General features: G+C 47.4%; 2 protein-coding genes and 1 long non-coding RNA gene across 4 annotated transcripts; 1 reads left to right on the top strand and 2 right to left on the bottom strand.

Annotated features, from left to right (window-relative positions):
* Nucleotides 1–80654: 80654 nt before the first annotated feature.
* LOC140385477 (uncharacterized) lies at nucleotides 80655–84523 on the bottom strand. The gene is made up of 2 exons (XR_011933387.1): nucleotides 84168–84523; nucleotides 80655–84045 (listed from the first exon to the last, which is right to left on the bottom strand). It is a non-coding gene; the product is annotated as an uncharacterized lncRNA (long non-coding RNA).
* Nucleotides 84524–85492: 969 nt separating this feature from the next.
* bhlhe22 (basic helix-loop-helix family, member e22) lies at nucleotides 85493–88261 on the top strand. The gene has a single exon (XM_072467670.1). The coding sequence runs from the start codon at nucleotides 86363–86365 to the stop codon at nucleotides 87197–87199; it is 837 nt and encodes a 278-aa protein (XP_072323771.1). The 5' UTR covers nucleotides 85493–86362; the 3' UTR covers nucleotides 87200–88261.
* Nucleotides 88262–153432: 65171 nt separating this feature from the next.
* Nucleotides 153433–482148, bottom strand: cyp7b1 (cytochrome P450, family 7, subfamily B, polypeptide 1). 2 transcript variants are annotated; one of them, XM_072467669.1, is made up of 7 exons: nucleotides 481974–482082; nucleotides 467616–467726; nucleotides 176366–176499; nucleotides 173419–174009; nucleotides 169703–169909; nucleotides 163988–164166; nucleotides 153433–156570 (listed from the first exon to the last, which is right to left on the bottom strand). In XM_072467669.1, the coding sequence occupies exons 2-7, from the start codon at nucleotides 467630–467632 to the stop codon at nucleotides 156280–156282; spliced, it is 1419 nt and encodes a 472-aa protein (XP_072323770.1). In that variant the 5' UTR covers nucleotides 467633–467726; nucleotides 481974–482082; the 3' UTR covers nucleotides 153433–156279. The 2 variants fall into 2 exon arrangements, with proteins under 2 accessions (XP_072323770.1, XP_072323769.1); XM_072467668.1 differs by lacking the exon at nucleotides 467616–467726 and having other exon boundaries at nucleotides 481974–482148.
* Nucleotides 482149–576716: the final 94568 nt, after the last annotated feature.

The raw sequence follows: 576716 nt of genomic DNA, 5'->3' as shown, positions 1-576716 counted from the left end.
AGTCAAGCACTTGCAGATGTTGAATAAATTGTAACATGCAAAAACATCAAATATATCGATGCATTTGCAGAAGAAATTATTCAAGTTTTGCATTGGCATTCTGAAAAAGTATTATATTAATCAATTTAATTGTAACTTTTATGTTAATTCTGTTGAGTATTTGTTAATGAGTTTTACATTGCATATCGGAAAAATATTAGACCACATATTGCTGCAATGGTGTTGTGACAACTGGCATTAATTGAATCTTTTACCTCACCATTCAGGTTGCTGGAATGTCAATCTGATAACTGTGTAAAAATGTCAACATTACATCTGGGACCTTGTGAACTATGTGCCAAATGCTTATCTCCTTATTCAATGAAACAAAGAGATGGAGGAAGAAAGAACAAAAGATGGAGAAGGAAATAGGGTGAATTAGAGTTTTAAAAATATACAGGAAGAGGGGCAAAGAAGGGGAGTGCTTTAAGAGAGGGAGAGAGAAAAAAGCGTCAGAATGAAAAGAAGTAAAAGAACAAGCAGGAAAACAGGCTCTGTACTCCAGTTGTGTTTGGAAATTGTATTGGTTTTTGAGAACTTAATGAGTGACTAGCAGGCTTGGTGTGAGTAATGTATAAATGTCCCCAACACATTAAGTAGCGAATAACTAGCTCCATCCAGCATAATCAGGAACAGTGGAACACCCAACAGGTACATCATTGCACTGTATTCATAGGAACATGGAAATTGCTAGACAAGTTCCTCTGGATCACCTTTTAGCATCCTAATAGCAGTATAATGCAATGGTAATGAAATTGTTGACTAATCATAGAAATCAATCTTTACATAGTCGACTATTGTTTGGGAAAGATGGGAAGGAAAGAAAGGAGATGGGTGGCTGTAGATTGATTAAGGAGAGTATTACAGTAACTACAGTGAGAGGATACCCTGGAGGGTACCTTGATTATGGTTGGACGCCTGATTCTCCTCCTGATCACGGTTCACGGGCTGGATTCTCCGCACCCAACGCCAAAATTGTAGCTGGCGCCACGGCGGAGAATCCATTTTGACGCAGAAATCTGGACTGCCGATGGTTCCCCGATTCTCCGGGCCCCGAAAAGCGGCGTACTCGGAGAGTATTGTCTACCTGCGGCCATTGCGGGAGGCCCGCCCCACCATTCTCCGCCCCTGACTGGCCGAAGTCCCAACGGAATGGAGCTAATGTGGTCCTGCCGGTTGGGATACTAGCGTGGCGGCTGCGGACTCAGTCCGCGGTCGCCATGGTCAGGGGCGGGCTGATCGGAGAGCAGAGAGGGCCATATACGGCACCGGACTAATTTTGGGCGGGCGGTCTGGGTTGGGCCCGCGGCCAATCGGTGGCTCTACTTGGAGGGTCAAGCTCCACAGTCTGAGTCCGCGGCCCGGCAGCTCCTCGGTGAAAAGCTCTGAGGAAAGCGCTGATCACACATTACATGCATCACCAGCACCTTCCACCAACACAGAGACACAATCTTGGTGAGAAAATTAGCAGACAGGCTCCTGTGTCACTATCTGGTAAGCACCACACAGTTGGCCCGCAGCCAGATGCTGAGCCTCTGGAAAAAGTTCTCCCTGAGCTGTTGGAGGTTCAAAGTCAGACCAGGAAATCCAGGAAGGGGTGTTAGTAACATTCCTGTAACTGCAAGGCCGAATAGCGGAGTCCCAAAACTGCAGTCGCAGGAGATGATGCCCGCATTGCATGACACCCAGGTCAAACCTGCAAGACTGCAGTGGAAAGCCTGGAGAAGACTTCCGAGCCGTGAGTGGCAGAGTCCAAGGCATGGCTCAGTCTCTTGAGTACCATGGCTGAGGGCTCCGAGAGCATTGTCCGTTCACAGAGAGCCATTACTGAGGGCTTCATGGTTCAGACAATCGTGGGGTTCCAGGACTGGCAGTGCCAGGTGACATAGAGACTTATGGAACTCACTCCAGCTGCCCCTCCATCCCATGGAGTAAACCAGGGGTCCACAAGCACCCCGAGGAAGGAGGAAGTGCTGAAACCCACGCTGGGGCTTCCACCAAGGAGACTCTGGCAGTCTCTCGCCTTTCTGAATCCCCTCCCTTCCTGGCACCGATACATCTCCGAGACAGCAGGCAGAACAGGGTGGCAAGGTATGACCAGTGACACTCAAAAGCCGGCCAGGTCCTTCCAGCTCCAGGCCCTCTAGAGGACACCTGCAAGGGCATTTCAGGCTACTGGGCGAGGAAGGCAGCAGGCTGTCTCCACTTCTGATGTGTACCCTGGGGAGACACATGGCGTAGATCTAGGCCACATGCGATTGAGAAATTTCAGGAGCTCAGAATGGGGTGGGTGATACCAGACACCATTGTTAGGGAGTGGATAAATATTCACCATTAAAGGAGATTTCACCTCAAAGCTCCAATGCCCCTGCCTTTGACTCCTTTCCCACAGGGTGGGTTTTTCTTCCTTTCTGAACTCAGATCCTCCCACAGGCTCTGTAAACAATCTCAACAGTAAGGGCCGCCCTCTCCCCCATCAGAGCACTGGACCAAAGGGATGTGCCCCCCAACCCTCACTCAGACATGAGCCTATCTGCAGTCAGCAGACAGACTTAAACAGAACTTCAGGAGCATCACAGCTTTCTTCACAGCAAGCCATCATCACCCTCCTGCCTTGACAAGTGACTCACTCACATTGCACGGGTCTTGGGAGCCTGGAAAAGGGTTCAGAAAGGTGGAAAAGGTTCTGGGGCATGGTTGAAGGCTTTGGGAGGGGGGCCAAATAATTTTGGGAGTGAGGAAAGGGTTCGGGGGGGGGGGGGGGGCGTTAAATGTTCTGTGAGGGGGGGAATGGGTTTTTGGGGAGATTGAAGCTTTTGGAGTTGTTTTTAGGTGCAGGACACCAAGCCCTAATCAGCGAATGTGAGGCCACTGCAGTGCCAGGTTATGAAGGGCGCAGTAGAATATAACAGGATTCCGCTTCTGTCTCATGCCTCCGCACCGGCATCATCGGACAGACCTCAGCGGGTATCTTTTGTGCCCCACAAGCCAACCTGTCAGCCTGGGGTGGTCCTTGAAGACACCGGGGATCTCCGGGTGCCTCAGGATTTAGCTACCATGCATGCATCCAGGATAGCGAGCACACACGTGCATGATCCTAAGGCTGTGGTCACACAAGATTTGGACGTTCAGGGAGTGAAACCCCTTTTCTTTGATGAACGGCACTCCCTGATGCTAAAGTGTTCATCAGACGACATACACGCCATCGATGGCCTCCGCGACCAGAGGCATCCTGGCGATGGCAGCGAATCCTGCAGCCCAGGCATCTTGGTGGGCCTGGTCCAGCTCGAAGTGGATGTAGTCGGATGCCTGTATATACAGAGCATGCGTCACCTCTCAGATACACTTGTCGGTTGAGAAATGACACACAAGTCCCTGGTGGAGCCTGGAATGACCCAGTGGCGAGAAGGTTCAGGGCAGTCATCACCTTCACAGCCATCAGGAGCAGGGGTCCTTCTCCTTCACATGGTGCCAGGTCCATGAGGACATGGCACAAGTGCCGCACTGTCTCCTTGGTCAGTTGGAGTCTTCGGCAACAGATGGCGTCCAACAGATAGTTGTAGGCAATGTGGTTTCTGTATGCCCGAGATCTCCTTTGGTGTTGTCCTCCGGCCTCCTCCTCAGCCTGATGGGATGTTGGGCCATGATCCTGACCAGCAGTTGGAGCCATAGATTTATAGAATCATACAGAAAAGGCCCTTCTGCCCATCACATCTACGCCAGTCCAAAGCACCAGCTAACCACTTTGATCCCATTTTCCAGCACTTGGCCCATAGCCTTGTATGCCCTGGGATCACAAGGGCACATTTAAATACTTCTTAAATGTTATGAGGGTCTCTAACGCCACCACCCTTTCACCCTTTGTTCCAAACTCCCACCACCCTCTGGGTAAAAATATTTTCCTTACATCCGCTCTAAACTTTCTGCCCTTACCTTAAATCTATGACCCCTGGTCATTGACCCCTCCACCAAGGGGAAAGGCTTCTTCCTGTCTACTCTATCTATGCCCCTCGTAATTTTCTACATCTCAATCATGTCCCCCCTCAGTCTCCTCTGTTCCAAGAAAAACAATCCAAGTCGATCCAATCTCTCTTCATAACTAACACTCTCCAGCCCAGGCAACATCCTGGTAAATCTCCTCTGCACCTTTTCCAGTGCTATCACGCCCCTCCTGTAACGTGGATTCCAGAACTGCACACAATAGTCTAGCTGTGGCCTAACCAACGTTTTATACAGTTCCAGCAGAGCCTCCCTATGCATCGGCTAATAAAGGCAAGTATTCCATATGCCTTCTTAACCATTGTGTCCACCTGCTCTGCTACTTTAAGGGACTGGTGTACAGGCACACCATGATCCCTCTGATCCTCAGTGCTTCCCAGGGTCCTACCGTTTATCATGTATTCCCTTGTCTTGTGTGTACTCCCCAAGTGCATCACCTCACACTTATCCAGCTTGAATTCTATTTACCACTGATCAGCCCATCTGACCAGCCCATTTATATCCTCCTGTAATCTAACCTCCTCACTATTTACCACCCCTCCAAATTTTGTATCATCTGCAAACTTACTGATCAACCATCCTACATTCATATCTAAATCATTTATATAAACCACACACAGCAAGGTCCCTGATCTCTGTGGGACCTTACTGGACACAAGCTTCCAACAGAAAAATGCCCCTCGACCATCAACCTCTGAATCCTGCCACTCAGCCAATTCTGGATCTAATTTGCCAAATTTCCTTGATTCCCATGGGCTCTTCCCTTCACTATCAGTCTCCCATGTGGGACCTTATCAAAAGCCTTGCTGCTGTCCAGGTAGACTACATCAAATGCACTACCCTCATCTACAGACCTAGTCACCTCTTCGAAAAACTCAATCCAGTTGGTCAGTTATGACCTCCCCTTAACAAAACCACGCTGACTGTTCTTGATTAATCCCTGCCTCTTCAAATGCAGATTAATTCTGACTCTCAGAATTTCTTCCAATAGTTCCCCCACCACTGAGGTGAGACTACTGGTCTGTAGTTTCATGGTTTATCCTGTCATGGGAATGTCACTTTAAGAAATGTTTGTATTCTCAAGTGGCTGCAGTGATGTCATTGTGTGGGTGGAGCTGGGCTCTGGCTCTGCTTTTTACTTTCGTTTTGAGCTGGGAGCTGTTTGTGACTCTGAGTTTTACTTTCGGTTTTCAGTTCGGGAGCTGCGTCCAAACCAAGAAGGTGTATTTTGGTCTCTCTCTCTCTGCATGCTAAAGAATGTCTCCAGATCACTTGATAATTTCAAAGTAATACCTGTTTCTGTAAGGAATGCAAACCTAGACTTCCGGGTGCGGCTATGCAGAGCTAGGTCGCATATTCGGTAGCTCCCGCTTCGAACGGACTTTTGGACTCTTTTACAGGGCCCCCACGGCATTTGTTTGACATTTCCCGGTGTGGGAAGAAGGCTGCAGCATTCCCCTGACAGTGTCCCCCAGGAGTGTTGTGTCTTTTGGCTACCAGACCCGGCAGGAACAGTGAAAGATTTGGCTTGAGCTGCAGCAGTAGACGAGGGCCTCTTCCAGCATGCAGGCGGGGGAAGAGCAAGCTTAAAGCTGCAATCTGGCTTGACTCTATCAAAGGTGAATTCTAGCAGCAGAGGGAACAACTGTGAAAAGATCTACCAAGGCCATTGAAGAAGCAGGGACGAGGCTTCTGGTGGCAGCCATGGAGGAGTAGGTCGCGCATTCGGCAGCTCCTGTCTGGAGCCGACTCTCAGACCTTTTTCAGGAGTTTCCATAGACATTTTGGGGCAGACTGGTGAAGCAAACACTGCCAACTTCTATGAAACGGACCAGAAGTGTAACGGCCAAAGGAGCGTCACTAGAGCAATGGGAGAAGCGAGGGAAAGAAAACAAAATGGCGGCGGCCAGGGACAAAGGGGAGCTGCAGGAGTTCATCAAGCGCTGCTTCTAGGAGCAGCGCGAGGAGGTGCGCAAAGAGATGTTGGTGCCTATGCTTTCGGCAATTGAAGGACTCGGGATCACGCAGAAGGACCACGAAGCTAAGGTCCAGGAGGTACAGAAAAGAGTCAGTCAGAACAAGGACGTGCTCGTGGGCCTGGCGGTGAGAGTGGAGCAGAACGAGGCGCTACACAAGAGGTGGGCGGGAAGACTCGAAGACCTGGAGAACAGGTCGAGGAGAAAGAATCTGCGAATCCTGGGTCTCCCTGAGGGAGTGGAGGGGGCTGATGCCGGGGCATACGCGAGCACAATGCTCGAGATGATGATGGGCACGAAGGCCCCTTCGAGGCCGCTGGAGTTGGACGGGGCACATCGGGTGCTGGCGAAGAGGCCCCAGGCAAATGAGCCGCCAAGGGCGATGGTGGTGAGGTTCCACCGGTTCACGGACAGAGAGTGGGTCCTGAGATGGGCCAAGAAGGAGCGGAATAGTAAGTGGGACAATGCAGAGATCCGAATATACCCGGACTGGAGGACGGAGGTTGCAAAGCGGAGAGCGGGTTTCAACCGGGCCAAAGCGGCGTTGTACCGGAAAGAAGTGAAATTCGGAATGCTGCAGCCAGCGCGACTGTGGGTCACATACAAGGGCCAACACTATTACTTCGAAACGCCTGAAGAGGCATGGACCTTTGTACAATCCGAAAAGTTGGACTCTAACTGAGGGTTTGTGAGGGTGGGGGGGATGTTTTGGGGTTTGATGTGTGATGGTTGTTGTATATAGGGGGTCAATCACGCGCAGGTAATGTTACATGGGCTGGGGGAGAGAGACAAGGCCGCGACAGGAGCTGCGCCAGTGGGGGCGGAGCGGGCTTTGGAAAGCGCGGGGTTTTTTCCCGCACGCGGGAAGAAAAGCGGGAAGGGGAACGAAGGAATGCATATGGATTGGGAGACTCCCACGCGGGGAGGTCAATGGGACGGCGGGGGAAGCCGGGATCAGCAGGCGTCAGTGACTTACGGGAGTGACATGAGGGGAGCAAAAAAGCTAGACAGGGGCCTAGCGGGGGAGAGGGGAGCGGGGGAAGGGGGGGGGAAAGGGTTGCTACTGCACTGGCCGAAAGGGAATGGGACACAGAAGAGGTGGTCGGGACGGGGGTCCCCCCTCTGGGGGACTGGAGGGTGAGGGAGGCGTGGACACGGGACTGGCCCAGAAAAGGAAATGGCTAGTCGGCGGGGCGTGGGGGGGGGGGGGTGAGAGCCCCTCCAATCCGGCTGATAATGTGGAATGTGAGGGGCCTGAATGGGCCGGTGAAGAGGGCTCGAGTGTTCGCGCACTTAAAGGGATTGAAGGAGGACGTGGCCATGCTCCAAGAGACACATCTGAAGGTGGCGGACCAGGTCAGGTTAAGAAAGGGATGGGTAGGACAGGTATTCCACTCGGGACTGGACGCAAAGAATAGAGGGGTGGCAATATTGGTGGGAAAGCGGGTGTCATTTGAGGCCAAGACTATTGTAGCGGACAATGGAGGGCGATATGTAATGGTGAGCGGTAGGCTGCAAGGGACGTGGGTGGTGTTGGTAAATGTATACGCCCCGAACTGGGATGATGCAGGGTTCATGAAGCGCATGTTGGGTCGCATTCCGGACCTGGAGATAGGAGGCCTGATAATGGGAGGGGAAAAAAAAGAGAGAAAAAAGGAGAAGAAAGAAGAAAAAAAAAGAAGAAAAAAAAAGAATGCAAACCTATTGTTTTTGTAGGAAAAAAGGGAGTTTGGCTTATGGATGTTGTTAGGAAGGTAACTAACGGTTACCTATAGAGTACTGTATCTTTGGGGGATATCAGTGTTGGTAGTTGATAAGATGTTTACTGTGTGTTTATAAAATGTTAACTGGATTCATAGAATAAATGTTGTTTTGTTTAAAAGTACTTAAGATCTCTGTTGCATCACACCTGTAAAGTGGGCCCTTATGCTCCTCATAACCAAAATCTATTAAACGTTGTATGTCAAGTGAACTCCATGATATACTTTGGTGTTCTCTGAACCCTGGCCATAACATCCCTTCCTCCCTTCTTGAATAATGGTACCACATTGGCTATTCTCCTGTCCTCCGACACCTCTCCTGTGGCCTGAGAGGAATTTAAAATTATTGCCAGCACCTCTGCTATTTCCTCCCTTGCCTCACTCTGCAGCCTGGGATACATTTCATTTGGTCCTGTAAATTTGTCTACGTTTAAGCCTGCCAGACCACTCAGAACCTGCTCTCTGTCTATATTAATCTCTTTAATTTTAACACAGTCCTTCTCCCTAATTTCTATACCCACATCATCCCTCACGAGTGACCACTGACACAAATTATTCATTTAGAACCCTACCTACATTCTCCAGTTCCACACACAAGTTACCATTGTGGTCCTTAATGGGCCCTACTCTTTCCCTTGTTATCCTTTTACCCTTAATGCTCTTGTAAAACAACTTAGGATTTTCCTTTATTTGACCTGCCAGTGTGCTTTCATGACTTCCTTTTGCTCTCCTAATTTCCTTTTTAAGTTCCTTCTTGCACATTCTATATGTCTGCTGTTTTGAGCCCTCAATATCTGCCATAAGCCTCCCTTTTTCTCTATCCAATGCTCTAGATCCTTTGACATTCAGGGTTCACTGGATTCGTTGGTCCCACCCTTTTTCTTGATTGGAACATGTTGGCCCTGCACTCTCCCTATTTCCTTCTTGAATGCGTCCCACTGTTTTGTCACACACAGGTTTACTTAAAGGTGTGTGCTCCCAGTCCACTCTGGCCAAATCACATCTGATCTTATTAAAATCGACCTTCCTCCAGTTTAGAACTTTGATCTCAGGCCCATCATTATCCTTTCCCATAACAATCTTGAATCTAACGGAGTTATGATCACTGTCTGCAAAATGTTCCCCCATTGATACCTCAGCCACCAGCCCAGCTTCGTTCCCGAAAATTATGCCCAGGACCGCCTGCTCTCTTGTAGGTCCTTCTACGTACTGGCGTAAAAGGTTCTCTTGGATGCATTTTATGAATTCCGCTCCCTCAAAACCTTTCACACTTTAGCTTCCCCAGTTAATAGTGGGGTTTTACACTTCTCTGAAATGTGCCTACATATCTGCTTTTCTATTTCTCTCGGACTATTTGGGGGCCTTAGAACACTCCCACCTATGTGATTGCTCCTTTTTGGTTTTTATGTTCTACTGATTTGTAAGTTGTTCTGGTGGAGGCTCCAGCCTGGGTTGCCCTGGCTCCGGTCGGCACCATCTGTCTACCTCCACTGCATTAATAAGAATAATTGCCAGCTTGACTAGCTCAATTCCAAAATTCATCTTTTATCTGGGAGCAATGGGAGGAGAGCGACAGACAGTCAATAAGGTTATCCATCCTGGGACCCTCAATCCCTCCCAAAACCCCTTGTTCTCCCTTGATCCTGGAGACTGATAACCCAACACCTTCTCCAGTGGCATGCGCCACCTCAAGTAGCTGCTAGCCAAAACACATCATCGCCTCAATGACCACAGGCACTGCCCATGTCTTTTCATAGTCGCCAATGGCCTCCCGCCTGATTGTTTCCTCTCTTCATATCAACGGCAGTGGGGTCCTTCATGTGCTATAGCACATGGATGCCCAAGTGAAGCATGATAGCTACTGGAACCCCCTGTGCAGTCGGGTGGTCGCTGCTGTGAGGCGTTATCATACCCCTCCCGATTTTCTCAGCTCTCTAGCACTCATGTAGAGGATAACAGTGGCTTAGAGAAGGTCCTCATTGAGGAATCCTTGCAGTATCTGAGTGGTGCCACCTGCTTGTATGGTGAACATGAGCGTCCAGGAAAAGCATGCAGTTCAGACACTCACGATAGAAAGAAACCCCATTTAAAATGAATAAGCTCAGACAGAACAGGTGTGCATTCTAGGAAGCACTTCAGAGTTAATGGAGCCTGAAGCGCCATATCTGAAAAGCTCCTTTGAATGAGGAAACAGCTGCCAGACTTGGAGCTTGTAAAGGTTAATGGGGCATGACATGGAATCTAAACAAGGAACCACAAAGTCTTTGAAGAAAGGAGAGAGCAGACTAGCCATTGCAACTTGACTGGGCTTTGAAATTTACCTCAAGTTCAAAGGTTCTTCAGCAAACAGAGAGCAGACTATCCACTCAACCCCTACCCCGGGAGAGGCCTCAGGCTGGATTCTCCGTTTCTGCTGCTAAGTGCCGATGCCGGCGTGGGAACCGTGGTGTTCCACGACTGGCAAATCGGCATGAACCCTTCACCGATTCCTGTACCGGTGAGGGGCTACCACGGCGACGAGTGAAACTCCCGCCTCCCATGCCGGAAACGGCCGGAGAATGGCCAGGTCCCAGGCTGCACATGCGCATGGCTGACAACCTGCAGCGGTTGTGCCATACAACATGGCGCCGGCCTTGCGCAGACCCAAGCCACCATCCGTGGCCCCACAGCCCATCTGCTGGCCACCACCTGACCACTGCCCAACTGTCACCTCAGCCCTCACAGAAGCCCCCCTGGCCAGCGGTACAGATCAAGGCCGAGTGTGTCAGCGCTGGACACAGTCCGCAGCCGCCATGCCAGGTTTACGATTTGTGCGCCCGATTGACCATGCGCCCGACCCTGACCACCCCCCCCCCAAAATTGACCAGCCACAAATAAGGCCTCCCCTGCCTTCCGATCGACCCATCCCCAACCAGAGCCTCCTTCCCATATTGGTCACTAATAGTTGGACGCTGAATAGAACTCTGGGCCATTTAAGTGATTTGAAAATGAAAATTGCAACACATGTACATTGCTAAAGGATTTGTGGAGTGCAAAAGTCATTGCAACATCACAGTTTTGACACAGGAATTAAAAACCCTACCCAATGAATAATATGGATCAGAAAAAGTGGGCGTGTGACTGAAATCAGGTTAATAAAACAAGTAAGAACCAAGCTGAGTACAGAAATTTCAACAGGAAAGTCAAAAAGGAAATCAAGGAGAATATGAGAAGGAACTAATCTAAAAGGGAATTCAAAAGTCTTCTGTATAAATAGTACAAGGCTATTAAGATGGGGGTCGGATCGATTAGGGACCAAAAAGAGGATTTACATGGAAACCAAGGGTTGAGGTACTAAATGAATGCTTTGCCTCTGTCTTTACCAAGAAATATGTTGTTTCCCAAATCATAGTGAAAGGAGGTAGTTGAGATACTGAATAGGCCATAATTTGATAAAGCGAAGGCGTTACAAAGGCTGCTCTACTTAAAGATGATAAGTCACCAGGAGAAGATGAGATGGGTCAGAGGATGCTGGGAGAAGAACGGGTGGGGAATTGTGGAGGTGCTGGTCATAAATGTCCTATCCTTCTTTGGAGACAGAGGTGGTATCAGAGGATGGAAGAATTACAAATGCATAAGCCGTTAGGCAAAATGAAAGAGTGTTAGGATTAAACCAGCAAATACAAGCTGGTCCATTTAACCTCACTGGTGGGGGAATGTTGAGAGAATATAACCCAACACAAAATTGAGTTACTTGGACAAGTGTGGATTAATCAAGGAAAGCCAGCATTGGTTTGTTAAATACAAATCAAACTTGATTGAGTGTTTTGATGAGGTATCAGAGAAGGTTGATCTCGGTAATGCAGTTGATGTGGTTGGTATATTTGGATTTCCAAAAGGCATTTGATCTGGTGCCACGTCAAAGACATGCCAGCAAATTTGCAGCCTGTAAAATAAAAGGTACAGGAGCAACATGGAAATGAAGTTGGCTGAGTAATAGGAAACTGAGTAGCGATGAAAGATGGTTTTCAGGCTAGAGGAAGGTACAGAGGGGTCACCAGGACTCCCAGGGGTCAGTTCCAGGATCACACCTTTTCTTGCTAGGTGTTAATGACCCCCGTGTACAGGGCACAATTTCAACCTTTGCAGATGACACAAAACTTGGGAGCATTGTGAACTGTGGTAGATTTTTTTAAATTTGATTTATTATTGTCACATGTATTAGTATACAGTGAAAAGTATTGTTTCTTGCATGCTGTACAAACAATGTATACCGTACATCGGGAAGGAAGGAGAGACTGCAGAATACAATGTTACAGTTATGGAGAGAGCTTAAAAGAGAATGAAGTTTTAGAAGCATAGAACAAGAGTAAAAGATAGAATTGGAGGGTATATTGGGCACAGCTTGCAAGAAGTCGCCTCGCTCCGGCGCCATCTTGGCTTCAAGTGCATCTGGACAGGCTTGTGGAATAGGCAGGCACACTGCAGATGAAATTCAATGCAGAGAAGTGTGTATTGGTGCATTTTGGTATGAAGAATGAGCAGAGGCAAAATAAAAAGCACATTTCCAAGAGGAACAGAGGGAGTTTGGGGCATATGTGCACAAATTGTTTAAGGTGACAGGACAGGTTGAGAAAGAAGTTGAAAAGGCAATAAGGTGCTTTGAGCTTTATAAACTGGGACATTGAGTATAAAAGCAAAAAGTTATGAAATTTTATAAAACTCTGGTTCAGCAGGAGGAATGTCTCCAATTCTTAGCATAACATTTCATAAAGGTTTTAGAGACAGTGTAGAAAAAGGTATCTAGAGATAAGGGAGTTCAGTTATATGAGTAGATTGGTGAAGCTGGGCTTGTTCTACAGAAAAAAAGAGTGAGATTGATTACATAGGATGTCCAATCTCTCATGAGGGATATAGGCTGGGTAATAGAGAGAAACTGTTCCCATTTGTTGTGTTTTGGAGGTGTGGTACTAGGGCATGGAGGTTTAAAACAATGGAGTTTTATTTACAGTGTTATCTCTTACATGGCTGTTCTTCTCTTACTGTTTCCCTCACCAGGGCTTGTGACATCACTTCCGGTAAATATATTAACATAATAGAGCTTCACTAGAGTTAATAAGAATTAATGCAAATACATGACATTTCCTCCCCCTTTAAACTGAATGTCCCGAACAAGTTCAACATGAACAACAGACAATAAGTCAGACGGTCTGGAGGTTGTTGCTCTCGGAATGGTTGACGGCGAACGTCTGGGTGTCTTCTTCTGCACACTGGTGGTAACCTGTGGCGTTTCTGTCTTTGCACGAATGTCATCGCTGTTTGGTTTAACCAGCATTGAAGTAGGAACTAGAGGTTGTCCCTGTGTCCAATCAGAAGGTGAGGTGTTGCTTTTCTTAACGGCGTCTGTTAGTGTCGGGGTTTTAGGAAAGATCAAGTCATGAGTTTGTAGGGTTTCAGGTTAGGTGCTGCTTCTGAAGACTTCCCTTGCAATACCATATCCATCACTTCTGATAGTTTTGGATCACTCAAAGTATGTATCCTCACTGACTGTTGTGTTGTCTACTCGTTTAAAGTAGAAGATATTCCCATTTGAGCAGTATGACAAACTATCGGTACAGTTGGTACTTAATGGTATAAGTAAGTGCTGACACGAGCAATGCTGTTCTTGCTTCTTATTTTTACTTAGAGCTTGCTTTTTCTTTCAGCGGGCACACTCTAATCATAATAATCGTTATTGTCACAAGTAGGCTTACATTAACACTGCAATGAACTTACTGTGAAAAGCCCCTCGTCGCCACACTCCGGCCGGCGCCTGTTTGGATACACAGATGTCAAATTGACCCAACAGCACGACTTTTGGGGCTTGTGGGAGAAAACCAGAGCACCCGGAGGAAACCCAAGCAGACACAGGGAGAATATGCAGACGTCGCACAGACAGTGACCCAAGCTGGGAATTGAACTTGGGACCCTGGCGCTGTGATGCAACAATGCTAATCACTGTGCGACTGTGCCGCCCACTGTTGTATCATTGCTCAAAGAATACTAAAGAAATAGATTGCTGATGCACCAGGGTTGAATGCAAGATCAAAAGAGGGGTTTTCGATAGTTCTTTACTGCACAAGGGTTACTAGACTAAGAGCAAAAGCCTGAGAAGTAGCCGTTGACGTCGCGTATGTTATGTGACTCCCCTCTTAAAGAGACATTGCACACAACTATAATAGCCCACATATATAACATTGTTATGGGCCAGGGTTTAGAGAACACCAAAGTATATCATGGAATTCACCTGATCTACAACTGTTTATAGATTTTTGTTATGAGGAGCACAAGGGCCCACTTTTCAGGTGTTATGCAACAGAGGCCTTATGCACTTTAAATGAAAAACAAAGTTTATTCTACAAATACAGTTAACATTTTATAAACACACGCAATAAGCATTTTTATCAACTACAAACATACATCCCCCCCCCCCCCCCCCCACAGCTACAGTATTATATATTTCACCCTTAATAACTTCCCTTTTACTGATTCATTCAAGTAACAACATCCAGAAATCAGACAATCCCTTTTTCACAAAACAGTAGGTTTGAAGTCTTTACAGAAAACAGGTATCACTTTTAAATTATCAAGTGATCTGGACACCTTTTAACATATAGACAGAGAGAGAGAGAAATCAAAATAAACCTTCTTTGTCTGAATGCAGCTCCCAACTGTCTAAACCAAAAGTAAAACACAGAGCCACAAACAGCACCCAGCACAAAACGAAAGTAAAAGCCAGAACATCCAGCTCCACCCACACAATGACATCATTGAAGCTATTTGATAAAACACACATTTCTTAAAGGGACATTCCCATGACAACATCCCTCGCCCTTTACTTCTAAGGTACAACACAACTAATAACTAGTATTTTAACATTATCTTTTACATATATACACACAAATGCAGGCATCAAATTATTACATTGTAATAACAGTCAATAAGATAGACGATCAGGTGGTGCCTGTTTCTCGCTGGTTGACCTGAGGTGTATTTTCAAGTTCTCCAGCAGATGTCTCTACACTGGAAGGCATTAAAGTCTCTTTTTTTGAGGGAAGATGAGAAGTAGCAGGTATTTCTGGTGCAATCTCTTCTGTAGATGAATTGTCAAATGGGACGGAGACCTTTACCTCTTGAGGTAGTTCTGGGAGTGGCACAATAACACGTGTTACCAATAATTGCTCCCTGTGGCATCACCACACCAGTTTGTCAGTCGTTTGGACCATGTAGGATACTGGACCAGTCTGAGCCAGTACTGTGGTGTAGATTCATGCTAACACTTGCACTGCTTGTTGAAATCAGCGTTTGTTTGAGTTACGTTTGTGCAACATCTGTAACTGTTGGTTTTTCTCCACTGTGTCAGATGTCTCCTCTCGGTAACAATGTACCACATGTAATCCACTATGGATCTGGTCCATTGAGTATTGAAATAAAACTGGTGCTGACGTTATTCCAAAAGGCAATCTCTTGTAGTGGAATGGGCCTTTGTAAGTGATGATGGTGAGCAGGTTTTGAGATTCAGCTGCCACATTCATTTGCAGGTAGGCCTGCGATGGGTCAATTTTGCTGAACATTTGTCTTCCTGCTCGGCCTGCAAACATATCTTCAATCAGTGGCAGCGAGTATCAATCAGCTCATTGAACCGAATGGATGGTCGTCTTAAAATCTCAGCAGACACGAATTATCATAAAATCCCTCAGTGCAGAAGGAGGCCTGTCGGCCCATCGAATCTCCACTGACCCTTCAAATGAGTACCCTCCCTAAGTCCAATCCCGCCCTATCCAGTAACCCCACCCAACCTTTGAACACTTAGAGGCAATTTAGTATGGCCAATCCACCTAATCTGCATATCTTTAGACTGTGGGAGGAAACCAGAACAACCAAAAGAAACCCAAGCAGACACGAGGAGAATGTGAAAACTCCACACAGTCACCCAAGGCCGGAATTGAACCCAGGTCCCTGGCGCTGCGAGGCAGCAGTGCTAACTATTGTGCCACCGTGCCTCTCATTCTGCTGCATGAATTGTACAACCTGCTTCATGACAGGTACAATCGGGTTGCACAGTCACTGGAGTGATGGTTCTAAGATTTCAGTTTCCACAAATCTCAGTGGCTCAGATTCTACTTTTGGACATTTAGCTTGGCTACTGCTCTAGCCTTCAGACATTTTTGCTGACTATTTTCCTCAGGAACACTTGTACTTCCTTCATGGACCCCATTTTGTCCTCAAAAACACTGCTGTATTTTTCCATTGTGGTCTGAGTCCAACTTTGAATCAACTAAGCTGTTTACAGCGCTCCAGTTCAGTTTAATCCTTTCCAGCAAAGAGCAGCCAAAGAGAGCTGAAAAACCTCCTCGGATCACATGGAATGGGAACTCTGCAGTTTGTTCACTTATTTCAATGTTGACTGTGCTGTAACCTCTCAGAGGCACTATTTTCTCAGTATAGATCCTCAAGATCATGGAATCATAGAATCCCTGCAGTGCACAAGGAGGCCATTCGGCCCATCGAGTCTGCACCGAATCTCCAAAAGAGCACTCCACCCAGGTCCATCCCCTCCATTCACCCGCCCTATCCCCGTAACCCACATATCCCTGCACATGGCCAGTCCACCTAACCTGCACACCTCTGGGCTATAGGAGGAAACTGGAGCACCTGGAGGAAACCCAGGCAGACACGGGGAGAACATGCAAAGTCCACACAGACATTGACCCAAGGCCGGAATTGAACCCAGATCCCTGGCACTGTGGGGTAGCAGTGCTAACCACTGTGCCGCTGAGCCGATCACATCTGCTTGTTTCAAATGCCTGTGGTTAAGTTTCCATTCATAGATGGTCTCAGGAATTGGGAAGAAGGCAGCCCCAAGATCGACCTCCATTTTGATAGGTTGTCCATTCAATTTTGGCACAACCCAAAAACGGTGTGAACCACCCTGGACTGAGAGTACATTCAGCTTCAATTCTACATCAGAATGAAGTGCTCTAGCTTCACTGTGGTTGTTGTACTTTACTTCCACATTGTGAATTTTCTTAGTTGAATTTGTTTTGTTTCTTCCTTTGAATGAGTTCTGTATGTTCCTTTCAGCGTCTGCAGAAGTTATTGTATTCCAGCAAGTTCTTGCTGTGTGGCCAGTTCTAATGCAATTTTTACGTTGGCTGTCCTTGCTCCAGCAATACGCCTGTGAATGGCATTTTTTGCATAGTGATGACACGTCTGTTATTGGGTAGACTTCTGGGTGGCAGCCAGTTTATGGATCCTGGTGCTTTGTCCGAGCTAAGAAGCCTCCACAGCCAGGGTTCCATTGAACAGTGATATCTAATGCAGCCTTCACACTGTTGAATTTGTTCCGTTAATAATCTTCTCTCAATGGTCTCATTTTTCAAACCACTCACCGAACAATCTCTAATTGTGTCGCCTAATGAGTCGCCAAATTCATAAAACTCTGCAAGTCACTTGAGGGTTGCGTTGATCTACGCAATATTTTCTCCTTTTAAGTGATTCCTTCAGTGAAATCAAAACCTCTCTGCAATAATTAACAGCTCTGGGGTGAAATCATCCACCTTGCGATACCACAAATGGGGCAACACGGTAGCACAGTGGGTAACACTGTTGCTTCACTGCTCCAGGGTCCCAGGTTCGATTCCAGGCTTGGCTCACTGTCTGTGCGGAGTCTGCACTTTCTCCCCATGTCTGTGTGGGTTTCCTCCGGGTGCTCCAGTTTCCTCCCTCAAGTCCCGAAAGACGTGCTGTTAGATGAATTGGACATTATGAATTCTCCCTCTGTGTACCCGAACAGGCACCGGAATGTGGCGACTAGGGGCTTTTCACAGTAACTTCATTGCAGTGTTAATGTAAGCCTACTTGTGACAATAAAGATTATAAAAATGTGAGCCACGCTTGGGCAGAGAATTGGGCGTCCAGCCAAAATCAAGGTCTGTGTGAGTGTTAATTCGGGCACCTTGCTCTGGACCCTCGCTGGTGGCAATAACGAGGTTTGCGCCCCGTGCTAGTGGCGGCATGCAAACTGGCATTTGCATACATTTAAATGTGATTAACGCATTCGACCCACTATGCTCCTGCCTCTCAGGCGGAAGTCAGGTCGGCGCGGTTAACTACGGGTATTTACAAACAGGGACTGAGTGCCATGGCTGCTGAGGGGGAGAGAGAAGGTAAGAAAAGTTTGAAAAAAGGTTTGAAATTGTAGTGCTTGTTGGAGGCTGGCTGTTAGGGTCGTGGGGAGTAGCAGGGAACGACTTGCTGACAGCTCCGTGGGTTCGGGGTGTCCCCCTCGGGATCGGGGTGGCCTGGCTCAGGCTGCCATTTGCCGCAGTATTTATTTTAAACTCACCCATTTAGTACAAGTTACAGGTCCCTGCCTGCTCACTCTGCTGACTGCTCACTGTGTCCTGTACATGTTCACAGAGCCTCTGGTCATTTTGGAGCCCACCCAGGCCTCCCCTCTGGAAACCCTCAGACTCCAGCTGACCCATCAGCGGGATGGGCGTGGCCAAGCTCAATCAGTGACACACCAGGTGCTGCCACTCCTCAGTGCCCTCATCAGAAGTGCTGTCCCATTACAGGGGAAGCAGGGGAATAACAGAGCTCTCCCCAAACCAAGGACACATGCACCGTGGCCTTTGACCCCCTCCTTGACCCACTGCCCCTCTCAGGGCAGAGGCCTCACCCATGACACTATCAACTCACCCACTCAGCAGGACCACCAATTGCCTCCAAACCATGTGATGGATAGCCTATGGGTCCGGGCAGTGGACTGTATGAACTTCAATCTGACCAAGCCCACCAGGATGCCTGGGCAACTGGATGTGCCATCATCGCTGGCATGCCCCAGGTCCAGGTGGTGTTCGATGGAACACATATGCCCCTACGAGCACCGGCTCATGAGGTGGTGCCTTTCACCAATAGGAAGGGCTTCCATTTCCTGGATGTTGATGTAAGACAACCAACTGCACATCGAGCATATCTGCGCCCCATGCCCATGCAGTGTGCACGACGCATACATCCTGGCGCACTCATTGGTTCCCAGCATCTTCAAGGTACTCCCCCGGGTGACGGATTGACTCTTGCGCGACAAGGGTTACCCGCTGAGGTCTTGGTTATGACACCGGTCCGGACGCCTCTGACCAACATGGAGAACCACTATAACCACACCCAAGCAGCATCCAGGAGCGCCATTGAGCGGTGCATTGCCATGCCCAAGATACACTTCCGATGCCAGGACCCCTCTGGTGGGGCGTTCCAACATAAGAAGGTTCCTAACATCATGATGGCCTGCTGTGTCCTGAACAACATCGTGCAGCAGAGGAGGGACATGCGAGAGGAGAAGGAAGAATGGCAGGCCTCAGCTGATGAAGAGGATGAGTAGGATGGCCAGGAAGAAATGGGCAGGCCACCCAATGTGTGCTGCACAACCACCACACACAGGACATCCTCGTCACCTCCAGATTTTTCTACCAGAAGGCCTGACCACCAGCAGCTCCTCCACCCTGTCCCACCCTCTCCATACTCTCCCCACACCTCCCTTTCCAAGTGGTACCCCCTTCCTCATAGCCACTCACATCCTCCCCTATTTCTTCTCTCATGCCAGAGGTGAGGTGAGATTGACTGCCCCTGACATCAAGGCAGCATTTGACTAAGTATGGCATCAATGAGCCAGAGTAAAACTGAAGTCAATGGGAATCAGGAGGAAAAGTCTCCACTGGTTGGAGTCATACCTGGCACAAAGGAAGATGCTTGTGGTGGTTGGAGGTCAATCATCTCAGCTCCAGGACATCACTGCAGGAGTTTCTCAGGGTAGTGTCCTAGACCCAACCATCTTCACCTGCTTCATCAATGACCTCCCTTCCATCATAAGGTGAGAAGTTTGCAGATGACTGCACAATGTTCAGCACCATTCAGATAATGAAGCAGTCCATGTCCAAATACAGCAAGGCCTGGACAATATCCACGCCCGGGCTGATAAGTGGCAAGTTGTATTCATGCCACACAAGTGCCAGGCAATGAACATCTCCGAGAAGAGAGGATCTAACCTCTGCCCCCTGACATTCAATGGCATTACCACAGCTGAATCCCCCACAATTGTCACCCTGGTGGTTACCATTGATCAGAAACTGAACTGGACTACCATATTAATACTGTGGCTACCAGGGCAGGGCAAAGGCTAGGAATCCTACAGCGAATGACTCACCTCCTGATCCCACAAAGCCTGTCCGCCATCTATAAGGCACAAGTCAGGAGTGTAATGGAATACTCTCCACTTGCCTGGATGAGTGCAGCTCCAACAATACCCAAGAAGTGGAGATGCCGGCGTTGGACTGGGGTTTACACAGTAAGAAGTCTTACAACACCAGGTTAAAGTCCAACAGGTTTGTTTCGAGTCACTAGCTATCAGAGCGCAGCTCCTTCCTCAGGTGAATGAAGAGGTGGGTTCCAGAAACACACATATAGGCAAAGTCAATGATGCAAGACGATATTTTGAATGCGAGTCTTTGCAGGTAATTAAGTCTTTACAGGTCCAGATGGAGAGACTTCCCCTGGCCAGGACTGACCGGCCCACTCCCACACCCAGCAGAAAGAGCACCGAGGCACGTTTCAACGGTGTTAACAGGTGTTTATTATGAACAAATATATACAGTCTGTGCCCTAACCCTAGCCCCTATAACAAAACTATGCCCTGCACCTGGTGTCTAGCTTTCTGGCCTTACGGGTCCTAAAACTACGCCGAGGTGGTTCCCAAGATGGTACAGCAGGAGTGGAGGTGGCCTGCTGTGACTCCTTTCCTGCGACAAGGGTCCCCATTGCTGCACGTCTCCTGGGGCAACCCAGCCTGGATGGGCCCAGCTGCTGTTCCGGCATCTTGGGTGGCATGGTGCCACCCTGTTCTGCCCACTGCCCACCTGATGCACCAGGGACAGGAGAGGGGGAGTCCGAGGTGCTGCGCTGTTCCGGCACCTCCCCTGCGGGGATCACCGGCACGGACCCCAGCATCTCCTTCTCCCTCGGGGTGTCCGATGGCCCCCGGGTCACTCCATTGGGTGGGGGTCCGAGCAGAGCCCCCCCCGCCAACTGGCACTGCCAGTCCTGGAGGCCCTCTCTGGTCTGGACCAGGGTCTTCATGTTTGCGGCCATGGAGCAGGGAGAGGGAGACCCCCAGTTTCTCGCTGAATATCTGTTCCGATGTTCCTTCCTTTACACTGGTCTGCTAGCATTGAGTCATAGGTATACACCCACAACTGGTCATTGTCCCATCCAGACCCTAACTCATTAATGGGAAAAACAGGATACTCTTCTTTATCCAGGGTGATTCAATCAAGACCCATTATCCTCTGAAATACCCTCATCTGACCAGCTAACAACCCATTATGGAGTCTGATGGCTTCTTTTGTCAGCCCTTTGTCCTGCTGCAAAGTTGATCATCGTGTCTGGAAATTCATTACATATACATAGCATGGTCTTGTTCTTTTGTGTACACGTAAGTGGGTAATCATAAAGCCCACAAAGCAATTATGAGTTTATATGTTCAGTTGAGTGGTCTTGCAAAAAGCTAGCATTGATTCAGCCAGGACCTCATGTGGAGGTTTCTGTTCCTGGCCTATGTGTATCCTCTCAGCCTGTTTTCAGTACCACATTCGGGGACTCGTGCCAAATTGGTGCATGGGCGCCATTGCTATTGAGGGGGCTGACAAGGTAAGTGAACTCTCAAAAAACTATCAAGATGTGGCAGCACTGTGGTGCAGTGGTTAGCACTGCTCTCTCAAGGGGGCGAGGTCCAAGGTTCGATCCCAGCTCTGGGTCACTGTCTGGGTGGAGTTTGCACATTCTCCCCGTGTTTGCATGGGTTCCGCCCCCACAACCCAAAGATGTGCAGGCTAGGTGGATTGGACACGCTAAATTATCCCTTAATTGGAAAAAAATTAATTGAGCACTCAAAATTAAAAACTGTCAAGGCTTATTGGGCTTGCTGGGGGGTGGCTTCCTGGGCCGGGGGAGTAGCGTGGAACAACTTTATTCCAAGTACGTGGACTCAGGATAGGGGTGGACTGGCTCAGATCACCATTGCTGCATTATGTGATTTAAATGCCCGCTTCTGGTGTTACTTACAGTCTCCAGGCTGTTCACACAGCTGACTGCTCACTGTGTACTTTAAATGGTCAGAGAGCCTCTGGTGATGTAGGAGCCCACCAAGGCTGCCCCTCTGGAAATCCTCATACAACAGCAGTATCATCTCAGAGATAGGCAAGGCCATGCTCAATCACTAGCCCACAAGGTGCTGCCACTCCTGAGTGCACTCCTCAGAAGATTTGCCCCACTGCAGAGGAGGCAGGGGTTTAGCAGAGCTGAACCCAATCAAGGGACACCTGCCAAGTGAACTTTGGAAGCCTCCCTGAGAAATTACCCCTCACAGGGCAGAGGCCACACCAGTGACAGCCATTCCTCAGGATCAGGAGCTGTCTTCTTCTGGTGAGGTTGGCACCTCTGACTGTCTCTGCCAGATCCTCCCAGGCACAGTCCCAAACGCAAAATCCAGCCCTTAAAATGGAAAGAGAGGTGGAGACGTTAAAGAGGAGATTTTGGGGCTTAGGGTCTCAGAAGCTGAAGAAGACATGATCACCGTGATGGAATAATTAAAATGGTTGTTGGAATAGAGGACAGAATTAAAGTGCAGATAAATTGCAGGGTTGTAGTGCTGGAGTTAGGGAGGAGTGAGACTATGCAGGGGATTTAAAAACCTGGATGAGAATTTCAAAATTGAGGCAAGACTCACCTGTGAGCCAATGTTGATCATCGAGCATGGCAGGTGATGGTGAACGGGACTTGATGTAACTTAGGGCAAAGACATGTGTCTCTGTAGGAAAACAGGACAAATCCAACCCAACCAATCACTGCTCTCAGTCTACTCTCTCATGAGCAAAGTCGCCATAATCCCAGATGACCATAGGCTGCTTTTCCCTTTGAGGGGGAAAGTTGACTGGTGGTGATTTAGCCTGAGGATCACCACACTTCAGGCAAGGGGCAAGGTTGAAAAGGCAGGGCCTTCATGAATAACCTCAGCCAGTCGAGGTTTTCGAGGCATACAAATTAGCTAGAAAAAGCAATAGAACCGAGGATTGGGAACAGTTTAAAATTCATAAAAGGCAGACCAAGGGATTGATTAAGAAGGGGAAAATACAATTTGAAAGTAAACCAGCAGGGAACATAAAAACTGACTGTAAAAGTTTCTATAGATATGTAAAGAGAAAAAGATTGATAAAAACTAATGTAGTTCCCTTACTGTCAGGAACGGGAGAATTCATAACAGGAACAAAAAAAATGGCTGAGGAACTAAATTCATACTTTGCTCCTGTTTTCACAAAGGAAGACATGAATAATGTACTGGAAGTTCTGACAAGTTTTAATGAGGAGCTGATGGGAGTGAAGGTGGACAAATCTCCAGGGCCTGACAATCTTCATCCCAGAGTACTTAAGAAATAGTAGATCCATTGGTGGTCATTTTCCAAAATTCTTTGAACTCTGGAATGGTACCCACCGATTGGAGGGTAGCGAATGTAACCCCGCTATTCAAAAAGGGGGGTAGAGAGAAACTAGGGAACAAACCAGTGAGCCTAACATTGGTCGTAGGAAAATTGCTGGAGTCCATTGTCAAGTAGTGGGCAGCACGGTACCACAGTGGTTAGCACTGTTGCTTCACAGCGCCAGGGACATGGTTCGATTCCCAGCTTGGGTCACTGTCCGTGTGGAGTCTGCACATTCTCCCCTTGTCTGCATGGGTTTCCTCCAGGTCCTCCGGTTTCCTCCCACAAGTCCCAAAAGACGTGCTTGTTAGGTGAATTGGACATTCTGAATTCTCCCTCAGTGTACCCGAATGTGGCAACCAGGAGATTTTCACAGTAACTTCATTGCAGTGTTAATGTAAGCTTACTTTGACACTAATAAAGATTATTATGATTAGTAGTTGAAGAGTTGACCAGGGAGAACCGGTGGATGTGATTTATTAAGACTTTCAGAAGGCTTTCGACAAAGTCAACAAAAGCAGATTAATATGTAAAGTTAAAGATCACGGGATTACAGATAGTGTCTTGAGATGGATAGAAAGCTGGTTAGCAGTAAGGAAGCAAAAAGTTGGAATAAATGGGTCTTTTTATGATTGGCAGGCAGTGACCAGTGGGGTACCACAGCTATATGTGCTAGGACCCGAACTGTTCACATTATATATTAATGGTTTGGACAAGGAAACTAAATGCATTATCTCTAAATTTGCAGATGATACAAAGTTGGGTGGGAGGGTGAGCAGTGAGGAGTATGCAGAGATGCTTCAGCAGGATTTGGATAGGCTGAGCGAGTGGGCACATGCATGACAGATGCAGGATAATGCAGCTAAATGTGAAGTTATCCGCTTCAGTAGCAAAAATAGGGAGAACGATTAATATTTGATTGGGTCTAAGTTGAGAGAGGTGGACACTCAGAGACCTTGGTGTCCACGTGTATCAGTCGCTGAATGTAAGCGCGCAGGAACAGCAGGATGTAAAGAAGGCAAATAATATGTTGGCCTTCATAGCGAGATGATTTGAGTATAGGAATAGAAATGGTTTACTGCAATTGTATAGGGCATTGGTGAGGCCACACCTGGAGGATTGTGTGCAGTTTTGGTGTCCTTATCTGAGGAAGAATTTACTTGCTATGGAGCGAGTGCAGCAAAGGTTTACCAGGCCGATTCCTGTGATGGCGGGACTGTCATATGAGGAGAGACTAAGTCGGTTAGGATTATATTCATTGGTGTTCAGAAGAGTGATACGGGATCTCATAGAAATTTACAAAATTCGAACAGGATTAGACAGGGTAGATTCAGAAAGAATGTCCCTGATAGTGGGAGAGTCTAGAACTAAGATTCATAGCTTGAGGATAAGGGATAAACCTTTTAGGATGGATGTGAGAAGAAATTTCTTCACCCAGAGAGTGGTGAATCTGTGAAATTCGCTAGCACAGAAAGTAGTTGAGGCCAAAACGTTGTGTAATTTCAAGAAGGAATTAGATATAGCTCTTGGGGCAAAAGGGATCAAGGTATCTGGGGGGAAGGTGGGATCAGGATATTGAACTTGATGATCAGCCATGATCATAATGAATGGCCGAGCAGGCTTGAAAGGTCGAATGGCCTCCTCCTGCTTCTATTTCCTATGTTTCTAAAACCCTCTGCTATCACCAAGGGTTTAGGCGAAAATGTGCTTGCAAAATATCTACAATCTGCTTGTATGTCTTAATGCCTGGCTTCTCAGGTTGCAATAAACTGCAGAGGAAATTAAATGATTTATCCCCCATCACCCTCAGGAAAGTGGACACCAGAATATCTTCAGCTCTTTTGTCTGCCTGCACAAAATAGTCAAAATGCTCAGTCTAGGAGCTCCATCGCTCCACATTTTCATCAAAGTGTCCCACAATGTTGACAACCATTTTTCTACTGATGGAGGTTTCCCGTATGCGCACTTCACAACCAAGTTTTCAGCAGTTACCTGGATTCCCTCTCACACAAGGCAACAACCCAAGCTTTAGCCTCTTATTTATCATAGACAGTGTATAATCTGTTCTGCGGGCAGATTGTCATTACTCATGTCCTCCTAGTCCGTTAGTTCTCCGTACCACATGTTGCGGCAGGTGAAAGGTTTTTGTTTCTAACTTTTCTTTCTTTCCAACATTTATTGGTGAATTTCTTCTTCCCGGATGGCTAGCCAGGGTTTGTTCGTAGTCCTCATCGCCAGTCTTTATGGTGTGTTTCGGAAGTGTGATACTTGGGAGCACAGAGGTCTAACACAACGGATTTTCATCTACTGTGTGTTATCTCTTACATGGTTGTTCTGCTCGCTCTGTTTCCCACGCTAGGACTTACGACATCATTTCCCATGAATACATTAATACAACGGAGCATCACTAGAGCTAATAAGAATTAATAAAAATGCATTACACCATTGGCAGAAGGGGTGAGAACCAGAGGACGCTGATTTAAAATGACTCGCTGTCATGCGAGAGTGCCTTTAAGAACTGGATGTTTAAGCAATGTACCGTTAAGAAAACAATGATGTCATAGAGTGGGTGGAGCTCAGCTCTGTTCAGCCATTTTGCAGCCTGTGTTTTGCAGGTTTTTAGTTTCAGTTTAAAAGCAGTGTCTGTGTGTTTCCAGAGAGCTGCAAGTTTTGCAGTTTGGTTTTGCTGAGAGCAGCTAAAAAGTGCCTGGCTGGTTTTGCTGAGAGCAATTTAAAAGTAGAAAGCCAGTTTGCGACAGTCTCTGCCATTCTACAGAAAATATATATATATCCTTTAACCTGATGTGATACTGTTTAAGGGTGTTAAGTCTCTTGGAAATTTGAAGGAACATTTTAAGGAATTATTTACTGTTGCAATATTTTCTCAGTTATCTTTGAAGGGGTGTTAAGAGATCCAGGGTGAAATTCTCCCCAAACGGCGCGATGTCCGCCGACTGGCGCCCAAAACGGCGCCAATCAGACGGGCATCGCGCCGCCCCAAAGGTGCGGAATGCTCCGCATCTTTGGGGGCTGAGCCCCAACATTGAGGGGCTAGGCTGACGCCGGAGGGATTTCCACCCTGCCAGCTGGCGGAAACGCCCTTTGTTGCCCCGCCAGCTGGCGCAGAAATGACATATCGGGGCGGTGCATGCGCGGGAGCGTCAGCGGCCGCTGACAGTTTCCCGCGCATGTGCAGTGGAGGGAATCTCTTCCGCCTCCGCCATGGTGGAGACCGTGGCGGAGGCGGAAGGGAAAGAGTGCCCCCACGGCACATGCCCGCCCGCGGATCGGTGGGCCCCGATCGCGGGCCAGGCCACCGTGGGGGCACTCCCCGGGGCCAGATCGCCCCGCGCCCCCACCAGGACCCCGGAGCCCGCCCAGGCCGCCTTGTCCCGCCCTTCAAAAGGTGGTTTAATCCACACCGGCGGGACAGGCAATTTACCGGCGGGACTTCGGCCCATCCAGGCCGGAGAATCCAGCAGGGGGGGGACCGCCAACGGGCGCGGCCCGATTCCCACCCCCGCCGAATATCCGGTACCGGAGACTTCGGCAACTGGCGGGGGCGGGATTCACGGCAGCCCCCGGTGATTCTCCAACCCGGCGGGGGGTCGGAGAATGACGCCCCCAATGTTTATTTAAGATGTTATGTTGAGTTCATGGAATAAACAGTGTTTTGTGTTTAAAAACCCACGTGTCCATAATTGTAATCCCACACCTAGGGAAAATCCGTGTGCTCGGAAAAGCAACAAAATTCATTAAAGGGAGAGGTTGGTTGAACTCCATGATACAATTTTGGGTTCTGAAAAGTCTCGCCATAACAATTGGGGAGCTCGAGGGGGTAAAAGTCTATCTATTGGATTGGCTTTTGTGAACTTAAAGACAGTGAAGGATTGTTGCTTTTCCGGTGTGGTATTTTAGTTTAAGTGGGGAGAGTGTTGTGAACAATGGCCCTTTCAGAGGCTCAGAAGTTTTTGGGGGTGGAGAATGTCACACGTAGTACTTTACGAGCAGAAACGAAACGCAGACTGTTAGATTTGGCAAAACATTGCAGTTAACTTTACCTGATTAAATGCGAAAAGGTGAGGTAATTATGGCAGTGGTTAAGCATTTAAAGTTGCCTGAGATAGAGTTTGACTCATTGGAAATGGCAAAAATTCAGTTGCAAATTAAACAAATGGAACATCAGAAAGAATTAAAGCGGCTGGAATACGAGAGTGAGAGAGAGAAAAAAGAAAGAGAAAGAGAGAGAGAGGAAAAAGAAAGAGAAAGAGAGAGAGAGGGGGAAAAAAGAGAAAGAGAGAGAGAGGAAAAAGAAAAGGAGAGAAAAGAAAGGAGAAAAGAAAGAATAGCCCTAGCAGAACAAAAAGATAAAGAGAGGGAGTTTGAACTTCAGAAAATGGCCATGAAATATGACAATCAGTTAAAATTGGCAGACGTAAAGGGAAACGTACAGTTGGATGATAGTGATGAGGATAGTGAGAAAGAGCGTCATCGTCGAAGGCTTGGTGGGAATCTATTTAAATATGCTCAAGCATTGCCAAGGTTTGACGAGAAGAAAGTGGATTCCTTTTTCATTTCATTTGCGAAGGTAGCTAAACAAATGAAATAGCCACAGGACATGTGGATGTTACTGATTCAAACAAAGCTGTAGGTAGAGCTAGTGAAGTATTTGCATCACTACCGGAGGAGGTATCTGGAACATATAAGGAGGTGAAGAAATCCATCTTAAGTGCATATGAGCTGGTGCCTGAAGCTTACAGGCAAAAGTTTAGAAATTTAAAGAAAGAATTTGGTCAAACATACCTGGGGCGTCATTCTCCGACCCCCCGCCGGGTCGGAGAATGGCCGTTGGCCGCCGTGAATCCCGCCCCCGCCCCCGCCGAAGTCTCCGAAGGGAGAAAAGTCAGCGGGGCGTTAATGGCGCCGCTGCCGCGGAGAATGTCACGGGTCTGCGCAAGGCAGCCAATTTTCGGCCTGCCGATATTCTCCCTTCCGGATGGGCCGAAGTCCCGTCGACGTGATGACCGTTCACGTCGACGTCAATCAAACCTCCTTTTCATCGGCGTGACCCGGTGCTCCAGGCTCACGCCGACCAGCGAGGAGGTGAGTGACGGCCTGGGGGGTTGGCTCTGGGCAGGAAATGGCGTGGCCGCAGACTGATTGCGTGAGGAGAGGTGTGTCTCGGCTTGTGTGTGTGTGCGGCGGGGGGGGGGGGGGGGTGGTGGTTAGAGTAAGCTGGGCTCCGGGGGAGTGCCGGGAGGGGGTCCGTGCCGGGGTGGAGGTTGGGGGTTGGGGGGGGGTCCGTGCCGGGGTGGAGGTTGGGGGGGGGGGTCGTTGCCGGGGTGGAGGTTGGGGGGGGGGTCCGTGCTGGGGTGGAGGTTGGGGGTTGGGGGGGTCCGTGCCGGGGTGGAGGTTGGGGGGGGTCCGTGCCGGGGTGGAGGTTGGGGGGGGGGTCCGTGCCGGGGTCGAGGTTGGGGGGGGGTCCGTGCTGGGGTGGAGGTTGGGGGTTGGGGGGGGGGTCCGTGCTGGGGTGGAGGTTGGGGGGGGGTCCGTGCCGGGGTGGAGGTTGGGAGGGGGGGTCCGTGCTGGGGTGGAGGTTGGGGGTTAGGGGGGGTCCGTGCTGGGGTGGAGGTTGGGGAGGGGGTCCGTGCCGGGGTGGAGGTTGGGGGTTGGGGGGGGGTCCGTGCTGGGGTGGAGGTTGGGGAGGGGGTCTGTGCTGGGGTGGAGGTTGGGGGGGGGTCCGTGCTGGGGTGGAGGTTGGGGGTTGGGGGGGGTCCGTGCTGGGGTGGAGGTTGGGGGGGGTCCGTGCCGGGGTGGAGGTTGGGAGGGGGGGTCCGTGCTGGGGTGGAGGTTGGGGGTTAGGGGGGGTCCGTGCTGGGGTGGAGGTTGGGGAGGGGGTCCGTGCCGGGGTGGAGGTTGGGGGTTGGGGGGGGGGGTCCGTGCTGGGGTGGAGGTTGGGGAGGGGGTCCGTGCCGGGGTGGAGGTTGGGGGGGGGTCCGTGCTGGGGTGGAGGTTGGGGGTTGGGGGGGGGGTCCGTGCTGGGGTGGAGGTTGGGGGGGGATCCGTGCCGGGGTGGAGGTTGGGAGGGGGGGTCCGTGCTGGGGTGGAGGTTGGGGAGGGGGTCTGTGCCGGGGTGGAGGTTGGGGGTTGGGGGGGGTCCGTGCCGGGGTGGAGGTTGGGGGTTGGGGAGGGGGTCCGTGCCGGGGTGGGTGATGGGAGGGCAAATGAGTTGTTCCACCTGGCCAGGTGCCAGCCTCCAACAGTTGGACCCATGCGGTCCATGCCACCTGGCAGTGGGGAGGAGGGGATATGGGCAATGATGACATGTCGTCGTTCCCCTCCCCCTCACCAGGCCGTCATGTTTTCAGACCATCCAGCGATGTTGGCCGCCGTGGTGGCAGCCGCTCATGTCTATGTTGCCCTGGATGAGGAGGAGGAGGAGGAGGAGGAGGAGCGTGCCAGAGAGGCGGCGCAGGCTGCCGCAGAGGGGCAGGCGGCAGCCGCCCAGGCTGGAGGGACACCTGACCGACAGGACGAGGAGGGGGAGGAGGACGTCGCGGCCCCACGGCAACGGAGGCACCCGAGGGTGCCCCGTGTGTACCGGCCCTGGCAGTCATACCAGGACCTCACGGACCGGGAATGCAGGAGGAGACTCCGGATGAGCCGGGAAACCGTGGCACACATCTGCCACCTGCTGGCACACCTGTCACCGCGTGGCACTGGCGGGGGACACCCTCTCCCCGTGTCCGTCAAGGTTACGGTGGCCCTGAACTTTTATGCAACGGGGTCATTCCAGGCACCGAGTGGGGACCTCTCCGGCATATCGCAGACATCGGTGCGTCGGTGCATCCGGGCAGTGACAGATGCCCTTTATGCTATGGCGCACCGCTACATCCGCTTCCCCGTGGACCGGGCCAGCCAAGATGCCCGGGCCGTGGGCTTCTCTGCCGTTGCCGGGTTCCCCATGGTCCAGGGCGCGATCGATGGGATGCACGTCGCCGTGCGGCCACCTGCAGAGAACAGGGCCGTGTTCACTAATAGGAAGGGGACCTATTCAATGAACGTACAGGTGGTCTGCGACCACCGCATGATGATCCTGCACGTCTGCGCCCGTCACCCAGGCAGTGTACACGACTCATTCGTGTTGTCGCGGTCATCCATCCCCGGCATGTACGAGGGACGCCATCCCCGGCTGAGGGGCTGGTTGCTGGGCGACAGGGGCTACCCATTGCGATCGTGGCTGATGACACCTATACGGAGGCCACGCAATGAGGCGGAGAACCGCTACAATGATGCCCATGTAGCGACAAGGGGAGTGATCGAGAGGTGCTTTGGCGTGCTGAAGATGCGTTTCAGGTGCCTGGACCTCTCTGGGGGCGCCCTCCAGTATCGGTCAGATAGGGTCGGCCGCATCATTGTGGTGTGCTGCGTCCTGCACAACATAGCCCAGCAGAGGGGCGATGTGCCGCAGGCAGAGGAGGGCGGAGTGGAGGAGCAGCAGGAAGAGGCCCAGTCCTCCCCAGATGGGGGCAATGGTCAGGGCAGACGGGGTAGACACAGGCGGGTGGCTGTCCACCGTTACCGGCTGGCCCAGCGGGCACGGGACAGACTGATAGACGCCCGCTTCACTGACTAGATGGGCGTGGGAATCGGGTAGTATGGCCACAGACCGCACACCATGACAACAGCCGACCACCCACACCCCCCACCCATCCACCCATCCAGCACCCTCACCCCCCTCCCCAACCCCACACACCCCACCCGCATGCACACCACCCCCCCACCCCCAATTGCCGATCCACCGGCGGCACAACGGGCCGGGCTCACCCAGTTGCGGGTGGACGCGTGTCTATCGCAGGCCATGGAGGATGATGACAACCCGCCTCCGATGAGCTCCTGGCTCTACATCGTTGGACTATGTCTGACCCATGGCCACAGTACCACCATCCACCCGGACCATCCCTGCATGCGGCTGTGACACTGCAGCGCACGGTCCCGTCCTCTGCCCGGGGGATGTTGATGGCGGCCCAGGGGGAAGGGGGCAGACTCACCTGGGGCTGAGGTAAGACCACCCGTCACACACACACTTGCGCTCAACGTACATGACACGTCCGCACACTTTGGACAGAGCACAAAGGCAGCTTCGGTAGGTGTAACATTGACTTTAATAACCAAAGGAGTTCATGCACGTGCCCTAGCCCCTAAAACTCATCTGTGCCCTGCACCCGTGCCAACTTACTCAGTGTCTAATTGTTTGGCCTTACGGGCCCTTTGACTACGTCTACGTGGTTCCCCAGACGGTACAGCAGAACTGGAGGTGGACTCCTGTGATTCCTGCCCTCTGACACTGGATCCCTTTGGCGGCCGTTTCCTGGGGCGTCCTGGCCTAGATGGGCCAGGCTGCGGCCCGAGCGACTGGGATGGCGAGCTGCCAGCCTGTCCTGCCCGTTGCCCACCCGATGCACCTGGGACGGAAGGGGGGGAGTCCAAGGTGTCGCGGTGTACCGGGACCTCCCCTACAGAGGGAGCCGGGACGGACCACACCACCTCCTCCTCCCTCGGGGTGCCCGATGGCCCCCAGGCCTCTACATGGGTGGGGGATGCGAACGGACTGGCCATCCGACGCGCCCCCGACATCTGGCGCTGCCAGTCCTGGAGGCCCGTGCTGGTATTGACAGGGGTCTGCAGGTTTGCAGCCATGGAGCCCAGGGGGTTGTCGAACCCTGTCTGCGACAGTGCGACGCCAGCTCGCACATGGCCACTGGCACCGATGCCCTCAGCGATGGCCTGCTGAGACTGGGCCATGGCCTGCAGAGACTGGGCCATGGCCTGCAGAGACTGGGCTATGGCCTGCTGAGACTGGGCCATGGCCTGCTGAGACTGGGCCATGGCCTGCTGAGACTGGGCTATGGCGTTGAGCGCCTCTGCCATCTGGCGCTGGCGCTGGCTCATGGCCTCCTGTGAGAGGGCAGCCATTTCCTGGGCCACAGACGCCGCCTGCACGGAAGGCCCCAGGCCTCGCAAACCGTTCCCCATGTCTGACACCGTCGCACCCATTGCCTCCACCGCGGACGCCACCCGTGCGGTGTCAGCCTGGGTGGCACGCATGACCGGGACCACTCCCAGCTCCTGGACGCGGGTGGATTCCTCCACCTGCGACCGCAGCCGCCGCAAGCCACCCGTCACCCTATTCGCTCGTCTCCGTGTCGGTGGTTGCATCGGATCTATGTGTGGGTGTGGTAACTCCAGGAACCCGGGATCCATCTGGGCGGCAGATGTTCGCTTGGCCTGGGCTGCCCTCCGACCGCCCGGTCCCTCTGCTGCTCCTACCTCCACCTGCTGTACCGGGACGGCTGTGTTGTGCGCACCAGTGAGTGTACCAGACGCCTCATCACTAAAGTGCCCAACCGTGGTGAGTGTTTCTGCGATGGTGGAGGGTGTTGGTGACAGCAGTGGCGTTGTGTCGTGCTCTTCGTCCCACTCTGACTCCATGGCACTTTGGGGTGGGGGTTCGTCTCCACCCATCCACTCTGAGTCACTGTCCGGTATTTCGTCTTCCCGGGTAGGGGTGTCCTGGGTAGTGCTGTCCCGGGTAGTGCTGTCCCGGGTAGTGCTGTCCCGGGTAGTGCTGTCCCGGGTAGTGCTGTCCCGGGTAGTGCTGTCCCGGGTAGGGGTGTCCTGGGTAATGGTGTCCAGGGTAGTGGTGTCCTGGGTAGTGGTGTCCTGGGTAGTGGTGTCCTGGGTAGTGGTGTCCTGGCTCGGATGTGACGGGGGCCTGTGGCTGCCCCCCTCATCGCTGGGTGGTCGCTCCCGCACGTGACGGGGGTGTCGTCTCCCTGTTGCTCCAGGTCTCTCCGTCTCCCGTGGTGTGCGAGGGGCATCCTGTGGGCGTCGCATGCTGGAGGGTCCGGGTCTCTCCGTCTCCCGTGGTGTGCGAGGGGCATCCTGCGGGCGTCGCATGCTGGAGGGTCCGGGTCTCTCCGTCTCCCGTGGTCTCCGAGGGGCATCCTGCGGGCGTCGCATGCTGGAGGGTGCGGGTCTCTCCGTCTCCTGTGGTCTCCGAGGGGCATCCTGCGGGCGGTGTGCATCTGCGGGGATGGGTGCCTGGACGTTTGGTCCTGCGATACACAATGAAGCATGCATGGTTAGACATCAGGCAGTGATCAGGTGATACGGGGGAGGGGGTTATAGAGGAGGGGCGATATGGGGACGGGCTGTTGGTGGCTCACTTGCTCGTGGGGCCCCGACCTCTGCATCAGCAATCTCCCGGTCCTCAGGTCCGCCAGCCAGTTCCAGGGCCCTTTCCTCGTGTACGGTCAGTGGCCTCTCATCAGCGGGGGATATGGGGGAGTGGGGGATATGGGGAGGGGGGATATGGGGGAGGGGGGATATGGGGGAGGGGGGATATGGGGGATATGGGGGGGGATATTGGGGAGGGGGGATATGGGGGAGGGGGTGATATGGGGAGGGGGGATATGGGGGATATGGGGGAGGGGGGGATATGGGGGAGGGGGGGATATGGGGGAGGGGGGATATGGGGGAGGGGGGATATGGGGGATATGGGGGATATGGGGGAGAGGGGATATGGGGGAGGGGGGATATGGGGGATATGGGGGAGGCTCACCCTGCCTGCTCTGACGAGGTCGTTCACCTTCTTGTGGCACTGGGTGCCTGTCCGTGGTGTTAGGGCCACAGCGGTGACGGCCTCTGCCACCTCCCTCCACAGACGCCGGCTGTGGCGTGGGGCAACTCTGCGGCCGTGCCCGGGATACAGGGCGTCCCTCCTCTGCTCCACCGCGTCCAGGAGCGCCTCCACATCGCGTGACTCGAACCTCGGGGCTGAGCGACGGCCAGCCATCAAGTCGGGTGTTGCGGTCGGCTGTTCCGGTCAGGTGGGGGGGAGCTGCGCGGCCTTATGAGCCGTCACGCCGTGCAGCGCGTATGACGCTGCACGGCGTGAACCACTGCGCAAGCGCGGATCCCGTTACGTCGCTGCTAGCCCATTTCGGGCCGCAGACTATCGGCCCATTTTTATGACGTGACGCAAGTGGGATTTGCGCCGTTTTTTGCGCCGATCGGCGGACTTTCCGCCGATAATGGAGAATTTCGCCCCTGGTGTTTGAAAGGCTCAAACAGAGTCATTTTGATAGGTGGATCAGGGCTTTGAAAATAGACAAAACGTATGAAGCTCTCAGAGAAATTGTACTTTTGGAGGAGTTTAAAAATTCAATTCCTGATGTAGTGAGAACTCTTTTGGAAGAACAGAGGGTTAAAACTGCGAGATTAGCAGCGGAAATGGCGGATGATTTTGAATTAGTTCATAAATCAAAGATTGGTTTCCGACATCAGTTTCAGCCGGTGAGGGATAGAAACTGGGGACATGAGAAATACTCAAGTGGTAAAAGTAAAGGTGATCTGACAGGAGACAATAAAGAGAGTGTACCTCAGATTAAAAAAGAAATCCAGGAGGGTGGAAAAGAAATGAAAAGTTTCAGGTGTTTTCACTGTAATAAACTAGGCCATGTAAAGTCACAGTGTTGGTGGTTGAAGAAAAGCACTGGGAAGGCTGATGTGGTAAAACAGGATAAGACGGTGGGGTTTGTTAGAGTGGTAAAGGAAAGCCCAAGGGAAGCGAAGGAGGTGCAGACAATTGTACAGCCTGTTCAAGAAGTAATTGTTAAGAAGGTGCCAGATGTCTTTAAAGAATTTACTTGTGTGGGTAAAGTTTACTCATGTTTATCAGGAGGAGCAGGTAAAGATGTCACAATTTTAAGAGATACAGGGACTAGTCAATCTTTAATGATAAGAGATGAGGAATTATGTAGTTTGGGAAGAATGTTGCCAGAAAAGGTGGTGATATGTGGAATTCAGGGTGAGAGGAGTAGCGTTCCATTATATTAGGTAATGTTGGAAAGTCCAGTGAAGAGTGGTGAAGTGGTAGTAGGAGTAATAGATAAACTATCTTGTCCAGGAATACAGTTTATCTTGGGTAATGATATAGCTACATCACAGGTGGGAGTGATGCCTGCTGTGGTTGATAAGCCAGTGGAAAATCAGACAACTGAAGTGTTGAAGGACGAATATCCTGGGATTTTTCTGGATTGTGTAGTAACAAGGTTGCAAAGTCATAGGTTAAGACAAGAGGAGAAATTAAAGAGTGAAGATGAAGTTGAAGTGCAATTATCAGAAACGATTTTTGATCAGGTGGTTGAAAAAGAACAAGAACAGATGGAGGATGAGGCGGATATTTTTAGTTCAGGAAAGTTTTGCGGAGTTAAAACAGAAAGATGTAGAAATAAAACGGATATATCAGAAAACATATACGGAGGAGGAATCTGAGAGTATACCAGAGTGTTATTATCATAAAAATGATGTCTTGATGAGAAAATGGAGACCTGTACATATGCAGGCAGATGAAAAGTGGGCAGAAGTTCATCAAGTAGTATTGCCGGTAGGGTATAGAAAGGAGGTGTTGCGAGTTGCACATGAGGTACCAGTGGGAGGTCATTTGGGAATAAGGAAAACTCAAGCTAAAATCCAGAAACATTTTTATTGGCCTGGACTACATAAAGATGTAGTTAAATTTTGTCAATCATATCACACATGTCAAGTGATAGGGAAACCTCAAGCAGTGATAAAACCAGTGCCCTTAATACCCATTCCAGCATTTGAGGAACCTTTTACAAGGGTCCTAATCGACTGTGTCGGACCTCTTCCTAAAACAAAAAGTGGGAATCAATATCTTTTGACTATAATGGATGTGTCCACTAGGTTTCCAGAGGCCATTCCAGTACGTAATATTACAGCTAAAAGGATTGTGGAGGAGTTACTTAAATTCTTTACTAGATATGGACGACTCACAGAAATTCAATTGGATCAAGGAACAAATTTTACTTCAAAGTTATTGAAAGAAGTTATGGATAGCTTAGGAATAAAACAATTTAAATCAACTGCGTACCATCCAGAATCGCAGGGAGCGTTGGAAAGGTGGCATCAGACATTAAAGACAATGTTGAGGGTGTATTGTCAAGGTTATCCAGAGGATTGGAATAAAGGAATTCCATTCGTATTGTTTGCAATTAGGGATGCACCTAATGAGTCTACCAAATTTAGTCCTTTTGAACTAATTTTTGGTCATGAGGTAAGAGGACCACTTAAATTGATTAAGGAGAAATTGGTGGGTGAGAAATCAGAAAGTACACTATTGGATTACGTGTCGAATTTTAGGAAACGATTAAATAGAGCAGGTGAATTGGCTAGACAACATTTGAAAGTTGCACAACATGTGATGAAATGGGTAGCGGACAAGAAATCCAAAGTTCGTAGTTTTGCCAGTGGGGACAAAGTTTTAGTGTTGTTACCAGTGGTAGAGGAGTCTTTAAAAGCTAGGTTTTGTGGACCGTATCAGATTGAAAGGAAATTAAGTGAGGTGAATTATGTGGTAAAAACACCAGATAGAAGGAAGACTCACCGAGTGTGTCATGTGAATATGCTTAAAAGGTACTTTGAAAGGGAAGGAGAGAAAAATGAGGTTTTAATGATTCTAACTCAAAGTAACGAAATATCTTTCCAGATGACTGTGAATTTGACATACCCCAAATTAAATTGGAAAATGAGTATGTTCTTAAAAATTGGGATGAATTGTTAAGTTACCTTCCAGAGGGAAAACAAACTGACCTGAAAGAGTTATTGATATCACATGGGCAAGTTTGTAGAGATAAATTGGGAAGTGGTAAAATGGCTATATCTGATGTAGATGTGGGAAATGCTGTTCCTATCAAACAACATCCATATAGACTTAATCCTTTAAAATTGGTACAGGTTAACAGAGAGATTGAGAGTATGCTGAAGAATGGCATAATTGAAGTGGGTTGCAGCCAATGGAGCTCACCCATAGTGATGGTACCTAAACCGGACGGTGCCCAATGGTTGTGTGTGGACTATAGAAAGGTAAATGCAGTTACAAGAACGGACTCTTATCCTATCCCACGTTTGAGGGATTACATGGAGAAAGTGGGACAGTCTGCTTTTATTTCTAACTTCCAGACACGGAAAGAACATTTAAAACATCGTATGGAGTTCTTCAATCGACATCAGGAGGCGGGTTTGGTGATAAAACTAGCCGAAAGTGAATTTGGAGAAGCCCAAATCACTTTCCTTGCGGAGTTTCCGTTATCCTCAAGACAAAGGGGAATAATGCAATCTCTTAGCATGAATGAATTTGATCGACCCTTTGTGCAAAGGTTTTGAGGCGTGATTACTCCATTGATGGAATTGCTGAAGAAACGTAACAAATTTCAATGGACAGCGGACTTTCAACAGGCATTTGACTGCCTGAAAGCTGTGATCACCAATGCACCTGTATAGGAGAATTGCAAAGGACTCTGTGGTCAGATTGAACTAAATTATCTGATTCTGAAGAGAAATGCCGGGGAGTAGAGGAATGGATGGATCGTGCAGAGACTTTGTTCAAAGAGACTGTCAATCGAGAAGGATTTCGGTTGGAGGAAGAAGAGCAAAGAAAAATGGACTATATTATTATACCTGTTTGCATGTGTTGTTTTCTTTCAATGAAAATGTATATTTACTGTGTGCATTTCTTAGTGGATGGTGCAAATGTGAAAAATGAAACCATCTTGAAGTTCATGGTTTTTTTTTTCTTGGGGGAAGGTGTCATGCGAGAGTGCCTTTAAGAACTGGATGTTTAAGCAATGTACCGTTAAGAAAACAATGATGTCATAGAGTGGGTGGCGCTCAGCTCAGTTCAGCCATTTTGCAATCTGTGTTTTGCAGGTTTTTAGTTTCAGTTTAAAAGCAGTGTCTGTGTGTTTCCAGAGAGCTGCAAGTTTTGCAATTTGGTTTTGCTGCGAGCAGCTAAAAAGTGCCTGGCTGGTTTTGCTGAGAGCAATTTAAAAGTAGAAAACCAGTTTGCGACAGTCTCTGCCATTCTACAGAAAATATATATATATCCTTTAACCTGATGTGATACTGTTTAAGGGTGTTAAGTCTCTTGGAAATTTGAAGGAACATTTTAAGGAATTATTTACTGTTGCAATATTTTCTGAGTTATCTTTGAAGTAAGCGGTGTTAAGAGATCCAATGTTTATTTCAGAAGTTAAGTTGAGTTCATGGAATAAACAGTGTTTTGTGTTTAAAAACCCACGTGTCCATAATTGTAATCCCACACCTAGGGAAAATCCGTGTGCTCGGAAAGCAACAAAATCCATTAAAGGGAGAGAGGTTGGCTGAACTCCATGATACAATTTGCGGTTCTGAAAAGCCTCACCCGTAACACTCGCAAAAGAATCAACGGTGACATGAGGAAAAGTGAGTGGTTAGGATCCAGAATGTATTGCTTGAGATTGTGGTGGAGGCAGATTCAGTTTGGGCTTTTGAAAGGAATAGGAACAGCTTCTTCCCCACAGTTACTAGACTCCTCAACGACTCTCCCTTGGACTGATCTGTTCCCTGTAAGAAAACTATTCACGATGCCCTATGCTGCTCTTGTTTGGCCTTGTTTTACACTGTAACCAATCACTATTTGTTGATGCAACTGTCAATGTACTCTGCGATTATTCTTTTGTCTACTATGTACGTACTGTGTACGTTTCCTTGGCCGCAGAAAAATACTTTTCACTGTACTTCGGTACATGTGACATTAAATATCAATCAATCAATCAATCGAATTCAACTAACACTTGGAGAGGAAACATCTGCAAGGCTTTAGGGAAAGGGAGGAGGTGTGGAAGTGGCTAAGTTGCTCTTGCAGAGAGTTCGCATGGACATGATGGGCCAAATGGTTGCCTGCTCTGTTGTAACCATTCCAGGATTCAAGGACAATAGTTCCAGGAAAACGCTAGTTATGGAGAGCTTTAGGGAATACTGGCCAAAATGTTATTTTTCCTCCCATGCTTGTTACACTTATCACATCATGTCATCAATTACTCATGTCCAGCATCCCAAAATGTCCTTTTCATAAATAAATCTACATAATCTGCATTTCATTGAGCGACCCTTTTCTGAGTGCATCCTAAAAATGAATGTCTTGTGACACTAACAGAAGGTCACACAAAATGACTCAGAAAACAGGTAAAAAAACATTTTAAAACTTCTAAATTCATAACCTGCCGCAGTGAGATTCCACAGCTTCAGTGGTTCCATTACAGGCCTCCAAGGTTGAGTGTCAAGGCAGCACCATAAATCACGTCAGTGCCAGGTCCTGTGTAACATGAATTATCAGCGCTAAGTGGCGGCTGCAAGAATAATTCATAATAATGTCTTAAATCCAGTAATTTCAAAATTACCTTTAAATTCAGTTGGGAGCTTCACAATGAGAACAAACTTTTATCTTTGGCGAGACTAACAGCGCAGTGGTACAAATCATCCAGCAATTTGCAAACTATCTCCTTCAGTCAGTAAATTACCGGACATTTCTTGAATTAATAATGGAATGAAATATTAATGTGTCGTTCTTTTTCGTGCCTTTAATTTCACCTATTTTCTATGTTAATTCACATGGATGAATTCTTCAAAATGATGCAATCAGTTCATACACCTAAAACAGGATTTATTGGGGGAGGTGCTGGTGGTGGTGGTGGCATACTTGTATTGTCACTGGACCAGTAATCCAGAGACCCAGTGTAATGTTCTGGGACCCAAGTTCAAATCCCATCATGGCAGATGGTGGAATTGGAATTCAATAAAAATCTGGAATTCATATTCTAATCTTGACCGTAAAACTATTGTTGGTTGATTGTCGTAAAAACACAACTGTCATTTAGAGAAGGAATTCTGCCATCCCTAACTTTCTGTGGCCTACATGGGAATCCAGACCCACAGCAATGTGAAATGGCCCAGCAAGCCACTCAGTTGTATCAAACTGCTGCAAAGTCAATAAAAAGGAATGAAACTGGATGGACCACCTGGAAATGACAACAGTAACGACAACGGAAAACCCAGCCCTGTTGATGCTGCAAAGACCTCCTTACTAACATCTGAGGGCTTGTGGCAAAAATGGGAGAGCTGTCCCCCAATCTAGTCAAGCAACGGCCTGATGTGACCAGACTCACGGAATCATGTTCCGGATGCCATCATCACCATCATTGGGCATTTTCTGTGCCACCAGCAGGACGGACACAGTGGAGATGGCGACAGTGGTTTACAGACAGAGGGAGTTGCCCTGGGAGTCCTCAACATCGACTCATTATGGCTGAAGATACAGGTCAAACAGTAATTTCAAAAGCAAAATAGTGCAGATTCTGGAATTCTGAAATTAAAAAAGAAAATGCTAGAAATACTCAACGGTTCTGACAAAAAGAGAGTTACTCTTTCAGGTCAGTGATCTTTTATCAATACTTTCAATTGACTGCTGGTCGCAGGACATACGCACCAAGGGCAGATCCATTAACTGGATTTGAACTAAGTTCAACTTTAACTATCTTTTAATTTATTCTTTCACAGAGTGTGGCATCACTGGCAAGGCCAGCATTTTTTTCCCATGTCTAATTGCCTTTGAAAAAATGGTGATGAGCTGCCTTCTTAAACCACTGCTATCCACATGGTGCAGGTACATCCATGGCGAGGATGTGACTGCCAAGATTTTGAGCCAGTGACAGTAAAGCAACTGTGATATATTTCCAGGCCAGGATGGTGAATGGCTTGGAGAGGAACTTCCAGGTGGTAGTGTTCCCATATGTTTGCTGCCTTTGTTCCTCTGAGTGGTGGAAGTCGCAGGTTTGGAAGGAGCTGGTGAAGGAGCCTTGGTGAGTTTCTGCAATGCATCTTCTAGATGGTACACATTGCTGCCAAAATGCATTGATGTGGAAGGAGTGAAAGTTTAAGGTGGTGGATGGAGATCCAATAATAAAGTGGGCTGTTTTAACCTGGTTGAGCTTCTCGAGTGTTGTTGGAGCTTCACTCATCCAGGAAAGTGGAGAGTTTTACTCGCACTCCTGAATTGAGAATTGTAGATGGTGGACAGACTTTGGGAGTCACGAGGTGAGTTACTCACTGCAGAGTTTCTCACCTCTGACCTGTTCTTGTAGCAGAATGTTGATTGTGGGGGATTCAGTGATCGCAATACCATTGAATGTCAAGGGGAGATGCCTAGATACTCTCTTGTTGGAGGTGATCATTGCCTGGCACTTGTGCGGCATAAATGTTATTTGCCACGTATCAACCTAAGATGAAGAATATTGACACAGTCTGATTCAGTAGCTGAGGAGTATCAAATTGTGCTGAACATTGTGTGATCATCAGCGAACATCCCTACTTCTGATCTTACCATGGAGGGAAGGTCAAGGATGAGCAGTTAAAGATGGTTGGGCCTAGGACACTAACCTTCCATTGACTCCACCTTTGTTAGGGCTGCTTAATCCACACTCAGTCAAATTTTGCCTTGATGTGAAGGGAGGTCACCTCCTCTCTAGGGGCAGCACGGTAGCATTGTGGATAGCACAATTGCTTCACAGCTCCAGGGTCCCAGGTTCGATTCCGGCTTGGGTCACTGTCTGTGCGGAGTCTGCACATCCTCCCGTGTGTGCGTGGGTTTCCTCCGGGTGCTCTGGTTTCCTCCCACAGTCCAAAGATGTGCAGGTTAGGTGGATTGGCCGTGATAAATTGCCCTTAGTGTCCAAAATTGCCCTTAGTATTGGGTGGGGTTACTGGGTTATGGGGATAGGGTGGAGGTGTTGACCTTGGGTAGGGTGCTCTTTCCAAGAGCCGGTGCAGACTTGATGGGCCGAATGGCCTCCTTCTGCACTGTAAATTCTATGATCTTTTGAGTTCAGTTCTTTTGTCCATGTTTGGACCAAGGCTGTTATAATGTCAGGACCTGAGTAACCCTGGCAAAATGCAAACTGTGTGTCAGTGAGCATATTATTGCTGAGTAAATGCCCCTTGAAAACACTGTCAAAGACACTTTGCTGATGATTGCGTGTAGACTGGTGGGGCGATAATTGGCCGGTTTGGAACTGTCCTGCCTTTTGTCGACAGGAAATACCTGGGCAATTTCCCAGATTGCCCGGTAGATGTCAGTGTTGCAGTTGTACTGGAACGGCTTGACTAGAGGCAAAGCTAGTTTTGAAGCACAAGTCTTCAGTACTATTGCTGGAATGTTGTCACAGCCCAGAGCCTTTGCACTATCCAGTGCCTTCACCATTTCTTGATATCACATAGAGCGAATCGAATTGGCTGAAGACTGGCATCTATGATGCCAAGGACCTCCAGAGGAAGCCTTGGGAGAAGGCGTCAGGAGAAAAAGAGTTAAGTGAGGCTTTGACTGCCGGGAACTGCAGCTGCAGTTCAATCACAATGATTTAATGGTGCCACAGATTAATGTGCGCCAATAATTCTTTGCATAATATGATGAACAGCCCCAGATGGGTATTGATGCCATGTCAGCCTGGGGGTTCTGCCAGTTTTGTGTGTGGGGATTACTTCAGATGAATTGCCTTTTGAATCAGCTTTGAAGATTGGGGAAATATTTGAATATGTGGTTATGGACATTAACTCATTTTAAGTTCAGCAATCGTCCGTGCTATTGCAGTTGATTCCACCCAGAGTGCACTGATATCTGGTGGGGGGGGTGCGGGAGCGGAGGGTGGACACAAGCAGAAACATTAGGTCTGATTATTTTCAAGAATGTATGTTTGAGATGGTGCTAGTTCTATTTTTCAATGTGTGAGGATTGAAATTCAACTGAGCTCTATTGAAAATAGTTGCTGAGTTGAATCTAAGGTGTGAAAGATCCTAACAAGATGTTTTCTGTAACTATAGCTTTATTTCCCATTGAGTAACTGGTACTGTCTTTCAGAAGTTAGGGCTTCAGGTCCCAAGCAATGTGTTAACTTTTACAGAGGATGGCTGAGACGGTCAGTATTTCCAAAGGGTACTCAAGGGTGGGTCAATATTTCCAGAGGGCCCCCATCTGAAAAGTTTAAAGAGCCAAAAGGGCAATCTACCTTCTTTCCCTTAGTTTGAATCTTCCCTCTATTACCAAGAGCTGAAGGTCATAAGAGCAACATTTCATTTTTATTCTTAATAGAAGTATACCCTAGGCAGTTCAGTCCATTGTGAATAAATTATATCTAAATGATTTAAATTCATTTTTGGGACTGGTCTTCATGCTTTAAGATAAAATCTTTGTTCTTTTAAAGCATTTTAAAATGGGCATAGTAAACTTGGATTTATTTAAATGTTAAGTTTGTATGTTTTATCACATTTTTATGATGCTATCATTATTATCTTATTTCTTGTACAAAAGTCAGATTTACAAATGACTAATTTTACAGAAATAGGCAACCAGAGGCATCATAGAAAAAATACATTTATTTTGATTTGATCAGTTTTCACCAAGTTAAGGTTGGGTTGCACTGGAGATTCCAGATCTATTGGATTACCAACTCATATTCCCTGGTGATGAAATGGTTTCAACACTTACATTTTTTGAGACTGTACCAGGCTGAAATAGGGTAGAGGTCCAGATTTCTGGGGAAGGGGTTTGTTAATTGGATTTTCCGGTTGTGATATCGGACTTCTTGGAAATGAACCTCCTGTAGGTTTCTAGGAAATGGAAGCTCATTGGGGGATTGGGGGCTGGATTCTCCGCAGCCCCGCGCCGAACTCGATTTTGGTGCGGGGGTAGAGAATCCAATTTCACGTCAAAATCCAGCCCTAGATTTCAGCCTGTGGTCTGAAAAAGTACAGGGGGCTGGATTCTCCCAAAATAGGACTATGTCCCCACTCCGGCGTAAAACCGCTGGCGTTTCACTCTGAAGATTCCTGTGCAAAAGTGGAGCCGATTCACTGACCTGCAGGGCGCTAACAGGGACCCAGAGTAGTTCACGCAGCTTTAGCTGTGGATACGGGCCCCCGCACGTCCGGTTTTGAGACTGCGCATGCGCACGGCGGCGGTCTCCAGCAGCCGCACCGAGCGCCATGGCGGGCTTGGATCGTGGAAGTAGATTAAAAATGTAGACCCCACCCGATCGGCCGCGCATGTGAAGATGCAACCACACTGATCTGACCCCCGGCCGCCTATAAAACCCCCCCAGGTGTCCGATGCCCCCCCCACCCCACCCCCCCCCACCCCCACCAGGGCGGCCGCGGACGCCACGCGAGCATCCCGACCAGCGATAGGTGATTAGAACCGTGCCGTCGGGAACTCGGCTGGTCGGGAGCGGAGGATCGCTGGTCTGGCCTCTGGCAATGGGCCCCCAGCTGCATGGAGTACTCCGCGAACACGCCGATTCTCGAGTCCCGGAGAATCACCGGACCAGCGCCGGGCCCAATTTCGGCGTGAAATTGGATTCTCCGCCCCCACGGCGAAGGCGATTTCGGCGGGGGGCTGCGGAGAATCCAGCTCAGGGTCTTTTAGTGACAAAGTGTGGGGGAACCAGCTTTAAAGATGAAACTGAAGAAGCTGTGTAAGTAGTCCAGGAACAGCTAGGTGGATTCTACTAGAGCCAACCAGACCGGGATGTTATTGAATTGTTGGATGGAGAGCACTCTGGAAAAGCTATGCCTTTCGGACTGTCATGGCCCAAGTGAAAGAGGTTCCACAGAATAATAATAATAATCTTTATTGTCACAAGTAGGCTTACATTAACACTGCAATGAAGTTACCGTGAAAAGCCCCTAGTCGCCACATTCTGGCGCCTGTTTGGGTACACAGAGGGAGAATTTAGAATATCCAATTCACCTAACCCTCACATCTTTGGATTATGGGAGGAAACCAGAGCACCCGGAGGAAACCCGTACAAACACGGGGCGAACGTGCAGACTCCGCACAGACAGTGACCCAAGCCAGGAATCTAACCTGGGACCCTGGAACTATGAAGCAACAGTGCTACTAACGTGCTACCGTGCTGCCCAGAAGTGTGCCTTGTTGGTGATACTTGTATCCATGGAACCTGGATGGAGTAATACAGTTGTCAGAGGCCACTTGACGATCTGGGGCGAGATTCTCCGACCCCCCCCCCCCGGGTCGGAGAATCGCCGGGGGCTGGCGTGAATCCCGCCCCCGCTGGTTGCCGAAGTCTCCGGCACCGGATATTCGGCGGGGGCGGGAATCGCGGAGCGCCGGTTGGTGGGCCCCCCCGCTCGATTCTCCGGCCCGGATGGGCCGAAGTCCCGTCGCTAAAATGCCTGTCCCGCCGGCGTAAATTAAACCACCTACCTTACCGGCGGGACAAGGCGGCGCAGGCGGGCTCCGCAGTCCTGGGGGGGGCGCGGGGCGATCTGGCCTCGGGGGGTGCCCCCACGGTGGCCTGGCCCGCGATCGGTGCCCACCGATCCGCGGGCGGGCCTGTGCCGTGGGGGCACTCTTTCCCTTCCGCCTCCGCCACGGTCTCCACCATGGCGGAGGCAGAGGAGACTCCCTCCAATGCACATGGGCGGGAATGCCGTCAGCGGCCGCTGACGCTCCCGCGCATGCGCCGCCCGGAGATGTCATTTCCGCGCCAGCTGGTGGGGCATCAAAGGCCTTTCCCGCCAGCTGGCGAGGCGGAAATTCGTCCGGCGCCGACCTAACCCCTCAAGGTTGGGGCTCGGCCCCCAAAGATGCGGAGGATTCCGCACCTTTGGGGCGGCGCGATGCCCGTCTGATTTGCGCCGTTTTGGGCGCCAGTCGGCGGACATCGCGCCGTTTCCGGAGAATTTCGCCCCAGATCATGTGTAATGCAGAGGGTCTGTACTCTACCAGAGCCACGTGATAGCGAGGCTAGGAATAGGGAGAGAGTGCAGTTGAACACGTGGCTGCAGGAATGGTGTAGGAGGGAGGGCTTCAGGTATTTGGATAATTGGAACGCATTCTGGGGAAGGTGGGACCTGTACAAGCAGGACGGGTTGCATCTGAACCAGAGGGGCACCAATATCCTGGGAGGGAGGTTTTCTAGTACTCTTCGGGAGGGTTTAAACTAATTTGGCAGGGGAATGGGAACCGGATTTGTAGTCCAGCAACTAAGGTAGCCGATATTCAGGACGCGAAAGCGTGTAATGAGGCAGTGGGGAAGGGAACACTGACAAAGGAGAGTACTTGCAGGCACGGAGAGGGGTTGAAGTGTGTATACTTCAACGCAAGAAGCATCAGGAATAAGGTGGGTGAACTTAAGGCATGGATCGGTACTTGGGACTACGATGTGGTGGCCATCACGGAAACTTGGATAGAAGAGGGGCAGAAATGGTTGTTGGAGGTCCCTGGTTATAGATGTTTCAATAAGATTAGGGAGGGTGGTAAAAGAGGTGGGGGGGTGGCATTATTAATTAGAGATAGTATAACAGCTGCAGAAAGGCAGTTCGAGGAGTATCAGCCTACTGAGGTAGTATGGGTTGAAGTCAGAAATAGGAAAGGAGCAGTCACCTTGTTAGGAGTTTTCTATAGGCCCCCCAATAGTAGCAGAGATGTGGAGGAACAGATTGGGAAACAGATTTTGGAAAGGTGCAGAAGTCATAGGGTAGTAGTCATGGGCGACTTTAACTTCCCAAATATTGAGTGGAAACTCTTTAGATCAAATAGTTTGGATGGGGTGGTGTTTGTGCAGTGTGTCCAGGAAGCTTTTCTAACGCAGTATGTAGATTGTCCGACCAGAGGAGGGGCAATATTGGATTTAGTACTGGGTAATGAGCCAGGGCAAGTGATAGATTTGTTAGTGGGGGAGCATTTTGGAGATAGTGACCACAATTCTGTGACTTTCACTTTAGTAATGGAGAGGGATAGGTACGTGCAACAGGGCAAGGTTTACAATTGGGGGAAGGGTAAATACGATGTTGTCAGACAAGAATTGAAGTGCATAAGTTGGGAACATAGGCTGGCAGGGAAGGACACAAGTGAAATGTGGAACTTGTTCAAGGAACAGGTGCTACGTGTCCTTGATATGTATGTCCCTGTCAGGCAGGGAAGAGATGGTCGAGTGAGGGAACCATGGTTGACAAGAGAGGTTGAATGTCTTGTTAAGAGGAAAAAGGTGACTTATGTAAGGCTGAGGAAACAAGGTTCAGACAGGGCATTGGAGGGATACAAGATAGCCAGGAGGGAACTGAAGAAAGGGATTAGGAGAGCTAAGAGAGGGCATGAACAATCTTTGGCGGGTAGGATCAAGGAAAACCCCAAGGCCTTTTACACATATGTGAGAAATATGAGAATGACTAGAGCGAGGGTAGGTCCGATCAAGGACAGTAGCGGGAGATTGTGTATTGAGTCTGAAGAGATAGGAGAGGTCTTGAACGAGTACTTTTCTTCTGTATTTACAAATGAGAGGGGCGATATTGTTGGAGAGGACAGTGTGAAACAGATTGGTAAGCTCGAGGAAATACTTGTTAGGAAGGAAGATGTGTTGGGCATTTTGAAAAACTTGAGGATAGACAAGTCCCCCGGGCCTGACGGGATATATCCAAGGATTCTATGGGAAGCAAGAGATGAAATTGCAGAGCCGTTGGCAATGATCTTTTCGTCCTCACTGTCAACAGGGGTGGTACCAGGGGATTGGAGAGTGGCGAATGTCGTGCCCCTGTTCAAAAAAGGGACTAGGGATAACCCTGGGAATTACAGGCCAGTTAGTCTTACTTCGGTGGTAGGCAAAGTAATGGAAAGGGTACTGAAGGATAGGATTTCTGAGCATCTGGAAAGACACTGCTTGATTAGGGATAGTCAGCACGGATTTGTGAGGGGTAGGTCTTGCCTTACAAATCTTATTGAATTCTTTGAGGAGGTGACCAAGCATGTGGATGAAGGTAAAGCAGTGGATGTAGTGTACATGGATTTTAGTAAGGCATTTGATAAAGTTCCCCATGGTAGGCTTATGCAGAAAGTAAGGAGGCATGGGATAGTGGGAAATTTGGCCAGTTGGATAACGAACTGGCTAACCGATAGAAGTCAGAGAGTGGTGGTGGATGGCAAATATTCAGCCTGGATCCCAGTTACCAGTGGCGTACCGCAGGGATCAGTTCTGGGTCCTCTGCTGTTTGTGATTTTCATTAATGACTTGGATGAGGGAGTTGAAGGGTGGGTCAGTAAATTTGCAGATGATACGAAGATTGGTGGAGTTGTGGATAGTAAGGAGGGCTGTTGTCGGCTGCAAAGAGACATAGATAGGATGCAGAGCTGGGCTGAGAAGTGGCAGATGGAGTTTAACCCTGAAAAGTGTGAGGTTGTCCATTTTGGAAGGACAAATATGAATGCGGAATACAGGGTTAACGGTAGAGTTCTTGGCAATGTGGAGGAGCAGAGAGATCTTGGGGTCTATGTTCATACATCTTTGAAAGTTGCCACTCAAGTGGATAGAGCTGTGAAGAAGGCCTATGGTGTGCTCGCGTTCATTAACAGAGGGATTGAAATTAAGAGCCGTGAGGTGATGATGCAGCTGTACAAAACTTTGGTAAGGCCACATTTGGAGTACTGTGTACAGTTCTGGTCACCTCATTTTAGGAAGGATGTGGAAGCTTTGGAAAAGGTGCAAAGAAGATTTACCAGGATGTTGCCTGGAATGGAGAGTAGGTCTTACGAGGAAAGGTTGAGGGTGCTAGGCCTTTTCTCATTAGAACGGAGAAGGATGAGGGGCGACTTGATAGAGGTTTATAAGATGATCAGGGGAATAGATAGAGTAGACAGTCAGAGACTTTTTCCCCGGGTGGAACAAACCATTACAAGGGGACATAAATTTAAGGTGAAAGGTGGAAGATATAGGAGGGATATCAGAGGTAGGTTCTTTACCCAGAGAGTAGTGGGGGCATGGAATGCACTGCCTGTGGAAGTAGTTGAGTCGGAAACATTAGGGACCTTCAAGCAGCTATTGGATAGGTACATGGATTACGGTTAAATGATATAGTGTAGATTTATTTGTTCTCAAGGGCAGCACGGTAGCATTGTGGATAGCACAATTGCTTCACAGCTCCAGGGTCCCAGGTTCGATTCCGGCTTGGGTCACTGACTGTGCGGAGTCTGCACGTCCTCCCCGTGTCTGCGTGGGTTTCCTCCGGGTGCTCCGGTTTCCTCCCACAATCCAAAGATGTGCAGGTTAGGTGAATTGGCCAATGATAAATTGCCCTTAATGTCCAAATTGCCCTTGGTGTTGGGTGAAGGTGTTGAGTTTGGGTAGGGTGCTCTTTCCAGGAGCCGGTGCAGACTCAAGGGGCCGAGTGGCCTCCTTCTGCACTGTAAATTCAATGATAATCTATGATTAATCTAGGACAAAGGTTCGGCACAACATCGTGGGCCGAAGGGCCTGTTCTGTGCTGTATTTTCTATACTATACAGGAAGGTAGCAGTGTGACTGACATTGGGACTGTGCGTGGTGCCACATATGTACTTTGCTGACACATTAAAATTGTCCTCTATCCTCTCTGTAATCCAATTTCTCCCTTTTATCAGCGGCTCCGCTCCAAAAGAGCAAGATTTGAAATCTGAAATTCACCTTTGCTGTATCGACTTTTGAAATGCAATTTCTGTTTTCTATTGAATACAAACTTTCTGCTGATTCATTTTACTTTATGTTGATTATGTTTCATTGTGACAGTAAAAGTTTTAAAACGCAGAAACTTATCCATCGGTTTCTTCTGTTGGGATTGTTGGGATGTTTGGTTCTTTCATGCTCTTGCTCTCTGTCAGGATTGTAACAAAATTTAAATGGAAAGAATATTTCTTATCCTTCAAGGTCTTATACCAGAACAAGTATGTGAACCTATCAAATCAGCAGTAATTTAATAATCTCTTTTCCTACAGCTCTAATTTCCAGAGGCCCCGAGTCAAACATAAGTTTAAATTTACATCATGCATGCCTTTAAAAAAAATGCCCAATGCAGGTTATTACCTGTAATACCTCATTAAATGCGTTCATATCTAATAATCCATGTCATTAGGAAAATTACAAATGGATGATGATGCTTTCTTACAGGGACGCGATTCACCAAAAAATGACTATTGGTGCGATTCACCCAAAAGGGTGCCATAGCGAGCACAGTTAGCTGCATGGTTCCCGGCGCTCGCAGTGCTGAGAAACACATGGCTATTCAATGCGACTCGTGTTGTATAAAGGGCCTGAACGGGAAACGTGCGTCCGAGGCCGCACATAGCCTCGTTTTGTGCAGTGGAGAGCTCTGCTCACCAAACTCCCTAGTGGAGCAAGAGATTGGCACACCATTTTTAAATGGCGTCCCAATCTCAAAGGCCCTCGAAGCAACCCCCAACCTCCGCCCAGCCTGAACAAACTATGGGAGGTCCCCACCCCACAACACCCACATCGGGCACCACCAGCCCAATCACACATGCATAAAATGTCAGCTGACAGTGTCACCTGGACAGTGCTAGTCTGGTATCCAGGTAGTACTACCAAGGTGCCAGGCTGGCACTGCCAGTGTGCCCAGGTGGCACCAGCAGTGCCAGGGCACCACCTTTCCCAAAGGGCATGTAACTGGGGGCCTTCAATCCCCTGGGAGACCCCTACAAGTACCAATTCCGTCTGGTCCCCATTTGTGGGGACCAGTTTTTTTTTCCAAAAAATATACTTCATTCATAAAATCTATCATAAACATTGCAGAACATTTTGAATTGTCTTGACTGTACATTTCCATCAGAGTTACACATCCCCTTGACTTTCTTCCATTCAATTTTGATAACATTACACACATATCGCTCTTTACGTTACAATTCCTTCTTAAACATTTACATTGTCATGTTTCTTTCGTACATTGGAGTGTTAATGACCCAGACCAAGGTGGGTTTACACTGTTACCCGCCCCTCGGTGCACATTTGTGGGGACCAGTGCTGAACAGAACTCGCCCGAGGTCGCTGAGGTGAAGGAGATGAATCCCTGAGCCTCAGGTACCTCGGGAATCTACACATTAGAGTGAGGCTAGCTGTCTTGCTCTGATACGCAGATTTGCCAAAAAGTGATCCTGCCCACAATGGCCGGGATTTACATCGCAACATCTCACGAGATCGCTTTTCCGGTGCAGCGTGGCCATTGGATTGTGCCCTAAGTGTCATTTTGGGCGGGTTTGGCGGGGTGTTTCCTGTCAGCTTTTTGGGTGAGATCCACAATAGTATTCACCCACACGTAGTCATTTTTTGGGCCTTGGGGAGTTTCTCCCCAGCCTAGCCCACACTTCGAAAAATTTTCAGCATGTGGAGAGCTGGACTTGCCGCCGAGACCAGCTACTCAGAGATCGGGGTGCCATTTCGAAAGGGTGCCCTGATCTTTAAGCGAGCTTGAGGGTCCCCCACACCCCTAACCCATGGGTAAAGCCACCCCTTCCTGCAGACATGGGCATTACCCCCACCCCCCAAGTAAAGACACCGCACTAAGAGGTCACTGACAGCCCCCCTTTCAGGCCCACCCACTCTTTCAGGACCCCCCTTCCCCCAATCTTTATGGAGCCCCTTCATGACATTCCTTTGCCCTTTGTATCCCCCTCACTACCCCCCCCCCCCCTTTCATGGGCATGGCTCCCCTCAGACCCAACCCTTGGCTCTACCAACCTGGTACCTGGGCACCCTGCTTCTGCCAGTCTGGCATTGTGCAGTGCCCTTGGCAGTGCCAACCTGGCACTTGGGCACTCTGCCACTGCCAGTCTGGCATCTAGGCAGTGACCCTGGCACCCTGGCAGTGGCCAATCAGATACACTGGCAGTGCAGAGTTTGGCACTGCCAGGGTGCCAGGGGAGTGTCAGGGTACTGTCCTATCTTGTTTTAGACCACCCGGGAGGCTCCCGCAGCCTCCAAGAACCCCGGAGTGGTCATCATGCCTGGTCTCCACTTTTGGAGACCTGTACTAATCAGCGCCGATTTGAGGCCTCGCCAGTGGGACCGGTTACTCCTGGGCACCTGGAGATTGCGACTTCAAATAGGCCAATGGCTTATTTAATAAAAGCAAATTACTGCGGATGCCGGAATCTGGAACCAAAAATAAAATGCATGCAAAATCTCAGCAGGTCTGGCAGAATCTGTAGGGAGAGAAAAGAGTTAACGTTTCGAGTCGAGATGATCCTTTGTCAAAGCTGTCAGTGGCTTATTTAGTTATGATTACCTGGATCACGCCCAGCTCCAGATCACGTCGGGTGCCTCGGGTCGGGTGACTCAAACGAGGTTTTGCAGCTGCCGCAAAGCCCGGTTTGGGCCTCCCCTGCGACATACCCGGTGCACTCAGATTGGCGCCAGGCACAACTCAATGGGAAAACCATGCCCCAGATTCAATGCAGTGACTTTAGCAAAACAATTAAAGTATAAAAAGCAGTTCACTTGAGATTACTTTCCATGGAGCAGAGTTTTAAAGAATTAAAGAAAAGAAAGACTTGTATTGATATGACGTCTCTGATGACCAATGGATGTCTCAAAGGGCGTTAAAAGTTATTTCTTTTGAAGTGTAGTCACCATTATAATAGAAACATAGAAAATAAGAGTAGGACAAGGCTATTCAACCCTTCAAGCCTGCTCCACTATTCAATATTACAATGGCTGATCCTCGAACCTAATGCCATACTCCCGCACTCTCCCCATACCCTTTGATGCTTTTAGAGTCTAGACATCTATCTATTTCTTGCTTAAATATATTCAGCCACTTGGCCCCCGCAAGCTTCTGTGGTAGAGAATTCCACAGGTTCTCCACCCAATGAATGAAGGAGTTTCTCCTCATCTCAGTCCTAAAGAATAATAATAATCTTTATTCTTGTCACAAGTAGGCTTACATTAACAATGTATTGATGACCTACCCTGCATTCTGAGACTGTGAGCCCTTGTTCTCGACGCCCCAGAAACAAGGGGTGGGATTCTCCGCTGGCTGGATTCTCCGTTTTGCCGGCGCCGGGGGGGGTTCCTGACGGCGTGGGGCTGCCCCACAACGGGAAACCCCATTGACTGGCCAGCAGGACGGAGAATCCCCCACGGCGGGTCAAGGCTGAAAAGTGGCACGGCGGGTGGGAATCCAGCCCAAGATCCCTGCAGCCAGTCTGTCCAACCCGGTCAGAATTTTTCACTTTTCAATGAGATCCCCTCTCATTCTTCTAAACTCCAGTGAATACAGGCCCAGTCGACCCCATCGCTCCTCATACGACAAACCTGCTATCCCAGGAATCAGGCTGATGAATCTTTGCTGCACACCCTCTGTGGTAGGTATGAGGAAACGCTACAGCCAATTTGCACACAGCAAACTCCCACAAACAACAATGTGATAGTGATGAGGGGCTGGTTTCTCCGCCCCGCCGCGCCACATTTCTGCCTCACCATGCCGGCAGGATGCTCCGTTATGCCGACCAGTCAATGGGGTTTCCCATTGTGGGGCAGCCCCACGCCGTTGGGAAACCCCCGGACGTCGGTAAAATGGAGCATCCTGCTGGTGGAGAATCCCGCCCCAGATATATGTATTCATGATGTAGATTCAGAAATCAATTGTTCTTCTACGTAGTGATATAGAATCATTTACATCCACTTGAGAGGCCAGACTGGACCTCAGTTTAAAATCTCATCCGCAAGGTCTTTCACAGTACAGCACAAGAACATCAACCTTGATTCACATTAGCATTTTCCTCCTTCCTGCCTCCCCTAAAAGATTTGTTTGAAATTATGAAGCATTTTGATAGCATGACTGTGAAGACTACACCTTGTTGGGGAGTTAGCAATGAGGGGGTCATCAATTTAAAATTATCACTCAGACTGAAGAGGGTTTATTGGAACTTGGATGTATTTGCCACAGGGAATGTTTGGGTCCGAGCCCGTTGCTTTTGAGGAAGGTTTGGATAGATATTTGGCATAAAGAAAGATGCAAAGCTATGGAAATAGGTTTGGGTTACTCTACCAAGAATTAACACAGCTACAATGGGCCAAATGGCCAATGCTGAAAAGTTCTGTTTCTGCTTTTTAAAAACTTTCTTCCGCAATCTCCAAGCCTACGTGACAGAAAATCTGAGTGGAGTGACATATAAATGTTTCTGGGTTGGTATTCAATGTTTCCTTGAATTTCTCTTTGCTATGTTCAGTCTGTTTGTTGCACTGCACAGTTCCTTTAAGGTCACTGTGTGGTCACCTTAAAGGGAACATTGGTTGTGTATGGCCTATTATTCCCTGCACAGTACTGGATTGATGGGCAGCTCCGCATTGCTAACAGTTTTAGAAATGAGGGCTGGAAACCTGTAGACATGAGTTTAAGGCCCACCTTGGCAGCTGGGGAACTTATATTAATCAAATAAATCTTGAACAAAAAACTAGTCTCAGTAATGATGGCCATGAAACTACCAAGTTGATGTGAAAATCAATCTGGTCCACTGATATCCTTTTGGGAATGAAATTTGCTGACCTTTCCTAGCCTGGCCGATATGTGATCCGAACCCACAGCCCTGTGTTTTCCATTTAGCAGTCCTCTGAAATGGCCGAGCAAGCACTCAATTGTGTCGAAACCATTGTCAAAAAACAATAATCCACATGAACTAAAGCAGTTCAAGAAGGCGGTTCACCCACCTTGTCAAGAACAATTTGAAATTGGCAACAAATGCTGCTCTTGCCAGCAACTCTGATATCCCATGAATGAATAAAAAAGAGCTTCGGTTCTTAAAGATTACCTTGCCTGCCTGTTCCAACTGTCCCTATCAGATGAAGCTGTCCCATGCAAGTGGAAAGTAGGAAATGTCACAGGAGCAAATTAATGCCATACTTTTTTAACAGCAAATTAGCATATACTCCAATTATTTTGAGGAACCACAGTGAATGAGAATCTAATGCAATGTTTTAACTGTCACATCTTGCAATAACATTTGTATATTAATAACAAAATATGTGCATTTTCTGTGACAAAATATTGCTAAAATTATTTAAATGTGACTTAAATTACTTGTTATTCTGCTTCTGCATGCATGCAGGGTTGGGTTTTTTTGCTTCCAAATGTGGATCGTACATCAGCTTTGTTCTAAAGATATGCTTTACCCTGCTTTTAATCATCAACAACTGCATTTAGTGACAAGTTCGGTGTGAGACGTGTAACTTCTCTTCATTTAAAGATAAACAGAAAGCAATAAAAACTATGTGCCGATAGATGGCGCTATGAGTCTGACAATGGTAAACAATCGACAAAAATCCATTGGATTTTGCTGCAGCAAGACATCTGTTAATTAGCTTTGCCCTTGCACATTTGGACTTTATATTTTTTGAGCAGCAAGTCGCTGACAGTATGAGATGGGGGAAATAGAGCAGTTGGCACTGTGTATCTCCCTAACCAATAGAATTGTGGAATTATTTAAGGACGGAGAGGGAAGTGTAAATTAGGCTAGACAAATTCAATGTGAAATGAGGAACAGGAAGAGAAATAAAGGGAGGCGATAAGATTGGAGGAAGGAAGAGTGAGAAAAGAAACAGAAAGGCAAAGTAAAATACAAGTTTTAATTTAAAATCAATTTGCACTGCCAGAAAGGTTGTTAAAAAGGGAACTGAGACTGCAATGGAAAAAATTTAATTTTTCTGCGGTGTGACGGCACAGTAGCACAGTGGTTAACACTGTTGCTTCACAGCCCCAGGTTCCCAGGTTCGATTCCCGGCTTGGGTCACTGTCTGTGTGGAGTCTGCATGTATCTGCGTGGGTTTCCTCCGGGTGGTCCGGCTTCCTCCCACAAATGTGCTGTTAGGTAATTTGGATATTCTGAATTCCTCCTCGGTGCCGGACTGTGGCGACTAGGGGCTTTTCACAGTAACTTCATTGCAGTGTTAATGTAAGCCGACTTGTGACAATAAAGATTTTTTTTTTAAAAATGGCATGAACCATGGAAGTACAACTTACTTCATTCAATGTATTTCAATGGTGAAGCAGACAGCAAGATGTGAAATGGTGAATGCAGATGGAGTTTAATTTGAGGAGGTGTGAGGTTATTCACTGGTAGAAAGAATAGGAAAGCAGATTTTTTTTAAAAAGACATAATACTTCTAAATGTTGATTTTCAGAGGGATTTTACAAAGAACACAGAAAGTTTATGTGTAGGTACAGCGGCCAACTAGGAAGGCAAGCAGCATGGCCATTATTACAAATGGATTGAAGCACAAGAATAAGGATGTCTTGTTAAAATTGTGCAGGGCTTTGGTGAGATCCCTGCTCTTTCCCCATAGTTAGCAGATTTTTTCCCTCCAAGTATTTATGCAATTATCTTTCCCGTGGTAGCATTGAGTCTTTCAGCACTCATCTGGCAGTGCATTCAAGACCACAATGACCCACTCTGTGAAAAAGTATTTCCTCATGCCACTTCTGGTTCTTTCACCAATCACTAAATCTGTGCCCTTTGATAACATAATTTTCCGCTCGTGGAAACCATTCCACTTTAATTACCTTACCAAAACCATTTTAACACCCCAAGCAAGCTGGCTCTTAACCTTCTGTGATCTAAGAAGAACAACCCCTGGTTCTCCAGTCTCTTCACATAAGTGGAATCCCTCAACCCTTGTACCATTCCTGTAAATCTATTCTATACCCTCTCCAAGGCTTTAACATTGTTTTAATATTCTAACCGAGGTCCAACTAATGTTATACAAAGGCTTAGCATAACGTCTGTGTTTTTATATTCCAATCTTCTTTAATGCAACCAAGGATCCCAAATGCTTTTTTAAGAGCTTTCTCAACTTGTCCCATCGCTGCACGTATATGGAAAGCCTAATCCGATGCAGATTGGCTAATGAGTTTATTGGAGCTAACCTCAGGAGAGGGTAGTACTAGGACCTGGCATAGAAAGGGTTAATGTGGAACTCGGTACAGCATTGTCCACATTGTGAATGTAAAGGAACACATGACCCAGGCCTAGGGCGCAGTCTTGTGCTGGACAGAGATGTGTGCTGAGGCAAGAATGGAGCCAGCTCCTAGCTTAGACCTTGTACTGTATATATGTATACAGTTACGAGTAGTTAATAAACATTTACTATAAATTAACCTATACAAGACTCAAAAGCTCTCATGAGACTTACCAAACTACACACAATGGGCGAAATTCTCCCGAAACGGCGCGATGTCCGCCGACTGGCGCCCAAAACGGCGCCAATCAGACGGGCATCGTGCCGCCCATCTTTGGGGGCCGAGCCCCAACATTGAGGGGCTAGGCCGACGCCGGAGGAATTTCCGCCCCTCTAGCTGGCGGAAACGGCCTTTGTTGCCCCGCCAGCTGGCGTGGAAATGACATGTCGGGGCGGCGCATGCGCGGGAGCGTCAGCGGCCGCTGAAAGTTTCCCGCGCATGCGCAGTGGAGGGAGTCTCTTCCGCCTCCGCCACGGTCTCCACCATGGCGGAGGCGGAAGAGACTCCCTCCACTGCGCATGCGCGGGAAACTTTCAGCGGCCGCTGACGCTCCCGCGCATGCGCCGCCCCGACATGAAAGAGTGCCCCCACGGCACATGCCCGCCCGCGGATCAGTGGGCCCCGATCGCAGGCTAGGCCACTGTGGGGGCACCCACCGGGGCCAGATCACCCCGCGCCCCCCACAGGACCCCGGAGCCCACCCACGGCGCCTTGTCCCGCCGTTCAAAAGGTGGTTTAATCCACGCCGGCGGGACAGGCAATTTATCGGCGGGACTTCGGCCCATCCGGGCCGGAGAATCCAGCGGGGGTGCCCACCAACTGGCGCGGCCCGATTCCCGCTCCCGCCGAATATCCGGTACCGGAGACTTCAGCAACCGGCGGGAGCGGGATTCACGGCAGCCCCCGGCGATTCTCCGACCCGGCGGGGGGTCGGAGAATGACGCCCAATGTCTTACAACATGGTGTCAGCCATTGGAACAATCCAGAACCTCACACCAGCTGGAGAAGAAATTAAAAACCTGAAAGATTAAAAGAGCAGTGTCCTGACCTAATGAAAAGCACCAGAAGTGAAGGTGCAGTAGGAGGTCACCAGAGAAAAGCTCCAAAGCAGGATTGGGAGCAGAAGACAGAAATAAACCTCGACACTGCATCAAAAGACTCCACTGAATCCCACGGAGGCCCAGTTTCAATACCCAGAGAATACAGAATGTCAGAAGACCGAGCAAGGCTGACTAAAAAACTATGTCCTTTGCCTAAATGAGATATGAAAAGGTTTTAAATCAGCTGCAGTAAGAATTGTTGTTTTAAAATGCACTGTGAGCAGCCCGAAAAAAAGGAAAAGCATGGTTTAAAGATCCACGAACCTTCAGATTTTCCACCAATATCCAGAACAGTTGCTCCAGGGAGTCACTGCTGATAATTTTTAAATAAAGAAATCACGACCGCCATTATTGCGGAAACCCACCAAATCCGACAAATGCAGGAAACCTTATTGAGAAGAAACGTACAGCAGCACCATCTTGGATTTCCGAACAGCTTTTAAAGCTATACACACTTTTAACTTTAAATGACCATGGATCAAAAATTCACCTTATCAGACCAATTTGGACTCATCCAAGGCCTAAACCAGTCACAAAATTGGAGACATTGGAGAAATAGATTCCTGAGATACGTGATTGCTTCAGGTCTGGACAAAAAGACAGAAGCTGAACAGGATAGCACACTGTTTTATTCAATAAGCCAAATAGCCGATGATATAATAACTAGACAAGGAATCAATGAACCCTCAGCAAAACTTGACCAAGTTTTAAGATCATTTGATGCATATTTAAATTTGTGCAGTAACAAGACCATTGAAAGAGGAACATTTATCAAATGTGTCCAACAGCCAGAAGAACCTATTGACTCCTTCACTAATGAGATGTACAGAATGGCTGAAGGCTGTGACTACAGTGAGCTGAAATCAGAGCTAAAGAGGGATTGTTGTTGGAGTGGCAGCTGGTGCACTCACAGACATGCTTCAAGCTAAGTAAGATCTGACCCTTGAAACGGCGATTTAGATTGTCAGGCAATCCAAAATCATTTACAGCACAGATCCATCTTAAGAGCAAAAACAAACTATGGGACAGAGCAACCCCCCTCTCCAGCTAGTAAAATAGTAGAGGAGCAGGGAAGCTCCAGTGGAACAGAAGCAATATCCTAACCGACCATTAGTGGGCGGACGACCATGTCAGTGCTGTGGAGCCAAACGACCCACAGGCATGATCCATGTTTGGCAGTCTCAAGCTTTGGAATTCAATCCCTTCAGGTTTTAATTATAGCCGCATAAGGCACTTCAGAAAGTTATGCAAAGCTAATAAAATGAGATGCACAGATGATTCCAAGATGATTCACAAGGTTGAGGTAGCAAACCAAGAGAAAATATAACCATGCATCTTAGGTTAGGCTAAAGGGATTTTCATTCTGGAAAGTGGACATCTTGGTTAATGGTCATCCCACAGACAAAATTGGAGATGGGAGCCAGTGTTTTCATCCTCGCGGACAAGGAACTATGCCTCAGAGACCTCTGGCTATGAACTACAGAACCGCATGAAACTTCAGAGAGTCGTGAACACCACCCAATCCATCACACGAACCTGCCTCCCATCCATTGATTCCATCTACACCGCCCGCTGCCTGGGGAAAGCGGGCAGCATAATCAAAGATCCCTCCCACCCGGCTCACTCACTCTTCCAACTTCTTCCATCGAGCAGGAGATACAGAAGTCTGAGAACACGCACGAACAGACTCAAAAACAGCTTCTTCCCCACTGTCACCAGACTCCTAAATGACCCTCTTATGGACTGACCTCATTAACACTACACCCTGTATGCTTCATCCGATGCCGGTGCTTATGTAGTTACATTGTATATGTTGTGTTGCCCTAATATGTATTTTCTTTTATTCACTTTTCTTCCCATGTATTTAATGATCTGGTGAGCTGCTCGCAGAAAAATACTTTTCACTGTACCTCGGTACACGTGACAATAAACAAATCCAATCCAATACAGCCACACCATTCTGTGAGCTCAGAGGAATCTGACTGTCGGATAGAGGCATGATTCTGGAACCATTAAGGTAAGGCGGCAAATGAATCTTTGAAGTCATTGGGATGTCATCCATAACCAGACTATTTCTCTTCTGAACGGAGATGCCGGTGTTTCCGTGAACCTTCTTAAAATCGCAGAAGATGTCAAAACAATACCTGTCATCAACTACACAGAACTGTAAGGTTTTTTTTTAATAATCTTTATCAGTGTCACAAGTAGGCTTACCTTAACACTGCAATGAAGTTACTGTGAAAATCCCCTTGTCGCCATACTCCGGCGCCTGATTGGAGAATTCAGAATGTCCAATTCATCATTAGCACGTCTTTCGGGAATTGTGGGAGGAAACCGGAGCACCCGGAGGAAACCCACGCAGACACGGGGAGAACTTACAGATTCGACACAGACAGCGACCCAAGCCGGGAATCAAACCAGGCCCTTGGCGCTGTAAAGCAACAGTGCTGAGGGAGCCCCAACAGAAAATAAACTCTCGACTGGGATTTCAGCTCTGAATTGTCTTCACCCAGCGGAGCTAATTTGTCCATTTTCTTTGAAGATGTCAGAAGATTCTCGTTGGTCAGAGCAGCCAATCACTCAGATGGTAGCACAACACCGTGAGTGAGAGATAGCCAAGGCCTGAACCAGCAGCAAGAAAAGCCTCAACCTTCAGCTCTGACATCTGTCGGTAAGATACCTCGAAACACCACAGCACAGGTGCTGCAATGTCTGACCAGTACAATCTGTAACCAGACAATGTTGGAACAGAGAGGTAACCATCATCCGACAACAACAAACCAAAATGAGGCAAGAAAACAAACCAATGAGAATGTCATTGCACAGAAAGCTAAACTGCAAGGTGAGCCTGTTGATAAGTCTTCCCACACAATACGAAGAGATATTTCCATCCCATCGTGTATCATGATGAATCGCATATAAGAAGAAAAAAGAATGAGCACTATGAATAAACTGCAAGTTCATTCTTCCTGAAAGTAACAGGATATACCAAAGGCCGTTGATAACACCAAAAGGGGAGTTGAGGAGAAAAGATTAACTCCAGGGAATTAAAAAAGAGAATTAAGATTAACCAACCAAATGAAAGAATGATCACATTCAACAAGGTTTGCCAAGCACAACAGAATCTCCCACTCCTCCAACTGTTGTAAAGACATCTGGAAGAAATACAAAGCCTCCAGACCACCTAAACCTGTAAACACAGAGATGTGAACAGGCGTGGAGGGCAGAAGGGGTAGTAGATGTAAATATGTTGATCAAACAGAAATGCATTGTAAATACATTGGCTAAAGACTTGGGGCCCAATCTTCCGGCCATGCTGCGCTCGAAAAGCAGCTCGCCGCGGCGCAACGTGGCTGGTGAAACCCAGGAGACCCTACTCCCTGGATCCACCCGGTTCGCAATGCCTCGCGAAATTCAACGCAAGGGGAATACTGCTCACAATGGGCGCGATCAGTTTTTGGCAAATTTGCATATTAGAGTGATGCAGTAAGTCTTACTCTAATGTGCAGATTCCCGAGGTACCTGAGGCTTTGGAATTCAATCCCTTCACCTTGGGGGCCTCAGGTGAGTGCTGTTTGGTACTGGTTCCCACAAACCTGGCAGGGGTGAAACCATGATCCAGAAGGTGTGATCAAGAAGGTGTTTTGCCCAGATCAAGTGTACTCTGTTGATCGTGGATTGGAGAGCACGGAGGGATTGAAGTCGTTGAAGAGGAAACGTTTAGAGCTCGGCTGCTATTGGTGGATCTACATGCTGGTCTAAGCCTCTGGTTTAGGCCTAACGCCGATACAGTTTAGACTCAACGTGTGAGCTATGGCTGCAGCTGCATCCCGACCATCAGGCTGGGGAGTGCGAAACACTGTCCGAGTCACAGCGAAGAAGTCGGAAGGGGAGTCACCTGTGGACCGCAATTTCTTTGTGAAGCGGGTGCTGCTCGAGTGCTGCGGGTTTCAAGCAACAGACATCTTCTGCTTGCAAGACTTCCCCAACAATGGATATTTTGACATTACCTTCAAGAGTGTCGCAGCTTGCATCAAATTCTTGAACGTGTTCAAGGAAAAAGGTAACCAGAGCCCCCTGTCTATCCTGACTGCGGAGCCTCTGTTTACACTACCATCGCAGCAAAACCGGGTTGTTACACTGCACACGTACAACCCTCATGTCCCTGTGTCTGATGTGCGCACGTTCCTCGCCAGGTACGTCGAGCTGAAAAGTAACAGCATGCAACTGAAGGACACCTTTGGCATCTGGACAAGTGAGCACCAGATCAAGGTGACTCTGAGAACAGACGGTGACGGAACCATCCTGCATCCCCCCTCCAGTTTCGCCATTGGAGGAAATCGTGGCTATCTCTACTACGTGGGACAGCCACGAGTATGCCGCACCTGTGGCAAAGCGGGGCATGTTGCCGCAAACTGCAATGTCACCTTCTGCAAAAACTGCAGGCAGGAGGGACACATGACAAAGGACTGCAAGGAAGACAAGTGCTGCAACCTCTGTGGGGAGGCCGGCCATCTTTACAGGGCCTGCCCAAAACGCGGGGAAACGTACACACAAATTATCAGAGGCGGAGTCAAAAAGACGACCACAGAGGAGGTCCATGCACCCTCCATCGACAAAGACACCACAGCACAGAATGCTGAAAATCAACAGAAGGGCCCTCAACAAAAAGTGGAGGCCCCCAGCTCAACCTGACAACTCAACCCCAACCTCATCTGACGAGGAAGACTCAATGGAAGAGGATGGAACTAAGAAACAAGAGCCCTGGGAAACGGTGAACAGGGACAAACGAAAGAGGAAACAAAAAAATGAACTGAAGAACCCCCCGATGGGGAAGGTCAAAAAACAGCACCTTTCAGCCAGCGGACTTAGCGCCGACACCTCCTCCGATGAGGGAAAACAAGACAAGAATCGGCCCCAAATAAAGAGGCGAATTACCAATGTAGAACGGGCTGCACAGGCCCCCCTAGACCACAGACAGGGAAGAAAATAAAGCACGCCGAGATCATCAACCTCTGGTGGATGGGAACAGCAATATGACCAACAGACACAAAACGCCGGACATTAAAAATAAAGTCACAGACCAACTCCAGAAATTAACAAGCAGCAACAACCCAGGCGAAGACCGGCCTGCAACCCCAACACCCACTGAATGCCACGACAGATGCCAGGGCTACACTACCCCCCCCCCCCCCCCCCCCCCCCCCCCTCAATGCATCCCCGTCGAGTTCACGGGCCCAGTGCGGACCAGGACAGCTTTCTCAGCCCTGCAACTGTGCAACAGTTTGCGAGCACCACCGGCATGCTGGGGAACATTCAACAGCTGGAACACCCAACTGCATAGACTCTGGACTCTGAGACTGGTAAATCTACCTTTTTAAAATGGGGTTTAAAATTGCATCTATTAATGTGCGAAGCATTAAAGATACTTCGCGGTGTGTAGCCACACTCGGCTACTTAGCAAACGTGAAAGCCGACCTACTGTTCCTGCAGGAGTGTGGAATTCCTCACCTCAGCAACTACAGGAACTGGTAGAGCTGGTGGTCCCACAGGCCATCCATCTGGTCAGGAGGAAACGACTGTCGTTCCTCTGGCCTGGGTATTCTGCTGCGGGGAGGCAACTTCACCATCTCCGACGTTAAGGAGGTAGTGGGTGGACGCCTCCTTGTAGTAGACGTTAAATTCCAAAACGTCCCTCTCAGACTCATTAACGTGTACGCCCCGGCCGTAAAGAGTGAACGGCTGCCAGTCCTTCAGCAACTCCCGCTGCTGTTGGCCACCTCCAAGCCTGTCATTCTGGGCGGTGACTTCAACTGCATCATCGATGCGGCTGGATGATCCAGCAGAGCCAATAGCAAATTAGGAGCTGCGCCCAGGCTCCTGATGGAAACGGCCAAGCTGCTCGACATCTTCAGCAACCCTGCAGATGGAGCGCAGCGTAGATACACATGGTCACGGCCAGACGGGTCCGTCCGCTCCAGGAGAAACTTCTTCTTTGTGTCCCGTGCTTTCACGGTCAGGTCCACTGTCGTTAAGCTGGTGTTCTTCTCTGACCACTGCCTCCTACTGGCCGACTGCCACCTGCAGGAAGACCAGGGGGTGGGCAGGGGGACATGGAAGCTGAATGCAAAACTGTTGACTCCAGAGAACCTCGAGGAACTGGTGGGAAGCAATCAAGGGGAACATCAAAAGGACAAACCGCAAACTCTGGAAGAGCTGACAAAGGCCGTCGGGTCCTTTGAGACGAGTAAAACTCCCGGAAGCGACGGCTTACCGGCTGAGTTGTATTCGGCTCGGTGGGACTGGATGGGCCCAGACCTGCTGGAAGTGTATGAGAGTATGCTTCTGGGTGGCAGCATGTCATAGTCCATGAGGAAAGGCAAAATCACCCTCATCTACAAGCAGAAGGGGGAAAGGGAAGAAATTCGAAATTGGCGACCCATTTCACTGTTGAACGTGGATTATAAAATTCTAGCCAAGGTCATCGCCAATCGGGTCAGGTCTGTTCTGGAGTCGGTGATCCTCATCCCCCTCACCCCCGTCCATGTGTGACATATCCATGTACCTGGTGTAAAATTGGACAGTTCCTATAGGTCCGTCCATCTACCTGCGGCACACTCCCAATGAACCCACTATGCTCTCACTTGCCTCTGCAATTGGAGTGGGCAGGTTCTGGGGTTGCTTGATCCCCCACCATTGTGAAAATACTGAGGGCAGAAATGGAGACAGGCATCTGGTCACCCATCTCAGCCTTTTTCTCCCAGTCCTGCCTCCATTAGATCAACAACAAAAGATGTATTCTATCATGCCAGAACTCCATGATATAGTGTGCAATCATGGGTTGAGAATGGAGGATCATGTGCACATCATGGCTCAGAGTTTTGAGAGAGTCCTTAAACTCATGGAGAATCGTATGTGGGTGGCACGTGAATTTTTTTTTTACTCAACCATGAGATGTGGGCATCACTGGCTAGGCCACAAATTATTGCCCATCACAGCCTCCACCGTGCTGGAGGTTTAATACCCAAAGACATGCCTTGAGTTCTTAGAAAGACCAAGGAACTAATCATCGGCTTCAGGAAACGTAGCACGACATCCCCCACCCCCACCCCCACCACCCCATCTACATCAATGGCTCCGAAGTGGAGATGGTCGATAGCTTTAAGTTCCTGGGGGTCACCATCACCAACAGTCTGTCCTGGTCCACTCAAGTTGATGCAACAGTCAAGAAAACCCAACAATGTCTCTACTTCCTACGGAAGCTAAAGAAATTCGGCATGTCTGCATCGACTCTCACAAACCTCTGGAGATGTGCCATAGAGAGCATCCTATCCAGCTGCATCACAGCCTGGTATGGCTGCTCGGCCCAAGATCACAAGAAACTGCAGAATGTGGTGAACTCAGCCCAATGCATCACACATACTTCCCATCCTCCCATTGATTCAGTATACACCTCCCGCTACCTCAGGAAGGCAGACAGCGTTATCAGTGACCCCTCCCACCAGACTTTGCCCTCTTCCAGACCCTTCCATCAGGCAGAAGATACAGAAGTCTGAAGACCCGCACATCCAGACATAGGAACAGTTTCTTCCCCACAGCTACAAGACTCCTTAACGACTCTCCCTCGGACTGATCTGTTCCCTGTAAGAACATTATTCACGATGCCCTATGCTGCTCTTGTTCATGTATTGCTTGTTTGGCCCCTTGTTCCGCACTGTAACCAATCACTGTTTGTTGATGTACCATTTGTCAATGTTCTCTGTCAATTATTCTTTTGTCTAATTTGTACGTTCCCTTGGCCGCAGAAAAATGCTTTTCACTGTACTTCGATCCATGTGACAATAAATATCAATCAATCCTGACCACAGCCCTGCCGCTGAATGCCACAACCGCCTTAATCCACACCTGCGTGGTTTGGAATGGTGACCTTCTCCTGCTACCCTCCAGGAAGAGGACTTCCCTCCTCTTCCTCACTACCTCAGGTTAGCACCAGCAAAATGAGGGATAACCATGTCCCGGATTCCACCCCTCTGCCTTTCCTGCTCCATCTGTAACAGAGAGGTTGATTCAGTGAAGCAGTAGCCACGTTGTATTGGTCTGTTTAAATCAGGCCCTCCCTCTCTCAGTCCTGCCTCCATTTCCAATCCCTACTGCTGCTAATTGGCCACACAACCCTCCAGCCGTTTTGCAGGTCCATACGCCTAAGATGTCTCCCCTCTCCAGGGATGGGATTGGGACTTAGAATTAATTTCCGACCCTGAAAGTGGAATCAAAGGTTTCTAGATTGTATTTTACCTGGGAGCAGAGCAAGGAAGCCACTGCAATTTTCCTGCCAGGCTAAAGCAACTGGTCATCCAAGAAAATCTTCCCCTTATAGCTCTGACAGGAGCAAGAGTATTCTCACAGGTCCCACAACAAAGGTTGTGACATTCTCTGCCGGGGACTCATCCCACCTTTCCTCACAATAATCCCGCCCTTTAATCTACTATTTTGCTGCCAAACGTTTGCTTAGGTCAGCTGCTGATCTCTGGGCACCTGAGCTTCCTCTCCTGCTCACCAGCCAGATGTTCCTTTCCACATCTTTCAGACGGATATGTTGGCAATGTAGATGAGCCCAATACCCAAAGGCTCAACATTTGACCCGCGAGTCTATTTTACATTCACCCCACACCTCCTACCCACCCAAACTTTGCTCAATGTTCAAATGGATCTGCAAACTGTCAACAAGCAATGATACTCTAAAACATCTGTTTCTTGTGTCACAAATGTAATAAGTTGCACCATGTTGTAGCGCAAGTTGGGCTTTTTGTTTTTTTGGAGATTCTAATTGTTGGGAAACGAATTGGGGCTTACAAGTCCAAGCTAGCTTAGATGTAGGAGTGTCATGCGAGAGTGCCTTTAAGAACTAGATGTTTAAGCAATGTACCTTTAAGAAAACAGTGATGTCATAAAGTGGGTGGAGCTCAGTTCAGGTCAGCCATTTTGCAGGTTTTTAGTTGCAGTTTAAAAAGCAGTATGTGTGTCTGTGTGTTTCCAGAGAGCTGCAAGCTTTGCAGTTTAGTTTTGCAGTTGGAGAAAGCAGGTTGTGTGTGTCTGTGTGTGGCCAGAGAGCTGCAGGAAAAAAACAAGGTGCTGGAGCTGAAATCAACCAAGCTAATATATCTCTGCCATTCTACAGAAACAATATATATCCTTTAACCTGATGTGATACTGTTTAAAGGTGTTAAGTCTCTTGGAAGTTTGAAGGAACATTTTAAGGAGTTATTTACTGTTGCAATATTTTCTGAGTGATCTTTGAAGTAAGGGGTGTTAAGAGATCCAATGTTTATTTAAGATGTTAAGTTGAGTTCATGGAATAAACACAGTTTTGCGTTTAAAAACCCATGTGTCCATAGTTGTATTCCCGCACCTAGGGAAAAAAGCCGTGTGCTAGGAGAAACAACAAATCCATAAAAGGGTGAGGTTGGTTGAACTCCATGTTACATTTTGGGGTTCTGAAAACGCCTCGCCCATAACAGGAGCCAAAGGTGAATAATTACTTCAGAATATTGAACAGCATATTTTCATGTGCCTAAAGTAAATTCTACCTACATTTATATAGTAATGGCATAAAACAGGAGACATGAGAGAAATTTCTGTACTCTGGTGCATGTCATGGTTGAAAATTAGTTCACGGGAACATATGTGGGACAGTAGGTTCGAGGCTGATTCACCTCTGTGACCTGGGTTCAAATCCATCATACTGATGGGGCTGAAGTCTTTTTTAATTGCAAGGGTCCTGTGTGAAGTAAGTTTAGGCAGTCTTAATCAAATTCATACTGGCCATGTATCTATTGCACTACCCTGGCCTGAATCCAATACTAACTGAGAATGCCCCACAGACACAGGTGGAAAGCTGCTGTGGGAATGAAAGGTCATTCTAATCAGCAGGAAGTGCACTTCTGAGTCATGTTTTTACGGCAGGGTTAAGGGGGATTTACTTTGGTAGTGCCTGGTGCTGATGCTGAAACTAGGTAGGGATTAATTCCTTAACAATACCTTTACATTTCATAGCATGAAAATCAACTGCTCCACAATGGTACAATAAAACTCACATTTTTGAAGTTCCATCAGTAGAGGATGACAGAATTATTCATACACCCGAGTGAAAATATTTTGAGGGCTACAGGAAGTACACATCAGCATGTTGGTAATCTAAGCTAAGGAAAATTTGGTAGGGTGTGTAAAAGGTGGCCAATCCAAAACCACAGCAACCAAAAGTGAAAGCTCTGCCTACTCCAATTACTCTGTTAAAGTATAGCAGAACTACGTGGAAATGTTATTATATCATTAACCATGAAATATGTGTTTGGCTCAGTTGGGATCATGGCTTCCCTTTGAGTTTAAAGATTGTTATTTCAAGCCATGTTACCGGATATGAGCAATGTATTCTATGCTAACTGATCAGTGAAAGTATGCAGAGTCTGAATTATCTGGGCACTGATATCTGAAGCTAATCATAATAATAATCTTTATTGTCACAAGTATGCTTACATTAACACTGCAATGAAGTTACTGTGAAAAGCGCTGGTTTGGGTACTTGGAGGGAGAATTCAGAATGTCCATATTACCTACCAGCAAGCCAGATTGAGAAAGCATGGCTTTTCATTGATGAAGTCAACTTTCCAGAATATGAGCGCACTAATCTTCCACTGCACTGGTAAGGAGTATTGGGATTGGTTGCCCTTTAGTTGAGATCATTCAGCTGAGAATTTATCTTCCTATCCAGCTGTAGGTTCAAGGTCCCATGGTTATATTTGAAAGAATCATGGGAATTCTCAAGATATACTCATTAGTATTTTCCCTTAACCACAACTACCACAACAGATTAGCTGGGAATTCCTCCCAATGTTTTTTGTGAAGTACATATTGACTACTGTTTTTCAACGCAATGGTTTTTCTACGAAACACTGTGTTATATTCCTTGCCTTGTTCTCCAAGATAGCCAGATATGTAATGTTGACAAAGAATATAAAACTAAGAAGTTTAAATCAAAACTAATTTATTTTACACCACTAAACTTGATTAGGATTGCACACTTTACTGAGTAACAGATAACAAAATAATAGTACTGAATCTGTGATACAGTAATTAATAATGTCTCTAATATACAAACTACACTCCAACTCAACCTCATACTATCCTTCGACAATGAAATCTCCATCAGCTTCTCCCAGCATGCCTAGAGACGCAGCCTTTTATATGATCAGTCAGTGATGCCATCTACTGCTGGTATACATGTATTCTCTCTTGTTAACCCTTTACTATACTTGTACTATACATATCATTACACACTGTAATAATTGTTTCACTGTTTTATTGCACCATGGTAAACACACTTTCATTTTTGGTGCCTGTGGTTTTGGATTGGCCATCTTTTATATCCCCCTACCAAATTTCCCTTTGCATTGATTATCAACCTGCAGACACGAACTCCCTATAATCCTCAAAATCTGCCTAGGACGTATGAACAATTCTGTTATCCTCTACTGATGAAACTTCAAAAACATGAGTCCTATTGTACTAGACTTTTAGCTACTCTCCAAATTTTCCCGTTGCACCCACGATGATGCCCACATCTGGCAGGACCGGAAAATCTCAACTGCAGTGCTTGGACATGTTCCTTTTGCCTGCTATGCTTCAAGGGAGCAAGAGTCAGAGAATTGGCACTACAGCATTTTACATTTATCTCCAAACCGCACACCCTTGGAAATGCTAAATCAATTAATTTTATCCGTTATTTCCACCTCCAGTCTATTTAGGGAAATTGGAGTTTTGCAAGTATGGGTTTATTTTGTTAAGTTAGAGCAGACCCAGCTATCCTGTCTTCTCTCCTTCAACATAAAAAACCGGAAGACACTCCAGAAGACTACCATAACAATTTGGTGTTCCATGAATTTCAGCTATACTGCTGCCCTGTTTACAACCAGAACAACTGTCTGACTTCAAGGTCTATCTCCTCAGGTTCATCCAACATCTGTAGTTAATCTCCAAACTCATGGCAATTTGGCTATAGTAACACTGCACAATTTTGCAAAGCTATAACTATTTTCAAGTGATATAAAAACATTCAATATAATTAGAACCTAGGGGGAATGAAAGCCTCAACAATACCGGAAAAGATGGAATGAGAAAACATTATTTTTTTCCCTCCATTCCAATAAACCACAAGTAATTCATGGTGTGTTGGACACCCTTTGAGCTTCCCCAACAAGTTGAAAACTAGTGAATGCCATGTTTTTGGTTTATGAGTGGCAATATATTTCTTAAACAGTTCACATTCACAACAATTAAGTATAAATTCATAATATATATTATCAGCTCGCTTTATGAAATTCAATGTATTCTGGCTTTTTATTCTCAGTCACGACTAAATCCACCATTTGTCAATATTTCAATATAATCCCAGATGCTGGGAAGACACCAGATGGCATCATTATTACAACTGTGCAGAGTCAATATGAGCTGTAACAAGTGAAATCACAATGTGGGTGTAGTGAACTGGTTAATAAAATGTGTTAAAACATTTTTCCAAGGCATGTCTGTCTGGTTCTTTAATTGAAAATATTTTCTACTAGCCAGTTGATTCCTTTCACCAAGCTTTCCTGTGAATCTGTTGTGAATACACGTTTGCAAGAAGAAGCAAGTTTGTTACAGAATCAATTTGGCGATGGAGCATCGATGCACAATGATAGAAACTGTTAGCTTCTTTCATTGAAGAATAACATTTCCAATTTGGTTAAGTATTAAACTTTCAGTTTTCCCTGTAGATATCAGAATGGTGCTTCAACCCACATCAAAGCAATTCGCTCTCTTGAACAGCTGAGTAAATATGCTCATGTAAAAGGAGTAAACAAAAGTCAGCGATGTAACTGGTTAAAAACATAACATACTGGAAATACTCAACAGGTTTGGCAACATCTGTGGAGGAAGAAACAGAATTAACATTTCAGAATGGTTCTCATTTTAAGACGACAGAATCTAATGAAGGTGGTCTTGCGGTGCAATGGGTGTCATCCCGACCTCTATTCCTGGCGTCCTGTCTTCAAGTCCGACCCCAGGACTTTATGGCCGTTGTTCGTAATGTGGCCATAACAATTAACTTGTCTACTTTGTACTTAAATCCTTTTGTTATAAAGGTTAACATACCATTAGCCTTCCTAATTGCTTGAATGAATTGAATGCTAGCCTTCAATGAAGTACTAACAAGGATATCCATATCTCTATGTACATCAAACATTCTAATCTCCTAACATTTAAGAAATACTCTGTGCATCTGTGCCTCCTACTGAAGTGGATGGCCTCACGCTTTTCCACATTATATTCCATCTGCCATGTTCTTGCCCACTCACTAAGTCAGTCCAAATCCTGTTGAAACTTCTTTGCATCTTCCTCCCACACACATTCCCACCTAGCTTTGTGTCATCTGCGAATTTGGGAATATAACATTTGGTTTCCACATCCAAACTATTGATTATATTTTGAGAACAGCTGAGGCCCAAGTACTGATCCTTATCGTATCCCACTAGTCACAGCCTGCCAATGTGAGAATGACCTGTTTATCCTACTCTTTTTTTTCTGCCGTTAGCCAATCCTTAATCTATGCCAGCATGTTACCTCCTGTCCCATGTGTTTTAATTTTACAAACCAACATCCTATGGGGTACTTTATCCAAAGCCTTCTGAAAATCCAAGTACACTTTGTCCATTGACTCTCCTTTATCAATTATGTCAGTAACATCCACAACAAACAAAAAGATTTGTCAAACCTGGGGTGAAATTCTCCGGTATCGGCGCGATGTCCGCCGACTGGCGCCCAAAATGGCGCAAATCAGTCGGGCATCGCGCCGCCCCAAAGGTGCGGAATACTCCGCATCTTTGGGGGCCGAGCCCCAACCTTGAGGGGCTAGGCCCGCGCCGGACGAATTTCCGCCCCGCCAGCTGGCGCGGAAATGACATCTCCGGGCGGTGCATGCACGGGAGCGTCAGCGGCCGCTGACGGCATTCCCGCGCATGCGCAGTGGAGGGAGTCTCTTCCGCCTCCGCCATGGTGGAGACCGTGGCGAAGGCCGAAGGGAAAGAGTGCCCCCACGGCACAGGCCCGCCCGCGGATCGGTGGGCCCCGATCGCTGGCCAGGCCACCGTGGGGGCACCCCCCGGGGCCAGATCGCCCCGCGCCCCCCCCAGGACCCCGGAGCCCGCCCGCACCGCCTTGTCCCGCCAGTAAGGTAGGTGGTTTAATTTACGCCGGCGCGACAGGCATTTTAGCGGCGGGACTTCGGCCCATCCGGGCCGGAAAAATCGTGGGGAAGGGCCCGCCAACCAGCGCGGCGCGATTCCCGCCCCCGGCGAATATCCGGTGTTGGAGAATTCGGCAACCGGCAGGGGCGGGATTCACGCCAGCCCCCAGCGATTCTCCGACCCGGCGGGGGGGTCGGAGAATCTCGCCCCATGGTTTCCCATTCATAAACCCATGTGGACGATGCCCAGCCAGATCATTATCATCCAAGTGCCCATTTGCCACATTGTTTATAATAGCTTCTGGCACTTTCCCTACTACTGATGTCAGGCTAAGAGACCTGTAGCTGCCCATGTTCTTTCTCCCGCCCTTCTTAATAGTGTGCCACAGGAACCTTTCCAGAATCTACAGGATTTTGGGAAGATGATCACTAATGCAACCACAAACTCCATAGCTACCTCTATCAACACTGGGATGTAGAATATTAGTTTCTGGGGACCATGATTGAATGGTGGAGTGGACTCGATGGGCCGAATGGCCTTACTTCCGCTCCTATGTCTTATGGTCTTATCAATTTCCAGTCGCAGTAATTTCTCCACTATAAACTTCTTACTAACGTGAATTTCCTTCAATTCCTCATTCTCCTTGGTCCCCTGGATCTCTCATTTTGGGATATTTCTTGTATCTCCCTCAGTGGAGACAGACACAAAGTAATAATTGTGCTTCTTTGCCATTTCTCTATTTCCCATTATAAATTATCCTCTCTCTGCCTGTAATAGACATAGAACATAGAACATACAGTGCAGAAGGAGGCCATTCGGCCTATCGAGTCTGCACCAACCCACTAAAGCCCTCACTTCCACCCTATCTCCGTAACCCCTCTTAACCTTTTTGGACACTAAGGGCAATTTAGCATGGCCAAGCTACCTAACTGGCATGTCTTTGGACTGTGGGAGGAAACCGGAGCAATCGGAGGAAACCCACGCAGACACGGGGAGAATGTGCAGACTCCGCACAGACAGTGACCCAGCGGGGAATCGAACCTGGGACCCTGGCGCTGTGAAGGCACAGTGCTAGCCACTGTTCTACCGTGCTGCCCAAAATATTTATGCTTTGAATCATAGAATCTACAGTGCAGAAGAAGGCCATTTGGCCCATCGAGTCGGCACTGGCCCTTGGAAAGAGCACCCTGCTTAAGCCTCCACCCTATCCCCGTAACCCCAGTAACCCCACCTAACCTTTTGGATACTAAGGGGGAATTTAGCATGGCCAATCCACCTAACCTGCACATCTTTTGGCTGTGGAGGAAACCGGAGCACCTGGAGGAAACTCACGCAGACACGGAGAGAACGTGCAAACTCCACACAGTCACCCGAGGCCGGAATTGAACCTGGGACCCTGAAGCTGTGAGGCAGCAGTGCTAACCACTGTGCCACCATGCCGCCCCATATGTTTTATGTTTTAGCAAAGTGTTTCCTTTTTACATGCCTACAGAAGCTTATTTGGAAATTCTTTACACATCTTTCTTTCCTTCTCTCCTCGTTGGAATATACACACTTTTACTGCAGAACATTCCCATTTGCGTCCAAGTGATCATTCTTCATGTTGGATACTAACTACTGAATGTCAGTAGGCTGTTTAAGACCATTTTGTATTTAAACAGAGCCCAATCGTATCTCCAATCACTAGGATCACTGGATATTGATCAAAGGGTTATCTTCCTCTCCTCATCTCCAACAACTTGCACCTTTATTCAGCACCTTTGGCAGAGTTAAGCATCCCAAGGCACTTCACAAGATTATAATCAAACAAAATTGGGCATAGAGTCATAGAGAGATATTTGGATTGCTGACCAAACATTCAATCAAAAAGGTAGGTTTTAATGAACATTTTAAAGGAGGAGAGGCAGAGAAGTGGACAGGTTTAGGGAGGGAATTCCAGAGCCAAGGGTGCAGGCAGCTGAAAACACAACCACCAAAGGCGAAGACATTAAAATTGGGGATGCGCAAGGGGCCATAAGCGGCGGAGCGCAAAGATCTCGGAAGCTTGTAAGGAAAAAGGAGCAAAATTCTCCTACCCGCCCCGCCACATTTCTGCCCCGACCGGCCGGCGGGAGTCTCCGTAACACCGGCCGGTCAATGGGGTTTCCCATTGTGGGGCAGCCCCACGCCGTCGGGAAACCCCCGGGCGCCGGCGAAACGGAGACTCCCGCCGGCGGAGAATGACGCCCCTGGTTTCAGAAACTAGGAGAGATGAGACCAGGGAGGGATTTCAAAACAAGGATCAGAATTTTTTTAAAGCAAATTACTGCAGATGCTGGAATCTGAAACGAAAGAGAAAATGCTGGAAAATCTCAGTAGGTCTGGCAGCATCTGTAGGGAGAGAAAAAAGCTTTGACAAAGAATCATCGGGTTCAGAATTTTTTTAAGTGGCATCGTCGAACCGGGAACTAATGCACATCAGCGAGCACAAGGCTGGGAAAATCAGGTACAGGACGCCAATCGCCATCTTAGAACAGACCAAAAACTTCCCTGATCTTTCAGTTTGAGCACTATATGAGCATTTACCTGTTGAGTGTTTGGACAAGTTGTATCAAATATTTAGTTACAGCTGCTACTGATCTACTTTCACTCAAGTGACAGCTCTTTCGTACCACTCGATAGTCCCATACATAGTGAAGAATAATTGTGCAATAGATTTAATTTCTAGCTGGTTGGGGGGAGGGGACAGCAGAGGGGCGATTTTATTCTCCTATGACAATAAATACCTTTGCGTTCCTAATTTACTACCCACATGATTATGTCCCCTTCACTCACTCACATTTTTTGCATCCAAAACTGTGGGCAGGCAGTTTACTCTCAGGTATTGTCAAAACTGCAGTTAGTTCAAAACTGGGAGACATGTGGAAGCTGTTTATTGGAGACACTCCACATCCAATTTTCCTTTTGTTCTTTAAGTGATGCATTTGGCCTCTGTTTAATGCTTCTCTGCAGCTGCTTTACTGAAATTAGGACAGCAGAGGAATGAAAGATTAAATTTCCATCTCACCAGTTCATACCGCTGTGCCTTCATGCTCCAACATGTTACAGTGTGCTTCCCTCCTTGCTGGTTTTTATCCAGCTTCAGATTTGATGGACATTGATTCTGATGTACAGTGTAAAGATATGGTGGCAGGCTGCATAAACACCATAGAATTAAAAAGAGAACAGAGTTTCATGCTCAATCCAGAAAGCTCTTCACTGATTTGTGTTTTAAATGAACAGTTTCATTCATGTTTATTTGTTGCGACTGTTGTAGAAACTATTCATTTGGGTGAGCAATTTTGTTTTAAATAACAAAAATTATGGGTTCAGCAGCTTTGCTATATAAACCAGAAAATACTGGAAATCCATAACATCTGTACCTTACAGACTTATCGATAGCAGCATTATTATGAATCAGGGACAATTGAACTATAAAAATAGAATGGACCAGAATTGACCAGAATACGGATGGCATTGTGGCACAGAGGTTAGCACTGCTTCCTCACAGCTCCAGGGTCCCGAGTTCAATTCCGGCCTCGGGTGACTGTCTGTGTGGAGTTTGCACTTTCTCCCCATGCCTGCGTGCGTTTCCTCCGGGTTCTCCGGTTTCTTCCCATAGTCGAAAGATGTTCAGGTTAGGTGGATTGGCCATGCTAAATTGCCCCTTAGTGTCCAAAAGGTTAGTTGGGATTACTGGTTTACGGAGATAGAGTAGAGGTGTAGGCTTAAATAGCATGCTCTTTCCAAGGTCCAGTGCAGATTCGATAGGCCGACCAGAAGACCATAAGACATAGGAGCTGAAGTAAGGCCATTCGGCCCATCGAGTCCACTCCACCATTCAATCATGGCTGATTTCAACTCCATTTACCCGCTCTCTCTATAGCCCTTAATTCCTCGAGAAATCAAGAATTTATCAACTTCTGTCTTAAAGTCACTCAACGCCCGGCCTCCACCGCCCTCTGTGGCAATGAATTCCACAGACCCACCACTCTCTGGCTGAAGAAATTTCTCCTCATCTCTGTTCTAAAGTGACTCCCTTTTATTCTAAGGCTGTGCCCCCGGGTCCTAGTCTCCCCTGCTAATGGAAACAACTTCCCTACGTCCACCCTATCTAAGCCATTCATTATCTTGTAAGTTTCTATTAGATCTCCCCTCAACCTCCTAAACTCCAATGAATATAATCCCAGGATCCTCAGACGTTCATCGTATGTTAGGCCTACCATTCCTGGGATCATCCGTGTGAATCTCCGCTGGACCCGCTCCAGTGCCAGTATGTCCTTCCTGAGGTGTGGGGCCCAAAATTGCTCACAGTATTCTAAATGGGGCCTAACTAGTGCTTTATAAAGCTTCAGAAGTACATCCCTGCTTTTATATTCCAAGCCTCTTGAGACAAATGACAACATTGCATTTGCTTTCTTGATTCCGGACACAACCTGCAAGTTTACCTTCAGAGAATCCTGGACTAGGACTCCCAAGTCCCTTTGCACTTCAGCATTATGAATTTTGTCACCATTTAGAAAATAGTCCATGCCTCTATTCTTTTTTCCAAAGTGCAAGACCTCGCACTTGCCCACGTTGAATTTCATCAGCCATTTCTTGGACCACTCTCCTAAACTGTCTAAATCTTTCTGCAGCCTCCCCACCTCCTCAATACTACCTGCCCCGCCACCTATCTTTGTATCATCGGCAAACATAGCCAGAATGCCCCCAGTCCCGTCATCTAGATCGTTAATATATAAAGAGAACAGTTGTGGCCCCAACTGGGACACCACTCGTCACCGGTTGCCATTCCGAAAAAGAACCTTTTATCCCAACTCTCTACCTTCTGCCTGACAGCCAATCGTCAATCCATGTTAGTACCTTGCCTCGAATACCATGGCCCTTATTTTACACAGCAGTCTCCCATGAGGCACCTTATCAAAGGCCTTTTGGAAGTCAAGATTGATAACATCCATTGGCTCTCCTTGGTCTAACCTATTTGTTATCTCTTCAAAGAACTCTAACAGGTTTGTCAGGCACAACCTCCCCTTACTAACTCCATGCTGACTTGTCCTAATCCGACCCTGCACTTCCAAGAATTTAGAAATCTCATCCTTAACAATGGATTCTAGAATCTTGCCAACAACCGAGGTTAGGCTAATTGGCCTATAATTTTCCATCTTTTTTCTTGTTCCCTTCTTGAACAAGGGAGTTACAACAGCGATTTTCCAATCCTCTGGGACTTTCCCTGACTCCAGTGACTTTTGAAAGATCATAACTCACGCCTCCACTATTTCTTCAGCTATCTCCTTCAGAACTCTAAGGTGTAGCCCATCTGGGCCCAGGGATTTATCAATTTTTAGACCTCTTAGTTTCTCTCGCACTTTCTCCTTTGTGATGGCTACCATATTCAACTCTGCCCCCTGACTCTCCTGAATTGTTAAGATATTACTCATGTCTTCTACTGTGAAGACTGTAATTCCTCAGCTATTTCCTTGCCTCCCATCACTAGATTACCAGCGTCATTTTGGAGCGGCCCAATGTCTACTTTTGCCTCCCGTTTGTTTTTAATGTATTTAAAGAAACTTTTACTATCATTCCTAATGTTACTGGCTAGCCTACCTTCATATTTGGTCCTCTCTTTCCTTATTTCTCTCTTTGTTATCCTCTGTTTGTTTTTGTAGCTTTCCCAATCTTCTGACTTCCCACTACTCTTTGCCACATTATAGGCTTTCTCTTTTGCTTTGATGCATTCCCTGAATTCCTTTGTCTAATCCCCCCTCTGATAACCTTTATTTTCTTTGGGATGAACCTCTGTACTGTGTCCTCAATTACTCCCAGAAACTCCTGCCATTGCTGTTCTGTCTTTCCCACTAGGCTCTGCTCCCAGTCGATTTTCGTCAGTTCCTCCCTCATACCCCTGTAGTTACCTTTATTTAACTGTAACACCTTTACATCTGATTCTACCTTCTTTCTTTCAAATTGCAGACTGAATTGTACCATATTATGATCACTGCCTCCTAAGTTTTCCCTTACTTTAAGATCTTTTATCAAGTCTGGCCCATTACATAACACTAAGTCCAGAATGGCCTGTTCCCTCGTGGGCTCCATCACAAGCTGTTCCAGAAAGCCCTCCTGTAAACATTCAATTAATTCCCTTTCTTTGGGTCCACTGGCAACATTATTTACCCAGTCCACCTGCATATTGAAGTCCCCCATGATCACTGTGACCTTGCCTTTCTGACATGCCCTTTCTATTTTGTGATGCATTTTGTGCCCCTGGTCCTGACCACTGTTAGGAGGCCTGTACATAACTCCCATTATGGTTTTTTTGCCTTTGTGGTTCCTCAACTCTACCCACACAGACTCCACATCATCTGACCCTATGTCGTTTAGTGCTATTGATTTAATTGCATTCCTAATTAACAAGGCAACCACGCCCCCTCTGCCCACCTCTCTGTCTTTTCGTTAGGTTGTGAATCCCTGGATGTTTCAATGCCAGTCCTGAACCCCCTGCAACCATGTCTCTGTGATGCCTACCACAGCATACCTGCCAGTCACAATCTGGGCCACAAGCTCATCTACCTTGTTCCGTACACTGCGAGCATTTAAATATAGCACCTTTAATTCTCTATTGACTGTCCCTTTTTGTTTTCTTAGTGTGGTGGACATTGGTTTACTGAGCCTTTCCAAACACTGTGTCATATTTTGTGAGATGGGGACTATCGTAACCTCTCCTGAGTTCTGTCTTTTCATGCTTTTTTGTACTCCTAAGCAGCTACGCTTCCCACTGATTTTTTCACCTCTTGGTTCCCTGACTTTCCCTTCCCTCCCAATCTCTAGTTTAAAGTCCTATTGACCACCCTATTTACTCTTTTCGCCAGAACACTGGTCCCAGCTTGGTTCAGGTGGAGACCATCCCAACGGTATAGGTCCCCCCTGTCCCAAAATTGATGCCAGTGTCCCATGAAAAGGAACCCCTCTTTCCCACACCACTCTTTCAGCCATGTGTTAACTTCCCTTATTCTTGCCTCCCTATGCCAATTTGCACGTGGCTTGGGCAGTAATCCGGAGATTATGACCCTTGAGGACCTGTTTTTTAATTTGAATCCTAGCTCTTTATAATCACTAAACAGGTCCTCTTTCCTCGACTTACCTATGTTGTTGGTACCGACATGGACCACAACAACTGGATCCTCCCCCTCCCTATCCAGTATCCTTTTAAGCCGGTCAGAGATGTCCCGCACCCTACCACTAGGCAGGCAACATACCATGCGGGACTCTTTATCCTGCTCACAAAGCATACTATCTATCCCCCTGATAATAAAATCCCCTACAACTACAACTTGCCTATTTACTCCCTCCCCTTGAATGGCCTGCTGAACCATGTTGCCTTGGTCAGCTGACTCATCCTTCCTGCAGCCCTGTTCGCCATCCACACAGGGAGCAAGTGCCTCGTACCTGTTGGACAGGGTCAAGGGCTGAGGCTCCTGAGTTCCTGACTGCTGGTTCCCTTTAGCTGCCTGACTTGCAGTCACACCCTTCTGTCCCTGGCCACTGGCAGGGTTTAAACTACTTACTCTGAAAGGTGTGACTGCCTCCTGAAACACAGTGTCCAGGTAAGTCTCCCCCTCCCGAATGTGCCTCAGTGTTTGAAGCTCAGACTCCAGCTCATCAACTCTGAGCCGGAGCTCTTCGAGCAGCCAACACTTACTGCAGATGTGGTCGCTGCAGCTCGCAATGGGATCTGCCAGCTCCCACATCAAGCAGCTTAAGCACATCACCTGACCAGCCATCTCTAATTAATTAATTAGTTTAATTTAAGTTTACGAGTGACCTCCTACTGCACTGTAGGGGTTTTATGATTCTATGACTGTAGCTGATGAATGAACATTGCCCACCATTCGTTAGACTTGTTCTTGCCCAATTAATTTCTCTAAACTTTGCCCTGGAAGTTGCAATAAGTTGGATATCTAAATGGCACGGTGACTCAGCAGGGCACCTGAGGTCTATGTGAACAGTGCAGACAGCTGTACATATTCTTTATCAATCAGATCGAAGAATTGTTAATAAACAGCTAAGTCTGAACCAGGAAGTGTAAGTTCGAATAATAAATTCAATATCAAATCTGCTGCAGAAAGTAAAATAAAGTGAGAGAAAGCAAGACTGGATTCAGGACATGAGAAAGAAGAGGCAGACAGGAAAATATCATTTACAAGTTTTATTTTAAATCTTCAACAACAATCAAAATCTCAGCAATGAGAACGCATACTTGTAAGAGTTAATTCTCGGGGTCAGTTGTCTGGCAGTAATTAAAGCTTATGATGAGGTTACTGAAATGGACACTACCTTTTGTGGCAAGTTCAGTTGATACCCATTACAGAAGTACATGATCTTCACACCATTCAATACATTGAAATGGGGAGTCAAACCGTGAGATGCTGTTTCCACAGTTCACAAAGGAGCTTTTCCGAATATTTTTTTTAACTACCTATCTGCATTGTTGAAAGCTGCTGTATCAAGTAATTGTAAATAACAATTAACATCATAAAATGTATTTTTATAATTTTATAATAAATTCTAGCCCATTATTTATTTTGAAATAATATTGCTGTGATTGTTATAAAAAATGATTGTGTATTGGCAATTCTACAGGTCCAGAGTGTTAAGTATATGTAATACCACTCATAAAATATTCAAATGCAACAGTTTGAACACTTTTCTTTAATTATTTTCCATTTACCTGGTGTATAGCACTTAAACACTGTGAAGGATCACATTGAAAGCAGAAATGAAAGTTGGCAGAAGACTTGGTGTGAATAAAGAGGGCAACAGAAAACAATAGAAGAAATTAGTTAAAATTATTACTGGAAGCTGAATACAGAGTACACATGAAAAGTAGTCCAAACTAATCAATAAGCAAAGGATGCTGAATGTTCCAAATACTTTAGCACATGAGTTAAGCCACTAATAAAGATTGTTAGCTGTTAATAAATTGCTTGTCTCTGGCTGTCAAAGATCTATGTTTATCTCCAAGAAAGTACCATTTAGCAGTATAAAAACTGCCTGCTCATTTTCTTTGCTCCTGGGTATGCTTTACCCTCATCCCAAATTGCCAGCTTCCTCTAATTTATTCTAGATTGATCTGGCTTGATCATGTCCTCAACCTTTGAGGATACCAATCCCTCAACAACAATTTAACCTACCGCCTTCATCCATTCATATAGATTTGAATCATAGGGAGTAAGGGCCTTTGACCTGTTGAGCCACAAAGATATGTAGAGAAGTGTTGAAAATGGAAGTAATTTTTTGGCTAATTTGGAGCTGTCAACACACTCCAGTTAACACTCATCAGATTAAACACATTTATTATCAACATTACACACATAGCCTTAGGTTGTCTTCATAAGCACATTGATTTCTATGGGACATCAGTCTGGCATTATAACATGTAACTATATCCACATATCTGTGTCCCAGCTCCTTGGAGCATATCTTCTTATGTGGAGCCAAATTAGTCTCATCTCTTTTCAGGTATTACATGTATGCTGAAAAAAGCGACATGCTGCCTAAGCTTTTCATCTTGCACTCATCAGGTGAGATCGCTACCACTTTGATACAGTTTTTCAGACTGGTTCACAAACACATTTAACATTAACAAAATTGAAAATGCTGCAAACACAAGTAGGTCCATTGACATCTGCAAAATGAAAAATAGATTCATGTACCTGGTGGAGACTTCAAAAATCTCTGAACTCCACCTGAAATTTTCATCTGTCTTTCCTCTTCTCAAAAGCTCACAGGCCTGTGTGGCATATCCAGCGTATTTTCTCTTTATTTCATACTTTCAGTATTCACAGTTCCTTCTTTTGTCACAATCATAACAGTCTTGTGACCAATCCCATACAAGCTAAATGAATCAACCAATAAAATGATCCCACCCCTCCAGCTTTTGCTCAGCCTCAAATATATGGACTTGAAGATGTAATAACAAAATATCAATTAAACAAGTTCCTCTTATGTGTGTATGGAATACCTACTTTGTTCTTACTCTTTAATACCAGCTGATCTAATCCAATAAGGGACTTTCCTCCGAGACAGTTAGTGATCCGATTAGTAGATCCCGGAGGATCATCTCAATATCTACTTTGATGGAAAATTTGATTTAGCTTCCCATCAGCAGTTCAAAATTCAGGCAAAGCACTCCTCTGGCCCAGCACACCCCAAAATTCTTAAGATCCTCTGACACTAAATTATTTATGACACTCCTTTGTTAACAGGGATTACAGCAGTTATAAAAAATGGAGTTGCAAGTCCATTGCTAATTTACTAGTGCTTTGCTAGAAATTGTGGTATTATTAGATGTCATTACGTGCTGAGTGTCCTCAGTTGTATGGAGATGAATATAGAGATGCAACAGAAATATAGAACCCCACTGAGGTGGCATTAGTGGCAGCTTCACTGTACCGCAGGGAGTCCATTGCTGAGGGGGATTGTTTTTTATTCAGTAGATTAGTATGATGGTGGCATGATTTTCTACAGACCTGGGTTAACGATCACAGCACACAGAGTAAAGCCAACCTGTTAATTTAGGGACACGAGCCCCCCTCATGAAAATAGAATCGGGCTAGTTAATGCACGGCCAGATTTGAGTTGATTACTGTTGTCTTCACAGCGGCATGTTTAAACCTGATCTTTTCCGCACTAAATGTTAGCAAATTCTTAATGCTAATGCTATCGTACAGACCTACCCCGCTTTGTGACAGGCTGAAGATTCCCATTCGATGTCTGTTCAGGCAACATGTATTCATATCAGCCGAATATTACCACAGGGCAGAGTAAGTAGTTTAGAAAGATATAGACATTCCCGATATTTACATCTAGTATTTTATGGTGGAATATCGTTTCGCCTTTTTCAATATTGTATATCTATGTGCATCAATGTAGAGAAAGTTCTCAGTATTTCAACAGACTGAAGTCACTTAGTCCTACTACAAGGTTTGTCAATTCATTTGCAATCGTCCCTGCTCGTGAAGAGATGAGGAAATGCACTTATTTCATAGAAGATCACTTCACTATCAGACACGGGTGATCAGTTGTCACGCCTTTCACTGGATCCAGCCTAGTTTCCATCTTCGGCTATTGTAATCCCAAAGGAGAAATGTCAAGTCACTTGACTTTCAATTACAGCAATTGATTATAATTTTAAAACGCTGTCACGTCACTTTGGAAGTATTTACTGGGCACAAGGAAATAAATATTAACAATTGCTTTTGCTTGTATATGCAAGGTGACAAGGAAAATGCGAAATACCTTTTAAAACACCGGGACCAGCGCAGAATACTGGCTATTATTACAGAATGTATTAGTATTCACAGCGAATTTTAATAACAGAGAAGTTTAAATTAACCATTAATAATTTGAATCCATGTCCATCAGTCTGTCTCTAAAAGGTGTAAACTCGATCCTAGCAACTAGTTAGTGTGAGTTAAAATCGAAGATTATGTGATAAGCAGCTGACAATTACGACGTCCTGAACAGAAAATGTTCTGTTGTAAATTACACTCTTCTCCACTGGGTCAGTTTCATGCGGTAACCTGAAAGGGAAACAGACATCAGGGTTGAAAAGTTAGTGCTGATGAGACCTGTTGTTCCGAATGTAAATTGCCACTGGGTCTGAAGCACAAGCCAAAGCTGCAATCTCAATTGTCGCACTCACATTAGATTGTGCCACGCTTTTCCAGATTTGTACAAGTCAATAGCGATGAACAAGCTCAGCAAACAAAAAAGGGGACGGGGGGAGGATTCTGAAGGCGGAAACCTGAAATAAAAATCAAAACACAGGTTCTGGAGAACAGATGTGGAGGAGCTATCAAACTGCACTTCCACGCTACCCACCTTGGACTGAGCTGACAAGATAAACAAACCTATTCCCATCAAGAAAGGAAATGAAAATGAGGCAGGATATCCTTGGAAATAATTGGGATTTGCTTCCTTATTAAATAAACCCGTCCAACTTCTGTAAAAGTTGCCGGAACAATCGCTCCAATCACTTCAAATCTTGTTTCATTGTTGCTTTTAATTCTTCTTTCTCTCGTTTAACTTTTTCTGGGGTTTTCTCTCTCTCCCTAACTCTTATTATGAGTCTTCTATTGGTCAGTTAGTCAATTCATATGGAGGAAGCGATAATATTAATACAAGGTTCTCGTTTGATTAATCCTGTACAATTTTAACTATTTTTTGCTTTGGAACTTTTGCTGATACTGTCCTGCACAAAGTATGGAACAACTTTTCTCCTTTACTTTTACTTATAACCAAAGGTTGTTAGATGTTGTCTCCAGATGCCCTTCCATTCAGTCGCATCAAGGCTCATGACGATTGTAGAGATTAAGCTGCCTGTCTCTCTACGGCAAGTACCACCGCGTTTAGGAGCCGGTCAGTGAAATCGAGAAACAAAATAAAAGATAAACCCATCCTTCAAACAGTCAAACAGAAATAGCACTAGACTCGGCTCTGTGTCTTATAAAGTGGGTATCAATAGTTATAAATAGTGAAATGATATGTTGGCATAAAATATACAGCCCATATAAATTAAGACAATTAATCTGAACTATTCTTGTCTAATATCCAAAACATGCAAACATTATATTTGTCTCTGTTTTGAACACATACATGTTATATTATTCATTTACAACTCCTGGTGAAACCCCTGCTATATTCCTGCTGGTGGACTGAGATCATGGTTACATCAAAAAGACTCAACTGTTACCGTATCTTCTAACAGCAGACACGAGCTCTGCGTTGTGGAATAGATTAGGAAGATTAATAAATTCTCTATCTTTTCCACCAATTCTCTGCGGAAAAATTTAACCATATGGAGGGCGCGAATTAGAATTTCATCACATTAGAGCAAAATGTAATGAAAAGAGTCGAACACCTGGGGCCAACTCTGAAAGACACAATTAAAAGGGTTTTAATGAAACCGAGGGAACAAATACATTGGTACCTCCAGTTATTCTGACACATAGATTGATTTGCTGGAGGTCCTGTGCAACAGTGCTCGAGACTGATGTCACAAGAATGAAGAGCTGCTACTAAACGTTCGGCGCCATCAAGGAAGATTAAAATCAAACAGAATAGTCAGAAATGAGTTTGTACTCTTTCTGTTCAGCTCGGGGGTGCATAAATACACCTCGGCAGTTTCCTGCTCCGGTTTTATATTGGCCAGCTCTGTGTGATCGGGTCTAAGAGATGGGGAGTCGACTTGTTGGACTGGAGCATTAAGTGTGCTCATTGATGGGTGAAAGTTGCCACACATGTCAGCGCGAGGCATTTGTTCGTTTTCTAACCGGACAAAAAAACCTTGAAAACATATGCGTTAAGTTGTGTATACAGATGGCTGGAGGGATAATGGACCGAGCGCCACCTCTGTAGGCTGTGGCTATGTGTTATATGTATAAAGTGCATGTGTACATCCTGTAACCGCGGGCTGGAGAGTTCCTCTCCATTCAAACAGTGCAGTTAGGCAGAGGGGGAGATCTCGCCTGCTCGATTGTTTGTTACCGTTTTAATCCTATTAATTAAAACGTTAACCTGATTGGTGGAAGCTCGGTCCCAACAGGCAACCCTTCATAATAACCTGCTCGGAGATAATGATGTAAAAGACTCCCGTCTGCTGATCGCCACGGAAATATCTTGAAGGTGAATCCAAGCAGATAAGCGTTACGAGGTGCTCATCATCATCACCATCATCACTAACAACAGCAGCAGCGGCACAGATCACAGGGTTAAAAAAAAAGTGCAGGCATCACCATCAAGTGGCGAAAAGATCAAAGCGAGGACAAGTTGAGATCTTAAAAGAGTAGTTTATGCAACAACAACTAATTCCCAGCCAACGGACTTGATCTGGCGAGAATGGAAAGAAGCCTCCACCTCAATGCATCGCATGAGGATCTTTTCCACCAAACTCTCAGCGCCTCGGCCAAAAGGCTGGAGAGCACTTTCCGCCCGGCCGCCGCTCTTGAGCTCTCGCTGGCCGAGCCCCAGTCCCCGATGGTGTGCTTCGAGCAAGCGGAGCCCGAGCCTGTGGCTCAGCAGCCGGGGGGGGAGGGGATCCGGGCTGGCAGCGGCAAGTACAGCGAGCAGCATGTCACCTCGTGCCGGGAGAGCAGCGGCGGCGACCAGAGTGTGGACGATGACAGCGACGAGCGCTGTGAGCTGCTGCTGCTCCGGCAGAGCGGCTCGGAGCGGCCCGGCTCGCTGGCCGCCGTGGCCAAAGTGGACGGGGGCACGGGCGGCAAGAAGAACAAGGAGCAGCGAGCCCTGCGGCTCAGCATCAACGCCCGGGAGAGGAGGCGGATGCACGACTTAAACGATGCGCTGGACGAGCTGAGGTCGGTCATCCCTTACGCGCACAGCCCGTCCGTCAGGAAGCTCTCCAAGATCGCCACTCTGCTGCTGGCCAAGAACTACATCCTGATGCAGGCTCAGGCGCTGGAGGAGATGAGGAGGCTGGTGGCGTACCTCAACCAGGGCCAGAGCTTGCCGGCAGCGCTGCCCTCCTCCGCCGCCACCCTCACCCCCAGCCTGGGAGCCTACGAGCAAGCGGCGGCCGTCGGCTACCCGTTCACAGCCAGCAGCCTGGCGGTGGCAGCAGCGGCGGCCACTTGCCCGGACAAGTGCGCCGCCACCACCACTCTTTACAACAATGTCACATCCAGTCTCTGTAAACAGTGCAGCGACAAGCCTTAAATAAATCCGTTTCTTTTTTTTTTATTTAGGAAAAAGGGACCATTTGCATCGCGAGGGGCAAAAAAAAACAAATGGAAATCAACAACAAGACCAGACAAAAGTCACCCGGGACGGACTTTGTTGTTGTTTGGAGGTTATGTCTAGAACTGACTATTTGTACATAAATATTGTTGGAAAAGTTTGGGCGAGGAACTGGGGAGAGAGAGGATCAACAAAAAAAAAAGTTTTTGTTTGGAACGGTGCATCTTTGGGTTTTGAAGGGTTGATTTGGACAATTCCACGCTTTTAAAACCGCCCCAGCCTCAGCAATATTTGTTGGTTCAAAGGTTCCACCAGTATTAGTGGCTACTATGGATTATTTGTATTAGCTTCATCCAATGCTATCTAAACAGAATCTGTCTGCTATGATTACAGCTGCAACACAGCTAAATTCCAGGCTGCACCCGTTCACTGTTCTTCAAACTGTCCTCCCAGTAGAACTCTATCTCCAAGCGGGCCATACGACCGTGTTCCCTTTTTTTGTGTGTGTGTGTTTTCTAGATATACACATCACCATTGGAAAGGTAATGGAAGGGGAGCTCCGAAATCAATTATTTATTGTGACAAAGGAATTAGATGTCAATTTATTTCTTAACTGTGAACGAGTCGGGTTTTATAGGAAAAGGGGGTTTATGATACTGTAACATTACACGGTTTTATTTGTGTTTCAGGTCTCTGTACAGATTGAGATGTGTTTAAAATATTTTTGTTACGTTTCTTATGACAAAAACGCTATTTACCCAAAGTGAGCTTTTTGTTTGCATGACGGCACAGTGCCTGTCCATCTGCAATATATAAATATATAAATATCATATAAAGTATGTATAAAACGGACTTGCGATGTTTTTACTGCTGTCGTGTGTTTGATTTGCAGTTTGTGCGAACTCTGGTTGACAGGTTGGTACCACTGCCTGCCTGAAAGGGTCTCTTGGCAGCTCATGATGTATGAGAGTGATGATGTACAAGTCTGGCGCTGATTATAATATATAACCATTTGTATGTGTTATCCGTGTTGGAAGACAAATTTATTAAACATATTTTGAACAAACGACATCTATCCAATTTCTACTTCATAAGCAATTTAAGAAGTAGCATGAATGGCCCAGGTTAGGTAATGCATCATATGAAGGCTCCGACGTGCGGTATTAAACCGTGGTAATGGCCTTTTAAGTGAAATAATCGTTTCACGAGGAAAGAAAATGATGGTCACTCGTACACAAAGCAAGGACTTGCGAGAAATTCTGACGGGCTGTTCGGCAGATAGGCTCTCCCTCCTTTCAAATCTATAATTTCGAAAAACAGGAACATCTTTACAGGGAAAAAAATGTTTGAAGGCGTGACTGAACAAAATCTTGAATAACGACATATGGCGTGGATCTGAGTTGTATTCTTCCACTTGATGGGACTTTGCATAATTCCCCCTTTCCCCCCAGTTATTTCTTGGGCCATTTGTGAATGCTTAGAACCACTTCCAGTGAGAAATGTTCTAACCTTTTTTAAAAAATAAAACAACTGCCCTACTCCGGTATACGAGCCACACAAAGAGTGGCAGGATCTGGAGTCGGGTTGACCGGGTTCAAAGGCAGAGGTGTCCATACTGTTTTAATATTCAACATAGCTGTTTGTGCTCAGTCCCCAACCATATGCCTGAGACGACGCTAAACGTGGTCGGACTGGAATGAATATTTTCTGCTCCACTTACTATCAAAAGATTAATCAGAACCTGTAACTTTTCAGGAAACATAACAGTGCCACAAAGCAATAGCACGGCAGCCGACACAGAAGGGTTCACTAGCCCGAGGCCAAATGAAATGTCTCTCAGCATTAGATTACAAAGCCTCGGTGCACCTAATTATGATTATTAAAACAATTTCCATGACGATGTCTAATATTATGTTAATTTGAAAACAACTGTGTATGAAAACTGTCGACTATAATACCTAAATTCATTTAATGAAACACATCGTTAAGGCAATTAAACCTCCTGGATGTGATTAAGGAACATAATTGCGACACTGTTCATTGCCATAATTGGGTGTCTTTAATCAAGGGGTATAGTGAGGAGCAACACTGCCATTACTTTGTATTGTCCTCACTCTGCTGTCCATCACTCTGGTTATGCATTTCTCCCAGCCACAGGACTTGTGCATAATAAAGTAATTGGATAATGTTGAAGCAAGATTCGCTGCCTAGCATTTTATTGCTGTACCCGTCCTGAATAATTGTCCTTTTATTAATGCCATCCTACCCAAGTAAAACTGGACAAATGCTCGAAAAGGGATTCAAGTTTAAATCCTTGCCAGTTCAGCTCCAGTGTTATAATAATTATCATCGTTATTCACAATGCGAGTGACAAGTCTTCAATACTTTTCAAATCAATACAGATTGTCTTAAGTTAAGTGTACATCGGTCGTGTATGTTACAGGTTTGAAGGCTGCTGATTGGACTGATAAAGCGCGAGTGATGCCAGGTCCTTGTGTTTGACCGCAGTCATTACATCTACATTCAGCGAATACCACAGGGAATTGCCACAACAAAGTAACACGGCGGGCGCGGGGGGCGGGGAGGGCAGAAATATACCAAACATTTTACTATCACGTGAAAACTGCAGCAACATTTACAAGTAAAACCATTATTTACCTCAAGTGTTAACATTACAATGTTTAAACTTTGAAACACCACACACTTTAAAACGTAGAATTCAAACTTGAATAGCTAAATGTTATATCACGTTGCCAAGGTCAATTTGTTTTCATTTGCGACTTTTTATAATCTTTAGCTGTTTATTTCCCTATATACTAGGATCACAAGTACTAGCTTCACCGCTTCAGCAAGGCATCAATACCACGTATAGTGTCCACATAATACTTTAGAGACGCAACTGGGTTATCGGATCATTACACCAGAGATGGCTGTATCTAAATGTGGCTTAGCCAATATTTATTTTTCTACTGTTGTGCTTTATTACTTTCACGTTGATTTTTTTGTTTAATTTAAATCACCAGAATATTTAAGCCTATTATTCCTTCGAGGATACAACAGAGTTCCTGGCCGAAGAGCGATTCTAATCCTATGGTTGTCCCAGCATGAGTGACATTGACTTTCATAATGTAATGACTTATGAAAGATATAATCATGTGTTAAATTGAATCCTCAGTTTAACTGTTAATGGTGTGCTCAGGGCACATTTACGTATTAGATGCTATGGTAACTAATTACAGCACCGCTGGAAAAAAAAGAGGCGGTAATGCACTTTCAGACTTTGAGAAATAATGACCAGAATTCACATTTTGACGAGCCACAGTTAGCATCACTAGCGTTAGAATTGCAATGTAGTATAGGATAATGGATGTCAACGTTACTCTGCCTCCTTGACAATATACTTTAGCGCTGTGACAATGAAGGAGCGATTGGCTTCCTGACCTCGAAACGCAGGCAAAGGCGTGGTTTAATACTCTTAATAAAGGTCTAAATAATATACAAGGCACTGTTTACTTCAACAGACTTACTTCTACAGTAGGAAATAACATACTTTCCGTCTGACTTGGATATACAACCGCATATGTGCAATTCTTTATGATAGAGCTAGTTCTAAATTATTGTTGCACTGCGTAGTTAAAGAACGAGCAGCTCTCAATACATTTTCAGACTTGTTCAAGGACCCATCTGCTTAAAACTTGATACAACATTTCATTATGCCAAGTGAATATCTTGCTGCCACCAAACTCTGTTCTTTGGCAAAGCGACATACCCTGAGTTTTTACAACTTTTTTTTTAACGTGGAGAGAAATTTACAGCGTTAATGGAGTTTTTTTTTCATAAGAAGACACCTTATGCACGAACTTGGAGAGTAACTAATTTGGCATTACAGATGTTACAGCTGAAAACGGAACAGAAATGTGAGCAACAAACACATTCTGTTGAGGTCCTGTCTTTTTGAGTGGGAGGCTAAGGAATATATGTTTAATGTTAGATGAGACGATGTTTTATCAAATTTATTTCACAATTGGTTATGTTTTCACAGTGAGTCACATACTATGAGAGGTACTGTATATAATTTTCTATCCAGTTCGTGTTTACAGATGGAATTGATTGAAAGATTATTGTTGTTGATATCATTGTGTATGCCTTGATACAATTTGTCTATTTCGCCCAGTTCCATTTCAATCTTACCCACTATCATTAACAGTTAGCCCGCTATAACACACTCAGATGCACCCATTCAGTCTAAAGTCTGTTAATTATTTTTTATTAATAGCCAATCAGAAAGGTTGACACGTTATGGGAAATAAGCTGAAGTTTATGATCTGTGGCAAACATTTTATTACGACATTTTGAAAATGACATTCTTGATAATCAAACACTGGGTCTGTGAAATACAAAATGTAGTACAAATGATGGAGGATATTTGGGTAATGTATTCAAAGCAACATCATGAGGATATTTTAATTCAGTTTATTAACAGAGGCAGCATTAACAAGTTATAAACTTCTGTACAAAATAACTGCCCCTCATCTCCAGGTTCCTGAGCTAGTCACCTAGATAATCAATTCCTGTAACAATTTCTAAAACTATTGGCACAGTGAAGCGTAAAATGAATCATTACAGCTATAGATCTCTGACCAATTATCAGGAACAGTTAAGTACTAGGCTCAAACTGGCTAAATTATCTTACAAGAGCAGGTTGTATTCTATTAGACAACCGTATATACTGACAAGTAATGGCTAGTAATCCTGTAACTATTTTTTTTAAAGGTGAATCATATAATTATTCAACAATTAAAGCATTGCAAACTAGTTCCAAGAAATATTTTCAATATTTCACATTTTTAACAAATAATTTTTGATCTATTCCAACTTATCAAATAATGTTACAATTTTAAACAATGGCTAACTTCCATTGTTATCTCCTTCAAAGACAACATAATTTTATCACATTGACACAATTAAAACATACTTATTGTACAATACAAATATTTAGAGATGTTACAACAGAGGAAGACTGGAGTAATCCATTCTAAAACCCTTTTGACTTTGTACAGAGTTTACCAGGTAAGGTTAGTTGATGCTATTCAAGGAAGGTTGCAGTGAAATGTTTAGTGATTCGTTCTAGCTTATTTGAATTGGTCCACAAGAATTCTCTTTCCTTTTAAATTTTAAAATACTCATTAGTTCCATTAGCCTTTCAATTGTTCACTCTGACCACAGTATTTAGCATATTATTACTGTCACTTAGGGAAGCTTTCATTTACCAGACAGGTACAAGTTCTGGAGTTGTGGCTTTGGTCCCTGGAATGCTTTGTAAACATGAGCTGAGCTATCTTCCAAATTAACCCTTCTCAAAAAATATTTTGATTCATTCAGTGGTATTCTGCAAATGTACTGCTAGAATATCAACATTAAGAAATCAAATTGTACACTCTTGAATCAAATTTGTTTTTTTTTAATAGTAATTATTCTTAAGTGAATTGTACAATATGATAAACTAATATAAATGTTATTTTAGAAAATAATGATTTATAATTATACATAACAATTCCAAATAGCCAAAGTATAGCAGTTGGATTGTCGTACAGTACAGGGGACTGCAATCGCCACTGCAAACATTAGAAGGAGGGAATTTTAAAAAGTGGAAACTGTGATGTATCTATGTAAATAGTTGAAGCCGATCTATGTGTAAATAGTTTTAGTTTTAGTTCTTATTTTCTCTTTTTTAACTCCCACCGTTTGTTCATATTTATATTTGTTTTGTGTATCAAAAACTCAATTAAAATCATTATTTAAAAATGGATTGTGATACAGACCTTGACAATATCCCGAGTAGAACTCATCTGTTTCAGAATTCATTTTGAAATCGACCTGATCACATGGAAGCTTTAGTCCATTTTTATGTCTATTTACATTAATTCACACAATTGAACATTCGGAACAATCTGAGTTAGCAACTATAGTGTAAACAAAGCTTAATCAAAAAGACGGACAGTTGCATGTAGAAAAGTGATGCTTTAATAGCTGGAATTATTTAAGTTTTAAGGAGATGAACTATGAGAAGAGGATATTGGAGCTTTAGTCTTTTTCATAACCTGATATATGGCACTTGCAGAAAGCCACTGCTCTACTTAAAATTTCAAACCTATGAAACCACATAAACAGTTTCTGTTTGCCTGCTACCCAGTGCTCAGGCTATTTCAGAAGGGAACTTAGGTGCAGGTTAGCAAGGATCAAGTGACTCCCAGTTATGTGTAATGGCGCCCTAATTCTTAACTGACAAAACTGCACATTTTATCAGGATGGTTAGATAGATAATTTCTGCTTGTCCAGCTACATTTAGTCACTTCACTTCATAAGTAATTAATTTTATAAAGCACTTTGATATGACAATCTATGAATGCAAATATTATTTAATTAGCACTACACTACCCATTAAAAACTGCCTTGCAGGACAATCTGAGGCCAAGTGACAAGGGCTCCTGCTCCAAGGACAGGGCCACCCCTTCAGTCAATGTGCAACATTAGCTGGTCAATCATCAACATTATCTAGAAATACTGAAGACCTACCTGTCTCAGATTTTGGACTGCTGAGTCTGTTACACAGGTTCAACTATTAACATAGACCATGAGACATGTCTTCTTGGTGCCCGCTCAACCCAAAGAATGCTGCCAACCATTCATTCAGGGAAGCAGTCTTTAGTTGGTTATTAAACAACTGACTGCCACAGGTTTGAGCCCATTAGGAGGATGTTGGGCAGCAGGAGCTGTTGATGAGTGGTATGGTGCAGAGTACAATTCATAAGCTGTGAGTGCATTGCAATTAGCCTTCATACTCCACAATGGACTCACTGAACAGTGTTACTATCAGTTGGAAACTTGCAGTTTCAATTATAATTGCTTACTTTTCTGCAACCCATAAAGCTAATTCTGATTACATGCTTCTACTGTATAGCGTAATACCAGCCTTTTACACACTATTTAATCAGGATTGAATTCACAGGAGTTATTTTAAAATTTGATATGGGTTTAGAATTTTCTCAGAGTTTCTCCCATTCCACTGCTGAAGGATAACAAATCCTTACTTCCATTCACAAATAGAGTTTCGGTCTTCCTTTCCGTGAGGTTAAGAGGGTGGAGTGGATACAATGCTGAAGAAATTTGATGAACTTTAAAAATAAAATTACTCCCTTATCTGTTTCATTATGTTCCATTAAAAAAAATCTTCATTCAAAATGGAATATAAGTGACTTTCAGGCCTTCACAGACATAACCCAGGTGTTCTGAGACACACAATGCCATCAAATAGTTCTCTCCCCCCAGCAATTTAATGACAAACTATTTGGGGAACTGTGATCACAAACACATGCCCTTGGTTTTTGTGGGTAGATGTATGCACATAAATGGCCTATGAAGGCTATAAGTTTGGAAATTCTTGTTTAAGTCTCTTTATCTTGCTCGGAATAGAGTCAATAATCTATACTCACAATATGTAAAGTTTATCGCCTATACATTGAGTCTTATTACTTAGATAAAAATAATGTCACATGATTATTCCTACATAGAAAATAAAGGTCTGCCATTTATGTTATGGCAGTTATGTCATTCTTCTGCTACTGATTCGAGGTAAAAGCAACACAGGTGGCCCAGATATGTGAATACAAAATATGTTGATCATTAATTAAACTGAGAAGAGTGAATAATCTAATTAAGTTAATTAATTTTCCATTAGCGTTAGTTAACTTCAAAATTGTCCTAAAATATCGCAATTTTGAAGATCTCATTGGGTTTACCTTACTGATAACTTTTTTGTAAACAGTTAGTTCAATTAGAATTTTAAAATAATACCTTTGCATAGGATTGTCAATTAGTACCATAGCCCAAAATCTCTTTGAATTTGTGTGAGGTGAGGGAGAGGACAAAATAAATGTCAGTGAGAAGCAAATGGGAGCAGTTGGTCTGATAAATGACACACTATCATTATTGAATCTTGGTGGACTAGAGCCACATCCGATCACTATTCCTTCTTGGTAGGTCCCAGGTCTCATATGAATGCTGAATTATGAATATAACCTACAAGTGGTGCAATGTTTTTGAAAAGTTTAGAACAATTAGAGTGTCAAAAGACATGAATAATCTTGGTTTGAGACCTATATAACTGAAGCTTCTTCATCAAAGATAGAAAGAAACTGATATGGTGATGGCGGGAGCAAGCAGTGGGGTGGGGGTTTGGAGCAGTGGTGGGCAGTGTCCCTACCAGGCTCTAAAATAAAATGAGTATGTCTGTTCAACTGAGCAGCATACTATATTTCTATTTCAACTTCTTGAGTTTGAACATAGCCCAGATCAATCTAATAGCGTCTTCCCATTTTGTGAGATACTCCTTCGCAGCCTCAACTCAGTGCCTAAAAAATGTAGTTTCTCATCATTGGGAGATAGAATAGGAAGGATATATTTTCCCTAGCAGAGAGGTCAATAACCAGAGCAGAGCTTTGAAGTAATCGGGAGAAAATTAGAAGGGAGATGAGGAGAATTTTTTTCACCTGGAGGATGGGTGCAGGGGTACCGGAACAAACTTCCTGAAAATGTGTGAACGGGTAGAAAACCTCATCAAGCTTTAAAAAAAAAGTGCCATTATCTACACGACTATGGACCAAGTGCTGGAAAAGTGGGATTAGATTGGATCCTGGAAATATTTAAAAGCAGTTTAAGAAAAATCTGAAAATAAAAGCTCATATTAGTAAAAGTGACCATGGTATTGCTTGATTTCATAAAAAGTCAGTTGGTTTACTAACATCTTTTAGGGTCTAGTCTACATGTGACATGCTTTCCCTACCCATGTAATTAACTCTTTACTGCCTTTTGCAGTGGTCTAATATGTCATACAGTTATTTCACCATCTTCTCAGAGCAACTAGAGAGGGGTAGTGTGTGCTAAGCTGCAATGACACCTACACCCAGGGTATGAGTAAAAGGGGTAGTGTTATTTGTTATACGTGGGTTGTTATTGTTTTAAGAGTTGAGTCACGTGATAGTCCGTGATGTCATCAGCTACTTTGCAGGCTTAGAGTCAGTCTAGAACAAGCTTTCTTGCAGTTAACAACCATCTAATAAACCATTGTTGATTATTGTGTTCAATTCACGTGCTTCAGCATTTCCATTCTTTTATCCTGCAAGTACAATACACAGCAGAATCAAAAGAAAACTGGCGACGAGGAATGGATCAGAGAAAAAATACATTTTCCGAAGTGAAAAAGTAAATTGAAGATTTCCATGGTGGATGTTGAGACAGATCAACAGTAGGTCAGCGATTGCACCGCACACCTGGCATTGGGCCAGTAAGGTTGTTGGGAAAATTATAAAGAAGACGACCAATACTTTAAAGTTAATCCAGCAACCTAAGGAGATCAGGCAGCCACTAGCGCAAAGTGTGTTCCTGCAACTGAATTGGTTCAAACTGGTCCAATCTTTTATACAGAAAAAACTGGAGAGGAATTAGTGTGGAAACGGCATGCAGATCAGTTGTTATCTACTCATATCAATGCGCCAGTACCATGCATGACAGAACTACCTCAAGAAGAAACCATACCAATACAACCAGATTGTGTGACTGGAATCTGCTGAAGAAGAATCCCCTTGACTAGTCTTTCTTCTGCAAATCATACTGCAATGCCCAAGACATCCACAAAAGAACCTAAAAAAATCTAAGGTCAATAACAATCAAATCCCTGATGTGCGCAGGCAACCAGTGCAGAATAGATGTCCAACAGATCATCTTTCCGACTGACCATTGCCCACTGTGCAATAATTGAATGCCTGCACTTGTATATATGTGTAAATGACTGGAAACGTCCGATAGTTAATTGTTGTGTTGGATTTTAGAAGTAAAGGGGGGGACTTTCGGTGATGGGGATGTGCTGAGCAGTCGCACATCCGGTGGCTCTCCTCCAGAACACAGTAAAATAGGCACTTTTGGCCGAATTTAGCCCACAAATCCGGACTTGTTCAACTCCGAAACAAAAAAGGCATAGAAGGAGAGCAATATGCCAGCAAGCAGTAGCTCAAGAAGCCGCAGGGAAGCCAGAAGCAGAGGAAAAGGGCAGGAGCAGTAAGCCAGTCAGCGGACCCACGGGGCGAGGGGTCCCTGGCCACCCCCAAGAGAGGGAGACCGACGACCCAGACAGAATATTTAAATAGTGCCAGAGGGGATCGAGGGCAGAGACCTGACTGACTATGTGGCCCAGGTACTGGGCAACTTGGTTGGAAGGGACAGCTTCCCAAAGCCACCGGAGATTGACTGGGCCCACAGGTCACTCTGACTGAACCTCAAGGCCGGGAAGCAGCCAAGAGCGATGATCACCAAGTTGCACAGGCACCAGGATCGGTAGAGGATCCTGTGTTGGGCTCGGTAGACCAAAGCGAGTAGTTGGGAAGGACACATAGTATGGGTGTATTAGGACATTGGGGCAGACCTGGCAAAGCGCAGGGCCGAGTTTAACCACGCAAAGTCAGCCATGTATATGAACGATATACAATTCGGGATATTATTCCCAGACAGGCTCTGGGTGACATTCCAGAGTAAAAACATTATTTCACCACTCCAGCAGAAGTAGACTGGTTTGTGCGTGCGAATGGCCTTGACAAAAGGCAAACAAAGCAGCAGTGAGGAAGATGCAGGGAGAAAAAGAAAAAGTTATGAACATGGACAATTTTAGCATGGGATGGCACCTCCTCGCTATGAGCAGGAGCACTAGCTCATAGGAAGGATGGGGCGAGAGCAACGGCGTGCAGGAGAGGGTGAGGAGGAGACAGAGAGGACAGCAATGGAATGGGCATAAGGAGGGGGAAAGTTCAGCCCCAGGTGGGGGCCTCCGCACTAGCAGGGAAAGCTAGCACCAGGAAGTATGAAAGAGAGGGTGGCCACAGTGCATCTCCCAGTGGGGAGGGAGGGCCTGGTCTGGGGGGGGGGGGGAAGGTAGCACATGGTTGGGGGGGAAGGGAAGGGTGAATAGGAAGGGGGGGTATGGGAGGGATGGGGGAGGGTAGAAAGGGGGATAGAAGGGGAAATCGGGACCATGGGGGAACATAATGATAAGGAAAAGAAGGGTCTTAGACTGGCTCCAACAGGTTAGGTTTGGGTTGATGGAAGCAGCCACTTTGGAGGGTCCCTAAACAAAGGAAAACCCCAGAGAGCAGGGGCTCGCCCATGTGGCGTACAGACAGTTAGTGGCCAAGTTGGGAGCCCCCTGGACAAAGCGATAGCCCGGAGCACAGGGGTCCAGCCTCATGGTGAGAACAGTGACTGTGGTCATTTTGGATGGCCCCCTAACAATGAGAAACCCCGGAGTGCAGGGGCGCATCCACCAGATAAGTATGGTTGATCCTTCAGGATACCATTCCTCCTACTGGACGAGGGCTAGGGGGTAGCCATACTGATAAGCAAGAGGACAGTGTTCACGGTGACAAAGCCGGTCACGGACCAAAAGGACGGTATGTCATGGTCAGCGGTGTCCTGGACGGGGCACCGGTAGTCCTGGTAAGCGTGTATGCTCCAAACTGGGATGACACGGAGTTTAAAAAAAAGAGAATGGTGGAAATATCCGACATAGATACACATCGACTGATCAAAGGGGGGGAATTTAACTGTGTGCAGGACCCACTGACGGAGAGGTCAAACCCCAGAATAGGCATGGCTAGGAAACTGGGAATGTTCATGAGCAGATAGGGGCAGTGCACCCAGTGAGAATGAATTCTCATTCTTCTCACCAGTACAAAAGGCCTGCACCTGCTTTGACTTCTTTGCAGTGGGGAAATCGGTGCTTCCAGGGATAGTAAGAGTGGAATATTCCACGATTGTAATCTCTGGCCACGCTCCACACAACATGGATGTAAGGTCAGAGACAGGCCATGCCCAGCTCCCCACATGGAGGTTGGACATGACCCTATTGGCCGACAAGGTCTTCTGTCGCCAGAAAACACCACAGACCACAGGCGAGTACGTCACTAACAATTGGAACGGGAAGCCTGACCTTCCACATTCTGGGAAGGTGGTGATTAGAGGAGAAAATATAGCCTACAAGGCTCATAGAGATAGGGAAGAGAGGGCGGCTAGGCAGCAAATGATCGACTCCATCCTGGAGGTCGACAGGAGATACTTTGAGGCCCTGACCGTAGAGCTTCTGGCGGAGAGGAAAAAGCTACAAATAGACTTTAACCTCCTATCCACCAGGAAAGCAGTGCACCAACTCCACCAGGCATGGTGGACCTTTAATGAACACTGAGATAAGGCTAACCACCTGCTGGCTCACCAGCTGAGAAAGCAGGCAGCCTCGAGGGAAATAGTGCAGGTGAAGGATGGCAGAGGCGGACTGGTAGCCAACCCAAAAAAGGTCAACAAAACATTCAAGGCCTTCCACCGGGGTCTGTACAATTCCGAGATGGGTTGAAACAGTTCCTCGATGGACTGGACATGCCAGTCGTGGGGGACGATGGATGGCGGGAGGTGGAAGCACCAATAGAACTGGGAGAGGTCATGGAGAGCATCAACTCCATGCAGTGAGGAAGGTGTTGGGACCCGACGGGTTCCCGGTGGACCTCCACAAAAAATTCACATCGGCTCTCATCCCGCACTTGAGGGAGATATTCGCAGACTCACTGGCGAGGGGAACCCTGCCTCCAATGCTAACACAGGCCACCATATCGCTGATACCCAAAGAAGACAAAGCCCATCGGAATGCGGATCATACAGACCCATTTTGCTGCTCAATGTGGACGCGAAAATACTCGCAAAGGTCTTGGTCAGGCGACTGGAGAATTGCATACTAGAGGTAGTCGCAGAGGACCAGACGGTCTTTGTTAAGGGCGGACAGCTAATGGTGAACAACAGACAGCTGCTGAATGTGATACCCCGCCCCCCCCCGGGGAGAGGTGATCGTCTCCCTGGACGCAGAGTTGAGTGGAAGAACCTCATTGAGCTACTGGAGAAGTTTGGCCTCGGGACAGGCTTCACCTCATGGGTGAATCTCCTGTACAACACCTTCAAGGTGAGCATTCCGACCAACACCACCAGCTCTGAATACCTCCAGTTGCACAGAGGCAACAGGCAGGGATGCCCGCTATCCCCGCTTCTGTTCACCCTGGCAATTGAACCCCTGCTGATCACCCTGCGAGACATGAGAGGCTGGAAGGCTATTCAAAGAGGAGGCAAGGAGCACAGAGTCTCACTCTATGTGGATGATCTGCTCCTCTACATCTCGGATCCGCAAAACGGCATGAACAAAATCAAGAAAGTTCTAGTAGAGTTTAGGGCCTTCACGGGCTACAAACTCAACCGTTGAAAGGTAAAGTTTTACTGGTGAACCCGAGAGGGGGAGTGGCAGACCTGGAGGGTCTCCCATTTAAAATAGCCCAAAACAAATTCCGCTACCTGGGAATCCAGAACGCCAATGACTGGACACGGATCCACAAGTGGAATCTGACCAGTCTGGCGGAGGTAGTTAAGGACCTTCAGAGATGAGATGCACTCCCGCTTTCCCTGTCAGGAAGGGTGCAGATGATCCAGATGAACATACTGCCCAGGTTCCTTTTCCTGTTTAGATCCATATCGATCTACATCCTGTAGCCACCTGAGTTGGCCACTTCCCGACTTAAAATGAAGAACCGCAAAGGCTGAAGGGAAATTCAGCCAACACAGGCAAAGACTAGCAAATACAGAAATCATGTATATTGGAACCTGCAAAACAACCAGACAGCACTGAAACCAGCAGCCAGCTGCATAGTAATGCAGCAGCCATCTACATAGAGATGAGCGATTCCAGGGCACAATCGCAACAATTAAAGTGAATAAAGCCAAGCCAGACTCCTCGGCGCCAGCAGGAGCCAAGACAAAGGAAGGCCAACGAACATTTAGGGACCGCCCAACGATCAGGGAACAACTCCAGTATTGGAGAAATCGATCCCAGTGATCGGAACGCAGTCCAATCACTTGGAACCAGATATGGGGTCCGCCCCAAAAGGCGGGAAGCCCCTGGGGACTATAAAGTAAAGCCCCCAAGTTCAAATCGTCCTTCTTTGGCAGGGTCACTCAGCAACTTGAATCAACCCGTGAGAGTGACCTGTCCAAGCTGCCGCATCAACCAAGTAAGTCTCAAGTCAACGCTCGCTATGAGATAGGCGCTCCTAGCTACCAGTCCATACCAGCTTTTGAATCCTGCAGACTCAGGACATGAACGAAAGGCCATTTATTCCCTTGACCTGGTGGGCCAGTCTGAAGCTAAGTATAGGCCTTTTAGTGATAGGAATAGCCTAGAAAGTAGAGTTTATGCATGAGTAGTGATTTACTGTGTATAATAAATGTGTTTTGATTTGAATCTTACTAATTGGTGTGTTGAGTTATTGATCATTACTTGAACTTGAACCTCATGGCGGTATCATAAAGATACCTGGCGACTCGAGAGCAAAGGTTATAAAACTGAGCCAATTGAACCAACCAAAAGTTAGCAACAATCCCCAACGTCTTTTTCCAAAAAGTAAGCAAAATGACTATGGTGTTTAGAATCCTTAAAACAACACTGCAAAGGAGAAGAAGCATGGGAGGCCTGGTCCTCCAAGAATTGTAATACTATCACTGGACAGCCAAGGCCGAGAGAGTGAGGGGCTGGGTGAAGGAACCAAACATGGAATGGACAAGGATGGAGGAGGCCTCCTGCACGGGAACGACCCTCCGAGCCCTCGTCATGGCAGCACTCCCATCCTCGCCGGCAAAACACTCAACCAGCCCAATGTCAACCCGCCGGTACCTCCCTGAGCTCCCCTTTGGCATTTCCGTGGGTCTCTCCCCACTGTTGCCGCCGCCCCCATTTCCTCCCCCCCCCCCTTGTTCCTGGCTGCTTTCGGTGGCCCTGGTGGCTCCTGTGCAACCCCTTGCCCCCCCCCCCCCTTTCTCCCGTTCTTTCAATTATTGACTAACCCTATCACCATGTCATCCATTTCTTGTACAGTGTAAAAATGCAAACTTTAATAAAAATATATTTTTAAAAAGAAGTAAAGGGGGAAGGATGTTATGTATGTGGGTGTTACTGTTGTGATGATGCATGGTCATGTGACAGTCTGTGATGTCATCGGCTACTTTGCGAGTTTACAGTCAGGCTACACCAAGCCTTTGTCCAGTTAACAACCATCTACTGAACCTCTGTTGATTATTATGTTCAATACACATGCTTCAGCATTTCCATTATTTGATCCTGCAAATAAAATACACAGCACTATTAATGCCACAATGCTAGGATGTCAGAGTTGAAGTAATTTGAAGTACACAGCAAAATAAAGCTCTAAGATAATGTTTTAAAATATTCCAGTCTATGAAATCCATGATACAAATAAAAACTATTGATTTCTCCAAATGGATACCTGTTGTAAATTAGTGCTTAAGCATCTTGTGTCACAGTTGCCAAGTAATTCAGAGAATTTGGTATTTTCTAGACAGAGATTCACATGCTGCCTAGATAATATTGATAACATATATATGGCATTTATATACCGGTTTGTTTCTAATAATTGCACAACCCAAAAGGAATGACTTTGATTATTAGAAGAAAGTTCTGAACAAATAGCAGTTTTTGTGTTAATGTGCGATGTAATGGTTCACTGCACAAGGTGAGAAACGCTAAGTGAAGTGGATAGGTTTTCTATAAATTGATAGTGTGCGCCGTTAGTGTGTCCATATTATTGGCTGTTAAGAAAAGATGAGTGTAGAATGGGCAATTACTATCAGAATGTGTCTTATTTTGTGTAGAAATAAAGTAGCATTTAAGGAATATCTCAATTATGAATATGTAAATTTTGAAATATACTTGTAAGGTGAAATATATAAAAATAGTGAAATTTCATTCTCGGATGAACATAAAATAGTCTTGCAGGAATTATTCCTGCAGATCCATTCTGTATTTGTACAATTCATCTCCTGATTTATAACTTGTCTGTTCCTCCAAAATAATTTATCTTATTTTATGCCTCGTTCTGATATTAAATTGGAAAACTATTATACTATATTGAAGAAACAGGAGATAAACAATGCGTTTAATTTTAACCCACACAGAAGTGAGATATTTATGTCACTTCAATATTCCAGTTTCCTATTACTGTCACAGGGAGTTAAAAAGTATGTTAAATGTGGAATAAAAACTGAAAGTGCTGGAAATACTCAGCAGGTCTGGCAGCATCTGAGGCGAGAGAAACCGAGTTAATGTTTTTGAGTTGAATGTGACTTATTTCGATGAAGAAGTAATTATTTTTTCTTCCTCCAGGAGATTATATAGCTGCTTGGTGGTAGGTGAGAATTAGAGTGATGTATGGTGGATGCTGTACCACAATAAATATAACAGCTGATGTTACTTGTCTTTTTCAATGTGAAAGCACCCAAGGTAAACAATATGAACAGAATGTATTTATATATATTGTTTGTGCTGTTGCTATGACAGTGTGTCTTTAACCTGTATGCAGTGGATAAATGACTGCGAACTGGCACTCTCACAATGTTACAGTTAATCAATCACACCATCCAACACAAGTAATTTTACAGACTCCTAAAGTTCACACCAGACCTTAACTTAACTTTAGAGTGACTAGCCAGTACCCAGACAGATAAAGGCCTTTAAATGTATTCCACTTCGATAGTCCTTGATGTCCGGTCCTTGGTCTGGTCTGATGCTCTGCCTCTCGTCTTTCTTCTGTTTGGTGGCTGGTGAAGATCATCGTTGTTCCATTGATGTTGCGTGCTGCTGCAGAGAGAGCGATTCTAAGATGGTGCAGCACCTTGAGTACCTTTTTGGGTTTGCGCCCTTTTGGGCGGTCCCTGAGCCATTACCAATCAATTGATCAGGGTTCGATCACCCTGATCGACCAAGTCCAATCAGGGGCTGCCACATTGATTTTGGGTTGTGCACTCACCGGCCATGTCTATAGGTGTTAGGGGCACATCGGCTCTTCCAAATAAGGAATGCCGTTGTGTCTGGTATACATTTGTGATTGATAGTATGTTTCCATTGTCCCTGGGGTGGCCTGGAGATGCCCTTTTTCAAGTGTATTGTAATGTCTAGGCTGCAGCTTGCTCCTCAATGTCTATTTAAACTGCAGCTTGCTTGTCCTTAAACTTGGCCAATTCTCCCAGCATCCTATGCAGGACGCCACCTTCAGTGGCTGTTCAGCCACAATGTACATATGAACATATGAATTAAAAGCAAGAGTGGCTATTCAGACCTTCAGACATGCTCCAAAATTTAATAAGTTAATTGCTGATCTGATTATAGCCTCAACGCCACTTTCCTGCCTACCCACATACTCTTTCTCTCTCGTGTTAGTAAAGCATCTATTTAAATCTGCCTTAAACATATTCAATGACCTTGCATCCACTGCTCTCCGAGGAAGTGAATTCCACAGACACACCCCTGCCTTAACTGGGAGATACCCTATTTTTACACTGAGTCCCCTACTTCGAGTCTCTCCCACAGGGGAAATGCCCTTTCAGCATTCACGTGTCTGGTCCCCTTAGGATCTTATATATTTCAATAAGATCACCTCTCAGTCTTCGAGAAACCAAAACGTAGAGGACCAACTTGTCTAACCTTTCCTCATAAGATAACACCTTCATCCCAGGAATCAGTTGAGTGAACCTTCTTTGAACTGCTTCTAATACAATTATGTACTTCCTAAAATAAGGAGACCAAAACTGTCCACAGAGCTCTAGGTTTAGTCTCACCCCATGTCCGATACAGCTGTAGCATAACTTCCCTACTTTTATATCCCTTTGCAATAAACAATATTTCAGTTGCCTTCCTAATCACTTGCTGTATCTGCGTCCTAACTTTTTGTAATTCATGTGCCAGGAAACCTAGATCCCTCTGTATTACAGAGTTCTGCAATCTCTCTCCATTTAAATAGAACATAGCACATACAGTGCAGAAGGAGGCCATTCGGCCCATCGAGTCTGCACTGACCCACTGAAGCCCTCACTAACACCCTATCCCTGTAACCCAATAACCTCTCCTAACCTTTTTGGTCACTAAGGGCAATTTATCATGGCCAATCCACCTAACCTGCACGTCTTTGGACTGTGGGAGGAAACCGGAGCACCCGGAGGAAACCCTCCCAGACACGGGGAGAACGTGCAGACTCTGCACAGACAGTGACCCAGCAGGGAATCAAACCTGGGACCCTGGTGCTGTGAAGCCACAGTGGTATCCACTTGGGCTACCGTGCTGCCTAATAGTACACTGCTTTTTTATTCTTCCTGGTAAAGTGAACAATTTCATATTTCCTACATTAAACTCCCAAATGTTTGCACATTCACTTAACCTATTTATACTCCTTGCAGAAAATCTCCTTCACAACTTACTGTCCTATCTATTTTCACTTCATCAGCAAATTTAGAAACCATATATTTGGTCCCTTAATCCGGGTCATTGATATAGATTGCAAATAGTAGACCCTTCAGTTGAGGTATTGATCCTTGTGGCACTCCACTCATTACATCGCCAACCCAAAAATGATTTGCCTACTCTCTATTTCCTGTTAGCTAATCAATCTCTATCCATGTTAATATGTTACCTAATACACCATGAACTCTTACTTTGTGAAGCAACCTTTGATGTGGCACCTTGTCAAATGCCTTCTGAATATTCAAATACACCACAATTACAGATTTCCATTCAGCTACATTGCTTGTTACTCCCTCAAATAATTCTAATAAATTAGTCCTTTCATAAAACCATGTTGACTCTGCCTGATTACATTGAATTTTTCTAAGAGCCTTGTTATAACCTCCTTAATAGTTAGCAGCATTTACAATATGACAGATGTTAGACTAACTGGCCTGTAGTTTCCTACTTTCTGTCTCCCTCCTTTCTTGTAAAGAGGAGTTACATTCTCTATTTTCCAATCTGATGGGACATTTCCAATATCTAGGGAATTTTGTAAAATTAAAACTAATGCATCCACAAACTCAGCAGTTACTTAATTTAAGACATAAGGATGAAGATCATGAGGACCTGGGGACTTGTCAGTCTTTCATTCTAATCATTTTCTCAGTGCCCTTTCCCTGGTGATTGTAATTGTTTTAAGTTCCTCCCTTCCTTTCACCTCTTGATTTGTAATTATTTCTGGGATGTTATCTGTGTGATCTACAATGAAGACACATACAAAATATCTGTCCAATCTTCTGACCAGCCACTAATTTTCTTCTCAAAATTGTACACATTCTCTTTTAATTTGAGATTATCATTGCCTTCCTTTGTCAGCCACGGTCCTTCTCCTGGAGCCTTATTTCTCTCTGGAATGTATCTTTGCTAAGCGTTATGAAATAACTCCATAAATGTCTGCCACTGCATCTATACTGACCTACCCCTTAACCTATTTTCCCAGTTCACTTTAGCCGATTCTGTCTTTATATCCTCATAATTGCCCTGATTTAAATTTAAAGCGCTAGCCTTAGAGTCACTTTTCTCTCCCTCAAATTGGATGCAAAATTCAATTATATTATGGCCACTGATTCCTAGGACTGCCTTTATTATGAGGTCATTAATTCATCTTGTCTTATTGCAAATTGCCAGATCTAGAACACACTGTTCTCTGAAATAAGAACAGAAAATGATGGAAAACTTTACCAGGTCTGGAAGCATCTGTCAAGAGAGAAACAGAGTCAATGTTTCAAGTCCAACATGACATTTCATAACTGAAGACAGGTAGAAATGTGGTTGACTTCATCCTGCTGAAAAGGTAGGCGGGGAGGATATCAGGAGTGGAAGAAAAAGGATAGGATAGAGGGAAGGATCTAATGACCCCATACTGCCGGAACCAGAGTGGGGCACAGCCGTAAATGCCGGAGAGGCCTCCCATGTGATTCTGGATGGCTGTTGCGCTTCGCAGGATGTCTCAATCTTATTCCTGCCCACAATGGGCAAGACCCAGTTTCTGACGGTTAAGTGGGTTCAAGAGCCTACTTAGCTGTGCTGACGCCGGATCTAGGCAGCTCCCAAAATCTATTGGCCTCGCCAATGGAGACCCCAGCCAGTTGCCAAATGTGCACCAGGCAGAATGGCACCTGGGGTGTCTCTAAGGCCATTGGAGGCCACTGGGTGATCAGGGGCAGGGCAGGGTGGCACCCTGACTCTCCCCTGGCACCCAGGCACCTTGGTATTGCCAGGCTGGCATCTTGGCACTGTCACAATGGCACTGCTAAGGTGCCTGGACAGCAATTCCAGGCTGGCAGGAGCGCTGCCAAGGGGTCAGTGTAGAAGTGCAAGTGTGCCAGGGTGGCACATGCCCATGAAAGGAGGGCTGAGGGAGGTATGAAGCCTGAGTGTGAAGGACAAGTATGAAGTGCTTCGAGAGATTAGTCATGAAGCGCATCACCCCATACTCCCAGAACGCCTTGATCCACTGCAATTCGCATACCGCCGCAACCGGTCCACAGGAGACGCCATTTCCCTGGCCCTACACTCATCCCTAGAGCATCTCGACAAGAAGGATTCCTACATCAGACTCCTATTTATTGACTACAGCTCCTCCTTCATCACCATAATCCCAGCCAAGCTCATATCAAAGCTCCAAAACCTAGGACTTGGCTCCCCACTCTGCAACTCGGATCCTCGGCTTTCTGACCCACAGACCACAATCAGTAAGAATGAACAACAACACCTCCTCCCCAATAGTCCTCAATACCGGGTCCCTGCAAGGCTGCGTACTTAGCCCCCTACCCTACTCCCTGTACACACACGACTGCGTGGCTAAATTTGGTTCCAACTCCATCTTCAAGTTTGCTGGCGATACGACCATAGTGGGCCAGATCGCGAATAACGACGAGTCAGAATACAGGCGGGAGATAGAGAACCTAGTGGAGTGATGCAGCGACAACAACCTCTCCCTCAATTCCAGCAAAACTAAAGAGCTGGTCATTGACTTCAGGAAGCAAAGTACTGTACACACCCCTGTCAGCATCAACGGGGCCGAGGTGGAGATGGTTAGCAGTTTCAAATTCCTAGGGGTACACATTTCCAAAAATCTGTCCTGGTCCACTCACGTCGATGCTACCATCAAGAAAGCACAACAATGCATATACTTCCTCAGGAAACTAAGGAAATTCGGCATGTCCACATTAACCCTTACCAACTTTTACAGATGCACCATAGAAAGCATCCTATCGGGCTGCATCACCGCCTGGTATGGCAACTGCTCGGCCCAAGACCGTAAGAAACTTCAGAGAGTCGTGAAAACAGCCCAGTCCATCACACGAACCTGCCTCCCATCCATTGACTCCATCTACACTTCCCGCTGCCTGGGGAAAGCGGGCACCATAATCAAAGACTCCTCCCACCCGGCTTACTCACTCTTCTAACTTCTTCCATCGGGCAGGAGATACAGAAGTCTGAGAACACGCACGGACAGACTCAAAAACAGCTTCTTCCCCGCTGTTACCAGACTCATAAATGACCCTCTCATGGACTGACCTCATTAACACTACACCCTGTATGCTTCATCTGATGCCAGTGCTTTTGTAGTTACATTGTGTACTTTGTGTTGCCCTATTATGTATTTTCTTTTATTCCCTTTTCTTCCCATGTACTTAATGATCTGGTGAGCTGCTCGCAGAAAAATACTTTTCACTATACCTCGGTACACGTGACAATAAACAAATCTAATCCAATCCAAGAGGCCTCCGGAAAGTTGGGAGGTCGAAGTGTAGGGGTTCTGAAAGGGAGGGTCCTCAAGCTCAATTAGAGATCAGGTAACATTTTCAAAATGGTGGCCCATATCTCTGAGGAGCCGGTCTGGCCAGTGGGTTCAGCCCCCCAGTGATGAAAACAATTCTGGGCAGGATTTACAAACCAACCCGTTGCATGATGGAGGTGGCCCACCAGGATTTACTGACCCGCTGTTGCTAGTGGGATTTCCAGGTGACTCACAAATCGCCGCCGGGAAACCCGTGTGCCAGCGTGGAACCAGAATATCCCGTCAGCGTGAACAGCCTGCAGATCGCACCGTCTAAGTGTGGGCTAGCCTATAGAGAAATTCCCCAGGGCCTGAAAAAGTGACGAAGTGTCGGTAGATAGCAGTAGGGAACTTACTGGCAGAACCGGGGAGAAAGTCCCAGCCAAACCCACCTGAAATGACACTTAGAAACTTTTTGTTAAATCGCACCTTACATCTTGATCTTTAGAACTAAGGTTATTTCCCTCTATTGTACCAATGTAATCCATAATTAACAGAGATATCCTGCCACATTTTCCTAGCTTTCTGTCCTGCTAAATGTCCCGTATGCTTGAATATTCCAGGTCCCGGGTTTCATCTTATAGCCATGTCTCTATAATGACTATCAGATCATACATATTTATTTCTATTTGTATTGTCAATTCATTCGGTTTTTCTGAATGCTACGCACAATCAGACACAGAGTTCAAGGTACAGTTAATTGAAGCCGAGTCTCTGACACTGCAGGCGTATTTGCCTTGGATTACATGGGCAACCATGAGTTCCCACATTCCACAGCTACAGCACACCTCCTACCCTGCCATCTTTATAGGGTTCTAATTAATTAATAATTTTACTGATTCAATTTTTATTACTGTCTCTGGTCCTGTTTGTGCTTATGTTATAATTTCAATAAATGTTCTACTTACCCTGGTTGAAATTTCCTTGTTAATTTAATAAGAAATACTCACAGCTAATCACCTATCTGCTACCCTGTCACGCCACACCTCGATTTTTCTCACTGAACATGGCGTACTGACAGGTTCCCGGTTCTATGCAGTAGCATCTGGCCCCAATCCTTTTGTTCTGTCAAGGTGAACTCTCATTCTCTGGTCTGCCTTTTGAAAGCCTTTCTGCTCTCACTCCTTCCCAAGGTGAACTCTCGGTCTCTGTGGAGCCTTTTGAAGCCTTTCTGCTCTTGTTCTTTCCGAAGGTGAACTCTCATTCTCTGCCGCACCTTTTGAACCCTGATGGTCTCTCTCCATCCTGAAGTACTTTATTACTTAGACTTTAATATACTCCAAGCCAATTCATCAAATGCACCTATTTCATTTTAATGACTCCTGCAGTCCCTCATAATTTTCTCACTTGCACTTCATGCATCAATCTGAAGACATCACTTTTTTCCTCTCATAATATTTATTTCATTTTACCCATTTGCTATTCATCATCCATGTATTAATTGTAAGGCAATTGGCCTAATTTTGGGAAAGCAAGTTTTCTTCTCAGGTCTCTCCCCACATTTCCACCATATGAGAAAACACTGACGTTTTTGTTCAATACTTCGCAAGATACATCTTCATTTGGGGATTAGGGCAAAAGCATGTGTGATCCCTATGTTAAACCTCCTGTATTGGATAGTTATGCATACAATTGCTGGCTTAATTGCAAAGTCATAGTTCAACAGAGTTTCAAATAGTTCTACATTATTATTACCTAAGTTTGCAACAAAACAAATTTTGAAACAGCAGAAAACGTACTGGAGAAATTTACATATAGATTACATAGAATTTACAGTGCAGAAGGAGGCCATTCGGCCCATCGAGTCTGCACCAGCTCTTGGAAAGAGCACCCTACCCAAGTCCACACCTCCACCTCATCCGCATAACCCAGTAACCCCACCCAACACTAAGGGCAATTTTGGACACTAAGGGCAATTTTGGACACTAAGGGCAATTTAGCATGGCCAATCCACCTAACCTGCACATCTCTGGACTGTGGGAGGAAACCGGAGCACCCGGAGGAAACCCACGCAGACACGGGGAGAACATGCAAACTCCGCACAGACAGTGACCCAGCGGGGAATCGAACCTGCGACCCTGGAGCTGTGAAGCAATTGTGCTAACCACCATGCTACCGTGCTGCCCCTGGTAGGAATAACAGGACTAAAATGCGACAAATCCCTGAGAGCTGATGGCCTACATCCCAGGGTTCTAAAAGAGATATCTGTATCATTGCTTATCGGTAGGAGAGAAGGGGAAGAATTCAATGGAGGCACCTGGCTTGTCAAAGGAACAGAATCCTTAGGGCAATGGGACAGCAGGGCCTCCTTCATATTCAGAGGATGATCCCCAGAGAACCATCACCAGCCCCATTGCGGGGCCTCATTTACATGAGGATGACAAGTTGCAGTGAGGGCACTCCTGGGATCATCATAGATGATTTGGAGTTGAGGACCAAGTGCAATGTGTCCATGTTTGCAGACGACACAAAGATGAGTGGTAAAGCAAAAAGTGCAGAGGATACTATAGGTTAAGTGAATGGGCTAGGGTCTGGCAGATGGAATACAATGTCAACAAATGTGAGGTTATCCATTTTGGTAGGAATAACAGCAAAAGGGATTATTATTTAAATGCTAAAATATTAAAACATGCTGCTGTGCAGAGAGACCTGGGTGTGCTAGTGCATGAGTCGCAAAAAGTTGGGTTACAGGTGCAACATGTGATTAAGAAGGCAAATGGAGTTTTGTCCTTCATTGCTAGGGGGTTGGAGTTTAAGACTAGGGAGGTTATGCTGCAATTGTATCAGGTGTTAGTGAGGCCACACCTGGCGTATTGTGTTAAGTTTTGGTCTCCTTACCTGAGAAAGGACATACTGGAGCTGGAGGGTGTGCAGAGGAGATTCACTAGGTTAATCCCAGAGTTGAGGGGGTTGGATTATGAGGGGAGGTTGAGTAGACTGGGACTGTACTCGTTGGAATTTAGAAGGATGCAGGGGAACTTATAGAAACATATAAAATTATGAAGGGAATAGTAGGATAGATGCAGGCAGGTTGTTTCCACTGGCGGGTGAAAGCAGAACTAGGGGGCATAGCCTCAAAATAAGGGAAAGTAGATTTAGGACTGAGTTTAGGCGAAACACCTTCACCCAAAAAAGTGAATCCATGGAATTTCTTGCCCAGTGAAGCAGTTGAGGCTCCTTCATTAAATTCTTTAAGATAAAGGTAGATAGTTTTTGAAGAATAAAGGGATTAAAGGTTATGGTGTTCGGGCCGGAAAGTGGAGCTGAGTCCACAAAAGATCAGCCACGATCTCATTGAATGGTGGAGCAGGCTCGAGGGGCCAGATGGCCTACTCCTGCTCCTAGTTCGTATGTTCTTATATTGCAGCTGGGAAGCTCTGATACCTGACTGGCTGAGAACAGCACACATATGCTCTATGAAGAGGCTCATATCATGGAGACGCTGCTGAGATACAAAAGGAACATAGATTTAATCCTTGGTAGCCATTATGACTTGTTCCTTTCAGCATCACACCTTCAGCTGTCAGGAATGCTGATGAGGTGAGGGGGCAGCCCCACCTCTAAAGTGCTGAGAGCACACAGAAAGCATCAGGCAAGCCTACACCACGTGGGTACGAGATTCTTGCAGCAAACACAATCCACATCGAGGTGACTTCAAAATGGGGTAATCACTGTGGTCAGAAGGTTATACATTGCACAGAGGAGAGGCCATGGACTGTGACACATACCTTCATGTTGTGCAGAAACCAAGGTTTTACATCTCATTTCCATGAACACTGCTTATCATGAGAAGGAGCCATAAACAAGGAGACATGATTGAGAGGAGTGTATTTACAATCATCATTCCCCACATGCACAGTGGAGGTATTGTCTGTGATGACTTGGCGCTTGTCCTCTGGAGGGCTGAAACCTGGAGGGCCCTGGATTGCTATGTGCCAGTTGCACCCTCCTCAGCCTGCTGAGTTGGGTCCCAGGAAGAGGGGATTTGAATTGACCAGACACTCCCGGCATACCTGCGTGGATGGCCCTTGGGTTTGAGCTGCTGGACCTCCTCCCTGTGGATGCCTAAGGGCCTTTGGTTGACTTCTTGAGGAGAAGGGGAAGCTGGAGTGAGAGTGAGATGCCCGTGCCCCGCTCCCCTCGTGTTGACAGTGATGGATGCCAGCAAGCACCTCGGTGACGGAGGGCAACTCATGCAGCAGCACAGAGCCGATGTCCTAGACCAAGGTCTCCATGGCAGCCGCCATCCTACCGGCATTCACAGTGGTGTGTTCGCATGCCAGCACTGTCACCTCGGACTGAAGTGGGCAAACCCCTCCATCGAGCCTTTCAATCGGAGTGCAGCAGATAATCCTTCCCAAGGTTCCCGAGCTTGTCTTTGCAGCTGAGGGGTGACTGAGTGCAGAGGCTCATCTCTGACTGGAACTCGGCAGATTTCTGTCCTCTACATGACGGCACCCTGGAAATCCCTGCCTCCACCTGATGTGGATTAGATAGTGCGCTGTGCTGACCAGATTGTGACCCCCGAGGCTACTGTGGAATTAGGTCCCACTGACGTGTGTGTCTCTGCCCTGGTGGGTGAGCACTTTGAAAGGTCTTCAATTAGGGTGTCATCAGGCTCCTCTTCTGAGGTGTCTGCAGGGCTTGAGTTGAGGGCCTGGCTTGTGGATGCCCTCTGACGATTCTGAGATGTGCTTGCGAGAAAAAGGAGAGATCATTAGTGGAAGGCAGGGGGCTGCAGGATAGGAGGCATCACTAAGTATGATTGTCTGAGGGATGTTGCAGTGCAAGATCCTCACTGGGCGCTGCCAGCCTCACTGGCCAGTTAGCTGGATCCATTCTCAAAATTGGTTCGGACCTTCAGTTTCGGGCGTCCACAGCTGATCTGTGACGTCTTCTTTTTGTTAGGATCCAGCTTATTCTGCATGAAGACAGATGGAGAGAGTGTAAACAAGATGCCTGCCAGGCCAGATGAGAAGAATGCCTGGCGCGTGTGGGTTGTCAATGGTGCCATAGACAGGATGAGGACACAATCTACAGAGCAGATGATGGTGTGTGGGGGAGAGTGAATGGCGATGTCCCTTGAGCTGGCAGTAAATGGGATCCCGGTGGATTTGTGATAGGTTTGTGAGTGTGAGAGTTGAGAGTGTTGAGAAGGGTGACTTACCCTGACGCAACGGAGGAGACCTTCTTCTTCCTGTACTGGGTCGCTAACCTCTTTGTGGGGTGTTGATGCTCACCATTGCTGCCACTGCCTTTCATGCTGGATCTATCACCTTGGATTGGGTTCTTCGTCCAGAGCGGGGGTAGAGGAATTTGTGGTGGGCTTCCACTGCATCCAGTCGGCACTCGAGAGGCATCACTGAATTTGGGAACAACATGTTTCCTCCCTTTGGAAGCCATGACTATGCAGCAGCTTTGGAAACCTTTAGAAGTGCTAGCTCTGTGTAGGGGCACCCTTTGAATTTGATGCCCAGATTACAGAAGGCCTGAGGTTACAGCAGAACCCTGGTCCTCAGCACCCTGCCATAAATTCAACATGAAACTCGTGCCTATCAAATGTTTCCACCGAGTTGTATACGACACAGGGTATAAAGTCACTATTGCCGTTGGCTGAATGCCAATGTCCCAGACTACTTTTTAAAAAATTTAGAGTAGCCAATTATTTTTCTTTTCCAATTAAGGGCAATTTAACTTGGCGAATCCACCTAACCAGCGCATCTTTGGGTTGTGGGGGTGAAACCCACGCAGATGCGGGGAGAATGTGCAAACTCCACATGGACAGTGACCCAGGGCCGGGAGCGAACCCTGGTCCTCAGCGCCACAGTCCCAGTGCTAACCACTGGGCTACATGCCTCCCTGTCCCAGACTTTACTGATTCCACAGTAAACCATGGCCTGTGGCTAGAAAACAACAAGTCTTCCAGGAGAAAAGTAGGGGAAAGTATCATAAGGGAGATAGTTCAAAGCCAAGAGTGAGAGTCCAGATGATTCTGTTGTCTACACATTGTCAGTGGTTAGGAAATCTGCTTCTGAAGGGGAGGAACCTGCAGTGATAGGGGGAGGATCCAGTTGTCCAATGACATAGATAGTACCAGGGCAGGAAAGAGGTTCTGCATGGGGAGCATGGGCAGCTAGAGGCTAAATTAAATAGCAGAATCTTAACGATAATTATCTCTGGATTACTACCTGAGCCAGGAGCAAATTAAGCTTGCCAAGAGCAAGATAAGGGAGTTAAACGAGTTGCTCAAAAATAGGTGGAGGAGAAATGGCTTTCGATTCATGGGCATTGGCACCAGTACTAAGGAAAGTGAAAGCTGTACAATTAGGAAAGTCTTCTTCTGCACCATCCTGGGACCAGTGTTCTGGTGAGCTGTATAACTAGGATGTTCAGTAACTAAATAGTGAGGAAGATGGATCACCTGAGGGAATTGTGGTAAATTGAAGGGAAGGGACAAAGCAAGAGAGTAATGTAGCAATAAGAATAATAATGATCAGCAGCATGGTAACACAAGTGGCTAGCACTGTGGCTTCACAACGCCAGGGTCCCAGGTTTAATTCCCCGCTGGGTCACTGTCTGTGCGGAGTCTGCACGTTCTCCCCGTGTCTGCGTGGGTTTCTTCCGGGTGCTCCGGTTTCCTTCCACAGTTCAAAGATGCGCAGGTTAGGTGGATTGGCCATGATAAATTGCCCTTAGAGTTCAAAAGAAGTTTAGGAGGGGTTATTGGGTTACGGGGATAGGGTGGAAGTGAGGGCTTAAGTGAGTCGGTGCAGACTCGATGGGCCGAATGGCCTCCTTCTGTACTGTATGTTCTATGTTCTAGTTGTGGGAAGGGACAGAATGTACTATTTCAAGATTCCAGAAAGCAGAAAACTACAGGTCAGTTAACCTAAAATCTATCATAGGGAAAATACTAGAATCTATTATTAAGGAGGTTATAGTAGGGCACTTGGAAATGTTTCACACACTCAGGCAGAGTTAACATGATTTTGTGAAAGGGAAATCATGTTTGACTAATATATTAGACTTATTTGATGAAGTAACAAGCAACACGGATAAAGGGGGAACCTGTAGTTGTGTATTTCCAAAAGGCATTTGATGAAGTGACTCATCAAAAGTTACTACAGACAATAAGAGTTCATGGAGTAGGGTGGTGGTGGGAGTTCATATTAGCATGAATAGAGAATTGATTCGGTAACAGGAAGCAGAGAGTAGGGAGCAGAGAGTGTGGAATCTTTAAGAGATTTTTTTTTTGACCAGCTAGTGGTAGAATCCACGGAAACAGGCAATTTTGGATTTGGTGATGTGTAATGAGGCAGACTTGATTAGGGATCTTGAGGTGAAGGAACCCTGAGGGAGCAGTGACCATAATATGATAGAACTTATCCTGCAGTTTGAGAGAGAGAAGCTGGAGTCAGATGTAACGGTATTACAATTAAGTAAGGGTAACTACAAAGACATGAGGGAGGACCTGGCCAGAGTTGATTGGAAAAGGAGACTATCAGGGAAGTCAGTGGAACAGCAATGGCAGGAGTTTTGGGGGGTTATTCGGGAAGCACAGTAGAAATTCATCCCAAGGAGGAGGAAACATGCTAAGGGCAGGACAAGGCATCCATGGTTGACGAGGGAAGACAAGGACAGCATAAAAGCAAAAGAAAAAGCATACAAAGTGGCAAGGATTAGTGGGAAGCCAGAGGATTGGGAATCCTTTAAAAGCAAGCAGAGGACAACTAAAAAAGCATTAAGGGGAGAGAAGATGAAATATGAGTGCAAGCTAGCTAATAATATAAAAGAAGATAGGAAGAGTTTCTTTCAATATATAAAAGGTAAAAGAAAGGCAAAAATAGACATTGGACTGCTGGAAAACATTGCTGGAGAAGTAATAATAGGAAACAAAGAAACTGCAGACGAACTGAATAGTTACTTTGCATCAGTCTTCACCGTGGAAGATACCAGTGGGATGCCAGAGCTCCAGGAGAATCAGGGGGCAGAGGTGTGTGCACTGCCATCACTAAGGAGAAGGTTCTGGGAAAATTGAAAGGTCTGAAGGTGGATAGTCACCTGGACCGGATGGACTACACCCCAGGGTCCTAAAAGAGATAGCTGAGGAAATTGTGGAGGCATTGGTGGTGATCTTTCAGGAATCACTGGAGGCAGGAAGGGTCCCAGAGGACTGGAAAATGTCTCATGTAACATTGCTGTTTAAGAAATGAGGGAGGCAGAAGATGGGAAATTATAGGCCGGTTAGCCTGACTTCAGTCATTGGTAAGATTTTAGAGTTCGTTATTAAAGATGAGATCGCAGAGTACTTGGAAGTGCACGATAAAATAGGACTGAGTCAGCACGGCTTTGTCAAAGGGAGGTCATGTCTGACAAATCTGTCAGAGTTCTTTGAGGAGGTAACAAGGAAGTTGTAGTTTAGTCGGGCAGCATGGTCGGCACGGGCTTGGAGGGCTGAAGGGCCTGTTCCTGTGCTGTACATTTCTTTGTTCTTTGAAGTTAGACAAAGGAGAACCAGTGGACGCGGTTTATTTAGATTTCCTGAAGGCCTTTGACAAGCTGCCACACAGGAGATTGTTAAATAAGTTAAGAGCCCATGGTGTTAAGGGTAAGATCCTGGCATGGATAGAGGATTCGCTGACTGGCATAAGGCAGAGAGTGGGGATAAAGGGGTCTTTTTCAAGATGGCAGCTGGTGACTAGTGGTGTGCCTCAAGGGCCTGTGCTGGGAGCACAACTTTTCACAATATACATTAATGATCTGGAAGAAGGAACTGAAGGCACTATTGCTTATTTTGCAGATGATTCAAAGATCTGTAGAGGGATAGCTAGTATTGAGGAAGCATGGGGGCTGCAGAAGGATTTGGACAGGCTAGGAGAGTGGACAATGAAGTGGCAAATGAAATACAATGTGGAAAAGTGTGAGGTTATGCACTTTGGAAGGAGGAATTTAGGCAGAGATTATTTTTTAAATGGGGAAATGCTTAGGAAATCAGAAGCACAAAGGGACTTGGGAGTCCTTGTTCATGATTCTCTTAAGGTTAACGTGCTGGTTCAGTCGGCAGTTAGGAAGGCAAATGCAGTGTTAGCATTCATGTCGAGAGGGCTAGAATACAAGACCAGGGATGTACTTCTGAGGCTGTATAAGGCTCCAGTCAGACCCCATTTGGAGCATTGTGAGCAGTTTTTGGCCCTGTATCTAAGGAAGGATGTGCTGGCCTTGGAGAGGGTCCAGAGGAGGTTCACAAGAATGATCCCTGGAATCAATAGCTTGTCATATGAGGAACGGTTGGGGACTCTGGGTCTGTACTTGTTGGAGTTTAGAAGGATGAGGGGGGGATCTTACTTAAACTTACAGGATACTGCAAGGCCTGGATAGAGTGGACGTGGAGAGGATGTTTCCTGTTGTAAGAAAAACTAGAACCAGAGGACACCATCTCAGATTAAAGGGACGATCCTTTAAAATAGAGATGAGGAGGGCAGCACGGTGGCGCAGTGAGTAGCACTGCTGCCTTACGGCGCCGAGGTCCCAGGTTCGATCCCAGCTCTGGGTCACTGTCCGTGTGGGGTTTGCACATTCTCCCCGTTTGCATGGGTTTTGCCCCCACAACCTAAAAATGTGCATGGTAAGTGGATTGGCCATGCTAAATTGCCCCTTAATTGGAAAAAAATGAATTGGGTATGCTAAATTTATAAAAAAACAGAGATGAAGGTGGTGAATCTGTGGAACTCTTTGCTGCAGATGGCTTTGGAGGCCAAATCACCGAATGTCTTTAAGACAGAGATAGATAGGTTCTTGATTAATAAGAGGATCCGGTGTTATGTGGAGAAGGCAGGAGAATGGGGGCGAGAAAAATATCAGCCATGATTGAATGGCGGAGCAGACTCGATGGACCGAGTGGCCTAATTCTGCTCCTATGTCTTATGGTCTTATGATAAATGAGTCATTTTGGGGTTGGCGAACTGTAACTAGTGGAGTCCCATGGACCTTCAACTATTTACAATTGATATCAATGAAATGGATGAAGGGACTTAATGTACGGTTCCTAAATTGGCTGATGACACAAAAATAAGCAGGCAAGCAAGTTGTGAAGAGGATATAAGGGGCTGGATTCTCCGATCCCTGACGCTGAAATCGCATTCGTCGATGGGGCAGAGAATCCCCGACGATGCCGGAATTGGCGGCGGCACCGCTTTTGTGATGCTACGCCCCCTCATAATCCGTGTACTCGCAGAGTATGACGCACACCATGATGCACGATCAATGACCACTAAAGCGAGGTTGTAGTCCAACTGAAGGCTTTAATAAGCTAGATGTTTCCCCCAGAAGCTCAGGTACAGAATGAAGGCTGCTGGGGCGGCACGGTTCTTATACCCCGCCTAGCAGGGCGGAGCTATCATACATTCGAACCAATAGAAAGCATACAGTTTCCACCAATGGTGCTTTCACCTATCAGGTACCATAATACCTATAATACCACATTCACCCCCTGTTTAAAAAGAGTCCGACGGGGGGGGTGGCCTGAAACTACAAAACATGGCAACGTGGTATAATTAGTTATGGAGGTACCGTAATACCTCCGTACAGTGTTTAGTAACTATTTACAATTCTGCTAGCGATGTACATTTGATGGTTTATATTTACAGTTTACAATTAAAATGAAGCAATCAGTCGATCGGGGGCCCTGGTCATCCTCTGTGATCGTCAGAGCTTCGGTGGTGACTCCGGTGGAGGCTTGGACGTCTGTGACTCCGGGAGCGTGGCTTCGATCTCCATGGCAGCTTCAGCACCCCTAGACAGCGCTGGTGGGGAAAACGGTTGATCTGGGAAGGGAGCGCCTGCGGGGGGCGTTGGTGGGTGGGGGGACCTAGACGGGGCCAGTGGAACGACCGATCCTCCTGTAAGGTGCTGCGGTGGAGGGGAGGGTGGGACTGGTGGCTGGGATTTGCGTGGGGTTCCAGTGGGCACCAGGTCCCGTAGGGAGACCGTATTTTGTCGGCCGTCGGGGTACGCCACGTAGGCGTACTGGGGGTTAGTATGGAGCAGATGGACCCTCTCGACCAACGGGTCCGACTTGTGCGCCCGCACGTGTTTTCGGAGCAGGATGGGTCCGGGTGCTGACAGCCAGGTCGGGAGCAAGGTCCCAGAGGAGGACTTCCTAGGGAAGACGAGGAGGCGTTCGTGAGGTGTCTGGTGGTCGTACAAAGCAGTGACTGGATGGAGTGGAGGGCATCCGGGAGGACTTCTTGCCAGCGGGAGACTGGGTGGTTCCTGGACCGTAGGGCCAGTAGGACGGTCTTCCAGACCGTTCCGTTCTCCCTCTCTACCTGTCCGTTACCCCGGGGGTTGTAACTGGTCGTCCTGCTCGAGGCGATGCCCTTGCTGAGCAGGAATTGACGCAGTTCGTCGCTCTTAAACGGGGACCCCCTATCACTGTGTATGTAAGTGGGGAACCCGAACAGTGCAAAGATGCTATGGAGGGCCTTGATGACAGTGGTTGCGGTCATGTCGGGGCAGGGGATGGCGAATGGGAACCGGGAGTACTCGTCAATCACGTTCAGGAAGTACGTGTTGCGGTCGGTGGAGGGGAGGGGGCCTTTGAAGTCCATGCTGAGGCGTTCAAAGGGATGGGAAGCCTTTATCAGGTACGCTCTCTCTGGCCGGTAGATGTGCGGTTTGCACTCCGCGCAGATTTGGCAGACCCTGGTGGCTGTCCTGACCTCCTCGATGGAGTAGGGCAGGTTGCGGGTCTTGACAAAATGGAAAAAGCGAGTGACCTCCGGGTGGCAGAGGTCCTCGTGGAGGGCTTGGAGGCGGTCCACTTGTGCGGTGGCACATGTGCCGCGGGACAGGGCGTCAGGAGGCTTGTTTAGCTTCCCGGGACGATACATGATCTCATAGTTGTAGGTGGAGAGTTCGATGCTCCACCGCAAGATCTTGTCGTTTTTTATCTTACCCCGCTGTGCATTATCAAACATAAAAGCAACCGACCGTTGGTCCGTGAGGAGAGTGAATCTCCTGCCGGCCAGGTAATGCCACCAATGTCGCACAGCTTCTACTATGGCCTGGGCCTCCTTTTCGACTGAGGAGTGGCGGATTTCGGAAGCATGGAGGGTACGAGAGAAGAAGGCCACGGGTCTGCCCGCTTGGTTGAGGGTGGCCGCCAGAGCTACATCGGATGCATCGCTCTCGACCTGGAAGGGGAGGGACTCGTCGATGGCATGCATCGTGGCCTTTGCAATGTCTGCTTTGATGCGGCTGAAGGCCTGGCGGGCCTCTATCGACAGGGGAAAAGCTGTGGATTGGATCAGGGGACGGGCTTTGTCCGCGTAGTTGGGGACCCACTGGGCGTAGTAGCTAAAAAACCCTAGGCAACGTTTCAGGGCCTTGGAGCAGTGAGGGAGGGGGAACTCCATCAGCGGGCGCATGCATTCAGGGTCGGGGCCTATATCTCCATTTCGCACTACATAGCCGAGGATGGCTAGGCGGTCGGTGCTAAATACGCATTTATCCTTGTTGTATGTGAGGTTAAGGATTTTAGCGGTCTGGAGAAATTTTTGGAGCTTGGTGTCATGGTCCTGGCCGCAGATGGTGACATTATCAAGATACGGGAATGTTGCCCGTAAACCGTGCTGGTCAACCATTCGGTCCATCTCGCGCTGGAAGACCGAGACTCCGTTGGTGACACCGAAGGAAACCCTTAAGAAGTGATAGAGCCGCCCATCTGCCTCGAAGGCCGTGTATTTGCGGTCACTAGTACGGATGGGGAGATGGTGGTAGACGGACTTGAGATCCACCGTGGAGATGACCTTGTAATGCGCGAATCTGTTTACCAGGTCGGATATGCGGGGGAGAGGGTACGCATCCAGCTGCGTAAACCTGTTGATGGTCTGACTCTAGTCGATGACCATCCTATTGTTGTGGGAAAAATCAACCACTTCAGGAGTCAGACTTGCTGTGTTCAAATCAGTGCAGTTTTATTGTTACACGAAGCTTCGGGAGAAAGCGTACGTACCCCGTGGTACGGTAGCCAGCCTTTCTCCCGGTTTGAATGGCAGTCATTCATTTTATACTTTGAGTTCACAATGAGCCCAGATACAAAACAATTATCACCTTGTTATCTTTAAACAGCCACTTCGGGTTCACAATGAACCCAGATACAAAACAATTATCACCTTGTTATCTTTAAACAGCCATTTCGGGTTCACAATGAGCCCAGATACAAAACAATTATCACCTTGTTATCTTTAAACAGCCACTTCGGGTTCACAATGAGCCCAGATACAAAACAATTATCACTTTGTTATCTTTAAACAGCCACTTCGGGTTCACAATGAGCCCAGATACAAAACAATTATCACCTTGTTATCTTTAAACAGCCACTTTGGGTTCACAATGAGCCCAGATACAAAACAATTATCACCTTGTTATCTTTAAACAGCCACTTCGGGTTCACAATGAGCCCAGATACAAAACAATTATCACTTTGTTATCTTTAAACATTTTATAGATTGTACATCGCTATTTGTAAGAGTTTTGCCATTTACACATGGTTATAGTTAAAGAGGTTTTACAGGTTACAGGCAGCGGCAGGAAGGTAGTATTGATTGTCCCTTTGTTTTAGGAAATGGCCCAAGACATTCGTATCAGCATATCATTGTGTACAGTTTAGCTGAAGTCAGCTTTATTCAAGTGGTGTCCCGCATTTATGTATTTCTTAATCTTCCTGCCTGGCTCCCTTAGTCCTGGATCTGTTCCTATCTGTCCCACTGGCACCCTGCTGGGCTCCAGGCATCAGATATGTCTGCTTTATTCTCTGTGTCTCCATCTTGTGTGTCAGGCAGCCATCTTCTGTGCCAAGTGCCCTTCTGAACCATTTCCCACTTCAACCCCTCCTTTTGGTCCGGGCTGTTGTCGCCCCAACAGCCCCGTAGACCAACACCACGGTACCTCTCATAGGTACAGGTCCGCAACTTCCCGTCTTTCTCCGCATCTCCTGGTGTCTTCGGGGAATATCATGGTTTTGTTAAGGGTGACACTGGCTCCTGACACAACCTTTGTTACGGTACTACAGCAGATTTTTAGACACCCAAAGCTAAGGCAGCACACCAGTGTGACCGATATGAACATGACCAGTCCGTGTATTAAATAGGGTCCCCAGGTATTTCCCACTCGTCACTCTAGCCAGCTACTCCTTTTGTGGGTCCCTGTCTGAAGTTATCCAGTTGCTCCCTGATATTGTGAATGGCCTCTGTAATATTATAGGATTCGTCTATGACATGGGGTATACATTTATCTCCTATGATTGTACACACTCCCCCTTGTTGGGCTAAGTGGTAGTCTACTACATACCGTGTCTGTTGTGCATATAATCTGAGTTCAGCCATTTCTTGGTTGACAGCCTCTAGTGCTTTTGAGGTACTGTTTCCCAAGATTGTTAATCCACAAACAATTACATTTCTGTTCTTAGCACTAATCACTCCTGCTGCTCCCCCCAGAGATAGAGTCCCGAGGAACCCGTACCCCAGGGATGATCCTAATGTTGGGTTTCCCAATCAGTGCAGAATTCCTTGCTGATAGCCCGGGTCACTATTCCTCTCCGAATATGTCCCTTCTGAGGGCATGGTACGGTGAGTCGTCCTATGGTTCCCACTGCAAAAAGGCCTGGGAGATCTAGTGTTTCTGTCGCGTACGTTCCATTGAAGAGGAAGACGTATCCCTCCTTTGCCCGGTAGCATGTAGTGTCCTGATTATGAGTCTGCCTATATTCCCAATTTCTCGGTTCCCCTGACTCCCCGTTTGATTCCACCATCTGGTAAGTATCAAACGGGTATGTCCATGTGGCTGAGCTTACGTGAGTCCCATTGCACTGCCCACACATGAGCTGTCTTCCTGCGGTTATGTCCAGGCATTTTAGTTCATTGCAGGTGCAATTAAACTGTCCTGTATTAACCCGAAAATGCTGGCAGATGCACTGCGTCTGTATGCAGGAATTATTTGTGGGGACCAGGGCATAGGCACATCCCCATCCCTGCCCTGTGAAACAAAGCGGATAGCTTACTGTATCTTGACCAGCTTTCCCTCCCTCCTTTTGGAGCTCCCCGCCCCCAGAGTCGGTGGGATTTACAAGTTTCACACATCTCCCCTGTGTCCCCTTTTTATACTTTCCGATTTCTCCCTTACAGGGTGCACCTGATGTATCAACTATATATAAATTGCTCGGGATCCACCCAGGGGTGGCTACAAATAGGGCTTCTACCGACTGTGCTAATGGGTAGCATACAGTTCGATTCCCGTGTAAGTTTATGTGGGCTTTGTAAAATAGATTATCCTCTAGCCCAGTCAAATTTACAGTCGCGACAACGCAAAGTATCATAATCACACCCGTGGTTACACACATTTTTACAACGAGCAAATATCAATTCTAACACTATAGTTTATAATCTGTCTGTATGCTTGGTTGCAGAACTGGTCTACACTTTCCGAGTACACTGGTCCTTCGCTCGCGGTCTCCTCCTGTGTTTGGGGAAAAGCAATCGGATTAGTTCATTCATGTTCAGGTTTATACAATTTTCGCTGGGTCCAGTGTATCCATGTTCCCTTCCCTCTTGTGTCAATACAGGCACAGGTGTCTCCACTAATTATCACTTCATATGGCCCATTCCATTTTGGGGCAAATCCTGGCTTAACAGGTTGTGTTTTTATTAGGACGTGACTTCCCGCTGCTGGGACATCAGGGAATATTTCAAGCTCCCTTTGTGCGTCTTTTTGTTCCTGATTGTCTTTTACGAACTTGCGCATCCCTTTTAGCAGGGTGCTCAGTTCCGAAACATATCTCCTGATTCTGTCTTTTAACGGACCTACATCGGTCCCACCTGTTATGATGCTTTCTGGTAATTGCATCGCCCGTCCTGTCATTAGCTCATAAGGGGTTAATCCGGTTGTCCAGTTTGTGGTAGCTCTTAGCCTCATTAGTATAGTGGGTAATACCTCTGTCCACATTTTTCCCTATGTTTGCATGGCTTTAGCTAATGTATTCTTAAGTGTTCTATTCATACGTTCCACCATCCCAGAACTCTGTGGCTGATAGGGGATATGGAATTTTTGTTTTATCCCCATCAGCTTACATACTGTTTTCATCACTTTCCCAGTGAAGTGTGTCCCCTGGTCCGAATCAATTTGTAGGGGCACTCCCCATCTAGGGATTACTTCCTCTGCAAAATATTCTGGCTACTGTGGTAGCAGTACAATTTCTGGTAGGGAATGCTTCTACCCACCGGGTGAATTATGATGACCAGACAATAAGTTTTTCCATGGGATTGTGGTAGTGGCCCTGCGAAATCCATTTGCAGGTGTTCCCAGGGTCCCTTGGGTCTGGGTTGGTGTCCCATTTTAATTTTGCTGGGCTTACCAGGGTTGTGTTGTGCACATATCACGCATCGGTGGCAGTGTCGGGCTACATCCCTTCCCATCGCTTTCCACCACCATTCTCTTCCTAAGCTGGTTATCGTGGCCTCTCTACCCACATGCGAGAGCCCATGGTGTAATTCCAATAGGGTGTTCTGTATGCATTCCGGTGCTATCACCTTATCCTCTCGTCTCCAAACATTATCAGCCCCTTTGGCTGCACCCTGCGCTTCCCATCTCTCTCTTCCTTACTTGGGGTGTTCTCCTGTAATCCCCTCATATCTATATCTTCTACTGGTTCGTAGCTGCTATTGGTAGCTCGCTAATTGTTTTTTTATTCTAGAGCCAGTTGTGCTGCTACATCAGATGTTTGGTTTCCTTTGAAATTCAACCAATCCTGGTTGTCTCTTCCTGGCTCCTTCTGGTGCACTTTAATTTTGATTACTGCGGCTTCTCGGGATTTCTCACTGGCTTTTAATAGCGCCTTAGTTCTTTGCTGATGTTTGATAGGGGTTCCGCCAGTGGTTATGAACCCTCTCCTTCCCCATGTTGTCATGTAATCATGTATAATTCCAAATGCATATCGGCTATCCGTGTATATGTTCACGGTTTTTCCCTCAGATAACTCTAGTGCCTGTGTGAGCGCCACTAGTTCAGCTACTTGCGTGGATTGACCTCCGTCAATCCTTCCTGACCTTATGGTTTCCAAATGATTTGTAAGTTTCCCTATTTTAGTTTTCCAACCGTCCTGTGTTGGCCAAATCAATTCTCCCTTTCCACAATCTATTAAAACTTTATATTCCTTCATTAAATCATTTCCCATTATTGTACCCTCGTTATTTTGGCATACATAGAATCTCATGGGTATATACAAATTATTTATTTCTACTGACGTGGTTTCGCTCAGGTAGGCGGGTGTTTTGTTCCCTCCTATCCCGGTTAGGTGAATCATTTTGTTTGTATGGGGTAAGGGTAGGTTGGTAACAGATATGGACGCTCCTGTGTCCACTAGCATCTCACGTTGTCTGCCCCCTACTAGTGCAGACACATAAATTCTTCCCTCCTTTTTACCTTTGTGAGTGGGGGCTGCAGACAGTCAGCCCTGCTAACCTCGGAGGTTCCGTGATCCCTCCGGTTCTGTGGTGGTCCTGGATCGGGTCGGGGGTCTCCCATGCTTCTCCCAACACACTGCCTCTGAGTGTCCATACTTATTACAGTGGCTGCAATGCTTCCCACTGTCTCCTGGTCTGTCTCCTTTCTGTGGGGCCCCGCAATCCCTCGCATAGTGCCCTTGCCGGCCACAATTGTGGCAGGTCAGTTTTGGCTTGGCCCAGTTCCCGTTACTGGGGGTTGCTACTCTTTCTGGTCTTGCTCTGACCTGGGATGTCTCCTCTACCTGTACACCGCTAGCCCACTCTACGAACTCGTCATAATCCTGGGACATAATCACTCCCATTTTTGGGATAGCTTGGTGGGCACTAGAGAGTCCATCTTTAAAAGCTTGGGTGAACGCCCGATCCCCACGGCATGGGTTCCCTTGCCCTGACCACTCTTTCTACACGTGGAACAATCGTTCCCCATATTCAGAAGCTCCTTCCCCTTTCTGCTGTCTTGTGGTAGTGATCTTGCTCCAGTTAGTGGGAGCGTTCCCTAACACTCTGGATTTCCGTTTTAAATTGGGCGAAGTGGTCCTGCTGTGCATCTATCTCTGCTGTTAAAGCGACGGCATGTGTCCACCATCCCCCGTTATAATCCTGGGCTGCAGGAATGGTGGGTCCGCCAGTTACCTGCCTCCACTTATCTGCTGGACAGGCTGCCCTGACCAGCTGGTGTACGTCTCTTAGGTGTAACTGGTGTCCTACCCAGATTGTGTCTAATTCTTCCCAGAATTTGGTGTTTGCGCTTCTAGGTTGTAATTTGCCCAGGGAAGCCATTATCTGCTGTCTCTCACCTGGGGTAAAGCGTTTATAATTCGCTTTTGGCTGCGCCTCTGTTCCCCCTCGGGTTACTGGCGCTAAATTGTATTCTAACGCACCCCACCCTGCCGGAGGGGCGGTTGGTCCCTGCTGTGTGGGCTCGTAAGGAGGTAGGGGATCAGTTTCCCCGCTCCGTTGTTCTCTCAACACGTGGTGTGTTTCTCCAGTTCCCTTACTCTAGATTCTAATTCCCTGATCTTCTCTTTGTCTTCCTTCCACTTTTCAGTAGAGGTGCCTACTTGTTCAATTAGTCCTGCTAACTGATGTACTAACATTATCCCTATCTTTTTAGTCTTGTTTTTCTTTTCTTTGTCTATCCAACGCCTCTGTTGTTCTAAGGTCTGGGAAGTGTCCCATCCGTCCTGCTTCATCTTTTTTATCAACACTTGTCTGTCTGTCATATATGTCTCGATAAGAGAACCTGCAGATCCCCTTTTTATATCATCGCCTGCCATCTCGCAGACTTCAACACCCCCGGTTACTATGAGTAAAGTGTGCTCTCTACTGGAGGGACTTCACTACCCCCCAGCCACTATTACTACCCTAGCACCGTCTGTACAGCCGCAGCTGCCTCCTAGCAAAGTGTGCTCTCTACTGAAGGGACTTCACTACCCCCCAGCCACTATTACTATTCCAGCACCGCGCTATCGCTACCGTCTCTCAGGGTTTGACTTATACTCACGGTGTCCACTATTACCACCTCGGCAACGTGCTTCTCCACCGGAGTTCGGCTCTAGGTCAGAGTTGATCAGCTCCTTTTCTGCATCGCTGATAAGACATTGGACAGCCCAGTACCCAACTTATGCTCTACTTTCAAACAAGAACTCTGCGTTTGTTCGCCACTACAGAGTTCGGGGTTAGCCGATTTCTGCCACTTGTGCTTCACAATCCTTAGTGCCTTTGGTGCCTTAATACCCACTTCAAATCCTGACCTTCGCGTGGGAGATTCCTCCTCTTGGCAGCCAGTCTAAGGCTGGGCGTTTGGGGCAGCACTACCTTGTCTGTTTGTTGATCAGCACAAGCCACAAATCCTTAATACGATTAGCAGTTAGTACCAAACCTCATCTATTATCATGTCACGAGACAGTCAAGACTTATATCACTATGCTTATCACTATAGGTACCTTATTTTAAACTGCACCTTTTGACCTGTCTGACTCCTGCAGTTTCGAAACGATCTTTACCCCGACTTTCCGATCGAGGCCTTCGATCAGAACTCACCAGAAGTAAGATCCTGCCGGACTAGGCCAATATGTTGTGGAAAAAATCAAACACTTCAAGAGTCAGACTTGCTGAGTTCAAATCAGTGCAGTTTTATTGTTACACGAAGCTTCGGGAGAAAGCATATGTACCCCACGGTACGGTAGCCAGCCTTTCTCGTGGTTTGAATGGCAGTCATTCATTTTATACTTTGAGTTCACAATGAGCCCAGGTACAAAACAATTATCACCTTGTTATCCTTAAACATTTTATAGATTGTACATCGCTATTTGTAAGCGTTTTGCCATTTACACATGGTTATAATTAAAGAGGTTTTACAGGTTACAGGGAGCAGCAGGAAAGCAGTATCGATTGTCCCTTTGTTTTAGGAAATGGCCCAAGACATTCGTATCAGCATATCATTGTGTACACCTTGGCTGAAGTCAGCTTTATTCAAGTGGTGTCCCGCATTTATGTATTTCTTAATCTTCCTGTCTGGCTCCCTTTGTCCTGGATCTGTTCCTATCTGTCCCACTGGCACCCTGCTGGGCTCCAGGCATCAGTTATGTCTGCTTTATTCTCTGTGTCTCCATCTTGTGTGTCAGGCATTGTCAACCATGAAAGCAACCAACCGTTGGTCCGTGAAGAGAGTGAATTTCCTGCCGGCCAGGTAATGCCTCCAATGTCGCACAGCTTCTACTATGGCCTAGGCCTCCTTTTCGACTGAGGAGTGGCGGTTTTCGGAAGCATGGAGGGTGTGAGAGAAGAAGGCCACGGGTCTGCCCGCTTGGTTGAGGGTGGCCGCCAGAGCTACATCGGACGCATCGCTCTCGACCTGGAAGGGGAGGGACTCATCGATGGCATGCATCGTGGCCTTTGCAATGTCTGCTTTGATGCGGCTGAAGGCCTGGCGGGCCTCTATCGACAGGGGAAAAGCTGTGGATTGGATCAGGGGACGGGCTTTGTCCGCGTAGTTGGGGACCCACTGGGCGTAGTAGCTAAAAAACCCTAGGCAACGTTTCAGGGCCTTGGAGCAGTGAGGGAGGGGGAACTCCATCAGCGGGCGCATGCATTCAGGATCGGGGCCTATATCTCCATTTCGCACTACATAGCCGAGGATGGCTAGGCGGTCGGTGCTAAATACGCATTTATCCTTGTTGTATGTGAGGTTAAGGATTTTAGCGGTCTGGAGAAATTTTCAGAGTTTGGTGTCATGGTCCTGCTGGTCATGGCCGCAGATGGCGACATTATCAAGATACGTGAATGTTGCCCGTAAACCGTGCTGGTCAACCATTCGGTCCATCTCGCGCTGGAAGACCGAGACCCCGTTGGTGACAGCGAAGGGAACCCTTAAGAAGTGATAGAGCCGCCCATCTGCCTCGAAGACCGTGTATTTGCGGTCACTAGTACGGATGGGGAGATGGTGGTAGGCGGACTTGAGATCCACCATAGAGAAGACCTTATAATGCGCAAATCTGTTTACCAGGTCGGATATGCGGGGGAGAGCGTAAACCTGTTGATGGTCTGACTGTAGTTGATGACCATCCTATGCTTCTCCCCAGTCTTTACCACCACTACTTGAGCTCTCCAGTGGCTGTTACTGGCTTCAATGACCCCTTCCCTCAGTAGCCTTTGGACCTCTGACCTAATAAGGATCCGGTCCTGGGCACTGTAGCGTCTGCTCCTGGTGGCAACGGGTTTGCAATCCGGGGCGAGGTTCGCAAATAGGGAAGGCGGGTCGACCTTAAGGGTCGCGAGGCTGCGGACAGTAAGGGGGGGTATAGGGCCGCTGTATTTGAAGGTCAGACTTTGAAGGTTACACTGGAAGTCTAAACCCAGGAGTGTAGCTGCGCAGAGGTGGGGAAGGACGTAGAGACGGAATTTTTTGAACTCCCTTCCCTGGACTGTGAGGTTTGCTACACAAAACCCCTTTATCTCCACGGAGTGTGAACCGGAAGCCAGGGAGATTTTTTGATTAATGGGGTGGATGAGGAGAGAACAGCACCTTACCGTGCCAGGGTGTATGAAGCTCTCTGTGCTCCCAGAGTCGATTAAGCAGGACGTCTCGTGCCCGTTGATGAATACGGTCGTCGTAGCAGTTGAGGGTGTTCGAGGCCGAGACTGATCCAGAGTCACCGAGGCTAATCGCAGCAGTTGAGAGTTCTCTTCGGGCAGTGCGTGGTCAGCCGAGCTGGGGTCCTGGTGGTTCATCCAAGATGGCAGCTCCTATTGGTCGCACATGACTGGGGGTGCACAAAATGGCAGCGCCCATCCCTCCAACGTGGCATCCAAGGAACAAGATGGCGGCACCTAGGGTCCGCACGTGGCCGTGTAATATGAAGATGGCGGCGACCGCTGGCCGCACGGGGCCCGCGGAGAAGTTTGTGGTTGCGGTCCGCATTCGCCCCCGGAGACCGCGGCAACCGCACGGGCCTGGCATACCCACACAAAATGGCCCTTTTTGCCGCATCCCTTGCAGGTGGATGCGTGGGCCAGGCAGCGCTGGCGGGGGTGCTTGGCCTGCCCGCAAAAGTAGCAGCGGGGCCCCTCGGTGTTGCCAGGCCGCCTTGCAGTGCAGGCCTGTGGGGGAATGGGGGAAGTCTCGGGGTCGACCGCTGAGGCATTCCACGGTGCTCAGAGGCTGCCGCGCGGTCGGGAACATAAGCGCGGGCGTTCCTGGAGGCCACGTCCAGGGAGCCTGCAAGTGTCCGTGCCTCCCTGAGACCCAGGGTGTCCTTTTCTAGCAGGCGCTGGCGGACTTGTGAAGATAGCATACCTGCCACGAAATCGTCCCGGACTAAGGGTTCCGTGTGTTAGCTCGCTGAAACCTGCGGGCAGCTGCAGCTTCTTCCCAACACCAGGAGTGCGCGGTAGAATTCCTCCAGCAATTCCCCAGCCAGTGCTTAAAGAGTGCCACTGAGTTCGCCGTGTGTGGGCTAAGTTGCAGACACTCCCGCTTGATTCGGAGCTCCATCCTTTCTTCTTAAAAAAACTAGCTTATTAAATTGTTGCATGATCAATGACCACTAAAGCGAGGTTGTAGTCCAACTGAAGGCTTTAATAAGCTAGATGTTTCCCCCCGCAGCCCAGGTACAGAGTGAAGGCTGCTGGGGCAGCACGGGCTCTTATACCCCGCCTAGCAGGGCGGAGCTACCATACATCCTAACCAATAGAAAGCATACAGTTTCCACCAGTGGTGCTCCAGCCTATCAGGTACCGTAATACCTATAATACCACAAACCATATCCACGGCCTCCTACGTTGGCTGAGGCCAGCCCCGCGATGCTCCATCCCCGACCGGCGAAGTTCCCGACGGCGTTGGACATGTGTGGTCTCACCCGTCGGGAACTCAGCGTGACAGCTGTGGACTCAGTCCAGCGCCGCCACAGGCGGAAGCGGGCCGATCCGTGGGCAGGGTGGCCATATTTGGGCTGGGGGCACTGTGGGGGGGGTAGTCTGGGATGCGCGAGCCGGCCGAAGGGGGGTACTATTTTGTGGGCCGGGTCAGTGAGCGGCATCCGCCATGAAGCACGGCGCGGTCGCTGCAGGTCGTGTGCATGCGCGGCCACGGACCTGGCAGTTCTCCAGGCCGTATCGGCACTTAGAGCCGGGTGGTCTACGCTGTCTCCCTGCTAGGCCCCAGCAAAACGGGGAATCGGTGGCTGTTTTGCGCCAGTTTTCCTGGTGTAAAACACCACCGTTTTCCTGCCTGCGTGGGGACTTAGTCTCCAGAATGGAGAATCCAACCAAAGGAGTTTGCAAAGGGATATGGATATGTTAAGTGAATTGGGAAAAAATTGGAAATGTGGGAAAAAGTGAACTGGTCTACTTTGGCAGGAAAAATAAATAAGTTGTATATTAACCAAGGGAGAGATTCCAGAACTATATGGTCCAGAGGTATCTGGGTGTCCTGGCATATAAATCACAAGAAGTTAGTATGCAGATAAAGCAAGTCATTAGGAAGGGAAATGGAATGTTGTTTATTGCAAAGGAAATGGAATTTAAAACTAAGGACGTTTACCTACAGTTGTACAAGGTGTTGGTCAGACCCCATCAGGAATACGGGTATACAGTTTGGTCTCCTTACTTAGGAAAGGACATCATTGCAGTAAAAGTTCAGAGAAAGTTCACTTGACTGATTCCTGCGATGAAGGGGTTATCTTATCAGGAAAGGTGGACGGGCTGGGTGATCTTATTGAAACTCATAAGATGTTGAGGGGACTTGAGGATGCGAAAAGGATGTTTCCACTTCTGGAGGAGACTAGAAATAGATCACGCCATTTACAAATAAGGGTCTCCCATTTAAGACAGATATGAGAAGAAAATTATTTCTCAGTGAGTTGCTGGTCTGTGGAATTCTCTTCCCCAGGGGCAGTGGAGACAACATGGCCATTGAATATTTTAAAAATATATACTTTTATTGTTATTTTCCAGTTTTTACAGAGTAACAGCTCAAGTGTGTCTGATATTTACAAATAAAGTTGTTTCTTATTTACAAAGCTCTTCACATGCCGTCTCCCCCATCTGCCTCCCACCCTCCAACCCCTCCTCCCCCCCCCTTTCCTTTGTTGGCAGCTTGCTATCCCTCTTGGTTTTGCCTTCTGCCCTGGGCGCCACACACTGCATTCCGCTTCTTTCTGTTGTTTAATTTTTGTCCCCTCCTCTCCTTTTCCCCCGTGTTCCGTTCCGTAACCCCCTTGGGTTCCCCTCTCTCCTCCCCTTCCTCTGCCTCTTTCCCATGTATGTGTCTTCCCTTATCTTCCCCCTTCCTTCCACCCCCCCCTCTTCCTGATCACTATTGGCCTCGGACAGGTCTTGGCAAAGACTGATGAATGGCCCTCTGCTTTTTGAAAGCCCTCGTCTACCCTTGGACGGTGTACTTGATCTTCTCCAATAGGTCAGCGAGCCAGTCTGCAGCTGTGGGTGGTGCTGCTGATCGCCAGCCGAGCAGGATTCTCTGGCATGCGATTAGGGAAGCAAAAGCCAGGGCATCGGCCCTCTTGCCCAAGTGCAGCTCTGGCTGGTCTGATACCCCGAAGACTGCCACTCACGGGCATGGCTTCACCCTCACTCCCACAACCCTGGACATCGCCTTGAAGAAGGCTGCCCAGAACCCGACAAGTCTGGGGCAGACCCAGAACATGGGGCGTGGTTGGCCAGGTCTCGCTAGCACCATTCACATTCATCCTCCAACTGCGGATAGAACCTGTTCACTCGGGTTCTGGTCAGGCGCGCTCTGTGCACCACTTTACACTGCATCAAGCTTAACCTGGTGCAGGAGGAGGTGGAATTGGTCCTACTCAGTGCTTCGCTCCCGAGTCCCCAACCTACTTCCGTCCTCAATTCGTCCTCCCATTTTCACCTGGCTTCATCCAGTGGTAGTCTTGCCCTTTCCAGTAACCGTCCGTATATATTCACACAGTTCCCCCCTCATTACTGCCCATGTTGATTAATTCCTCTAGTAGAGTGTATCTCGGAGCCCTGGGGTATCTTGCCATCTCCTTGTGGAGAAAGTGTTTCATTTGGAGGTGCCTGAGTTCCTGTCCTGTCGGCAGGTCCAGGTCCTCCATCAGTTCATCCAACGTCGCGAGTGTGTCCCCTATGTAACAGTCCCTCACCGCTAGCGTCCTCCTGTCCTGTCTCCATATTTTAAATGTGGCGTCAAGCATGGCTGCTGGGAATTTGTGGTTGCCACAGATGGGGGTCATGGGAGACATTTGGGTTAAACCGATATGATGCCTTATTTGGTTCCATGTTTTCAGAGTTGCTGCCACCACTGTGGAGAATGTTGGAGGTGATGGCAGCGTTGCCATGGCGAGGGCTCGGAGGGTTGTTCCCTTTCAGGAGGACGCCTCCAGCCTTACCCATTCTGTGTTTGGCTCTCATATCCATCCCCTCACCCTCTCAGCAGTGGCTGCCCATGTGGCAGTCTTGTAGGTTCAGCAGTGCCAGATTGCCCATATTTTTCCTTCTTTGCAGTGTTGTCTATGCGATCCTTGGGTTCTTCCCCCCCACACAAACGCCACAATCATTTTGTTTACTTTGTGGAAAAAGGCCTTGGGGATGAAGATGGGTCTAAACAGGAAGAGGGACCTCGGCAGTACGTTTATCTTGATCGCCTGCACTCTCCCCGCCAGGGAAGGTGGGAGTACATCCCATCTCTGTAAGTCCTTTTTTTTTTCCTCTGCCAGACTGGACAGATTCCACTTCTGGATCCGTGTCCTGTCATGGGCTATCTGGATCCCCAGGTATCAGAATTTATTTTAGGCTATTTTGAATGATAGTTCTTCCAGCTAGGGTTCATCGGGAATGCCTCGCTCTTGCCCAGGTTGAGTTTGTAGCCCGAGAAGGTTCCCAACTCTTCCAGCAGTTGCGTGATTGCTTTCAGGTCGTTCTGTGGTTCCGAGACGTCGAGGAGCAGGTCATCCGCATAGAGTGAAACCCTGTGCTCTCTGCCTCTGCTATGTCTACCCTTCCAGCTTTTCGCATCTCGCAGGGCAATTGCCAAGGGTTCAATTGTCAGGGTGAACAGAAGCGGGGACAGTGGGCTTCCCTGCCTTGTGCCCCTGTGTAGCTGGAAGTATTCAGAGCTGGTGGTGTTGGTCTGAAACCTCGCCTTGGGGGCGTTGTATAGGAGATTCACCCACGAGGTTAATGAAAATCGCTTATTGTCACAAGTAGGCTTCAAATGAAGTTACTGTGAAAAGCCCCTAGTCGCCACATTCCGGCGCCTGTTCGGGGAGGCTGGTACGGGAATTGAACCGTGCTGCTGGCCAGCTTGGTCGGCTTTAAAAGCCAGCGATTTAGCTCAGTGTGCGAAACCAGCCCCTCGGTTAACCCCGTCCCTAGCCAGTACCTCAATGAGTTACTTCCATTCACACTGTCAAAGGCCTTTTCTGCGTCCAGAGAGGTGATCACCAATAAACTTTGCAAATGCAACAAATGTGACACATTGGAAAGTTGTTACATATAACATTTACTACGAAAATAGCTCTTATTGAAAACTGGACCGACATCTGGTTAAGGGTTTCATACAATTTTCAAAATAATGTAATGTTTTTTGTGTAATTACAGTATAAATAAGAGTAATAATCTCAAACATTTTTTGATATAATTTATTATATTAATTTGTTGTTTAGTATGTAAAAGATATACAAACTTAATTCTTAAGGATTAATTTGAGCAACTTTTATTATTTTTTGAAATGGTAGTGATTTGATACAAGAGCGGGATTCTCCGTTTCGGAGATTAAGGGCTGGAGTCTCCATTTCAGCGGCTAAGAGCTGGCTGAAAATTTGCGGGCGTTTGATGACGGTAAAATCGATGTTGAACCTTCACCTATTCCGGGACTGGTGAGGGGCTAGCAGCGGTGCCGGGTGAAAACGGGCAGAAAATGGACGGGTCCGTGGCCGCGCATGCGATGACCTGCAGTGGTCGCGCCATACAACATGGCGCCGGCCGTGCGTGGACCCAATCCGCCAAATGCGACCTCAACGGCCACCCCTGGCCAACCCCCACTCATCCCCCCAGCCTCGTGGAAGGCCCCCGGCCGCTTGTGCTGGCATTGGGCACAGTCCGCAGCCGTCACGCTGGGTTCCCGGCCGCTCAGACCACAGGTCAACTGTGCAGTCGGCAACTCGGCCCATCTGGGGAGGAGCATCGCGGCAGGGCCTGCCGATGACACGCCAACGGCATCGCAATGGCATGCAGCGCGCAACGCGATGATGCCATTTCGGGGGGGGGGGGGTGGCAGGGGGGAAAGCAGAGACGCGAAAACTGGTGTCAAACTGGTGCCGCCCCCGATTTGGGCATCGGACTGGATTCCAATTACGATACCGGTGTCGGGCAATGGAGAACCCCGCCCTAAGGGTTAACGCCAATGCAGAATTCATGGAATTCCACGACAACAAAACTGACGCCGCACCAGGACCGATTCAGCTACTGTAAAGGGGCTAGCACCGGCGCCACATGGAGCAGAATCGATCCCGATGAGAAATGGTGCCGGATTCGCCGGTTTCCCTATTGACACTCAGGAGGCTGACAAGCTGCAGCTGCATATCTACACTTCACTCGCAACACAAACCATCCCAGCCAACAAGTTGGCAGCAAGGAGAGCAGCCCCAAGGTTTACAGATGCCGAGCTGGAGATCCTTCTGGCCACGGTGGAGGAGAGGAGGATGACCTCGTATCCCGCCCTGGGAAGGAGGCTGCCAGCTGCTGCCGTTCGCCATACTTGGGCAGAGTTGGCAGAGGTGGTCAACGCCATTGGCAACATTGTCCGGACCAACCAGCAGTGCTGAAAAAAATTGCACGGCCTCCTCAAGGCAGCCAGGGTGAGGAGGGAACACTGTGCCCCTGGCAGCAACCACCCTCCCACACACCCGTAACCCAACTCCCCTCCCTCAGCCGAACCCCCACCCTGCACCATATTGGCCGCAATGGCTGAATGCCCTGGCCTCTGGCGCCACCAGCTACCCACCCCCTGGGCTTTATGCGCTGACTGTCTACTGCTGCCATTTTCTGTTTCCCCTTCACACAGGAAAAGGCCGTGCATAACCGGCGGGAGAGAGAGAAGACAGGAGGGGAACCGTCGGACCTGTGACCCCTCACCATCGCAGAGCAGAGAGCCCTGGACATGGTCAGCGTCCGGAGGAAAGGCAGGTCGCAGACGTGGAGTTGGGTCGATGGCGAGGAAATGAGACCCTGCTTAGTTGCGGTTCCCCATGATGTGTGTCAACCCCCACCAACATTACCCTCACCCCTACACCACCCCTACTCCACCCTCATCCCTATGCCATCGCCCACATCATCTCCACACCACCCTCACCCTACACCACCCCCACACTCACCACTCCTACCCCCATCAAAACGCTCACCCGCACCACCACCTGGCCCGCGGTCTAATCATGCGTCTTATCTTGCGTCGTGCAGGAGCAGCTGGAGATGGGGTGAGCCCACCATCCCCCGCCCCCAGCCAGTGCCACAGCCGGAGCCCTACCCGTGAGCCAAGGAGCGATGAGAGCAGCTCGGACGGCAGCCCTCCACCCAAGGCTCAGGAGACCCCGGAGCTCGAGTCTGAGGATGACACAGATTTCCCATCACAGCTGTCTCCAACACCCTCCACCGTCCCAGAGGCACTCACCTCAGTTGAGCACTTTAATCAAAAGGCTCGTGGGGCACTTTCTGGTGCGCACCCACAGCTGATCCAGTAGAGCAGATGGAGGTAGGAACTCCTGAGGGCACAGATGATTGTAGGGCAGGCCGACCCCAAGAACAGACAGTCCCACCTAAAGGAGAGATTCATTCGCAGAGCCAGGGACTACATGAAGGAATGTTGGCGAGCATCCAGCATGTGCAGGCGATGGTGAAGGAGTCCAACCCAGTGCAGGAATAGGAGGTGGCGCTGACCATGCGTGCCATCCAGGCCAACACCGCAATGGCGGCGCCCGCGGTGGAGGCAATAGGGACGAAGGTTGCGGCTATGGATCAGCATGTCCAAGGCTTGGGGCATTCTGTGCAGGCACTGGCCGAGGCCCAGGACAGGGTTGCCGCCTCACAGGCAGCCATGAGCACCTGGAAATTGCACCGGAACTTCTGAGTGTGGCTCAGTTACATCAGGCCATGTCTGAGAATGTCGGCAGCGTTGCCCAAGCGCTGGCCAACATGGTGCAGACACAGAGGGAGATGGCCCAGTCCCAGAGGGAGATGGCGCAGTCACTGGCTAATGTGGCACAGACCCAGAATGTGGTGGCACAGTCAATGGGTGATGTGGCGCAGTCCCAGACGGAGATGGTCCACTCCTTGTGCTCCATGGCCATGAGTATGCAGACCCTGGTTGAAACCAGAGCGGGCCTCCAGGACTGGCAGCGCCAGGTGGCGGAGGAGCCTCAGGGAATAGCTCCGCTCGCACCCCCGACCCATCAGGCAACATGAGGGAGGAGGGGGTGATGAGGCCCATGCCGGTGATTCCCACAGGGGAGGTGTCAGAACACTGCAGCCCTTCGGACTCCCCCTCTCCCGTCCCTGGTGCATCTGGTGGGCAGCGGACGGAACAGGGAGGTAACACGCCACCTGGGACCCCGAGCAGCAGCTGGGCCCATCCAGGCCCGGTCGCCCCAGAAGACGTCCGCCAACGGGTACCCAGGTTGCAGGGTGGGAATCATAGCAGGCCACATCCACTCCTGCTGTACCATCTAAGGAACCACCTGGACGTAGGGTTAGAGCTCGTAAGGCCAGAAAGTTAGACACCAGATAATTTGGCACAGGTGCCACACACAGTATAGCGATAATAATAATAATCTAATCATCTTTATTGTCACAAGGAGGCTTACATTAACACTGCAATGAAGTTACTGTGAAAATCCCCTCGTCGCCACATTCCGGCGCCTGTTCGGGTTCACAGAGGGAGAATTCAAAATGTCCAATTCACCTAACAGCACATCTTTTGGGACTTTTGGGAGGAAACCGGGGCACCCGGAGAAAACCCACGCAGACACGGGGAGAACGTGCAGACTCTGCACAGACAGTGACCTAACCTGGAATCGAACCTGTGACCATGGTGCTGTGAAGCAACAGAGCTAACCACTGTGCTACCGTGCCGCCCAGATGGGGGCTAGGGTACAAACCTATACATATCTGTTCACTTGTACACATTAAACACTTTTTCTCAACATTCCAACCTGCCTCGGTGCTCTGTCAGAAGAATGTGAGTGAGGGGCCAGGCTGGGCTGGCTGCAGAGGGGGCTCAGGGGGTGGGAGATGGGCAGACATTGGGGGCCAGGGACTCCAGTTTAGCCACCGCTTACTGTGGTCCAGCCCATCACACCAAAAGCCCACCCCTGCACCCCGTCCCCACCTCTGCCACCCCAGGGTTCGGTGGGACTGTGTGATGGAACGGTCAGCTCGCATGCAGGAATCACCCAGGTGGACGGTGGAAAGTGCTACCGTGGGTAGGAGTCAGATGTTGTTAAATAGTGTGGAGCACCAGAGATCATTGCAGAGCGGGTCGTCATCATCCTCCATCCCATGGACCAGACCCGCTGTTACTGCCACCCTGTAGTACGCAAGTAGGCATCACGGAGGGGATTGCAGGGGGTTGGGGGGTTGCGCAGTCAAGGTGTTCATGGGAGGGAGTGGTCGACTGGGGGGGTGTCAGCAAGGCCCCCTAGTTGGTGAACATGGAGGTGATCAGAGTGTCCCATGCTCCCCGTGCGCCCCGGTCCAGGTGCACATGTTGTACGGCCTCCCGCCAACGCCCCATGTCCTGCTCTCGTTGCCCTCCCGTGTCCTCCTTGTCAGACGAGGTGTGGTGTTCATCCTCCTCTCCCAGCCTGCCGCTCCTCTGCTGCACGATATTGTGGAGGACGCAGGGCCACAACAATGTGGGAGAATTTCTTGGCGCTATACTGGAGGACCCATCTCGAGTGTTCCAGACACCTGAACCGCATCTTCAGGATGCCGAAGCACCACTTGATCATGCCCTGGCGCTGCACGGGTGCCGTTGTACCGGGTCACCGCGTTGGCCTGTGGCCTCCGGATAGGCGTCATTAGCCACCGACCGCAGCAGATAAGCCCTGCTGCCAGGAGCCAATCCCTATGCTGGGCGTGCACCTTGAAGAGGTCAGAAACCGCTGAGTGTGCCAGGATGAAGGCGTTGTGCACACTGCCCGGTATCAGCCGCAGATGTGCACGATGTGCATCTCATGGTCACACACCAGCTGCACATTCATCGAGTGGAATCCCTTTATGTGTGTGAATACCATGACATGCATCCCGTCGATCACCCCCGGGCCCAGGGAATCTTGGCAACGACGGCAAACTCCGCTGCCCAGGCATCCTGGTGGGCTTGGTCAACATTAAATTTGATATATTGTGCCCATCGGGCATATAGGGCCTCCGTGGTGGCGTGGATGCACCTGTGCACCGAGATCTATGAGATACCGGACAGGTCCCCGCTCGGTTGTTCCTTTGGGGCAGGTTCCACTGCTGTTGAGTCCTCCTCGAGCAGCTCCTGCTCGTGCAGCCTCAGTGCATCCTCCAGGGCTGTGGAGGCCAGGATGAAGGCTGACCATTGGCTGCAGGTGGTGAAAGTCAGACATGTTAGCATGGTGCGTACCCCCATGCCCAACCAGGTCCAACGGGCTACATGATTGCCCCGATCTGCACTGCAGTTCCTGCCCATGAATGTCCTCTCCCATCCTCCCCTATCCCCACCCCCACGCACAGCCATTCCCCCTGGTATTCTGACCTCCGCACTCCTGGCCCCATTGTTGCACGGCACTGTGTGGGCCTCTGGCGCTGGTGCCAGGCCCTGCTGCCAGTCGATCCATTGACTGGCACTACCCATGCCATCGGTACGCGCTGTGGCCCCCATCGGCACCCTCCTTCAGTGGCTACTGTGGATGTTGCCCTTGGTGGTGTGCGGAGGTGGTGGGATGGAGGTTAGGGGGTGGAGAGCAGGGTTGGTGGGGTTGGGAGTAGAGTGCTGGGTTGGTGGGGTTGGGAGTAGAGTGCAGGGTTGGTGGGGTTGGGAGTAGAGTGCTGGGTTGGTGGGATGGAGGTTAGGGGGTGGAGAGCAGGGTTGGTGGGGTTGGGAGTAGAGTGCTGAGTTGGTGGGGTTGGGAGTAGAGTGCTGGGTTGGTGGGATGGAGGTTAGGGGGTGGAGAGCAGGGTTGGTGGGGTTGGGAGTAGAGTGCTGGGTTGGTGGGGTTGGGAGTAGAGTGCAGGGTGGGTGGGGTTGGGAGTAGAGTGCTGGGTTGGTGGGATGGAGGTTAGGGGGTGGAGAGCAGGGTGGGTGGGGTTGGGAGTAGAGTGCAGGGTGGGTGGGGTTGGGAGTAGAGTGCTGGGATGGAGGTTAGGGGATGGAGAGCAGGGTTGGTGGGGTTGGGAGTAGAGTGCTGGGTTGGTGGGATGGAGGTTAGGGGGTGGAGAGCAGGGTTGGTGGGGTTGGGAGTAGAGTGCTGGGTTGGTGGGATGGCGACACCCATATGGCTGTTGTCACTCTGCACAACCACAGGCCACGGTGGGCGGTCAGTGGAGTATGCAGCAAAATGACTGCCATGCAGTCCATGGCATTGGCGATCCACGTCTGGACACCCTGGTCCCTTAGGGGGTCAACCCAATGGTACGACCCATCCCTTGGTCACCCCCCTCTCTCCCTCCCCTCCCCTCCCCCTCCTCTGGGCCCTGACAGAGCCGCCCCCCCCCCGGCACCTCCTCAGACCGGGGAGTGATTTCCCCCCCTCCTCCAGCCAGCCCTGCCAGTGGACCCAAGGAAAGGGAATTCATTGAATGTTTACAGGAGGGTTTTTTGGAACAGCTTGTGATGGAGCCCACGAGGGAACAGGCCATTCTGGACTTAGTGTTATGTAATGAGCCAGACTTGATTAAAGATCTTAAAGTAAGGGAGCACTTAGGAGGCAGTGATCATAATATGGTCAAATTCAATCTCCAATTTGAAAGAAAGAAGGTAGAATCAGATGTAAAGGTGTTACAGTTAAATAAAGGGAACTACAGGGGCATGAGGGAGGAACTGACGAAAATCAACTGGGAGCAGAGCCTAGTGGGAAAGACAGTAGAACAGCAATGGCAGGAGTTTCTGGGAGTAATTGAGGACACAGTGCAGAGGTTCATCCCAAAGAAAAGAAAGGTTATCAGAGGGGGGATTAGGCAGCCATGGCTGACAAAGGAAGTTAGGGAATGCATCAAAGCAAAAGAGAAAGCCTATAATGTGGCAAAGAGTAGTGGGAAGTCAGAAGATTGGGAAGACTACAAAAACAAACAGAGGATAACAAAGAGAGAAATAAGGAAAGAGAGGATCAAATTTGAAGGTAGGCTAGCCAGTAACATTAGGAATGATAGTAAAAGTTTCTTTAAATACATTAAAAACAAACGGGAGGCAAAAGTTGACATTGGGCTGCTCCAAAATGACGCTGGTAATTTTGTGATGGGAGACAAGGAAATAGCTGAGGAACTGAATAAGTACTTTGCGTCAGTCTTCACAGTAGAAGACATGAGTAATATCCCAACAATTCCAGAGAGTCAGGGGGCAGAGTTGAATATGGTAGCCATCACAAAGGAGAAAGTGCTAGAGAAACTAAGAGGTCTAAAAATTGATAAATCCCTGGGCCCAGATGGGCTACATCCGAGAGTTCTAAAGGAGATAGCTGAAGAAATAGTGGAGGTGTTAGTTATGATCTTTCAAAAGTCACTGGAGTCAGGGAAAGTACCAGAGGATTGGAAAATCGCTGTTGTAACCCCCCTGTTCAAGAAGGGAACAAGGAAAAAGATGGAAAATTATAGGCCAATTAGCCTAACCTCGGTTGTTGGCAAGATTCTAGAATCCATTGTTAAAGATGAGATTTCTAAATTCTTGGAAGTGCAGGGTCGGATTAGGACAAGTCAGCATGGATTTAGTAAGGGGAGGTCGTGCCTGACAAACCTGTTAGACTTCTTTGAAGAGATAACAAATAGGTTAGACCAAGGAGAGCCAATGGATGTTATCAATCTTGACTTCCTAAAGGCCTTTGATAAGGTGCCTCACGGGAGACTGCTGAGTAAAATAAGGGACCATGGTATTCGAGGCAAGGTACTAACATGGATTGACGATTGGCTGTCAGGCAGAAGGCAGAGAGTTGGGATAAAAGGTTCTTTTTCGGAATGGCAACCGGTGACGAGTGGTGTCCCGCAGGGTTCAGTGTTGGGGCCACAGCTGTTCTCTTTATATATTAACGATCTAGATGACGGGACTGGGGGCATTCTGGCTAAGTTTGCCGATGATACAAAGATAGGTGGAGGGGCAGGTAGTATGGAGGAGGTGGGGAGGCTGCAGAAAGATTTAGACAGTTTAGGAGAGTGGTCCAAGAAATGGCTGATGAAATTCAACGTGGGCAAGTGCGAGGTCTTGCACTTTGGAAAAAAGAATAGAGGCATGGACTATTTTCTAAACGGTGACAAAATTCATAATGCTGAAGTGCAAAGGGGCTTGGGAGTCCTAGTCCAGGATTCTCTAAAGGTAAACTTGCAGGTTGAGTCCGTAATTAAGAAAGCAAATGCAATGTTGTCATTCATCTCAAGAGGCTTGGAATATAAAAGCAGGGATGTACTTCTGAAGCTTTATAAAGCATTAGTTAGGCCCCATTTAGAATACTGTGAGCAATTTTGGGCCCCACACCTCAGGAAGGACATACTGGCACTGGAGCGGGTCCAGCGGAGATTCACACGGATGATCCCAGGAATGGTAGGCCTAACATACGATGAACGTCTGAGGATCCTGGCATTATATTCATTGGAGTTTAGGAGGTTGAGGGGAGATCTATTAGAAACTTACAAGATAATGAATGGCTTAGATAGGGTGAATGTAGGGAAGTTGTTTCCATTAGCAGGGGAGACTAGGACCCGGGGGCACAGCCTTAGAATAAAAGGGAGTCAGTTTAGAACAGAGATGAGGAGAAATGTCTTCAGCCAGAGAGTGGTGGGTCTGTGGAATTCATTGCCACAGAGGGCGGTGGAGGCCGGGACGTTGAGTGTCTTTAAGACAGAAGTTGATAAATTCTTGATTTCTCAAGGAATTAAGGGCTATGGAGAGAGAGCGGGTAAATGGAGTTGAAATCAGCCAGGATTGAATGGTGGAGTGGACTCGATGGGCTGAATGGTCTTACTTCCACTCCTATGTCTTATGGTCTTAAGGTCTGCCCACCCTCGGTCATGCCTCTGCATGTCCTACCTCCTCTCTCTCCCTCACCAGCCACGGCACCTGTTTTACTGATTTTTGAAAACACAATTGAAACACACCATTGGTAACTACTCTCGGCCAATGGCATTTACTGTAGTGTGGAGTGGAACACACTGACGCCGCTGAACCAGAGCATGGCATTATGGCGGGCGCCTGGCGCAGCAACGATTTTGGACTTGCGACCGATTCTCCACCCAATCGTCTTTCCCGATTCCGGTGTTGGCCGATGGACAATCCCGCCTCAGGATCTTTGTCAGTGCATCTTATTGATGTTTACCCCAAGTTTTCCAATGGATCTATTGGCACAAAAAGTAAATCACTTATTTTGGATAATGACATTAACTATCTTAATAAATAAAAAATGTTAATGTACTAGCATAGCTGTGTAATGGTGAGTTTTCTGCACAAAAACATTGATGGACTCTTGACAGGCAGGCACACCACAGTGGCAAAGGACGCAAAGCAGGGGAGGAAAGGTCAAGTGCAAATCCAGACATAAGAAGAAGTCTATCACAACAGATGGGATTGCAGTGTAGGAATTGGTTGAGGTTCAGTAGTGAGGCTGTATCATGTGCCACTTGGTTGACAAGGGCCGGCAGGGATGGGCAATTGTCAGTGACACAACTGTCCTCAAATTGGACACACACTGGAGACATCTTAAGACCCAACAATTTTATCTTGCACAGCTTCATTAAGGATGCAATTGAGGACGTGGGGACATCTCTCTAATGGTGATGTGAATGCAAGTTGATGTTGATTTTCACTGCACCCATCTACACACATGTAACCAGCAGTAGCAAAACAGTTTAGCTTTTACAAATTATTGCCTGTTTTAACGCAGTGGGCATTATCCTCTGTAATTGCCCTTCACCACCAGTGCACTGTGGCTACAATGTCTTCTACCCGGGCAGTCCCACCGTGTCGAGGATGACTTGCTTCCACTCCGGGGAGGTGGTTTCTACAGTGGCTGAATAGTCCGATCCTGGATCTGCAGACAGGTTTGGCAGGTGGTGTTTGATGAGTTGATTGGTTGAGATGTTCTGGATTCTGCAGTTGGGGTCCTGATTTTCAAGATCCCGAAATTCATTTGGGTGGGTGAGATGGCGTTGGGGTGCAAGATGTCCGTGTGTGGATTTTTTTAACATGGGGTGGTTGTTGCATACGAACCACCACACAGTCCCAGCGGAGTGATGTCTTGGCCCAATGGCTGGGAAATCTGAGACGACTGGAGACCAGGCTTTGCTGTAGATGAGGAATAACAAACACTAATTTATGTCTATGATGTCTATGACCTACAGGAAGAACTGCTGCATGTCACAGAGGTATTTTTGACACCCAAAACCTGCAACCTGTACCACTTAGACAGGGGTAGCAACTACATGAGAACACCATCTTACCGAGGTTTCCCTCCAAATCACATGGCAGTTTGACTTGAGAGATATATTGCCATTCCTTCAACATCACAGGGTAAAAGTCCTGGAACTCCCTTCTTTACAGCCCCATGGGTGTACCTTCACCACACAAACTGGGCAGCACGGTAGCACAGTGGTTAGCACAGTTGCTTCATCGATCCAGGGTCCCAGGTTTGATTCCCGGCTTGGGTCACTGTCTGTGCGGAGTCTGCGCGTTCTCCCCGTGTCTGCGTGGGTTTCCTCCGGGTGCTCCGGTTTCCTCCCACAGTTCAAAGATGTGCGGGTTAGGTGGATTGGCCATGATAAGTTGCCCTTAGTGTCGAAAAGGGTTAAATGGGTTTACTGGGTTACGGGGATAGGATGAGGCGTGGGCTTGAGTAGGGTTCTCTTTCTGGGGGCCGGTGCAGACTCAATGGGCCGAATGGCCTCCTTCAGCACTGTAAATTCTATGATACTGTAACTCAAGAAGGCCGTTCACACCACCATCTCCAGGGCAACTAGGCATGGGTAACGTTGTTGATCAGCAATAAAGAGGTTCTAATCTACCAGGTCTGATATGCTTTGCAGCTGTGCCTCACCTTCCTTTCCACTGGCATTGCTTAAGAACAGGCCTAAGGTTGAGATGCCACCAGGTTTATGACAGAAAACCAGGGCTGGAGCAACAGGGGAAATCTACAGGACAATATACAGATTGGATAAATCTTGATTTTCTTTTACCCCCAGATTTAAATGTTACTGGTAATTCAAGAGGACCGACTAACAACTTTAATAGTGAGGTATTCTTTAGTTCTGTCACCGCATTTTTTGTGGTACATCAGTGCTCCACATCTGTCCCCAGCACAAAGATTTATTCATCAAAGAGGTTCACTGCTTCACAAGCTGTTCACTGCAATACAGTAATAAAGGTGATATTGAAAGCAAAATGCAGAGCTTTAGCTGTGTGTGTATTTAATCACTAGGCTCAGAGATGGCTACGACTAACATACAGGTTTGGCAGCTCCAGAACAGAGGCTGCCGCATAGAGTATGTTCCTGGAGGATGGGAAAGGTCAGCGAGGGAGAAAATTGAGTCAATAGAAATCCGACTTTGAAACAGTTTTGCACTAATCCAAAATAACCGGTCTCGATCATATTCTGAGAAAACAGTTTCTTTCATAATTCACTCAGTGAATGCTTTATGTTTATTCACCAGGAACAAACTGACATTTTAAGATGAAATTTGACCTTGGTAAGGTTTAAGGAGCAGCTTTATTGATGAAGATTTAGATCCAAGGCTGTGTTGATATTGTTCTATCATTGCACGTATCTCAGTCATGAATTCAATTCACTGTTCAGGAATGTGTATAATAATTAACTCTGCTGCTGGAATAACTAAAAGCTCTGAGTGCTGGGTTCAAGGTTAGTTGTAGCAATGGTATAGAATGAGAAGGGCAATGTGTTACTGACATTTCCTGAAAGGACGCTTTTGCTTGTTCTTTCTGGAAATGACTGTAGGCTTGGGCTGAGTGACAATGAGCCTGACTAGACAATTACTTCTTGAATTTATTATTTCAGTTGTTCTCCAGCATGTTGCAGTAGGTTATGAACTTTCATGATACTTTCAAATATGTAACAAAAACAGACTATCAAAATGGCTGCTGAAAATCATGTGACGTTTGCAGTATCAGCTGCAGACAGTCCTCAGACTCAAGCTAATACCTGATTAAATTGCCATGTGGGGAATTCACACATCCCTTTGTTTAAACATAGAAACATGGCGCAGGCCACTCCGCACTTCGAGCCTGCTTCGCCAGTCAAAGTGATTGTGGCTTTCCCCCATACCCCTTGATGTTATTAAAATCTAAAAAAAATATCTATTTCTTTCTTGAATTAATTCAGTGACTTTGTCTCCACAGCCTTCTGTGATGCAGAATTTTACAGATTCACTACCCTTTGAGTGAATAAAAATGTCCTCTTCTCAGTCTTACATGGTCCACCCCATATCCTGAGACTGCGTCCTCTGGTTCTAGATTCCCCAGCCCCCCTGCACCCGGTCTGTCCAGCCCTGTTAGAATTTTAGATGTTTCAATCAGATCTCTCTCATCTTTCTAAATTCCAGTGAATACAGGCCCAGTCGAATAAACCTCTCCTCATAGGACAGTTCCGCCAACCCTTTTATCAGCCTGGTGAACCTGTGCTGCACTTCCTCTGTTGCAAGTATATCCTTTCTTCGGCAGGGTGTCATGGCTCTTATTTTACCTTCCAATAAGAGTCGATAGCCTGGTTGATTGAAGGTATCAAAATACAATTTTATTGCTAATTATTTACTTGAATACACTTCGTTAGGAACTGAATCAAAACTTAGAAATGAAATATCAAACAATACATTAAAAGGGTCAAAGTCATGGCACAAAGCATACAGCATAAAAGCATAAAGAAATCACTACAAACACAAACAAACAGATAGATGATTCAAGAATTCAGGAATTCAAGAACACCACCTCGACCACGAGGTCCTACACTTAAGGGAATTCTTATTTCTGGTTTAATCCCTCATTTGATGATGAATCCCTCATCATGAAATCCCCACGGGGATTTCAACTTAAATTCCATCCTACATGTAAACTCCAGGATTACAGGTACCTCCAGGATATACAACATTCTTCCAACTGCTGCTCTCGCCGCATCCTGAAAGCCACATTGAGTGTCATGCGCCGCCACAAGATTACTCACTCGACATCTCTCTCCAGCAGCACTGTCTTTCTCTCGAAGCTGTCCATGTTCCCAGTTTCATTTCATCCTTCGCATCATTTGACGCCTTAACAAGAATCTTTTCCTGTTTCTTACAGATGTTAAGGAACGCAAGCTTCCACAACTCATCAACACCACAGCCCATCCTGGGCCCTCCACCAGTCCCAATCCCTCGTACCCCATTTCTCCCAGTATCAACACCACAGCCCATCCCGGGCCCTCCACCAATCCCAATCCCTCGTACCCCATTTCTCCCAGTATCAACACCACTGCCCATCCCAGGCCCTCCACCAGTCCCAATCCCTCGTACGCCATTTCTCCCAATCCCAGCCCTTGCCGCGTGTTCACCATACCCTCCGACCTTCCCCTCTCTGAGGCTGAGCATGCTGTTCTCAGCAAAGGACTCAGCTTTGTACCCTTACGTCCCCACCTCAATGAATTCTGGGCTCGACATGATGTTGAACTCTGCTTTCGTCGCCTTCGTCTCCGTGCCCACTTCTTTGAGCAAGAATCCTCCCCCCGTTCCACTGATCCTTTCATGTGCCTCCAACATTCTGCCTCCAAGTGGACCCCCCCCCCCCCGGCCGGGACAATTACCTGCCCTTGATCTTTTCATTGAGAACTGTCGACGGGACATTGGCCGTCTAAATTTTCTGCCCTCCTCACCCATTCCAACCTCTCTACTTCCGAACTTTCTGCTCTTCACTCCGTCAGGTCTCACCCCGACTTTGTCATCTGACCTGCCGACGACAAAGGGGGTGCTGTTGTCGTCTGGCGCACTGACCTCTACCTCGCAGAGGCTGAGCGCCAACTCTCAGATACTTCCTCTTACCTCCCCCTGGACCATGACCAGACCACTGAACATCAAGCCATTATCTCCAACACCGTTAGCGACCTCATTTCCCCTTACGGCTTCCAACCTCACTTTCCCAACCCCGGACAGCCCGCTTTTACCTACTTCCCAAAATCCACAAAAAGGACTGTCCCGGCAGGCCCATTGTGTCAGCAAGCTCCTGCCCCACCGAACGTATTTCCTCTTATCTTGACTCCATCCTCACTCCTCTGGTCCATTCCCTCCCCACCTACATCCGGGATTCCTCTGATGCACTGCGTCATATTGACAGCTTCCAGTCCGCGGGCCCGAACCACATTCTATTCACCATGGATGTGCAATCCGTCTACACCTCCATCCCACACCAGGATGGCCTGAGAGCTCTTCGCTTCTTTCTCGAAAAGAGGCCTGGACAATTCCCATCCACCACCACTCTCCTCCACCTGGCTGAACTCATTCTATCTCTCAATAACTTGTCCTTTAACACTTTCTCCAAATCAAAGGTGTAGCAATAGGTACCCGCATAGGGCATTGGATCAGCCAGAATTGAGGACTGGGGTGATGGCGGATGGTCTGGCCTTTGCCTCATTGTTGGCTCGGTGTCAGATTCTGTAGAGTTGGAGGCAGGCCCCACCGCGCTGGGTGACTTGGAGTTCGTGCACCTTGAGAAGGTCAAGTCCACACTGAGGGAAGCGATTGATGGGTTCTATGGTAGCTGGCAACTGTTTATATTGCATTGACGATCTGGCAACAGTTAGCTGTTGTGGGCCGGGGGCGGGGCGGGGTGTAGTATATGGGGGGTAATTGTTGGCAGGCTTTTTGTTTTAATAGGTTTGCCGAGGTTGTTGATACACGTGTTACTGTCAGATTGTTGTTTATGTATACAATGTTACAAATTTATGGAAAATATTTTTTTTTAAAAAGGGATGAATTGTATTGGAATGGATTAAAAACAACTGACACTTTTAAATGAACCTCTGGTCCAGATCTTCCAGTCAGTGTCAATGCTGGGACGAATAGGAAAATAATTGCAACCCTACCTTTTTCTGTCCTTGCAGCCAGGTTTTCCAGTCCTGACTCCATTAACGATCTGTGGGTGAATCCATCATGGTGAGCAACGGCGAAGAGGACACATCCGCTCTTTAAACACCCCAACTGCTGGTATTCAGGTAGATGTTTAAAAGGTCTTCAGGGTTTTGAGAGAGTGAGAATGGTGTGGGGCTGGGTGGTTGGGGGTGAGTGGGTAGTTAGGGACATGGGCAGTCAGATCAGAGGGTGGCCAGATTGGGGGGGGGGGGGGGGGGGGGGTCAGGTTTGGGGGAGGGGCGGTGGTGAGTTGGGTCAGGGGAAAATTCTCCAAGTTCCTCATTTCTAATTCAACTTCATGATAAATACTTCAGTCCCGTTTTCTAAATGGACCACTGTATACCCATTGGTCTCTGGATCAGTGATCCAAGTTATAATAATTCCAACCAAAAGATTGCAAACATTTCTGGTTTAGGTTTAAAGCAATAGAAAGGAGGAGGTTTTATTTCTCAAAGACTCTGCAAATGTACTTTTTCATTGGAACAATCACCATCATATTGTGTTGGCTGGAAATACCAGGATGGAGAGCTTTATCAAGAGAATTGTTTGCATGATGTAGCGTTTGGTAATTTTTTTAATTGACTATTCCCACATTTGGCCATTATTGTTGAAGTAATCATTACTGTTCTGGTAACCACCATACAAGAGAATTTATGATGCTGTCAAATAATGTGCATATGCATCAGGAATTATTTTCGCAGTAGCTTAGATCAGCTAGCTGTCCTCAGACAGCTAAATGCCAAGACAGAAGAAATTTAAATGGATATAATGACCAGTTTAAATTCATGGTGGCTTGATATCTATTACAGTGTGGGTTTCTCAATGAGACAGATTGAAGTTAGTCAAGTCTCTATTAATATGTCGTACGGGTAACAGAAACAAATTCAGACAGGCAGTGGTATTGAAGAGAGAGCAACGGCAGCAGCAGCAATAGTCACAATGAAAATCAGCAAAGCAGTTTAGTGAAGGCATTGTTATCAGCCAACTACATCTTGGGAGTCAAATAGCTTTGGCAAGATCTCATTACTTGTTACTTTAACAAGAAAACAAGGGAATTTGTCAACTGCAATGATCTAGTCATTAAAATAGTTTCCAAAATATAGTAAGAAAAAGGCTCCAGGTTTATAAGATGTTAAACAATGTTCTGAGGTAGAACTTGTTCATATATTTCCTCACCGTGCACAGTGGATATTGTGTAATTTCAAAAATTTTCTCCATCACAAGATTTGTTGGCAAACCTTTTTTGAGTAAAGATTTATTTTACATCGTTTTGTTGATTACATTTCATCAACTTAACAAATAAACCATATTATTGGTTTATGAAAAATGGCTCAAGAAGAAATTATGAAAGATGTCGATGGTACCATACCTCAAGGATGCCTCATAAAGCTCCAAGGCAGTATAGAAGTTCCAGATGTCAAAGTAATAATAGCAGTGACAGTTATTTGCAGAAATATCAAAACATGACATATTGGGGTAGTTGACATGTTTTTGTTGCGATATCAAATGTTGTAGGAAAAGTTTAGAAGTGTGCAGTTGTTTGTTCACTCACCCATATTTTACAAACTAAAGCAGCTCCTTGATGTGTCACTGAACTAGTCTTAAGTGTTCATCTCATCCTTTGGAAGATTGAAGAAGGGCATGTGGGAGCACATGTGAGTTTACCATATCCAGTTTATATTTCAAGAGGCATTGTTACAGCCCCCTAGGTTACACTATTGCATAAGTAGGTACTAGACAGTGCCAGTTAACTCTGGAATATAAAAGGCACTCAGACTAGTTACAGGGATAATCTATGCCACTGAAGCAAGGAGAATATCTACAGCAGACATGTAGGCAGGACTTAGTGCAAGTGACGGTGTGCCCCATCCCTCCCGCAGTTGAAGCACTGGTGGGAGCCCACATTGCTTTTGTGGGGGAAGCCCGATTAACTTGCTGGTGTTGGTTCTTTCACACAATCACCCCCCGTGGGGTGCAAATTCTGCATTTCCAGCAGCGCCACTCTGAGCAGTGGGTGCATCCAGTAATGCTCTGAGGCCCGGTTGCTGGATCCCTGAACACAGGTGAATGGGCAGGATAGGGTCATGGGAAGGGTTTCACCTGAGTGTGGTGGGGTGAGGGGGGGGGGAGAGATTGGAGGCAAGAGCAGGGATTTGGTTTTCAGATGTTTCCTTCTCGCTGCCAAGTCTTTCAAACAGGCACTAAGTGTCTGACAATGAGATACCTCTCGCTATAAGCCCGCAGGCAAACCCAACAGGGTTTTCTGGATGGCTTTCCTGAGCAATATAAGTCCTGTTAAAAGCTTGAGCTGGAACTAAATTCTGGTAGGCTCGGGATAATTGCTCTTATTAATGAGCCTATCTGACATTCCTCTCCGATGAGATGGTTCCCCACATTGGGCACTTCCCGCCCCCAACTTAATTAGGGTCAGTTTTCCTGACGCCGCAAAACCAAAATTCTCGTGAACCACCTGCCATCATGCCTGATCCAGTGGGTTCAATTTGTGACAACTTTTCACACCCTCAGAGCATCCCAAAGCATGTTACATCAATGTGTTACTTTTCAAGTGCAGTCATCATTTGAATGGGCAAAGACTTACTGCTTAATGTTTTATCTGAATGATAGCACATTCAACAATGCAGGACTTCCTCAATACTCCACTGAACCATCAACTTATGACCACTCTTGTTGGTTATGACTTGGAATGCCTTTGAACTCAAAAGTGATAACAGTATGGTCTGTGCCGGGTGTCTTGTAATCCCAAGACTGACCATGCACTATCAATATAAAAAAGAAAGCAAAAGAAAAGTGTACTTTCAATCCATTATCAAATAAAATAGGGGAGGTGCAAGTGAGGACATGTGCCAAACACATATGAATTGACCTAAGATCATAATGGGGGCACCATTGTTACATCAGAGTTGTGTTACAGCGCAGGCATTTATTGGACACACTCAAAATGCAAAATAACAATACTGCTTACAATGTTAGGGATGTGGAATTTGCAATAAAATAGACAAAACACTGCATCCTCTGTCTGAATGCCAGTAATGAATTATTGGACAGAGAGTTGAACACATGCTGTTTATTAAAGATCAAGTGTTACACATACTTCCCTCCAACACCATTATTACGAAGAATGCTTCACCACAGAAAATACATAACACCAGATATCTTCTTCCATTGTCCAACCTCATTTTAAATGATCTTGCTTTTAAACTCAGCTAAAAGGCTGTTATATCACCTTCTCTATGGTCCTTCCTCTTAGTGTTACAGGGCGTATTATTAGTTCAACATAGCAAAACATAACAAGGAGCCACAGCATGACTGTATCACATAACAAAGCCTACAATATGTATTTATTTGTACATTAAGGGCTAAACATTTAGCAATATACAAGAGTGTTTTGGTTGATATCACAGCCTTGGAGATATTCCCTTTCAACTGCAGTGACAGGCTTTTTAAATTTAAAGATTTAACTACAGAACTTAATTTTAAAACTGTCAATGAATGCAAGTGATTCTTTCACATAAAACGGGTTTCTTAACCATATGTTAATGTCGAACAGCTAGGAGCCAGTAGCATTGCTGTACCTGAGACAATATAAGGCAGAGCACAATGCAAGTTTTATTTTCTTATAACAGCATAGTATATTAAAATACAGAACACACTGTGGGATGGACTGTGGCATGAGAGTCTTTTCCCGCAGTTTAGTGACTGCAACATTTTACAAGAATATTGGAGAAATTTATAAAACGCAAAGTAATATATTTCAGAGTTTTATCGACAAAATATATTGATCATGTTCACATGAAAATTAATGTTCAGATCAAAGTTAATATTCAAGGATATTTTAATCATAGAATCCCTGAATGATATATCACAGGAGGTTGTAATTTTATCCATATTGCCTGTGCTGACTTTTGAAACAATGGCACAATTAATCTCAATTCCCTGCTCTTTCACCATAGTCCTGCCATTCTTTTTCTTTCAATTTTTTATCCAAATCTCTTGTAAACGTGATTGTTAAATCTGCTTCTGACATCCTTTCAGGCAGTGAATCCCAGATAACTGTTCTATAAATAGAATTAAAGTGGGACTTTATAATGTACCGTCCACACAGTGATGACCAAGACTCATGGTCAGTGTGTTGTTGTTGAGCAGAGATAGATATAGATCTAAACATGGAAAATGTTCCTAGATTGTACTTTTTGCTGTACATGTGTAAATCGTTCTAGTAGTTAAAATGACTTACAGTTAACCTACATAAGATTATGGAGACTTTTTATAAAGAAATGCTGATCAGTAACCAACAGTGGGCATGAGTGTGAGGGGGCGATGAGAAGCTATGCATATGGGACTGGATTCTCCGCCGGCGGGATGCTCCATTTGCCAGCAATAGGGGGTTTCCCGACGGCGTGGGGCTGCTCTACAATGGGAAACCCCATTGACCAGCCGGCGTAATGGAGCGTCCCGCCGGCATGCTGAAACAGAAATGTGGCACAGCGGGACGGAGAATCCAGCCCATGATGTTTGAGTGGTGTAGGGCGAGTGAGATTTTGGGTAGGGATGTGGCACATGGAGCGAGGATAGTGATACAGTTGGTGGAACATGGCATTTGGAGATATGTTCACTGAACTTGGCCACTCATGTGAAATCATTGAACCTCTTGTGGCACTATTTGCAGATCCTTGGGGCTGAATTGCTAGCACTGACCTTCACAGCTATCTCTCACACTTTGCTTACATTGTATGTCTGCAAGACGTTCTGTGGCTAGAGGACGTCTCTCCTCCTGTCAACCTCCTACACCAAAGCTCCCCACTGCTATGAAAAACGTTGGAGCTTGCTCTTTGCCATGTGGTGCTATCATTGGGTCATTCTCAGGTCAAACCCACTTTTTATAATAACTGCTAGCTCCTGCTCCATTCAAAATGCACCACACGGTTCAGAGGTACAGGCAGACTTAAGTAGCTTAACTTTTGCAAACCTCTCACAATTCTGTGTCCCCTGCTCAGGTGTGCAGTCGCTTAGCAGCATGTTCAGCACTGTATGCATGCTTCAATCCCGAAATACATTGTTGGCAAACATTTTGCCAGCTGCCTACATCTGAAGGAACTGGCCTGGGTTAATTGTGCCTTGTGATCTCCATGCCCATTTTCAAAAGCTAGAGACCCTATAGGTCTTCCAGTAGATGGAAAAATAATTTCAGCCCAATATAGCTACTCTCTCCCAGCTCAATTTCATTCTTTGCTGAATGAAAATCCACTCTTTGATGTTGATTCCTGAAATTTATTATATCTCAAGTGAGTGCAATTAAGCATTAGGTAGGATGCTCTGGAAGTTACACATTGCTTGGAACTATATTAGGAATCTTTCTTTACCGTGAATACAAGGAGAAATGAAACAGTATTTGCAAGGAAAAGTTGCTTTCTTTTTCTACTCAAAGGCAGAAAGTAACATACCCCATAGAACATACAGTGCAGAAGGAGGTCATTTGGCCCATCGAGTCTGCACCGGCCCACTTAAGCCCTCACCTCCACCCTATTCCCATAACCCAATAATCCCTCCTTACCTTTTTTGGTCACTAAGGGTAATTTAGCACGGCCAATCAACCTAACCTGCACGTCTTTGGACTGTGGGAGGAAACCGGAGCACCCGGAGGAAACCCACACAGACACAGGGAGAATGTGCAAACTCCACACAGCCAGTGACCCAGCGGGGAATCGAACCTGGGACCCTGGCGCTGTGAAGCCACAGTGCTATCCACTTGTGCTACCGTGCTGCCGATAGAATTTTCCAGATTCGAGTTAGTGAAAGTAAGCAAGCATCATTCCTGATCCTTCAGTACAAGAATTAAATTGCAACCCTAATTCTGACTCACCTTCTCAGTTCCAAAACAAAATTTTAGCATGTTTCTTTACTGATGGCATTTATAACGGAACTGGACATCGGAATCTGGAAATAAGATGCCAAGACCTGCACGGTTGTTAGCAAGTCCTACTGACTTTTCCCTTTCGACTATTTCTACATCAAATGAAGCCAAAATTATTGAGAGAAATATTTTGATCTCATTGACTGCAAAGTGTCTGCCTGGACACAGACTGGATCCAGAACCAAAAGGCATCAAATAATATCGAAGTTTTCTTCCTCCCTTGTAAAAGGCAGTCTTCTCCATTCCATTTTCCACAAAACGGTTATACTTGTACTCCTGGAAATATATGCAAAATAAAAATGAAAAGAAAGTTCTTTCAATAAAATGGTAAGGAGCTGAAATTGGGTTTGGGCAGTAGTGGAAAACGGGCTCATTTCATACTCTGTCCAATTTTCTTTTCTACTGAATTTCATCCAACGACCACTAATGGAAAATGCATGTGTATGACTGTCAGGTGAAAAGAACATTGGCCTTGACTGTGGTGCCTTGCACAGCCAAATCTTCTGCCAATGCCTCCTGGCCTGGCTTCTAGGTGCAGAATGGCCAATTGAGTGAGGTGCCCCAAGGAGTTGTCAGCAAAAAGGGTCACATCAAGCAAAAGGGAGAAAGTTGCACAATATTGTAAATAAAACAAGATTAATTAAAATATTTTTCATTTCAAAACTATTTTTAAGTAACTGTTTTAATTACACTTCAAAATATTTGACAGTAAAACATCAATTGTGGCTTTTATGAAACAATCACTTCTGTGGACCTTGAGCGATAAAGCTGTTAAATTTACAACTCATGAAAAGGTTTGTCAGTTTCAAATATGTTCATTAACCTGCATATGATAGTTGAAAAAGATATCGGTTGCTGTGAGATGTCGCCTGAACTGAATAAATGCAAAAAAAGCAATGGTATTTCATTAGGGTTTGGAAAAGACACTAAAAAGCTGGCGATTCAGATTAACTGTCAAAATACAAATCTGCCTACCACGAAGTAGAACACAATCTGTTCTCCAACTCTGTTTTTCATTTCTCTCTTCTCTGTTGATTGCCAGATATTTTATTAAGCCACTGTACTTGGCACTCGACAATTTAATTCAGTCTTCATAGATATTTGAGTAACTTTAGGTTTTGAATATCTTAGTGAGCCCAGGATATTTTTGTCCAATGTATGTAATCTATGATGTGTGTGCCAGGGCAGTCATTTGATCAGTTGTTTTGAAGGCTGCTCTTTAATGTAATGGTCATTCATAACTGAGTTGGTACTTGTACTGTACTGAAAATAATTTAAAAGAAGCAAAAAAACAGTACTCAATGTTCTTCTGCCTTCGAGTCACATTATCTTTACAAAGAACAAACAAAGAACAAAGAAATGTACAGCACAGGAACAGGCCCTTCAGCCCTCCAAGCCCGTGCCGACTATGCTGCCCGGCTAAACTACAATCTTCTACACTTCCTGGGTCCGTATCCCTCTATTCCCATCCTATTCATGTATTTGTCAAGATGCCCGTTAAATGTCACTATTGTCCCTGCTTCCACCACCTCCTCCGGTAGCGAGTTCCAGGCACCCACTACCCTCTGTGTAAAAAAACTTGCCTCGTACATCTACTCTAAACCTTGCCCCTCTCACCTTAAACCTATGCCCCCTAGTAATTGACCCCTCTACCCTGGGGAAAAGCCTCTGACTATCCATTCTGTCTATGCCACTCATAATTTTGTAGACCTCTATCAGGTCGCCCTCAACCTCCGTCATTCCAGTGAGAACAAACCGAGTTTATTCAACTGCTCCTCATAGCGAATGCCCTTCATACCAGGCAACATTCTGGTAAATCTCTTCTGCACCCTCTCTAAAGCCTCCACATCCTTCTGGTCGTGTGGCGACCAGAATTGAACACTATACTCCAAGTGTGGCCTAACTAAGGTTCTATACAGCTGCAACATGACTTGCCAATTCTTATACTCAATGCCCCGGCCAATGAAGGCAAGCATGCCGTATGCCTTCTTGACTACCTTTTCCACCTGTGTTGCCCCTTTCAGTGACCTGTGGACCTGTACACCTAGATCTCTCTGACTTTCAATACTCTTGAGGGTACTACCATTCACTGTATATTCCCTACCTGCATTAGACCTTCCAAAATGCATTACCTCACATTTGTCCGGATTAAACTCCATCTGCCATCTCTCCGCCCAAGTCTCCAAACAATCTAAATCCTGCTGTATCCTCTGACAGTCCTCATCGCTATCCGCAATTCCACTAACCTTTGTGTCGTCTGCAAACTTACTAATCAGACCAGTTACATTTTCCTCCAAATCATTTATATATACTACAAACAGCAAAGGTCCCAGCACTGATCCCTGCGGAACACCACTGGTCACAGCCCTCCAATTAGAAAAGCATCCTTCCATTGCTACTCTCTGCCTTCGATTACCTAGCCAGTTCTGTATCCACCTTGCCAGCTTACCCCTGATCCCGTGTGACTTCACCTTTTGTACTAGTCTACCATGAGGGACCTTGTCAAAGGCCTTACTGAAGTCCATATAGACAACATCCACTGCCCTACCTGCATCAATCATCTTTGTGGCCTCCTCAAAAAACTCTATCAAGTTAGTGAGACACGACCTCCCCTTCACAAAACCATGCTGCCTCTCACTAATATGTCCATTTGCTTCCAAATGGGAGTAGATCCTGTCTCGAAGAATTCTCTCCAGTAATTTCCCTACCACTGAAGTAAGGCTCACCGGCCTGTAGTTCCCTGGATTATCCTTGCTACCCTTCTTAAACAGAGGAACAACATTGGCTATTCTCCATTGGCTATCCTCCGGGACATCACCTGAAGACAGTGAGGATCCAAAGATTTCTGTCAAGGCCTCAGCAATTTCCTCTCCAGCCTCCTTCAGTATTCTGGGGTAGATCCCATCAGGCCCTGGGGACTTATCGACCGTAATATTTTGTAAGACGCCCAACACCTCGTCTTTTTGGATCTCAATGTGACCCAGGCTATCTACACACCCTTCTCCAGACTCAACATCTACCAATTCCTTCTCTTTGGTGAATACTGATGCAAAGTATTCATTTAGTACCTCGCCCATTTCCTCTGGCTCCACACATAGATTCCCTTGCCTATCCTTCAGTGGGCCAACCCTTTCCCTGGCTACCCTCTTGCTTTCTATGTACGTGTAAAAAGCCTTGGGATTTTCCTTAATCCTATTTGCCAATGACTTTTCGTGACCCCCTTCTAGCCCTCCTGACTCCTTGCTTATGTTCCTTCCTACTTTCCTTCATCTGTTCCCAGCCTTTTAGCCCTGGCAAATGCCTCCTTTTTCTTTTTGACGAGGCCGACAATATCTCTCGTTATCCAAGGTTCCCAAAAATTGCCGTATTTATCCTTCTTCCTCACAGGAACATGCCGGTCCTGAATTCCTTTCAACTGACACTTGAAAGCCTCCCACATGTCAGATGTTGATTTGCCCTCAAACATCCGCCCCCAATCTAGGTTCTTCAGTTCCCGCCTAATATTGTTATAATTAGTCTTCCCCCAATTTAGCACATTCACCCTAGGACCACTGTTATCCTTGTCCACCAGCACTTAAAACTTACTGAATTGTGGTCCCTGTTCCCGAAATGCTCCCCTACTGAAACTTCTACCACCTGGCTGGGTTCATTCCCCAATACCAGGTCCAGTACCGCCCCTTCCCTAGTTGGACTGTCTACATATTGTTTTAAGAAGCCCTCCTGGATGCTCTTTACAAACCCTGCCCCGTCTAAGCCCCTGGCACTAAGTGAGTCCCAGTCAATATTGGGGAAGTTGAAGTCTCCCATCACCACAAACCTGTTGTTTTTACTCTTTTCCAAAATCTGTCTACCTATCTGCTCATCTATCTCCTGCTGGCTGTTGGGAGGCCTGTAGTAAGCCCCCAACATTGTGACTGCACCCTTCTTATTCCTGATCTCTACCCATATAGCCTCACTGCCTTCTGAGGTGTCCTCCCGTAGTACAGCTGTGATATCCTCCCTAACCAGTAGCGCAACTCCGCCACCCCTTTTACATCCCCCTCTATCCCGCCTGAAACATCTAAATCCTGGAACGTTTAGCTGCCAATCCTGCCCTTCCCTCAACCAGGTCTCTGTAATGGCAACAACATCATAGTTCCAAGTACTAATCCAAGCTCTAAGTTCATCTGCCTTACCCGTAATACTTCTTGCATTAAAACATATGCACTTCAGGCCACCAGACCCGCTGTGTTCAGCAACTTCTCCCTGTCTGCTCTGCCTCAGAGCCACACTGTCCCTAGTTCTCCCTCAATGCTCTCACCTTCTGACCTATTGCTCCCGTGCCAACCCCCCTGCCATACTAGTTTAAACCCTCCCGTGTGACACTAGCAAACCTCGCGGCCAGGATATTTATGCCTCTCCAGTTTAGATGCAACTTGTCCTTCTTATATAGGTCACACCTGCCCCGGAAGTGCTTAAAAAATTGAGCACTGGTCTTTCAAAAGAATCCTATAATAATAATCTAATAATCATCTTTATTATGGTCACAAGTAGGCTGACATTAACACTGCAATGAAATTCCTTAGTCGCCAAACTCCGGCGCCTGTTCGGGTACACCGAGGAAGAGTTCAGAATGTCCAACTCACCTAACCCGCACATCTTTCGGGACTTGTGGGAGGAAACTGGAGCACCCGGAGGAAACCCACGCAGACACGGGGAGAACGTGCAGACTCCACACAGACAGTGACCCAAGCTGGGAATCGAACCTGGGACCATGGCGCTGTGAAGCAACAGTGCTAATCACTGTACTACCGTGCTTTATAAAGTATTCCAATGGTTAGAAGTTTAATCATTTTTGTAAAATGATCCAAATGGTGTTTTTTTAAACAAATTATTTTTGGGTACATAATACCGATATACAACATATCAATTAATGGCAGTAATGGCCTTTTTGTGACCCCTGAGTATAATCACATGGTCTGAAATTAAATATATCAGGTACTGCTTAAGTGGGAGGACAATGATAAAAAATGTAATCTGGCTGTGCGTTACATATGTGCTTTGAACATTAAATCATTCCAAATGTCTAAGACTAATGATCTAACAAGCAAAGGTAATTGGCCTGATATTAGACTACAATATATGAATTGTTCATAGACTCTGCATAAACATTGCAAGACTTGTAAAAAGGCATTATTGCAGAAAATTATAAGGGTACCTAGTACTGTCAGGCATTTCTATCTTCCAGGTCAAATGTCATAATTGGTAACTAAAACCTATTTAAACAGCTCCACCTGAATAAGTAAGCAACTCATTGGGTACATGACAGATATATCGGAGAAAGAAAGAAAACTTACATAATGCATGTGACCCAGGAGAGCGGGTAACACAGTATTTGTTTTGCACAAACATGGGGCATGGATTTATTCCATGAATCGCACAATGAGAAAATAAATTATATAGCTGCACATTCATTCCAAGAATCAGATATGACAACTCTTTTGCCATAATAACTTGTTAGTATACTGAAACAGCAACCAAAAGTGTCAAGTAAACACGTGTGCATTCATGCTCCACAATTGGCCAAAAAACTTAACAAGCCAAAATAAATTTGTAACTCCTACATGAAAGTAGATTCAAACTAACTTCAGTAAGACCATACATACTGAAGCCCTGTAACTTCTAACAGATAAATAGCAAGGAATGGCCTTTCAGAATCGTGGTGTTAAATTTCTAAGTGTTCTGGTTTGCTACAACATAGTGCTTTGAAATGGGCATCAAAGAGGGCTACCATCCTGGATTAAAAGCATAAGTTTCCTTTTAGGTTTTAACAAAACATTTGTAGACACACCATACTAATAAATACTATATTAGACTTTGTTGCACATTATCCTCATTTCTCAGGGAGCAAGCTGATATAAACTGCACTATGACAAACTTTCATATAACAAACCTATATGACTGTCTCTCCTGAGTTCCATACCTCATAGGGATAGGATACGGCCATTCAGCCTCTCAAACCAGTTCTGGTATTCAAACAGAGTATGGCTCATTGATATTTAAATTCCATTCATCTGCTATTACTCCAATCACCTTTTCCACCATTATCTAACAAAATAATCTGTAGATCTTGGCCTTGAGAATTTTAATTGATGCAACACCTATTTGAGAGGGGCGAGTTCCTGGTTTCCACTACCTCTTTTGTAATTTCCTGAGTTTAGTGGCCTTGCTCCTTCATTTATGAAATAAACTAGGGCTTTGGCATATTCTTGTGCCATATTCTCAGTCTTGGGATTCTGATAGGTTTATAAACTGAAAGGATCCATGACCATCATAATCATTCAAATAAATGACAGATTTATCATCCCTTCCAGGTCTTTATTTTTATTTCCCTTCCTCAATGTCAAAATCAAGCACCTGGGCATATATTTGAAAGCAATAAAATTATAAGTTTGTAAATTTGAATTAATAAACCTATTGTTAGAGACAAATAAACACCTGAGAGCAAACTACAAGTGCTCAGGTGACATTATATATGATTGAACAATTTACAACCACCATCTGAACCCTCAGGTCACTTTACAGATTTAAACTTAATTCTGTTTGTTTTCAATAATCTGCATGATTTTTGTTATTTCTTGGAGAGATGGGCATGAAGCATTTTTGGTTTTCTTTTAATGCTCCCCATAGCTACCAGTGCATACAACATCTATCAATGTAATCGAGGGTACGGATTCATGACAACATTTATGAAAGAGTATTAATGTTAGGATGCATGAACTAAACAATATTACCTAGTTGTATTCAGTGGTGGTTGACCATGATTTAGTGCACTAAGCATGTAATATACTAAATTAAATGCTGGCCAGATTGATTTTTTTTATCTTGAATAAAAACCATCAATTAATACTAATAACTGAATTTAATGTATTCATGTGCACATGTACATGGGAAGGTCATGGTGAGAAAGAAGACAGCAGTGTTCACTGCTGCTGAAACGGTCATCCCTGCTTTCCAACTTCAGCTCATAATTTAGTGTTAATGTTAGTACCAGCAACAATCCACCAAATGCAATGTGGACTCTGATTGCATTTAATTTGCATGCAGGTGGCGAATCTCTGAAGCCACATTAAGGCTGTGCCATGGTGGATTAATTTCCAGCCTTTGATATTCATTAACTCTGGCTGCAAGAAAAAAATACAAGGGGATGACACAATTACCCTCAGAGCTTCACCGCAGAGCAACAGCTTCACAATCTCAAGTTCACGCCAATTGATCGCGAAAAGGGAGAATCTGTATGAAGCGACGTGCAGTAACATATGGCTATTACAGGAGTCTTTGGAATCAATGATGCCCTGGCACAATTATCTAAATGGTGCAGCTTATTTGTTACCAACCCAGTTCTTTATTCTTTCTTTTCCTTGGTCGTCAAGTGATCCATTACCTGACAAAGCTGAGAGTTTTCTTGACTTCAAGCCAATCAATTCACAGTTTAATGTTAATCCTTTTCAAAGCAAGACTACTCAATCTCATTCCCATATTCTCTATTGAGACACTAAATTCAATGACCTGCAGGTCTTCGACCACACGCTATTCTAAAGACGGGCGATTCTTTTCGCAAGAAAGAGCAATAGCCACACTAGAACAAAAGGCTTGCTTGTTGCTGTATGGCCACAGGATTGAATGAGCACCACATGGGCAAGGCACCACATACCTCAGGATTTTCATAAACCTCTGGGTCCATGTGTAGAATGTGAGGATAAAGGGCTATCCAATCCCCTTTTCTCAATTTGACTCTTTGCTCTTCTTTAAATGTTAAGGTGACATCTTCCTGGGCTGCTCGGATGTTCATTGAGAAACTGCACAATCGAAAGCTTTCTTTTATTGCACTTCCTAAAGACATGGGGAATAAAAATGGACAAAAGGAAAGAATGAGGAGAGAGAACAAAAAATACAGCGTTACCATCATGACTGTTAGTAAGGTCCTGTCTCAGGACTCGCACACTTTCTGCATCCAAAACTTAGAATTTAGTTTGGGAAGATCCTTCAAATTATTAGCATAGCGAATGATGTATTTGCTATATTCAGTTAAGCAATGGAAATTTCTAATTTCAACACAAAAAGAGAAAAAGATTTCCTTCCAGTAAAAATGGCAATTGCAGATTTTCAGAATCTATTAGAAAATCTTTACAACAATGCACCACCCTATCCTAGTAGGCTCCAGAAACCCAATGTCCTTGCTATCCTAGTGGCCTTCAACTTTTGTTCCCTGCTCGACAGATTTTATGGCTAATTTCCGGCAATTTATCCTGGCAGTTTGAGAAAGAATTCCTATGGGAATGATGTGCATAATTTGCATAAATCATTCTGATAGAATGCATATCAGCATGTAGCTCCTGTCTAAGGTTGCAACACTCTCATAGTAATCAAAACTGACTTCTTTCCAACAGCATATCTGAATACCGAATTTAACAATTTGATTCTTTTTGGTCATCACGTGAAAGCATAAAAATTGAGTTACATCCATGAGATGATACATATTTGCAAAACTCACCACCTACTTTAAAGGGAGCTGGGTAAAAAGTTGCACTCGCGATCCCAAGCACCATCACGTTGTTAAAAAGGAAGCTTAAAAAAAACTGCAAGTGCTAATCCGAAGTAAACAGCAACTGTTCTTTCAGTAAACATTAAATCTGCTGCAGCGTGCACAGAAAATAAAGTGGCATGGGATGCATTCTCGCAGGAGGTTTTTCCTTAAGCGTACATTTGTCTAAAGGAATGAAGCTTCGGTCAGCTCTGTGTGGTCAGCGCGGTGATTCAATGTGACGTACAGTGAGTCTGTGCATATTCTTTTGGACTGCCTTCGTTACTATAATCAGGCAGAGTCAAATCGGTTTGTTGGTGACGAAGCCAGAACACAACTGCGAATCCAGAATGAAGCCTAGATTGCGGATTGCCACAAGGCACCTGACACGATAGATTCTAACTGGCAGTGTTCTGGCAGCGAAACTTTGCAGCGTACGAAAAAATGTCTACCCCCTACCCTCATGCTGTGCGCAGCCACAAGAAAGACACTGTGTATAAACCATTTTAGTATGTGCTTGGGAAATGATAGATGACAAGTGAAACATTACTGTTTGCCTAAGAAATCAGACGAAACAAATAAAAATCTCATGACTGCAGCACACAACTGTGAAATGGTAGTGTGGTAGTTATCACACAAGCAACATGGTCACATTCCATTGGTTGACATTCTCACTGGCAGCATGGCAGTCAGTGGCTGATGTAGTATCACAAATGACAATTGGGCAAGCATATCTTATGCAGAAGTTAATCACGATAATGGAGCACAAAGTGTGTCTTCGTGGTCAGATCGTAAATGACAAATCTGTTTTACCTTACAGTACCAGCTACATGTGGGAGGTTAGGCTGCTTTGGCTTTGAGCAATCATGATGATAATTATTAAATGACAAAAGTAATGAGTCAGATGATGATCAGCAAGGGAGATCACAGGCCTATGGGGTTTGAGCTGACAAATTAAAAGACACACATTTCTATAAAACATGCAAAGCCTGCAACACATTGCCCCCCCAAAATCTAGAAAACCTCATCAATCTAAACAACTTGCTTACAATTTCTTGCACGCATTTAACATACATCAGAAGCAGCCATTTAATGCTACAGATAGATCAGCTGGTAGCACGTGAGATCTTCCATTCAGTACCAAGAGCTACAGTAAAATATCCAGTGCAGTAGAGCAACATTTGTTTCTATGCTAGTCACAAACAAACCAGCCAATTTAAAGCCTACCATGGGATAGCTAGGCAGCAAGTGAACGTGCCCCTTAGCTTGCCCCAAAACATTGGAGACTAAACTGCACGGTGCATGCTGAGGTTAGGAGAAATATTCAGTCCCTTTTGAAAACATGCTACAGGTTTCCTTTTTTTAATCTTGAATGACGTGTGTAATATGTTGCAGGCCAAGTCTTGTAGAACACCACATTTATTTAAACTAGTGAAGTGAAAGTTACAATCTTACCTACAATCTATGTACAATTGTGATCGAAGTCAATTTACAGCAATGTCCCAATGAATTGAAATTTCAAACAAGTTTTTTGTTCCTTACAAAGTAACAATGGGATAATATTGTGTTCTATGCAAGGCCGGTTACAGTTATGATTGCTGTGGTCAATTGTGCATTGAAAGATTCACCAGCTTTCTAAAAAATCTATAACAATCAACATATAAGTATTCTCTTCTAATTTCATGAAATATGAATTTTTCAATAAATAAAAAAATAAAGCAAGTTACAAAAGTGAAACTACCTAATTTGAGACTTCATTGTAACCATCAACAGCCAGTTAAACTGGGATAAAATTCAACTGATAAACCACATAGTGATTGATACCCAGTTACCAAACAGATACTGCAACAAAGGATTGCAAGGTCATTCTTAACTACTTTCTAATTTAATACCTCGCTCAAGACTTAGAAAGAGCATAAGGAATGGATCATGTAATGAGGTTCAATAAAACTGAACGGTAAATGATCATTTACCAACTGGAGATACTACAGTATCAATCCCCATAATTATTTGTTTTCAATTTGTCAGCTAATAAGCTGACAATAAAAGAAAATAACAATAAGGAGGAATCACTCCAGGATGACAAAGCTTTCCTTAAAAAAAAACAAATCATGTAGTTTTATTGCACAGTCTAGCACGTAAATTATATTGAGATTAATTGTTTACAAAAAAATCTCACCTATTCTTTTTGACTAGAGTGAGGTGAAATTGATATTACATAACACTTGTTTTGACAATACTGCTTTGCATTAAAAAATGGATACAACTGGAATAACTTGATGGAGGAGCAGGTTTGGTGAAGATAAACTAACCTTTGTTGAGAACACATCTTGTGATGCTTAATATTTGTTACCATCTTTCTACTGAGAGCCACTCTCCTAATCCCCACCCCCTGAGTTGATTGGCAGGAGGGAGGGCAACAAATCCGAATACTACAATAACTAATCCTGATCTATTGAATGTAAGCGCAACTTTATATTGTGGGTGAAAGAAGTGAGTGGACTCATTACATATTGACTTTAAAGGTCGGTCCTGCTTTACATTGAGAAATCTTTAATCCATCCCAAGGCATTTTATAGCTAATGCCTTTTAGTGGAAACTAGCAAAGTGTGATTTAGTCACCACTAAAGAAAACATGTCATAAAAGTAGAATGTTGAGAAAAGTGCCTTTTCCACCATGTCTATCATTTCTTCATGAATTTTCAAGCAGCATTCGCAAAGCTGCTTTTAAAATGGAAGTGATGCTTTATAAAATGCATATTTTATATAGGTTTGTGATTAACAAAGAAGCCGCAAGCTATAAAATAAATCAGCAGTTGTGACACTATAGGTCAGGAAAGGCCAGAAAGGGGGTCAAGACTTACCCAAATAATATTTTCTACTTACATATCTATCATAATGGCTCAGTGAAGTATAACTAAAAAAGAAATTACCACTTGGATTCCTTCCCCCGCAACCCATGAACTGATCATGTTTTATTTACTTATTCTAAAGAAAGTATAGAAACCCTCCAAAACTATTTGTGAACATTGGGCCACATGTCAATCATGATGATGTCAATGATGCCTGATGTCACTGTGCAGCACCTTAGGAAAGCAGCTGCCTAAATGGTGCCTGACAGATTGGCATTGTGATTGACAGGTGAGCTGGAGTTTACAAATAGTTTTTGGCGTGTGTCAAAATCAGGGTACTGTTACTTTTGTTTAAAATATCTAAATGATGGATTTTAAGAGATGGGATTTCTGGCTGGAGAAATATCCTGTGGGTGTGGATTTTTAAAACTCAGCATTTAAAATTTTGCTGCTTTGGAACATTATGGCTTTAATTAGAAGAAAATTATTTCAATTATTAGAGTAGGTCCTGTAGGAAAGTGCCTTCAAGAGCCTGCAGTATTTTTGTAACAAAGGAGGATTTGAGTGTTTCACGTGGCTTCCATTAAGTTACTCACACATACAAAAAAATTATGTTTACTTGACATCTTGTGACATCATATCCAAGGAGTTGCATTTTGAGATGAACCGCTAAAGTGGATAAATGCAGAGATAAATGCAAAGCAAGAGCCCACAATTAGCAAATATATAAATAACCAGTTAATATATTTCTGTTGAAGGGAGATGCAATGGAATAATTTAAATCCACCTAAACCAGCAGAGAGAGAGTCAGTTTAATATCTCAACCAAAGCACAGCAGCTTTAACAATGCAGTACTGCACTGGAGTGTCAAGTTAAATTTGTTTCAGTTTTGGAATGGGGTTTGAACCCACAATCCTTTGACTCAAAGGCCATAGTGCTTCCAGATGAGCTAGGCTGATGGTCACATACATGAAGGACGTGAGAAAGAGTTACATTGATAGGTTACTGTACTTAGTAACCCTGCAATGTCATAATCTTCAGCAGTCAGCCTCCATTTCAGTGCCTCTTGAGCATCCCAATTTTAAACCACTGTTTCCTAAAGCAGACTAGAAGCTCATGTCAGATAAGGTGTGATTGCTGTTCTCAAATGAGATCATGCATTTCCTCAGAGGATTTTTTTTCCGTTTTGCTGACTCCCAAGATTAAAAGGATCATATGTCTTCATTTCTCATTCCAAAATGTATGTCAAATCCAATATACAGATTTTAACACATTGTGTACTGGATACTTTTAGTTAAGGGTTACAGTACATGGAATCCAGTTCCTTTTTTCAAAGAATTATAGTTATTATGCCAAAGGTGAACAATTGTATGAGTGAAGGAGGCATGTTATTTAATAGTGGAGACATAAGCACAGGTCAAACAGTGAGCGAGGGAGGATGCTTTGCTGGCACAATGGTTCAGACCATTCATTCACAACCTTCTAAGAACACTTGCATTGAGAACTACTTACTTTGTTATAAATGTATCCATTCAACAGAGGAAGTTCAAAACATTACCCCCTTTTATTCAGGTTTCAACTGATTCAACTTTCGGCACAATATATACTGAGGGGCTAATATGGATCTTGCACATTCCATTTATAGAGGAAAATGAATATACCACAAAAGAGAATTACCATCAGAAAGCAGACTACAGTAAAATCATTAAACATTTAAACAACAGCGCTAGCTTTCTATCAGAAAGAACAGCTCACCCAGTACTTGATGGAAATTTTGTCCTTAACTGTTTTGAGAATAGGGCCTATAACACTGGAGCTCTAGTTTGAGAAAACAAAATCACTGAATTTATCTACTAATGTTTGCAAGTAATCAAACTACCTCTACAGTACAATAGGGAGTGCATAATTGATGAAAGTGGGTGTTTGATGTGTTTTTCAAATGTTCAAAATAGGGACAACATGCCCTTTTCTGGTTGCATATTAAATGATTTACCTAGGGTCACCATGCTGTCTAAGTCTTCTCTGCTGAGGCTGATATTGAAGTCAGGGCCCGGTCTTTGACCTGCCGCCTGTAACACATGCTCAATTTCATCATGCACAGCTGCATGGGCTTCTGGGTTCTTCACTAGATAATACAAGGCCCAGAATACAGCTGGAACAGTGTTTCCGACAGCAGCCCACAGGAAGGCAAGATGATGTGCTGCGAGAAAATAAGTGAAAAGGAAGATTAATAGCATTTATTACACTGATTAGATTTGCAGTGTGCTAATTAAAAGATGTTAGGACAAAGACCCAGCCAAGGATCAGTGAATGCTAATGAGGACCAATAGGCTTCTGAAGTCTAATTTTCTGCTTAATGAGGACAGTTTCAAAGCAATGTTACATGGGGGGGGGGGGGGGGGGGGGGGGGGGGGATTGCGGGGAGAATAAATGTGGCTCCGTTAAATCTGCCTCATTATCAGCAATAAGTGCCTTGTTTTACCACATCAGCAAAAAGTTGAATTCAATTATCCCAGAAGGCTTTTTCAGGATGAAAATATTACAATATAGGCCACTTCCAAGATTTAAAAACATTCAAGGTCACATAATTGCCTTCTCCGAAATGTAACAGTTCAATTTTTTTGTGCTTTAGCCGAACATTAAAATAGCTTTATATTATGATTTTGTGTGTCTGGCATGAATATTGGATCATTTACATCAGTCCTCTTCCACATTGGTTAACTATTTACATCATAAAAATCCGGATAGATTACATTAGCAATTTGTGCTCCTCTTCTCTTGACATTAACAGGGGAATAGAGTACAAAAACAAGGAAGTTATGTTAAAGCTAATTAAAATGCTAGTTTGAAATCAGCTGGAGTTTTGCGCCCCGTTCTGGGCAACACACTTCAGGAAAGATGTGAAGGCATTGGAGAGGGTGCAAGTGGATTCATAAGAATGGTTCCAGGCACTTGTAATAAGAAAGTCTGCAGAAGTTGAGATCTCTTTGGAGAAGAGAAGGTCAAGAGGAGTATTCAAAATCATGAGGGGTCTTGACAGGGTAGATAGGGACAAATTGTTCCATGTGTGCTTTAGAATCTGGAATGCATTGCCTGAGAGTGTGGTGGAGGCAGCGTCTATGGAGGTTTTCAAAAGGGAAAAGCAGCTCGCCACGTCGCAATGTGACCCGGTTCTACCCGGCGCGTAATGTTTCGCAAGAACGAACGTGATCTGCATAATAAAGCGAGACAGCTAGACATTGGGATTAATCTCCCTCGCCTCGAAGGCCTCAGGTGAGCCCAGTTCAGTACGGGTCTCCACAGTCGGGGACCAGACGGAACGGCACTCGTGGGGGTCTCCAAGGGGATCAGAGGCTCCCAGGTGCATGCCCTTTGGGCAGGTTGCCCCCTGGCATTGATGGTGCCAGCCTGGCACCCTGGCAGTGCCACCTGAGTGCCAGCCTGGCATTGCCAAGGTGCCCAGGTGGACTGCCAGCTGGTAGGAGCACTTCTAGGGTACTAGGGTGCGGTGTCAGGTTAGCATTTTTTCCGCGAGTGCGAACGGATAGTAATGCCCTGCATGGGTGTTGGCGGGGGGGGGGGAGGGGGGGAGGGGAAGCCAGGGACCCCTCCCACAATGCATTGGTGCTTGGGGAGGGGGTGGAGATGCCAGAGGTGCTTTAGGGGTCTCGGAGATCGTGACTCGACACTGAGGAGTTCCGGAAGCGGAGCTATTCAGTGTACAAAATGGGCTATGTGCGGCCTTAGTCGCGCGTTCCCCGGTGAGGCCCCTTATCAAACGCGAGTTGCAAGCACTGGGAAATACGTGACCAAACACGCTCACTATGGGACTTTGTTCCTATTTACTTGAATCATGTCCATGATCTGAAAAGGAAGAATTTATAGGGCTTTGGGGAAAAGGCACGGGCGTGGCACTAGGTGAATTATTCCTTTAGAGTGGTAGCAAAGACACAATGGGCCCAATGGCCTCTTTCTATGTTGAGAGTTATTGGCACAGAAAGCTGTACCAGCTAAAATGTTCAGTTCCCCAATACTGACAAAACTAACTATGATTACCATAAATTTAATTTCCCCTTTCTATGATTTCCCTCTACTCTAAGCACTCGGTGATCTAATAAGATTCAGGCGCGAGAACAGAAAATTCTTTCTCAAAGTTTACACAAAATAAATAAAATCTCTTCAGAATTTCGCAAACATAAAACTCATTTTCAACTACAATTCCTCCCGTCTCACTGCCTCTAAATATCCTTTCCCCATAGCTCATGATTCACCTGGCCAGTTGACTAATTATGTTCGTAAAAAGTACAAAGACATAATAATCAAATGATGATATACCTATGGAATGGAAATGAGGAGTTGGCACCTACTGCTCCTAATCCTGTCAACTGGAACCCAAGGGATCGTTGCAGGTACAAATAAAATACTCAGCAGTGGAGAAGATTGCAGAACTAATGCAGGGTAGGGAAAGTGAAGCAAGCCCACAACACGGAAGCCCATGGAATGCTTGCAGAGTTTCATCCCCATTCCGGACACTCAATAGGCCCTTCTCAAAATTTCAAAACTCAACTTTTAATCTTAATCTTTATTATTGTCACAAGTAGGCTTACATCAACACTGCAATGCAGTTACTGTGAAAATTCCTTCGTCGCCGCACTCCAGCGCCTGTTCGGATACACCGAGGAAGAATTCAGAATGTCCAATTCACCTCACAAGCACGTCTTTTGGGACTTGTGGGAGGATATTGGAGCACCTAGAGGAAACCCACGCAGACATGGGGAGAACATGCAGACTCAGCACAGACGGTGACCCAAGCCGGGAATCGAACCTGGGACCCTGGTGCTGTGAAGCAACAGTGCTAACCACTGTGCTGCCATGCTACCCACTTACCTCAGTCTCTTTTGGCGACACTACTTCCTCATGGAATGTTTCACTGCTAATTCTGGGGTCAACAGGCCTCCAATCTCCCATGTTCAGTAGATACCAACTTACTTGTGACAAATTACCTCCATGCTGTGGAATCTCAGCCGTTAAAATTGCATTAGGAAGGCAGCATACTCCTTTGCTCGCCATTTTAGCCACCTGTCTTTACCCTGCATGCTATGTTAAAATGAAATCTTCTCTTTTTATGGACAGTATATTAACAAAAATAAAAGGTAAATTAAATTTAGGCTAATCATAGTGAAAGATAGTATTGGGAAGCCAAATATTTTACCTGGTCCAACTTTCTGTGCACTAGCCAAACAAGAAGCCTCAAAATCAGCTTCCTGCTGTGCGGCTTCACTGTTACCCTCAGGTAATCATCCCAACCACATGGATTTCCACTTTTAACACGGGACTTCTCATCTTATCTCAGAGAAATAGCTAATTAGGGAAATTGAACATTTTGGGGTATACTGTTCAGTCTATGATTCATTTCAATCAGGACCAATCATTTATTATAGAGGCGACATTCTATTAGTCTAGGTCTCAAAGCCAGGCCATAGTGGTGTAGGACATAGCATTCAAACTCAGTGACACCTACTCCTGCAAAATCTGAAACGATTAACTTTGTTGTATGACCTTAAATTCCTCAAAATAGCAGGAATAGGCTAGTAGGATGAGATTGCATTCCCTTGGTAATTTTTAAACCATGGTAGCTTGATGAAAGATTGTTTGTGTTCAGCTATATATATATATATATATATATTATATATATTTATATTTCCTTACCTGCACTTTGATGATCCTGAAGGTATGAATGCCCCTCGAAGAAGTTCTTCCTCGCTTTGATTATATTTGCCATATTTAGCCGTTGATCCAAATTTCTAGATGTGAAATAATTGATAAGTTCTTTGCGTATCATTTTGGTGTTGCCGAGAAATTCAATTGGAATCCCCGCAACCAGATAGGGAAACTTTTTATCAAATTTAAGAAATTTCTCTCTTAATTCTGTGATTTGTTTGTGCTCATTCTTAGGAGCCATTCCATAGAGCGAAATATAAGTTGTCTCAAATGTGATACGGCAACAGAAATCAAGCATGCTCTCTACTTTCCAATCTGTTGGCCACATCTGTTCTTGCTTCAATACACTCTGAAGATTCTTCATCGTGCTTTCAACCAAAATATGTAGCTCCTCACCCATTAGGCAAGAGTAGTGCTTCTGGATCTCTTCACTGGATACTGGTACCTTGGGATCATTTAGATAAGGGTGGCCAAAAGTTCTTGCTGACATTGCCAATGAAAACGCTTTAAAGTCTAACTGCTTGTGCTGAACCACAAGCTGATAAAGGAATGGATTTAAAACGAAGGTAATGTACTTTCCTACAAGAAATAAAACAAAAAATGTTAGAAACATGGCACAACATTAAGGAAAACCATTTGTTTCATACCACTTTCTATTCAATTTAACAAAGCCATTGCAAATTGTAACTGTGTAGACTGGTTGATCACATTACATGTTGAGCTACTGAATGCACTGTGTATGCATCCACCTGCTGCCCTCTTCCCTCCCTCCAAATCCCATCAGCGCTGCAAATGGGAAGCTAACTTTGAAAAATGTAGCACCATCAAAATGCTGCTGACATCGAGAGGGCCCCACATGCTTTGTCCACCACTTGCCCGATGTGTCCTGTATATCAAAACTGTACCCATTGTAACACATGTGGCCTGTGAACCTATTTTTGATCTGATCCATTTTGGATCATTTCAGATCATCAACACTACTGCCACACCATCGCTTCTCTTGAAACTAGATGGACAATCAGATTAAATGAGTGAGGGAGGGAGGAGTAGTTTGTAGCCAGATTCCAGCTGATGTCAACTACCGAGAAAATCCTGGAAACACTCCTCCATTCTCCACACTCAGATGAGAAAACTAATTACACATTTCATTGTCAAAGAGAGGTTGATATAACTTTGAGGCTACGAGAAGCAGTATCCTTTAAATTTTAATAGTGCCTCATCGTGGGTGCTCACTGTAGTAAAGCAATTTGAGTTATTTAAACAATTGATATGGTAACGAAACATGTTTCTCTGTGGTTTTGTTAATCTTCCCCAATAATTCCAATGGCTGCACCAAAAGAAACTGGCAAAGACCTAGATGCTTTGTTTGGTATGTAGCCTCCACCTGCCTCTACAAGGCAAATGTCATGAGAGGACAGGTCCAAAGGCAGGGATTCCCAGGAAAAGGAGGTTCTGGCCGTCTGGCTCTACCTGTGGATGCCAAGATTTCAAGTGAATGAAGATGCACCGGCCTCCAGATTCACATGAGTACCCTACACATGCAGTCTAAGTCAGGGAAGTGGTCATGAACCCCAAATAAAAGAAAAACATTTCTTAAAAACTTTTAAATGATTGGTTCTGTTATATAAGGGATGAGGAAAGACAAGCGTATAACTAATTATCTGGCTGCACGGGGAAGGTGGGCCCTGAAGCACCTGTAATGGTGCTTTTGCCTGCCTACCCCATGCAAGTGAGATATTCCCACATTGTCCGCACAAAGCTTTGTGGGGTCAGCTCTGGATGGCACTAGTGCTGTAATACCTGGGGTTCATGAACCACAATATTTTATCCTTGTGTTTACAGTAAAAATGAAAACATAGGTTATATGTTTCTAACATAAAAAGGAGAATTCCAATAAGAATGAATAATAGAAGTTAAATGGTAAATTACACAATATTTGCTACATTTAAAAAAAAAAAACAATATGCTTGTACATACTAGGTCAGTGTCCAATTTTTCTACATGAATATTTAAATTAATAAAATCGAAAAATACTTCAGAAATAATCCGTTTGCTCTCCTTTCACTTACTAAAATCTGTTAATGCATGTTGTGTGCATCAGCTGAAAATAGTTTATCTTTTCTGGCATTTGTACTTCATTTCTAGTGGAACAAAATAAAAGGGAAAAAAACCTATCTGGTAGATATATCCAACAAGGTAGTTTTTTTTTGTGAAACACAGCATTTACGTAATCATTCTCTTATTAGGAAGATTTTGCTGAAGTGTTGACAATGATGTACAGTATTGCTTCGCTAGAATGACGTTTGGGGAAAACGATTCTGCTGCACCACCACACAATACCAATTAGAGAACTATTTTCTGCGACAGGTCAGAAATCTACATTGTTTCTTGTAGAAAGATGTGCTTTTTAATTTCTTTATTAAGATGACATTCATGTCCCTTGCGACTTTTCGGCATGACAATCATCTGCTCGTCATGTCGGAAACTGCAATCAGCGGAATCGCGTTCCAAGACACCGTCGTGCTAGCAATTGCAAGCACCGTTTTGTGTTTTCCATGTGAATTGGTTCGGAACGCATTAATTACAAAAAGAAATACCTGCTTTTCCCAAGCTTTTTGATAAGTTATTTTTAGGATAGAAAATGAACAAGACTACATAGCAGAATCTGCACAGCTTTCCCCCATGTTCAGAACGGTCTACACATGGACTGGACGACATTCTGAGCCCTATTGCCACAGCTAATCTCCAAATGTCTGTCTGAATGGAAACATTGTGTGGCTGTGCGGTTTTCTTGAAGTTACTGCCATTGCCTTAAGTACAACAGTGACTAGAAAATTGCTGGGTCAGGTGGCTGTACAACATTGAACAAAAAGCAAAACAGAATTTACAGCACAAAATTTCAGTGGCAGCTCTAGGCTGGACTCTGAAAACTCACCTGCGATGTAGACCGTAAAGATGTCTCCCCATTTTTGTTGACAGGAGACAAGAAATCCTGAAGAATCTCGATGGAACTCAAATGCTTTGCCAAAAAATGGGATCCAGCCTTGTTCTAGAGGTGGTTCTCCAAGCCTGCAATGAAAAAGAGAGACATGAAACAATTTTTAAAAAACAGCAATTGGTGTAAAGAGAGTTAACCATTTAAGCACTCTTGCAGCTGTTTCTTGCTTCCAGACAATAAATAAATATTCTTGGTTATTAATACTATTGGTTTGCAATATTCAATTTTAACATAGTAAAGTAATAAAAATTTCTCAGTCACCAAATTGCAACTGAATCTTGAATTATTGAATTAGAAAATTATTTCGACTGATGAAGGAGTAGCGTACAGTTTACAAGCCACCACTCAAGATGACTCTTCAAGGAACCCCTAGCCAAGCTGTTCCAGTACAGCTACAACACTAGCATCTACCCGGCAATGTGGAAAATTGCCCAGGTGTGTCCTGTACACAAGAAACGGGACAAATCCAACTCAGCCAATAACCGCAGCAAAGTGATGGAAGGAGTCATCAACAGTGTTATCAAGCGGCACTTAATCAGCAATAACCTGCTCACGGATGCTCAGTTTGGGCTCCGCCAGGGTCACTCGGCTCCTGACCTCATTACAGCCTTGGTTCAAACATGGACAAAAGAGCTGAATACCAGAGCTCAGGTGAGAGTGACTGCCCTTGACAGCAAGGCAGCACTTGACCAAGTCTGGCATCAAGGAGCCCTAGCTAAACTGGAGTCAATGGGAATCAGGGGGTAAACTCTCCGCTGGTTGGAGTCATACTTGGCACAACGGAAGATGGGTGTGGTAGTTGGAGGTCAATCATCTCAACTGCAATACATCATTGCAGGAGTTCCTCAGGGTAGTGTCCTCGGCCCAACCATCTTCAGCTGCTTCATCAATGACATCCCTTCCATTGTAAGGTCTGAAGTGGGGATGTTTGCGGATGACTGCACAATGTTCAGCACCATTCGTGACTCCTCAGATAATGAAGCAGTCCATGTCCAAATGCAGCAAGACCTGGTCAATATCCAGGCTTCGGCTGACAAGTGTCAAGTTACATTCGCGCCACACAAGTGCCATATAATGACCATCTCCTAAAAGAGAGGATCTAACCACTGCCCCTTGACATTCAATGGCATTACCATCGCTGAATCACCACAATCAACATCCTGGGCATTACCATTGATCAGAAACTGAACTGGACTTCCCACATTAATACTGTGGCTACCAGGTCAGGTCAAAGGCTAGGAGTCCTACAACAAGTAGCTCACTTCTTGACCTCCCCAAAGCCTGTCCACCATCTTCAAGGCACAAGCCTGGATGCGTGCAGCTCCAACAACACTCAAGAAGCTTTACACCATCCAGGACAAAGCAGCCCCTTGATTGAAATGAAAAATGAAATGAAAATTGCTTATTGTCACAAGTAGGCTTCAAATGAAGTTACTGTGAAAAGCCCCTCGTCGCCACATTCCGGCGCCTGTTCGGGGAGGCTGTTACGGGAATTGAACCGTGCTGCTGGTCTGCCTCGGTCTGCTTTCAAAGCCAGCGATTTAGCCCTGTGCTAAACAGCCCCTTCCACAAGTATTCAAACACTCCACCACCGACAAACAGTGGCAGCCATGTGCACCATTTACAAGATGCACTACAGGAACTCACCAAGGTTTCTCAGAGAACACTTTCCAAACTCACAACCACTACCATCTAGAAGGACAAGAGCAGCAGATATCTGGAAATCTCATCCACCTGGAGGTTCCTCTCCAAGTCATTCAGTACCCTGACTTGGAAATATATTGTCCCTCCTTCATTGTCACTGGGGCAACATCCTAGAACTCCCTCCCGAATAGCACATGGATGTATCTACACCTCAAGGACTGCAGCAGTTCAAGAAGGCAACTCATCACTACCTTCTGAATGGCAACTAGGGATGGACAATAAATGCTGGCCTAACCAGCAATACCCACATCCTGTAAATTAATTTACAAAAATATTCGTTCACATGCAAAATTCCAGCAGATAACAAGATTGTGCTAAGAGATTGGTGACTGATTCTGCCTCCACCCACCCAATACTGCAGCACCCACCTACTTTATGGCGGAGGTCAGATAAATCAGTACAGACTGAGGATTAAATCTGAAATGTCTGGCTTCTATGGTTTTGTTACTTGGTATTTTAACTTACTGTATTATCTACTGATAGTTGGTCTAAAAGTTACCTTCTTTTCAACCTATTTTTGAAGTTTTAAATTACATAGTAACAATTATCCTAAAGTGAGGTAAAAAGTAAAAAATAAAAAGATTAATGCCATACTTTATATTATAAAATAGCAATAATACGTCACTAGCAAACTTAAAATGCAAGTTTAGCATCTGAGGTTAAATCTTCGGCAATTAATAACTCTCAAAAGTTTGCATAATGCCAAGACAGGAGATAATGGCCGCGGTGCAACAGAAATGAAACAGTCCCGTGTCGGGTGACCCCCAAAGTGCCGGTATGCCTGATCTACGTTTGTGGAAACCAGTACTATACGGTGACTCTTCGGGGTCTCTGAGGTGAGGCTATTCAATCCCGGCCGCTGGGTAAATCCGGTGTAGCCATATTCAAGTGAGACTAACTGCTCACTAGAATATGAAAATCTGGATCCCAATTGCAATGGGCAGGATCCAGATCGCAACGCCTTACGAGATCTCGTCAGATTTCGCAAGATTTGACGCGAACTGAGTTAGGCGCAACAAAGCTGATAGTTTGCGTCCAATATGGTGATTCAAACAAGGCCTAAGCCAAGGGGAACCATGCAAAGCCTTTTTAGGTCTGATATCAGATGGGTGGTTGTGATCAGTTCAGCTCATCAGGCAATCTGTACCAGATATGCATTAAGCAAATGTATATCAGGCCTCCGGACGATCCGTGTGGCAGGAGGAAACATAGGAGTTGCAGAAAAATGGATTAAATGCTTGTGAAGGAATAAAAATCAGAGAAACTAGTAAACAATCCTGTAGAAAGAAGAGGAAATGCCTTGATTAGTGTTCTGGCTGTTCTTTCTATCTCTAAAGACCTTTTCAAAGAATTTTTGAACATATAAAATAAATCATCTTTGCCATCTTGTATTCGCTGAATAGCTTCTCTGAAAATTTTCAATTGGTGTGCAGTTTTGCCTTAATATTAATACTTTGGTGTACTACTTACAGCGAAATGAACTTAAAATTAGCAGAATATCCAAAAACTTTTATAATAGAGTTGAGGGTTTTTAAGGTTTGATTTGGTCAAATAATTAGTTGAAAATAACATCCATTTTATGGCTGATATGTTTGCACTTTAAAATAAAATGTTTTTGACCCAATCTAACTTTACTACAACTTATGACATTTTAACAAGGCAAGTTTCTCGTCAAAGAGATAGCAGAAAGCTATAAATCAATGCATTTAATTAGTCAATAGCGTTCAGTATAACTGTACAATTTAAAAAGGTTGCTAATGCCCCTTCATGGCATGACATTATTTTTTGATTTAATGTTTATGTAATACAACATTATGTCTGATTTTGCCTCATTTAAGAACTTAAAAACAAAAAATGAAATGATAAGTGCACAATATTGGACAAAAGGAAGATATTAATTTGGAAGATAAATGCGCATTTCATCATGAATACTACTGATATAATTACAAGATTGTATGCTCTCTGTGTTTGTCAAAATCTTGAGTCACTGATCCCTTTGTCCTGTCAAATATCTCTTTTACATCATTAGCTGCAGATATTATTTTAAAATAAACAAGAACTATTATTCCATAAAATTAGATTTTAAACTGTAATATTTTCAATTTAAGCAATTCAACATTAGCAGTATTGGACATTACCCAATAATAAACCAATAGTAAATGACAAAGGTATAAAATTCTAATCTTTTGATCTTAAACAAAGCCAAATGGTTTATTGATGTTGGATAATTGAATGCTGCCTCATGTAATGCAAGTAATTTTATGACCGAACTCATAAAACAAATAAAACAATTGAGAAGCTGATTTTACATTTTTATTTAGAAACAATTTAATGCCGATTCATTGACTATTTAAACAAAATAATTTTCTTAACTTAATTCTACCTTTATGCAATTTTGACATTATATTAAAGGAGAAAATGGTAACAAAAGAGCAAATAAATGGATTTACTACTGGACGTTGACCTAATTTAATGAAATAAGATTACACATACAATTTTTCAGTAATATCAAGGCTTTAATGTATTTAAAATTAAATTTCTGTAGGTCTAACAACGGCAAATTTAAAGATTCAGCTTTCACTCGATGATTGTGGGACGATTTTCATTGGTTTTCAGACTAATCATTATGATAATATTTTTAGAAAGAGGAATAATATGCTGTCTCGTCAATCACAAATTCCTCATTTGGTTTGGCATCAACATGGTTTTCAGAATGGTTTTGCCAGTACAATAGGAGAAATCACAAACATCAGCAAAGAAAATTGCTACATATAAGGCCACTACTTACAGGCCCTTTGAAGGAAATAATCATTTACACTTCATGTTGCTGTTCTGAAAGCATATTTTCAACAGCACTAATTTATATTTGTGCCTCATATGTAGAACTGCTTTGGTTGACCATTTTAATTTGTAAATTTATTTCACGACTTCTGTTGTTAATGACCTTTCGTCACCCTCCTAATATAGCAGATTTATTTGTGTGATTTAGCAGAGTTCATGTTGCCTTTTGGGACCATACTTTTCTTCCTGCTGTGTTGATTTACTCTCATGCAGGAATTCTTGTGTTTCCTTTACTTCCCTTTAGAAAGAAGTGCAATGTTTTACTTTTAATATCCCCAGTCAAATATACAGGTGCATATTCCCACATTATTTAAAATATATTTTTTTCAATCCTTCAATATGCATTTCAATTTTAGTTAATTATACTCTGCATGAATCAATAATTAAAACCAAGTCCTGTGACAGAATTTTAAGTAATAAAAACACCAAGCCAATGTTTTTTGTTGAAAAGGTTTTGAGTAAAACCTCTCTACAACCTGCACGTTAAAAATAGACAGGGTTGTTCCAGTAACATAGAACATAACAGCGCAGTACAGGTCTTTCGGCCCTCAATGTTGCGCCGACCTGTGAAACCACTCTAAAGCCCATCTACACTATTCCCTTATCGTCCATATGTTATCCAATGACCATTTGAATGCCCTTAGTGTTGGCGAGTCCACTACTGTTGCAGGCAGGGCAGTCCACGCCCTTACTACTCTCTGAGTAAAGAACCTACCTCTGACATCTGTCCTATATCTATCTCCCCTCAATGTAAAGCTATGTCCCCTCGTGCTAGACATCACCATCTGAGGAAGAAGGCTCTCACTGTCCACACTATCCAATCCTCTGATCATCTTGTATGCCTCAATTAAGTCACCTCTTAACCTTCTTCTCTCCAACGAAAACAGCCGCAAGTCCCTCAGCCTTTCCACATAAGATCTTCCCTCCATACCAGGCAACATTCTGGTAAATCTCCTCTGCACCCTTTCCAATGATTCCACATCCTTCCTATAATGAGGCGACCAGAATTGCACGCAATAATCCTAATGCGGCCGCACCAGAGTTTTGTACAGCTGCAACATGACCTCATGGCTCCGAAGCTCAATCCCTCTACCAATAAAAGCGAACACACCGTACGCCTTCTTAACAACCCTCTCAACCTGGGTGGTAACTTTCAGGGATCTATGTACATGGACACCGAGATCTCTCTGCTCATCCACACTGCCAAGAATCTTACCATTAGCCCAGTGCTCTGTCTTCCTGTTATTCCTTCCAAAATTAATCACCTCACTTTTCTGCATTAAACTCCATTTGCCACCTCTCAGCCCAGCGCTGCAGCTTATCTATGTCCCTCTGTAACTTGTAACATCCTTCCGCACTGTCCACAACTCCACCGACTTTAGTGTCATCTGCAAATTTACTCACCCATCCTTCTACGCCCTCCTCCAGATCATTTATAAAAATGACAAACAGCAGTGGCCCCAAGACAGATCCTTGTGGTACACCACTAGTAACTGGACTCCAGTCTGAATATTTCCCATCAACCACCACCCTTTGTCTTCTTCCAGCTAGCCAAATTTTGATCCAAACTGCTAAACCACCCTGAATCCCATGCTTCCGTATTTTCTGCAGTAGCCTAACGTGGGGAACCTTATCAAACGCTTTACTGAAATCCATAAACACCACATCAACTGCTTTACCCTCATCCACCTGTTTGGTCACCTTCTCAAAGAACTCAATAAGGTTTGTGAGGCACAACCTACCCTTCACAAAACCGTGTTGACTATCCCTAATCAAATTATTCCTTTCCAGATGATTATACATCCTATCTCTTATAAACCTTTCCAAGGTTTGCCCACAACAGAAGTAAGGCTCACTGGTCTATAGTTACCGGGGTTGTCTCTAATCCCCTTCTTGAACAAGGGGACAACATTTGCTAGTCTCCAGTCTTCTGGCACTATTCCTGTCGACAAAGATGACTTAAAGATCAAAGCCAAAGGCTCAGCAATCTCCTCCCTAGCTTCCCAGAGAATCCTAGGATAAATCCCATCCGGCCCAGAGGACTTATCTATTTTCACACTTTCCAGAATTGCTAACACCTCCTCCTTATGAACCTCAAGCCCTTCTAGTCTAGTAGCCTGAATCTCAGTATTCTCCTCGACAACATTGTCTTTTTCCTGTGTGAATACTGACGAAAAATATTCATTTAGCACCTCTCCTATCTCCTCGGACTCCAAGCACAACTTCCCACTACTGTCCTTGACTGGCCCTACTCTTACCCTAGTCATTCGTTTATTCCTGACATATCTATAGAAAGCTTTAGGGTTATCCTTGATCCTACCTGCCAAAGACTTCTCATGTCCCCTCCTGGCTCTTCTTAGCCCTCTCTTTAGGTCCTTCCTAGCTAACTTGTAATGCTCCAGCGCCCTAACTGAACATTCATGTCTCATCTTTACATAAGCCTCCTTCTTCCTCTTGACAAGTGTTTCGACTGCTTTAGTAAACCATGGTTCCCTTGCTCGACCACTTCCTCCCTGCCTGACTGGTACATACTTATCAAGGACACACTGTAGCTGTTCCTTGAACAAGCGCCACATTTCCATTGTGCCCATCCCCTGCAGTTTTCTTCTCCATTCGATGCATCCTAAGTCTTGCCTCATCGCATCATAATTGCCTTTCCCCCAGATAACCCCTAGCAATCAGCCTTGTTCATTATCAATTTAACATGATTGATTCTGCATTGCTCCTTTATAGTACTCAAATGGTTTGGTCTATGTAACTTAATTGGTGCTAGATGTTTTGATTTATTAACTTTAATTCCAAAAAAGAATTAAAATAATACATTTTGTTTTTAGGCTGGCTCTGTACCATGAATCAGTAATTTTGTTTGGTCCATAAGTGTTTCCCTAATATTTTCCCTGTGCTAAGCTTCAACTGACAGCAGTGGCTATGGCATGCCACTATTCATGGTATATCTGGTGCATTATAATAACACAATGCATAAAGTGCAGCCGTAATTGGATTTTACAGGAGGTCATATTAATCGTATCCCCAAGCTAAAAGTCCATCGGCATATTGCCAACCAGAATCCAGCTACCCTGCAGTGACAATACACTGGGATAGCCTTAACAGGGTAAGAGTGGGACTTTCACCACCCCCCCGCCCCCTAACTCAGGGACAGGAAGTTCTGCCCTAAAAAGTTTCCGGCCAATTTATTTGGCTGGCAACTCTGTGGTCCAAGCAAAGGGTAGTAATCATTACCGGGACTAGGGGCAGTTCCCGAGAGAGAGGAATCAATACTGGACTTGGGTAAGTGCGGGTTTTTTGGCAGACACCTCTGGGGAGATCCCAGTAAGGGGCGGGATGGGGGGGGGGGGGAAACTTGGAAAGAGTGAGGGGAGGTATGCTAGAGAGGCCAGTGCGGGGAGGAATAAAGGGGGTTACTGGCACAGGGGTCCTCACAGAGGAGGGTACTTCTTTCCTGCCCACCTTTAGGTTGCACACTGAAAGCTGCCGGGCTGACCGCCTTCCTTCTGCCGACCCAAACAGACCAAAACATTACAGCAGAGGCGGGAAGAAATCCTGAAGTGGCAGTTAATTGGCCACTTAAGTGCTTCATTAGGCCTAAGTGCAGGTTGGCTGTCAACCTCTAATTTGGGGACAGGTTAGGGGTGGGTGAGAAGGGGGTGGGTTGGCAACCTATTGTATATTATGTGCCCTGACAAATATGCTAGCTGGGGTGGAGAACAGAAGTTTCATCCCAGTTTGTTCCTTTGGCCATGAGGTGTAATTGCTGTGCCTTGCTGGGCCACTGAGAGGCTAATTATTGTTAAGCAAATAACTCTTGACTGACTTTCTGTGAAAAATGTGACAGTTGATTGAGACATTTACTGTTTGAGGAGGTTATTGTCGCTTTTAAATATATTTTTAAAATGCTACACAGAAAATAGCATGCATAACACTTTGAAGGATGAAGGGCAACTTTTATATGCAAAGAGGACAGAGTGGTGTTGCTCAAGTTGAGGCAGAAAATCATGGAAACTAATTTAGAGCGACTGCATATTTCAAACTCCATGCGTTGGGATTTTCCAGCATGTGGGAGTCTCTGTTCCCGCCGGCAGTGCACTGCTGCCCATGAGTTTCCCAATGGCTTGAAGTGGCTTCACTGGGAAATTCCATTGACAAGCGGGTGGAGTAGAGAATCCCGTCGCCAGCAAAAGGCACACCGCCAGGAAACACGCGGAGAACTCAGCCCCATATTTTCTAAAATACATTGAGATTTTTACTGGTGTTTTTGGGTAACAGGTTTCACAGTTTAGTCCATTATTCCATGCAAACTAGCTTTCTGGGCTTTATTTCTATAATATACTGTATTGAATTCAGGATGTTAGGTCTTCACCTCTTTGAAAGAAATATAAGAAACTGCAGTACCTGCGATGCCTGTAGATTGTAGTGTGTTAGGTATTGTCACTCTCAAAAGCATAGTACGCAGATTATGTAGTGCGCAGATTATGTAGTGCGCAGATTATGTAGTACGCAGATTATGTAGTACGCAGATTATGTAGTATGCAGATTATGTAGTACGCAGATTATGTAGTATGCAGATTATGTAATATGACCACCAGCCTCCCATTACTCAAAAATGCTTCTGAATTTGTTTGAACTTTTTTTCTCACCAACTGAACATTTAATATCCAGAATAATGATTTACACAAAATGTTTTATTTTATAAACAGCATGGTTCAGTGTATCAATGTATAATCATCTGGAAAGGAATAATTTGATTAGAGATAGTCAACACAGTTTTGTGAAGGGTAGGTCGTGCCTCACAAACCTTATAGAGTTCTTTGAGAAGGTGACCAAACAGGTGGATGAGGGTAAAGCAGTTGATGTGGTGTATATGGATTTCAGTAAAGCGTTTGATATGGTTCCCCACGGTAGGCTACTGCAGAAAATACGGAGGCATGGGATTCAGGGTGATTTAGCAGTTTGGATCAGAAATTGGCTAGCTGGAAGAAGACAAAGGGTGGTGGTTGATGGGAAATGTTCAGGCTGGAGTCCAGTTACTAGTGGTGTACCACAAGGATCTGTCTTGGGGCCACTGCTGTTTGTCTTTTTTATAAATGATCTGGAGGAGGGCGTAGAAGGATGGGTGAATAAATTTGCAGATGACACTAAAGTCGGTGGAGTTGTGGACAATGCGGAAGGGTGTTACAAGTTACAGAGGGACATAGATAAGCTGCAGCGCTGGGCTGAGAGGTGGCAAATAGAGTTTAATGCAGAAAAGTGTGAGGTGATTAATTTTGGAAGGAATAACAGGAAGACAGAGTACTGGGCTAATGGTAAGATTCTTGGTAGTGTGGATGTGCAGAAAGATCTCGGTGTCCATGTACATAGATCCCTGAAAGTTGCCACCCAGGTTGAGAGGGTTGTTAAGAAGGCGTACGGTGTGTTCGCTTTTATTGGTAGAGGGATTGAGTTTCGGAGCCATGAGGTCATGTTGCAGCTGTACAAAACTCTGGTGCGGCCGCATTTGGAGTATTGCGTGCAATTCTGGTCGCCGCATTATAGGAAGGATGTGGAAGCATTGGAAAGGGTGCAGAGGAGATTGACCAGAATGTTGCCTGGTATCGAGGGAAGATCTTATGAGGGAAGGCTGAGGGACTTGAGGCTGTTTTCATTAGAGAGAAGGGTAAGAGGTGACTTAATTGAGGCATTCAAGATGATCAGAGGATTAGATAGGGTGGACAGTGAAAGCCTTTTTCCTCAGATGGTGATGTCTAGCACGAGGGGACATAGCTTTAAATTGAGGGGAGATAGATATAGGACAGATGTCAGAGGTAGGTTCTTTACTCAGAGAGTAGTAAGGGCGTGGAATGCCCTGCCTGCAACAGTAGTGGACTCGCCAATACTAAGGGCATTCAAATGGTCATTGGATCGACATATGGACGATAAGGGAATAGTGTAGATGGGCTTTAGAGTGGTTTCACAGGTCGGCGCAACATCTATGTTCTATAAGTCAATATTTTCCTGTGTGTCTTTTAATGGCTTCAAAGTTTTTATTTGAAGACTTGAACCTACTCCGAAAGTTTGCGTTTCAACTATCACTTTGCCCACAGCTATGACCCTGTGAGCTGAATTTGGGTTGGACAGTCCGAGTAAGTGCAGTCTGCATGATTTCCAGGAAACATCAGCATCATTGAATGTTTGAGAGATAGAGATTCTAATTTCTATACAGACTTGTACACGTTCCAGAAACCTGACCACATAATCTAGATTGACATCAGAGTGTAGTGCAAAATGAATGCTATACTGTCAGAGGTTTCAGATGAGAGATCCTGCAGTGATGAAAATTTCTCTCTCAGCTTTGATTCCCTCATGCCCTGTCATCAGCTGGTGACAGATCTTTACAAACACCTTTTAACTGCTCTTGGGTGTACGAATCTGGCTGGAGACCCATGTAGGGACTCATTAATGTGCTTGATGTTCCTCTTCTAAATGGTGATCATTCTTGCTTTTCTCCTCATTATCACAGTTGGCAAAGAGGGTAGTCTGTGCTGCGTCTCCTACTCCTCATCATCTGCTTCCCTTATATTGGCTTGACAGGAAAAGGAACGCAGAAATGAAATACCCCTTGGGATTAGAACACAGGAGCGGTGGGTGGACCCAGTGTTCATATAGACCTTCAGAGAAGTGTCAAGGCAACTGTGTAGGTGTTTAGTACAGACTGTACCAGAACCATGGCACAAACTTTGTCACCTGCCACACCAAGAGCAGAATGCCTCTTCACAAGTTTCAAGATCTTCTCATAGGGTACGAGTTGATTTATGGGGAGAATGCCCCTTTCACTGGTCTGCCTCTCTCAAGCACTGTGCACCGATTTCTCCTGCAGGAAAATTGAACAAATTACAGGCAGGTTGAAAGTTCAGGGGTGTGAAAAAGTAAAGGATTTTGGTGTATCAGCCTATTAACTTGGAGGAACGGGTTTTAGGGTTGTGTGTAATTAATCAGTAAGTGGAGCTGGGTCGCCATAATGCAAGATCTTCAACTTGAGTTCCTCCATTACCTAAGTGCACTGTGAAGGGTTAATTGTACAAGTGTTGCTTTAAAACGTTGAAAGGCACTGCATTCAGTCTTGCAAAGTGAGGCTGTCTTATCTTACTTGTTCCTGTGAGATCAACAAATCTCTTGAAGCACTCCTTTGCAGTGCCTGTGGTGACAGAAATGCCTTCCATTTGGCACTCTGGAGATTCAGAGCAGGTTTGCCAGCGTGAATATCCAGTCAGCTTTGTATCCATATCTCATTTTCCAGGAGAACTTGGGAGGATTTATCTTCTATTTATGGATTGATGAGTAATGCAGCGAGAATTACTCAGAGAATTAAATGAGCACTACTCCTTCTTTACCAGGGTGTCTTCCAGTTTATTTCTTGTTTTTTTTTCTTTTTTTGTAAATTTAAAAAACATTTTGTAAATTGGGTTGTGGGGGCGAAACCCACGCAAACATGGGAAGAATGTACAAACTCCACACGGACAGTGACCCAGAGCCCAGATCGAACCTGGGACCCCGGCGCCGTGAGGCAGAAGTGCTAACCACTGCGCCACCGTGCTGCCCCTTTCCAATTTATTTCTGAATCGTTCCACCAGAGCTGTCTTTTTAAAGGCTGGACTCTAATTCCCATGCACACTAGCCAGATTGCACCTGCTTTTCACCTGATTTCCATCAGTCACTATTCCTTTATATAAATGAGCTGACCCAGGAATTCTCACGTAAATATCCTCTTGATTATCAGTGGGTATCAATCCTATTCGTTGACATAACAGCAGTGCAAATCTCTGCAAGGAAATTCATCCCTTGAAAATCCCCTTGATGAAAAGAGAAAAATAGCGTGGCAAATCTCCACAAATGTTCTGCTGATCGTCCCCCAAAACAGCAGAAAAGTTCTGTTCTCAGTATTTAGGAGGTGTTCCTGGGGTTTCCACAGTTCTTGCACCAAAGTTCCAGTGGACAACCTGGGAAACCCCTGGGATAATTCAACATCCAGGTCTGGAAGATAAACCACAGTGATTTACTTTGCATCAAAGATTATTGGTTTAAAGTTGTGTCAACCATGCATATTGTTCATCCAATCAAAAATATTCAATTTTTAAGTTGAAATTTAACACATTTACACAGTAAAACATTTTACCAGATTGATTCTATATAAACAGTTGTCACTATATTAATGATGTGTGTCACAATATAATTTTTCAAAGCACTGATAAAAATCTGGAAACTATGCACAAGTGGTGCAATGATTATAGTTTTGAATCTGTGCTAAAAGCATTAAAATAGTTTCAGCAGTTATATATATATATAAAGATATTTATGCAATGTTTCTCTTTAATTTCCTCCCTTTTGATTCGCATTGTTCTGCTAACTGCAGTTTACAACAGTGATTAACATTAGAGCTGGAAATTTGAACTACCGAAGATATTACCATAAAACAATATATGTAAAGACTGTAATTTATTTGCTTATTTACACATGCTAGTTTAATGGTAATATATAGTGAAAATGCTGACATTTTTAGGAATTCTTCCAGCACATGCTGTGGTATGAGGTATTTATTTGAAGGCAAATCTACTTATTAAACATTGTTTCAAATTTGGTGTCAGGAGAAATTGAATTTATTCAGTCACGCTAGCCAAGTCCTTTCAATTTATTTAACATAAGGAAACTACTCCCATTCAATGAGTGCAAAAACATTTATACATTATATGCAATTTCATACAGTTTCATATTAAAGTTTTTCCCACACATTTCAGTTTTTCCCACAAATATCAGTTTTTTTCTGTATATTGTCATTCCCCAACTGAGAATATGGGAAGTTAATCTGCTATTAGATCCCGGTCAGGGCCTGTTGTTGTGAATATCTTGTTCATGGTTCACATATCGAAAATATAATTTTAGTTTTAGGAATTAAGGTTTGACTGTAAGAAAATTGAATAAATGCAAATAAAGCAGGCTTGGAGTCTATTAAATTTAGAAGGTTGAAGCCATATTGCCTTTACAGGTTAACAGTTAGAAAGGTAGAGTAATTACAATGCTGGGATTTTGAGATTGCCAGAAAACCTCAAGAAATAGCTGTTCTAAAAGGAATCAACGTTTGTTTACTTAAGTCAGAGGGAATGGAGCTATAAAACAGCAGGTGGGCTTAGTTGGCTAAGAACTGGAAACTAGGGCACAATTATACGGGCCCATTTGATGCATGCGCAAATCCTGTTATGGCCGCCTACTCTCACGGGAGGGTCATAATGGATTTGTGCTGGTGACATCTCAGAACGAGATATTCTCCGCACACCACCCCCTCCCCACCCCATCACTGGTGACGTGAGCAGGTTCACACTCAGACTGCAAACCTGATTTCCACTAATTTAAATATCAATTTACAAACTGTCAGAAAATCTGCCTGTGTTTCTGGGGAGAAGTACTCCAGTTTTCAGTCCAGACCTGACGCCTTGCCATTTTTTCATAAAATTCCGCCCCTGTATCTGCAAAGTTTGCAGCAATGACAGTCCAGAGGGATGTTATTGTTTTGGGAGGTAGAGTTAAATTTGTTTAGAAGCATTAAGTAAGCATTGAAAGGTTTTACAATCTATTTACTTCATCAGATCAAAAAAGAAATTATAAGTAAGGGAAAGTAACTTAAAGGTCAGTTTGGGGACAGTACAGAGCAGGCTACATGGTCATGGAGATGGGTGAAACTTCAGAAGATTCTCTGGTTTCAATTAACCTGGGTGTTTGCAGAGACAGTTTTTAGTTGCAGCTTGAATGCCATGTGGTTTGCAGCTTACTGAGAGAAGATAGCCAAGTAAATGGGTGCCAGGGTGACACCAGCAGTGCCAGGGTGCCACCCTGCCCAGATACCAACCACCAGGAGGCCTCCAATCAACTGGGAGACCCCCCCCCCCCCCACCCAATTGCTGTTCTGTCTGGTCCCGTAACCAGCACCCGGTTGGGATCTCCTCAGCGAGGCCGGTAGATCCTGGGTGCTGGTTCGATCTGGCATTGACAGAGTAAAAAAGCTCATTTAATGTGGCAGATCGCGGCATCTCGCGAGATCTAGGTCTCGCGGGCATAATGACCGTCAGGAATTCCGGAAGAGGTTCTACATACAATAAAGTTTGTCGTTTGATTAAAAAAAAGTAAAATCTTTTGGCATAGTTCGGCTGGTTAAAAGCAGGTGCTTTTTCTTTTTTTTTTAAATGTTAATGGTTCCGAATTGGATCATAACAGTCTTGAGCCATCCCTGAGGAGGTACCCAAGAACAATCCTGGTTATCATCTGCTTTGTTCTTCTTTCACTAAACTAATACAAAGTATGTTCTTCTTAAAGTGGTATTTAGTAAAATACTAACTGACTTTTCTCTTCTATTGAAATATTAACAAATTGCTTGACTACTTTGGAATAATTTGGTCTGGAATACACTGCCTGGAAGTGTAGTGGAAGAAGGTTCAATAAAGGCATTCAAGAGGGCATTAGATGAGTACTTGAATAGAAACAATATGCAGGGGTATAGGGAAAATGCTGGGAAATAGCACTGAGGCATAATGCTCGTTTGAAGAGCCAGTGCAGACTCGATGGGCTAAATGGCCTCCTTCTGCACTGTAATAATTATGCAATTCTGAATTATTGAAATAATCAGTGTAAAAGACACACTTATACAAACAGCAATATGTATACTGCATTTCACTGGGTTCACAGGACTCTTCACCCTGCCGGATGTAAGCACTAAATCGTGTGATACCCTTAATCATGATTTCTTGACCATGCAACCATAATATTTTTGTATATATTTTGACGGAACAAATATAACTGTACAGGAAATCTATCCAAGTAGGTTGAGCATTCCAATCTTTTGAGTTGCTCCTCGGTTTAGCCTCATTGGGACTGCTCATGTCACATTAGGGGATTGTTTCTTTTTGTTTCAATTAATGGTCTGTTAGTTTGAATAGAGATATAACAAATGATTCATTTCTCTTGTCAACCTATTTCAATGACAGAAGTAGATGGCAAGAGATGAAATAATTTCAGCAAACATTACAGACATCTACATCCCATCTTTGAAGGTGACTTATACTACATGCAGAATAACCTACTTTGATTAATCACAAGATATTTACTGGCTCAAATCTAATGATGGGATCACAGGGTTTTACTAGTATACATTGCATGGAAATTTATGCAGCCACATTAACCCAATGATTGCCACGTTTCTCAAAGGAAATGCATCTAATTACTACTTTTGAAAATGCATTTTATGACTAATTTATACATTTTTGTGTCAAATTAAGCTTTCTTTCCCCAGTCATCTTTCAGATTTTCCAATGCTATATGCCAATCTCCAACTGGGAATATGGGCAGTTGTTGGGTCCATGCCAGTGCTCCTCTAGAGTTATCCTTAAAAGTGGTATCCAGGACCAGCCATGGTTAAGCTTCCTTGGACAATTTCCCTTTGCTAAAAGTCCCATTCAGAATGAAAGGACTGGGAATGGAAGCACAAACCCACATACTAGAACTCCAGATCGCCAGAAAACAGGATCTGCAAACTATTTTGCTGTGGTTCTCTTTAAATTCAAAACAATAGCACTTAACAACAGACTGACGCAAAGCTGCTGCATTAATATACAAAAGGTAGTGTTTCACACCGGGGCCATCATATAAATGACAACAAGGAGAAACAAAATATTTTAGGTGATGCCAGGTTGAGTAATTTCCTTCTCTGCATATCTAAGCAATGCCTCCGATACATTTTCCACAATAGCATTGTGATTGGTGAGTGGACTGTACTGCATAAATAGCGAAGCACACCCAGTATTCACAGGGTTAATTCTGGGTAAAATGGCAATGAAGCAAAGTCTAATCCTAGATTATAGACCAAATCATCAAATCTTGAACTATGACAACTTACACCATGTCCTCAATTATCCCTTCAAAGCTGATAAAGGATCATGAAAGCTCACCTATTATTTAGAAAATCAAGTGCCTGTGCTTGTCTGGTTTCAGTTTCTGAACAGACCATTACATTGAATAGGTAACATTATGACAAATATTTAGATAGGCTTTTTGTCATATTCTAATTTAATGCACCTAATTGTACCCTCCACGCTCTGTCATTCGGTCAAAAGCTGTATTCCTCACAATGTTTCCGCGGGGTAAAAAAGACGCAACTCAAAAATGCAGGGCAAAATTAACTTAATGCTCCAGGTCCATGAACTCACATCAGAGAGACGTTTGGCTATCATGGAGAGGAGAGGGTCATTGTTTACTTCAGACACATTTAGATCAGCAGCAATAGGCTTAACACTATTAAACACCATGTCAAAGAATATGTGTACCAAAGGAGAAAATCTAACGCTAATTCAACTTACGATGCTCACTTAGCAAAGAAACGTAGCTCAATTTTCAGGCTTTTTATTACAAACAAGAGATCATTCTGAAGCCATTAAGTGTCAAGAAATACAAAGTGACATGCATGCAGTCTCACGAGAATGGTCCAGTATATCCAAAGAAACTGCCACTTCTCATGTAGATTACTCCCCCCTCAAAATTGATGTAATTTAAAAAAATGTATTTTATTTCGCTTTCTCATGCAATTATGTATTTTAATTGTTATTACAAATGGCAGCAATTTACAAAAAAATCTGTGTCAAAATATCTAATCCTGCGTCAGGATGAGAACCCATTAATCCAGATCTGTCCATAGACTTGTGCAATTCATTACCCTGCACTAACCTCGCTTCTGCATTGTGTGCGTAACCTTCATCGTTCCCTGTCCTATGATCTTACCTATCCAGCAGTATATTATGATTGGTATCTGGTACTAAGCCCACCCGCGCAGCACGCAGAGGTGGCTAAGAAAGGCCCTTTCTCTGGCATCACACAGAAATGTCAATGCACAGGGCACCGGTGATGCCGCTATGCACTATTCAGAAAGCAAACACCTAGTGTAAAAGCTTTAAAGCATGGCTAGCACAGAGACCTGATCAGCCATAACAGTTTACTTTCTATTCTTTCTACAATTTTCATATTACTGAGGTTCAAACTGCACACACGGCGAATTCACGCAATGTTTCCAGACATCAATTTAATCAAATCACCCTTCCTAAAAACATTCTAGAACTCAGCTACGCAGAGGGAACTCACCAGCTTTCAGGTGGAAAATTTAGTAGGGACAGTAGCACATACAATCAACTTTAAAGGGGAAGAACAGCCTCGAAGATTGCTACCATAATTGAACTCAGTGCCTCGAACTGAGCCGAGGCGAATTCAAGATTACTGACTGAGCAGAGAGGAAGGATAACAACTATAATTCCTCTTCTTCCGAAGGAGTCTTCAGTGAGTGGTCACTGCCATAGGTTGTGTTACCACTTCTATCCTGATGGTCACCATGGCTACGGCCACTTTGCAATCATTTGACTGGAGCAGGTCCATCAACTGTCAGGCAAATAGGTCCCATTCCAGGAAAGGCAGGGGAAATTCCAGATTTCAGATATTGGGTGGAACTTTCCAAAAGTTGCACAGAGTGCTGGACCAGGTGAGAAAACAAGGGCAAAACTCGTTTGTTTCACAGCTGCCTTTTCTGGCCAGATCAAAAAGGACTCTGCAATTTCAAAGTGCTGCCGAAGATTACACAGCCAACTTCCCGGCGGGGGTGGGGAACGGGACATCAGAGGCTGGATTCTCCCATTTTGAGGCTACGCCTGATGCCGGCGTGGGAACGGCATTTTACGACCAGAAATTCAGTGCAAAACGGCCGCCGATCCTCAGTTTGGCTGTGGGCTAGCAGCCAAGCAACGCAGAGCACCCGGCTCTAGCTGCCGATACTGCCCAGGCCCAGAGAATTGCCGGATCCGTGGCAGCGCATGGCGGTGGCCTGCAGCGGCTGCGCCGTGCAACATGGCGCCGTCCACACGCGGACCCGGCCTGCAAAATAGTGACCCTCCTTTGGCCGACTCGCGACCCCCGGACTATCCCACAACAGTGTCCCAGTCCATGCCAAAGTCCCCCCTGCCCGCGGATCGGCCCTCCCCCGACTGTGGCGGTGCTGGACTGAGTCCGCAGCCACCACGCCGAGTTCCCGACGGATAATAGCACATGTTCCGTTGGGAACACAGTTGGTCGGGGGCGGAGCTTCGGGGACTGGGCCTCGGGCAACGTTCTGAGGCCATCGATACGGTGTGCGGCGTACACCTAGAGTACACCACTTTGGAGGGGGCGGAGCATCACGAAAGCGGCGCCGCCATTGATTTTGTCGGAAATGGGTATTCTCCAGCCGATCGCCGAACGTGATTTCGGCGTCGGCGACTGGAGAATCCCGCCCAATGACTCCCCAGTGGACGACGGGAACATCCCTACCCCTCCAACACAGAAGGCCAAACACCACACCACCACTCAATGGTCGAGTCACCCCCACCCATACTACGCAGGCACCAGGGTGGCCCAACCCCCACACCACCTTCCATTCTCACTGGCAGCTGGGCAACCCTAATTCTAAGTCTCTGTCAATCTCCCCACCACCATGCAGGTACAACCATCCACCACCCCGCCAACATGTTGACTGTTCCAGGGCACTGCCAATCCATGACGTCACGCTCGCCGGGGCGGGGGGGGGGCATATGGCGAGCCCAGAAGCAAAGGAGTAAAGCCATTTTTGAATATCAAAATCAATGCAAATACACGGTAATCAGAATTACACCCTTGCTGTGCGTCACCAGCGGGTGGACAGGATGATCTCAAAATGAGATCTCCATGCCGCAGAGTGAGATCTCCATGCCACAGAGTGAGATCTCCACACCACAAATCCCGTTATGGCTCTCGCAAGAGTTAGCGACCAAAGTAGCATTTGTGTCTATGGCAAATGGAAAATTCACCCCCAATCTATAGCACAAGAAATTCAGCTCCCAATATCTAAATCTAACATGGGCTTATAAATGATTAATGGGTTGAGATTTTATTTGTGAAATATTAGCAATTCATGTGGAACACATTTAAGAGAAATTGCTGTCTGTTATTTTAATGAGAAAGTCAACGAGTTTAAAATATAACACGGGAAAATTTGGCTCCACATTCCTCTGACTTGCCCAGTTATGGGGACTCTGCAGAGTTCTTCTTGGATTTCAGTGTTAACGGCAGCGGAGAGGTGCAGCCGGAGGAGGAGGAGGAGGGCTTTCAGCAGGAGGCCTTACCTATCCAGCAAATTCAGAGAACACTTCACCCACCTCCATCAGATTCAGAGTCTGCAGCAGCACTGCTTCACCATGGTGGTAGTAAGAGGGAAATCATGAATATTCTTTCCTGGTGCCTGTTGCAACCAGGCTTGGCCTTGTACTGCTAGATTTATCTGAAATGTTGTGTCTTTGAGGACTACAGAGGTCACCAGGCATTCAAGCTACTGATATGGGCCCTGAAGATGTCGGAGGTTTACTGATCGAGCTGGCTATTTAACCATGTAAGCATCCAGCTATCAGTGCCTGTGCGTCTTTGACAATTGATGGTGTCTTTTAACTTGAGTGTGCAATGTTACAGAAACCTTTCCTAACACAACCTATAGTCATCAAATCCCTCTAAAATCCTTTTAATAAAGTGCCTAGTTTCCCTAGTCCCTTTATAAGGTCGCTTGATAAACCATTTTATAATAACATATTATTTTATAATAGTAATAAGCTATATTCAAATTGTGTGATCTAACAGAAACATTTCTAAGTTTGGTAGCGAGCGGGAATAGCCACAAGCTTCCCTTCACCCAGACCGGCGAGGCCGTCACCGCTATAAAATGTTAATCGGTCTGCTTAATGAGGCCCCACGGGCTTCTCGCCCCAATTGATGGTCCTGCCGGCTGATTCGCCAGCTCACAGCCAACAAGAGAGAGCCCCACTTCAACCGTTCATGCACGGCCAACCCCACTCAGCTTGCGGGCTAGCCACCGAGGAGGCCAGCCCCACAATTCGGGGATGTCGACCTGGGCAGTTTGTTGGACGTGGCAGAAGCCCGACAGGATGCCCTGTTTCCCTGAGGGTTTCAGAGGGTCAGCCACAGGGCAGCCAGTGCCGCCTGGGGGAATGTGGCAGCGGTCGTCAGCTCGGGGAGCGTGACCAGGAGGACCAGCAGCCAAAAGAAGGCCAATGATCTACACCGTTGGCAGCACAGGTGAGTTGGCAGCGGATTCCCCACCCTGCTGACAATTCACGAGGCACCACGCCCGTCCAGCACCGTTCTGTGACCTGGCCCACCCATGTCCAGCGATGCCGCCCATGCCATCAGGGTGCTGGACATCAGAGTCCTCACCCACTATGAGAAGGCCGCTGGAGGTTGCGGGAGTGGCTGAGGACACATCTGTCACCAATGTAGAGGTTGGCATGTGGCGCAGAGGTCAGGATCCACTGGCCCACACCCAAATGACCTGTCACACGAGTTGTTAATGCCATGCACGCGGACCCATCTCTCCCACTGCACTGATCACATGTCCATTCTCCCACAGGATCCTCATGTGACAGAGCCGGCCCATCCCGGGTGGCCACCCCCCCCCCTCCCATGTGACCACCTTGGTGGGCAGCTCCGAGACCACCACTGTATTCGTGGCACAGCTGTCATCTCCACCCTCCGCCAACGCAGAGACACACACCTTGGTAGGTGGCAGTAGTGGACAGGTTTCTGGGGCACAATCCACTGAGCACCACACAGTTGCTGATGCACATCAGGTGGAGGCAGAAATGCCCATACATGACAGCATCCGGAGGTCTGCTGGATCCCAGAACCCAGCTGGGTCCCAGTCAGATGCTAAACCTCTGGACCAGGTTTACCCGGAGCTGAAGGCACTATGGTGTGGGCAAAAGATTCAGCTGGGGATTTCAGCGACACTCCAGCAGGCCCATAGCCAATTTGATGAATCCCAGAGGCTACAGGCGCAGTAGATGGCGTTGGCAATGTGTGGCACTGAGGCCAACACTGCTCGGTTGGGAACCACAGTGGAGAGCCTGGTGCACAACGTTGTCAGCATGAGTTGAGGTGTCCAAAGTGTAGTTCAGTCAGTAACGGCCATGGCTGAGCACCTTGACAGCATGCCCCAGTTGCTGGGGGAATGTGATCCCGTATCAGATGGACCTTGATGAGGCACTGCGGGGCATGTCCCATTCTCAGGTGGGCATAGCTGAAGCTCTGCGGAGCTTGTTCCAGTCACAAGTGGACATTACCGGGACGCTCCAGAACATGGTCCAGTCACTGAGGAGTATCGCCGAGAACATCGACACGGTGCCGCCAGGCTTGGCAGAGGCAGCCAGGGCTCAATCCAGTTGCCCCTCTGGCTCGAGGAGCACCCCAGGGCCCTACAGTCACCGGCCGGGCGGGGTGGGTGCTGGGTGGCAATCCGGAGCCATCCTAAGGAGTGGTGACGGAACCCACCAGCTCTCCCAAGACCCACCACTTGACAATGGCGTGTCTCAGAGTCATCGCACGAAACAAGGTGTCACGGCGAGGCATGTGCTGCTGGCAAGTGGCCCAGGGCCCTCTGGTTCCAGGGCCCCTAGAGGACGCCCGCCAGGGGCATCCAAGGCCATGGGCCGTGGTGAGCACCTGGCTGCCTCCACCTCTCATGTGCATCCTGGGGACACACTTGCACGCAGCGGTAGAGCACAGAAGGCTAAGCAGGTCATGGATCACTGAGAGGGCACTGGGGGATAGGGGGTGAGAGTGTGTTTGGGGGGGGGGGGGGGGGGGGGGGTGGCACCACCGGCGATAGGGACAGTTGGGGACATATATGTACATAGCTTTTAAAAAGTTGACCTCTATGTAAGCAGGCGAGGATGAGGGCCACCCTGGCCCTCTGGGCTTGCAAAACCGAGCCGCTGCCGCCTGTCTTCCATTCACTGGCTGGTTCTATGGGTCCCATCCAGGGCTCGTCTTTCAGCCCCTCCTCGTCCGGTTCCTCCCCACCCTCGGATATGGCCATATATTCCTCTCCCTCCACCATGTCGCCCCGCTGCTGTGCCAGGTTATGGAGGCCACACAGACCACCACAACGCAGGCGACCCTCCGGGGAGTGGACTGGAGGGCACCACCAGAGTGGTGGAGGCAACAGAACCACATCTTGAGGGGTCCGATGCACCGCTCAATGACAATCTGGGTGGCTGCATGGACCTCGTGGTATCGGGTCTCCGTATCGGTCACCAGCCTCCTTACTGGCGTCATTAGCCAGGTCCTCAGTGGGTACACTTTATCCCCCAAGAGCCATCCTGGGGTGCTCCTAAAAGAGGCCGGGGATGTCTGACTGCCCCAGGATGTAGTTGTCGCGCACACTCCCTGGGAAGCGTGCACACCGGTGCATGATCTGCATGTGGTGGTCGCTCACGAGCTGGACGTTCCGGGAGAGGAACCCCTTCCTGTTAATGGAGGGCACTCCCAAAGGCCCGGTGAGCACAAGGTGATATTCGTGTCATCTAATACTCCCTGGACCTGGGGCATCCCGATGAAGGAGAATCCTGCTGCCCGGGTATCTTGTTGGGCCTGGTCCATGTCAAAGGTTATATACTTCGCTGCCCGGGCAAACAGGGCATCCATGACATCATGGATGCACTTGTGGTCTGTAGCTTGTGAGATGCTGCACAGGTCCCCGCTCAAGCCCTGGAATGATCCTGAGGCATAGAATTTCAAGGCTGCTGTGACCTTTATACCCACCAGGAAAGGCTATCCTCCTCCTCCACGTCGGCAAGGACATGGCACAGGTGCCGAACCCTTCCCTTATTGAGGCAGAGCCTCCAGCGACACAAGCTGTCCGTCATCTGATCGAAAGACCAGCGACTCCTGTGCACCTTGGGCTATTTCAGGCCTCCCCCTCTGGGTCCCTTCCTAACCTGAAGGGCGACCGGGTCCTTAGGGTGTGTGGCGGGGCCCTGCACATGGGCTGCCGCCTCGAGCCTCTGTCGAAGCTGCTGCCGCTGCCTCTTCCAGTGTCTGGCCGCCTGGTTGCCATGAGGGAAGCTTCCGCGGGCTTAGGATATCGTCCATTGTATGTAACATCTAAGGAATTGGGATTGGATTTGTCTATTGTCATGTGTACAGAGGTACAGTGAAAAGTATTGTTCTACGTACAGTTCAGACAGATCATTCCGTACATGGAAAGAAAATACATAGGGCAAACATAAAATACACAATGTAAATACATAGACACAGGCATCGGGTGAAGCATACAGGAGTGTAGTACTGCTCATAGAGAAGATGTGTGAAGAGATCAGATCAGTCCATAAGAGGGTCATTTAGGAGTCTGGTAACAGCAGGGAAGAAGCTATTTATAATCTGTTAGTGCGTGTTCTTAGACTTTTGTATCTCCTGCCCGATGGAAGAAGTTGGAAGAGTGAGTAAGCCGGGTGGGAGGGGTCTTTGATTATGCTGCCTGCTTTCCCCAGGCAGCGGGAGGTGTAGACAGAGTCAATGGATGAGAGGCGGGTTTGTGTGATGGACTGGGCGATGTTCAAGACTCTGTTTCTTACTGTCTTGAGCTGAGCAGTTGCCATACCAGCTATGATGCAACCAGATAGGATGTTTTCTATGGTGCATCCCCAACCAAGGCTGGCCCCCTGGGAGCTCCCCCACCCTACTCCGAGCACCGGGCAGCAACTCTGGTACCCCCGGGCACATTGCCCGGGAGCAAAGGTGGCTACTCACCTCCTCGGGTCCCCGCAGCAGCCTTTCCGGCAGCTTGACGTTTTTAAAAAGGTGTACTAATCGGCGCCCATGTGACCACTTGCTAGTAAGGCCATTAGATAGAGGGTCGCTCCCGTTAATTGTATGAAGATTGGCCTTCAGTGGTAATTATTGGCTTCTCGCCACGCTACAGCAGGATTCGGATTTTGACAATGGAGTGGGTCGGTTAGATCACAAACAGATCGGTGCCTGTCACGGTTTTCGATTTTAGCCTCTCCAGTGAGGCCTTGTCGTGCTTTCACTTAAGTGCAACACAGCCATTAAATCGCACCTGTTGGTGAACAGTGGTGGCACGGTAGCTGAGTGGTTGGCATAGTTGCTTCACAGCACCAGGGTCCCAGGTTCGATTCCTGGCTTGGGTCAATGTCTGTGCGGAGTCTGTACGTTCTCCCCAGGTCTGCGTGGGTTTCCTCCGGGTGCTCCGGCTTCCTCCCATAAATCCTGAATGACAGCTTGTTAGGTGAATTGGACACTCTGAATTCTCCCTCTGTGTACCCGAACAGGCGCCGGAGTGTGGCAACTAGGGGATTTTTACAGTAACTTCATTGCAGTGTTAACGTAAGACTACTTGTGACAATAAAGATTATTATTACTGTACAACCTCCTGGAATCTGACTTGCAATATTAGAGCAGGTCAAGGATGGTTTTGCCAGTGGCTACCAAGGTCACCATGGCTGTCGATTTTTGCACTGGAGACCATGGCATTGCCAACATATCTTTGTTCACTAGGTTTTGTATCATCCAGGAGGTCACTGTATGTCAGAAATGGGGACTTCATGGCCTTCTATCTCAGCAGAGAGAAACAGGAGAAGTGGGCACTTGTTTTTGCCAAAATATCAGGCTTCCCAATGATGCAGGGAGAAAGTGACGGAACAAATGTGGCTCTAAGGGTCCCACATTGCAATGGGCAATGTTCTGTAACTGCATACAGTTCCACTCCCTGAACATGCTGTTGGTGTGCAACCATGCCCAGACCATCATGTTGGTGAATGACCACTATCCTGGCAGCAGACATTATGTTTTCATTCTCCTCCAGTCAACCATTCCAGCCATCTTCAAGCCAGCACATTAAACCAAAAGATTACTTCCTAGCAACGAGGACTTCCCATTGTACATGGGATTGATGACTCCCCTCCGCCACATATTGACAACCTCCCTATGATGTCTATTATGCTGCAAATGCATGTAGCGGACCATAGGCATCCTAAAAGAACAGTTCCACTGCCTAGACCACTTAAGAGCCCTGCCCAGAATTCATAATTCTGCGTCCCCCACAGCCTGGCCATCATGAGGATGCAACCCTTGCCACCAAGACTTTCCCAACCATCTCAGAGTGTGGAGCAATAGGAAAAGGAATAGGCATCTGGTATAGCATCGCTCCAGACAAGTTGTCCATAAGCATCATATCAGATTTCAATTCACCTGAAAAAATCTGCAGATGACCACTACTTCACAATTCCCCATCTTTCTCTCACTGTTACAGACTACCAGTGCCCTCCTAGACTAAATGGTGATGTAAAAGACGCAAATCAAATTCCTTACCTACTTTATCCAACATGTCCATGAATATATATAATTCTCAACTATCCACCTTTGTGCTTTTCCATAGCACCTTGTTTGCAGATGCCTTCGCGTGGTCTGGCCCTCTAATGCAGTGCAATCCTGTGGCTGCAGCATAGATTGTGCATCCAGAAAGGATAGAACTGGAGCCAATGTTTCTACACTTTTATATTTATTTACACATTACAAGCACAAACCTCCCACCCTTACAACCGTAATGTAGTCGATGGCTATTTTTGGGGGTTCAAGTGAATCCCAGCACCTGGACTCAATTATTATTAATATGGAATTAACATAAGACTGCAGTTATATACAATAAACAAAAGACTGCTGGCTTTCAGCGGGCAGACTGCAGATGCCTTTTCAAGGTGATCTGGAGCAGGTCTGAATGTCGGGACCAAACTGGCATGGGCAGCAGCAGTTCTGGCTGTCTGGTTGAAAGACAACAGGAGGGGCACTGGCAATGCAGGATAAATTCTGGGAGTAATCTAACGGAAGAAGCATTAAGTGCGTTAGCGAGCGAGAATTGTTGGGTGCTTCTCGACGGCCAACCCAGTGAGACCGCGACTGATATCGAACGCCAAATAGGGCTGGTAAAGATGCCCCACGGGATTCACGCCACAAATGGCTGTCCCGTCAGCTGATTCACCTGGGTTGCGCCGAGCAGCTCCCCGGAAACAAGGGGGAGGAGCTCTTAAACTTTTTCTCTGAGCAAACCCCAGACAGCACACAGCCCTGCCACCAAGGAGATCTACACCATGCTTTGGAGACTCCAACCTAGCCAGGCTGCTGGATGCAGTGGAGGCATGACTGGACACCCAATTCCCCTGAGGGGGTTGGAGGATCAGCCAGTGCCACCTGGGAGGCAGTGGCAGCGGCCGGCAGCGCAGGGAGTGTTACCAGGAGGACCGTTACTCAGTGCCATAAGAAGTTCAACAATCTGGACCGGGCTGCACGGCTGAGTTGGCAGCAGCCCCCTGGCACTGGGTCTGCCTGCCACTCTCCCGACGAGCCAACGGTTGGCCTTGCAATCCCCCACCCTGGCACCCACCAACATACCCCCCCCCCCACCCATGCCCAGCAATGGCATGAACGTCTGTCACCTGCCATATCCCCCCCCCCCCCCCAAGCTCTGCATAAAGTGTGCAGCTCACAATGTCCTCTCATTGTTCCCGCTGGAGAAGTTTGCACAATCGTCAGGAAAGGGCCCAGACGGGCGATGGGGTGCTGGACATCAGGTCCTCACCCCCTACAAGGAAAGGACCCTGGAGATCATGGGGGTGACAGAGGACAGAACGGTCACAGACATTGAGGTTAGCCTGCGCCACAGAGGTAAGGATCCATCGACCCCCACCCAAATTACCTGTCACACGTGAGTTATTCATGCCAAACATAATGATCCTTTCCTCCCATTGACCACATGTCCATTCTACTACAAGATTTCCATCCAATAATGCCGCCCCATCCAAGGTGGTCATGCCCTCTGTCTTCCAAGAGAACACCTCGGAGGAGAGCTCCAAATATTCCACCATTGAGGTATCACAGCTGTCATTCCCACCTTCCACCAGCACAGAGACACACCTCGGTGGGTGACATTAGCGGACAGTTTTCTGGAGCACAATCTGGTGAGCACCACACAGCTGCTGATGTACATCAGGTGGAGGTAGGAATCCCCAGGGGAGGCAGCTGTCGGAGGTCTGCTGGATCCCAGGACCCAGCTGGGTCTCAGTCAGATGCTGAGCCTCTGGCCAAGGTTATCCCAGAACGGGGCATCTGATTCAGGGTGGGTGGGGGGGGGGGGGGGGGGGGGTGGGGGTGTACTGCAGTGCATCACCAGAGCGGTCAAGCCATTGGAACTGCAGTTTGAGCAGTCCGATGCACCACTCAATAATAGCCCGGGTGGCTGCATTGGTTTTGTTATATTGGGGCTCCTGATTGGTCACTGGCTTCCGTACTGGTGTCATTAATCAAGACCTCAGCATGTACCACCTATCCCCCAGGGGCCAACCAGTCATCTTGGGGTGTCCCTCAAAGTCGCCGGGGATCTCCGACTGTCCCAGGATGCAGCTGTCATGCACACGCCCGGGGAAGCTTGCTCACACATGCATGAACCGGAGGTGGTGGTTGCACAGGAGTTGGACGTTCAGGGAGTGGAATTCAGTGTTAATGAAGGGCACTCTCGGACTGCCTGGGGCACACATGGTGACTTGCATGCCATTTATTACTCCCCGGACCTGGGGCATCCAGATGATGGCAGAGAATCCTGCTGATGGGCTTCGTCCAGGTCGAAGGTTATAAGATAGGAATATATCATCATCCTGGATGGCTTCAGCGATGCTGGTTGCTATGATTTGGATGACTGCTGTGCCAAGCAATACCCAGCACTCTCTCCTCCAAGAGAATGAGGACATGCCTGCCAAAGCGGAATAACTAGGAGAATACAGAAGTTGTGAGGTGTGTGAGAATGCAGCAGTGATGACTGCCTGTGACTGAGGTGGAACATAATGTTAGGCAGGATCCTATTTGCTGAGTTTGCTGATGAGTGAAAATGGGTAGTGGTTCCATGAGCTGTTTGTAAAGTTACATGGAGCAAAGGGCATATAAATATGCTTTCACTGACCTTGAGGCACTGAACTTTTTTTCTGGCATTGCAGCCAGGCCATAGAATCATAGAATTTACAGTGCTGAAGGAGCCCTTCGCCCATCGAGTCTGCACCGGCCCTTGGAAAGAGCACGCTACTAAAGCCCACGCCTCCACCCTGTCACAGTAAGCGCACCTAATACTTTTGGACACTAAGGGCAATTTATCATGGCCAATCCACCTAACCTGCACATCTTTGGACTGTGGGAGGAAACCAGAGCACCCGGAGGAAACCCACGCAGACACGGGAAGAACATGCAGACACCGCACAGACAGTGACCCAAGCCAGGTATTGAACCCGGGACCCTGGAGCTGTGAAGCAACTGTGCTAATCACTCTGCTACCGTGCTGCCCTAAATAATACTTTTATTCAGTCTTAGAACCATTCAGCCCATCGAGTCTGTACCGGCCCTCTGAAAGAGCACCCTGCCTAGACCCACTCCCTCCCCACTCCCCGATCTATCCCTGTAACCTGCACATCTTTGGACACTAAGGAACAATTTAGCATGGCCAATCCATCTAACCTGCACATCTTTGGACTGTGTGAGGAAACTGCAGAGCTCAGACACGCAGACACAGGGCGAAAGTGCAAACTCCACATAGACAGTTCCCCAAGGCTGGAATTGAACCCGGGTCCCTGGCACTATGAGGCAGCAGTGCTAACCACTGTGGCACCGTGCCATCGAATAGTCAGTGAAAAATAACCCCACTGATGGAGTAAGCTGCAGTTAATCAGGTAAATAGTCAGAACTGGTTCCCTCGCTAGCAGTGACTTGGAATCCAAGCTAGCATAAATACAGAGGTTTAGCAAATGCAAAACGTAAGTTGCACAAAGGTGGCAGCTGAAGACTGAGTGCAGTGAAACCAGGTGCTTAAATTCTGGAATTTGGTGAGAGAGAATTTGGTGCCGAGAGAAGAGGTACTAAGTGGCCTTTTACAAAGAAAGCAGTAGTCCAGGAGAGGAAACTGGAGGCCGCAAGCATCCAAGGGTGGAAGCCCAGAGCCATTAACTGAGTGTGCACCTTGATGACTGGTGAGTTTTATAATTTTTCCCCATTTTAAACTGGGTTAGTTTAAATCAATGCTGGTATATTAAATTTATAGTATAACTCATTGAATTCCATAATATAACTTTGGATAATCATTGAGTGATATTTCTAAACTTGAAACCTAATTAGTTAAATAAAAACAAAATAAAAATGACAGGGTAGATGATGTTGTGCAAAGGTAGCAGATGGGACTGGTGAATCCACAGCAACCACAACGGCATTACGTGGCTGCAGCTTGCAAGAGATAGAGCAAAAAGTACTTTGGCCCTGAGTCAGCTGGAGTCCAAGCCTTGGACACTGCAATACAACGGGAGGTGGAAGGTTTCCTGGACACTTTATTCCAGGAGGCAGTCACACTCCTTAGGCTAAGTATTTCAGATATGGCCATGGTCAGGGTCAGGGGGATGTGATTGTAAGAGGCAGAATGGGTCCAGAAGGTAACAATGGAGGAGCTTCAACCCTTGCCATTGCCCAACAGGTTCAATGTTCTAAAAACAGAAACTGCTGGAAAAACTCAGCAGGTCTGGAGATAGCAATAGAGTTCGCGTTTCGAGTCCGTATGACTCTTCTTCACCTCACGAACTCTGTTACTCTCTCCACAGATGCTGCCAGACCTGCTGAGTTTCTCCAGCACCTTCTGTTTCTATTTCAAATTTCCCCCATTCACAGTATTTTGCTTTTTTTTGCGGGCTCAATGTTCTTAAGCTTGTGTGAACAACAGCAGGGACTACAGGAAGGATGAGCATACTGGCCATAGCACTATGGTGCAGGAGCCATTCGAAGAGTGGGGGGGGGGGGGGGAAAGCAAAAAGGAGAGTAGTAATGGGAATCGACACGTCTCTGAAGCTGAGAAATGTGAATCCGAAGGCTATGTTGCCTGTCCAGTGCCAGGTTTAAGGAACTCTCAGGCTGGAGAGGAATGTGGGGCGTCATTCTCCGCCGGCGGGAGTCTCCGTTTTGCCGGCGCCCGGGGCTTTCCCGACGGCGTGGGGCTGCCCCACAATGGGAAACCCCATTGACCGGCCGGTGTTACGGAGACTCCCGCCGGCGGGTCGGGGCAGAATTGTGGCGGGGCGGGATGGAGAATTTCGCTCGTGGAGTGGGAGGGGAAGGATTTTGATGTTATGGTCCATGTATGAACCAAATAAAAAGAAAGAGGTTCTGCTAAGGGTATATGAGCAGTTAGGGGCTAAATTAAAAGCCAGAACCACAAAGTTAATTCTGAGATACAAGCAAATTGGCATAGGGTAGATAAGATCAGAGAGTTGAACACATAGCTCAAAGGTTTATGTGAGAGAAATGGTTTTTGATTTGTAGTATTAGAACCAGTGTGGGGGAAAGACAGAACCGGACTGTCTGGACAGTCTTCACCTGAACTGCTCTAGGACCTGCTATTGGGAAATCATACAGGGGCTACAGAGAGAAGTACAAGCTAAATTTTCAGGGGATGCTAAGTGAGGGGCAATTTGAAAAATTAAGGTCAAGCAAGGAAAATGCAGGTAATGGTAACCAGGATGTGACAGGAACAGGCAGAGCATACAAGCATAAAGTGCACCACGAATAGAGGAAGGATTAGAATTAAAGGCTCTCTATCTGAATGCACACAGCATTTGTAACAAGATAGATTAATTGATATCACAAATAGAAATAAATGTATATGACATGATAGCCGTTACAGAGACATGATTGCAGAGTACCAATGCTGAGACAAGAATATTAAAGGGTATTTGACATTCTGGAATGGGGGGGAAGAAAGGAAAAGGAGTGTGATCAGGGGTGGGATTCTCCCGCAATCGGCAGGATGGCCCGCGCTGGCGCCAAGCACGGCGCGAACCACTCCGCCGTCGGGCCACCCAGACGTGTCCGAATCCTCCGCACTTCTGGGGGCTAGGCCGGCGGCGGAAGGGTTAGCGGCGCGCCAACCGGCACCGAAGGGCCGCCGTGGTCCCGCGTATGCGCAGAACCGCCGGCGTGTTCTTGCGCATGTGCTGGGGGTTTCTTCTCCGCGCCGGCCATGGCGGAGCCCTACAGGGCTGGCGCGGAGGGAAAGTGTGCCCCCCAGCACAGGCCCGCCCGCAGATCGGTGGGGTCCGACCTGGTGGGGGGTCGGAGAATCCTGCTCCAGATCTTGGTTTGGAGGATCAAAATGTATAATCAGTTTGGGTGGCGAGAAGAAATAGCAAAAGAAAAAAGTGACTGGTGGGGTGGTTTACAGGCCCCCTCACTGTAGCTACACTATAGGACAGGGTACAAATCAAGAAATAATGTGGGGTTTGTAAGAAACATACTGTTTTAATTGTGGGAGATTTTAATCTTCATATAAATTGGTCAAATCAAATTGACAAAGATAGCCTGGAGGATAAAGTATAATTGAGACAGTTTCTTATAACAATACATTCTGGAACCAACCACAGAAACAGCTATTTTAGACCAGCTAATGTGCAATGAGACAGGATTACTTAATGACATCCAATTAAAGGAACGACTAAGTAGGACCTTGTTCACACCAATCGACCAGTCACAGGAGGGGCAAGGGATTAAACCAGGAAACCATAGGCCAGTCAGTCTGACCTCAGTGGTGGGGAAATTATTGGAAGCAATTTTGAGAGACCGAATTAGTCTGCATTTGGCGAGGCAGGGATTAATCAAGAACAGTCACCATGGTTTTGTTGAGGGTTGGTCCCAACTTGATTGAGTTTTTCGAAGAGGTGACCAGGTATGTAGATGAGGGCAATGAATTTGATATACTCTACTTGGCCTTCAGCAAGGCTTTTGATAAGGTCCCACATGGGAGACTGATCGCGAAGGTAAGAGCCCATGGGATCCAAGTAAATTTGACAAATTAGATCCAGAATTGGCTGAGTGGCAGGAATCAGAAGGCGATGGTCGAGGGGCATTTTTCTGTTGGAAGCTTGTGTCCAGTTGTCATGATATTCAAACACACACATCATGATGGACACACTAACAGGCAAATCAGAGTACACAACACCACAACCAATCACAGACAAGAACACCAACCACATAAAAAGCACGAGCACGACACCTGGAGGTCAGTAGGTCTGGGGAGAAGGAAGCATGAAAGAGCTGTTGAAACACCACAAGCAGGGAGCCCCCCACGTGCAGAGTGCAAAGACCAAGTTGTAAATAGTGAGTTTAAATAAACAAGTGTTGTACCATATGCAACTGTGTTGGCTCTTCTGTGTGTTAGAACACCCAACACCACATGGTACAGGAGTGGATCGATACCTGCCTACCAACCTGCCATTCTGGACATGGACCACACCGGCAAACCGCAGCCGATGCAAGTCACGGGGAACCTAGGCACCAACTGGAAGCTCTACAGGCAGCGATTTGACCTGTACATCCGTGCCACCGAAAAACAGAATGTCTCGGATGATTCGAAGATTGCAATGCTCCTCTTCTACGCAGGCCCCCACCCAAATGATGTCTTTAATTCACTGGTGTTCGAGGAAGGCGAAAACCAGGCCAAATATGACACGGTCATCCTCAAAATGGACCAGCACTTTCAAACTGAAGTAAACGAAACTTTCGAAAGATACATCTTTCAGCAACGCCTGCAAGGTAAGGAGGAGCTTTTTCAACCCTTTTTGACGCACCTCCGGATTCTAGCGCAGTCCTGCGGTTACGGCACCACCACAGAGTCCATGATCAGGGACCAGATTGTTTTTGGCGTTGCCTCCAGTGGCCTACGCCAGCAGCTTCTTAAAATAAAGAGCCTCACCTTAGCGTCTGCTGTGGAAGCCTGTGTCCTCCATGAAAATGCGACCTGCCGTTTTGCCCGATTCCAGGCGTCCGAGTTGGCACGGAGGGGGTCCCCAGCCGTCGAATCGGCAAGCCAGGCCGCCCACGACGTTGAACGCATCCAGGCCGTCGATTTCTTCCCGCCCCACGGCCCGGACGACAGCGGCCGCTTCCCGCGCTTTTCGCGGTCTCCCGCGCAGGTGCGCGCCAAGAATAACGGCCACAACGAGGGACGCACTGCGCAGGCGCGCCCACCGCAAGATCGCACTGCGCATGCGCAGTGGCGCAACGAACGCCGTGACGTCATGACGTGCAGCAAGTGTGGAGGTCTACACTTAAAAGGGCAATGTCCTGCAAAATACCAACAGTGCAACAGATGTGCCATGATAGGCCACTACGCAGCCCGCTGTCGTGCGGCTCAACCCATGGATCCGGCGCATCCTCGACAACCTCGCACACGAGTCAGGACCGTCCAGCCCACGCATCAAGACTTCCAGTTAAGTGATGCAGATGACCAGGATGACTTCAGAGTTGCCGTCATTGATGTCAACAAGGTCAATGCCATCAATCCAGACGATGAGTGGTGTGCCACCCTGACGGTCAACCGATCGCGCGTCGCCTTCCGTCTGGACACCGGCGCATCCGCCAACCTGATTGCTTACTCTGCAGTCCAGGCCATGAAGGTCAAACCACTCATCACACCATCCCGGCTTCAGATGGTTGACTATAACGGGAACGTTATCCCGTCCGTAGGATCTTGCCAGCTACAGGTGACTCACAAGGGGTACACGGCCACACTCCCCTTCGAAGTTGTGGGCTCATCAAAGGACTCGTTACTGGGCGCACAAGCGTGTAAGGTCCTTCACCTGGTACAGCGCATCATGTCTCTCTCTCCAGATGAGATATCCGACTTCCCGGATGCTGAGTTCCACGCGAATCTCCATTCCCTCCTCGCTCACAACCAGGAGGTTTTTGAAGGCATGGGGACATTGCCACACACGTACAAGATTCGACTCAGACCGGACGCCATCCCTGTCGTTCACGCACCTCGCAGGGTTCCTGCGCCTCTCAAAGACCGCCTCAAGGCACAACTGCAGATTCTTCAGGACCAAGGGGTCCTATCCAAGGTCACGGAGCCCACGCCATGGGTCAGCTCCATGGTCTGTGTAAAGAAGCCCTCTGGCGAGCTCCGTATATGTATAGATCCAAAAGATCTGAACAACAACATCATGCGGGAACACTATCCCATCCCAAAACGAGAAGACCTCACCAGCGAGATGGCGCGAGCCAACATATTCACTAAATTGGATGCGTCCAAAGGATTCTGGCAGATCCAACTGGACCCGGCCAGCCGAAGACTATGCACATTCAACACCCCTTTTGGCAGATTCTGCTACAACCGGATGCCATTCGGCATCATTTCGGCATCTGAAGTATTCCACCGCATTATGGAGCAGATGATGGAAGGCATCGAAGGGGTACGTGTATATGTGGACGATATCATCATTTGGTCCACCACTCCGCAGGAACACATGCATCGTCTTCGACGTGTCTTCACCCGCATACGGCAAAATGGCCTGCGTCTCAACCGTGCGAAGTGTGCTTTCGGCCAGACGGAGCTGAAATTCCTCGGGGACCACATCTCAAGGTCCGGGGTCCGTCCCGATGCAGACAAGGTTAGCGCCATCACAGCCATGCCACGACCGGCTGACAAGAAGGCTGTCTTAAGATTCCTGGGCATGGTCAACTTCCTTGGGAAGTTCATTCCCAACCTGGCTTCTCATACAACAAACATGCGCCATCTCGTAAAAAAATCGACGGAATTCAACTGGCACCAGTCGCATCAGCAGGAATGGGAGGAGCTCAAGCACAAACTGGTCACGGCACCAGTGCTGGCCTTCTTTGACGCGACTCGCCCTACAAAGATCTCAACAGACGCCAGCCAATCTGGTATTGGAGCGGTACTCCTGCAAAAAGACAGCACGTCATCATGGGCCCCGGTTGCGTATGCCTCACGAGCCATGACCCCTACCGAACAGCGCTACGCGCAAATCGAAAAAGAATGCCTGGGCTTGTTAACTGGACTGGACAAGTTCCACGACTATGTGTATGGCCTGCCACGATTCACGGTCGAAACTGACCACCGCCCCCTGGTCAACATCATTAACAAAGACCTGAACGACATGACTCCTCGCCTCCAGCGCATCTTACTCAAACTCAGGAGGTACGATTTTGAACTGATCTACACTCCGGGGAAGGAACTCATAGTGGCGGACACTCTTTCCCGAGCAGTGAGCACACCACCAGATGCGGAGGGGTTCGTGCGTCAAATTGAGGCACACGTGACTCTGACAGCAGCAAATATGCCAGCTGATGATCCTTGTCTGGCCCACATACGCGCAGAGACGGCGACTGACCCTCTGCTGCAGCGAGTGATGCGCCACATGACGGAAGGGTGGCTAAAAGGGCAGTGCCCCCAGTTTTACAATGTGCGAGATGATCTCACCAATATAGACGGGGTCCTTATGAAATCGCATAGGATCGTCATTCCACACAGTGTGCGCCAGATGATTCTTCGTCAACTACACGAAGGCCACTTGGGTGTCGAAAAATGCAGACGAAGGGCCCGGGCGGCGGTATATTGGCCGGGTATTAATGAAGACATAGCCAACATGGTGCTCAACTGCACAACCTGTCAGAGGTTTCAGCCGGCGCAACCTCCGGAAACACTTCTACCACACGAGATGGTGACGTCCCCCTGGGCGAAGGTGGGTGTTGACCTATTTCACGCGCTCGGCAGAGATTACATTGTTATTATAGACTACTTCTCAAACTACCCGGAAGTCATGCCTCTCCATGATCTGACGTCGTCCGCAGTCATTGGGGCCTGCAAGGAAACGTTTGCTCGCCATGGCATTCCAAGGACTGTCATGTCAGACAATGGACCTTGTTTTGCCAGCCGTGAATGGTCGTCCTTTGCCGCAGCATATGGTTTCACTCATGTGACATCCAGCCCTCTGCATCCACAATCGAACGGGAAGGCTGAAAAGGGTGTCCACATCGCAAAGCGGCTCCTGTGCAAGGCGGCTGATGCCGGATCGGACTTTAACCTTGCCTTGCTGGCCTATCGATCGGCCCCGTTATCCACGGGCCTCTCGCCAGCGCAGCTACTAATGGGTCGCTCCCTCAGGACGACGGTACCTTCCGTCCTGGCACCGACAACAGACCATGAGGCGGTTCTTCGGGACATGCAACTGCAGCGTGATCGCCAGAAAGGTCGGTACGACACACGAGCGACGGACCTGCCCCCCCTGTCCTCCGGAGACAAAGTACGCGTCCATCAACCGTATGGTGGCTGGTCAGCACCGGCCGAAGTCCTCCGACAAGTGGCTCCCCGCTCGTTCCTGGTTCGCATGCCGGATGGTTCCGTGCGTCGCCGCAATCGGCGCGCCCTTCGCCGACTTCCACGTTCACAGCCACACAACACGCCAGATCCTCAACAGGCTTCCGAGGATGACTTTGTGGAGCTGCCGCACATCACGCCCTTTCCATCGCCACCCATGGCCATGCCTGCACAGCAGCCGGTGGTTCTTGATCCACCCTTAAGGCGGTCAACCCGAATTCGTCGCAAACCCATTAGAATGGACTTATAATACAGTTCATATGTTTAATAAGTTGGACAATTTTACATGATAACCTGTTGTTGTTTATCGTTCCAGATGTCGTCTGACTGGACAACTGTTCAAAATTTTTTTTCTTCTTCTCTCGTTCGCATTTCTGTTATGTTATGGTACAACTGGATTCATGTGACGCACTCGACATCGCCCCATGTACATAGTTCCGTCATAGACACATGCTGCACACGACACACACACACTCTTAGATGCACTCACGTCACGATCATATTTATTACCACGTAGGCACATATCTTTGTAAAAAGGGGGGATGTCATGATATTCAAACACACACATCATGATGGACACACTAACAGGCAAATCAGAGTACACAACACCACAACCAATCACAGACAAGAACACCAACCACATAAAAAGCACGAGCACGACACCTGGAGGTCAGTAGGTCTGGGGAGAAGGAAGCATGAAAGAGCTGTTGAAACACCACAAGCAGGGAGCCCCCCACGTGCAGAGTGCAAAGACCAAGTTGTAAATAGTGAGTTTAAATAAACAAGTGTTGTACCATATGCAACTGTGTTGGCTCTTCTGTGTGTTAGAACACCCAACACCACAGTCGAGGGGCATTTTTCTGTTGGAAGCTTGTGTCCAGTAAGGTCCCGCTGGGTTCAGGGCCCTTGCTGTTTGAGGTTTATATAAAATGATTTAGATATGGGCATTGATGTGGTACTGTGGCCTGTTGTACTCAACAATCTGTGACCTCATGATCCAGTATATCCCCTACTCACCAATTATCATCAAGCTGAGGGAAAACCTGGTTCAATGAGTTTGTGACAGCATGCCAGGAACAACAGCAAACATACACTTCTTCAATGAATGGCTTCCTTGCCGTGTGTCCTTACTGCAATAGAGACTACTTTCCTGATTAAAGCTTTATTTGATGGGTTTCAGCATTTAGTTGTTTTAATACATAACAGCTTTTAAGAATTTTCTAATTTTACTATTAAGTTCCTGAGTGTTAACTCGTCCTTCCTTGGCCTAGGTATATCAGGCAATATGATGGATAGGGTGTAAATTGTCTGTTTCTACTGTGATTGTGACAGAAGAGAATTAATGTTCCATTTGCCACCCCTCCCAACAAACATCTTGCATCAGGGAATGGGGTGGGTGCATCTTCCACCTATCCATCCCTCCCACACCACCTCCTTCACTATGGTACCAATTCAAGCAAGTGCCTGAGAGGTGTTCTCCAGTTATCTCTGAAATTCTGCCCCACTTGCCTCTCTTAGACACAGTGAGCGGGATTCTCCGACCCCCCGCCAGATCGGAGAATAGCTGGGGGGGGTGAATCCCGCCCCGCCGCTCCGACGCTGGCTGCTGAATTCTCCTGGGTATCACGCCGCGCTGGTCAGGGGCCGTTGGCAGCGCTCCCTCAGGCAATTCTCCAGGCCCCGATGGGCCGAGCGGCCGTCTGTTTTTGGCCAGTCCCGCCGGCGTGAAATGGACATGGTCCATCCTGGTGGGACCTGGCTTGGAGGGCGGCTAGCGGAGTCCTCAGGGGGGGTGCAGGGGGATCCGGCCCCGAGTGGGGCCCCCACGGTGGCCTAGCCCGCGATCGGGGCCCACCGATCTGCGGGCGGGCCTGTGCCGTGGGGGCACTCTTTCCCTCCGCGCCGGCCTCTGTAGGGCTCCGCCATGGCCGGCGTGGAGAAGAAACCCCCTGCGCATACGCAGGAAACACGCCGGCGGTTCTGCGCATGCGCCAACTCGCACCGGCCCATGGCGGCCCTTCGGCACGGAGGATTCTGCAACTTCCGGGTGGCCCGACGCCGGAGTGGTTTGCGCCGTTTTTGGCGCTGGTGTCGGGCCATCGACTGGCCTCCTTCTGCACTGTAGGGATTCTATGATTCAATCAATCATAAGTCGGCTTCTCTTTCTGCCTCAGGAACTTTAAAGATCTGAAGCCAAAGTTAAGCTTCAAAAAAGGAGGTGCAGTAGGCAGAATATAGGCAATGCAGCAAAGGTTGGAAAGGGCTAGCATGCTTTTTGAGCTTGGGGCGGAGGGAACATTTGCATATTGGAGTCTCAGCTTTTTTCTATATGGGGTCATTTTATTTGTACATAGCAGGTCTAATTCATGGACTATGCATGTTTCTGCATTGGAGTTTGCATTTCATTCTAATCATAGTACATCCACTCACTGGCTTTGGCATATGTACTTGGCCCCCCAGCTCTAATGCTAGACATACCTGCTCTAATATGTGAAAACTCAACCAGTTGAAAGAGTGCAATTTATGGAATTTCAGCGTTAGCAGCGAGCACCATTTGCACACCTCAACTGAATTTCCCAATGAAAATTTGATAAAGTTGCACTTTTCATTTAATCTGTAAGTCTCAAAAAGATAAAGGCCATAATACCGTCTTCCCATGCTGACATTTCGGGGCTGGCTATTAGCTTAATAGCATCAAGGGACCTCTTTGTAAAAATGGGTTTTAATAACACATCAATGAGGAAATGAGGATTGAGGATACAAATGCAACATATTTACTAAAACATTTAAGAAAGTTAAAGGCACAGGGTTAACTTACAACATAGATTCAAAAGGCACCTTTCAGACTATAACTCATGGGCAGCACGGTAGCATTGTGGATAGCACAATTGCTTCACAGCTCCAGGATCCCAGGTTCGATTCCGGCTTGGGTCACTGTGCGGAGTCTGCACATCCTCCCCATGTGTGCGTGGGTTTCCTCCAGGTGCTCTGATTTCCTCCCAAAGTCCAAAGATGTGCAAGTTAGGTGGATTGGCCATGATAAATTGCCCTTAGTGTCCAAAATTGCCCTTAGTGTTGGGTGGGGTTACTGGGTTATGGGGATAGGGTGGAGGTGTTGACTTTGGGTAGGGTGCTCTTTCCAAGAAGCGGTGCAGACTCAATGGGCTGAATGGCCTCCTTCTGCACTGTAAATTCTATGGTAAATTTAGTACAAATTCCAAAGGATCCAAAATAATTGTACCACCTTGAAACTGGCTCTTAACCCAGTAGCAAAAGGAATACACTCCTGAAAACTGCTGCCAGAATAGGCAGCTGGGGTTCAGCAAATAAACATCTGGAGCTGAATCATGAATACGGGGATGCTAGACTCTCCAAAATAGTAACCTACTTTCCCAAATCAAGGACAAAGGACGCGGTCAGAAAGGTGATGGAAGAACAACCTTCTGTTTAGAGGCCTCAGTAAAGAATATTTCTTGGATGATAAATGGCACTATAAGGTGCCTGTAGTATCCTCCCCCTCCTTTTCATCTCCTTTTTCAGACAAGGCAATAGAACCTTTTACCAATAAATCAGTTGTGATTTGAGTTGGGGATGAATTATTTGTGCAAATATGAAAGTATGATTTATGAAAACATGACTGCATCATCTGAGGAAGGTTCGTTTGTTGTTACATTTTGGAGTGAGCTAGTTTATTTACCAAATTGCATAGAATGGAGCTCTACATGCATACTGTGTCACATAATATATGGACAATCATATTAATTCAAGTTTAGGCTAATACAATTTTATAAAGGAAATAACAAGGATTATACATTGAATATCAAATACTGTTCATGCTACACAGCAAAGCAGTGGCCCTGATATGTCCATGATGTAATACCTCTTCTTCAAAACAGATCATTGAGCAGTGCTGTGGGAAGTTTATTAAAAATTGTACATCAACATCTCAATCCAGATACATAATGCAGATTTCTGCATCATGCATATATTACTGGAGCCAAAATATCTGCAGCTTTTTCATTAACCTTTCAGCAAGAAGACCTGGAAAGTTAAAGTCGAAAAATATATCTTATTCTTCCAAATTTGTGCTAACATGTTTTAACTACAAAAGTCAGATAGTCCAATCCAATCTCCTGTTCGCTGCCCAGGTCTTTTAATATTCTTTCTGAAGCAATGATATAATTCACTTATAAACACATTTATAAACTCTAGCAATACTAGACGGGGTGCCTGGCTGTAGGATCAGTGGGGGAAGAGATGGAACTAGAAATATTTCAGGGTCTCTGAGAACTGGTGGCATTGACAGCATCTGGGGCATTGACAGGCTGGAGATTTGGAAGTGGAGTTGAGTGCAGGCCATGACCCACATCCAGGAGCAGACAAACCTGATATGTAAATGTCACCAGAGGACCATCGGCTGATCTCTCTTTTGAGATCTGACCATGGTGATTTAACCCAAGGGCCACGACACCTCAGGCGGTGGGCAAGGTTGAGAACTTTCATGAATAACCTCAGTCGGTATTGGAATTGAACCCACGCTGTTGCCATCGTTCCGTATCCTGAACCAGTCGTCCAGCGAACTGAACTAACCAACCCCCATAAACCTGATAAATGGAGCTGTGGAATGGACATTTTGATATTTTGTGTATTTTTTTGCATTTTTAATATGTGGTTAGCACTATTGCCAGGGGCCCGGGCTCGATTCCCGGCTTGGGTCACTGTCTGTGCGGAGTCTGCGTGGGTGCTCCGGTTTCCTCCCATAAGACCCGAAAAATTGGACATTCTAAATTTTCCCGCAGTGTACCGGAACAAGCGCCGGAAAGTGGTGACATGGGGATTTTCACAGTAACTTCATTACAGTGTTAATGTAAGCCTACTTGTGACATTAATAAAATGTGACCAGTTATGGCATGGACCAATGTGCAGAGCTCTAAACCGGGTCTAGGAACATGGGAGTGTGGAGGATATCAGGATGAAGGACGAAGAAATGGCATCGATGCTGAGGTTTATCTGTAACTTTTAAAAATAAAGACCTGAACAAGGATATAAACACACAGATATGTCAGGACATGTTACTGGGGCGGTGGCTAACCACCAGACACCCTGGCCGGGATTCTCCGCATCGCAATTGCGCCCGGCTGGAAGTGCAGGGTCCCGTTTCGGCAGCCCGAGCTGCGTGGAGCACTCTGGCGCCCTGCTGGCTCCCTTAAAAACGGAGAATCACCCCGGACTTTCTTGAAAAAAGTCTGGAGTGATTCGCGCCTGTTTTCTCGCAGGCATGGAGACATAGCCCCGTTATTGGAGAATCCCGCCCCCTATCTGCAGACTCTGACCCCGACAATGGCCTCTCGGGTGTGAATGGTTTTCTTCCTGCCTTACCAAGATATAGAAATCACATCCATTCCTGGATAACCCAATTGGATGACTAGATTAAGACATTACCTTGTATGCTGAAAGACCAGTGTCAGAAACAGGTTTAAAGCCACAGCTCGCATGGTCATCACTGCTGAAGCCAGGAGGTGACTTGGTCAGTGATGGAAAGTCACGTAAGATGTGATTCAGCAGCCTCGTTGACCCAATGTCGTGTTGGGACAAAGCCATTGAACCTCACGAGATTTGCGACACTCAAAACATCTCGCAAGATCCAACGGAATCTTGCGAGTTGTCATGATCTGGATCTCGCCCTCACTGGGCGTGACCCAGGTCAGCGTATTTAAATGTCTTAAATATGCATTCACCAGATTCTCTCTGCGCCCAGGGCTTAACGGCCATGTCTACGAGGCCTCGCCAGGGTGTCCTTTAGTCCTGGTCCGCACAAACATGGGCCAGTCATAATGGCTCATGGGGGGGGGGGGGGGAGGCAATTAGAGACCCCTGGGTGGTGGGAGACAGGGCAGGGTGGCACCCTGGCTCTCTCTCTCTGGCACCTTGGCACTGCCAGCATAGCACCACCTGGGCAGATGCCAGGTTGGCATTGCCAGGGATCGGCAATGTCACTCATTGAATAGTTTATATGCCCCCTAACAGTAATCAAACTGTACGTTGCCATATACAGGGAGAAACAATGGGAGCTAGTGAAAAAGTTAATCATGGATAATCTTAATCCCTGCATAGAGATTGGACTAAACAGATTAACAAAGTTTGCCTGAAAGACAATCTCGAAGAATGCTTTTGGGACAGTTTCCTGAAGCAGCACGTTTTAGCACCAACCATAGAGGAGGATACCAGATCTGGTAATGTGTTATGAGACAAGATTAATTAATGGCTCATGATGAAGATGCACCTAGGTAGCTGTGATCATAATATGACTGAATTTCACATTCAGTTTGAGGGAAAGAGGTGTGGATCTAAGACTAGTATTTTAAACTTAAATAAGGACAATTATGATGGCATGACAGAGCTGGCTAAAATGAACTGGGAAATTAGATTGAGAATTAGGTCTGTAGCGATGCAGTGGCAGATATTTAAGGAGATGTTTCACAATGCTCCGAAATTATACATTCCAGTGAGAAAGAAAGACTCACAGGGAAGGACCCACTACCCATGGCGAACAAAATAAGTTAAAGATAATATCATATTTAAAGAAAACGCAGCAAATAATTCCACAAAGTGGAAGATCAGAAGATTGGACAGAATATAAAGAAGAGCAAAGAACGACTAAAAGATTAATAAGGAGGGAGAAATTATAGTACAAGAGAAAGCGAGTTAGAAATATAAAAACAGCCGGAAGAGTTTTTAGAGGAAGAGGAAAAAAGTAGTGTGAGCATTGGACCTCCAGAGAATGAGAATGGGGAATTAATAAAGAAAAATAAGGAAATGGCAGATGAATGGAAGAGACTCTTTGTACCTGTCTTCACCATGGAGTATACAATTGGCATCCCAGAAATAATTGTGAATCAAGAGGTGAAAGGGAGGAAATTAAACAATTACAATCACAAGTTAGGGTACGGAGAAAATGATTAAACTAAAAGCTGACAAGTCCTCAGGTCCTGATGGTCTTCACCCGAGGGTCTTAAAGAAAGTGGCTACTGAGATCGTAGATGCTTTGGTTTTAATTTTGTAAAATTCCCTATATTCTGAAAAGGTCCAAACAGAAAGGACCAAACCCTCACCGGCAGGTTAAAGGCAGATGGGCGGGCAAAATCTAGCAGATGGATTTCCCACTCCCTACTTGCCCTGACCTGTCTGAATCGTTTTACAGGAGGATGGGGAGCATTGCATCAGGCAGTCAGCCCATCCTTGGGCTCATTGAGGCCCTTAAGTGGCCAATAATAACCACTCAAGGGCCTCATCCCCCTTCGGTATTTTACCTGTATTGGAGAGAGGTCCATGCCATGTGCAAAGCCCGACAACTTTAGCTATGCAGGCTGGTGTTGGGCAAGGCGGGGTGGAGATAATCCATCGGAGGCACTGTTCCCCAAGGTCATCCCACCCCATCAACCCTCCCACCTGGCCCATTGAACCTGTTCCCCATCCCTCCTTGATATTTGCAGGTTTACCTGAACAATTCAGATGGCCAGCAGCTCTGTAGTCCCAGCCAGACGTCGGGCTACCTGGAATCCCAGCAGTGGCCATCACTCCCAGCTGGTCTACAGAACTGCTGATGCTCCGACTGGACAGAAATTCTTTAAGGTGGGACTTCCTTTCGAGACAGGGGTGAAAGTCTCGACTTAAAGCATTTAACGTTACTCCCACATTTAAACTGATGCATGGCAACATTCGGGGTCATGGCCTGACGATTTGGCTGGGGGGTGGCGTGCAGGGGGCGGGATGAACTTTGGCACTTTGTCCAGCCCCAAGTAAAGAATAATATCTCAAATCAATATACTGCTTGTAAAAGTTGAGTCAGTGTTCCATGTGTCATGATTAATGATATTTTTGAGTTTTGAGTTAAAAAGTACACAAAAAAAAATAAAAAATTGCAACATGCGTTCCAAGAACTCATAATTCATGATGGGTGAGCTCAAAATGTTTTCACAAATATATCAAAATTAGGCAGCATTTCCAGTGAGATGACGCAGAAATTGTTTCAATTTTGCACTCAGGCTCTCGGACCTGCTGCACCGTCATGCAGTTCATCAGAAATGAACAATGCCGACAACCCACCATTTTTGGATATTTTGTAACATGCAGTGGAAATTTCAATCCAGTGATATTCTGAAAGGTTTACTGACTTAAGTCTGTTGTCAATTTTTTGTTAACAGAAGTAATTTAAAGTTAATGAGAGAGCGAGAACTGGGAGACATTGATGGGTGCAGAACTTGTGTACATACTGCTGTCACCTGTCAAGTCTGTTTTTATTGCAGAATAAAAGATTGTCACCTCATATATTTTGGGTGTTGCGATTAATCTACAATCCAAAAATGTGTCATTATTAACAAATGCATCAATAGCGAATAAATCGAAAAATACAGTAAATCCATTTCAAACTAACAGACTGACACAATGGTCCACATTAGTTTAGTCAGTGGTGAAGCAACCACAGGGCTCACTGATAAACTTGAAGAAAGCTGTTCATAGAGGTAGTGAAGTGACCTATCTCTGTGATGTGAATTTCCCCTTTCCTGACATTAATTTTAATATGGGCCAAGTCAAGATATCTTCAGGAGTCCAGCAACAATTAAGTCATCAAACAGAAATCTCAGACATCAAATCAGAAAGTTCAAAGCACTGATGATCCTTCACTCTTTAACATCAATTTACCGAGAGTGAATTAAGATTGAGGCATACACATTGGATTCAGTTAGAAGTTGAAATATAAATCAAGCTTTTTTTTAAACCAAAGTGTGGCATTTCTCACATCTGAGAAAATTAACATTTCGCAAATATAAATTTCAGGGCCAAAGCGGTTGTTCAGAAATAATTATGAACTTGGTGCACAATTTTTAAAGAAGTTATACATCATTCCTCAATGTACAACTTTTTCCAAATGTTTTGACAGTAAGATTAATTGTCAAAGCTCTTGTCACTTCAATGATTTTTAATTGATTGCAATGAGTGAGCACCTCAACAGCAGACTTTGTGGAAAACTATAAAATCACCTCTGGATTTTCATGTTTAGCTGTACATGCGTGGACTCCAGAAGTTGGTGTCAGTTTCATAAATCCAGGCTGCTATTCAAGCAGATTGAAATTAGGCCGCAATTTGAGTCAAACATGTGGTAATTCAGATCATTCTTTGCCTTCGCTCATCATCATATAACCAGAATTGAATGACTATTGTTATGATCCCAGTTGTTGTTTTGACTGGATGGGAAGATCCCAAAATGGAACCCTGGCTCAAAAGAACGTAATTTTGACTTTAAAAAAAACGGAGAGGAGCAGAGAACGTAAAGGAGCAGAGTCACAGGACTGCTAGTTAGTTTCAACAACAAGAAAAAAACATTTACTAAACTTGGAAAAAATTGGATTATAGTACAATACTCCTTTACTCACCACTTATCTTAATGCATAGATTACAAAGTACATTTTAGACCTCAATGGTCACTAACACAAAAAGTCCCTTTTAAGTGCACAAGGTGACTGTGGTCAAATACACGCACTCCATTCTGAACCCAAGTTAGTGTCAGTGGATTTCTCCTCAGAATCTCCTCAGGTGATGATCACAAGAGTTTCCAAACTCCACTCCCAAAGTACAATTTAAATTCTTCTCTCGTAATAATAATGCTTTCTCTTTGTGGTTTGCATTCCAAAATCCAATACAGGTTGGCCAAATGGCACTTTTAAACAAAGCTATCACTCCATGTTTAACAAAAAATCCAGTTCAGGATTTATACCAACACCTTTTGGGTTTCCTTGGTCTTAAACTGCTTTTACACAAACTCTTGAGATTCAGCCACAGATCTCCCTAGTTATTTCAACTCGCGTCCACAGGCTGTAGTAAAATCTCTCAAACCTGAAAATCACTTCAGATATCTTTGTGGCTCCTGAGCCTTCTAATCAGCTCTGTATTTCTTTCCTGAACAATTCTCTGTTCTTGTGCCATTAACCTCAGACGTCTTGGAACCTTCTCTTAATTTCTCTAGTTTCCTTAACTAGCTGCTCTTCTGATCTTGTCATGTGTTTTCTTAACCATTATTCTTAACCATTATTCCATGGTATGGCTTTTCTTCTTGCAAAGCTGAGAGAGATGTTCCTGCTCTAGCCTTCTAAATGAACTGCTTCTAGCAGAACTAAGAGAATTGCCTTCTCTCTTACTACCTGTCTCCAACTGCAATCAAATTATCTGAACTAAAACATAATATAAAGCTTCTCTAGCTTACAAGGCCACAGTTGCTAAGCAGTCACTACTGGTCTATTTACTCTTCATGCTCGAGCCCTCTCTAAGCTCATAGACTCACAGTTGGAATTGAAAACCAATCCCCCCCTCTCCCAAATAGAAATACCTTTGCCCAGCACAAATCTAACTATAGGTTTTATCCTTCCAGGCATAGAAACATTAAATTAAACACACTTAAAACTATACCTTATTTCTAATGTTTACCGATACAAATATAAATCCCATTTTCCTAAAACTGTGTTTATGTTCCTCAATGGAACAAACTAATGCTTCAGACACATTGAGTGGGATTCTCCGACCCCCCGTGGGGTCGAATAAATGGCGGTTGGCGGCGTGAATCCCACCCCGATGCTCCGACGCCGGCTGCCGAATTCTCCGGCGCCGGTTTTCGGGCAGGGGCGGGGTTCACGCCGCGCCGGTCGTAGGGCTTTGGCAGCCCCCCCCAGGCAATTCTCCGGGCCCCGTGGGCCGAGCGGCCGCTCGTTTTTGGCCAGTCCTGCCGGCGTGAAATGTACATGGTCCATCATGCCGGGACCTGGCTTGTAGGCCGTTTACCGTAGTCCCGGGGGGGGGGGGGGGAGGATTCGACCCCGGGAGCCCCAATGGTGGCCTGGCCCACGATCGGGGCCCACTGATCTGTGGGCGGGCCTGTGTGTGGGGGAACTCTTTCCCTCCGCACAGGCCTCCGCCATGGCTGGCGTGGAGAAGAAACCCCCTGCGCATGCGCCAGACCACGTCGGCGGTTCTGCACATGCGCGGGACCACAGCGGCCCTTCGGCGCTAGGTGGCACGGCGTCAACCCCTCTGGCGCTGGCCTAGCCCACGGAAGTGCGGAGGATTCCGCAACTTCCGGGTGGCCCGACGCCGGAATGACTCGCGCCGTTCTTGGCGCCAGTGTCGGGCCATCCCGCCGATTGCGTGAGAATCCCACCCTTTACGTTTAGCAGAAAAAAACCTAGAGGAAAACACATATTGCACAGTAATGCAATATTTGTGGCAATCAGATTTAATTTTGACCTTGAATTTTCCACAATGTTTTCTGTGCTGTTCACATATCAAGAATGATAGATTTCAATTCATGATATGCAAAAAGGTTCATGATGTGCAAAAAGGTTCATGATATGTAAAAAAGTTCATGATATGCAAAAAGGTGCTGTGTTTCTCCTAGAAAGAACAGTCTGTATCTTGATATAGATATTTTATGCAGTCTATGTGGTTTACACCAAGGGAAATTCAGTCTAACACTAATTCATAACAGTTCATTTTTCAAGACTTATGCATATATAACAAAATGTCCCCATACACTTTGGTACAGAAGATAAATAATAGATATATATTATATATATTATATCTATATGATTGACCTTTGACTGGAAACCTAGAAGTGGCCCATTTGTGAATAAAATACAATAGTACCAAAAAGCTACAGAATTACTTAGTCTGATAACCATTCCAAAGCTATGGCATGAGGGTGAGGGGACAAGGCAGTTGAAAATTAGCAGAGTTGTCTTTAAAGAACCAAGAGTGATTGAAGATTGCAGCAGCTATCTGGGGAGCAGCAGGTAAGTAGGGAAATGTTTCATATAATCAGTAGACTGCATTAAACCAGGTCTTTAGAGGTACCATAAAAAGCAGGCAGAGCACTGGATGAAGGTCAAAAGAGTTCTCAATTACAGCTTGCAGATATTGCGAGATCAGCAAAGGAGAGAAAGCCAATTGAGAAATCTATAGAAAAAGACCTTGCATGTTATATAGAGAGACACCGAATGCCATCTTGTTCACTCCTAATATGATCAAGCCATTTTGGAACAATGGCCCGATGAAGGAACTACTACCTTTTCTTTCTTGGATACCATAGAAACCATAAGTGATTCATCATCTGAAATCAACAGCTACAGAAGACATCCTTCAAAATGTCATTGTTGGGCACTCAGTGAAACACGACACTATGATATGAGGTACAAGTCAAGTACAGGATATCAGGTGGCATTTCTCTAAGACTCGATATCCTCTTCCCAGAATTATTGAATGTCACTGCAGATTTCTAACTATCGCCATTTGGCCCCAGCCTCAGTTGCCTTCCAGCTGTGCTTAAGACTCTCATTCATTCTTGCTGTGATATGTCCAACTGATGGGGATGGGTCTGCTCTGGGAGCCAGAAGGCTGGGAGAAGCCACCCAGGCGATGTTAATGGTATTCTACGTGCTACTAAAGTCTGGAATACAAATTGCTCTTCAGACATGCTCTTCAGAGTGGAGTGACCAGTCATCCTGTGTGCTTAAAAGGGACTTTTTACAGCTGGCAAGGGCCAGGACTGGCCATGGGGGCACAGTGACTGTGTGAACATTGTGATCTTCAGATGATCTGAATCGATGGAAAGATCACGATGAATGCACACCCACATCCCTAAATGAGAGTGACAGATGTCAAAGAGATGGAGGAGAAGGTGGTACAAAAGGAATAATTGATGCCAAAATGGAGTCAGACCTGCATAATGTCCTTGGCTGCCTTGGCCCAAGTGTGACCATTCAGTTACACCATCGAGGTGACACAGAATATGTTGCCCTGCTTTGGAAGACGGATCTCCATCTAGAGCTTTGCCAGAATGAAGGCATACAGCCACCGAGGATTGTAGAGCAGCCACAAAGGTGGTGCACTGAAGATTGTAAGACCTGCACCGCCCCCCCCCCCCCTCCCCGAGGTTGGTAGACCAAAGTGAACCCACAGCTCCATGTCAGTGAGGAACAGAGGGACATCATATTTTTCGGGGTGGGCCATAGACTCAAGCCTGTCTTCCTGAGCACTGTCTGGGAGGTGGTTGCAGAGGTAGTGAGCACTGCCAGTCTCACCAGGAGGAGACAGCTGGTGATCAAGAGGGGTGGGGCTCACTGGTAAGGCCTCTGCCTTGAGAGGGGCAGCTAACCAGGGAGGGCTCTAAAGGCCACAATGTCGGTGTCCTCTGGTTGGAGTGAGCTCTGCTGAATCCCTTCTTCCTCTGGAGTTGGGTTTATGAGGAGTGCCAATGCTTCCGATGAGCGCCAACTCCTGGTGGGCTCCCGATTGATCTTGGCCACGCCCATCTCCTTCATGAAACAGTTGGGGTATGTGGGTGTCCAGAGGGACAGCCTGGGTGTGCTCCCAGATGACCAGAGGTTACCGGAGCATTCAAAGGACAGAAGCAGCACTCAGCAGAGTAAACACCCAAGAGCATGTAAGGAGCACCAAAGAGGTGCGTTTAAAAGACAGACTGTAGAAATGGCGGTCTGAGATAGGGCACCCTGATCCCAAGGGGACATGCTGAGTTCACGGACCTGCCACCAAGCCGCTCCGCGCTACTGCCTCCAGTCCGGGAGCAAGCCTGACACTTTGAGGGTCTTTCACAGTTTATTTACCCTCCTGCTTCCCCTCCACAGCCATGGCACCCAGGCCCTACTTGTCAATACTTGCATTAATTTGCACCCGCAATATCTCTGCCGAAGAGGAGTGGAGCATCACGGAAAGATCGACCATGCTGTATCAAAGCCGCTAATAATATTTAAATCCAAGCAAATTATGGTTTTGCATGGATCCACTGGCGCAGGGTGCAAACATCGACATCGCTGCCAGCGAGGGCACATGGTGTCAGAAACGGCGTCGGTTGCAAACCTCGATTTTATCAATTTTGTGCAATTCTCCACCTGATCACAATTCATAGAATCATACAATCCCCAGTACAAAAGGAGGCCATTCAAGTCTGCACTGACCCTCTGAAAGAGCACCTGATCTAGGTGCACTCCCTTGCAAACCTGTAACACCACCTAAACCTTGGACACTAAGAGGCAATTTATCATGGCCAATCCACCTAACTTGCACATCTTTGGACTGTGGGAGGAAACCGGAGCACCCGGAGGAAACCCACGCACACACGGGGAAAACGTGCAAACTCCACACGGGCAGTGACCCAAGGCTGGGATTGAACCTGGGTCGCTGGTGCTCAGAGTGCTAACCACTGTGCCACTGGAGAATTCAGCACCCATATCTGCACTTGGTGTGTGAAGGCTGAGAGATCTGCACAGGTCCCCAGTGGAGCCCTGGAAGGAACCACTCGTATTCATTATGATGATGACGTTCAGAGCCTTTGACAATGGATTCCCTCATAGAACCCGTGATGCCAGTTCCTGGGGAATACGGCAAATATGAGTCGCCAGATCCCTGTACATCTGGAGGCGTCAGTGAGTGTCTTTCGTTCAACTGCAGCTAAGCCATGCGAGATCTGTGCATCCCATGTTTTGAGAGCCGCCTGTACACAATGTTTCTGTTTGCCTCATACTCTCTGTCCGGAGGGGGGTTCTGCTGTCTCTTGCCCTTGGGGATTTAGCTCGTTACATTGGAAAGCCTGGTGTTGCAATTGCAATCTTCTCTTCCTTCTGTCCTGCCTGTGCGCGATAATACAGGCCTGGATCCAGGGATAGCACCTATTCAACACTAAAATCCTGGCTAGTGCGAGGATTCCCTCCCCACGCCTTGCATGACTGAATGCCATTAGATTGGTTTGGCCAGCCGCTGGGATCTTCAATCACAAAGTTGTCATACTATGCTCTTTGTGTATGTCATTGAGGAATTGTGATTATTTGAGGGGGTTCTGTGACTTCTCATCTATGAACCTGCAAGGGTCAAGACTGTAAGCTCCTCCACATCACATGAATGCTCTGGATCTCATTTTCGTTGTGGGCAACTGGCACTTTTAGAACAAGGGATTCAATTGATGACACGACTTGTCATTAATCTTGCATGAATGTGCTTCATTGCCTCCCTTTTCTGATTCCCTGCATTATCATTGAAAGGCTCCTAACATGTCTCAGGTGTACATCTCTACTCATTTGACATCACAACAGTTTAACTGGAGCCCCTTTAACTGCACCCCCCTCCCCTCCAATGCAATGTACCCGTCCTCCAAATGATCCTCTGAGCCCTTACCAGCTGAGTTATTCCTCAGATTAATTTTGCTCTGTTGCTCTATCACTTCAAGCTGCAGTATGGTGGTGCTCGGGCCTCACTACCAGACCAGTTTGAACCCTCCCTTATGTAACTATGGTTAATCCTTGCCATCGTCTTGTGGGTGTATTACGTTACGATTTCCCTTCCTTCAATGATTCTCAAGCTCTCCTTTCCAAAGCTTTGTGCCATTTTGATTGTGGAGCAGATCCCGGTGTTCCCCTTTGAATGCATTGAGGCTAATCTGTTTATGCGCATTTGCAGATTAGCTCTCCCCTTCTTGAGGCCTACTGTACAATAAGCTATTGAACCTACCCTCATCCCACCCTCCATGAAACCCTCAAATGGCTCTACAATTCCCTTTACCCATCTACCGCCTACCCCAACTGTGAGTGTGCCATCTGTGATCCACTGTTGAGGCAGGAACCCCTGGACTGAGGTGCCAGTCATAATGAGCACCTCCTGTGCACAATGTACTGTGCATGAATGACACTTGACTGACATGCCCTCCTACACCCTGGTCTAGGACAAGACCAGGCTTTACAAGATCAGTAATGTAAACTCTTCACCCTGCCATCTTCCCACCCTGGGACCAACTCATTTATGTCCCGCTCTAAGACACTCTTCCCCATTCTGAACCAGACAATGCTTCTAACCCCAGTGGAGGCCTTGCTCTGTGACCCCTTCCCTAGCATCTGAGCAGTTTTGTCCTTTCCGCATTGAACGCCTTGCCCTGCAACCCCTTACATGTCACTCCACATTCCCGTGGTTCTGGTAGTTAGGGCCTTGTCTTTTAAAGTCCCTTCAGCGCAATGCTGTGCTGCCTGTGATGAGTGGTACACATCTAAGGTGCCCAGAGTGTTGCGGCGATGCCTCAAAGTCACGAGTGTCAGGTGCGTGTTGCTTATATCCGGTTGTGCAACACGTTGAGATGTCAACGTGCCCTGTTGATCCAGTGTTGGGGAGGGTGGGGGTGGGGGAAGAGAGAGATTCATTCTGGAGAGCAGCAATTATAATGAATATACATATTCAAATGTATTAAAATGACATTCCTGACATGGTAGGTGGGAAACATGGACCGCCATTGAAGTCAGGTGCGGATGATCACAACCTGATGTCCCGCTGAAGTAAAACTGATTTTTGCACTCTCACGATTGTCAGAACTCCCGTATGAGAATCCCAACATTTTGTAATTTGTAAGACTGAATGAAGACTACAAAATCGCAGGAGTGCTAACACTGACCAATAGGTATCTTTTATGGTAAAACAAAAGTTAATTTAAACACAGAATTAACCTTATTAATATCAAAGAACTAGCTTTACAATTAACAGTTAAAACAGTTCTTAAATTAAAGGAAAAAAACATAACTCACTATCTATATCTACCACTATATATTCCAATTAAGCAACCCAATACAGATCAAATGCCACTTAGAAATAAAGTTAACAATCAGAGTACCTGATTCGCTGTGTAGATATTTGGAAAGAGTACCTTTCAGGAATAACTTAGAAAATCTTTGTCTTGTCAGATTCAAATCCTGTGGCAAAATGCTGTTCAATCTTATAGCAGACTGCAAAACTACAGACAGAACTGGGTCCTCCCAGTAATTACATCATCCGTAACCCAAGCATAAGGCATTCTCTCCGGTCTCCACCACTAAGATGTCCCATGACCTGCTTACCTAGGATTCAGCACAATCCTTCATAAATTACCTACCCCTCAGGGAACCTCCCAAACCTAAACAATATTCCATTAGCCATCTATATGTAAACAAGTAAATGGTTAAAATCAATAATTATCTCACTTTTACAACTCCTCAATCACAGCTTTAGCAGGCATACTGCCTGTTTGTATTTGAACCCAGGGTTTTTAACAACATTACTACAACAAAATATAACATACAACAATTTCCATTCCAGCCCGCCCACAGGCAAGGGAGGAAAATCCCAGCCATTAGTAACTAAAACTTGGAAGACTTACCTGATGTGGCCAATAATAATTCAGCAAAGGTCAAAAATCGATATAATTATTCATTCCTACTTCTTTAATTCAATGGGACCAATAAACAAAATAAAGAACAGCACAGGAACAGGCCCTTTGGCCCTCAAAGCCTCCGCCGATCATGATGCCTGTCTAAACTACAACCTTCTGCGCTTCTGGTGTCCGTATCCCTCTACTCCCATCCTATTCATGTATTTGTTAAGATGTCTCTTAAACGCCGCTATCATAGATTATCATAGAATATCATAGAATTTACAGTGCAGAAGGAGGCCATTCGGCCCATCGAGTCTGCACCGGCTCTTGGAAAGAGCACCCTATCCAAGGTCCACACCTCCACCCTATCCCCATAACCCAGTAACCCCACCCTACACGAAGGGCAATTTTGGACACTATGGGCAATTTAGCATGGCCAATCCATCATCCCGCACATCTTTGGACTGTGGGAGGAAACCGGAGCACCCGGAGGAAACCCACGCACACACGGGGAGGATGTGCAGACTCCGCACAGACAGTGACCCAAGCCGGAATCGAACCTGGGACCCTGGAGCTGTGAAGCATTTGTGCTATCCACAATGCTACCGTGCTGCCCTAATCGTACCTGCTCCCACCACCTTGCCCGGCAGCACGTTCTGGGCACTCACCACCCTCTGTGTAAGAAACATTGCCCCGCACATGCGCCTCTAAACTTTCCCCCTCGCACCTTAAACCTATATCCCCCAGTACTTTTCCACCCTATGAAAAAGCATCTGACTATCCACTCTGTCCGTGCCACTCAATTTTGTAAACCTCTTATCAGGTCGCCTCGCAGCCTCTGTCAGTCCAGTAAAAACAATCAGAATTTATCCAACCTTTCCTCAGAGCTAATATGCTCCAGATAAGCAACATCCTGGTAAACCTCTTCTGTATCCTCTCCAAAGCATCCACATCCTTCTGGTAGTGTGACAAACAGAATTGTACACAATATTCTGAATGTGGCCTAACTAAGGTTCGCAACAGCTGCAGCATGACTTACAAATTTTTATACCCAATGCCCCGACCGATGAAGGTAAGCTTGCCGAATGCCTTCTTGATTGCTTTATCCACCTGCGTTGCCGCTTTCAGTGATTCGTAGACCTGTATGCCCAGATCTCTCTGCCTGTCAATACTCCTAAGAGGTTTTTTTACTGTATAATTCCCACCTGTATCAGACCTTCCAAAATGCATTATCTCACATTTGTCCGGTTTAAACTCCATCTGCCAACTCTCCGCCCAAGTCTCCAACCGATGTATATCCTGCTGCAGAGCTGCCAACCTTTCCCAACAGAAAGCAGTATTCCACATACCAAAAATCAGTATTGTGGAGTAAAATCCTACTTTCATATCAAAGGGAAAATGGCCAGCAATCTGAAGTACAGCTTTATACCTTTATTGCACAAATCGAAAACACAAATGGAAAATGCAAATCCAATGTTTTACATACATATCCAGGCACCTCGATGCGAGACCGCACGAAGGATCACATGACACGCATGCGCTGTATAGTGTGTGGGGCGGAGATGAGGGGTGGGGCCTCTGTGCGGGGCCCCATCTTCCAGCAGCCATCACCAAGGAAACCAATCAAAGCGTTTTGGGAGGAATGCATTCACTGCGGCTTGCCAATCAGCTCCTCTTCCAACCCCCTCCCCCTGACCCCGCAAAGCCAGCCAACCCTTTATAGGGAGCTGCTTCTTAACATTTTTTTTCTTCCCTCCCAAAAAAACTCCTCTCACTTAAGTACTCTCCTTCAGTGTGGTGTCACGTTGGGTTTGACAGAGGGCTGCAATGGATTGCGTATTTCAACGCAAGAAATATTTCCGTATGAAATACAGAAAATCCGTGCTGGTTGGCAGCGCTGCTGCTGTATCCTCTGAAAATCCTTTTCACTATCTGCATCTCCACCAATCTTTGTGTCGTCAGCAAACTTACTAATCAGATCAGCTACATTTTCCTCCCAGTCATTTATATATACTACAAAGGTCCGTGCGGAACACCACTAGCCCACCATTCCGACAAGCACCCTTCCACCTCTCCCCTCCATCTTCTATGACCAAGCCAGTTCTATGTCCATCTTGCCAGCTCACCTCTGCTCTCATGTGTCTTCACTTTTCGTACCAGTCTGCCATGAGGGACCTTGCCAAAAGCTTTACTGGAGTCCATGTAGACAACATCCACTGCCCTCCCCTCATCAATCATCTTTGTCACTTCCTCCAAAAACGTGATAAAGTTAGTGAGACACAACCTCCCCTTCACAAAACCATGCTGCCATGTAGCCCTGATGCAATTGGAAGCACTAGAGGTTTGGAAAGAGTTTCTTGTGCCAATGGGTCTTAAAAGGCGAGGTTTCCTTAAAACTGCCCCTCCTGGGTTTCAGGATGATTGAGGAATGATGACCACATTTTGTGATAGGGTGTTGGAGGTACTGTAGTGAAATGTAGCCCTAACTGAAGGAGAGGGCAGCTTTTAAAAGCAGCAGCATGGATGGACTTGACAAAATACAACAATATAATCACACCTGTGACCTGAACCTAGGAATAGGTGAGGAAGAGGTTCTTTGTATTGCCGAAGGCTGTCAAGCTAAGTGTGCTACCATGCAGCAATATCTTAATAGGTTGTCTTGCAAGGCATCATTATTCTACTTCACTGTCAACTGGGCATCCCAGAGGAGACTGCAGCAAAATTTGTCAAATATTAATCTTTTGAAATTCACAGACAGATTTGTCTTCTTCCACATCACCATGTAATGTTACCATTATCATAGAACTGGCTATGTTGCCTATTAAATGTGACAAGTAACAAGCACCAAGTTCAATGTTGCATGTTCACACATTCATACCAAGGAGCTGGTTGCCCTGCACTCTGCAACTGCACACATCTTTTTGCACATTTGTCTTTTCAATCTCGGTTTCCTTTACATCTAATTCAGAGAGAAATCTCCACATAACAGGAAGCAGCACATGCAAGGAGAAGAGGAGTCACCAAAGATCTAATCCTCAGTTCTCTTCTTGGAACTTCTGAGCATTGAGGCAATAAAATGAATGGGGCATGATACGTTTGGGGTCTCCTCTAAGATTCTAGCTGTTATATTTTGCTCTTTAATCATTATTTTTCCATTCACACCCTCACACGTGGCCCTTGGAACCTTTTCATAAAACTGCAATTTTTTGCCATGCAAAGTTGAACTTTAAGGCGTGTCTTTCTTCATGCAATGAAAAATATGTTCCCCCTCAGCTGCCTCAGCTGTCTGAGGAGGTGATGGTGACCACAGGCTACAACCTCACTGCACACTATGTTATCCACTCTTATCAATAGCTAACAACATTATGGGTAAATGCACTGTGGAGGAGACAGTTTCTGAGGTACAGAAGGGAACACTTTATTTTCATTTACGGGATGTGCCAATTTACGGGATGTGGGCATCGCGGGTTAGACCACCATTTATTGTCCATCCTAATTGTCCTTCAGAAGGTGGTGGTGGGTTGCCTTCCTGAACCACTGCAGTCCTTGAGGTATAGGTACATCCACTGTGCTGTTGGGGAGGGAGTTCCAGGATGTTGCCCCAGTGACAGTGAAGGAACAGCGATATACTTCCAAGTCGGGGTGGTGAGTGTCTTGGAGGGGAAATCTCCAGGTGGTGGGGTTCCCAGTATCTGCTGCTTCTAGCTGGTAGTGGTCGTGGGTTTGAAAGGTGTTGTCTAAGGAACCTTGGTGAGTTACTGCAGTGCATCTTGTAGATGATACAAACGGCTACCACTGTTTGGCGGCGGTGGAGGGTTTGAATGTTTGTGGAAGGGGAAGCAATCAAGTGGGCTACTTTGTCCTAGATGGTGTCAAACATCTTGAGTGTTGTTGGAGCTGCACTCATCCAGAAAAGTAGAAAATATTCCATTACACTCCTGACTTGTAAATGGTGGACAGGCTTTGGGGTGTCAGGAAGCGAGTTACTCGCAGTCGGATTCCTAGCCTTTGACCTGCCCTGGTAGCCACAGTATTAACATGGCTAGTCAAGTTCAGTTTCTGATCAATGGTAACCCCCAGTGATGGGAATGTCATTGAATGTCAAGGGGCGGAGGTTAGAGCCTCTCTTATGGGAGATGGGCATTGCCTGGCACTTGTGTGGCAGGAATGTAACTTGCGATTTGTCAGCCCAAACCTTCATATTGTCCAGGTCTTGCTGCATTTGGACATGGTCTGCTTCATTATCTGAGGAGTCACAAATGGTGCTGAACATTGTGCAGTCATCTGCAAACATCCTCACTTCTGACCTTATGATGGAAGGAAGGTCATTGATGACACAGCTGAAGATGCTTGGGTCTAGGACACTATCCCGAGGAACACAGTGATGTCCTGGAGCTGAGATGATTGACCTCCAACCACCACAATCATCTTCTTCTGTGCCCGGTATGACTCCAACCAATGGAGAGATTTCTCCCCGATTCCCATTGTTTCCAGTTTAGCAAGGCTCCTTGATGCCATACTCAGTCAAATGCTGCATTGATATCAAGGGTAGTCACTCGTACCTCACTTCTGGCCTGGCATTCAGCTCTTTTGTCCCTGTTTGAACCAAGGCTTAATGAGGTCTGGAGTTGAGTGACCCTGGCAGAACCCAAACTGAGTGTCCATGAGCAGGTTATTGCTGAGTAAGTGCTGTTTGATAGCACTGTTGATGACTCCTTCCACCACTTTGCTGATGATGGAGAGTAGACTGATAGGGTGGAAATTGGCTGGGTTGGATTTGTCCTGTTTCTTGTGTACAGGACACACCTCGGCAACTCTCCACATTTCCAGATAGATGCCATTATTGCAGCTGTACTGGAACTGCTTGGCTCGTGTTGCGGTAAGAGTGAAGTAATAGCAACCTTCAAATAATCTGTCCAAAACGTAGGGTATGGGAATTTTCTGGCCTTTCTCGTCAGCAGGATCTTCCGGTCCTGCCGATGGCAACCCCCACCTGGTTTCCTGCAGCAGGAGGTGGAATCAATGGAAAATCCCATTGACAGCGGTGGGATGAAAAGATCCCGCCGCCGACCAAAGGCGGGCCACCTCCCCCCACCGAGAAACATACCACGGGTGTCGTGGAAAATCCCCTCCATCGAGACATTCATACGGGCCTCATTTAATACCAATTAAATGAGATTTTGAGACGAGGAGCTCAAGATATCAATCATGGGCGTGTGACAGCATTTTCCCCTCAACCTGAATAAATGTGCAAGGAAAATATCAAAATATTATTTTATTGTAGCAAGAAGTAACAGAAACAAACTTTAATGAGAGGGATGGTCCCACAAGTAATTCACACCTTAGAGAACCAGTCAGGGGACTATGGAAAATTATATCAATGGATGACCTCAACCTTGAGAAACCAATTAGAAATGGATCATGCCCACCATGACCAATCACACATTGATCGTGCAGCATTTAATTGGCCTTGTCTCATTTCGGCCAGAGTGCAATAACATAACTGATCATGTTGTGGATTGTGACTTGGAATGAGTTCATAAGCGGAAGCTTTTACTAAGCAAGTTACACAACTGCTGTCCAGAGGGAAGCAGAAGTTATAGAGATAGGGGGCTGGATTCTCTGGCAGGACCTCCATTTCGCCGGCAGCACACTCACGCCTGCAGATTTCCTGACGGCGTGGGGTTGGCTACAATAGGAAACCCCATTGGCTGGCTGCCGGGACAGAGGACCCCCGGGATGGAGAATCCCACCCAGAGTGTTAACCTGCGCCGAAGGCTGAACCAGAAAGCAAGAACTGTTGCACATTATTTAAGTCCTGCCTTGTCTTTAATAGGTATCTACAACATAAATATTTCCTGAGTTACTTCACCAAACTGTTTCCTGTTCCCTAAATGGTTAAAGTTTCAAATGAACAGTGTGGGGGGGGGATGTTGCTGTTTAATATTGGGTTCATTCATGTATTGAGTGCTGCGTTATGAAGCTCTCCCCTCAATAGCATCAAAGGCGCAGCAATAATTTCTATAGTATTCTCCTAATCACCTATCTAAACGAGGCCAATGACCCCAGATAAATTATGTCAATTGCTAGTTGGACTTTGTCTCAAGGATTTACATCAATCTACTGCTATACTTATGGAACCCCGAGGAAATTCTAACAGGTAATTTTTATCATGTCTTACATAAGCTGCATGTGCCATCTCCAAAGTTGCATTTGCACAGGCTTGTGCACCCAATAAGGCAGAGCTCCAACATAATTCAGGTGGCATTATTCACACTCTAGTTTTAAAGTTATGAATAATAGATGCCCATTCCCACAATCACAACTGGAGTGATTGGCCAACTCCCGTAGCCCTGGGCACACCAACATTGTCAGTTTCAGTTCATGAACACAGTGGACATGGGCTAAGCCTGGAATTGAGTGAGAAGGAACTTGGTGTGTTGACTGGCCTTAAACGTGGCTGTTGATTTGCCAAGACTAAAGCAGAGTACGGAAAGAGATAGCAGATAGAAAGCAACCCTGAAGAAGGATGTGGCTGCGGTGCTTGAAAAATGCCATGACTTCACCGAGAGAGATCAGGTTAAGATCCCACAATTTTAGCTCAAATTTAGAATGTGCACCAATCATTGCCATCATGGCCTCTTCCTTTTCATTCATTGATTCCTTCACTTTCTCTTTGCCTTCGCATGGTTGTCCATTATGCTGTACTATACATTTTACAGTAGCTTCTTTGTTCAGTACCAACTTCTTCAACAGAAGGCTTGTGAGCACAATGCAGAACCAATTCCTTTCATGGTCAACAGATTACAACAACCGGTTTTCACAATACCTGTAGCGAGCACCTTCAAAAATTGTGGAGGGGGGTTGGGGATAGAGAAATTCCATGCTGCTTATGTTATGTGATCAATGCGAGCTGTTAATATGGAGGGGAGATATGCATGACAAATTCCATATCGAGAAAGGAAGACGCAACCTGGCATTCTGAATCGGGTCATCATTTATCCCTCAACCAACACCTAAAACAGGTGATCTGCTTACTTATTTCATTGCTATTTGTGGGAGCTCCCCACTGTACACGGGGCTATGTGCGGCTTCGGCTGCACGTTCCCCGTTCAGGCCCCTTATAGCCATTTGTTTCTCGGCACTGTGAGCGCCAGGAAACACACGGCTAAACGTGCTTGCCGGGGGACTTTAATCCCTTTTGGGAGAGTCATACCCACAGAGTAAATTCCCAAATGGGGTGCCTCACATCTCCCTCTCTCACATACCCACCTAGCAAGCTTCAAATCGTTTATGACATTCCAGGTATGCTCTTACTGTGGACAGAGATTTCTTAAAAAGAATTCAACCCAGCACTACCATCACCCGAAGAACAAACTCTACAGCTTACATCTTTAAATAAGCAGCGGGACCATCGGAGGAAATTTGTCATATCACCGAATTCAACCTGAAGCCAACTGAGGCACCAAACCATGGGGCAATATCTTTCTGGAGAATAAGCTGGGTGGTGGTAAAGGAAATGAGCCTACATGTTAATCACTTACTGGGAGGGCTCAGGAGCTGGCAAAGATGCACCGGCAAGCTGCTCATGCAACCATTGGAATAACACTCAATCCTTCTGCCTGTAGGTCAAAAACACACAACCGAGTGAGCAGGCTAAAACTGGCGGTGGCATTCTGGGTATGAGTGCTCAGCATCTTTAAAGAGGAGGCTGCAGAAATAACTTGGGAGGACCAGGATTGTGCATGCACCGAAGATGAAACAGGGCTCCCCGAGCAAGCCAGTGAGTATGCCTCCAGTCTGCAGTTGCCAGATGCATTGAGAGTGAGACACTGTTTTGAGATGTGAGCCTGATTCGGCATCCACTAAACCTTTCCCTTCTCCTTTCCAGGTGCCAGCAAGACAAGAGGAAGTAAAGGGATGATAACTCAGAATCATCAGAGAATACACACTCACGATATTCACCTGCATCCTCCACCAGCTAAGAGACTTTCACTTTAGCATTTTCTAGAGTTGTTCAGGGTCACAATCTGGTTAGCACATCATTGCCACGAGTCCACTGCTCGTGGAAGAAGTGACAGCCAAGGTCTCTAACACTCATGGGAGCTGCTGGAGACCATGCATTTGCTAAGTCCCATGCAAGGGCCGAGTTCAAAGGCTCATAAGAGACCTCTTAGGGATGCAGAGAAAGACACGGCGACATCAGGCAGAGGTGCCAGAGCTTAGACGCAGAGTGGACCGGAGTCTGGAAAATTCCATCCACATTTCCGTCTGCTGGACTCCAGTATGTGAGCACTATACTACTCCCATAGAAAGGGTGGCAGCTGCCTTGGAGACCCAGGTCTGGCAGATCACAGTGGCTGCTGGATGTATGCTTGGACCTGTACACCATCATGCTAGCCAAGTATGCAGTGGCTAGTCAAGTGGATGATGAGACACTGCAACCTCCTTCCAGGTACCCCATCTCCTCAAGGAATCCACGCACTGACAGGGAGGAGGAGTGCCAGCAAGGGTGCTCTGCCAATGATGCCATCATTTCCAGCAGGTCAGGGAGAGAAGGGTGTACCTGTGCAGGAGACCTCAGGCCACGAGAGGACACCCCCGCTAGGATCATCACAATGTTAGGAAAACAAAGATAGTTTTAAGTGATTTCTATTTGTTTGGTAAACACTAGAAATAAGGTATAGGGTGGAATTTAATGGAAAAAACAGCACTTCATCACTTTTTTGGACCCTGGGGAGTATCTCACCGGTTTAGCCCATTCTTAGAACTTTTTTCAGCACTGGGGAGAACTCCGAGACCGGGCCGCCATTTTGAAAGGGTGCCATAATCTCTGAGTGAGTTTATGGGTCCCCACCCATGGGCAATGTCACTTACATCCTCCCCCCCCCCCCCCCCCCCCAAGTGAGGACACTCCTCTCTGGAGTCCCTGCTAACCACTGTGCTACCATGCCACCCCATTTCTCACTTCAACCTCTACTTAATGGTGCAATTTCAGCACTCTAATAGCTGGCCAGCTTCACTCAGCTGACACTGTCCCTGGATTTCACAAAGCTCCAACCTCCCCGGCTACACAAAGCTATAATTTGCACCAATGGCTTCTTCTGAGTCCTAACCCTTACCAGCACAGAGTCAGTGACCTTCTACCACCTTCTCAGCTACCCAAGATTCTCCCCGAGTCCTAACTGCACAGCTCTATCAAACAGCTCCTGTGACATTTCCTGAGCCCCAGCTGCACAGGGCCAGCTAACAACACCATGTTTGCTGCCTGGAGTCTGCTCATAATAGCACCTTCTCAGTGTGACATTTTCCCTGCGACAGAACACACTTTCCCAGCAAACACGCAAATACATTGAAACCGTAGAACCTTAAGCTCCATAATGATGTAGCATGCTAGGGTTCACTGAATGCTTTTAAATTAATTGTGGCTGTCACTCCCAAAACAAAACAATTCTCTGGGCTTCATTTCTTTGCAAACAGTGGAGACACCATGGGCACAATTTAATGGAAAAGCTCCTCAGTGTCATTTGCAGCGGGTTTTTTAGGGAGTTTCCTGCCAGCTCTGCCGGTGAGTTCCCCAACACTATCCAATGACACTTAGTCACTTTTTGGGGCCCTGGGGAGTTTCTCACCAGTTTAGCCCACACTTAGAAATATTTTTCAGCAGTGGGGAGCTGAGCTCCGAGATCGGGCCGCCATTTTGAAAGGGTGCCCCGATCTCTAAGTGAGCTTGTGGGCCCCCACAGCCCCCACCCATGGGCAGTGTCACCCCCCACACACATGGGCACTACCCCACACACCCCCAAGTGAGGATACCCCGGTATGGGTTGCCTGGGGGCCCCCCTTTTCAGACCCCCCCCCCCATACCTCTATATCTTTATGAACCATGAACTGAGTATTTATAACAATTGCAAGAGGGATTGAGTATAGGGTTAAAGAGACCTGTCTGCTGTTAACTGCAGCCTTGGTAAGTATACACCAAGAGAATGGTTTGCCCTGCTCGTCTCCCTATCAAGATTAGGAATAAAGATCACATAAAACAATTGCAACCAAATTCACTGGAAGTCATTAGAATTGGGTTGTTGGACGGGATTCAACCATATGTCATTTTGGCACGTTTAGTGGATGTTTCCCACCCGCTTTTTGGGTGAGATCCACATGGTATTCACCTACACTGAACTCATTTATTTGGGCCTTGGGGAGTTTCTCCCTGATCAAGCCACACTTGAACATTTTTTCAACACTGGGGAACTGAACTTATCGGCCAGACCGCCTCCTCAGAGATCGGGCCGCCATTATGAAAGGGTGCCCCGTTCTCTATGAGCTCGAGGGTCCTCAACAACTTCCCCATCTATGGGCAATGTCAACCATGCACACAGTCATTACTCCACACCCACCCACCCCCAAGTGAGGACACACCACTATGGGATCGCTGAGGGTTCTCCCTTTTTCAAGGCATCCCCACCCCCCCTTTAGGTCCCCCTTTCAGGGCCCCCATACCCCCCAAACTTTGGGAGGCCCCTACATACATGCCCTTCACCTCCCCACCCATCATATCCCCCTCATCCCCTCTTTCATGGGCATGGCCCCCTCAAGGAGGCCATGTCAAGGTACCAGGGTGCCACAAGGAGAGTCAGAGTGCCACTCTGTCCTATCCCTGACCACCCAGGGGTCTCCAGTAGCTAGGAAAACTCCCCAGGTGCCATTACGCCTAATGGCGCCTGGTCAAGGCCTTGCTGGGGAGACTGTTAGTTCCCGGGTGCCAGGAGAATCCGGCACATGCGTAGTTAAATGAGCCTAGTTATTTAAATATATTGATCTGGATCTCTCCCAGCACGGGTGAGTTCCAGATCGCGATGTCTAGCAAGGATTGGTTGAATCTCACGGGATATCTTGAGCATCAACAGCCTCTTCACGCCACCAAATCAGATGCGACAAGGCCGGTAAATCGTACCGCTATCTATGCAGAGGACTGGAAGGCTATCTATGCAGAGGACTGGAAGGCTATCTATGTGAAGCATCAAAAGTTCTTTCAGGGCACTACAGGGGCCATACTGGGATGTAAAATTATTAAAGGATTTTTAATCCAAATGATTCCTTATTAAGACTGTCGAATTGTTGGGGATAATTCCAAGTATGCACGGTAATAAATTCACCTGTTTTACAGCTCTCCCAATTTGTATTTCCATTGAATTGCAAGGTTGAAATTTGCACTATTTCATCATCCATTTTAGTTAGGCGCAGAATGTATTGGAGGAATTTTGCCCACAAATGTGGGCACACCAAGAATCTTAGGGGTGATTAGGGTCAGCAGAGGGGATCATCGGGGTGTAAGCGATGACCAAGTGGGGAATGGAGGCTGATGGGGGCGAGGCGGTGGGGGGAGGGGGGGTGTAGCACTTCTGCTCCTCCTTGCTCTATATTAGGGTAAATTAGGGCTGGTATGGGTTCTGTCACAGAAAGTCGGTCTTGGAGAGGAACATCAAACAAGCATTAGATCTTTCACTTGCATATACAAATGCGTACAGTGTCTCTTCACTGTGTTTTTCAAACTTTCTTTCTTGGGACCCACTTTTGTCAACCGGCCAACCTTCGGGACCCATGTCAGCCGAGCATTGCGGACTATGCCGGCTGACCTTCAAGGCACACATCATGTTTGCTTATCTTTGATGCGAAAGGGGAGCCTGATTTTTTTCTCACAATCTCACTCCAAGCCTGCTTGCTTCTCACAATCGCACTCCAATCTGGTTCAATGGGAGAGAGGGCAATGTGCATATCAGGTGCAGACTTCATCACGTTCCTTTTTGCTGTCTTCATTTTTGTGAGAACAGAAAGTTCAACTTCCCACATGTAGGTCGTCAGGAAGGGTGATAGCAACAAAATGCTTGTTTTACTCAGCACTGTATACTCCTGGGAAATGGTCCTCCAAAATGCTGACAGCCTCATGGACCTTTGGCGTGTTTTCAATGTGCTGTCACAGGTCATTCCGGTTTCCTCCAACATTCCAAAGATGTGCAGGTTAGGTGGGGTTACAGGGATAGGGCAAGGTAGGATGCTCTTTTAGCGGGTCGGTGCAACTCAATGGGCCAAATAGCCTCCTTCTGTACTGTAGAGATTCTATGAAGTTTCTTCTTTGTAGACTGTTCACCAGTGGCCCTGAAGCTAACACTGGCAATATCCTGTCATACGGCGGACTCTCCTGAGCTACCAGGGCAGGTCAAAGGCTAGGAATTCTAAGGCGAGTACCTCACCTCCTGAGCCCCCAAAGCCTGTCCTCCACCTACAAGGCACAAGTCAGGAGTGTGATGGAATACTCTCCACTTGCCCGGATGAATGCAGTTCCAACAACACTCAGGAAGCTCAATACCATCCAGAACAAAGCAGCCCCTTGATTGCTACCACTTCCATAAACATTCAAACCCTCCACCACCACGAACAGTGGCAGCTGTGTGTGCCATCTACAAGATGCACTGCAGTAACTCACCACAGATCCTTAGATAGTACCTTCCAAACCACTACCATCTAGAAGGAAAGAGCAGCAGATACCTGGGAACCCCACCACCTGGAAGGCAACTAGGAATGGGCAATAAATGCTCGCCTAACCAGCGATGCCCACACCCCATAAATGCACTTAAAAAAAACTCTCTCCAGCAGATTTAGATGAGAGATCCTGATCAGTAGGCACACTGCCTATTTGTGTCATAGAACATAGAACATACAGTGTAGAAGGAGGTCATTCGGCCCATCGAGTCTGCACCGACCCACTTAAAGCCCTCACTTCCACTCTATCCCCGTAACCCAATAACCCCTCCTAACCTTTTGGTCACTAAGGGCAATTTATCATGGCCAATCTACCTAACCTGCACGTCTTTGGACTATGGGAGGAAATCGGAGCACCCGGAGGAAACCCACGCAGACACTGGGAGAAAGTGCAGGTTCCACACAGACAGTGACCTAGCGGGGAATCGAACCTGGGACACTGGCACTGTGAAGCCACAATGCTATTCACTGTGCTACCGTGCTGCCCTGTCTCTGGCCATCTTTTCTTTTTTATAAAATCATCCATCTTCACATTCCTCTTGCCTTGCTTCATAATAGTTACAAAATGGAAGAAGCTCTCCTCTGTGATTTTGCACCAAAAGCACGTGCATACAGGGTGCTTACGCCAAGTGTACGCGCAGGGCGCGCTGACCTGCTCTTTACTGCCGCTTAAGGTCAGAAGGTTGCACACAACCTTATTCTGTTCTCATTTTAAACCTGGTAGCAGTCGCCATTCCCAATTTAAAATCAGGTAGCGCTGATGGGCGTTTCTCTTGCAATCGGGACCACCGTGTGAACGCTGCAGCCAACCGCTCTGCGACCATTCCCACACCTGCCCATGACCCACCCACTGCTGACGATCTACACCTTGAAAAATCCTGCAAGTGGTTCAATTCCTGCCTGCCATTGGTAGTGATAGTAGCACTGTAAAAAACAATTTCTAGACATATGTTCCCTTAAAACCATCAAATTTCATGTTTATGCAGTAAAGGATATATTCACTATTCAATTATACTGAAATGCCAAATACTTTTTCAAGCTTCTTAAAACCTTTACGTTATTTGAATGCGTTAATGTTCAGCACGATTTAAAAAGATGCTTCTATTAAAAAATTATGTTTATACAATGTCCTCATATTGCAAGGACAATATTAATTGGCAAAACAATATTGACATTTCCCCACGATTAGCCTATACAGTTATTCCTGAGGATAAAATATTTTGAAACTTGTTCCTTGTCTTCATTATAAATATATTCCAAGGTTTGACCGTTAGCATGTCAAATGTAATAGAAGCTTCTTTTTGCTGTCAAAGTGATCAAAGGGAGGTTGAAAACGGGATCTATAAACAGATGCTGCCCAATCAGAAACCTTAAAGGACAAGACGGTGTGGCCAGATGTTGAAGTGACCTTCGGACTACGGAGCATGCTGACGTGGCATTGATTTAGATAGTTGTTGGCAGGGGGTTTTATTCCAATTGCAGGAAAAGCAGAAGGTAAAGGAAAACCTTTCCCAGCATCCCTTCAAACAAAATTTCGAAGTACTGGTCGATGGGGCTGATGTCTGTCAAGATGCAGAACTCACCATGCAATCCTGCCAGTTGATATCACATCAAAAAGAGTTACTTGAATGAACACAAACATCTTGCGGCTGTGCCAAGTGACATCCCTTTCAACTTTGTAACAGCTGTTTTTGTTTGAATACAGCTTTAAAATGATTAATAATTAGAAAAGATAGAGCAACTATGCATAGGTGTGCCAATCTTTTAAGGTAAGGTTTAAGCATCAGCAGTTGCATAGCAACTTGTCATCTTTCAGCCACACACTAAATATGTAAATGTTTCTATATGATTTCGAACAGTTTTAATCATGATTTGATCATTATTAACAACATTGTCAAATGCACAAGTATTGCCACTGGTGTGTAAAATTATTTGGGAAGCAGTATCATATCCATCTTCGGCAATTAGCACAAAAAACTGCATTAGCTTGGGACTGACAATTTCTCCCTGAATGTGGAAGACACACATCTCACGTGTGCCATGGTGAGTTTTGTAGAAAGGAAAAGGCTAAGACTAGCTGACTTACATCCAGTTTATACATTCATCTGGGATAACATTGAATGAGAATTTCACGTTTCAAAATCAAACAGGTAGGCACTGAAGTTACCTGTCTCATACACAACGTAAAAGGGTGCAACATGCATTCAATTTCTGAGCTGCTGATTCAGAAATGAAGAAATGTGCAATGCTAACGGTTTACACGAGCTTTAATGAACACCATAACTATATATGTAATAAAAAGTAGCGGTATATTTTCAAACATTTGTTCTTGGGGGAAAATGCAGCTGGGGTTGCAATAAATAAAGAATCTTTTATTGTCACAAGTAGGCTTACATTAACAGTACAATGAAGTTACTGTGAAAAGCCCCTAGTCGCCACATTCTGGGGCCTGTTCGGGTTCACAGCTGGTACGGGAATTGAACCCGCGCTGCACGTCTGGTTCTGCATCACAAACCAGCTGTCTAGCCCACTGAGCTACACCAATAATAAGTGACCCTTCTTCTAATTACTGCTAGTTTAGTGATCCCTACGATGTAAAATTAGTATAGGTAGAAAAATAAACCCTGTGAAGGCCTATGTTAAAGAGCATATATGTTTCTGTGCAAGGGACATATAAACACGAGTCAGCGGGATGAAGGAAGTGAATTCTTCACCGGGGCCGAGGTGTGCCACCTGGTCATCTAAGCCCAGAAGACAAAGGCAGCCAACTAACCTGTCCTACCAGTTGCAATGCAGGTCACAGGCATCCACAAGGGGCTTCACCAGAGTTACTCACTTTGCTGTCACCACTACATTATTGAAATGCACCCCTATTATCAATCATTTGTATACACTTCAGAACATACCAACAGAAACACAATCAGCAAGCCTTTTCACAACTTGCGGTCATTCCAAGCTATAGGACATCATTCAGTACACATATGTTTGTTATGGCATGACTGTATTCAAAAAGGTTATATTCAACACAATCAGAACATTTTCTGAAGAGAATGCCCATTGTTTTCATCGATAATATCAAAAGTCTCACAATCCTTAATTGGAAGCTGGATGGATAACTGGCTGTTTGGAAAGGCAACATTCAGGCAACACGACTCAACATTCCAACTGAGAATAGATACAAGGCACATGGAGAATAAACAGGCATTATGGATGCTTGTAACAATGGAGGATCTTACAATATGTCCCTGGGGCCAGAAAAGTATAGTATTCATACCACATTTCTTTTAATTCATTTGAGTTTTTTAAAAAAGCAGCAAACCATGGAATGGACCAGGAATTCCCACATAACCCACCATATATTTTGAGGTGGCAGTGGGATTTTCTGGTCCCCCAATTGTCAATGATGTTTCTCATTGAATGCTCCCATCGTTGCCGGGAAACTAATGGCAGGGGTGAATCGTCGATGGGACCGGAAGATCCCGTTGGAGTGAACAGCCAGAAAATTCCAGTCCAGGAGTATACTGTTGCATCAGAAAGGCGGGAAGCCGTCTTTTCCTAGTCCCATGAGCTCTAAATCAACACGATTGCTTTCTATCAGACTGTTTTACTTGATGGGACCACTCCTTCTGCATACTATTTGTTAATAAATGAACATGCTCAGTTTGCTTTACCTCTGGACACAGGTTCAAGGCAAGGTCTGTGGTACCTGAATACATGTACTCTTTTAATGTCTCTGTTGTTCCAGTACATGTGCTTGAAGTGTTTGATGTTTTCCCACTTTTGACTTGTAGTCCTTGGTTTTAATTATTAAGCTGAATACTATTGGAAGTAATGTGTCGTCCCCTTTATAGGGTGAAATAATGCCAGGTTGGTCGCCAACTAACAGCTTCTACAAGTAGACCACTTTAGAACATGTTCTCATGAGGTTTCCATGATCTCCCTGAACTTAGAAAGGTGGCAGCAGTGAATCTAAATTTATTCCACTGTTGTATGTATTCTTTGAGCAAACTGAAGCCGTTATTTATGGTGAACTATCCATTCAACATTCTGCTGCGCAAGCATCAACGTTATGAATTAAGCAACTCCCAACAATCAATGCATTCTGATATCATGTGTTCAAAAGCAGGGCCCATATGGCCCATATCCTGAGACAACCAAGAGCCTTCACCTTGCATCCACTCGCCCTTTATCATCTCCCACAACCTAATGGTTCATTATCAGAATCCCCAGACTCAGGTAGTATTTCCTCAAGCAGATTATCTAAGTGTTGAGGGCCGTTTGTCCCTGAATTGGTGTTTGGTAGAAGTGTGGATGTAGCAATGTCTGTTGCTACTCCAGCTGTTCTTGTGCTGCAGATGAATTTCACCTCACTTTATGGGTAGGGCAAAGGAAACATCACGAGTACATAAGCACTCTGATCCATTTGTCTATGTTATTGTGACCATGTTTCCAGTCTGCTTAATTAAAGGAGCTAATGGATCAAAGATCACTGACACAGGTGATGGCCAGGGTGCAACAGGATAGGCCAGCATGCAAGGAGGTGCAAGCCTGCACATAAGTGCAAGGTTTATTAGGACTGGAACAATATTTAAATTGGGGCATCCCCAAAATTCAATTGGAGGTATTGAGCCCACAGTCATCAACATCTGAATTCCTTTGGACACTTTGTGGCAAAGGGTCATCAAATTAAAATAATTATGAGAATTGGGAGAATCATTGGCAACATTGTTTTAATGTAGAAAATTATTGGAGTGAGGAATGCTTTGCCAAGGGATAGTTGAGGCACAGACTTCACCATCTTTAAAGAGAAAGATGCATAAATATTTAAAATTAGACAGGGCAGTGGGTCAAGAGCAGGGCAGTGGGATTAGTTTTGAATTGTATCAGTGATGGGCAGAACAGATGATGGGCCCACTACTCTCTTTCATGCTGTAAACCTCTCGTACAAGACTTCCAGAGAAACAAAGGAATGCATACTTGTAAAATTTAGCCAGTGGGTTCGGTCTTCATTTCTGCTCCTTTTCACTTAATTCAACCGTAAGTTCTTGAAAGATCTCCTTCCTACAAGTCTCTCATAACCAGTTAAGTTTTCCTTACAGGGATCCGTCAAATATTGCAGGCTTTGCCATTCTAACATACAGCTTTTTGCCTTTCAATATAAAAACATAAATGATTAATACAAGATGAATGCAGTTTGAATTTTTCAAGCAGTAACAGCAGGCTGAAGCTCAGTTGCTGGTAGGAGCGAGCAGAGGTGTAGGCGTGCATTAAAAATCATGTTTCTGGAGGGGTCACTGGATCCCAATGCCTCCGGAACACTGGGCGGGATTTACCAGCTTGTCATGCCGGCGGGAAATTCCGGGAATTCCGGTCCCACGCGGGCTCACGGGTTCCCCGGAGACGAGGGGAAATCCCGTTGACAAGGCGGGAGTGGTAGATCCTGCTGGCGCGCTGCATCTGCAACCGTAAAACATGTGGCGTCTGCTGGGAAAATCCCCCCCAACATAAAATTTCATAAGGAGGGCGGTGGAGGTTTGTATGAGAATAGAAATTCAAATTTAACCATCTACCATAGTGGGATTCAAACATGAAACCCCACAACATTACCCTAGGTTTGTGGTTTACCAATTCCTAGACCACTAGGCCACAGGAGGGAGCCAATGGCAGTGGGGGAGGTCAGAAACTCGAAAGCCTCCAATTACCTGCTTATTGAACTGGTTGGTGAGATCATTAAGCTCATCCTGAAAGGTGTGAGGTTGCTGCCATCATTGGGGGAGCAGAGGTTAGCAAAGGAAGCTTTCGTGACCAACTGAGTGCCAGCTGAGGGAGTTGATTGGGTAGCAGGTAACATTGGACAGATACTCCTGGTCAAGAGGAGGTAAGAGGAGCCCAGCAAGTGTTACGTAAGACACATCACGCAAGAGTCAGCTAGCAACCCTGAAAATAACAGAGCGCCAGCTCCACAAGAGGCCATGCTTCAAGACAGCTGGTCTTAGACATGTGTGCTCTGGTCCACAATGACCAGATGCATCACAATCTCCATGGCATTCCCCTCCCTAGATTTGTCACAGTCACCAGGCGCTGAGATTGTATGCTTCCAGGTTGTTCCACGGATCAGCTAGAGACCTGGGTGACATCTCTTAGTTGGCTATTCGATCACACCATCAGGAAGGTCATGGATGCCCTATTTCGGTGGGTGAGGGAACTATATCCATTTTCAGACTGATGAACAAACACAGAGATAGAGTGTTGGAGTTTGCCACTATTGATTGCTTCCCTCAGGTCCAAGAAATTATTGATTTTACCCACATAATTATCAAGGCACTAACAGAAAAGCCTCCCACTCAGAATATCTAGCTAGTCTGTGACCACAGCAAGCGCCCAGTTCTTCGATAGCCAACATTATTCCTTCATCCTTCAAGAATCTTAATTGCCCCACCTTTTCATGCCAACATTCAAACTCTGTGGGTGGCTATTGGAGGATAGGGGTTATCCCCTGAGGAAGTATCTCCTTATGCCCATCATGCCCTGAGATCTGGTGTTAAAATCAGCACCATCTACTGACATGGGCCTTCATTGAACATACTATTGGCAACATCATGATGCATTTTGGTTACCTTGACAGGTTGGGTGGTAGCCTTCAATATAATCCAGCAGGGTGCCTCGTATTGTGATCATTTGCTGCATATGACAACACGACTATACAAGGGAACAGGAAACTGGACGAAGGGAGGAGGACCTGGAACACCACTCTTCTTCCTCAGAGGATGGGGAGAAAGATGAGGAGGACAAAGAGGCACTGCAAAGGTATGCAGTTCCCAGGGTTCAGGATGATTGGCCAGCTGGTACGGCTGCAGGGGCCACAGTTATTCAGCAATGTTTCATTTGAGCACCTCTCAGCCTACTCAGATGACCCTAGAATTCACCTTCCATAAGAGAGAAGTTATCCTGCAAGCAAAGGGGGAGACAGTGGCACAGTGGTGTTGTCACTGGACTAGTAATCCATAGACTGAGGGTAATGCTCTGAGGACCTGGGTTCAAATCCCACCATGACAGATGGTGAAATTTGAATTCAATAAAAATCTGGAACTAAAAGTCCAATGATTGCCGATTGTCACAAAATCCATCTAGTTCATTAATGCCCTTTAACAAAGGAAATCCATCATCCTTACCTGATCTGGCCTACATGTGACTCCAGATCCACAGTAATGTGGTTGACTCTTAAATGCCCACCGCTAGCGACGCCCAGATCCCATCAACAAATTTAGAAAACACATCTGAAGCATTCAATTGTCACCCAAAAACACTGATAATGGGGTCTTCAAGGACACCATTGTCTAACATGACAGACCTCAGAACTGCATCAGGACCTCGGACTCATCCCCAAAGTGCATTTTACTTTTGATATCAAATCAAAGATTAAGAACACACAAGATCATAAGTAATTATTATTAAAGGAGAAATTAATGCAGCCACATGACCACAAAAGTGCAACCAAGGGTGTGGCTTTCAGTCCATGGCCACTTCTACAGGATGCACCTCCACTGCAACCGAGTACGAGACTGAGGTGCCCGTGGGGTCTCCTCCATCTCCACCCAGCGAAGCATGGCTGTATTTGTCCTCCATTTTCTGAGGAAGACTGCCTACAACTGAGCGTGCCATACCCTACTCCTTCTGCATGTCATGATATCCACATCAGCATATCATGGTGCAATCACACACACACTGATGGACAGGTAGTTGGACCAACCAACACACACACAACATCGCAGCCAATCACCAGTGAGAGCACACGCACTATAAAACAGGGAACACCACAGTTCCTGCTCATTCTACCAGGAAATAGCTCAGAGCACAGAGCTCACAGCGTGCCACTCAGACATAGACCATGTGCTGAGTGCCTCACCAAGATAGTGATAGGGCTGGGTCCACAGGTTAGCTGGTGAAGCACGAACCTAAGCCAGAAGTTAGTAGTTGTCATTGTTTAAGACAATAAAACAGAGTTGTACCATCTACAACCGTGTTGGTTCGTTTGTGCATCGGAACACCCAACACGAGATGATACCAGTAGTGGAAGCTAACCAGCGACTGTGAGACCTACCTGCACCCTTTCAGAAATCCGCCATCCTGCTCCATGGAAAACATGAGCCCGCCGCAGCTGCTCCGAATCGCTGGAAATCTTGGCATCAACTGGAAGCTGTTTAAACAGCGCTTCCAGCTCTTCCTCGAAGCCACAGACAGGGAGAATGCATCGGACACCAGGAAGATCACCCTCCTCCTCTCCACGGCGGGGCAACACGCCATCCACAACCATAACTCCCTGGCATTCGCGGAAGGCAAGGACAAGACTAAATATAAGACGGTGCTTCTGAAGTTCGAGGAACACTTAAGCATGGAAGTCAATGAGAACTTCGAGAGGTACCTCTTCCAGCAGCGCCTGCAGGGTAAGAATGAGCCTTTTCAATCTTACTTGACTCACCTCAGTATCCTCGCACAGTCCTGCGGCTATGAGGCCACCTCCGACTCCATGATACGGGATCAGATAGCTTTTGGGTTCACCTCGGACACCCTATGCCAGCAGCTCCTCAAAATAAAGCGCCTCACCCTTGCGACTGCCATCGAGACCTGCGTCCTCCATGAGAACGCGACCAGCCGGTACTCCCAAATCCAGGCGGCCGAAACGGCACGGCACGGGTCCTACGAGGCGGAGCGGGTCCAGTCGATCGTGTTCCTCCCGGCCCGCGGCCCGGACAAGGGCGGATATTTCGCGCACTTTCCGAGGCCTCCCACCCTTGTACACGCCAAAAGAGGGGACGTTGACGCAAAGGGACGTGATGCGCAGGCTCGCTCTACGCAGGACCGCACCGCGCATGCACGGTGGCGCAACGAACGCCATGACGTCACGACGTGCGGCAACTGTGGTTCCGCCCACTTAAAGCGGCAATGTCCGGCCAAAGCCTGACAATGCCTCCGCTGTGGCAGGATGGGCCACTACGCTGCCTGCTGTCGAGCAGCTCAACCTGCCAACTCCCAACAATTCCGCCAGCCTCTCAGGGACATGCGGGCAATTCAGACCCCCTACACTGAGTCATATCCAGACAGTATGCAGACCAGCGATACCGAAGACAGGGACCCCTTCCGCGTTGCGGTAATCCACAAGAACCGGATGTCCCCAAGTCGGAACCACCAGCCGCTGCCAGTGCACAGCATTGATCCGGGCGATGAGTGGTGTGCCACCCTAACGGTCAACCGATCACAGATCACATTTCGCTTGGACACTGGTGCCGCTGCCACTCTCCTCGCATGGTCAGTCTTCCAGACTTTGATTAAACCAGCGATTCTGCCACCCCACTGTCAGCTGGTTGACTACAATGGAAATGTCATCCCAGCCACGGGGTCCTGCCAGCTCGAGGTTACACAACTCACAAAAAGCCACATTGTCGTTTGAAATAGTTGGATCCTCGAAGGACTGTCTGTTAGGCGCACAGGCATGCAAGATCCTCCACCTCGTTCAGCGGGTACACACTCTGTCTCCAGAAGGCATGTCCGATTTCCCGGATGCAGACTTTAGGGCGCAGCTCCACTCACTCCTCGCGCACAACCAGGAGGTTTTCGAGGGCATGGGCACACTGCCCTACACGTACAGAATACGGCTCAAACTGGACGCCACCCCGGTCATTCACGCACCTCGTAGAGTCCCAGCACCACTCAAGGACCGCCTCAAGCAGCAGCTGCAGGGCCAAGGAGTGCTTTCCCGGGTCACGGAGCCAACACCATGGGTCAGCTCCATGGTGTGCGTCAAGAAGCCCTCCGGCGAGCTCCGGATCTGTATCGACCCAAAAGATTTGAATCACAACATTATGAGGGAACACTACCCCATACCCAAACGAGAAGAAATCACGAGCGAAATGGCTCGGGCAAAAATATTCACCAAACTTGATGCCTCGAAGGGATTTTGGCAGATTCAATTGGATCAGTCCAGCAGGAAGCTGTGCACTTTCAACACTCCATTTGGCAGATACGGCTACAATAGGATGCCGTTCGGCATCATCTCGGCCTCCGAGGTGTTCCATCGCATCATGGAACAGATGATGGAGGGCATCGAAGGGGTACACGTCTACGTAGACAACGTTATCATCTGGTCCACCACACCACAGGAGCACATCAGTCGTCTCCAGCGTGTCTTTGCACGGATACGAGATCAGGGCCTGCGCCTCAACCGAGACAAGTGCTCTTTTGGCCTGACTGAGCTAAAGTTTTTGGGGGACCACATCTCCCGGTCAGGTGTGCGGCGGGATGCTGACAAAGTGGCAGGCATCGCGGCCATGCAACAGCCGTCAGACAAGAAGGCAGTGCTGCGCTTTCTCGGGATGGTCAACTTCCTGGGGAAGTTCATTCCTAACCTTGCCTCGCACACGACTGCTCTTCGCCACCTGGTCAAAAAGACAACAGAATTCCAGTGGCTGCCCGCATACTAGAGTGAATGGGAGGAGCTCAAGGTCAAGCTCACCACCGCCCCGGTACTGGCGTTTTTCGATACCACACGGGAAACAAAGATCTCAGCTGACGCCAGCCAGTCCGGCATTGGGGCGGTACTCTTGCAACGGGACGACACCGCATCATGGGCCCCGGTCGCCTCTGCGTCGCGGGCCATGACCCCGACAGAACAGCGCTATGCGTAGATTGAGAAGGAGTGCCTAGGCTTGTTGACCGGCATCGACAAATTTCACGATTATATATATGATCTTCCGCAGTTCACTGTGGAGACTGACCATCGCCCCCTGGTCGGCATCATTCAGATGGACCTCAACGATATGACCCCTTGCCTCCAGCGCATTCTGTTCAAGCTCCAGAGGTTCGACTTCCAGCTTGTCTACACCCCGGGGAAGGATCTCATCATCACAGATGCTCTGTCCAGAGGGGTTAACACACCGCCCGACTCGGAGGGGTTCGTTTGTTAGGTCGACGCACAAGTAGCCTTCACATCGGCCAATCTGCCGGCCACTAACGCACGTCTGGCCCACATTCACCGTGAGACTTCGGCTGACCCCCTTCTACAGCATCTAATGCGCCACATGACGGAAGGGTGGCTCAAGGGGCAGTACCCACAATTTTACAATGGCCGGGATGACTTGGCCGACGTTGCTGGTGTCCTCTTGAAGTTGGACCGGATTGTGATTCCACACAGCATGCACCGGCTTGTCCTCAAACAACTGCACGAAGGCCATCTCGGAGTTGAAAAGTGCAGGCGGAGGGCCCAAGAGGCTGTGTACTGGCCGGGCATCAGCGACGTCATCGCCAACATGGTGCTCAACTGCCCCACCTGCCAAAGGTTTCAGCCGGCGGCAACCCCCTGAGACCCTTCAGCCCCATGAGTTGGTCACGTCCCCCTGGGCGAAGGTGGGCGTGGACCTCTTTCATGCGCTCGGCAGGGACTATATTATTCTGACTGACTACTTCTCAAACTATCCGGAGGTCATACGCCTGCACGACATGACATCATCAGCTGTCATCCGGGCATGCAAAGAAACCTTTGCTCGCCATGGAATTCCGCTCACCGTCATGTCTGACAACGAGCCTTGCTTTGCGAGCCAAGAATGGTCTTCCTTTGCCACTTCATACAACTTCACGCACGTGACGTCCAGTCCCTTGCATCCCCAGTCGAATGGCAAGGCGGAAAAGGGCGTCCACATTGTGAAGCGGCTCCTCTGCAAGGCTGCTGATGTCGGATCTAACTTCTGTTTAGCCCTGCTGGCCTATCGCTCGGCCCCACTGTCCCCGGGCCTCTCGCCAGCCCAGCTGTTGATGGGTTGCACCCTCAGGACCACTGTGCCGTCCATTCATGTTCCTGACCTCGACCATGCTCCAGCACAGCGAAGGATGCAACAACAGCGTGCTCAGCAGAAGGTGGCACATGACGCTCGAGCGACTGATCTTCCTGCCCTGGCACCTGGAGACAACGTCCGCATACACCTACTTACTGGAGGGTGGCTGGTGGGCAACTGACGAGGTTCTCCGCCATGTGGCTCCCCGCTCATTCCTGGTTCATATGCCTGATGGCTCTATTTGCCGCCGTAATCGGCAGGCTCTTCGTCTGGTTCTGCGCTCGCTACAAGATCATGCACCGGTGCCACCCCCTCCTGTTGTCCCTGATGTCGACTTTGTTGAGCTTCCTGCCACTCTGCCTCTTCATCTCTCGCCCGTGGCCAGGCCCATTCCTCAGCCGGTGGATCCTGACCCACCCTTGAGGCGGTCAACCCGAATTCGTCGCCCACCTGAGAGACTTGACTTATGAGCCTGTTAGCACATTGGACTCACTGAATTGTTTTACAGTACTGTTAGCGTGTTTCTTTCTTGTCGTTCATTATTCCAGAAGTTTTCTCTCGTCGTTTGCTGATTGCATTTGTTCTGTTATTCGTACAACCTCGTTGCTCTGTTGCACCTGACACCGTCCTCTGTAGATTAGCCTCATGTACATGTTGTAAATATTGCACACACATACTCAGATGCACTCAGTACACATTTCTATTCATTAGCATGTAGGCACATATCGTTGTGAAAGGGGGGGATGTCATGATATCCACATCAGCATATCATGGTGCAATCACACACTCACTGATGGGACAGGTAGTTGGACCAACCAACACACACACAACATCGCAGCCAATCACCAGTGAGAGCACACGCACTATAAAACAGGGAACACCACAGTTCCCGCTCATTCTACCAGGAGATAGCTCAGAGCAAAGAGCTGACAGCGCGCCACTCAAACATAGACCATAGTGATACGGCTGAGTCCACAGGTTAGCTGGTGAAGCACAAACCTAAGCCAGCAGTTAGTAGTTGTCATTGTTTAAGACAATAAAACAGAGTTGTACCATCTACAGCCGTGTTGGATCATTTGTGCATCGGAACACCCAACACGACACTGCACACTTGTGATGCGCTACTCACACAGTACTCCCTGTTCTAAACTTGATTTTGGTGGAATCGAGGCGAGTGTGTTGGGAATGGTAGGAAAGAATATGATGGTACTGGGTCTGTGAAGTGTTCCACCACATTCTCCCCCCCCTCCCCCCCCCTCCCCACTCCCACACCAAGGAGGCCAGCGATGACTGTGCTGGGACTCTCAACTACTCCTCCACTACAGGTGCGGTCAAAAACATATGAGCACAACCAGCCACATAGATGACAGTGGCTGTGCAGTCGCAGTGCACATTGGGCAGGAGTATCCTCCCCATGTCCTTCACCTGAAAATAGAACACTTTATGGACCCTGATTTAGCAATCAATGAAGAAGCCCTAAGAAGGCCCTAGCGGCCAGGTCTCTGGCACTGAGTCTGGCTCTGGGGCTCAGAAGGGAAGGGGGGAGAATAGAAAAGCAATAGTTGTAGGAGATTCAATGGTTAGGGGAATAGATAGGAGATTCTGTGGTCGCGAGCGAGACTCCCGGAAGGTATGTTGCCTCCCGGGTGCCAGGGCCAGGGATGTCTCGGATCGTGTCTTCAGGATCCTTAAGGGGGAGGGGGAGCAGCCAGAAGTCGTGGTGCACATTGGTACCAACGACATAGGTAGGAAAAGGGGTGTGGAGGTAATAAACAAGTTTAGGGAGTTAGGCTGGAAGTTGAAAGCCAGGACAGACAGAGTTGTCATCTCTGGTTTGTTGCCGGTGCCACGTGATAGCGAGGCTAGGAATAGGGAGAGAGTGCAGTTGAACACGTGGCTGCAGGAATGGTGTAGGAGGGAGGGCTTCAGGTATTTGGATAATTGGAGCGCATTCTGGGGAAGGTGGGACCTGTACAAGCAGGACGGGTTGCATCTGAACCAGAGGGGCACCAATATCCTGGGAGGGAGGTTTTCTAGTACTCTTCGGGAGGGTTTAAACTAATTTGGCAGGGGAATGGGAACCGGATCTGTAGTCCAGCAACTAAGGTAGCCGATATTCAGGACGCCAAAGCATGTAATGAGGCAGTGGGGAAGGGAACACTGACAAAGGAGAGTACTTGCAGGCACGGCGAGGGGTTGAAGTGTGTATACTTCAACGCAAGAAGCATCAGGAATAAGGTGGGTGAACTTAAGGCATGGATCGGTACTTGGGACTACGATGTGGTGGCCATCACGGAAACTTGGATAGAAGAGGGGCAGAAATGGTTGTTGGAGGTCCCTGGTTATAGATGTTTCAATAAGATTAGGGAGGGTGGTAAAAGAGGTGGGGGGGTGGCATTATTAATTAGAGATAGTATAATAGCTGCAGAAAGGCAGTTCGAGAAGTATCTGCCTACTGAGGTAGTTTGGGTTGAAGTCAGAAATATGAAAGGAGCAGTCACCTTGTTAGGAGTTTTCTATAGGCCCCCCAATAGTAGCAGAGATGTGGAGGAACAGATTGGGAAACAGATTTTGGAAAGGTGCAGAAGTCACAGGGTAGTAGTCATGGGTGACTTTAACTTCCCAAATATCGAGTGGAAACTCTTTAGATCAAATAGTTTGGATGGGGTGGTGTTTGTGCAGTGTGTCCAGGAAGCTTTTCTAACACAGTGTGTAGATTGTCCGGCCAGAGGAGGGGCAATATTGGATTTAGTACTGGGTAATGAGCCAGGGCAAGTGATAGATTTGTTCGTGGGGGAGCATTTTGGAGATAGTGACCACAATTCTGTGACTTTCACTTTAGTAATGGAGAGGGATAGGTACGTGCAACAGGGCAAGGTTTACAATTGGGCGAAGGGTAAATACGATGTTGTCAGACAAGAATTGAAGTGCATAAGTTGGGAACATAGGCTGGCAGGGAAGGACACAAGTGAAATGTGGAACTTGTTCAAGGAACAGGTGCTACGTGTCCTTGATATGTATGCAGGGAAGAGATGGTCGAGTGAGGGAACCATGGTTGACAAGAGAGGTTGAATGTCTTGTTAAGAGGAAAAAGGTGACTTATGTAAGGCTGAGGAAACAAGGTTCAGACAGGGCATTGGAGGGATACAAGATAACCAGGAGGGAACTGAAGAAAGGGATTAGGAGAGCTAAGAGAGGGCATGAACAATCTTTGGCGGGTAGGATCAAGGAAAACCCCAAGGCCTTTTACACATATGTGAGATATATGAGAATGACTAGAGCGAGGGTAGGTCCGATCAAGGACAGTAGCGGGAGATTGTGTATTGAGTCTGAAGAGATAGGAGAGGTCTTGAATGAGTACTTTTCTTCTGTATTTACAAATGAGAGGGGCCATATTGTTGGAGAGGACAGTGTGAAACAGATTGGTAAGCTCGAGGAAATACTTGTTAGGAAGGAAGATGTGTTGGGCATTTTGAAAAACTTGAGGATAGACAAGTCCCCCGGGCCTGACGGGATATATCCAAGGATTCTATGGGAAGCAAGAGATGAAATTGCAGAGCCGTTGGCAATGATCTTTTCGTCCTCACTGTCAACAGGGGTGGTACCAGGGGATTGGAGAGTGGCGAATGTTGTGCCCCTGTTCAAAAAAGGGACTAGGGATAACCCTGGGAATTACAGGCCAGTTAGTCTTACTTTGGTGGTGGGCAAAGTAATGGAAAGGGTACTGAAGGATAGGATTTCTGAGCATCTGGAAAGACACTGCTTGATTAGGGATAGTCAGCACGGATTTGTGAGGGGTAGGTCTTGCCTTACAAATCTTATTGAATTCTTTGAGGAGGTGACCAAGCATGTGGATGAAGGTAAAGCAGTGGATGTAGTGTACATGGATGTTAGTAAGGCATTTGATAAAGTTCCCCATGGTAGGCTTCTGCAGAAAGTAAGGAGGCATGGGATAGTGGGAAATTTGGCCAGTTGGATAACAAACTGGCTAACCGATAGAAGTCAGAGAGTGGTGGTGGATGGCAAATATTCAGCCTGGATCCCAGTTACCAGTGGCGTACCGCAGGGATCAGTTCTGGGTCCTCTGCTGTTTGTGATTTTCATTAATGACTTGGATGAGGGAGTTGAAGGGTGGGTCAGTAAATTTGCAGACGATACGAAGATTGGTGGAGTTGTGGATAGTAAGGAGGGCTGTTGTCGGCTGCAAAGAGACATAGATAGGATGCAGAGCTGGGCTGAGAAGTGGCAGATGGAGTTTAACCCTGAAAAGTGTGAGGTTGTCCATTTTGGAAGGACAAATATGAATGCGGAATACAGGGTTAACGGTAGAGTTCTTGGCAATGTGGAGGAGCAGAGAGATCTTGGGGTCTATGTTCATACATCTTTGAAAGTTGCCACTCAAGTGGATAGAGCTGTGAAGAAGGCCTATGGTGTGCTCGCGTTCATTAACAGAGGGATTGAATTTAAGAGCCGTGAGGTGATGATGCAGCTGTACAAAACTTTGGTAAGGCCACATTTGGAGTACTGTGTACAGTTCTGGTCGCCTCATTTTAGGAAGGATGTGGAAGCTTTGGAAAAGGTGCAAAGAAGATTTACCAGGATGTTGCCTGGAATGGAGAGTAGGTCTTACGAGGAAAGGTTGAGGGTGCTAGGCCTTTTCTCATTAGAACGGAGAAGGATGAGGGGCGACTTGATAGAGGTTTATAAGATGATCAGGGGAATAGATAGAGTAGACAGTCAGAGACTTTTTCCCCGGGTGGAACAAACCATTACAAGGGGACATAAATTTAAGGTGAAAGGTGGAAGATATAGGAGGGATATCAGAGGTAGGTTCTTTACCCAGAGAGTAGTGGGGGCATGGAATGCACTGCCTGTGGAAGTAGTTGAGTCGGAAACATTAGGGACCTTCAAGCAGCTATTGGATAGGTACATGGATTACGGTTAAATGATATAGTGTAGATTTATTTGTTCTCAAGGGCAGCACGGTAGCATTGTGGATAGCACAGTTGCTTCACAGCTCCAGGGTCCCAGGTTCGATTCCGGCTTGGGTCACTGTCTGTGCGGAGTCTGCACGTCCTCCCCGTGTCTGCGTGGGTTTCCTCCGGGTGCTCCGGTTTCCTCCCACAATCCAAAGATGTGCGGGTTAGGTGAATTGGCCAATGATAAATTGCCCTTAATGTCCAAATTGCCCTTGGTGTTGGGTGGAGGTGTTGAGTTTGGGTAGGGTGCTCTTTCCAAGAGCCGGTGCAGACTCAAAGGGCCGAATGGCCTCCTTCTGCACTGTAAATTCAATGATAATCTATGATTAATCTAGGACAAAGGTTCGGCACAACATCGTGGGCCGAAGGGCCTGTTCTGTGCTGTATTTTCTATGTTCTATGTTCGATGTTCAATGCTGCTCACTGATAACTTCAGCTATCTCTTGGTCCAGGAGCTAAGAGACAAATCTGGAGCTAGGAGGGTTTTGAAGCTTCCAACAGCAATGTGAGAAAGCAGGGTAAATAGCAAATCCCACTAAAGTATTCGCACAAACAAAAGCCAGGAAGTTAAAAGCATTAAATCCGTTTACTTTTAATTTGGTTTTCAGATAGATAGCAATAAATGATTAAGACAGAAACCAAAACAAACAATATTTAAAAAGGTTTGAAATGTGGATTTGTATTTATCACAATGGAGTAATTTAACAGAAGCAAACTTTTTAAAATGCCTTTCAGGGTCAGTCAGGGCAAGTAGTTACAAAGTTGTTATGCTGTTCAGGACATCGTTACACTTCATTCAACAAGGTATAACATTCTCAAATGTTTTCACTGCGAGACCAACGGCTTTAAAATGAAAGTTTTTGGTAATTCCTGTGTCCTTCAGGATTATCGTCTGGGAGTGGGGGGTAGTAATTCAACAGCACACCTTCTGGAGAAACACAGAACCCCTTGACTGTTATTTCTGGATTTCTATGTTTTTCTGCATAGGTACGGGTTTCAGAAGCTGCAATCAGTCTCACTGGAGTAGCTTCACAGCGCCAGGGTCCCAGGTTTGATTCCCGCTTGGGTCACTGTCTGTGCGAAGTCTGCACATTCTCCCCGTGTCTGTTTGGGTTTCCTCCGGGTGCTCCGGTTTCCTCCCACAAGTCCCGAAAGACGTGCTGAATAGTGAATTGGACATTCTGACTTCTCCCTCTCTGTATCCGAACAGGCGCCGGAAAGTGGCGACTAGGGGATTTTCACAATAACTTCATTGCAATGTTAATGTAAGCCTACTTATGACAATAAAGATTTAAAGCACAATGACTGTGAACACTGATGGTTTCACTGTCTTTACATTTCACTGTCATTACCATTGATCCAGGCCTTCATTCTATTCTTATTTTGTAAATTACTCCTGATTTGATTTGATAATTTAGTGTCAAATAGCAAAGTTCACAGCAATCTGGGAAGCAAAGTTGGTTGAAGCAGAGTTACTCTGCAGTGTAAACTGAGAAGGTTTGAAGCTCAGCACCGAAGCAATGCCGTGCTACTAAAAAGAGTAATTACATCACAGAGTTTACAAAGGCAGCATCCATCTTAAATGGGGACATCAGAATTTATAATGAGAAACGTGATCACAGAATCAGGTTTGTAGACATGAACTGCATATAGATGTAACTTTTTAATATATTAATAATTTATAACCATTTCTTGCTGGTCATGTTGTGAAACTTCTCCCTCTTTTTCTTCCAGGTTCTGTCTGTGCTGTGCTAACAACTCTATCAAGACATCTTTTTTCCCAGCCTTCAGAATTAGGTGATTACGCACAAGGGCAAAGCTTTGCTCCCTTCTGTGCACTCTGTTTGGTTCAGAGAACTTTTTGTCATTTATGCTGATTATTGTGGGGTGTGAAATAAGCACGTAAAATAATCCTTTATTTAGACAGAGCAGATGATTGCCATACCCACTGTTCAATACACCAATCCCAGATGTAATAGCTTGTTAGGTATCATTTCCATTGGTGGACATTTACATCCAGAAAAAGTGCAAGAAACTTTTGCTACCTAAAAAAGCAAAATATAGCCCTAGGATTTTGCTGCAATGCTGTATTTTCACAGAAGATAAATAAGGTACAGCAATTATAGCACATATAGAAAATGTGTTTGTATTTGCTTTACATTATAATTGTTTTATTTACTTTACATTATAATTGTTTTCTTAACTGTAATATCGGTTGGGATCCGAAAGGTCTTGTCCATAGTGTCTGCCTCAATTCAATCAATTCAAACTTTATTATCCATAGTACAGCACAACTTAAGGTTTTATGCACTAAAATATAACAGTTAATTTGCAAAAGGTGCTATTCATGAGGCTTGAGGGAGAAATTGATCAAATTGAAACCCATGACGGATGCTCTCATTGACTCATGTCCCTCGTCATTTCTTTGTAAGATCACTTGCTTTTTCAGTTCAATGTATAATACCTGGTATATCCTTTAATCCTTTTTTGTTTTTCTAAATTATACAACAGGTTAAAATATAGAAATAACATGGACATTAACAACACTGAGGGAGGCCATTTGACTAATTACGTCTGTGCCAGCAATTTGTTAAAGCAGAACAACAATAATTGCACTTCTCCATATTGTCCCCATCATGGTACCTTTCGCTGCTTCAAATACTTACACAAAATTCTCAGTTGGTTCTGACTCAATGACTCTCTGATGCAAAACATTCAAAACTGCATCAACTCTCTTCATTTCAGCTTCATCTTTCCTTCTGCTCACGGTGACATTTGTAAATTGTTAGCCCCTTGCCACTGACTCTCCAAAACGGGGAAATAAACGGTCTCTATTTACTATCAAAACTCTGCATTAGCTTAAAAATCTCCCATCATTCAGCCGGTCGGAAGTGTCTCAGTATCTCATTCTCTCCTCACAACTATAGATTCTTATAACTGGTATCATCCTGGTGCACACACTGGCCAACCCAAGGTTTTGTATTGCCTTTATTTCTTTAACCCTTTCCGACTCAGAACAAAGAACTGTCATTTTACTGTTAAAAACTGCATTCCTAGGAGATTATGTAAAGTGGTAAAGAGTTGGATATAATCAGCAGCTGGAGCAAAACAAAGGTGGTGTAAGGGCATTTGCAAATTTGAATTTGAAATAAATAATTAAGACAAAAATGACCTTGCAGCATAAAATCAGGATTTGGTGAAGACAACTGTGAACATCCACCGTGAAGGCACAGATATAAAGTGTATTGGAGGTATTACATATCTCAATAGAAAAGAGTACTTCTGATTGTATGTGCTAGGTAGGCATTATGAAGGAAACCCCAACAAGACGTGAATAGCACACTTTTAATAAACAAACAAAAATAACACTTTCTATATAAGCTACAATTACTGTACATAGCTGAATAAATTAGATGGCAACATATGAAAAGATACTGATTTTCATAATGATTTACTAATTAAGCAACTTTAAAAATGCAAACAATTTGTCACTTTACCTGGAGAAATAAGAAACTGTGCTGAAACATGGGTGATGTTCAGCGCTTGTCAAAATAAGTATCCATCAAGAATGCCACAGACCGTTGTAAAATGACAGTTCAGGATGTTTAAATAGATGGAGCCCCAGGAAAAAAAACAGAACAAATATGAAATGTGTGGCTCTAAAATACATCAAAGCGACTTCTGTCAACATCACGTCAGAAGGGGGAAAAAGAACTGTTCTTTTTTTCTAGTACAGTATTGACTCTGTTGGTGACAAGAGGCTAAACTATCAGTATAAAATGCAAAACACAGCAGAACTCGTACAAAATTCAGACCCTCCAAAGGAAATAATAATAATCATAATAATAATCTTTATTGTCACAAGTAGGCTTACATTAACACTGCAATGAAGTTACTGTGAAAATCCCCTAGTCGCCACAGTCCGCGCCTGTTCGGGTACACAGAGGGAGAATTCAGAATGTCCAATTCACCTAACAGCACAGCTTTCGGGACCTGTTAGAGGAATCTGGAGCACTCGGAGGAAACCCAAACAGACACGGGGAGAACGTATAGACTCCGCACAGTCTCCCAAGCCGGGAATCAAACCCACGTCCCTGGTGTTGTGAAGCAACAGTGCTAACCACTGTGTTACTGTTTTCTTTTAAACTGGACAGTTTGCTGTCAAATATGACACTAGAGCAATCAATCTCTCTACATAAAGTGAGTATTCCCTCAGTTAGTTTTCATCATATTTTGCATTGAATTTATGTTAGCGGTACAGTGGTTCTGATCCCATACATAGCATCCTGGGGTGAACCCGTTTCCGGTTGGCAGCCTCGTCCAGCAGCCATTTAACAACCGATTGGCTGTTAATTGACTTTAGATGGGACTTCAATGCCTCAGCAACAGGAAGTCCCACCTCAGAGGCCTGCAAGATCCCAGTACCAGCAGGGCCAATGGTGGAGAGGGAGCTGCCAATACTGCAGCGACACCTACAGCGCTGCAAGCCAGGAATGGAGTCAAGCCTGGAGGTCTTGCTGAAGGCAGGCTGGCTGATAGCAAGGGGAGTGGGGATCTGAGGTAGACAGGCCAGTGCAGGAGGAAACAGGTTGGCCATGGGTTAGACCCTCTGATGAGACTTGGGAGGGGTTTGGCAGGTCCCAGCAGAACTGGCGAGGTCCTTGAGTGGCCATTAGTTTCTGAGTGAAGTGGCATGTAAAGAAAACACACAAATACTGTGGTCCTAGAAATTGCGGTCTTAAAATTACATTTTATAAGAGGCTTTTCACCAATAATTATTTTACAAACAATGAAGAACTCAGATAATGTCTTTTTCTCCCTGTTAAAAATTGCAGAAAATAAAAATTAAAAAATGTAATGGGATGAAATAAAAACGAGAATTGCTAAGGGCAGCTGTCTGAAGGGGTGTTTTGCTATGCGAATTAGCATACTGGTGAGAAAAGCGAGTGTTTACCTATGTGACATGGGGAAAATAATGGATTGTAGAAGAGCTAACTTCAAAGTGGAGAGATAAGGGAATTGGCACTTATATGCTAAAAGCCAGGTCCACAAGGTGGGTAACATCAAAGGGAACGAATGATATATATTTATAGCACATATAACTGGATAAAGGCACACAGTAGCAGCAGCTGTCGCCACAGCCACACCCAGCTGCAGAAAACCGTCTCCCCTGAAAACAAATTATTGCCAAAAGGCAGCCGATTAAAATCCAAAATTCAGACCGAGAAGATTACCCCTTCACTGAAACTGAAGACGGTTTCCCCAAACGTGGACAATAACCTGTGCGTGGTAATTATCTGCTGGACTTAGCTCATAGAGTTATATAATATTGGATGTTGTTTGGGAACAAGGGTCATCTCAGAATTCAAGAAACGTAGGTGGTTGGGAACAAAGGGGTGATTTCATGTACTACTGTGTGTGTATGGCCATCAAAGTGTACTGTTTTTTTGTATTATAGTCCTTCTTATCATGTGTTTTTTCTTTTAAGTTAAAAAATACCCTTTATCAATTGATCACAAAACAACTGGACTATTCCTCCCTGGTTTGCATATCTTTTCTCACAGTATACCAAATTGAAAATATGCACCACTAAGAACCGGTATTCCAAGTTATCCTTATCGGTTTTGGGGTGCCCTTGTATTTAACATCAGTGGGGTTCTTAGCAACTGTTTTCCTTTCCAAACAGCTTTCTTTAAAACAAAGGATGCTGACAATATCCAAGGGCATTATCTTGACGGAGTGTAAAAGTTTAACGAGAGCGCTTTCCTTTATTATTGCATAAACAGAAACAAACAAATTTACTCGCACCATATTCTTGGAGCTAGGAAGCATTACGACCAATTCAAAACTGAGCAATCAATCAGAAAACAACTGAAACAATGATGCTGAATTGTCCATTAACTCTCATAAATAGGTAAATAAGGGCTATCAATAATACTCAGTCCATTAACCCAGCTGCAGATTGCACAAGCAGAAGCATTGACACAGGAAGTAAGATCTCAAGGTGTCTGACTTGAAGCAAAGTGCCAAGGGCAGCTATAGGGATCAAAGTAAATTATGCACCATATCCATTAAATGGCATGGGATGTCAGTCTCATTCAGAGGTTCATAAAGATGGCTGGTTTAGGAAAGAAAAAGAATCACTCTAATGAAAAAGGGCATCTCTTCAGGACGAATGCAAAAGTAAAACACTTTTATTGTTGGAAATATCAATGCACATCATCTCAATTAGAACAAGATTTCATCAATAATACCAAAAATTTATTGTGGCAGGCTAACTAGCCGCACGCGCTGTTCGATCTACCCTTGCCCGCGAACCACCCTCCCAAGATGTTTACCCTGCAACTTGCTACAACTGCAGGATGGAATACAGCATGCTTTTAGAGGGCATGCAACTGTGCATCTCCTTTACCAGACTGGAGAACTGCAAAATGAACTGCAAGTTTTGAATAAAAGAACTGTAAATTAGAACAATGAATTTGATGTCAAATCAGGTACAGAAATAGAAAGCAAGATGGGGAAATAAGATCGAGAGAAAAGAGATCAAAAATAAGAACTACACTTTTTAAACCTCCAGTAACACATAAATCATGCAAGAATAAAACACTTGTAATAGTTAATATTTGGTGCCAGAGAGATTGGCAGTATTTAACAATGACCATATCATTAAAAGAAATGACTTCGCTTTCAGTGGCAGGTTTACTTTGTATCTATGGTGCAAGTACAGGAACTTCACAGCGCTGAATGCATTTGAATGGCGAAGACAAACAACTAGATTCCATTTTCATAAAACTAACAAAGGAGCAACACATCTCCGATGGCAATTATCGGGTATCTATGTTGACTCGTACAACTGCCATGCCTTAAGTTGTTGCAACATTTGAGCATAAATGATGGCGAACGCTTTTAGCCTCAGTTATTTTGACAGCCTGTTTTGGGCCAATGTGAATTTAAAGCCTCACTTGAAATGGTGACTTACTTTGGTTTTCCTGTTTGTCCCTTCATCTGAGTTTTTCATCATTTATTTTTCCACTTGTTTTACGCTCTTTCATACATAACGTTTTCCATTACTGTTCTAGTTTTGTTTACGTTTCAAATAAGTAAACATTGTTTTTTTTATGCTCTTGTCGTGGCATAAGCTGCTTCCTTGATGTGCACTCTGACAAAGGAAGGTTCAGACTTGGAGATAGCTTTAGCACGTTTATCAAACTATTAACAATTATCCTACTTGGATTCGATGCTACTGTTCGTCCTGCTATAGCTACTCAGACTGACACCAGTCTGCTACAATCCACGTGGTGGGTGTGATGTTCAATCAAAAGCAAGCAGGTAAAATGTGTAGCGGTGGGGGCTGGGCAGGGGTGACCTAGATATCTCTGTAGCCCAATGTGGTAGTCACCACTGATGTATATATTGTATATTGAGGATGTCAGTGTAGGTGCTTTACGGTAAGGCCCTGTACTACAGGTACGGGGGTAGTTCACTGCCTGCTGGCTCCACCCAGTAGGCGGAGTATAAATGTGTGTGCTCCTCGTACAGCAGCCATTTCGCCAGCTGCTGTAGGAGGCCACACATCTTGGTGTAATAAAGCCTCGATTGCATCCAACTCTCGTCTTTGTGTAATTGATCGTGCATCACCCAACTGATGTTCTATAGCCATTTCATGCTATTTATAGTTGAGTTTATAAGTGGGCAAAAAATGCCACCTGGAATAGGATAACGAGAAACCGTGGAAATGTCAAACAAATATTGTATGGCTTTCAAAGTAGAAGACACAAATTAAATATCTATTTATGTTTATTAAATATTTGTAATAAGGGCTTCAAGGAGACCACACCTAGAGTATGGTATTGAGCTTTGTTCTCCGTATCCAAGGGAGAATACACTTACACTGGAGCTGGTGCAGTGAAGGTTCCTGAGAAGAGAAGTTCCTGGAAAGAGAGGGTTCTCCTAGAACAAGGGACCTAGTAAATTGGGCCTTATTTTCTGGAGTTTGAAAGATTGAGAGGTGATCTCTTTGAGACACAAAATAATCTGGAGAGGTTTGGCAGGGCAAATATAGAGGTTGCTTCCTCTGGCTGGAGAATGCAGAACAGCTCAGGATAAGGGTTCACTCATTTAGGACTGAGAAATGGAGAAACTTTGTCACTCAGTGGGTTGTGATTCTTTGAAATCCTCAGTCCAGAAGGCTGTGGATGGATACTTATTGAACATATTCAAGGTTGAGATTTTTGGTTGGTCACTTAGGATTTAGGAAGTAGGAGGGAATCTGGTGTTGAGGCAGATGATCGACCATGATCATATTGAATGGTAGAGCAAGCTCAAGAGCCATATAGTCTACCACTGACCCTATTCATTACATTCTTATGGGAGATGGTTTAAAAACATAAATCAGGGGCGAGATTCTCCGACCCCCCGCCGGGTCGGAGAATCGCCGGGGGCTGGCGTGAATCCCGCCCCCGCCGGTTGCCGAAGTCTCCGGCACCGGAGATTCGGCAGGGGCGGGACCCGGTTGGCGGGCCCCCGCCCCGCGATTCTCCGGCCCGGATGGGCCGAAGTCCCGCTGCTAAAATGCCTGTCCCGCCGGCGTAAATTAAACCACCTACCTTACCGGCGGGACAAGGCGGCGCGGGCGGGCTCCGGGGTCCTGGGGGGGGGTGGGGCGATCTGGCCCCGGGGGGTGCCCCCACGGTGGCCTGGCCCGCGATCGGTGCCCACCGATCCGTGGGCGGGCCTGTGCCGTGGGGGCACTCTTTCCCTTCCGCCTCCGCCACGGTCTCCACCATGGCGGAGGCGAAAGAGACTCCCTCCACTGCGCATGCGTGGGAATGCTGTCAGTGGCCGCTAACACTCCCACGCATGCGCCGCCCGGAGATGTCATTTCCGTGCCAGCTGGCGGGGCACCAAAGGCCTTTTCCGCCAGCTGGCGGGGCAGAAATTCGTCCGGCGCCGACCTAGCCCCTTAAAGTTGGGGCTCGGCCCCCAAAGATGCGGAGCATTCCGCACCTTTGGGACGGCACGATGCCCATCTGATTTGCACCGTTTTGGGTGCCAGTCGGCTGACATCGCGCCGTTTCCGGAGAATTTCGCCCCTGGGTCCTCACAGTTTCCTATCATATTGCAACCAACTAATAAGTATTCAGCACAATGTTCCAATCAATTGCAGTGCATCTATTTCCCCTGTGGCATGTGAAAGGTGGCAGATTTCTTTGGCACACCTAGTGTTGCCCACAGGATTCGTTGAAGGATTTCACTGACAGTCTGTTCGGATTCTGTTTTCCCCATTCTATCAAGGATTGATTGTGCATTTTGAGGGCCCTGTATATCAGTCAGCCGTTTTCAGGACGATGAGGGATAACTGGCATTACCCATTTTCTGCCATCTCATTCTTTGACTGATGTGGCAAATGTCTCTTAAAAAGGATGTGCACTTCCTCTCACCAATTCCACACAGTAGGATTTAAACCTTTCTTTTCCCTCACTCTGACAGAGCATTCAATGTTACAATTTGATCAAGTAACCGTCTGGTATTTTCGAGTTACCGTCTGGTATTTTTCTTTGAAGAAAATTGCTACTTTTATTCTGCATCATTCACCAGTAAATCGAAATGTTAAGCAGATTTCTCCTGGTTAACATTGTCTCTGAATCGCGTGACATGCAACTGAAGAACCCTGGGTGCGATTCTCCCAGCCCCACGCCGGGCTGGAGAATCGTCGCAACTGCGCCACCGCGACGCCGGCGCACGATTCTCCGAGGGGCGGAGAATCGGCGCCATTTGCGCCGGCGCGTTTGGCGCGGCACTGGTTGCGGGCCGCTGTCCGCGGCCGAGATGCCGATTCTCCAGCCCGGATGGGCTGAGCAGTCGCGTGGAAACGGCAGAGTCCCACCGGCGCTGTTCACTCCTGGTCGCTGCCAGCGGGAACTCTGCGCAAAGGGTTGGGGGGCGGCCTGTGGGGCGGGGAAAAGTGCTTCTTCACCGGGGGGGGGGGGGGGGGGCCTCCGATGGGGTCTTGCCCGCGATCGGGCCCACCGATCGGCGGGCCATCCTCTCCCCCCCCTGGGCCTACTTTGTTCCGCTTCCGGCCATGTTGCGTCGGGGCCAGAGTGTTCACACTTAGACTCCATTTCGGAGAATCGCGCCCCCTGACTCAATCCCTTCCCAGCACTGCCTTGTGTACTGTATTGGTTTGAAGTGAAAGTAGCTGTGTGCCTGTGACTCAATTCTCTCCTGATTTTACTGAAATGGATCTTTGGGCCGTGTTACCCTTAAAGTTTGTCCACCTTTTTTCCACATGAACTTTGTTGTGTTGCCAAATATGCTGCTTTCTTATGCTTTTCCAGTTCATCCAGACTCTTTGGGGATCCAAAGTTTCAGTGTAAACAACAGCTCAGGGTATTAGGTGTCTCGCCGCAGGGTGGCTGCCATCAGAGGGTGGGGGGGATTTACTTGGGTGCGGGGTGGGGGCAACCACACATGACACCAACTCCTGGATAGTGTGTATCCATTCCGGGGGCAACCCCTTTCCCTGCCCGTCTGCCCCACCGATCACCCATAACTCCCGTCGACTATCAAGGGCTCTGGCCTTGCGGCTGAAGGCTATCGCTAATAGTGAACTGGCAATCGTGGTTAAGTGAGCACTTCACACAACCCAAGTGGATTCCCGTGGGTGGTCGGGCCATGTAGCATGTGAGAGTCATTGCCACCATCTCAATCAGACAGTGATGGCTGAACGCTGTGCTTGAACACTGCGAGAGGCAACACCACACACACAGCAGCCTACATCTAAATACCCAGAGTCTGTGTCACATCGCTCCAGGGTGATGGGACTGTGCCAGCACAGTCAGCGGGTCACTGTTGAGGGCAGGGGGCTGATGAGAACGCGCAGAGTGCTGAGCGCTAGTGCTCCTTAATTTATGCCATAGTCTGACCTCTGTGTGTCTGCTGAGTGCTCGCTCACACCCATCACCTGCATGCAATGTGCCCGGGGGAGGATGCCTGGAGAGATGGGTCAAGGGGTCAGAGGTCAGCTCGCATTAGAATCATAGTATCATAGAATCCCTACAGTGCAGAAGGAGGCCATTCAGCCCATCGAGTCTGCACTGATCCGTGCCACCCAATACCCGCAATCTCATAATTTAACCAGTACATCCCTGGACACGAAGGGGAAATTTAGCATGGCCAATCCACCTAACCTGCACATCTCTGGACTGTGGGAGGAAACCGGAGTAACTGGAGGAAACCCACACAGACATGGGGAGAACGTGCAGAGTCCACACAGATAGTAACCCAAGGTTGGAATTGAACCCGGGTCCTTGCCGCTGTGACGCAGCAGTGCTAACCACTGTGCCACTGTATTGCGGACAAAAATGACAGAGGCGTTGTGACTGGTTGTGCTCAAGGGTGTTTAATGTGTTGTACAATTCCCCACACTCCCGATGGTGCCGCACTCCCCCATCCAACCCTCCCCCGGTGCCCTCAGTGATCCTCAACATGGTTGGCCCTCCTAGCTCCGCCACTATGTCTAGGTGTCTCCCCACGATGCACAGACGCGGATGCAGCCAGCTGCTTACCTCATCCAGTGGCCTTCAATGCCCCTGGCACCCAGCTTTACCTCCCCCCAGTTGGTGCCCATAGGGCCGGCAGGTTCACCTTGGGACAGGGGGGGAGGGGGGGGGGCAGTTGGATAGAGCCCCGGCTGCCCCTGCATCACCTGGCTCTGCCAGCCCTGACGGCTCCCCGATGTCTGCACCATCATGTCGACACCATCAGCGATGCTCCTCAGTGATTGGGCAATGCTCTGCAGTGCCTCAGCAATGCCCACCTGCGACTGGGACAGCCCCGCAGCGCCTCGACCATTCCCATCTGAGACCGGGACATGTCCCGCGGAACCTCATCATGGTCAGCCTGGTATGAGTCACATCCCCCAGTGAGTCGGACATTCTGCCCAGGCCCTCAGCCATGGCTGTCACCGACTGTGCGATGCCTTGGACACATAAACTAATGGTGCTGACGTCGTGCACCAGGCTTTCCACTGTAGTCGCCACCCTAGCAGTGTTGGCCACTGTGCCACGCATTGCCGGTGACACCTCCTGTGCCTGTAGCCTCTGGGACACCTCCAAGCGGCTATGGGCCTGCTGCAGTGTCGCTGGCATCTCCCTCTGAATGTCTTGACCACATCTTAATGTCTCTATCAGCTCCCAGTAACCATGTACCAGAGGCTCAGCTCCAGAGTGGGAGCCAGCTGGGTCCTGGGATCCAGCAGACCTCCGATGCTGTCTTGCCTGTCTGCCTCCACCTGATGTACATCAGCAGCAGTGTGGTGCTCATCAGATTGTGCCCCAGAAGCCTGTCCACTAACATTTCCCACCGAGGTGCGTGTATCTGCGCTGGTGGAAGATAGAGATGACAACTGTGGTGCCTCGATCGTGTCTTTCTCGGAGCTCCCCTCTGAGATGGTCTCCTCGAAGGAGGTGATAATTCTTATGTCCAGCACACATGTCAGCGATTGTGGGAGAGCTTTTCCTGAGACACAGAGAGGGCATGATTAACCACATGCGTGGTTCACAGTGGTGGGAGGGACAGGTGTGAAGGAGCGGTTGAAGGGAGGCACGGTGAAGTGAGAGTCTGCACGAGCGGATGCTCACTTTGGGGCGGAACGGTCTCCGGGGGGGCAGCATTGGTGTCTATTCACTCGTGCTGCCTGGTGTAGGGAGTTGACTTTTGTTCGGCACTGGAGGTTAGTCCTCCTGGCCACAGTCCCGGAACTTACAGCCGCCGCCACCTCGTCCCAGGCAGCACTGGTCCCAGGGGCCCTTGAGAGAACAGGACATCCCTCTTGGCCTCCACTGCGTCTAGGAGCCTCCCCAGGTCTGCATCGTCGAATATGGGCTGATCTCCTCGGCGCCATTGTTGTGAGCTGGCTGGGGTTGGCTGAGCAAGTGGAGCTTAAGTGCTGCTCGACCTTGTTAGCGGGGGGCTGGCGAGAGCAGTGCGGGCAAATTGGCTGGCGGGCTTCCATTTGCAGCAAAAAGCCTGTGGGGCCTCGTTAAGTGGACCAATTAATGTAGGATAGCGTTGCCGATGGGCTACGTCATAGATGGATGGTGTGTGACCTCCAACCAGCAGGTGGCAGTACAGATACCATGCAGTCTCTAGACCAAGGTCATGTGACCTGTGACTCCGATATAAAGGAAGACACAACCGGCCATCTTCAAAAGAAGATTGAGAGGGTAATAAGGCGTACATGTGAATGGTCTCCATGATAACGTGCACAGTATCAGACTGCTATCGTACCACACGAGACTCAATAAAAGATTCTGGTTTGGACAAGTTGAAGTGTTTGGTGGATTCCTTCGGAAAGTGCAAAGGACCAAACACAACTCCTTTTAACAGCTGCTTTCTTGGCATATCTGTTCACAGCTGCTGTGTGGATCTGGCCACACTGCAACAACACACCCTCAACGAGCAGCAGCCGAGCAAGTGACCATGACAGCACCTTCACACTAGCTCTTAATTACAATTCATTAGATAATTTAAGAGTTTCCCCTTTCCATTGGCTGGCTCTTTGTGGTGGAGATAAAGACCAGGTCCTAAGGTGTAAAACTGGAAAATGACTGGGGCTGGTTTAGCACAGTGGGCTAAACAGCTGGCTTGTAATGCAGAAAATGCCAGCAGCGCGGGTTCAATTCCCATACCAGCCTCCTCGAACAGGTGCAGGAATGTGGCGACTAGGGGCTTTTCACAGTAACTTCATTTAAGCCTACTTGTGACAATAAGTATTATAATATTATTATTACCAGTAAAGCTCATCTGAACTGCTCTTGTCTGCCTTAAAATGGAGCACCAGAATTATTGGTACGTGCAGTACTAGTTTTTGACTATTTTGAGCTGGTAGAAACTGAAACATGCAGGCATTATTTTTACTGTCAAGTACTAATTGCAACCACAGTTATGCATTAAGTAAGATATAAATGGCAATTTCAGGCATAATTCTTCTCGATCACCAGCACAGCAGAATAGCTGAGATTTAGTTGGTATACTGTTCTGTGATAACCTTTCTAACCTTCTCTTTTAGCACAGAAACTCAAAACGAAGTTCAGATAGTAGATCGAGCACAAAGCTACATTTTAAGACCAGTAGTAAAATGTGTTCTCTTCATTTTTGTTTTATTGGTATTAATATCTCAATGTCAAAGAAAGATAAAATGCCAAAAGAAATTGAATCGGGACATTGAATTTTATGATCAGCTTTAAAATGATTTTAATAGGGTCTCAATTACCTAAGAACTTTATTATTGTTGGAAGTGGCGGCTTATACCATCCTTTGTTTAAGAGAATCAAAGAACCAAAAAGAGTACAGCCTCATACCCCACAACTCATTCAATACTTTACTGCAAGTGATCCCTTGGGCTTGCCCTGGTCATCGCTCCCAGTTTTAAGGTTCCTCAGTATTGGTCTTTGGAATTATTTTTAATGTTTACGTATCTGAGATTGCCAGGTTTTTATTCTATCTAGCATGGACTCTAGTCCACTGAGAACAGACATCATAGAAATAAAGCAGGCTAGAATTTTCCTTCCATTAATTCCTTCCATCTGCGTATTTCAGCATTTAATAAATAATTTATTTAAACTTTGAGTCCTGGTGACCTGGTGACAGGGGAAGTACTAAAGCTAGTTTAGACTGGAGGTTAACAGTTGTTTATATTGTTATCTGTCTCAATAAACCCAGCCTATCTCCTATCTTCCTGTACCAGCCTCCCCGAACAGGCGCCGGAATGTGGTGACTAGGGGCTTTTCACAGTAACTTCATTTGAAGCCTACTTGTGACAATAAGCGATTTTCATTTCATTTCATTTTCATTTCAGTAAAGACATTAACATGCACTGTATTACTCAATAAAGATGTAAGTTAGTCATAAAACTAAAGAGCAAAACTGTACATGTGTACCCATGTACAATTGGCTTGTAGCAACTCTTCCTAACTTGAAGCACACAATCACATCAAAGGTAAACATACCATTATTTATCTTCCACTATTTATTTACAAACATGAAAAATAAAAGGATTTGGAGTAACCACTGACCTTTTGATGAACAATTTCAATCTTTAAAACAATTTGTTCTTGGGGTATGGGCATCGCTGGCCGGGCCAGCATTTCTTGCCCATCCCCGAGAGCATTTAAGAGTCAACCACATTGCTGTGGGTCTAGGGTCACATGTAGGCCAGACCAGATAAGGATGACAGATTTCCTTCCCCAAAGGACATCAGTGAACCAGATGGTTTTTTACAACAATCGACAAGGGTTTCATGATCTTTAGACTTATAATTTCAGATTTTTATTTAATTCAAATTTCACCATCTGACCTGGTGGGATTTGAACCCATGTATCACAGCATTACCCTGGGATTACTAGTCTAGTGACAATACCACTACGCTCTGCAATCAAGCGATGGGAAGTTGTCTTCAAAAGAGGTACCAGAGCAAACTACTTTTGGCGTTTGATTCAACAGAAAATGAATCCTTGCAGTTGGATTTTAAACTATTAGAGTAGTAACCATGTATTCACCACAGTGAAAGCCTAAGTGGATAAAAGGGCATATTCAAGAGTGAGAGCACAGCGAAACCAGCGGGAGGGTAAAACAGTAGGCCTGAGAGTGAGAGCACAGCGAGATCAACGGGAGGATAAAAGAGTAGGTCTGAGAGTGAGAGCACAGCAAGACCAGCAGGAGGATAAAACAGTAGGCCTGAGAGAGGGAGCACAGGGAGGATAAAAGGGTCAGCCTGAGAGAGGGAGCTTGGTGAGATCAGTATGAGGATAAACGAGTAGGCCTGAGAGTGAGAGCGTAGTGAGATCAGCAGGAGGATAAAAGGGTAGGTCTGAGAGAGGGAGCACAGTGAGATCAGTGTGAGGATAAAAGGGTAGGCCTGAGAGAGGGAGCACAGTGAGATCAGTGTGAGGATAAAAGGTTAGGTCTGAGAGTGAGAGCACAGCGAGACCAACGGGAGGATAAAAGGGTAGGCCTGAGAGAGGGAGCACAGTGATATCAGTGTGAGGATAAAAGGGTAGGCCTGAAAGTAGGAGGGATAGTGTGTTAAGAGTTGACAGTGCCTGAAAAGAATTAAACTGTGACATCAGTGGAAAATCGGTAAGTGATTGGTGAACATTTCTCATTCTCTCTAAATAAGGGCGTTTGTTAAAATAAGATGGAAAATTAAATCTTCATTTGGGATTACGTATGACAGCAAGTCTAAAGTTAGCTTAAAAAGTACACCAACCACGACTGTAAAATAAGGAACAAATCTGAGACTTGATGCTTGTAACCTCTGGGCCATTCTTCGGAACATCAGGACTAATGTGTCTTGGGGGTACGACGTGTGTAGGACATATCTCCACCTACTTCAGCTCGAGTTTAGGATTTGCAATCTTGGGGGGCAACTGGAGTCACAACGGAGTATCAGGGAGTTTCTGGAATCAAATGGCCCAGGAGGAGGCCACCACCACAGGCATAGAACATCGAACATACAGTGCAGAAGGAGGCCATTCGGCCCATCGAGTCTGCACCGACCCACCCAAGCCCTCACGTCCACCCTATTCCCTCCTAACCTTTCTTGGTCACTAAGGGCAATTTGTCATGGCCAATCCACCTTACCTGCACGTCTTTGGACTGTGGGAGGAAACCGGAGCACCTGGAGGAAACGCACGCAGACACGGGGAGAACATGCAGACTCCGCACAGACAGTGACCCAGTGGGGAATCGAACCTGGGACCCTGGCGCTGTGAAGCCACAGTGCTATCCACTTGTGCTACCGTGCTGCCCACCCTTCAGGAAGAGTTCAGGATAGCGGATGGGTGGCCATCCGTAGGAGTAAGAAGAGTCAGGAAGTACAGGAATCTTTGGGGTGTGTGTCACTCTGAAACAGGTATTCAGCATTGGAAGCTATTGGGAATGCCAACATCTTAAAGGAGTGCAGTTCCGACCTTGACAGGAGGTAACAGCAAAGAGTAGAAATGCAGTCATTATAGGACAGTTGGCATTTTTGTCATGGTCATAGCTCAAGGTGTATTGCCTCCCTGGTGTCAGGTTAAAGGACCTCACACAGAAGGTGGAGAATAACCTGCTGGGGGAAGGGAGTGAGCCAGACATTGTGGTACACGTTGGTATCAATGAATCAGATGGGGTAGATATTGAGATCCTATGCTCCAGTTTTCAGGAGCTAGGAAGGAAGGTACTAGTAGGGCCTCAAGGTAGTAATCTCTGGATTACTCTCAGTGCTGCAACTAAGGAGAGTGGAAACAATAAGATAGGTGGATCAATGTGAGGCTTGAGGGATGGTGAGGGGAGGGCTTCAGATTCTTGGGGCATTGGGATCAGTTCTGGGGAAGGAAGCACCTATTTAAAAGGGATAGGCCACACCACAACAGGATTGGGCTAATGTCCTTGTGGAAAGGCCCTAATATGGTCAGAGAGCATTTAAACTAAATTGGCAGTGGGGTGGGCACCACCATATTAGATAGAAAAGACCTAAGAGAACTAGGAAGAAAACAAAGACTGGTTTACAATGCAGATAGTTAAATGCACAAAGAGTCCCTGATGCTGTGATGCAGCAGTGCTAGCCACTGTGCTACCCATGTTACAGGAAAGGACAAGGAGGGAGTAGATTTTATAAAATGAGTTCATGAGAACCTTCTGGACAAATATATGTTCTTGGTCAAATTAGAAAGGAAACATTGTTGAATTTGGTGTGACTGAATGAGATGGGTCAAGTTCCCTGGGGGAACACTTGTATATGTGTGATTGCATCAGAAGGGTTCGACTAACAATGCAGAGAGCAAGGACCAAACTAAGTTCAAACATCTAAATTGGACGAGGGCTAATTAAATTAAATGAGTAGGGATCTAACCAAAGTTAAGTTGAACCAAAGACTGACAGGAAAACTGTAACTTAATCTTCAAGGAGGGAACAGGCTAGGTATATTCCAACAAGGCAGAATAATAGAGAAATCAAAGCCAGGGCTTCTCAGATAATGAAGGGGATAGAAAATATAATGAAACCAAAAAAGTGGGTCTATGATGCATGTCAAGTGAATTCTTCAAGTGAGAACCAGGTCAAGTACAATAGGCTGAGGGGAGGTGAAGAGGAATATAAACCTGCCGAACAGAAAATGAGAGCAGAATGGCAATCAACATAAATGGGAACCCAAAAATATGACACGTGTTAAAAGGTGGAGTGGATCCTACTGGAGACAGAGGGGGTCACATGCACTTAGCGATGCAAGACAAGGTTAGAATACTTAATAAGTATTTTGTATAGATCTTTACTAAGGGAGAGAAGGCTTTTTTCAAATTCATTCATGGGATATGGACATCGCTGGTTGAGCCAGCAATTATTGACCATCCCTAATTGTCCCTGAATGCCATTCAGAGGGCATTTAAGAGTCAACTGCATCCCTGTGGATATGGAGTCACCTGCAGACCAGCCAGCTAAGGATGGCAGTCTTCCTTTCCTGAATGACACTAGTGAACCAGATGGGTTTTTATGATAACAAACAGTGGTTTCACGGCCATCATTGGATCTTTAATTCCAGATTTTTATTAAATTCAAATTTTACCATCTGCTGTGCTGGGATTCAAACTCGGGTCCCCAGAGCATCACCCTGTGTCTCTGGATTACTAGCCCAGTGACAATACCACTACATCAATCCCTGTCAAAATATCGCTGGAGAAGATGGATGAAGGGAACACTATAGACGTTGTCGACATGGATTTTAAGAAAGCATTTGAAAAAAGTCACACAAAAGCTAGTTAACAAAATATTGGCTGACAGAATAGGAGGTTCAATGTCGGCTTGGATGAAAGAAAATTGACTGGTAACAGTGTTATATTTTTAAGTTTGCCACAAATAGGAAAGGTACGGAGGTGCCCACATGTTGGATTCTTGCAAACATGATGTGAGGTTTTATTAGGGTTGTCGCTCACACAATCGAAGGTGGAGAACTGAAGCCCATTCAAACACTCACTGCTGACGTCACTACAGATCATATGATGCTTCATCAGCAGGAAATGTACCCTCCCCTCCCCCTTTACTTCTTTAATGCAACAACAACTGCTTAACATTTTTACAAAGGTCCGCTTATGCACATATTTACAGCTCTGTAAAGAGTCTTTCAGGTGGATGTCTATTCCTTTTAGGTTGTATTTAACTTTCTGGAACGCCGCCTATTCGAGACCTTGGAAATATTCACTTTACCTTCAGCAAGTGGTAATTCCTGGGAAATTACTCAAGTCTCAATCTCTGTAGGTATTGGAAAGTCCTCAGAAACAATCTGAGCTGGTTCTGTGTCTGGCCTCTGTTCTGAAGTATCGCGGTTTACTTTGTCCAAGGGAAATGTGTCTTGAGAAGTTTCCGCGCTTTCACTTTCTTTTTGATTTGAGCATCTAATCCTGGCTACCAAAAATAACTGTGATCTCATGCAGTTGGTCAAGGACTTGACTACATAAGCAGGAAGGAATAATCACTCAGATCTCTATAATAAAACTCCATTCTGAACTGGCAAAGTCTTTGTTTGATGTAGGGCTTGAGGTCTGGATTTTTACAATGAACATCTGACATTGTTAATTTTTAGACCATGTCCATCACTTTCCCGATCACTGGATCTGTTCTTAGATACCTCTGTGTTTGAGATGAAGTCACAGATATATTATCCACGAGTGAGAAATACAGGATGTTGATGAAATGTTCACGGTTCTTGTTTGCTTGTAACGGCAATCTTGATAAAGCATCAGCATTTGCTTGCTCTGACTTACAATATCGGATATCATGTGTGTGTTCCGACAATATCAAAGGCTATCTTTGTAACCTACTAGCTGCTAAAGAATGAATACGGTTGAAGGATTGTCGCCAAGGGTTGAATCGAACCTGGGACCCTGGCACTGTGAAGCAGCAGTGATAAATACTGTTAATGTGCCGCCTGAAGTTGCAACATTTAAGTCCTCCGGTGTTTGAGTCACGATGAGATATAATTGGAATTTTTCCTCGTACGAGTTCCAAGTCTCACAGTCTTCATCAAATGCATTCTTGCCGCCTGCTTTTCCCGCCATTCCGGATCCCGGGCCTTGGGAATGACCAGGATGGTTCCAGGGTTGAGAGCTTTTAGCTACAAGGCTAGGTTGGAGAATCTGGGGTTGTTCTCCTTGTAGCAAAAGAGATTGAGGGTGATTTGATAGAGAGATGTACATGAGTATGACAGGTTTAGATAAGGTAGCTAATAGTACATGGATGAGGGGGCACTGATTTAAGGTTTTGGACAAGAGATGGAAGCGAGGATGTGAGGAAGAACTTCCTGCAGATTGAGTGTTAATGACCTAGAACGCACTAGGGATGGTGGAAACAGAGATGATCAATAATCTCAAAGGGAAGACACGGTGGCACAGTGGTTATCACTGTTGCCTCACAACGCTAAGGACCCCTGGTTCGATTCTGACCTTGGGTGACTGCTTATGTGGAGTTTTTCCATTCTTCCAGTGTCTGCATGGTGGGTTTCCTCCGGGTGCTCCGGTTTCCTCCGACAGTCCAAAGAGGTGCAGGTTAGGTGGATTGGCTATGATCAATGTGCGGCGTTACGGGGATAGGGCGGGGAAGTCGGCCTAGGCAGAATGTTCTTTTGGGGGTTTTATGCAGACTCGATGGGCCGAATTACCTCTTTCTGCATTGTAGGAATTCTTTGCAAGTAAATAAACCTGCAGGACGACAGAATAGTCTGGGGATGGGACTGATTGGATTACTCTTTGGACAGCTGGCATAGAATCAATGCGCCAAATGACCTTCTTCTTTGCCATAAATGACTCTTACCACTTTCTGATATCTAGTATGGTGCACTGTTAGGAAGTGCGGGGCAGGATCAGCACTGTGGGCTGTAACTTCCGTGGAGTGGTAAGTAATAGTGGCCACGACAGCTATCATCGATTGTTGTAAAAACCCATCTGGTTCACGAATGGCCCACATGTGACTCCAGACCCACAGCAATGTGGTTGACTCTGGAAATTACCAAGCAAGCCAGTCAGTTCAAGGGCAATTACGGGTGGGTAACAAATGCAGGACCTGCCAGCAACACTCACTCCCCAACAATCACCTCCATACTCCCAGAACGCCTTGATCCACTGCAATTCGCATACCATCGCAACCGGTCCACATCAGACACCATTTCCCTGGCCCTACACTCATCCCTAGAGCATCGCGACAACAAGGACTCCTACATCATACTCCTATTTATTGACTGCAGCTCCGCCTTCAACACCATAATCCCAGCCAAGCTCATATCAAAGCTCCAAAACCTAGGACTTGGCTCCCCACTCTGCAACTGGATCCTCGATTTTCTGACCAACAGTCCACAATCAGTAAGAATGAACAACAACACCTCCTCCACAATAGTCCTCAACACCGGGGCCCCGCAAGGCTGCGTACTTAGCCCCCTACTTTACTCCCTGTACACACACGACTGCGTGGCAAAATTTGGTTCCAACTCCATCTACAAGTTTGCTGATGATACAACCATAGTGGGCCGGATCTCGAATAACGATGAGTTCAAATACAGGAGGGAGATTGCGAACCTAGTGGAGTGGTGCAGCGACAACAATCTCTCCCTCAATGCCAGCAAAACTAAAGAGCTGGTCATTGACTTCAGGAAGGGGGCCTCCGATGTGGCCTGGCCTGCGATCGAGACCCACCGATCGGCGGGCTGGCCTCTGTGGCTGGGGGCCTCCTTTCCTACGCGCCAGCCCCTGAAGCCCTGCGCCATGTTGCGTCGGGGCCGGCGCGTTGAAGGAGGCTACTGCGCATGCGTGCATTGGCGCCGGAGCCACTGCGCATTCCTTGTTGGCGCCAGTGCAAATGCGCATGCGCGGATCCCACGGCACACAGTTCGCGCCAGGATCTGCAGCTTGAGCGGCGCGAACCGCTCCAGTGCCGTGCTGGCCCGCTGTAGGGGCCAGAATTAGACGTGGGAGCGGCCCGTTCATGCCGTCGTAAAATGCAACGCCGTTTACGGCGTGGACACTCTGCCACGGGATTGGAGAATCCCGCCTGTGATGTTGTTCACTTTGGCAGGAAGAATAAAAAAGAAGATTGTTACTTAAATGTCCGAATACAGGAGGGAGATAAAGAATCTAGTGGAGTGGTTTAGCGACAACAATCTCTCCCTCAATGCCAGCAAAACTAAAGAGCTGGTCATTGACTTCAGGAAGCAAAGTACTGTACACACCCCTGTCAGCATCAACGGGGCCGAGGTGGAGATGGTTAGCAGCTTCAAATTCCTAGGGGTGCACATCTCCAAAAATCTGTCCTGGTCCACCACGTCGACGCTACCACCAAGAAAGCACAACAGCGCCTATACTTCCTCAGGAAACTAAGGAAATTTGGCATGTCCACATTAACCCTGACCAACTTTTACAGATGCATCATAGAAAGCATCCTATCTGGCTGCATCACAGCCTGGTACGGCAACTGCTCGGCCCAGGACCGCAAGAAGCTTCAGAGAATCGTGAACACTGCCCAGTCCATCACATGAACCTGCCTCCCATCCATTGACTCCATCTACACGTCCCGCTGCCTGGGGAAAGCGGGCAGTATAATCAAAGATCCCTCCCACCCGGCTTACTCACTCTTCCAACTTCTTCCATCAGGCAGGAGATACAAAAGTCTGAGAACACGCAGGAACAGACTCAAAAACAGTTTCTTCCCCGCTGTTACCAGACTCCTAAATGACCCTCTCATGGACTGACCTCATTAACACTACACCCCTGTATGCTTCATCCGATGCCGGTGCTTATGTAGTTACATTGTATACCTTGTGTTGCCCTATTATGTATTTTCTTTTATTCCCTTTTCTTCTCATGTACTTAATGATCTGTTGAGCTGCTCACAGAAAAATACTTTAAACATTTTAAAAAAAATAAATTTAGAGTACCCAATTAATTTTTTCCAATTAAGGGGCAATTTAGCGTGGCCAATCCACCTATCCTGCACATCTTTTGGGTTGTGGGGGCGAAACACACGCAAACACGGGGAGAATGTGCAAACTCCACATGGACAGTGACCCAGAGCCGGGATTGAACCTGGGACCTCGCCGCCATGAGACAGCAGTGCTACCCACTGTGCCACCGTGCTCCCCGAGAAAAATACTTTTCACTGTACCTCAGTACACGTGACAATAAACAAATCCAATCCAATCCAATCCATGAAAAAGCAATTTTTTAAGATATTACTATCGCCGAATCCCACACTATTGACATCCTGGGGATAACATTGACCAGAAACTCAACTGGATCATTACTATAAATACTGTGGCATCAAGAACAGATCAAAATCTAGCAATTATACCACAAGTAATTCACCTCCTAACTCCCCAAAGCCTGTCCACCATCTACAAGTCAGGAGTGTAATGAAATACTCTCCACTTGCATGGATGAGCATTAAAATCAACACCAACCAGCCTGCCTGATCGGCACAGCAGTCACAACCTTAAACAATCTCCCCTTGCACCACTGGTCCACAGTGGTAGCAGCGTGTGCCATCTATTAGGTGCACTGCAGCAACCCGTCAAGGCTCCTTCAACTGCAAAAAAGAAGAGGGGCAGCAGCGGCATGTGAACACCACCACCTGCAAGTTTTCTTTCATCCCAGATACCATGTTGACTTGGAGTCATATTGCCTTTTGTTCCCTTATGCATAGTTAAATTCCTGGAACACCTTCCCCAACAGCACAGTGGGCACACAACATGGACTGCAGCAGTTCAGGAAGACCACTCCCTAACTCTTCCACAAGGACAATTAGGGATGGGCAACAAATTCTGGCCTTGCCTGCTTTCATTCCTGAAATGAATTTAACAAACGATGCACAATGATTGCCGAGCAGGCTTCACTATCTGTTAATGCGTGGTCCTGTCGTTTTAATATTGCGTTACTGGAATGGGCATGCTGAGACTTTCTTCTTCCAAACCTTTTTTGAACTCCTCCTTTGATTATGAAGTATGATTGGGTTGTTATATTTTAATACCTTTCTCCAGTAGGAGAAACAGTTCACAACAACACATCTTCATGCAGCTCATACTATAGATAAAAATGTTGAGATTTATGGAACATTTAGAAATCATCAACAATAACTGGTAAAATCAGAGGAGCTTTATGATTTATGATCATCTGTTGATCTTGCTAAGGTGATGTATTACGTATTAAGTACTGCACTTAAGTCCACTGTTATAAATATTATATGGATAGAGCATTTGCAGCATTTGATGTATTACCTGGCAAAAGAGACTCACCTTCCCTGTGTAATATTCAGGAATTGAGCACCCAAATGATAAAGGCAAATCCCCTCAGCATTTTGTATTCAATGAAATACATTTGAAATGTAACAGCAGAAAAATGCCCAAAACAGACCAGTTAATTTGTTTGTGTTGCTCCTGACTAAGACAGAAAATTTGGCCAGGACAACTACTTGCTTTTCTTCTAATTGTGCCATGAACTCTTTTATACAACTTCCAAGACACTTTCAGGAGCAATCTTAAAATCCTAAACAAACACTATTCCATTAGCCATCTATATGCAAACAGGTAAATTGTTAAAATTAATGATTTCCACACTTCTATCACAGTTTTAGCAAGCACACTGCCTGTATGTATTTGAATCCAGGGTTTTTAAATAACATTACTACAACAAAATATAATATGTAACAATTTTATACATTCATCACCTGTCTTCAGCAAGTTAGTTAAGCATCATTTTCCCTGAAGAAATCCTTGCTGGTTCTCTGTGAACTCACATTTGCCCATGTGATTATTAATTATGTCCCAAATTATAGTTTCTAGAAGTGTCCCCACCACCGATGTTTAACTGTCTGTAATTGCAGAGCTTGACCTTATAATTATATAGCAGAACTAAAAGTGAATGTGCTAGCAGTAGAAACAGAAAATAAATAAGTACTGTGCAACAAGTAAGGTGGAGGAATCTCGAGATGTGTGGTTGGATTTTCTGAAGGCATTTGACAAGGTGCCACATCAAAAGATACCACACAAAATAATAGCTCACGGTGTTGGAATTAATACATTAGCATGGAAAGATGATTGGTTACCAAGTTGAAATAGAGTGTGGGCAAAATGGGCAAAATGTAATGAGTAGATTACTACAGAGAATAGTGCTGGTACCTCAATTATTTACAATCGATATCAATGATGTGGATAAAGGGATCGAATGCATGGTTGCTAAAATGCTGATGACACAAAGATAGGTCAGAGTAAGTTGTGAGGAAAACATAGAGTCTGCAAATGGATATGGGACGGTTAAGCGAGTGGGCAAAAGTTTGGCAGATGGAGTATAATGTGGGAAAATGTGAACATGTCGACTTTGGCAAGAAGATTAGCAAAACAGCATATTATTTAAATTGAGGGAGATTGCAGAACTCTGGGGTACAGAGAGATTTGTCCTGGTACATGGCTCACAGAAAGCTAGAGTGCAGGTATAGCAAGTGATTAGCAATGGGAATACAAGAGTAGGAGGTTTTACTACAGATGTATAGGGTTTGGGCGAGACTTCATCCAGAGTACCGAATACAGTTTTGGTCTCTTTCTTTAAGAAAGAACATAACCGCATTAGAAGCAGTTCAAGGAAGGTTTGCTCCAGAGGTTACATACTCAAAGGATGTATTCCCTTGTGAAGTGACTGGAACAAGGTGACACATTTTAAACACAAGGGGTGTCCCATTTAAGACAGGAAAATTGTTTTCTCTCAGAGGGTTGTGAATCTCTGGAATTATTTTCCACAGAGCAGTAGAGGTAGCGTTATTGAATATTTTTAAGGTAAAATTGGATAGATTCTTTATTTAAATTTTTTTTAATTTTTTTTTTAAAAGAGTACCCAATTATTTTTTTCCCCAATTAAGGGGCAATTTAGCATGGCCGATCCACTTAACCTGCACATCTTTGGATGTGGGGGTGAAACCCACATAGACACGGGGAGAATGTGCAAACTCCACACGGACAATGACCCAGTGCTGCCCAAGTTGGATAGATTCTTGACTAACACAGGAGTCAAAGGATATTGGGAAAAGGAAGGAAAAGTGAAATTGAAGTCTTATGGGCCAGGATTTAGAGAACCCCAAAGTGTATCATAGAGTTCACCTGACCCACAACTTTTAATAGATTGTGGTATGGGGAGCACATGGCCCACTCTACAGGTGTGGTACAGCAAAAATGGAAAAGTATTGTGACTTCTTTACCTGCTCCTCCTGACACATGAGTAAAGTTTACCCACACAAGTAAATTCTTTAAAGACATCTGGCACCTTCTTATCAATCACCTCTTGATCAAGCTGTACAATCTTTTGCACCTCCTTCGCTTCACTTGGGCTTTCCTTTGCCACTTTAACAAACCCCACTGTCTTATCCTGTTTTACCACATCAGCCTTCCCAGTGCTTTTCTTCAACCACCAACACTGACTTTACATGGCCTTGTTTATTACAGTGAAAACATTTGAAATTTTCATTTCTTTTCCACCCTCCTGGATTTCTTTTTTAATCAACATACACTTTCCTTATTATCTCCCATCAGATCACCTTTACCTTTCCCACTTGAGTATTTCTCATGTCCCCAGTTTCTATCCCTCACAGGCTGAAACTGATGTTGGAAACCAACTGATGTTGCTAATCTCGCAGTTTTAACCCTTTGTTCTTCCACATGAATTCTCACTGCATCGGGAATTGAATTTTTAAACTCTTCCAAAAGTATAATTTCTCTGAGAGCTTCATACGTTTGGTCTATTTTCAAAGCCCTTATCCACCTATCAAAATTACTCTGTTTTATGCTTTCAAACTCCATGTATGTTTGACCAAATTCTTTCCTGAAATTTTGAAACTTTTGTCTGTAGGCTTCAGGCACTACTAGTTCATATGCACCTAAGATGGATTTTTTTCACCTCCTCATACGTCCCAAATACCTCCTCCGGTAGTGATGCAAACACTTCACTAGATCTACCTACCAGCTTTGTTTGAATCAGTAATACCCACATGTCCTGTGGCGATTTCATTTGTTTAGCCACGTACTCAAATGAAATGAAAAAGGCTTGTACCTCCTTCTCATCAAACCTTGGCAATGCTTGGACATATTTAAATAGAGTCCCACCAAGCCTTCGACTTTAACGCTCTTTCTCACTATCCTCATCACTATCATCCAACTGTACGTTTCCCTTTACGTCTGCCAATTTTAACAGACTGTCATGTTTCATGGCCATTTTGTGAAGTTCAAACTCTCTATCTTTTCCCCTGATCTGTATCTCCCTTTCTCTTTCTTTTTGTTCTGCAAGGGATATTCTTTCTTTTCTCCTTTCTTCTCTCTCTCTTTCTTTTTCCTCTCTCTCGCTTTCTTTTTCCTCTCTATCTCTTTCTCTCTCTCTTTTTCCACTCTCCCTCTTTCGTATTTAAGCTGCTTTATTTCTTTGTCATGTTCCATTTGCTTAAGTTGTAACTGAATTTTTGCCATTTCCAATGAGTCAAACTGTATCTCAGGCAACTTTAAATGCTAAGCCACCGCCATAATTACCTCATCTTTTTGCATTTTGTCAGATAATGTTAACTGCAACGGTTTCCAATGGAAATAGGATCAGCAGTCAATGGACACAGAATTAAGTTAATTGGCAAAAGAGCCAGACATAAGTTGAGAAGTGTATTTTATGTAAGGAATTGTGATCTGAAATTCACTGCCTAAAAGAGTGATGGAAGAGGAATCAATAATAAACTTTCAAAAGTATTTGGATAAATACTTTACGCTGAAAAATTTGTAGACCCCTGGGGAAAGAGGAGAATGCGACTAATTTGATGACCCTTTCAAAGAGACTGTGCCGGTGAGATGTGCTGCTTCATTCTATTATTCTGGTAGAAGTCTCATGTGGCAAGAATTAATGAGCTCAGGCAGCTTTGTAATTTCTCACCATTTATCTGTCTGTAAAACTATTTATGAACAGAATATTTCAGAGTGGTTTAATGCTGACTTCTTCCCGAACGTAGAGTTTTGTTAATTTGTGTATGGCGAGATTTGACAAATCATGGGCGTCAGGACGAACGAGAAAAAGTGACGTTAAGCTGACAAGAGTTGAAGGAGTGGCAAAGCCGGAGGAATGAAAGCTAAATGCTCAATTATTATGCACATTCTTTTGATGAAATCCATTGTTGTCTGCATTGACAAAGAACAGTGTGTGTGTGGGAGACAGGATGGAGTTCACTGGGCAGCTGGAAGAGAAGAATGCTTCTGTGAGCAGAACGGAGAAAGATCCAGAAAGGTTTGCCTGTTGGTGGAAATTATGCCCGTGGAGCTCAGGTGTGGTAAAGCTGCTGTCAGATGGAATATTTATGTCTAACTCCTGAGGGAATCAACTAGGGGGAAAACCCACTTGATCTCATCTTCACCAATCCACCTGTGACAGATGCACCTGTCAGTGACAACATTAGTAGGAGTGACCAGCACACGTTACCTGTCGAGATGAAATCCAATCTTCACATTGAGCACAACCTCCATCTCATTGTCTGGCACTACCTCCATTCTCAATGGGATATATTTAGATTTAGCTACTCAAATCTGGACATCCATGAGACATTGTAGTCTATCAGCAACAACAAAATTATACTTAATGACAATCTATAACCTCTTGGCCCGGCATATCTCTCACTCCATCGTTACCATCAATCTCGGGTACAATTCTTTTTTGTTTATAAATTTAGAGTACCCAATTATTTTTCTTTTCCAATTAAGGGGCAATTTAGTGTGGCCAATGCATCTAACCTGCACATCTTTAGGTTGTGGGGGTGAAACCCACGCAGACACAGGGAGAATGTGCAAACTCCACACGGAAAGTGACCCAGGGCCTGGATTCGAACCCGGGTCCTCAGTGCCACAGTCCCAGTGCTAACCACTGGGCCACATGCAGCTTCAGCTAGGGTACAATCCTAGTTCAATGAAGAGTGAAGGAGGCATGCCAGGAGCAGCACCTGGCATACCTAAAATTGAGATGTCAACCTAGTGGGGCTACAACTCTAGACTACTTGCATGCTAAATAATTGAATAAGCAGGTGATAGACAGAGCTAAGCAATCCTACAACCAATGGATCAGGTAAAAGCTCTCCAGTCCTGCCGCATACAGTTGTGAATGATGTTCGACAATTAAACAACTAACCAGACTCTCCACTCAATGAAGACATACCTAGCACAAAGGGAGATATTTGTGATCGCTGGAGGTCCCAGAACTTCCCTGCATGAGTCCCTCAGGTTAGTGTCAGAGGCCCAATGTTCAGCTGCTTCATCAATGACGTTGCCTTCATCATAGGGTCAGTAGTGAGGATGTTTGCAGATGATTGCACAATGTTCAGCACCATTCCCCATTCCTCAGATACTGAAACAGTCCATATCTATTAGCAGCAAATCTGGACAACATTCAGGCAAGTGGAAAATAACACTCGCTTCACACGTGACAGGAAATGACCATCGCCAACAAAAGCGAATCTGATCATCTCCCTCGGAGAGTCAGTAGTATTACCTTACAAGTCAGAAATATGATGGAATACTCTCCACTTGTTTGAATGAGTGCAGCTCCAACGCCATTCAAGAAGCTCAACACCCACCCAGGACAAAGCAATCCACTTGATTGGCACCCCATCCACTACTGTCAACATTCACTCCCTCCACCACCGACAACAACAATGGGCAGCATATGAAAGATGCAGTGCAGCAGCTCACCAAGGCTCTTTCAAAAGCACCTTTCAAACCCACAACTTCTACCACCTGGAAGGACAAGGGCAACAGGTGCAGGAGAGCATCACTATCTGTACGTTTCCCCCCAAGCCAAACACATCCTGATTTTCAGGCCACACACCATCAGTTCCTTCACTGTCACTGGGTCAAAATCTTAATAGTACTGTGGGTTTACCTACACCACATGGGCTGCAGCAGTTTCAGAAAGTGGCTGGCCACCTTCTCAAGAGCAATTAGTGATGGACAACAAACAGTGGCCTAGCCAGCGACATCTAGATCCTTCAAAATAATGAATAAAAACAAGATATGTTGCCAGGGTGAGGAATATTTTAAAGGAGCTAGAAAGGAATTTGAAAGTGGATGTGGAAGGATCCATGGAAGGGGTCAATGTTGGAACTAACAACATAGGAAAGAACAAGGAAGGATGCTGCTAAGGAAGTATACAGAGCTTCAAGGGTGGTCATTACCGCATGCTGATAAGGCAGTGGGGTGGAGTGGTGAGGTTGGAGAACATATGAAGAAAGTGAATGTGTGGCAGAAAGCGTGGTGTGGAATGGTTGGACACCAATTTGTTAGGCAGAACTGAAAATGAAATGAAATGAAATGAAAATGGCTTGTCACAAGTAGGCTTTAAATGAAGTTACTGTGAAAAGCCCCGAGTCGCCACATTCCGGCGCCTGTTCGGGGAGGCTGGTACGGGAATTGAACCGTGCTGCTGGCCTGCCTTGGTCTGCTTTCAAAGCCAGCGATTTAAGCAGGCAGGGATTTACCCATGTACCTCTCGTATGCGTTTCTTACCGTAATACATATAATACTGATAGTGGTGACTACCACACAGGTGAATTTAGAAAAAACTGTGGAATTGGTTAAAAAAACATGTTGAGGTGATCGAAAGTATGGAAAAAGCACTGATGAGTCACGGGGAGCAGCTCGCCTCACTAGAAGCTGAACTAGTGGGGTGACTGTTGAAAACAGGTGGCTGAAGGCTAAAACTGATGACCTCTTTTCACAGTAACTTCATTTGAAGTCTATTTGTGACAATAAGTGATTTGCATTTCATTTCATTTCACCTCGAAAATTGAGTTGGGAGGCAGAGCCTTAAGAGTTGTGGAGTTGCCAGAGAGTAGAGGGTCTAAACCCAACTGCATACCTTGCTCAAAGGTTTGGAAAATAAAGGGAGTTGGCCCCGCATCCTCCCTGGAATTGGATAGAACCCAACGGACCCGTCACCAAAAACCCTGACTGAACAAGCCACCACGTGCAATGATAGGACGTTTCCACAGTTTTCAGGAGAAAGAGCGGGTCCTGAAATGGGCAAAGGATCATTGGGATTGGAGGTGGGGAGGTAATCTGGTGCGGATATACCAGGATGTGGGCGTCGAGCGCACAGAGAATAAGTCGGTCAAGTCGTCGTTTTCAGATGGGTTGTCCTTTCCAATGGTGGAGAGAGAAAGGCAGGAGGAGGTGGGGATCCCGTTGAACCCAGAGGAAGTCTTAAGGGCATTGGATCGATGAAGTCAGTTAAGGCCCTTGGTCCTGATGGGTTTTCCGTCAAATTTTACAAGTTTGCAACCACTGATAGTGTCCATGGTTAATGATTCCTTGCCACCTGCACTCTCCCAAGTTTTTTCATGCCTCATTTTTTAAAAAACACAAAAATTCCATGGAGCATGGCTCTTATAGATCCATTTCTCACCTAAATGTCCGATACCAATGTGGTAGACACCACTGTTGTATTGTATATACCGCATACGAGGGGTATTACGGTAAGGCCCCTGTATCACAGGTACGGGGTAGATCCCTGTCTGCTGGCTCCGCCCAGTAGGCGGAGTACAAATGTGTGGGCTCTCCGAGCTGCAGCCATTTCGGCAGCAGCTGCGGGAGGCTCCACATCGCTGCGTAACAAAGCCTCGAGTACTCTCTACTCTCGTCTTGTCGTAATTGATAGTGCATCAATTTATTACGCAGAGATTTTACAATGATGGATCTCCGCATCAAACCTGATCGCCTGCAACTGCATCCTCAAGCAGACAATGCCAAGTCAACGTTCGCACATTGGCTAGCTTGCTTTGAAGCATACATTGGATCTGCGACTGAACCACTCCCAGAGGCACAGAAGCTCCAGATCCTCTACATGCGGCTGAACTCCGATATTTTTCCCCCCATCTGGGACGTGCCGACCTATGCTGAGGCCATCGCGCTACTGAAGGAGAACTACACTCAGCAGACTAACAAAATCTACGCCAGGCACCTCCGGTCCACGGGACATCAACTCCCCAGTGAGTCTGTGGAAGATTTCTGGCGTGCCCTGCATGCCCTGGTGAGAGACTGCGATTGCCAGGCCGTTTCGGCCGCTGAACATTCTGACCTGCTACTTAGAGATGAGTTCATTACAGGCATAGGGTCGGCGTACATCCACCAGCGCCTCTTAGAAGGGGTTACCCTCGACCTCGCGGCGACCAAGAAACTAGCGCTCTCACTCACAGTCGCCTCATGCAATATACAGGTGTATGCCCCGACCGCACAGCCCACCCCTCCTGCGCATCGTGGACCCCGCCAGCGAATACCCCACCGTGGACCCCATCAGCGACCTTCCCCAGCCAGCCCCAGGCCTGCGCCGCGCGGCAGCCAACCAACCCCGGGGGACCCAAGTGCTACTTCTGCGGACAGTCAAAACACCCCCGGCAGCGCTGCCCAGCATGGAGCGCCCTCTACAAAGCCTGCGGGAACAAAGGACATTTTGCTGCTGTGTGCCAGGCCCGCTCGATCGCCGCTATTGTCCCTGCACCCCCCACGTGCGACCCGTGGGCGCCGCCATCTTGCTCCCCTCACAACACGTGCAGCCCAAGGCCCCCGCCATCTTGTCTGCCTCAGGACACGCGTGGCCCGTGGACGCAGCCATCTTCACCACCTCAGGACCCCTGCTCGTCGGGCACCTCATCGGGCCGCTCATCATCTGCAACCACTGCCGACCAGCCACGTCTGGCCTCCATCACGATCGACCAGTCCCGACCGCACAACCTCGCGACCGCGTCGACGACAGTGAAGGTCGACGGGCACAAGATATCCTGCGTTCTGGACTCGGGGAGCATCGAGAGCTTCATCCACCCCGATACGATAAGGCGCTGCTCTCTCGGTACACCCCATCAACCAGAGAATCTCCCTGGCCTCCGGTTCCCACTACATGGCGATCCGGGGGTACTGCACTGCCAACCTCACCATCCAGGGCGTAGAGTTCAGCGGCTTCCGGCTCTACGTCCTCCCCAACCTCTGCGCTGCCTTGCTACTCAGCCTGGACTTCCAGTGCAACCTCCAGAGCCAAACCCTGAAATTTGGCGGGCCCCTACCACCCCTTACTGTCTGCGGTCTCACGACCCTTAAGGTCAACCCACCTTTCCTGTTTGCGAACCTTACCTCGGATTGCAAACCCGTCGCCACCAGGAGCAGACGGTACAGTGCCCAGGACAGGACCTTCATTAGGTCCGAGGTCCAGCGGCTGCTGCGGGAAGGTATTATCGAAGCCAGCAACAGCGCCTGGAGAGCCCAAGTGGTAGTTGTGAAAACTGGGGAGAAAAACAGGATGGTCGTGGACTACAGTCAGACCATCAATCGGTACACGCAGCTCAATGCGTACCCCCTCCCACGCATTTTTGATATGGTCAATCAGACTGCACAGTACCGGGTCTTCTCGACAGTTGACCTGAAATCTGCCTATCACCAGCTCCCCATTCGGAAGGCGGACCGCCAGTACACTGCGTTTGAAGTAGACGGCCGCCTTTACCACTTCCTTAGGGTTCCCTTCGGCATCACCATGGGGCCTCGGTCTTCCAACGGGAGATGAATGGAATGGTTGACCGTTACGGACTGCGGGCCACCTTCCCGTACCTGGATAACATCACCATCTGCGGCCACGACCAGCAGGACCATGATGCTAACCTTCCCAAATTCCTCCACACCGCCAAACTCCTCAACCTAACCTACAACAAGGAGAAGTGTGTGTTCAGCACAAACCAATTAGCCATCCTCGGCTATGTGGTTCAGAATGGAGTTCTAGCGCCCGACACTGATCGCATGCACCCCCTCATGGATCTCCCCTTTCCCCACTGCCCCAAGGCCCTCAAACGATGCCTGGGGTTCTTCTCGTACTATGCCCATTGGTCCCTAACTATGCGGACAAGGCCCGCCCACTCATCCACTCCACCATTTTCCCACTGTCGGACAAAGCTCATCAGGCCTTCAACCATATCAAGGCCGACATCGCCAAGGCCGCGATGCACGCGGTTGACGAGACGCTCCCCTTCCAAGTCGAGAGCGATGCATCAGATGTTGCTCTGGCCGCTACCCTCAACCAGGCAGGCAAGCCCGTGGCATTCTTTTCCCGTACCCTCCATGTCTCCGAAATTCATGCCCTGCTCCATGCCTGCCGAGGCCTGTGTTTGTGCTGCTTATCTACCTCACCCTTCTCTTTGCTCCTCTTTTGTTCTGAACTCACCCCCCGACTCCTCTCCCCCCTCATAGTCCCTAACCCTCTGTCCCCCCCCTGTGTTCTTCCCCCCCCTTCTGCCCTGTTCGCCCCCCCCCCCTCTTTATGCCAGGCACTCCCTCTCCCTGAGAAGGGCGCTGCGGCCCTCCTTTCTTCCTGCCCTCCCGTGTTGGCCCTCCTCGCTAGCACGGTGGCTCCCCTCCCAGTACTTGCCCTGTTCTGGTCCTGTTTTACCTTCCTTTTGCTAGCCCTGGTCTCGCCCTCCTGTCCGCCTTTCTCAGCCGCATTCACCTTGCTTCGCTCCCCCCCATTGCATTGAGCGATGGAACGAGCCCGGGAACGAGTCAGCACAGTCCCGCACAGTGCACCAAACACGTGTGTACAGTTCGTGATCGTATTGTCTCTGTTTGCGGTCTGTCCGCCGTTCTTTGTTCCGATTCTTCCTTTCTTTTCCATCCCCGTTGCTTTCATGGTGGCCCTTGTGGCTGTCCCTCCCCCAGTTTGTTCGCTCGAACGAACTCCTCAGCTACCGCTGGGGTGTTAAAAAACAGCTCCTTCCCCATTAATGTTACCCAGAGTTTGGCCGGGAATAACATCCCAAATTTCACATTACTTTTGTAGAGTGCTGATTTGGCCCTGTTGAATTCGGCCTTTCTTTTGGCCAGGTCCGCCCCGATGTCCTGGTACACCCTTATGATCTTCCCTTCCCACCTGCTCGATTTCGTCTGCCGGACCTACTTTAGGATTTTTTCCCCTGTCCTGGAACCGGTGCAGCTTCACGATAATCGCTCTGGGCTGCTCCCCGGCTTTGGGCCTGGGTCGGAGCGACCTGTGCGCCCTGTCAATTTCTGGGGGGTATGGAAATTTCTCCCATCCCACTAGCTTGCCCAGCATTTGGGTGACGTAGCCTGTTGGATCTCTGCCCTCCATCCCCTCTGGCAGACCCTCTATTTTAACATTCTGCCGTCTGGACCTATTTTCCTGGTCCTCCACTTTCCCACTTAGGCTCCCCTGGGTCGTTACGAGCTTTTTCACCTCGGTTTCCTGAGTTACCATCCTGTCGCTCTGGTCCAAGGCGGCCCTCTCCAACTCCTGAACCGTTTTCTCCTGCGCCTCCACCTTCCTTTCCAGGCCATCGATGGTTCACTGCATTTTGTCCGCTGTCTCTGCCTGCATCTCCTTCATCATTGTGTGGAGCTCCATCCTGAGTGCCTCCCTCATGGCGTTTATCTCCGTTTTTATCTCCTCCTTTATGGCGTTTATTTCTGTTTTCAGCACGCTTGTCCATTCCTCCCCCTGTGCGGAGGGGGGGGGGATGGTCGCCACGTCCTGTTCCTGCTCCGCTGCTCGGTTCGCCAGCTTTCCACTTCCTGGTTCGCCTGAACCTCCATCTCGCCTGCGCGGCCGCAGCTCCTGCCTTTTTTTCCTTCGCCTTCGCTGCTGCTCCTTCTTACCTCTCGCCGTCCCCCCGATTTATTATTATTTACAGGAATATTTCTGTTATGTGCTTTTCTCTTTTTACTGGGTTTTGGTGCGAAAAAGTAATTCTTCCCCGCCCCCCGCCCCCCCCCCCCCCCCCCGCCCCCAAAGAGAAAAACCCCGAAAGGTTTTTTCCTTTTTAAAACTATTTTTTTAAATAAAAAGGAATTTAAAAAAAAATTCCCGCTGACAGGGACCAGTCTCTCCTCTTTTTTTTCCTCTTCAGCTCCATGGACTTTGTGCCTGGGCAGGGCAAGGGAGGCAGGGCCGATTTTGTGGGACTTTAATTTTTTTATAAACCGCTGGGAAACCCCCCGAAAAAAAACACGATTTTGTGGACCTGCGGGGAGCCTCTTCTTGTCCTTCTAGATGGTAGTGGTCGTGGCTTTGGATGTTGATGTCTCAGGTACCTTGGTGAGTTACTGCAGTGCATCTTGTAGGTGCACTGCAGTAACTCACCAACACCTTGTTTCATTTAATATGCAACTTTAAGATTATCCTACATCTGGCAACTAAAAAATGAAATATAATAAACTAATGCCCAAAAATAAAACCAAAGTCTGGAGGTGACAAAGGCATGAATAAAAGCTTCAATGGAAGATGGACTAAGGTAGGGACAGAGGTTGGTGATGTTGTCGAGTTAATGCCAATCCATACTACAAGTGTGCCAGTACGCACTTTCCCATTTATTTACTACACACCGAGTCTGCTTAAATGCAAGGGAGTGTGCACCAATGACAAAAATTCTGTTTAACAGCAACAGAACAACTAATGGAACCCCTTACAAGAAAACCATGGGTTTATGAGGTAGCTTACTGTACCATGCTGACAGTCAAAATGGCCTTAAATCAGCACATAAAAGTGCTGTCATTTTGGGGGGCTAGGAAACTGATTGTACAATTGAACCACTGAATATGCCAATCTACTGGCATGACAGAAAATTGCTGTAGTAATTGCCAAGAGTCAGGAGCACAACACTCACCCCCGCCTCCCCATCTTCAAGTGGTTTTGAGTTAATGGTGCAGTGGTGCGTTTAATCAAAAAATTTTCTACTGTAGCAGTGACTTAATCACAGTTACTCTTCTCTGCAAGCCTGTGATGCATCATTTTTCAAGGTCATAATTTAGTTACATTCTATTGGTCAAAACCCATTCTTTGTATGATTCAACACTGAAGAACAAGCTCATATGCACCAAGCTTTCAAATGAAAATTCTACACCAGAGAGCAAGATGACAGCTATTCCTTTCCATGAGAAAAGTTCAAATGCTTCAAAAGGCACTTCGGACTCCATTTAGAAATCAAAAATATAAAGAAGTTGGATTCTCGTCACATTGCAAATTAATATATTTAGGTTTAAAGAAACAATGCCTTCATGAAAAGCTCCAATCAATCTACTTCTATGAGGATAAAGATCTAAGCATAATTTCTATCACAGGGCAGCACGGTAGCAGAGTGGTTCGCACTTGTTGCTTCACAGTGCCAGGGTCCCAGGTTCGATTCCCGGCTTGGGTCACTATCTGTGTGGAGTCTGCACATTCTCCCTGTATCTGCGTGGGTTTCCTCCGGGTGCTCCGGTTTCCTCCCACAAGTCCCCAAAGATGTGTTGTTCGGTGAATTGGACATTCTGAATTCTTCCTCTGTGTACCCGACAGGCGCTGGAATGTGGTGACTCGGGGCTTTTCACAGCAACTTCATTGCAGTGTTAATGTAAGCCTACTTATGACAATTAAGATGATTATTATCAAAATATTATGCACAAGTGATGTACTTCAGTTTGAATTACATTATTGTATGTCTGTAAACAAAAATCAAAAATCTGTCAAATGCTTTTCGTGAACACGATTGTTAGAGGCAGGACTGAGATGCAAGACAGAACTCCTTTATTTTCTTGCTCTACGTCCGTAAGCAGAGGTCTTTTAATTTTTCAAATAGGTTGTGACATGTTTCCAGAAACTCTGTTAGTAAGGCCAATTTTTACGTGACTCGCAGAAAACTCTCTTTCGAGTTAAATCAGAAAGCTTGTTTATTCATACATTAATACCTGGGGATGATCAGAATTCATATACACACACACACAAAGAAGGTAAGAAAGAGGGGCTTTTACATCTATGAATAACGTAAAAGAAAAAGCACCGCAGGTGGATATCAGTTCACATGACTTCCAGAGTCCAGAAATTCAGAGTCCGCTGAAGGTTCCTTCAAGGAAGAGCGACAGTTCAGGTGGATTCAGCTAACTGAAGCAGGAGTTGCCAAATTCCCTTAAAGTTGATGGTGACTAAACAAGATGACGATGGTATGAGGCATGGTCTGCTCAGCAGGAATCTTCCAGAGAAACAAGCTCAAGGGGGCTCAGACTTGATGCAGGTTGGTGGTCAGTTTGGAGTCTTGCTTTGATGTTTGCAGGCTGGAGGTTAAGCAACAGACTGGCTAGTGATATGGAAATGCTTCAATGGCCGGAAGCTTAGATCCAGTGACGTTGCCCATTAATGAGTCAGTTGCAGGTTAACGAGCAGTTCCTGTGTCTCCTGTTCAAAATTCATTGTTCACCTTTGGAGATAGAGGTGGCCATTAATGGCACTGTGGGAATTTCAAGTTTTGATGGCTCTTCCTTTGTTATAGGACCAGGCTGAGAAGACTGAATGCTGCTGGTTCTGGGTTTTGTTGATTGCAATGTGCCCTCACAATGAGGTGTGGGAGATTTCACAAGGATAAAGATTGAGCCTTTGTCCTAAGGGAGGCACAGTGGCTAGCACTGCTGTCTCACAGCACCAGGGATCTGGCTTCAATTCCACCATCGGGTGACCGTGTGGAGTCTGCACATTCTCCCCATGTAGATTGATACATGCTAAAAATTGGGTAAATTGGTCATGTGGTCATGCTAAAAATTGCCCCTTAGTGTCCAAAGGTTAGGTGGGGTTACAGTGATTGGCAGGGGAGTGGGATTGGGCAAGGTGCTCTTTCAGAGGGTTGTTGCACACTCAATGGACCGAATGGCCTCCTTCTGTACTGTAGGAATTCTATGGTTCTATCTTAATTGCTGTTGGAAATTTCCAGAAACTGTAGCCAATTTATGAAGCATGTGATCTACAGTAGCTATCCTTTGATTCAGCAAAGTCCACTTTTTAAATGAGCAAAAAAGGTAGGTTTGAGTTCAATAGTTTATGATCCCTTTCATTTGACATTACATTCCTTTAAATTCCTAGTGAAAAATCAGCACCACTCAACTAAATCCGAGCAACTTAGCCCCTCAAAGATTTACATTTAATTGAGCTGCCCAACCATTTAAAACAGATTTATTTTAGCTTTTCCTGTCATCCACAACACGTTAATCCCGAAGAGTTCAGACAACCTGCCGTCAAAATTATTAACAGGCCAATGCCAATCTGTTCTCAGCTGTTAGTGAGTACATGCAAATAAAAGTTTTTTTGTCTCGGTAGGTATTACCTCTCTCCTCCAACATACCCTCTTCCTTTCCCTCATAATCAGCCATCAGCAACAAGGAAAATAGAACAAGTGTGCAAACCTTGTAAAATAATGTTGTAGTACCAATATCGTGTTGGTGAACCATATAACCTTTTGACATAAAGGACAAGAGAGAAGTGAAACTGAGCCAGTCGGAAAAAAAAACTTTAAAAGGATACACAGTCCCTTACCACAACCATTTTTTTAAACCAGGGAAATAGAACAGCGAAACACAGGCTTTTCCCACTATTCTGTTACTGCTACTCTATAAAACCAGCTGATGAAGCACTAGGAGGTGAGGATTGCATTTACAGTATTTTTAGTTCTTTATTTTAGCATTTGTCTCCTAGTAAGTCACAAACTCCAGTAAATACAAAATACAATATACCCAAGAGCAAATAAATCACTATTGTCATTAGGAGGATTAAGTGGCTGGCAGTCCTGGGATTCTATAGTTAAAAGGTTTGATTTTAATAAGTGTACACTCCAACCTGCAATATTCAGATAATTTCCACTGCCTCACTAAAAAGCAACCACAGTGTATTTAGTTTAGGGGAACGGGGCATACTGAGAATTGAGGAAGTACATTTTTTCCCCATTCTTACAGTCATTCTTACATCCGTACAGTCATTACGGTTTAAAAAGTCAGGGAGTCACTTACAGCACAGAATGCGGCGATTCAGTCCATCGAGGCTATGCTGATTCTATGTAGAGCAGTCCAGTCAATCACATTCCCCCCCCCATTTTAACCCCGTTGTCCTATAGGTTTATTTGATCCCGTTTAAAATCATTGATTGTCTCTGCCTCCACCATCCTCATTGGAATGCTCCAGGTCATGACCACTCACCGCACAAAATGGTTCTCCCTCACATTCTCCCTGCATCTCCTACCCAAAACCTCAAGTCTTTGTCCTCTAGCCCTTATACCATCCGTTAGGCAGACATCTTACTAGCCAATTACTATTTACATGCTGTGAGTTCCTGCAACCAAAGTTGAACAATACTTGCATATTTTTCAATGTTCTTTCATCCACTGCTGTTTTGTTCCAAAAGTGTACATCATTTCCCTGGCACAACTGAACTTAACTGTCATTGGGCTATAATTAAAGAGCCCAAATAATTAAGTTACAAACCACCAAAGGATACGGAGTTATAGATTTCAAACTTTGATATGCATTCCATTTTTTATGGAACTAAAATAAATGTTGACAAATGAGGTAGTAATAAATTGCCCACTCATTCCAATTAAACAGCGCATCAATTTTTCATGCGCACATTTTGTTTTATGCTTCATAAGTAACGAAGTATATATCTATGGACTGTCAGTAGGTGGTTAATGAAAGCTTTGCCACCATAAGCTGATGCATAATCATATCAAAACCCGGATAGGAACACCTGTTCCAGGTCTACAGAAATCAGCTTTGGTGGCTAATGAAGTCCTGATTTTGTTTGCCTGACTACTGAAATTCCATACCAGTCTGTGCTCAAAGAGATATCTAAAAAATTGCAGGACTATTAGGAAAGGTTTTAATAGTATTAACACACCCATAAAAAGATCCGAAGAGAAATGAAAACTTCACACATGCCTGAAGCTCCAATAATTATTTTAAACAGCCTTCTGTTGTCCCTGGAGGAACTCTGTGGTATTTGTTTGATGCGGTTTAATTAGTGTCAGGGTAATTAATGCTATGCCATCTACAGGAACTAATAAAAAATGTTGCTAGGTTAAAACAGGTCTACAAATCCACCAGAACTCTTCACCTTATGAAGCAAATGAAGCAATTTGAGTGTCATTTATTCAGAAAACAAATGTGTGCATTTATAAGTACAATTCTAAAATTTCTTTCATTTATTACTGATGCAAAATAAATAAGGGTACAATTAAAATTGAATCAAAAACTATTTATATTGCCCCAAACCACAACTCCACAGAAATGATCATAATTAAACTCTTGCTTTTTAAGAGTAATTGATAAACTGGGGTTTTAGGACAAAAAGTTCAATTTTTTTGCACTATTATTTTCAAATCAATTCAAAAACATAAACCTTATTTAATCAAAATAAAAATTAAATTGCTCAAATGACTAAAAAAAGGTATAAAAATCCCCTTTAGCAAACAATTGTAGTTCAATGAATGTTGCAAGTTATGCATTATAAGCTTATGTGGAGACAAATAAGTGGGAACTCCATCCAGTTCAGTCCTTATAGGAAATACTCATTCACTCCATTCATTTTAACTCGGGTTTTCATAAAACAAACACTAACATTTAACCTTCAGCAGCAAGTGAGATCAGCACCATTAGAAATGAAGACACCCAGCAATGAATGTGGGGCTTTGCCGACACACTGAGCTGACCAAAAAGGTTATTACTGTAGAACAAGGTCCAGGCAAGACACATGAAACAGCAGGTCAGAAACCAGATAACAGCTCAGAGATTTACAGGAGGTGTAACGACTATACTAAGCTTTGCAATTTGGGGATAAAAAAAAGTGGTTTTGTTCTGGATATGATATGAAGTTTGTCTCATTATTTCCCAGGAATTTAGTAAATGGGTTGATAAACAAAGGATTTAATCCACTTTCATTTGTTCTACACAGCTTTTCAAATTGAAAGAAAACCACCAGTTAGTAGTTAAACTTGCCCTGACGGAGAAAATTCTGGGAAGAGCACAAAGTTACTTTGCAGCAGACATTACTTTTAATAAAACTATTTTAGAACACATAGCCCTTTATGATCATTCATCGGTGATTATTATGCAGGCTAGGAATAAATCCTATGGCCGCGATTTAACGAAAATGAAACAGAGTCCCGTGTCGAGCGCGTTTAGCCGGGTGGTTCCCCCTGCTGGCAGCACGGAGAATGACCCCGCTATTAAACAAAACTCTGCTTCATTTCGAAGCCTCAGTGAGGAACACCTCGCTGAGTCCACACTTAGTCCCATTTCTTGCACGAACGAGCTCTGCTCGCCAGTGCAGGAAGCTGGCACCCTGACCTTAAGAGCCCCCACCATGGCCTTCAGACCCCCCACCCCCACCCCAACTCACTTGCTTATAAGGGGGCCATGGAGCCCCCACATTCCACTTCATAAGGGCAGGGCACTACTGGGCCTGATCCCCGGCATGGGCAAAATGTCCTCCGGTCACCTTGGCACTGCCAGGGTGCCAAGCTGACAGTGTCAGGGTGCCAGACATCCCAGAGGCCAACCACCCAGAGGACTTTTATCATCTGGGAGACATTCCCTAATGCCATTCCACATGGTCCACGTTGGTGAAGACCAATGCTAAACAGCGCTCGATCGGGGTCTCTGATGAGTGGAGGTTCAATCCTGTACCTTGGGCAACTCGGGTGAGAGCTTATTCAAGTGAGCCTGACTGCACACTTGAATATGCAACTGTAGCAGGACTCAGATCACTAGGTCTCGCGAGATTTACCGGCCGCGTCTTGGCTGTCTGACCACGCCCTATGTCTTGAATGGCGAGAAGAAAAAATGTGGAGAGAAGCAAAAGCACCTACTCTGAGCAGAGGTGTAATGTTCGGGAATTATATATGAATCAAACTTGCTGTGAAGTGAAATAGTTGGTCATTAATTTGAGTATGAAAACTGCAGCTTACCACACTGCACTTCAGCACAACTGCTGCACAGACAGGCTAAAAAAAAGACCTCTCACCTGTTTTCAAATCTAATAATTAATGTGGCAAATAGCAATAGTTGTGACCTATTATAATGATGACAATGTGCATTATAGTACTGTAACCTCCAGTAACTTGAAACAACAAATGTAAGTTCAACAACTGTGAAAGAACTATTAAAAGAGGACACGCAAATGTGTGACCTTGACTGACAAGCACACTTCATTTCAGCAATAAACAGCAGTCTGCTGATAAATGTTCATTGGCGCAGAGAATAATTACCTGTCTGTCAGCGTTGCTGGTGTGCGAAGTAGTATAAATGAAACATACATAATGTACAGCAATAATACTGCACATGTAGAACCTAATGTATTATTTCAAATGCAGGTTTAGGCTACTGCTGCCACTGAGTAAATGCCTTCAAGGCATGATAATTTCATTCTAATCTCTGTTCCATATTATAATTTTCATAGCTGGACGATACTGGTGAGCAATATGTTTCAATCAAGCACTAAATGGAACACATCCTGTAACTGGGTATTTTATGTCGGTATATTTTTTTCTTTCTAAAAAGGAGTTAAAGTCAAAAATAAGCTGTAAATTCATGGACGACAAATTCTGTCTGCACCAATGTCACAGAAGCTGCAGACAAGTGCCATATACCCTGTAGAAGGAATTCTACCCTTGTCTAATAGGCACCCCCTAATAGAACTCATACCCTCCAGCAGTTACTGTTCAATCCTGTTTCTCATCTGACAGATTTCCATTACAATTCTCCTAATCTTTGAGAGAGAAAAAGACTGCAAAGCAGGCCTTTAATTTATTGATACAAGGAAAAAAAGGATAAAAATCCTAATAAAAATTGTAATTAATTGATCATAGAAAGCACCGGCACCTACAATTAAGTTTTTGACACACTGGGTGGCAAGATTGCTGGGTCAGCCATATGGAACCAGCAGTGAGATACAAAAGAGTCCTCAAATGCAGACATGACAATCTCCTCAGCAGAAGTCAGATGCAACATGGCAGGTTAGTGTCAGTCAGGACTGACAGCCTGGAGAAATGTAACATCAGATAAGTCAAACAGAGAGGAAGACAACAACAACTCCAAATAAAACCAAATAAGGTCTGTGCAGGGGAAATTGAGCAAGAGATCCAAGTCTGAAAATTGATGTGATGCCACTGTACAAATGTTAACACTCTTGTATCAAACGTCACTCCGTTATGTTAACTGAGACTTTAATCGGATTGTTTTAAATAGCCTTATTCTTCCAGTAAAATAGTAAAAGGAATTAAAAACAAATAAGTTAAGAATTAATGTACAAGATTACTCGTTCTAACTTCCAGATGTAATTGTCAGACCGTGGGCAGTTAACTGCAATGAAGTTTGCTTTACCATACAACCCAAAAATATTTTAGGGTTTCAGACTAACCATTTGCTTACAAAAACATTGTATTATATATTGCCTAAAATATTTAAAGAAGCACTGCATATTTCATTGAATGTAAGAATGTAAAAGAACACAGCAAAGGTAAAGGATTTTTTTTATAGAACAGTAGAGCTCTTGTTGAAGAGTGACCACCAACACAAGCACATTGGTCCTTCTATGCGGTCACCTTTATATATCTGTAATAAACTTTATTGCTTCAATTTAAAGTTTCTTTTCCTGGTTTCTCAAAATGTAATTGAAAATCATTATAGTTTTCAAATTCCGTTGTGGAAAACAAGGGTTGATGTTAAACCTCACCTGCCAGTTAAAACCAGTTAAAAACGAGCAGTTCAGTTGGCCCCTCAGAAATCAACCCTTTTCAGCCACTTGTAGTCTTGGCATGCAGGTGGTTGAAGCACCCGCCTAAAGCAGGCCCTGTCATAATATACACCAGTATATTATGGTGCAGACACACACACACTGATGGACATGCAGTGGGACCCATCAGCATACACAACACCGCAGCCAATCACCAGTGAGAGCACACGCACTATAAGGTCAGGGGACAGGAGAGTTCCCGCTCATTCTAGTAGCAGCCAGCTCAGAGCACAGAGCTCACAACCTGCAACACAGACATTCACCATGTGCTGAGTGCATCACTTGGTTAGGACTAGGCAAGGGTCAACAGTTAAAGCTGGTATTGCATTTACCCACAGTTCACGTATGTTAATATAGTTAACCTTATAATAAAATAGAGTTGCTCCACTTCCAGTGTTGGTGACCTGTTTGTGATCCAGAACACCAAACACATCATGGTACAAGGAGTGGTTGCATACTAGCACTTCTGAGACCCACCTGCAACTAATCAGCATTCCGGCATCCTGAAGTGTGGAGAACATCAACCCGCCGCCGCCGCTCCGTATCGCCGGCAATCTCGGGGTCAATTGGAAGATTTTTAAACAGTGCTTCCAGCTCTTCCTCGAAGCCACGGACAGGGAGAATGCCTCGGACACCAGGAAGATTGCTCTGCTCCTCTCCACGGCCGGGCAACACGCCATCCACATCTTCAACTCCCTCACATTCGCAGACGACGAGGACAAGACAAAGTACAAGACAGTTCTCCTCAAATTCGATACCCACTTCAGCATAGAGGTCAATGAAAGCTTCGAAAGATACCTGTTCCAGCAGCGCTTGCAGGGTAAGGACGAGCCTTTCCAATCCTTTTTAACACACCTCCGCATCCTTGCGCAGTCCTGCGGCTACGGGCCCACCTCCGACTCCATGATACGCGACCAGATCGTATTTGGTGTTCTGTCGGATCCCCTGCGTCAGCAGCTCCTCAAAATTAAGCAACTCACCCAAGCGACTGCCATTGAGACCTGTGTCCTGCATGAAAATGCCACCAGCCGGTACTCCCACATACAGGCGGCTGAAACGGCGCGGCAAGGTCCCCACGAGGCGGAACGGGTCCAAACAATTGAACGCCTCCAAGGCTGCAGCCTGGTTGAGGGCAGCCATTTTGCGTGCTTTTTGCGGCCTCCTGCACTTGTATGCGCCAAACGAGGGGATGGTCACGTGGAGGAACGTGATGCGCAGGCGTGCAACACACAGGACCGCACCGCGCATGCGCGGTGGTGCAACGAGCGTACTGACGTCACGACTTGCGGCAACTGTGGCTCCGCCCATTCAAAGCAGCAATGTCCTGCAAAATCGCGACAATGCCTACGATGTGGCAGACTTGGCCACTATGCTGCCTGCTGTCGAGCAGCTCAGCCTGCCAATTTGCATCGCTCCAGCCAACCTCGCAGGAACGTTCGGGCAATTCAACCCACATTCACCGAGTCCGATTCCGAATTCCCGCAGATCAGTGACACCGAGGACCCGAGGGAGCCTTTTCAAGTCGCTGTTATAACAAAGAACAGGTTGTCCCCGAATCAAAACCACCAGCCGCTGTCGGTGCACAGCATTGATCCAGACGACGAGTGGTGTGCCACCCTGATGGTCAACCTATCCCAGATACGATTCCGCCTGGACACTGGTGCTTCCGCTAATCTCCTAGCGTGGTCAGCCTTTCAGACCCTTGGGGTTAAACCAACTATTCTTCCGTCGACCTGCCAAACTAGTGGACTACAATGGCAACGTCATTCCTGCTACCGGATCATGCCAACTCGAAGTGACGCACAACTCGCGAAAAGCCATCCTTCCCTTCGAGATCGTGGGCTCCTCGAAGGACTCTCTGCTAGGCGCGCAGGCGCACAAACTCCAAAACCTCGTTCAACCAGTACACTCTCTCTCTCCAGAGGACACATCTGCCTTCCAGGATGTGGACTTCAGGGCGCAACTCAATGCCATCATTGACCAGCACCGCGACGTTTTCGAAGGCATGGGCATGCTTCCATCCACTTACAAAATCCTACTCAAACAAGACTTTGGTTCATGCACCTCACAGAGTCCCAGCACCCCCCAAGGACCGCCTCAAGCAGCAGCTGCAGGACCTCCAGGATCAAGGAGTGCTCTCCAGAGTGACGGAACCAACCGACTGGGTCAGTTCCATGGTGTGCGTAAAGAAGCCTTCCGGCGAGCTCCGGATCTGCATTGACCCAAAGGATCTGAATCGCAACATAATGAGGGAGCATTACCCTATCCACAAGCGTGAGGAGATCACGTGCGAGATGGCTCGGGCCAACATCTTCACCAAACTTGACGCCTCAAAAGGATTCTGACAAATTCAACTAGACAGGTCCAGCAGAAAGCTGTGTACCTTTAATACCCCGTTTGACAGATACTGCTACAACAGGATGCCGTTTGGGATTATATCGGCATCAGAAGTATTCCACCGGATCATGGAGCAAATGATGGAGGGCATTGAGGGTGTGCGCGTCTCTGTTGACGACATCATCATTTGGTCCACCACCCCGCAGGAGCATATCAGTCGCTTCCAGCGTGTTTTCAAACGAATATGCTCAAACGAATTTGCCTCAACAGAGCCAAATGTTCCTTCAGCCAGACGGAACTCAAGTTCCTAGGGGACCACATCTCCCGGTTGGGTGTGCGGCCGGATGCGGACAAGGTGGCAGCCATCACGGCTATGCAGAAGCCAGCGGATAAGAAGGCGGTCCTCCGATTTTTGGGCATGGTTAACTTCCTGGGGAAGTTCATCCCCAACCTCGCCTCCCATACCACAGCTCTCCGGAACCTGGTCAGGAAGACGACAGACTTCCAATGGCTTCCCGCCCACAAGCGCGAATGGGAGGAGCTTAAGACTAAGCTTACCACGGCCCCGGTATTGGCATTTTTTGATCCCACGAAGGAAACAAAATTTCAACGGATGCCAGCCAATCCGGATTTGGGGCGGTGCTCCTGCAACGCGATGAGCCTCATCATGGGCCCCCGTTGCATATGTGTCACGTGCCATGACCCCCACGGAACAGCGCTCCGCGCAGATCGAAAAGGAGTGCCTGGGCCTGTTGACTGGGGTCGCCAAATTTCATGATTACGTGTACGCCCTCCCCCAATTCACTGTCGAGAACGACCATCGCCCGCTGGTCAACATTATACAAAAAGACCTGAATGATATGACCCCCTCGCCTCCAGCGCATTCTGCTTAAACTCCGGCGGTACGATTTCCAGCTCCTATACACCCCAGGCAAGGACCTGATCATAGCCGACGCTCTGTCCACGGTAGTCAACACCCCGTGTGACCCAGAGGGGTTCGTCTGCCAGGTTGATGCCCATGTGGCCTTCACGGCCTCCAATCTGCCGGCCACGGATGAACACCTTATCTACATTCGCTGCGAGACTGCGGCTGACCCCCTACTACAGCGTGTCATGTGCCACATGACGGACGGGTTGCTTAAGGGCCAATGCCCGCAGTTCTACAATATCAGAGACGATCTGGCAGTAGTCGATGGTGTCCTCCTGAAGCTGGACCGCATCGTGATCCCGCACAGCATGCGCCAGCTCGTTTTGGGACAGCTACACGAGGGCCATCTTGGCGTGGAGAAGTGCCGACGGAGGGCCCGAGAGGCTGTGTACAGGCCCGGCATCAATGAGGACATCGCCAACACAGTGCTCAACTGCCCCACCTGTCAGCGGTTCTAGCCGGCCCAACCACGTGAGACCCTACAGCCCCATGAGTTGGTCACGTCCCCTTGGTCTAAGGTAGGCGTTGACCTGTTCCATGCGCTCGGCAGGGACTATGTTCTGATTGTAGACTATTTTTCGAACTACCCGGTGGTCGTATGCCTGCACGACATCACATCATCGGCGGTCATCCGTGCCTGCAAGGAGACCTTTGCTCGTCACGGCATCCCACTCACTGTGATGTCGGACAATGGCCCCTGCTTCGCGAGTCAGGAATGGTCCAACTTTGCCAGCAGGTACAACTTTGTGCATCTGACATCCAGTCCCCTGCACCCCCAATCCAATGGCAAAGTGGAAAAGGGCGTCCATATCGTCAAACGGCTCCTCTGCAAGGCTGCCGATGCAGGATCCGACTTCTACCTCACCTTGCTGACCTATCGTTCGGCCCACTCTCCACGGGCCTGTCGCCAGCCCAGCTGCTCATGGGCCGCACCCTCAGGACCATGGTGCCATACATTTACGTCTCAGACCTCGACCACTTTCCGGTCCTTCAGCGGATGCAACAGTCTCATGCACAACACAAGGCGGCCTATGACGCGCGGGCAACTGATCTCCCTGCTCTGGCGCTGGATGACAATGTCTGCATCCATCTTCCGGAGGGTGGCTGGTCTGCAACTGCTGTGGTTCTTCGGCAGGTGGCACCCCGCTCGTTCCTGGTTCGTCTGCCAGATGGTTCCATTCGCCGCCGCAATCGGCGTGCCCATCGTCTCGTTCCGCGCTCGCTACGTGATCCTCCACCGGTGCCATGCCCTTCTGTTGTCCCCAACCTGGACTATGTGGAGATTCAGAATACTCTGCATCCTCCTCACTCTGCCGTGGCCCAGTCCGTTCCTCAGCCACTGGCTCCTGACCCACCCTTGAGGCGGTCAACCAGAATTCGTCGTCCACCTCAGAGACTTGACTTATGAGTTTTACGATGTTGGACTCTTTGATCTGTTCTGTTATCCTGTTTCATCGTTCCAGTAGTTTGCATATAATGTTCATTTCGTTGTTGGTGTGACACCCTGGGCGAAATTCTCCCCCAACGGCGGGATGCCCGCCGACTGGCGCCAAAGCCGGCGCCAATCAGACTGGCATCGCGCCGGCCCAAAGGTGCGGAAGTCTCCGCATCTTTGGCGGCCTAGCCCCAACATTGAGGGGCTAGGCCGACGCCGGAGGGATTTCCGCCCCGCCAGCTGGCGGAAATGGCGTTTGTTGCCCCGCCAGCTGGCGCGGAAATGCGGCGCATGCGCGGGAGCGTCAGCGGCCGCTGTCAGTTTCCCCGCGCATGCGCGGGAGCGTCAGCGGCTGCTGAAAGTTTCCCGCGCATGCGCAGTGGGGAGAGTCTCTTCCGCCTCCGCCATGGTGGAGGCCGTAGCGGAGGCGGAAAGGAAAGAGTGCCCCCACGGCACAGGCCCGCCCGCGGATCGGTGGGCCCCGATCGCGGGCCAGGCCACCGTGGGGGCACCCCCCGGGGTCAGATCACCCCGCGCCCCCCCCAGGACCCCGGAGCCCGCCCACGCCGCCTGGTCCCGCCGGTAAATACCATGTTTGATTTACGTCGGCGGGACAGGCAATTCCTGGGCGGGACTTCGGCCCATCCGGGCCGGAGAATCCAGCGGGGGGTCCCGCCAACCGGCGCGGCTGGATTCCCGCCCCCGCCCAATCTCCGGGAGCGGAGACTTCGGCGGGGGCGGGGGCGGGATTCACGGCGGCCAACGGCCATTCTCCGACCCGGCGGGGGGGTCGGAGAATGACGCCCCCTATTTCTCTGCACCAGGCACCTTTCCGTGTAAATAGATTAGCCTCATGTACATAGTCATGCAAATAACACGTGCACACATAGTCAGGTACATTCACTACACGATATTTATTGTCACGCAGGCACATGTTCTTTATATAAAAGGGGGGATGTCATAATATATACCAGTATATTATGGTGCAGACACACACACACACAGACTGATGGACATGCAGTGGGACCAATCAGCATACACAACACCGCAGCCAATCACCAGTGAGAGCACACTCACTATAAAGACAGGGGACAGGAGAGTTCCCGCTCATTCTAGTAGCAGCCAGCTCGGAGCACAGAGCTCACAGCCTGCAACACAGACATTCACCATGTGCTGAGTGCATCACCTGGTTAGGACTAGGCAAGGGTCAACAGTAAAAGCTGGTATTGCATTTACCCACAATTCAAGTATGTTAATATAGTTAACCTTATAATAAAATAGAGTTGCACCACTTCCAGTGTTGGTGACCTGTTTGTGATCCAGAACACCAAACACATCAGGCCCAAGAATGGTGTGGAGGAGAGGGGGACGGGTGGGTGGGGGATGGGAGAATGGAAATATGCAGGTCAGTGACCTAATATGTCAGAAGGAACCTGACTGCATTTTAGTCGGAGATCGAAGTCAGGAAGTCACTGTGTCTTTCCCATCAGGTGAAAGCAGGTCAATGACGGTCAGAGAAGTCGAACTGCCCAAAAATAACGGGCTCGATTCCCGGCTTGGGTCACTGTCTGTGCGGAGCCTCCACGTTCTGCACGTTCTCGCCCTGTCTGCATCGGTTTATCCTGGGTGCCCCGGTTTCCAGAAAGATGTGCTGTTAAGTGAATTGAACATTCTGAATTCTTCCTCCGTGTACCCGAACAGGTACCGGAGTGTGGCGACTAGGGGATTTTCACTGTAATTTCATTGCAGTGTTAATGTAAGCCTACTTGTGACACTAATAAAGATAAGAAAGATTATTATTAATAAGCTGGAAATGTTTATGGGTCACCTGGAACAGGGGTGCTTCTCTGAACAGCACAGGGAGAATTATGGTCTCCACCTTTCCATAACCTCTCTGCCCAGTGAGACTTGTCCAAAAAGCCCCTCCAGTCACTTACCTATGCACGAGAAGACAGTGGCATTTAATTGAGGCCAAGCAATTAAAATGTCTGGTAATTGGCCGAGTTAAAATCTCCCCTAAATCATGCCAATTTAGCTTGATTAGTCGTTAAGTCATTAAAAAAAGGCATTAATTCCTATGCAAAGCCATTGTGTTAAGCCCCCACACCACAGCAAACCATTTCAAACCGTTTTTTGTACTGCAGCTGATTTTTCTGATTTTGCTTTCATGTAGGGCGAGTTTGGTGTGCTGCGCCACAAAGTCACCCAACCCTCAAAGAAAACAATTCTCCTCATCGCTGGTCCAGAAGGGTGACCACTAATTTTAAAACATTGCCCCCTAGTCCTGGACTCACCAACAAGAGGGAATATAAATTCCACAGCTACTTTGAAGTACATAAGATCCTGAACAGTCTTGACAATCAAGTTACCCTCACTCTTCTAAACTCCAGTGGAAACGAGCCCAGCCTTTTCAACCTAACCTCAAAACACACTCCACTCATTCCAGGTATTAATCTAGTGAACCTCCTCTAAACCATCTCCAATGTATTTACATCCTTACATAGGGAGATCAAAACTGTACACAGTATTTGAGATGCGGTTTCTTCAATGCTCTGTATAACTGAAGCAGAACATCCTGACTTTTACGGTCAATTCCTCTCATAATAAAGAATAACATTTCATTAGCCTTCTTGATTACCTGCATACTACCTTTTCTAATACATGCACATTAACACCTAGAGATCCTGTTGCACTTTGACATTCTGCAGTTGGATTGAATTTGTTTATTGTCACGTGTACCGAGGTACAGTGAAAAGTATTTTTCTGCGAGCAGCTCAACAGATCATTAAGTATATGAGAAGAAAAGGGAATAAAAGAAAATACATAATAGGGCAACACAACATATACAATGTAACTACATAAGCACTGGCATCGGATGAAGCATACAGGGTGTAGTGTTAATGAGGTCAGTCCATAAGAGGGTCATTTAGGAGTCTGGTGACAGTTGGGAAGAAGCTGTTTTTGAGTCTGTTCGTGCGTGTTCTCAGACTTCTGTATCTCCTGCCCGATGGAAGAAGTTGGAAGTGTGAGTAAGCCGGGTGGGAGGTATCTTTGATTATGCTGCCCGCTTTCCCTTGGCAGCGGGAGGTGTAGATGGAGTCAATGGATGGGAGGCAGGTTCGTGTGATGGACTGGGCGGTGTTCACGACTCTCTGAAGTTTCTTGCGGTCCTGGGCCGAGCAGTTGCTATACCAGGCTGTGATGCAGCCCGATAGGATGCTTTCTATGGTGCATCTGTAAAAGTTGGTAAGGGTTAATGTGGACATGCCAAATTTCCTTAGTTTCCTGAGGAAGTATAGGCGCTGTTGTGCTTTCTTGGCGGTAGCGTCGACGTGGGTGGACCAGGACAGATTTTTGGAGATGTGTACCCCTAGTAATTTGAAACTGCTAACCATCTCCACCTCGGCCCCGTTGATGCTGACAGGGGTGTGTACAGTACTTTGCTTCCTGAAGTCAATGACCAGCTCTTTAGTTTTGCTGGCATTGAGGGAGAGATTGTTGTCGCTAAACCACTCCACTAGATTCTTTATCTCCCTCCTGTATTCGGACATTTAAGTAACAATCTTCTTTTTTATTCTTCCTGCCAAAGTGAACAACATCACAGGCGGGATTCTCCAATCCCGTGGCAGAGTGTCCACGCCGTAAACGGCGTCGCATTTTACGACGGCATGAACGGGCCGCTCCCACGTCTAATTCTGGCCCCTACATCGGGCCAGCATGGCACTGGAGCGGTTCGCGCCGCTCAAGCTGCAGATCCTGGCGCGAACTGTGTGCCGTGGGATCCGCGCATGCGCATTTGCACTGGCGCCAACAAGGAATGTGCAGTGGCTCCGGCGCCAATGCACGCATGCGCAGTAGCCTCCTTCAACGCGCCGGCCCCGACGCAACATGGCGCAGGGCTTCAGGGGCTGGCGCGTAGGAAAGGAGGCCCCCAGCCACAGAGGCCAGCCCGCCGATCGGTGGGTCTCGATCGCAGGCCAGGCCACATCGGAGGCCCCCTCCCAGGGTCGGATCCCCCTCCCCCCCCACAGGCCGCCACCCGACCCTTACTCGCCGAGGTCCTGTCGGTCCAGAGCTGGTTAGAACGGCAACGGCGGGACTCGGCTCTTTTCCTACGGCTGCTCGGCCCATCCGGGCCGGAGAATCGGCGGGACGGCTGCGTAGAGCGGCCCGTGACCGTGCCACGCCAACCACGCAGGCGCCAATGGCACTGATTCTCCGCACTGTTGAGAATCACATGCCGGCGTCAGGGCAGCGTGGCCCGTTCACAGGGATTCTCCGGCCCGGGGCAGGGCTGGGAGAATCCAGCCCCACATTTTCCCCACATATACTCCATCTGCCAGATTTACCCCCTCCCCCTTCCCTCACTCAACCTGTCTATATCCATCTGCAAACTCCTTGGGCGGGATTCTCTGTCCCGCCAGCCAGCAAATGGGATTTCCCATTGTGGGCAGACCCACGCCTTCGGGAAATCCCGGGGCATGGGTGCGCTGCCAGCGCAATGGAGAATCCCACCATGCAGAATCCATGCCCTCGTGTCACCTTCACAATATACTTTTCTTCCCATCTTAATGTTGTCTGCAAATTTAGCTGCAATGCCTTCGCCCTCCTCATCCAAGTCATTGATGTACATTGTAAAACATTTAGGTCACAGCATAGACCACTGCGGGTCTCCACTCATCACATCATGCCAATCAGACAAAGGCCCATTGATATACACTCTGCTTTTTGCCAGCTAGCTAACCTTCAATCCAAGCTAATAAGTAACCCCTACATCAGGAGACTATTCCCAATAACCTTGATCTTATCTAAGTGCCCAGGTATAACCTCTTTAATGATCAATTCTAACAATGTCCCCACGACAGACATCAAGTTAACTGGCCTATAGTTTCCTGTTTCCTGCCCCCCGCCCTTCTTGAACAGACGGGTTATATTTGATACTTTCCAGTCTGATGGAACCTTTCCGGAATCTAATCAATTTGGAAAATTGACACCAATGCATTTACCATCTCATTAGCCACCCAGAGACTGGTCAGCCGCAGTTCCATTGGTTTGCTCAGTACTGCTTCCCTAGTGATTGTAACTTCACCAAGTTCCTCTCCCCCCCCCCCCCCCCCCCTCCACCTCCCGATTCACAGCTATTACTGGAATGTTTCTTGTGTCCTCTATAGTGAAGACAGAAGCAAAACGTTTGTTCATTTCATCCGTTATTTCCTTATAAACTACTATTAACTCCCCATTCTCATTATCTGGAGGACCAACACTTCTTCCCCTGTTTGTATACCTGTAGAAACTCTTGCCAGCCGCCTTTACATTCCTAGCTAGCTTCCTCTCCTGATCAATTGTCACATTCCTGAAGTCAGGGGCTGGGGGAAAGATTAGTTTTTTTCTTCCAAAATTTTGATGAGAGTAAAGCACACCAGCTTTAAGATCTCAGCCAGAATACCATCAGGTCCACAGGCTTTGTTGTTTGTTACTTGTTGCAACTCTCCCATCGATGATGTTTCACCAATGGATTCTACCACACGGTACTGAAGTACAGCCTGGACACTAAGAGCTGCCACTGTTGTTTCACATTTGAAAAGTTGTTCCAAATTTTCTTTCCAGCTTTGACAAATGGCATTGTCCTCTATGAGACAATAAACACCATCCTGTGAACAAAGGGAGTTTTATCCATTTGACTTCAGTCTAAAGATGGTGGCTTCAAAAAAGCTTTGCATGTCACAATAATTAACATATTGTTGAATCTCTGGGATTTTCTCTTCCCACCACTTGCACCCACATTTTCTAGTTTTGTTTTTGGGTGTCAGCATTGGGCTGTTGGATTGTTCTGCCAGGCAATGAAGGCTGCTCTTTTCCATTCCCGGAGATCACGAGCGCAATTCTCCCATGCTGCGCTGTATGGGAGAATCGGCGTTCGCGCCATTTTTTCCCGTGGCGCCGGTCCAACGCCGGCAGGCGATTCTCGGAGGAGCGGAGAATCGGTGCCATTTGCGCCGCCGTGTTTGGCGCGGCGCCGGTCACGGGCTGCTGTCCGCGGCCGGGATGCCGAATCTCCGGCCTTGATGGGTCAAGCGGCCTTGCGGAAACCGCAGAGTCCCGCCGGCACCGTTCACTCCTGCTCGCAGCCGGCGGAAACTCTGCGCGTAGGGTCAGGGGCGTCCTGTGGGGCGGGGAAAAGCACTCCTTCACCGGGTGGGGTCTCCGATGGGGTCTGGCCCGCGATCGGGGCCCACCGATCGGCGGGCCGGCGTCTCCAGCCCTGGCCCTATTTTATTACGCGGCCGGCCCCTGAATCCCCACGCCATGTTGTGTCGGGGCTGGCGCGCTGAGGAAGTCCCCCGCGCATTCGCGGGTTGGCACGGCGCAACTGTGCATGCGCGGGTTGGCGCGGCGTCCATTTGGCACCGGGAAGGGAGGCTGGAGAGGCGTGAACCGCTCCAGCGTCATGCTGGCCCCCTGTGGGAGCTAGAATTGGTAGTGCCCGCGCCCATCTCACGCCGTTGTGAAACGCGACGGCGCAAACACTCTGTCTCCATTTCGGAGAATCACGCCCCATATATGAATCTTGGTAACAGATTGCTGGGTCTGGACACAGGAATCCAGTAAAGCTAACTTTAATTGAACTTATTCTGGAATGGAGTGGAAGTGTTTTTTAAAATAAATTTAGCATACCCAATTATTTTTTTCCCCCCAATTAAAGGGCAAATTAGCGTGGCCAATTCCCCTAACCTGCACACCTTTGGGTTGTGGGGGTGAGACCCAAGCAAACACGGAAAAGATGTGGAACCTCCACACAGACCATGACCCGGTCTTCGGCGCCGTGAGGCAGCCTACAGCTGAATGTGTGACGACTTTTCAGATTGGTCATCAGATGCACTTGGGAGTTCCTCACTTCAGTCTGGCTGCTTTAGGGATGAGACATTGATCCTGTCCCTCTTATAGACTTCTGAGTTTTGTGACGTCATCGGGTTAGGTAGATGTTCATCACCAACAAACAAGTCGACAATCTGTCCAGCCTGTATCAGTCCCCTGGATGGAACAAGTGAGTGATATAAAACATCACTTAGAACTTTATCCCCAACAATGACAATCTCGGAGTTACTAATCTTTTGTTCTAGAATACCTCCATTTGGTTTTGTATTTGTCCTTTTTGTGGAAGAGGGTGTTTGCTGTAATGAGCTCATGCTGAGTAAACTTCATCAGCAGGACAATGACATTTGCACTGACTTTTCCCACCCAATTCCTCCCAATGGTTCCACTTTAGACAGTGGAGTCACAACCAACCCTGGCTTTACAGTTCCCCAAAGGAATGAACTTTTCTTTTTTTAAGATGGCGGTGAGGACTTCATCAAGTTCAGAACAGAACTTTTCCTTAACATCTTCATTGGCTTCAAGGGTTGGGGCGCAAGCGGTGAAGGCGGTTTTTTAGGTTAAGGCTGAGCTGTCGTTGAAGTGTCATGAATATTTTATTTACACAATTGGGGAGTTCTAGCAATGCATCCAATATCCTGTTCCAGATGACAAAACCAAAGCTATGGATATGATGGCCATTATTAGCCTTTCCTTTTCAGTAGAAGATGTATTGTGGGCAGCACAATAGCATAGTGGTTAGCACTATGGCTTCACAGCGCCAGGGTCCCAGGTTCGATTCCCGGCTTGGGTCACTGCCTGTGCGGAGACTGCACGTTCTCCCCGTGTCTGCGTGGGTTTCCTCCGGGTGCTCCGGTTTTCTCCCACAAGTCCTGAAAGAAGTTCTATTAGGTCATTTGGACATTCTGAATTCTCCCTCAGTGTACCTGAACAGGCGCCGGAATGTGGCCACTAGGGGCTTTTCACAGTAACTTCATTGCAGCGTTAATGTAAGCCTACTTGTGACGATTATTCCCCACATGTTCCTTCAATGGCCGCTCCCCAGGAAGGTGGGTCTCACTGATGACAGTTAATCTGGAGTCTTGATGGCTCATGTGATACTATTGCAGTTGTTCCTTCTGGATGGTCGCTCTTGAAATTGTTCATGAGTTTTCTAACATTCCAAGATACAACTTTTAGAGTTGTCTTTCTTTGACCACAAACTTTGTGCTCTCGTTGGGTCCCCAGTCAGGAAAAAGAGGGAAGCCTATTTTTAGGGCATGTTTCTAGCCTCTTCCTCATTTGGGATAAGCAGAAGGTATCCTGAAGAGGCCAGCTCAGTCATTGTAACCTTGTACCGATCCCCTTAAGGCGAATTTCACCCTCTCCAATTTAATAAACCCTGCCATATCGCTGATCCAGGATTCCACACTTGGGGGCCTCGCATCCTTCCACTGAAGAAGAATCCTTCGCCGGGCTACCAGGGACGCAAAGGCCAGAATACCGGCCTCTTTCGCCTCCTGCACTCCCGGCTCCTCTGCCACCCCAAATATTGCGAGCCCCCAGCCCGGCTTGACCCTGGAACCTACCACCCTCGACACCGTCCTCGCTACGCCCTTCCAAAAGTCCTCCAGCGCTGGGCAAGCCCAGAACATGTGATTTGCTAGGCTCCCTGAGCACCTAACACACATGTCCTCGCACCCAAAGAACCGGCTTATCCTTGCCCCGGTCATGTGAGCCCGATGCAGCACCTTGAATTGTATGACGCTGAGCCTCGCGCAAGAGGAGGAAGAGTTCACCCTCCCCAGGGCATCCGCCCACATCCCCTCGTCAATTTCCTCACCCAACTCCTCCTCCCACTTACCCTTTAGCTCCTCCACCGAGGCCTCCTCCTGCATCACCTGATACGTTGCCGAGTTCCTTCCCTCTCCAACCCATACCCCCGACAGCACCCTGTCCTGGACCCTGCATGGCGGCAACAGTGGGAACTTCACCACCTGCCGCTAAACAAACGCCCTTACCTGCATATATCTGAAGGTGTTCCCCGGGGGGAGCCCAAACTTCTCCTCCAACTTACCCAGGCTTGCGAACTTCCCGTCCACAAACAGGTCCCCCATCCTTCTAATACCTACCCTGTGCCAGCTCAGAAACCCTCCGTCCATCCTCCCCAGGACAAACCGATGGTTCCCCCGAATCGGGGACCACACCGTGGCCCCCACCTCCCCCCTGTGACGTCTCCATGGCCCCCAAATTTTGAGGGTAGCCGCCACCACCGGGCTCGTGGTATACCTCGTTGGAGGAAGCGGCAGCAGCGCCGTCACCAGCGCCTCCAGGCTCGTGCCCACACAGGATGCCATCTCCAGCCTCTTCCATGCCGCCTCAACCCCCTCCATCACCCACTTACGCACCATCGCCACGTTGGCGGCCCAATAATACCCACAGAGGTTAGGCAGCGCCAACCCTCCCCCTCCCCCCCCCCATCCCTGCACCGCTCCAGGAACACCCTTCTCACCCTCGGGGTCCCTCGCGCCCACACAACCACACAAACCTCATAACGCTCCTATTAACCCGCCTGAAGAATGCCCTGGGGATCAGGATGGGGAGGCATTGGAACAGGAACAAAAACCTCGGGAGCACCGTCATTTTAACTGACTGCACCCTACCCGCCAGGGAGAGTGGCAGCACGTCCCACCTCTTAAACTCCTCCTCCATCTGCTCCACCAGCCTCGTGAAGTTAAGCTTATGTAGGGCCCCCCAGCTCCGAGCCACCTGGACCCCCAGGTACCTGAAACTCCTCTCCGCCCTTTTTAGCGGGAGCTCATGAATCCCCCTCTCCTGGTCCCGGGGTGCACTACAAACAACTCGCTCTTCCCCACATTAAGCTTGTACCCGGAGAAATCTCCAAACTCCCTAAGGATCCTCATCACCTCCGGCATTTCCCCCACCGGGTCCGCCACATATAGCAGCAAATCATCCACATGGAGAGACACCCGATGCTCCTCCCCACCCCGCACCAGCCCCCTCCAGTTCCTCGACTCCCTCAACGCCATGGCCAGGGGTTCAATCGCCAGTGCAAAGAGCAGGGGGACAGGGGACACCCTTGCCTCGTCCCCCGGTGTAGCCGGAAATACTGTGACCTCCTTCTGTTCGTGGCCATACTCGCCACCGGGGCCTCATACAGCAGTCTCACCTACCTGACGAACGCCTCCCCGAACCCGAACCTTTCAACACCTCCCACAGGTACCCCCACTCCACCCTATCAAAGGCCTTCTCCGCATCCATCGCCGCCACCATCTCCGCCTCCCTTTCCATCGGCGGCATCATTATGACATTCAAGAGCCTCTGTACATTAGTATTCAACTGCCTCCCTTTCACGAACCCCGTCTGATCCTCGTGAATGACCTGCAGCACACAGTCCTCGATCCTCATGGCCAAAATCTTTGCCAGCCACTTTGCATCTACATTTAAGAGTGAGACCGGCCTATACGATCCGCACTGTAGGGGATCCTTGTCCCGCTTCAGGATCAGGGAAATCAGTGCTCTAGACATCGTCGGGGTCAGAGCCCCCCCTTCCCTTGCCTCGTTGAAGGTCCTTACCAACAGCGGGCCCAGGAGATCCGCATACTTTTTGTAAAATTCAACCGGGCCCCGCTGCCTTCCCCGTCTGCATGTTCCCTATCCCTTTGACCAACTCCTCCAACCCAACCGGCGCCCCCAACCCTGCCACCTGCCCCTCCTCCACCCTCAGAAACCTCAGCCGGCCCAGGAAGCGACCCACCCCTCCCTCCTCCAGTGGGGGCTCAGACCGGTACAGTTCCTCATAGAAGTCCCTGAAGACCCCATTGATACCCACCGCACTTCGCACCGTGTTCCCTCCTCCATCCCTAACTCCCCCGATCTCCCGAGCTGCCTCTCGCTTCCGAAGCTGGTGTGCTAGCATCCGGCTCGCCTTTTCTCCGTATTCATATACCCCCAGTGCCTTCCTCCACTGCGCCTCCGCCTTCCTGGTGGTCAACAAAATCTAACTCAGCCTGGAGGCTACGCCGCTCCCTAAGCAATCCCTCCTCCGGGGCCTCCGCGTACATCCTATCCACCCTCACCATCTCCCCCACCAACCTCTCCTTCTCTCTCCTCTCCCCCTCTCCTTGTGTGCCCTAATGGAGATCAGCACTCCTCTGACCACCGCCTTCAGCGCCTCCCAGACCACCCCTACTTGCACCTCCCCATTGTCATTAGCCTCCAGGTAGCTCTCTATATACTTCCGGACCCGCCCGCTCACCTCCTCGTCCGCCAGCAAGCCCACCTCTAGGCACCACAGCGGGCGTTGGTCCCCCTCCTCCTCCAACTCGAGATCCACCCAGTGCGGAGCATGATCAGAAATGGCTATCGCCGAGTACTCCGTATCCTCCACCCTCGGAATCAGCGCCCTGCTCATGACAAAAAAGTCAATCCGGGAGTAGGCCTTGTGGACATGGGAGAAGAATGAAAATTCCCTGGCCCCCGGCCTCGCAAACCTCCATGGATCCACCCCTCCCATCTGGTCCATGACCCCCTCAGCACCTTGGCCACCGCCGGCCTCCTGCCCGTCCTAGACCTAGAGCGATCCAGTGGCGGGTCCAGCACCGTGTTGAAATCCCCCCCCATTATCAGGCCCCCTGTCTCCAGGTCCGGAATCCGGCCCAGCATACGCCGCATGAACCCCGCATCGTCCCAATTTGGGGCATATACATTGACCAACACCACCCACTCCCCCTGCAGCTTGCCACTTACCATCACATACCTACCGCCATTGTCTGCCACAATGCTTGATGTCTCGAATGACACTCTCTTCCCCACCAAGATCGCCACCCCCCGATTATTTTCATCCAAACCTGAGTGAAGCACCTGCCCTACCCACCCCTTTCTCAACCTTATCTGATCCGTCACCCTCAGGTGCGTCTCCTGAAGCATGGCCACATCCGCCTTCAGCCCCTTCAGGTGCGTGAACACTCATGCCCGCTTGACCGGCCCATTCAGTCCCCTTACATTCCAGGTTATCAGCCGGATCAGGGGGCTACCCACCCCTCTCCCCCGCTGACTAGCCATAGCCTTTCCTATGCCAGCCACGTGCCCGCACCCCCCGCACGGCCCGTTCCCCACAGCGGCAGACCTCCGCCTCGACCTCCTCTACTAAGTCCAGCTCCCCCTTGGCCATTCCAGCAGCAACCCGGTGTGCTCCCCCCCCCCCCCCCCCCCACCCAAGCTGGGTCCCCCCCTAGCTGCATTGCTCCCCCCATTGCACTCCCGTAAGTCAGCTGACTCCTGCTGACCCCGGCCACTCCCGCCGCTCCACCGACCCCCACAGTGTGGAACTTCCCCTCCCCACCCCCCCTTGTCCACCAGCGGGATCACATCCATTCCGCTCCCAGCGCGGGAGAAAAAGCCCGCGCTTCCCAGCTCTGGCCCCGCCACTTCAGCCCCGGGGGAAAAACGGGGGGAAAAGTCCACGCTTTCCACTCGCCCGGCCCCGCCACCCCTGGCGCAGCTCCCTTTCCTGGCCCGGTCCCACTACCCCCAACTCAGGCCTCTCCCCCCCATCCCCCACGGGGCCCCATCTCCTCTACCGACCATCAACCCCCCCAGCAGTTTACCTGCCCCCCCCCATGAGCCCGCCCGGCGGACCTAATCAAAACAACGCCGAATCAACCCCCAAAAAACAAAGAACCCCTCCTCGAAACACAACCCAACAATCCCCCACCATCCCTCCACCGCGACCCCTCATCCCCGATTCTTAGTCTGAGTCCAGTTTTTCGGCCTGAACAAAGGCCCACGCCTCCTCCGGGGACTCGAAATAATGGTGTTGATCCTTATAGGTGACCCAGAGACGCGCCGGCTGCAGCATACCGAACTTCACCCCCTTCCTGTGCAGCACTGCCTTTGCCCGGTCGTAACCGGCCCTCTTCTTTGCCACCTCCGCGCAGAGGGCTCTGGACCTCGCTGGGGGAGCCGCCATCCGGGAGGTAGCACCATGCCAGATCGGAGGTGCAGGACCAAGTGAGACACCCCTGCCTGGCTACACCCCCTCAGCCTGTCACCTCCCCCCCCCCTCACACTGCATGCCCTACCACTGCCCCCAAGCCCCCCCTTTCAACCCACCTTGTGACACATACCCTTCCACCCCCTAACTCCTCCGACACTCCACCCCCTCACAATGTCCCCAAGCCCCCCCCCTTTCAACCAACCCCCTCACACTGCCCCCTCCACCCTCTAACCTTGCCCTGACATTCCACCCCCTCACACTGCCCCCTCCACCCCCTCACACCCGACTCCGCGTGTCTAACGATACATGCCTCATTGACTTCCCCAGGGCCAGGAGCCGAACGTCCAGGGACGTCGGGACAAGCCCCCGCCGTCCAGCTGCAAGCTCAACCACCCCCACGGACGCATGGCAGAGAGAGGAAGGAAGACGGACAGGAGGGCCCTCCTCTGAGGCCAGGGCACTGGAGGGGGACGCACAGAGGATGGACAGACACGACACGGACGAACACAGGATGGACAGTCAGGACACTGATGGCCGTGAGTCGGATGAGGAGAGGGCTGTGAGCCAGGACAGTGACGGAGAGAGGACGGGGACTCTAGACAGTGACGCACAGAGGACGGCCAGACAGTTGACAGACACACCGGACACGGCGCCTAACATGGGCCGCAGACTAGTTGCATCGGTCCAAGGATCGACACAGGAGACACCAGATGGGAACAGACGAGGACCTCGAGTTTGTGGCACTGCTGTCACCCACAACATCCACCATCGCAGATACACACACCTCGGTTGGGCACATTAGTGATGAGGCTTCGGGGTCACTGATTGATGCGCACCACACAGCCAAACCGGTGCAGCAGGTGGAGGTAGGAGCAGCCGAGGGGCTGGATGGTCGGAGGGCAGCCCAGGCCCAGCACCCAGCTGCTGCCCAGACAGTTCCCAAGTTCCTGGACTTACTCGACCCACCCACAGACCCAAAGCATTTGGAAGCCCAGGGAGTGGAAAACGGGATGACGGCCATCTTCCAGCATCTGCAGACACAGTTGGAGGAGTCCATCCGCGTCCAGGAGCAGGGAGTGGGGCCGGTCATGGCTGCCACCCAGGCCAACACCGCATGGGTGGCGTCCGCGGTGGAAGCAATGGGGGCAACGGTTCGGCCATGGGTCAGGTTCTGCAAGGCATGGGGCTTGATGTGCACGCATCATCCGTGACCCAGGACAGGGCTGCCATCTCACAGGCAGCCAAGTGCCAGAACCAGCTGGACATTGCCTCCGCGCTCCGGGGTCTGGCAGAGTCTCAGCTGGCCATGGCCCAGTCTCAGCAGGCCATGGCCCAGTCTCAGCAGGCAAAGGCCCAGTCTCAGCAGGCCATGGCCCAGTCTCAGCAGGCAAAGGCCCAGTCTCAGCAGGCCATGGCCCAGTCTCAGCAGGCCATGGCCCAGTCTCAGCAGGCCATGGCCCAGTCTCAGCAGGCCATGGCCCAGTCTCAGCAGGCCATGGCCCAGTCTCAGCAGGCCATGGCCCAGTCTCAGCAGGCCATGGCCCCGTCTCAGCAGGCCATGGCCCAGTCTCAGCAGGCCATGGCCCAGTCTCAGCAGGCCATGGCCCAGTCTCAGCAGGCCATGGCCCATTCTCAGCAGGCCATGGCCCCGTCTCAGCAGGCCATGGCCCAGTCTCAGCAGGCCATGGCCCAGTCTCAGCAGGCAAAGGCCCAGTCTCAGCAGGCCATGGCCCAGTCTCAGCAGGCCATGGCCCAGTCTCAGCAGGCCATCGTTGAGAGCATCGGCAGCCTTGCCCATGTGCTGGATGACGTCGCAGAATCCCAGCGGGAGGTTGCGCAGTCCCTGACACGGATGGTGCACTCCCTGAGCTCCATCGCTGGGAACGTTCAGGCCCTGGTCGATGCCACAGCGGGCCTCCAGGACTGGCAGCACCAGGTGTCGGTGGTGCCATGGCACCTGTCTCCGCGCGCACCTCCATCCCATAGTGAGGCCCGGGAGCCACCGTGCTCCCTGAGGGAGCAGGAGGTGCCTGTCCCGGTTCCTCCAGCAAGGGAGGTCCCGGAACACTCGGACTCCCCCTGTTCCGTCCCTGCTGCATCTGGTGGGCAGCGGGCAGAACAGGGTTGCACCACGCCATCCAGCACGCCCACCGAGCAGCCTGGCCAATCCAAGCCAGGCCGCCCCAGGAAACACGCGCTGACGGGGAGCCACGTCGTAGGGCAGGAGTCTCAGCAGTCCGCCTCCACTCCTGCTGTACCATCTGGGGAAACACCAAGACGTTGTGGTAGGGCCCGTAAGGCCAAGAAGTTAGACACGTAGTAAGTTGGCACGGGTGCAGGGCACAGCTTAGTTGTAGGGGCTTGGGCACTTGTATGTGAATGTCACGATTAAAGTCACTGTTACACCAAATCTAGATGCCTCTGTGCTATGTCCGGCGCCTGAGGGGTCATGAGGGGGACCGAGTGACGCTGGGGGTCGAAGTTCTGTACAACAGTGAGGCCGAGTGGGTGTTTCTCCCCCCCCGCAACACCCCGTCGCCCTCAGCACACCAACGCCAGCTGCCCCATACGGCCATGTGGTGGATTGTCCATGACGCATACAGGGACCACCGAGGTGGAGGGTTCAGATATGGCCATGAGTCAGACATTGTCGAGCGATCCGGAGCTCAGAGCTCATCGCAGAGCGGGTTGTCATCATTCAACATGGCACTGATCACACCCGCTGACACAAGCAACTGTGTTAAAACATTCACGGTGTGCCGCAGGTGTAAGGTGCTGTGAAAGTGGTGGTGTGGGCGGTAGGGTTATGCGATGGTGCGGGAAGTGTGGGGTGCTGGGTGGTGCGGTTGTGCGCGATCCGTGGCACAGGTGCTTTGCTCAGCGATGCCTTCCCCCTAGTTAGTGAAACGTGCGGCGATTAACGCCTCGCGTGCCCGCTCTTCTAGCTGGTGTCGTCGTGCAGCTTCCCGGCCATATCCCGCCCCCAGGTCTTGTCTGTGCCCGCCCCCTCCCCATCCTCCACCTCCTCATGTGTAGAGGCGTCACCCTCACGGGCTCCCCCTGTTGCAGCCTCCTCCAGGACATCGCCCCTCTGTTGGGCAATGTTGTGCAACACACAGCAGACTACAACTATGCGCCCGACCCTGTCGGGGTGGTACTGCAGGGCCCCTCCAGAGCGGTCCAGGCACCGGAATCTCATCTTCAGGAGGTCAAAGCACCTCTCCACAACACCCCTGGTTGCTGCATGGGCCTCATTATAGCATGTCTCTGCATGGTTTGTGGCCCCTGTATAAGCGTCATCAGCCACGACCGCAACGGGTAACCCCTGTCGCCCAGCAACCAGCCCCTCAGCCCGGGGAGGGTGTCCCTCAAAAATAGCGGGGATGAAAGAATGAGCCAGTATGAAAGCATCATGCACGCTGCCAGGGTATTGGGCGCACACGTGCATAATCTTCATGCGATGGTCGCAGACCACTTGAATGTTCATCGAGTAGTTCCCCTTCCTGTTCAGGAAAACGTCCCTGTTATCCGAGGGTGGACACATGCCGACGTGCACCCCATCAATCACCCACTGGACCATCGGCATCCTGGCCACGGAGTCGAATCCCACTGCCCGGTCAGCCTGGTGTGTGTCGTCCTCCGGAAAATTTATGTATCTGTCGGCGATGGCATACAGGGCGTCGGTGACGGCCCGGATGCACCGGGGCACCTATGCCTGCGCGATTCCAGTCAGGTCCCCGCTCGGCGCCTGAAAGGACCCCGTGGCGAAGAAATTGAGGGCAACGATGACCTTGACGGTCACCAGGATAGCATGTCCTCCCACCGTTCCACGTGGTGCCAGGTGCGCCATGTGGTGGCACATATGTGCCACTGTCTCCCGAATCAATCGGCGTCTCCTCCTGCATGCCGTATCCGGAAGGTCCTGGAACGACATGCGGTCCCGGTACACTCGAGGCCGTATGGGGCGCCTCTGGTGACTTGGCACCACCACCTGCTCCTGCTCCTCCCCCTGCTCCCCATTAGGATCTGAATCCTCGTCCTCTGCATGCCCGACGAAATGGTGGTTATTGTCACCCTCCGCCTCCTCATGCATCTTTCGGGCGGGAGGGACTGCAGCATGAGCGGCTGGCACGGGGCCCTCTGCAGCCAGTCCCTCTGCTGCAGCCGCCGCTCCAGCAGCTGCTCTGAGCCGTCTGCGTCGGCGGTGCCGAATGGCTACCTGCAGGGCAGCCGCCCCTGCCACGGCGGCAAACATAGCTGGCTGGTGCTCAAACATGAATTATAAGAAGGGGGGGGGGGGGGTTTGGGAAGGAGAGACAACAACCTGTTTAACGATGGCACTTTGACACCTCGACAGCCAGGGCCCATGGGATACATGGGTGCCCCGGCTGACTGGTTTCGCTGCAGACATGCGTGCAACCTTCACCCTGCCCACAGTATCCGTCCACCGCCTACTTCACCCCATGGAAGTAAAGTTTCTTATCTCAGAGGGGTGAAAAAACAATTTTATCCTTCTTGCCCTGTGGCAAGCAGGCCTTCTGTTGCACTGTAGTTCTTGAGGATTGTGTATATGTGGCATAGAGGGTTTATTTGGTCCCTCCTCATTGCGGCGCCACTGGCCTCAGCCCATCACCATGACCTACACTTGGAAGCGTGTCTTTGCCACCGTCCTGCCATGGCAGGCCGGCTGGCATGTCACTCCTGGGGGTAACCTTGCTCTCCCTCCCCCTCCACCCCCACATGGCGGCATCATTTCCCCCACCCTCCTTCCTCCACCCACCTCCTCCTTCCTCCACCCCCTCCTCCTTTCCCCACTCCTTCCCCCCCACCCCCGAGCATGGCGGCATCCTTCTCCTACCCCCCCCACCCCCACCCCCCAGGCATGGCGGCATCCTTCTCCAAGAACCCTCCCACCGCCCCCCAGCACCGGCCGTGGACGCCACTTCCTGCTGCCTACGGCGAGGCTGGCCACTCACGTCCTTCCTCCACATCGTCAGCCAGCACGACTGGCTGACAAATTATTGAGCAGGGGTGAACGGCGACGGCGCGACCTGGGGTCGCGCCGTCGGGACTTCGGCCCATCTGGGCCGCTGAATACCGGGGGGGGCCTGGAGAATCGACGTACTTAGTACCTCGGGTGATTCTCCGGCAGGTGCGGCGCCGACCTCGATGACGCCATTCTCGACGGTTGGGAGAATGGCGGAACGGCACCGCGGGAAAAAGTGGCGCGAACGCCGATTCTCCCATACGGCGCGGAATGGGAGAATCCTGCCCATAGAATTGAAAGTTGCAATTAAAAATAAAATAAGTGATCACGTCAAAAACAAAATTAATTCATTATTTTAAACCAAATAAACCCTCCATGCCACATATACACAATCCTCAAGATCTACAGTGCAACAGAAGGCTTGCTTGCCACAGGGCAAGAAGGATAAAATTGGTTTTCACCCCTCTGAGATAAGAAACTTTACTTCCATGGTGTGCCACGTCTAAAAACCCAGCCAAGCGCTGACAAACCTCATTACACATGTGGCTGGTGGATTTGAGCATTAGGCAGCCCTAGGGTCCAATCTTGTGAACCCAGGGACATGAAGCAAAATTTATAACCTTTTGACTAGCAAGCCACTGGCAAACCTGCAAGTTTCCGATTTACTGGTTGTCAAGATTCTCTACCGAGATTTTCATAGTGGGGCCGGTAACGGGCAACTCAAAAAAAAAAGCAAAGGTAGTTAAGTTGGTTTAAAAGTGCAAAACAGAAAATAAACAAAGAGCTTAGTTTGACACGTTCATGGCATCATGGAACCCTGCAAACCAAATGGAACTGTCTTTGCTTCTTAGCCTAAAGAATCAAGAGAAATTGTTTGTCAAATCAATGTCTACAGGGGGTGTTTGAAAGACACACTTCTGAACATGAGTGGAGCTACATGACTGCCAGGCAACCATGGACAGGACAGTAAAAGAGAAAACTGAGATCAAAGCAGTCACCCATTCATTTGCCCCATTAACTATGTGAGTGCTGAATTTCCCATGTTCTCTGAATACTGTAAATAAAACTCGTAATCCAGAACAAAATGCCCACTTGGCAAAATTTGAAAACATTTTTATGTCAAGCTAATATGGAATTATGAGTTATGGAGCACCTCTAATCACAATAAATAGAATGTGTGAGAGCATTGCTCCCGTTGGCATTCTTATCGAATTACTCAAATAACACAGCTTCTAAAAACTGATTTGATTAGCCTTTTCTAATTTGTCGCTCTGACAATTTTTAAACATTATTTTGAACTACACTGGAGGACAATTATCACTGCTCACTTATCAGTAAAATTATGTAAATGTATTAATACAATTGAACGATCAATGACAAATGGTCCCTGATATTTAGGAAGTGGTTGGAAGAGTGACAAGGAGACTGAGATCTGTCAAAGAACCCAAACTTAACGGCAGGACATTTTCTTTGGCTCTGTTCCCACCCAGCAGCGAATCAAATGCTAGTCGAGCTAGTGGATGGGTCAAAACACCAGTGATAAGAGATCAGGGACCTTTAGGGATAGTCCCTGGCAATCGGAGCGGTCAGAGGGGCCCCAATAATTAGGTCTTGGGTCCCAGAAATCAGGAATTGGGATAGGGAGTATGGGAGGCCTTAGAAGATGGCAGGAAGAGACTTCCAGTGGCGGCTATAAAGGAGTAAGTCGCACATTTGGTGGCTCCCGCTCGGGTGAGACTTTTGGACCTTTCCCCCCGATTTTTTACTGGACTTGATTTGAAAAATCGATGACAGAGGCAATTGGGTACTGGATTCCCACATCGGTGCATGGAGAGGAGGACTAGAAGTGCTCGCAAAGGCAGAAACAGACAGACAGAGAAGGCTTGGGCTGAAGCTGCAGGGGGAGAAAGCATGGCGGATGACCAGACCTCTGGCTTGTCGACCCAGCGGTCAACTAAGCAGCTGATGCAATTTATCCAGGAGGGCTTCGCCAAGCAGAAGCGGGACTGCTTGGACCCGATTAAAGAGTCAATTGCACAGCTGGAGCTTAGATTGGATGCCCAAGATTGGGCGATCCAGACGGTAGAGAAGGCGCTGGCTGAGCAGGAGGAACATCAAACTGCGGTGGAGTTGGAGGTGGGGATGCTGAGAGACCGGCAGAAAAGGCTCCTGGAGAAGATGGAGGACATAGAGAATGGGTCCCGCCGGCAGAACTTGAGAATCGTTTGGCTCCCGGAGGGGTCCGAAGGAACGGACGATGGGACATACACAGCGGGCATGTTCGAGAAGTTGCTGGGGGATGGGGCATTCCCCTGACCCTTGGAGGTAGACAGGGCTCACAGAGCGCTCGCGAGGAAGCCGTGAATGGGAGACCTCCCCCGAGGGCAATGGTGGGGAGATTCCACAGGTATTTGGACAAGGAGCGTATTTTACAGTGGGCCAAGCAGACACGGAGCTGCAAATGGGAGAACAGTATCCTGCGGATCCATCAGGACCTGAGTCAGGAGGTGGCCAGGAGAAGAGCGGGGTTTAACCAGATCAGGTCGACCCTTTTTAAGAAAAAGGTGAAGTTCGGACTGCTGTATCCTCCCGTCTCTGGGTCATGTACGAGGAGCAACATTTGTATTTCGAGTCGCCTGAGGAAGCGCTGGACTTCGCGAAACGGAAAGGACTGGTGGCGGACTGATAACTTTTGAACTTTGCTGCAACGTTCATGTTTAAAAAAGTTTCTTGTCTTTTCGTTTTGTAGACGCTATTTGTAATGCCTTCTGTATTGATTTGGGGCCAATTGCAGAGCTGAGTGAGTTAAAGTTTACATTTGCACTGTTGGAGGATGGAGGTGTGTTTGTTCAGATGTTGGATCTCTTGCTTGATCTTTTCTTTGTTTAGCGTTATTTTTCTGTCGGACAATTGTGTTGGAATTGTTTGTCATTTGAATGTGTGTTTATGAGCGGGGGGGGGGGGGGGGGGGGAGGTGGGGAGGGAACAATAGGTGGGAGAACGTCTGGCGCCAGGGGTGAAGGCCACTAAGCTAGCTGGGCGAGCTAGCTCACGGAAGCATAATGGGGGGGTGAGCAGATGTTACGCTTATCAAAGGGGTTGATTTACATTGTGCTGTTACTGGGAGGGGGAGGGGGGAAAATGTTCTGCTGATGAGGGAGTGACTGTTGCTGAGGGACAGAGAGGAAGTCGGGGGCGGAGGTTGCCTGGGGGCGGGCCGGTGGAGGCACGGGGCGTGGGCTGGAGACCTGCCCAAGAAAGGTGATGGCTGATCGGCGAAGGGGGGGGGGGGGTGATGAGCGCCCCAACTAGGCTGATCACCTAGAATGTACGAGGGCTAAATGGGCTGGTCAAGAGGGCACGCGCATTTGAGAGGACTGAAGGCGGACATGGTAATGCTGCAGGAGACGCACCTTAGAGTAGCTGACCAGATTAGATAAAGGAAAGGTTGGGTCGGATAGGTTTTTCACTCGGGACTGGACTCGAAGACTAGAGAGGTCGCGATCCTGATCAACAAGCGGGTGGTCTTTGAGGCGGGAAGAATAGTTTCAGATGTGGGAGGCTGGTACATTATGGTCAGTGGGAAATTGGAGGGGGTGCAGGTGGTACTGGTAAATGTGTATGCGCCAAATTGGGATGATGTGGAGTTTATAAGGAGGATGCTGGGGAAGATACCAGACCTGGATTCGCATAAGTTTGTCATGGGAGGGGACTTCAACACAGTTATTGACCCTGGTTTAGACCGGTTCAGCTCAAAAACAGGCAGGGTGCCAGAATGGCAAAGGAACTAAAAGGGTTCATGGAGCAGGTGGGGGGGGGGGGGGGGGGGGGGGGTGGACACGGGGTTCTCGGCGATCACAATCTCAGACCATGCCCCGCACTGGGTTAGTAAAGACAGTAACCAGCGCCCTCACTGGAGGTTAGATGTGGGTCTTCTAGCTGACAAAGAGGTGTATGGGCGACTGAGGAAATGTATTCAGAACTACCTGGAAGTCAACGACACGGGGGAAATTTCGGCAGCGGTGGTCTGGGAAGCATTGAAGGCGGTGGTCAGGGGGAGCTGATCTCGATACGGGCCCACAGGGAGAAGGTAGACAGGGCAGAGACGGACCGACTGGTAAAGGAGACACTACAGATCGATAGGAGGTATGCGGAGGCCCAAGAGGCAGGACTTTTAAGGGAACGGAGGAGGCTCCAGGTGGAGTTCGGCTTGTTAACCACAAGAAGGGCGGTAGAGCAGCTGAGAAAGGCAAGGGGGGCGATTTATGAGCATGGAGGGAAGGCCAGCAGAATGCTTGCACAGCAGCTTAGAAAGAGGGAGGCAGCCAGGGAGATAGGGAAAGTAAAGGATGGAGATGGGAACCTGGTTGGAGACTCTGCAGGGGTGAATAAGGCGTTTAAGGAGTTTTATAGTAGGCTGTATGGGTCGGAACACCCAACGGGGCTGGTGGGAATGAGGCACTTTATATGGGAGGCTAAATTTCCCGAAGGTGGACGGGGAGCTGGTAGAAGGGCTGGGGACCCCAATCAGGATGGAAGACATAGTGGAGGGTCTGAAGGCCATGCAGGCGGGTAAAGCCCCGGGGCCGGACGGGTACCCAGTGGAGTTCTATAAAAAGTTCTCTGGGATATTGGGGCTGTTGTTGATGAGGACATTCAATGAGGCAAGGGAAAGAGGGGTGCTGCCCCCAACGATATCACAGGCCACGATTTCGCTGATCCTGAAGCAGGACAAGAACCCGGAGCTGTGTGGGTCCTACAGGCCCATATCCCTATGAATGTGGACGCCAAACTGCTGGCCAAAATTTTGTCCTCTAGGATTGAGGATTGTGTTCCGGACGTTGTTGTGGAGGACCAGACGTGCTTTGCTCAGGGAAGGCAGTTGGTGGCCAATGTAAGAAGGCTGTTAAACATGATCATGATGCCCCCGGAAGGTATGGTGGTGGAGGTAGGGTCGCAATGGACGCAGAGAAGGCCTTTGATCGAGTAGAATGGGAAAATTTGTGGGAGGTACTGGGATGGTTCGGATTTGGGTGGGGCTTTGTTGACTGGGTCAGGTTGCTGTATCAGGCTCCTGTGGTGAGCGTACGGATGAATAGGACAACATCAGACTATTTTAGGCTGCATCGGAGGATGAGACAGGGGTGCCCCCTCTTCCCACTGTTGTTCGCATTAGCCATAGAGCCGCTGGCAATTGCACTACGAGCCTCAAGGGGCTGGTCCGGTGTGGGGGGGTGGAACACAGAGTCTCACTTTACGCAGATGACCTGCTCCTGTTTGTATCGGACATCGGACCCAGCAGAGGGGATCGAAGAAATCACGAGGATTCTGGGGGAATTTGGCCAGTTTTCGGAGCATAAACTAAATATGGGGAAAAATGAGATGTTTGCGATCCAGACGAGGGGACAGGAGAGGCGACTGGGGAAGCTGCCGTTTAGAGTGGTAGGGGGAAGCTTAGGCATCCAAGTGGCACGGGAATGGGAACAGCTGCACAAGCTCAATCTGGCCCGACTGATAGGTCAAATGAAGGACGATTTTTGGAGGTGGGACGCGCTCCCACTGTCACTCGCCAGGAGGGTGCAGACGGTGAAGATGGCGGTCCTCCCGAGATTCCTGTTTGTGTTCCAGTGTCTCCCCATCTTTATCCCACGGTCCTTTTTTAAATGGGTCAACAAAGTGATCACTGGCTTTGTATGGGCGGGCAAGACCCTGCGAGTAAGGAAGGTAATGCTTGAGCGGAGTCAGGGAGAGGGCGGGCTGGCGCTGCCAAACTTCAGTAACTACTATTGGGCGGCGAATATAGCCATGATCAGGAAGTGGGTGGGGGAGGGCCGGCATGGGAGCATATGGAGGCGGCTTCATGCAAGGGCACCAGCTTAGGGGCATTGATAACGGTGCCTCTGCTGTTCCCGCCGGCACGGTACTCCACCAGCCCTGTGGTGGTGGCGGCCCTGAGAGTCTGGGGGCAATGGAGGAGGCATGAGGGAGCAGAAGGAGCATCGGTTTGGTCCCCAATCTGTAATAATCACCGGTTTGCCCCAGGAAGGATGGACAGGGGGTTCCACAAATGGCAGAGAGCAGGGTTTGAGAGGATGGGGGATATGTTTATGGAGAGGACCTTTCCTAGCCTGAGTGAGCTGGAGGAGAAATTTGGGTTGGCAGGGGCAAACAAATTCAGGTACCTGCAGGTGCAGGACTTCCTACGCAGGCAGGTTTCAATCTTCCCGCTCCTCCCACCAAGGGGGATACAGGACAGGGTAGTTTCCAGAGGGTGGGTGGGAGAAGGGAGGGTCTCTGACATTTACAAGGAATTTATGGGGTCAGAGGAGACGCAGTCCGAGGAGCTGAAGCGCAAGTGGGAGGAGGAGCTGGGGGGGAGAGAGAGAGGATGGTCTCTGGGCGGACGCGTTGAGTAGAGTCAACACGTCCACAACATGTGCCAGGCTCGGCCTGATACAATTCAAGGTCGTTCACCAGGCTCACATGACAGTGGCCCGGATGAGCAGATTCTTTGGGGTGGAAGACAGGTGAGCAAAGTGTGCGGGAGGGCCAGCGAATCATGTCCACATGTTTTGGACATGTCCAAAGCTTAGGGGATTTTGGCAGGGGTTTGTGGACGTCATGTCCACGGTGTTAAAAACAAGGGTGGCACCGAGGCTAGAGGTGGCGATTTTCGGGGTGTCGGAAGATCCGGGAATCCAGGAGGAGAAAGAAGCAGACGTTCTGGCCTTTGCTTCCGTGGTAGCCCGGAGACGGATATTATTCGCTTGGAAGGTCTCAAAGCCCCCGAAGTCGGAGGCCTGGCTATCGGACATGGCTAGCTTTCTCTGTTTGGAGAAAATCAAGTTCGCCTTGAGATGGTCACTGTTAAGAGTTCACCCGGAGGTGGCAGCCGTTCGTCGACTTCTTTGCGGAAAATTAATCGTCAGCAGAAAGGGGGGGGGGGTTAGTTTAGCTTAGAGTGGGGGGTTAATAAAGGTTGGACCTGTAAGGGAGGAAGACGGCTTTTGCACTATGTTTATCGATTCATGTACATTGTTTATATTGTTGTCGCTGTAAAACCAAAAAATACCTCAATAAAATGTTTATTAAAAAAAAAAGATGGCAGAGAGGAAGGGTAGAAGGAGGAGAAGGCTAAAGGCTCTCTTAAGGAGCCGGAGGAATCAATTCTACTCCTAGCTCACAAGGAATGCTGCTGTAACAGGAGTTATCTCACGGAACTGGCAGCACCTTTGCTTTGTCAATTTTCCTATTCCTGGAGGAACCTGTGCAGCGGTCAATTGTAAAATCAGCCTCCAAACTACACTGTGAAAGCCCAAATTAAATTTTAATAGCGTCCAACCTCCCCATGGCTGGACCCGGGTTCTTTATATTCTCCACCATAATAAAGGTGATAGAATCAAGTACAGTGTGTTGGGGCCCCGTTCGCTACCTTTAACACTTTAACCCCTCTCAACTCTCTCCCACCCTTTAATTGAGCTGGGGGTCTAGTAGTTAATGAGGCTTTCAATTACATCAAGTAGCCTTCAATTACATTAAGTAGCTGGGGCAGAACAGATGCTTCACAGCTCCAGGTTCCCAGGTTCGATTCCCGGCTTGGGTCACTGTCTGTGGCGGAGTCTGCACATCCTCCCCGTGTGTGCGTGGGTTTCCTCCGGGTGCTCCGGTTTCCTCCCACAGTCAAACGATGTGCAGATTAGGTGGATTGGTCATGAAAAATTGCCCTTCATGTCCAAAAAGGTTGGGTGAGGTTACGGGAATAGGGGTGGAGGTGTGGGCATAAGTGGGGTGCTCTTTCCAAGGGCTGGTGCAAACCTGATGGGCCGAATGCCTCCTTCTGCAGTATAAACTCTATGATTCTCTGTTTCTATGAAAAGAATGCTTTGAAGCACAGAACCTGACAGCAGCTTAAGGAACAATTAATGCAGAGAAAAGAGAATTATATTTTTAAAAAATAATGTCCAGTAATACAGCCTTGCTCATCATTCCACCACCCCCCACCAGCCCTAAAAACTTATCAAGCCCACTTTAATACATCCCAACACAGCACACAACATCAACCGTAGGTACAATTTACAATTCAGAATTTTGAAGCAAAATATTGTCCTGACCAGTGCAGCTGTACTGATGAATTTCTAGGAGAGGTTCTACTACTTGCCTATTATCACTTTGGAGGAAGAACCATTGAAACTTGAGAAAAAGTGTAAATGTCATTCTATCAATGCTTTTCCAAAGTTACAGTATATAAGAGGCCAACCCCCGTGGAAATACTCCCCAAAAAGGTGTTACTATTGATACATCAGAGAATTTTCAGTAAAACAAATTCCTGACAAATTGAACACCAGGATAAAATGGGCAGATAAAAAATTATTATATTTAGCGGCAATGGAACCTAATAAAGTTATAGATCTAAACAACACAAGTGAAGAGGGCACTCAAGAGAGCAAATACCTCTTTCACGCCAGATGTTATTACAATTTTGCTGCTGAACATTTTTCCCAGCCTGGTTGCTGCTCTACAACTACAAAGCTATAAAAATAAATATTTTTATTACAAACGTCCATCTCACGGAGGAGGTTTCTAACCCACACATATCCATCATTCTGCTCTGAAAACTCTGCTCATATTTTGATAGCAACTGAGATCATTCACAACATTCTAAAAAAATACAACCCACAACATTTAAAAAAAAGTCAATTTGCCCTATTTCCCCAATGTTAACGGATTCTTTAAAAAAAATTCCAGGATCCAGATCTACATCTTTGTTAAAAACAAATCCGTTTTTCCTTTAGTCGATTAGTTTTTGAGATATATTGTTTACAGAGTAGCAAATGGGCAAAAACTACCTTCAGTGATGGAGGTAATTGCTTCTGTCACTTGGTTTAAAACAGTATGGTGTAATTTCCTCTATGCCTTTTGTAATAAAATCATGAATGAGTTCTTTATGAATTAGTTTACAATTTTGTTACACGAGGAGGGAATCTTGATCGTCATATGTTTTCGAAGGTATTTTACCATCAATACTCCCAATTCTTATTAACAATCAATACTGTTGACTGCACAGAATGTTTAAATCAACAATTCTCCAAGATTTACTGAGGATTTATCTTGAAACACTGTTGTACATGCACTCAATGGAAGAGAAAAACGTAATTCATATGACAGGATTTAGTACGAACAGTTAACGGGAAAGTCTTAGTTGCTCATGGCAAAGAACAGCAAGCGTGGTCAAATTTAAAATTCCATATAGCATGTACATTTTTACAACTGAAGAAAAAGAAAGCATTTAAATATAAAAACACAAGATTTATAAAGTGAATCAAATGCTGTAGTTCATTTTAAAACCAACTGCTTGCTGGCTGTTTGGTGCTAAAACATTTTAAAAAATGCTTTATTTCCTTCTCAATTCTTTTTTTTAAGCTGGGAAAGGTGCAGCAATACTGGTCAGATCTTAGCACTGCAAACAGCACTGCTAGCAGTGTGCAGGGACTAAAGTATTATGATGTGCAGTGTGAAGGTTTGCGAACTGACAACACACAGCCTGTGCACCTCAAAACAAATGTCAGCAGCTTGTTAGAATCAAGCTGAGAAACCAACAGTTTGTTTACAAGCTAGAAATGTTTGGACAGAAACACAGCAAATTCCTGTTACTTCATATGAAACACGACAAGAAAACAGCTTATCTTTATTGCAACATTATTGGAAAGCACAATAGACTTTAAAAATTGCAAAATCTAAAAATACAAGAATTCAAAACAAAACCGAATGCGATTTTGTCGACTGGTTGATCTTTTGCACAGTTATACGATTAAATCCCTTTAAAGAAAAGCATAAGAAAACTTGACTGAACTTCTAAATCGTTAGAAATGGAGACAGACGGGGCACTCAAAAATGCATCCACTTGACAAGAGAAGAAAAAGGGACAACAAAATTTAATGCGTGCAATTGACAAAAGTTGTTTTCATTAGAAGGGACAGATTGTTACATGTCTGACTGATTTTATCTGTTTGACTACTCTTTGAGGCACTGAGCAATGAGAGGCTTTTAGGTTCACAGGCCTCAAACAGTCCCAAGATTCATGCTGATAAAAAGCCTCATGCTAATAAAAAGCCTTTCACTAACACAGACTGAACAATCGAATTAAAGCTTTATTTATTGGCGCTAAATATCTTGCTCAGTTTTCAACCATACGGTCCATTTCACTCCATCAGCTCTTCACAATAGTTGTGAGGCTGGACAATCTGTCTTGTGTCTGTATTGGGTAAAGCTTGAACTGACCAGCATCAATTAAAGAACAAAAACAGACAAAAAAACTCAAACTCATTAAAATAAACTTTTAATGGAAAGACTTTACAATTGCAGTTGAATTGATGTGCTTTCTTTTGGGTGGTGAAAAGTGCATAATTGAGCCATACATTCATTTGCTTTTGCCTTGTGCCTTATGTGAATTTTAACTTTTGGTTCCTCCCAACAGTCTTTTAAACAATTCAAAAAGAACCACAAAAGAAATGATGCATTTTTATTGAGCAGGATTATCAGTCCATTACTCCAAGTTAAAAATGCACCTCTTTGATGTTCTCGGCCACCACCAGATGTCTACATGGTCAAATTGCCATCACAAGAAGCGACTTGATCACTGTTTTTTGTGCAGGTGTCAGCCTATAACATTCGACGCTGCATCAACTCGAGCTACAGTAGTAACAACACTGTTTGCTAGTACAATCCAAGGCACTCTTGCCTCCACAATTACTCTGTTTTTTCAGCACAGCAGCATTTTCACAACAAAGGTAATAACTGAAGTAAAGTTTCTTAAAAATATTGATTTATTTTACAATAATGCAAAAATAAATAAAATTGTCAGAACAATCTCAGAACCACTTGCACATCCAAAAGTACAATTGGGTGTTATATTTTTAATTGTTTTTGGTAAGTGGTTTCCTTTACTTGCCAACATAATCATGAAGAGCCTGTCAGTGGCATAAAACTCTTGGAAGAAGGAATTTCAACAAACCCCATGTAAGCATTGCTCTTCAAATATCACCTGAAATATTTACCCTGGCAGGCGATAGACATCAGCATGCCGGTGTAACCTGCAACAATCTGATGCATACCACATTATACTTTAAAGTTACAACCTTCCTTCTGAAAATGCAATCCTAGTTCTCCATAAGGGTGAACTGATGTTTGAGATTCCACAGCAAACAAAGAGTGGCCCTTCCGGTAAAATAGTGAACAAAATAAGGTGAACTCAGATAAACAATCTGAAGACTTGAGCGGAAAATTTTAGAGGCAAAGCTGCTTCAAAAGCAAGGAGGTGGAAGAACTGTTGCAAAGCTGTTATACTTTCACAAAAATTAAATAAGTATATGCAGTAGATAATGCAGAAATCATCACTCCATTAACCCCGAGTATTGTAATAACATTTGGGTGAAATTAAAATATTGTACTTTCAGTCACTGGAACAATATTGGTAGATATTTTCTTCTGGTCACAAAAAAAACATATAAAATAGAAAGTAAAATATAAATAATCAGCGAGCATAGCTGTAAAATATGATGGAAGGTCAATGCTAAATTGTACTGCGAATCCTGGATGCGTACTGAACACCAATTCGAACCAACGGTACAGCCAGCTTAACTAGCTAGGAGCCTGAGACAGGAGCATCAAGGTTTCAAAAACAAAAAATACAACTGATGCAAAATGCTAAGTACAATTCAAGAGATAAGTTACAGACTGGAAAAACCTTCTCAAGTATTCCAGATATTCAAGTTTGTAAAATATTGTCATGGTTATTGTTGCTTGCTGTCATTGAAACACCATCAAGACTGAACATCATTTCAATAGCAACGCTGGTTCTGTAGCTGAGGATAAACAGGGCTTGTACTTTCTGTGCCCAAGTCAGGAACTAATATTTTGATTTTGTTCAAACTTAACGCTTTAGAAGATTTCAGTTGCATACAATAGTGTGCTGGTTATTTTACTGGTCTGGTAATCTGGAGGTCCGGACTAATGATCCAGAAACATGAATTCAAATTGCACCAAGGCAGCTGGGGAATGTAAATTCAATTAAGAAAACAATAGAGGAAAAGGTTAGTATCAGGAGTGGAACTGCTGGATTATCTAAAAAAAACACCCATCTGGTTCACCAATGTCTGTTTGGGAAGGATACCTGCTGCCCTTACCGCCTGGCCTATATGTGACTCCAGAGCTACAGCAATGTAGCTGACCTTGAATTGTCCTCTGAAGTGATCTAGCAAACCACAACAAAAGAACCCAATAAGAATAAACCCAATGGACCACTGACCAGAAATGGCAACGTCAAACTCTGTACCTCCTCACTAACATCTGTATACTTGTGCCAAATTGGGAGAGCTGTCCCACAGACAAGTCAAACAACAACCTGACATAGTCGTACCCACAGAATCAGATCTCCCAACAAAAGTCCAGACTCCTCTATTCGCATCCATGCCCTGCCCCACCAGCAGGAGAGAGCTACCAGAGATGGAAGCACCATGGTATACTGTCAGAAGGAGTGGCCCTAGGAATCTTCAATATTGAATGGCATCACTCAAAGAAGGATAAAGAAGCCTCTTGCTGATTACCATCAACTGCCCTCCCTCAACTGCTAAATCAGTATTCCTTCATGTTGAACACCATTTGAATGAAGTACGGAGGATAGCTAGGGCACAGAATGTACTCTGGGTGGCAGGCTTCAACATCCATCACACAGACAGTCTCAGCAGCAAAATGACTGACCTAGCCTTGAATGACATCACTGCCAGACTTAAGCCTGTGGCAAGTGGTTTGAGAAAGAGCACAAAGGAAAAACCTACTTGGCCTTACCTGTTACAGAAATATCTATCCATTACTGTATTGGTAAAATTGGCTGTTACACAGTTCTTGTGGAAATGAAGTCCTTCCCATCTTCACACAGAGGATATCCTCCATCGTGCTGTGCAGCACTACGACTGTACAAAATGGGATGGATTCACAGCTAATCTGGTAGAACTGGGCATCCACAAGGAGCTGTGCAATATCAGCAACAGCAAAAGTGGTTCCACTACAACATACATCATAATCCTTCACTTTACCATCACCACCAAACCAGGAAACCAACCAATGTTCAATGAGGAGTGCAAGAACAGCACCAGGTATACTTAAAGGGCAGAGGTGTTTAGCAGCATAGTTGCCAGACTATGCCAGACATCAATTAGATTCACTCTAGATGAAAACAAGAAATAGCTGAGCACACCTGACATAACAAAGACTAGGGGCCCCGACTAAATCCAGGCTGCAGTGCTGAAGACCTGTGCTCCAAAACTAGCCAGGCCCCTATCAAGCTGTTCCAGTACAGCTACAACGACTGGCCTGAACATAAACAAAGGGCAAAATTGTCCGAATATTAATCATCAATTGACAAAACAACAGAAGATATCGTCAACAGTTCTATCAGGCGACACTTACTTAGCAAGAACCTATTTGCTGATGCCCAGTTTGAATTCTGTCAGGACCACCTAGCTCCAGACCTCGTTAAAAACATGGGGAAAAATAAGAGTTGAATTCCAGAGGCGAATTAAAAGTAAATGCCCTTCATATCAAGGCAGCTTTTGAACAAGTGTAGAGTCAAGGAACTCAAAGTCGATGGGAACTGGGGGGGAAACTCTCCACTGGCTGGACTCATAACTAGCACAAAGGAAGGGGGTCTTGGTTTTTGAGCTCAGCCCTGGGACAGGATTGCAAGACGTCCTTAGAGTTTCACCTTCAGCAACTTCATCAATGACCTTTCCTCTAACATAAGGTAGAAATGGGCCTGTTTGTTGATGACCACACGGTGTTCAGTTGCATTTGTAACTTCTCAGATAATAAAACAGCCCATGTCTGCATGCAACAAGCCCTGAACAATAATTTTCAGGTTTGAGTTGATAAGTGGCAGGTAATATTCATGCCAGAAATGTACCAGACAATGACCACCTCCAAGACCGTCGAACGACCTTCCTTTGACATTCAAAGGCATTTCCATCGTTGAATCCCCCACCATCAATGTCCTGTGGGGTCACTTTTGTTCAGAAGCCTAACTGGACCAGCCATATAAATACTGGGCGGGATTCTCTCAGCCCGGGGCCGGGCCGGAGAATCCCCCGCGACCAGGCCACACCGCCCCCACACCGGCACACGGTTAGCCGCAGAGCGGAGAATTGGCGCCACAGCGCCGCCATGTTTGGCGCGGCGCTGGTCGCGGGCCGCTCTATGCGGCCGGTCCGCCAATTCTCGGCCCGGGATGGCCCGAGCGATCGCAGTTAAAACGCTGAGTCCCGCCGACGCTGTCCACACCTGATCGCAGCCGGCGGGAACTCTGCGTGCAAGGGTCGGGAGGCGGCCTGTAGGGGAGGAGGGGGGCTCTGACCCCGGGGGAGGACTTCCGATGTGGCCTGGCCCGCGGTCGGGGCCCACCGATTGGCAGGAAGGCCTCTCTGTACCCTGACCTCTTTTCCTATGCGCCGGCCCCTGTACTCCTGCACCATGTTGCGTCGGGGCAGGTGTGTTGAAGGAGGCGACCGCCCATGCGCACATTGGCGCCGGCACCACTGCGCACACGCAGATCCCACGGCGCACAGTTCGCGCCGGGATCAACAGCTGGAGCGGCATGAACATCTCCTTATCCGTGCTGGCCCCTGTAGGGGCCAGAATTACTCCTGGCAGCGGCCCTGATGGCGTAGACACTCTGCTGCAGGATGGGAGAAACCCGCCCACTGTGCCTGCAAGAGAAGATCAAAGGTTGGGTATTCTCTGGCAAGTTACTTACCTCCTGACTCCCCAAAGACTGTCACATAAGGCGCAAGTCAGGACTATGATGGAATACTCCCCCTTTTCTGAATGAGTGCAGCTCCAAAACATGGGCCGGGATGGAGAATCCCCGGGGGGGGGGGGGGGGGGGGGGGGGGCGCGAGAATCACGCCCCGACGTCGGCTTCCCCATTCTCTGACGCCATTTTTTGGGCGCCCGTGGGATCGCCGCCACGCCGGTCGGGGGCCGTTAACAGCGCACCTCCCCCCCCCCGCCGATTCTCCGGGCCCCGATGGGCCGAGTGGCTGACGAGTTTGGCCGAGTCCCGCCGGCGTAGATTACTCACCTCCCACACGGCGGGACCTGGACGTTAAGTGTGCAGGGGGCCAGCCTGGAGGGGGTTGGGCGGGGGAATCCGACCCCGGGGTGGCCCCCCACGGGAGGGCTGGCCTGCGATCGGGGCCTACCAATCGGGGGGCGGGCTGGTTCCGTGGGGGCCTATTTTACTCTGTGCCGGGCCCCTGTAGGGCTCTGCCAGATTGCCCGGGGGTCGGCGCGGAGAAGGGACAGGCCATTCCGCGCCGTCTGGCGCTGCAGGGACCACTCCGCCACCAACCTCGCCCCCTAGAAAGGTGAGAATTCCTCACTTTCGGGGGCCGTTGACGCCGGAATCCTTGGCGCCAGTTTTCACGCCGGCGTGGGGACATAGCCCCATTATTAGAGAATCCCGCCCATGGTTTACCAGACTGATTCCTGGGATGGCGTGATGGACGTATGAGGAGAGATTGGAGAGATTGAATTGATTACGATTGTATTCCCTGGAGTTCAGAAAAATGAGAGAGGATCTCGCAGAAACCTATAAAATTTGAACAGGACTGGACAGGGTTGATGAAGGACGGATGTTCCCAATGTTGGTTATCCAGAACGAGGGGTCACAATATGAGGATACGGGGTGGACCATTTAGGACAGAGATGAGGTGAAACTTCTTCACCCAGAGAGTGGTCTGCCTGTGGAATTTGTTACCACAGGAAGTGATTGAGGCCAAAACATTGCGTGTTTTCAAGAAGCAGTTAGATGTAGCCCTTAGGGCGAAGGGGATCAAAGGATATGGGGGGGGGGGGGGGAAGTGAGATTAGGCTATTGAGTTGGATGATCAGCCATGATCATAATGAATGGTGTAGCAGGCTCCAAGTGCTGATTGGCTCCCGCCTGCTCCTATGTTCTATGTTTCAAGGAACTCAACACCATCCAGGAAAAGCAACCTGATTAACTGGCACTCCAACCACAACCAAACCATTCACTCACTCCACTATCAACATACAAGGCCAACATCTTGCAGATGCAACAAATCACAAAGGCCTTTTTGAAAGTACATTCCAAACCCACAACTGCTATCAACTACCAGAATGGGTGTAATGATCGGATGGGAAGCCAATCACCTTCAAGTGTCCTCCATTCTGAATTGGAAATAGAGGGCGGGATTTTCTGCAACCCAGCCAATGGTCGGTGGCGGAATCTTCTGGTCCCACTGCTGCCAATGGGATTTCCCGTTGTTCGCACCATCCACTGCCGGTTCAGCGGGAACAGAAGAGCCTGCCGGTGGGAACGGCTGGAAAAAACAAGAGTGGGCGAAATTTTCAGCCCGAATTAACTGTCAGCATAAATGGAACATGGGTGCAAAATCCAGCGAGAGTCAGGAAACTGAACGCCAATTCTTGCCAGTGAGATCCAGTTTTGGAACTTTCTCAACCTCTCGCCCATGACATCACGAGGTTCCCACCCAGGAAAGTCAGGATCTCATTTAAATGCATTAACATCTTATCAGAGGATTGTCCCATTGGAACATCTGCCCGAACTGAATATTCACTATGCGCAGGTATTATGTTATGCTGACGTGATTTACAACAGCTCTAAAACAATAAGAACTTGGCAACTTCACAATGAAGGGTACATCAGAGGGGAGCATTCGAGTCAGCATTACCCTTCAAGGGGTCTAATGGAGAGGTAGCGAGCCTTCATTGATGCTGGCTGTATGTTTCCAAGCCTGGTTTGGAGTTCAAGATTCTTGGCTCAAGGTTTAAGCAATCTTCCCTCAGAAGGACTGCCCATCAGCTGGAAGTGGGTCGGAGCGATAAACATCCCAGGGTCAGCACAGGGGGTGACTATGGAGGTCCCTGGGTGGGTTCCCAGGGGAAGCCAGGCTCCACGAGCAGTGTGATGGATGTTGATATTAGGTGGTGATGAGCTGCATGAGGGCAAACAGACCCACAGACAGGGGCTTCAGGACACAAGTGGTGTGGATGTCAAATACCACTGGTCATGGAGGTCAGGCATCAGGGATGTAACCATGGGAAGCTGGCTGCTCAAAGTGGGAGGTTTGTTTGATCAGCAACCCGTGAACGCTGGGAGATGGAGGTTGAAGCCTAAGGATGAAGCGGACTGTAAATTGTTGTCTTCGCATAAATCAGGTGTGTTTTGCCTGTCAAAGGGGGAAACCAGACCCCTAATCAGATCTCTGGCCCAAACTTGCAAGTCAATCATGTCAATTGGGTCAGTATTGCAATGCATGACTGTGCCACTGATTGATGCCCAATAGTTAAGCTCGGCCCCAAGAATTCAGCTCCATGGCTTACACTCACCTCTCCATTTTACTGAGCACATCAGTGAGCAGGACATGATAGGTGGCAGTGTTTCATACTGCCAGGGACTCTGTACGCAGATCAAGTGGATGCTCTCAGTCCTCACCCTTGGGGATGGGGGGGGGGGGGGGGGGGTCACGAGGGCCACTGAGGCTCATCAAGGTGGAAGCTCATCTGGAGATGGGAAGAGGCAAGTGTGGGGAACTGGTCATTGAGAGAGAGGAGGGAAGAGAGGCTCATTGGAAAGGCGCCCACATTGCGGGGGCGGGGGGGGGGGGGGGATTTGCATGGTGGAGGTCCGAAATCTTGATTGGGTTCTGGGTCAGGGCATTGCCAAGACTCCTCATTGCTCACAATCCTGTTTGTCTCCTTTCAGTTATTGGATCGAGAGGATGATGGATTCAGTTGAGCTGGCAGTGCTATTGATTGCAGCAGAGCAACAGCAATGACATGGACATGTGAGTGTATGTGGAGAGGACCAGCACCCTGCAGAGGAGGGGGTGGCACGGCCTGCTCAAGAACCAGGCAAAGGGCCACACATGGAGGTGGCTCGGAGGAGGCACTACTGGCCATGGGGCTGCCGGAGGAAAGCACTTTACCAGATGTCAGAGGTCAGGTGCTGGAGACGACTAAATCTGTCCCGGGAGATGGTAGGCCACCTCTGCCAGGTCATGCAGGAGCTGGTGCCACATCGACTGGGAGGTATCACCCATTGTCTGTGGCCCTGAAAGTTATAGCGGCATTAAACTTCTAAGGCAGCAGCTCATTTCAGGGCTGCACAGGTAACATTTGTGGCATTCCCCCAGTGTAGGGAGGTGACCGATGTGTTTTTTTGCGAGGGCTCACAGATACAACTTTGACCAGGACCAGGCGAGCCATGAAGCCAGGGCCATGGGCTTTGCTCACATTGCTGGTTTGCCCCAACAGACTCCACACACGTGGCTCTGCACTCCTGATGGTGGAATGGGGCGCCGTTTATGAACCGCAAAGGATCCCATTCCGTCAATGTCCAAATCATTGGGTTGCCAGAGCATTCCGTAATGACATGAGAGCAGGGAGGCACTTTACAGGTGATCAACGTGACTTTTATTACATTTATCTCTACCTGTGCCTAAGTTCGCCCGCACCCACTATGTGACTATCTTTTCTTTCTTCCTCACCCTCCCACTAGGCCGAGGTGCCTCCAAACGTTCCACAGCGGGGGATGAGGCAGCCTGCTGACTTCCACGCCCTGTTGCCTCAGATGCCCTCAGCAGGCTTCCCCTGGAAGGTCCGGGCCTGTTTTTGGACAGCACAGGGTGGTGTGGTGCTCACCTCCTCGGTGTGCCGGGATGGAGGTGTGTTGGTCACAGGGAGGTGGGAGTCAGGTGGGCTGGCCACCCCCAGGATCTCCTGGGTGGAATGCCCCAGGCTGTGCAGCTGCTGATCCACTTCCCTGTGGGTGCCCTGGGGTCACAGGGCTCCTCCATGGGATAAAGAAGAAGCTGGAGTGAAATACAGATGCCCCACCGTCCTCTGGCACTGACACTCGTGGATTCCACAAATGCCTGCACCATGTAGTAGATGCTCTGTACCATGCATCATACACCCTCTGAGATGGAGTGCATAACCTGCACCATGGAGTGAACATCCTCATGGAGGGCATGTCCTGCACCAAGGTCTCCAATGTGGATGCCACCCTCGCAGTGTTGGTCTCGGGACAACAGCACCATCTCTTCGGTTAGAGGACGATGGGAATTCTCGGGTCCATCTTACAGCCCGAGGAGGGATGTTGACATCCATTCCTGATATTCACAACTCTGCTTTTGTAGCACCAGCAGTTTTGGAACGACCAAGTCTAAGGACATTTCACCCGAGCTGGGTTCAGCAGTGTTCTGGCCTCTAGCATCCCTGGGACACCCCTACCCCCACCTGCTGTAGGACTTTAGCAGTGAGGTGCTCACCAGTGAGTGACCCAGAAACCTGCCTACTAGTTAATCCCTCCAAGGTGTGAGTATATGCGCTGGTGACAGCTGTGATGCCTCTTCAATGTTCATCTCCGAGATGTCTCCCTCGGAGCTGCTCAGGCCTGTTTGCTCCAGAGTCTTGAGGATGGTCTGGGCTGGTCGACTGATTGACCTGCCAGGGAAGTAAGATGGCATTAGTGCATGACAGGGGCAGACTGATGGGAGAAATTTAACTTGCCTCAGGCTTATGCCGTTGCTGGGTGTGTTGAGGGTTCTCACTTTTGTCTCAGCTCCTACCTTGCCTCTGCACAGGTGTGGCCCAGGTCAGCTTCAGGGCTTTATCCTCAAAGGGGGCTAGGGTTATCAGCTTGGGAATAACTCTGACAGACGGTGGCCATTCACACTGGCTGTGCTCGGGTTTGTCCTGAATGAGACAAATGGGGAAAGTGTAGGTGGGAGGCCTGCCAAGTCAGATGGTCATAGTCTGGCATATGTGGGAGCAGGGATGAAAGGAGCAGAAAAGCGATTGGCAAGATTACGGAGAAGAGGGTGATTGTGAGGGGTGGCATGTCAAATGGTGGGCCCCCGTGAAGTGCCGGCAAAGCGATCACCATGGAGGTGTGATGGGTGTGTTAAGGGGTGAAGCAGGAGACATGAGAAGGCAGACTTACCCTGGTTACATGAAGAAGGTCATTCATCTTCTTTCACCACTGTAGCCCCATTCTCTAATGGAGCGAGCTGGTGCTCACTATCATGGCCACAGCCTCCCAAGTGGGGTGGTGACCTTGCTTGCACACTATTTATATGGCTGGCTCAGTTCAGTTTCTGGCCAATGGTAATCCCAGGATGTTGATGGTGGAGGATTCCAAAATGATAATAACATTTAATGTTAAGGAGAGGTGGTTAGATGCTCTTTTGTTGGAGATCATAATTGCCTGACACTTGTGTGGCGCAAATGTGACTTGCTGCTTATCAAGCCCAGCCTGAATATTTTCCAGGTCTTGCTACTTATGGTGGCGGACTGTTTCAGCATCTGAGGAGTTGCAAATGGTGCGGAATATTGTGCAATCACCTTTGAACATCCCCACTTCTGACTTTATGATGGAGGGAGTCATTGATGAAGTAGCAGAGGTTGGTTGGGCCTAGGACAGTACCCTCAGGAACTTCTGCAATGATGTCCTGTGACGAATGGCCTTCAACAACCGCAATCATCTTCCTTTGTGCGAGGTATTATTATAACCAGTGGAACATCCCCACTCCGCCCCGATTCCCATCATCTCCAGTTTAGTTAGGCCACACTCGGTGAAATGCTGCCTTGATGTCAAGCATAGTCACTCTCACCTCCCCAATTTTATGTATCAACTGTTGAATTTTTTTTAAGTATGTGCTTTACTTTTGGACAAATATATTTCAAGTCTGTCTATTGTTAACTGCTAATCGGTTCCAAAGCTATCAACTCCCTGGCAACTATCTGATGCTAAAAAAGACTGTTCACAAACTTGCTGCTATATTTGACCCAGAGTTGAGTTTCTGACCATGCATTTCACCAAGCCTCCTTTAGCAGCGCCTTCCATACCCATAACTTTTACCATCTAGAAAAAAGGCGGCAGTGGATTCACGGGAGCACCGTTGCCTGCAAGTTCCCCTCAAAGCCACACACCATCCTGCCTTGGAATTAAATCACCATTCATTACTGCCACTGGATCAAAATCCTGGAAATCCTTCCTTAACAGCACTACTTATGTACAACACCAGATGGCCTAAAGCAGTGCAAGAAGGTGTCTCACCAGCACTTACTCAAGGAAAATTAGGGATGAGCAATAAACACTTGCCTTCCCACCAATGCCCACATCCCATGAAAGAATAAAAAATCCACACCATTACCAAGACTGCCTATTTCCACCTCCATAATATTGCCAAACTCTACCCCTGCCTCACCTCACCTGCTGCGTTCACCTTCACTCACCCATGCTTTTTTACCTCGAGAATTGATTATTCTGATGCATTCCTGGAAAGCTTCTCACATTCTATCCTCCATAAACAAGAGATCACCCAAAACTCTGCTGCCTGTGTCCTTTTCATACCTCGTCCTGGTCACCTATCGCCACTGTGCTTGTTGATCTACATTGGGTTCTTTCCTCTACCCAGTTAAGCAATGCCTCGAGTTTGGGTTATTTCCTCTACCCAGTTAAGCAATGCCTCGAGTTTGGGTTATTTCCTCTACCCAGTTAAGCAATGCCTCGAGTTTAAGATTCTCACCCTTATTTTCAAATCCCTCCAGGGCTTGACCCCTCCCTATGTCTGTAATCACCAACCACAAAACCCTCAAAGATTTGTGTACTCCTCTAATTCCAGGCTCGAGGATTCCCAATTTTAATGTCTCCACCATTGATGGCCACACCTTCAGCTGCCTGGGCTCCAAGCTTTGGAATCCATCCCTGAAACCATCTACCTCTCTTTGTTCCTTTAAAATACATCTTAAAACCTACCTCTTTGGCCAAAAAAACTTCTAACGCCTGATGTACAAAATGTCAAATTTTGCTTTCGAATTCTCTTGTGATGTGCCTTGGGATAATTTATTATGTTAAAGGGCTATCTAAACACAAGGGGCTCGATCCAACTAATTGGGAACAAAGTCCCATAGCGAGCGTGTTTAGCCGCGTTTAGCCCCCAAAATGATCCCCGACAGCCCGAACGCACAATGGGATGGTCCCCTCCACCACCACCACCACAGCCCCCAACACCCACGGAGGGCAGCCTCAGCCCATTCGTGCACGTATAAAAAAAATGGCAGCTTGGCACCCTAGCAGTGCCAATGCCAGCTGACAGTGCCACCTGGGCAGCGTGGCCATTGGATCGCGCCTAAGTTGTTAAATGTGCATCAATGGCTCATTTTTGGTAATGTATTTATCTAGACCCATACCTCTAAAGAATTTGAATATTTTTATTCACTTTTAATCAGTCTCCCTGTGTACCCAAACAGGCGCCGGAATGTGGCGACTAGGGGCTTTTCACTGTAACCTCATTGCAGTGTTAATGCAAGCCTACTTGAGACAATAAAGATGATTATTATTATTAGACTAATTCTAAAGCACCAAATTGACCATGAAAAGCAAATGCACTGATTTGCAGCTCAACTAAAATAATCTGTAACTGCACCACCTATTTTCTGTAAAGCAGCTTCTGAATATAATTAAGAACTCTCCAAGTGCAATATTTTCCTGTGACAGAACTATAGAATCTCTCCAGTGCAGAAGAGGACATTTGGCCCATAAAATCGGCACTGAACTTCTGAAAGAGCACCCCACCCAGGCCCAATCCCCGCCTTATCCCTGTAATCTTACCGAACCTTTGGACACTAAGGGCAATTTAGCATGGCCAATCCACCTAACCTGCACATCTTTGGACTGTGGGAGTAAACCAGAGCACCTGGAAGAAGTCCACTCAGACATGGGAGAACGTTCAAACTCCAGCCAGTCATCCAAGGCCGGATTTGTTCTCGGGTCCCTGGTGCTGTGAGGCAGCAGTGCTAACCACTGTGGCATCATGCCGCTCTGGTAAATGCACACAAGTAAACCAATATGTACAGGAAAGGAGCTCCTGAATATACTCACTCATTTCAATTATCAGTCCTTCTACTCAGGTGTTTTCCATTGGTGGGCAGCACTGTAGTACAGTGGTTAGCACAGTTGCTTCACAGCTCCAGGGTCCCAGGTTCGATTCCCGGCTTGTGTCACTGTCTGTGTGGAATCTGCACGTTCTCCCCGTGTCTGCATGGGTTTAGCCGGACGCTCAGATTTCCTCCCACAGTCCAAAGATGTGCAGGTTAGGTGGATTGGCCATGATAAATTGTCCTTAAGTGTCCAAAAAGTTTAGATGGGGTTACTGGGTTACGGGGATAGGGTGGAGGGTGCTCTTTCCAAGGGCCGGTGCAGGCTCGATGGGCCAAATGGCCTCCTTCTGCCCTGTAAATTCTATGATTCCACGATTCTAACCTGCCAAATCATTGGTTCTCTATGGTACCAGTTCTCCACTTTACTAGGATGGTCTGAATTGCCACAATGACCACAGAATGTGCAGAAAATCATGGTCATGCAAGGCAGCAGCCAAGCTGGTCAATCAAGGAATATTACTGAAATCTAGAGCACGCCATGTTCTTTCTGTGTTTTACATTTAAGTGTCTAGAGAGAGAAATGAAAACAAGCTGTCCCATGCACAAGGCAGCGGTGGCAGTTGGTGTTTGGACCCCAGGCATGGAGGGAAATCCTGGGTGAATTGAGTAAATAGAGCAAGGAGCCAAGACATTGATACTTTGCCGAATAATATCGCCGCCACACAGGGAGTAGAACAAGCAAATCTGTAAGTGTTGCTTGTAGCCTCCTGGGGTGTGGTAACCTCATTTTCAGCCTGATCGAGGGACTCGACTTCAGGATGTTGGGGGGCTGGGGGGGGGGGGGGGGGGGGGGGGGGCAGATAATTGAAATGTCATCAAATCAATCATTGAACTGTTTAACTGGCACAGGAATACTACATAAATGGTCTGTGCATGAATCCTGCTTTGGGACATCCCATTCTTCTTGGCCCATACTAACTTCAAAGAGCAAGACATTTTAAAAAATAACCTTGGCCTCTTCTCACCAGTCAGCTTCTTTCAATATGGTTTGGTTGCCAGGCAACAAAATTGCGGGCTTCCCCAAGTTGTGTTAAGTTGTGGGGACGATGACAAAATGCAACAGTCATGGCGAAAAATTAAGTGGGTCCCCACCAGCCTTGAAAGGAAGCCTTGTCGAGACCCTGACTGGCCAGTGATTGAAAACGCAGTGGAAATTCAATGTTCAATTTGGCAAGGCTTCTTTCACATCACCTCCAAAACCAAACCTTCTCGGTACTAGTGATTAAAAATATTAGAGATGGATTTAAAAATAGGATGTGTGGCAAAGGGTCATGAATTATCTGTTCAGCTAGCAAACAAATTGTTCAATTCCCAATTGGCATAGGAAGGTGGCACCTCATGATGATTGATATGGCAGGCAACCAGTGGTGGAAATTAAGAAAGGAGTTGGCAACCTTGATGGCAGTGAGGGAAGCCTATGGTGATCCCTCTCTTGCAACTAGAGAGATCCCTGGCAGGGGTAATCGGAAGGGCATGAAACCAAGCCCTGTGTTTTTCAGGTGGGAATTCTACCTGCTTATTTTATCTGAGAAGCAGTCACTTTTCCATCAACTTCCACGGATACTAAAATCGGACAAGGTATTAAATGGGCGGTCAACCCACTGCTGTCCATTTTCTACCCTGCGGAAACAATTAAAATCAAGCCCATAGAATCAAAGCAGTGAGATAGCCCTGATCATGCTGCTAAAAGAGAAGTTTTTATCCCCTCAGATGTGTTCCACATGAGTTACATTTCTGCCAATGCCTTCACTCGGGGAAGGATGCTACTTATATTGTTGTAATTAAACTTTGTTTAATTGCTTTAAAAAAAATCACATCTGACTGTTTCTATTTGTTTTGCACCATGTTAATTTAGAAGCTTGCATGAAGCTGGCCCATTTGAATCTCTGATAAATAGGCTTCCTCCTGTCAACTTACAAGTGTTAATGACTTTACATGGCAGTAAGTGTTAATTATCTTACACTGGAGAAATGCCTATTAAAAAGAACGGAGTGAATGACAAGCAGTGTTTGCCTGAATAGCTTCACATGAGTATTTCTCATACTGGATATCACTTACAAAAGAGAAGTAATAAAAGATATCTCTTAATTATTGCAATATTCCATATAAAAAGAACAAACCACCTTATCCGTAGCTGAGAAAGCAGCTACTCTGGCACTCTTAAACGACCATGTCCTTAAGAGGGCATTGGTGACCACTGACCTCCATGTGTTGGTCTATGATTATGCTTGGTAAGGTACTGCAGTGGTTTGCCATTGCCTCCTGCAGGGTTCTGGCTGACCAGGAGACTCCTGCTCTTCCCACCTGCCATAGGTGTACAGGGAAGAACCCATTTTGGGCATGTTATGAATGCACCTTCCGAGACCATCAATTCCCAGAGAGCGACTTGGACCCAGACTTTCTTGTTCAGACACAGAGATGCTGCCACTGCGCCACAAGACCTTCTCACACTAATTATACTAGAGTAATGCTTTTCACCCTCGCCAGGGATTCTCCTCGTTGGGCTGCCCCCACCCCCCTCCCAATTCCATGCCACCTCTGCTCCATTTTCCTGGGTGAGGAATCATTGATGCATGCAGACTCCTAACAGGATTCCTGCCATCTAGAGGGAGCCAGCCACCAGAGAGGAAAGCTCCAAAGGTGCTACATAACTGACTAAAGACTGTGTCGAGGATTCCACTGAAGACAAATATAGTGATGAAAGCCTTCAGCAGCTATGTAAAGGGTCCAAACTTGAGAAAGAAGCAGCCTCTACAAGGTCCTATTTCCCCATTGAAGGGCTCAGGCTAATCATAGATCATAGAATTTACAGTGCAGAAGGAGGCCATTCAGCCCATCGAGTCTGCACCGGCCCTTGGAAAGAGCATCCTACTTAAGCCCCACGCCTCCACCCTACCCTCTTTATCCCTGTAACCCACCAAATCTGTTTTTGGACACCAAGGGCAATTTGGAATGGCCAATCCACCTAACCTGCACATCTTTTGACTGTGCTTTCTGGTGGCTGGCTCCCTCTAGGTGGCAGGAATCCTGTTCGGAGTCTGCATGCATCAATGATTCCTCACCCAGGAAAATGGAGCAGCAGTGGCATGGAATTGGGAGGGGGGGGGGGGGGGGAAGCCCAACTAGGAGAATCCCTGGCGAGAGTGAAAAGCATTGCTATAGTGTAATCACTACCCCCTTTTACTGGCCCAACGCCATGTTTCACTTTGCAATCCAACAGTACATAAAGCCGAGTGATGCGGAGAGAGAATTTACTTTGGAGGTCCAATCTCTCCCAACCTCCACTACTGTTTGTAGGAAATAGGTAGGAAAGAACAAGACAATGGTGATAAAGTCTAACCACCTCAATTCTCCCTCATTTCTCACTTTGAAGCTGCCCAATTTCAGATGGGGTGATTGTGGTGAGAACACAGATCACAGTCAATGAAATAACCAGTGCAGTTTGGCATTTTCCCCAGAGATTCACGCATAACCTATTCACTCCAGTCTCATTCAGTGATACATAAATACTTCCCTGATCCTTTGCGCTGTTCGCAAGATGCTGTTCCCACATAAATGTAAAATGATTTTTCTAAAACAGCACACCAAAGTACAGCAAAACGTCATTTACACATGCACAGCTCAGGAGACAGAATTTTCCTGCATTTTCTACCAATTCTGGGTGTTACCAGCATGTGGGAAATTGGGCAGGAATGCCTTTCACCAAATCCCTGTCCAAAGCGGCATGGTGGCACAGTGGTTAGCACTGCTGCCTCACATTTCCAGCGTCCCGGGTTCAATTCCAGCCTCGGGTGATTGTCTGTGTGGCGTTTGCATTTCTCCCGTGTCTGCGTGGGTTTCTTCCGGATGCTCCGATTTCCTCCCACAGTGCAAAGATGTGCAGATTGGGTGGATTGGCCCTAAATTGTCTAAATTGCCCCATAGCGTTCAAAAGGTTAGTTGGGTTACTGGATTATGGGCATAGAGTGGAGGCATGGGTTTAAGTAGAGTGCTCATTCCAAGGGTCGGTGCAGACTCAATGGGCCGAATGGCCTCTTTCTACACTGTAAATTCTATGAAAGAAACCGCTGGATTTATCTTTCCCTGCTCAGTTATTGGCAGATCACATCAGCTGCTATATACCCGGTCTCATGCAAACAAAGGTGAGGTGAGGCTGACCGCACCCTCCAACATTCCCGTCATGTTGCTCCCATATCACCTTCCAGGACAGACGACTATACAGCACCTTCCAGTTGGAAGTATTGTGATAAAAGGCCATTGACCTGAAAGTTGACGTTTGCATCCCCTTTACTAATGCTGGCTTCCCTGCAGAGTGTTTCAAGCATTGACTGTATATACCTCCACCAAGTCACAGTTCAGTTAGGCAGCATGAATAGTGAAGCTAGCAGGTTGTTTTCTTTATAATAAAGGCAAAATACTGCAGATTCTGGAATTCTGAATTAAATAGAGGAAATGTTGGAAAGTGGTCTGATAGCATCTGTGGAGAGAAACAGAATTAACGGGCGCGATCTAGCGCCTAATCGCAGCCGACTTGGTGTCAGACAAGGTGCAAGATTCTCCAAGCGCCCCATGGCAACGCCTGAGAAACCTCGCCAAGGTGCCATTTCGTACAGGTTTCCACAAACGTGGACCAATCGTAATGGTACCTGGAGAGCCTCCCAAGCCATTAGAGGGGGTGGTCAGGGAAAGGACAGGGTGACACCCTGGCATTCCCTCCAGGGACCGAGGTATTGCAGGGGTGGGGGTGGGGAAGTGGTGGGAGGGCTGATCGGGGAAGCCAGACAAAATGGTGCCGCGATCAGAAAGGCGCCTTTCCTGCTGGGCTCATAATACACTGACCCAAGTGCGGCTTGGTGGAGAGAAACTGCCCAAGGCCCCAAAAAACAGAAAGTGCCGTTGAATAATAGGGTGATTCTCTGTGCTAAATGTGCCCCAAACTAGTCAGATGGCAGGATGTGTTAATCCCAGACCAAGGGACAGTACTTTCGAAAAGCAAAACACGAGAACAAGATACAGACTGGGGAGATTAAGGAGAGGGGGGGGGGGGGGGGGGGAATCAAAATGGAGGACAGAATTCACTATCAGAAGTTGTTCAACTCAATGTTAAGTCTAGAAAGCTGTAAAGTGCCTAATCGGAATACGAGGTATTGTTCTTCCAGTTTGCGTTGGGCTTCACTGGAACATTGCAACAAGTTAAGGACAAAAAAGTGAGCATGAGAGCAAGACGGTGCATTGAAACAAGAAGCAACAGGAAGGTCAGAGTCATGCTTGTAGACTGAGTGGTGAAGGCGTTCTGCAAAGATTGTTTTCTTTGTCTAATGGTAAACCACTGTAATGTATAATACGTGTAATGTGATAAATAGCCACTGTATTATGTGTAGCATGGTAAACCACTGCCGATGGCTCCGCCTCCCCTCCGGCCGGTATAAAGGTGGCTGGTCTCCGCCTCTGATCCAGTTCGGGATCCGAGGCCAGGAGGTTTTCTGTTTAGTTTATTAAAGCCTCAGTTACGTTCACCACTCATCGTGTGTTCATTGATGGCACATCAATTTAATAAGCTAAACTTCTAAGATGAATTCATCGCTCAAGCCTGATCGCCTGGAGCTGGACCCACAGGCAGCTGATGCCACTGCAACATTCGAGCACTGGCTACGCTGCTTCGAAGCGTACCTCGGATCCTTCAGTGAACACAAATCGGCCTCCAAAAGAAGCAGATCCTCCACGGACAGGTGAGCCCACAATTCTTTCTTCTCATCAGGGATGCCCCCTCGTATACGGAGGCGATAATGCTGCTGCAGGGACACTATGTTAAGTCTGTGACTGAATCGTATGCTAGACACCTTCTCGCCATGAGACAACAACGCCCTGGGGAATCACTAGCAGAATTCCTGCGTGCCTTGCGGGTACTCTGCCGGAACTGTGACTGCCAGGCGCTATTGGCTACCCAACATGCGGAGCTGTTGGTCAGGGACGCTTATGTCGCAGGCATGAAATCAAACTACATCCGTCAGCGATTGCTGGAAGGGGGTACACACTCGGCCTCCCAGAGACAGTGCAGCTCTCAAACTCGCTGGAGGTGGCCTTCCAGAACATGGAGGCCTACACCTCCGACCGCACGGCACCCTCATGGGCGCCGCCATCATCCGACCCGGGTGCGGTGCAAGCCTGTGCTGCGCAGCAGTCCGCCAACGCCGGAAGCCCGAAGAGCTACTTTTGCGGCCAGGGTAAGCATCCCAGAGAACGCTGCCCAGCATGGAACGCGACTTGCAATGGGTGTGGGAGGAAGGGCCACTTTGTGAAAGCCTGCCAGGCCCGATCTCTCCCTAAAGCTTCCAGGCCCAGCAGGGCTGCCTGCTGAGGCCACCCCCAGCTGCTGTGCCACCCGTCATGTGCGACCCGTGGGCGCCGCCATCTTCGCCCGCCATGTGCGGTCCATGGGAGCCGCCATCTTTACCGCCATCTTCGATTTCAGCCGCCACGTGCGACCCATGGGGGTCGCCATCTTTGACACCATTTTGTGCTTCACCTGCCATGCATGATGCATGGGGGCCGCCATCTCCGATGCCACCCACCACGCGTGAACCATGTGGGCCGCCATCTTGGGACCACTCCACAGCCTCCCAGGAGCCCTGCTCACCCGACGGTACGCTGGCCGCCGCTACCTCCGACCGGCCTACCCATCATCTTCCGAAGCTAGTCTCCATCACGCTCGACCAGTCCCGGCCTCATCACCTCACTAAATCTACGATGACCGTCCGGATCAACGGGCACGAGACGGCCTGCCTTTTCGACTCCGGGAGCACAGACAGCTTCATTCACCCAGATACGGTAAGGCGCTGCTCCCTCCCAATCCTACCCGCGACTCAGAAATTCTCCCTGGCTTCCGGATCACATTCAGTAGCAATCCGGGGGTACTGTGTCGCGACCCTTACTGTACAAGGCGGAGAGTACACTAACTTTAAACTCTACGTCCTTCCCCATCTCTGTGCTGCCCTATTACTGGGGCTCGACTTCCAGTGCCACCTCCAGAGCCTTACTTCAAAGTTCGGCGGACCCCTGCCCCCCCTCACCGTGTGTAGCCTCGCGACCCTTAAGGTCGCCCCACCCTCGCTCTTCGCTAACCTCACCCCGGACTGTAGGCCCGTCGCTACTAGGGGCAGATGATACAGTGCCCGGGATAGGATCTTCATCAGGATCTGCTTCTTTTGGAATTCGGTGAAGTGTTCAGTGAAGGATCCGAGGTACGTAGCGACTCCTACGAGAGGGGATCATTGAGGCTAGTAACAGCCCCTGGAGAGCCCAAGTGGTGGTCGTCAAGACTGGGGAGAAGCACCGGATGGTCATCGACTACAGTCAGACCATTAACCGGTACACGCAGCTCGATGCGTACCCCCTCCCCTGCATATCTGACGTGGTCAATCAGGTTGCGCAGTGTCGAGTCGTCTCCACAGTTGACTTGAAATCTGCGTACCACCAGCTCCCTATCCGCCTGGAGGACCGCCAATACATTGCATTCGAGGCAGATGGCTGCCTCTACCACTTCCTCAGGGTCCCCTTTGGTGTCACCAATGGGGTCTCGGTCTTCCAACGGGAAATGGACCGAATGGTTGACCAGTACGGGCTGCGGGCAACATTCCTGTACCTAGATAACGTCACCATCTGCGGCCATGACCAGCAGGGCCATGACGAAAACCTCCGGCACTTCCTCCACGCCGCTAAACTCCTGAACCTCACCTAAAATAAGGAAAAATGCGTTTTCCGCAAAACCTGCCTAGCTATCCTTGGCAACGTTGTGGAAAACAGAGTCCTAGGGCCCGACCCCGACCGCATGCGCCACCTCCTGGAACTCCCTCTCCCACACTGCCCCAAGGCCCTGAAGAGATGCCTGGGGTTCTTCTCCTACTATGCCCAGTGGGTCCCCAATTATGTGGACAAGGCCCGTCCACTTGTTAAATCCACCATTTTTCCCCTGACAGCCGAGGCCCACCTGGCCTTCAACCGCATCAAGGCAGATATTGCCAAAGCCGCAATGCATGCTGTGGACGAGCCCATTCCATTCCAGGTGGAGACCGATGCATCGGACTTTGCCCTGGCTGCTACCCTCAACCAGGCGGGCAGGCCCGTGGCTTTCTTCTCCCGTACCCGAGATTCAACACTACTCCATCGAAAAGGAAACCTAAGCCATTGTGGAAGCTGTGCGACATTGGAGGCATTACCTAGCCAGGAGGCGATTCACTCTCCTCACTGACCAGTGGTCGGTTGCCTTCATGTTTAACAATACACAGCGGGGCAAGATCAAGAACGACAAGATTCTGAGGTGGAGGATCGAGCTCTCCACCTACAGCTATGATATCTTGTAGCGACCTGGGAAGCTCAATGAGCTCCCAGATGCCCTATCCCACGGTACATGTGCCAGCGCACAAGTAGACCGACTCCGGGCCCTCCACAACGACCTCTGTCACCCGGGGGTCACCCGTTTTTTTTTCACTTTATCAAGGATCACAACCTGCCTTACTCCATCGAGGAGGTCAGGACCGTGATCAGGGACTGCCAGGTCTGCGCAGAGTGCAAACCGCACTTCTATCGGCCAGACAGGGGGCACCTGGTAAAGGCCTCTCGCCCCTTTGAGCGCCTCAGCATTGACATCAAAGGGCCCTCCCCTCCACTGACCGTAACGTGTACTTCCTCAACATTGTTGACGAATACTCAAGATTCCATTTTGCCATCCCATGCCCTGACATGACCTCTGCCACCGTCATCAAGGCCCTGCACAGTCTTTTCACCGTGTTCGGGTTCCCCACCTACATCCATAGCGATCGGGGTTCCTCCTTCATGAGCGACGAGTTGCGTCAGTTCCTGCTTAGCAAGGGCATCGCCTCCAGCAGGACGACCAGCTACAACCCCCGGGGCAACGGACAGGTGGAGAGGGAGAATGCGACGGTCTGGAAGGCCGTCCTCCTGGCCCTACGGTCTAGAAGTCCCCAGTCTCCCGCTGGCAGGAGGTCCTCCCCGATGCGATCCACTCCATCCGGTCGCTCCTGTGCACTGTCACCAACGAGATCCCTCACGAACGTATGTTTGCCTTCCCCAGGAAGTCCACCTCCGGGATCTCGCTCCCGTCCTGGCTGACAGTCCCAGGGCCCGACCTCCTCCGGAAGCATGCGAGGAGTCATGAATCGGATCCCCTCGTCGAGAAGGTCCTGCTCCTCCATGCCAATCCACAATATGCCTACGTGGCACATCAGGATAGGCGACAGGACACAGTCTCCCTTTGGGATTTGACACCTGCAGGTTCCCCAGCGAAAATCACCACCACCCCCGACCCTACACCGTTTCCCCCCCACCTCTACCCACCTACCTCAAGAACTGGCACCCGCAGGCGACCATCACCACCACCCCTGCCCATACACCAACACCCCCTCCACCGTCTCAACTACTGGGTGAAGAAGAGGACAACACGCTCCCGGACGCGCAGGTCTCGACACCGGTGCCCAAACCACAGCCGGGACTGAGGTGATCACGGCGGAAGGTCAAGGTGCCCGACAGACTTGATCTTTAAGTCCACTTCACCCCCGCTGGACTCTTTTTTTAAAATGGGGGCGAATGTGGTAAACCACTATAATGTATAATACGTGTAATGTGGTAAATGGCCACTGTATTATGTGTAGCATGGTAAACCACTGCCAATGGCTCCGCCTCCCCTCGGGCCGGTATAAAGGTGGCTGGTCTCCCCCTCTGATCCAGTTCGGGATCCGAGGCCAGGAGGCTTTCTGTTTAGTGTATTAAAGCCTCAGTTACGTTCACCACTTGTCGTGTGTTCATTGATGGCGTATCATACTGCATACCATAATTTCTTTATTTGAAGAGACTTTCCAGCGAGTCTGTTGGACAAATACCTTTGTATACTGTGGCTTGCCATAATCATTTGATCTTTGATGTTGTAGTATGTAAATAAATGTTTTGGGACAGTAGCCATTTTACCCTTGTACATGAAACATGGAGTAGGTTTTTCCAAAAATCACACAAAGCACTGGATGAGGTGAGAAAAGCAGTGTGAAACTCGCTGGCTTCACAAATGCCTTTTCTTGCCTGATATAACAGCACTCTGTGCAATTTCAAAGTGCTGGCAAGAATCAAACAGCCAGAAGGTGGGATAGAGCCTAAACATGCCGGCAAAGCCGGGATTCTGAGCCGATATCAAAGTTACATTAAAGTACCCCTTCCCAAAAATATCGGGAACCACCCACAGTGATCGAGATCCCCACCCCCACCCCTTCCCACACACATGGGGATCATGACCCCCCCCCCAGTGGACAATGGGAACATCCCCAAACTCCCACACGCAGAGGGCAAACTACCCCCCCAGTGAACAAGCAATCAGGGTGACCTCTCCCTCCCCCCACCTTACTCTCACTGGCACAACATTTTTAGGCGGGAGACTGATCAAAATCTCACCAGCGCAAATCCCGTTATGGCCCTCTCGCAAGATTTAGCAGCCATTGCGGGATTTGCGCCCACGGCGAACTGGCCCCCTAAATCCCACCCGTGGTGTTGAGTGGGATTGAGCTGTGAAAAACAGCAGTAATTAAAATTTCAGTCTGCAACTGTGCGCAGACATCGCCAGCAGGACAAGTCATAATGGAGTATTCCCGTACCTGACCCTGTGTGCATGAAGAGAAATCTGAGGTGGAAATTAGCAATTCTTCCAGTCTGATTTACAGAATTATCATATTGCCACAGAGTTGAAAAAAACAAAGGAAATAAGAGTATTGACTCTGCTAACAGCAATGGGGAAGGAGTGCACCACATCCTATACCTCACTGAGAAACGGAAAAACAAGACTTCTGATATTTTGGGAGGCCTTGAAGACCCATTTTGAACTCTACTAATGGCATTTATGAATGCTATGTGTTTAACCCTAGAGCTTAGGAGGCAGGAGAGAATATTGATCAGTATATGACTTTACTAAGACATCTAGCTAAATCTTGGGGAGTTTAAGCAATTGAAAAACTCGCAAGGATAGGATTGCTTTCAGAACAAGTGATCCTGCTATGAAAGTACAGCTGCTGAGAGGGGAGAAACGTGTGTCCAAGAAAGCTATTAACATGTGCAGAAGCTCCCAAGTTGGCTAATCATCAATTTAAGTCTTACAACACCAGGTGTAAGACTTCGTACTGTGCTCACCCCAGTCCAATATGGTTTGTGACTATTGGAATAATTATTGCCAAAAGAGAGCATCTTAAGTTAGTCAGACAGACACTGGTGCAACATGTAACATCATGTTGCATGATTGGTGTGAAGTTGCTCAAGATGGTGACCTGAAAATGAAGCTGTCAAAATAAAATTGAGGCCCAAGGATGGACCGATGTTCACCCACAAGGACAAATTAAGGTGAGAGTGTCAAACAATGGAATAACATACCTGCAGTTTCAGATAGTGGACACGAAGCAAGATTCCCTTATCTCAGCTAAAAACAGTCATCAGCTTGGACAAGTAACCCTGCTCCCAGCAGAGGGATTTGAAGCACTGTGCATGACACCGAGCCATTGTAATTTGTCAGGGTCTGTTTAGCAATCAAAAGGCCTTGGGTGTCTTCCTGATGAATGTCATCTTGAAGTAGATGAACACCTTCTGAGAAGGTATGCATCTACTTCCCTTTGTCCGCCAGGGGGTCCTGTTCCAGCTGCCCTCAATGCTAAGCTAGAGGATCTTGAAAAAGATGGGAGTAATAAAGGAAGTGATAACTCAACAAAGAACAGTAAAGCACAGTAACAGGCCCTTCGGCCCGCCAAGCCTGCTCTGATCATGATGCATGTCAAAGCTAAACCTTCTGAATTTCCAGGGTCCGTATCCCTCTATTCACATCCTATTCATATATTCGTCAAGATGCCTCTTATTAAACTATTGTACCTGCTTACCTGCTTCCAGCACTTCCCACGATAGCGCATTCCAGGCACTCACCACCCTCTTTGTAAAAACTTGCCTCCCCCTCGCACCTTAAACATATGTATCCTACCCTAGTAATGTTTGGAAAAAGTGTCTGACAATCCACTCTGTCCATGCCAAACCTCTATCAGGTCACCCCCTCAGTCGGTCCAGTGAATACAATCTGAGTTTTCAAACTTCTCCTCATAGCTAATACCCTCAAGACAAGGCAACATCCTGGTAAACCTCTACTGTACCCGCTCCAAAGCAATGACATCTTTCTGGTAGTGCGGTGACCAGAATTGTACTCAATATTCCAAATGTGGCCTAAACTAAGGTCTGTACAGCTGCAGCATGACTTGACAATTTTTATACTCAATGCCCCAACTGATGAAGGCAAGCATGCCGTATGCCTTCTTGACTACCTTATCCATTTGCATTGCCATGTTCAGTGATCCGAGAACCTGTACCCCCAGATCTCTCTGTCTAAGGGTTCTGCCATTTACTATATAATTCCCACCTGTTCTAGAACTTCCAAAATGCAATACCTCACAATTGTCCGGATTAAACTCTATCTGCCATTTCACCACCCAAGTTTCCAACAGATCTGTATCCTTTTGTTTCCTCTGACAATCCTTTTCACTACCCAACTCCACCAATCTTTGTTTCATCTGCAAACTTACCAATCAGACCAGCTACATTTTCCTCCAAATCATGTATAGATACTACGAACAAAGGTCCCAGCACTAATCCCCACGGAAAACCACTAGTCACAGCCTCCAATTCAGAAAAGCACCCATCCACCGCTACCCTCTGGCTTCTCTGACCGAACCAGTTCTGCATCCATCTTGCCAGCTCCCACAGACTGGATTCGTAGCATAGTAGTGGAAAAAAACTGGAAAGCTGAGATATTCATAAGTCCAAGGGAACTCAACAACACTTTTAAGTGATGTCACCACTTATCTGCCAACCACTGAATAAATTCTGCCACAACACACCAGGGCAAAAAAGATCTTTACTACCCTATCTGTGCAGAATGTATACAGGCAAGTGGAAGGTGGTTGAAGGAAGCAATTTTCTGACTGAATTCTAGACGCCATTTGGAAGGTACAGATAGTTGCGTAATCTTCCAAAACAGCACAAATGCCCACACATACAGCATGAGATAATCAATGATCTATCAGGAATGGGAACCATCATGGATGATCTAGTAGTTTATGGATGTGGAAACACAATGGAAGAAGCCATCACAGGCCATGATCAAAAGCTACTATGAGTGAGCTCATCAGTTGAAGCTGAATAAGAAAAAACTCTAATTGAATATTGCTATGTAGATCATGTACTGACAGGAAAAGGACATTGCTCTGATCCTGATTCAGTGCAAACCGTGGGAGAGATGTAGCAGCCAATAGATGTGAAGGTGGTTCAACAACTTTTTAGATTTGTGAACTACCTTGTCAAGTTCTTGCCCAATTTGTTGTCAGAACATGAATCACTAGAATAGCTCACTGCAAACAATGTTCTGTGCTCCATTACCACAGAACAGGCATTAGCTTTTACTCACATCAAACAACTAGTGACAAGAATGGTAGTGCTGAGGTACTACAATGATAAAGTCACACTGCAGTGTGCTGCCAGCAAAACAGGATTTGGAGCAACCCTCATGCACCAAGGACGACCAGTTGCATTTGCTTCCAGAGTGTTAGATGCAAAGTGAATGACGCATGAATTGAAAAAACAAGAGTGCTTGGATATTGTCTTTGCTTGAGAGCATTTTAACCAGTATCTATTTGGGAGAGAAAGTGATGGTAGAATCTAACCATAAGCCACTTCAAAGCATCTTTCCTAAACCGCTATCTGCTCAGAAACATCTGCAAAGGATGTTACTTAGTTTGCAGAGATATCAGTTAGAACTGAAGTACAAGCAAGGGAAGCAGATATACATCACAGACATGCGGTCTGTCAGGTGCTGCACTCCCTTTGAAGAAAGCTGATGATGCTGTTGTGTTATTCACCCTGGGGTAACACGGGCTGCAACTGGATGCAGTTGTACTGTAGACACCAAACTTAGACGTTAGTTGAATACGTTTTATTTAACTTCTGGAGCAGTGCACACAGCTTGCTGTGGGTTGACACTCTACTAATCTAAGTGTGCTAACTACAACTAACTAGACCAGACTAGCTCTGAGCCACGTGTAGAAGGTGCTAACTGATATATGCACCCTGACTGACACTACAGTTGTCACCAGTGGAAAGAGGCAGAGTGCTGATGCCTCGTGTGTTTTATAGTGGGAAACCACCCTCTTAGTGTTCTGCCTGGTGATTGGTTGTGTTCTGTCCTGTGTGTTGATTGGCTGTACTGTATCTGATTATGTGCATGACTGCATATCATGACATCCCCCTTTTAAAAAAAAAAAAAATTTGTTGGTTGCTTAGAGCATTTGCGACTGTATTTACATGTATAACTATTTGCAATCAATGGTGAGTGAATGAATATGTACATGAAAGGTGTCTAGCGTGCAGGTACAGAACAATATTTACAAGATAAATGTCTATAAGTCCAATCTTTGGGGATGGCTTTGTATCCTTGTCGACCACCTGAGAGGTGGAGGTGGGGACGGCGGCGCCTTGACAGGCGGGATTGCTGCCAGATTGGTGGCCTCGTGGTGCAAGGTGAGAGTTGGTGGTGGGCAGGCAACTTTGCGTCGTGCCCTTCTGTTGCGCCTGACAATGGAGCCATCAGCCATACGAACTACAAACGATCTGGGAGCAGCCTGTCGAACAACAGCTGGGGCTGACAAGCCTCCATCAGGTAGCTTGATGCGAACAGCATCTTCCGGAGATAGCACAGGCAAATCGGTAGCATGAGCATCGTACGTCAGCTTTTGCCGGTTCCTGAGTTGCTGCACCTTTTGCAGCACTGGGAGGTGATCCAGGTCTGATAAGTGTATGGCTGAAACAGTCATCCGCAGGTCTCTATTCATGAGGAGTTGTGCCGGAGACGTACCGGTGGACAGAGGCATTGCCCTGTACGCCAACAGCGCAAGGTTGAAGTCAGAAGCAGAGTCCGCAGCCTTTCAGAGCAGTTGCTTCACGATATGGACCCCTTTCTCGACCTTCCCGTTGGACTGCAGGTACTGTGGGCTTGAGGTAATGTGGTTGAATTGGTACGACTTCGCGAAATTGGACCACTCTTGGCTGTGGAAACAGGGACCACTGTCACTCATGACAGTGAGTGGAATACCATGCCTGGCAAATGTCTCCTGGCAGGCCTTGATGACTGTCCTTGATGTGAGCTCTGACAGCTTCACAACTTCCGGGTAATTTGAGAAGTAATCTATGATGAGCACATAGTCACGCCCATTGGCGTGAAAAAGGTTGATTCCCACCTTGGACCACGGAGAGGTCACGATCTCGTGTTGCTGGAGTGTTTCTTTGGGCAGAGCAGGCTGGAAATGCTGGCAAGTCGCACAATTGAGGACCATGTTCGATATGTCCTGTTTGATTCCAGTCCAATAGACAGCCAGCCGGGCCCTGCGCCTACACTTTTCGACACAGAGGTGTCCCTTGTGGATTTGTTTGAACACTAAGCTCTGCAGGCTGCAAGGAATAACGATACGATCTAGCTTGAGGCGGATCCCCTCGACGACTGTCAGGTCGTCCTTGACATTAAAGAACTGAGGGCATTGCCCTTTTTGCCAATCATTTGCAAGGTGGTGCATTACACGGTGCAGAAGAGGGTCCTTGGCAGTCTCTTCGCGAATGTTGATCACTCTTTCATCTGAGGCCGGGAGGTTGCTGGCACACAGTTGCACCCGTGCCTCAATCTGGCGGATGAAGTCAACCTGTTCACAGGGCGAGGTGATGGAGCGTGACAGGGCATCCGCAATTATCAGCCCCTTGCCTGGTGTGCATACTAACTCAAAATCGTACCTCCGGAGTCAAAGGAGAATGCGCTGAAGTCTGGGCGTCATGTCATTCAAGTCCTTATGAATGTTATGGACCAAGGGTCTGTGGTCAGTCTCCACTGTGAAGGTTGGTAGACCGTAGATGTAATCATGGAACTTTACAATGTCGGTTAGGAGGCCCAGGCACTCTTTTTCTAACTGGGCATACCTCTGTTCAGTAGGAGTCATGGCTCTTGACGCATAAGCCACTGGAGCCCAGGACAAGGAGTCATCCTTCTGGAGGAGCACCGCACCAATGCCGTTCTGGCTTGCGTCCGTGGAGATTTCTGTCTCCCTGTCCAGGTCAAAAAACGCTAGTACTGGAGCAGTGGTGAGTTTTGTCTTTAGCTCGAGTCACTCTGCTTGATGTGTGGGTAGCCACTGGAATGCAGTGGATTTCTTCATCAGATGCCTGAGAGCCATGGTATGTGATGCCAGGTTGGGAATGAACTTTCCCAAGAGGTTTACCATACCGAGGAAGCGTAGTACCGCCTTTTCGTCTTCCGGGGTCTTCATGGCGTTAATGGCCTTGACTTTGTCCGAATCTGGTTGCACACTCTGCTGAGATATTTGGTTGCCCAAGAAATTGATAGATGACATGCCAAAGGAGCACTTGGCCTTCTTCAACTTGAGGCCGTTTGCATGGACACGTCGAACGACTTGTTTGAGACGAGATATGTGATCCTCGGGGGTCGTGGACCATATGATTACATTATCTACGTAGACACGCACACCCTCAATGCCCTCCATCATCTGCTCCATGATCCTGTGGAAGATTTCAGATGCTGAAACAATGCCGAACGGCATCCGGTTATAACAGTACCTTCTGAAAGGTGTATTGAACGTGCAGAGCTTCCTGCTGGACTCGCCCAGTTGTATCTGCCACCATGTCGTGTTATTCACCCTGGGGTAACACGGACTGCAACTGGATGCAGTTGTACTGTAATGTAGACACCAAACTTACCGACGTTAGTTCAATACTTTTTATTTAACTTCTGGAGCAGTGCACACAGCTTGCTGTGGGTTGACACTCTACTAATCTAAGTGTGCTAACTATAACTAACTAGACCCGACTAGCTCTGATCCACATGTAGAAGGTGCTAACTGATATATACACCCTGACTGTCACTACAGTTGTCACCAGTGGAAAGAGGCAGAGTGCTGATGCCTCGTGAGTTTTATAGTGGGAAACCCCCCTCTAGTGTTCTGCCTGGTGATTGGTTGTGTTCTGTCCTGTGTGTTGATTGGCTGTACTGGGTGTCTGTCACTGCCTGTCGCCCAAACTCATTATGTGCATGAGTGCATATCATGACAGATGCTAGTAAAAAATGTGAAATCTTCCAGATTCAAGAAGAAGCAACAGCACAACTTGCTCTGGAAGTCATCAATCAGTAGAGACACTGAACCTGACAAACAAGCGTCTTGCCCAGATAAAGCAAACTACACATTGAGTTGCAATGCTCCAAGTGCTGCAGGAGTTAGTGATGAACGGATGGCCTAAAACCACCAAAGACACATCCATTGCTGTAAGAGATTGCTGGGCATACAGACATGAAGTGATTTCCCAAGATGGCACCTTGCACAAAGCGCATATTGTCATTATCCCTAGAGAAATGAGGAAAGAGATGCTGAAGCGCATCCAGGCAAGCCATCAAGGAATCAAGTCTATTCTGAGGAGGTTAAGGAAAGTGTTCCACTGGTCAAACATGAATAATCACATGAAGAATTATATCAGCCAGATCAGTCCTCGTAATGAACATCAAGCTAAAAAGCCAATTACAACTCATGACATCACAGACATACCATGGATAAATCTTGGAGTAGATCTCTTCATTCCCTATGGTACTGCTTATCTTGTCACAGTCGACAACCATTCAAACAACTGAGAGATAGACCAGCTAACAACTACCAATGAGATCATAGGATGCCTGACAGTATGCTTCAGTCACCATAGCATTCCCAACATTGCAGTAAGTGATAATGGCCCGCAGTTCACAATTGAGAATTCAGATACTTTGTAATTGATTGGTTTAAATTCAGCATCACACATCATCTCCATACTATCCCGGGTCAAATGCAAAGGCTGAGGTAGTGCTGAAAATTGCTCAAAGGATCATTAAAAAATTGACATGATCCAGTACTGGTTTGTATAATGCAATGTTAGAGTAGAGAAACACACCTACTGAAGAGATGGAAAGTAGTCCAGACCAACGACGAATGTTACACTTATCCGACCAACTCTTCCAACAGCTGAAAATACCACTGAAGCCAGAAGTAATAACAAGTGAGTGACGTGAAATGTTTTGATAAAAGGTGCCAAATCGCTGCCAGACTTGACAGTTGGACAGCCAGTCAGAGTCCAAAATTCAACCCACTCAACACTTGGGACCCGTGTAGAGATGTTGCCACCTCATTATTGAAAGTGATTAACCAGATCTGTTGTCACAACTGCAGACATCTATGTGCAAATGGACAAGCTGCTTGTTCACAGCAGACAGCTGATGAAGCAGATTTAAATTTCACCAACTGAGGAAGGAACTTTCACTAGGCTCCCTCGCCATCAACTGTAGCAGTTGATAAAGGCAGCTCACCACCACCTACTTGCGGGCAATTAAGGATGGGCAATAAATGCTGGCCGAGCCAGCAAACTCTGCATCCCATGAATTCGGTCCCAGAGGTAAACCATTCCCCAACAAATACAAAAGATCAGCAGCAACAATTACAGAGGAGGCGGTGGCACAGTGGTATTGTCACTGGTCTGGTGAAACAGAGACCCAGGGTAATATTCTGGGTCCTAGGTTCAAATCCCGTCACGCAGATGGTGCAAAATTAAATCCAATAAATATCTAGAATTAAAAGTCTAATGATGATCATGAAACTATTGTTGATTGTTGTAAAAACCCCAAGTTGGTTCACTAATGTCCTTTCGAGAAGGAAATCTGCCGTCCTCATCTGGTCTGGCCTACATGTGACATCAGATCCACAAAAATGTGTTTGACTCTTAAATGTCCTCCGAAATGGCCTAGGAAGCTACTCAGTTATATCAAACTGCCACAAAGTCAATAAAAAGGAAAGAAATCGGACGGATCACACGGCATTGACCTAGGCATTGGAAATGATATTAATCTTAGTCCTCCTTACTAATAGCTGGGAGCTTGTGCCAAAATTGGGAGAGCTGTCTCACAGACTATTCAAAACATTTTTATAGTCAGGGAATCATACCTTACAGACAATGTCCCAGACATCGCCATCACCATCCCTGGTTATGTACTGAGTCCCACCGTTGGGACGGACCCAGCAGAGGTGGCGGCGGTACAGTGGTAGACAGTTGAGAAGGAGTTGCCCGGTGAGCCCTCAACATAGACTCTGGATACCATGAAGTCTCATGGCTACAGGTCAAACATAGGCAAGGAAACCTCTTGATGACCACGTACCATCCACTATCAGCTCATAAATCAGTACTCCTCCATGTTGAAGGAAGCACGGAGGGTGGTACAGAATGTACTCTGGGTGAGGGACTTCAATGTCCATCACCAAAAGAGCGGCTTGGTAGCACTACTACTGACCAAGGTGGCCGTATCCTTAAGGATATAGTTGCTAGACTGCATCTGCGAGAAGTGGGGAGGGAACCAAAAGGAGGGCAAAACATATTAGAATTCATCCTCACAAACCTACCTGTATTGGTACATGAAAATATTGGTAGAGGTGACCACCTCATAGTCCCATTTTCACATTGCGGCTACCCTCCATCATGTTCTGTGGCACTACCACTGTGCTCAATGGGATAGATTTTGAACCGATCTAGCAATTCAAAACTGGGCATCCTGTGGGCATCTGCAGCAGCAGAATTGTATTCAACCACAATCTGTAACCTCATTGCCCGGCATATCCCCCACTCCACCATTACCACCAAGCCAGGGATAAACCCCGGTCTCCATCATTACCACCAAACCAGGGATCAACCTGGTTCAATGAAGAGTGCAAGAGAGCATGCCAGGAGCAACACTAGGCATGCCTACAAAAGGGATCAACCTGCTAAAGCTACAACACAGGACTACTTGCATGCCAAACATCATGAGCAGTAATAGACAGAGCTAAGCGATTCCACAACCAATCAATCATATCTAAGCTCTGCAGTCCTGCCACATCCAGCCTGAATGGTGGTGGACAATTAAACTCACTGGAGGAGGCGGCACCGCAAAGATCCCCATACTCAATGATGGAGGACATCAGTGCAAAAGACAAGGCTGGAGTATTCACAATAATCTTCGGACAGAAGTGCTGAACAGATGATTCATCTCTGACCCCTCCAGTAGTACCCAGCATCTCAGATGTCAGCCTTCAGCCAATTTGTTTCACTCCACACGATATCAAGAAGCAGCTGAAGCCACTGGATACGGCAAAGGCAATGGGCGCTGACAATATTCCGGCAACAGTACTGAAGACTTATGCTCCAGAATGTGCTGTGCCCCATGCCAACCTATTACTGTAAGCTACAACACTGGCATCGACCTAGCAATGTAGAGAATTGCCCAGGTGTGTCTTGTACACAAACAGCAGGTCAAATCCAACCCAGCCAATTACCACCCCATCATTACACGCTCAATCATCAGTAAAGTGACGGAAGGGGTCACCAGCAGTGCTTTCAAGTGGCACTTACTCAGCAATAATCTGCTCATGGATGTTCAGTTTGGGTTCTGTCAGAGTCACTCAGCTCCTGACCTCATTACAGCCTTGGTTCAAACATGGACAAAAGAGTTGAATGCCAGAAGTGAGGCGAGAGTGACTGCCCTTTACATCAAGGCAGCATTTGACCGAGTATAGCATCAAGGAGTCCTAGTTAAACTGGAGTCAATGGGAAACAGGGGGGAAACTCTCCGCTGATTGGAGTCATACCTGGCACAAAGGAAGATGGCTGTGGTTGTTTGAGGTCAGTCATCTCACTGCAGGAGTTCCTCAGGATAGTGTCCTAGGCCAAAACATCTTCAGCTGCTTCATTAAACCATCTTCCTTCCAATATAAGGGTCGATGTGGGGATGATCACTGATAACTGGCACAGTGGTTAGCACTGCTGCCTCACAGCACCAGGGATCTGGGTCAATTCCGGCCTTGGGTGACTGTTTGTGTGGAGTTTGCACGTTCCCCCAGTGTCTGCTTGGGTTCTCTTCCACAGTCCAAAGGCGTGCAGGTTAGGTGGATTGGCCCTGCTAAATTGCCCCTTAGTGTCCAAAGATGCACAGGTTAAGTTAAGGGGTTATTGGGATAGGGCGGAGGAGTGGCCTTTGGTGGAGTGGCCTTTGGTGGAGTGCACTTTCAGGGGGTCGATGCAGACTTGATGGGCCGAATGGCCTCCTTCTGCACTGTAGGGTTCCTACGATTTCTCTATTATTAATTGCACAATGATCAGCACCATTCGTGGCTCCTGAAGCAGTCCATGGGCTAATGCAACAAGGCCTGGACAATATCCAGTCTTGGGCAGACAAGTCTCAAGTAACATTCACACCACACAGGTGCCAGGCAATGACCATCTCCAGTAAGAGAGAATCAAACCATCGCCCCATGACATTCAATAGCATCATCACCACTGAATACCCCAGTATCAACATCCTAGGGGGTCATCATTGACCCATAGCTGCCTGATAAATACTGTGGCTACAAGAGCAGAGGAGAGGCGAGGAATCCCAAGATGAGTAACTCACCTCCTGACTCCACAACGCTTGTCCACAACTCACAACTGTGGGCTGCACGGTAACACAGTGGTTAGCACTGTTGCTTCACAGCTCCAGGGTCCCAGGTTCGATTTCAGCTTGGGTTACTGTCTATGTGGAGTCTGCACGTTCTCCCTGTGTCGGGGTGGGTTTCCACCGGGTGCTCCGGTGCCAGCAAACACACATCCCGTAAAAATATATTTTTTTAAAACAGCATCACCTGCCATGACAACATTCCCCAGAGGAGCAATGTCACTCCAGGAACCAACAGTCATCAGATGGCTCGCCAACACCAACTCGCATGTGTACCATATAAAGATCTAGAAGCTTTAACAATTTTGTGCAAAGCGTGTGTAGGGACAGATTAAATTGGAACGGATTAGAAAGAGCAAACATATTTTTTGTTTTTGCATGATAATGTGGAATATGGGGCCTAGTGTTCTAGCAATCCAGAGGCCTCATTAATGCTCTGGGGGACATGGATTCAAATCTCACCAAGGCAGCTGGTGGAATTTAAATTCAATCAATAAAATCTGGAATTAAAGAAGGCTAGATATTGACCAAGAAATCATGGTCGATTGTCGTAAAAATCCATCTGGTTCACTAATCTCCTTTAGGAAAAGAAATCTGCCATCCTTACCTGGTCTGGGCTACAGGCTGCAGACCCAAAATATTGTGGTCGACTCTTAACTTCCCTCTGAAATGGCTTATCAAGCCATTCAGTTCAACGGCAATTAGGGATGGGCAACAAACAATTTCCCATGAAAGAATATATTTTTCAAAAAATGATTTATGGACTATATGTGGTGTAACTTTCAAATTATGGCGCATGCATTTTTTTTTCATTTGTTTTACAAAATGGGGGGGAGGGGGGATGTTTGGAAATATACCTTTGTATTCTGTGGCTTGCCATTCCCTATGGCCACTGATGTCTTGATACGTAAATAAAGGTTTTAGGGCAATCGCCATTTTATCCACTACATGGAAGAGAGCCAAGTATCAATTTTATGCCTCTGCAGTTCAACACCTCATCTCAATTAGGAAATTGCTGGCAAATCTCATTAAACAACTGCAGCATGGAGTCAGCCAAGTGGATGGAAGTATCCACTTTCAGCGGAAGTCCTGATAGGGAAGGAAATTTTTTCCCATGCACACTTGTATTATTGACAGAAATCTTGCACTCAAAAGGGGGAAACCAAAAAAATCTTACCCTGCACTGTTATTTCAAATATTTGATTAATATCTGCAACCTGTTTACGGAACGAGCCAACTGGAGATGACAATAAGTACAATCCTATATCATCCCATGTTACACTGATGCTGCTTCAGGTACATCTGGGGAAATGATGAGAAAAGGGAAAGAATTCAGAACTTTTACTGCCTATCCTCACCGTACCTACATCAATCCAAAGAAGGTGACAAAAATGTTTGAAAAAAACACTATGTATTCCAATCATGCATCTGCTGGTTTTTGATGTATATAATAATATACTAATTATTCACCTACAAAGGGAACAGTTATATGAGTGGAAATTTATCACTGACTTTTCATCCCATCTTCATCTGAGCTTTGACCTTCCTCTGTAATCATATCCCAAATACAATAAGTGATGCTCCATACAGTTCACAGTGGAGGTAGCCTTCCGGAGTTTGGACAGTGAACAGAGCAAAATAAATAATCTGCAGCTAGGATTTAAATTAAGATTTAGTTAACAAGTTGCTATTAATAATTGCAGATAGGTTTTAAAAAATTTTTCAATTACTATTACCTTGAATATTCATTTTCACTCTGCCCATATTCTACAACATTAATCAAAATAATTGTCACTGATTTACAGCATCTATAAGTCTGTCCCCGTCTGGTAGGTCAAGAAAGATTTTTCACCAAGTCTGTTTATCATTTGTATGATCAGGAACTCACATTTTCTTACCCACTAAAGTACTTCTGTTGTACAAGGGTCTTGACAGAAGGCATGCTTTGATAAAACTGTCCCTTTACATTAAAACAACAGTGACATGACATTTATGCAATGCAAGGACTTGAACAGATAGTTTGGTCTGCAACTCCAGTGTAGTGAAAAAGGTGAACAATCACTATCATAACTATTAGAGTCCATTACAAATAGTGAATTGCATCTCAGTAACAAAAGGAGGAAGAGGGCAGAGCAGACATAGTTCTAATGAGAGGGAGAGGGAGCCAGAATTTGTAGTTCATGTTCAGACATGGGGAAGAACCGGATACGAATCTTACAAAAACTGATCCAAGAGTTGTGCTCTAAAATGATGAATGAAATGAAAATCGCTTGTCACAAGTAGGCTTCAAATGAAGTTACTGTGAAAAGCCCCTAGTCGCCACATTCCGGCGCCTGTTTGGGGAGGCTGATATGGGAATTGAACCGTGCTGCTGGCTTGCCTTGGTCTGCTTTCAAAGCCAGCGATTTAGCCCTGTGCTAAACAGCCCCTGCCACAAGACAGCTAGTGCAGAAGCAGCCAGATTCAGGGAAATGAATCCAATGCTAGACGATGTGGGCTACATAAATCTGCAGGCCATCGATCCTGGCCTTATTGTTAGGATCCTCGCACCAATGACTTCCGGTGCTGATGCAGTAATCACTTATTTAAATATTCTGGCAGCCATTCGCACTGGTAGAAGAATACCTCTGGCACTCCTCAGCTCAAGGATTATTTATTAGATCGCCTTACAAAAGAGAAGTTAAAAGAAATTCAACAACTTCACAGTCCAATCCATGTCCCAGATCCCGATCAACAGGTAGGCCTCACTTGAAATAAAAGTTGGGGCAGAGTTATTTCCACATAGCACAGGGGTGGAAGCTGGTGTAGCAACCTATAGGAGTACTTCTGCTTGTCTTAGGCTATTGGTGGGTAATCTACAGCCTAGGGGCCACATGCAGTCCATCTGCATTCGGAGTACAGCCCACGAGACCCGTTGGCCACGGGCAGCGTTGCAACATTCTTCCAATTCCGTCCACATGTTTTTTTTCCAACTGAAATGATGCTTCACTTGTCCTTGTTTTGCATGTGTGAGGATTGCACACAACACTGAAAGCAGGGGGAACTCTCACAGTCAAAGTATAAATATTTATTTTCCTCTTACCATTTGAAGTTGATGACAGTTCTATTAATATATAAATGGTGATGCATTTTTTTATAACTCATTGTGAAATATTCAGCATGTATTAAATGCATTTAATCCTGTTCATTGGGGTCATGGTTAGTGAACCAGCCTGATTTTAACCTTGCAGCCCACTGTGATGAAGGAGGGCCACTCATGAGGCCCACTCACTAGCCCAGGTTGCCCCTCACTGCCCTAGACCCTCCCCCCAAAAAAACACATTAGTTCTCACCTTTGGCCATTTCCTCAGCTGATAGTGAGCTGCTACATATTGGAATGTATGCTATGCGTGCATTGTTGAGTAAAAAAATAGTATCAGGGTCCTGATAATGCCATCAACAATGCTATTTTAGTACTTGCTTCAAATTACCCCAATAAAATGGCAATGGCCACGGCGACAGCCGAATGTTCTTCCTGATGATTTTTGAATGTTTTAGCTCTATTTCCATCAGGGGTAAGGCCTCAAAATCTCCACTAGTTCATATGGCAAAAGCAGCACAGACTAATGGGTCAACAACTTATTTCTGCTTTGCACACATAGGCTATCATGTTTGCCGACTTGACCTCGTTGCCTGCTAAAGAAATTCATTAGATTGTAAAGTGCGTTAGTACGCCCCGGGGCAGTGATGCTATATGAATGCAAGTTATTTTTTTCAAAGTCATTTCATCTGAAGGTTAATAAAAACTGGTCAGAGGAAGCACAATTGGTAACCCCCAAAAATGATCGCCACAAATTAATAGAAAGGTGGGAATTTCCAAGACAGCATCATAGGGATATTAAAAACTTTCAGATAAAGGTTAGGAAAAAAAGGTTTCTTTAATACTCAGAAATACATGGCAAATAGATGTCAATTATGGTTATATATTGTTAACACCTGCACACTTATTTTCACAAATGGGTCATTACTGATATTCTAAAAGGATGGTTTATATCTACAATATTTCCAAGGTGAAATTCAGAAACAAGTGTCACTTTCACTGACTAAATATACAATGCAACCCAAGTTTTTTTCAAAATAATTAATTTTATTGATTAAAGAATATAATTTGTAGCGTGCTGATGGGAAGATTTATTCATAGCAGTTATCTGTAATATGGTAAGATTAGGATGCGTATCATGAAGTGTCCAATAAAATAAACAGCTAGAACACCAGTTAGCAACTGAGAGAGGTAGGTACTTGAGAAGCAATTAGATAATAATTTGGAAAAATGGTGCACAACCCATGCCATTACCATGAAGCTAAAGAGTGCAACTATGAACATACTGGAAAGCATTTTCCAATGCTCAGGTTAGTGTCACAGCCTAATGCGACTCCAAAAAACTCATACTGCTAGGGCTTGATACGGTATAATAATAATCTTTCTTGTCACAAGTAGGCTTACGTTAACACTGCAATGAAATTACTGTGAAAAGCCCCGAGTCACCACATTCCAGCGCCTGTTCAGATACACAGAGGGAGAACTCAGAATGTCCAATTCACCTAATGGCACGTCTTTCGAGAATTGTAGGAGAAACTGGAGCACCCGGAGGAAACCTACGCAGACACAGGGAGAACGTGCAGACTCTGCACAGACAGTGACCCAAGCTGGGAATCGAACCTGGGACTGTATGGTAGAACACAGTCAAATCAGACTTAAAAAGTGTTCAATGGCTCAGTTACATCTGGCAGGGAGAATCACATGTGAAATGAGCTTGTCAATTCACCATCCACTTAAATTATTGGATTTGATTGGACAGACTAGGTTACAAACAGCTATAAACTCACCTAGGCTAGCACATCTCCAAAAAAATGACTTTGTCCTCATTTATTGGGAATGGGTTAATATCAACACTGTGAATGGAAAATTCACAGCAACTTCACCAAAGTCATCTTAATTCACCTCTCAAGCTTCATACACAAACTCCAATTCATCCAAAGCTCTCACTGCTCATATTCTTTCCTGCATTAAGCCTCACTAATCAGCCATTCTTCCCATGGCACAATCCTTAAAACATTGCCCCATAATGTCGGAGCTCTGGGGTGCCGTACCCGGGGTGTTACACCCTTCCCCCCCCTTCCCAGAAGTCTCCACATAAGGATTGTACACAATTGCCCATGAGGTTCAAACTGCTGTTGGGAATCAACCAATCGCAATCAGGCTGTGGCTGTCACTTCAAAGAAGCTATGGCCCAGTTGATCTCCTTACTTTAGTTTACAAATACCTCCTCACTCCTCTCCAACTCTTCAATCCCCTCCAATTCTACATACTAGCTGTGCCATTCGCTTTACCTAACAATGCAAAAGAAAAGAGGTATGTACAAGAGATGGAAGTCAAAGTCTCAGTGGTCTTGGCTGGCCCCTCTGAAACTCCTTTCCGAAGCAGGTCTGTGCTGTGTTATAATCTAGCGGTAGAGATCAATAACATTTTTTAAAATCCCATACCTCAGTAATTTGCTTTGCAAACACTTATACAGTAAAAAAAAAATCCATTTGTTTTCAGCTGTGTAATCTTGTGGCTTCATTCTGGTAAATAACTCAGATTTTGGAATTTGTCAAAAATTTTACTGGTCTCAACCGAGATCATAAGAAAGCAAAGAGATGTTTACTGGGGGAATTTCAGAGGGACAAGCCCAAGACTACGAAGGCTTTACCAGCAATAACAATAAAAATTATCTTGGGAAACCACCTATATTCAAAATCCCAGCATTAACACAAGTTAAACATGAATTAACAGGAAAATTGTGGTCGATTTTAAGCTATAAATTATGCATTAAATGGCAGATACAACGAAGACAGATCTTACAAATTGACTCGGGAGTCACTCAACATTTAGGTCTTCATCATCAGTCACCAAGTCCTTGAAAACTCTTGTCATCCCTATGAAAACTTTCAGTTTCTCTTCTTTTAAGATTTGGCCTAAATCCCCAGCAACAGAAGGCCGGGTATGAGGCATTCAAGTCAGGCGACCCTGACCAATATAAGAAATCCAGGTATGACCTCCACAAAGTCATCAGGGATGCTAAGAGACAATATCAGACCAAGCTCTAGTCACAGACTAGCGTTACAGACTCTCATCAGTTGTGGCAAGGCTTAAACATATCTGCCAGCTGGTCCGCGCGAAGCCGAGCAGAATCTCCGGCAGCAGCGCACCCTTCCCTGATAACTCAATGCATTCTATGCTCGGTTCGAGCAGAAAACCATAAAACCACTGTCAACTGCCTCAGCAGCCCCGGACACACCCACACTCACCGTCAGAGCTTCCAAAGTCAGATCGGCCTTCTTGAAAGTGAACCCTCGGAAGGAGACTCACCCGGATGGGGTCCCTGGTCGTGCACTCAGATCCTGCGCAGATCAGCTGGTAGATGCGCTCGTGTACATCTTCAACCTTCCCCTATTCCTTTCACATGCTTCAAGACCACCAACTTACCGGTGCCAAAGAAGAACCAGGCAACGTGCCTCAATGACTATCGTCCGGTCGCCTTGACATCGATCATAATGAAGTGCTTCGAGAAATTAGTCATGAGGCACATCAACTCCACGGGCGGCGCCGGGCCGGAGAATTGGTGCGAATGGGCCACGCCGCCCCGACACCGGCATGCCATTCTCCGCAGTGCGGAGAAGCGGCGCCATTCGGCGTGGTTGGCGCGGCGCTGCTCACAGGCCGCTCTACACGGCCGGCCCTCGGATGGGCCGGGTGGCCGTAGGAAAAGAGCCGAGTCCCGCCAGCGCCATTCTAACCTGCTCTGGGCCTGCGGGACCTAGGCATGTAAGGGTCGAGTGACGGCCTGTGGGGGTTGGGGGGGTCAGACCCGGGGGGGGGGGGTGGCATCTGATGTGGCCTGGCTCACGAACGGGATCCACCGATCGGCTGGCAGGCCTCTGTGGCTGGGGGCCTCCTTTCCTACACGCCGGTCCCTGCAGCCCTGCGCCACGTTGCATCGGGGCCGGCGCGTTGAAGCAGGCCACTGTGCATGCGCGCGTTGGCGCCGTCCCCACTGTGCATGTCCTCATTGGCGCCGGCGCAACCGCGGATCCCACGGCACAGTTTGCGCCGGGATCTGCAGCTGGAGCGGCGCGAACTGCTCCAGTGTCGTGCTGGCCCCCTGTAGGGGCCAGAATTAGTCATGGGAGCGGCCCGTTCATGCCGTCGTAAAACGCAACGCCGTTTATGACGGACACTCTGCCACGGGATTGGAGAATCTCGCCCCTCATTCCCAGAATACCTAGATCCACTGCAATTCTATATTGCCCCAACAGGTCCACAGCAGACACCATCTCCCTGGCCCTACACTCATACCCAGAAGTTTTGGTTTCCAATCTCATTTTCAGTCCACACGCATAGGCTAACAACAAAAGCCATGCTGACACAAGGTATTATGGAGCACACCATCAACATATTCTAGCAATGTATCTGCTACCTGAACCACGCTTGAAAGGCTCCATTGTACTCAACTAAACTGGCATCAGGATTTGAGAATATGTAGCATGCTCCACAACCTTTATGAGGAAACATTCCTTGCCACCACCTATTAGGCAAGCGGCTAAAGAACAGGAGCGGCAACAGGAATCAGAGAAGGAAGCAAAACAAAAGCAAAAGAACAAGAATATTAGAAGCTACAAAACAAACAGCCCTTTTTGACCACTTGATGTGATAGGTTAGTCATACATACTACACCTCTCCATTCACTAAGATTGCTGCTGCTGACAACAACCTCTATTTGAAAACATAAAAGACTACTAGAAATTCAAATCCAATTTTAGGAATTCATTCATTGAATAATGTATACAAAATAAAAATAATCATCCTTGTGCATTCTCTTACAACCTGTTTTACATGTACCTACGCCCATCCTAGTGCTTCTATGAAAAGCTTCCCTAGCAGCTATAGCATGGCTGGTAGGAGGCTACTGATCTCTAACTGAGGAATCTGCAAAAAGCCATGAAGGATGACCTCAACCAGCCTAAGGCCCAGAAAGCCTGGCTTCAAAATATGCCATCTCAGCCTGGGCTGCAGTAGTCTGGCCTGCTGACTGACTGACAACAGTAAGGACACTGGTGGAAGATGAGGGATGGGAACAGGAGAGCTGTAACCTTGAGAGACAAAAGCAAGTTCATGATCAATGGAAATACTTAAAACACTTACAGTCTTTTGGTGAGGTATTTTAGCAACCATGCGGATTTTTTGGAATGGTACCCTGGAAAGCCCATGTGAACCGTGTTGTCCAGATCCATGATGGCAGCAATTTCAACTGCAGCACTTGGCATTTGATGGAAGTGGAGAGTGTTGCAATGGAAGCTGGGATACCAGCCATGAGATGCTGTGCGACAGCGGGTTCCACAAGTGTGCTGATGGAAGTAACCATCTATTTGATGCTGGAATGGTCTGAACAAGATCCTCTGCTAATTTGACGTTTAAATTCGCCCATGCTTTGACTTTGTGCTTTTGAGGAACAACAAACAAATGTGATACAAAATAGTTAGTTCAAATATTAGTTACAATAATGTAGGTGTGAGCCAGTCTGATAGTAGTGAGATCACAAACAAAGGACAAAGGGATTCAGAAAGCATGGCAAGGAGGGGGAAAAGGGTGCTGGGTAACAAGAGGCCCAGGGTTAAGGAATGCGAAGTGAGCCAATCCCGATATATGGCCAGGTCAGGTGTATAGGATGACCTATGAGAATCTTGTATGTGAAACATGATGCCATTTGAATGAGATTTGTAAAGATTTCTTTGTCTCCAATCTCACTCGGTTCTGGAGCTCCAGGAGACCGCTTGTGTGTTCTGAATCTCTGTGGAGCGAGTCAGCCTTGCAAGTTGGTTAAAAATAAATAATACTATGCCTACAAATCCATCTTGAGTTTTATTGAGGCCAGACTGATGGGTAAAGAATTCAATCTTGTCATTTGGTGCCGAAACCCGGGATTTCTCCAGACGGTCACCGGCCAGCTGCAAAATCAGAATTAGACTGATGTTAGACAAGGAAAGTGGAAATGGGCCCGCAATGTGCGTAGCTGGAAAATGACCACATTGATTTTCCCCTCTTCTCATTCTGATTGGTCTGGTCACTCGCGGTTGGTACGGAAAGATCGTCTCGACAAAATCAAAGGTCAGTCTGGGGATTAGAAAATTAAAAATTCAGTCGATGAAGGTGCGACTGAGGGTTAAAAAAAAACTGATGGGATATCATAAGATTGATACTTCAGTTTTGAGTTGATTGTGGAATTGATGGGACGTCGGAAAGATGGTTTAGTTCCACGTGTGTTTCGAAATTGATGGGACGTCGGAAAGACGGTTCAGTTCCATGAGTGTTTTGGAAACTATAGTTGATTAAGCTAAAATTGTACCCTTGGACTGTAGTGGCGAACAACGCAGTCTTGAGGACTAGTTCGAGATTATGGAGAATTGCTTGGATAACACGAGTGATCCAGGCAGTTCATTGCAAATATTATGTGATATTTATCCAGATAAAGCGAGGGATTTTAGAAAAATGTCAGCAACTTTAAGGAAGAAATTGGGTGACTAATGGCCACTAGGGGCACTAAAGATCTGGACATCATTAAGAAAATTCAAGGTGAAATCTGGAAAAAAGCCAAAGTATGAAAGCAAAAGAGTTAATTGGATTATGGAGACAATATTGTCAAGAGGAGAGGGATAAGATCATGGTATCAAGTTGGCAAGAAAATGCCCTTAAAATGGGGATTCCAATTAGTGAAGGGGGAACCAGAAAACTCTGGAGATCTTGAAAAAGGAGTGTGCATTCAAAAAATGCGCAAGAAAAGAGAGGGAGACACCTAGCGGGGCAGACTCAAGTAAAGAAAATGGGCTACGTAGTTCAATGGCTGGCCTTGCATTGACAGAGGCAGATGATGACCTAGAGAATGGGACCATGTCGGGTAGAGTCCCGACTGCACCAGTAGCATTGTCTGCACTAATTCCAGAACCACCAGGGTATCATAATTTATATACAGTCACTGCTCCCCAGATTCAAATCATGCCAGCCTCTCCAGTCCCTTCGACTGATAGTTTGAGTCCTATTTCTGCAACTTCACCGTCTGTTAGAGAAGGGGAGTTCTGTTCCACAAGCCCAGTTAACTCTAGGACCCGATTTCGGACAATGAGAGAGAGGCCTGATCCTATCCAGAAACAATTACGCATACCACCTAGCTCCCTTAAGGCCGATATGGTAGGACAGAAAAGTATGAGAACAAAGAAAGAGGACGGAAATAGTTCTGAGGAGCCGGAGCTCCCCGTATCGGAAGGGAAGGATGTCAAAGTCTTTGAAGAGCCAGAGGAATCCGCTAATGTGCCCCCTAGTGAAACTCTGAGACAGTTGCCGATTAGGAAAATACCCAACCTTGATGCTGCAACAGCAGCAGCCCAGCCCACGATTGATGTTTATTTCCCATGGAGACCCAGTGAGATGATGGCTATTCTGGCTGCAATCCCAGTCAGGAAGAAATCTCCTGCTGCTTTTGTGGACTATCTGAGAACTACTATCTCAATTTATCAAGCTGATTCAAGGGACCTCTGGGCCCTAGTCCAGCAGGTTTTAACCCCAGCAGAGTACCGCAGTCACCTTAACCACTTGAATTATGCTAGCCACGCCGCACTTCAGCAAGCCCATACCTTGGACGATGATAGACGGGAACAAATCCTGAATGTGTTGAATGCCACATTTCAAAAGCCCATAAACATCTCTGCTATCTTAGACCTCAAACCTAAAAAGACTGAGGAGCCAGGGGAATTTCTGGAACGTTTTAATTAAATCTACCGTGGGCAGTCAGGCGACTTGCCATATTAAAATGGTCAGAATTTCCCTCAATATTGTGCTATGTTAATGCATTGCCTACCACCTTCCGTGGCTACTGCCGTGAAATGTAATAACATGAATTGGACAGAGAACGACCCTTCCCAGATGGCCCGGGCAGTCAGATTTTATTGGAAGGAGGGTGTAGGCCAGGAATGAGGCTTAGTTACAAAGATTAAGACTGAGTAAGGCATGAAAAAGGATGATCTGAGACCCCAACCAGTGGCAGATACAGTGGCGTACCAGTTGGAACCCCAATATTGCGACCTTGGGTGGGTGGATCAACACGGGGGAGGATATCAAACCCACCCAAATGGACCCTCAGCCCCTCTATGGCCCACCATATGCACCAACAGGTCGACAACTGCTGCCTCCTCTGAGGGGCCATTGGTCTACTGGGAAAAGAGGATGGGGCAGATATAGAGGGAACAATGCATGTTTTAATTGTGGCCGTACAGATCACTGGCATCAGGAATGCCCCTTTAAAAGATGGGCAGCAGAAGGAGACTACCCAACCCAAAGGAGGGGGTACCTACCAAGGGGAGGACAGACGAGATACACCGACTTCTCCCAGGCAAACCCTTTCCCAACACAAGATTGACTAGCTAATTTAGTCATAAAGACTCTCCAATCGGACAGGGAACCTATTATCTCTCGGCAGACAGGAGATCAACATTACCCATTTGTCATCGACACTGGAGCAGCCATGTCTTCGGTGCAATCAGAACTTCGACTACCACTATCCAACGACACCCAGCATTTGTCGGGGTTCCAAGGACAGGTGTGTGAGTATCCTATTTCTGAACCTGTGACAGTTACTTATGAGAATAAGTCTACAGATCATCAGTTTGGGGTGACTACTGGATTGGACTGTAACTTGTTGGCCCGAAATTTACTGTGTATCTTCCAGCTACAGCTAGAGTACGGAGACGAAGGGGTAACGGTTCAATCATGGAGGATGAGACAACAGTGCTATATTTCTATCACACCCCAGTGGTGGACGTTAAGACATTGAACATTCACTGCACCACGTTACCCTGGCCTATGACAGAACCGGACAGAACAGGGAGTTGGGGGACAAATACCGGCCGTTAATTGGGACCGAATGGCCAGTCAAGGTTACAGCCACAGTCACGGGAAAAGAAGGTACAGCCGATTTTGTAACAATACCTCCACATTTATGGCCAGTCAGCTCCTGTGGGCCCTCATATTACACGTCAGGTCCACGACCAGTACCATGCCAAGGATCTGGGCCCTATGATAAGGAGGGCAGTGGATCATTCAGACCCAACAGAGTACGCACTTCAGATCGCTGGGTAAATATTTATACTGACTCACGATACGCCTTCAGGGTAGTTCAAGACTTCGGACAGCTCTGGAAGAATAGGGGGTTCCATACCTCGGCCGGTACAGAAATATCCCACCAGGGTTTAGTTAATGACCTATTGCAGGCCCTCCTTATGCCCGCGCAGATTTCCGTCATTAAATGCGCTACCCATACAAACGGTAAGACCCCAGTTGACGTTGGTAATGAACGGGCAGATTGTGCAGCGCGGACAGCCGCGCAAATTCAGCAAAGTGATGGTGCCTAAAATGTTAAGTCAGACTAAACGTTCTGCAATAAATAGGTCTGCCTCTTGACAAGCCAATGCCAACCATCCAAGACGTCATAAGGTTACAGGAGGACGCTCCTGAGAGTGATCAACAAATGTGGAAACAGTTAGGTTGTACATATGATTCTGTTTCCTCTTTATGGACCACGGCAGCACATCAGACTTGTATGTCTGATGTACTGGCTTTATGGGTCATCGGATGTGTACACTTTGCAACTCATTGTGGGGCTCGGGGGACTAGTGATTTGTTGCTGGACACTTGGTGGCACCCTAAAATGCAGGGGCTGGGCCAGAGTATCAGTAATCGGTGTTTGATTTGTCAGCAATATAACACCGGCAAAGGTATCCCTTGTGGTATGACGCAAATCCCATTGTCCAATGGTCCCTTTGAGACGCTCCAAATGGATTACATTGAGTTGGAAAGGTGTCAATGTTATAAATATGTTTTGGTCATTGTGGATGTGTGCAACAGATGGGTTGAGGCGTATCCGACTACCGATAATAAAGCTGCTACTGAGGTTAAAGTTCTGATGCGGGAAATCATTCCCCGGTACGGCATACCAGCTCAGTTAAGTTCTGATAACGGGCCTCATTTTATTGGACAGATTGACAAGGAGTTCTGCTCCCAGTTGGGCATACGCCAGCAGTTACCACCCCCACTGCAGTTAAAGTGGAGGGGCGGAGTGCTTGGGTCCACCTCCACCACTGTAAAAAGGTCGGTCACTAACCTGCCTCCCTTCCCCAGCGCTGTTTTACAGGTGTGGAGCATGATCGGGTGGCTACGCACCGCCTGTGTAATCTTCGGCCTCGCCTCGCTTGGAGTGACATCGGCGACGGAAATGGAAAAGGGAAATATCATCTACATCTGTAACCCCAACCAAACTACAAGGACATTTCACTTATGCAGAGGTGACGTTCTTCGCTGCCCCCATATACGAGGACATGGTATCGACTCATGGAAGGTCATCAGGTTAACGGACAATGCAGGACTCGTGAAGAAATTGCACCGGTCCCGGCGATGGGACGGGAACATTGCATGGACATTGCCTTGTTTTTGGAGTACATGTAAATTTGATTTTGGATGTGATAGGATTGGTGCCATAAAGGTAAAGTCAGACCCTCAGGAGAGGGTAGGAAGAGGTTGTGAGAGAGAGAGGGGGACCAGAGAGCGGACGGAGCGTGTGAGAAGGGGAATACAACTAGAACGTAGGTTATCAGGAGATACACTTAATTCATTTAGGACCAAGAATGAGGGAAACCTGGGCAGTATGAATCTCTTCTACCAGATCTACCACCGCTTGTATGGCCAGGGATGGGTTGTCTGCTACCCGAACCCCGCATCGGTGTCTAGGTTATTTTCTGTTTCACCGCTTTGGGGCATTCCCCAAATGGTGGTTCATTGTCAGCATTCCAAGCCACCGCTCGAGCAAGTCACTCTTCCTTGCGATCTGGGTTCAGCACCACCGGCTATTTGCCTTCCCCTTCCTCGGGATAATTCCCACTCACAGTATGATCAGCTGCCTGGGGTAACTGGGGATTCGGAGGTTGGAAGAACTGGTTGATAAATATGGCCATGTATTTAGCAGTGGCACTCGGCTGCATCTTTGTGGGCCTGGCCATCCTTAAATGCGTGATGGGTAAAATGCAGCGTGCACTGGAACAGATAGACGCCCCTAGAATCTTGGCTGTTAGGATCCACGAGGGTGCAGCGGATGACGGGGTGCTGCAACAGGAATTGGAAATGCAGCGACGAATCTTCTTAGATGAGGGGCCGTAGCTACGGATTGAATAGATAGCTTATCATAAAATGCTAAAAGGAGAGAATGAGGAATTGAACAAACGAATGTGATATAAAATAGTTACTTCAAATATTAGTTACAATAATGTAGATGTGAGCCGGTCTGATAGTAATGAGCTCACAAACAAAGGGATTCAGAAAGCATGGCAAGGAGGGGGAAAAGGATGCTGGGTAACAAGAGGCCCAGGGTTAAGGAATGTGAAGTGAGCCAATCAGGATATATGGCCAGGTCAGGTGTATAGGATGACCTATGGGTATCTTGTATGTGAAACTTGATGCCATTTGAATGAGATTTGTAAAGATTTCTTTGTCTCCGATCTCACTCGGTTCTGGAGCTCCAGGAGACTGCTTGTCTGTTCTGAATCTCTGTGGAGCGAGTCAACCTTGCAAGTTGGTTAAAAATAAATAATACTATACCTACAAATCCATCTCGAGTTTTATTGAGGCCAGACTGACGGGTAAAGAATTCAATATTGTCACTTTGTGCTGTGTTCATCCATCACATTTCTTCTGTAGCTGGAGCTTACAAGCCCCCTTTCCAGAGCTAGTGGGTAATCTCACCCAACCCGCTCAATATTTCCGGATTCTCTCAGTTCCAGTTGCCTTTATGTAATTCCTTTTTGCACCTTCTCCAGTCACTCTAGAATTCTTTTTAAAATATGGAGACCAAAAATTTTCACAGTCCCCCAAGCACATTTGAACCAAGGTTTTTCTCCAAGTTTAGAATAATTTCTCGACTTTCCAATTCTATCCCTTTAGAAATTACCCTCAATATGGTTTGCTTTTTCGTTTTTAAATAATCTTTTTAGTGATTTGTGTCTACCCTCAGATCCCTCTGTTTCTCCACTCCGTTTCGACACTTTCAAGTCAAACGTGTGATCTCACACATCTGTATTGAAGTTCATTTGGTAATTACACGCCCATACTCTAAACCTGTCTTTATTTATTTATTCACAGTCCTCTTCTTTTTTGACTACATCAATTTGATGCCTTTACATAGTACATAGAAAATACAGCACAGAACAGGCCCTTCGGCCCACGATGTTGTGCCGAACCTTTGTCCTAGATTAATCATAGATTATCATTGAATTTACAGTGCAGAAGGAGGCCATTCGGCCCTTTGAGTCTGCACCGGCTCTTGGAAAGAGCACCCTACCCAAACTCAACACCTCCACCCAACACCAAGGGCAATTTGGACATTAAGGGCAATTTATCATTGGCCAATTCACCTAACCCGCACATCTTTGGACTGTGGGAGGAAACCGGAGCACCCGGAGGAAACCCACGCAGACACGGGGAGGACGTGCAGACTCCGCACAGACAGTGACCCAAGCCGGAATCGAACCTGGGACCCTGGAGCTGTGAAGCAATTGTGCTATCCACAATGCTACCGTGCTGCCCTTGAGAACAAGTAAATCTACACTATATCATTTTACCGTAATCCATGTACCTATCCAATAGCTGCTTGAAGGTCCCTAATGTTTCCGACTCAACTACTTCCACAGGCAGTGCATTCCATGCCCCCACTACTCTCTGGGTAAAGAACCTACCTCTGATATCCCTCCTATATCTTCCACCTTTCACCTTAAATTTATGTCCCCTTGTAATGGTTTGTTCCACCCGGGGAAAAAGTCTCTGACTGTCTACTCTATCTATTCCCCTGATCATCTTATAAACCTCTATCAAGTCGCCCCTCATCCTTCTCCGTTCTAATGAGAAAAGGCCTAGCACCCTCAACCTTTCCTCGTAAGACCTACTCTCCATTCCAGGCAACATCCTGGTAAATCTTCTTTGCACCTTTTCCAAAGCTTCCACATCCTTCCTAAAATGAGACGACCAGAACTGTACACAGTACTCCAAATGTGGCCTTACCAAAGTTTTGTACAGCTGCATCATCACCTCACGGCTCTTAAATTCAATCCCTCTGTTAATGAACGCGAGCACACCATAGGCCTTCTTCACAGCTCTATCCACTTGAGTGGCAACTTTCAAAGATGCATGAACATAGACCCCAAGATCTCTCTGCTCCTCCACATTGCCAAGAACTCTACCGTTAACCCTGTATTCCGCATTCATATTTGTCCTTCCAAAATGGACAACCTCACACTTTTCAGGGTTAAACTCCATCTGCCACTTCTCAGCCCAGCTCTGCATCCTATCTATGTCTCTTTGCAGCCGACAACAGCCCTCCTTACTATCCACAACTCCACCAATCTTCGTATCGTCTGCAAATTTACTGACCCACCCTTCAACTCCCTCATCCAAGTCATTAATGAAAATCACAAACAGCAGAGGACCCAGAACTGATCCCTGCAGTACGCCACTGGTAACTGGGATCCAGGCTGAATATTTGCCATCCACCACCACTCTCTGACTTCTATCGGTTAGCCAGTTCATTATCCAACTGGCCAAATTTCCCACTATCCCATGCCTCCTTACTTTCTGCATAAGCCTACCATGGGGAACTTTATCAAATGCCTTACTAAGATCCATGTACACTACATCCACTGCTTTACCTTCATCCACATGCTTGGTCACCTCCTCAAAGAATTCAATAAGATTTATAAGGCAAGACCTACCCCTCACAAATCCGTGCTGACTATCCCTAATCAAGCAGTGTCTTTCCAGATGCTCAGAAATCCTATCCTTCAGTACCCTTTCCATTACTTTGCCTACCACCGAAGTAAGACTAACTGGCCTGTAATTCCCAGGGTTATCCCTAGTCCCTTTTTTGAACAGGGGCACGACATTCGCCACTCTCCAATCCCCTGGTACCACCCCTGTTGACAGTGAGGACGAAAAGATCATTGCCAACGGCTCTGCAATTTCATCTCTTGCTTCCCATAGAATCCTTGGATATATCCCGTCAGGCCCGGGGGACTTGTCTATCCTCAAGTTTTTCAAAATGCCCAACACATCTTCCTTCCTAACAAGTATTTCCTCGAGCTTACCAATCTGTTTCACACTGTCCTCTCCAACAATATCGCCCCTCTCATTTGTAAATACAGAAGAAAAGTACTCGTTCAAGACCTCTCCTATCTCTTCAGACTCAATACACAATCTCCCGCTACTGTCCTTGATCGGACCTACCCTCGCTCTAGTCATTCTCATATTCCTCACATATGTGTAAAAGACCTTGGGGTTTTCCTTGACCCTACCCGCCAAAGATTGTTCATGTCCTCTCTTAGCTCTCCTAATCCCTTTCTTCAGTTCCCTCCTGGCTGTCTTGTATCCCTCCAATGCCCTGTCTGTACCTTGTTTCCTCAGCCTTACATAAGTCACCTTTTTCCTCTTAACAAGACATTCAACCTCTCTTGTCAACCATGGTTCCCTCACTCGACCACCTCTTCCCTGCCTGACAGGGACATACATATCAAGGACACGTAGCACCTGTTCCTTGAACAAGTTCCACATTTCACTTGTGTCCTTCCCTGCCAGCCTATGTTCCCAACTTATGCACTTCAATTCTTGTCTGACAACATCGTATTTACCCTTCCCCCAATTGTAAACCTTGCCCTGTTGCACGTACCTATCCCTCTCCATTACTAAAGTGAAAGTCACAGAATTGTGGTCACTATCTCCAAAATGCTCCCCCACTAACAAATCTATCACTTGCCCTGGCTCATTACCCAGTACTAAATCCAATATTGCCCCTCCTCTGGTCGGACAATCTACATACTGTGTTAGAAAAGCTTCCTGGACACACTGCACAAACACCACCCCATCCAAACTATTTGATCTAAAGAGTTCCCACTCAATATTTGGGAAGTTAAAGTCGCCCATGACTACTACCCTATGACTTCTGCACCTTTCCAAAATCTGTTTCCCAATCTGTTCCTCCACATCTCTGCTACTATTGGGGGGCCTATAGAAAACTCCTAACAAGGTGACTGCTCCTTTCCTATTTCTGACTTCAACCCATACTACCTCAATCGGGTGATACTCCTCGAACTGCCTTTCTGCAGCTGTTATACTATCTCTAATTAATAATGCCACCCCCCCACCTCTTTTACCACCCTCCCTAATCTTATTGAAACATCTATAACCAGGGACCTCCAACAACCATTTCTGCCCCTCTTCTATCCAAGTTTCCGTGATGGCCACCACATCGTAGTCCCAAGTACCGATCCATGCCTTAAGTTCACCCACCTTATTCCTGATGCTTCTTGCGTTGAAGTATACACACTTCAACCCATCTCCGTGCCTGCAAGTACTCTCCTTTGTCAGTGTTCCCTTCCCCACTGCCTCATTACACGCTTTGGCGTCCTGAATATCGGCTACCTTAGTTGCTGGACTACAAATCCGGTTCCCATTCCCCTGCCAAATTAGTTTAAACCCTCCCGAAGAGTACTAGAAAACCTCCCTCCCAGGATATTGGTGCCCCTCTGGTTCAGATGCAACCCGTCCCGCTTGTACAGGTCCCACCTTCCCCAGAATGCGCTCCAATTATCCAAATACCTGAAGCCCTCCGTCCTACACCATTCCTGCAGCCACGTGTTCAACTGCACTCTCTCCCTATTCCTAGTCTCGCTATCACGTGGCACCGGCAACAAACCAGAGATGACAACTCTGTCCTGGCTTTTAACTTCCAGCCTAACTCCCTAAACTTGTTTATTACCTCCACACCCCTTTTCCTACCTATGTCGTTGGTACCAATGTGCACCACGACTTCTGGCTGCTCCCCCTCCCCCTTAAGGATCCTGAAAACACGATCCGAGACATCCCTGGCCCTTGCACCCGGGAGGCAACATACCTTCCGGGAGTCTCGCTCGCGACCACAGAATCTTCTATCTATTCCCCTAACCATTGAATCTCCGACAACTATTGCTTTTCTATTCTCCCCCCTTCCCTTCTGAGCCCCAGAGCCAGACTCAGTGCCAGAGACCTGGCCGCTAGGGCCTTCCCCCGGTAGGTCATCCCCCCCCAACAGCATCCAAAACGGTATACTTGTTTTGAAGGGGAACGGCCACGAGGGATCCCTGCACTTTCTGCCTGTTTGTTTTTTTCCCCCTGACTGTAACCCAGCGCGGACACCGGTGGTATCCCTCACCACCCACATCCTACAGGAGGAGCATGTAACTGGCCTAGCCTCCATCCCCTCTTACCTGACAGTTTATAGCTGCCCTGTGGACTAACTAGATCTCCGCCCTCCGACCCTGCTCCCAGTCAGCTACACTTTCTGTAAACTCCTGGCTCTCTTCGCACTCTTTGCGCAACTTTCATACGTTTTGAAATTTTAAGACTACTTCTGATCACTATGATGGTCAGAATGGTCTCCGCCAATTCCTTCCTGCTGCTTCCTGTTATATAACACCTTCTCCTGTCAGAAAGAAGAACGTGTGTCAGTAACTGCCTGAAGATGGCTTTTGGGATCAGGTTGCCATAGTGAGGCTGATGATGCGGTTGGTAGGAAATGTCATTTGAAGATTGAACTCACTCTTCTTGGCAAGGCATAGAAGACCATTAAACTTCTTCCAGCACTGAAGCCATATTCCTGGCATTGATTTCTGCTGCCGTTTCTTTCCACTGCCTCCTGAGCATATATATGTCTTAATGGCTGCCTGCTCCTCATCAATACAGGATGACTCTCCTTCTCTCTGTGTTTTACATCAAGACCTCTCATGTATTATCAAAAATCCTTGATGAACATTCTGTTGTATTTTCGGTCATTCTTCAAACTTTCACAGCACATAAAAGAGTAAAACTATACAGACAGCATCACAATTCCGAACAGGCTAATAACTCTGTCCCAATATTGGGCATGGAGGTCACTGTCCAAGCTCGAAGTCTCGCTCTGATAATCTTCCACCAATGAAGCAGGTATACCAGAATTTTAGGACCTGTATATTTTACCAGAGTAGCTTACAGTAAAGAGATTACTACCATTGCCATAAATGTTTACTTCTGTGGTATTTCAAAATAACATTTACAGCTCTTATCAAAACCTATTTTAAATCCAAAGCAGTTTACGGAGCCCTCTGGCTTTCAAACAGGTTTTAATGTGTTAGCACACAGATGTTCTAAACCTATTTGCATTTCTAAAGTGTGTGTCAACAATTAAGTCGCCTTCCACTTTTTCAGACTGGTAATAGTGCCACAAACAAGAGTTGATTTTCACTGCACTATAGCATGCTTGGGCAATGCCTGTGAATGCAAGGGAATTGCTCAGAGACAAAGGCCTGGTCCATTATCTAGGACGTGCCTATTGAAGCAGCTGTCTCCACCACGTTCACACTGACAAATTTCCAGCAAAACAGATGGTTTGAGTATTCATGACTAGTTCTGTGGAAGCCCAAGAGTCAACTATTCAAGAGACTTTTTGTTATCGATTTGATAATCAGCTTTTCTACTCTGGTGGAAAAAACAGACATGTCCCTTTATCTAATTAAATAATATATTTATCTCAATGAAAAACAACACTTAAAACCATATCCAAGACTCATGATAGGATCATAATTTGAGCTTTACAGGGTATTTTTAGTTACATTGTTGTAAAGGTTGTCCACAAAAAAAAATAAACAACTCTCCTGCACTGTTTTTTTCTGAAGTAAACTTAAATGTACAATACCTGTAATTAATAATTTCACCATTCACCATCACAAAATTGCTAATAAATTATTTTCAACATTGGAGTTTTTCCAAGTTCAACAACTTGGATTGTTATAGAGATACTTGGAAATGTCGAAGCATGATAGAAATAAATAATTCAACAGGCAGAGCTTTGCAACACAATTCATTGAACAGTGGAGTGTAAACTTGCTCAAGTGATCTATTCCAAAATGCCCGCATTTTGCAGAAACGCTGTGCTCAGGTTTCACCAGTTAAATATTAGAACAAATCTATCTAGCACAACTCAAGAGGCTCCAGAATAATTTCTATGTGTCCAATTACTGCGAGCAAGTCCTTAAAAAAAACAGTTCACATTGGAAACGCATACACGCAAAGTTCTGTGTACGAGATTTTAAGTTGAAATGGAAAAGAAGTGGCGTAATTATCAAAATCTAGAAAATCCTAAATCTCATATTGTAATGATCGATTACAGTACAAAAATGATTTCACAAATTAAGGGGCACCGCTGAAAAGGGATTATTTAATTGAACCAGGATTGATGCAGGACTAAGCTCAAAAAAGAGCAAAAAGAAACAATAGGCTACAGCTGGATTTAAAAAAAATTAAAAACAATTTTCCAAGATGGCGCCAGAGCGCGGGGATTCTCTGCCAGGTCCTACAGATCCTCTTCCTACATCTTTTATAACCGTTATTATAGTATGTTCTATGTTTTCATGTATGGAGCGCTCTGCCTGGACTGTAACCAGAACAATACTTTCACTGTACATCGGTACACATGACAATAAACAAATTAATTAATAAAAGTTAACTGAACCAAAAGTACTATTAATCATAGAATGAATGCACAGGAGGTAGTCATTTAGCCCATAGTGTTTTTGAACATCTTATCAAATTTCCTCTTAAACGCTCTATGTTCTGAGGATACTCACAGCTTCTCATATTCACAACACATTCTAGTAAATTTCTTCTGCATCCTTCTCAAGGCCCTGACATCCGTCCCAAAGTATGGTGCCCAGTTGAACACAATATTTCAGTTGAGACCTAGCCAGTGTTTATTCTATACAAAATTAGCATTACCTCCTCATTTCTCTATGCTATTCACACAATAGTAAAACTAAGGATTCCATACGTTTTTTAAAATGGCCTTTTCAACTTGCCCTACAATCTTCAAAGATTTGTGTACATACACCCCAGGTCTCGTGTTCCTGCACCCACTTCAAAATTGCACCACCAGATTATGTTGACTCTACTAATTTTTTTGATCAAAAGGTATCACTTATTACCCCTGTAGAGACCATTACCTTTTTAGAAGAGTTATGAATTTCTTCGTGATCGACAGAAAGAATTGCATGTCAAGATTGCACAATTAAAAAATTTTACTGTAACAAACTAAAGTCAACATAGATTAACCATTACTTAATGGGCAACTAATATATCAAAACACAAAAAAGGCACATCTCCTTCAACTATTTAACTCAGGTGAGAATACTTTGCAACCCGTTTGTACATTATACCACACTCAGTAAATGTAGCCTTGTGGACTCAGTCCCACAATCCTCCCAGCTTTTCAGCAGGCTCCCTTCTCCCTACCTAACTAAGGAACATCTTAGTGCCCTGTGGAAGCTGCTTCCCTCAATCTTCTGGACATCCTCCATACTGGCTTTCAGCAGCAAGACATCCACTGGCAACTATTCGATCCTTAACTTTCCACAAGTCCCATCTCTTTGGACAGAAAACCTGTTCTCACCAGCATTCTGCTTGGTGGCAAACACAAGGCAATCATTTCCTCTGCTTTTGCACAGCAGTAGCTGTTTGGCTCTCATTTCCAGGTCCATGAGACCGAGAGTGTGTATTCAAAATACCTGTTCAGTACCAAGTTGTGAAAAGTGACATTTAATTTTCAGCCTGGACCTCTTTTCCCCATGAAAACCAAATCACATGCATTTGTTTTGGGTAATGTTTAGCGTCACTTCACCATCATCCAATCCTGGACATTTTGTTTTACCTTAAATTAAAGGAGACCATTTAAAACGTAACCATTATATAAAATCTCACATTTTGTTACACAATTCACACTTCATTGCATAAAATTTCATCTGCCATGTGTCTGCCTATTTCATCATTCTGGTTTGTCACCTGTAAATTTTGAAAATATATTCCTTATACCCGATTGTTAGTAGAAATCAAAGCAAGCAGTGGTACCAATAATGACCCCTGGGAAATACCAGTGTACACCACCTTCTGGTCTGAAAACAGTAACTCACCCTTGTTCACTGGTTGCTATCCCTTAGCCACGTGTGCGGCAATGCGGTCACTTTTTTGCTACCAAGTCTATTACGTGGTATTTGTCAAATTCCTTATGAATGTCCATAAGAATAACATCAACCATCTCAGTTAATTCAAAGAACTTAATCATGTTTGTTATTTTTCCAATGTCAATTAATTTCCTCCCAGATTATTGTCTTTAAAGGTTTTCCCACCACAAACAAGCTTACTGGTCTGTAGTTGCTAGGGTTCTCTCTCTAATCTGCTCTAACCCTCTGCTATATCCCACATACCCAAAACAAAAAACGGAAAATTGTGGTCAGTCCCAGCACAATTTCCATTCTTACTTGTATTATAGGAGCATAGGTACAGGAGTAGGCCCTTCGAGCCTGCTCCACCATTCAATACAATCATGGCCGAGTGGACACTTCAATGCCTTCAACACACTGTCTCCATAACCTTTTATGTTATCAGTAATTGAGGAGCCACTTCATTCAGATTAGGGCATTTTATACATTGAAGACTGCAACCGGTTTAAGCACTTGCTCCTTTGCTATTTTAATCCTACCCAATATTGCAATTGCCCCTCTACTTTATGGTCACATTGCCGCATCCTGGGGCGGGATTCTCCGCAATCGGCGCGATGTCCGCCGACCGGCATCAAAAACGGCGCAAATCAGTCCGGCATCGCGCCGCCCCAAAGGTGCGGAATTTTCCGCATCTTGAGGGGCCGAGCCCTCATCTTGAGGGGCTAGGCCCGCGCCGGACTGATTTCCGCCCCGCCAGCTGGCGGGAAAGGCCTTTGGTGCCCCGCCAGCTGGCGCGGAAATGACTTTGCCGTGCGGCGCATGCGCGGGAGCGTCAGCGGCCGCTCACGGCATCCCCGCGCATGCGCGGAGGGGGTCTCTTCTGCCTCCGCCATAGTGGAGACCATGGCAAAGGCGAAAGGAAAAGAGTGCCCCCACGGCACAGGCCCGCCCGCGGATCGGTGGGCCGGGCTACCGTGGGGGCACCCCCCGGGGCCAGATCTCCCAGCGCCCCCCCCAGGACCCTGGAGCCCGCCCGCGCCGCCTTGTCCCGCCGGTAAGAGAGGTGGTTTGATTCTCTCCGGCGGGACAGGCATTCCAGCAGCGGGACTTCGGCCCATCACGGGCCGGAGGGGGGCCTGCCAACCGGCGCGGCGTGATTCCCACCCCCGCCGAATATCCGGTGCCGGAGAATTCGACAACCGGCGGGGGCGGGATTCACGCCAGTCCCCGGCGATTCTCCGACCCGGCGGGGGGTTGGAGAATCCCGCCCCTGGTCTCCAGTGAAGAAAGATGCAAAGTACTCATTTAGTACCTCACCTCTGCCCGCTGCTTCCACAAAATGAGTAAGTAAAATGTTGCATTAAATTTGGGTTAAGTGTAGGATAATGAATAATCCTCTTTATTTTTAACTGCACAAGAAGCTTGATGCTGGAATTATTTAGTTGGGGCATTCACTCTGAGGGTAAGAAAATGCAAACATCTTGCATGCAAACCTACTGATCATGGGCCATAAAAGGAAATGCATAAATTCTATCTGTAACAGTAATATGTTAATAATGAGGCACGTGTGTGCATTATTTTTGTCGAATCCATAATTACAGGGAAATTATAATGGACCATTTCATACTGTTACTCTCCCAGTGTGCATTATAAATAAAATGCAAATTGCAGGAGGAATTCTTTGAATGTGTACAAGAGTATTTTCTTAATAAATTTGTTTCCAGCCCAACAAGGCAGGAAAGTGTTGAATTTAATGCAGGATAAATTATATGGAGCGTGTTTCTGCGGAGGAGCATTTTGGCAACAGCAATAATGATATTGTAGTTAAGCTAGTTATGGAAGGGGACTAGAAACAATAGAGGGTAAACATTCTTAAGTCGGTGGCTTCATTGAGCTGAAAAGGCGACTGGCTGAGGTGGATTGGAATCGAAAATTTGTCGGCAAAACTGTCATTGAACTATGTGAAGTTTTCAAAAGAGATGGTTCTGCAACAGCATAGATGTATTCCTATGAGGATTAAAGGACAAGCATTCAAAGCTCGAGTTCCTCATTGATTAAAGATACAAGAGGCTAATATGAGACAGAAAAAGGAGATATGATAAATGCAAGGTTCTTAATACAGTAGACAATCAAGTAAAATATAAAAAATACAGAGAAGATATGAAGGAAGCAAAGAAAGAGTGCGAGAATAGATTAGCAACGATAATATAAGGGAACCCAAAGGCCTTTTATAAGCACATAAATAGTGAGAGGGTAGTCAAAAGAAGCATGGGGTTATAAGGACCAAAATTGTCCATTATAATTTCCCTGTAATTATGTATGAGGCAAAATTAATGCACACACGTGCCTAATTATTAACATATTACTGTTACAGACAGAATTTATGCATTTCCTTTTATGGCCCATGATCAATAGGTTTGCATGCAAGATGTTTGCATTCTCTTACCCTCAGAGTGAATGCCCAAACTATATAATTCCAGCATCAGGCTTCTTGTGCAGTTGAAAATATAGAGGAAAATAAAGAGAATTATTCATTATCCTACACTTAACCCAAATTTAATGCAGCATTTTACTTACTCATCACACAAAATACAGATGAAGGCAATATACTGTTAGGACTTAAAAGTATCTCAGTTTCTCTCGTGGCAGGCCTGTAGTTTCTTGGATGAAGTTGATGCTTTTGTTGAAGAAGGTCTGCTGTAGTGAAGAATTCTCAGTAAGTTGCGAGGTTTCTTGTAATCAATGTTTCAGTAGGTGGAGCCTCAGATGAACTCAAAATTGGCAGTTTGGGGAGTCCGTCGCTCTCTCTGTCATGCTCTCCCAGTTTCAAGGTATTCCTGTTTATTACCTTAGCTGCTTGGATGGCTCACAGCTACAGTAATGGCTTTCAGTGAAACTCAGGTACAGACAACAAAATGGTTCTCCATAAGGCCAAAGTTTTTTTTTCCAAAGGGTGGTGTGGATGTTGATTCCAATCATCCTTTGCTGCTGATTGACACCTTGTGATTTGCCCAGCCTAGTTTGGATGAGTGTAAACATTGTAATACAATGGAAGGTTGAAAGGATCCATTCACATATGTTTTAAACGCGTGGGGTGTGATTTAACTGCTGCGTCATGCTTGAGCGAGAACACGATGTCGCCATTAGATCGCCCAGCACAGGTCTCCAATCGGTCTGCGATCTAACTGGCCCGTCCCGATGGTGAGAACTGAATCCCACCACAGCATGGCGAGAAACCAATAATCACCAATCAAAGCCAATCTCCATACCATTAACGGGAAAGACTCCCTATCCAGCGGCCTCCCATGATCTAACCATCTCCCCAGCAAGCAGTCACACAAGTGCTGATTAGTACACCTTTTCAAAACGTGATGCTGGCGGAATGACTGCTGTGGGAATCAGAGGTGGCGAGTACCCATCTTCAATCCCGGGCAGCGAGCCCGGAATCACTGGCGTTGCTGCCCCAGTGCCTACTCACCCGTGCGGCCCGGTAGTCTTACGGCACTGAGCGCCGTTCCTCCAGGTGATGCTCCCGAGCCGACGGCAGCTGCTACTTCCTCCCAGGCAACATTGGCTGACCTGTAACTGACCCTCTGAGCTCCTCAGGGAACAGGGTATCCCGTCTGGACTAAAACCACGTCCTACATTCCGCCAGGTCGGCATGCCCAAATTGTGGGGCTGGTCTCCTCAGTGGCATGGCTGTATGCTGTGTGTGAGTTTTGCTCTGCGGGATCCGCTTAAGTGCTGCTCCCCCTCGTCAGCAGGAAGCCAGCAGGCACAGTCTCGGCGAATCTGCCAGGGGGACAATCATTTGCAGCGTGAAGCCCATGGAGCCTTATTAGATGGACCAATTAACGTTTGACACAGGTGACAGCCTCCCCAGGCCGAAGGTCAGGAAGCTCACGGCAGCTCCCGCTCACTACCACAGAAAAGTTTCCGTTAAATCTCACCCATGGAGTTTCAATGTTCCCTTTTGTCTCGGGTGAAAAACAGAGTCAGGTTGGCTGGAATTCTGTTGTCCTTTTATGTTCATACTTTCCGAAACAAAGGGATGAGTGAATTTTGCAGATGGTTGTGAATGTCCATACTTATGTAGCTAATCACTCAAGACTAAGGACTGTTCGAAACTCAAATGTCATGATTTGCAGTGACCATTTCAATAGTCTGTGTTCAGTTTAGAAATATTAACTGCAAGTTCATAATGTACTGGGGCATGACGATTACCAATACAATAGCAGCAATCTTGTAACAATTTGTCTGTGATAATGGAACCTCAAATTTATCTTTAAAATATTCACTTTCCATGTCCTGCTGCAAAAATACCATTTATTTCTTTTTGCAGATCATTACTCCCATTGTATTCACAGACATGTATTGCATGGGTATTTTGTGGCACATTCCTAACACGCTCAATGCAGAATCTATTAAAACGGCAGTAGCCATCATTGTTCGAGATAATATTTTTGCATCTCTGAAAAAGATGTATAATCATACTTTTCCATTTTTCACATATGCCTCATACACATGACGTTAAATTTAAAGCGAGCTGTACTGCTCCGAAGGAAAATGTGATAGATCATAACTTTAGGCATCAAATGGCCCATGAAAAAGCACAAGGCAGCCAAAGAAATTTCTTTACTGTCCATGGGTTTTCAGACCTTGATGAGCAGTTCACCAATATGATGGATGGGATTTCAGCATCACAGAGAGAATCAGGCTCACCCTCCTAGTCTATAACCTGTTTGTGCATCCTAACTGTAGCAGTGGTAGGAAAGCTACAAGTGGACCCTATGTGAGGGGAAATCATCCAATATTTTGACTCCTAATTACTACTCAAGTGCAGTTGGAAAATGCGAGCGATGGCTGCGATTTTATTTTTATCTATTTGCCTTCCAACTCAGGCATTGAAGAATGCAGACAGAAACAGCCATTCTTCTGATGCTTTATATAGATTAAATGTGGATGATGTGTATATTTAAAAATAAAGAAATCCAACACCTTCAGAAGTTGACGGTGTGCTTATGACAATCACAATATCAGAGGTGGCAAATTTAACAGAGATTTTGGAGCAGTGGAACAAGCACTAACATACCAGACAATGGCAATACCAAACCCCAAGCACATCTACCTGCTGGGTGACAACTGAAAAAGATGGATTACCGCTAAGATGATAACTCAGTGAGAAGGTCTTGCAGGAGGGACAGGCTAAGAGAGAGACATTTAGGCCTTGATTTTTGATGGGTTGAGATAGTATTGGAGCACTTTTTTAAAAATGGCAGGAGGGACCAGTTTCCAAGATTCCTGTTCCATTCCTGATTCTGCCAAGTTTTGCTGGTCTGGGATTAGGGTGCAGACAGTCAATCCACATGTAGCACTCTCTCTTGTTTGCTATATTGCAGGTGCGAGCAGCTTAAACCTCTCTACAATGTTGGGGAGTGCACATGGCTCATGGGCTCCCAGAGGCAGCGTGAATTATGGGAGAATCCCAGCACCCAGTCCCACGTGGGGAACCACTTGCTTCTGGAATCCTTCCATTAACAGGCTTTGAAAAAAAAAACCAGGGGCGGGATTCTCCAATCCTGCGGCAGAGTGTCCCCACCGTCGTAAACGCGCCGCTCCAGCTGCCAATCCCGGCGCAAACTGTGCGCCGCGGGATCCGCACATGCGCAGTTGCGCCGGTGAGGAAATGTGCAGTGGTGCCGGCGCCAACGCGCGCATGCGCAGTGGCCTCCTTCAATGTGCCGGCCCCGGCGCAACATGGCGCAGGACTACAGGGGCTGTCGTGTAGGAAAGGTGGCCCCCAGCAACAGAGGCCGGTCCGCCGATCGGTGGGCCGCAATCGCGGGCCAGGCCACATCGGAGGCCCCCCTGGGGTCGGACCCCCTCCCCCCACAGGCTACCACCCGACCCTGCAACGCCGAGGTCCCGCTGGATCAGAGCAGGTTAGAATGGCGCCGGCAGGACTCGGCTCTTTTCTGACGGCCGCTCGGCCCATACGGGCCGGCCGCGGAGATCGGCCTGCGACTGGCGCCACGCCAACCACGCCGGCACCAATGGCGTCGGGGCAGCATGGCCCGTTCGCGGGGATTCTCTGGCCCGGCCCAGGGCTGGGAGAATCCCGCCCCTGTTCTTGCAGTTTCAATTGTTAAATGCGGTCTTCCAAATTATGTCTATTTTTAACTGCAGTGATTGGGACCTCTAGTGTAATCTCAGGTGATTTACATACTCGGAGGCCTTTTAAATTAAAAACACTTCAGCAGCTGTCAGTTAGGGAAGGTAAAGCCACACCTCCCCCAGAACTACTTCGATCGACAGGCTGTTACTCAGAAAAAAAAAATAGCAAACTCTTTTTTACAATTTCAATATCGGCTCCATTGTCTATGGAATGGTTTGGTATGACAGCTGTGGTGATTAAGAATGCTTAGCTGAGTTTCAAAAAATCTAGTAGCACTTATTTCAGCAGGAGTCTGTGTAAACATGTTGATTTCAAGGGTTGTCTAGTTGCTCGTTGGGTGGTTAGTAAAATAGATGTTTATTTTTGGAATAGATTGACCGCTTAAAAAGGATTTTATTTTCTGGAATAGATTTCTTTTTCAGTACGGTGGGCAGGATTCTCCGACCCCGCGCCGGGTCAGAGAATCGCCGGCGGGCTACGGCAATCGCGCCACGCCGCCCCGACGCAGAGCGGAGAATCGGCGCCATTGGGGCCGGCATGGTCGGCGCAGGTCAGGGGACGCTCTACTCGGCCCCCCCCCCGCGATTCTCTGGCCCAGATGGGCCGAGCGGCCGTAAGAGAAAAGACGAGTCCCACCGGCGCCGTTCTAACCTGCTTTGAGCCGGCAGCCCAGCCTCGCTGTCTCCTGGCCCCTTTACTCCGCGCCGACCCTAGTACTCCTGCGCCACGTTGGGTCGGGGCCGGCACAGACAAGGGAGACACCGCGCAAGCGCGGAAATCGCACCTGTGGGACTGCGCATGCGTGGGTTGGGCTCGCGCTGGACCCATTGCGCATCGGCGCATCCCCCGGCACCCAGTCCACGGCTGGATCAGCAGCTGGAGCGACGTGAACCACTCCAGCACCCTGCTGGCCCCCTGTAGGGGCCTGAATTCCTGATCCTGGGGCTGTGTTGACGTGACAGCATTTCCGACGGCGTCAACACTTCGCCTCAGGATCAGAGAATCCCAACAGGTGTGTTTGAAGGAGATTTGTCCATCTCTAAGTCTTAGTTCTGCCTATAATGAATGGCTATAAGTGACCAGGTAGGATACATGGGGAGCATGGAGGTGGTTGGGAGTATGAGTAGTGGGTGAGGGCGTGACATTCTTCATTGATACTGGGTCAATGTCGTGAGAGGCAGGTGTTTGAACCTAGCCGTCCTCCCACCTCCATTGTCACCTTGATTCCCCCATCAAAGGCAGTGGGCCTCACCTCATCCCAGCCCTGCAGAACAAAAATGTGGCAGCAGGGGCTCTACAGGTCTGCTGAGTTGGGAAGTTCATCAGTTCGACCTTCCTACTTCCCTTTAAACAGTGTTTTTAGGATACACAGGAGCATTCCTGCTGGTCCCAAGATTTTTCTTTTAAATTTAGCTTATTCTCCAATTCTCTTCACGGTCTGCACTCAAGGGCAGCACACACGATCCCTCCCACTCAGTACAGTGTTCAAAATTGCAGCTCATGCCCAATATCATTAGAAATTAAGCTGCATCTTTAAAAAGGACCTCACCGAATTCAGAAGAATGCCTTTGCCACCTCCTCAAAAAGAGAGCAGGATAAAATCAGAATCAGCACAAAGCAGGAAATGAATTCACTCCGGGTATTTTAATTATCCACTCACAGGATTTCCATTGGCAAAGCTGGGCTAAAATCACCAGAAAGCTCTTTAGATAGAAGGAGTAACAGTGCAAACACAGAAGTTCACCACTCCAGAGGAACACAAGGGCATGGCAACTTTCCATGAGCTCGTTGTGTTGAAATCCAGATGTAGCAGTGCACCTGAATGGGTTTTGGAGGAGCTCACACTGATGGTCCCACTGGTCCCAATTCTTAAGCGATAGGGACCATTGGTTCAAAAACATCGCCGGTTTGCCCTCAACTTGCATGGATTTTTCCATGCAAAAAGGTTAGGGCTGATAACTGCAGGAGTAAATCGAGGAGTCAGTTCTCTAAATGCTTATGTCCCCATTGACTAAATAAACAGATGGTTGTTAATGGAGCATAAAAATATTTTTCACCTAGAGGGAAGGCGGAGGGCTAGAAAGAAGCCATTTGCAATTAATGAAACCCCAGCAAACATTACTAAAAACTATGATTAATGGAGAAATTGTTATATATTTCATATTTGTGGCAGTAATATTATTAAAAACCCGGATTTAAAATAATTACAACTTTAGTCGACACACTGCCAGTATGTAAGGAGTCAAAAAAGGAGGTAATGATTCATTTTACATTTATTCATTAACAGAGAGATGGCCAATGGGATATTGCTATAGTATCTGGAGATTCCCTGGAGAGTAGATAATTTATGAAGGATTGTATTTAATCCGAGCTAAGCAGGTGATAGGACATTGTAGTGGGATACGGATGATGTAATTAATGGGAGGAGCCAAGTCTGTCTGCAGTTTTCACTTTTGCCAAATGCTGTTGAGTTGAGCAGTAGGGTCTGACAAGACAGAAAGATTTTGAGGTTGTTGCTGAAAGGGTCCTACTTTCCAAAGGTCTGCACAGATAAGCAGTGTAACCTGTTTTAACTTTATTTTTAAATGGCATTTGAACTGTATACTGGCAGTGTATCTACTTAAGCTGTAATTATTTTAAATCCGGGTTTTTAATAACATTACTGCCACAAATATGAAATATATAACAATTTCTCCATTAATCACATAGTGTCAGTGTTAGGTATAGATAGCAAGTTTAAGTTTTTCTTTTTATTTAAGAACAATTTAACTCAATTATAAAGCAATTTATTTGATGTCAATGTGGTTAATTTTGTGTTCAAATTATAGTTTGTTTTAACATAAAAGGTACTTATTGGCAGAGTCATCACTCCTGGGGTGAAGTGCCCTTGCTTCACAGTTTTACAAATCGAACATTTTTTTGGTGTTCTCATCTAGTATCCCAACAAAAGTTGGGGTCTGGTATCCTAACAGTGTAAAAGTGTTAAGTTATGTAACAGTTTTGAAAAAATTGTGCTGTTTGAAAACATAAAAAATCAGCTCGAACAACTCACGAGATATAGAGCTGAAGACTGACTACAAGAAGCACATGTTCAGCTCGTGGCATCAAAAGGGGACATGGCTTTGCCGGAAACATGTGGTGCTGGAAACCCTTGTGGTTTGTCTTAATGCTAGGTCCAGCTGCAGGAAGAGGAGGTAGTTTTTGCCTCAGCCTACGGACATAGGGATGTCTCTGGACAGTCAGCAGTGAACGCCGCACTGAGGGGAAAATTCAGGCCACGATGCACACTAACGTTGTAAAACTTTCATCCGAGAGAAGTTCCACTGCCACTGAACCTGTGGAAGATCATCTTGCGTATGCACCTTTCATCATAATTAGTGTACAGTTTAGATTAAGTGTGTACTTGAAAAATCACCTTGGTTTTGTTTTATCACCAGATGTGCATGTTCATATGGGTACAATAACCAGAAGTAGCATTCAAATTACAGCCCTTAAACAAGCAATTTGAAAGTCTTTCTTCAAAGAGCTCAGAAAACTGGCAGTTAAGATAGTTTCAATGGCAAATGGAAAAATTAATTATCCTTCCTATTCTTCCTTTACTTGTCACTGAAGGGGTAAATCAATTTGTTTTATCAAACCAAAGCTCACAAATTAGTCAAGTGAACAATCAAACACAGCAGAATGAGGGAGACTCATGAAGCTACTAAAAAATGAATCAAGGGCAAAATATTGGAAAATCTTGATTACAGTATCATCCCATCGACCAGAAACATGATTAAAAATGAAGTGAAATCTGCTTACTATGAAGCAGCTCCCTATTAAAATCAAATAAGCTGTGATATACATATTAAAGAATAATACTGGACATCAGATGTACTTCATTCCAGAACTGTTTGCAAATGGAAAACAAGATATGAGTATTGCATAGTGAATTTTAGCATAAATTACACTTTCATATCTGGTACTTGAGACATTAAGTTTAATTGATTCATATTAATATATGTACAAAAGTAAACAAATAATTCAAATGAGATTAAAGCCAAAAATGGCTCCAGAGGCAACATTTCTAAACTCTGCAATGATCATATACAAAAGTAATATACATAAACTGATCAAAAGATAGGTCAGACAATATCCATTGCATCCTTCGAGTCAAGAATATAGATTTGGAAAGGATTGTTTCGATGAACATTCATGTTTATTGAAGAAAAGGAAAAAGGCAACGTTACATTTTAAAACTCTTAAAGCCAGTGTCATTTGTATATTTAGATTCCAAACATACACATAAACAAGTTATTTTAATATGGTCCAGTCACATTTTAGCAAAACATAGTTAGTTGTCCTACAGCTTGATGTAAGAGGTGAACCCATTTTAAAAGCAAAGCTGTAATTTCAATGAAAAATTAACAACCAAAAGTCATTGCATGCAAATTACAAATAAAAATGCAAAGCCAATGTAATCAGTAGACAGTAAACCTAGCTCAAGCTGCATTAAACTGATTGGTCAATTTTGATGTATGTCCACATTATTTAGCCTGTAATCCATTAGTGTCAGTCGTCCATGGACAGTAGGCAGGCCTTAATTTCACGGACTGATACATGATTAAATTCAAAACGCACCTGCACAATCTCAACTCCTACTCTTGTATGGCTCGGGTGCACTAGATAATCATGAATCTAGACACCAAGGGTAGCTAAAACATGTTAACATTCTTCCTGAGAGAGAGAGAGAGAGAGAAAGAGAAAGGTGAACTTAACAAAAGCTTCAATATCGAGTGCTGCATGAAATACATCTTTGGATTTCCCGCATAAATGCTTGGAAGTGCACAAATCATTTTGTTCCTCAACAGAAAAACAGCCAAATTGTAAAAGCTTTTCTTATCCTGGGAATTTATTGGACTATTGCGAGAGATATTTCGATTTCCTAATTCAGTCCAGAAACATGATTGCAGTTCAGACGGATTGAGAAAATGTTGGCCAAGACTATTTTCAGTATTATCCAGTTCCAAGAACAAATGCAGTATTTTTTGTGGACATACTCCAAGCCATCTGGATGTACTCTGAATTTCTGAAATTCTCCACACTTGTTCCCAAAATGACCAGAGCTGTGGATTTCACAGATTGGTTGTTAACATATTGCATACAGTCTATTGTAGCCAATTACTCAATCTCAGCTCAAGTTGAGCCTGTTCATGGATAAAAGACTAGGGATGGAAACAGACATTTAATACCTTGAATTTCTGGGTAGTATCTTGCAGCAATATATATTTTGTTATGGGCCAGGGTTTAGAAACTCCAAAGTATATTATGAAGTCCACCTGACCTACAACCTTTATGTTGAATGTGGCTAGGAAGAGCACAAGAGCCTTCCCTTCAGGTGTTATTCAATAATCCTCCTAGACACTTAAAATCAAAACAAGCTTTATTCTAAGAACTGAGTTAAGATTTATATAAACACACAGCAAGAATTGTTATCAATTACAAACAAAGGCACCACCCAGCTACAGTAATCTCTGTATAACACTTAATGAGTTCCCCCTTAACTGTTCCAATTCAAAAGCAAAATCCCATAAACCAAAACCCCCTTTTTAAGGGCAAGGCCCAGCACTCTGCATTCTCACTTGAACAAGACTGGCTTTTGACCTGAGATTCTGACCCCATCTCACCAACAGGTTTAAACCCTTCCGGAAAGTGCATGAGTTGACATTAGGTAACAACCAGGCTGGCTTTTAGGCTTTCCACATTTGAATAGCTTATGACACTCATAACCAAGGCTCATGCATGTAATTACCACCTGGAAAGTGCACCAGAGTATGGTTCCCAACCCTCTCACTTTTGATGCAAGTCTACCATAATGGGTCTCCCAAGCGCTGATGACAACATGAGAGAAATAGTCCTTCTATTGAACACAAGAACTAAGAGCAGGAGTAGGTAATTCAGCCTCTCAAGCCTGTTCCGCCATTCAATACGATCATGGCTGATCTCATCTCAGCCTCAACTCCACTTTCCTGCCAGTTCTCCATAACCCTGCAATCCATTACCAATTAAAAATCTGTCAACCACCTCCTTAAATTTACTCAATGTCCTGGCATCCACCACACTCTGGGATAGTGAATTCCACAGATTTACAACCCTTCGAGAGAGGTCATTTCTCATCTCTAGTTTGAATCTGCTACCCATTATCCTAAAACTATGGCGTCTCATTCTAGATTTCCCCTCAAGAGGAAGCATCCTCACTAGCGTCTGCTTTGTCAATCCCCTTCATCAACTTATATACCTCAATTACATCTCCTCTCTTTCTTCCAAACTCTAGAAGGTATAGGCCTAAACTGCTCAATCTCTCTTAATAAGACAAACGTATCTCTGGGATATAGGCTGTTGATTTATGCACAGCACCTCAGCTTACAAATGAACCGTGTTATCGGAGCTCTACTGGTTCCCTGCTTTTCAGGAATAGTGCTTAAATTTTCAGTTAGGAGAGTGAAGGCATTAGGGCGAGGAGGCGGCACAGAGGCCGAGTACGAAGAGGCAGCGGCAAGGTGATAGTGGGGGGTGCGGATGATAGGGAGGAAAACAAGAGAAGTGAGAGAGAGGGACAGTGAGAGATGGGGCGAGAAAGAAGGAAAAACAAATGGATGGAGAACTGTAATGCAAGAAGGCATAAACATAGGATTTAGGAGTTTGCCATTCGGCCCTTCGTGCCTGCTTCGCCATTCAATAAGATCAAAGCTAGTCTGATTGTAGTCTAATCTCCACTTTCCGGTCTGCCCCCCATAAACTTCAACTCAGTTGCCCATCAAAAATCTGTCCAATTCTGCCTTAAATAGATTCAATGACCCAGCCTCCATGAATTCTCCTGAACTGGACCTTACTCAGCTTCTTGTTCTTTGTTTCTTTAACATGACTGCCTTCCAAGGCATACTTTTATCCCCACTTTTTCTGGGGACTCACATTTGGGACTCCTGACAACAAACACACAAGTTCCTTCTGTCCTCAGGTGGCCCGGGTTACAAAGCAACAGCCTAGTGTTCCGTGAAACCTGGTTCGCTTTCATGTCATAAACTCTCATGACCATGCTTGCATCTAAACCAAGCAGAAGTCCTTAACCCTTTCAAATACAGAAATACAAACTTATTTAAACCTATTCCTATTTATAATATCCACAAATAAAATTACAGATTATTTAAAACTACCTGGTTCCTGACACTTCACAAACTGCAGGGATGCAGATCCATTATCAGGAATAGAGGACATTTAAGCAGCACGGCGGCGCAGTGGTTAGCACTGCTGCCTCACGGTACCAGGGCCCCAGGTTCGATCCCGGCTCTGAGTCACAGTCCGTGTGATGTTTGCACATTTTCCCCGTGTTTGCGTGGGTTTCACCCCCACAACCCAAAGCTGTGCAGGATAGGTGAATTGGCCACGCTAAAATTGCCCCTTAATTGGAAAAAATGAATTGGGTAAACTAAAAAAAAATTTTTTAAGATTAAAAAAAGCAATTTAGGTCATTTCAAAAGATCTTGGGCGGGATTCTCTGGTCGGCAAAATCGCATTCGGCGATCGGCCGGAGAATCCCCATTTCCGACTAAAATCGGGGGCTTTCGCAATGCGCTGCCCCTTCCAAAGTGGCGTACTCTTAAGAGTACACCGCGCGCCATATCAACGGCCTTTAGGATATTATCTGATGCCCATCCCCCGATGCTCCGCCCCCAACTGGCTGAGTTACGGACGGCGTGGGTCTCGCGTGGTCTTACCTATCGGGAACTTGGCCTCACAGCTGCGGACTCAGTCCAGTGCCGGCACAGTCGGGGGAGGGCTGACCCATGGGCAGGAGGAACATTTTCAGGAGCTGGGGACACCATTGGGGGGTGATCCGGGGGTCACGAGCCGGCCAAAGGGGGGACACTATTTTGCAGGCCTGGTCCACACGCTGCCGCCGAAATGTTGCATGGCACGGCCGCTGCAGGCCACCGCCTCGCATATGCGCGGCCACAGACCGGGCAATTCTCCGGGCCATATCGGCAGCTAGGGCCGGGTGTTCTACGTTGCTCGGTTGATAGCCACCAGCCAAACGGAGGATCGGTGGCCGTTTTGCGCCGAATATTTCGTTGTAAAACGCCACCGTTCCCATGTCGCGTCAGCACGTAGCCTGACAATCAGAGAATCCAGCCCCTTGTCTAGATTGGAAAAGTGACTGGCCTTTATTGATTTACTCCAAATTCACTAATGAATTTGGATACATTGCTCATGCTCATACATGAATGATAAGAAAATTATCTTATCACAGAGACCTAACTTTTAATTAAAATATGTATTAAAATCCATTCCAATTCATTCAATAATCAGCAAGTCCTACCCAGAGTGAAGGGAGTGAAGGGCACGAACAGGTTCAGGGACCAAGGAAATGATTCACCTACATCTGGAGGATTGTAGCCATTTCCCTGAACGTATCCAACAGGAATAATAAATCAAGAGGTAACTCTCATTGATCATTACACTCTTTACTTACTTTCGGCAAAATTCTTTGAGAGCACATTTTGCCAAGAAAGATCTGCTTATCAAATATCTGAATTAGGTTCATGTGGAAATATCTGAATTAGGTTCATGTGGCAAGTATTTAAGAATCAAATTTGACAGAGTACTCACCTTCAACTAAGTTAAGCTAGTTTGTCAAGTACAGAACTGCCTGGAGTGGTAGTTACATGGATAGGATTGGGTATAGAGGGATTTTGGCAGAAGGAAATGCTGAGGGTTTTGGCCAAGGTCGGTATCATGACTGATAAAGGCTTGGAGTGCTGCAGGGTCTGTTCCTGTGCTGTTTTGTTATTTCTTCTACCTGCCAATCACCTGAAAGCAATTGGTTCAAGTGAGGTTAATGTTTTTTTTAAATTAATTTACAGAATGTGGGCATCACTGGTGAGGCCAGAATTTATTACCCATCCCATGTTGCCCTTCAGAAGGTGGTGGTGTGTTGTCTTCTTGAACTGCTGCAGTCCCCGAGATGTGGGTGCATCTACAGTGCTGTTAGGGAGGAAGTTCCAAGATATTGGAGCGTGCGGCAGTGAAGGAAAGGCAATATATTTCCAAGTCAGGCTGGTGAAAGCCTTTGACAAGGTGCCACACAAAAGGTTGCTGCATAAGATAAAGATGCGTGGCATTAAGGGGAAAGTAGTAGCATGGATAGAAGATTGGTTCATTAATAGAAAGCAAAGAGTGGGGATTAATGGGTGTTTCTCTGGTTGGCAATCAGTAGCTAGTGGTGTCCCTCAGGGATCAGTTTGGGCCCACAACTGTTCACAATTTACATAGATGATTTGGAGTTGGGGACCAAGGGCAATGTGTCCAAGTTTGCAGACGACACTAAGATAAGTGGTAAAGCAAAAAGTGCAGAGGATACTGGAAGTCTGCAGGGGGATTTGGATAGGCTAAGTCTAGGGTCTGCCAGATGGAATACAATGTTGACAAATGTGAGGTTATCCATTTTGGTAGGAATAACAGCAAAAGGGATTATTATTTAAATGATAAAATATTAAAACATGCTGGTGTGCAGCGAGACCTGGGTGTGCTAGTGCATGAGTCGCAAAAAGTTGGTTTACAGGTGCAACAGGTGATTAAGAAGGCAAATGGAATTGTGTCCTTCATTGCTAGAGGGATGGAGTTTAAGACTAGGGAGGTTATGCTGCAATTGTATAAGGTGTTAGTGAGGCCATACCTGGAGTATTGTGTTCAGTTTTGGTCTCCTTACTTGAGAAAGGACGTACTGACACTGGAGGGTGTGCAGAGGAGATTCACTAGGTTAATCCCAGAGCTGAAGGGGTTGGATTACGAGGAGAGGTTGAGTAGACTGGGACTGTACTCGTTGGAATTTAGACGGATGAGGGGGGATCTTATAGAAACATATAAGATTATGAAGGGAATAGATAGGATAGATGCGGGCAGGTTGTTTCCACTGGCGGGTGAAAGTAGAACTAGGGGGCATAGCCTCAAAATAAGGGGAAGTAGATTTAGGACTGAGTTTAGGAGGAACTTCTTCACCCAAAGGGTTGTGAATCTATGGAATTCCTTGCCCAGTGAAGCTGTTGAGGCTCCTTCATTAAATGTTAAGATAAAGATAGATAGTTTTTTGAAGAATAAAGGGATTAAGGGTTATGGTGTTCGGGCCGGAAAGTGGAGCTGAGTCCACAAAAGATCAGCCATGATCTCATTGAATGGTGGAGCAGGCTCGAGGGGCCAGATGGCCTACTCCTGCTCCTAGTTCTTATATGGTGAGTGACTTAGAGGGAAACCTCCAGGTGGTGGGATTTCCAAGTCTTGCTGCTTTTGTCCTTCTAGATGATAGGGGTCAGGGGTTTGGAAGGTGCCACCTGAGGAACCTTAGTGAGTTACTGCAGTGCATCTTGTAGATGGTGCACACAGCTGCCACTGTTCATTGGTAGTGGAAATATTGCGTGTTTGTGGAAGAGTAGCAATCAAGCGGCTGCTTTGTCCGGATGGTGTCGAGCCCCTTGTGTGTTGTGGGAACTACATTCATCCTGGCAAGTGGAGACTATTCAATTACTCTCCCAACTCATGCCTTGTAGATGCTGGACAGGCTTTGTGGTTGGGGGGGGGGGGGGGGGGGGGGGGGGGCGGTGAGGAAGTGAGTTACTTGCCTTAGGATTCCTAGCCTTTGATCTGCTCCGGTAGCCACGGTATTTATATGGCTAGTGCTATTCAGTTTCTGATCAATGGTAACCGCAGGATGTTGATTGTGGGGGATTCAGCGATGGTTAGATCCTTTCTTATAGGAGATGGTCATTGCCTGGCAATTGTGTGGCGCAAATGTAAATTGCTACTTGTCAGCCCAAGATGGATATGGTCCAGGTTGGACAAGGACTGCTTCATTATCTGAGGAGTCACAAATGGTGCTGAACACTGGGAATGTTTGCACTTCTGACCTTATGATGGAAGGGAGATCATTGATGAAGCAGCTAAAGATTGGTTGGGCCTAGGACACTACCCTGAGGAACTCCTGCAGTGATGTCCAGGAGCTGGGATGATTGAACTCAAACCAACACAACCATCATACTTTGTGCCAGTATGACTCCACCCAGTGGTGAGTTTCCCCCCGATTTCCATTGACTCGATTTTTGCTCGGGCTCCTTGATGCCATACTCTGTCAAATGCTGCCTTTTTAAAAAGAATTTGTTCATGGGGTGTAGGCATTGCTGGTTGGGCCAGAATTCATTGTCCATCCACGAGGGCATTTAAGAGTTAACAACATTGCTGTGAATCTGGAGTCACATGTAGGCCAGATTTCCTGTCCCCAAAAGGACATTAGTGAAGCAGATGGGTTTTTAGAAACAATTGAAAATTGTTAGCTTAAGACTTATAATTCTTTTTATTGAATTCAAATTTCGCTATCTGCCATGGTAGGATTCGAATCCCGGTCCCCAGAGCATGACTCTGGGTCTCTGGGTTACTAGTCCAGCGACAATACCAGTACACCATTGTCTCCCTCTGCCTTGATGTCAAGCGCAGTCACTCTCTGCTCACCTCTGACATTCAGCTCTTTTGTCCATGTTTGAACCAAAACTGCAATGAGGTCAGCAACTTGAGTGACCCTGGCAGAACCCAAACTGAGCATCCGTGAGAAGGTTATTGCTGAGAAAGTGCCACTTCATAGCACTGTTGATGACTCCTTTCATCATTTTGCTGATGATGGAGAGTAGATTGATAGGGCAGTAATTGGCTGGGTTGGCAGTAATTAGCTGGGTTGGATTTGTCCTGTTTTTTGTGTACAGGATACACCTGGGCAATTTGACAGGTAGATGCCAGTGTTATTGCTGTACTGGAACATCTTGGCTGGAGTGTGATAAATTCTGGAGCACAAGTCTACAGTATTTTAGTATTCCAGATGTGCTCAGGGGGCCCGCACGCAGTACTCGCAAAATACCCCAAGGTTTTCCAGGCTAGCCTGGGTACCATTCGTGGGGCCACGCCAAGTATTTGCGTGGATCCGTTGGCACAGCTGGGGTATTTTGTACGCATCCGCCCGGTCCCATATGCTCAGCGATCTAAAGTAGATGCGGACCTGGAACTCCTTGAAAATCTCGGCATTACCCACCCCATAAAATTTGCAGATTGGGCGCTGCCGGTCATCCTCATACTGAAGCCGGAGAGCATGGTGTGCCTTTGTGGGGTTGACAAGAGAATGGTGAACAAGGCCTCCAAGCTGGACTATTATCCCATGCCTAGGATCGAAGATCTCCATGTGAAATTCAGCAGGGGGCTCTCTTTCACGAAACCTGATATGAGCCAAGCGTACCTCCAGGTATTGCTGGAGCGGGAATCTCGCAAGTACGTGGCAGTGAATATCCACCAGGTATTATACGATTACACCAGGTTGCCTTTAGAGGTACCGCTGTTCCACACCAGAGTGGCAACTTACCTTGGCCACCACGTGGATCGGGATGGCCTTCATCTGGTCACTGATTAAGGTGCGGACCATCAGACAGGCCGGAAGAGGCTACGGAACTACGTTCATTCCCGGGACTGATCAACTATTACGGCAAGTTCATCCCAGCCTTGCTGCATTATTGATTCCCCTGCTCCAGCTCCGAAAAAAAGAGACAAGGCTTGGACATGGAGCCTGCATTCACTGAGATGAAGAGGTAGCTCTGGTCTTCCGGACCCCTCACCCATTTTGACCCCGCAAAATCACTCGTGCTCACTTGCCATGTCTCGCCCTATGGCATCGGGCAGTCTTGGCACATCACATGGATGACGAGATGGAGCACCCGATAGTTTTCGTATGTCGGACGCTCACCACAGCTGAACACAATTATGCAGAGATTGAAAAAAAAGAATGTTTGGCTGTGGTATTTGCTGTTAAGACATCTACGGGTATAGATTCACGGTGCTAACCCATCATAAACCCAACGACAGGGCAATTCGGGCCCATCTCGTCCGCACAAATTCAGAGGTGGGCCTTACTTCTGGCAGTTTACGTGTACTTATTAGAACAGCACCGCGGAACAGAAATCCCGCACGCGGATGCAGTGAGTCGACTCTCACTGCCGACCAGGCCGCAAGCACCCTCCAGCGGAGATGAGGTCATCACCGCCTTACATTTTATGGACTCCTTGCCGGTCATGGCAGCCCAGGTTCGTGCGTGGACCCAGACAGACCCTCTCCTAAGTTGGGTTTGATAGGTCGTTCTGTATGAGGCCCAGTATTGCACGTTGCTCGGTGATCTGAAGACATTTCCAACAAAGATCTCGGAACTCAGCGTCAAAAACTGGATCCTTTCATGGCGACGCACACAGTGGTTCCAAAAAAGGGGCAAGGTTCATTCTGGTGGACCCCAAAACTGACACCCTGGGGTGTCAACAATGACAATGTTGGCCCGCAGCTATGTGCGGTGGCCGTGCAAGGACGCGGAGATTGAATGGTTCGCCCAGCACTGCAGTCTGTGCCCAGAGCAGCAGAAGCTCCCATTGGCAACGCATCACCACTTGTGAGAATGGCCAGGACGTTGGGCTCATCTCCACGTTGCATCACCAACCCTTTCCAGGGTTCAATGTTCACAATTCTCATTGATGCCCACTTGAAGCAGCTGGATGACCACTATATACCGTCCACATTCCCCAAGACAACATTTGAGAAGCTTAGACTCTCCTTCAGCGTCCATGGCATTCTGAAGGTCTCAGTCTCAGACAATGGGACACCCTTTACAGGTGCAGAGTTTGGAATTTTTATGTGAACAAATGGGGTATGCCACATCTGCACCACTCCTTACCACCCTGCGCCTAATGGATTGGCTGAGCGGGCAGTCCAGACATTCAAACATGGGATATGTAAGCAGACAATGGGTTCCCTTGATACCCAGTTGACATGTCTCCATTTTTGCTGTCAGATCACACCTCACGCTACCGCGGACATCGCACCAGCAGAATTGCTCATGGGCCATTGGCTACAGACTCGTGTTAGCCTCGTTTTGCCCGATATTGGTGGGAAGGTTCACTTTGGACAAGAGCATTTGGAGTATGGCTCTGGGGGTCACATACCACTCCGGCAGTTTGCACCTAGGGACACTGTCCACATCCAAAATTTTGGCAATGGCGCTACTTGGTTTCAGAGCATAGTCGTTCGGCAAATGGAGCCGGTGTCGTATTCAGTCCGCTTTCAAGACCGGGAGTAGAACCAACATCTGGACCATCTCCTCAGCTGCCCTCCCATGCTGTATGGCCCCTTGAGAATGGCCCGTCACGTTATTTAGTGGTACCCCCACCGCCACTGCATGCCCCTGAGCATGTCGACACCAAGATGTCGGCTATTGATGACTCAGATGGAGATGCAGCCGGCAGACGGGGCCGGGGAGATGTCTCAAGCGACCAACTGCCAGAGGCAGTTCCGCCACAACGATTGGCTCAGAAGCATCGGTCCCACAATCGTTATACGCTGTCATGTATGGCGCAACTGACACGCGAACTCGCCTTTGGGCAAATAAGTAGAGATCCTTCCCCGCCCGCCCCTTGTTGGATGCAGTTTCGGTCTTGGGGGTGGGGATATAACGTAAATGAGGCTCATGGGACCAGTCCGATCTGGTTCCCCGTAATCCGGAATATGACCTGCCCTGTGAAAGGAGGTCACAGCTTCCTTCTGTTCGGGATCAACCTGGATATTAAAACCCCTGCCCGGATGTGGGCTGGGTTGCGGGAGCCCCTTCGGGGAGTGGAGTGTATGGTGTTGGATTGTGTTGAATTAAACTTGATCTGATTTTTCGGTGTGGTCGCTGCCTCAGAACTTAACAGGTACTATTGCCTGAATATTGTTAGGGCCCATAGCCTTTGCTGTACAGCAGGAAGCTACCTAGCTTCAGAGGATCTAAAGCTTTCAAAACACATGATCAGTAAGAGGTTCATGAGGAGACAGGCGACTGCAACGGAGTGAGACAGAGAACGAGTGGGTAGTAAATTAGGCTTATGTGGGAATTTAATGCATGGAGGAGAGAGGTGTGGTCTACATACAAATTATTCCAACTGAGCAATTAAATTAACAAAGTAACATGAGTAACGATGGATGGGCAGGAGTTATGTTGCAGTTGTATAATGTGGGAGGTTTTGGATGCCAAGGCGACCCATGATAAACACGTCTGCAGAAAGTATATGCAGCTAGGGGATTTCTGGATCAGGATTATTGACCTAGAGGCTGAACTGCAGACACTGCAACATAAAGGAGGGAGAAAAATACTTTGCTCCAGAATACAGTCACACATCTTAAAATAGGGCTGTTTATTTGGCCAGCAGTGAGGGACAGGAGGATGTGACCGTAAGTGGGGTGGGTAAAGGGGCTGAGGAGACAGTAGCAGAGGTGCCTCCGACTTTGTGATTGTTAAACAGCTTTGAGGTGCTCATAATCTGTGTGGACGAACCAGCTGACCATGGTACAAGAAGCCATTCAATTGGGAAAAAGAAACAGAAATGTAATGGGAACAGGGGACAGTAAAGTAAAGGGGATTGACACTGTTCTGTGCAGCAAAGGGTGCAGAAGGCTGTGTTGCCTGTCCAGTGTTAGGACGGGAGAGGAACTTGCAGTGGGAGGGGGAGGATCCAGTCGTTGTGACCCATGTAAGTACCAGTGACATAAGCAGGACAGGGAAAGAGATTCTGCATAGTCAGTATGAGAGGCTAGGCATCAAATTAAGAGGCAAAACCTCAGTGGTGATAATCACTGGATTATTACCCAGGCGAAGTGCAGATTGTTAATCAGGCCAATAAAATGAGAGAGAGGAGTGGTGTGGGAGAAGTGGATTCTGGTTCACGTGGCACTGATATCAGTACTGAGGAAGTGAGGGCTGTACCGCTGAGACGGTCTGTAGCTGAACTGTGCTGGGACACTTGTACTTGTAAAACACATAACTAAGGAAATAGATGGGGCTTTAACCTAACCTAGGGAGGTGAGGATTCAGGTTTGAGTAGATGTAGCGAACCAAGGGGTCGATTCAAGGCAGGAGACCACAATAGTAATATGGGAAATGAGGGTCATAGAATAGCAGAAAGGGACTGAGTTAAAACTCAAGAATACACCAATAGTCTAGAATAGATGTTACAAAGATAACAAAAATGTAAAACTAAAGACTCAGTATCCAAATGTGCATTGTGAAAATGAATTTTATATGACATGTAAATGAAAAGTAAATTCATTAATAAGTGCACATTGAAGTAAATTCATATATGTAACCATTATGGAGATGTGGCTGCAGGATGACAAAGATTGTGTTCTGAATATTATACGGTACATGACATTCATGTACATGGACATTCAAGAAGAATTGTAAGCTCGGTAATGGTGAATGGGGTAGCACTGTTAATAATAATCTTTATTATTGTCACAAGTAGGTTTCCATTAACATGCAATGAAGTTACTGTGAAAATCTCCTAGTCGTCACACTCCGGCGCTTGTTCAGGTACACCGAGGGAGAATTCAGAATGTCCAATTCACCTAACAAGCAAGTCTTTCGGGACTTGTGGGCGGAAACCGGAGCACCCGAAGGAAATCCACACAGACACTGGGAGAACATGCAGACTCTGCACAGACAGTGACCCAAGCCGGGAATGGAACACGGGTCCCTGGCGCTGTGAAGCAACAGTAATCAAAGTTGGCGTTGGTGTATTGCTAGAGATGACCTTGGTTCAGGATATCAACGTGTAGAATTGGCTTGGGTGGAGATGAGGGATGGTAGGGGAAATAAATCTCTAATGAGAGGTGTCTACAGGCTCCCTAACAGTAACCACAATGTAAGATAAAATACACAAGAAAAAATATTTGTGATAAAGGGATGGCAATGATCATGGATCATTTTAATCTACATAGAAACTGGAAAAATCAGATTGGCGGTAGCAGCCTGGATGACAAGTTCATAGAAGGCTTTTGAGACAGTTTCTTAGAGCAGCACATTCTGGAATCAACCAGAGAGCAGATTATATTAAACTTAATAATGTGTACTGTGACAGGACAAATTAATAAACTCAGAGTGAATCACGAGGCAGCAGATCGAGGATTCTGACCCAGGTACAGTGACGTAGTTCCAAGTCAGGATGGTGTGTAACTCGGGAGGAGAGCTTGAAGGTGGTGTTCCCATGCATCTGCTGCCCTTGTCCTTCTGGGTCATGGCTTTAGAAGCTTCTGCAGTGCATCTTGTAGATGGTGCACATTTCTACCACTGTGTGCTGGTGGTGGAGGGAGTGAATGTTTGAAGTGGTGGGCATTGGAGGTGGTGGATGGGGTACCAATCAAACGGGCTGCTTTGTGCCTGGTGGTATCAAGCTTCTTAGTGTTGCTGGAGCTGCAGTCAGCTGGACTATCAGCACCAGAGAAAGAGCTAATAAACATGCCACGAAATCAGGTGTGGATTCCAGAAGATTTAGTGAATATGGAAATCAAACTTTTGCCATCAAAGATTCTCCCAGGTGCATAGATGCCGTGGGCGGCATGGCAGCACAGTGGTTAGCACTGTTGCTTCACAGCACCAGGGTCCCAGGTCCGATTCACTGTTTGGGTCACTGTCTGTGCAGAGTCTGCACATTCTCCTTGTGTCTGCGTGGGTTTCCTCCCACAAGTTCCGAAAGACGTGCTGTTAGGCAATTTGGACATTCTGAATTCTCCCTCTGTGTACTTGAACAGGTGCCAGAATGTGGCGACTAGGGGCTTTCCACACCAACTTCATTACAGTGTTAATGTAAGCCTACTTGTGACAATTAAGATTATTTTTTAAAAATGTATTTGTAAAGATGTGATTATCGCACAGCACGATAGTAACTATTTATTTGGCTCTGATAATCCTGTTGGCTATATGGCACAACACCCAGCTTTGGATGCTGCCATTAGTAATTAAAATCTATAAACACCAAAAATTATACAGGAGTTAGGCATGGCCCATGTAATTGCCAACACATTATCAGATTGTAGTGTTGCTCTGTGGAATTAGCATAGATGGTAGTTTTAACTGGACCAAGGTCAAAAGGATAACTAAGTCAGATTGGTACAAACACAGATCTTTGTTGGCCTATTAATACCAAACAAACCAATATTTTACAGCGAGATAATGATCGAAAAGCTCTCCCCAATTGAAAATATACTGGGTAGAGTTTCCACTGTGGGCGCAACTGGCAATTTCAATGCAAAAATGGTACGTGTTCTTCTTCCTCTACCCATCATGACTTTCTGTATTAACTCATTTGCATATCACCAATGGCAGGATTGTCTATGGACAAGTATCCTGTAATTGTTTTTTTTTAAATTTGCTTCAAAAAAAAGTCCAATATAGTTAAGAGTGATAACGTGGTAAATTTAGATTAATACAATTGAAAATGGATTCAACACAAAAAATAACCATGCTAAAAATCCCAGTTTCGATCCACCACCTGAGTGACCAGATCTTAAATGATCAAAAATGGCTAGTTATTTTCCAGTGAGACTGGTGTACAGTAGCCAGTTCCTTCATAAATGAAAAAAAAATCATTTTCAATCTTTCAGAACGTGCTTTGGTGCCCTTGCAGCCAAAAGGTTCGCTTTAATTCCTGCAGCCACCTCAAGGGCTACAAATGAATGAAATTAGCAGGAACTTCCAAAAGATAATTAATTCAACCTGGAGGCACAGCCAGTTTTGTGGGAGGGAATGCTTCTGTTGCACAAAATCACAGAAACACCATTTGCGCTTAAATTTCCACAACCTTTCTATCAGTCAGGTCAATATCAGGGGAAATAACATACTGATAACTTTTTCAAATCGAACCAAAAAGCCACTCTTTTTAGTAGGCGGCCCCCCACAATGGCTCGGTCATTGGAGTCAAATTGGGAATAAGATGATGAGTCATATCTATGTTAAGAAGACTATATAGTTAGTAGCTCTCCTCATCTTCTTCTCATTGTTGACAGCTTGATTAAAGTCTCACTTTGAAGAGGCGATTGAGCATAGAGATTTGAGAGAAACAAATGTGAGCACAGGCACGAGGTCCAACTGATTTCAATCGTTGGGCCTCATTATTGGCCCGGCAACTGCAGCCCCAGGCAGCTCACTGATGAACAATAATAGCTGATCAGGTTGCTGCCCTGCAACTAGATACCCTCAGGTATGTTGTTAATGAAAGGACGATAGGGTAGCAATGACCAATAGTAGGCCACATAGTTTAATGTGCAATGATAATGGGCAGCGCAGTAGCACAAGTGGATAGCACTGTGGCTTCACAGCACCAGGGTCCCAGGTTCGATTCCCTGCTGGGTCACTGTGTGGAGTCTGCACGTTCTCCCCGTGTCTCCGCGGGTTTCCTCCGGGTGCTCCAGTTTCCTCCCACAGTCCAAAGACGTGCAGGTTCGGTGGATTGGCCACGATAAATTGCCCTTAGTGACCAAAAAGGTTAGGAGGGGTTATTGGGTTACGGGGGCAGGGTGGAAGTGAGGGCTTAGTGGGTTGGCGCGGCGCCCATTTGGCGCCGCGAAAGGAGGCTGGAGCGGCGTGAACCCCACCAGCGCCATGCTGGCCCCCTGTGGGGGCCAGAATCGGTTGTGCCCGGTTCACGCCATCGTGAAACGCGACGGCATTCACGACGGCGCAAACACTTGGGCTCCATATTGGAGAATCGCCCCAATTATGTATGTCAGGACCTGCAGCGTATTCATCCAAACACCAGAGGGAGGGTTAGGAGGTAAGCCCTGCACTTTGCCACTAAAAGATTGGCATCTGTTCATTTCTTCCATAAAATACTTTGCCACTGAAAATATATCAACAATTGTGCTGTCCATCATGAAGCATGCCACTTGGTCATTGACTTCAGGAAGCAAAGTACTGTATACACCCCTGTCAGCATCAACGGGGCCGAGGTGGAGATGGTTAGCAGTTTCAAATTCCTAGGGGTACACACATCAAAATCTGTCCTAGTCCACCCACGTCGACGCTACCACCAAGAAAGCACAACAGCGCCTATACTTCCTCAGGAAACTAAGGAAATTCAGCATGTCCACACTCTTACCAATTTTTACAGATGGACCATAGAAAGCATCCTATCGGGCTGCATCACAGCCTGGTATGGCAACTGCTCGGCCCAGGACCGCAAGAAACTTCAGAGAGTCGTGAACACCGCCCAGTCCATCACACAAACCTCCCTCCCATGCATTGACTCCATCTACACCTCCCGCTGCCTGGGGAAAGCGGGCAGCATAATCAAAGATCCCTCCCACCCGGCTTACTCACTCTTCCAACTTCTTCCATCGGGCAGGAGATACAGAAGTCTGAGAACACGCACGAACAGACTCAAAAACAGCTTCTTCCCCACTGTCACCAGACTCCTAAATGACCCTCTTATGGACTGACCTCATTAACACTACACCCTGTGTGCTTCATCCGATGCCAGTGCTTATGTAGTTACATTGTATATGTTGTATTGCCCTATTATGTATTTTCTTTTATTCCCTTTTCTTCCCATGTATTTAATGATCTGTTGAGCTGCTCGCAGAAAAATACTTGTCACTGTACCTCGGTGCACGTGACAATAAACAAATCCAATCCAACTTTCACCTTATTGTATAGTAAATTTGGAGTTTGCACGCCAATTCATGGAATTTTCAATCCTCGTCAAAGTTGTACAACTCTTGCACAGTTACATCAATTTGGTATTTCAATTACACCAAGTCTGGAATAAAATTCAGTTGATATTATGTATGAATGTGGTTAGTTTCATCAGGTGAGGATATAAAGGGACTGTTCTGACTTTTGTACAATTAATCTGACTGTCCATGCATAGGAGGTTGTGATAAGTGCGAAGGCACAGAACTACATTGGAGATGACCAATTTGGATTTCAGGGAGCAAGAGGGACAAGAGAAGCAATTTGGCAGAAAATTGATGCGCGAATGCAGTTGAGAGTTTGGACAGGAATCCGCTTGTTTTGGATGATGAATAAGCATCCGATCGGGTTGACTGGATTAAGCTGTTGACAGTGCTGAAACATATTGGCGAGATCTGCACATGGGGCAAACAGCAACAGTGAGAGTAGCCAACAGGATGGTACCATGTGTAATTGGAAAAGGAATTCAACAAGAATGTTGCTCATTAACAGTCTCCTTCAATGTCCATACAGAAGCAATGATCAAGGAAGTGTTTGAAGACACAGAATCTGGTGACAAAGCACTTGTAGCAAGGAAAGGAAGAACAACAAAAGTAGATAGACCTTTTTATTTTTGCTCATGGGATGTAGGCCTCACTGGTGAAGCCAAAATTTATCACTGATCCCTAATTGCCCTCGAAAGGTGGTGGTGGCGAGCTGCCTTCTTGAACCGCTACAGTCCAGGTCTTATAGGTACACCCACAGAATAAAAGTAAACATTGACAAAACTCAAGTGATGCCTATCACAACATCACTAAGACATATTCATAGACGGAAGAAAACATGTGGAATAATTCAGGAAACATAACATATACAGATGGGAGGTACAATGCAAAAGGATAGCAATGGGAAAGGCCATATTTGGTAAAGAAACAGTTGCTATTTAGGCTCAGATCCCTTCTGGTATGTATTGCACCTTAGTCAGACCTTCCTCCAGTTTCTCAGCCATCATTAATGATGGGAGTCTTTCAAAGAGCAGATGACTTGGGTACAGGCTAGATACATCCCAGAAGGTGTAAAAAAGGGAATCAAAAGCCTGACTGACTCAAAGTACGGAGGTTGAAACGCGACAGGGAAGAAAGTTTATGGCAATTGTAATGGAAAGCTGAATAATCAACTCAAAAGTGACTTGTAAAAAGAGTTGGAGCATTGTTTTGTATGGGTGTGAAATGTGGGCCTTACAGAAGGGGGAGACCAACTTGCTAAATAGCTTTGAAATGCATTCAGTGGAGGAAGGAAACAAAGAGTAACCATTCATGAAGTGTTATGGAGAACAACGAAAGTTGTTCAAAACAAACTAGGAATTTAAAGAAAAACTGGACAGGGCATAATGGAAGAGCAAACAGACTTGTAAGAGATGTTAAGATTTCAAGGAAAAAAAGAACAATATTGGATTGCTTCAAAATTGAAGGAAGTTATTTATTCGCAAATGAAAAGAATGACACTGGACAGAGATATGGGAAAATAATTATGAGCTAAGTACCTGCCTTTTGGGCAGAGCACACATGATAATTATACAGTTACAACAGACTAATTACTGCAAATTATGCATTACATACCTAACAGTACACTTATCTGCGTAACCAACGTATTGTGTAAACTGAGTGAATTATAATAGGCATAGCATAAAGGAACTTGCTGAGCATGCATCAACTGAAAACTGATGGTATAAACTAGTATCTAAATACAATAGAGGCAGTTAGGGAATTTATTTATAATAATCTTTATTAGTGTCACAAGTAGGCTTACATTAACACTGCAATGAAGTTATTGTGAAAATCCCCTAGTCGCCACACTCAGGCTGATTCCTGGGATGTGGGACTCACATATGAAGTGAGATCGAGTCGGTTAGGATTATATTCGCTGGAGTTCAGAAGAATAAGGGACGATCTCATAGAAACCTCACAATGAAAATTCTAACAGGACTGGATAGGGCAGAACGCATATTCCAGATGGCGGCCAAGTCCAGAACCAGCGTTGCAGTCAGAGGATACGGGGTAAACATTTAGGACTGAGATGAGGAGAAATTTTTTCACCTAGAGAGTGGTAATCCTGTGGAATTTGCTACCACAGAAAGTAGTAAGGCCATAACATTGTGGGCACGATCTAAGCAAATTGCAACAGATTCCGTGTGGAGTGCGTTTACCTGGGTATTTCCTGGTACGCTCAGCACTGAGAAACACCACGCTGTCTAACAGGACTTCATTGCAATCTGCGGCCTCAGCTGGGAATGCCCTGCAGTCCCATTTCCTGCGTTGAGGAGCTCTTCTCACCAGAACATCTCAGTGCAGGAGGAGATTGGGGTTCCATACCAATCAACCCCAACATGACCCTCAGACCTCCCCCAAAGTCCTAACTCACATAAGGGGGTCCCCTGGTTCCTGGTTCTCCCCCCCAACTACACCCCACCACACATGCGCAGGGCATACCAGGGCCCAATCCCCGGCATGGGAAAAATGCCAGCCTGGCACACTGGCTGTGTCACTGCCAGCTGACAGTACCACCAGGACATTGCCCGGCTGACGCTGCCCAGGGTGTCAGACTGGCACCAGTGTCAGGGTGGCACCGGTGTCAAGGTGTCACCTGCCCAGAGGACAACCACTTGGGGGCCTCAGATCCCCTGGGAGATGCCCCCCCCCAAAAGTGTCATCCAATTTGGACCCAGTTTGTGGGGAGCAGCACAGAACAGCACTAGCCGGAGGTCTCCAAGACAAAGGGATTAGATATCAGGGCCTCAGTAGATCAGGTGAGCTGCATATTAGAGTGAGACTAACGTAATACGCAGATTTGCCAAATACTGATCATGGCCACAATTGGTAGGATTCAGATCGCAACATCGGATCCCTTTAGATGTCACGAGATGTGGTAGCTGGATAGACCCCAGAAGAGGGATCTCCTGGTCATGCCGTGCCCCCATTTGTAAGTTTTCAAGAAGGAATCAAATATAACTCCAGGTGAAAGAGAACAAAGGATATGGTGAGGGGGGGTGGGAAAAGGTGGTAACAGACCCTTGAGTTTGATGATCAGCCATGATGATAATGAATGGCGGAGCTGGCTTGAAGGGCATATGGTCTACTCCTGCCCATATTTTCTGTTTCAATGTAAAAGGGAATCCAAAGCTCAAGCTCCCTGACTAAAGTACGAAGATTAAAACGTGGCAGAGAAAGGGGGCTGATGGCAATTGTAATGTAAATTCAGAATAGAAACAAGATCAATATAGAAAGTAGAGAGAGGAGATTTAACGAAAGGAGTAAGAGCGAGTGAGAATAAACTAGTAGCTAACAGAAAATAGGAAAGCAAGGGCAGGATTCTCCAGCCTCCCAGCGGCAGGGGGCAGCGCACCATTCGCTGCCTGCGGGATTGTCTGCTCCCGCCTGTCAATGGGATTTCCCCATTGAAGCCACCCTGCGCCACCGGGAAGAGGGTGTGCACTGCCAGCAGAACCAGAGAATCCCGTCACCAGCAAACCATTTACGATAAGGCTTCAAAATATAGCCACATTTATTATATGGCGTGAAATTTTGTCACCGCCAGTTCAGCAAAGGTGCCTACAGAATATATACTTTGGGAGACAGTGAAGTTAATTTGGTTTACAGGACTACCAGTAAATTCCTGAATAGGATAGAAGTTGGATGTAGTACTGTTCTACTGTGAATGCAGAGAGATAATTGGAGATCCAAGACAAGTTTACGGCCAGGCAAGTTTAAAATAGGAGACTGAAATGGACTGTGCTGGGCCCCAAATCAAAAATGCAAGAGATCAGAATTTGCAGTTAGATGATGTCTAGAAATGAAAGGTAACGCCAGAACAAGACTGCCTTGTCTCAAAAAGGGAGCCTCATCTCAAAAAGGGGAAGCAGTGGTTGTTTTTATTTTTAAGAAGTAAAATAAGGAACATCTGTTTACAACCATTACTCTATTCAGTTATGTCCAACAGCAAAATAAAGAAGTTCAGTGATTCTACATAGTCACAAGAGTTTCAAACCACCTACAGAAAAGATTGACGTCTTCCTTGGTGATCACGCACTAACGAGTAGGATTATCTGCAGAAGACACTTTACTGATCATGGGTCCTGGTGTGGCTGAGGAGCCCGATCCTCTAGCCGCATCTCCAACTGCACAATTGGCAGGTATTTCCAGAAGGTGGGATTGGTCCTTGGACAAGATCGCTGGCATTGCTTTTTCAACCTTCTTTTCTGAACCTCCTCTTGCCATTGGGCATAGCCGAAAGAACAAATTGATAACAATGAACTTGCCTGCCAACAGGAGAAACCAATGCCTTGAAGTATATATGCAGTTTCCGGAGTAATGACAAATGCAGATCTCCACCTCCAATCGTTCACTTTGTTGGAAAAAGAAAGCAGCAGCATCTTAAACCCCAAACTTGAAAGAACACTGAAAGCAACCACCTTTACTTTAAAAGTTTTTAGGAAGCATTTCCTTAAAAAGGCCACAAAAATGACTGGTCTAAGGGGCAAAATTCTCCGTTATCGGCGGAAAGTCCGCCGATCGGCGCAAAAAACGGCGCAAATCCCACTTGCGTCACGTCATAAAAATGGGACGATAGTCTCCGGCCCGAAATGGGCTAGCAGCTACGTAACGGGATCCGTGCTTGCGCAGTGGTTCACGCCGTGCAGCGTCATACGCGCTGCACGGCGTGACGGCTCATAAGGCCGCGCAGCTCCCCCCCACCCGACCAGAACACCCGACCGCATAACCCGACTGGATGGCTGGCCGTCGCTCAGCCCCGAGGTTAGAGTCACGCGATGTGGAGGCGCTCCTGGACGCGGTGGAGCAGAGGAGGACCGCCCTGTATCCCGGGCATGGCTGCAGAGTTGCCCCACGCCACAGCCGGCGTCTGTGGAGGGAAGTGGCAGAGGCCGTCACCGCTGTGGCCCTGACACCACGGACAGGCACCCAGTGCCACAAGAAGGTGAACGACCTCGTCAGAGCAGGCAGGGTGAGCCTCCGCATATCCCCCCTCCCCCATATCCCCCCACCCCCATATCCCCCATATCCCCCCTCCCCCATATCCCCCCTCCCCTATATCCCCCCTCCCCCATATCCCCCATATCCCCCCTCCCCATATCCCCCCTCCCCCATATCCCCCCTCCACCATATCCCCCATATCCCCCCTCCCCATATCCCCCCTCCCCCATATCCCCCCTCCCCCATATCCCCCCTCCTCCATATCCCCCCTCCCCCATATCCCCCCTCCCCCATATCCCCCCTCCCCCATATCCCCCCTCCCCCATATCCCCCATATCCCCCCTCCCCCATATCCCCCCTCCCCCATATCCCCCTCCCCCATATCCCCCATATCCCCAAGTGAATCCAGCCCTAACCTTAACCTCTGCAATGCACGCGCAACCGATGGCGTGCATTCATATACCTGCCTAACACTGTTGCCTTTTACCCCTGCCACCACCCCCACCCCCCCCCGCCCCCCACAGGAGAAGCGCGCACACAACAATAGGGAGCATGTGAGGACTGGAGGAGGGCCCGCTGATGAGAGGCCACTGACCGTACACGAGGAAAGGGCCCTGGAACTGGCTGGCGGACCTGAGGACCGGCAGGTTGCTGATGCAGAGGTCGGGGGCCCACGAGCAAGTGAGCCACCAACAGCCCGTCCCCATATCCCCCCTCCCCTATATCCCCCTCCCCCGTATCACCTGATCACTGCCTGATGTCTAACCATGCATGCTTCATTGTGTATCGCAGGACCAAACGTCCAGGCACCCATCCCCGCAGATGCACACCGCCCGCAGGATGCCCCTCGGAGACCACAGGAGACGGAGAGACCCGCACCCTCCAGCATGCGACGCCCGCAGGATGCCCCTCGGAGACCACGGGAGACGGAGAGACCCGGACCCTCCAGCATGCGACGCCCGCAGGATGCCCCTCGCACACCACGGGAGACGGAGAGACCTGGAGCAACAGGGAGACGACACCCCCGTCACGTGCGGGAGCAACCACCTACGATGAGGGGGGCAGCCACAGGCCCCCGTCACATCCGAGCCAGGACACCACTACCCAGGACACCACTATCCAGGACACCCCTACCCGGGATACCACTACCCGGGACAGCACTACCCAGGACACCCCTACCCGGGACACCACTACCCGGGACAGCACTACCCAGGACACCCCTACCCGGGACAGCACTACCCGGGACAGTACTACCCAGGACACCCCTACCCGGGAAGACGAAATACCGGACAGTGACTCAGAGTGGATGGGTGGAGACGAACCCCCACCCCAAAGTGCCATGGAGTCAGAGTGGGACGAAGAGCACGACACAACACCACTGCTGTCACCAACACCCTCCACCATCGCAGAAACACTCACCACGGTTGGGCACTTTAGTGATGAGGTGTCTGGTACACTCACTGGTGCGCACAACACAGCCATCCCGGTACAGCAGGTGGAGGTAGGAGCAGCAGAGGGACAGGGCGGTCGGAGGGCAGCCCAGGCCAAGCGAACATCTGCCGCCCAGATGGATCCCGGGTTCCTGCAGTTACCAGACCCACACATAGATCCGATGCAACCACCGACACGGAGACGAGCGAATAGGGTGACGGGTGGCTTGCGGCGGCTGCGGTCGCAGGTGGAGGAGTCCACCCGCGTCCAGGAGCTGGGAGTGGTCCCGGTCATGCGTGCCACCCAGGCTGACACCGCACGGGTGGCGTCCGCGGTGGAGGCAATGGGTGCGACGGTGTCAGACATGGGGAACGGTTTGCGAGGCCTGGGGCCTTCCGTGCAGGCGGCGTCTGTGGCCCAGGAAATGGCTGCCCTCTCACAGGAGGCCATGAGCCAGTGCCAGCGCCAGATGGCAGAGGCGCTCAACGCCATAGCCCAGTCTCAGCAGGCCATGGCCCAGTCTCAGCAGGCCATCGCTGAGGGCATCGGCGCCAGTGGCCATGTGCGAGCCGGCGTCGCACTGTCACAGACAGGGTTTGACAACCCCCTGGGCTCCATGGCTGCAAACCTGCAGACCCCTGTCGATACCAGCACGGGCCTCCAGGACTGGCAGTGCCAGATGTCGGGGGCGCGTCGGATGGCCAGTCCGTTCGCATCCCCCACCCATGTAGAGGCCTGGGGGCCATCGGGCACCCCGAGGGAGGAGGAGGTGGTGTGGTCCGTCCCGGCTCCCTCTGTAGGGGAGGTCCCGGTACACCGCGACACCTCGGACTCCCCCCCTTCCGTCCCAGGTGCATCGGGTGGGCAACGGGCAGGACAGGCTGGCAGCTCGCCATCCCAGTCGCCCGGGCCGCAGCCTGGCCCATCTAGGCCAGGACGCCCCAGGAAACGGCCGCCAAAGGGATCCAGTGTCAGAGGGCAGGAATCACAGGAGTCCACCTCCAGTTCTGCTGTACCATCTGGGGAACCACGTAGACGTAGTCAAAGGGCCCGTAAGGCCAAACAATTAGACACTGAGTAAGTTGGCAAGGGTGCAGGGCACAGATGAGTTTTAGGGGCTAGGGCACGTGCATGAACTCCTTTGGTTATTAAAGTCAATGTTACACCTACCGAAGCTGCCTTTGTGCTCTGTCCAAAGTGTGCGGGCGTGTCATGTACGTTGAGCGCAAGTGTGTGTGTGAGGGGTGGTCTTACCTCAGCCCCAGGTGAGTCTGCCCCCTTCCCCCTGGGCCGCCATCAACATCCCCCGGGCAGAGGACGGGACCGTGCGCTGCAGTGTCACAGCCGCATGCAGGGATGGTCCGGGTGGATGGTGGTACTGTGGCCATGGGTCAGACATAGTCCAACGATGTAGAGCCAGGAGCTCATCGGAGGCGGGTTGTCATCATTCTCCATGGCCTGCGATAGACACGCGTCCACCCGCAACTGGGTGAGCCCGGCCCGTTGTGCCGCCGGTGGATCGGCAATTGGGGGTGGGGGGGTGGTGTGCATGCGGGTGGGGTGTGTGGGGTTGGGGAGGGGGGTGAGGGTGCTGGGTGGGTGGATGGGTGGGGGGTGTGGGTGGTCGGCTGTTGTCATGGTGTGCGGTCTGTGGCCATACTACCCGATTCCCACGCCCATCTAGTCAGTGAAGCGGGCGTCTATCAGTCTGTCCCGTGCCCGCTGGGCCAGCCGGGAACGGTGGACAGCCACCCGCCTGTGTCTACCCCGTCTGCCCTGACCATTGCCCCCATCCCCCTCATCTGGGGAGGACTGCGCCTCTTCCTGCTGCTCCTCCACTCCGCCCTCCTCTGCCTGCGGCACATCGCCCCTCTGCTGGGCTATGTTGTGCAGGACGCAGCACACCACAATGATGCGGCCGACCCTATCTGACCGATACTGGAGGGCGCCCCCAGAGAGGTCCAGGCAACTGAAACGCATCTTCAGCACGCCAAAGCACCTCTCGATCACTCCCCTTGTCGCTACATGGGCATAATTGTAGCGGTTCTCCGCCTCATTGCGTGGCCTCCGTATAGGCGTCATCAGCCACGATCGCAATGGGTAGCCCCTGTCGCCCAGCAACCAGCCCCTCAGCCGGGGATGGCGTCCCTCGTACATGCCAGGGATGGATGACCGCGACAATACGAATGAGTCGTGTACACTGCCTGGGTGACGGGCGCAGACGTGCAGGATCATCATGCGGTGGTCGCAGACCACCTGTACGTTCATCGAATAGGTCCCCTTCCTATTAGTGAACACGGCCCTGTTATCTGCAGGTGGCCGCACGGCGACGTGCATCCCATCGATCGCGGCCTGGACCATGGGGAACCCGGCAACGGCAGTGAAGCCCACGGCCCGGACATCTTGGCTGGCCCGGTCCACGGGGAAGCGGATGTATCGGTGCGCCATGGCATAAAGGGCATCTGTCACTGCCCGGATGCACCGGTGCACCGATGTCTGCGAAATGCCGGACAGGTCCCCACTCGGTGCCTGGAATGACCCCGTTGCATAAAAGTTCAGGGCCACCGTAACCTTGACGGACACGGGGAGAGGGTGTCCCCCGCCAGTGCCACGCGGTGACAGGTGTGCCAGCAGGTGGCAAATGTGTGCCACGGTTTCCCGGCTCATCCGGAGTCTCCTCCTGCATTCCCGGTCCGTGAGGTCCTGGTATGACTGCCGGGGCCGGTACACACGGGGCACCCTCGGGTGCCTCCGTTGCCGTGGGGCCGCGACGTCCTCCTCCCCCTCCTCGTCCTGTCGGTCAGGTGTCCCTCCAGCCTGGGCGGCTGCCGCCTGCCCCTCTGCGGCAGCCTGCGCCGCCTCTCTGGCACGCTCCTCCTCCTCCTCCTCCTCCTCATCCAGGGCAACATAGACATGAGCGGCTGCCACCACGGCGGCCAACATCGCTGGATGGTCTGAAAACATGACGGCCTGGTGGGGGGGAGGGGAACGACGACATGTCATCATTGCCCATATCCCCTCCTCCCCCCAGCCAGGTGGCATGGACCGCATGGGTCCAACTGTTGGAGGCTGGCACCTGGCCAGGTGGACCAACTCATTTGCCCTCCCATCACCCTCCTCGACACGGACCCCCTCCCCAACCCCCAACCTCCACCCCGGCACGGACCCCCCCCCCAACCTCCACCCCAGCACGGACCCCCTCCCCAACCTCCACCCCAGCACGGACCCCCCCCCAACCCCCAACCTCCACCCCGGCACGGACCCCCTCCCCAACCTCCACCCCAGCACGGACCCCCCCAACCCCCAACCTCCACCCCAGCACGGACCCCCCCCAAACCTCCACCCCGGCACGGACCCCCCCCCCAACCTCCACCCCGGCAAGGACCCCCTCCCCAACCTCAACCCCAACACGGACCCCCCCCAACCCCCAACCTCCACCCCAGCACGGACCCCCCCCCAACCTCCACCCCGGCACGGAACCCCCCCCCCCAACCTCCACCCTGGCAAGGACCCCCTCCCCAACCTCAACCCCAGCACGGACCCCCCCCAACCACCAACCTCCACCCCAGCACGGACCCCCCCCCCAATCTCCACCCCGGCACGGACCCCCTCCCCAACCTCCACCCCAGCACGGACCCCCCCCCCAACCCCCAACCTCGGCACGGACCCTACCCCAACCTCCACCCCAGCACGGACCCCCTCCCCAACCTCCACCCCAGCACGGACCCCCCCAACCCCCAACCTCCACCCCAGCACGGACCCCCCCCCCAACCTCCACCCCGGCACGGACCCCCTCCCCAACCCCCACCCCGGCACGGACCCCCCCCCAACCCCCAATCTCCACCCCAGCACGGACCCCCCCCCAACCTCCACCCCGGCACGGACCACCCCCCCAACCTCCACCCCGGCACGGACCCCCTCCCCAACCTCCACCCCAGCACGGACCCCCCCCAACCACCAACCTCCACCCCAGCACAGACCCCCCCCCCAACCTCCACCCCGGCACGGACCCCCTCCCCAACCTCCACACCAGCATGGACCCCCCCCCAACCCCCAACCTCCACCCCGGCACGGACCCCCCCAACCTCCACCCCAGCACGGACCCCCTCCCCAACCTCCACCCCAGCACGGACCCCCCCCAACCCCCAACCTCCACCCCGGCACGGACCCCCCCCAACCCCCAACCTCCACCCCGGCACGGACCCCCTCCCGGCACTCCCCCGGAGCCCAGCCTACTCTAACCACCCCCCCCCCTCCCCACAGCCGCACACACACACACACACAAGCCGAGACACACCTCTCCTCACGCAATCAGTCTGCGGCCACGCCATTTCCTGCCCAGAGCCAACCCCACAGGCCGTCACTCACCTCCTCGCTGGTCGGCGTGAGCCTGGAGCACCGGGTCACGCCGATGAAAAGGAGGTTTGATTCACGTCAACGTGAACGGTCATCACGTCAACGGGACTTCGGCCCATCCGGAAGGGAGAATATCGGCAGGCCGAAAATCGGCTGCCTTGCGCAGACCCGTGACATTCTCCGCGGCAGCGGCGCCATTAACGCCCCGTCGACTTTCCTCCCTTCGGAGACTTCGGCGGGGGTGGGATTCACGGCGGCCAACGGCCATTCTCCGACCCGGCGGGGGGTCGGAGAATGACGCCCGTGATGTGTATAATTAGTTAATTGAATGTACTGTACTTGCTATAAAGTAGGATTGGTTATTTGTACTACAACAATCTTTCAAAATTATTGTTAGCTAACTGATAAATCTCTGAACTCACACCAAAAAAACCAGCCCATTTGAAATTGGAGCCTATACTGGGTGAAAGCAAGGTGAATATATAGATACAAAGCATAAACAGAAAAAAACATGAGACAGAGAGGGTGAAAAAAGATGGAGGCAAATAGTGGCGACAATGTGAAAATGAGAGAGATGAAGAAACAAGCAGAAAAAATGGCAGTCAAAGAATTAAACAAAAAGGCTTGCTTTTATACATCTTTCACAACCTCAGGGTTTACAACCAATAAAATACTTTTAAAGTCTAATCACTGTTGTAATGTAGCAACATTTGCAAAAAGTACTTTTTCTTTCACAGGATATGGGTCTCACTGGCAACACCACCATTTATTGCCTGCCCCTAAATGCCCACAAGACGATGGTGGTGATCCATCCTCTTGAACCGCTGCAATGCAGTAGGTGTAGGTAACATCAACAGTGCTGTTAGGGATGGTGTTCCAGGACTTTGAGCCAGAGACAGTGTAAGAGTCCTTCCTGTTTATTTCCTTTGTTCCCATTTATTTTATTTTTATTATTTTGGTCCATGGACACATAAAAATCGGGATGTGCCTTTAAGGAGAAGACTCAAAGTGAAACAGCCCGATGCCAGGACACACTATTCCCAGGTTTTGTATTTTGCAATGGAGAAACCAGACTCCACGGCACAGAGTGGATCTTGGTAACTAAGTTCTGGAGGGAATCGGTTCGAGGAAGGACATTATTGCTATTGAAGGTGTCCAGTGAAGGTTCACCAGACTAATTCCCAGGATGGCAGGACATACATATGAAGAAACACTGGATCGACTGGGCTTGTACTCGCTGGAGTTTAGAAGAATGAGAAGGGATCTCATAGAAACATAAAATCCTCATGGGACTGGACAGGCTAGATGCAGGAAGAATGTTCCCGACGTTGGGGGCATCCAGAACTAGGGGTCACAGCCTAGGAATAAGGGGAAAGCCATTCAGGACTGAGATGAGGAAGCATTTCTTCTCTTGCAGTTGTGAACTTGTGGAATTCTTTACCACAGAAAGCTGTTGGGGCTAGTTGGTTGGATATATTCAAGAGGGAGCTGGAAGTGGACCTTACAGCTAAAGGGGTATGGAGAGAAAGGAGTGGGATGAATTTGCATGATCAGCCATGGTCATATTAAATGGTGGTGCAGGCACGAAAGGCCGAATATATAGCTGGTCCAATTTTGTGTTAGGTCAATGTAAGCCCCCAGGATGTTGATAGGGTGGGTGATTCAGCAGTGGTAATGGCAAGGCGAGATGGTTTGAAAATCTCTTGTTGGAGACAGTAATTGCATGACACTTGTATGGCACAAATGTTATGCCATTTATCAGCCCAAGCCTGAATGTTGTCTGGGTCTTGTTGCATATGTACATGGAGTGCTTTAGTATTTGAATCATCCCAAATGATGGTGAACATTAATCATTAGCAAAAATCCCCACTTCTGACCTTCTGATGGAAGAAAGGTCACTGATGAAGCAGCTGAAGAGGGTTTAGCTGAGGACACTATCCTGAGGAACTCCTCAACAGTGTTCTGAGATTAAGTCAATTGACATCCAACAACCACACCCATTCTCCTTTATTGCAAGCTATGAATCCAACCAATGGAGTTTTCCCCCTGATTCCCATCGACTTCAATTTTGCCACGCTTCTTGATGCCACTTTTGGTCACATGCTACCTTGATATCAAGAGCAGCCATTTTCACCTCTAGTTCAGTTTGGATCAAGGCTGTAATGAGGTCAGGAATTGAATGGCTGCAGCAGAACCCAAACTGAGTGTCAATGAGGTTAATGCTCTGCCAGCGCCGCTTGATAGTGCTGCTGATGACCCCTTCCATCACTTCACGGATGATCGAGAGTAAAGTGATGGGACAGTAATTGGCCAAATTTGTTTTGTCCTGCTTTTTGCGGACAGGGTGTTCCAGATACCAGTGTTGCAGCAGTACAGAAACATTTTGGCGAGGGGAACAGCTAGTTCTCGAGCCCATGTTTTCAGTACTATTACCAGCTGTCAATGTTGAATGTGGTCAAGGCCCATTGTATTTGCAGTATCCAGTTCCTTCAGTTGTTTCTTGACACCATATGGAGTGAATTGAACTGAAGACTGGCATCTGTGACACGGAGGACCTCAGGAGATCGAGGCAGATCATCCACTCAGCACTTCTGGCTGAAGAGAATTGCAAATGCTTCAGCTTCCACAATACAAGCCAAAACAGTCTGTATTGACTCTTCGAACACTGCACAAATATACAGTAAAAGGTTACACACTAGGAACGGTCTGTATACTTGCTGGTACACACAGCTCTGTCCAAAATTCAATTGACCCTGAATGCAGGTAATGTGCTTTCTTACATCACTTTGTGGGTGGTACAGTACTCGGTCCCACATTAACCTACACGTGCCAGACACTTACACTACACTACCAACCAAGCCATAGCTGACACTCACTGCAGAACAAACAGGGAGGCAGTTACCAGAACAGGCACAATTATTATTTTTTAAATTGTCCCTTTCAAAACAAAAATCTAGTCAGGTGCAGGAATGGTGGGTTACAAACAAAAAATTGTTGAAAACAAGTCCATGCATACATAAAGAATTCTTTGCACGTAGTGACATGAAATGTGAGTAAAACAAACAGAATTAGGATATATATTCTCAAAATACAGTTGTGAATTGGTAAACACTTAAAATATTATTTTAAAATATTCTTTCTTAACTGTTATTTATAAAGGAACATTGTCAATAGAAAGTTTTCATGAAAGAATTAGTTCCCAAAATAACCTTTTGAAAAGCAACTTAATCACCGGAGACTTTGCAATGTACAAGATGCCTGCCTATTACTCATTGAATGCATTGGAGGTGCAATGTATGATGGGGTGTTAAAGAATGATATAATTTGTCCTCCAATTATCTACGACACAAGTACAATTTGCAACGAGGTGACTTCCCTGCATCACACTTTGCCAAATGACCCTGTAAAATAACGTTGTGATCCCTTTTAGCATTTGAACATTTTAAAGCACTAAGCAATGATTTAAAGCACTAACTTCTTCAGAATAAATACAATTCAGTCAGCCCAATCTTCTATTTACAGGTGTATAGATAACTTGGAGGTGGGATCTATAGATTGGAATGGAACGGAATCTGATGACCAGATACATCCCTGGTGTGTTCTACACAAGTGAAAATAATCAAATAATTTAAAAATCACACAACTCAATTTATACACATTTAATTGCCAGCTGGTTTTAAACAGGCGGATTCAACTCCAGTATAACAGCAAAGCAAATACATTTACTTGGTACAATTTGTTTCAAAACAGCAACAAACTTTGTGTTTAAACTATTCAATAGCTGCCATGCAAATGGAGTATTTGAATGGACTCCAAGACACAAACCAAAAGCAAATTGTCAGCATGAGAAAACCTTAAAAAATTTAATAACAGAAGGCACACGATCTACTTCTCCATTGCATTAAATATGACATGGGAACTGACAACAGCATAAACCAAAAGTGCTGTAATGAAAACATTTCAAGTTTTTTTTAAAAAGCCACTCCTTTTCTTGCTCTTAACTACCAACAGACATTGGGATTTGCCTTTGAAACACGAGGTTAGCTCAGAAAACAAATAGCTGCGACCAAACATAAAATGTGGGCCCATCTTGAATGTCAAATTTGCACAAAAGACTCAATGTCTTACTGCAAGTTTTTTTAAAAAAAGCTTTTTTGAAATAATTTTAAGCTTGATATTCAACCTTGCGAACTAGCAATGTGATGACGAGGTGCTTCTCTGTCAATGTTTTGTGGGTTATCTCATGGCCTAATCTATACTAGCAAGGTTTCCTTCTACTCCTAAGTAACCTGGTCTGACACAAATGGGTTAGGTCAAAACTAGTTTATTTATACTTTTATAGGATATACCATGGTTAGTACACTTCTCAAGTACAGACTATTCCATCAACTCTACAGAGTCTTTAGCACATGACTGCTGATGTCACTGTTACACCCTGATGTACATCACTCTCATTACCTCCATTCCCCCCACAAACTCCTGCAACCCAGCCAAGAATATCAACGCTTTTAACAATCTTAAACTATTTACATTACCTTTTTGAACTTCTGTAACCTCATTTCCTGTTGTAGATTCCATCCAATGCCTACATTTTCCTGACCTCCCCCCCCCCCCCCCCAAGCAATTGTCCAGTAATGGCTCTCTGGGGGGACATTATGGATACTTGCGGGAAGTTATCTTTTCCTTGGAAGGCAACATCAGCAAAGTGGGTCAGCAGTTTTCCATGACTGCTGTGACCTTCACAACAGCAGAACTGTAAGAATGATTGATGCAACCATCAATACACACGAGACGGAGAGTTGAAGTGAACAGTGGTTTTAATCAGCTAGAACGGTGCCTGCCTGCGACTGTTCTGCACTGAGAGCTGCCTGCAGGCAGCAGAGCTATATACCTCCCCCGAGGGGGCGGAGCCCACAAGGACACCAACATGATACAATGTAATGTAATACAATGGTCCATAGGTGGAGCCCACAAGGGCATCAGCATAGTACAATGTAATACAGTGGTGAATGGTTGCCGTAATACATTCACCACAATGATGAAATCCTGAAAGGGGGTAAAGCGAGTAAGACACAAGTAGTACATAATAAAAGCAAATTACTGCGGATGCTGGAATCTGAAACCAAAAGAGAAAATGCTGGAAAGTCTCAACGCATCTGGCAGCATCTGTAGGAAGAGAAAAGAGCTAACATTTTGAGTCCAGATGACTCTTTGTCAAAGCTCTTTTCTCTTCCTACAGATGCTGCTCGACCTGCTGAGAATTTCCAGCATGTTCTCGTTTGGTTACAAGTAGTCAATAACCCAGCATACACCTTTATACTTGAACTGTTCAATAAAACAAGATCAACAGGAGCAGTAACAAACATAAACCCGAGTAACCGACTTCTGGTATGGGCACCAAGGATAGTGAATTGCGCACCAAACATGGGACATAACCTTTTCCTCAGTTCCATACAGCCTTGGCTAATTAGACAATGGTACCAAAGTACCATTCAGAGACAGAAGTAAGATGAAGAGGATTGTTTATAGAAAGCATCAAGGACAGTGGATAAGAATAGTCTGGGAAACATCAGAACACCATGAGTAAGGTCCCGCAGGTTCATGAACTTGTCATGCAGTCCCTGGGCGCGATTCTCCACTCCCACGCCGGTTGGGAGAATCGCCTGGGCCGCCAAAATTTCCAGGGACGCCGGTCCGACGCCCTCCCGCGATTCTCCCAAGCGGCGGGAACGACCCAGTCGAGTTTCACGGGCCGCAGGCCGGAGAATCGCCGGAGACACCCAAAATGGCGATTCTCCGACACCCCCGCTATTCTGAGGCCCGAATGGGCCGAGCGGCCAGGCCAAAACGGCGGATTCCCCCCGGCGCCGTCCACACCTGGTCGTTGCAGTCATGGGCGGTGCGTGAACGCTGGGGGGGCGGCCTGTGGGGGGGGGCGAGGGGGGATCCTGCACCGGGCTTCACCTGGATTGTGGGGTGGCCCGCGATCGGTGCCCACCGATCGTCGGGCCGTCCTCTCTGAAGGAGGACCTCCTTCCTTCCGCGGCCCCACAAGATCCGTCCCCCATCTTCTTGCGGGGCAGATTTAGAGAGGACGGCAACCACGCATGCGCGGATGACGCCCGTTATGCAGCGCCGGCCGCATCATCTATGCGGCGCCGCTTTTACACGGGCGACAAGGCCTGGCGCGTGTAGATGACGCGGCCCCGATACTGGCCCATTGTCAGGGCCTGAATCGGTCAGGACCGGGGCCGTTACGCACCGTCGTGAACCTCGACGGCGTTCACGATGGCGCGGCCACTTCGGCGTGGGAGTGGAGAATCGCGCCCCCAGTTTTCCCAAAAGCAATTTTATTGGTCAATGTATGTAATCTGCAGCCACAATGATTGGATCAAGTCCAGCTGAGTCACAGATTCTGATTTTGGAAATTGTATAATTGTAGAATCAATCTGCCCCAGATTACTCTCCCATCGTACGTTGGCAAATAAAGAACAGCGAGTCTGTGTGTTAGCTGAGCCGTAATTAAGAGGGGGATTCCCCCACTTGGAAGCCAGCTCAACACCACCTCTGAAAACACTCCTACAAATCCCTTCAATGGACGACTGAAGGGCATGAGCATTCATTCAGGAATCTTCAGCTCCCACTTAGCTGGAGGAAAGGTTCTAAGAGAATATACTTCAAGCCAATGAATAATTTCACAGCTGTATCATTCACTGCTGTATTGAGGACTAAAAAGAGATTCTGGTCAATGAGAAGAACAACAAGATTATTGCAGGCAGTGAAGGAACTGGGGAAGATGTGACTTCCCAACAACACTTTGGAAACTACGGTCACTTTCTGTACACAGTGGTAAGATTGTCACACTTGCTTCAGCGCGAGGCTGCTCTATTGTAGGCAATGAGATGACTGGGTCAGCATCAGACAACACCATCTTCAGCAACTGAATGAATCCTCAGAAGAAAATCCAGGACTCTTCAGCTGTAGGATTGGCCTGTGCTTCTAAAGGATAACATTAATGGAAGGAGCCAAATATGTTCCTTTTGGGGTAATAGGAAGGAGTAACAAGCCCAGAGAACCATGGATGACCAGAGATATTCAGGATACAATGAGAACACAATGAGAAGGAAGAGAGAGGTTTTTAATAAGTACAATGGTAGCAAATCAACAGAGGCATTAGTTGAGTACAGAAAGTGCAGGGTGGAGCTTAAGAAAGCAATTAGGAGAGCAAAGAGGGGATATGAGAAATCTCTAGCTGGTAAAAGTAGGCAAAATCCCAAGATATAAGTATATCAATGGCAAGAGGATAACTCGGGAAAAAGTAGGGACCAAGGGTGGAATCTGTGGGTGGAGCCAAAGGACATCGATAGGATGTTAAATGTAGGATGTTAAATTAATATTTCACATCTGTCTTCACCCAAGAGAGGCAGATATGGAACTCAGAAAGACTGTGAGGTTATTGAGCAAGTTGTCATGGGAGGGACAAGGTATTGGAGGTGTTGGTAGGCTTAAAAGGGGACAAATCTCCAGGTTCGGACGAATTGTGTCCCAGGTTGCTGTGGGAGGCGAGGGAGGAGATTACAGGGGGCCTGATCCAAATTTTTAATTTGGCCGCAGGAGAGGTGTCAGAGGGCTGGAGAACCACAAATGTGGTCCCACTATTTAAGAAAGGCTGTAGAGATAAGCCAGGGAACTACAGGCCAGTGAGTCTCATGTCAGTGGTGGGGAAACTAATGGAGAAAAGAATCTATCTCCACTTGGAGAGGCAAGGCTTGATCAGGAATAGTCAGCATAGCTTTGTCAGAGGGAGGTCATGCCCAACAAGTTTGATTTAATTTTTTGATTGACTCAAGTGTGTAGATGAGGATAGTGCAGTTGATGTAGTTTACATACAAAGCATTTGACAAGATCCCACATGAGAGACTTATAAAGGCAGCATGGGTTACAGGGGAACTTGATAAGGTGCATTCAAAGCTGGCTAAAAGCTGGCTAAGCTGTAGGAAACAGAGGGTGATGACAGGTGACTGCTTTAGTGACTGGGAGCCAGTGTCCAGGATCATACCACAGGGATCTGTGCAGGGTCCCCTATTATTTGTCATTTTTATAAATGACTTAGATGACTATGTGGGGTGTAGGATCAGTAAGTTTGCGGATGACACGAAGATAGGCTGGGTGATTAACAGTGAGACCGAGAGTCTTTGGTTACCAAAAGATATGGACGGGATGGTCAAAAGGGCAGAAATGTAGCAGATGGAATTCAATCCTGAAAAGTGTGTGGTGTTACACTTTGAAGGAGCAATTTGACAAGCAAATATTCAACGAATGGCATCACCCTGGGAAGTCCTGAGGAACAAAGAGACCTGGCGTGTTTGTAAATAGATCTCTGAAGGCAGAAGTGCAGGTTAATAGGGTGGTGAAAAAAAGCATATGGCACACTTGCCTTCCTCAATCATGACATAGATTACAAAAGCAAGGAAGTCATGTTGGAGTTATATAGAGCATTGGTGAGGCCGCAGCTGGAATACTGTGTGCAGTTCTGGTCACCACGTTATAGAAAGGATGAGGCTGCACTGGAGCGGGTGCAGAGGCGTTGCACCAGGATGCTGCCTGGGATGGAACATTTAAACTATGAAGCGAGGTTGGATAGGCTTGGGTTGTTTTCGCTGGAGCAGAGAAGACGGAGGGGTGACCTGATCAAGGTGTACAAGGTTATGAGCGGCATGAACAAGGTGGATAGGGAGCAGCTGTTCCCCTTAATTGAAGGGTCAGTTGCGAGGGGACACACGTCCAAGGTGAGGGGTGGGAGGCTCAGGGGGATTTGAGGAAAAACCTTTTTTACCCAGAGGGTGGTGACGGTCTGGAATGCACTGCCTGGGAGGGTGGTAGAGGCGGGTTGCACATCATAATATTCAAGGTTATGGGCCAAGTGCTGGCAACTGGAATTAGGATCAGCAGATCAGGGGCCTTTCATGCAGCGGTGCAGACTCGATGGGCCGAAGGGCCTTTTCTGCACTGTATGTTTCTGTGATTCTGTGAAGATTTTCTGAAGAGATTGAAGTGTGGGTGTCAACTTACTTTCACCAAATCAAATAGGTTCTACTGACTCTATGGCAGTGAGAGGTTCTATGGAATCATAGTCAACCGGTAATACAGAATGCATCCCATTGGTGGCTTTAGTAGGACAAACATATGAATGCTGCTCTTCAGCAGTAAACACAGCTGACTCCACAAAACAGAGACAGTTCATTCACGTGCTTCAGAAGTAGATTCAAATAGAGTACCAATCTCCAGGACCTCATCTGCCAATGAATCACTCAGTGCCACAATGGCTTTTTTCCTTGATCTTATTCAGGAAAGAGCTAACCCAGGCCCAGAATGTCCTCTTGCGGATTGTCACAGTCTGCTGCAGTGCCATCGGTCACCACATCCTCTGGCCCAGCTTCAAAAGAATGAAGAAATCCACAATCTCAATCGCCTCCTGGGGTCTAGTGGATGGTGTCTTTGTGACGGAGAATGAACTACCGCTCATTGAGTAACCTCACCATCTGCTCTAGATTGAAAATCCAGCAGTTCTACACATTCAGAAATCCCCCCATGAAAGATATTCAGTTGGAAGTCATTATCATCTGCTTTTTCCAGAATGCCCAGTTGTATACAAAAATCTCCAATCATTAAATACACCCTCTTATTGTAGACAACACAGAGGGCCTCAGCAATCGGTCACCCTTTGTGGCAAATATTGGTGATATCTGACCTTTTACGGGAACATTTGTACCACCTGGACTGGACCTTGCAATATAACTTCTTGTGGCAAGATGGGTACTGTTGTGAGGCATTTCAAGTGATCAACCAGTATTGCTATGTCAACTCCAGTGTAAATTTTGAAGTCAGTGTTAAAGCCTTTAACCGCCACATTGACTGACCAAATGTCTTCATAACCATTTACTTCTTGGAACTCAGCTTTTGTTATTTATAATTTGTTGAATTATTTGCATTTCATAGACATTCTCTTGTTTTCTTCCTTTGTTGAAATTTAGATTTAGAGGTGTCCTGTCTTTCCACATTGGAAAAGCTGTCTGTACCCCCTTCTGTGCGGCTTCATTTCTCCGCAGCAATAGCAGCTGAATATGGCTACCGTGGGGTTTCCCATGATTTTGCCCATTTTAGCAGGTTTTGGAGTGGCTGCTGCGCTTGGGCTTACCCAACTAACAGACTCATCCAAAGCCTCGGTATCACAATTGATTCTAGCCCAATTTAGCTCCAAGTTTGACCTGCCAAGCATACTGAACCACTTGATCAATTATGGGGTTCCATTTTGGGCAGAAATATGCATTAAACACTTCAAGGTCTGCAAAGGTCTCTTCTACCCCCTGTCTCACTCGCACATAGTCAGCGACAAGCCCCATCAAGCCCCACTGGAATAATGGGTTCAGCGTTCTGCTCTTTAGCATGCAAACCCCATGCTGCTTGATAGCTTTGGAAGTTTTTTTTCTGGATGTTTTTTTTTCCCACAACTCCCAACACTGACATCTTGGTGGATCTTTGAAGCCTTCCAATGGCTGCAGAATGGGCAGTGATCATTCGGCTGATACTGATATCGTTATCAAATCTCAGTGTGCCTCTCACCAAAGGTAAACCTCAAATTGTTGCTGAAAACTAGTCTTTTGCTCACCGATGGCACCAATTGATTGGGTGTCACCATTGCTGCCACCACAGTTTGTGGTTTATTTTCGTGGCCTAACGTATATGGGAAAGTTTACCTCTACTCCCAAATAACTTTGGTCTGACGCAGATGGGTTCCGTCAAAACTACTTTATTTATGTAATGTACAGGATAGGTTACAAGGTTAGTATATCTCTCTGGATTACAGACGATTCCATCTGCGACAGAGTCTCCAGCACATGACTGGTGGTGTCACAGTTTCTCATTATCATGTGAGATTAGCCAGGTGTTTCCCGGAGCGCCGAGAAACACCCCGCTCTCTAATGCCCATCCAGCGAGATCAGGGGCCTTAGCGGGGAACTCCCCAATGAAGCCACACTTAGCCTTGTTTTCTGCACTGAGGAGCTCCACATGCCATAAGTCCGCAGGGAAGCGAGAGATCACTCAAGCCCCTGACGTGACCCCCGAACCAACTCAATATAAGGTGGTTCCCCCACACCCCTCTTCCTCCACCCCCGAGAAGGGCACCCCGTCCCAATCACCACCAAATATGTCAGCTTGGCACCTTGGCAGTGCCAGCTTGGCACCATGACAGTGCCCCTGCAGCTGGCAGTGCCACCTGGGCACCTCTGCAGTACCAGGCTGGAATCCATGAGGCACTGCCAGGATGCCCAGGTGGCCCCAGTGCCAGGGCACCAGCCTGCCCAGAAGGCATGCACTTAGGGGCCTCCAATCCCCTGGGAGACCCCCCACAAGTAGTACCATTTCCTAGTCCCAGTTTGTGGAGACCAGAACTGAATGGCGCTCACCCGAGGTCTCCAAGGCGAGGGAGTTAGATCCTCTGACTTGGTTAGATTTGCCAGAAAGTGATCCCGCTCACAATAGGTGGCGGGATTCACATCGCGATGTCTCATGAGATTGTGGTAGGTCTCGCAAGGCTTGGCAAGCCGGGTATATCCCAGAAGTAGAATCCCCCGACATCCACCAGTCTCATTGTGCCTCTCCATGCCACGCTGCTTTTCGGGCACAACGCGAACAGTAGATCCCACTCGAAGAAACTAAGCCCTTCCCCTGAAAAGCAGGTCATTCAAATTTTCCTTTAATCCTTTTACATTGGTACTCGTTTTAAATCGGTCATCCTGGGCACAAAATAAATTAACCCGGTTAAGCAGAACAAAAATCTGAATGAGTAATAAGTTTGTTCTCTCACTATCGTGTATTGACTGTTAATAAAAGTTAGGGGGCGAGATTCTCCACTCCCGCGCCGGTTGGGAGAATCGCCTGGGCCGCCAAAATTTCCTGCGGCGGCGGGAACGGCCCCGTCGAGTTCCGCAGGCCGGAGAATCGCCGGAGACACCCAAAATGGCGATTCTCCGGCACCCCCGCTATTCTCAGGCCCGGATGGGCCGAGCGGCCAGGCCAAAACGGCTGGTTCCCCCCGGCGCCGTCCACACCTGGTCGCTACCGTCGGGAACAGCGTGGGCACGCTGGGGGGGGGGGGGGGGGGCGGCCTGCAAGGGGGGGGGTGGGGAGGGGGGATCCTGCACCGGGGGGTACCTCAAATGTGGGATGGCCCGCGATCGGTGCCCACCGATCGTTGGGCCGTCCTCTCTGAAGGAGGACCTCCTTCCTTCCGCGGCCCCGCAAGATCCGTCCGCCATCTTCTTGCGGGGCGGACACGGAGAGGACAGCAACCACGCATGCGCGGGTGACGCCAGTTATGTGTGCGGCGCCGCCTTTACGCGGCGACAAGGCCTGGCGCGTGTAGATGACGCGGCCCCGCTCCTAGCCCATTATCGGGCCCTGAATCGGTCGGGATAGGGGCCGTTTCGCGCTGTCGTGAACCTCGACGGCGTTCACGACGGCATGGGCACTTCGGCACGGGAGTGGAGAATCCCGCCCAGGAGGTCCTGCATACAAACGGAAGGTCTTGTTTTCCCAAGATTATTTACTTTGGAAATGTTTTTCGAAAAGAAACAGTTCAAATCATCCAAAGCTCCAATTTAAACTCAGCTGCTCAACCAATGGCAGAGTTGCTAACTGCTATTGCTGGTGCGAAGAGACTTGTATTTGTGAACAGTGAGTGTTTGAAATCTTACGCAAGTCTGCTGGCATCACTTGAGGATAAGAGAAGCCCTGGTGAAGCAATGAGTGGCAGCTGAGGGAATTAAAATGGGAGAAAGCTCCTCCTAACATTAGGCAGAGTAGCAAGGAGGAGTTTCAGCACATACACCCTCTTCGTTAGGAGGAGGCAATAAGTGCACAGCAAGGGAATGCACGTGTAAGAAGGCATTACCGAAGATGTTGGGTGTACCGCCCAGGGGTCAACTACCTGCAAATGAGAGAAGGCCAGTGTTTTTGGGAACTCATCTGGCTCTGATGCTACAGAAAATCCCTCCTTGCTTATGACACCCGAGACTCAGCAGACCATGGCTGTGTCTGTCTTCCGAGGGGTGCTGCCCATAACTATCACATCCTCCTACTTTCTTGTAATGTGCTGCTCACCCAATGCTTCCCAGTCTCAGCTAGATAGAGACCCAAGCGAGGGGAGTGCATCGGCGTTAATGAAAGGTGCTGAACAACAAGATGATAGTAATGGCTCAGGAACATTTCTCCTTGCTGAGCTGCCTGGCAATGATTGGGCTTCAATATCCAGCTTTCTCGCTCTTTCCCCGTTTTCCAACCCCCCCTCCCACCCTCAATCAAACCTGCAGAAAATACAAGGAGTGGTGATGAGAACACATCTAATCAAATAGATGAGAGGGATTGTCCAGTCAGTAATCTCCATTCCTTCAACAGTGGAATCAGTTATCAAATAAACTGCTCCTAATGTCCTCATCTCCCCGTTGCTCACAGCTTGATCTCCAGTTCCTCCTCCTCCATGGGGAGCAGCAGTACTCCACATGGGACATCTCTCGCGATGTATGCACTCTCTTCACCTACAGAGCAAAGGCAAAGAGTTGAGTAGCCTGCCCTCCCTCACCTGTTCCAGTCAAATATATATGTATGGCATCTGTTCAACCGCTCCCTATATGTGAGGGTGACTGACTTCTCAGTTATGCAACTGGCTACTTACTCTGTACTCCCTTGTACCCTGTTGTAGATTCCACCAAAGAGCTAAAACAAGCAAGCAAAAAGATTAGAAACAAAGCCTGCGGTTGAAGGTATTGCAGCTGAGATCTTCAACACTGGTGGGCTTATGCTCAAAATAAGATGCCATGCTCATCCTATGGATTTTGAAGGAACAATAATTCCACTCACCAATCTGTCAGGAAAACAAAGGTAGTTCTAAGGGATTTATATTTGTATTGATAGACATTATAAATAAGGTATAGGATGCAATTAAACGAATTGGGAACAAAGTCCAACGGAAAGCGCATTTAGCCACATGTTTCCCAGCACTCGCATCGAGACACGTATGGTTATACGACGCGACTTGCGTTGTACAAGGGGCCTCAGCAGGAAACGGGCGGTCGAGGCCACACACAGCCCTGTTTTGCACACAAGAGATTGTTTTTAAATGACGTCCCGATTCCAAGCTATCACAGCCCAAACGCAATATGGGATAGTATCCACGCCCCAACACCCACACAGGGCACTCCTGGCCCGATTGCCAACCTGTCAGTCCCTCAGTGCTAACTGGGCACTCAGGTGGCACCAGAGGTACCACCCTGCCCAAAGGGTATGAAGCTGGGGGCCTCCGATCCCCTGGGAGATCCCGAGTGCCCAAGCTCTCCAAGGCGAAGGGGATGAATCCCAAAACCACAGCTAGCTATCTCGCTCGAATATGCAGATTTGCTAAAAGGTGATACCGCCCGCACTGCTGCTTTCAGGTGCAGCATGGCCATTGGATCGTGACCATTTTAAAGTGTGTTCAATTTAATGTTTCTGTACCTGGGAGGGTAAAACCTACGGTTAGATTCATGTTCGACAAAGGTGTTTGTATGTGTGGGGGTTGGTTTCAATTCCAACTGTTTTTGAGGGCTATGGCGTGAAGAATGAAAAGGAAATGAAATGAAAATCGCTTATTGTCACAAGTAGGCTTCAAATGAAGTTACTGTGAAAAGCCCCTAGTCGCCACATTCCGGCACCTGTTCGGGGAGGCTGTTACGGAAATAAATTAAAGGCAAAAGCATGTGGGTGTTGCTTAGCAACTGTGGCCATGTAAAGGTAGAGAAGCTTTTAGCTAATTTATGTGCAGTTGGAGATGAATAGTTATAGAAGACAGCTCTGTTCAAAGCAGTTGGTTTAGGACCATAGAATTCCGACTGACCTCCTGAAAAAGCACCTACCTTAGTCCACTCCCCCTCCATACCCTCGTAGCCCCACCTATCCTGCACATTTTTGGACACTAAAGGGGACATTTAGCAGAGCGAATCCACCTAACCTGCGGGAAAACCAGAGCACCCAAAGGAAATCCAACCAGTCACGGGGAGAAAGTGCAAACTCCACACAGACAGTCATGCAACGCCGGATTTGACCTAGGTCTCTGGCATTGCGAGGCAGCAGCGCTAACCCCGTGCCACCCAGAAAGCTACAGAGAGAACATGTCTCCCCCAGTTTTGCTGGAAATAAAGCAATACCATGGAGTAATGGTTACCAAAACCAAGTGCAGAGATTTCAAGAGCAGCTGGTTAAGGAAACTAGAGAAATTAAGAGAGGTTTCCAAGAAGTCCAAGGTTAAAGGGTCAAGAACAGAGAACTGTTCAGTGAAGACAGACAGAGCCAAGAAGGCGGCTGAGACTCCAGAAAGGTATCTGAAGTGATTATCAGATTTTACTAGCCTGTGGAACGGGAGTTGAAATAACTCTGGCGAGGCGACATAAACAGGAAACGATGGATTCCCGGTAGTTTTAGAAAACATTTGGGGCGGACCTTGGGGCGCCAGTGGTGAGTATGTAGAATGAGGCGAGAGAGAGAGAGAGAGAGCGGAGGAGACTCTTTCTCTCCCCCCCCCTCCCCCCACCCCCTCCTCCCGACAATATAGCAGGCTTCCATCTCCCTGATGGAAGTCGTTCTTTAAGAAAGTCAATGGTCTGAATTCCGTGTCACAAGTAACCTACATTAACGCTGCAATGAAGTTACTGTGAAAATCCCCTAGTCACCACACTTGGCGCCTGTTCGGGTACACAGAAGAAGAATTCAGAATGTCCAATTCACCTAACAAGCACGTCTTTCGGGATTTGTGGGAGGAAACCGGAGCACCCGGAGGAAACCCACGCAGACACGGAGAGAAAGTGCAGACTCTGCACAGACAGTGACCCAAGCAGGGAATTAAACCCGGGTCCCTAGCGTTGTGAGGAAACAGTGCTAACCAGTGTGCTATCCAAGTATTGTTGAAAGAAGATTTTAAAGCACGTTTTCTGGGGGTGGAGTTTGGAAACTCTCAGGTGATAATCATCTGGGGTAATCCGAGGAGACATTCACTTGGGGCTCTGAGTGAAGAGTTTATTTGAACGTAGGCATCTCGACTGCTTAAAGGGGGTTTTGTGTGTTAATCGAGACCATTCTAGATTTAAGATTTATTTTGTAGTTAGTTTTAATCTTAAAAACTGCATGTAATTATGAAAATAAGGGGGGGGGAGTAAATGGGGAATTGTACCATCCAATTTTTTCATGTTTAATAAATGTTTTTGTTAAAACTAATTAAAGGTCCCGTGATTCTGTCCCTCCATGTTTTATAAACAATAGCGGCCAGTGTTCCATTCTGGAATCTTCCCATCCAGTTATAACATCAACTGGGATCATAACAAACCCACCAGTCCTGACTTCAGGAATGCAACAATTGCGACTATCTTCACGAAGGGAGATCAATCATGTTGTGGAATTTCCCTCTTGCCTATAGCAGGGAAATTCCTGACATGCATTCATCTGAAATATCTACTTCCTGTGGCTGAGAAAATGTCCCTTGAGACAGTGTGACTTTGGACATTCCAGAGGAACCTCTGTCCTGGCCTCTGCTGCCAGACAAGTACAAGAAACTAAAAGTGTCCAGAACAGCACTAGGAATGCTTCATTGCATTCTTTGACCCGACCAAAGCATTTAATTCAGTAAGTCACAAGATTTTGAAGATTGTGCAAAGATATTGATGTTCTCATGGTGATATTGTCTAGTGTGGGAGATCTGAAAGAGACTCCTTCAAAATCCAGAATGAGGTCATGCAATGCGGAGTCATAGCCCCAGCCCCAGATGATTTACAATTTACCCGACAGGGACAAGTCATCTCATCAAAAATTAACTGCCCTCTGGTGTGAGTATTAAATACCATCTGGATGGAAAACTCTAGAAACTCCATTGCCTCTGTGCCAAACCCAAACTGACCACCGTAGACATGCAAAATCGACAGTTTGCCGACGACTGCAATGTCGTTGGCCACTCTGCACCAGATTTGCTAACCACTTTTGAGCTCTTCAATTCTTCATGCAATAGACAAAGGCTATTCTTGAATGTTGCCAAGACAAAACCCATACCCAGGCCTGGTCAGCCAATATTTCACCTCCCTTATACACAGAAAGAGGCTCTGTAACATGCTGATAACTTCCCATACCTTGGCAACCAACTCTCTCAAAAGGTCACCATTGATTTGGAGATCCAACACCAGGTCTGCTATTCCAGTTCCGTCTGCTACAAACCACAGCAACAAGATTTTGACAACAAAGACGTCCGCAGGTCAACAAAAGTCAGAGTGTACAGAACTGTTGCTAACACCACATCCCTATAATGCAGTGAGGCCTGGCTGTGCATCAGCCACACATAAAGGGAGTTAGATAATCATATCAACAATGCCTCAGACATATCCTCTGGATTCGATGGCAGGGCCATCGAACAGAGGGCAGCTCCACTAACATTCACAGAAAGCTCTTGTAAAATTAACTATTCTGGAAAAAACATTGTATCCAGGTGGACGAAAAACATCTCCCCTTCCAGGTCCTGTTTTCTCAACTTGAAAACGGCCAACATTCCAGGAGAGGTCAAAAGAAAAGACTTCAAAAGACACTCTGAAGCTATGACTGGGTGCAACTTGCTGCCAATCGTTCAAAATAGCAATAACTTGTCCAACGAGCATCATCATTCTTCGGGTCCACAACATCGTAAATGATCAGGCAGAACGATGGCAGAGAAAGACAAAAGGAAGCAAATCCTGTAACCCGGATCCAACCACTTTCAGGAATGCCCTGCCGCATATACCAAAGATCGGTGGGTGGGGAATCAGCCTGTTCAGTCACATGAAGATGGCAATTTGCGACATTTCATCCTCGAATTGGTGGACAGTCAACAGTGACGTAACTGGCCACTTGCTCTGACACTGTTAAGGAGAACTATGGGCAGTCTGCTCAGCTCAGGTGCATGCAAGGTGTCCAGACTTGGAGGCCTAACACCATTTCCTTTCCATGCACCTTTCCTGACCTTCAAGATCATTGAAGCACTTCCTGCACTGGACCCATGTCCTCCTAGTGACTCCCAGATGCTACATTCCACAGCCACCTGATTTTCAGCCCCTTTGAGTCTGGCTTGGTGAATTTCCTCTTCTGGATGGAGTGAAGTAAACATCTCTCCTGTCAGAAATAGCATCTATCAAATCCTCGAGGGAAGCATCTTAAAAATGCTATACCACCTGGAGATGCCTGCTCAGGCCAGCACTGGCCATTTCAGCTCCATATCTTCAGACAAGTCGTAATGGCCATTAATTGCCTTTTCAAATTGCCCTCCGTTACTAAGTCCCACCTCCATATTACTCCCAGCATTGCTGGGTGCCAAACTCACCAATGGGTCAATTGGGACCTACAGCTTTGAAAAATGCATTGGATCACTGACACGAACGCAACATGGGGTCGGCATTCAGAAATGATTCGGGAGCCAGGGTCAAGACCCGAGATGGAAATTCCAGGCCAAAGTCATCTTGGTAAGAATAGAATCATAGCATTCACAGTGCAGAAGGAAGCCATTCGACCCATTGAGTCTGCACTGGCCCTTGGAAAGGGAACCCTACTTATGCCACAATAATTATTTTCATCCAAGATGAATACGTTTTACAATACACACATTTGGTCACCATTGTTGTTCCCAATTGCAGTTTTCACTATTTGCCTGGCCCAATACTTCATGCATTCTGCTTGACAAAAGTGATAATAAAACAAAAAGGTCCAGTATTCAGACAAGAGCTGACTAGTTATATTGGAGACATTTTCTGATGTTGCCTTGTCACAACACTATTGTCACTCTATTATAATTTTGCACACAAAAATGGATTCAATTATTTCATTAAAAGTCATTGTATCAATAGCTACGAGGCTTGCCTTTGTTCCTCCTAATTTTACTAAGTTCCCTATAAATGGACAACAGATGCAAAGAGTCGAGCATGTGGTCAACTAGTAAGAAGAAAGCCAACTAAAAAGCAACTACTGAAGGGCTTCTGATCATCTTTACGAGTGCTTTATGAAAAATATCTTGAGGATAGAAGCATAAATGCACGAGAGAATGGGAGACAAATTCCTTTTATGAACTTGATACCTCAAGAGGTTTTCCTGCAAGAGAATCAGTAGAGGAGATGACTTGATAGGATGGTGAAGGATGGGGGAAGGGATGCTTTGTGCTACTGTCCAAAGGAAATAGACCAGGCCAGAGGATTAGTCTTGCACTCAACGGGTGAGGTAAATAAATGCTGGAGCCAAAATCACCGAAACAAATTTGGCATAGACCCTGAAGTGTAATTTACTGGGAAATAAAAAGAGTGTCAGGAATTGCGCTTGTTTGATGCCTTGGTCTCTGCTCACTCCCAGCGAAGCAGCTAGTGAAACCTCAGAAAATGATGATTGAGAACTGAACAAAGCTTCTCTCGAACTCCAGTGACTCATTTTGTTAGTAGATTTCATGACAAATGATGACCACTTATAGTTGAAGTATTTTCATTGCCTCATAAATAGCATATGGTGTGGATCTATAAATTTCAAAAACTTATTCTCTATTAGGACCAGAAATGTAGAATTCTTACACAAGAGGTCAGTGAACCTTGCAAAACGTTCAATCTATCAACTAGTGATAATTTACCAAAATTCACTAGACTCTGGGGTGGTCCCGGCGGATTGGAAATTAGCAAACGTGATACCACTGTTTAAAAAAGGAGGTAGGCAGAAAGCGGGTAATTATAGGCAAGTGAGCTTAACTTCGGTAGTAGGAAAGATGCTGGAATCTATCATCAAGGAAGAAATAGCGAGGCATCTGGATGGAAATTGTCCCATTGGACAGACGCAGCATGGGTTCATAAAGGGCAGGTCGTGCCTAACTAATTTAGTGGAATTTTTTGAGGACATTAACAGTGCGGTAGATAACGGGGAGCCAATGGATGTGGTATATCTGGATTTCCAGAAAGCCTTTGACAAGGTGCCACACAAAAGGTTGTTGCATAAGATAAAGATGCGTGGCATTAAGGGGAAAGTAGTAGCATGGATAGAGGATTGGTTAATTAATAGAAAGCAAAGAGTGGGGATTAATGGGTGTTTCTCTGGTTGGCAATCAGTAGCTAGTGGTGTCCCTCAGGGATCAGTGTTGGGCCCACAACTGTTCACAATTTACATAGATGATTTGGAGTTGGGGACCAAGGGCAACGTGTCCAAGTCTGGAGACGACACTAAGATAAGTGGTAAAGCAAAAAGTGCAGAGGATACTGGAAGTCTTCAGAGAGATTTGTATAGGCTAAGTGAATGGGCTTGGGTCTGGCAGATGGAATACAATGTTGACAATTGTGAGGTTATCCATTTTGGTAGGAATAACAGCAAAAGGGATTATTATTTAAATGATAAAATATTAAAACATGCTGCTGTGCAGAGAGACCTGGGTGTGCTAGTGCATGAGTCGCAAAAAGTTGGTTTTCAGGTGCAACAGGTGATTAAGACGGCAAATGGAATTTTGTCCTTCATTGCTAGAGGGATGGAGTTTAAGACTAGGGAGGTTCTGCTGCAATTGTATAAGGTGTTAGTGAGGCCACACCTTGAGTATTGTGTTCAATTTTGGTCTCCTTACTTGAGAAAGGACGTACTGGCACTGGAGGGTGTGCAGAGGAGATTCACTAGGTTAATCCCAGAGCTGAAGGGGTTGGATTACGAGGAGAGGTTGAGTAGACTGGGACTGTACTCGTTGGAATTTAGAAGGATGAGGGGGGGATCTTATAGAAACATATAAGATTATGAAGGGAATAGATAGGGTAGATGCGGGCAGGTTGTTTCCACTGGCGGGTGAAAGCAGAACTAGGGGGCATAGCCTCAAAATAAGGGGAAGTAAATTTAGGACTGAGTTTAGGAGGAACTTCTTCACCCAAAGAGTTGTGAATCTATGGAATTCCTTGCCCAGTGAAGCAGTAGAGGCTCCTTCATTAAATGTTTTTAAGATAAAGATAGATAGTTTTTTGAAGAATAAAGGGATTAAGGGTTATGGTGTTCGGGCCGGAAAGTGGAGCTGAGTCCACAAAAGATCAGCCATGATCTCATTGAATGGTGGAGCAGGCCCGAGGGGCCAGATGGCCTACTCCTGCTCCTAGTTCTTATGTTCTTATAGCCACAGAAACTCCTCCCTAAACCCATCCAGTTCTGGTGATGTTAGCAAAATGCATCACATACCTGAGAAAAAGAACTCCCAACATTCACGAAGAACTATAAGGCAACCTCAAATTTTAGGGACCATCTTCATAACTGTTGCATCTACTAAACTTTCTACCTTTGCCCAGTCTGCTTTCTCAATGGGTTGACGCAAGTAACTTACATTTGTCAAATTTGCCAGTGTTAAAAAAGCAGCATAGTAGAAGAACTAGCCATGTATTATAGCAACTAGGAGTTTCACTTGTGCTTCTGTATTTCTAAATACAGAACACAAACAATTAAAGTATTTGCCATCTGCCCGTCACTGTTCCGGTCTGTAGAGCACTCTCAAAATAATCACAATGTGAACATCACTTCCAGCATCCAAGCACACATCACAGCACTTTCCTTGCTGTAGGCTTGCTTGCAGATGTCTGCTGCTGATTGGTTTGGGATTTCTGTCCTGAGGAGACTAAGGGACTGAATTCTCGATTTATTTCACTCTGTGCATCACCTCCCAGGGCTATAAGTACAGGAAAAGGGGGCAAGTCCCAAAAGGTATATGTTGTGCACCTCTGGAATTGGGATTGATAGAAAGTGAGCACTTCGATCCTCTGTAAATGATACAGACAGGACATTAAAGTTTTCTGCACCATAACGCTGCAGATACACAGTTGCTTAGGTTAAGGCCTCCTACACACGCCATACCCAACCTCACACACCTCCCATCCAGCCTCTGGAAACAGAGTGATTCCAATTAGATTGGTAAAGTGGCATTTAGGCGGTTGGGCAGGGGAATGCCTGAGAGTCCATTTAGGTGGTTGGCCAGGGGAATGCCTGAGAGCCTTGAACAAAGCAGTATCAGGGAAACTCAAACCTGATCTCTGAAGGGACACTGAATCACCATACCACCAACCCACTGGGCTACAAAACTACACAAAGGCCATCAGGCTGACCAACCAGAGACTATTTGTCTGCTGGGACAAAAAGGATCCCACAACGTCCCTTTCAAGTCTAAATGGTTGACAATCGCAGGGGCCCAGACAAAAAGGATATGCACTGTTTGTCAATGCCAGAGTGGGGAGTTTGGAGTCACGCGACATGGACCTAGATTGGGGAACCAGTAATATTGCCTTGTGGTGGAACGGCAAAGCTCAATCTGTCAATTTACCATCTACAAGCAGCTTCACAGAAAAAGGAACTCTGCCCAGATTGAATACCTAGCTCCATCTAACACAATTACCACTGGAACCTCTGCACCATTACCTACTAGACAGATTCATCTCTGCAGGTTGGCTTCAACTTGTGAAGTCAACTCTAGTGAATTATGCAACATCAGTTTGCAACCTGTTGACCTCTGTGAAGGAATACCTCATTGCACTCCTGGACCCACGTGGAACAAGAATTATTTTCTATGTGGTCTTTACCCTGCAAATCTTGCTTTTCTCTATCCCTCTTTTACTGTATGAGTGCACAGGGAACTATTCCCCCGGGCCTGATTCTGCTCCTATATTTTATGGTCTTTGCTGTGGAGTTATTAATAGAAAATTAGATCATACCAAAACTGAAAGTTTGGGAAGTAGACTACTGCTTGTAAAGGGGAAAGCAATTCAACCTTTGTTTATGGAAGGATGGCAAGAGGAGAAGTTAGTGCTGTTTAAATTAACCCCCCTCCTGTCTGTAGCAGTATTATGTTCTCTACTGTTATTAATCTCAAACCATTTACATGTTTTCTCTGCAAATTAAAGTACAACAACCTACTCAAACCCATTCCCTTCCACCACATTATACACATTTCCCTTAAAATTCATCATTTCCTCAATCTCATTCCATCTTGCTTTATCTACACCTCTTGACACATCCACGATAAGCAAAAACGCCACCCATCTGTGTGGAGTTTGCACTTCGTCACAGTGTCTATGTGGGTTGCCTCTGGGTGCTCTGGTTTCCTCCCACAGTTGTGCAGGTTAGGTGGGGGAGTGGGCCTAGGTGCTCTTTCGGAGGGTCAATGCAGACTCGATAAACAGAATGGTCTCCTTCTGCACTGTGGTTTTAACAGCAGTTTCTGAATCCGGCACTGGTCAGAACAGAAATTGTCCAAGTGGCTCAAGTGTTACAGAGGGCAGCATGGTAGCACAGTGGTTAGCACAGTTGCTTCACAGCTCCAGGGTCCCTGGTTCAATTCCCAGCTTGGGTCACTGTCGAGTCTGCATGTTCTCCCCGTGTCTGCGTGGGTTTCCTCCCACAGTCCAAAGATGTGCAGGTTAGTTGGATTAGCCATGATAAATTGCCCTTCAGTGTCCAAAAAAGGTTAGGTGGGGTTACTGGGATGGGATAGGCTTAAGTCGGGTGCTCGTTCCAAGGGCCGGTGCAGACTCAATGGGCCAAAGGGCCTTTTTCTGCACTGTAAATTCTATGATTCTTCCATCCCATCCTATATGAAAAAAACAAAGACCAAACCAGAGAAGCTCACTGCAAGGTGTGAGGACAGGGGAATGGGGTCACTTATTGTGCACTTGGCTCATCCCTCACACTGCTTGCTGCAGGGCATTGAAAAGGTTCTCACACTATTGCTTCTGCACCTTCATCTTGGTTTAGTTCTGGTGCTGTGCTTCTGCCAAATGCTGGCATCTGTATAGCAAGATTGTCATGGTATACCGAATAGAACACAACGAAGGTGCCTTTTGTGGCTCATATTGAATCAAACCCCCCGACTGGTGACCAAAAATTCTGCTCAGCATACTTGTCATAATTCCCTAGCCTCGGACTTCCGGTGACGGTGGCGAGCTGAGAGGACGCACATTAGGTGGCTCTCCTCCGAACCGGGACAAAAGAAAAAAAGAAAAATGTACTTTTAGTTGAAGTTTGCCCAAACCTCAAGGGGGGAAATCCCTTAACAACTTAAGGAAGGTAGTGGAGGAAGGATGCCAGCGAACGAGAGCTCGAGGGGCCAAAGAGATTGTAGAAGTGGCAGAAAGTGCCATGACCAGCAGGCAGACGAGATAGCAGACCTACGAGGCGAAGGGGCCCCGCGGCCAACAACCCGAGCAGCAGCCCCCCCCCCCTCCCCCCCCAGCCACCCCGGAGAAGTTTCCTGATGAAGGAGCTGACCGCCATGAAAGAGGCGATCAAGATAGAAATCCAAGTGTCGGTCAAGGTGGCGGTGGCCATCATGCAGGAGGCAATCGACGGGCTGGGGGGAAAAGTGGCAACCCAGGAGAGGATGTTCCTCAATCTGGAAAAGGCCTCGACAGACCAGAGCGACAGAATTATCGCTCTGGAGGCAGAGGTAAAAAAGTTTGGTGGCAGCCCAGGGGAACCCAATGGGAAAAGTCAAGGACCAGGAGAATTGATCCCGACGACAAAACATCAGGATCATGGGCCTGCCCGAAAGCATTAAGGGCAAAAACCTGACGGACAATGCCACCCAAATGCTGGGCAGCTCAGTCAGGAGAGACAGCTTGCCCAAATCCCCAGAGCTCGACAGAGTGCACAGGTTGCTTAGACCGAAACCCAAGGTCCGGGAGCAGCCGAAGGCGATTACCGCAAAGCTCCACTGATACCAGGACCATGAGGATCCTGCGGTGGGCACAGCAAACAAAAGCAAACATCTGGGATCAGAATTTAGCAGGACATTGGGGCAGAACTGGCAAATGCAGGGCCGAGTTTAATCAGGCGAAATCGGCCCTGTACAAGAACGGGCTACGTTTCGGTATGCTGTTCCCAGCTAGGCTCTGGGTCACATACCAAAAGGAGCATTACTTCAGCTCCCCAGAGGAAACAAATGAGTTTGTCAGAACCAACGGCCTGGACAAGGGACAGGCACAGCAATGATTAGAGTTGTACAGAGTCAGACTTTGAAAGAGCTAAAAACTCATTGGACAGTGAGCATGTTTGCGCAGGACTGTGCTGTCTTGTTCCGACCATAAAGGGTAGTCTGGGCCTTAGAAAGAAGCGAGGACAGAAGGCAGGTGAGGGGTATAGACAGGGAGAACGGACAGTCAGCGGGCATCAGGAAGGGGCTTGACCAGCCCAGGGGGAAGGGCCACCACACTAGTAGAAGTAGCTAGCACGGGAAGAGAGAAAGCAACGGAGACCGTGGCATATCTCCTGGCATGGAGGGAGCGCCTGGTCGCGCGGGGGGGGGGGGGGGGGGGGGGGATTAGGGGAGAGATTATAGCCTGCAAGACACGAAGAGATAAGGGAAGAGAGGGTGGCCAGGCAACAAACGATAGACTCCATCCTGGAAGTCGACAGAAAATACTCCGAGGCCCCGACCGTAGAGTTTCTACGGAGAGGAAAAAGCAACAGATGGACTTTAATCTGCTGGGCTTTAATCTGCCATCCACGGAAAGCAGTGCACCACCTCTGCCAGACACCAGGGACCTTCGATAAACACGGGGACAAGGCTGGCCACTTACTGGCTCACCAGCTGAGAAAGCAGGCAGCCATGAGGGAAATAGCACAGGAAAAGGATAGTGGAGGCAAACCGGTAATCGAGCAAAAAGAGATCAACTGAATATTTGAAACATTTTACCAACGGCTGTACACCTCTGAAACCCCCCCAACGGGGATGCAGAGGTGAAACGGTTCCTCGATGGACTGGATATGCCAGTCGTGGGGGATGATAGGCAGGGGAGCTGCAAGCACCAGTAGGACTGGGAGAGATCATGGAGAGTATCAGCTCCATGCAGACGAGGAAGGCGCCGGGAACCCGTCAAACAAATTTAGGTTCTATGAAGACAATATTGGATTCCTAATTGCATCCCAGGACTCCAAGAGTTGCATATTTCGGAGTACTCAACTGCCGGAGGTGAATACGATGGCTGCCTCCTGAAAGTCAAGAGTTAAAACACTGATCGCCAGCCCAGCTCTCGACAAGCGTTTTGAGGTTAAAATTAGACCGCAGGTGTTTCTAGTGAAGGAAAGCTCAGGCTTACCAACTCCAGTGAATAATTACAGGAAGATCTGGATCTTGTTGAACATAATTGAACTGACTTAATAAACATTAGGGAGCCAGTTAACTCAATTTGCTAGATGGCCAGTGTGTGGTTCAGAATAATGTCAGCAGTGTGATACCCATTATAACGGAGGTAGGCTTGGGGCCTGCCTTCTCACCCTGCCCTCGAGAGTAGAAGGCAATGGCAAAGCACATCTGAAAAAAAAACGGTCAAGAAAAATAGCTCGAAATGAAACATCAGCAGACAATGAGCCAATGATGAAATAATGAATAAATATTGCCATATGTTTGAACAGGTCAGAATATGCTATCATTCAAGGAGGTCTCTCAAAGGCATTTTATCACTCAAACGTCCCACTCTTTTAGTTGCAAGAGAAAATTTTGACAAGCAGGTTTCTTGGCTGAACTGGATTCTCCTTCCTTACCTAGATGTTCATGTTCATAAAGAGGATTAGTTAAATTAAAACCAATTTATTGCACCACTGGGGGCCACCCTCACGTCAATCAAAAGAAAATTACACATTTTTTACAATCTGGCAGTTTTCTCTTTCCGCTTCTTTTGAAACTCTTCATAGCATCCTGCTAGTAACAGACTGCTGCAGCTCCTACTCAACCATGAGAAGAGGAATTTCTGTAGAACAGAATCTAAAATTACCACTGGCAGCAAGTTAAGGCACCCAATTGGAAACTAGATATCATTGAAATCTTTTACTTCCATTTGTCCCTTTGTATCTATTAATATTTGTTAAGGAATACAAATGAGCGTGACACCAAACACTGCAACCAAGCAAATCAGGAAAGTTTGCAGGAATGAAAACACAATTTAATGGTGTTACAATCCGAATATCGCATGGAATGATTTTCACACAATTTAACAGGAGTTCCCATAGGCAGATTTGCATGATACAATACAGCCATTGTATCTTTCCAATAATGTGCCGCTGGGTTAGCAATTATCCTAGTTGTGGTAATCTTTTGATTATAGCAGGCCAACAGTTCCCTTCAAAATCTTTGATAATTATGGAAGTGTGACATTACGCTGCTTTTTTGAGAATAATCCAGACTTAACTGAATGATTACAGATTTATAAAAGCAAATTACTGCGGATGCTGTAATCTGAAACGAAAGAGAAGTGATACGAGGCGCTCCACTCCATCCAATCACTCCTCTGCACCGCATGAGCGTCTTTTTGCCTTCCCTAGGAAGTCCACCTCCGGGGTCTCGCTCCCAACATGGCTGATATTTCCTGGCTTTGTCATGCACTGAAGATCATGTCCATCGAGTCTCTTGATGGGCAGAAGTCGCACTGAGACTCAGCGAGGAGCTCTTGAGCCACTCGGAGGAGGCGCTCGAGAGTATTCTCGCGATGAGTAGGGAAATGCCTATGTAATTTCTGCAATTGGACCGGTCACCTTTCTTGAAGTTGCTCATAATTAAGGCATCGAGATCATCCGGCATGCTTTCTTCCTGGCAGACAAGGGTGCTGGGGGTGTAGGTTCTGGTCAAGAGTGCATCTCCACATTTTAGTATTTCTGCAGAGATTCCATCTGCACCAGATGCCTTGTTGATCTTCAGCTATCAGATGGCTTTTTCAACCTCACGGTGAGCTGGAGTTGCGCTAAGATGGTGGTGGGTCGCGTGTTGCAGGATGGTGTTGAGAACACTTGTGTCGAAGGCTGTGTTTTGGTTGAGGAGGTCCTCAAAGTGCTCTCTCCAGCGGGCATTGACTGTCTATTTTTGGCTCTCAGTGGGTGGGTCCCTGGTTATCATAGAAATTACAGTGCAGAAGGAGGCCATTCGGCCCATCGAGTCTGCACCGGCTCTTGGAAAGAGCACCCGACCCAAGGTCAACACCTCCACCCTATCCCCATAACCCAGTAACCCCACCCAACACTAAGGGCAATTTTGGACACTAAGGGCAATTTATCATGGCCAATCCACCTAACCTGCACATCTTTGGACTGTGGGAGGAAACCGGAGCACCCGGAGGAAACCCACGCACACACGGGGAGGACGTGCAGACTCCGCACAGACAGTGACCCAGCGGGGAATCGAACCTGGGACCCTGGAGCTGTGAAGCAATTGTGCTATCCACAATGCTACCGTTACTCAGACCGTCAATGGTTTTGATCGTGCTGAAGAAGCCACGCACATCGTGGTTGGCAGTGAATTGCTGAATCTCCTGCGCTCTTTCCAACCATCATCTTTTCTTTAGGTCGTGGGTTCTTTGTTGCAACTTGACCTTGCCTGTAGGCTTGTTTCCTCTCACTCGAGTTTTGGTGGAGCTGCCATTCATTTGAGGAGCTGTTTGTAGTGGGGAGGGGCGAGGATTAAAAGGGGGAAAATGTACAAACTGTACATTGATTGGATCTTAAGCTTGTGTTATTTTGTTCAATGTGTTTGGAATAAAATATCCTTTAAAAAAATTATGGGGAAGATCGAAACGGGGCGGTCTCGGTGGCCACGTTCTGTGAGGCATTGAAGGTGGTGGTTGGTGGAGAAGTGATTTTGTTTAAGGCCCAAAAAGAGATATGGCGAGAGGGAGGGTAGGTGGAGTTTGCTGGAGAGTATTGTGGAGGTAGACCACAGATATTCGGCAGCCCCAACGAGGGAGCTTCTGCCAGAGGAAGGAACTGCAGGGAAAGTTTGACCGATTAACAATGGGAAAGGCAGTGGATTGGCTTTGGCGGGTTAGTGATGTCCAGTAGAAGTATGGTGAGAAGGTTAGTCGCCTGCTGGCCTGACAGCTCAGATGACTGACAGCAGCGCAGGAATCTGTGCAGGTACGTGTGGCAGCTGGGAGGCGGTGCGATCGTGTCAATGGACATGGCGAAGACCTTTGTGGTATGGGTTGGGTTACTTTATGCATTCCCCATGGCGAGTGTGCAAGTGAATGGGGTGGATTAAAAGTACATTAGGTTACATAGGAGAATGAGGAAGGGACGCCCTTTGTCACCACTATTGTTTGCATTGGTGATAGAATCTTTGTCGGTCTCGCTCTGGAGGAGTGGCGGGGCTATAAGGACTACAGGGAGTCGTCGCACGCCAATGATTTGTTATATGTGGTGGAGGTTTTTGAGTGTCTGAGAAGAATTATGAACTTGTTGGAAAAATTTGTTGCTTTCTCTGGGTACAAATTGAATGTGGGGAAGGGTGAGTACTTCCGGTGAACGACTTGGGGAGAGAGTACAAATCTGGGGGGTTTGCCATTCGGGTTGCTAAGTTTAAGTTCTGATATCTGGGAATCAGATTGCACATAATTGGGTAACTATGCGCAGGTGGAACTTTGGGACTAGTTGAGACGGTTAAGGAGATGGGATATCTTGCGGGTGTCATTGGCAGGGAGTGCAGGCCGTAAAGGTGAACGTGTTGCGTAGGCTCTTGTTTATCTTCCAGTCTCTCTCAATTTCTCTCCCCAAGGCCTTTTTCCGGAGGGTGAATGGATTGATCAAGAGTTTGCTTGGGCAGGCAAGCTACTGAGGGTCAGTAGGGCTCTTTTGCAGAGGAAGAGGTAGTGGGGGGGTTAGCACTCCCAAACCTGCTGCACTATTACTGGGCAGCTAATGTGGAGAAGGTGAGACAATGGTGGGTGGGGTCAGAATGGGTGCGAGTGGAGAAGGACTCCTGTAAGGGGTCGAGTTTAAGGGCTACGGTACCAGAGGGCATGAACTCAGAGCAAGGGGTCACCCGTTTAAGACAGCGATTAGGTGAAATCCCTTCTCTCAGGAGGATAGCGAATCGGTGGAATGCTGAGATCGATAGATTTTTAATCAGTAAGGGAAATCAAGGTTTATGGGAATTATGGAGTTGAGGATTATAATCAGTCATGATCTCATCCGAGTCTGCTCTTCCAGAATTATTGTGCATATGTATACTGTGACATCATGACATGGAATGAAACTGTGTTCATATATGTCTTTAACAAAGCCCTCAACATAACAGTAAAACATTTTTGCACTTTCTTTAAAAAAAAAGAGCAGCAATAATCCTGCCTGTAATTGGAAGGCCAATGCCAGGTGGCCCTTGCAACTTGATGTCTGATGGATAACGGGTCAACGGTTGAAGCCAGTCAAGGGTCTTGTACTAATATGGTTAACAGCCGTTCCAATATCAATTTTAAAATTAGTATTGAAGCCTCTACTTCCCCTCAAAACTCTCCAGGGTCATTGTTTCCTAGACTTGCCATTTCTTGGAAGGAATGTGTTCCATGAATACTTGACGGTCTCTAATGAAGATTAAAATTGCTGGATTCGCAGAAATGCACAAAATGTCCAGTTTTGCCACCCTGGAAGCATTCTGCACCCCCTGCTGGGCAGTCTTCGTGTCTATGCTGGGATTTTGTGTCAGAATGCATGCATCTCAAACTGGCTGCCAGTGTGGAGTTTCATGTCCTTTCACTTGGTTTGGTGGGCTTTCTGATGGGCAGAACTGTTGCCTGTGGACCTGTCCAGCGTCTTGGTGTCACTGTGAATTAGAGCCTGTTTAAATGCTCGACTTGCTTCGTATACTGGACTGCTTGATCCAAACGTAAGATCAAATTTGTTCTGTAAAAAGTCAAAGAGTTTCTCATCCTGGACACCCACGACAATGTGATTACAAGTTAGCTCATCCTTCAGCACCTGGTATCTGCAAGAACTAGCTACGCAATATAAGTCAGTTAGGCATAGTTCAATTGTCCAGGTTGTTGCAGGCACTGGTTAAAGTGTGCACTTTCAATTACTAAATTTTGCTTTAGGCTAAAATTGGTGTCAACGAATATTAATAAAGTAATCAAGATCCATGGTGGACTCCTGCATTAGAAGATAATCTGCTACTGGATCAACCACATAAAGAAAGGAATTAACTTGGGAGCTTTGATTCCTTTTCATGAAGGCCTGACTCTGCTCAGTACCGGAGAAAATGGTGCTTTCCATGTCTCCCACTGCTGCCCTCGCCACAGGCCCTCAAAGCAGTCAAACAGGCATGGCATGTGCAGGGACTCTGAGTCGTTGTTACCTCGTTCTAATATGCCTCCTTCTATTGCTGTCTAACACTTGACTGACTGCTGTCAGTAATGCATCATCTACATCATGTCCCATCTGCTAACTTCTACAGAAGATGATCTTGGAATACAGTGGAATAGACAGGTCTGGAGATAAAGGCATAAAGTTTCAGCAGAAGTTTTCACCCGAGACGGGGGCAAAGCCAGGCAACATTACGGAAATGGAAATAGTCTTCGTGAAGGTGCAAATTTGTGGTTGGAAGCCCATTGAAGAACATAGGACTTGGGAGCAGGGGTAGGCCATTTGGCCCTTCAAGCCTACTCTGCCATTCAACATCATCGCTGATCTTGTGACCTCCACTTTACTTTCCTTTCTGCCCTTCATAACCCTCGACTCCTTTGTCTACCAAGAATCTTTCTAACTCAGCCCTGGGTATATTCAATGACACAGCCTCCACTCTTTTCAGACAAACAGAATTCCACAGACTAATCATGCTCGGAGAGAAAATGTTCCTCCTTATCTCCGTCTTAAAAAGGAGAGCTTTTATTTTATTTTCTCCCCTAGTTTTAGAACATAGAACAGCGCAGTACAGGCCCTTCGGCCCACGATGTTGCACCGAAACAAAAGCCATCTAACCTACACTATACCATTATCATCCATATGTTTATCCAATAAACTTTCAAATGCCCTCAATGTTGGCGAGTTCACTACTGTAGCAGGTAGGGCATTCCACGGCCTCACTACTCTTTGCGTAAAGAACCTACCTTTGACCTCTGTCCTATATCTATTGCCCCTCAGTTTAAAGTTATGTCCCCTCGTGCCAGCCATTTCCATCCGCGGGAGAAGGCTCTCACTGTCCACCCTATCCAACCCCCTAATCATTTTGTATGCCTCTATTAAGTCTCCTCTTAACCTTCTTCTCTCCAACGAAAACAACCTCGAGTCCATCAGCCTTTCCTCATAAGATTTTCCCTCCATACCAGGCAACATCCTGGTAAATCTCCTCTGCACCCGCTCCAAAGCCTCCACGTCCTTCCTATAATGCGGTGACCAGAACTGTACGCAATACTCCAAATGCGGCCGTACCAGAGTTCTGTACAGCTGCAACATGACCTCCTGACTCCGGAACTCAATCTCTCTACCAATAAAGGCGAACACTCCATAGGCCTTCTTCACCACCCTATCAACCTGGGTGGCAACTTTCAGGGATCTATGTGACGAATGTGATATAAAATAGTTACTTTAGAGTTACTAGTTAATGTAATGTAGAAATAAGCCACTTTGATTCTTGCAGTTAGGGACAAAGGAATTTGAGACCGCATGGAAAAAGCAGGAAGAGGTGGGTCTATGAGAGTGATGCTGCATTGATAGGGGCCAGAGAAAGGGATTGGAAGTGAGCCAATCAGAATAGATCGAACAGGTCAGGAGGGACATAGGCTGACCTATGTCCGTCGAGTATGTGAAACTTGATACCATTTGAATTGATTTTGCAGAGATCCCTTTGTCTTTTAGTTCAGTCGTTTTCTGGGATGTAAGAAGCTGGATGTCTCTTACATTTCTGTAAGATGATTCAAGCTTGCAAGCTAAATAAATAACTTCTGTTTACGTGCGAATCCGTCTCAACTTTTATTGAGGCCAGACTGACAGAGAAAGAAATTTGGGAATCAACATATGTACATGGACACCTAGATCCCTCTGCTCATCCACACTTTCAAGAACTTTACCATTAGCCAAATATTCCGCATTCCTGTTATTCCTTCCAAAGTGAATCACCTCATACTTCTCTACATTAAACTCCATTTGCCACCTCTCAGCCCAGCTCTGCAGCTTACCTATATCCCTCTGTAACCTGCTACTTCCTTCCACACTATCGACAACACCACCGACTTTAGTATCATCTGCAAATTTACTCACCCACCCTTCTGCGCCTTCCTCTAGGTCATTGATAAAAATGACAAACAGCAACGGCCCCAGAACAGATCCTTGTGGTACTCCACTTGTGACTGAACTCCATTCTGAACATTTCCCATCAACCACCACCCTCTGTCTTCTTTCAGCTAGCCAATTTCTGATCCACATCTCTAAATCACCCTCAATCCCCAGCCTCCGTATTTTCTGCAATAGCCTACCGTGGGGAACCTTATCAAACGCTTTGCTGAAATCCATATACACCACATCAACCGCTCTACCCTCGTCTACCTGTTCAGTCACCTTCTCAAAGAACTCAATAAGGTTTGTGAGGCATGACCTACCCTTCACAAAGCCATGCTGACTATCCCTGATCATATTATTCCTATCTAGATGATTATAAATCTTGTCTCTTATAATCCCCTCCAAGACTTTACCCACTACAGACGTGAGGCTCACCGGTCTATAGTTGCCGGGGTTGTCTCTGCTCCCCTTTTTGAACAAAGGGACCACATTTGCTATCCTCCAGTCCTCTGGCACTATTCCTGTAGCCAATGATGACATAAAAATCAAAGCCAATGGTCCAGCAATCTCTTCCCTGGCCTCCCAGAGAATCCTAGGATAAATCCCATCAGGTCCCGGGGACTTATCTATTTTCAGCCTGTCCAGAATTGCCAACACCTCTTCCCTACGTACCTCAATGCCATCTAATCTATTTACCTGGAGCTCAGCATTCTCCTCCACAACATTATCTTTTTCCTGAGTGAATACTGACGAAAAATATTCATTTAGTATCTCGCCTATCTCTTCAGACTCTACACACAACTTCCCATCCCTGTCCTTGACTGGTCCTACTCTTTCCCTAGTCATTCGCTTATTCCTGACATACCTATAGAAAGCTTTTGGGTTTTCCTTGATCCTTCCTGCCAAATACTTCTCATGTCCCCTCCTTGCTCGTCTTAGCTCTCTCTTTAGATCCTTCCTCGCTACCTTGTAACTATCCATCGCCCCAACTGAAACTTCACACCTCATCTTCACATAGGCCTCCTTCTTCCTCTTAACAAGAGATTCCACTTCTTTGGTAAACCATGGTTCCCTCGCTCGGCATCTTCCTCCCTGCCTGACCGGTACATACTTATCAAGAACACGCAGTAGCTGATCCTTGAACAAGCCCCACTTGTCCAGTGTGCCCAACACTTGCAGCCTACTTCTCCACCTTATCCCCCCCAAGTCACGTCTAATGGCATCATAATTGCCCTTCCCCCAGCTATAACTCTTGCCCTGCGGTGTATACTTATCCCTTTCCATCCTTAACGTAAACGTCACCGAATTGTGGTCACTGTCCCCAAAGTGCTCACCTACCTCCAAATCCAACACCTGGCCTGGTTCATTACCCAAAACCAAATCCAATGTGGTTTTGGTCTCTTCCAAAAGAGGAAACATTCTCCTGTTGTCCACTTTATCAAGTCCCCTCAGGATTTTATGTCTCAATAAGATCACCTCTCATTCTTCTAAATGCCAATGGGTAAAGACCCAATGTGTTCAACCTTTTGGTTTCCTCCCACAACTCCCGAAAGGCATGCCGTTAGATAATTTGGACTTTCTGAACTCTCCCTGTGAACCCGAACAAATGCTGGAATGTGGCGACTAGGAGCTTTACATAGTAACTTCATTGCAGTGTTAATATAAGCCTACTTGTGACAATAAAGATTATTATTATTACTACAAGATAAGACCTTCCTCCCAGGAATCAATTGAATGAACTTTTTCTGAATTGCTAATGTAATAATATCCTTTTTCAAACAAGGGGACCAAAACTGTACACGATACTCCAGGACGTGGTCTTACCAACACCCTGTAAAACTGTAGTACAACTTCCCTACTTTGATATTCCATTCCCCTTGCAATAAATGACAACACCCCATTTGCCTTCAAAAATCAGATGACAGGTCTGTAAACTTTGTGATTCATGTACCAGGACACCCAGATCCCTCTATGAAACTGGGTTTTACAATCTCTTTCCATTTACATAGTTTGCGGCTTTTCTATTCTTCCTGTCAAAATAAGTTTCCTACCAACCTTGGTGTCACTTTCCTACCTACCTTGGTGTCATTGGCAAATTTTTGGTAATTACCAGAGGTAATGGCATAGGATCAGGATGGAGAGTCATTGCAAGTGATGCTCTGGCTACAATTAGATAGATAAGAAAGAAGCCACGTGAGAGAAGCAAATTGGGTGACATTGGAGAAGCATTATGTGGTCAACCAAGCCTCCTCCTGTACCCCAAAGGATCTAACCTTGTCCCGGTCATCATTTCTCATCTACATGCTGATCCTTGGAGAAATTATCTGAAAGCACAGTATTAGTCTTTCCACACGTAGAGCTTGGTATTATCATGTCGTCAAAGGCTGCAGGCAGATAAGAAGGATGAAGAGGAATTAAATTTTGATAAGCAATTATTTTTCTTCTTTTAACCATTTTATTGTGCATCTAAACAAGATGTTTCCAGAATCTTATACAAATAAGGGTTGTTTTTTTAAACTGAATTTAAAACTCTCAAAAAAAATACAATTCTGAGAAAGCATGTGATTTTGTGTATGTTTATTGTAGTTAACTATGAATTGAAAAGTCTAAGTTCTGCTAGTGAGTTATCAAACTATGTTGCTAGCTTATTCACAATCCTTCACATAGCCAGGCACTGCACAGCCTCCCAGCACCTTAGTTTGCCTCTGCTACAAATCTGAAGCATGCTACTAGGTATTTTATTCCAATAGATAAAGAGGATTTGAAATCAATATTAAAACATAAATCAATGTCCAGGTCTACATAGGGAAGATAAGAGTTGGAGCAGAATGCAATTTACACTAAAGATTCCTCAATCTTATGTACCAATCTTGGGGAATTGCGATAAGCAGAGCTTGTACTGAATGTTGCAAATCACACTGACTGAAGTTTACCAAAAAGTACCAAATTACATAAGCACGACTTGGGCTCAGTGATAATTGCTACAAGCTTACATTTCCAAATGAATCTTGCAACATTGTGAATGGACTTGCATAATCAGAGCACCAACGAACAGAACTTCCTAATTTCCTTTTCAGTCCCATTATTTAACAGCATTCAGCATTATGTACATAAAGTTCATCTTTTTTTATACAAGTCAAGTATTGCCCATTTGTCGATTATCAGACTGAAATCAGAGCCATTTACTGGTTAACCGTGGCATTGATTTTCTTGAACAGGTGCACAATGAGCACAATATTTTGGAGTACCTGCACTTCCTGGTGGCTGTTGGAGATATTGGGTCTAGGAACTGGGTCAGCAGGGTTATTTGAACTTTCCAGGCAGAAACATCATTAACGACAGGTGTGGTAGCGTCAGATGATCTTTGTTATTAGCTCATATATTCTGGGCACCTTCAGAAGACTTGCAGTGCAGTTCCAATTCCAGCATTCAAAAATGTGTTTTCCCACATCTGCTGTCTTCACATTATCTTAAAAGTTCATATTCTGTGATTGAATAGTGCTGCACTTCCATAGCCAGGATGCCAACTGCAATCCAAATTTCCCTGCGGTTTGTCTTCCAGGAGGCTGGTCAGAGGGTATAGTTCTGCCATGCAGTAGGTAAAGGAACTAAAAGAATGATGTGGGTAAAGAAATAAGTGTTGAATGGATGTAGATTTGCTTCATGCAGCTTTCAGAAGCAGCAAGGAGGGCGGTGGTTGTTCACCTGCATCTATCTCCAAACATTACTGCAGGGGGTGACGCATACTAAATGCAGCCTTCACTGGTTAAGGGTGAAGGATTATGAGCATTGTACAACAAGTGAAGCAAAAAAACTACCTAACTTCTTTAAAAAGCCAAACACAAGAACACGATCAGCCCGACCATTGTGCAGAACAGGACTGGAATCTGGGGTATGTGCCAGAATATTATGGGAGTAGTTTATCCCTGAACTGCACCCAGTGCCACAGCAGGAAATGAAATTACTGCACCCTTGTCATACAATAAAGGTGGATACTGAAAATTGAACAGGCTTGGGTGCAGCCTTAAACAAGAGCAGAATAGGAGCAAATGATTAATGTCCATCTTTTCTCTGCATTGCACCCATTTTGGAGCAATATTTAGAAGCAGAGAAAGGGTGCCCCCATAAGCATCAGTGACAGCCCAGTTGGTAACATTCACCTCTGAATCACAGGGCTTCAGACACGAGTCCTACTCCAGGGACTGAAGCACAAAAATCAAGGCGGATTGATGTTCCAGTGCAGTATCGAAGGGAGCATGGCACTGTTGGAGATGCCGGCTTTCAAATGAGACATTTAACCGAGGTGCCATCTTCCTGCTTGGGTGAATGTAAAATATCCATTGGCACTATATTGAAGTGGAGGGAGTTATCCCCAGGGTCCTGGCTAATATTTAATTCTCAAACAATATCACACATGATCTTGCTGTTTGGGCACTGCCATATTTCCTCGCATATTAGTAAATACGCTTCAAAAATTCCATAATTGGCTGTTAAATACAGAGACATTTAATGATGTATTTCTCATGAAAACGTGCTATATAAATGCAAGCCTTAATTGTCTCTTAAGTGGAAGCTGATAAGTGTTTTGACGGCTGGAGTGAGAAAAAGATTTTTTTTTTCAAATATCAAAATTGACAGAGTACAAAACGGCATCAAACCAGAATTTGATTTTAAGACCAACAAATAATTACTTGAAGAATTACTGGTTCGAGAGACTCGGATTGATTCATATATGTGCAGTTTTTCAAGCTGGCTAAACTCAAATGTTACTGAAATAAGTGCAATCGTGGTTAGCACTGCTGCCTCACATCGCCAGGTACCTGGATTCAATCCCAGCCTTGGGTCATTGTCTGTGTGGAGTTTGCATTTTCTCTCGTGTCAGCGTGAGCTTCCTCCGGATGCTCCGGTTTCCTCCCATAGTCCAAAGATGTGCGGGTTAGGTGGAATGGCCACGATAAAAAAGATTGTCCCTTTGTGTACAGGTTAAGTGGCGTTATGGGAGAGTGGGTCTATATAGGGAGCTCTTTCAAAGAACAAAGAACAATACAGCACAGGAACAGGCCCTTCGGCCCTCCAAGCCTGTACCGGTCATTATACCAATCTTAGCTAAAACCCCAAAGAACAAAACAACACAGGAAGGGTCAGAGGGCTGGTGCAGACCAAATTACCTCTTTCTGCACTGTACAGATTCTATGATTCTAAACAGAACACTGGAAAGATCTGTCTTGAGTTTGGAGCTCTGTGTTACTGGGCACCTTCTACAAAGATATCATTGGTTAAATGGTCTTCTGAAGATTAAAAATGCAGAGCCAATATAAATTGGCATTATCTACAGGATGAGATTTTGGCATTGCATGCAGCTCCATTTTTCCATCATGATTTTCCTTGTTATCTCATTTTGCAAGTTGGATATATCTTTACAGCTACAGGATTCTTAAAACTTGCGAAAAGCCAAGAATCCCTCAGGAGCATACCTGGGCTGCAAATTTTACTATTCAATTGTTATAAAATCACAACAGGATCAAGAATCCCGAAGGTTGTGTTGCCTACCTGGTGCTTGGGTTCGGGACATCTCATCTGGGCTGCAGAGGAACTTGGGAGTGAGAGGGTAAAGATCCAGTTCTCATGATCCACGGAGGTACCAACAACAAGGTAGACCAAGGATAGAGGTTATGCTATGGGAATATGAACCAATGACATAAGTAGAACAAGGTCAGAGGTTCAGCTAAGGGAGTATGAACCAATGACATAGGTCCAACAAGGACAGAGGTTCTGCTAAGGGAGTATGAACCAATGACATAGGTCCAACAAGGACAGAGGTTCTGCTAAGGGAGTTTGAATAGCTAGGAGCTAAATTAAAAAGCAGACCCAATAAAGGTAATAATCTCTGCATTACTACCTAAGCCACAAGCTAATTGGGATAGGGTCAATAAGGTTAAGGAGGTAAATGCCTGGCTCAAAGATTGGTGTGGGAGGAATGGGTTTTGAGTTCATGGGACATTGGCACGAGTACTAGAGAAGAGGGGCCTGTTCCGGTGGGACGGTCTTTATTTGAATCATACTGGGACTAGAGTCCTGGTGAATCGCATAACTAGGGGTGTAGATAGGGCTTCAAACTAAATGGGAGCAGGGGGGGACGGGGGGGAAATAAGAGTTTCCAGACCAAATTATAGAAGAGAGCATAGAATGTGGAAGGAATCTAACTTCAGGCAGAGCAAAAAAGGTGACAAATACGAGAAGGGAGGTGGTCAATGCAGGACTGAGGATGTTGTTCCTAAATGCACACAGTATAGGGAAGGTAAATGAGCTTGGCCGGAACAATGTTGTGGCATCACAGAGACGGCAAGGGATCTGGGATGGGGTCTAAATATCCAAGGATGTGTGTCCTATCTAAAGGACAGGCAAAAGGGCAGGGGTTGCATTGTAGGTAAGGAATGGAGGTAAATCGATAACAAGATACGACATTGGATCAGTGGCATAGAATCTGTGCGGGTAGAGGTTGAGGAATCGCAGAGGTAGAAAGACCCTAATGGGAATTACGTACAGGCCCCCTAGCAGTAGTCAGGATGCGGGGCAGAAAAATTAGGAGATTGAAAAGGCACATAAGAAAGGCAATATTATAATAGTCATGAGGGACTTTAATATGCAGGTGAACTGGGAAAAATCAGGTTGGTAGTGGATCCCAAGAAAAGGAATCTGTGGAATGTCCACAAGATGGCTTTAGGAGCAGCTTGTGGCAGAGCCTACTGGGAACAGGCAATTCTGGATTTGGTGATGTGTAATGAGGCAGACTTGATTAAGGATCTTAAGGTGAAGGAACCCTTCGGGGGCAGTGACATCAATATGATAAAATTTACTCTGCAGTTTGAGAGGGAGATGCGGGAAATCAGACGTAACCCTGCAGTTTGAGGTGAAGAAGCTGGAATCAGTTGGAACGGTATTACAATTAAATAAAAGTAACTACAATTAAATAAAAATAACTACTAAGACATGAGGGAGGAGCTGGCCAGAGTTGACTGGAAAAGGAGCCTAGCAGGGAAGACAGTGGAACATCAATGGTAAGAGTTTTGGGGGGTTATTCGGGAGGTGCAACAGAAATTCATCCCAAGGGGGAGGAAACATGCTAAGAGGAGGACAAGGCATCCATGGCTGATGAGGGAAGTCAAGGTAAAGCAAAAATCAAAAGAAAAAGCATACAGAGAGGCGAGGATTACTGGGAAGCCTTTAAAAGTGAAAAGAGGACAACTAAGAAAGCAATGGGAGTGGGGGCGGAGAAAGAAGATGAAGGAGGAGTGCAAGCGAGCTATGCATCAGGGATCGGTGCTGGGACCACAACTTTTGACAACATACATTAACGAGACATTAATGATCTGGAAGCAGGAACTGAGAGCACTGTTGCTAAGTTTACAGATGATACAAAGATATGCAGAGGGATAGGTAGTTTTGAGGAAGTGGTGGGGGGGGGGGGCGGGGGGGGGGGGGGGGGGGGCTGCAGAAGGACTTGGATAGGCTCGGAAAAGGTGGGCAAAGTGGCAGATATAAAACAATGTGGAAAAGCGTGAGGGTACGCACTTTGGAAATGGAATGGAAACATAGACTATTTTCTAAATGGGGAAATGCTTAGGAAATTAGAAGCACAAAGGGACTTCGGAGTCCTTGTTAAAGATTCCTCTTAAGGTTAACATGCAGATTCAGTCGGCAGTTAGGGAGGCAAATGCAATGTTGGCATTCATGTTGAGAGGGCTAGAAAACAAGAGCAAGGATGTACTTCTGAGACTGTATAACGCTCTAGTCAGATCCCATGTGGAGCATTGTGAGCAGTTTTTGGCCCTGTATCCAAGGAAGGATGTGATGGCCTTGGAATGGGTCCATAGGAGGTTCACAAGAATGATCCCTGGAATGAAAAGCTTGTCAGATGAGGACCGGTTGAGGACTCTGGGACTGTACTCATTGGAGTTAGAAGGATGAGGGGAAATCTGATTGAAACTACAGGATATTGCGATGACTGGATAGAGTGGATGTGGAGGGGATGTTTCCACTTGCAGGAAAACCTAGAACCAGAGGGCACAACCTCAGACTTAAGGGACGATCCTTTAAAACAGAGATGAGGAGGAATTTCTTCAGCCAGAGGGTGGTGAATCTGTGGAATTATTTGCCGCAGAAGGATATGGAGTCCAAATCACGGAGTGTCTTTCAGACAGAGATAGACAGGTGCTTGATTAATAAAGGTGTCAGGGGTTATGGGGATGAGAAAAATATCAGCCATGCTTGAATGGTGGAGTGGATTTGATGGGCCGAATGGCCTAATTCTGCTCCTATGTCTTATGGTTTTAACAGCGTACTCCCACGCTCTCCCCCATACCCTTTGTCAACTTTAGACTCTAGAAATCTATTTCCTCAAATTGATTCAGTGACTTGGCCTCCACAGCCTTCTGTGTCTAATCTAATCTTTATTAGTGTCACACTTCGGCACCTGTTCGGGTACACTGAAGGAGAATTCAAACTATCTAATTCACCTACACAGGCACGTCTTTCGGAGGCAACGGGAGCATCCGGAGGAAACCCACGCAGTCACAGGGAGAACATGCAAACTCCACACAGACAGTGACCCAACCGGGAATCGAATGCAGGTCCCTGGCTCTCCTAAAACTCTACCCCATAACTAAGACCGTGCCACGACCCTTGTACCGTGACCCTTGTTCTGAGGACACACACACACACGCGCACGCACGCGCACACACACACACACACACACACACAGTACCTAGGAGCTTGGGCTACCTATAGTTACCTCTTGCTTTCTGCATGGCAATGTCTCAGCCAAATATCAACTTGCCAACCAACCAGCAACCTTTTCATCTCAAAGTATAAAGTGTTACGACTGTTTGAAATTTGCCATTTTTGCATTTATTCTGATGTGTGCAAGTTGAAAAGCTTATGCAACATTCGAGCTTGGTAAAGAAAATGTTAACACAGCAATGACGTTGAACATTTAATAACTGTATTAAACTGGCTCAGAACATACAAGCAGATAGTAAAAGCTTCTACAAATATATAAGATAAAAAAAGAGTGGCTAAGGTAAATATTGGTCCTTTGGAAGATGAGAAGGGAGATTTAATAATAGGAGACGGGGAAATGGCTGAGGAGCTGAACAGGTTTTTTGGGTCAGTCTTCACAGCGGAGGACACAAATAACATGCCAGTGACTGATGGAAATAAAGATATGATAGGTGAGGACTTTGAGATGATTGTAATCACTAAGGAGGCAGTATTGGGCAAGCTAATGGGGTTAAAGGTAGACAAGTCTCCTGGCCCTGATGGGATGCATCCCAGAGTGTTAAAAGAGATGGCTAGGGAAATTGTAAACGCACTAGTGATAATTTATCAAAATTCACTAGACTCTGGGGTGGTCCCAGAGGATTGGAAAGTAGCAAACGTGACACCACTGTTTAAAAAAGGAGGTCGGCAGAAAGCGGGTAATTATAGGCCGGTAAGCTTAACTTCGGTTGTAGGGAAAATGCTGGAATCTATCATTAAGGAGGAAAAAGCGGAGCACCTGGAGGGAAATTGTCCCATTGGGAAGACGCAGCATGGGTTCACAAAGGGTAGGTTGTGTCTGACTAATTTGGTAGAATTTTTTGAGGACGTTACCAGTGCAGTCGATAACGGGGAGCCAATGGATGTGGTATATCTGGATTTCCAGAAAGCTTTTGACAAGGTGCCACACAAAAGGTTGCTGCATAAACTAAAGATGCATGGCATTGAGGGTAAAGTGGTAGCATGGGTAGAGGATTGGTTAACTAACAGAAAGCAGAGAGTGGGGATAAATGGGTGTTTCTCTGGTTGGCAACCTGTAACTAGTGGGGTCCCTCAAGGATCAGTGTTGGGCCCGCAGTTGTTCACAATTTACATAGACGATTTGGAGTTGAGGACCAAGTGCAATGTGTCAAAGTTTGCAGACGACACTAAGATGTGTGGTAACGCAAAAAGTGCAGAGGATACCGGAAGTCTGCAGAAGGATTTGGATAGGTTAGGTGAATGGGCTAGGGTCTGGCAGATGGAATTCAATGTTGCCAAGTGTGAGGCTATCCATTTTGGGAGGAATAACAGCAGAATGGATTATTATTTAAACGGTAAGATGTTAAAACATGCTGCTGTGCAGAGGGACCTGGGTGTGCTGGTGCACGAGTCGCAAAAAGTTGGTGTGCAGGTGCAACAGGTGATTAAGAAGGCTAATCGAGTTTTGTCTTTCGTTGCTAGAGGGATGGAGTTCAAGACTAGGGAGGTTATGCTGCAATTGTATAGGGTGTTGGTGAGGCCGCATCTGGAGTATTGTGTTCAGTTTTGGTCTGCTGACCTGAGAAAGGACATATTGACACTGGAGGGAGTGCAGAGGAGATTCACTAGGTTGATCCCAGAGTTGAGGGGATTAGATTATGATGAGAGGTTGAGTAGACTGGGACTGTGCTCATTGGAGTTCTTATTGAAACATATAAAATTATGAAGGGAATAGGATAGATGCGGGCAGGTTGTTTCCACTGGTTGGGGAAAGCAGAACTAGGGGGCATAGCCTCAAAATAAGGGGAAGTAGATTTAGGATGGAGTGTAGGAGGAACTTCTTCACCCAAAGGGTTGTGAATCTCTGGAATTCCTTGCCCAGTGAAGCAGTTGAGGCTCCTTCTTTCAACGTTTTTAAGAAAAAGATAGATACCTTTCTAAAGAATAAAGGGATTCGGGGATATGGTGTATGGGCCGGAGAGTGGAGCTGAGTCCACAAAGATCAGCCATGATCTCATTGAATGGCGGAGCAGGCGCGAGGGGCCAGATGGCCTACTCCTGCTCCTAGTTCTTATGTTCTTATGTATTGGTGGTGCAGTTAATGCGGCAGCAGAGTCAAATAGTAGTGCAAAATACTATAATTCTCAGCAACGGAGTCATTCCTAAAATCCACAGGAAACCAGGACTAAATTAAAATGCATTGTTCCAAATAATCACCTTGGACTTGAAACATTAACTGTCTCTCTCCACAGTTGCAGCCAGACCGGTTCTTTTAGTATTTCCGGTTTTAATTTCAGAGTTCCAGCATTTTACTCCTATTGAAATGCATTGGTGTTCTTGAAACTATGCGCTATATTGCAAAGTCAAAAGCACGTGGGTGGAGAGGAAGAAAGCAAAATATCACCACTTTTCTGATTCATGTTGGACAGTCATGAAGCAAAATACTTTAAAAATTTGTTTTATAACTACAGTAAAAAATCTGAAAGTAAACATAATCCATACAGGATTATACATTCTCCCAGATTAATCAGTGTGGTAGTATGTATTGGGGGTCATGTGGGACTGGAAGCCCTAATGTCATTGGCTGACAGATCCCGGGTCCTGGTTGGCCGTTGACCTGTAGCTCCGCCCTGAAGGCGGAGTATAAGAAGCCGGAGTCTTCCCCCGCAGGCCAGTTTACTATCGAGCTGCGGGGGAACACACACGCTTAATAAAGCCTCATCGACTTCACTCTATTCGTCTCACGGAGTCTTTGTGCGCTACAATTTATTAAGCGTGCCTAAAAAGGACTATGGAGCTCAGGATCATTCCGGAATGCCTGAGGATCAGCCCCCACGCAGTGAATGCGGCAGCAGCCTTCAAGCACTGGCAGACTTGCTTCGAGGCCTACCTCAGAACGACCACCGGCCGGGTCACAGAAGACCAAAAACTGCAGGTCCTGCACTCGAGGGTGAGCACGGAGATTTTCTCCCTCATCGAAGACGTGGAGGTTTTCCAGACGGCGTTCGCAGCACTGAAAAGTCTCTATGTCCGCCCAGTTAACCAAATCTACGCTCGCTACCAGCTCGCGACGAGACGGCAAGCTCCCGGAGTATCGATGGACGAATTCTACGCCGCGCTGCTGATTTTGGGACGAGCCTGCAGCTGCCCGTCGGTGAACGCAAACGAACACACGGACATGTTAATGCGCGATGCTTTTGTGGCAGGTATGCAATCCTCCCAAATCCGCCAAAGACGTCTAGAAAAAGAGTCGCTAGGACTCTCAGAGGCACGGGCCCTAGCAGCCTCCCTAGACGTGGCCACGCGTAATACCCGCGCCTACGGCCCCGACCGCGCGGCAGCCCATTGGGCCCCGTACGTACCCGTCGCGGGAAACCCTCTACCCCCCCCCCCGGACACCCCACAGGCTTGCGCGGTCCAAACGCCGAGTCACACCGGGGGCGCCCGCTGTTATTTCTGCGGCCAGGCGAAACACCCCCGACAGCGCTGCCCGGCCCGCGCAGCTATCTGCAAAAGCTGCGGGAAAAAGGGCCATTATGCGGTTGTGTGCCGGTCCCGCGAGGTCACCGCTGTCCCGGGAGAACAGGGAGCCCTGCAAGCAGTTTACGCGCCCCAACCCCCCCAGCACGCCATGTACGACCCGCAGGCGCAGCCGCTCTGGGTCCCGACCACCGCGGTCCCGGGAGAACAGGGAGCCCTGCACGCCGCTTACGCTCCCCAACCCCCCTCCCCGCAGCCCATGTATGACCCGCCGCCGGCGCTACCGCTTTGGGTCCCGGCCAACACTCTCCACGGAGAGGAGGGAGTTTTGCGCATCCCTAACACCCCCCCAACCCCCACCCCGCGCCCCACGCCTGACCCGCCGGCGCCACCTACTTGGGCCCCGACCACCGCTGTGCCCGGTGAGGGAGCTCCGCGCGGTCCTAGCGCTCACGGTCCTAGCGCTCGCGGTCCTAGCGCTCCCCAGCCCCCCCAGCGCACCATGTGCGACCCACAGACGCCGCCATTTTGGGTCCCGGCCATCACGAGGGGAGGAGGGGCGCCGCCATCTTGTGACCCCCCAGCCACGTGCGATGTATGGGGGCGGCCATTTTGTCCATCCCCGACGCCATCTTGGACGGCAACAGCGGACCCCACTCCACTACTACAACCACGTCTCACTTCAATTACGCTCGATCAAGCTCGGCCCCGGACACTCCAGATGACGACGACAACGGTGCTAATAAACGGCCACGAGACGCCATGCCTAGTCGACTCCGGGAGCACGGAGAGCTTTATACACCCCGACACGGTAAGACGCTGTTCCTTGACCACCTATCCCAGCGCACAAAAGATTTCCCTAGCTGCAGGATCCCACTCCGTACAGATCCAGGGATTCTGCATAGTTACCCTAACGGTGCAGGGGAGGGAGTTCAAAAACTACAAACTAAACGTCCTTCCCCAACTCTGCGCCCCCACCTTGCTGGGATTAGATTTCCAATGCAATCTACAGAGCCTTACGTTCAAATTCGGCGGCCCAATACCCCCACTCACTATCTGCAGCCTCGCAACCCTCAAGGTGCAACCCCCGTCCTTGTTTGCGAACCTCACCCCGGATTGCAAACCCGTCGCCACTAGGAGCAGAGGGTACAGCGCCCAGGACCGGACCTTCATTCGGTCCAAAGTCCAGTGCTCCCCAGCCCCCCCAGCGCACCATGTGCGACCCACAGACGCCGCCATTTTGGGTCCCGGCCACCACGAGGGGAGGAGGGGCGCCGCCATCTTGGACCGCCCCAGACCTGTACGACGCGTGGGGGCGGCCATTTTGTCCACCCCCGCCGCCATCTTGTGACCCCCAGCCACGTGCGATGTATGGGGGCGGCCATTTTGTCCATCCCCGACGCCATCTTGGACGGCAACAACGGACCCCACTCCACTACTACAACCAGTGGAGTGTAGTAACCATTCCACTACTAAAGTGGAGGGCATAATCCACTTTATTATGCTACTAAAGGAGGGCATAATCCAGGCCAGCAATAGTCCCTGGAGAGCGCAGGTGGTAGTAGTGAAGACAGGAGAGAAACAAAGGATGGTCATTGACTATAGCCAGACCATCAACAGGTACACACAACTAGACGCGTACCCTCTCCCCCGCATATCCGACATGGTCAACCGGATTGCCCAATATAAAGTCTTCTCCACCGTGGACCTCAAGTCCGCCTACCATCAGCTCCCCATCCGCCCAAGTGACCGCAAGTACACAGCCTTAGAGGCAGACGGGCGATTATACCATTTCCTACGGGTCCCTTTTGGCGTCACAAACGGGGTCTCGGTCTTCCAACGGGAGATGGACCGAATGGTTGATCAACATGGGTTGCGGGCCACGTTCCCGTATCTCGACAATGTAACCATCTGCGGCCACGATCAGCAGGACCTGATTAAGGCTTCCCGCCCCTTTGAACGCCTCAGTCTCGATTTCAAAGGGCCCCTCCCCTCCACCGACCGCAACGCATATTTTCTTAATGTGGTGGACGAATACTCCCGCTTCCCTTTTGCCATTCCCTGTTCTGACATGACCGCGGCCACAGTCATTAAAGCCCTGAACAGCATCTTCACACTGTTCGGTTACCCCGCATACGTCCACAGCGACAGGGGGTCCTCTTTCATGAGTGACGAGCTGCGCCAGTTCCTGCTCAGCAAGGGCATAGCCTCAAGCAGGACGACCAGCTACAACCCCCGGGGGAACGGGCAAGTAGAGAAGGAGAACGGCACGGTCTGGAAGGCCGTCCTACTGGCCCTACGGTCCAGGGACCTCCCAGTTTCACGGTGGCAGGAGGTCCTCCCGGACGCTCTCCACTCCATCCGGTCGTTATTATGTACGATGACTAATCAAACGCCTCATGAGCGTCTCCTTGTTTTCCCTAGGAGGTCCTCCTCTGGAACGTCGCTGCCGACCTGGCTGGCGGCCCCAGGACCCATCCTGCTCCGGAAGCATGTGCGGGCACATAAGGCGGACCCGTTGGTCGAAAGGGTTCACCTCCTCCATGCGAACCCCCAGTACGCCTACGTGGAGTACCCCGACGGCCGACAGGACACGGTCTCCCTGCGGGATCTGGCGCCCGCCGGCAACACGCACACCCCCCCGACACCATCAACCCAACCCCCCCCCCCTTCCTGCCACCGCCGCACCCCGCGACCACCCCCTTCCCAGGAGGATCGGTTCCCCTCCCCTCAGCACCGACCAAGAATAAAGTCCAAGCTGAAACCACAAGGCTCCTGGATGCGACAACACCGGTACAAGCACCACCACCACCGGGGCCGAGGCAATCGACACGGACGACCAGACCACCCGACCGACTCGTGGCGTCGATCTAAAACTAAATATGGACTTTTCACAAGAACATTTTGCTTTTCTTCCTATACCCTCTGTAAATAGTTGCAACAGGACAAAATTGTACAATACTGTATTGCCATGTGAATGTTTTTTTCCTCCCAGGACCAGCCCTGTAAACCCTTACCACCATACGAAGCATCACCCCGCCGGGTTCATTTTTGACAAGGGGTGAATGTGGTAGTATGTATTGGGGGTAATGTGGGACTGGAAGCCCTAATGTCATTGGCTGACAGATCCCGGGTCCTGGTTGGCCGTTGACCTCTAGCTCCGCCCTGAAGGCGGAGTATAAGAAGCCGGAGTCTTCCCCCGCAGGCCAGTTTACTATCGAGCTGCGGGGGAACAGACACGCTTAATAAAGCCTCATCGACTTCACTCTATTCGTCTCACGGAGTCTTTGTGCGCTACAATCAGCATACATTATTCCGGACTTTATAACTTTAACTCAACTGAATCAGTTGTCTGGCATAGTAAATTTAAAATATGTAACATTTATTTTATACCACAGTTTTTAAAGTTCTTGGGAGACTTCTTAAAGTTCTTGGAGAACTGAACAAACTTTTTCAGGGCAAACCAGTTTAATAAATAACTGGTTCCTGGATTTAATTTATTTTTGCCCTAATTGATTAGGTGTTGACAGCAAAAACAGAACATACAAATAGGATAGACATACCAGGATAGACACACCCAGACATCTCTAAATTCTGAATGGAGTGTATTTTCTAAAATGCACCCAATTCATTTCAAAACATTCTAACTTTTAGAAAAACAACTGAACTCTGATCCAAGTATGCAAAAACAAGTTGCAGCTTTCTATAAAGAAACAGAGGAAAGTACCAGTTCAAAATCAGATCGCAGCTCGGTACTCAGTGCAGAACAACGAGCATCAGTGTTCTCTCAATGACTCAAACTGAAGTCAGAAATCTGGATTTTGTCAAGGCATTCAGAATTTACCACTGGCAACACAGCTCTCTTCCCGTCAAAGCTCTAAGATTTCAATGTTGAATCGGTCAGTGTGAGGGCTGGGGTGGATTTTGTTGCAGTTGGTGGGTCAGGAAGAAACTCGATGTCAATTAGGCACGGACAGCTCAGAAACCCACCCTCTTCAAACTCGATCAATGGCTGCTGGAAGTGACCCTCGTTCACTTGGATCAACAGAACATGCAACAGTGCCATTCAAATGGCTGGTACAGGAAGACAATGCCTAACTTTTCTGAAGTTAACATTCAATCTACAGACCGAGACTGACGCTTTGAAAAAAAAAGACTAAACTGAAAGTACATTCAACTGGGACAATTAATGCAGCCTTAAATGATGCAGTTCAGTGAAGTTCACGAGCAGAGAATGTCTGGAAAAGTTCACCTTACACCGCAAAGTGGCTGAACGCTTCTGAGCCGCAAAAGCATTGTGCTTCCTGCCAGGCTTATCTTGCAGACGTGCGAATATCGCGGGAGGCAGTGACAGACAGGAAAGCTGACCTTACCTGCGCTTCCTGCGCATCAGACACGTGAGAAGTAAAACAACTGTAGCTGCAAGGACAAGAGCTACCGTCAGCGACATTTCCACCATGGAGCTGCGGACATCCAGTCGCTCCGCTTCGCCCTTGCTCTTCCTTCCTCTTCAACTTCAGCACGGCCGGCCGCTGACTTGATAAACCTCGCGCATGCTCCCTGCTGAAACTAGGTCTGGAAGAAAGGTTGTTGCAATCCACACAAAATCAAAGCACATAAAGATGTGAACGAGAAGGTGGCCCCGCGTTTTGGTGTGAAGGCAACGAAACTTTTGAACTCAGGGCATCTTTAGATTCATACAGGGACGGGGCGAACTGACATTGATACAGGGACTGGGGTATTTGAGACGGATACAGGGACTGGGATATTTGAGATTGATACAGGGACTGGGATATTTGAGATTGATACAGGGACTGGGGTATTTGAGATTGATACAGCGACTGGGATATTTGAGATTGATACAGGGAATGCGATATTTGAGATTGATACAGGGACTGGGGTATCTGTGCCTGATACAGGGACTGGGATATTTGAGATTGATACAGGGACTGGGGTATCTGAGACTGATACAGGGACTGGGATATTTAAGATTGATACAGGGACTGGGGTATTTGAGACTGATACAGGGACTGGGATATTTGAGATTGATACAGGGACTAGGGTATCTGACATTGATACAGGGACTGGGGTATCTGAGACTGATACAGGGACTGGGAGATTTAAGATTGATACAGGGACTGGTGTATTTGAGACTGATACAGGGACTAGAATATCTGAGATTGATACAGGGACTGGGGTATTTGAGACGGATAAAGGACTGGGGTATTTGAGATTGATACAGAGACTGGGGTATTTGAGGCTGATACAGGGACTGGGATATTTGAGATTGATACAGGGACTGGGATATTTGAGATTGATACAGGGACTGGGATATTTGAGATTGATACAGGGACTGCGATATTTGAGATTGATACAGGGACTGGGATACTTGAGATTGATACAGAGACTGGGTATCTGAGATTGATGCAGTGACTGGGGTATCTGACACTGATACAGGGACTTGAGTATCTGACATTGATACAGGGACTGGGGTATCTGAGATTGATACAGTGATTGGGGTATCTGAGATTGATACAGTGACTGGGGTATCTGAGACTGATGCAGCGACTGTTGTGTTTGAGACTGACAAAGGAAGTGGGGTACCTGAGATTGATACAGGGACTGGGGTATCTGACATTGGTACAGGGACTGGGGTATCTGACATTGATACAGGGACTGGGGTATCTGAGACTGATATAGGGTTTAGTGTATCTGAGATTGAAACAGGGACTGGGGTATCTGAGACTGATACAGGGACTGGGGTATCTGTGACTGATACAGGGACTGGGGTACCTGAGATTGATACAGGGACTGGGGTATCTGAGACTGATACAGGGTCTGGGTATCTGAGACTTATACAGGGACTGGGGTACCTGAGATTGATACAGGGACTGGGGTGTCTGAGTTTGATACAGGGACTGGGGTATCTGAGACTGATACAGGGACTGGTATATCTGAGACTGATACAGGGAGTCGGGTATCTGAGACTGATACAGGGACTGGGATATCTGAGATTGATACAGGGACTGGGTATCTGGACTGATACAGGGACTGGGGTATCTAAGACCGATACAGGGACTGGGGTATCTGAGACTGAAGCAGGGACTGGGATATCTGAGATTGATACAGGAACTAGGGTATCTGTGACTGATACATCTGAGACTAATACAGGGACTGGGGTATCTGAGATTGATACAGGGACTGGGGTATCCGAGATTGATACAGGAACTGGGGTATCTGAGATTGATACAGGGACTGGGGTATCTGAGGTTGATACAGGGACTGGGGTATCTGAGATTGATACATGGACTGAGCTAATAGGGTTGATTGGGCTGAAGCGTTTTGTCATTGAAGCACAATACGTTTTTGAGGAAAATCCTATTTTACAGAATGAACATGGCCCAACCCATTTCATAAAAACATGATTTACCTGTACATAATATAAGCAAACAGAGTCATCATGGCTTCAAGAAGGGGAAATCATGCCTGACAAATTTATTAGAATCCTTTGAAGTAATAATGAGCAAGACAGATAAAAGGCAACCAGTAGATGTAATATAATTGGATTTCCAAAAAGCATTTGATAAGGTACTGCACAAAAGGCTTCTTAATAAGATAAGGGCCTATTGTGTTGGGGGCAGAACATTAGCATGAATAGAGGATTATCCAAAGATGTGCAGGTTAGGCGGATTGGGCATGCAAAAATTGCCCCTTAGTGTTGAAAGATGTGCAGGTTATGTGGGGTTACGGGGATAGGATGGGGGAGTGTGCCTTGGTAGGATGCTCTTTCAGAGGGTCAGTGCAGACTCGATGAGCTGAATGGCCTCTGTCTACACTGTTGGATTCCATGGCTAACTAATAGAAAACAGATAGTAGCTAGCAGAGTGCCACAGGGATCAATGCTGTGGCTACAATTATTTATAAAATATGACTTGGATGAGGGAAGTGAATGACTATTGTGAAGCTTGAGAATGACACAAAAATAGGTAGGAAGTGGTGAGGATGACGCAATTCTACCATGGGATATAGACAGATTAAGTGAATGGGCAAAAACTTGGCAGACGGAATATAATGTAAGAAAATGTGAAGTTATGTACTTTGGTAGGAAGAATAAAGGAGCTGAATATTATTTAAATGGAGAAAGCTGCAGCACAGTCGGATTTGGGGGTCCTCATGCATAAATCACAAAAAGCTAGCATGCAAGTTCAGCAAGTAATAGATGGAATGTTGGCTTTTGGCAGATGGAATGTTGGCTTTTATTTCAGAGGGAATGGAGTAAGCAAAATGGAGCCTTGCTAAAATGATACAAGGCACTAGTTAGATCACACTTGTTATACTGTGAACAGTTTTGGTCCCCTTATCTAAGGAAAGATATACTGGCATTGGAGGCAGTCCAGAGAAAGTTCACTAAGTTATCCCAGGCATGGAGGGATCTTCTGATGAGGAGAGGTTGATTAGGTTGGATCTGTGCTCATTGGAGTTTAGAAGAATGAGAGGCGACCTTATTGAGACATATAGGATTCTCAGAGGGCTTGACAGGGAAGATGCTGAAAGGTTGTTTCCCTTTGCGGGGAGAGTCCAGGACTCATTTAAGACAGAGGTGATAAGGAATTTCTTTTATCTGAGAATCGTGAATCTGAAATTCTTTACTTGCAGAGAGCTGTAGAGGCTGGGTTGTTAGGAATGCTCAAGGCTGAGGTGGACAGATTTTAAATCAAGGGTTATGGGGATAAGGCGGGAAAGTGAAGTTGAGGATTATTACATCTGATCAGTCATCATCTCGCAATACTAAATGTCCTGCTACTGCCTCCTGAATAATGAATTCTGTTTTCACAGGATGAAGTGGAGTGCTTATTTTGATTGACTGATATTTTTATGAAGTTATAGTAAGTTATTCTTTCTCATAACTCTTTATTTTAATGTCTGTACATTTGGGCACAATTTTCCATTCCAGAGACTAGGTGCAATGGTGGGCATGAGAAATAGATATTTCCCGCTGGGTAGTGGGACAGGTTATCATGTCCAATTGTATATTTGGAACTTGATTTGATTTGATTTATTGTCACATGTACTGAAGTACAGTGAAAAGAACTTCATTAATTATGTATCAGTGAGCCACTAATTGCACATCAAATCATATAGCGGGGTGGGCACTGAATTGTCTGCTACCCCATCATCTTTTGGAGTCACAAGTCCTGGCACCATATTTAAGTGCTACCCGAGTGCACACGCAGCCCAACCGTGTGGTCTGAACATTCGGAGATGCTGTTAGGATACCGGACCAGACCCCAATATTTGTTAGGATACTGCATGAGAACCCCTAACAATTCTTTTTTATTTGTGAAACTGAGGAAAGGATACTTCACCCCTGGAGTGATGGCTCTGACCAATAGGTATCTAGTGTGTTAAAACTAACTTTAAATTTAAACACAAAATGAACCACATTCAAAGAAATGGCTTTACAAATACCAACTAAATAGTTCTTCACCGCAAGGAAAAATCTGAACTTACTATCTATACCTGCTACTAACTAAAATAAGAAACCCAATACAGTTCAAATGCCACTTATATATAAAGTTAATAAACCAGGTTACTTGCTTAGCTGTGTGGAGACTTTTGGTGAAAGTTTCTTTCAAGAACAGATCCAGTACACTTTTGCTCAACCTAACAGTATTTGGCAAAACTGTTGTTCAACTTAAAATCCTATAACAGACTGCAAAACTGCAGACAGATCTGGATCCTCCCATTAATTACATCACCTGTATCCTACTAAGTGCCATGATCTGCTTAGCTGGGACTAAACACAACTCCCTTATAAATCATCTGCATTCCAGGCAATCTCCAGCTTTCTGTAACCAAGTAAGAGGTCAGAATCAATCATTGCCTCACCTTTTACAACTCTTTAATTAAAGCATTAGCAACCATACTGCCTGTATGTATTTTAAACCAGGATTTTTAATTACATTACTGTAACAAAATATAAAATATAATGTATAACAATTTCTACATTAATGAAATGAAATGAAAATTGCTTATTGTCACAAGTAGGCTTCAAATGAAGTTACTGTGAAAAGCCCCTAGTCGCCACATTCCGGCACCTGTTCGGGGAGGCTGGTACGGGAATTGAACCGTGCTGCTGGCCTGCCTTGGTTGCTTTAAAAGCCAGCTCTTTAGCCCTGTGTTAAACCAGCCCCTGTACTCACAATGCCCCCAGGAGAAAGAAACCATGTGCTCCCAGATTCAGCCATGACTCCCTGGTGGCTCTTCTCAACGGTTTTAGCAAACGGCCTGATGACCTCTTCCAGAGGGATAGAACCAGGAAAGCTACCAACCTCATGCCGCCAGCCTGGAGGAGGTCTGTGCATCTGAGTCCCAAAAGAGACATGTATGCAGTGCAGGAAGAGGAGGAATGATCTAATCCGCTCAACAAGAGTAAGTCAACCATGTGCTCGCTCCAGTCTCATAATGGGATCAGGCACTGAAAGGGTTACATTGCACAGGGACCTTACACACTACTAGTGGAGGACATCAGCACTTACACACAACTTAACATCACCACTATCGCATCTATTATCCTGCATGAACAGCGTCCTCAGCCTTTACTGGGGAGAGTGCAGCATAAATACAGACATGCAGGATTCCCAGCCTCTCCCCCATCCCTCCTCTTCACATTCCATCGATTTGACGTCATGCAGGCCAAACTAGCCCACAACACAAGGGAGAAATCCCAGATGGAACGAGGAACAGCAGACATCCAGGAGTTCACTCCTCTCGACGAGGAGGCAGACGGATTCGCAAGGGAGGACAGGGATCACTCTTGTGGCAAAGGCAAGATCAACCTCCCTAGCAACCCTGTACAATCAATCCCTCCATTAGTTGATCACATCCCGATATTCACAGTGACTGATTTACAATGTTTCATTCTGCCTGCTCATGAACTAAATCTATCTTCTGTCCTACATGCATAGGAGGTCCAGTCAAACAACCAACTCCAGTCCCCGGTCCACCTCTGATGAGGATCCATGCGATGTAGACACATCACTGTGTTAATCTGCACCCTCACCAGTGCAGAGGCACACAACTCAGTGGATCCTGGATCTAGATTAGGCTCTGTGTCACTTTCTGGAAAACACCTCACTGACATGTCTCCACAGCAGTTGAAGGCAGTAATAGCCCAGACCTCTGGCACTTGGAGGACTGATGCAGAACAGGCACCTGCTGAGTCAGAGTAAGATCAGCCCCTGGAAATGGCCATTGTCCACATGCTGGCGATGCAAAGACAGGTGTCAGAACACAAGGCAGAGTTGCGAGCGGCAGTCAACAGACGAAAGCAAAGGATGGAGGAGCCAATCTGTGTTCTATTAAATGCCGTGGCTCCAACCTGTTAGCACCTCGAAGTCACCATGGAGACCTTGGTCCAACAGGTTCTGCCAGATTTGTGTTCGGACCTGCATTTTTCACTTTAGGCACAGGTGAGAGCCATCAGTAGTTAGGCAAGAGGAGGAGGGGGCACCTTGACCTTCCTCCAGGTGCTTCTTCTCCTCAAGGAGTCAACTAAGGCCCTCGAGCACCCAAAGGGAGGAGGCTCATCAGCTGGACACCCGGGGCCATCTACCCAGGTAACTCCGAGAATGTCCAGTCACTTCCAATCGCATCAGCTCCAGCTCCACAGACCGAGGAGGGTACACTTGCCCCACAGCAGGAGACCCAAAACAGGCCAGGGCCCCCTGAGTCTCGACAGCACGCCCACCAAGGTCATCACGGATAACAATGCCTAGCAGTCAGCAGGCTGCCCCCACCTCTGCTGCAGATGTTGGGCTGCACCAAGACATAGTAGTAAGAATTACTGAGAGCATAATGGTGGCATAAGTGTTCATTCACTGTATATATCATGTTTCTCTGTAAATAAATTTTAAGTTTGTGGTAATGGGCTCAGCATGTAAATTCCTCTTGCATTGGAGTCTATGTGCCCTTTTATTGCGAGACTGATCCAAACTCCCACTCCACGATTGCCTCTCTTTGTGTGCCTCAGATTCATGTGATGTTTCGCAGACTCGTGTTATTCATTCATCCTTTGTGCCATGTTTGGGTGATGAGTTAAGTCATACCCAGGAAGCAACTGCATGTTGAGACTTGATCCTTTAAACCTTGCATCACACCATTGTGTGAATTGTGTGTGTTCATGTGTCTTGGAGAGTTAAATATATTGTTGTTTCATCAATACTAAGCTGTGACATCGCGTGTGAAAGTATATGACCTGGAGCTGTTATAATCTCTACAACCATGTGCAAATGTGTGGTAATTGAAAAAGTCTTTTGCAGCTTTATGCAGCTTTGGGTGCTGACATTTCCAAGAATAAGGGCTTTGTGATCCTTGAGAATTAAAGGTCCAAGGCCGAATGCTGACCTTGCTTGCGATGTGACTGCTTTTTAAGGCCCTTCCCAGCATAGCGCTAAGCGATAGAAGAAATGTGCTTGGGTCCCCATGCCTGGATCTTAGTCCTGCTTTAACCTTGTGGCTATTGGTGCATCACAGGCACATCTTCCACATTGTGCTGCTGCGGTGGCATTCTCACATGCTTGCTGACCATCATCGCCCTCCTCCGATTTCTGCGGTCTTTCAAGTCTTCCTCGTGTGACAAAATCTCTGCCTCCTCCATGAATCCTTGTGGCAAGTGATCTTTCATTTGAAGTAAGAAGTCTTACAACACCAGGTTAAAGTCCAAGTGGTTTGTTTCGAATCAGTAGCTTTCGAGCACTGCTCCTTCCTCAGGTGAATGAAGAGGTAGGTTCCAGAAACATATATATAGACAAAGTCAATGATGCTTTGAATGCGAGTCTCTGTAAGTAATTAAGTCTTTACAAATCCAGACGCTGCAGCTGGAGAGAGGTATAATCACAGGTTAAAGAGGTGTGAATTGACTCAAGCCAGGACAGTTGGTAGGATTTTGCAAGCCCCGGCCAGATGGTGGGGGGTGAATGTCCAGAAACAAAATATAGACAAATTATCTACCTCTTCATTCACGTCGGCCGGCGTGAGTTGGTGCATGCGTGGGAGCGCCAGCGTGTGCTGCTGTTATCCCAGCGCATGCGCAGGGGGGGTTCATCTCCGCGTCGGTCATGGCGGAGGACCACAGCGGCCGACGCGGAACAATAGAGTTCCCCCCACGGCACAGGCCCGCCCGAGAATCGGTGGGCCCCGATCGCGAGCCAGGCCACCGCGGGGGCACGCGCCTCCCCCCCCCCCCCCCCCCCCCAAGAACCCCGGAGGCCGCCCACACAGCCAGGTCCTGCCGGTAAGTACCTACTCTAATTTATGCCAGCGGGACCGGCCGAAAACGGGCGGGCGCTCTGCCCATCGCAGGCTGGAGAATCGCCGGGGGTGCCGCTGCCAGTGGCCGCCGACCAGCACGGCATGATTCCCGCCCCTGCCAAATCCCCGGTGCCAGAGAATTCGGCAGCCGGCGGGGGCGGGATTCACTCCGCCCCCCCGGCGATTCTCTGACCCGGCAGGGGGTCGCAGAATCCCACCCGTAGTCTATATAATGATGAACCTTACTGTAGAGAGCATCCGTTACATAAGAACATAAGAACTAGGAGCAGGAGTAGGCCATCTGGCCCCTCGAGCCTGCTCCGCCATTTAATGAGATCATGGCTGATCTTTTGTAGACACAGCTCCACTTTCCGGCCCGTACACCATAACCCTTAATCCCTTTCTTCTTCAAAAAACTATCTATCTTTATCTTAAAAACATTTAATGAAGGAGCCTCTACTGCTTCACTGGGCAAGGAATTCCATAGATTCACAACCCTTTGGGTGAAGCAGTTCCTCCTAAACTCAGTCTAAATCTATTTCCCCTTATTTTGAGGCTATACCCCCTAGTTCTGCTTTCACCCGCCAGTGGAAACAACCTGCCCGCATCTATCCTATCTATTCCCTTTATAATTTTATATGTTTCTATAAGATCCCCCCTCATCCTTCTAAATTCCAACGTGTACAGTCCCAGTCTACTCAACCTATCCTCTTAATCCAATCCCTTCAGATCTGGGATTAACCTAGTGAATCTCCTCTGCACACCCTCTAGTGCCATTATGTCCTTTCTCAAGTAAGGAGACCAAAACTGAACACAATACTCCAGGTGTGGCCTCACTAACACCTTATACAATTGCAGCATAGCCCCCTTAGTCTTAAACTCCATCCCTCTAGCAATGAAGGACAACATTCCATTTGCCTTCTTAATCACCTGTTGCACCTGTAAACCAACTTTTTGCGACTCATGCACTAGCACACCCAGGTCTCTCTGCACAGCAGCGTGTTTTAATATTTTATCATTTAAATAATAATCCCTTAAAATGGATAACCTCACATTTGTCAACATTGTATTCCATCTGCCAGACCCTAGCCCATTCGCCTAGCCTATCCAAATCCCTCTGCAGCCTTCCAGTATCCTCTTCACTTTTTGCTTTACCACTCATCTTAGTGTTGTCTGCAAACTTGTACACATTGCCCTTGGTCCCCAACTCCACATCATCCATGTAAATTGTGAACAATTGTGGGCCCAACACTGATCCCTGAGGGACACCACTAGCTACTGATTGCCAACCAGAGAAATACCCATTAATCCCCACTCTTTGCTTTTGATTAATTAACCAATCCTCTATCCATGCTATTACTTTCCCCTTAATGCCATGCATCTTTATCTTATGCAGCAACCTTTTGTGTGGCACCTTTGCAAAGGCTTTCTGGAAATCCAGATATACCACATCCATTGGCTCCCCATTATCTACCGAACTGGTAATGTCCTCAAAAAAGTTCACTAAATTAGTTAGGCACGACCTGCCCTTTTTGAACCCATGCTGCGTCTGCCCAATGGGACAATTTCCATCCAGATGCCTCGCTATTTATCCCTGGATGATAGATTCCAGCATCTTCCTTACTACCGAAGTTAAGCTCACTGGCCTACAATTACCCGCTTTGTGCCTACCTCCTTTTTTAAACAGTGGTGTTACGTTTGCTAATTTCCAATCCGCCGGGACCACCCCAGAGTCTAATGAATTTTGGTAAATTATCACTAGTGCATTTGCAATTTCCCTAGCCACCTCTTTTAGCACTCTGGGATGCATTCCATCAGGGCCAGGAGACTTGTTTACCTTTAGCCCCATTAGCTTGCCCATCACTACCTCCTTAGTGATAACAATTCTCTCAAGGTCCTCACCTGTCATAGCCTCATTTCCATCAGTCACTGGCATGTTTGTGTCTTCCACTGTGAAGACCGACCCAAAAAATCTATTCAGTTCCTCAGCCATTTCCTCATCTCCCATTATTAAATCTCCCTTCTCAATCTCTAAAGGACCAATATTTACCTTAGCCACTCTTTTTTGTTTGATATATTTGTAGAAATGTTTACTATCTGTTTTTATATTCTGAGAAAGTTTACTCTCAGAATCTATCTTACTCTTCTTTATAGCTTTTTTAGTAGCTTTCTGTTGCCCCCTAAAGATTTCCCAGTCCTCTAGTCTCCCACTAATCTTTGCTACTTTGTATACTTTTTCCTTCAATTTGATACTCTCCCTTATTTCCTTAGATATCCATGGTCGATTTTCCCTCCTTCTATCATCCTTCCTTTTTGTTGGTATAAACCTTTGCTGAGCACTGTGAAAAATCACTTGGAAAGTTCTTCACTGTTCCTCAACTGTTTCACCATAAAGTCTTTGCTCCCAGTCTACCTTAGCTAGTTCTTCTCTCATCCCATTGTAATCTCCTTTGTTTAAGCACAAAACATTAGTGTTTGATTTTATCTTCTCACCCTCCATCTGTATTTTAAATTCCACCATATTGTGATCGCTCCTACCGAGAGGATCCCTAACTATGAGATCCTGAATCAATCCTGTCACATTGCACAGGACCAGATCTAGGACCGCTTGTTCCCTCGTAGGTTCCATTACATACTGTTCTAGGAAACTATCGCGGATACATGCTATAAACTCCTCCTCAAGGCTGCCTTTACCAACCTGGTTAAACAAATCGACATGTAGATTAAAATCCCCCATGATAACTGCTGTTCCATTTCTACATGCATCAGTTATTTCTTTGTTTATTGCCTGCCCCACCACAATGTTACTATTTGGTGGCCTATAGACTACTCCTATCAGTGACTTTTTCACCTTACTATTCCTGGTTTCCACCCAAATGGATTCAACCTCATCCTCCATAGCACCGATGTCATCCCGTACTATTGCCTGGATGTCATCCTTAATTAACAGAGCTACACCACCTCCCTTACCATCCACTCTGTCCTTCTGAATAGTTTGATACCCTTGGATATTTAACTCCCAGTTGTGACCATCCTTTAACCATGTTTTAGTAATGGCCACTAAATCATAGTCATTCACGATGATTTGCGCCATCAATCTTATTCCGAATACTACGAGCATTCAGGTAAAGTACACTTGTTTTTTTTTATCTCTGTTCTGAATCTTAACACCTCGATCAGTAACCTCTCGCAAGTTATATTTCCTCTTAACCTTTCTCCTAATTTTCCTTGTCGTTAAACCCATATCTTCATGTAACAACCTGCCGCGTCGCTTACCATTAATGTTTTTACTTCCCGTTTTATTCCTTTTAGTATTCCTGGTCCTATTCACTGAGCTCCCCTCAGTCACTGTACCTTGTACTGTCGCCCTTTTTAATTTTTGACTATGGCTTCTCTGCCTTACATATTGCCTTTTGTTTCTGTCGCTGTTTTACTACCTTCCAACATCCTGCATCGGTTACCATCCCCCTGCCACATTAGTTTAAACTCTCCCCAACAGCTCTAGCAAACACCCCCCCTAGGACATCGGTTCCAGTCCTGCCCAGGTGCAGACCGTCCGGTTTGTACTGGTCCCACCTCTCCCAGAACCGGTTCCAATGCCCCAGGAATTTGAATCCCTCCCTCTTGCACCATCCCTCGAGCCACGCATTCATCCTATCTATCCTGACATTCCTACTCTGACTAGCTCATGGCACTGGTAGCAATCCTGAGATTACTACCTTTTGAGGTCCTACTTTTTAGTTTAACTCCTAACTCCCTGAATTCAGCTTGTAGGACCTTGTCCCGTTTTTTACCTATATCGTTGGTGCCTATGTGCACCACGACAGCTGGCTGTTCACCCTCCCCCCCACCCCCAGAATGTCCTGCAGCCGCTCCGAGACATCCTTGACCCTTGCACCAGGGAGGCAACATACCATCCTGGAGTCTCGATTGCGTCCGCAGAACCGCCTGTCTATTCCCCTTACGATTGAGTCCCCTATCACTATAGACCTGCCATTCTTCTTCCTGCGCAGCAGAGCCAGCCACGGTGCCATGAACCTGGCTGCTGCTGCCTTCCCCTGGTGAGCCATCTCCCTCAACAGTATCCAAAGCGGTATATCTCCTTTGTATATTTATCATTTGTCTTCTTAACTGCGTGCTGTCTTCTACTTCTTCAGTATCACTCGCTAATGAGTATGGTTGCCCACCTATGAAACTCCGTGTTACTCGTCATTGATTTGGTGGGTCCCTGGGTCGCTGGTGAGCCTAGAGCCGCATCTTTGACCGCACACTTGGTAGTTGTTTCTGGGAGGTGAGATCTCGCTGGTATTCCTTTCTCAAGCTCCTATTCTGAGTGTTCTCTTACTGTCAGGTGTTCTAGAAGAATTGTGTCCCTTCAATCAGGAGATTCTTCCAAGTAGGTCTCTTCTGAGCAAGGGTCTCCCATGCGTTGGCCTCTATGTTCCATTTCTTGAGCTAAGCCTTCAGTGTGTCTTTGAAGCACTTCCTTTCTTCTCCTCTTGTTCGGGAGCCTTGCTTGAGCTGGGCAAAAAGGATTTGCTTTGACAGTCGGGACTCTGACATCCTAAGCATGTGGCCAGCCCAGTGGTGTTAGTTTTGGATGATCATGGCCTCGATGCTGGTGCTCCTGACTCCTTCAAGGACGAGATGTTAGTATGCATGTCCTCCCAGCTGATGCGGGGAATCCATCTCAGACAGCATTGATGGTACCTCTCCAGGGCCATAAAGTGGCATCTGTCCATAGTCCAAGTTTCTGAGCTTCATAGAAGTGTTGGGAGCACAACTGCCTTGCAGACTAGGATCTTGGTATCGGCATGGATGTCACGGTTGTCGAAGATTCTGGGGCGGGATTCTCCGACCCCCCGCCAGGTCGGAGAATCACCGGGGGCTGGCGTGAATCCCGCCCCCGCCGTGTCCCGAAGTCTCCGCCACCAGAGATTCGGTGGGGGCGGGAATCGCGCCGCGCCGGTTGGCGGGCCGACCCCGCCGATTCTCCGGCCCGCGATGGGCCGAAGCCCCGCTGCTGGAATGTCTGTCCCGCCAGCGTGGATTAAACCACCTTTTGAACAGCGGGACAAGGCGGCGCGGGCAGGCTCCGGGGTCCTGGGGGGCGGGCGCGGGGCGATCTGGGCCAGGGGGTGCCCCTACGGTGGCCTGGCTCGCGATCGTGGCCCACCGATCCGCGGGCGGGCCTGTGCTGTGGGGGCACTCTTTTTCTTCCGCCTTCGCCACGGTGTTCACTATGGAAGAGGCGGAAGAGACCCCCTCCCCTGCGCATGCGCGGGGATGACATCAGCAACCGCTGATGCTCCCGCGCATGCTTGGACCCGCGTCGCTCGGCGAAGACCTTTCAGCCCTGGCTGGCGTGGCGCCAAAGGCCTTTCCCGCCAGCTGGTGGAGCGGAAACCGCTCCGGCGCGAGCCTAGCCCCTCAAACCACTCCATCACGCCTGGACCCCCGCCCCACCGGGTGGGGGAGAATCCCGCCCCTTGTCTTTAGGTGTTTTTTGTGAGGGCCACGAAGAATCCAGCGCGAGTTTTAAGGATACAAAGAAATAACATTTATTTACATTAACATATATATACAACAGCAGCAGCAACTTCCCTTGCTGCTCACTCCTTCCTGCTGGTTTCAAACTGGCCAGCTTTATTCACGCAGGGAGTCTGCTAATGATTTCTCTGCCCCCCCCCCCTCATTGGGGAAGTTCATACTTCCACAGGATTGTGCGATTGTCATTAGTCACCAGCCAGCGGTAAGCAGGCAGGTTATAACATCCCTACCCCCCAAAGTCCAAGGAATCCACCAAAACCCCGGGTGGTACGGGGCAGGGCAGATATGGTGTATGCCGTTCACCTTCATGAACCTCGCAAACTCCTCACTTGTGAACAGAGTGCCGTTGTCCGTGACCAGCACCTCGGGGAGGCCATGCGTACTAAAAGACAAACGCATCTTCTCGATTGTTGTGCAGGACATTGTGCCTACCATCTTATGCACCTCTAGCCATTTAGACTGGGCATCGATTAATAGAAGGAACATGGATCCTTGAAAAGGGCCGGCGAAATCCGCGTGCAAGCGCGTCTAAGACCGCCCTGGCCATTCCCAGTGATGTAGGGGCGCGGCCGGCAGAAGCTTCTGTTGCTCCTGGCAAAATGAGCAGTTTTGGGCCACCTTCTCAATGTCAGTGTCGAGGCCTGGAGACCAGACATAATGCCGTGACAGGCAAGGTGTCCATAAAATTTAGGGTTGCAACCACCTCACCGGTCTTGGGGTCGACATGGGGCTGGTCGATAAAGGCAATCGGCTCAGTGCGTCGGCATTCGCTATCTGGGTTCCTGGTTTGTGCTCCAGAGAATACTCGTATGCAGCGAGCAACAAAGCCCAGCGCTGGATCCGTGCGGAAGCAATGGGCGGTATTGGCTTACCTTCTCTGAAAAGTCCCAGCAGAGGCTTATGATCAGTCACGATAGTGAAGTGGCGGCCATACACGTATTGGTGGAAACGTTTCGCTGCAAAGACCACTGCCAGGCCCTCCTTCTCGATCTGCGCGTACTTTCTTTCCGCTGCAGTCAATGTGCGGGAGGCGAAAGCTATCCGCCGCTCGGCTCCGTTCTCCATCTTGTGGGAAATCCAAGTTTCTGAGCTGCATAGAAGTGTTGGGAGCACAACTGCCTTGCAGACTAGGATCTTGGTATCGGCATGGATGTCACGGTTGTCGAAGATGCTGGGGCGGGATTCTCCGACCCCCAGCCGACCTCCCCAATACCATACGAAGATGCATCACATGTGACGAGCAAAGGCTTCCCAGGATCATAGTGGGTTAGTAACCCAGACGAAGACAATTGTTGTTTTACCCGCCGGAAAGCGGTTTCTTGCGGCTGACCCCAAACCCAGGTGTGATTCTTCTTTAGCAGAAGGTGCAACGGGGCCAGGGTAGTTGCCAGATTGGGGAGGAACTTCCCGTAGTAGTTTACGAGGCCGAGAAAAGAACGAAGATGCAAAGTGTCAGTCGGGGTGGGCGCCTGTTGAATCGCGCGCACCTTCTCTGCGACGGGGTGCAAACCTTCGCAGTCCACCCGATAACCCAGGTAGACTACTTCCTTCACCTGAAAGACGCGCTTTGTGCGACGTAAACGGATTCCAGCCTCCGAAAAGCGTCTAAGGACAGCCTCCAAATTTTCCAAATGTTCCTCCTCCGAATTCCCTGTGATCAAAACGTCATCTAAGTAGACAGCAACACGCGGTAAGCGTCTCAAAATGCCCTCCATAACGCGTTGAAAAATAGCACAGGCAGAGGATACTCCAAAGGGCAAACGTGTATATTCATACAGGCCCCGGTGTGTATTAATCGTTACATATGGCCAGGAGGCAGGGTCCAGCTCCAACTGTAGGCAGGCATGACTCATATCTAATTTTGTGAACGAGAGTCCGCCTGCAAGCTTCACGTAGAGATCCTCTATGCGAGGCATTGGATATCGGTCGAGTCGGGAAGCCGTATTCACTGTAAGTTTATAGTCGCCGCACAAGCGAACTGTGGCATCTGGCTTCATTACAGGTACAATTGGTGCTGCCCAGCCAGCAAAACGAACGGGCCTGATAATACCCAAAGTCTCCAAATGAGTGAGCTCCCCTTCTATCTTCTCGAGCAAGGCGTAAGGCACCGGGTGCGCCTGGAAATAGCGTGGCGTGGCTCCTGGTTCGACTTGGATATGGGCTACGGCCCCTGTTATTTTCCCCAAACCGGGCTGGAATACATCTGGGTATCATCCTAGCACCTCAGTCAACCCTCCAGAACCTGTTTGGAGGATGTGCTGCCACTGCAACCGCAAATGGCGCAGCCAGTCCTGACCCAACAGGCTGGGCCCATGGCCGCCCACCACGATAAGTGGGAAATGCCCCTCCTGGCGTCTATAAACAACAGGGGTCATCGTAGTTCCTGCAATGTCCAATGGTTCCCCCGTGTAGGTAGCCAACCTGGCCTGTGTGTCGGTCAATGTAAGGGTCTGTATACCCTGCTTTTTGTCCTCTGGGCAATCACAGAGACCGCTGCACCAGTGTCCAACTCCACCACAAGTGAGTGACCATTGACCCGTACTGTCACCTTAATGGGGGCCACACGGGGAGCTGCCACACAATGCAGCTGCAGGCAGCCGTCCTCCGTCTCCATGTCCTCAGGAGTAGTCGCCGCAGGTTCCTCCACATAGAATGTACGGCCCCTGGGCTGACCCCAGTTTCGGTCGGAACGACGGCGCCTCTGGCGCCCCCAGGACCAGCGTCCGCGACGGGGTCGGTGCCTACACGTCTGACACGGACATGGCTCCTCATCCATTGGTTCTGGAGAAGGATCCCTTCGGGGAGGAATGTCAGACGGCCACTGGCATCGATCCGGACGTTGCCTCGCCCAAGGTACCGCAGGGGTGCGGGGGGACGCTTTCGGAAAAAGGGATTGCGCCCCAAGGCATGCACCTCCATTCCCTGTAGCTCCTGCACTCCTCTTTCTGCGCTCTCTCGGGACAATATTATTTGAATGGCCTGTTGAAAAGTAAATGTTGGCTCAGCTAACAACTTTCTCTGGGTGGCCGCATTGTTAATACCGCAAACCAAACGGTCGCATAACATTTCTGACAAGGTCTCACCATAGTCACAGTACTCCGCAATCCTGCGTAGCCTGGATAGAAAGTCAGCAAGGGATTCTCCTGGGATCCTCTCAGCGGTATTAAACCGGTAACGTTGGACTATCGTGGACGGGGTTGGGTTAAAATACTGCCCCACAAAGTTCACAAGTTCATCAAACGTTTTGGTGTCCGCGCAGCTGGGTAAGGCTCCTAATCACCCCAAATGTATGCGAGCCGCAGGCGGTGAGCAATATGACCATCTGGCGCTCATTTTCGGTGATGTTGTTAGCCCGGAAATAGTAACGCATCCATTGTGCGTACTGGTTCCAGCTTTCCAGCGCAGCATCAAAAACATCCAAACGTCCATACAGAGGCATGGTATAATAGAAAACAACTTCGAACCTGTATCCAACAAAAATCCAGGGAGGTGGCTTCAGCAGCGTAGACAGCTATTCACTTTAACCCTCATCGCCAGTTTTGTGAGGGCCATGAAGAATCCAGCACGAGTTTTAAGGATACAAAGAAATAACATTTATTTACAATAACATATATAAAAAATAGCAGCAACTTCTCTTGCTGCTCACTCCTTCCTGCTGGTTCCAAACTGGCCAGCTTTATTTATGCAGGGAGTCTGCTAATGATTTCTCCACCCCCCCTCATTGGGGAAGCTCATACTCCCACAGGATTGTGGGATTGTCATTAATCCCCAGCCAGTGGTAAGCAGGCAGGTTATAACAGTGTCCAAAGACGGCACTCGCAGATTCAATGCGATGCTGGATCTCCACATCAATGTCAGCTTTATATGAAAGGTGGATTCCCACGTAGGGGAAATGTATCATGTTTTGTTGATCTTGATGGAGGGAGAGACCGGATCCTGCCCTAGGGCGGAATTGAGTCTTCTTCGGGTTGAGGCTGAGACCGATTCTTCGGTATGCTTCCGCGAAGGTGTCAACCATGGCTTTGAGATTCTCTTCTGAGAGAGTGGAGATAGCAATATCATCCACACACTGAAGTTCCACGATTGATGTCAGTGTCGATTTCTTCTTGGACTTCAACCAGTTGAGGTTGAAAAGTTTTCCGTCCATCCTGTAGACGATGTTCACTCCACTGGGAAGCTCGTTCTTGACCAGGTGAAGGATGGTGGCGATGGAGAAGGAGAAAAGGGTAGGGTGATGACAGCTTGACTCCATTTTTGATCTCAAAGGTTTCTGTCTTATTTCCATCGGTGAAGACTGCCATCAACATCTTGCCGTGGAGAAGTCGGAGGATGTTGACGAATTTCTCTGGACAGCCGGCCTTTGACAGGTCTTCCGTTGCATTTCCCCATGGACTGATTCAAAAGCCTTGATCAGATTGATGAAGGCCAGGTCGAGTAGTTGATGTCACTCCTGGCATTTCTCTTGGAGTTGTCAAGTGGTGTAAATCATGGACCATTGTTTCATGATTTGGTCGGAAGCCACATTGGCTTTCCGGAAGGATTTCTTCAGAGACTAGGAGAAGGCAGCTAGCGATGATTCAGACGATGATCTTCTCGGCAATGGAAAGTAGGGAGATTCCTAGGTAGTTCCCACAGTCTACTTTGTCTCCTTTCTTGAAGAGGGTGACGAAAGGCGGCATCCTTGAGGTTGGCAGGAATTTCTTCTCTGACTCAGATATTCAGGAGCAGCTGATGGGAGATGACAGGTGATCTCTTCTCCTCCAAGTTTAAAAATCTCCGCTGGAATGTTAAGTAATGGGTTAAGAGACATTGCAATTAGTTGTCTCATTTATGTTAAGTATCCATTAATTGACACTGATATGTAAAGGGCTTCAGGTGGCCTCTGTCAGGTGGTGTGTTGTTAAGAGTTTTGTGCAGAGGCTGTGGAAGTGAAATAAATGGTGTTCAGTGAAAAGGAACAAAAACATTAGACTCTTCATATCACAGCAACTAAAACGTCTAACAATTGGTAGCAGAGGATGGTTGCTGTGTAAATGTGAAGGGTTGAAAGATACAACTTTTCCAGATCAAACCAAGGAGTGAGTGAGAAAAGGAAAAAAAAAGAAAGGGATATATGGCTGAACCGAGGATAAAGATGGCTGGATATGACTATCCTCCCTTATTTTCTGAAAGGGAATCGTACGACCAATGGAGAAGTGCAGTAGTTATGTGGACTAAAGTAACTGCTTTGGGAAAGAGAAAACAAGGTATGGCATTGGCTCTTTCTCTATCATATGGCAGTAAAATTCGAAACAAAGTGCTTTCTGAGCTGGAAGAGTTAGACTCAGAAGAAGGTCTGGAGACTTTATTACATTATATGGATAAGATTTATAAGAAAGATGACTTGTTAAGTGCGCATGAAGCATGGTCGGATTTTGATAAGTTCCGGAAAATGGAGGATATCTCCATGGAAGACTATATAATGGAATTTGGCAGACTATATAAAAGGCTGCAGAAACACAATCTGGAATTTCCACAATCTGTGTTGGCCTTTAAATTACTTGACTGTGCTAGAGTGAGCAACATGGATAGGCTCCTGGTTTTGACAGGAGTTCAGTTTATTGATAAGGATACCTTATTCGAACAGATGACAAAAGCTTTACAAAAGTTTCTGGGGAAACATTCAATTCCGATGGCTCTGATGACCCAAATAGGTCAGCCTGCAATAAGGCAGAATATGGAAGATACACTACTAACAGGATGGCAAAATCGTATGGCTACGGACAGGGCTCAAGACTATAGAAGGAGACTGAGACAAGGAAATTATGAAGACAGAAACCCAGTTAGAACCTACAATAGGAAGATGAACCCCAGAAATGCACGGGGCATGATAAATCAATGTTTTCAATGTGACTCTCAATACCATTATGCTTTCAACTGTCCAACTCATTATGATAGAGTGTTTGAAGCGGCACATGACACGGAAGAGTCAGAAGAGGAAAAAGATAGTGACCAGAAAGAAGGCATTGTCCTATTGAAAAGCAGTTTTACGCCAATTATGAGGGTGTTGGTTGCAGAATCCTTCAACTGTGCTGTATTGGACAGTGGCTGCACATCTACTGTGTGTGGAATTGACTGGTTAAAATGTTACCTGGACTCTTTGAATGCTGAAAATCGTAACAAGGTTAAGGAATTTGAAAGTTCCACAAGTTTCAGGTTTGGGGATGATAATACTCTGAAGTCGCTGAAAAGAGTGGTGATCCCTTGCAATATTGCCGGAGTGAATCATTTCATTAGCACGGATGTTGTATCAAGTGAGATACCTTTGCTTCTGAGCAGACCATCGATGAAGAAAGCACACATGAAACTGAATATGGAACAGGATAAGGCAACGGTTTTTGGAAAGACGGTGGACTTACAATTTACACAGTCGGGACACTATTGTATTCCATTGCTGACAAATAATTTTTCAAGTAGAGTGGTTAAGGATGTGTTACTGGCAGTTGAAAATGGGACTTAAGCTGATAAAAAGCTTGTGGTATTAAAACTGCATAGGCAATTTGCACATCCATCTCCTCGGAGGCTGAAAAATTTATTAAAGGATGCAGGGGTAAGGGATGACGACTATACTAAACTGATAGAACAGGTTAGTGACGGCTGTGAAGTTTGTAGGAAGTACAGAAGGACACCAGCACGACCGATAGTAACCCTACCTTTGACCAGGGATTTTAACGACATTGTGGCCATGGACTTTAAGATCTGGGATAAAGCAAATAATATATTTATTTAGCATTTTGTAGATTTAGCAACCAGATTTAGTCAATCAACGATTGTACGAAGTAAAGAAAAGAGGGTAATTCTGGATCAAATCGTGGAAAAATGGATAGGGACAGGAATGGGTCCACCGGCAAAATTCCTTACGGACAATGGGGGAGAATTTGCTAATGATGAGTTTAGGGATATGTGTGAAAACATGAATATCAGAGTTATGAATACGGCTGCAGAAAGCCCATTTAGTAATGGTGTCTGTGAAAGAAATCATGCTGTCATCGATGACATGCTTCGGAAAATTTTGGCAGATCGACCAAATTGCAGGCTAAATTTAGCTTTAGCATTGGCAGTACATGCAAAGAATTCATTGCAGATGGTTGGGGGCTATAGTCCTTATCAATTAGTGTTTGGTAGAAATCCTAAAATTCCGTCCATTTTGGATGACCAGTCTCCAGCTTGGGAGGGGACTACAATTAGCTCTAGTTTTGCTGAACATTTAAATGCATTACATAGCAGTAGAAAAGCTTTTTTGGAAGCAGAAGTCTCTGAAGGAATTCACAGAGCTTTAAGACATAACGTACGTCCATCAGATGCCATTTTTCAGCAAGGAGGCATGGTATACTATAAGAGAGACAATTCAAATGAATGGAAAGGCCCAGGGAAGGTCATGGCATAGATGGCAAAACAATTATTTTGCAACATGGTAATCAAACTGTTAGGGTTCATTCATCAAGGATAATGGGTACAGATTACAAATTTTCAAATTTAGATAGACATGACGAGGAACCAGAGTCATCTGGTACGCATGTGTTACAGAACTATGAGGACCAATTAAATGATATAGACAGGGTTTCTGTGGAGGAACACAACACTTCTGGTGAATTAAAACAGGCCATTTTTCCGAAAGGGCAACTGCCAAAAGTTGGTACAAAAGTGACATACTTGCCTGAAGGGTCTAGTCAATGGAAGGATGCAACTGTTATTAGTAGAGCAGGGAAGGCCACTGGAAAGTATAAACATTGGTTGAATGTACAGCATTCAGGGGAAGGAGTCAAGACAATGGATTGGGAAAATGAAGTTCAAAAATGGAGGGCACAGAAACGCAGTGCCAGTTCAGATAACACATTGGATAGTGAACAGGTCCGCAGGAAAAGGTCGAGAACTATTGAAAGATCATCCTACAGCAGAAGGGAAAGATCAAGCAGTAGCAGTACAGAACGAGATACCAGGCGGGAGAGGGGACGTAGTTTGTCAAGATCTTGGAACATGAGTAAGACTACGAATACTAATAGGAGTAGAAGCCCACATGCACGTGAGAATTTGGTGGCTTCAAATAAATTAGATGAAAAAGTTATTAAAGAAGCTAAACAGCAAGAATTGCATAGTTGGAGTGAATTTGGGGTATACACGGAAGTACCAGATAGGGGATAAAGAGCTCTATCCCACAGATGGACTTGTACGGAAAAGGTTCTTCCTGATGGAACTTATAAGCAAAGGCCAGGCTTGTGGCAAGGTGATTTGAAGAAAACTAGAAGATCAGGATTTAAGGGTAGATTCACCTACAGCAGGAAAGATTATTTTAAAGATCTTCTTGGCTCTATTAGCCACAAAGGCATGGGAATGCAAATCTATAGATATAAAAGCTGCCTTTTTGCAGGGGCATCAGCTCCAGAGAGACATTTTTCTCCGTCCTCCTAAAGAAGCAGTTAACTCAGAAGGGATACTCTGGAAGTTGAACAAATGTGTATATGGATTAAATGATGCATCTAGAGTCTGGTATTTTTCGGTAAGGTCAGTTTTGTTAAAGTTAGGCTGTTGCCAGTTGAAAGCAGATCCTACAATGTTTTACTGGCACTGTAAAATAAATCTTTCTGGCATTTTTATGATGCATGTCGATGATTTTTTGTGGGGTGGGACTAGTGATTTTGAAGCTATTGTAATCTCTGGTTTGAGGAAAGAATTCAGGGTTGGAAGTCAGGCTTCCGGTGCATTTAAATATATTGGACTGGAAATTGGACAGACTAAGTTAGGGGCAACTTTACTTCAGCAATCTTATTTGGAAAGCATCACCCCAATAGCAATTAGTCGTGGCCGAGTTTCACAAAAAGAAGCAATGGTTTCAAAGATAGAAAAAGAGCAACTGCGAAGTTTAATTGGGCAACTGAACTGGTTAGGTAGACAGACTAGACCGGATGTAAGTTTTGATATCTTAGAGTGGAGTACAAAAATGAATGATCCCAAAGTGGAAGACATAACAAGAGCAAATAAAGCGTTGGCCAAACTAAAAATGCAGGAGTGTGTTTGGAAGTTCCCGGTTTTAGGTGACCTTAAGCACTTGAAACTCATAGTTTATAGTGATGCGTCCTACGCAAATTTATGTGATGGGGTTTCAAGCGCAGGAGGTTTTATAATTTTCCTTTTGGGGAACAATGGTAAATGTTGCCCGCTTGTGTGGGAAACAAAGAAAATAAGGAGAGTGGTAAAAAGCACTTTGGCTGCTGAGACATTAAGCCTTGTAGAGGCGGTGGATATGGCCTTTTATATAAGTATGATATTGACAGAAATTTTGGGACTAGGGGATTTGGGTAATATACCTATTGACTGTCACATTGACAATAAATCCCTGTGGGAAAATTTGCACTCTACAAAAAGTGTCAATGAAAAGAGATTACGGATAGACATCACTAGTTTGAAGCAGATGTTGGACAGAGGGGAAATAACAAAAATTAAATGGGTCGACAGGACCAATCAACTGTCAGACTGTTTTACGAAAAGAGGGGCAAGTTCACAGAAACTTTTGGATATTGTTTATGAAAGGTGCTTGTTTCTGTGACTGTTTTTTTCTTTCTTGTCCAAACAAAAAAAAAGGGGAGGACATATGTGTGCTTTTGAGTTTCTTGAAATTTTGTTTTCACCTAATTATTTTTTTTCTCCAAGGAAGGGGAGACTGTTAAGTAATGGGTTAAGAGACATTGCAATTCGTTGTCTCATTTATGTTAAGTATCCATTAATTGACACTGATATGTAAAGGAGCTTCAGGTGGCCTCTGTCAGGCGGTGTGTTGTTAAGAGTTTTGTGCAGAGGCTGTGGAAGTGAAATAAATGGTGTTCAGTGAAAAGGAACAAGAACTTTAGACTCTTCATATCACAGCAACTATGGAATCCTGTCTACTCCAGCGGCTTTTCCGCTAATCCAAGAGCGAGACGACTGAACCTCGATGACTGGCGATCCCCCTACTGGTGCAGCCTTCATTTTAAAAAAAAAATTAGCGTACCCAATTCATTTTTCCAATTAAGGGGCAATTTAGCGTGGCCAATCGACCTACCCTGCAGATCTTTGGGTTGTGGGGGCGAATCCCGCGCAAACACAGGGAGAATGTGCAAACTCCACATGGACAGTGACCCAGAGCTGGGATCGAACCTAGGACCTCGGTGCCTTGAGGCAGTAATGCTAACCACTGCGCCACTGGGCTGCCCTGAGCTGTCATTTAACCCTTGAATTCCCTCCTTCACCAAACTCCAACTTAAGTACTCTACTGCTGCCTAAATCAGCACTTCAGTGCAGACCCCATCCCTTTCATGAATCTCCCATGTACCTCTTCCCTCTTGTGCAACACTAACCCCCCCATTCCCCCAGTCTAGAGTCCATGTGTATCCCCTCCCTTTCACCATATGCTTCCCACCCACCCATTCCCATCCCTGCCATGTTCCTAATATTCCTACCCATGCCACAGCCCACTGCCTCCCATCGCCCCACTCGCTCCCCTGTTCCCTTCACCCTCATGTCTCTGCCTATTCCCCGGTGATGAGTCGGAGGAGCGGTGAGAGAGGACAGCAGCTCCGTTGCAAGAAAGTATACAATGTTGGATATCTCTCAAAATCACAAGTGAAGTGAAGGTGGGCAGATCTGCTCTGCTTAGATCTGGCTATTAATCTGACTAGTCAAATTCCCACTATGGTGTGTTGCTTGTTGTGTCTTTACTTAATTTTCTCTGTTTTATAACCTTTGCTCTAGAGTCACCAGGTATCTTTATGATACCACCACGAGGTTCAAGTTCAAGCGTTGATCATTAACTCAATACACCAGTTAGTAAGTTTCAAATCAGAACACATTTATAATACACAGTCAATCACTACTCATGTATAAAACTCTACTCACTCGACTATCTCTAACACTAAGAGGCCTATACTTAGCTTTGGAACTGGCCCACCAGGTCAGGGGAACAAATGGCCTTTTGTTCGATTCTGAGTCTGCAGGCTTCAAAGCTGGTATAGACTGGTAGCTAGGATCGCCTATCTCGTAGCGTGCGTTGACTGGAGACTTACTTGGTTGGTGCAGCTACTAGGCAGGTCACGGTCAAGGGTTGTTTCGAGCTGCTGAGAGACCCTGCCAAGAAGGAGAAATTGAACTTGGGGACTCTATTTTATAGTCCCCAGGGGCTCCACGCCCTTTTGGGCAGACCCCGTACCTGGTTCCAAGTGATTGGACTAAGTTCTGATCACTTGGATCGATTTCTCCAATACTGGAGCTGTTCCCTGATCGCTGGGCGGTTCCTAAGTGTCCGTTGGCCTTCCTTTGTCTTTGCTCCTGCTGGCGCCGAGGAGTCTGGCTTGGCCTTGTTTATTTTAACTGTTTCCAATTGTTCACGGGGATCGCTCATCAATATGTAGATGGTTGTTAGTTTCAGTGCTGTCTGGGTTCCTGCACGTTATGATATACGGGAAACTTTGCACCTGCTTGTTTTTCCAGTGTTTGACTGAATTTCCCTGCATTCTTAGCGGATCTCCATTTTAAAGTCGGGAAGTGGCCAACCCAGTTGGCTACAGGTGGCACGTAAATTTGAGGGAGAATGTGATTCCGCTGACTTGCGTTTTTAACGAGCATTCGTGATATTTTACAATAATCTTTATTATTGTCACAAGTAGGCTTACATTAACACTGCAATGAAGTTACTGTGAAAATCCCTTAGTCGCCACACTCCGGCGCCTGTTCGGGTATATGGAAGGAGAATTCAGAATGTCCAATTCACCTAAGAAGCACGTCTTTCAGGATTAGAGGCTGTTTAGCACAGGACTAAATCGCTGGCTTTGAAAGCAGACCAAAGCAGGCCAGCAGCACGGTTCAATTCCCGTAACAGCCTTGCCGAACAGGTGCCGGAATGTGGTGACTAGGGGCTTTTCACAGTAACTTCATTTGAAGCCTACTTGTGACAAACGGTGATTTTCATTTCATTTTCACTTGTGGGAGGAAACCGGAGCACCTGGAGGAAACCCATGGAGATACGGGGAGAACGTGCAGACAGTGACCCATGCCGGGAATCGAATCTGGGACCCTTGTTCTGTGAAGCAACAGTGCTAACCACTGTGCTCCCGATATTTCAATGCATGCATGCAGGTTCCTGATATGCAAAAATTAACCCACCGTTCAGCTGCCATGAAAGTGCGGAGGGAAAAATATGGACTTATTTTCCCACCTGCGGATATCCTACTTTTGGCCTCATTCCGAATTTTCCGCTCTCGCCCGCCACAGTACCTGCTTTTGGCAGGACTTGAAAGTTCCACCCTTCACTTTGACAACATTAAGTGGTGTGAAATGAAGGAAAGCTTGTATTGTCGATAATATGATTGCTCCTTTGATTGACGCTATTGTAGATTGGAAGACCTGCAGTTTTTTCAAAGCAATTTTCTAACTGCGTGCTTTGTCAATGCATTTGTTATTCTATGGCTTATTAGTTCCATAGTGCATAATGGGTGGGTGGACATGGAGGATACAGGCAGGCCAGGAGGGGGGCATAGAGGGTACAAGGAGGGCATGAAAGGGGCAGCAAGGCATTGGCACACAGAGGTAGTATTTGGGTCATGGAAGTGGCAAGCGGAATGGGTGGGCTGGGTGAGGGGGCATGTGGGCTAGAGGGCTCAACAGCCATTAATACAACCAGGGTGAAGTTCGAGAGAACGAAGGTGGGCCTTTTAACCAGCCTACTTCGGCATTCATCAACTGCCATGGCAATCTCTGAATTGACTCTAGAGGTGGCAGGGCCAACTGCATCCCACTGCATCAAAGTCTTTCAAGTGTAATTATGTAGTTGCTGAGTTCTGTGCATTGTGGATACAGGGTGATGGGGCATGAAGGACGCATGGGAGGCATGAGAGATATGAATGGTATGGAGGGGGTACAGGGGCAGGGGAAATATGAGGGGACATGGAGTGGGCATGGGAGATATTTGGGGCAGCACAGTGTCACAGTGGTCAGCACTGCTGCCTCACAGCGCCAGGCACCCAGGTTTGATTCTGACCTTGGGTGACTGTGTGGAGTTTGCATGTTCCCCCGTGGGTTTCCTCCGGATGCTCCAGAGGTGTGCAGGTTAGGTGGATTGGCCATGGTAAATTGCCCTTAGTGTCCAAAGATTTCACGTCAGATGGGGTTATGAGATTAGGGCAGGGGTGTGGGACTAGGCAGGGTGCTCTTTTGGAAGGTCGCTGCAGACTCAGTGTGTCGAATAGCCTTCTACACTATAGGGACTGTATGGGTATGAGGAGACATTGGAGAGGGAATGGGGATGTGGGGGGGGGGGGGTTGAGGGGTAAGGGGTGAGGGCTAGAGAGCCTAAGAATCATGCAGAGAACTGGGTTGATGTCCCAGTGAACAATGGGCGGTTTTCTAATCTGCCAACATCAGCATCTGTCTGTCTCTGTCCCACCTCACGTCTTCTTCCATTGGCAGGTAATAACCACGACCCCGGCCCATCTTTGGCCCTGGAAGATGACCATTTCAGGGGAATGGCCTGACCTCCAGAGGTCAGGAGTGTGACATCAGGAAATGGCCCAACTCACATTTTCCGACTCCAAGGGGAAAATCCAGCCTCCATGCAGTGTCCAGTTTTGGCAATGGGGCAGGTGGGTTTGTGCTTCACAGCTTTGCGCTGGCAGCGAAGAATACCGGAAATGTCAGGGCGCCATTTTCCAATCTCAGTCAATCTACATTAAAGCTACAAAAAAAATAGCTGGTGTTCCTGCACAACTTAAATGAGCAGCTTTGCCCAGGAATTTAGATTTTGCAGGGCCTGCCTGCAAACAGTTTAGCAGTGATGCATCAGCTGTTCTTGAAATCATTTAATCCAAATAGCCAGTACAGTTTATGAGTATATAGTGGAGTACATAACCCCTATCTACGCAGTGTAGCATGCCCACTTGACAGCCACAGGCCCACATGGAGAGTGTGAACACTGCACAGCCCTTGGGATGTGAGCTAAGCCAGCAAGATTTTGGCATTTCTCAGCTCTTTGGTAAATGGGTGTGCATACATGTGTTGTGACACAACACATTTTGTTATGGCAGAGGAATATCTTTCCAATGTTGCATGCAAATTAGGGCCACAAAGTACACTGCTAATTCAAGCTACTTGCATGCTACATAGTCATGGATACATCGAAGATGGCATGTAAGCTGGACTCTTGGATGACAAAAATGTGCTCTTCTAAATTTCAATATATTTAAATTTTGTAACTGCCTCCATGAAAAGCCAATACATAACAAGTGAAAACAAGAATAGTTAATAGAAGCACTAAGTTATAAGACTACACTTCATAGACACAGATAGCTAGAAATGTTGAAATACAAAACAGAGTTGCTGCAAATCCTCGGTTGAGGAACAAGAAAGACATATTGAAAGCACTGGCATGGAAAGTGATGTTGTCAGAAAAGATGTGATATAGATGGAAGGAAGTCCTATCCAAAATTCTGCTGCCCGTAAAGGAATGTGCACCAACTCACATCACCAAGTGCTCTCCACATGCAATCCCCACATGCCTTGATTTTGAAACATTCATTCTCAATCAAATCCTTTGATGATCTCACCCTCTCCATCTCCATACGTCTCTCCAGCCTCACAGCTCTATGTGGGCTCTGCATTTCTTCAATTCTTGCTTCCTGTGCATCCCTAACTTGCGTCGCTCCACTCTCACTCCCTGCTCTCTCACAGTCTGAGAGGGGACAGCAGGTTTGTGCTTTATGGAACCATGGCCATTCCTCAGGGGCGGCACTTCAGAAATCCTGAGTAAACTGTTGGAGGACAGATTACTGGGACTTCTGTGATGCCGAAAAAGCAGTTTAAACACTGGTATCCACAGCCAGGATGGCTGTGCTTCCCTGCAGCACTCAGGCTTCTGGTGGAAGCTGCTGGGGCTACATTGGAGGCTGTCACACTGGCTATCAGTTGTTGCATTGTGGTTCATTCCACCTGTGTCAAGGGAACTGTCAACTGCTTTCAAGCTGGAAGGTTTCAGTGCAAAACTCTGCATAAGGCCCTGTGTACAGTTGCTTCCAGGTTCTGGAAGCTAATTTCCTGGCATTGACCTCTGAATCTCAGATACCCCAGTCCCTGTATCAGACTCAGATACCCCAGTCCCTGTATCAATGTCAGATACCCCAATCCCCATATCAACCTCAGATACCCCATGATGTGTTGGGTAAGCTGGGTCTGCGAGGACTGCGTTTACTGTAGCAGAGAGAGAGGCAGGCTTTCAACACTTGAAGAAATGCAACTCTATTTTATTAAACTCTTAACTATTAAACATGCTTGAACTGTGGGTTGACACTATGCTGAGTTGACTGGAGACCTGAGGCTAACCTGACCAGACTATCTTATCACCACATGGTGGATGTTCTAGTTGTTGCTCACAGGCTCTGACTGTCTTAGAGGCTGCATCCCCCGAGAGCAGGAAAACTAGTGCCCCCTGGTTATATAGTGGCTGTGTCCTGCCTGGTGATTGGCTGCTGTGTTCTGTATGTTCATTGGCCATCCTTTGTGTCACTCACTGTCTGTCAGTGTCACTTGTGTGTATATTATGACAGCCCAGTCCCTGTATCAATGTCAGATACCCCAGTCCTGTAATGGTCACAGATAGCCCAGTCCTTGTATCAATCCCAAATACTCCAGTCCTTGTATCAGTCTGAGATATCCCAGACCCTGTATCAATCTCAGATACCCCAATCCCCGTATCAATCTCAGATACCCCAGTCCCTGTATCAGACTCAGATACCTCAGTCCCTGTATCAATGTCAGATACCCCAATCCCCATATCAACCTCAGATACCCCAGTCCTGTAATGGTCACAGATACCCCAGTCCTTGTATCAATCCCAAATACTCCAGTCCTTGTATCAGTCTGAGATATCCCAGACCCTGTATCAATCTCAGATACCCCAATCCCCGTATCAATCTCAGATACCCCAGTCCCTGTATCAGACTCAGGTACCTCAGTCCCTGTATCAATGTCAGATACTCCAATCCCCATATCAACCTCAGTAACCCCAGTCCCTGTATCAATCTCAGATACCCCAGTCCCTGTATCAATCTCAGATACCCCAGTCCCTGTATCAATCTCAGATACCCTAGTCCCTGTATCAATCTCAGATACTAAGGAGGTAGTAATGGGCAAGCTAATGGGGCTAAAGGTAAACAAGTCTCCTGACCCTGATAGAATGCATCCCAGAGTGCTAAAAGAAATGGAGAGGGAAATTGCAGATGCACTAGTGATAATTTATCAAAATTCACTAGACTCTGGGGTGGTCCCGGCGGATTGGAAATTAGCAAACCTGACACCACTGTTTAAAAAAGGAGGTAGGCAGAAAGCGGGTAATTATAGGCCAGTGAGCTTAACTTCGGTAGTAGGGACGATGCTGGAATCTATCATCAAGGAAGAAATAGCGAGGCATCTGGATGGAAATTGTCCCATTGGGCAGACGCAGCATGGGTTCATAAAGGGCAGGTCGTGCCTAACTAATTTAGTGGAATTATTTGAGGACATTACCAGTGCGGTAGATAACGGGGAGCCAATGGATGTGGTATATCTGGATTTCCAGAAAGCCTTTGACAAGGAGCCACACAAAAGGTTGCTGCATATGATAAAGATGCATGGCATTAAGGGTAAAGTAGTAGCATGGATAGAGGATTGGTTAATTAATTGAAAGCAAAGAGTGGGGATTAATGGGTGTTTCTCTGGTTGGCAATCAGTAGCTAGTGGTGTCCCTCAGGGATCAGTGTTGGGCCCAAAATTGTTCACAATTTACATAGATGATTTGGAGTTGGGGACCAAGGACAATGTGTCCAAGTTTGCAGACGACACTAAGATGTGTGGTAAAGCAAAAAGTGCAGAGGATACTGGAAGTCTGCAGAGGGATTTGGATAGGCTAAGTGAATGGGCTAGGGTCTGGCAGATGGAATACAATGTTGACAAATGTGAGGTTATCCATTTTGGTAGGAATAACAGGGTGTGCAGAGGAGATTCACTAGGTTAATCCCAGAGCTGAAGGGGTTGGATTACGAGGATAGGTTGAGTAGACTGCGACTGTACTTTCATTACACGTCCTGTGAAATGGGAGCCTTGATCGGATTCTATACTGCGGGGGAGTCCCCATCTTGTAAAGGTGTGATATGTTAATATTTTAGCTGTTGCCTTGGCCGTATTAGTTTGCGATGGAAAAGCTTCCACCCATTTTGTGAAGGTGTCTATGACCACCAACACATATTTATAACCATTTCTGCAAGGGGGTAGGGTCCTATATAATCTATCTGGAGATTTATCCAGGGTCCATTAACAGGGCTCATGAAATCGATCTGAAGGATATGTTCTGCTGCCTGGGGCAGATCAACCAAAACTACGGGGTGCCTAGTTGTAATGTTACCTATTTGTATCGCTACAGGGGCTGTGATGTGTCCCTGTTGTAAATGACCTGTAAAACCGCTGAGTGTGATGGTGTCTGTTGTGGGCCACGTGTCTCATTGAAACATCGTGGAGGAATTGAGTGTGGTGCGAGACCCTCCTGTGTCCCAAAGAAATTCTACGGGGTGTCCCCGAACTTTGCCTGCTACTACCGGTCTACCGGATTTGTCCCAAAGGGTGTCACAGACCCAAGTTGGGGAGCCCAAACACCGTCAGTCGGTGCCGTTCATGTCGGCATTCTCTGAATGGGCGCTAACGCTATGGATCGGCTTTGCCCTATTCCTGTTTAGGGTGTCTCTCTGTTGGTTTCGCTGCTGCTTTTGGGGCGCTTGACACTCTCGTCCAAAGTGTCCTAACTGTCCACAATTGTAACATTCTTGAGCTTTGGGCTGGGGTGGGCTGTTCCTGCCCTCATTTACCCATGCGGGGTTCGGGTGCGCTTTAACTGGATTCATGTCTGCCTGCTCTTCATCAGGTTTTATAAATGCAGTTTTGCCTTGGACTGATTGCTCCCAAGTGCGGGACAACCTTTTCAAAACCCATTTTTCATTGTGGGCCTCGTCAGAGGGGTCATAATTTGCGCAAGCTTTCTGTCCTGCGTCTGTCGCGTGAGAGACTAGGATTTGAGTCTATTTGGCCATATTATCTGGGGACAAATGGCGCGGGCTAACTCTCCGAAAACTGCTGTGAAGTGTATCCACAATGGGCTAGGGTCTGGCAGATGGAATACAATGTTGACAAATGTGAGGTTATCTATTTTGGTAGGAATAACAGGGTGTGCAGAGGAGATTCACTAGGTTAATCCCAGAGCTGAAGGGGTTGGACAGCAGAGATTGCAATTCTGCAATTTGCTTCCGGCACTTTGCGTGGTCTACTGAGCTCTGACTTTGTTCCTTCGGGGAAGTATGGAGTGCTCGTAGGGCTGCTTTCAAATCATTGCACTGTTTCTGCAATTTCTCAACTTGTTGCTCGCTCTCTTGTCTTACCAAGACCGCACGTTGCGTGTCCTGGTAGGCCTTATCGTATTGCGTTTGGAAACTACTCAAATGCGCGAGACAAGACTGGTGTGCCCTTTTGGCATCATCCACCTCTCTATCCCTTGCTGCTAACTGCTCTCTCAAATCTCTATTCTCCTTCTCTACTTCGCTCACATCTACCTCACTACTTCTGTCTCTCTCCTCTATCTCTCTACGGAGCGCCCTAGCGACCTCGTCTGCAATTGTGCCAAACAGGACACGATGCCATCGGCTTGCGAGCTTTCCCCAAGCTCTTCTTGTGTATCTCTTATCTCTGACAGGTTCTCCCACCAAGTATGTCCTATACTCCCGGGACCTGTTTCGTCATTGCTGCAGAATTCATTCCAAAGGGGCCATCCTTTCCCTTTGAAATATTTCCTGATCTCATCTTCCCAAACGGGACACTGTCCTACTCTACTGGCCACTGCAACCTCGAATTCCTGGGGGTTCATAAGGCGTTCCATTGCCTTCATTGCCATTTTCTCTGTCTAGGTTCTCTACTGAATTTGGAACAGGGGGTGATAAAGTGGTGATGTAAACACGGGTACGGCTTGCGCTAATTTCTGGCCTACAAAAATTCCCGACAGTTTTACGCAACAAAATCTCTCAGGTTTACCTTATATCCCTGTTAGTACGCATGCATTAACACACTTCCGAATCTCGGAGGCTTGATCAGCACTGTTTTTACGCTTGTGGTTTTTCTGTTTCCAATTGGATTCTCAATTCAAATTTGGGTTCTCTCGGAGTGGTTCGGCCACTTCTAAGTCGAGTCCCGGCGGGGTCGGCAGTAAATGTTGCTAACTTGCTGTTGTCTCTTAATTTGGCTCTGTTTAATTATGTTTGCTCAAGAGTCGCCAGGTATCTTTCGATACCGCCACAAGATTCAAAACCGAATACTGATCAAAGACTCGATATACCAGTTAGTAAGTTCAAAAGCAATGATCATTTATTTACACAGTCAAATCTACTCATGCATAAAACTTTACAACCTAAACTATCACTATTACTAAAAGCCTATACTCAGCTTCGGGTGCCCACTCAGTCAGAGGAACAATGGCTGTTGCTCGGTTCTGAGGCTGCTGGGTTGAGCTGTTTACAGGATAGCAACTAGGAGCGTCTATCTCGTAGCGTGCATTGACTTGGAACTTACTTGGTCTGGCGTAGCTTTGGCAGGTCTCTCCATGCTGAGAGCCAAGGCCAAGAGAGAGATTCTCTCTTGGGGAATCTTTTATACCCAAAAGGGCTTTGTGCGCTTTTGAGCGGGCTTTGAACTTGGCCCCAATTAATTGGGCCGTTTCCCAATCGTTCTTATCGATATTCCTCCAATAGAGCGGTGGGTTCCCTGATTGCAGGGCGTAACCTAGGTGGCCGTTGGTTTGCTTTGTTTTAGTCTCCTCTGGCGCCGGGGTGTCTGTCTTAGCATTCTTTACCTAAATGTTGCCTTTTGTTCCCGAGGATGGCTCATTAGTGTGTAGATGGCTCTGCAGTACCAGTCCTGTCTGAGAGCTAAGGCTCTAATCAATAGACAGACCTTGCACCTGCTTGCTGTTTCGGTATTGTCCAATTTTCCCTGCATTCTTTGCAAGTGTCCATTTTGTAACCGGGACGTGGTCAGCCCAGATGGCTATACCAGTTCCTGTATCAATCTCAGATACCCCAGTCCCTGTATCAGTCTCAGATACCCCAGTCCCTGTATCAATCTGATACCCCAGTCCCTGTATCAACCTCAGATACCCCAGTCCCTGTATCAATCTCAGATACCTCAGTCCCTGTATCAATCTCAGATACTATGGACCTACGTGGAGGCTGTGCTGCAGGACTAACCAACCACAGGAAATTTCATTCGAGGATGATTATTAGTTCATATAAATGTGAAGTTGAAGGAAAGAGCAGAAAGTGGGGAAATAAGAGGATTAGGAGCTGCTTAATGCATACATGCAGACAATGAAAATGTTGTTCTGGGAAAGGATTTCAATTGGAGGTTAGTAAACAATTAAGATTTAAATTAGAGATATGAGGAATGAAAAAAGTGAGAAATTTGAGGCAGCAAAGTATTTGGAGAAGAATAGGATATGATGAGAACAATAATGTGTGGGGACAGTTTGGACAGGACGGATGGTGAAATGTATGGCTGAGTGGGATGGCTTAGGTGAGGGGAAGTAGGTTCTGCCTACTGGCTAGCACTGTGGCTTCACAGCGCCAGGGTCCCAGGTTCGATTCCCCGCTGGGTCACTGCCTGTGCGGAGTCTGCATCTTCGCCCCGTGTCTGGGTGGGTTTCCTCCGGGTGCTCCGGTTTCCCCCCACAGTCTAAAGACGTGCAGGTTGGGTGGATTTGACGTGATAAATTGCCCTTAGTGACCAAAACGTTTAGGAGGGGTATTGGGCTATGGGGATAGGGTGGAAGTGAGGGCTTAAGTGGATCGGTGCAGACTCGATGGGCTGAATGGCCTCCTTATGAACTGTATGTTCTATGTTCTATACCTGTAAACCACGTGAAGGCTGGAATATTAATAAATTCATCCTTTCTGAGGAAATGGGCATTTTCGCGTGTGTTATGGAGTGTGGCGGTGGTGGGTGATTTGGTGGGAAAGGAGTTAGCAGGAGAGATAAAAGCAATGGGGAAACGAATGCCAGTTCGTAAATTATGGCAAAGATAGAAGGCACCTGCCTACGCCAAATCATGTACATGCATTGTGCCCAAATTTTGTCAGTTTGAAGTTGCATTCTTCCTGTAAAAGCCACTTCCTACAAAAGCGAAACCATCTATGTGATATCATCAGTTTAATGATTGTTTTAACAAGCTCCTAAACTCTCTGCAGTAAGTGCAGCAGCAAAACTGACAGCCTCTCAGTTATTTTTTAAATACATTTTAGCCTGTGACTTGAACACTTCAGCTGATGTAAATAGGCCCACTGTGGAATGGAGTGAATAACTGCAATCCAGTATAATCTGCAAACCTCTCCTTAAAACCAGCATTTCCGCTAAATTGGTATTACATTAAAATGGGATTTACCTGTACTTCGAAATGTTCTGCTATTACATCGTTCATAATGGACTCTAACATTTTCCCAGTGACACATGTTAAGCTGACTGGCCTATAGTTACCTGGGGCGGGATTCTCCGCAATCGGCGCGATGTCCGCCGACTGGCGCCAAAAGCGGCATGAATCAGTCCGGCATCGCGCCGCCCCAAAGGTGCGGAATCCTCCGCATCTTGAGGGGCCGAGCCCTAACCTTGAGGGGCTAGGCCCGCGCCGGACTGATTTCCGCCCCGCCAGCTGGCAGGAAAGGCCTTTGATGACCCGCCAGCTGGCGCGAAACTGACTTTGCCATGCGGCGCATGCGCGGGATCGTCAGCGGCCGCTCACGGCATCCCCGCGCATGCGCAGGGGAGGGGGTCTCTTCCGCCTCCGCCATAGTGGAGACCATGGTGAAGGCGGAAGGGAAAGAGTGCCCCCACGGCACAGGCCCGCCCGCGGATCGGTAGGCCCCGATCGCGGGCTAGGCCACCGTGGGGGCACACCCCAGTGCCAGATCGCCCCGCGCCTCCCCCCAGGACCCCAGAGCCCACCCGCGCCGCCTTGTCCCGCCGTTCAAAAGGTGGTTTGATTCTCGCCGGCGGGACAGGCATTCCAGCAGCGGGACTTCGGCCCATCGCGGGCCGCAGAATCGCCGGGGGGGGGCCCGCCAACCGGCGCGGCACGATTCCCACCCCCGCCGAATATCCGGTGTCGGAGAATTCGGCAACCGGCGGGGGCGGGATTCACGCAAGCCCCGGCGATTCTCCGACCGGCAGAGGCCGGAGAATCCCGCCCCTGTTTTGTATCTCCATCCCTTTGTGAATAAAGGTGTTACATTGTCAGTTTCCCAATATTCTGGGACTTTTCCAGAGTTTAAGAATGCTTGGATGATTATTACCCATGCAACCAGTATCTCTGTAGCTACTTCCTTTCATATTCGAGGATGCAGCCCATCAGGTCCAGGGACATATCGCCATTTAGCCCCATTAATTTCCCTAGTACTTTTTCTCCAGTGATTGTTATTGTATTTATTTCCTCCTCCACTTTTGCCTCTTGATTATTTAATATTTTTGGAATGTTAGTAGCGTCTTCTACAGTAAAAACTGACACAAAGTATTTATTTAACTCCCATGCCATTTCCTGGTTCCCCATTATTATTTCCCCAGGCTCCTTCTCTAAGGGGTCTATATTCACTTTTTCCTCTCTCTTTCCTTTTTAAATATTTAAAGAAGCACTTACTGTCCATTTTTATATTACCTGCTAGTTTACCCTCATAGTTTATCTTCTCCCTCTTTATAATATTTTTGGTCACCTTTTCTTGGTTTTTAAAACTTTCCCAGGCCTCTATCTTACCACTAATCTTTGCCACTTGCATGTTTTTCTTTCCGTTTAATACTTTCTTTAACTTCCTTGGTTCGAACAGCATGGTAGCACAGTGGTTAGCAATGTTGTTTCACAGTGCCAGGGACCCGGGTTTATTTCCCGGCTTGGGTCACTGTCTGTGCGGAGTCTGCACGTTCTCCCCGTGTCTGCGTGGGTTTCCTCCGGCTGCTCCGGTTTCCTCCCTCAAGTCCCGAAAGACGTGCTTGTTAGGTGAATTGGACAATAAAGTTCAGGCAGTCCGCAGCCGCCCATACTAAAGGATCCCACAGAGCTCTGTTCATTTTTGGGCCTGGTCAACTATTATGGGAAGTCCACCCCGAACTTGGTGGCGGCTTTGGCTCCGCTGCACCTGTTATTAAAGAAAGGGCAGCGGTAGATTTGGGACCCACAGCAGAGAGCGTTTGACAAAGTAAAGCAGCAACTGCCGTCCTGCCACTGGCTGACTCACTTCCACCCATCAAAGTTCTTGTTGCTCACATGTGACGCCTCGCCCTCCGGAATCGGGGCTGTCTAGGCAAACAGGATGGACGATAGTACCGAGCGGCCCATTGCGTTTGCTTCACACACCTTGGCTGCTGTGGAGCAAAATTACGCCCAGATAGAAAAAGAAGGGTTGGCATTAACGTTAAGCGTTAGACGATTCCATCAATATGTCTAAGGCCATGCGTTCACGGCTTGTACCGACCATAAACCGCTTTTGAGGTTATTCAAAGAGGACAAGGCAATTCCCCTGGTGGCGTCCGCCCGCATTCAGCATTGGGCTCACCTACTGGCGGCGTATTTTGGAACATCGCACAGGGACAAAGATTCCCCACTCAGATGCTGTCAGCCGCCTCCCGCTGCGCGCCAGCGACATCGGACGAGATAGTCATAACCTTGCATTTTATGGACTCATTACTGGTAACGGCTTGGACACAGAACGACCCGCCGCTGGCCAGGGGATCTGCATGTGCCCAAGCACCAGAAGCACATTGTGCTGTATGGGACCTAGCACTGTGCCCTGCCGGAGGACCTGAGGGCTTTTACCATGAACGTGGTGGAACTCAGAGTGGTGGATGGCATCCTCCTGTAGGGTTCCCGGGTGGTCATCCCCGAACGCAGCCAGGGGACAATTTTGCAGCATCTTCACACCGGACACCCAGGTGTCTCCAAAATGAAAATGTTGGCCTGGAGCTACCTACGGTGGCCTGGCATCGACACAGAGATCGAGACGTTAGCAAAACTGTGTACCCGGTGCCAGGAGCACCAGAGCTCCCACCGGCAACTCCACTTCACCCATGGGAATGGCCGGGCCAAAGACTCCAGGAAATTTCACCAACACTCCTTCCCGGCCATGGGGGTACATGTGACAGAAGCGATGCCAATCCAATTTTAAATGGTGCAACCAATCGCAGCCCAGTAAGCTGGGTCCTTATGAGCGAATATGCTGACTGGTTCCCGTATGTCACGGTCACAGGGGTGGTGCCCTCAACTGCCAAAGGCTCTCCTGTGTATGTAGCCAACCGGGCATCCATAATTCGAAGAGCCAGGCCGGGATTCTCCAATCCTGCGGCCAAGTTCTGACGCCGGCGTGATAAGTGGCGCGAGCCACTCCGGCATCAACGGGCCCAACCTGGCAGCTATCCACCCCTTCCCAGGGGGCTACTACGGCAGCTCCGGCGCCCGAGTTCGCACATGCGCGCCACTGCCGGCGCGAGTTTGTGCATGCACGTGGGTTCCTGTCCCCGCACCGGCCTCCGGGCAATATGGCGGAGCCCTACAGCGGCCCGGCGCGGAGGAACATAGGCCCCCACGGAACCAGCCCGCCCGCCAATCGGTAGGCCCCGATTGTGGACCAGGCCACCGTGGAGGCCCCCTCCGGGGTCAGATCCCCCCGCCCCCCCCAACAGGACGGCCCCCGCAGACAGAACTCCCAGGTCCCGCCTGGTGGGACTATACGAAACCCACACCGGCTGGACTCGGCCGAACTCGGTGGGCACTTGGCCCGTCGAGGCCCGGAGAATTGCCGGGGGGGGGGCCCTTTCAACGGCCCCCGACCAGTGTGGCGACAATCCCGCGGGTGCCAGAAAATCAGCGCCAGAGAATCGGCGAGCCGGCGTCAGCGTTGGAGAGTCCTGGCCCCAATGTTTGGAGACTGGCCCAGATCATGGCAAACACCTGGCAGCTGATCAGCAAGACTACTGCTCCAACAGCGATATCATTTCAATGTGGTGCCCATTTACCTTGAATGCAATCTGGATGGGCATGACCTTGGGGGATTCAACACAATGCAACTGCTGGTATGCGTCCTACTGGACCTTGACATAATATGCTTGGCCTCTAAGGGGGTGGTAATGCATGGAGGTTTTGTGGGGAATTTTACTTTCATGGCCCGTCTGGCATCCCGGCCCTGGTCATGGCGCTAAGCCTGTTGCCTGCTGCTGCCATCTTGGTGCTGTGGCTCAGGGGAGTGATCCCAGTTGCACCCAGGTGTGTCATAGTGGTGGCCTTGGGTCCCACGGTCAGTTCTGCTTTGTGGAAGCCCACGCCTTTCAGGCCTGGGTGCGGCCAGTTGGCGGTCGCTCTGGCGACCGAGGTAAAGGACCGCCAGACCCTGCAACTCTTGGACCCCGCGCTCTCCTGGGAAATGGTGATGTTTACTGCCCGTTGGAGGGTTAAGTTGGCCTCTGTAAGGAGTTTCCCCTCGGTGTTGGCATCTGAGTCCGTAACCAAAACAGTCTTGCAGTGATTCGGACAGTGCAGCCCCAAATTCACATGAGGCAGCGAGCGTCCTTGGGCCTGCGAGGCCACGTGGAAATGGAACCGGCAGATCATTATTGGGGCTGCAGGTTCAGATGTGTCTCGACCAGGGCCACCAACACGGGAAAAGAATTGGAGTGAGGCCTATCTGGGTGGGTGAGGCTTTTGATTAGCGCATAGGGGGTCCCCTGACTACGGTCAGTAGGATAACTGTTTGTTGCTCATCCCCAACAATTGCGTTAGACCAAAAAAAATACAGTACCCGCTCGATGTACTGGATCCAGTCATCTTTATCAGCATCAAATTTTTCAAGCTTTCCGATGTGGGTATCTCTCCTTTCGGAGTGGAGGCCTCTCTGGGCCTGGACAAAGTGCGTTGGCAGTATAATGCACAATGTCTGCGGCAGCTGCACTTCACCCTCATTGCCAGTGTAGAATCCAATGGAAGAGACACAGGAGTGCATGGTAGGATAGGAATGAACAAAGGTTTATTACGGTAAACACAATAATTACAAAAGCTACAATTCCTCTCGCTGAAAGGCCGCCCTCCTCGACCTGCACCCAGGCTAGGGTTTTTATACTGAGAGGTTCCCCCCCTTGTTAAGGGGAATCCCCAGCCCCAATTACTGGGGGAGTTCATACTCTGAGGTAAAGGGGGGGAATTGTATAGAGCACAGTCCTTGGCCCCCAAGGGGGTCATACCAGTAACCATTCGATGATGCTATGAACTGTCCATACACGCTGATTTCTAGGGAGACTATGTTAACTTCCTGTCCTATCTGCAGACAGTTGGACTTTGGAATGCTGTAACTATGGTAAAATCTTGGGCTTGACCCAAACTTTTTATTTCTAGAATCACCACCATGTGATATCTACACGCCTGATAGTAATTATCCCTTTCTATGTTACATGAACAGGAATTCATGAGTCCATGCTGCCAACAGATTCTTATCTTCCTTAGTCACGAACACATGAAACTTTATGATTGATTTCCCACTGTAAACAGAGAAAAAGTGGAAACGACCATCTGCAGCTTAGGAGTGCCTTACTCAATCCGGTGAATAGGCTGAAATGCACAATTTTATGCTGCATCAATTTCAGTGACGTGAAAGTTAAGCTATTTTTTGGAGGTGTCATACCGAGGCCCATTACACCTCATAGCTGTCACCACCTGTGTGTAAATGTAATTTAATGTATCCAGGAAGCCAGACTGTAGTGTAAAGGATTTCCATTTGACTGTTGAATCTGTCTTCAGTTACTTGACAATGGTCAAGAAAAGTCACGGTATTTATGAGATCTGCTTATAGCATTAATCAATAGTGCCAAAACCAAGTCAAACAGCTAGTTTTTAAACCCCAGAGCGTTACATGGGTCACTATTGTGGGCAGCAGTGCAAACCTTTAGTCACCTCGAAACCCACAGCCCATTCTCCCACCTCCATCATCAAATTAAGGCATTTTGGCTGCTGCTATGCTTTTACTTTTGTTATTCTGTTCCTGTGGCCCGTTACCACAAGAGCATTTTTCCTATTCCTGCAGGTTAGGACATTCCTGCTGGAAAGTGTATCAAATGTTGCCTTGTAGTTTATGGCAATTGAGTATGTAGTGAATGTATTCACCATAATATAAGTTGTCTGAACAGTACTGTGGCCTATGGCCAGGGAATGGTAATATGATCTCCTTCCATGTATTGTACTGGAACCCTGGTGGGCTCCGCCTCTGGCTTCCCACCCCCCCCCCCCCCCCCCCCCCGGGCGGTATATAGACCTGCCGCCTGTGGGCAGCGCTCATTGTTACAGGCAGGCAAGTTCTTGGATAATAATGCCTATGTTCACTCGTTCTCATCATCTTGTAGTGAATTGATGGTACATCAGCTCAGTAACCTACCTGGCATTATGCTCTATTCCTGACATTGAGTTCGCTCTATGAGTTCCATGTCTCTCTCCTTGTTGGCCTGGGTCTCTGCTGAAACCATCAAATGCTGCAAACCCTTTCATTTTGGGACTCACACCATCTCTTTAGATGGTCACACGGGAGCACCACCTCTTTCTCATTTCTGACCCTGACAGTCTCCTCCTTTAAAGCGGGAATAATTGCTAGGAGACCGCTCTCCTTAACCAATTATTTCAAACTCACAAATATAGTTTGAGGTTACGGCAGAGTCAGAGGAGCAGGTGGGGTCACTGCTATTTCCCGCTTCTGCTCTCTCCCCACACAATCCCCTGCACCCCCCCCCCCCCCCACCCCACCCCCAAACACAAGTGAACAACATTGAAACCTCAGTTTCTGCTCCATAATGTTACTTGATCTCAGCCAGGTTAACTGTAGGGGCACGACAATTGGATCAATACTCCTGAGTTAAGGTACCAAACATTTTTGCCAGCCATCCTGCTTTGAGTTGCAATCCAATGATTCCTGTTGGAATGTGTGGCTGTTTGGTGAGGGGAGGATCAGGTCCGACTGGCATGTCTCTGTGGTTGAATATCCTATCAGCATTCAATGCCTTGGCTGAAACATGAATAATAATCGTAAACTGCACTCAGCATGAGGCATTGCCTTCAAGAGAAGAGAAGAAAGGTTGAAAACATGAATCACTAGGATCATAATTTATAACAGGTATTTTGGATTGTAACAATCACAGATACATAAATTCTCAAAGCGATACATTTTCACAAGTCTAGTTTTTCATAGGGTATCCGGTCATGTAATAGTACTTGTACTGGCAAGATTAATGAAACTTCAGTACTTCACAACTGTCATTGGTTTTACTCTATGATTGTAATAAAAGGAATATATGTAGCACAATACATTTCATGATCAAAATTCAACAAACAAATTTAAATTTCAAAGAACAAATGCTCTTTCTGTCTCGATATAAGTGCAAGCCGAAATTCAGCAAGTGGTGGAATTCTGAAACCAGGCTGTAAGTTTGCATTGAGCTTAATGTTCATTGGCAGAGCTCCCCTGAAGGGGTTTTAGTTGGTTAGCAACCTCTCCAGTTTGAATCGAACAGTGTAGTTTCAGGGAGAGCACCTGTAATAATACCAGGAGGCATAGGCTAAAAAGCAAAGCAGATTTATTTCCAAACATAAATAAAGCCATAGCCACGGCGTGCAAAACAAATGTCTCAGCCCGGGACTATCGGGAACTGCCCATCCGGGTCTGGGGCTGATATTTAAGACCCCTGGTGAGCCCCTATTGGGTGGGCCTCCGCCCATTGAGGTAATCAACTCATATTCTACGAAGCCCATGAGAGGATCAATCAGCTAGCCGCCGTGATCTTTGTGAGGCTATAATATCCCTCCCCCACCCCTCAAGTCCGTTTCACTCCTGCGGTGATGGGGCCTCTTCCACCTTTTGATGGTAGGCCTTGAGCCTGTGGCAGGTTGGGTCGGACAGGGGGGATGTGAAGCAGACTGGGGACCTCTGCTTCCTCGACGAGCACCTGAGGGTTGCGGTGCTGGCCTCTAGAGGCAACCCAGTCTCCTCAGCCTCCATCTCAAATCCCAAGTCTCCACTGAGGGAGAAATGATGCTAAGGTTCCCCATAGGCTGAAATCTGGTGCATGGGGTGGACGCGACTGGCGTTGGTGAAATTGTTTCCATTGCAGTGGGCTCCTAACTCCTCAAGTGATCCAGGTGCATTTTCATGGGCTTTCCTTGGATCTTGACTTTATAGGAGATAGGTCTTGTCTTCCCCAACACGACTCCAGGCATTTAACTGGAGCAGCCCCCGATGTTCCGTTCGTAAATGGCATCTCATGTATTAAATGTTCTCTGGGCCTTCCGTCGTAATTCCTGTTTGGGGCCTCCTGCTACGACTCTATTTTCCCTGTTGTGGTGTGAAGCGTGGTTCGATAATCAAACAGGAATCGAGACAACCTTGTGTCCATGGAACCCACTGGCTGTTTCTTCATTTCATTCTTGAATGTCTGTACTGTCCGCTCTGCCAGAGCATCGTACGGCAGGTGGTACGGTGCCATCCGGGTGTGCTTGATGCCGTCTGACTTCAAGAACACCTGGACCTCCTCACTGATACGAGGACCTCTGGTATGCCGTGGGTACAAAAGCTTTGTCTGAGTTTTTCTATTGGTGCGGGAGAAGTTATGAAAGCCATGCAATGCACTTCCAGCCATTTAGAATGAGCGTCGACCATAATGAGGAACATTGACCCTAAAAATGGACCAGTGAAGTCTACATGTACCATGGTTTTCCTGGCCATTGCCATGGGTGTAAGGAGACCAAAGGTGGGAGCCTCTTGTTCTCCTGGCAGAACATCATTGCTTCACCAAACCCTTGATACCTGCATCAAATGCAGACCACCAAACATTGCTCCTCGTGAGCATCTTCATCTTGGATACCCCGGGTGACCTTTGGGTGCCCTCATGATGGTAAGGTTGTGAAGCATCCAACAAATCACCATGAATTTAGACACTTGCTCTGCCAAGTACTGCACTGTTCCTCCAGAGTGCTTCAGGGAGCAGTAGCAATGTTTCACCATACCAATGATCTGCTCTATCACGGTTCGTGTGGCAGCATGAATTTAATTGTACACATGCTAGACACAATTGCATCAATTTCACACCAGAGTAATCAGCCATATCATCAACTGATAGCCTGTGTGACTGGTAGCCACCCTATGGTTTGCAATGGTGGCTGAAATGCAGATGGCAAAGCGAACTGCAAGATTGAAGGCATCATGACTGCTGCCTGGATACTGCAGTATTGGTCTGCATGATTCTCACTGCTTGTTGTCGCAGATTAACTGGAGGGATTGGAATCCAATATTTGTGGTAAATTTCAGAATTGACATGCAGTACCAGCAAGGTCAACAGTCAACAGTCACCCTGAACCATGGGGAAGCCTCTGTTCCTCACAAAGCTGGGTGCGCGTTTCTCCTGCTGCTCTCTAACAAGAGAGAATGAAATGCAGCCAGCTCTCTTTGAATGGAGAATCTCAATAACCACTCTTACACAACAATGGATGGCAAACTCCAAGACGTTGCAATACTCTCTACTTCTAACTTAAGAGATAGATGTATTGCCACAAACACTTTTGCAACCACTAGCAATGTGGTCTTTGCCCTAATCTGAGGTTTGCACTGTGGCTGCATCAGGTAGCAGATCTCAGTGAGGATATGCTTATTGCACTGCAAATAGTTCACACATATTCCTTTGCTGAATAGGCATACCTCCTTTTCAGGTAGGAGAATTGCTCCCTGAACAACATGGATGAATAATGCCTCTTGCTGATAAGCCTTCTCACCTCTTTGTTCTTTATGATGATTGTCCTTTCAAGGGCAACACAGCAGGGGAAGGGTCATCTGGCCTGGGTGACCAGTTGGATCACAGGGTTGGTGTGGTAGTCACTACTAGTAGTATATTACATGTGTTACGGCACTGCCCGTATAGTAGAGGTACATGGGTCAATCCCTGCCTGCTGACTCAGCCCAGTAGGCGGCGTATAAATGTGTGTGTTCGCCGGTGCTGCAGCCATTCTGGTTTCAGCTACAGGAGGCACCACATCTTTGCTCAATAAGCCTCGATTATTCCACTACTCTCGTCTTTCTGGTAATTGCTCGTGCATCAGTTGGTAATTATCCCAAGGGATGGGGCCCTCTCTTCAGAGTCATGCAGGGGACAGCCATGCTGACCGCTGTACCACTGTATAGTTCTTACTAATGAATACCTTTTGTGTTTCTAATTAAGTCTGTGAAAGTGCATCATTACACTCTTCTGACAGTATGTTCTTCGTTCATTCTCCTTGTCATGCTGTGGTCCAAGGGGAATTGAAATAACTACCTGTACATATGCCTGGGAGCAACTGGTTTGGGCAGAAGTCTTCAAGTCAGCAACAATCCTTTCGCACCTGCACACTTTAGTAACTTTAAAGAACTCCAGAAACCACGAAAGATTTGTGCAATCATAGCAATAGCCAGTAGAAATCAACCAGTCACCAAAGTGGAAGTAATAGCACTGGTTGGGGGGACAGCAATGTGTGATTAAGAGAGGATAATGGAAGCTATTAGCTGGAGCTTTGGGTTGCAAAATGACAACATGCTGATTTGCCTCATGATCTGCCCACTCTGCATATCTCTGGCGGATACTCACTGTTCGCTTGCTGATGCCCGACCAATATGGTGCATTACGTTACTTGCATTATCATTTTGCATATGTGCTGCAACCAATATTTTTGGCCTCATAAACCCTAAAATGAACTGATGCTATACATTGAAATTTTGCATGGCATATATAGTAGTGTAACTTTATGTATTACAAAACGCATTTGTAATTAGAGATTGAAGGTTCATTTACTGAAACAATATGGTTTCCTCGGTGTTACATCAGTTTCTCCGCTAGAACCAGTTACTAAAGTTTTGTGTACTGGTGTTACAGCAGAATTTGTACTTTTCCTCAATATAACATGTGGAAGCTGAAGTATTATTTGCAACTGGTGCTTTCTCAAAGTAAAGCCCCTGCTAAGTTAGCTAAGTTTCTTTGAATCACCCAAGCCCTCTCTGCTTCCCTCACTTCCTCCTTCCCAGTTCGCTGCTCCTCCCAAATATAAGCTTGGAATTTATTGCAAGACTACATCCTTCTCTTTGCTATGCAAATCTCTGCTTCAATGCACATGTGTCTCATTTGCATGACTACATATTAATATTCTCCCTTCCTCTGCCTTAAATGACATTTTTATTCATGCATGCAATTGGCTCATTTTCCCTTGACGCTATGTCTAAATATGAGGATCATTTCATGGCGATCAAATATGGCCCCATATCTTTTTAGCCAGCTTGTGTGGGTTTTTGGAATAGAGCTGTTTCTTTATTCATAAGATTTCGACTTTGAGGTCACAAATCCAGCATGTAATTATTGTGATAAGTTCAATGAATATTAAATGGAATATTCAGAAAGGACTATAAAACTTCTACCTTAACACAAGCATTCATAACGGCCTGTCAGAATTGCCACCTTAAGACTGAGGAACTGGGCGCACTGGGCAGAAGAGAGAACTCAAGCTGCTGTTAAGTACCTTTATAACTGCACACACAAGTCATATTCAACCTGAAAATGGAAAGAGGAGCACGTTAGTTGGCATTAAAATCTTTTTGAATCATATATTCCAAAGCTCAATAAAACTCAGTTCAGGTTCTGCTGAAAATTTGAATGCATGCAGATACATTCTAGAATTAAATTAGAATTATGATTTGTGACAAAATATCTAATCTGATCTTACAATTACCACTGGTAATTCAACACTATTTATCATGGTGCGATTGCTCTTCTCCAAATTTATACATTACCTGCATTGCACATCCACATCTAGATATATTCTTCCCCAATTTTCTCCATCGCTTCATGACACCAGGGGAGAAATTGACATGCATTGTATTCAGGTGCAAAATGAGTCCGAAGTATGGCAATGTATGAGTGTGAGGTCTTGCACCCAATCTGTGCCAACAGGATGTCTACTACCATGTTGATCCTTCCTGTTTTGAATTCTTCCTGGTGGCCACCTTAAAGCACCGTTCCTCGTGACTCCACAAAACAGGGCTGTTGGTGGCCCATGTCTGCCTACCTTCCATTTGTCCATCTCTACACCACCTGACCAGTGGCCGCCGTGTGTACCATCTACAAGGTGCCCTCCAAGGCTCCTTAGGCAGCAGCTCCCAAACCCGCGACTGCTACCATCTAGAAGGACAAGAGCAGCAGTCACGGGCCAGGATTCTCCGATCCAAGTTCACCCCGCCAGCGTTGCCAGTGAGAACGGAGAATTCGGCGCTTAGCCAAAACTTCATTCATTGCAGTGGCACCGCAGAAAGTCCCGCTGAAGAGAACGGAAGGAGAATTCTGGCCAGGGAAATACCACTGCCTGGAGTTCCCTTCCAAGTCACTCACCCAAATTGAGAAGGTCCACATCAGGGACCTTCTTGGGGATGGCTGACTGATTCTCTTATGATCCACATGCTTCCATTTCCAGGTGCAGACATTGGCTGCAGTCAAAAACAGATAGAAACCACTTTTTAACCCACTGACACATTTACAGTACAGTTCTATAAGGGCTGAGAGCCCTCCAGTACCTTGTTCATTCTTTATGTCTGAGCTAAATTGTTGACAGGGTTTCTGGCAAGGGCTTATATCACCTCTGGATCTAATCCTATTCTCACTAAATAACCACGGGAGGGCTTCTCCATCGGCCGACGCTGGAATCGGGAAACGCGATTGGGCGGAGAATCGGTCCCAGCACCGAAATGGTGGCAGAGAGCTATTTCACGTCAAATCGCAATTCTCTGTCACCTCGACAGCGGCGTCAATGCGTTACAGAACGCACGTACAGGAAATACCATTGGCATATCATTAGCGGGCCTGACCCAGTATTCTCCGGACCTTCGGTGATTCTCCACCTCCTCGGGGGAGAATTCCCGACGGCAAGGTTCACTTGTGCTTTTAAAAATTGTGAAGCAGGCACCATGGCTGCTGAGGAAGAGAGAGTCAGTTGGACACAGAGAGGCACGGAAAAAGTGAATATGCCTGGCGGTACTGCAGAGGATCATAAAATAGCAACACTATTATTACCATTGGCTGTGCAAAGTAAACCTCAAGTTCACGAAAGGAAGAAAATGGAGGAGGTGCAAAGGAGGTGCCGTATGAGGCCTCGTGTTTACTGGCAGGGCCTGTCATTCGAAGGCCTGCCGGACCGGGTATGCCGCCGAAGACTCCCGGTGGCCGTCAAGGTGACGGTTGCCTGAACCTTTGCGCCACGGGCTCCTTCCCAGCGCCGAGTGGGCACCTGTCTTGGATCTCACAGAGCTCATTGCACAGGTGCATCCTCGTCGTCACAGATGCCCTCCTGGCCCAATTGGCACGGCACATTTCAATGTGGGCTGAGCCCATCACGATGCCCGGGCAGCAGGGTTCACCACCATCACCGACATGCTCCAGGTCCAGAGGTTGATTGACGGGATGCGTCTCCCTCTCCAAGCACCTGAAGATGACAGGTGCACAAACTACACAAACCGAAAGGAGTTCCACTCGATGAACGTGCAGCATCTGTGACCATCAGATGCGCATCATGCACGTTTGCGCCCAATACCCGGGTAGTGTGCATAACGCCTTCATCCTGGCACACTAGACGATTCCTGACATGTTCGCGATGCCCCTTCCCCCTCCTGGCTGGAGGGTTGGTTCCTGGGCGACAGGGTCGTGGCTGATGATGCCTACCCAGAGGGCACTGACCGACGCGCAGACCCGCTAAACCGATGCCCATGTGGTGACCAGGGTTGTGATCAAGCGGTGCTTCAGTATTCTGAAAATGCAGGGGCCCTCCAGTATGACGCTGAGAGGGCCACACGCATTGTGGCGGCCTGCTGCGTCCTCCACAACATCGCGCAGCAGAGGGACAACGTGCTGGAGAGATGAATGCCAGGCCTGAGGAGGATGTGCGAGTGGAGGAGGATGCACAGAACATGGGGCATGCGAGGCCACGCAACGTGTGCACCAGGGCCAATGCGCACAGATGCTCTGATCGCCTCCAGGTTCACTGACTAGGGGGGGGGGTGAACTGGCCAGGGGAATAGACATGCATCTCACCCCGCACTCCCACTGCCCGCTCTTCCCCCGGCCACCCCTCACCTGCAACCCCCTCCGTGATACATACCTGCTGCACAATGGGGGTTTGGGCCCTGGGTTGGCAGTCACAGCGGTCCATGTGATGGAGGATAATGACAACCTGCTCTAAGATGGGTTCTGGTGCTCTGCATTGTTTGACAACATCTGACTCCTGCCCACGGTAGCACTTTCCACTGCCCACCTGGGTGATCCCTGCATGCGAGCTGGGCATACCATCACACGGTCCCATCGAATCCCTGGGGAGATGGAGGTGAGGACAGTCGGGGGAGGGGGGGCATGGAGAGCGCAGCCCACCCACATGTCTGCCCATTCCCCGCCTCTCCCTCCTGCGCCCTTGAAAAAAGTCTGGAGTGATTTGCGCCCGTTTTTCACCGGGCGTGGGGACATAGCCCCTTTTGCGGAGAATCCCGGCCATAGTCTCAGGAACGGAGATTACAGCCACATATGTGTGTTCTTTCTGTCAGAGGACATTGGATAGCAATCAGCAAGGGGAACCGGAGTTGACTATTTTTCCTCCTGTCCTATGAAGGGAACACTCTGGCCAATTCCAAAAGAGAAAATGCTGGAAAATCGCAGCAGGTCTGGCAGCATCTACAGGGAGAGAAAAGAGCTAATGTTTCGAGTCCAGATGACCCTTTGTCAAAGACTGTGGTCAATTGTAGCATTCAGCTAACTCAATACAGCCAGGATCTAAGTGGAGATTTCCAATACTGTGTGGATTGTTTCTACAGGAGAGAGTTCATCATCTGAATAACCCATTTATTTTCAAAATTCTCAGTACAGATATCTAGCAAAGCTATCCACTAGTACAATAATGGGTCGCTCTTATCAATCAGACCATACAAAACAAGACAAACACAACAAAAATGGCAGATTTATTTTATTAATTTATGGGATGTGGGCTTCGCTGATTGGGACAGCTTTTATTGCCCATTCCTACTTACCCTTCAGAAGGTGGTGGTGAGCTGCCTTCTTGAACCACTGCAGTCCATGTGATGTAGGTGCACCTATAGTGCTGCTAGGGAGGGATTTCCAGGCTTTTGACCAAGAGTCAGTGAAGGAATGGCAATATATTTCAAAGTCAGAATGGTGAGTGACTTGGAGGGGAACTTCCAGATGATGCCATTTTTATGTGTGTGCTGCGCTTATCCTTATGAATGGTAGCAGTCGTGGGTTTGGAAGATGCTGCCTAAGGAACCTTGGTGAGTTCCTGCAATGCATCTTGTAGATGGTACCCACTGTTACTGTGCAGCAGTAGTGGAGGAAGTGAATGTTTGTCGATGGGGTGCCAATTAAATGGGCTGCTTTTTCCTGGATGGTGTCAAGTTTCTTGAGTGGAGCTGCACTCATCCAGGCAAATGGAGACTATTCCATCACACTGCAGATTTGTGCTTTGTAGATGGTGGGCAGGCTTTGGGGAGTCAGGAGGTAAGTTGCTTGTAGGATTCCAAGCCTCTGGCCTGCTCTTTAACCACAGTATTTATATGGCTGAACCAGTTCAGTTCTGGTCAATGGTAGCCCCCATGATGTTGATTGTGGTGAATTCAGCAATGGGGGCGGCACGGTAGCACAATGGGTAGCACTGTTGCTTAACAGCACCAGGGTCGCAGGTTCGATTCCCGGCCCAGCTAATTTTATTCCGCATGTGGCGACGAAAGTATGTCGAAGGTTCCAAAAATGTTGGTGGCAAGAAGGCAATCCTTCGGCGGAGCCAGGGAGTTCACAAGGCTCACTGGGAGAGAAGATGGTGGAGAAGGCCTCGGTGGATGTGGCCACTTGCATTACAGTGGAAATGCTGACAGGGGTGCTGGCACAAGAGTTTGAAAAGCAAATCGAGAAACATTTTGGTCAGCAAGGAAAGGCGATGATGGAATCCCTCAATTGAGGAAGCACTTGGCCTGATTCGGGAGCAGCTGAGAAAAACCTCGGAGGCTGTGAAGGAACATGGAGAGGTGCTGAAGGGTGTAACGGTGGACTTGGCGTGACATAGTGGTCAAATCATCTCGTTGGAAGCTGAGATACTGCTAATGGAGGAGAGGAGCAAGAAACTGAAGGCAAAGGTAAATGACCTGGACAACAGGTCGCGGAGACAGAACCTCAGAATCGTGCGGTTGCCGGAGGGGATGGAGGGCCCAAGGCTGACTGAGTACTTTTCTCAAAGGGGGGGGACGGGGGTTGAAAGACCATTTTTTCTATATGTCGGAGGAGGATGAGGCTTTTGCCAATGAGCAAGAACTTGGACTTGATTAAAAGGGTTCAATTGGAACTTTAATGGGGGCAGATGGGAGGGGTTTGTTTGAGATGTTTTGTATATGTTGTATAGTGGCCGATGATGGGGTCAATGTTGTTGGGGATAGTGGTGTAGGTAACAGTATGGAGAATGCATGGCCCCCACTGGGAAGTTAATCATTGCAAGGGTGTTGGATTTTGTTATCCATTTACTAGGGAGCTTCTTTTTTCCTTGTTCTTTGAGCATATACCCTGGGAGGGGGTTACCTCACTAGCAGCAAAGGTTTGACTAGTGAGCTGCGGCCTGCTGCACCTGTTTGGATAGGGTTCAATGAGCTAATTTGTTTATTTGGTGTGGTGAGGGGATTAGAGAAGAGGGGATATTGTCTTCTGGCAGGCAATTTGCTGGTTTATAGGGGGAGGAGGGGGAGGGGGTACGGGAGGAGTGGAGGGTAGAGTTCTGCCGGTGAGCAGGTTTTTTTTTTGTCTCGCCTTGTGGGTGGGGTTAATGGCCATTTGGGGGGTACTTGGGCCTCGGTTATTACCATAATTCCTGCACGGTGGAAATGGCTGAATCAGGGTTGCGGGGGGAGGGTGAGAGACCATCGATTACACTTATCACTTGGAACATTATGGTTTTGGGGGGTCTGGTGAAAAGGTCGAGAGTTTTCTCTCACCTGAAGAATTTGAGGACAGATGTGCTGCTTGTGCAAGAGACTCACTTGCAGGTGAGGGACCAAACCAGGCTCTGGAGGGGGTGGGTAAGCCAAGTATTTCATTCGGGCTTTGATAGGAGGGTTGCAATTTTAGAACATAAGAACTAGGAACAGGAGTAGGCCATCTGGCCCCTCGAGCCTGCTCCGCCATTCAATGAGATCATGGCTGATCTTTGTGGACTCAGCTCCACTCTCCGGCCCGTACACCATATCCCCGAATCCCTTTATTCTTTAGAAAGGTATCTATCTTTTTCTTAAAAATGTTTAAAGAAGGAGCCTCAACTGCTTCACTGGGCAAGGAATTCCAGAGATTCACAACCCTTTTGGTGAAGAGGTTCCTCCTAAACTCGGTCCTAAATCTACATCCCCTTATTTTGAGGCTATGCCCCCTAGTTCTGCTTTCCCCAACCAGTGGAAACAACCTGCCCGCATCTATCCTATCTATTCCCTTCATAATTTTATGTGTTTCAATAACATCTCCCCGCATCCTTCTAAACTCCAATGAGTACAGTCCCAGTCTACTCAACCTCTCATCATAATTTAATCCCCTCAACTCTGGGATCAACCTAGTGAATCTCCTCTGCACTCCCTCCAGTGCCAATATGTCCTTTCTCAGGTAAGGAGACCAAAACTGAACACAATACTCCAGATGTGGCCTCACCAACACCTTATACAATTGCAGCATAACCTCCCTAGTCTTGAACTCCATCCCTCTAGCAATGAAACAGCTTAATCACCTGTTGCATCTGCACACCAACTTTTTGCGACTCGTGCACCAGCACGCCCAGGTCCCTCTGCACAGCAGTATGTTTTAACATCTTACCGTTTAAATAATAATCCATTCTGCTGTTATTCCTCCCAAAATGGATAGCCTCTCACTTGGCAACATTGAATTCCATCTGCCAGACCCTAGCCCATTCACCTAACCTATCCAAGTCCTTCTGCAGACTTCCGGTATCCTCTGCACTTTTTGCTTTACCACTCATCTTAGTGTCGTCTGCAAACTTTGACACATTGCACTTGGTCCCCAACTCCAAATCATCTATGTAAATTGTGAACAACTGCGGGCCCAACACTGATCCTTGAGGGACCCCACTAGTTACAGGTTGCCAACCAGAGAAACACCCATTTATCCCCACTCTCTGCTTTCTGTTAGTTAACCAATCCTCGACCCATGCTACCACTTTACCCTCAATGCCATGCATCTTTAGTTTATGCAGCAACCTTTTGTGTGGCACCTTGTCAAAAGCTTTCTGGAAATCCAGATATACCACATCCATTGGCTCCCCGTTATCTACTGTACTGGTAATGTCCTCAAAAAATTCTACCAAATTAGTCAGACACGACCTACCCTTTATGAACCCATGCTGCGTCTGCCCAATGGGACAATTTCCCTCCAGGTGCCCCGCTATTTCCTCCTTAATGATAGATTCCAGCATTTTCCCTACAACCGAAGTTAAGCTTACCAGCCTATAATTACCCGCTTTCTGCCGACCTCCTTTTTAAACAGTGGTGTCACGTTTGCTACTTTCCAATCCTCTGGGACCACCCCAGAGTCGAGTGAATTTTGATAAATTATCACTAGTGCGTTTGCAATTTCCCTAGCCATCTCTTTTAACACTCTGGGATGCATCCCATCAGGGCCAGGAGACTTGTCTACCTTTAGCCCCATTAGCTTGCCCAATACTGCCTCCTTAGTGATTACAATATCTCAAGGTCCTCACCTATCATATCTTTATTTCCATCAGTCACTGGCATGTTATTTGTGTCTTCCACTGTGAAGACTGACCCAAAAAACCTGTTCAGCTCCTCAGCCATTTCCCCGTCTCCTATTATTAAATCTCCCTTCTCATCTTCCAAAGGACCAATATTTACCTTAGCCACTCTTTTTTGTCTTATATATTTGTAGAAGCTTTTACTATCTGCTTTTATGTTCTGAGCAAGTTTACTTTCATAGTCTACCTTACTCTTCTTTATAGCTTTTTTAGTAGCTTTCTGTTGTCCCCTAAAGACTTCCCAGTCCTCTAGTCTCCCACTAATCTTTGCCACTTTGTATGTTTTTTCCTTCAATTTGATACTCTCCCTCACCTCCTTAGATATCCACGGTCGATTTTTCCCCTTTCTACCGTCTTTCTTTTTTGTCGGTATGAACCTTTCCTGAACACTGTGAAAGATCGCTCGGAAGGTTCTCCACTGTTCCTCAACTGCTTCACCATGAAGTCTTTGCTCCCAGTCTACCTTAGCTAGTTCTTCTCTCATCCCATTGTAATCGCCTTTGTTTAAGCACAAAACACTAGTGTTTGATTTTACCTTGTCATCCTCCAACTGTATTTTAAAATCCACCATATTGTGGTCGCTCCTTCCAAGAGGATCCCGAACTATGAGATCATTAATCAATCTTGCCTCATTACACAGGACCAGATCCAGGACCGCTTGTTCCCTTGTAGGTTCCATTACATACTGTTCCAGGAAATTATCCCAGACACATTCTATAAACTCCTCCTCAAGGCTGCCTTTACCAACCTGGTTAAACCAATCGACATGCAGATTAAACTCTCCCATGATAACCGCGGTACCATTTCTACATGCAGCCGTTATTTCTTTGCTTATTGCCTGCCCTACCATCCTGTTACTATTTGGTGGCCTATAGACTACTCCTATCAGTGACCTTTTCGCCTTACTATTCCTGATTTCCACCCAAATTGATTCAACCTTGTCCTCCATAGCACCAATATCATCCCTTACTATTGCCCGGATGCCATCCTTAAACAACAAAGCTACACCACTGCCCTTACCGTCCATTCTATCCTTTCGTATAGTCTGATGCCCTTGGATATTTAACTCCCAGTCGTGCCCATCCTTTAACCATGTTTCAGTAATGGCCACTAAATCATAGTCATTCACGATGATTTGCGCCATCAACTCATTCACCTTATTCCGAATACTGCGAGCATTCAGGTAAAGTACACTTCTGCTGTTTTTTATGTCTTTGTTATGAATCCTAACACCTTGATCAGTAACTTTTCACAAATTATTTTTCCTCTTACCCTTTCTCCTAATTTTCCTTGTCTTTGAACCCATATCTCTACATAATAACCTGTCACGTAACCTGCTGCCTTGCTCTCCATTAACCATTATACTGTCCATAGCTTTACCCTTCCCTTCCCCCCAACTTGCTAGTTTAAAGTCCTTGTGACCAACCTATTTATCGTATTCGCTAGAACACTGGTCCCAGAATAGTTCAGGTGAAGACCGTCCCAACGGTACAGGTCCCTCCTGCCCCAGTACTGATGCCAATGCCCCATGAAATGGAATCCCTCTTTCCCGCACCACTCCTTTAGCCACGTGTTAACTTCCCTAATTTTCTCAACCCTATGCCAATTGGCACGTGGCTCGGGTAGTAATCCAGAGATTATAACCCTGGAGGACCTGTTCTTTAATTTAGTCCCTAGTGTTTGATAATCCCCAAACAGGTCCTTTTTCCTAGTCTTACCTATGTTGTTAGTCCCAACGTGGACCACAACAAATGGATCCTCCCCCTCCCTCTCCAAAATCCTTTCAAGCCGATCAGAGATGTCCCTCACCCTGGCACCGGGCAGGCAACATACCATGCGGGACTCACGATCTGGCTTACAAAGGATGCCATCAATCCCCCTAATTATAGAAACCCCTACAACTACCACTTGTCTTTTTGCTCCCCCCTCTTGAATGGCTTCCTGTACCACGGTGCAGTGGTCAGTCAACGCATCCTCCCTACAGCCCTCTTCCTCATCCACACAGGGAGCAAGTACCTCATACCTGTTGGACAAGGTCAAGGGCTGAGGCTCCTCAACTCCTAAATTCAGGATCCCCCTACCTGCCTCCCTTGCAGTCACACCACTCTGTCCCTGACCACTGTCCGAATTAACAGTACTTATTCTACCGGGTGTGACTGCCTCCTGAAACAAAGCGTCCAGGTAATGTTCCCCCTCCCTGATGTGCCGCAGTGTGTGCAGCTCGGTCTCCAGCTCATCAATTCTGAGCCAAAGTTCTTCGAGCAGCCAACACTTGCTGCAGATGTGGCCACTGACGGTCTCAATGGGATCCACCAGTTCCATCATCATACAGCAACAGCACATCACCTGTCCAGCCATATTCAACTAGTTAATTAATTTAAATAATTTTTATTTTTATTTTATAGAACCTCAAGGATAAGCCCGAACACCAACAAAAACACAGCCCTCTCTCGCCACTCACCCGAACTCAGGCACTCACCTAAACTCAGATGCACTCTGTTCCAATCAGCACTCAGTCACTCACCTAAACTCAGATGCACTCTGTTCCAATCAGCACTCAGTCACTCACCTAAACTCAGATGCACTCTGTTCCAATTAGCACTCAGTCACTCACCTAAACTCAGATGCACTCTGTTCCAATCAGCACTCTGTGTCTAAAGGCACTCCTGCCACACCTTTTGTACCCTGCCTGATTTCCAATGAGCCAATAGGCCCGCTCCAGGAACTGAAGTCTCTTTTAAATATGCACTCACCTCTCCCAGCAACCCTGCAGCCTGTGGCCTGCTCCAGGAACCAAAGTCTCTTTTAAATATGCACTCACCTCTCCCAGCAACCCTGCAACCCTGTGGCCTGCTCCAGGAACTGAAGTCTCTTTTAAATATGCACTCACCTCTCCCAGCAACCCTGCAGCCTGTGGCCTGCTCCAGGAACTGAAGTCTCTTTTAAATATGCACTCACCTCTCCCAGCAACCCTGCAGCCTGTGGCCTGCTCCAGGAACTGAAGTCTCTTTTAAATATGCACTTTTAAATATGTTAACAAAAGGGTCCGTTTTCTTGCCGCCAAGGTGGTGGGGGATCATGGTGGTAAGTATATTGGTCACTGGCAGGAAAGCTAGTGATTCTGGATATGTATATGTACCGAATTGGGATGATGAAGCATTTTTAAAAAAAATATATTTTATTCAAAATTTTTGGCCAACCATGACAGTACATTGTGAATCCTTTACACAGTAATATAACAATATAAATAACAATGGCCAGTTTTAAGCAAGAAATAAATAATATATAAACAACATCAAAATTAAAAAACAAAACTAAATGGCGACTGCCTTGTCCCAAATAAATACTCTCCAAAAATACAATTCAACAGTCCAATATACAATTACCTATAACAACAACCTATACATATTATACATGTACACTAACATCCCTGAGAGTCCTTCTGGTTCCTCCCCCACCCTCCCCCCTCCCCTCCTCCCCTCCCTCTCCCCCCCCCCCCCCCCCCCAGGTTGCTGCTGCTGTCTTCTTCTTTTCCATTCCCTCTATCTTTCTGTGAGGTATTCGACGAACGGTTGCCACCGCCTGGTGAACCCTTGAGCCGATCCCCTTAGGGCGGACTTAATCCGTTCCAACTTTATAAACCCTGCCATGTCATTTATCCAGTTCTCCACACCCGGGGGCTTGGCTTCCTTCCACATCAACAGTATCCTGCGCCGGGCTACTAGGGATGCAAAGGCCAAAACATCAGCCTCTTTCGCCTCCTGCACTCCCGGCTCCCCTGCAACCCCGAATATAGCCAACCCCCAGCTTGGTTCGACCTGGACCCCCACCACCTTCGAAAGCACCTTTGTCACCCCCACCCAAAACCCCTGTAGTGCCGGACATGACCAGAACATGTGGGTGTGATTCGCTGGGCTTCTCGAGCATCTCGCACACCTATCCTCTACTCCAAAAAATTTACTGAGCCGTGCTCCAGTCATATGCGCCCTGTGTAACACCTTAAATTGTATCAGGCTTAGCCTGGCACACGAGGACGATGAGTTTACCCTACTTAGGGCATCAGCCCACAGCCCCTCCTCAATCTCCTCCCCCAGCTCCTCTTCCCATTTCCCTTTCAGCTCATCTACCATAATCTCCCCCTCGTCCCTCATTTCCCTATATATATCTGATACCTTACCGTCCCCCACCCATGTCTTTGAGATCACTCTGTCCTGCACCTCCTGCGTCGGGAGCTGCGGGAATTCCCTCACCTGGGGCGTCATTCACCGACCCCCCAGAGGGTCGGAGAATGGCCGTTGGCCGCCGTGAATCCCGCCCCCGCCAGTTGCCGAAGTCTCCGAAGGGAGAAAAGTTGGCGGGGCGTTAATGGCGCCGCTGCCGCGGAGAATGTCACGGGTCTGCGCAAGGCAGCCGATTTTCGGCCTGCCGATATTCTCCCTTCCAGATGGGCCGAAGTCCCGTCGACGTGATGACCGTTCACGTCGACGTGAATCAAACCTCCTTTTCATCGGCGTGACCCGGTGCTCCAGGCTCACGCCGACCAGCGTGGAGGTGAGTGACGGCCTGGGGGGTTGGCTCTGGGCAGGCAATGGCGTGGCCGCAGTCTGATTGCGTGAGGAGAGGTGTGTCTCGGGTTGTGTGTGTGTGTGTGCGGCGGGGGGGGGGGGGTGGTTAGAGTAGGCTGGGCTCCGGGGGAGTGCCGGGAGGGGGTCCGTGCCGGGGTGGAGGTTGGGGGTTGGGGGGGGTCCGTGCCGGGGTGGAGGTTGGGGGTTGGGGGGGGTCCGTGCTGGGGTGGAGGTTGGGGGGGGGTCCGTGCTGGGGTGGAGGTTGGGGGGGGTCCGTGCCGTGCCGGGGTGGAGGTTGGGGGTTGTGGGGGGGTCCGTGCTGGGGTGGAGGTTGGGGGGGAGTCCGTGCCGTGCCGGGGTGGAGGTTGGGGGTTGGGGGGGGTCCGTGCTGGGTTGGAGGTTGGGGGGGTCCGTGCTGGGGTGGAGGTTGGGGGGGGGTCCGTGCCGTGCCGGGTTGGAGGTTGGGGGTTGGGGGGGGGTCCGTGCTGGGGTGGAGGTTGGGGGGGGGGTCCGTGCCGTGCCGGGTGGAGGTTGGGGGTTGGGGGGGGGTCCGTGCTGGGGTGGAGGTTGGGGGGGGGTCCGTGCCGTGCCGGGGTGGAGGTTGGGGGGGGTCCGTGCTGGGGTGGAGGTTGGGGGGGGTCCGTGCTGGGGTGGAGGTTGGGGGGTGGGGTCTGTGCTGGGGTGGAGGTTGGGGGGTCCGTGCCGTGCCGGGGTGGAGGTTGGGGGCGTCCGTGCCATGCCGGGGTGGAGGTTGGGGGGGGTCCGTGCTGGGGTGGAGGTTGGGGGGGTCCGTGCTGGGGTGGAGGTTGGGGGGTGGGGTCCGTGCTGGGGTGGAGGTTGGGGGGGTCCGTGCCGTGCCGGGGTGGAGGTTGGGGGGGGGTCCGTGCCGTGCCGGGGTGGAGGTTGGGTGGGGGGGTCCGTGCCGAGGAGGGGGATGGGAGGGCAAGTGAGTTGGTCCACCTGGCCAGGTGCCAGCCTCCAACAGTTGGACCCATGCGGTCCATGCCACCTTGCTGGGGGGAGGAGGGGATATGGGCAATGATGACATGTCGTCGTTCCCCTCCCCCCCACTAGGCCGTCATGTTTTCAGATCATCCAGCGATGTTGGCCGCCATGGTGGCAGCCGCTCATGTCTACGTTGCCCTGGATGAGGAGGAGGAGGAGGAGCGTGCCAGAGAGGCGGCGCAGGCTGCCGCAGAGGGGCAGGCGGCAGCCGCCCAGGCTGGAGGGACACCTGACCGACAGGACGAGGAGGGGGAGGAGGACGTCGCGGCCCCACGGCAACGGAGGCACCCGAGGGCGCCCCATGTAGCCCCGGCAGTCATACCAGGACCTCACGGACCGGGAATGCAGGAGGAGACTCCGGATGAGCCGGGAAACCGTGGCACACATCTGCCACCTGCTGGCACACCTGTCACCGCGTGGCACTGGCGGGGGACACCCTCTCCCCGTGCCCGTCAAGGTTACGGTGGCCTTGAACTTTTATGCAACGGGGTCATTCCAGGCACCGAGTGGGGACCTGTCCGGCATATCGCAGACATCGGTGCACCGGTGCATGCGGGCAGTGACAGATGCCCTATATGCCATGGCGCACCGCTACATCCGCTTCCCCGTGGACCGGGCCAGCCAAGGTGCCCGGGCCGTGGGCTTCTCTGCCGTGGCCGGGTTCCCCATGGTCCAGGCGCGATCGATGGGATGCACGTCGCCGTGCGGCCACCTGCAGATAACAGGGCCGTGTTCACTAATAGGAAGGGGACCTATTCGATGAATGTACAGGTGGTCTGCGACCACCGCATGATGATCCTGCACGTCTGCGCCCGTCACCCAGGCAGTGTACACGACTCATTCGTGTTGTCGCGGTCATCCATCCCCGGCATGTACAAGGGACGCCATCCCCGGCTGAGGGGCTGGTTGCTGGGCGACAGGGGCTACCCATTGCGATCGTGGCTGATGACGCCTATACGGAGGCCACGCAATGAGGCGGAGAACCGCTACAATGATGCCCATGTAGCGACAAGGGGAGTGATCGAGAGGTGCTTTGGTGTGCTGAAGATGCGTTTCAGGTGCCTGGACCTCTCTGGGGGCGCCCTCCAGTATCGGTCAGATAGGGTCGGCTGCATCATTGTGGTGTGCTGCGTCCTGCACAACATAGCCCAGCAGAGGGGCGATGTGCCGCAGGCAGAGGAGGGCGGAGTGGAGGAGCAGCAGGAAGAGGCCCAGTCCTCCCCAGATGAGGGGGATGGGGGCAATGGTCAGGGCAGACGGGGTAGACACAGGCGGGTGGCTGTCCACCGTTACCGGCTGGCCCAGCGGGCATGGGACAGACTGATAGACGCCCGCTTCACTGACTAGATGGGCGTGGGAATCGGGTAGTATGGCCACAGACCGCACACCATGGCAACAGCCGACCACCCACACCCCCCACCCATCCACCCACCCAGCACCCTCACCCCCCTCCCCAACCCCACACACCCCACCCGCATGCACACCACCCCCCCCCCCCCCCCCCCCCATTGCCGATCCACCTGCGGCACAACGGGCCGGGCTCACACAGTTGCAGGTGGACGCATGTCTATCGCAGGCCATGGAGGATGATGACAACCCGCCCTGCGATGAGCTCCTGGCTCTACATCGTTGGACTATGTCTGACCCATGGCCACAGTACCACCATCCACCCGGACCATCCCTGCATGCGGCTGTGACACTGCAGCGCACGGTCCCGTCCTCTGCCCGGGGGATGTTGATGGCGGCCCAGGGGGAAGGGGGCAGACTCACCTGGGGCTGAGGTAAGACCACCCCTCACACACATACTTGCGCTCAACGTACATGACACCCCCGCACACTTTGGACAGAGCACAAAGGCAGCTTCGGTAGGTGTAACATTGACTTTAATAACCAAAGGAGTTCATGCACGTGCCCTAGCCCCTAAAACTCATCTGTGCCCTGCACCCGTGCCAACTTACTCAGTGTCTAATTGTTTGGCCTTACGGGCCCTTTGACTACGTCTACGTGGTTCCCCAGACGGTACAGCAGAACTGGAGGTGGACTCCTGTGATTCCTGCCCTCTGACACTGGATCCCTTTGGCGGCCGTTTCCTGGGGCGTCCTGGCCTAGATGGGCCAGGCTGCGGCCCGGGCGACTGGGATGGCGAGCTGCCAGCCTGTCCTGCCCGTTGCCCACCCGATGCACCTGGGACGGAAGGGGGGGAGTCCGAGGTGTCGCGGTGTACCGGGACCTCCCCTACAGAGGGAGCCGGGACGGACCACACCACCTCCTCCTCCCTCGGGGTGCCCGATGGCCCCCAGGCCTCTACATGGGTGGGGATTGCGAACGGACTGGCCATCCGACGCCCCCCCGACCTCTGGCGCTGCCAGTCCTGGAGGCCCATGCTGGTATCGACAGGGGTCTGCAGGTTTGCAGCCATGAAGCCCAGGGGGTTGGCAAACCCTGTCTGTGACAGTGTGACGCTGGCTCGCACATGGCCACTGGCGCCGATGCCCTCAGCGATGGCCTGCTGAGACTGGGCCATGGCCTGCTGAGACTGGGCTATGGCCTGCTGAGACTGGGCCATGGCCTGCAGAGACTGGGCTATGGCGTTGAGCGCCTCTGCCATCTGGCGCTGGCACTGGCTCATGGCCTCCTGTGAGAGGGCAGCCATTTCCTGGGCCACAGACGCCGCCTGCACGGAAGGCCCCAGGCCTCGCAAACCGTTCCCCATGTCTGACACCGTCGCACCCATTGCCTCCACCGCGGACGCCACCCGTGCGGTGTCAGCCTGGGTGGCACGCATGACCGGCACCACTCCCAGCTCCTGGACGCGGGTGGACTCCTCCACCTGCGACCGCAGCCGCCGCAAGCCGCCCGTCACCCTCTTCGCTCGTCTCCGGGTCGGTGGTTGCATCGGATCTATGTGTGGGTGTGGTAACTGCAAGAACCCGGGATCCATCTGGGCGGCAGATGTTCGCTTGGGCTGGGCTGCCCTCCGACCGCCCGGTCCCTCTGCTGCTCCTACCTCCACCTGCTGTACCGGGACGGCTGTGTTGTGCGCACCAGTGAGTGTACCAGACACCTCATCACTAAAGTGCCCAATCGTGGTGAGTGTTTCTGCGATGGTGGAGGGTGTTGGTGACAGCAGTGGCATTGTGTCGTGCTCTTCGTCCCACTCTGAGTCCATGGCACATTGGGGTGGGGGTTCGTCTCCACCCATCCACTCTGAGTCACTGTCCGGTATTTCGTCTTCCTGGGTAGTGCTGTCCCGGGTAGGGGTGTCCTGGGTAGTGCTGTCCCGGGTAGGGGTGTCCTGGGTAGTGATGTCCTGGGTAGTGGTGTCCTGGGTAGTGGTGTCCTGGGTAGTGATGTCCTGGCTCGGATGTGACGGGGGCCTGTGGCTGCCCCACTCGTGGCTGGGTGGTCGCTCCCGCACGTGACGGGGGTGTCGTCTCCCTGTTGCTCCAGGTCTCTCCGTCTCCCGTGGTGTGCGAGGGGCATCCTGCGGGCGTCGCATGCTGGAGGGTCCGGGTCTCTCCGTCTCCCGTGGTGTGCGAGGGGCATCCTGCGGGCGTCGCATGCTGGAGGGTCCGGGTCTCTCCGTCTCCTGTGGTCTCCGAGGGGCATCCTGCGGGCGGTCTGCATCTGCGGGGATGGGTGCCTGGACGTTTGGTTCTGCGATACACAATGAAGCATGCATGGTTAGACATCAGGCAGTGATCAGGTGATACGGGGGAGGGGGATATAGGGGAGGGGGGATATGGGGACTGGCTGTCGGTGGCTCACTCGCTAGTACGCCCCCGACCTCTGCATCAGCAACCTCCCGGTCCTCGGGTCCGCCAGCCAGTTCCAGGGCCCTTTCCTCGTGTACGGTCAGTGGCCTCTCATCAGCGGGGCCTCCTCCAGTCCTCACATGCTCCCTATTGTTGTGTGCGCGCTTCTCCTGTGGGGGGGGGGGGGCAGGGGTAAAAGGCAACAGTGTTAGGCAGGTATATGAATGCACGCCATCGGTTGCGTGTGCATTGCAGAGGTTAAGGTTAGGGCTGGATTCACTTGGGGATATGGGGGATATGGGGGTGGGGGGGATATGGGGGAGGGGGGATATGGGGGAGGGGGATATGGGTGAGGGGGGATATGGGGGAGGGGGGATATGGGGAGGGGGGATATGGGGGAGGGGGGGAAATGGGGGAGGGGGGATATGGGGGAGGGGGGATATGGGTGAGGGGGATATGGGGGAGGGGGATATGGGGGAGGGGGGATATGGGGGTGGGGGCATATGGGGGAGGGGGGATATGGGGGAGGGGGGATATGGGGGAGGGGGGATATGGGGGGATATGGGGGAGGGGGGATATGGGGGAGGGGGGGATATGGGGGAATGGGGCATATGGGGGATATGGGGAGGGGGGATATGGAGGATATGGGAAGGGGGGATATGGGGGAGGGGGATATGGGGTAGGGGGGTATATGGGGGAGGGGGGATATGGGGGAGGGGGGATATGGGGGAGGGGGGATATGGGGGATATGAGGGAGGGGGGATATGGGGGAGGGGTGATATGGGAGAGGGGGGGATATGGGGGAGGCTCACCCTGCCTGCTCTGACGAGGTCGTTCACCTTCTTGTGGCACTGGGTGCCTGTCCGTGGTGTCAGGGCCACAGCGGTGACGGCCTCTGCCACTTCCCTCCACAGACGCCGGCTGTGGCGTGGGGCAACTCTGCGGCCGTGCCCGGGATACAGGGCGTCCCTCCTCTGCTCCACCGCGTCCAGGAGCGCCTCCACATCGCGTGACTCGAACCTCGGGGCTGAGCGACGGCCAGCCATCCAGTCAGGTGTTGCGGTCGGGTGTTCCGGTCGGGTGGGGGGGAGCAGCGCGGCCTTATGAGCCGTCACGCCGTGCAGCGCGTATGACGCTGCACGGCGTGAACCACTGCGCAAGCGCGGATCCCGTTACGTCGCTGCTAGCCCATTTCGGGCCGGAGACTATCGACCCATTTTTCCGACGTGACGCAAGTCGGATTTGCGCTGTTTTTTACGCCGATCGGCGGACTTTCCGCCGATAACGGAGAATTTCGCCCCTGTTGCCTCGCAAAAGCCCTGAGTTGCATATACCAGAATGCATTCCCTTGGGGCAACCCATATTTTTCGGTCAGCGCTCCCAGACTTGCAAACGTCCCATCTACAAACAGATCTCTCAATTGTGTTACTCCTGCTCTTTGCCATGTTCCAAATCCCCCATCCATTCTCCCCGGAGCAAACCTATGGTTATTTCTTATCGGGGACCACCCCAAGGCTCCCGTCTTACCCCTATGCCGTCTCCACTGCCCCCAGATTTTCAGAGTAGCCACCACCACCGGGCTTGTGGTGTATTTCTTTGGTGAGAACGGCAACGGCGCCGTCACCATAGCTTGTAGGCTAGTCCCCCTGCAGGACGCCCTCTCCAATCTCTTCCACGCCGCTCCCTCCTCTTCTCCCATCCACTTGTATACCATTGAGATATTGGCGGCCCAGTAGTACTCACTTAGGCTCGGTAGTGCCAGTCCCCCCCTATCCCTACTACGCTGCAAAAATCCCCTCCTCACTCTCGGGGTCTTCCCGGCCCACACAAAACTCATGATATTCTTCTCAATCCTTTTGAAAAAAGCCTTCGTGATCACCACCGGGAGGCACTGAAACACAAAAAGGAATCTCGGGAGGACCACCATTTTAACCGCCTGCACCCTCCCTGCCAGTGACAGGGATATCATGTCCCATCTCTTGAAGTCCTCCTCCATCTGTTCCACCAACCGCGTTAAATTTAACCTATGCAATGTACCCCAATTCTTGGCTATCTGGATCCCCAAGTAGCGAAAGTCCCTTGTTACCTTCCTCAGCGGTAAGTCCTCTATTTCTCTGCTCTGCTCCCCTGGATGCACCACAAACAACTCACTTTTCCCCATGTTCAGTTTATATCCTGAAAATTCTCCAAACTCCCCAAGTATCCGCATTATCTCTGGCATCCCCTCCGCCGGGTCCGCCACATACAACAACAAATCGTCCGCATACAGAGATACCCGGTGTTCTTCTCCTCCCCTGAGTACTCCCCTCCACTTCCTGGAACCCCTCAATGCTATTGCCAGGGGCTCAATCGCCAGTGCAAACAATAATGGGGACAGAGGACATCCCTGCCTCGTCCCTCTATGGAGCCGAAAATATGCAGACCCCCGTCCATTCGTGACCACGCTCGCCATCGGGGCCCTATACAGCAGCTGTACCCATCTAATATACTCATCTCCAAAGCCAAATCTCCTCAACACCTCCCACAAATAATCCCACTCCACTCTATCAAATGCTTTCTCGGCATCCATCGCCACCACTATCTCCGCTTCCCCCTCTGGTGGGGGCATCATCATTACCCCTAGCAGCCTCCGTATATTCGTATTCAGCTGTCTCCCCTTCACAAACCCAGTTTGGTCCTCATGGACCACCCCCGGGACACAATCCTCTATCCTCATTGCCATTACCTTGGCCAGAATCTTAGCGTCTACATTCAGGAGGGAAATAGGCCTATAGGACCCGCATTGCAGCGGGTCTTTTTCTTTCTTTAGGAGAAGCGATATCGTTGCCTCTGACATAGTCGGGGGCAGCTGTCCCCTTTCCCTAGCCTCATTAAAGGTTCTCATCAGTAGCGGGGCGAGCAAGTCCACATATTTCCTGTAAAATTCAACTGGGAATCCATCCGGTCTCGGAGCCTTCCCCGCCTGCATGCTCCTAATTCCTTTCACTACTTCCTCCATTTCGATCTGTGCTCCCAGTCCCACCTCTCCTGCTCCTCCACCTTAGGAAATTCCAGCTGGTCCAGAAAACACATCATTCTCTCCTTCCCATCCGGGGGCTGAGCTTCATATAATCTTTCATAGAATGCCTTGAACACTCCATTCACTCTCTCCGCTTCTCCGCTCCATCTCTCCCTCCTCGTCCCTCACTCCCCTATTTCCCTCGCTGCTCCCCTTTTCCTCAATTGGTGGGCCAGCAACCTGCTCGCCTTCTCCCCATATTCGTATTGTACACCCTGTGCCTTCCTCCACTGTGCCTCTGCAGTACCCGTAGTCAGCAAATCAAATTCTACGTGTAGCCTTTGCCTTTCCCTGTACAGTCCCTCCTCCGGTGCCTCGCATATTGCCTGTCCACCCTCAGAAGTTCTTGCAACAACCGCTCCCGTTCCCTACTCTCCTGCTTTCCTTTATGTGCCCTGATTGATATCAGCTCCCCTCTAACCACTGCCTTCAGCGCCTCCCAGACCACTCCCACCTGGACCTCCCCATTATCATGAGTTCCAAGTACTTTTCAATACACCCCCTCACCCTTAGACACACCCCCTCATCCGACATAGTCCCATGTCCATTCTCCAGGGTGGACGCTGTTCTTTTTTCTCCCCTATCTCCAAGTCCACCCAATGTGGAGCGTGATCCGAGATAGCTATAGCCATATACTCCGTCCCCCTCACCTTCGGGATCAACGCCCTTCCCAAAACAAAAAAGTCTATTCGCGAATAAACTTTGTGGACATAGGAGAAAAACGAAAACTCCTTACTCCTAGGCCGACTAAATCTCCAAGGGTCTACTCCTCCCATCTGCTCCATAAAGTCTTTAAGCACCTGGCTGCTGCCGGCCTCCTTCCAGTCCTGGACCTCGATCTGTCCAGTCCTGGTTCCAGCACCGTGTTAAAATCTCCACCCATTACCAACTTCCCCACCTCTAGGTCCAGGATACGTCCTAACATGCGCCTCATAAAGTTGGCATCATCCCAGTTCGGGGCATATACGTTCACTAAGACCACCGCCTCCCCCTGTAATTTGCCACTCACCATCACATATCTGCCCCCACTATCCGCCACTATGGTCTTTGCCGCAAACATTACCCGCTTCCCCACTAATATAGCCACCCCCCTGTTTTTCGCATCTAGCCCCGAATGAAACACCTGCCCCACCCATCCTTTGCGTAGTCTAACCTGGTCTATCAGTTTCAGGTGCGTTTCCTGTAACATAACCACATCTGCCTTAAGTTTCTTTAGGTGTACGAGTACCCGTGCCCTCTTTATCGGCCCGTTCAGCCCTCTCACATTCCACGTGATCAGCCGGGTCGGGGGGCTCTTTACCCCCCCCCCCCTTGTCGATTAGCCATCCCCTTTTACCCAGCTCCTCACCCGGTTCCCACGCAGCTGTGTGTCCCCCCAGGCGGTGCCCCCCCACCCCGCCCACCCCACCCCATACCAGCTCCCCCTTCTCCCCAGCAGCAGCAACCCAGTAAATCCCACCCCCCCCCGCTAGATCCCCCACTAGCGTAGTTACACCCCCCCAGTTGCTCCCAGAAGTCAGCAAACTCTCGCCGACCTCGGCTTCCCCCCGTGACCTCGGCTCGCACCGTGCGACGCCCCCTCCTTCCTGCTTCCCCTATTCCCGCCATCATTATCATAGCGTGGGAACAAAGCCCGCGCTTCCCTTTTGGCCCCGCCCCCAATGGCCAATGCCCCCAACTCCTCCACCTCCCTTCCTCCCTCCCCCACAACCTGTGGAAGAGAGAAAAATTACTGGGTCGCAGGATTAACAACATAAAAATCATCTCTCCCCCCTTTTTCCCCCCTCTTCGCCCCCCATATTCGCCCCACCACTTTGTCTCAAACGTTCTTTTTTAATAACCTGCTCATTCCAATTTCTCTTCAACAATAAATGTCCACGCCTCATCCGCTGTTTCAAAGTAGTGGTGCTTCCCTTGATATGTGACCCACAGTCTTGCCGGCTGCAGCATTCCAAATTTGATCTTTTTATGAAGCACCGCCTTGGCCCGATTAAAGCTCGCCCTCCTTCTCGCCACTTCCGCACTCCAGTCTTGATATTCGCGGATCACCGCGTTCTCCCATCTGCTGCTCCGAGTTTTCTTTGCCCATCTTAGGACCATCTCTCTGTCCTTAAAACGGAGGAATCTCACCACTATGGCTCGAAGAATTTCTCCAGCCCTCGGTTTTCGCGCCATAACTCGATAGGCTCCCTCCACCTCCAGCGGACCCGTCGGGGCCTCCGATCCCATCAACGAGTACAGCAGCGTGCTCACATATGCCCCGACGTCCGCCCCTTCTGCACCTTCAGGAAGACCAAGAATCCTTAAATTATTCCTCCTCGCATTATTCTCCAGCACCTCCAGCCTTTCCACACATCGTTTATGGTGTGCCTCGTGCATCTCCGTCTTCACCACCAGGCCCTGTATATCGTCCTCGTTCTCGGCAGCCTTTGCCTTCACGACCCGGAGCTCCCGCTCCTGGGTCTTTTGCTCATCTTTTAGCCCTTCAATCGCCTGTAATATCGGGGCCAACAGCTCCTTCTTCATCTCCTTTTTAAGCTCTTCCACGCAGCGTTTCAAAAACTCGTGTTGTTCAGGGCCCCATATTAAACTGCCACCTTCCGACGCCATCTTGGTTTTTGCTTGCCTTCCTTGCTGCTGCTCTAAAGGATCCACCGCAATCCGGCCACTTTCCTCTCCTTTTTCCATCCGTGTCCAGGGGGGATTCCCTTCTGGTTTGCCGCACAGTGTTTCTAGCCGTTAAAATTGCTGTTGGGGCTCCTATCAAGAGCCCAAAAGTCCGTTCCACCGGGAGCTGCCGAAACGTGCGACTTAGCTGGTCATCGCCGCACCCGGAAGTCCTGATGTAGCATTTATAAGGAAACTGTTGGCTTGAGCACACATCAGCCGATTTTGGCAGGAGATTTAAATTGTGTGTTAGACCCAAAACGTGACCACTCTAAACCAAAGTCGTTGGCCGTTTCAGGGGTGTCAAAGGTGCTTTTGGTGTTTATGGAGGAGATGGAGGGCATAGCTATGGCAGTTTATGCACCCTAGGGATAAGGAATTAGCGTTCTTTGGCCCAGTGCATAAGGTATATTCTAGTTCAGTGTTTTTCAAACTTTTTAAAACTTTTGGCAACTGACCCAACTTTCACGACCCATGCTGGCCAACCTTCGCTTCACAAGCCGACCGACCTTTGCCACTCACTCTGGCCAAACTTGGCGACACAAGCTCTAATTGTGCTCTTGAGCCACTCTTGGTGAGGCATGTTGAAGTCCCCCACCCAGAGTACACTCGGTGCCCTTAGCACCCTCAGTGCTTCCTCCAAGTGGTGTGCAACATGGGCGAGTACTTATTTGGGGGTGATGATGCGTGTTGATCAGGAGTTTTTACCTTGCCCTTGTTGGACCTGATGCCATGAGACTTCATGGGGACAAGAGTCAATGTTGAGGACTCACAGGGCAACTCCCTTCTGACTGTATATAACTGTGGCACCACCTCTACTTGGTGTAGGGAAGTTATTTCCATTAGCAGGGGAGACTAGGACCCGGGGGCACAGCCTTAGAATAAAAGGGAGTCACTTTAGAACAGAGATGAGGAGAAATTTCTTCAGCCAGAGAGTGGTGGGTCTGTGGAATTCATTGCCACAGAGGACGGTGGAGGCCGGGACGTTGAGTGTCTTTAAGACAGAAGTTGATAAATTCTTGATTTCTCAAGGAATTAAGGGCTATGGAGAGAGAGCGGGTAAATGGAGTTGAAATCAGCCATGATTGAATGGTGGAGTGGACTCGATGGGCCAAATGGCCTCACTTCCACTCCTTTGTCTTATGGTCTTATAGTCTCTCCTGTCGGTGAGACAGGACATACCCAGGAACGGTGATGGTGGTGTCTGGGATGTTAGCTGCAAGGTATGTGTCTTAACCTGGGGTTAAGAAGGTCATGGGACACTTATGAGACCGGGGGATTGGTATTCCCTATGGGGAATACACACTCCCCCACTGAGAGGCGGGACTGTCCCTTCTACATCTTGTATAAAACCAGAGAGCCATGAACTGTGAGCTGACTCCTGTAGCAGAGTAACTGCTCTGTACTAGTGTTCTGTTGCGTTAAACCTTTTTCCTTTGACTCAACCTGTTCAGCTCGGTGTGGACTCCTTTCCGGACCTCGTAAGAGTCTGATTCTGTGAGTATGACTATGTCAGGCTGCTGTTTGACTAGTCTGTGAGTCAGTCCTCCTCATTTTGGCACAAGCCTCCAGATGTCAGTAAGGAGGACTTTGTAGAGATAACAGAGCTGGGTTTGCTGTCGTGTTTGATAGCTAGGTTGAAGCAAGATGGTCCGACCGGTTTAATTCATTTCCAGAGTAGTACAGAAGAGTCATTAATTATACTTATTTAAAATTATAACAACATTTCCATCTTTGTTTCCAAATGGGTGCAGTAAATATGTGTCAAAATGCAGTAAAACACAAAGATATAATTTGCTCAAGATAGGAATCATGATGAAAATGGAATATTCTTCTGTTTATCATCTACCCAAAAACAAACTAGCTAAGTAATTTTCCAGGGAGGGTTGAACATTTATGTTTTTTCTGTCTTTCAGATGAGATGTGAAACCCAGTCAGCCTGTTCAAGTGGACGTAAAAGAATTCATGGCACTATTTGCAGAACAGCAGGGGAGTTCATACTGTTTATCTTCAATCAACACCTCCCACAGCATATTAACCAGCCATTTTCTCAATCGAGTTTGTCAGGATTTCTGTGAGCAGATTGGCTGCTGACTTTGCCGACAAAACAACAGTGACTACACTTTATCGTCTGTGAAGTACTTTGGGAAGTCCTGAGTATGCAAAAGGTGCTAAATAAAATAGAAATGACAGGCGGGATATACTGACCACCCTGCCGAGTGTATTTTGGCAGCGGAGGCACCCGCCAGCGGGGTCAACCATTCCCACCGCCGTTACCAGGATTTCCTGTTGACTGCACCCCTCGCCGCCGGGAAACACGTGCGCCAGCGTAGGACCAGAATTTCCCAGCGTGAACAGCCGGTAAATCCCGCCCATGATAGATATATGTATATCCAATTGGAGCATCCTTTCCGCTGTGGAGACATTCTGTGGGGTATAATGGACGTGATTCTCTGGCCTCGTTGCTGTCTCGCTCAAGCATAACTAGGCCGGTGAACAGCAGGAGAGACCAAAAATGAGATCCGAGCTAGGCAACAAACAGTTTGCGATGCAACCGGCCCGCTCCTGTAGACAAAATTGGGATTTCGCCACAGCGTGGCGAGAAACCATTTATCACCACTTAAGCCCCATTTTCATACAATTAATGAGAGATACCCATTATCCAACGGCCGCCCGTCATTCAGTGGCCTCCCCAGCAAGTGCTCCTGCTGGCGCCGATTAGTACTTCTCTTTAAAAACGTAATCTGGTGGAAGGGCTTCTGCGGGAGCCGTGGAGGTGAACAGCCATCTTTGCTCACAGGCAAAGAGCCCAAGGGCGCTGGACTTGCATTTTCCAATGATCGGCGGGGGGTGGGGGACCTTTGGCTGGGGGTGGGGGACCTTCCGCAGCGGTAGGTCGCCATGGAGGGCTGGGGGGAAGCGCTGGGGGAAACCAGGGGGCAACCGCTCACGGCACCAACATGCCAACTCCTGGATCGTGTGTTCCATGGGGCAACCCTTTCCCCTGTGCGTCTGCCCCAACGATCACCCGTAACCTCCACCAACTGCTGAGGTCTCTGGCTGCATGGCTGAAGGCCATTGCTGATGGGGAATTGGCAATCGTGGTTAAGTGAGCACTTCACAGATGCCAGGTGGATTCCCATGGTTGGGTGGGCCATGTAGCATGTGGGAGTCATTGCCTGGCATCCCAGTCACACCTTGATGCCTGGACACTGCGGGAGGCAACACCACACACGCAACATCCGAACATCCAGGGAATGGGACATGACCATGGCTGGAGGGTGGGTGGGTGCCACAGGGAGGGGGAGATGCCTGTAGAAATGGGCAAAGGGTCTGGGGTTCAGCCCGCATTACGGTAGAAAGTGACAGAGGCATCGTATTAGCTGTGCAAAACGTAGCTTAATGTGCTGTACAATACCCCATTCACAATAGTGCCACTGCCTCAAACCCCCCAGCCCCCAATCTCTCCCCATCCCCTACCTAACCCTATCCCCCATCCCGGTGCCGTCCCGATCCTCAATGTACCTGCCCCTCCTAGCTCTACTACTACATCTAGTTGTGTCCCCAGGATGTACATCTGGCGGGCATCCTCTGGGGCCGGCGGGGCCCCGGCTCACTTGGGCTGACTGTGGGACATGGCCTCATCAGAGGGGTGGAACTCAGGGGACCTGGTGCCCACCATCCCAACTACATCGGACAGGTCCGGGTTGGCACTCAGCACCCCTCCTCCCGGTCGGTGCCCATAGGGCCTTGGGGTCCAAGCCCCGGCTGCCCCTGCATCATCTGGCTCTGCCAGCCCCGGCGATTGCCCAATGTCAGCAACATGGTGTCTACGCCCTCAGCGATGGTCCTCAGTGATTGGGACACATCCCCCAGTGACCGGGCCATGCTCTGCAGTGCCTCAGCCATTTCCATCTGAGAGCGGGACATGTCCGGCAGAACCTCATCAAGGTTGACCTGGTACTGGGTGACATCCCCCAGCGAGGCAGACTTTCTATCGAGTCTCTCAGCCATGGCCGTCACTGACTGTAGAAAGCCTTGGACACCCTCACTCATGGCGATGACATCGTGCACCAGGCTCTCCACTGCGCCCGCCACCCTAGCAGTGTTGGCCTCGCATTGCCGGCAACATCTCCTGCGCCTGTAGCCTCTGGGACTCCTCCAAGCGGCTATGGATCGTCTGGAGCGACACTGACATCTCTCTCTGAATGTCCTCGACCGCACCTAGCGTCTCCATCAGCTCCGAGTGCCTCTGTACCTCCGGCTCAGCATCAGGCTGGGACCCAGCTGATCCTGGGATCCAGCAGCTCTCCGACTGCTGTCTTGCCTGGGGGTTCCTGCCTCCACCAGATATGCATCATCAAGGTGTGAATTTCACCAGATTGTGCCGCAGACGCCTGACCACTAATATTTCCCACCAAGGTGAGTGCATCTGCGTTGATGGAGGGTGGGGATGACAGCTGAGCCGCGACTATAACAGTTGCATCCTCGGAGCTCCCCTCTGAGGGGTTCTCCGCGGAGTCAGGAGAGGGGGCCGCCCGAGATGGTCTGGCTCCGTCGGCTGGAGGACCTGCAGGAGAATGGACATGTGGACAGTGGGAGGGATTGGTCAGTCAGTAAGGTAATAAGAACACATGTTTGACAGGTCCTCAAGGTGGAACCCGATGGTTCCTCATCTCTGCGGCGTCCGCCAGCCTCCGCGTGGGTGACCGCCCAGTCCTCGGCCACACCGTCACCTCCAGGACCCACTCCTCAAAGGAGGTGAGGATTCTGATGTCCGGCAATCCACCGCCAGACTGGGCCATCTCCCACCGATTGTGGGAGAGCTTTTCCTGGAGAGATACAGAGAGGGCATCGTTTGCCACACGTCTGGAGGTGGGAGAGGGGGTGTGAAGGAGGGATTTGGGGGTTTGAAGAGGGGAAATGGTGGAGGAAGAGCTAGGAGAGTTGAAGGAGATGGGGTGGGTGGAGAGGGAGAGGTCTCGGGGGGGGGGGGGCATTGGTGTCTACTCACTCGTGCTGTCCGGTTAGGTCATTGACCTTCTTCCTCCACTGGAGGCCAGTCCTCCTGGTCACACTCACCGAGCTGACTGCTGCCGCCACCTCATCCCAGGCAGCAGTGGCTGCCTTGTGGCTCACCCTCCGGGACCCTCGGGGAAACAGAACATCCCTCCTGGCCTCCACTGTGTCCAGGAGCCTCCCCAGGTCAGTATCCCCGAATCTTGGGGCTGGTTTCTGTGCCATTGTTGTGAGCTTGCTGGGATTGGCTGAGCAAGTACAGCTTAAGTGCTGGTCGACCTTCTTAGCGGGGGGCTGGTGAGCACGGTCCCAGCGAATCGGCTGGCGAGCCTTCATTTGCCGCGAGACGTCCGTGAGGCCTCGTTAAGTGGACCAATTAATGTTGAATTGCTGAGTGCCGGGAAGCTGCTGGCAATTCCTGCTCGCTACCACACTTAGAAATCTTTCCGGAGAATCGTGCCCAATGGGTACAATCAGGAAGGACTCATGCAAGGTATACCTGGAGTCCTCACTACATGGTGTGGGACCCTCTCTGCAGCTGGTAAAATACCAGTGATGGTGGAAAGAGTCTCTTAAGTGGCTACTACCTTAAGTGGCTACTAATGAACTATTCATGTGCCTCAATTGGACTAAGGATGGGCAAGCCATCTGGCATCTAACACGCAGCTAGTAAAATATCATCTGATGTGGCACAGTACCCCACCATCCTTTGCGATTTTTCACACCCTCTCCTGGCCTGCCGATTCACTCCCGAAAGTTAGGATGGGTGAGGCATAAATTTCCAACCATTGTATTCCATTCCTTAATTACTGACTCGATTCCACTCCTGGCAACTGCCTGAGGCTGAACCACGCTGTTCACAACTTTCATGTCATAGATGGGTGGCGTGGTGGCACAGTGGTTACCACTGTTGCCTCACCACGCCAGGGATCCAGGTTCAATTCCGGCCTTGAGTGACTTCCGGTGTGGTGTTTGTACATTCTCGCTGCATCTGGGTGTGTTTCCTCCGGGTGCTCCAGTTTCCTCCCACAGTCCAAAGATGTTTAGGTGTTTTTATAAATTTAGAGTACCCAATTAATGTTTTTCAATTAAGGTGCAATTTAGAGTGGCCAATCCACCTAGCCTGCACATCTTTTGGGTTGTGGGGGCGAAACCCACGCAAACACGGGGAGGATGTGCAAACTCCACACGGACAGTGACCCAGAGCCAGGATCGAACCTGGGACCTCGGCGCCATGAGGCAGCAATGCTAACCACTGTGCCACTGTGCTGCCTTCAAAGATGTTTAGGTTAAGTGGACTGGTCATGCTAAATTGTCTCTCAGTATCCAGGGATGTGCAGGTTAGGTTACAGGGATAAAGTGGGATGGACGGGGGAGTGGACCTGGGTGGGGTGCTCTTTTGGAGGGTCAGTGTAGATTCGATGGGCCAAATGGCACTTTCTGCACTGTTGGGATTCTACAATCACAGCTGTGACCACAATTCAAGTTCTATAATCACTTGTCCCAAAGATGAGCTTCTGACCATATATCCAAGCCTTCACAAAGGTCGACTATTTTCATCTCCTTAACATTGCTCCTTAACATGCTGCTCAAGCCCTCATCCAATCTTTTGTTTTCTCTAGATTTGACCATATCAACACACCATTCCACTCTCCTAGATTCATTCCTCTGTAAACTTGAATCACCCATGTCCTTATTCACACCAAGCTCTGTTCACCCATCATTCTTACATTCACCGACCTGCACTGGCTCCCATTCAAGCAAAGGCTCGATGTTAAAATTCTCATTCTTGTTTTCAAGTCCCTCCATGACTTCTCCCCTCTCTATCTGTATCACCTCCTCCAGCCCCACAACCCTACAAAGTATCTGTGCTCCACTAATTCTGGCCTCTTGAGCAACCCCGATTTTATCAGAGCCACCATTGGTGATCATGCCTTCAGCTGCCTAGCCCCTAAGCTCTGGAATTCGCCCCCCCAAACCTCTCCATCACTCTGCCCCTCTTTCAAGATGCAATTTTAAAGCCTATCTCTATCTATTGGCCGTCCGCTCTCATATCTCTTTATTTGGTTTCATGTCAAAATTTGCTTTAACGTGCTTCTGTGAAGCACCTTGGAGTGTTTTATTGGATAAAGGTGCTATATAAATACAAGCTGATAATCTTGCCAAAGTTTTATTTTCCCAGGCCAATTCCTTTATCTTTGACTTTTCATTATCCTTTTCGGTTTTCACATTGGATCTAATCACAGTGGCTCGTAGCTTTCGCGCTCCGGGGCAGTGTGCCTGGGGGCACCCCAAAGTTGAGCTGGGAATTGTTCCTGCTGGAGGTTCCTAGGGAAGGATTGCATGGAAATTGCCTGGGAAGTTCAAACTTCTGATGGACGATTTCACTGCAGCGGAAATCATCCGATAAAGCTCTGAAATGTCGAGGGATCGGGGTGTCTTAGTCCATGAATCCCAAAAGATTAGTATGCAGGTGCAGCAAGTAATGAGAAAAGCTAATAGAATGTTATGTTTTATTGCGAGAAGAATTGAATGTAAAAATAGGAAGGTTATTCTCCAGTTATACAGGGACTGGGTGGGATCACACCTGGAATATTGTGTACAGTACTGGTCTCCTTATTTAATGGAATATGTAAACGCATTGGAAGCAGTTCAGAGATGTTTACCAGACTACTATCTGGAAGGGCGGGTTGTTTCATGAAGAAAAGTTGGACAGGCTAGGCTTGTATCCATTGGAGTTCAGAAGAATAAGGAGTGACTTGATTGAAACATATAAGATCCTGAGGGAACTTCACAGGGTGGATGTGGAGAGGATATTTTCTCTTGTGGGAGAATCTAGAACTCGAGGTCACTGCAACAAAATAATGGGTTTTCCATTAAGCACAGAGATGAGGGAAGACAATTCTCTTAGAGGGGTGTGAGCCTTTGGAATTATCCTGCTCAAAAGGTGTTTGAGGCAGAGTCTTTGAATATCTTGAAGGCAGAAATAGGTAGATTTTTAATAAGCAAGGGGTGAAAGGCTATTGGATATAAGGCCAGAAAGTGCAGTTGAGATTAAAATCAGATCAGCTGTGATCTTATTGAAAGTGGTAGCAGGCTTCAGGGCCGAGTGGGCCATTCGTGCTCTGAATTCCGATGTTTCTATGTCAGATTTCAATTGCAAATTTTGGGCGTTTCCAAGTGTAGTGCATTAATAGTTATCCAAAAAAGTTAGAAGAAATAAAACCACTTCTAGCTTCTGGGTAACTATTGCATTGACCCACCCTCACCCCATCACGGGCACCCCCTTCCCCCTACCTTCCACGGGCCACGGGACTCCTCCCCAGCCCCCCACCCCACTACCCCACCATCCGTCTACTGAATCCCTCCTTGACACTACCTGACCCCTTACAAGACCTCCACGACTACACCGCTACTCACCAAATGCTGGGACTGCAACCAGTCCCCACGAAAAAGTGAAGGTGTCTCCTGGATTTCAGGTGTGTCTGGGGATTTTGGGTGGGCATGACTGGGAGATTCCAACAAGAAGGGCGCATGGAGGTCAGGTTTTAGAAGCTGGAAGGGAGGGATAAGTCGATATCATCTTGGAGGGAGTTGGCCCAGTGTGTTGCTTCACAGTGCCAGGGTCCCCGGTTCGATTCCCAGCTTGGGTCACTGGCTGTGCGGAGTCTGCACGTTCTCCCCGTGTCTATGTGGGTTTTCTCCAGGTGCTCCGGTTTCCTCCCACAAGTCCCAAAAGACGTGCTGTTAGGTGATTTGGACATTCTGAATTCTCCCCCTGTGTACCCGAGCAGGGGCCGGAATATGGTGACTAGGGGCTTTTCACAGTAACTTCATTGCAGTGTTAATGTAAGCCTACTTGTGACAATAAAGATTATTAATTATTATTAATGGGCACAGAGGACATCCACCGTACAAAGGTGGCACTCCTCATTCTTACCTGACAGTAACCTGTGCAGTAAAACCTGCCAGGCTGCCAGCCGTGCTTCTGCCTGCCCCCGCAGACCACAAATGATAACAGAGGTGAAATAAGGTCCTTCAGTGACAGTTAATTAAGGACCTCAATAGGCATCAGAGCAAGCAGACTGCTTGAAGCCTTACTTGCCTCAATAATATTGGGGAACAGGTTATAGGTGGCGTTGCAACCCAATGGAGATACCGGGATCAGGACAATACGATTCCCGCGACCTCCCCGGAATATGAACTTCCCCTTTAAGGCGGCAGGTCTTCCCCTCAACAAGGAGAGCCCAGCTGCAGAAAAACCCCGGCCGAGGTGCAGGTCGGGGAAGGAGACACTTAGGGAGTGGAGGAATATTGGAATTGTATTGAAATAAACCTTGTTCGTAATTTCTACTATCGTCTAAGCGTCCTCCTTATCACAGATTCAATAGGTGGTTGACAAGGTGGCAGGCTGACCACTTGCTTTATATTACCTGACCCCCACCTTCAACATACACCTGCTGTGGGTGTAAATTCACCCCATGATATTTAGCAGTAAGCAAGAATTCAGCATTTGCAGTTGTGGAGATTTTGAATATCTTCACTTCATTCTATGAAATGACAATTTATTTTATCTATTTTTTTTCCCCGGATACAAATAGTTTCGAGTCTACACATTGAGAAAGGAATGCTAAATGGCAATAAGGTTTATTATGAATGTTGGAGAGCAAAAAAATGTTTTAATGCAGAAAGAGATTATAGATCATCACCTAATAACCTCAGATTCTGTTGCAGTGAAGTGCTTTATAACATTGTAATGAGAAAACATTGCTTTCATAGCATGAATGAAAAATCCTGTTATAATTTAACGTGATATTGAAGCAAATGCATTTTAAATAGGTTAATTGAGTTGATTTCCTCACGGTTTTTCCCAAGTGTTCACTGCAATGTCTGTTGAAAATCCATGGAAGTCCCGGAGAAATTGGATAAATGGCATCATCCAGTACAATGGAGCATAGGGACAGCAGGGGAGCTCCAACTGTTGTTTCAGCAGTAGCTCCTTCATTGAAGAGTACTTCAGCTGAACAATCCTTGTCCCTTGAATTGATCGTTATGTCGCAACTCTCTTCCAGTCCTTAAACTCTCCAGTGAACTGCATCGCTCAACATTGGTAGTCATGTGAACTACCAATGCAGGAAATTGTCAGTGGTAATTCTTGCATGGCATGGGGTAACTTGCAAAGCTCTGAATAATAGCACTCCTTCATAGACTACTGAGTGGCCCTGGTGAAACCCAAACTGAGTGTCAGTGCACAGGTTATTGCTGAGCAAGTGCCTCTTGATAACACTGTTGATGACCCCTTCAATACTTTGATGATGATCAAGAGTAGACTGATGGGATGATAATTGGCTGTGTTAGATTTGTCCTGCTTTTTGTGTACAGGACATACTTGGGCAATTTTCCACATTGGGCAGCACAGTGGTTAGCACTGCTGTCTCACAGCACCACGGATCTGGGTTCAATTCAGATCGCGGGTGACTGTGGAGTTTGCACATTCTGTGTGGGTTTCCTCCGGGTGCTCCGTTCCTCCCACAGTCCAAAGATGTATAGGTTAGGTGTGTTGGCCATGATAAATTGCTCCTTCGGGTGTGGTTGCAGAAATAGGATAGGGGTTTGGGCCTAGATAGGGTGGTTCTTGAAGGGTCGGTACAGACTCGATGGGCTGAATGGCCTCCTTCTGCACTGTAGGGATTCTATGATCGTATGATTGCCGATTTGATGCCAATTGCTATTGCAGAATCCAGTGCCTTCAGTTGTTTTTGATATCATTTGGAATAAATTGAATTGGCTGAAGACTGGCATCTACCGATGTTAGAATAGATTGAACTAAAAAATTGATGTGTCTTCCATTTCTTTTGCACTTTTTGCTGTTAAAAAATAAGACTTCTTTTAGCCATCATGCAGTTCCTTAATAGTAACCATGGCTGTAATATAATTCCCTATATATACATAACCTAAAAAATGTTTGGTGATCCTATTATGTTGCTGTGATAGATCTTGACTTACAGATATGCCAAATGGCAATCTCTGGAATCAATAATTTCCAAATGGTTTCTAAACGTGGTTCATTCCTGTGATCCTTGTTATAAATGTATATGTCAAATTTTGAGAAAAACTTTGCTCCAGAAAATCTTCATTTTAATTCTTCCAATGTCAGAACTTTATGTGGATCCCTCTTAAGTGCAAGATTCAAATGTCTTGGGTTCAAACACACCAAAATTTTACAATATTACTGTTATAACCTGCCCGAATCCTATTGGCTGGGGACAATTGGCTATCCCCTCATGTATTTTAGGGAGTATGAGCCCCCACAATGAGGGGCGCAGGTCAATCATTTGTAGTTGCAGCTGTATAAATAGAGCTGGCCAATGTGGTACCGGCTTGAGAAAGAAGCAGTGATGAACTACTACTGCTGCTGTGTACATATTGCTGTAAACAAAGTTACTTTTTGTTTGACTCCATAAACTCGTGCTGGATTCCTCTTGGTCCTCACAAAACTTTCTTTGATACATATGTGATAGAGCTACATCAGTCAGAGTAATGCTGTATATGATGTATTTAACTTTTTCTGGATGTGTACACTGCACTTATTAGCGAGGTCAATTGAAGGAATTGCATCTTCTCTTATGTTCAAAACTGCCCACAGCATCAAACCTGTCTGGGTACATCAATTGTAGGTGCTGGGCTGATCTGATAGGATTTACATGGCTTTACCTTCCTCCACCAGTGCTTTTTTGAGTTTGTATATGGTCACAATTTTGAGGTCCACACAAGCCGGCTAATAGTGGACTGTTCATGTCTGCCAGGTAGAAAATTAGTGATGGCCATGAAATCCAGCCGTAGTTGCATTTTAATATCAATGTACCAATATAATCATTTGGTTTTCCTGATATAAGGGGCGTCATTCTCCGACCCCCCGCCGGGTCGGAGAATGGCCGTTGGCCGCCGTGAATCCCGCCCCTGCCCCCGCCGAAGTCTCCGGTACCGGAGTTTGGGCGGGGGCGGGAATCGGGCCGCGCCGGTTGGCGGGACCCCCCGCTCAATTCTCCGGCCCGGATGGGCCGAAGTCCAGCCCAGAAATTGCCTGTCCCGCCGGCGTAAATCAAAGCTGGTATTTACCGGCGGGACCAGGCGGCGTGGGTGGGCTCCGGGGTCCTGGGGGGGCGCAGGGCGATCTGACCCCGGGGGGTGCCCCCACGGTGGCCTGGCCCGCGATCGGGGCCCACCCATCCGCGGGCGGGCCTGTGCCGTGGGGGCACTCTTTCCCTTCCGCCTCCGCCACGGCCTCCACCATGGCGGAGGCGGAAGAGACTCTCCCCACTGCGCATGCGCGGGAAACTGTCGGCGGCCGCTGATGCTCCCGCGCATGTGCCGCATTTCCGTGCCAGCTGGCGGGGCAATAAACGCCATTTCTGCCAGCTGGCGGGGCGGAAATCCCTCATGCGCCGGCCTAGCCCCTCAATGTTGGTGCTCAGCCCCCAAAGATGCGGAGCATTTCGCACCTTTGGGCCGGCGCGATGCCCGTCTGATTGGCTCCGTTTTTGGCGCCAGTCGGCGGACATCGCGCCGTTGGGGGAGAATTTTGCCCAAGATTTCAATCTGGCTGCTGTAAGCTGTACCATTGACTCCCATCAGTCAAGGTACATGTCTTTTACGATTCTTAATGGCAGATTGTTGGCACTAGTCCCTGGTCTATCTTCACTTTGAGTGTGTGCTTGCTATTAGAACATAGAACATACAGTGCAGAAGGAGGCCATTCAGCCCATCAAGCCTGCACTGACCCACTTAAGCCCTCACTTCCACCCTATCCCCGTAACCCAATAACCCCTCCTAACCTTTTTGGACACTAAGGTCAATTTAGCATATCCAATACACCTAACCTGCACGTCTTTGGACTGTGGGAGGAAACCGGAGCACCCGGAGGAAACCCACGCACACACGGGGAGTACGTGCAGACTCTGCACAGTGACCCAACGGGGAATCGAACCTGGGACCCTGGCGCTGTGAAGCCACAGTCCTATCCACTTATGCTCTCCTGCTGCCCATTGTATTGACATTTTGATTGTCTCAAAAGCCTCGAGATCACATCCACACATTTACACTGTGGAAAGCCTGCTCATTTTCAAGTCGGCTTGACATCTTTACCGAGCCTGTCCCATTGCCAACCTCATGTATGTGCCGGTGTTTGCATTGACTTCTGGCACATTCATGAGGTGAAATTCTCCCAAACCCTCGCTGGTGGGCTCAATGGCAGGAAAGCACGCTGGTGTAAAATACAACTGGAATAACATGGTGAGCAGATGTTGGGACTCACCTGAACAATTCCTGGAGTTGCCTCTGAAATTCAGGATGGGGCTCCCAGCAACCCTAGACCCTGGAACACCACAGCAGTGTGTGGGGGGAGTATCTACAGGTGAGCTTCCAGATTTGTGGTCTGTAGAGGGTCCATCCTCTGGCTTCAGAATGCTTCCAGAAATCCATCTTCATTGTCAGGAGGTCCACCTTCTTTCTTCAATATTGAGCCAGTTAGTGATGTTGGGCACCTTTTCAATATGACACCCAGATAGGACATTGGACGCTGCGCCATCAGGCCTGCCTCATGACAGAATAGGGCACAAAACACCTAGGTGCACCATTAACAAGATCAGGGCCAGGGGATTTGGAGTGTATTCCCACCAGCCTCCGCAGCGGGAAGCATTCCATGTTCCCACCCCTGACCTCGCCATGGGACTTCATCCCCAGATGGGAGAATTCGCCCATTGTTGCTGATGCCAGTGTGCTGCACGCACTTTTATTTGATCGTGGCTTATTGAAGCCTCTGGCCACACTGTCATAGCCGGATTTCCTAGAATCATAGGATCCCTACAGTGCAGAAGAAGGCCATTCGGCCCATCAAGTCTGCACCGACTCTTCAAATGCGTACTCCACCCATGTCCACACGCTCCATCCCACACTGTCGAACCCGTTTCCTGGAGCTTGCTCTGCCATTTCATAAGAATGTGGCTGGTCTCTTTGTGACATCAACTCCACTTACCTACGTGCTCACCAGAAACCCTTGACTCCCTTGTCTATCCAACTCAGCCTCGAATCAATCCAATGACTCCGCCTCCACCACTCACTGGGGGGTAGAATTCCACAGAAAAAAGACCCTCTGAGAGAAATCAATTCTCCTCAGCTCAGTCTTAAATGGGAGACTCCGAATTTTAAACTCTGCCCCCCAAAAGGGAAAACATTCTTTGAGCATCCACCCTGTCAAGTCCCCTCGGGATCATCATAGAATTTACAGTGCAGAACGAGGCCACCCAGCCCACCGAGTCTGCACCGGCCCTTGGAAAGAGCACCCTACCCAAGCCCACACCTCCACCCCACCCCCACAACCCAGCAACCCACCCATCACAAAGGGCAATTATGGACACTAAGGGCAATTTATCATGGCTAATCCACCTAACCTGCACATCTTTGGACTGTGGGAGGAAACCGGAGCACCCGGAGGAAACCCACGCACACACGGGGATCTTATAAGATCATCTCACAATCAACTAAACTCCAATGGAAACAGGCCCAATCTTGACGTGGGAAAGGAATGGGGCTGGATTCTCCAGATTTTTGGTTCAGCACGTCGGCGGCATGCTCCATTTCGCTGGCTGGTCAATGGGGTTTCCTATTGTGGGGCAGCCCAACGCCGTCGGGAAACCCCCGGGCTGCCGGCAAAATGGAGCATCCCGACGGTGGAGAATCCAACCCAAGATATTTGCATCAGTCTTCACAGTGGAAGACACCAGTGGGATGCCAGATCTCCAGAAGAATCAGGGGGCAGAGGTGAGTGCAGTGGCCATCACTAAGGGGAAGGTTCTGGGGAAACTGAAAGATCTGAAGGTGGATAAATCACCTGGACCGGATGGACTACACCCCAGGGTTCTAAAAGAGATAGCTGAGGAGATTGCGGAGGCATTGGTGGTGATCTTTCAGGAATCACTGGAGGCAGGAAGGGTCCCAGAGGACTGGAAAGTGTCTAATCTAACACCACGGTTTAAGAAGGGAGGGAGGCAGAAGACAGGAAAGTATAGGCCAGTTAGCCTGACTTCGGTCATTGGTAAGATTTTAGAGTCCATTATTAAAGATGAAATCGCGGAGTACTTGGAAATAGGACTGAGTCAGCACGGCTTTGTCAAAGGGAGGTCATGTCTGACAAATCTGTCAGAGTTCTTTGAGGAGGTAACAAGGAGGTTAGACAAAGGAGAACCACTGGACATGATTTACTTAGATTTCCAGGAGGCCTTTGACAAGGTGCCGCATAGGAGACTGTTAAATATGTTAAGAGCCCATGGTGTTAAGGGTAAGATCCTGACATGGATGGAGGATTGGCTGACTGGCAGAAGGCAGAGAGTGGGGATAAAGGGGTATTTTTCAGGATGGCAGCCGATGACTAGAGGTGTGCCTCAGGGGTCGGTGCTGGGACCACAACTTTTCACAATATACATTAACGATCTGGAAGATGGTACTGAGGGCACTGTTGCTAAGTTTGCAGATGATACAAAGATCTGTAAAGGGACAGGTAATATTGAGGCAGCAGGCAGGCTGCAGAAGGACTTGGACAGGATAGGAAAGTGGGCGAAGAAGTGTCAGATGGAATACAATGTGGAAAAGTGTGAGGTTATGCACTTGGGAAGGAGGAATGGAGGCATAGACTATTTTCTAAATGGGGGAATGATTAGGAAATCAGAAGCACAAAGGGACTTGGGAGTCCTTGTTCAAGATTCTCCTCAGGATGACGTGCAGGTTCAGTTGGCAGTTAGGAAGGCAAATGCAATATTAGCATTCATGTCGGGAGGGCTAGAATACAAGAGCATGGATGTACTTCTGAGGCTGTATAAGGCTCTGGTCAGAACCCATTTGGAGTATTGTGAGCAGTTTTGGGCCCCGTATCTAAGGAAGGATGTGCTGACCTCGGAAAGGGTCCAGAGGAGATTCACAAGAATGATCCCTGGAATGAAGAGCTTGTCATATGTGGAATGGTTGAGGACTCTGGGTCTGTACTCATTGGAGTTTAGAAGGATGAGGGGGGATCGTATTGAAACTTACAGGATATTGCGAGACCAGGATTGAGTCGAAATGGAGAGGATGTTTCCAATTGTAGGAAAAACTAGAAGCAGAGGACACAATCTCAAACTAAAGGGACAATCCTTTAAATTAGAGATGAGGAGGAATGTCTTCAGCCAGAGGGTGGTGAATCTGTGGAACCCTTTGCCGCAGAAGGCTGTGGAGGCCAAATCACTGAGTGTCTTTAAGACAGAGATAGATAGGTTCTTGATTAATAACGGGATCCGGGGTTATGGGGAGAAAGCCGGAGAATGGGGATGAGAAAAATATCAGCCATGATTGAATGGCGGAGGTCTCGATGGGCTGAGTGGCCTAATTCTGCTCCTATGGTTTATGGTCTTATGGTATTGCTTTCAAGAGTACAAAGTTTGTACCAGGGTCCAAATTCGATATCTTCAGTATTCCCAACATCTAACTGGAGGAAATTGCAACTCATCCAAGATTTGGCATCTGACAAACAGTCCAATGACACAGAGTCAGTGAAAGGATAGGCAACGGTTATGGAGAGATGTAGCCAGGTTTTATCAATGTACATATATTAGAGGGGAGTTTTTTGGAAAATATTTTCATTCAAGTTTTTGATATTTTAACATTTTAAAACACACAATGTAACAAAGAAAAAACAATTCCAAACACCAATCCCCAAACTTGCACCCCCTCCACTCCAGAACCTCAACCAAACACCCCACTTTCCTCTCTCCCGCTTAACAGCTGATGGTAACCAGCGCCTTGAAATGTAGTACAAACAAACCTCACCTCTTGTGGAACCCCTCACTCGCCCCCCTCAAAGCAAATCTCACCTTTTCCAGATACAAAAACTCCATTAGATCCCCCAGACACACCGAGGCACAGGGTGGAGCAACTGACCTCCCCCCAACAGGACCCGCCTGCCAGCGTTCAGCGAGGTGGAGGCTAAAACAGTCCGCAGCTCCAGCAGGCCTGACACCCTAAATATGGCTCCCAGGAGACTGGGCTCTAGATCCACATGCGAGACTGCTGGCATGGTGCTGAACTACCTCCAAAATGTCTCCCACCTTGGACAGGACCAGAACATATGCACATGATTGGCTGGGCCCCTCCCACACCACTCACAAGTATCCTCCACGGCTTCTAACAACCGGCTCATCCTCAACTTAGTCAAGTGCACTCTGTGCACTACCTTTAGCTGTATCAACACCAGCCTCGCACATGAGGTTGAGGCATTCACCCTCCACAGCACCTCACACCACAACCCTCCTTTAAGGAAACGGCAACAAGGGTTCAAGCCAGTTGTAAACATGGAGTCTCATTAACACGTGGTCAGCCAATCTCAGCCACAAAGTCATCAGGAAGAGTGGTATAGCTACTGACTAGGCCCAAGGCAAGTGTTGCAATGAGAGTTCTGTGTGCTCAGTGGTGTTGAACCTAACCTGCATATTTAAGAAGAATGTTACCAGCTTCAAGTGATGTCCATGGTGCCTGAAATTTGAAATTCAGTTGGGAGGTCAGTCAGTAAATTTCCCATTCCATGTTTACAGCTCCCCGCCCCACCCCACCCCCAGTTTCCAGTAAGTGGGGGCGGTTATAAAAATTCTCCCAATATACCTATCGTCAAAATCCTGGAACTCAAAGAACAAAGAATAAAGAACAGGACAGCATAGGAACAGGTCCTTCGGCCCTCCAAGCCCGTGCCGACCATGCTGCCCGTCTAAACTAAAATCTTCTACACTTCCGAGGTCCATATCCCTCTATTCCCATCCTATTCATGTATTTGTCAAGATGCCCCTTAAATGTCACGATCGTCCCTGCTTCCACCACCTCCTCCGGCAGCGAGTTCCAGGCACCCACTACCCTCTGTGTAAAAAACTGGCCTCGCACATCTCCTCTAAACCTTGCCCCTCGCACCATAAACCTATGCCTCCTAGTAATTGACCCCTCTACCCTGGGAAAAAGCCTCTGACTATCCACTCTGTCTATGCCCCTCATAATTTTGTAGACCTCTATCAGGTCGCCCCTAATCCCCCGTTGATCCAGAGAGAACAAACCGAGTTTATTCAACCGCTCCTCATAGCTAATGCCCTCCATACCAGGCATCATCCTGGTAAATCTCTTCTGCACCCTCTCTAAAGCCTCCACATTGTTCTGGTAGTGTGGCGACCGGAATTGAACATTGTACTCCAAGTGTGGCCTAACTAAGGTTCTATACAGCTGCAACATGACTTGCCAATTCTTATATTCAATGTCCCAGCCAATGAAGGCAAGCATGCCATATGCCTTCTTGACTACCTTCTCCACCCGTGTTGCCCCCTTCAGTGACCTGTGGAACTGTACACCTAGATCTCTGACTTTCAATACTCTTGAGGGGTCTACCATTCACTGTATATTCCCTACCTGCATTAGACCTTCCAAAATGCATTACCTCACATTTGTAACTCCGAACAACATTGTGAGAATACCGACACAATATGGACTGCAACGTTGGCCACTGCCTTCTCAAAAGCAAATAGGGATGAACAATAAATGCTGACCTTGCCAGAAATGCCCATTTCCCATGAACAAATTAAGAAAAGGGTTGAGGATTCAGGTGATTCTCGAGACATACATCACATAACTGTTCACACACCTCTTGATGTTGTTGGACTTCTATCCTTATTAATAACCACAAGATGCGAGTGTGTTCCATGTATTGGACAAATGACCACACAACCAGTATATTAGTACAATTATAGTTTATTATTAAACATAGGATTGGTTCTATATTTAATAACTTTCACGCTACTACACATTAGACTATATCTAGCAGTTTAAATGACCTTAACTTTAAAGTGACCGGCTCTGTGTAGGTTAGATCAGGCCTTTATCTGGTTCTCCATGTGTGGCGGTTGGAAGTTGTCTGGTACGTCTAGGCTGAGGTTCGTCCTTCAGGTAGCGATCGCGGGTCCTTGAACTTGGCTGGTCGGTTTGCTGCAGTTGGTGGGCAGAGGCCGGTCCAAAAGAGACAGAGCGTTGATCGCACAGTTCCTCTTATCCTCCGATCTTTCGCGCTCTTTTGGGCAGTCCCAGGTAGGGATCCAATGGATCGATAGGATTTCAATCACCCTAATCGATTCTGGCCAATTAGGGGCGGGTACCTTGATAGCTGGACGGGTCCTAGTTATTATTGTCCAAGGCACGTATGCACTCCCAAATAAGGTGAATAAGCGACCCTGAGTCTGCTACTAATGTTATGTTTCAATCTGAGTCTCAGTGTCCTAGGGAGATCTGTGAGTGACCTCTAGCAGGTGTGAGTTTCTGTATAGGTCTGGGTTGCAGTTTGCCAATACACACAAGCTGTGTCTTGTCAGTGTCCCAAGCTGACCATAATTCCCATCACCTTTTTGGGCGGCCATTTTAGATGGCCACACTGTTAAGGAAGATTTAACAATTTTTGTAGGTAAGTGAATTGTACTTATTTGTTGGGGTGATCATGGAGATTTCCTACACTGACCCAGAGCCAGTTAAATGGGAGGTATTTATATTCCCTTCACAGACAATCACATATGGTAAAGTTGATGGTTGCAGCCTAATATTAGTATATAATTGCTGAGATGATCACTGTTACTTAGACACCAGAGAGTTAATACATCAATTATCTAGCATAATATGAGCAATCAATGTAAAATCCTCATAAGACCTCAGCATCTGTTAAAAATATTGTACTGGATCTCTTCTATTTTCAACCATTTCAAAACTCAATAAATCACTTGAAAGCAATTTATAGCTGAACATAGAAAAACAACACGAGCAAGTCACAGTACTGATCCGCTTTCTTTAAGCATGACCAACAATCAGACTTCATGGTCATCAGCAGTAACAGTTTATTCTCACATTCTCTCCTGGAGAACACAGGAAGTTACATTACTTCCACACACGCACACAAAGACAACCCACATACTGCACATTTATCACATCAATGGGCTGACCAACTGTAACTGAGAAAATTGCACAATTCAGCTTAACAAAAATGTGGGAATATTGGATTATGGTGGTCCCATGAGGATACTGTTGCCACAGATTTTGGATTTATTATAGGCTATTTTAATTAGAAGGATTCTTGTAGTAAATATCATTCCTGTGTAATCTCCAGCGAATATTAAACACAGACTGAGAACAAACTCCCTTTCCTCTCATGCTTGCTATGTTTCTTTAATAAGAAAGAATAATAAAAACTATAAATACAATAAGAAATTCTTACTGTTTATTGTTAAGTGGCATAGAAAATTTCACAGAGTTGAAGAACAGCCCAGTGACAAATAGTAACTCTCAGCATTTGGCTTTGGATGAACAGGACAAAAGAAGATAAGGAACAAGCACCTTGAGACCACCAGAGATTGGCATCAACCTGCTTCCTGATGGGCAGGAAAAGCATATTTTAGCGACTTGCCCTATTGGACATTCAGAACTCATGTCGATCCTCTTGATACACTGGGGGGGGGGGCTTGTGGTGTATTGCTGGTACCTGTACCAGAAGCTCTGGGTTCAAAACCCACATTTAGGAGTGGTTAGCCATGAAAGGTGCATTCATAACATGGTCAAAGGCTTGATAATCCTTCGACCACTTCCCGAAAGGCATAATGCATGTGTGAAAATACGCTTTTCAAAATAAAAACTGGAGAGTGAATAGATAATACCCTACCCTAGATTATTAAAATACTCATTCCTAATCTATCAAGCATTTGACATAGCCATAATTTGACACCCTTCCTCCAAATGGGTTTCACCAGCAAATTGATAAAACAATACAGGAAATAGGTTATATGAGAGTTACTTTGTTGCCATAAATAGTTTTATACTCTTCCATGTGATACGACAGAAATTTGAAGCATTTTGGTGTGCCAAAAACTGTACAGGTGGTCAGTTAAAGTCAGCCAGGTGACTCAATCCACCGACGTGTGACTAGTTCCCATCATTTTCAATGTTAACCAGTTCCTTTGAGCAAGTACCTGCTGGAAAATAGTGGGGCCATTCTTTAAAGATGGACATTGGCATCTGATGGCATGAATGATGCTTGCAATTTTAACTGTGGTTTGATGTGGAAGCTTTTGAGGTTTCCCTGACAGATGAAAATCGCAGGAAAAGACTCAGGAATCAATTTAGACCATTTAACTCTTCTTTACTTTCTTTGGGGAGTCACGAGGAGCAGGAGTCCTGATCTGAGCATTGAAGATGGGGAGCCAATCATCTTGGAGTTACCCTGCTTCAGGTAGGCTTCTAATCAATAATAACCCAAGAACACTCCTTAGCGTAACATGGAATACAGGTTGATGTTTTTGCACATGTCCAAATTCGCATCTGAAATTTTGCATAATTATGAGCAAGGAGTATTTATCTCCGGTAAAAACAGAAAATGCTGGCGAATCTCAGCAGGTCTGACAGCATCTGTGGGGGAGAGAGAAGGGAGCTCTTTGTCACAAAGAGTCATCCAGACTCAAAACGTTAGCTCCCTTCTCTCTTTGGAACTTTTTCTGGTCATTAAGAAGTAAATGGCTTGTGTTTTTGAACATCTGCAGTCATAAGTTCAGAACAAATAGGTGACAGAATGAAAATGAATAACCATGTAAACTGACATTAGGACATACAGCTACCTCTCAATCGACAAAGCAGATATCAGGAATTTCCCATTTGGACACTTAGATGTTAAATGTAGCAACAATGAACTTGGCAGAACTAAACAGGAATTCAACTCTTGGTAATTCCCTTAGCCCCCACTGAGTCAGGAACTTTTGTATGAAAACCTATGGGAATTCGAATTCCCAAATGTGCTTTGGGAATTGCTTGCAAATATTTTTCTATGTTATTCAAAATGTTTAACCGTGCTTTATACAGAAATTAAAAATGGGATCTCTGCAAGTATTATCACTGTAACACTTCTGGTAATCTGTCTCACCTCCCTAACTATTTTCAAGAGAACTTCTCCTTCAGCTCTCAAAGTAGAAACTTGCTAAAACCTACTGCCAGTCAGTGAAGGTGAAATTTGTTCTTGTCAATTTCTTGACAAGAACCGTGTATACTTTGCAATATGTTTGATATCAATCTCTCCAGACAGTCTGTATTTCATTAAATGTTTCCACATTAAGTTGACTGATTTACCTGAATCCCTCATGAAGCAGAGGACTTCTGGGTCAAGGAATATAGGGCAGACTTTGGGCTGTGGAGCAACATTTTCAGGCACTAACCCCCAAAGGGTTGAAAATTGTGCCCCAGATGCGTGCATAGAATTTTAACGGGATGTATGCTGGATACCACTTTGATGCAGTAATTCATTTATGGGAACCGAACAACTGTCAGCAGTATGCAGAGTAGATAGATTGTGCTATTAATCAGTGTGCGATGCTAATATGGAGCTGGATTCTCCGATTTGGCGACCAGGGTCGGGATTCTCCGCTACCCGGCAGGGTGGGTCGTACCGGCGCCTAGGAGTGGCGTGAACCACTCCGGCGTCGGGCCGCCAGGAAGGTGCGGAATCCTCCGCACCTTCAGGGGCTAGGCCGGCGCCGGCAGAGTTGGCACTGCGCCAACGGGCCTCTGCCGGCCGGCGCAAGTTGGCACATGTGCGGGGGCGCCAGTGTGTACTGGCATCATCCCAGCGCATGCGCAGGGGGGGTTCTTCTCCGCGCTGGCCATGGCGGACCGTTACAGCAGCCGGCGCGAAGGAAAAGAGTGCCACTACGGCACAGGCCCGCCCGCGGATCGGTGGGCCCCGATCGCGGGCCAGGCCACCATGAGGGACCCCCCCCCCGGGGGCCAGATCCCCTCGTGCCCCCCCCCCCCCCCGATGACTCCGCCGGTAAGGACCTGGTGTAATATACTCCGGCGGGACTGGCCGAAAACTGGCGGCCACTCGGCCCATCGCGGGGCAGAGAATCACCGGGGGGGGGGGAGGCGCTGCCAACGGCTCCTGACCGGCGCGACGCAATCCCCACCCCCGCCGAAAAACTGGCGATGGAGGACCCGGCAGCCGGCGGCGGGGCGGCGGGACGGAATTCATGCCGCCCCCCGGCGATTCTCCGGCCCGGCCAGGGGGTCGGAGAATCCCGCCCCAGGTCCCCACGCCAGTGTGGGAACGGTGGCGTTTTACAGCAGGAAAACTGGCGCAAAACGGCCACCGATTTCCCATTTTGCTAGGGGCTAGGAGAAAGGAAGCGTAGAGCACCCGGCTCTGGCTGCCGATACTGCCTGTAGAATTGGTGGGTCCGTGGCCGTGCATACGCACGGCGGCAGCCTGCAGCGGCCGCGCCGTGCTTCATGGCTGATGCCGCTCACGGACCTGAGCTGCAAAATAGTCCCCCCCATTCAGCCAACTCGTGCGCCCCAGACCGCCCCACCACAGTGCCCCCAGCCCCGAATATGGCCACCCCTGCTCGCAGATTGGCCCTCCCCGACTGTGGCGGCGCTGGACTAAGTCCGCAGCCGCCATGCAAGTTCCTGACCGGTGAGACCACATGTGCCCCACACCGTCGGGAACTTGGTCGGTTGGGGGCAAAGCATTGGGGGACGGGCCTCAGGCCATTGGGTACGTGGTGCGCAGAGTACGCCGTTTTGGAGGGGGCGGCACATCGTGGAAGCAGCGCCGCCCCCGATTCTGTCAGTAATTGGATTCCCGGCCCGCCGCTGAACGCGGTTTTGGCATCGGCGAGTGGAGAATCCAGCCCGTGATGTCAATGGTTCCAGCCAATACCATGTTTTAATCTCCCACAGCAGAACACAACGTCAAATAAAGGGATAATGAACTAGTTATTGGTTAGAGGGTAGGTGGTGGCCAAGTGCTATTGTGACAGGACTAGTAAACCAGAGACCCAGAGTAATACTCTGGGGATCCAGGTTAAAATCCTGTCACCGCAGATGGTGAAATGTGAATGTCATAAAAATCTGGAATTAAAAGTCTGATGACCATAAAACCATTGTCAATTGATGTAAAAACCTGTCTGGTTCACTCATGTCCTTTAGGGAAGGAAATCTGCTGTCCTTACCTGGTCTGACCTACATGTGATTCCAGATCCACAGCAAAGGGGTTGACTTTCAATTGTCTCCTCAAGGGCAATTAGGGATGGGCAATAAATGGTGGCACAGCCTGCGATGCCCACATCCCATAAACGAATAAAAACAAAGATTTCCACCTTTGTGATTCTATGCATTTTCAGAGTGAGCCCACATTTTCAATAGTGTAAATGATGTATTCTTGCTGGTGGGGAAGTAGTTTTTCTGGTTCGAAAGCTGAAAAAGGCTGTGCGAAAACAATTTGCTTCCAGGCAAGAGTGACATGGTGGGCCTTCCTTTTGGAATTGACTATGACTGGAAGAAAGACCATGCAGAGCAGAACAAGTGGTTAGAAGAGAGAGGTGAGTGGGTGGAAAATGGAGAAGAGACTCCATGGGAGGTCATATCCAACCAGGGTTTTAGGGCAGCAATTCTCTTATCTCAAATTCAGGGAGGAACTATGAGTGGGACGTCTTCACCTCATTAAAGTGATCAAGATGGATTTGTGAGCTACTGTAGGCACAATTGCAACCTTCCAACTGGGTACGGGCAGATTTTGCCTGTGGCTATGATATCAACTTCTGGGGTTCTTTTCAGATTGCTGCAATGTTTCAGTTTTTAGCACAGTACTCACTGAGGGAGATCACCGAGGCTCTCTGTACAAAGGGACAGCTTCATCTCACTGTCCCGTGCCACAGACAAGAAGGTGGAGCAAGCATGAAGAATGAAAGAAGGAGATGGAGGGGGAACAGTGGAACAGGAAGTGGAAGAACAAGAAGAGGAAGTGGCAGAGGCCGTGAGCGCCGTGGGTCCCACCGCCAACATAGACAGCCTCTTTCTGCCTGGGTTCTACATGATGAAATAGCTCATGAATGGTACCAGTAACCTCAACCACAACTCTCCATTTACCAGTAGTCCCACATTCCTTGGGTGGGATTCTCCATTTCAGAGACTGACGCCGGGACTGAATCGGTCGTGTTCTCCGACCACGGAAACGCCGCGGTCCCGGAGAAATTCAGGATCCATTAATGGGCTAGCACCAGTGCCACGTGGAACTAGTGCAATTCCAATGCAAAATGGTGTCCCATTCGCCAAGCTCAGGATTGGCACTCGAGAAGCTGACAAGCTGCATATAAGCAATCCACTCCCCACACACACTCATTCCAGCCAAGAAGATGGCAACACGAAGAGTGGCACCCTGTTTTGCAGATGCCAAGCTTGAGACCCTGCTGGACCCCATGGAGGATAGGCAGGGCACCCTGTTCCCCGGGGTGGGAAGGAGGCTGCCCCCACCCCACCCCACCCCACCCCAGCACCCCACCACCTCCGTAGCAGCCCTCCACCACCCCAACCTGTCATCCAACTATGCGTCATGCCCCCCCCCCCCCCCCCCCCCGCCGCCCCCCATCCCGGCCACAAGCCCTGTACATGTTGAGCGAGGAAGCAGCACCAAACGGTGATGCGAGCCCCCAAACTCCAGCCTGCAACACCCTGGAACACCAGTCCGGGACGACACTGACTTTCTGTCACAGCTATCTCCAACAACCTTCACCATCCCAGAGACACTCACCCTGGGCATTATAGTGAAGAGGCTCCTGGGGCACGATCTGGTGCATACCACACACGTGCAGCATACATGAGATGGAGGTAAGAACCCACGAGGGGGCGGACGGTCAGAGGGCGGAGGGCAGACCGACCCCAGTGACGAGCTGCCATCCAGGCGGGTCTCGGGCATCTTGAGAGGGCAGCCTCATCGATAGTGGAGATGCAGACACAGAGCCAAGGACTACATGAGGGGCTGTCAGCAACCACCCAGCGCCTCCAGGTGCAATTGGAGGTGTGCAACCGCCTGCAAAGGCAGGAGGCGGTGCCGACCATGCATACCAACCATGGCAACACTGCACGGATGTCATCCGCGGTGGAGGCCTTGGAGATGAAAGTATCGTCCATGGATCAGGATGTCCAAGGCCCGGGGCGCGCCGTGCGGGCGGTGGCCGAAGCACAGGGCAGGGCAGCCCTATCACAGGTAGCTATGTACCAGGGCCACCTGGACATTGCTGCGACGCTTCAGAGCTCGGCCCCGGGCACAATGGCATTGCCCAGACGCTGGCTGA

The sequence above is a fragment of the Scyliorhinus torazame genome, chromosome 11 (genome assembly GCF_047496885.1).
Source record: "Scyliorhinus torazame isolate Kashiwa2021f chromosome 11, sScyTor2.1, whole genome shotgun sequence".
NCBI lineage: Eukaryota > Metazoa > Chordata > Chondrichthyes > Carcharhiniformes > Scyliorhinidae > Scyliorhinus > Scyliorhinus torazame.
The sequence above is the reverse complement of the archived record's forward strand: the minus strand, read 5'-3'. Positions and strand labels throughout refer to the sequence as shown.

What these genes read in the sequence shown, in the direction of transcription:
- bhlhe22 (XM_072467670.1), top strand. Translation starts at nt 86,363, where the DNA reads ATGGAAAGAAGCCTCCACCTCAATGCATCGCATGAGGATCTTTTCCAC.
- cyp7b1 (XM_072467668.1), bottom strand. Translation starts at nt 482,059, where the DNA reads ATGGTGGAAATGTCGCTGACGGTAGCTCTTGTCCTTGCAGCTACAGTT. An exon ending in CTGATGCGCAGGAAGCGCAG is followed by an intron (nt 176,500 to 481,973) that starts GTAAGGTCAGCT and finishes TTTTCATTGCAG; the next exon opens with GCTTGGAGAACCACCTCTAG. An exon ending in TCAGGATCATCAAAGTGCAG is followed by an intron (nt 169,910 to 173,418) that starts GTAAGGAAATAT and finishes ATTTTCTCGCAG; the next exon opens with CACATCATCTTGCCTTCCTG.